Source organism: Oncorhynchus masou, chromosome 28, assembly GCF_036934945.1.
Source record: "Oncorhynchus masou masou isolate Uvic2021 chromosome 28, UVic_Omas_1.1, whole genome shotgun sequence".
NCBI lineage: Eukaryota > Metazoa > Chordata > Actinopteri > Salmoniformes > Salmonidae > Oncorhynchus > Oncorhynchus masou.
In genome coordinates, this window is record NC_088239.1 from 18,773,701 (window position 1) to 19,329,740 (window position 556,040).

General features: G+C 43.4%; 5 protein-coding genes, 1 non-coding gene and 2 pseudogenes across 18 annotated transcripts in view; 3 read left to right on the forward strand and 5 right to left on the reverse strand.

The window, feature by feature from the left end:
• Positions 1 to 5,749: 5,749 nt before the first annotated feature.
• Positions 5,750 to 5,825, forward strand: trnav-cac (transfer RNA valine (anticodon CAC)). Its single transcript has one exon. It is a non-coding gene; the product is annotated as a tRNA-Val (tRNA).
• Positions 5,826 to 67,291: 61,466 nt separating this feature from the next.
• Positions 67,292 to 126,276, reverse strand: xylb (xylulokinase homolog (H. influenzae)). 2 transcript variants are annotated; one of them, XR_010452022.1, is made up of 20 exons: positions 126,156 to 126,276; positions 125,624 to 125,706; positions 125,360 to 125,429; positions 124,820 to 124,900; positions 124,629 to 124,715; positions 123,633 to 123,761; positions 123,361 to 123,426; positions 123,005 to 123,077; positions 121,320 to 121,438; positions 119,026 to 119,107; positions 116,740 to 116,780; positions 113,638 to 113,753; positions 110,465 to 110,580; positions 109,830 to 109,903; positions 109,202 to 109,298; positions 96,512 to 96,570; positions 95,376 to 95,463; positions 84,330 to 84,424; positions 67,739 to 67,865; positions 67,292 to 67,651 (listed from the first exon to the last, which is right to left on the reverse strand). XR_010452022.1 is itself a non-coding variant. In XM_064941473.1 (19 exons), the coding sequence occupies exons 1-19, from the start codon at positions 126,207 to 126,209 to the stop codon at positions 67,797 to 67,799; spliced, it is 1,599 nt and encodes a 532-aa protein (XP_064797545.1). In that variant the 5' UTR covers positions 126,210 to 126,276; the 3' UTR covers positions 67,292 to 67,796. The 2 variants fall into 2 exon arrangements, 1 of the variants encoding a protein (XP_064797545.1); XM_064941473.1 differs by having other exon boundaries at positions 67,292 to 67,865.
• A 9,802-nt stretch (positions 126,277 to 136,078) lies between these two features.
• LOC135517301 (NEDD8 ultimate buster 1-like) lies at positions 136,079 to 142,111 on the forward strand (annotated as a pseudogene).
• A 4,194-nt stretch (positions 142,112 to 146,305) lies between these two features.
• crygn2 (crystallin, gamma N2) lies at positions 146,306 to 149,180 on the reverse strand. The gene is made up of 4 exons (XM_064943706.1): positions 149,101 to 149,180; positions 147,452 to 147,700; positions 147,005 to 147,150; positions 146,306 to 146,522 (listed from the first exon to the last, which is right to left on the reverse strand). The coding sequence occupies exons 1-4, from the start codon at positions 149,119 to 149,121 to the stop codon at positions 146,387 to 146,389; spliced, it is 552 nt and encodes a 183-aa protein (XP_064799778.1). The 5' UTR covers positions 149,122 to 149,180; the 3' UTR covers positions 146,306 to 146,386.
• A 9,209-nt stretch (positions 149,181 to 158,389) lies between these two features.
• Positions 158,390 to 191,702, reverse strand: LOC135518538 (GTP-binding protein Rheb-like). 3 transcript variants are annotated; one of them, XM_064943707.1, is made up of 8 exons: positions 191,480 to 191,702; positions 177,955 to 178,026; positions 170,175 to 170,242; positions 169,731 to 169,813; positions 165,783 to 165,839; positions 165,649 to 165,696; positions 159,447 to 159,528; positions 158,390 to 158,958 (listed from the first exon to the last, which is right to left on the reverse strand). In XM_064943707.1, the coding sequence occupies exons 1-8, from the start codon at positions 191,529 to 191,531 to the stop codon at positions 158,866 to 158,868; spliced, it is 555 nt and encodes a 184-aa protein (XP_064799779.1). In that variant the 5' UTR covers positions 191,532 to 191,702; the 3' UTR covers positions 158,390 to 158,865. The 3 variants fall into 3 exon arrangements, with proteins under 3 accessions (XP_064799779.1, XP_064799780.1, XP_064799781.1); XM_064943708.1 differs by lacking the exon at positions 177,955 to 178,026; XM_064943709.1 differs by lacking the exons at positions 165,649 to 165,696; positions 165,783 to 165,839.
• Positions 191,703 to 193,429: 1,727 nt separating this feature from the next.
• Positions 193,430 to 481,624, reverse strand: LOC135517303 (receptor-type tyrosine-protein phosphatase mu-like). Of its 10 annotated transcripts, XM_064941474.1 has the most exons (34): positions 481,351 to 481,624; positions 421,550 to 421,672; positions 386,597 to 386,874; positions 382,046 to 382,124; positions 380,061 to 380,176; positions 372,122 to 372,296; positions 363,654 to 363,947; positions 325,785 to 326,093; positions 323,772 to 323,881; positions 317,357 to 317,558; positions 317,015 to 317,117; positions 296,175 to 296,448; positions 292,615 to 292,651; positions 289,355 to 289,429; positions 283,161 to 283,296; positions 280,569 to 280,598; positions 254,284 to 254,441; positions 250,144 to 250,218; positions 249,544 to 249,570; positions 245,224 to 245,423; positions 236,890 to 236,977; positions 235,562 to 235,638; positions 226,347 to 226,383; positions 221,835 to 221,932; positions 217,294 to 217,410; positions 215,107 to 215,261; positions 214,398 to 214,533; positions 210,403 to 210,552; positions 210,085 to 210,258; positions 207,780 to 207,911; positions 207,010 to 207,135; positions 197,563 to 197,726; positions 194,890 to 195,025; positions 193,430 to 194,543 (listed from the first exon to the last, which is right to left on the reverse strand). In XM_064941474.1, the coding sequence occupies exons 1-34, from the start codon at positions 481,421 to 481,423 to the stop codon at positions 194,490 to 194,492; spliced, it is 4,518 nt and encodes a 1,505-aa protein (XP_064797546.1). In that variant the 5' UTR covers positions 481,424 to 481,624; the 3' UTR covers positions 193,430 to 194,489. The 10 variants fall into 10 exon arrangements, with proteins under 10 accessions (XP_064797546.1, XP_064797551.1, XP_064797548.1 ...); XM_064941479.1 differs by lacking the exon at positions 289,355 to 289,429; XM_064941476.1 differs by lacking the exon at positions 280,569 to 280,598.
• Positions 481,625 to 493,903: 12,279 nt separating this feature from the next.
• On the reverse strand, positions 493,904 to 497,939 carry LOC135518539 (leucine-rich repeat-containing protein 30-like; annotated as a pseudogene).
• Positions 497,940 to 515,210: 17,271 nt separating this feature from the next.
• lama1 (laminin, alpha 1) overlaps positions 515,211 to 556,040 on the forward strand; it is a 74,720-nt gene continuing 33,890 nt past the window's right edge. The window contains exons 1-20 of the mRNA XM_064941485.1: positions 515,211 to 515,430; positions 525,133 to 525,303; positions 525,509 to 525,621; positions 532,806 to 533,048; positions 533,662 to 533,841; positions 534,135 to 534,224; positions 535,323 to 535,440; positions 536,904 to 537,082; positions 539,028 to 539,133; positions 539,727 to 539,884; positions 540,088 to 540,228; positions 540,462 to 540,626; positions 544,230 to 544,331; positions 544,589 to 544,915; positions 545,447 to 545,557; positions 547,231 to 547,358; positions 548,794 to 548,880; positions 549,139 to 549,350; positions 550,908 to 551,014; positions 554,087 to 554,267. Coding sequence (XP_064797557.1) covers positions 515,367 to 515,430; positions 525,133 to 525,303; positions 525,509 to 525,621; positions 532,806 to 533,048; positions 533,662 to 533,841; positions 534,135 to 534,224; positions 535,323 to 535,440; positions 536,904 to 537,082; positions 539,028 to 539,133; positions 539,727 to 539,884; positions 540,088 to 540,228; positions 540,462 to 540,626; positions 544,230 to 544,331; positions 544,589 to 544,915; positions 545,447 to 545,557; positions 547,231 to 547,358; positions 548,794 to 548,880; positions 549,139 to 549,350; positions 550,908 to 551,014; positions 554,087 to 554,267 — 2,983 coding nt within the window. The 5' untranslated portion in view covers positions 515,211 to 515,366. The remainder of the gene's footprint in view (positions 515,431 to 525,132; positions 525,304 to 525,508; positions 525,622 to 532,805; positions 533,049 to 533,661; positions 533,842 to 534,134; positions 534,225 to 535,322; positions 535,441 to 536,903; positions 537,083 to 539,027; positions 539,134 to 539,726; positions 539,885 to 540,087; positions 540,229 to 540,461; positions 540,627 to 544,229; positions 544,332 to 544,588; positions 544,916 to 545,446; positions 545,558 to 547,230; positions 547,359 to 548,793; positions 548,881 to 549,138; positions 549,351 to 550,907; positions 551,015 to 554,086; positions 554,268 to 556,040) is intronic.

The following is a 556,040-nucleotide window of genomic DNA, read 5'->3' on the forward strand; positions in this document are numbered from 1 at the left end:
TCATCCAAACATCATCAAATTTCATAAAAAAAATATGATTTAGACTTTTCATGACCTTTTAAGGCCTAAAATCCCAAATTTGGTGTCATTTGGTCCTATGGTTTATGAGAGCATACTGTATGTGCTAATATGCATATACTGGTATAGTGTGGCCATATTTGAATGTATCAATGTTATTTTTTCAAACTTTAGGGACTATTGTGATGAGTCCAAAGACCAAATTTAGAGTGAATCTGACTTTTATGATTATTTTAATCATTAGCGTTAAATAGTCAAACAAGTGAATTGTTACTAGTTTCATAATTTAAAAAAATATCAATGCCAAACAACATGGTTCATCATGGTAATGGCTTTGATGACCTTTAAATAGTTGATAGGCCATTGTGGAGTGGATTTACGAAGGATTTAAAAGTACACGTAAAATCAGATTTCCTGATTTATCAATAACTCATCCATCTCTTAACCAATATTTTAGCTTTTCTCAAACTAAGTTAAGATATGTACAATCGGCCTACATACCGCATTTGGTGATTGACGAATATAGTATCTATTCTGGCAGACCTTATGGGTCCTTGAGGCAAATATGTTCGGAATAAGGCAAGATGCCTACATACAAAGTTTCAAGACTAAGTCAAAAGGGAAGAAGGATATGAGGGTTTAAGTGAGACTGCTTATAACTGCGCCACCCATAGGCCAGTCGATTACCTTCTATTCGACCAAGTTACTCATGGCCTCTAGTTTGATTTCGTCCTAAACTTAACTTTGATTTTCGATTTGAAATAGAGACGTGAATCCACCATATAAATTATTAATTTGTAGACAAACTGGAATTAAAGCCAGACTAAGTCAGTGGTACAAAAGATACATCCCCTTCATATGTTGATATTTGTTTGCGTTGACAACCAAACACAATTCAATAGCATTTTTGCAATACAGTAAATAGCCTATTAACTTGTCGACACGTTAACAAATGATATGTTGGATGCACGTCCAACTAAACCAAAAATAAAAGTTGAAGAATAGGATTAACCCAGTGGCTCAGATGAAACTATCCATGCATTAGATACATCTCCTTTAAAGGGATACTTTGGGATTTTTCTCCTCTTCCCCAGAGTCAGATGGACTTGTAGATACCAGTTCTATGTCTCTGTGTCCAGTATGAACGAAGTTGGAGGTAGTTATGCAAACCATTGTTCCATAGCGTTAGCAAAATGACTGGACGTCTATGGGTATCTACTAGCAGTGGCTGTCTTTTTGATTGGGAGAAAAAAGCTTTATATCTCATTGACCAATGTCTCAACCAAATATTACCTACATTTAGACATTGAAATGAGGTAGTGTGCCCAGTGGGTATTCTTTATATATCCTGATGCATATAGTTTGCCCATATGGATTTACATGTGTTTACACCGCAGGGGTGGATCAGGATGCTTGATGTTGTCTTCACTCCTTCCTTCCTCCCTCATACCAATGTATCAGAGATTCCCGGTAAGACCCAGATTGCCGGAACATCGCAGAGGGCTCTTAGATGGACTGCAGCCGGAAACCCCTAAGTGCCACTTCTCTGAATTGTTACATAACCGCATTATTGTGTAACATGTTTAAGATGTATGCTAGGATGTAAGCGATGGAGAGTGGCCTACTTCCTGGGGCTATAAATACAATGTTAGCCATGCAGGTTCTGCCTTTTGCGACATCACGATGCTGGAGAGAACGGCGGTTGTCTTTTTCTGAGGCGTTTGTGTGTGAGTCTAGCTAGTCAAATATTCCCAGAGGTCTTCGAGCACTGAGGATGTGAATATTTAGATTATAATTACCATTTCACTGCATTCATGTGACATAGAGCATTTTCTCACGTTACAGGTTTATCCGACATACAATATGGGATTCCAATTGGCAAATAGTTTTGATACATATCATTATGATTCAGTTAGGATGTCAAGAAGTGAAGAGACAGGAATATAAAAATATTCCTGTTGTGAGATTTCTTGCCAGGTCTCTCTTAAAAAAACATGTTTTCAAGCTCAATTGGCATGCCTGGTTAAATGCAAGAACAATACTGGCTCGAAGAACATAAAAACAAAAGGACATTCCTTACTCATTCCTGTTCCTGTTTCCTCTATAAGCAATCCCCGGCCGTAATGGTTCCTAACAGGTTCTTGACAGGTTTATAAGGACACAAATGAGAACCATCCATTAATCCATTAAACTAGCAAGGGCCCCTCTAATCCAACCTTTTCCAAAGTGCTCCCTCCTCCCTCAATACACCTGCCTTTCAGATTACAACTTCAATAAAGGCATTATGTAAACATGTGTGTGTGTGTGTGTGTGTGCGTGTGTGCATGCGTGCGTGCGTGCGTGAGTGTGTGTGTGTGTGTACAGTGCACTTCATTAAGGTATATTCCTCCCTCTGAGCAGATAAAGGTTTCAGGGGATGGCTTATCTTCCCATAGAGAGATAGCAACACTCCACCGAAATGAGCTAGAGTTGAGGAGTCTACGCGATAGCACTTCAGACGTGTAATGGAAGGGGGAAAAACTCCTTCAATATAGATATTGGAGTGGTACTAGGGATCAGAGAACTCATTCATGTTCATATCATCCTGGTTACATTTGTGACACACAAAAAAATCCATCAGAGAAATATGAAATATTGGTGCATATCATTCTCCCGGCTTCTAGTGAGACTTCAAGTAACAATAACAGCATGCCTGCCTCAGATCAGTCGCAGTCAATCATGGCCACATTGTTATTATGCTTTTGAAATGTCATCCATTTTAATCGCTGTCCTCATTCGCTCAAAATGAACAATCAGGTTTTATGGGGAAGATCTCCGTTTCTCCTCCTCAGAAGAGAGCCTAGAACATCCCCTTAGGGAGATCATGGCCCTCCCATCATTCGCTTAAACCAAGCAGGAAACTATTGGTCATGTGCTTTTTCCTGCAACCCGCCTCTATTGTGACTGTATACATAATTAATAATGCAGGGGGATAGGGCTTGCTTGGGTGTGTGTGTGTGTGTGTGTGTGTGTGTGTGTGTGTGTGTGTGTGTGTGTGTGTGCACAAACCCACATGTGTGTGCTCCCTCTCCTTGGTTTGACACATGAAGGATCACGCGGTTGGGGGGCATGTGGAAAGCTATAAGACTGCAAACACAGGAACCGAGGCTGGCTCTATTAAGAGAAGGGGGTGATGTACTGTTGCTCTTGGCTATCTATAAGCCGCCGGACTTGTACACTAATGTGTTATCCAGGAGTACATAGACAGACCTTGAGAGCTCTCTTTCCTAATAGTGCTGCTGGATATGCCTCTGGCAACCACGGTCTGATGTCACCAAGGGCGACATGATGAAAAAATCTGGAAAAAAGGATTCCCGACCCCGAGTTTTTCAGAGCAAAAGCCTAGTATATCGAATAGCTGTGCAACACCCACATTTCAAGTCCAAACATGCAACCACTATTATAAATCCTATATAAATTCATAGGGGGGGTTTCTCAGAATATGACTGGCATCCTACAACTGTGAAGTATATTGGATGTGTGTATTTTGAACACAGAAATATTGTCTAGGACCAGTGTTGGACAGATGAATGGGGTGGGGTGTCATTGTGGAGGGTTGAGATGGGTGTCTGTGGGGACATTTAATAAGCATAAACATTCTACACTTTAACTTCCACGTTCCCAGGCAACTTACCATGGCAACAGGGGAACACGCCCACCACCATGGAGAGAAACTTGGCAACGTGTCATGGCAACGTGTCACCACACTCCTCCCCTCCGACCCAACACCTCCCCTCTCATCCACCAATCAATAACAACACTGCATGTGTTAAAGAGCATGGGTGCCAAAACCATGGCCGTAGTTATTTGAGCATGCAATAGACAACATTTTGAAACAGAAAACATTTTGTGACAAATCTAGGTAGTACATTTGTGTTTTAGTGCATTTTCGTCCATCTGGGGCCTAATAAATAGCACCCAAATGTGCTGCTGGGGTCCAATGACAGTGACAGAGACATGGCAACATTTACAGTACAGTGTGCATTGAGCGCAGAGGCGAGGAGGAGGCACAGACAGATCTATGTTGTTAACAACTCAGCTCATGCTATATGTATGGACTGGATGGAGGGTGGGGTGCATATCCCTGCATTCACGTTCGTCTCAAGCACATGATTGAAAATTCATTATTTATCCCGCCTTGAAGGGGAAAGGAAAACATGTGAGTGGATACAACATTCGCTGACGCCGGAAACCTAAATGGGGAGAATGTATATCGGAGCTCGTTTACTGTTTCATAAGCATGGAGCAGCGACTTGACTTCCCCTCCTCTCACTCTTCATATGTAATAAAAATATGTATCTTTCTACCCACCTCTCTTTCTCCTCCCCTCTTCCTCTCTCTACCTTACTCTCTCTCTCTCTTTTACCTCTAATCTCCTACCTATGTCCAATCCCAAACCAACCCTAACCCTATCCTCTACTCACTTAGGGAGGAATGGATAGGTAATTGGTTAGGGGGACTTTTTACCATATTGCTTACACCTACAGTATGAAACCCTGTCAGATATTCTAAGAGCTATAGGGGTTGCTTTGGGTTTGGTCAGTGGAGTCTCCAAATGGGTTTTGCTCTCAAATATGGTCCTAGGATTCCTTTATAGATAGAACAACAGTGTCTACTGTCTATGAATGGTGCTCTTCCCCCAATCTGGTGCTTTAATTCAGCAGTCAAATATAAACTGAGTATTCAAACATTAAGAACACCTGTTCTTTCCATGACATAGACTGACTGACCAGGTGAATCCAGGTCAATTGACCAGGTCAATTGATGTCAATTGTTAAATCCACTTCAATCCGTGTAGATGAAGGGGAGGAGACAAGAAGAATTGCTAATCCTTGAGACATTTGAGACATGGATTGTGTATGTGTGCCATTCAGAGGGTGAATGGGCAAGACAAAAAATGCCTTTGAACGCGGTATGTTTGTAGGTGCACCAGTTTGTGTAACACTGCTATGCTGCTAGATTTTCTCGCTCAACTGTTTCCCGTGTGTATCACCCAAATGACATCCAGCCAACTTGACACAACTGTGGGAAGCATTGGAGTGAACATGGGCCAGCATCCCTGTGGAATGAAGAGTCCGTGCCGTAATGAATTGAGGCTGTTCTGAGGGCAAAAGCGAGGGGGATTGACTAACACAAATAGCCCTCAGGGATCGCTTTACTCTGGGGTGAGTGTGTGATAGAAACCCGATCATAGATTAATGCTGATGGCATGAAATTAAGTGCAATTCATTGGCGTTTCAGCTCCGGAGTGCCCGCCGCCCGAGACTCACGACACAACATTGTTGACTCGTAAAAAGAAGGAGCTACGGTGAAACGCAGAACCGTAGACTGTAATGAAGAAGATTTAAATACACGACAATCGTTGGCGTGTTGGAGAACCAGCGGCCATTCCTACATGTTAAGGGCCCGTTATATGACAGGGGTGTCGTGCCTGTACATATCAGCCGGGTGACGGAGCCATTCGACGCGAGTGACAGACATGCTCCGTTAATGGATGCAAATGATGAGGAATGAGCCATAGCTTCACTAAACCTGGGTCATCACTCATGGAAATGTCATTCGTAACTATTGTTGGTGTGTCTCCCCACGTAAGAAGACCCTATAACGTCATCTGATGTGATAGTCCATATGAGAAGCATATGGCTACTGGTTCATGGTCGATGACTCCACCTCAGTCCCATGTGTAATTATGGGTCCCGTGTGGCGTAGTTGGTATCGCATGGTGCTCACAATGCCAGGGTTGTGGGTTCAATTCCCATGTGGGACCAGTACAACAACAACAAAATGTATGAACTCATTACTGTATGTCACTCTAGATAAGAGGGTCTACTAAAATGTAAATTGGATGAAGTGCTCAGGGGGTTGGGATAATGGCTCCAGTGTCCACCATTGCTATTATCTCCTCTGGAGGTTTTCCACACATACTTTCACAATACCACTCTGTCTTTTTATTAGGTGGCTTCAAATGATCCTTAATGAAGATGATCTATGAGATGGAGAGATTATATCACTGCTGTAAACCTGATATAATATTATGATTTATAGAGATACATTTGAAATGAATTCAAACAGAACCTGTTTAATAATTCCACTAAAAATATGTTATTAGCGTTATTGTGTTATTTCTATCTTATGAGAAAATTCATTTGGACAAGGATTGCAGCACACAAAGAATGTTAATGTGACTTCCTATAACTTCTTTGTTGATGACATGTATATTTAACTATGTCTGTGTTAAAGGCTTACATTCATTCTGGCAGAGTTGTGCTTCATAAACAATGTTTGTATGACAATTCTCTCAATATTCACTTAGCATACAAAATACCAAATCATATACATTGTAAAATGGCTGAATGCACCGTCAACCCCAAACTGCTATTGAAATGTATAAGAGCAGCAGTTGAAGGGTTAGCATGCCATAAACACAAGACCAGACATGAATAAGGATTCATATTTTAACAAGTGGTAACTGAACACAATTAGCAAGCTGGGTGTAGCTGCTCTTACAGACATCATCACATGTCACGTATAAGAGCTGGGCAGTGTTCAGGCAAAGACATTTTGAAATGTCCTCCCCTACCACCTAAACATGTCCAATTAAAACACAGATGTTATTTGCCCATTGCAAACCTTTTGACTATGACATGCCCTACTGAACAAGGTTCTGTTTGGGTGTGTTGTTGGATCTGTTATGGAGCCACCCTCCACTCCTGGTCAGTTCGACTGTCCTTTTGTCCTCTGGCATTTACAACCTGTTTTATGGCTCCTGTGGCCATGCCTCTTTATGAGCTCCTTCAAAAGAATTATTACAAACGCAGCCCACCTAAAGATCACCCATTCAGAATCACATGCTAATAGCATCTCATCTCTGGCTCATAAAGCGATAGCCCACCTAAAAATCACCCATTCAGAATCACATGCTAATAGCATCTCATCTCTGGCTCATAAAGCGATAGCCCACCGAAAGATCACCCATTCAGAATCACATGCTTATAGCATCTCATCTCTGGCTCATAAAGCGATGATCCCAAAGCTGTGATACATCGGATTGGTCTGCCTGCTCTGATCCTGGCTATAACATTTATGTTAATGAGGTGAAGAGTTTTCAATGACACACGTGTTGACCTATCTGATTAAATTGGAATGTTTAATATGCTAATGTCATAGCAAGCATTATACCTTGTATTTATTGAACCTTTATTTATCTAGCCAAGTCAGTTAAGAACAAATTCGTATTTACAATGACGGCCGACACCGGCCAAACCTAGACGCTGGACCAAGTGCGTCGCCGTATGGGATTCCCAATCACGGCCGGATGTGATACAGCCTGGATTCTAACCAAGGATTGTTGTGACACCTCTTGCACTGAGATGTAGTGCCTTAGACCGCTGCACCACTCAATAACCCATGGGGGAGTATGGGGGATTTGGTTCCGTAGCTTCATCACACAATAACACAATGTAAACACAATATGAAGACGACAGGGACTTCCATAGCTCTAATGCTACAATACACATTTTTGTGCTCACAGATTCTGGAACACCTCATGTCATGTCAACAGACAATGGCAAAAACTTAATCGCTCCTCAATTCAAACTTTTCCATGAACTGTAGGTGAATCTTGTGCTAACCTCACAGTAATGGACACATAAATCAGAGAGGAAGCTCTACACTCCAACAACAGATGATAACATAATTATGCCAGAGTATTAGAGTCAGTGACTATAGTCACGTTGTCTGCATCGTCCTTGCATGATTTAGTCCTACAAGCTCTCATGTTCACTGCTGGAAACTGGCCTTGCCCCATCTCTACACTCTTTAATCTGCCGTGCCAAGTGTACAGACTTACGGGGATGTTAGGAGCAGGCATGGAGGCACCAATCGGCCATGGCTTGACACCCACCATTCCAGGAGGTAAAATTAGACTGCAATCAATAGACACTCGTGGGCGGTGATAAGCAGAAAGTATTCACACCCCTTGACTTTTCCACTTTGTAGTTACAGCCTGAATTTAATAGCCCATAATGTTTTTTTAAATGTTTACCAATTAATAAAAAATGCAAAACCTGAAATGTCTTGACTCAATACGTATTCAACCCCTTTGTTATGGCAAGCCTAAATAGGTTCAGGAGTAAAAATTTGTAAAAAGATTTCACATGATAAGTTGCATGGACTCACTCTGTGTGCAATAATAGTGTTTAACATGATTTTTGAATTACTACCTCATCTCTGTACCCCACACACACAATTATTTGTAAGGTCCCTCAGTCAAGCAGTGAATTTCAAACAGGTTTTCAAATGTCTCGCGAAGACGGACACCTTTTGGTAGATGGGTAAAAATGTAAAAGCAGACAATGAAAAGCTCTTTGAGCATAGTGAAGTTATTCATTACACTTTGGATGGTGTATCAATGAACCCAGTCACTACAAAGATACAGGTGTTCTTCCTAATTCAGTTGCTGGAGAGGAAGGAAACAGCTCAGGGATTTCACCATGAGACCAATGGTGACTTTAAAACAGTTATAGAGTTCAATGGCTGTGATAAGAGAAAAGTGAGGATGGATCAATAGCATTACAGTTACTCCACAATACTAACCTAATTGACAGAGTGAAAAGAAGGAAGCCTGTACAGAATACATTTTTCCAAAACATTAATCCTGTTTGCCACAAGACACAAAAGTAATACTGCAAAAAAATTGGCAAAACAATTACCTTTTTCTCCTGATTAGAAAGTGTTATGTTTGGAGCAAATCCAATACAACACAGAGAGTACCACTCTCCATATTTTCAAGCATAGTGGTGGCTGCATCATGTTATGGGTATGCTTGTAATTGTTAAGGACTGGGGAGATTTTTAGGATAAAATGTAATGTACGGAATGGAGCTATGCACAGGCAAAATCCGAGTGGAAAATCTGGTTCAGTCTGCTTTCCACCAGAGACTGGGAGATTAATTCACCTTTCAGCAGGACAAATAACCTAAAACACAAGGCCAAATCTACACTGGAGTTCAAATCAAATTGTATTTGTCATATGCGCCGAATACAACAGGTGTATGTATACCTTACCATGAAATGTTTACTTACAATCCCTTAACCAACAATGCAGTTTTAAGAAAATAGAGTTTAGAAAATATTTACTAAATAAACTAAAGTTGAAAAAAGTAACACAATAAAATAATAATAACAAGGCTATATACAGTGGGTACTTGTAAGTTGAGGTAATTTACATCATTTGTACATGTAGGTAGGGGTAAAGTGACTATGTATAGATAATAAACAGCGAGGGGGGATCAATGCAAATAGTCTGTGTGACCATTTGATTAATTGTTCAGCAGTCTTATGGCTTGGGTGTAGAAGCTTATGAGGGGCCTTTTGGACCCAGACTTGGTGCTCCGGTACTGCTTGCCATGCAGTAGCAGAGAGAATAGTCTCTGATTTGGGTGACTGGAGTTCTTCACTATTTTTTGGGCATTCCTCTGACACCACCTAGTATAGAGGTCGGGATGCTCTCGATGGTGCAGCTGTAGAACTTTGTGAGGATTTGGGAACCCATGCAACATCTTTTCAGTCTCCTGTAGGGAGAAGAGGCGTTGTCATACCCTTTTCACAACTGTCTTGGTGTGTTTGGACCATGATAGTTTGTTGACGATGTGGACACCAAGGAACTTCAAGCTCTTGACCCGCTCCACTACAACCCACGTTGATGTGAATGGGGACATGTTCGGCTCTTCTTTTCCTGTAGTCCACAATCAGCTCCTTAGTCTTGCTCATGTTGTGGGAGAGGTAGTTGTCCTGGCACCACACTGCCAGGTCTCTGACCTCCTCTCTATAGGCTGTCTCATTGTTGTTGGTGATCAGGCCACTGTTGTGTCATCAGCAAACTTTATGATGCTTGGCCACACAGTCATGGGTGAACAGGGAGGACAGGAGGGGACAATGCACGCACCCCTGAGGAAAAGGGAAAGGGGGATACTTAGTCAATTGTACAACTGAATGCATTCAACTGAAATGTGTCTTCCACATTTAACCCAAATGCTATGAATCAGAGAGGTGTGGGGGGCTGCCATAATCGACATCCTCGTCTTTGGCTCCCGGGGGAACAGTGGGTTAACTGCCTTGCTTAGGGGCAGAACGACCTATTTTTACCTTGTCAGCTCGGGGATTCGATCCAGAAACCTTTTGGTTACTGGCCCCCGTGTTGAGGATCAGCTTGACAGATGTGTTGTTGCCTACCCTTACCACCTGGGGGTGGCCTGTCAGGAAGTCCAGGATCCAGTTGCAGAGGGAGGTGTTTAGTTACAGGGTCCTTAGCTTAGTGATGAGCTTTCTGGGCACTATGGTGGTGAACACTGAGCTGTAGTCAATGAGCATCCTTCTCACATAGGTGTTCCTTTTGTCCAGGTGGGAAAGGGCAGTGTGGAGTGCAAATGAGATTGCGTCATCTGTGGATCTGTTGGAGCAGAATTCAAATTGGAGGCGCTTCAGGGTTTCCTCGATGATGGTGTTGATGTGAGCCATGACCATCCTTTCAAAGCACTTCATGGTAACAGACGTGAGTGCAACGGAGCGGTAGTCATTTAGGCAGGTTACCTTCACTTTCTTGGGCACAGAGACTATGGTGGTCTGCTTGAAACATGTAGACATTACAGACTCAGTCAGGGAGAGGTTGAAAATGTCAGTGAAAACACTTGCCAGCTGGTCCTCGCATGCTCTACACGTCCCCGAGTACACGTCCCCGTAATCTGTCTGGCCCCGTGGTCTTGTGAATGTTGACCTTTTTAAAGGTCTTGCTCACATTGGCTACGGAGAGCGTGATTAAACAATTGTCTGGAACATCTGGTGCCCTCATGCATGCTTCAGTGTTGCTTGCCTCGAAGCGTGCATAAAAGGCATTTAGCCTGTCTGGTAGACTTGCGTCACTGTGCAGCTTGCGGCTGGGTTTCCCTTTGTTGTCCGTAATAGTTTTCAAGTCCTGCCACTTCTGACGTTTGTCAGAGCCGGTGAAGTAGGATTCAATCTTAGTCCTGTATTGATACTTTCCCTGTTTGATGGTTTGTCGGAGGGCATAGCGGGATTTCTTATAAGCGTCCGGTTAGTGTCCTGCTCCTTGAAAGCGGCAGCTCAAGCCTTTGGCTTGGTGCAGATGTGGCCTGTAATCCATGGCTTCTGTTTTTTGATATTTACGTATGGTCTCTGTGGGGACGACGTCGTCGATGCACTTATGGATGAATCCCAGAACATATTCCAGTCTGTGCTAGCAAAACAGTCCTGTAGCGTAGCATCCGCATCATCTGACCACTTCTGTATTGAGCAAGTCACTGGTACTTCCTGCTTTGGTTTTTGCTTGTAAGCAGGAATCAGGAGGATAGAATTATGGTCAGATTTGCCAAATGAAGGGCGAGGGAGAGCTTTCAACACGTCTCTTTGTGTGGAGTAAAGTTGGTATACAGTTTTTTTTCTCTGGTTGCACATGTGACATGCTGGTAGATATTAGATCAAACGGATTTAAGTTCACTTGCATTAAAGTCCCCGGCCACTTCTGGATCAGCATGTCACATGTGTGCCGCTTCTGGATCAGCATTTTCTTGTTTGCTTATGGCCTTATACTTGTTGAGTGCAGTTGAGTGCAGTCTTAGTGCCAGCATTGGTTTGTGGTGGGAAATAGACAGCTACGAAAAATATAGATGAAAACTTGGTAGGTAGTGTCGTCTACATCTTATCATGAGGTACTCTACCTCAGGCGAGCAATACCTTGAGACTGTCTCGCCAATGCAAGGAAAACCCAGCCAACTGTATATTATCCATGTTACCGTTCAGCCACGACCCGTGAAACGTAAGATGTTACAGTTTTTAATGTTCTGTCGGTAGGATAGTCTCCAACTGAGCTCATCCAGATTATTCTCAGTGATTGCACGTTGGCCAAAAGAACGGATGGTAAAGCCGGGATACACTCTCACCGACAAATTTTCAGAAGGCACCTACATCTGCGCACCCTGTATCTCTATCTTTTCTTCATGCGGAGGACAGGGATTTGGACCTGCTCCGGGAGCAACAGCACATCCTTTGCGTTAGACTCATTAAAGAAAAAAGCTTTGTCCTGTTCGAGGTGAGTAATTGCTGTTGTCACGATCGTCGTAAGAAGCGGACCAAAATGCAGCGTGGTCTGTGTTCATGATAATATTTTAATTAAAGAAAGCACTGAACACTGAATACAAAACAATAAATGAAAAACGACCGTGAAGCTATAAGAACTGTGCTGACACAAGCAACTAACATAGACAATCACCCACAACCCAACAATGACAAAGCAGGCTACCTAAATATGGTTCCCAACCAGAGACAGAAACAGACAAACTAGACATCCAACAGAGAATGCCCACTCAGATCACACCCTGACCAAACAAAACATATAACCATACAAAGCAAACTATGGTCAGGGTGTGACAGCTGTTCTGATATCCAGAAGCTCTTTTCGGACATAGGAGACGGTGGCAGAAACATTATGTACAAAATAAATTACAAACAATGCGAAAAAACACACACAATAACATAATTGGTTAGGAGCCCGTAAAACGGCAGCCATCCCCTCCGGCGCCGTTATACACAGTTGCTTACCAAGAATGTGAATGAGTGGCCGAGTTACAGTTTTGACTTAAATCTACTTGAAAATCTATAACAAGACTTGAAAAAGGTTGTCTAGCAATGATCAACAACCAATTTGACAGAGCGTGAAGAATTTTGAAAAGAATAATGAGCAAATTGTTGCACAATCCAGGTGTGGAAAGCTCTCAGACACTAAAGACTCACAGCTGTAATCGCTGCCAAAGGGGATTCTACTAAGTATTGACTTAGGGGTGTGAATACTAATGTAAATGAGATATTTCTGTATTTCATTTGAAATAAATTAGCTAAAAGTTCTGCAAACATGTTTTTACTTTGTCATTATGGAGTATTTAATTAATTTTGAATTCTGTAACACAATCAAATGTGGAATAAGTCAAGGGGTATGAATATTTTCTGAAGGCACAGTATATCAATTCACTGCACACAGCAACAGATACCTATGAGTCAACCTCAAGACTGTTACTTGATGGAGTGGAGAGGATTTTTCTCACAGTTTTTTTCCTCCCAATGTCATACAACCAAAGAACCAATTTCCTAGCTGTTTGTTAGCCGCATAAAAGTTTAATGCTGCACACTTCGAGCACAAATAAAGAGGAGGTGAGAGAAGGGGAAGAGAATACAGAAGTGCTGCAGTCTTATATAATTTTAATGCCTTCGTTCTTGGGAGTGACAGAAGATACAGAATGTCACTTTGGTTCCTTTTCGATTCATCTCCAAGGATTTGCTCCCTGTCTGTCTCTCCCGCTCTCCCTCCTCCACATAGATCGTAGGAACTGCGGTAAGTTAATTTGTATCGAAAGCATTTAATGATTACAAGTGTTCAATAAAGCTATGCGCTTTATCTAGATATATCAACGGGCGGAGGGTGGAGATGAGAGATGAATCGCCCTTTGAGGCAAGTTATCTCAGATTGATTAATGTATCCCAAATTGCCTAGCTTCTTATCTTTCATTCCATCAAAGTGTTGATTTCACCATGTTTTTTTTTTCACTTCCCAGAACCCCAGCAGCAATCACAGTGATTGAGTTGTCCATTTATTAAACTGTTTTTTTTTCTGGGCTAGGGCCCTGGAAGAAACACAACTTTCTCTCAGTATGGGATAGCGGGTGAAGGCTATTCGCTCTCCAGACTTTACACCCTTGATGAAAACTATTGGTTCCTCCGGGGTCATAAATCTTCAGTCGTCTCACAATCATCCGATTGACCATCCCAAAATCAATGGAGAGAAAAGAAAAAGGTGCTTACCCATCATAAATCCCACCCACTCCTTGGCTAGGGCTTGGTGGGGAGAGTAATGTTCTGTTCTTCTGGACGGATCATCCAGGTTTTATTAGGCGGGGTCTAATACATACACCATCGTTTATCTGGCGCTCGGGAACTATTCATTTTCGCCTGGTGAGGCCATTGAAGGCCATTGCTGAAAAGTGCCGTGGCATGTATCGCCAGACCTGAGCCAACAACGCATCACTCAACCCTCACCTGCTTGTATTTGTTTATGGGTGTCTCTGCTGTAGGTTTATGTGGGTAGCGTAGACATATTAAATGATCCAATGTCACAGGATCAGAAATAATACCATGTAGAGATTCCAGCTGATTTGTCAGAGGTAAAAAGGGCGCCAGTGTAAGCAGCCTCAATATAATTCAGTATAATATGGTTTTACGAGGCAGAAATACACCGATATGAATGGCACCAGCTATCCTAGCGGACTGTCCTCTCCTCTGTCTTCCTCTGTAGCTTACGCATACACTCAGTCTTCCCTCACCATCCTACTGTCAGTCATCTTTCACCTCCCCCTTCACAGGTTCTATGTAGAATTCAATAGTCGATTCATAGCAATCTATCAATGTACGAAACATCAACTAATCAAATATCCAAAAGTCATTCATATTTATTTATCTATTTATTTATCTATTCTGTTTAATGTGTTAGTGTCAACTGCATGTCCCTTGGCTTGTAACATTGTTGCAATTGTAGATGCTCAATCAATTAACAATATTTTGCAGTCTATTGATTACCAATGGCTGCTCTCATGTTGTTGGCCCAGTGGTATGAATATTTTTATGCCAAAGATCTACCTACCTTAAAACTAGAGCCGCATGTCACACTGGCTACATTCTTTCATCTCTCAGAACAAGAACATGTCGGCCATCTTGGCTAACCTCTCCAGCCTCTCACCTAACAGTGGCCCATAGTCTGGACGGGCTGGTGAGACAGAGAGGACAGCTTTATCTGCTCTAAGATTGATGAACAGCTGTCCATGAGAGGGTAAGGGGGAAAGGAGTCGTGAGCAGCTACAAAGGACATAGTTTAGCCATGTGGAAATCATGTGGCCGTGTAAATCAGGCTGTAAAAGCGTCTGCCTGAAATGCAGTTAGCACAGCAGCAGGCCAGGCCAGTGGGGTCCAGGAGGGGAACTGATGGTTGGCTCCCAGTCAGGGGTGAGATTCTTGAGGCTGGTCTGTATGGGGAGGGGGTGGGGGTGCTGGTTCTCTTGGTTCAGTCTTTCCTAGACCCTAGCTACTCTATCTGAGAGGATTGGTTAGGTGGAGGCAATTTGGTGATGTTTGTGGTTTCATACTGTGTGAAAGAAAAGTACAGGACTAGACATAAATCTAAGTGTGTAATAGAACCCTGCACTGATATCAGTGAGACAGTGTTGATTCAATACTGTTGTTTCCAAGAGGACAGCTCCCTTTTTGAATAGCCTTAATTCTCTAACAGGTTGTTGAGTCTGACCTTTCCCAGTCTTATTTTACCATCAGGATTCCTCTGAGGTAAACACTCTATGATAGTGAGTGAAAAATCTAGGCCATCCAGAACTAATCTTCTCTTCAATTGAGTTTCTTCCTCTCTTTTGGTCATCCCTTTATGTCTACTCCTCTTTCTTGTTGTCTTCTCTTTTCCTCTCATCCCATCTCCTCTTTCTTTTCTTTTTCTCTCACTCTCACATAAAAAAAATCCCTCTCCCTCTCTCGTCCTCTCCCTCTCACATCACCTCTGTCCTCTCTTCTCTCTTCCCGCTGTTCGATCCGGTCATCTTGGGTAATTGCTACAGCACCAGCCTCTCTCAAAAGCTCTGAAGTCCTGGAGTTACCTCCTTCCTGGTAATGGTCTTCTATTTGTCATCAGTCTTGCCCAGGCGAACGATAGAAGCTTTTCCGCCCGCGTCGGGGAGCCAGACATCAGGGTTAAGGGGCCCGTCTTAATTGTCTTAATGCGCCTGTCTGTCCACTGACCTCATGTGATGTGGAATGGAGGGAGGAGGAGGGGTAGCGGGGTAGTAATGGCAGATGTTATGATCCAGGGCTGTGGAGAACCATACGTCATGTAATGGAATATACGGGCACTGTTGGAGGGATTCTGCAAAGCATGGACCTTGTCCTCAGAGCTGATGAAAACAAACTTGATTCACCTCACACTCGCCTGACTGCTGAGTTTTAACAAAGAAGCTGCCATTGATATTTTTGGATATGTCAGCCTGGCCTCAGAGCCTTGCGAAACATACTTTACTTATTTCTGAGCACTTCCAAGACACGATACCTACTAATGGTGTAGTTACTTTAGACAGAAATAAAAGAAGGGAGGTTGGTCGGGGAGGATGGATGGGGGTAATCCGTCGCCGTCTAGCAGTCCAAAGGTTTTCGTGTTTGAGTAAGCCATTTTACCTAACCTGTGTCATTTTAGTTCTCCTAACCTTTTACATAAATTATCCTACTTTTGTCGTTAGTTCACCTAACCAAATCCAATCAAATGTTATTAGTCACATACACGTACACATACCACATACATACAAGTACACATACCATGTTATTGCGCGTGTGGCAAAATGTTTGTGGTTCTAGCTAATATCTAACAAATTACACAATATATACCCAAAATACACGTAAATCTAAGTAAGGAATGAATTAAGACTATATACATATATGGACAAGAAATGTCAGAGCGGAACGGACTAAGATACAGAATAGTATAGAATACAGTATATACTACATTATTTGATGTTTACATACCCTGCATTACTCATCTTATATGTATATACTGTACTCTATACCATCTTGCCATCTTGATGTAATTAATGTATCACTAGCCACTTTAAACAATGTCACTTTATATAATGTTTACATACCCTACATTACTCATCTCATATGTATATACTGTACTCTGTACCATCTACTGCCTCTTGCCTATGCCGTTCGGCCATCACTCATTCATATATTTTTATGTACATATTCTTATTCATTCCTTTACACTTGTGTGTATAAGGTAGTTGTTGTGAAATTGTAAGTTTAGATTACTTGTTAGATATTACTGCATGGTCGGAACTAGAAGCATAAGCATTTCGCTACACTCGCATTAACATCTGCTAATCATGTGTGTGTGACAAATCAAATTTCATTTGATATGAGATGAGTAATGATATGTAAACATTATTAAACATTATTAAGTCACTAAGATACCGTAGAATAGTATAGAATACAGTAAATACATATTAGATGAGTAATGTCAGATATGTAAACATTATTAAAGTGACTAGTGTTCCATTGCTTAGAGTGGCCAGTGATGTCTAGTCTATGCCTATAGGCAGCAGCCTCTAATGTGCTAGTGATGGCTGTTTAACAGTCTATGGCCTTGAGATAGCTGTTTTTCAGTCTCTCAGTCCCAGCTTTGATGCACCTGTACTGACCTCGCCTTCTGGATGATAGCGGGGTGAACAGGCAGTGGCTCGGGTGGCTGATGTCCTTGATGATATTTTTGGCCTTCCTGTGACATCAGGTGCAGTCGGTGTCCTGGAGGGCGGGTAGTTTACCCCCGGTAATGTGTTCGGCAGACCCCCCCCCCAGGAGAGGAGGTGCGGTCCACCAATGTAAATTCTCCACTAATTCTCCTTTGTTGTTATTGGGCGCAATAGGAAACCTGGTGTCAGAGAAATATGTATAATAATACTCTATACATTCTATAAGGTGTATGATATTGCACAACTGCTATGCCATTCATAATGTAACCTAACGTAACGTAATATATCATAGTAAATGGAGTGTACCAGATTTATGTACAGAATTATACGAATTGCCCTGAGAACATGTTGGATATGTATGCCCATAACATGTTTGTATACCGTGGTGGAAAAATTACCCAATTGTCATTCTTGAGTAAAAGGACTAATAGAAAGTTACTCAAATAAAAGTGAAAGTCACCCAGTAAAATAGTACTTGAGTAAAAATCTAAAGGTATTTGGTTTTAATTATTCTTAAGTGTCAAATGTAAATGTAATTGCAAAAATATACTTCTGTATCAAAAGTAGAAGTAAAAGTATAAATAATAAAAAAAATCCTTATATTAAGCAAAGCAGACGGCACCATTTTCTTGTTTTTTAAATTCACAGATAGCCAGGGGCCACTCCAACAATCAGCCATTATTTACAAATGTACGGATAGCCAGGGGCCACTCCAACACTCAGCCATTATTTACAAATGTACGGATAGCCAGGGGCCACTCCAACACTCAGCCATTATTTACAAATGTACGGATAGCCAGGGGCCACTCCAACACTCAGACATCATTTACAAATGTACGGATAGCCAGGGGCCACTCCAACACTCAGCCATTATTTACAAATGTACGGATAGCCAGGGCCACTCCAACACTCAGCCATTATTTACAAATGTACGGATAGCCAGGGGCCACTCCAACACTCAGACATCATTTACAAATGTACGGATAGCCAGGGGCCACTCCAACACTCAGCCATTATTTACAAATGTACAGATAGCCAGGGGCACACTCCAACACTCAGCCATTATTTACAAATGTACGGATAGCCAGGGGCCACTCCAACACTCAGCCATTATTTACAAATGTACGGATAGCCAGGGGCCACTCCAACACTCAGACATCATTTACAAATGTACGGATAGCCAGGGGCCACTCCAACACTCAGACATTATTTACAAATGTACGGATAGCCAGGGGCCACTCCAACACTCAGCCATTATTTACAAATGTACGGATAGCCAGGGGCCACTCCAACACTCAGACATTATTTACAAATGTACGGATAGCCAGGGGCCACTCCAACACTCAGACATCATTTACAAATGTACGGATAGCCAGGGGCACACTCCAACACTCAGCCATTATTTACAAATGTACAGATAGCCAGGGGCACACTCCAACACTCAGCCATTATTTACAAATGTACGGATAGCCAGGGGCCACTCCAACACTCAGCCATTATTTACAAATGTACGGATAGCCAGGGGCCACTCCAACACTCAGACATCATTTACAAATGTACGGATAGCCAGGGGCCACTCCAACACTCAGACATTATTTACAAATGTACGGATAGCCAGGGGCCACTCCAACACTCAGCCATTATTTACAAATGTACGGATAGCCAGGGGCCACTCCAACACTCAGCCATTATTTACAAATGTACGGATAGCCAGGGGCCACTCCAACACTCAGACATCATTTACAAATGTACGGATAGCCAGGGGCCACTCCAACACTCAGACATTATTTACAAATGTACGGATAGCCAGGGGCCACTCCAACACTCAGCCATTATTTACAAATGTACGGATAGCCAGGGGCCACTCCAACACTCAGCCATTATTTACAAATGTACGGATAGCCAGGGGCCACTCCAACACTCAGACATCATTTACAAATGTACGGATAGCCAGGGGCACACTCCAACACTCAGCCATTATTTACAAATGTACGGATAGCCAGGGGCCACTCCAACACTCAGACATCATTTACAAATGTACGGATAGCCAGGGGCACACTCCAACACTCAGACATCATTTACAAATGTACGGATAGCCAGGGGCCACTCCAACACTCAGCCATTATTTACAAATGTACGGATAGCCAGGGGCCACTCCAACACTCAGACATCATTTACAAATGTACGGATAGCCAGGGGCCACTCCAACACTCAGACATCATTCTCAAATGTACGGATAGCCAGGGGCACACTCCAACACTCAGCCATTATTTACAAATGTACGGATAACCAGGGGCCACTCCAACACTCAGACATCATTTACAAATGTACGGATAGCCAGGGGCAGACTCCAACACTCAGACATCATTTACAAATGTACGGATAGCCAGGGGCACACTCCAACACTCAGCCATTATTTACAAATGTACGGATAGCCAGGGGCACACTCCAACACTCAGCCATTATTTACAAAAGATGCATTTGTGTTAAGTGAGTCTGTCAGACTATAGGCAGTAGGGATGACCATGTGTTCTCTTGATAAGTGCGTCAATTTCACAATTTCCCTGTCCTGCTAAGCATTCAAATGCATTAAAAAGTACTTTGGCTTGTCAGGGAAAATGTATGGAATAAAAAGTACAATCTTTTCTTTAGTAATGTAGTAAAAGTTGTCAAAACTATAAATAGTAAAGTAAAGTACAGATACCACAAAAAATTACTGAAGTAGTACTTTAAAGTGTTTTTACTTCAGTACTTTACACCACTGTTTGTATACATCTATGGACATTGATTGGATGAATCGTCAAAGAAAACATCTATGATCAGTTCAAAACTGTGTCTATGTCTCAGTGCCGTACAGTGGCATGTATTCATTGAAGCCATTGCATCCCCAAATATTTGACCAATCATTTTTTTTTCTCCAGAGTTTTCTGTCAATTCGCAAATTGCTGAATCTCACTGGATAAATCATCTGAGCAAGGCAGGGGTGTCAAAGTCAAATGGACGGAGGGCCAAATAAAAAATTTAGCTACAAGCCGAGGGCCGGACTGTTCGAATGTTCATTGAAAAAATTTTAAATGACGCATATAGTCTAGTGAACCTAATTGAACCTACTGAAAACCTAACAAATATATTCCAATATGATCAGATAAATAAAGCAATATTTTCTTATGGCTCTGTCAGTAATCTTTAATTTTCAACAGACACAAAAGACAAATTTCCTTTATATAAAAATCCCCATAACATGAACATTAAATGAAAGAAACCGGTATTCAAGGCACCATCAGTAGCCTATATTTTCTATTTTAGCAAAAGTGGGCTAAATTTACTTCAAAGAAAAAAACAATAATAGCAATTTTCTATCATCCACTCAACTGAAATATTTTTAAAATATAATTGGATTGAAATACAATAAAATAAAGTGCAAAAATCTATTAATCAAAAACAACACTTTGTTTAAGGAGAAGTAACATGCAGTGAAAACAAATATTAAACTTTAACTTTTAAACTTGAACTGAGTAAAAACTCTAAATATGTGATTGCACAGTAATGTTCACTTGTTTGAGGTTGAGGGTGATACTTGGTGGTGTCCCATCTTTTCCACAAGTTCATCAATGTTCGGGGTAAGGCTCTGAGCTGAGGAAATCCTCAGAATTGAGTGGAGGTGTTCAGCAGTAAGTCGACTTCTGTGTGATGTTTTGTTCAGGTTCATCAAAGAAAAAGTTGTTCACACAGGTATGTGCTGCCAAACATAGACAACGTTTGAGCAGCCTGGATGCGCAGCTGGGGCATTGTGTCGGGAGGAAACGGGCGAACTCCACAGCACCCACTGCCGCATATTTTGCCCTCAGTGCATCATTGCATTGGAGGTCAATCAACTCCATTTGGAGGTTTGGTGGTGAGCTTTCCACGTCAACAGCAAATGGGTTACCGAGCAGTTCCAACCTGCTTTTTTGTGCTTCAAAGTCAGCAAATCGGCGTCGAAAGTCAGCGGCAAGCATACCTATTTTATCAGCCAACTGTGCGCTCGGGAACGCACTGGTAGAGAGCTTCTCTTTCATGGTCTGGCAGCTGGGAAAGTGGCTCAAATTTTCTTTCCGCATCTGCGTCTCCCACAGAGTCAGTTTGGTTTTAAATGCCTTCACTGTACTGTACATATCAGAGATGACATGATCCCGACCCTGCAGCTGCAAGTTCATTGCATTCAGATGACTCGTAATGTCACACAGAAAAGCCATTTCACACAGAAACATTTCGTCTCGGAGTTGTGTTGTGTCTTTCCCTTTGCTGTCCAAGAACAGACAAATCTCCTCACGAAGCTCGAAACATCTTTGAAGCACCTTTCCCTGGCTTAGCCATCGCACCTCTGTGTGATAAGGCAAATCACCATGCTCCGTTTCTAACTCCGTCAGAAATGCCTTGAACTGGCGGTGATTCAAACCTTTAGCTCTGATAAAGTTAACTGTGCGCGTGATGATGCTCATTACATGCTCCATTTTCAAGGCTTTACCGCACAACGCTTCCTGGTGTATGATACAATGATAAGCTGTCAGCTCACCTGTCGCGTTTTCCTCTTGCATCTTTTCCCGTATCTTCGCCACCAGTCCGCTCCTGTGTCCACACATCGCAGGTGCTCCGTCGGTTGTCAAACCCACGAGTTTTTCCCAAGGCAGCTCCATCTCATTTACACATCTTGACACCTCTTCATACAAATCATGCCCCGTAGTTGTGCCATGCATAGGACGTAAAGCCAAAAACTCCTCTGTCACGCTTAGGCTGGAGTCCACTCCGCGGATGAAAATTGACAACTGGGCAATGTCAGAAATGTCGGTGCTCTCATCCACAGCCAAGGAATATGCAATGAAATCTTTTCCCTTTTTCACAAGCTGCTCTTTTAGATTGATGGACAACTGGTCTACTCTCTCGGCAATGGTGTTTCTGCTCAGACTCACATTTAAAAAGAGTTGCCTTTTTCTGGGCAAACTTCGTCACAAACTTTAATCATGCAGTTTTTGATGAAATCCCCTCCGTAAATGGCCGGGCTGATTTAGCGATCTCTTCTGCCAAAATAAAACTGGCCTTGACAGCAGCCTGGCCTTGTGATTTGGCTTTTTTGAACAGAGCCTGTCGAGATTTGAGGCCTCGTTTTAATTCCTCTGCCTTTTGTAGCCTTTGTTCCATGTCCATATTCTTGTTTTTGTCCGCGTGTTTCGTTTCATAATGTCGTCTCAGATTATACTCTTTCAGTACCGCCACACTTTCTCCACACAGAAGACACACAGGTTTTCCAGCTACCTCCGTGAACATATACTCCGACTCCCACCTTGTTTGAAACCCCGGTTCTCAGTGTCCACCTTCCGTTTTGCCATTTTTGATGGGTATCTGAAAGTTAATTTTACTGTGATGCTGACGACTGCTGTGCCAATAAATATTGAAATGAAGCAGCCTACTGCTCGGTGCGTCACCGTTGCATTGTGGGAAATGTAGTATTGGTGCGTGTAAAAGATCTGCGGGCTGCCGGCTTGCTGCGGTCTGCGGGCCGGTTCTAATAATAAATCAAGATCATCCCAGGGGCCGTAAAAAACCTTCTCGCGGGCCGGATGTGGCCCGCGGGCCTTGACTCTGACATATGTGGAGCAAGGGAAACAGTGTCCCTCTGTCTCAGTATGTGAAGCCCATGTACAGTATCTGATGCTGTCTGGACCAAAAGAGTATGCCGTTTGCGGCTGTAGCATTTGATTGATACCAGCAAGCATTTGGCCTCCCTTAATAAAAAAAATCTAAAATGATTTGCCAATCAGTATTGAGCTGAGTTCAACTGTGGGTTGTCCTGGTGAAGCAGTTTGGATTTGACCCCAATCATATCACATCCTAAGCAAAACGACATCTCCGTTTCTTGTCTGCTTGTGTTCATGTCCTGCAGTATAGCTTGCTAAATCAGCACTTTCCTTAGCCCTGGATGGAGATGGAGATTTGAACTTGTGATTTTGACTTAATTCTCTGTACAGGCCAATGATTATGAAGGCGATTCTGATCAAAGCATAAATTCATATGTTGTGCCACAGGCCTGAGACGATTGAAGCTTAATATGTAGCCTAGATGTAGCCAAGCCCTTTTAGGTTTACGTTAACTAGCTAGCTAACTTAGCTGGTTCATTGTTGCCTGTGCGAGGAAGTTAGGGCTAGCAAGCATTCTTAGCTAGATAGATATGACAACCAAAAACTAAAAGCGTATTGTATGACAGAGTCATAGACCGTTTTGCCAACATGAAAGATAGGAGGATGGTATTCGCGTTCAACTAGTCTACAAATAGGATGAGTCCCAAAAATGTTTTAATGGCACTCGCATGCACAAGCACACATCAGTACACTGGCCAGCCACATGATATTAAGCAACATTGATTGGACTAAATTGTTTTGGTATCTTTAAGTTTGTTTTTCGTTGTAGAAATGAATCATATATTGTCTTGTTGATTTGATGATGTTTAAGTTGAAATGGTGCTGGAATACCGGAGGCAGTGCTCCTGTTGTGTTTGTGCTGACTTGCGGTAACTCCTTGGTTCTAAATCAGTAGTAGTTTAGTAAACTGTCTTAAAAAATGTACTTCCTTGACCATGCTACAGTTGATATAACTGTTTGTTACATGCAATATTGGCTTTGTGGACTTCACCAGACAGATGTTGCTCTTCACTTTTGTGATGAAACAAACGTGTGTGTAGTTGAATATATTCTACCACTGTGTGACTGTTGTCTTTTTGTTGTCACAGCTTTATTGTATTTAAAAAAAATGTAACCTTTTTATTTAACTAGAACGACAGATTTTTACGTTGTCAGCTCGGGATTCGATTCAGCAACCTTTCGGTTACTAGTCCAAAACACTAGGCTACCTCACAGTGGTGTATGAACGAATGGGTTAAAGAGCAAACAACACTATCATCACAACACAGGTTGTAATATGGCTTTTTTACTGGCTTGGCATCCTCAGTGATTTTACCCACACACCACTACTGGTGCCGTACCCCACATCAAAGAGCCAACATTCATTATTTTATCATATGCCTTTATCCCCTGAAAGCCTAATGCAGGAAATCAACACATATCTCACAAAATAAATGGTTGTGTCATCTTGCTGGATCTTGCCATGTGCTATGCAACCGCAAATTTCATCAGCCTTGTACTCTTGAGGATCTCTTATGGGATAAACAAACAACATTTCATACATCAACTTTTCTGACTATCCCTGCTGAACTCGAAAGCGAAACATTTTAAGAAAATGGATGAGTGGCTATTCGTAACAGGGTTTTTAACCTATAACTTGAGTGGTGTGTTACTAACGCCCGAGAAGATTGATCTGCTTCTCTCATGGGCACCAGGCCCCAGCAAACAAAAGGTGGAGCAGCTGCCAGAGATCACCACTATCACGACTACAGCGGAGCCAACAGCTGATTCCCAGAACTCGACTAGACCTCTTGGCCTCTCTCCTATAGAAACTATTCTTATTTTTCTATTACATCTATTGCCTTTGTTCCACGGTTTTCTTTGGTATAACTAGTCACATAATATAAATATTTCTTATTCCACAATACCCTTGGTGTGTTTTCTAAAGAGTTAGAAACAGTGACATTGGACTGTGGTTAGAATATTGTAAACGTTGTTCTACATCCAAGTTAATGATTCCACTTCAGAAGTGCTTGAATCGGAAAGGTTAAAAGTCATGAGACCGATAATCTCCATCTGGCTATTGAAGAACAAATTATCAAGTCTGATACTTGATTAAATCAGAATCCTTCTGGACATCTTTTCAATTTCTTTAGATGCATTTATGTACGTTTTTACATTTCTCTTCCAAGGTGTTTCTTCTTATCATTGCATTCATGTATTCCACCTTTATATTTCCAATTCAACAGAATTCAATAGTCACTCATACACACACATAAATACACACACACACACACACACACACACACACACACACACACACACACACACACACACACACACACACACACACACACACACACACACACACACACACACACACACACACCCACACACACACACATACACACACACAATCACCATACACCATTCATCGCTGCTACTTTTTATTATATTTATTCTTTACACTTCACCTACTACCATCTCATTCCTGCAAAAAATTGCATTGTTTTGTATATAAGGACAAATGACCTTGTCTTGTTTACCAACTGTTCTGCTCTGTTCTGCTCTGATCTACTTATTGTCTGTTGATTAGCTTTGCTACTGGATGTTTATTTTGCACTGTTGAGTAAGAGCTGCAAGTAAGCATTTCACTTTACCATTTACACCCGATGTATCCTGTGCATGTGACTAATAAACTTTGATTTAATTTAATTTACTATTCACGGCCAGTTATTTGACATTATTTAACAAAACGTTCTTTGATATGCTTATAATGGAATACTTTGTTGGAGGATACGATGTCCTGGAGTGAAACACTGCAACCACGTGGTCCAATACAAGATCTTCATGTTATCACATGGTCCAATACAAGATCTTCATGTTATCACATGGTCCAATACAAGATCTTCATGTTACCACATGGTCCAATACAAGGTCTTCATGTTGCCACATGGTCCAATACAAGGTCTTCATGTTATCACATGGTCCAATACAAGATCTTCATGTTACCACATGGTCCAATAGAAGGTCTTCATGTTGCCACATGGTCCAATAAAAGGTCTTCATGTTATCACATGGTCCAATACAAGATCTTCATGTTACCACATGGTCCAATACAAGGTCTTCATGTTGCCACATGGTCCAATACAAGATCTTCATGTTATCACATGGTCCAATACAAGGTCTTCATGTTATCACATGGTCCAATACAAGGTCTTCATGTTATCACATGGTCCAATACAAGGTCTTCATGTTAACACATGGTCCAATACAAGGTCTTCATGTTATCACATGGTCCAATACAAGGTCTTCATGTTATCACATGGTCCAATACAAGATCTTCATGTTACCACATGGTCCAATACAAGGTCTTCATGTTACCACATGGTCCAATACAAGATCTTCATGTTACCACATGGTCCAATACAAGGTCTTCATGTTGCCACATGGTCCAATACAAGATCTTCATGTTACCACATGGTCCAATAGAAGGTATTCATGTTACCACATGGTCAAATACAAGATCTTCATGTTACCACATGGTCCAATACAAGGTCTTCATGATCCGCTGTCAACTTCTTTGTGATCGGATTTCTGTATTGTGGTTCAGAGACGTTTGTGGTCATCTTAGTAGTACATGACCACATGTGGTTTAATCTCAGTTTCAGTTGAATATTAATTAAAATACACTCCTAGAAAAAAGGGTTAAAAATGGTTCTGCGGATGTCCTTATCGGAGAAACCTTTTTGGTTCCACGAAGAAATCCTTTTTAAAAATAGGTTCTACATGGAACCGAAAAGGGTTCTACCTAGAACCAAAAGGGTTATACCTGGAACCAAAAGGGGTTCTTCAAAGGGTTGAAGAAACAGCTGAAGAACCCCTTTTGGTTCTAGATAGCACCTTTTTTTCTAAGAGTGTAGCCAAGAAACCTGCTATCTGTATGACATCATTGACCATTTTGATTCCAGGGTCCATCCTCTCCATGAGAGAGTTTAGTCCTACTGTGATTTTATTACACTGTCAAAAGCACTAAACACGGACAATTCTAATAAGCACAATCTTTGACATTGTTAGTTTCACACTCTTACCAGCTGAGCAAAACAGGACCACACAGTGTTTTTCATATCTTGTTCCATCCAAGATGCTATTACCTCAAAAATGTTTTTTGCGGATGCAACTGAATCTGGTATGGGTCAAAGCGCCGTGGTTACTTGAAACAAATTATATAAATAAAATAAAGTATGTTGTGCCATCGCCTTGTTGTCATATTTCAGGTTCTAAATAAAAGTGTATAGTCCCAACCTGCTTTCAAATCGCCAAAAGAGGTCGGCACCGCTCCGAAAGATGTATTTGTTTGTCTGAGTAAGCACAATGTTGTGCCGTAATTATTTTATAAGGACTGTGCTCTGGCATCACTGAAAGCCCTTGGCACAAGCATGAATTAAACAACATGCATTATTTATATATCTGCCCCCAAGAAGGCAAATGCAAATTCACAGACTTCAGATAGCATTTTATAGCATTATCTGGGTTTTAACTCAATGACAAGAGCACACAGGTCGGCCAGGATTAATTGTTATTCCGCCGTCTTGAGTGTGTGATCTACGCCGCGAGTCTGTAACACACACACACGTATAAGCAAACACACACGCGCACACACACAAGCTTGCTCTTTCTCACACACACACACCATTCCACCCACACAGCCTGGAGCTTGCCAACCTATTCTTATCTAAACACTCTCTCCAGCCCCCTCCAGTGGCACTTAGATGTTTTACATTATTTAGTGCACAACGTATTGCTGCACTCAAGTCCATTCCAACATTTTCAGTAATTATTTTTTTATACCCCAGAAAAGTCTGCAGGCAGACACCAGAAACAGCGAATGCTATGTCAGGGGGGTTTCAACCTACTCACCCCATTGAGGTCTATGTTCATTTGTTGTATCTTTCGTATATTTCTACAGATAGAGCAGGTAAGGTAGGAGTTTGTAACATCGGCAGTTGGTCGGATTTCAATGCACACCGACACTGGTTGGACTGATTTGTAGTCGGCGGCTCCAACCGCCATGCAAGACCATCCAAGACACAAGATCCACATTGATGCTAACGGACACTAATGACAGCACAGACAACAGCACGGATGTAGTCTAACCTAACTCCTCCACTAATGGCTCTGGAGAAATGATGTCACTTAAGGAAAGTAAGAAATTGCTGTTTGCATTAATTTAAGCACAGTGGCCATGAGTAAGGTATGCAGAAGGCTAGCGGGCTAAGCACACTGTTGTACAGACATATTTAGAGAGCATGAAGTGGAGGCAGTTAAGAAGTAATGCTTTCTCACTAGTAGTTGTATTTGTTTTATAAAGTGCTGTGGAGAAGTCTGGTTCACAATCATTGGAAGGTGTCCATTAGCGTTCAGTTAAGAGAAATCTGTGTTATGTACCATAGCTACCTTGTTGAAGAGCTTAATGCCATGTGGAAATAACAGAACATCCACTGGAATACACTTCGTTACCACAGTCCGTCTGTATGAAGCATAAGATTTTGGGTTATCACAAAACAGGCTAAAAAAACGGAATTAATTTGATAATCATAACATAACCCACTGGGCACAGACGTCTATTCAACTTGTATTCCACATTGGTTCAACGAAATTTCCTTGGAAACAACATTGATTCAACCAGTGTGTGCCCAGTGGGAATATACAGTGGGGCAAAAAAGTATTTAGTCAGCCACCAATTGTGCAAGTTCTCCCACTTAAAAAGATGAGAGAGGCATGTAGTTTTCATCATAGGTACACTTCAACTATGACAGACAAAATTAGAAGAAAAAAATCCAGAAAATCACATTGTAGGATTTTTAATGAATTTTGTCACCTACAAACAAGCAAGATTTCTGGCTCTCACAGACCTGTAACTTCTTCTTTAAGAGGCTCCTCTGTCCTCCACTCGTTACCTGTATTATTGGCACCTGTTTGAACTTGTTATAAGTATAAAATACACCTGTCCACAACATCAAACAGTCACACTCCAAACTCCACTATGGCCAAGACCAAATAGCTGTCAAAGGACACCAGAAAAAAAATTGTAGACCTGCACCAGGCTGGGAAGACTGAATCTGCATTAGGTAAGCAGCTTGGTTTGAAGAAATCAACTGTGGGAGCAAATATTAGGAAATGGAAGACATACAAGACCACTGATCATCTCCCTCGATCTGGGGCTCCACGCAAGATCTCACCCCATGGGGTCAAAATGATCACAAGAACGGTGAGCAAAAATCCCAGAACCACGCGGGGGGACCTAGTGAAGGACCTGCAGAGAGCTGGGACCAAAGTAACAAAGCCTACCATCAGCAAGGGCATTGAAGATGAAACGTGGCTGGGTCTTTCAGCATGACAATGATCCCAAACACACCGCCCAGGCAACAAAGGAGTGGCTTCGTAAAATGCATTTCAAGGTCCTGGAGTGGCCTAGCCAGTCTCCAGATCTCAACCCCATAGAAAATCTTTAGAGGGAGTTGAAAGTCTGTGTTGCCCAGCAAAAGCCCCAAAACATCACTGCTCTACAGGAGATCTGCATGGAGGAATGGGCCAAAATACCAGCAACAGTGTGTGAAAACCTTGTGAAGACTTATAGAAAACGTTTGACCTCTGTCATTGCCAACAAAGGGTATATAATTAACAAAGTATTGAGATAAACTTTTGTTATTGACCAAATACTTATTTTCCACCATCATTTGCAAATAAATTCATAAAAAATCCTACAATGTGATTTTCTGGATTTTTTTTCTTCTCATTTTGTCTGTCATAGTTGAAGTGTACCTATGGTGAAAATTACAGGCCTCTCTCATCTTTTTAAGTGGGAGAACTTGCACAATTGGTGGCTGACTAAATACTTTTTTGCCCCACTCTACACCATGTTGTTCATTTTAATGTACTTAATAGCATTTTAGGAGAAAGTCAAGAGACATACAGAATTGGGAGGTCCTAGATGGCAGGCAACTTTGCCCCAGTGATGTACTGGGCCATACGCACTACCCTCTGAAGTGCCTTGTGGTCGGAGGCCGAGCAATTGCCGTACCAGGCAGTGATGCAACCGGTCAGGATGCTCTCGATGTTGCAGCTGTAGAACCTTTTGAGGATCTCAGGACCCATGCCAAATATTTTTAGTTTCCTGAGGGGGAATAGGCTTTGTTGTGCCCTCTTCACGACTGTTTTGTTGTGTTTGGACCAATCTAGTTTGTTGTTGATGTGGACACCAAGGAATTTGAAGCTCTCAACCTGCTCCACTACAGCCCCGTCGATGAGAATGCGGACGTGCTCGGTGCTCCTTTTCCTGTAGTCCACAATGATCTCCTTAGTCTTGATTACGTTGAGGGATAGGTTGTTAATTTGGCACCACCCGGCCAGGTCTCTGACCTCCTCCCTATAGGCTGTGTCGTCGTTGTTGGTGATCAGGCCTACCACTGTTGTGTCGTCAGAAACACTTAATGATGGTGTTGGAGTCGTGCCTGGCCATGCAGTCGTGGGTGAACAGGGAGTACAGGAGGGGACTGAGCACACACCCCTGGGGAGCTCCAATGTTGAGGATCAGCGTGGCAGATGTGTTGCTACCTACCCTCACCACCTGGGGGTGGTCTGTCAGGAAGTCCAGGAGCCAGTTGCAGAGGGAGGTGTTTAGTCCCAGGATCCTTAGCTTGGTGATGAGCTTTGAGGGTACTATGGTGTTGAACGCTGCGCTGTAGTCAGTGAACAGCATTCTCACATAGGTGTTCCTTTTGTCCAGGTGGGAAAGGGCAGTGTGGAGTGCAATAGAGATTGCATCATCTGTGGATCTGTTTGGGCGGTATGCAAATTGGAGTGGGTCTAGGGTTTCTGGGATAATGGTTTTGATGTGAGCCATTACCATCCTTTCAAAGCACTTCATGGCTAAGAACGTGAGTGCTAAGGGTCTGTAGTCGTTTAGGCAGGTTGCCTTTGTGTTCTTGGGCACAGGGACTATGGTGGTCTGCTTGAATCATGTTGGTATTACAGACTCAATCAGGGACATGTTGAAAATGTTAGTGAAGACACCTGCCAGTTGGTCAGCACATGCCCGGAGCACACGTCCTGGTAATCCGTCTGGCCCTGCAGCCTTGTGTATGTTGACCTGTTTAAAGGTCTTACTCACGTCGGCCAAGGAGAGCATGATCACACAGTCATCTGGAACAGCCTATGCTCACATGCATGCCTCAGTGTTGCTTGTCTCAAAGCGAACATAGAAGTGATTTAGCTCATCTGGTAGGCTCGTGTCACTGGGCAGCTCGCGGCTGTGCTTCCCTTTGTAGTCTGTAATAGTTTGCAAACCCTGCCACATCCGACACGCGTCGGAGCCGGTGTAGTACGATTCAATATTGGCCCTGTATTAACGCTTTACATGTTTGATGGTTCGTCGCAGGGCATAGCGGGATTTCTTGTAAGCTTCCGAGTTAGAGTCCCGCACCTTGAAAGCGGCAGCTCTACCTTTTAGCTCAGTGCGAATGTTGCCTGTAATCCATGGCTTCTGGTTGGGGTATGTACGTACAGCCACTGTGGGGACGACGTCCTCAATGCACTTATTGATGAAGCCAGTGACTGATGTGGTTTACTCCTCAATGTCATCGGAAGAATTACGGAACATGTTCCAGTCTGTGATAGCAAAGCAGTCCTGTAGTTTAGCCTGTTAAATCTATGGGGGCGCTATTTCATTTTTGGATAAAAAGACGTGTCCGTTTTAAGCGCAATATTTTGTCACAAAAAGATGCTCGACTATGCATATAATTGATAGCTTTGGAAAGAAAACACTCTGAGGTTTCCAGAACCGCAAAGATATTGTCTGTGAGTGCCCCAGAACAGGAGCTACAGGCAAAACCAAGATGAAACTGCAACCAGGAAATGAGCAGGATTTTTGAGGCTCTGTTTTTCATTGTCTCCTTATATGGCTGTGAATGCGACAGGAATGAGCCTGCCCTATCTATCGTTTCCCCAAGGTGTCTGCAGCATTGTATTTGTAGGCATATCATTGGAAGATTGACCATAAGAGACTACATTTGCCAGGTGTCCGCCCGGTGTCCTCCGTCGAAATTGTTGCGTCATTTTCAGCTGCTGGTATTTTTCCATGGGATTCTGAGACGAAAGCAGGCTTCCACGAACGGCATGTCAATGAAGAGATATGTGAAAAAAACACCTTGAGGATTGATTCTAAACAACGCTTGCCATGTTTCGGTCGATATTATGGAGTTAATTTGGAAAAAGTTTGACATTTTGGTGACTGAATTTTCGGTTCGTTTCGGTAGCCAAATGTGATGTACAAAACGGAGCGATTTCTCCTACACAAAGATTCTTTCAGGAAAAACTGAACATTTGCTATGTAACTGAGAGTCTCCTCATTGAAAACATCCGAAGTTCTTCAAAGGTAAATGATTTTATTTATTTGGTTTTCTGTTTTTTGTGAAAATGTTGCGTGCTAAATGCTATGCTAAATGCTAAGCTAGCTAGCAATACTCTTACACAAATGCTTGATTTGCTATGGTTCAAAAGCATATTTTGAAAATCTGAGATGACACTGTTGTTAAGAAAAGGCTAAGCTTGAGAGCAGGCATATTAGTTTCATTTCATTTGTGATTTTCAGAAATATAGAATATCCATGTCGTCATTTAGCCACGATTCCGTGAAGCATAGGATATTACAATTGTTGATGTTCCGTTGGTAGGATTTTCGTGATCTTACCTCGTCTAGTTTATTTTCCAATGATTGCACGTTGGTGAGTAATATTGATGGTAACAGCAGCTTTCCTAGTTGTCTTCTGTGGGTCCGGACGAGGCATCCGGCTCTTCGTCCTCTGCGTCACTTCCTTTTGCGAATAATTGGGATGTCTGCCCTGTGGGGTGTTTGGAGAATATAGTTTGAGTCCTGCTTGTTGTTGTTGTTGTTGTTGTTGTTGAAGAAATCTTTGTCTAATCCGAGGTGAGTGATCCCTGTCCTGATATCCAGAAACTCTTTTCTTCCGTAAGATACGGTTGCAGAAACATACGGTTGCAGAAACATTATGTACAAAATAATTTACAAATATCACCAAAAAAAACACAATTGCACAATTTGTTTGGAGACCGTAAAATGGCAGCCATCTCCTCTGGCGCCATTTCAAAGATCTAACATTTCACAGCAAGAACTGGCAAATCTGATGCAGTCCACGAGGAGGAGATGCACTGCAGTACTTAATGCAGCTGGTGGCCACACCAGATAATTTTGACCCCCCCTTTGTTCAGGGACACATTATTCCATTTCTGTGAGTCATATGTCTGTGGAACTTGTTCAGTTTATGTCTCAGTTGTTGAAATTTGTTATGTTCATACAAATATTTACACATGTTAAGTTTGATGAAAATAAACGCAGTTGACAGTGAGAGGACATTTCTTTTTTTGCTCAATTTAAATAGCATGTATAAACCATATTGTGTTCCATGCAGGCAAAAGAAGAGAGCAGAAGTTCTGAACTAGCTGTTTCCTTTAGTATTTCTCCAGTAGGTTTCCTCAAGGAGAAAGCCTCCACAGTGCCTTAGGAAAGTATTTAGACCCCTTGTCTTTTTCCACATTTTGTTATGTTGCAGCCTTATTCTAAAATATATTAAATATACTTGTTTCCTCATCAATCTACACACAATGCCCTGTAATGACAAAGCAAAAACAGGTATAAAAAAAAATTGCAAACATTTTTATAAGAAAAATTTCACAGTTACATAAGTATTCAGACCCTTTACTCAGTATTTTGATGATGCACATTTGGCAGCGATTACAGCCTTGAGTCTTCTTGGGTATGACGCTACAAGCTTGGCACACCAGTATTTAGGGACTTTCTCCCATTCTTCTCTGCAGATCATCTCAAATTTTGTCAGATTGAATGCGGAGCGTTGCTGCACAGCTATTTCCATGTCTCTCCAGAGATATTCAATCCGGTTCAATTCCGGGCTCTGACTGGGCCACTCAAGGACATTCAGAGACTTGTCCAGAAGCCACTCCTGCATTATCTTGGCTGTGTGCTTAGGGTCATTGTCCTGTTGGAAGGTGAACCTTCACCCCAGTCTGAGGTCCTGAGCGCTCTGGAGCAGGTTTTCATCAAGGATCTCTCTGTACTTTCTCCGTTCATCTTTGCCTCGATTAAGACTAGTCACCCTGCCTCTGAAACACATCCCCACAGCATGATGCTGCCACCACCATGCTTCACCGCAGGAATGGTGTCAGGTTTCTTCCAGATGTGACGCCAAAGAGGCCAAAGACTTCAATCTTGGTTTTACCAGACCAGAGAATCTTGTTTCACATGGTCTGAGAGTCTTTATGTCCCTTTTGGCAAACTTCAAGTGGGCTGTCATGTGCCTTTTACTGAGGAGTGGCTTCCGTCTGGCCAATCTACCATAAAGGCTTGGTTGGTGGAGTGCTGCAGAGATGCTTTTCCTTCTGGAAGGTTCTCCCATCTCCACAGAGGAACTCTAGAGCTCTGTCAGAGTGACTATCGAGTTCTTGGTCACCACCCTGACCAAGGCCCTTCTCCCCCGATTTCTCAGTTTGGCCGGGCGGCCAGCGCTAGGAAGGGTCTTGGTGGCTCCAAACTTATTCCATTTAAGAATGATGGAGGCCACTGTGTTCTTGGGGACCTTCAATGCTGCAGATATTTTTTGGTACCCTTCCCCAGATCTGCGCCTCTGTGGGACCTTAAAAACAAGTGTGTGCCTCTCCAAATCATGTCCAATCAATTGAATTTACCATAGCTGGACTCCAATCAAGTTGTAGAAACTTCTCAAGAATGATCAATGGATGCACCTGAGCTCCATTTTGGTTTCATAGAAAAGGGTCTGAATACTTATGTAAATTAGGTATTTCTGTTTTTTATTTTTAATACACTTGCAAACATTTCTACAGGACTTGTTTTCACTTTTTAATTATGAAATATTGTGTGTAGGTTGATGAGGAATGTTGTTAATTTCGTATATTTTAGGGGTCTGAATACTTTCCGAAGGCACCGTCAGTAGAAGATAATAAAACAAAAACACTATAGTAAATACTACAGTAATGGCCGCAAAAACACTACAGTAAACACTATGGAATGCTACAATCCACAAAAACAATACATTAATTACTATAGTATATACTACAGTTTTCTTTCACTCCAGTATTTATACTGTAGTTAACTGTAAACACTACAATAAATGCTACAGTTAAGTCAGCAAAAACACTACAATTAATACAATTGTATATAAATATAGTAATAATACAGTATTTAGACCATAGTATAATGTAGTATTTTTTATATGGGCAGTAGTGGCACATATGATATACATAGAGTATTTTCTGAAGTCAGTTTAATGTGCTTTTTTACTCTGTCTTCAGGTACTTGTTTGAATTCCTACCATGTTCTGTTTCCCTGCTTTGTTTCTGACAGCAGTGATGCACAGGCTCTACTGGTAAAGCTACTTCCATGTAGGCACAACCTGCAATTTAAAGTGCTCATTCCTGTAATCTCTGTCTCTCCATTTCTCATCTCTTCCTCTCTCTCATTATGTGTGTGTGTGTCTCTGTCTCTCTCTGTCTCACACACCCTTCTATTTAACTCAGTTTCTCTCTATTTTTCTCCCTACTTTATTCGCACACACGCACACACACACGCCTGTGCACCCCTCCCCTTTACAGTGTGAATAATGTAGTCTCTCCAATCGATTTCTGTCATTCTATCCCTGGAAGTATCCAGGGGCTACAGATCAAGAGGTTTTGTATTGACCTGTGAGTTATAGTTTTTTTAATCACTTTGGTATTATTTTCACAAGTAAAATGTATGTGGTGAATTTTCAACTCTGATAACAAACTGATAACACTTGTAACGCAGTCAGTCCTACGTTCAATAACTTTCATTCCTTTTGTTTGTAGACATCTTCACCACTCAAACATTGATCCGAAATATAAGTTTACTGTGATAAATAATGAGTAAACTGGTTTAATCGCCAAAGTACAACATAATGATGTCTACTCAATTTAGTTATTTTAACAACCAGTTAATCTAATAGCAAAGAAAATAAGATACACGTTTCAAAATTGCTCTTTGAATGTAGTATACTACAGTACAGTAAATTACAGTACATTACACTGTTTTCACATCAGGCAAAACGCTTGCACTACCCATAAAAATGTACTGAACATAACATTTCAATCATTTCTATCCCATGTGTGATCAAAGGTGTGATCATTGAAGACATCTTTCACAATGTATTCAAATGAAAGAAATGAAAGAAGCATTTTAATTGATGTTTGATTTATTTCACCTTTATTTAAACAGGTAGGCCAGTTGAGAACAAGTTCTCATTTACAACTGCGACCTGGCCAAGATAAAGCAAAGCAGTGCAACAAAAACAACAACACAGAGTTACACATGGGATAAACGAATATACAGTCAATACCACAATAGAAACAATCTATGTACACTGTGTGCAAATGTAGTAAAATTAGGGCAGTAAGGCAATAAATAGGCCTTAGAGGCGAAATGATTACAATTTAGCATTAACACTGGAGTGATAGATGTGCAGATGATGATGTGCAAATAGAGACACTGGAGTGCAATTATTGTTATTTTTTTAAATAACAATATGGGGATGAGGTAGTTGGGTGTGCTATTTACAGATGGGCTGTGTACAGGTACAGTGATCGCTGCTCTGACAGCTGATACTTAAAGTTAAAGAGGGAGATATAAGTCTCCAGCTTCAGTGATTTTTACAATTCATTCCAGTCATTGGCAGCAGAGAACTGGAAGGAAAGGTGGCCAAAGGAGGTGTTGGCTTTGGGGATGAGCAGTGAAATATACCTGCTGGAGCACGTGCTACGGGTGGGTGTTGCTACGGTGACCAGTGAGCTGAGATAAGGCGGGGCTTTACCTAGCAAAGACTTATAGATGACCTGGAGCCAGTGGGTTTGGCGACGAATATGAAGCGAGGGCCAGCCAACGAGAGCATACAGGTTGCAGTGGTGGGTAGGATATGGGGCTTTGGTGACAAAATGGATGGCACTGTGATAGACTACATCCAATTTGCTGAGTAGAGTGTGGGATGCAATTTTGTAAATGACATCGCCGGAGTCAAGTATTGGTAGGATAGTTAGTTTTACGAGGGTATGATTGGCAGCATGAGTAAAGGAGGCTTTGTTGCAAAATAGGAAGCCGATTCTAGATTTAATTTTGGATTGGAGATGCTTAATGTGAGTCTGGAAGGAGAGTTTATAGTCTACCAGACACCTAGGTATTTGTAGTTGTCCACACAGTCTTAGTATTGATGCTCGTCGGACGGGTGGGTGCGGGCAGCAATTGGTTGAAGAGCATGAATTTATTTTTACAAGCATTTATAAGCAGTTGGAAGCCACGGAAGGAGTGCTGTATGGCTTTGAAGCTCGTTTGGAGGTTTGTTAGCACAGTGTCCAAAGAAGGGCAAGATGTATGCAGAATGGTGTCATCTGCGTAGAAGTGGATCAGAGAGTCACCAGCAGCAAGAGCGACATCATTGATATATTCAGAGAAAAGAGTCGGCCCGAGAATTTAACCCTGTGGCACGTCCATAGAGATTGCCAGAGGTCCAGACATCAGGCCCTTCGATTTGACACACTGAACTCTACCTGAGAAGTAGTTGGTGAATCAGGCGAGGCAGTCATTTGAGAAACCAAGGCTATTGAGTCTGCCGATAAGAATGGGGTGATTGACAGAGTCGAAAGCCTTGGCCAGGTCGATGAAGATGGCTGCACAGTACTGTCCTTTATCGATGGTGGTTATGATATTGTTTAGGACCTTGAGTGTGGCTGAGGTGCACCCATGACCAGCTCGGAAACCAGATTGCATAGTGGAGGAGGTACTGTGGGATTTGAAATAGTCGGTGATCTGTTTGTTAACTTGGCTTTTGAAGACTTTAGAAAGGCAGGGCAGGATGGATATAGGTCTATAACAGTTTGGGTCTAGAGTGTATCCCCCTTTGAAGAGGGGGATGACCGTGGCAGCTTTCCAATCTTTGGGGATCTCAGACGATACGAAAGAGAGTTTGAACAGGCTAGTAATAGGGGTTGCAACATTTTTGGTGGATAATTGTCTAGCCCAGCTGATTTGTAGGGTTCCAGATTTTGCAGCTCCTTCAGAACATCAGCTCTGGATTTGGGTGAAGGAGAAATGGGGAAGACTTGGCCAAGTTTCTGCGGGGGGTGCAGAGCTGTTGGCCGGGGTAGGGGTAGTCAGGAGGAAAGCATGGCCAGCCGTAGAGTAATGCTTATTGAAATGATCTATTGTCGTAGATTTATCGGTGGAGACATTGCTTCCTAGCCTCAGTGCAGTGGGCAGCTAGGAGGAGGTGCTCTTATTCTCCATGGACTTTTTGGAATTAGTGGAATTGTGATGTTTATGGGACATATAGGAGTGCCAACAAAGAATCTCGTCAAAGGTAATGAATGTTTTATATTTTATTTCTGCGTTTTGTGTAGCGCCGGCTACGCTAATTCCTTTGTTTACGTCCCCTTCTGGTATTTTGGGGTGTTGCCTGCTATCAGATAATAGCTTCTCATGCTTTCGCCGAAAAGCATTTTACAAATCTGACTCGTTGGCTAGATTCACAACGAGTGTAGCTTGAATTGAGAACCCTGCATGTGAGTTTTAATGAATGTTTGAGTTTTAACGAGTGCTATTAGCATTTGGCGTAGCGCATTTGCATTTATTGTTGGCAGGGGGTGCGGTTGCGTCCCGGGTGGGCCAGAGAGGTTAAATCGGTCCTTGTATACCCAAAATGTCCATTTATGAAGACCGTCAGATCCAGGAAAAACACCGTTTTTAAATGCAACGTTATTTTTTTAAATTAAAAGAGTTGCCTATAAACTTTGACAAAACACTTCAAACTACTTCTGTAATCCAACTTTAGGTATTAGTAAACGTTAATAAACGATCAAATTGATCATGGAGCGATCTGTATTCAATAGCAACAAGTTTGGAAAACGTAGCCCACTTTTCCGGTTCCATTTTTTCCAGCTGTGGACCTGAAGACTGGATGTGCCTATTACTCAGATGATCAAGGATTTATTTGCATCGAAATCACAACACTGCCAACATCGTGTGGAAGCTGTAGGAACTGTAATCCCATCCTTAACTATTATTCCTTCCAATAGACAATACAGAGACTGGCGGATTGATTTTTTCTCCGTCGATTTTGTGATCAGGTTTCCTTGCGATTTTGACCACGGAAAACGTTCTGTTATAGTCACAGACATCATTGAACCAGTTTTAGAAACCTCAGAGTGTTTTCTATGCACACATACTAATCATATGCATATACCATATTCCTGGCATGAGTAGCAGGATGTTGAAATGTTGCGCGATTTTTAACAGAATGTTGAAAAATGTAGCCTGATCTCTAACAGGTCAAGTCCAATACAGCAAATGAAAGATAAACATCTTGTTCATCTAACCATCATGTCCGATTTTTTAAATGTTTTACAGCGAAAACACAACGTATATTTATGTTAGACCACCACCAAATCAAAGGAAAACACAGCCCTTTTTTCCAGCCAAAGATAGAGTCACAAAAGCAGGATTAGAGATAAAATGAATCACTAACTTTAAAAAAAACTTCATCAGATGACACTCATATGACATGTTACACAATACATTTTGATAATATGCATATTTATATCCACAAATCTCGGTTTACATTGACGCCATGTTCAGAAATGCCTCCAAAATACCCAGAGGAATTATAGAAAGCTACGCCAGATAACAGAAATACTCATCATAAACTTTGACTAAAGATACATGTTCTACATATAATTAAAGATACACTGGTTCTTAACTTCTTGCGTCGAGCAATCCCGGATCCGGGATCCTATTTATAGCCTCAAGCTCATTAGCATAACGCAACGTTAACTATTCATGAAACTCGCAAATGAAATGAAATAAATATATTTGCTCTCAAGCATAGACTTTTGTTAACAACACTGTCATCTCAGATTTTCAAAATATGCTTTTCAACCATAGCTAAACAAGCATTTTTGTAAGAGTATTGATAGCTAGTGTAGCATTTAGCATAGCATTTAGCATAGCATTTAGCGTAGCATTTAGCGTAGCATTTAGCGGGCAACATTTGCACAAAAACCAGAAAAGGATTCAAATAAAATCATTTACCTTTGAAGAACTTCGGATGTTTTCAATGAGGAGACTCTCAGTTACATAGCAAATGTTCAGTTTTTCCTGAAAGATTCTTTGTGTAAGAGAAATCGCTCCGTTTTGTACATCAAATGTAGTCTCTTATGGTCAATCTTCCAATGATATGCCTACAAATACGTCACAATGCTGCAGACACCTTGGGGAAACGATAGATCGGGCAGGCTCATTCCTTGCGCATTCACAGCCATATAAGGAGACAATGAAAAACAGAGCCTCAAAAATCCTGCTCATTTCCTGTTTGAAGTTTCATCTTGGTTTCGCCTGTAGCATCAGTTCTGGGGCACTCACAGACAATATCTTTGCAGTTTTGGAAACGTCAGAGTGTTTTCTTTCCAAAGCTGTCAATCATATACATAGTCGAGCATCTTTTTGTGACAAAATATTGCGCTTAAAACGGGCACGTTTTTTTTATCCAATAATGAAATAGCGCCCCCATAGATGTAAGAGGTTAATACAATCGCTGTGTCAGATTTATTTTAAACGTTACTAAAAAAAGCCTACCATACAATAATCTGAGACGGCGCTCAGACGTAAAAGTATTTCTCCGCCATGTTGGAGTCAACAGAAATACGAAATTACATCATAAATATTCCCTTACCTTTGATGATCTTTCATCTGAATGCGGTGCAAGGAGTCCTAGTTCCACAATAAATCGTTGTTTTGTTGCATAATGTCCAATACTAGCATCCAATTAGCTTCACTTCTTGTTTGGAAGATAGCCTGCCCTATGAGTTCTGTTATACTCACAGACATAATTCAAACAGTTTTAGAAACTTCAGAGTGTTTTCTATCCAATAGTAATAATAATATGCATATATTAGCAATCTAGGACAGAGTAGGATGCAGTTCACTATGGGCACGCAATTCATCCAAAGTGAAAATACTGCCCCCTATCCCCATTAAAGAGCATCCAGACATCCTCTACTGACTGGATGAGGCCAATATCCTTCCAGGATACCCAGGCCAGGTTGATTAGAAAGGCCTGTTCGTTGAAGTGTTTTAGGGAGCGTTTGACAGTGATGAGGGGTGGTCTTTTGACCGCGGACCCATTACGGACTCAGGCAATGAGGCAGTGATCGCTGAGATCCTGGTTGAAGACAGCAGAGTTGTACTTAGAGGGCAAGTTGGTCAGGATGACATCTATGAGGGTGCCCATTTTTACAGATTTAGGGTTGTACCTAGTAGGTTACTTGATAATTTGTGTGAGATTGAGGGTATCTAGCTTAGATTTTAGGACGGCCGGGGTGTTAAGCATATCCCAGTTTAGGTCACCTAACAGTACGAACTCTGAAGATAGATGGGGGGAAATTAATTCACATATGATGTCCAGGGCACAGCGGGAGGGTGAGGGAGGTCTATAACAAGCGGGAATGGTGAGAGACTTATTTCTGGAAAGGTGGATTTTTAAAAGTAGAAGCTCGAATTGTTTGGGCACGGACCTGAATAGTATGACAGAACTCTGCAGGCTCTCTGCAGTAGATTGCAACTCTTATTTATAATGATGGTCTAGGAACAGTGGGTTAACTGCCTTATTCAGAGGCCGAACGAAAGATTTTTAGTTTGTCAGCTCGGGGATTCGATCTAGCAACCTTTCAATTACTGGCCCAACACTCTCACCACTAGGCTACCTGCTGCCCCTATTGTAGCTGGAAACGGCTGATTTTATATGGATTATCTACTAAGGTATACAGAGTCCCATTATCAGCAACCATCACTCCTGTGTTCCAATGGCATGTTGTGTTAGCTAATCCAAGTTTATCATTTTAAAAGGCTAGAGGTACATTAGTTTCTAGTTTGAGAAACAGAAACAACTGGCAGCTTCATTAAATAGTACACGCAAAACACCAGTCTCAACGAAGAGGCGACTCCGGGATGCTAGCCTTCGAGGCAGAGTCGCAAAGAAAAAGCCATATCTCAGACTGGCCAACAAAAATAAATGATTAAGATGGGCAAAAGAACACAGACACTGTACAGAGGAACTCTGCCTAGAAGGCCAGCATCCCGGAGTCGCCGCTTCACTGTTGAGGTTGATACTGGTGTTTTGCGGGTACTATTTAATGAAGCTGCCAGTTGAGGATTTGTGAGGCGTCTGTTTCTCAAACTAGACACTCTAATGTACTTGTCCTCTTGCTCAGTTGTTCTGTGAAGGGGGTATTACACAGCGTTGTACGAGATCTTCAGTTTCTTGGCAATTTCTCGCATGGAATATCCTTAATTTCTCAGAACAAGAATAGACTGATGAATTTCAGAAGAAAGTTATTGTTTCTGGCCATTTTCAGCCAGTAAACGAACCCACAAATGCTGATGCTCCAGATACTGAACTAGTCTAAGGAAGGCCAGTTATATTTCTTCTTTAATCAAAACAACCATTTTCAGATGTACTAACATAATTGCAAAAGGGTTTTCTAATGATCAATTAGCCTTTTAAAATTATAAACTTGGACTAGCTAATACAATGTGCCATTGGAACACAGGAGTGGTGGTTGCTGATAAGGGGCCTCTGTACGCCTATGTAGATATACGCGTACAACAGTCATTTACAACATTAACAATGTCTACACTGTATTTCTGATCAATTTGATGTTATTTTAATGGGCAAAAAATATGCTTTTCTTTCAAAAACAAGGACATTTGTAAGTGACCCCAAACTTTTGAATGGTAGTGTACGTCTGATGGATGGAACGTCGATGGAACGTCAATGGATGGTAGTGTACGTCTGATGGAAATTATTGCATGCCTCACCCATGGCCTGAAGGAGGGTGCTACGCTCATGGGGATGGCACACGTACACTACCCCCCCATCATAAAGACCCCAGAAACTTAATTTTGGATACATGTTCACTGTATAGGGGATGCATTTCTTTCTTGTTCTGGACTTCCTGGATTATTTGCTTATTGGTTTTGTATTGTACTGATGTTGTATTACTGCATTGTAGGAGTTAGAAACACAAGTATTTTGCTGGACCTGCTGTAACATCTGCTAATCTGTATACGTAACCAATCAATATTGATTTGATTTGTTACGTACAGTACATTTCTGATCTTGTCAATATCAAAAAAAAATTTAATTACTGAGAAGTAAAATCATAGTAGTACATTCGGGTATATGTCATATGTGTTATGTTTCTGCTTTAGAGATATAAATTTTTTTAAGTAGTTCTCAAAATCTGTAGTAGACAAACCAGTTGACACGTAAAATCATTAGGTTTACCAAACTTTTAAATTATCAGCAATTATGAGCAGTCGGATTAAGGAATAGTAAAATGTATTTTAACAAAAGAGAAGAGAATCATATCAAAACTCATGTGAGCATTGCATTGTGAAAGGCAATTACTTTATATGAACATGTATTGCAATGTGAAACATGTATATGATAGATGAAACGATTAAGTTTGGTGAAAAAGTGACTGTATGATTTTGTTTGTTGTACTCAGTCAATTGAAAATGTGCTTAGAGTTTGAAACAACTGCCTATTTGATGATCGGTTTTAAGTTTTGTAATAAGAGCTGTGAAAATGAACGGTAAACATCACAGCCACCTATGAGTCAGCCGTGACCACTCTCACCTGAAGACTGTGTCGCCTGCAGTGCTGTGACCACACAAGCCCAACATCAGCAGGTTAGGTTGAGGTGGGAGAGGACATAATAAGAGAAATGCTTTGTCTAGGTTTCCATACTGCACTGCTGATATGTCCTTGATGTCCTTGGTGACAGAGGCACTCGACACACAAACATGCTTTCAAATGTACTATGTGCATGATTGTCACTGGAGTGGTATGACCGGTTGACTTTGAAGTGCTGATGTAAGGTTAGTAGTCCAGGTATAGCCTAGACCACAACCCGTGCAGTTTGTCTCAGTAGATTGCTAGCCCAAGAGCATAGGACAAGACTAAAGGGAGCAGGTTGAGTGAGATGGATCTTTCTCTCCACTCAGACCTTTCCAGTCCAGCAGGTATCTGGAACACAGGAGGCAACAGTCCATATTTCAGACTAGCATTTCATAGACTCACATTTTCATTTAAAAAACACTCCCTATGCACTTCCTTTGATCGTAATGTTGTGCTACCAAAGCAAATGGCATGCAGCATATTATGTGACAGGAAAGATCCTGGGTGAGAAAGTGAAACAATTTGTATGGATGAAATAGCCTGAGGATCATGTTGTCTATGAGCAACTGAACATTGCTACCATCCACAGATATCAGAGTATAGCTAGGTTTGCCACAACCACGGGGACCAATGAAGATGACAGCACCACAGAATAGGGTGTGTATTGTATTGATGCATATTTTCGGTGGTGACATATGCCCTTTTAAAAACCTTCAGAATTATACCATGTAAACAAGATAAACTCCCCAGGGGTCAAAGTTGAGGTGTCTTGACAACCAGCTTTGCTCGCTTGGTAACTCTTACTTAAAACATGATTAGAGTTTAACAGCCGCAATAGCCTGATACTTAGTTTGCAATTTAGTGGCTGTACAGTATGTTCCCTCATTCAGTGCTTTGCCTTATTTAAGAGTCTGACAGCATGACAATATAATGTGTGGTGTCAGCAGCTCTTATGACAGTGATTTATGCTTGTCAGAGACACAGCCGCAATGACATGGTAATTCATTGAAATCAAATTAAACTGACACTTTAATTGATCTCCAAATGAATAATTGAGGAATGCAAGGACATGCATTATTTTTCCGGGAAGATAAAATATATAGTCTACCATCACATGATGGTCAAACCCCACTAGGCACACTATGACATTTCAACATGGAGAATTGGGTAAAATTTGGTAGACACGTTGATCAATGAGATTCCAACCTATTTTCACCCACTCAAAAAGACAGCCAAAAGTTTGTTGAATTACCTTATGCGTTATCATTGCGCTTTCAACCATTTAAAAGCACAGCAAAGTGCAGAAGGGAATACAATGTCAGATATTTGTTTATTTATACAACAGATGAATGTGTTATCACTGTGCTTCATCTAACAGCAGAACCAAATGACCTGGATTGCAGTTAGTTGAGATTACATTAAAGTACATGATGCAAGTGATCAATGCTGTTCAATACTCTGTGCAGATTATTACAGCAATTGTAGAACTCTCCAAAGACATGTGACCTTGAACGAGCACGCTTTCTATGATTACATAAAAATATATGTATTGTTACAAAATGAGTAACACATTCATGGCCACATTTTGAGGTTACTGAGTAACCATTTTAAGGTTGAATAAATCATTTGTTAGATAGTTAGATAGTAAATAGCCCAATGTTAAGGCTGTCTTACAAAGGTTACATTGAATTGTGTTTCATTGTCAACACAACAAATATTAACTTTTGAAGGAGATGTATCTTCTGCTTGGATAGATCCATTTGAGCCCCCGTGTCTGGCTTTAATTCCAGTTTACACATTTATAATTGATATGTTCAGTTCACATCTCCATTTCAACCAACAATCTAAATGAACGCATAGGACTAAATCAAAACAAATCAAACTTTAAATGCACTTTAAATACAGTTTGATTTAATTGAATCATAATCTTTAATGGAGATGTGTATTCAGGATATGTATTATTAACTTGTAGATTCCATTTGAAATCAACCAAATGTTGAAACTCTAGGCCTATATGTGTTATCTATTTATTGTTGAATCCTGGGCTGAATTTAAATAACAGCTGTTGATGACATCACAAATTAAAAAGCATCATTCATGATATATGATTGATAAAGTTGGTTACGTTTCATTTGCTCTGTTGAACCAACACTTTGGAATGACTTTGATAGCAACAGTGAGATTTCTCAATAATAATCATTCCCACTATAGAACATTAGTAATACTCAGTGACAAATATCAAATGAAGCAGGGCTTGGTTAATTAAAACCCTGGATGGGAGACCAAATGAATAGCTGAAGATAGATCAACTCTCCAGTAGGAGGTGCTGTCCAGCCTATAGGTTTTTTCTTATAGTGGATATTATGTTGAAGCTCCAACATTGTTTCAAAGGTACAAATTCAACAGTTATTTATAGGTTTGTCTTTGGTGAAAATTGGTTACAATAATGGCATAATCATGTTGTTGAAATTTTACCCTCAAAACAACAGTTTACAGTTTTTTACATAGATTTCGCGTCACAATTAGTTGAAAAATTACATTGAAGCAACGTTGATTAAACTGAATTTTGTCCAGTAGGAAGGCCTTGGGAGAGATGGCATGTGTGTCAATGTTGTACCCCAAGTTATCAAAAGTTATTGAATGATTAAAGTAAAGATTAAACGTGGAATAAAAGAGAAAACCAATTAGTGATTTTCTTAAATAGGTTTGACACAGTACTGAATGTTTCTATATTCTGTCAGTATACCCATTCCATCTGAACGGGGTCTGTAGGATACATCCATTATCAGTGAGTACATGTCGTCCTCTAACGTTCAATCCATAAAAATGTCTTTCAGCTCTGCCAACCTTGTAGGACAGTCGTTGGTACAAGTACAACACATGGAAATCAGGGTCCCTGAACCCATCTTGAGGTTAAAATGTTAAGCACTTTGAAACACTAAATCTTTATTAGCAACCCGATGTACCCGCAATGCTACAGTACAATCGATATAGAGTACTTTGAATGAGGGGAATGAAGGCCAAAACCACTTCCACACGTACGCATGCACATACAGTTGTGGCCAAAAGTTTTGAGAATGACACAAATATTGATTTTCACCAAGTCAGCTGCCTCAGTTTGTATGATGGCAATTTGAATATACTCCAGAATGTTATGAAGAGTGATTAGATGAATTTCAATTAATTGCAAAGTCCCTCTTTGCCATGCAAATGAACTGAATCCCCCCAAAAACATTTCCACTGCATTTCAGCCCTGCCACAAAAGGACCAGCTGACATCATGTCAGTTATTATCTCATTAACACAGGTGTGAATGTTGACGAGGACAAGGCTGGAGATCACTCTGTCATGCTGATTGAGTTCGAAAAACAGACTGGAAGCTTCAAAAGGAGGGTGGTGCTTGGAATCATTGTTCTTCCTCTGTCAACCATGGTTACCTGCAAGGAAACACGTGCCACCATCATTGCTTTGCACAAAAAGGGCTTCACAGGCACGGATATTGCTGCCAGTAAGATTGCACCTTAATCAACCATTTATCGGATCATCAAGAACTTCAAGGAGAGCGGTTCAATTGTTGTGATAAAGGCTTCAGGGCTCCCAAGAAAGTCCAGCAAGCGCCAGGACTGTCTCCTAAAGTTGATTCAGCTGCGGGATCGGGGCACCACCAGTACAGAGCTTGCTGAGGAATGGCAGCAGGCAGGTGTGAGTGCATCTGCACGCACAGTGAGGCGAAGACTTTTGAAGGATGGCATGGTGTCAAGAAGGGCAGCAAAGAAGCCACTTCTCTCCAGGAAAAACATCAGGTACAGACTAATATTATACAAAAGTTACAGGGATTGGACTGCTGAGGACTGGTTTAAAGTAATTTTCTCTGATGAATCCCCTTTCCGATTGTTTGGGGCATCCGGAAAAAAAGCTTGTCTGGAGAAGACAGGGTGAGCGCTACCATCAGTCCTGTGTCATGCCAACAGTAAAGCATCCTGAGAACATTCATGTGTGGGGTTGCTTCTCAGCCAAGGGAGTGGGCTCACTCACAATTCTGCCTAAGAACACAGCCATGAATAAAGAATGGTACCCACACATCCTCCAAGAGCAACTTCTCCCTACCATCCAGGAACAGTTTGGTGACGAACAATGCCTCTTCCAGCATGATGGAGCACCTTTCCATAAGGAAAAAGTGATAACTAAGTGGCTCGGGGAACAAAACATCAATATTTTGGGTCCATGGCCAGGAAACTCCCCAGACCTTAATCCCAATGAGAACTTGTCCTCAACAGGCGGGTAGACAAACAAAATCCCATAAATTCTGACAAACTCCAAGCATTGATTATGCAAGAATGGGCTACCATGAGTAAGGATGTGGCCCAAAAGTCAATTGACAGCATGCCAGGGGGGATGGCAGAGATCTTGAAAAAGAAGGGTCAACACTGCAAATATTGACTCTTTGCATTAACTTCATGTACAGTGGGGCAAAAAAGTATTTCGTCAGCCACCAATTGTGCAAGTTCTCCCACTTAAAAAGATGAGAGGCCTGTAATTTTCATCATAGGTACACTTAAACTATGACAGACAAAATGAGAAAAAAATCCATAAAATCACATTGTAGGATTTTTAATAAAAATAAGGAAAATAAGTATTTGGTCAATGACAAAAGTTTATCTCAATACTTTGTTATATACCCTTTGTTGGCAATGACAAAAGTCAAATGTTTTCTGTAAATCTTCACAAGGTTTTCACACACTGTTGCTGGTATTTTTGCCCATTCCTCCATGCTGATCTCCTCTAGAGCAGTGATGTTTAGGGGCTGTTGCTGGCAACATGGACTTTCAACTCCCTCCAAAGATTATCTATGGGGTTGAGATCTGGAGACTGGCTAGGCCACTCCAGGACCTTGAAATGCTTCTTGCGAAGCCACTCCTTTGTTGCCCGGGCGGTGTGTTTGTGGGTCATTGTCATGCTGAAAGACCCAGCCACGAATCATCTTCAATGCCCTTGCTGATGGAAGGAGGTTTTCACTCAAAATCTCACGATACATGGCCCCATTCATTCCTTTACACGGATCAGTTGTCCCGGTCCCTTTGCAGAAAAACAGCCCCAAAGCATGATGTTTCCACCCCCATGCTTCACAGTAGGTATGGTGTCCTTTGGATACATCTCAGCATTCTTTTTCCTCCAAACACAACGAGTTGAGTTTTTACCAAAAAGTTCTATTTTGGTTTCATCTGACATTCTCCCAATCTTCTTCTGGATCATCCAAATGCTCTCTAGCAAACTTCAGACGGGCCTGGACATGTACTGGCTTAAGCAGGGGGACACGTCTGGCACTGCAGGATTTGAGTCCCTGGCGGCGTAGTGTGTTACTGATGGTAGGCTTTGTTACTTTGGTCCCAGCTCTCTGCAGGTCATTTACTAGGTCCCCCCGTGTGGTTCTGGGATTTTTGCTCACCGTTCTTGTGATCATTTTGACCCCACGGGGTGAGATCTTGTGTGGAGCCCCAGATCGAGGGAGATGATCAGTGGTCTTCCATTTCCTAATAATTGCTCCCACAGTTGATTTCTTCAAACCAAGCTGCTTACCTATTGCAGATTCAGTCTTCCCAGCCTGGTGCAGGTCTACAATTTTGTTTCTGGTGTCCTTTGACAGCTATTTGGTCTTGGCCATAGTGGAGTTTGGAGTGTGACTGTTTGAGGTTGTGTACAGGTGTCTTTTATACTGATAACAAGTTCAAACAGGTGCCATTAATACAGGTAACGAGAGGAGGACAGAGGGGCCTCAAAGAAGAAGTTACAGGTCTGTGAGAGCCAGAAATCTTGCTTGTTTGTAGGTGACCAAATACTTATTTTCCACCATAATTTGCAAATAAATTCATAAAAAATCCTACAATGTGATTTTCTGGATTTTTTCCCCCTCATTTTGTCTGTCATAGTTGAAGTGTATCTATGATGAAAATTACAGGTCTCTCATCTTTTTAAGTGGGAGAACTTGCACAATTGGTGGCTGACTAAATACTTTTTTGCCCCACTGTAATTGTCAATTAAAGCCTTTTGACACTTATGAAATGCTTGTAATTATACTTCAGTATTCCATAGTAACATCTGACAAAAATTTCGAAAGACACTGAAGCAGCAAACTTTTTGAAAATGTATATTTGTGTCATCCTCAACTTTTGGCCACGACTGTACACACGGACATGGACATGCACACACCTCCCGGTTCATCTTCCATTCACGCTGGCATCTCATCAGTCAATTTCACCCCACGATTAATTAACGAGATACTTAAATTAAATGGGCCATGTTACAGCACCAAGCATCATGCATTGTGAGCCCGATTACATCATACTAATTAGTCCCTCCTCAACTAATTTGCTCCCCTGAAGCCCCCTAGGACCCATACATTCATTGCAGGTAAGTATTATGCATCTTAATTGATGACATGGGCTATTGTCTTTGTTTATTTATGACATCCATTCCGTAGAACTGTGTGTGTTCGTATGACAATTATTTTGAGGGAGTTGGATAAGGTTGTACATCGATGAGAAATATGGAGGTTGTTGTTGTTGTTGTTGTTGCTAAGCATCCGCTGCTTGGCTATTCGTTACCCATTCCTTACCACTCCGCCATTTTGGAATATGTCAATTTGTTAAGCAACACGACTGCAATTAGATGAGATTTCATGACATTTAGACCCAAGGTAGGGAAAGAAAATACATTTTAAGGACCTTAACAGACAAATTATGACGGTTGTGCACAGTGAAACTCATATTTTGCTTTAAATAGGTAATGTAGTAGTCCTGGACATAATTTTCTAACTTCTGTGGAGCATTTGAAACCGCTCAGGAAGTTTGACAGATCAACTGTACCACTGTTGTGTCAGAAAACCCAATATAATCATGAGGCAGTTTGCGAGCCAACTGAATCTGTATTGACCTTCCATAGCTGATATCAAATCAAATTTTATTTGTCACATACACATGGTTAGCAGATGTTAATGCGATTGTAGCGAAATGCTTGTGCTTCTAGTTCCAACAATGCAGTAATAACCAACGAGTAATCTAACCTCACAATTTCACAACAACTACATTATACACACAAGTGTAAAGGGATATGATATGAAAGCACATTTCTGCTCAGTGTTATAACGTCTGCTTCCAACTCACAAACACATAGATCCCCTGAACACAGCTCACTCGCCAGATCCCAATCACCTGAATTCTGATCACCTGTTCACACACCTGTATGTCATTATCACACACTATTTAGTTCAGTTCTTTGCACCCCGTCATTGTGAGGTATTGTTTGTTTTGTGATACACTTCTATTCGGAGCTCTGTTTTTCCTCGTAGTTTAATCCTCCCATGTATGATAGTTTTGGCCTGCCTCACTAACGACGCCTTTTGCCTATTTCCAATCCTTGTTGGCAAATGTAAGCTAGTGCTGGATTCATATGGTGTAATCAGCATAATTTCCCAGTACAATATCAACAGAAACAAATAATAATCATTGTTAAGGTCATGAAGAGGTTAAAATAACACAGCTGTTTCAAATCTAGTCCCACTTTCAGGTGTTTTTCACTAAATCGTCGAAAAACAAGAATTTGTCGTGGTGCCATGATCCCTGTGTAACGGAGGTTTCGGAACCCCACTCTCATCATGAATCTCGTCTGAGATCAAAAAACTTGTCCATCTTTAACTCACAGTGCCCAGGAGACCCAGGTTCAAACACCAGTTGGTCACACTTGCTCAACACAGGACTGACTCCTGATACAGTGGAGAAGAATTACAGTAGCGTAGCTGGTTGGGCTAACTTATCATATGTCCCCCAAAACATCAACACTTTCCTGTGTATCATGTATGAGGTGGCTAGCTGGACATCCTGCTATTTAAACATGCAAGGGTACAAAGTGTGATGCGTATGAATGTGGAATGCTTATGTAAAACAGAATAATTAATTCACACTTGATGGTTTGAGGAACTTGAAAGTGGGCCCAGTTGCCCCATCTGTGTGTGCTTGTTGGTTCACCAATGTCTTGATCTCTCCAGATGCCTGGAACTGGGAATATGCCTGCCCGGTAAGGAAGAGGATTTATCTTTGAACTGAAGAACACACATGCTGTGTAGTATACCATGAGGGGTTATGAGGTTCAGACGCCTGCATTTATGAATATGGTCTTCTGGCCTTGAAGAAATGCATAAAACAGAATTCCGGAGTGTGTTCTAAAGCTCTTCAAATGCGGTTTGAAAGTACTGTGTTTACCCTGTAGTTAGCTATTTAGCAGCATCTGTAGAAAAGAGACATTGGCTACAACGTGAGGTATTTGGAAATGACGATTCTTAATCAGAAATAGCTATTGATCCTGACATCATCATATATTATTATCTTCATATCATGATGATAGGGCTCATGTTTGTGGAATTGTTTTTTAATATATTGTATTGTATTTTATGTAATTGTAAACACTGAGTGTTCAAAACACCTGCTCTTTCGATGACATACTGTAGACTGACCAGGTGAATCCAGGTGAAAGCTATGATCCCTTATTGAAGTCACTTGTTAAATCCACTTCAATCAGTGTTGATGATTTTTTTTTTCACCTTTATTTAACCAGGTAGGCCAGTTGAGAACAAGTTCTCATTTACAACTGTGACCTGGCCAAGATAAAGCAAAGCAGTGCGACAAAGTCAATAACACAGAGTTCCACATGGAATAAACAAACGTACAGTCAATAACACAATATAAAAATATATATACAGTGTGCGCAAGTGTAGTAGGATTAGGGAGGTAAGGTAATAAATAGGCCATAGTGGCAAAATAATTACAATTTAGTATTAACACTGGAGTGATAGATGTACAGAAGATGATGTACAAGTAGATACTGGAGTGCAAAAGAGCAACAAAAAAAACAATATGGGGATGAAGTAATAGGGTAGGCTATTTACAGATGGGCTGTGTACAGGTTCAGTGATTGGTAAGCTGCTCTGACAGCTGATGCTTATCGTGAATGAGGGAGATATAATTCTCCAGCTTCAGTGACTTTTTCAATTCGTTCCAGTCATTGGCAGCAGAGAACTGGAAGGAAAGGCTGCCGAAGGAGGTGTTGGCTTTGGGGATGACCAGTGAAATATACCTGCTGGAGCGTGTGCTACGAGTGGGTGTTGCTATGGTGACCAGTGAGCTGAGATAAGGCGGGGCTTTACCTAGCTAAGACTTATAGGTGACCTGGAGATAGACTGCATCCAATTTGCTGAGTAGAGTGTTGGAGACTATTTTGTAAATAACATCGCCGAAGTTAAGGATCGGTAGGATAGTCAGTTTTACGAGGGTATGTTTGGCAGTATGAAGGGGAGGAGACAGGTTAAAGAAGGATTTTGAAGCCTTGAGACATGGATTGTGTAGGTGTACCATTCAGAGGGTGAATGGGCAAGACAAAAAAATCTAAGTGCCTTTGAACTGGGTATAGTAGTAGGTGCCAGGCGCTCTGGTTTGAGTGTGCCAAGAACTGCAACGCTTCACGTTCAACAGTTCCCTGTGTGTATCAAGAATGGTCCACCAGCCATTAGACACCCAGTCAACTTAACACGACTGTGGGAAGCATTGGAGTCAACATGGGCCAGCACCCCTGTGGAATGCTTTGGACACCTTGTAGTCCATGACCTGGCAACTTGAGGCTGTTCTGAGGGCAAAAGGGGGTGCAACTCAATATTAGGAAGGCGTTCCGTTTTTCATCAGTCAAAATTGAAAAGCCAAGGCATAAGGAAAGTAACCAAGCAGATGTTCCCCATCTTCTTTATCAAAACATATATTGACTATAGAGCACTGATGCACAGAGGACCTTGTACCCTTAACACTATACACCCACACAAGCCAGAGCGACACAACACCCTCAATACCTTTGAAAAATGAATGCTATGCCCAATCGTTATAACTATACCAATGGACTTGTTTCTATACTAATGTGCTTATAGCAACGCTCAAAATAAATACCGCACCAGAAATGTCTGAAATATTTCTTTGGGTGTTTGATGTCCTGAATTCTTTCAATATTTTGAGTTTTGAGAACCATCTAAAACAGGCTCTGTGGGAATCCAACTTTACTTCTTCCATTTGACAAAACAAGATATTACCTCTGTTTGAGAAGCATGTGTGAGTGTCCCCCTGTGACTTTCACCCAAACACTATCAGGACAGGAAGCATAATGTAACAGACTTGGCTTTTCTCATGAATAAATAAAATAAGTCACTCAAAGACACATTCACTGCAAATTTTACAATCTCAGTGTGGCTCCGTTTCTCTCTACACCATGCTGTAAACATAGTCTTGTAATATTCCTCAATTTGGGAATGATTTTCCTGTTGTGGTGTCATTTTTTGCTACCGGTGCACTTATCCAAATCCCTCTTTTTACGCTGCTGCTACTCTCTGTTGATCATATATGCATAGTCACTTTAACTATACATTCATGTGCATACTACCTCAATTGGGCCGACCAACCAGTGCTCCCGCACATTGGCTAACCGGGTTATCTGCATTGTGTCCCACCCACCACCCCCTCTTTTACTCTACTGCTACTCTCTGTTCATCACATATGCATAGTCACTTTAACCATATCTACATGTACATACTACCTCAATCAGCCTGACTAACCGGTGTTAGTATGTAGCCTCGCTACTGTATATAGCCTGTCTTTTTACTGTTGTTTTATTTCTTTACCTACCTTTTGTTCACCTAATACCTTTTTTGCATTATTGGTTAGAGCCTGTAAGTAAGCATTTCACTGTAAGGTCTACACCTGTTGTATTCAGCGCACGTGACAAATAAACTTTGATTTGATTTGTTAGAAGCCGGGGCTTCAGCACAGAACTTGTCGAACCTCTCACAGATATTGTAACTATAAACAGTATTTCAATATAACTCCAATTGATCAAATCAAGTGTTCCCTCTCCCTTTGTGGCCAAATGCTAGCTAGAACCCTTGATGTCAATTTGGGCACAGTACCTGTGTACATTTTAGGTTACCCTAAAATGTGAGGCTTGAGGCTAACAGTGTCCTAAAACGTACCCCGTACACCTGTCAAAACCCATTGTCTTAGCATCAGCCTTCCTCTACCCTGAGATGAGGGAGCAGGTCTCCTGTCGCTTTTTATGTTCCTGGTTACATATGATGAAATCACACCACACACCTGCTTTAACACTTCTTCTGTTGATGTTAGGCCTCACTCCTTAGGTACTAAAGGTACCTGGACACAGGGTTGTATGAGGCCCTCCAAGGCTAAGACCTAGCCAGAGGACAAAGTCTGCTCTATTCCAGAAACATGTTTTTACACACATGCCAGAGATGCACCATGACACAAACGGACTGTGGCAGCCCTGTCTCATGCTATGTCCACAGAGGAATTGACAAGGGTGCACATTATGCAGAAAGACCTCATCTACCTTCCCTAAAAAACAACTAGGTTAATCCACCCACATTGTGTTAGCAATTATTCAAAGCCTTTTTCTTCTTCTTTCATCTGGCAGAAGGAAGTTCAATGTGAGGAAACAAAATGGCTGCATGCATTATTGAAGAGGCAGCGGACATTGCATTTTTGTTCAAGTGTTGCATAATCAGCTTTATTGCATGCAGGGCTGACAAAACAGCTAGCTGCTAGCCATAATGGTTAACCAGGCTATTTGAGTATGACTAAAGCCAACTGTGTTGTTGAAGTTGGATTTCACAAGCCTTTCACTCGCACAAAGAGTCCTCTTAACTCTAAAACCGTGCTGCGACTATGTGCAGAATGACAAACCAACAGAGCTGCACTCTTGCAGCAGTTGGATTTATTTCTGTCTACTCTCTTTTTCCCACTGCTACTGCTAGGCAATGTATAGCTAGCAGTAAAGGAAATTGCTGGATACCAATTGAAAGAATGATTGTCTCCTTGAACAGTAAGTAGGCTACGTTTTGACCGGCTCACAACAGCTTAAAGTATTCCAGGAGTCATAGGGAGGAAGTAGTGAGGAGGATACAGGGCTGTGTGAATTGAACTTCGGATGCACCAAAGTAACAGCAATGTTTGAAAAAGCTCAATGACATGATTAACTTGTGAGTACTGTGTGGTTTTCCAGATGACAGTTCAAATTGCTTTGTTGAATATGGATTCCGGAGCAATACTCTAGACACAGATCAACTTTGATGATGAGAATATCTGTGCTGCAGTTCATTCATGCTTTATGACTGTTGGCCTTCCACCAAGAGCAGTAATTCTTACTAAAGCTTCACTCTCAGAACTGACTGCAGTCAGAGCTCTGCCTCTCCTGTAGGCTATAAACAGGTCTTCCGAAATTCCATCAGAGCTGGTCTAAACTCCCACACCACCTCCCATCCTGCAGGCTACACTACAAAGTCCCGGACCACCCAAAATGTCTGACTTACACCACACAGTGAAAGGCCATGTGTGACTGGCCGACTGCCCTCAGGGTTGAAACACCGGCCCCTCTTCCCAGACATCTGGGAAGGAGCTCAGGTGAAACCCAGTCGCCCCATAAAACCTAGTTGAGTTACTGAGACAAAATGGCCAGCTTGGAACTGCTAACAGCAGCTGCTTTTAATGTTAGCGCCAGACTGCTGGAAGTAATGGGTGTAATGGTAGCCCCATCTTTCCTTCACATGACTAAACAGAGGCAGTGGTATCCCTCCACATCTGGAGAACATCAAGGGCTTCCTATGCTCCCAGCGTGTCTGAGGAGGAAGATGCCTTACCACCCACAGGCCTACTTGAGGAAGACAACTCACAGGTCTAACTGTTTTCTACCCGGTAGAAAACAAGCCAGGAAGTTGTCAGCAGTGGTGTGCGGACAACTTGTAACACAGTTACAAGTGTGGCTCAGTTGGTAGAGTATGGTGTTTGCGATGCCAGGGTTGTGAGTTGGATTCCTATGGGAGACCGGCACAAAAAAGTATGAAAGTCTATGCACTCACTGCTGTCCTTCAGGATTGGAGCGTTTGCTAAATGACAACATTTTTTAATTAGAGTACTTGCACACACACAGAAAATAAATAGTTAAAAAGTGGCAGCATGGATAAAATGTATTCAAACATTCTAACAGCCTCTACCACTGCACCTTGGTGCCATTCTCATCACGGCCTCTACAAAAGAACACAGGAAGTTCTGACTGAACTATCAACACCCAAAAAGTCTGGAGTACACGACAATGACTCAATTAAACAAATATTTTCAGATTATACTTATTCATCCTCAAACGCTTCACTGAACCATTCTGTTTGATGTATTTTTTACATTTCTTTCTCTGCTGTTGCACTGTAACTAATTAAGGTTATTTGAGGCATCCTAACTCATTACATTCTGTGGTGTTGGATAAACACAAGTTTGTCTCATATTTTCTCCCTTTTGGAGGATGTTATTTTTCTTCCCATAACTGATAGCATTTAGTAATTAAAGCTAAATATTTAAATGTCATACAAAACAAATAAAACAATACAGCTAGACAAACAGTGGGAGAGTGCTTGTGTCAACATTGCATTAACCATGCACATGATGTCTTGTCCAGGCATGACAAGTCACATAAGGAAAACCACATTTTCCCTGCTGCTCGTCTATCAGCATATATCCTCATCTGAACCACATTCTATCTCATCCTGCCACACTGCATTAGTCAAAGAACTCCATTTTGTTCCAAAAGGTGCGACATTTATGATCTAATGTGATATGAGCTAACGGTCTCAAGTGCATACTAACCTTTTCAAAAAAAAAAAAAAATTCATAGCCGGATTCATTCACAGCGAGAGCTTCATTTTATTCATCCTTTTGAGTTCAACCTCCTGGAGCATTTTCTTCAGCGTAATCCTTTATTTTTTTGCTTCAGCCTCTCGCATTATCGCCTGACACACTACTCCAAATACACGGCACAGCCATGGGGGTGACAGGTGCATCAAATGGTCACAAATGCTTTCTGAGCTTTGGAAAGGTTACGCAAACAACTGTCATATTAGGTTTTGGTAGGGGAGTGTGTGTGTGTGTCTCAGAGGAGAGAAGACAGAGACAGAGTGAAGAGTGAATACTATAGCCCACACATGTTCAGTGTATTCTGACAACCTAACACTCAAGTGCACATATACACACAACCGCCAACAAAAAGAAATGTGCAAAAAATAGTTGAAAAAAAATTGCGTCTCCCAGAGTGCATCTCACTGCCTAAACATGTTTGTTCCAGGAGCTCTGTGGAAGGAGGGATTTGTCACAATGCTTTCCCATCTTTAATCTGCGGTCTCTTTGTTCCTGTGGCTCAGAGCTGTTGTGTGTTACAGGAATTAGTGTCAGGAAAAAAAACATCCCCCTGGAAGAGCTGGCCTATTATTTGATCCTGTGATGCACAACGGCAAGCCAAAATAGACAAGGTCTTTAGGGCACTGTTAGTGTCATTTATATGTATCTTTCTAACTTTGCCTGAAACCCTGAGTGTATTATTGTTTCGGTCTGTGTTGTTATACTGTATTTATGCTCTTGGCTTGTTAATAAGTGGAAGGTGATGATTTTGGAAAGAAAAGGTACATGCATATCAGCAAGAGCCCTCTTCTGTTGAAATTGGTTTTTGACACTCCAGGATAAGTTGAACAAAAACTCCTTCTGCACAGAAAATAAACAGTTGACTTTCTTTTTGGTTTGCCGTTAAAGCAGTGTTTTGTGTAGTTGAGTGCCAACCTGAACCCAAGAAAACCTTATTCTTGAAACTTGTTGGAATGAATAATGATTAGAGTCCCAAGTAGCCACTGAATCAATGTTTGCATACCCTATCGAATCCAGACACCTGCGCACCTAAACACTGCAAGCTCACACAAGTCTTCAGGTTTCTGGCAAGGTAGCCATACAAGCGTGGTTCACCAAAACAAATCTGCTCCCAGCGTGACGTTAGAGGTGGAGAAGTTCTCTGAGCTGAGCATTAGAGGAGATTGTTGGGTTCAGGGGTTTGTGACATCTCAATTGCTACCTTCAGGGTGGGTGCAAACTGGACAAATGCAGGGAGACAGTCACTCACACAGCCCTAACTGCCTGCCAAACTAACCAGAACACTCCTCAGGCCACACAGCACCTTCGGAGGTAATATATGCTTTGTTCAACAGACATTTCATGAAAATGGTTACATTTCCCCAGGTGTTGATACCAGACGCACATTTACAATTGTGATCACAGTGCCATCTCATGATCGTATCACGAGATGACATATCAATGATCACTTCTTCAGCTGAAATACTGATAATGAAAGACATTATCTTACAATTTGATGTAACATAGTGTAATTCCAGTCCATTACCAGTTCACCTTTTCATAGTTTAAAAAAGAAGCAGAGCCATGGATATAAAGAGTTCATCGAACTTCGTTTGAGATTTACAAGATTACATTTCCTAATATCCTAACGGAGTCTAACGGAATAACGTATCACTTGCAGCTCCTTACACGCAAAAGGGTTCCACTCCATTGTCTCCTTTAATTACTGTGTTTTTCTGTTCTTGAAAAAGACACAAATGTTCTCTGAACAGCCAATTTGTTTAATTAAAGCGTAATTTCCACATCGTGGTGATGAGATTCCTAGGAAGTAGGAATTCTCTCAGTTAAGCACAAGCATTTTCTTTAAGTGAAATAAAATAAAGTCTGGCAGTCAAAATCAATGTGGGAGCAGTGAATCGAAACCACTTATGCCAACGATTAAAAGACAGACAGACAGTAAGAAGAACATTTTCCATTTTGACATTGTTCTCTATGTTATTGAGAATATTATATCTGCTTCACCCTTGACTTTTTCCTCATTTTGTTGTGTTACAGGCTGAATTTAAAATGGATTAAATGTAGATATTTTTTGTCACTGGCAAACACACAATACCCCATAATGTCAGTGGAATTGTTTTTTTATTTTTTATTTAAAAAGCTGAAATGTCTTGAGTCAATAAGTATTCAACCTCTTTTATGGCAAGCCTAAATAACTTCAGGAGAATTCTTTTTATTAACTAATCACATCACTCTATGAGCAATAATAGTGTTTAACATTATTTTTGAATGACTACCTAATATATTTACCCCACACATACAATTATCTGTAAGGTCCCTCAGTCAAGCAGTGAATTTCAAACACAGACTCAACCAGAAAGACCAGGCAGGTTTTCCAATGCCTCACAAAGAAGGGCACCTATTGGTAGATGGATAAAAAAAATGTGTTAAGCAGACATTGAATATCCCTTAGAGCATAGTGAAGTTATTAATTACACTTTTGATGGTGTATCGATATACAGTCACTACAAAGATACAGGCGTCTTTCCTAACTCAGTTGCCGGAGAGGAAGGAAACCTCTCAGGGATTTCACCATGAGGACAATGGTGACTTTAAAACAGTTACAGAGTTTAATGGCTGTGATAGGAGAATAGCTGTGATACTGAGAATGGATCAACAACATTGTAATTACTCCACAATACTAACCTAAATGACAGAGTGAAAAGAAGGAAGCCTGTAAAAAATATTCATAAACATGCATCCTGTTTGCAACAAGGCACTAAAGTAATACTGCAGAAAATGTGGCAAAGCAATTAACCTTTTGTCCTGAATGCAAAGTGTTATGTTTGGGGCAAAAACAATACAACACATTACTGAGTACCACTCTCCATATGTTTAAGCATAGTGGTGGCTGCATCATTGTCACGACTTCTGGCAAAGTCGTTGCCTCTCCTTGTTTGGGCGGTGCTCGGCGTTCGACGTCACCGGTCTTCTAGCCATCATTGATCCTTTTTTCATTTTCCATTGGTTTTGTCTTGTCTTCCCACACACCTGTTTTCAATGCCATTCATTACCTGTTGTGTATTTAACCCTCTGTTTCCCCTCATGTCTTTGTCAGAGATTGTTTTATTGTCAGTGTAGTGTGTTTGTTGTATAGGTGCGCGTCGGGTCCTCGTACCCATGTTTGTTTGTTTATGTACATTTAGTGTTATGGAGCATACTCGGGGAACTTTATTAAAAGACTCCATTTTACACTCCGTTTGACTCTCCTGCGCCTGACTTCCCTGCCACCTATTACACCTATGCATGACAGAATCTCTGACCAGGGCACGAACTTCGCCCACTCCCCCGGCCGATCCTGGCAATAAGACCGCAGAAACCTACCCACATCCTGGTTAACTCTCTCCACCTGCCCATTACTCTCGGGGTGAAAACCTGAGGTAAGACTAACCGAGATCCCCAGACGCTCCATGAACGCCTTCCAGACCCTTGATGTGAACTGGGGACCCCGATCAGACACTATATCCTCAGTTACCCCATAGTGCCGGAAAACGTGTGTAAATAGGGCCTCTGCAGTTTGTAAGGCCGTAGGGAGACCAGGCAAAGGGAGGAGACGACAGGACTTTGAAAACCAATCCACAACGACCAGGATCGTGGTGTAACCCTGTGAAGGTGGAAGATCAGTCAAAAAATCCACCGACAGGTGCGACCATGGCCGTTGAGGAACGGGTAGAGGTTGTAGCTTACCTCTGGGCAGGTGTCTAGGAGCCTTGCACTGGGCGCACACCGAGCAGGAAGAAACATAAATCGTCACGTCCTTAGCTAAAGTGGGCCACCAGTACCTCCCTTCAAGACAGCGCATCGTCCGACCTATCCCAGGATGACCAGAGGAGGGTGACGTGTGAGCCCAATATGTCAATCGGTCGCGGACAGCAGACGGAACATACAGACGACCAGCTGGACACTCAGGGGGAGAAGGCTCTGCACGTGACGCCCGCTCAATGTCCGCGTCCAGTTCCCACACTACAAGCGCCACCAGACACGAAGCTGGGAGTATGGGAGTGTGATCCATGGACCGCTCCTCTGTGTCATACAGCCGAGACAATGCGTCTGCCTTAATGTTCTGGGAGCCTGGTCTGTAAGAAAGAGTAAACACAAAACGAGTGAAAAACATGGCCCACCTTGCCTGGCGAGGATTCAATCTCTTCGCCTGCCGGATGTACTCCAGATTGTGGTGGTCAGTCCAGATGAGAAAAGGGTGTTTAGCCCCCTCAAGCCAATGCCTCCACGCCTTCAAGGCTTCTACGACAGCTAACAGCTCTCGGTTCCCCACATCATAGTTTCGCTCTGCCGGTCTGAGCTTCTTCGAAAAGAAAGCACAGGGGCAAAGCTTCAGTGGCGTACCCGAACGCTGAGAGAGCACTGCTCCTATCCCAGCTTCGGATGCGTCCACCTCCACTATGAAAAAAGGCCATGGTGGCGAAGTAAATACATTATAACAAGTAAAACACTGGAATGGTAGATGTGCAGTGGAAGAAAGTAGAAATAAATATAATGGGGTGCAAAGGAGCAAAATAAATAAATAAAATAAATAAAGTAGGGAAAGAGGTAGTTGTTTGGGCTAAATTATAGATGGGCTATGCACAGGTGCAGGAATCTGTGAGCTGCTCTGACAGCTGGTGTTTAAAGCTAGTGAGGGAGATAAGTGTTTCCAGTTTCAGAGATTTTTGTAGTTCGTTCCAGTCATTGGCAGCAGAGAACTGGAAGGAGAGGCGGCCAAAGAAAGAATTGGAGAGATATACCTGCTGGAGCGCGTGCTATAGGTGGGTGATGCTATGGTGACCAGCGAGCTGAGATAAGAGGGGACTTTACCTAGCAGGGTCTTGTAGATGACATGGAGCCAGTGGGTTTGGCGACAAGTATGAAGCGAGGGCCAGCCAACGAGAGCATACAGGTCGCAATGGTGGGTAGTATATGGGGCTTTGGTGAGAAAACGGATGGCACTGTGATAGACTGCATCCAATTTGTTGAGTAGGGTATTGGAGGCTATTTTGTAAATGACATCGCCAAAGTCGAGGATTGGTAGGATGGTCAGTTTTACAAGGGTATGTTTGGCAGCATGAGTGAAGGATGCTTTGTTGCAAAATAGGAAGCCAATTCTAGATTTAACTTTGAATTGGAGATGTTGATGTGGGTCTGGAAGGAGAGTTTACAGTCTAACCAGACACTTAGGTATTTGTAGTTGTCCACGTATTCTAAGTCAGAGCCGTCCAGAGTAGTGATGTTGGACAGGCGGGCAGGTGCAGGCAGCGATCGGTTGAAGAGCATGCTTTTAGTTTTACTTGTATTTAAGAGCAATTGGAGGCCACGGAAGGAGAGCTGTATGGCATTGAAGCTTGCATGGGAGGTTGTTAAGCACAGTGTCCAAAGAAGGGCCAGAAGTATACAGAATGGTGTATTCTGCGTGGAGGTGGATCAGAGACTTACCGGCAGCAAGAGCGACATCATTGATGTATACAGAGAAGAGAGTCGGTCCAAGAATTGAACCCTGTGGCACCCCCATAGAGACGGCCAGAGGTCCGGACAACAGACCCTCCAATTTGACACACTGAACTCTATCAGAGAAGTAGTTGGTGAACCAGGCGAGGCAATCATTTGAGAAACCAAGGCTGTCAAGTCTGCCGATGAGGATGTGGTGATTGACAGAGTCGAAAGCCTTGGCCAGATCAATGAATACGGCTGCACAGTAATGTTTCTTATCGATGGCGGTTAAGATATCGTTTAGGACCTTGAGCGTTGCTGAGGTGCACACATGACCAGCTCGGAAACCAGATTGCATAGCAGAGAGGGTATGGTGAGATTTGAAATGGTCTGTAATCTGTTTGTTGACTTGGCTTTCGAAGACCTTAGAAAGGCAGGGTAGGATAGATATAGGTCTGTAGCAGTTTGGGTCAAGAGTGTCCCCCCCTTTGAAGAGGGGGTTGACCGCAGCTGCTTTCCAATTTTTGGGAATCTCAGACTACACGAAACAGAGGTTGAACGGGCTAGTAATAGGGTTGGCAACAATATTGGCAGATAATTTTAGAAAGAAAGGTTCCAGATTGTCTAGCCCGGCTGATTTGTAGGAGTCCAGATTTTGCAGCTCTTTCAGAACATCAGCTGACTGGATTTGGGAGAAGGAGAAATGGGGAAGGCTTGGGCAAGTTGCTGTGGGGGGTGCAGTGCTGTTGACCGGGGTAGGGGTAGCCAGGAGGAAAGCATGGCCAGCCGTAGAAAAATGCTTATTGAAATTCTCAATTATAGTGCATTTATCAGTAGTGACAGTGTTTCCTATCTTCAGTGCAGTGGGCAGCTGGGAGGAGGTGTTCTTATTCTCCATGGACTTGTCCCAGAACCTTTTTGAGTTAGTGTTGCAGGACGCAAATTTCTGCTTGAAAAAGCTAAACTTGGCTTTTCTAACTGCCTGTGTATATTGGTTTCTAGCTTCCTTGAAAAGCTGCATATCACGGGGGCTGTTAGATGCTAATGCAGAATGCCATAGGATGTTTATATGTTGGTTAAGGGCAGTCAGGTCTGGGGAGAAACAAGAGCTATATCTGTTCCTGGTTCTAAGTTTATTGAATGGGGCATGCTTATTTAAGATGGCTAGGAAGGCATTTAAAAAAAACAGGCATCCTCTACTGACGGGATGAGATCTATATCCTTCCAGGATACCCCGGCTAGGTCGATTAGAAAGGCCTACTCGCTGAAGTGTTTCAGGGAGCATTTGACAGTGATGAGTGGAGGTCGTTTGACCGCTGGCTCATTATGGATGCAGGCAATGAGGCAGTGATCGCTGAGATCTTGGTTGAAGACAGCAGAGGTGTATTTAGAGGGCAAGTTGGTTAGGATGATATCTATGAGGGTGCCCGTGTTTACGGCTTTGGGGAGGTACCTGGTAGGTTCATTGATAATTTGTTTGAGATTGAGGGCATCAAAGCTTAGATTGTAGGATGGTTGGGGTGTTAAGCATGTTCCAGTTTAGGTCGCCTAGCAGCACGAGCTCTGAAGATAGATGGGGGGCAATCAGTTCACATATGGTGTCCAGAGCACAGCTGGGGGCAGAGGGAGGTCTATAGCAGGCGGCAACGGTGAGATAGTTGTTTTTAGAGAGTTGGATTTTTAAAAGTAGAAGTTCAAATTGTTTGGGTACAGACCTGGATAGTAGGACAGAACTCTGCAGGCTATCTTATCAGCATGTTGCAACTCTACCCCCTTTGGCAGTTCTATCTTGTCTGAAAATGTTGTAGTTAGGGATGAAAATTTCAGAATTTTTGGTGATCTTCCTAAGCCAGGATTCAGGCACAGCTCGAACATCCGGGATGGCAGAATGTGCTAAAGCAGTGAATAAAACAAACTTAGGGAGGAGGCTTCTAATGTTGACATGCATGAAACCAAGGCTATTACGGTTACAGAAGTCATCAAAAGAGAGCGCCTGGGGAATAGGAGTGGAGCTAGGCACTGCAGGTCCTGGATTCACCTCTACATCACCAGAGGAAAAGAGGAGGAGTAGGATAAGGGTATGGCTAAAAGCAATGAGAATTGGTTGCTCTGGAACAGAGAGTAAAAGGAGGTTTCTGGCGGCGATGAAATAGCTTCAATGTATAATGTACAGACAAAGGTATGGTAGGATGTGAATACAGTGGAGGTAAACCTAGGTATTGAGTGATGATGAGAGAGATATTGTCTCTAGAAACATAATTGAAACCAGGAGATGTCATCGCATGTGTGGGTGGTGGAACTAATAGGTTGGATAAGGTATAGTGAGCAGGACTAGAGGCTCTACAGTGAAACAAGCCAATAAACACTAACCAGGACAGCAATGGACAAGGCATATTGACATTAAGGAGAGGCATGCTTAGTTGAGTGATCAAAAGGGTTCAGTGAGTAGTGAGGTTGGTTGGGGTCACGGCGATTCAGACAGCTAGCCGGACCATCGGTAGCAAGCTAGCATAGGATGGAGGTCTGTTTTAATCCACCTCGTTCGTTTCCGTCGGTAGGATTAGTGGGGTTCCGTGTGGTAGAGGGGATCAATCCAATTCTCAAAAATAGATATAGTTATAGAGGCCCAAGAAAAATGTAAAAAAATTGTCAGATAGATCTATTCAGATAGCAGCCGATAAATCAGCTAACGATTAGAGGGCCGCAGATGGGCGATCAGGTAACGTCGCGACGGAGGAGCCAGCTGGATAACTCCCTCGGGCAGATAACATCGGTAGTCCAGTTGTGAAGGACCGGTGGGGCTCCGCATTGGCAGTAAAATGGGTCCGGATAGGTGATTGTAGCCCAGGAGTGGCTGATGGAACTCTTCAGCTGGCTAGCTCCGGAATAATCGATGTTCCGGTCCGAGCCGCGCCGTACAAAACTGGCGATAGATCTGATGACCACAAACCGTGGTTAGCTGAATACTAACGATTAGCCAGTAAAGAAGCTAACTAGCTTCTGATTAGCTTCTGGTTAGCTTCTGGCCAGCTTCTGGTTAGCTTCTAAGGAGGACTACAGATTTGAGGTAAATAATACTTTCTTTTTTATATATATATAAATTGGTGAGGCGGGTTGCAGGACTGTTTTGAAGTTGAGTTTATGGAAAAGAAAAAATATATATATAAAAAGGTATGCGAAGAAAGTTGTAAATATATATATATATATATATACGGGACACGACAAGACGAGGACAAAGGACGTCTGACTGCTATGCCATCTCGGATGTATATGTGTGCCCTACATTACTCTTAGGATTATTCCTATAAATAGTAAATGTATTCTTTATTTTGTGGATGATCGCAGGCCCACAGACCACTAGCAAGGTTTTCCTTTGCGTTTGTGCCTCCCAACAATAAAGGAGACATTTTCTCGTCACTTGTCAACCCCCCCCGGTTACACCCAGCACAGTGTCACGTTCACCCTCAAATTCAGATCCTCTGGAGGTTGATCAAAAAGGGAACGTTGTCACATGTTGACAGTGTAACGTGCCAAAAAAAAGTGACGAGAACCATTCGCCTCAACATCCTATATGTTTTCCATCTAGAATAGGGGTGTCAAAGTAATTTTGCCTTGGGGGCCACATATCCATAGTTTTTGGAATTTTCGATGCTCTCGACTGTCTAGCTTTCATTTCTGTGATTATTATCCAGCTGGACACAATAAAGAGATTGTATGAATGTAGGTCCATTCTCATTTCTATACAGTTTCCAGTTGATTTTAGTCATTTTAAGGTATATTGAGTGTGTTCCCTCCCTAACACAATCTAACTGATCTAAAAGTATGTTTGTCAAAATACCGATGGTATTATAGTTTGTTGCCTAATGAACACAACTATGGAGATCATTTACACAGATGTTGGTTGGACTGGAGGAGAATAATGAACAATTGATTGGGAGTGGAAATCGTGGGGCCTGTGTGTGTGTGTGTATACGCGCTGCTAGGAATGCTGGGTATTAATAGACCAGTAGGACACAGCCCCAGTCAGAACATCAGCAAAGGAGAAACAGATACAAATATCTCATTGTAAGAAAAGACTGTCTCAGTCACCTTCACCAATGTGATTAATCACAGTAATGACATGGGTTGTCATGAAAAGTTCAATAGATTTTATTGTTTGAAGAAATTTGAGGGCATCAGCACAGTAGATCACTGAAGATTCAGAATACTCATAATAATGTAGATTTTTCAGAATACCCATGAGAACAAAATTATTCAGTTCATTTCTGAGTGAGAAGACAATTCCCTTATGGAACTTTCATACTTCCAAAAATACTTGTTTGACTATAAATGCCCATTGAAATGATCATGGCATGACAACAGAGTGGTTGCTGAATACACAATTAGACAGAAGAAGCGAAGAATGCAAAGAAAATGAGGTATTCTTAGTGTCATCACAACTAAACAAATTGAAGAGGGTCGTGTCACTTGCAGATACAGTCATGAAAAATTACCTGTAAAAAAAGAATATTTAAGGTATTTTACAAAGTCAAACTCAAGAGGTTGGAATTACGTGTAAGGCACAGGTTTGCAAGTCCTACTTATTTGCTCATCAGACCATGGAGAAATGTGCTGATTGAAATAATTGCCAGTGTTCAGTCACTGCTTTGATTCCTGGAGCACTCTCTCCTCCAGCTCAGCGTAACGCCTCAACAGGGGAGCAAACACCTGAAACAAAAAAGACAAAAAAATCCCAGTGAGAACCTAAATGTTCTATATAAACAAAAATGAATTGAATATCAATTTCATTAGCGCTATGTGGTAAAGTGATCAGCGGACAATGTGGTAAAGTGATCAGCGGACAATGTGGTAAAGTGATCAGCGGACAATGTGGTAAAGTGATCAGCGGACAATGCTGAATAAAACTCTTCTACAGATACCATTTCAGAACTACTTTTGAACTTCTAAACCCGACCCTAAGTGCCCTGTTTACTGGCACAGATATTTCTTATTCACATAGTCCTTTCCTTTCTGTGAAAAGAGTAAGTATATCGTGGATGTGTAACCAGATCAGATCAGCATGGCTCGTCTCAACTCAGTAGTGTGAAAAGTGGTATATGGTTGAATGTATAACTAGCCAGCCCAGTATAAGTTAGCTCGGCTCAGAGGTATGAAAAGGCTACCAGACCGTAGAGTTTTTTTTAGGTCTGAAAAGTAGTACAAATAAAGTGGTTTGCCAGCACAGAGGCCAGAAAATTGGGTTATTTTCTCCCCCTGTGGTGAATGGACACGCATGGTTGAGTGGTTAAGAGCAGGGCAAAGCAGCAGACGCCGAGCCAGGATGGCCTTTCTTCTGAAAATACACTGTGGACACCATCAGTCATTTTGCTTTGAAAAGTCACAGTCAGCCAGGACACTGTTTGTCTGCCCTTAGAACCATGTGTGTGTGTGTGTGTGTGTGTGTGTGTGTGTGTGTGTGTGTGTGTGTGTGTGTGTGTGGGGGGGTTACTATCCTTATGGGGACCAGAAGTCCTCACAAGGATAGTAAAACAAGGACAATACTGACAAGTGGGGACAAAAAGGCTTTTTTAGGCTTAGAGGTTAGGTTTAGTGTTAGGGTTACAATTAGGGTAAGGGTTAGTGTTTGGGTTACAATTAGGGTTAGAATTACTGTTAGGATTAGAGGTTAGGTTTAGTGTTAGGGTTACAATTAGGGTTAGAATTACTGTTAGGATTAGAGGTTAGGTTTAGTGTTAGGGTTACAATTAGGGTTAGTGTTAGGGTTACAATTAGGGTAAGGGTTAGTGTTTGGGTTACAATTAGGGTTAGAATTACTGTTAGGATTAGAGGTTAGGTTTAGTGTTAGGGTTACAATTAGGGTTAGTGTTTGGGTTACAATTAGGGTTAGAATTACTGTTAGGATTAGAGGTTAGGTTTAGTGTTAGGGTTACAATTAGGGTAAGGGTTAGTGTTTGGGTTACAATTAGGGTTAGAATTACTGTTAGGATTAGAGGTTAGGTTTAGTGTTAGGGTTACAATTAGGGTTAGTGTTTGGGTTACAATTAGGGTTAGAATTACTGTTAGGATTAGAGGTTAGGTTTAGTGTTAGGGTTACAATTAGGGTAAGGGTTAGTGTTTGGGTTACAATTAGGGTTAGAATTACTGTTAGGATTAGAGGTTAGGTTTAGTGTTAGGGTTACAATTAGGGTTAGTGTTAGGGTTACAATTAGGGTTAGAATTACTGTTAGGATTAGAGGTTAGGTTTAGTGTTAGGGTTCCAATTAGGGTAAGGGTTAGTGTTAGGGTTTACAATTAGGGTTAGAATTACTGTTAGGATTAAAGGTTAGGTTTAGTGTTAGGGTTACAATTAGGGTAAGGGTAAGTGTTAGGGTTACAGTAAGGGTTAGTGTTAGGGTTAGAATTACTGTTAGGATTAGAGGTTAGGTTTAGTGTTAGGGTTATAATTAGGGTAAGGGTAAGGGTTAGTGTTAGAATTAGGGTAAGGGTTAGTGTTAGGGTTTACAATTAGGGTTAGAATTACTGTTAGGATTAGAGGTTAGGTTTAGGAGTTTATTTTTAGGGGTTAGGGTTTGGGGGTTGAGGTTAGGTTAGGTTTAGGGAAAATAGGAATTTTAATGGGAATCAATTGTTTGGTCTCCACAAAGATAGTTAAACAAATGTATGTGCGCGTGCGTACAGTGAGAAGAATATTGATATTGATTGAGTCTTCAACTCCAGTCTGAAACCTTTTTATTTCACATCCATTAGACTCTCCTGGTCCTCTCTATCCCCCTGACTCCATTTCCCTGGTCCTCTATATCACCCTGACTCCATTTCCCTGGTCCTGCCTAACCCCCTGACTCCATTTCCCTGGTCCTCTCTATCCCCCTGACACCATTTCCCTGGTCCTCTCTATCCCCCTGACTCCATTTCCCTGGTCCTCTCTATCACCCTGACTCAATTTCCCTGGTCCTGCCTAACCCCCTGACTCCATTTCCCTGGTCCTCTCTATCCCCCTGACACCATTTCCCTGGTCCTCTCTATCCCCCTGACTCCATTTCCCTGGTCCTCTATATCACCCTGACTCCATTTCCCTGGTCCTGCCTAACCCCCTGACTCCATTTCCCTGGTCCTGCCTAATACCCTGACTCCATTTCCTTGGTCCTCACTATCCCCCTGACTCCATTTCCCTGGTCCTCTCTATCCCCCTGACTCCATTTCCCTGGTCCTCTCTATCTTTATCTGTTTCTGCTATCCTCAGAGTTTCTACTCTCTCCTTTCTCTTGCTTGCTGTCTGCCATACCCCTGCCCCCTTTCACACTGCTCCAGCCCTCTACCTCCAATGACCCCCCCCCCCATCTCTACCCGCCCCTCTCCCTTCCTCTGTGGAGTGTTGGCTCTAGGCCAGAGCTCCATGGTGCCACAGCGTATCATGCCAGAGCAGGGTGGCTAATCACACCAGTGTCAGCAGTTGGCCGGGGCCACCATGCACCAACGCTGTGCAATGCTCAGGAAATTAGATTGACATAACACTGCTGGAGGGAGTGTGTGCACGCGTGTGTGGTAGCACACAAAATTTTCTCTCTGCCCCATGGTGAAATGTGTAGAATTGCAGCAAACTTGCTTTAAAACTGCAACATTTTCTCCACTCTTCATGGCGAAGGTTGTAGAATTGCAGGAAATGAACCTCTGACTGCATGTGTGTGTATGGATGTGGGTATGCAGATTGTTTTGAGGCCCCCACCCCAATCAAAGTTGCCCATCCATGGACTAGGCTTTTAAACAAAAAGATGTAGGGGTAGATCAGCTTTAATATTGTGGATAGACTGTACCTTCCATCATTTCCAATACCCCACACATTTTGGGGTAAATATACAGTACCAGTCAAAAGCTTGGACACACCTGCTCATTAAAGGGTTTCCCTTTATTTTTTTACTATTTTCTACATGGCAGAATAATAGTGAAGACATTAAAACTATGAAACAACACACATAGAATCATGTAGTAACCAAAAAAGTATTAAACAAATCTAAATATATTTTACATTTGAGATTCTCCAAATAGCAACCCTTTGCCTTGATGACAACTTTGCACACGCTTGGCATTCCCTTAACCAGCTTCATGAGGTAGTCACCTGGAATGCATTTCAATTAATAGGTGTGCCTTGTTAAAGTTAATTTGTGCTATTTCTTTCCTTCTTAATGCGTTTGACCTAATCAGTTGTGTTGTGACAAGGTAGGGGTGGTATACAGAAGATATATATAGTTTTAAACCAACAAGACCCTTCCTAGAACTGGCCGCCCAGCCAATCTGTGCAATGGTCACTCACTCTGACAGAGCTCTAGAGTTCCTCTGTGGAGATGGGAGAACCTTCCAGAAGGACAACCATCTCCGCATAATGTATCACTAGCCACTTTAAACAATGTCACTTTATTTAATGTTTACATACCCTACATTACTCATCTCATATGTATATACTGTACTCTATACCATCTACTGCATCTTGCCTATGCCGTTCGGCCATGGCTCATCCATGTATTTTTATGTACATATTCTTATTTATTCCTTTACACTTGTGTGTGTATAAGGTAGTTGTTGTGAAATTGTTAGATTACTTGTTCGATATTACTGCATGGTCGGAACTAGAAGCACAAGCATTTCTCTACACTCGTATTAACATCTGCTAACCATGTGTATGTGACAAATAAAATTTGATTCAGATATCGTGCACCAGCTGTTATTTACAAAAATACATAGTCCGCCACCCCTTGTCTTACTAGACGCTGCTGTTCTATCCTGCCGGGGCAGCGTATAACCAGTCAGCTGTATGTCGTCGTTCAGCCACGACTCTGTGAAACATAAGATATTACAGTTTTGAATGTCCTGTTGGTAGTTTAATCTTCCGGGTAGATCATCAATTTTATTCTCCAAAGATTGCACGTTTGCTAGCAGAAGTGGGGGTTTATTCGATTGCCTACAAATTCTCAGAAGGCAGCCCACCCTTTGGCCCCTTTTTCTCTGCTTCCTCTTCACACAAATCATGGGGATCTGGGCTGGTTCCTGAGAAAGCAGTATATCACTCGGGTCGGACTCGTCAGAATCGTTAAAGGAAAAAAATAATTCTGACAGTCCGTGGTGAGCAGTCCTGATGTCCAAAAGTTATTTTCGGTCATAAGAGACGTAGCGGCAACATTATGTACAAAATGAGTTACAAACAACGCAAATAAATGAACAAAAAAACACAATCGGTTGGGGACACGTAAAACGTCAGCCTTCTTCTCCGGAGCCATAGTTACTTCTCCTGAGTCTATAGAGATTGCATTGCGGGAGAGTATATTTTGGGGAAAAAAGGAGGGGTGAAAGATATTTTCCTCTGCCAGCCTGTGCCCCATCCCTAAGAAAATAGCTTTCTGCCCCCTTGACACCATCCATTAATGTTGTGCTCTGGCAATAGCAGTCTATCCCTGGGGGGCATACTAACAGAATTGTGTTGTATTGTACATGTCAACAGCACACTTAATTTGGAAAGTGTATTAGACATTTAGTATAAACTACAGTGTCCGTGGTGGTTGGTTTTTCTATCCTTGTGGGGACCTAAAATCCACAAAAGTTCCCACAAGGACAGTAAAACAAGGAAAATGTTCCCTCGTGGAGACATTTCCAATGACCCCATGAGCTTAGGGGTTAGATTTAGGGTTAAAATGAGGGGTTAGTGGTTAGGTTTAAGGTTATGGGTTAGGCTTAGGTTAAATAGGATTTTGAATAGAAATCAATTTTAGGTCCCCCGAGGATAGAAGAACAAAATGTGTGTGTGTGTGTGTGTGTAAGGTAAACACCAATTAAAGAACCCTCTGAATAGTGTAGTCTCTGCTGACCTCTGACAATCTCTATGAAGGGAGATAAAGACCCAGCGTTTCCACAGCAACAACACACCAATGCCCCAGAGGACAGTGGGAAGTGTGGTACACTAACACTCCTCTCCATTTGGCAGTGTAGTCCCTTCTATGGGCCACATCAATCAGGTCTCAGAGAGAAATCTCAGAGAGGCCTATGCACATCCATGATTTCTTATGTCGATAAAAAGGACCGAAAGTATTAGGCTAAAAAAGGGATATTCACACACTGATTTATGCTCTCAATAAACTGTGAAGGTTTATTTCAAAAGCTGTGTTAGCTATCTGTTAGCCTACAAATCCCTGACCAGAACTGACATTGTACAACATCAGCATGCTAGCAGTTAACATTAAGAAACACAAGGCTTTGTAATCATTCAATTCCTTTTTATAGTTTAGTAAAACTGTCCAGGGTGCTGTAAAATTAGTCTAAAACCTCTGCTTTTCCCAGCCACACCATGTAGCTAAGGAGCAGTTGTTAATATGGAGGGGGGATGTTCGACGGGTTTGCATAAAAGTGCAATGAACAGTAATCCGGCATGTCTGATTCCTGCCATCTCCTTAATAGGTTGCCGCCGCCGCCCTGACAGCTAAACGTATTCCCGCCCAACAGGGGCTGACACGTGATCTGCCATGAATTCCCACCGGGGCCTAGCAAATATAGAGCATTCTAATATCACACACAAACACATAGTGCTCCTCGGTCCCTCAGACCACATTCAAAGATTAGCTGCCGAGAAGCTAGAACAAAAGGCACACTTCAGAGAAGCAGCGCCGTTGTTAATGTATTGTGAAACCGACTGAGACAACATCACTTTAAAGCTCAATAGGTAGGCTATAGTGACGTGAAAGTGATTGAAAGGTCTATTAACAACACAAAGCTACTGTACATAAAGTACATCATGTACTCTCCATACAGTACATGAATGTCCCTGGTTCTTTCAACCTGTAAGGCAGCTGTAGGAACTTTCCTGAAATGCAGAAAATGTAAAACTTGTAGTGTATTTGAGGTTTTAAAAGGCTTCTGAAGGTTGTAATTTCCACTTAAATGTTTCTGATTTGATTTTCCCTTACGAAAAAGTCCTACAAAAATATCCAAATAATAATTCACATTTCCTGTTACTTCAGGATTATTTTTTCCAGCTGTAGCAAAATGGCTCAAATTAAGACCCTACACCTGTACAGGTCCAGAGCTCATCTTCTGCAGACAATGAAAGAGATGAGGTCAAAACAACTGTGTCTTTCAAAGCAGTCATGTTCTATCTTTAGGAATACAAACAATATTGTGTGTGTGTGTAATGTTCAGTAACCTCGGCCCATTGAGGGACGAAGAGGAGAAACAACATGTATGACTTTCAGCTCATTCAGAACATATACTAGACTACTGTGTATAGGAACATAACAGACCAGGCAACAACACACTTTATTTTTTGATTGGTGGCCAATTAATGGAAAATTAACACACATCATTTACATTGCTGTCTCATTACGAAGAACATCGTCATTCACTGGGTGTGAAATGGGTCCCACACGCTGTCTCGCAAAACAGTATAATAATCAAAGGCATCTAAATTTATAGCGCTGCAGGAGGAAACCCTGTTCGATGTGCTACATCACGCATGTAATAAGCAGTTGTGAAATTTCTCATTGTTATTTATGAAGTATACTGAATTATTTAAAGGTACATCATGAGAAAAACCTGCAAAACATCTCCTCACTAATACTGGTATCATCTTAAGAAACCCAGCCAGTTTCGTAGCTAAATGTATCTTATACGTTCCTTTTGTAAAATATTTTAAATACATGCATTTTTCATGTGATATAAATGCATTATAAAAAGTGTATTTATATCTCATATGGTGTTGTCAGTTTGTAATGACAGAAAGGTACACATTTGATATCAACTTTGAAATCAATCGCAGTCTAATTTGACCACTGTTTGCATCCCATACACACAAAACATTAGGACTGATATCTAATATGCATATATGTTGTTATTCATGCCTTCGCCATTAGAATTACGAGCATCTCTTCAGGACTGGGTGATAACAGAGATATTCAACATGTCAGTAATTCCAGAGAAATTCAACATGCCAAAGATATGAGAGATATTAGACATGTCAAACCGTCTTCCTTCTTCTGGGACCCCAAATCATACCAGTTGCCATGTTAATGTGCCTTTGTTGTGGTGGGTAATGTCGGATTTTAGGAGGGAGGTAGGCACTAAGCTTTTTCCTCCCAGAATCCTTCACAATGAGACAATTGTTGAACTGTGATGTTTCTGTCAAACTCCAAATTAAGAAACAGCAAGCGGCCCACATCGTTACTGTCTCTCTTTCACACAGCCTACATAGACGACCTTGAGAGAAGGGAAGGGAAGGGGGGGAGAAGTGAGTGATTGCGGGAATAAAGACAAAAGCTAAAAAAATATGAAGATGTTTGCCATTAAGCTGTCGTAGTCCTAGCTCATGAATATTTATCAAGGTTGAAGTTTAAGCCCACATTTGGAACATCTCTCTTTAAAAGCGTTTTTTCCCCCTTCTCCTCACTACTTGTTTCATTGTTGACATAATAGTACTGTCAATCTGATGTGCTCTGAAGGACACACCTGCTAGGAGAAGGCTTTTATGCCAAAATATTTTTGAAGAACCACCAAATACTCAGCAAAAAACATAACTGAGAAGGAGCGTGACTCTTGACTAGGGTTGCAAAGGGTCGAAACTTTCTGGCAAATTTCCAGAAATTTTCCGTAAATTTTCCATGGGAAGTTAAGCCCTGGAATTTGGGTAATTTTGCTTAAATTCATCAAAAAAGGTTAGCTTTTAACAGTGAACCTTTTGTGGGATACACATAAGGCAATTCTAGGTATTGTGGTTTATTAAACTATCCCCAATTCAATGGAATTGCAACCCTCTGCATGCAAAGTGCATTCTTCCTTCACATGTGCAATTCACTCTTCCATCACATGTACAGCTGATTCTCAAGATCTTGCACACTAATGAGATGCTATCGAGCCCACACTACTACACTGTCTGAGCCAAGGACTACATGCTTTCTGGTAAGTTTTGATTACAATACTGGGTGGGGTGAATATATCTTATATGACATACATTATTTTTTATTTTTTGTTAACTAGTAAATAGTAGCCTACAGCAAAGTGTGTTTATATCATTTCTAACTTGTTAACAATTTCTGCTAGATACTTATTGCTACCATGTGGGTTTTAGCTAGCTTGAGCCTGATAACTGAGGAGTGTTAATTCACCTGCTTCCATACGTTTCATTTTAAAACTTTTATCTTACAAAGCAGTTGTTTAATCTAACTGCTTAACTACTTATCTGTACATGGAATTGTATTTGTTTAAAAAAAAAAAAATTCCCCACTAATTACAGGAAAATGCCACGGGCACTATCTGATGTGTGGAGACATTTCACTGCAGCTAATGTAGAAGGAAAAGCTGTGTACATTTGCAAATACTGTGCCAAATCATATGTGAAGAATGCAGCAAAGATGCAGAATCATCTGGCCATGTGCAGAAAGTTCCCCCAGCGCTCACAACAAGCAACCTCTGACAAAAGTCCTATTTAGTTCTATTTCAGGAGAAAATGATGAATCAGACACTTTATCGATAGCAACAGCTATTGGTCCTCCTGGAATCAGAAGTTTTTTTGACTCAATGGAGGAACGTAGTCAGAGAAATGCTGATGAATGTCTTGCTCGAGCTGTGTATGCAACTGGCAAAGGCTTTGGAAGAGATTTTGGAATGTTCTTCACCCAGCATACACCCCTCCAATCAGACATGTTTTATCTACTCATTTGCTGGATGCAGAGTTCAACAGAGTTCAAGTGAAGGTCAAGCAAATAATAGAGAAAGCAGACTGTATTGCAATCACCTCTGATGGGTGGTCAGATTTTTGTGAACAAGGAATAATTAAACTACTTCATCTCCACACCTCAACCAGTATTCCACAAGAGCGCAGACACAAGGGACAACAAACACACCAGTCTCTACATTACAGATGAGCTGAAGGCAGTCATCAATGACCTTGAACCACAGACGGTATTTGCACTAGTGACAGACAATGCTGCGAACATGAAGGCTGCTTGATCTAAAGTGGAGGAGTCCTACCCTCACGTCACACCCATTGGCCGTGCTGCTCATGCATTGAATCTGCTCCTCAAGGTCATCATAGCACTGAAAACAATGGATATACTCTACTAGAGAGCCAAGGAAATGGTTAAGTATGTGAAGGGTCATCAAGTTATAGCAGCAATCTACCTCACCAAGCAAAGTGAGAATAATAAGAGCTCCACATTGAAGCTGCCCAGCAACTTCCGTTGGGGTGGTGTTGTCATCATGTTTAACAGTCTCCTGGAGGGGAAGGAGTCTCTCCAAGAAATGGCCATATCAATATGGACAGCCCCATCAAGAGGATCCTCCTGGATTATGAATTTTGGAGAAAGTGGTAAGCAGCCTAAAACCTATAGCAGTAGCCATTGCACGAATTGAGGGAGACAATGCCATCCTGTCTGATGTTCAGACTCTGCTTGCAGATGTAAGAGAATAAATCCGTACTGCCCTGCACACTTCACTGTTGCTCAAAGCAGAGGAAACTGCAGTTCTGAAATACATCAAAAAGACTTCTGCCTGAAGCCCATACACGCCGCAGTGTACATGTTGGCCCCAAAGTATGCTAGCAAGAGCATCCTGTCTGGTGCAGAGATCAACAAGGCCTATGGTGTCATCACTACTGTGTCTCGCCACTTTGGCCTGGACGAGGGCAAGGTTCTTGGCAGTCTGAAGAAGTACACTTCCAAGCAAGGGCTCTGGGATGGAGATGCAATATGGCAGTCGTGCCAACATATCTCATCAGCCACCTGGTGGAAGGGACTTTGTGGATCTGAGGCTCTTTACCTTGTTGCCTCCATCATCCTCCAAATCCCACCAACATCAGCCGCATCAGAGCACAACTGGTCCTTGTTTGGGAACACACACACCAGAGCATGCAACAGGCTGACCAATACAAGGGTTGAAAAATTGGCCCATCCGGGCAAATTTTAGGCTTTTTGAGCCTGACAACAAGCCATCCTCAACAAGGTTTGAAAGTGACAGTGAAGATGAGGCCTCAGAGTCTGATGTTCAAGAGGTGGACATTGAGGAGTTCCAGGGAGAAAACATGGAAGCCTGAGAGGAAGACAACCAAAGCTGTCGTTTATAGACTATCATTTTACGTATGTTGAAATGTTTTTGGGAGATGCGATGGATCATTGGGGATCATTCGATATTCCCTTTCTTTTGTTTGTTCAGTGAACTCATTTAATTAAAGTTCAATTCTTAACTAAATTGTTTTTTCTATTGGTAGGACTTAATTGCAAATTATTATGTGTACTTATGATAAGGTAAAATGTTTCTGTTTGTCTCCATATGATATGTTAAATATATCCAATGCAAAAACATCTACATTTAAAAGGTATTACTATTAATTTGCATATATTTGTGTTAATTACCATATATTCTCATTCGTTCCCATATATTCCCGTTAACTACTGACACCAACTTCTTGTGACTCTGAGGAAGTCCAAATATGGACACCGTACGTACAACTACAACCCTGACTGTTGATGTTGCTTCTTAACAAAACCAGTACATTTCATAACATTGTGACAACTGTCAATCATCCCAGGATCCTCTTCTTTTAAGCCTAGACAATGTTAATTAACTAGACATACAGTGCTCCCACATCCCTTATCCCATAATTAAACCCTTACAGAGGCTAAAAGAGCACAACTTAACTTACTTCCACGTCAGAGGAACCTGTTCCCCCCGGGACATTGTGCTGCTGTGTAATGCTTTGTGAACTGTACACACACACACACACACACACACACACACACACACACACACACACACACACACACACACACACACACACACACACACACACACACACACACACACACACACACACACACACACACACACACACACACACACACACACACACACACACGTCATCTATAGATATGTGCGGTGGGTTTTTCTAATGGGTACTGCCTGCTATATACCTTCACCTCATAGGAAGAACTTGTTCACCTCAACACACTCCTGCTGTGCTTCATTAATTGTGAGCACAGGCACACACAGATATACACACAAGCACACACATACTAACTCTCTACACTATGTGCGCATGTGTTCTCTCTTGAGCCTTATGGTTTTGTCCTAGACATATATAGGTTTCCATGCCTATGATATGTTCATATGTCAAATAAATGATGAACTCTTGTGCAATGTGAATAGTGAGTGAGCTGCTCTCACAATGTAAAGAAGGATGATCTGTGAGTACATTTTCCTCGTATAGAAATTACAGTCTCAATAAGAGCATGAAAACACCATTGTGTCAAAAATGGCCATTCCTACACGGGGAGATCAACCTATATACCTCAGTTGACCCTCGAGTCAATTTCAGTGGCCTCGTGGAAATCGAATTAGCATAATAACAATATTCCCATCAAAATGTGTCAGTTTAAGATGGATATCAGTTTTTGCATGGGCTGCGCCTCAATCCACCACATCTGCCAATTGCGGCATCTGCATTGGAAGGTGGCCGAGATACAGCGGTATTTGTCAGACCATGAGACATCCAGGAAATCAGTCTTCACACAAAAACATCTGTAGTGTTTGTACTGACTGGCTTTCACACTATTATGACCTCTCTATGGAAAGGTTTTGCTCTTTTATGCCCACAACCCTCACATGACTCACCGTTACCAGTAAAAAATATAAATGAATGGAAGTATATATGTAAGTAGTTAAGTACCTAAAAAAAGGGGGTAAATATGTGTGAAAAAAATAGAAATAGTTACTAATACTGTCACGGTTTTCTGTACGTGAAAGAGAGTCGGACCAAAATGCGGCGTGTCTATTGCGATCCATGTTTAATAAAACTGAAGTAAACACGAATCAATATGAAAAAACAAACAATACTCCAAAACCAAAACAGCCTAATACTGGTGCAAACTAACACACGACAGACCTAAGGACAATCACCCACAACCCCCAACACCAACACCAAACAGGCTACCTAAATATGGTTCCCAATCAGAGACAATGACTAACACCTGCCTCTGATTGAGAACCATATCAGGCCAAACACAGAAACAGACAAACGAGACACACAACATAGAATGCCCACTCAGATCACACCCTGACCAAACAAAACATATAAACATACAAAGCAAACTATGGTCAGGGTGTGACAAATACAAATATCTTTCTTATATCTCTAAAACCTACAGTTGAAGTCAGAAGTTTACATACACCTTAGCCAAATACATTTAAACTCAGTTTTTCACAACTCCTGACATTTAATCCTAGTAAAAATTCCCTGTGTAAGGTCAGTTAGGATCACCACTTTATTTTAAGAATGTGAAATGTCAGAATAATAGTAGAGAGAATGATTTACTTCAGCTTTTGTTTGACATTCCCAGTGGGTCAGAAGTTTACATAAACTCAATTTGTATTTGGTAGCATTGCCTTTAAATTGTTTAAAAGCCTCCCCCTTTTTCTTCTAAACATAACAATGGTCATTATGGCCAAACAGTTCTATTTTTGTTTCATCAGACCAGAGTAAAAAGTACAATATTTGTCCCCATGTGCAGTTGAAAACCGTAGTCTGGCTTTTATATGGCGGTTTTGGAGCAGTGGCTTCTTCCTTGCTGAGCAGCCTTTCAGGTTATGTCGATTATAGGACTTGTTTAACTGTGGATATAGATACTTTTGTACCTGTTTCCTCCAGTATCTTCACATGATCCTTTAATGTTGTTCTGGGATTGATTTGCACTTTTCTCACCAAAGTACATTCATCTCTAGGAGACAGAACGCGTCTCCTTCCTGAGCGGTATGACGGCTGTGGTGTCCCATGGTGTTTATACTAGCGTAATATTGTTTGTACAGATGAACGTGGTACATCCACAGGTACACCTCCAATTGACTCAAATTATGTCAATTATCCTATCACAAGCTTCTAAAGCCATGACATAATTTTCTGTAATTTTCCAAGCTGGTTAAAGGCACAGTCAACTTCTGACCCACTGGAATTGTGATATAATGAATTACAAGTGAAATAATCTGTCTGTAAACAATTGTTGGAAAAATTACTTGTGTCATGCACAAAGTAGATGTCCTAACTGACTTGCCAAAACTATAGTTTGTTAACAAGAAATTTGTGGAGTGGTTGAAAAACGAGTTTTAATGACTCCAACCTAAGTGTATGTAAACTTCTGACCTCAACTGTAACTATCTGTTTTTCTATGAATTAATATGTGATACCTAAAGGGGTCCTAAAATTCTAGATCAAATAGCTGAATGATCCTTGGTATGACCGTCATAAAACAATTATCCCCAGCTTAGACTCGAGAGGGTTAACAACATTGCTCAAGCCTCCATTTGCACATACTAGCAGCCCAGCAGTGGCCGTTCACAATGACGCAGTGTCACCGACCCCGTACGCCAAACTCCAATTACCTCGCTGTGTTTTATCAAAGATGCCGCTTGATCAGTCCACTGTCGCATTGGCTGCATCTCTTACAAATGCTCACAATGGCTGCCTCGCCCACTAATTCCCAGAAATGTCACTTCAATTTCACACAGCTCCTTATTGGCCTATTTGGGCTAAATATCATGTATTTTAACTAGAACTGAGCTTTCCCCCATCCATTAATCTCCTTCTGTAAAAGTCTCTCAATCTCTCTCTCTCACACACACACACACACACACACACACACACACACACACACACACACACACACACACACACACACACACACACACACACACACACACACACACACACACACACACACACACAAAGTCTCTGGCCCCATTTAGATAGCAAACCACCGTCTGTCCCTGCGTGACCCCCATGTATTTCTTCCACCGGTCCGAGGGGATGGCATGTAATTCACTTTTACAATCACTTCACCAAAGGGGGATGAAGCATTTAATGAAGAAGCAGTGACTCATAAAAGTAGGCTATTCGGCAACCGATAAGTCTGGAGACTGAGGGGAATCTGAGGGGAGAGTTCAGTGGCTAAAAAAGCGTCTTGTAGTCATAGCCGTCACTCACACAATCCCCATGTTCCCCCTGTGACGCTGCCACTGTTAAACAGTAGAGCTCTGTAACATTTGAGGTAGGCCTGGATATGGCGAAAACACTGTGATTTCATTGGTCAGGTCATTACAACACAGTGATTTCATTGGTCACTTCATTAGGACACTGATTTAATTGGTCACATTGCTAAGCACTTTGCCAATCCTGTCGGTGCTACTTAACAGTAATGTTTAGGCGGCACGTTACATCCAAGCTGTCTGCCCTGAGCTAACAGCGGAACATTAAAACCATTCAGAAAGATCAAAGAGGCGATCAAAGAAATGTTGTACAGAAAATGTAGACCTGGAGCCATTGCCTTTGAGGCACAGACAGCTAGTTCCTTAGCATATGTATCCCTCATTCACATGCCTTACCTTAAAATAGTATGTGATCCATTTGGAAAACTTATTGAAATGCCTTCACAAGGTATTACTCACAGTGGCAAGAAAAAGTATGTGAACCCTTTGGAATTATCTGGATTTCTGCATGAATTGGTCATAAAATTAGATCTGATCTTCATCTAACAGACAAACATAGTGTGCCTAAACTAATAACGCGCAAATTATTGTATTTTTGTCTATATTGAATACATAATTTAAACATTCACAGTGTAGTTTGGGAAAAGTATGTGAACCCCTAGGCTAATGACTTCTCCAAAAGCTAATTGGAGTCAGGAGTCAGCTAATCTGGAGTACAATCATTGAGACGAGATTGGAGATGTTGGTTAGAGCTGCCCTTCCCTATAAAAAACACTCACAAAAATGTTGTTTGCTATTCACAAGAAGCATTGCCTGATGTGAACCATGCCTCGAACAAAAGAGATCTCAGAAGACCCAAGATTAAGAATTGTTGACTTGCATAAAGCTGGAAAGGTTTACAAAAGTATCTCTAAAAGCGTTGATGTTCATCAGTCCACTGTAAGACAAATTGTCAATAAATGGAGAAAGTTCAGCACTGTTGCTACTCTCCCTAGGAGTGGCCGTCCTGCAAAGATGACTGCAAGAGCACAATGCAGAATGCTCAATGAGGTTAAGAAGAATCTTAGAGTGTCAGCTAAAGACTTAAAAAATCTCTGGAACATGCTAACATCTCTGTTGACGAGTCTACAATACATAAAACACAAAACAAGAATGGTGTTCATGGGAGGACACCATGGAAGAAGCCACTGCTGTCTACAAAAACATTGCTGCACATCTGAAGTTCGCAAAAGCGCGTCTGGATGTTCCAAAGCGCTACTGGCAAAATATTATGTGTTCAAATTAAACTAAAGTTGAGTTGTTTGGAAGGAACACACAACAACATCAAAACCTCATCCCAACTGTAACGTAAGGTGAAGGGTGCATCATGGTTTGGACCTGCTTTGCTGCCTCAAGGCCTGGACAGCTTGCTATCATCGACGGAAAAAATGAATTCACATGTTTATCAAGACATTTTGCAGGCGAATGTGAGGCTATCGGTCCTCCAATTGAAGCTCAACAGAAGTTTGGTGATGCAACAGGACAACGACCCAAAACAACGAAGTAAATCAACAACAGAATGGCTTCAACAGAAGAAATATGAGTCCTGACCTCAACCCGATTGAGATGCTGTGGCATGAGGTCAAGAGAGTGGTTCACACCAGACATCCCAACAATTTTGCTGAACTGAAACAGTTTTGTAAAGAGGAATGGTCCAAAATTTCTCCTGACCATTGTACAAGTCTGATCCGCAACTACAGAAAACGTTTAGTTGAGGTTATTGCTGCCAAAGTAGGGTCAACCAGTTATTAAAACCAAGGGTTCACAAACTTTTCCCACCCTGTACTGTGAATGTTTACACAGTGTGTTCAATAAAGACATGAAAAAGTATAATTGTTTGTGTGTTATTAGTTTAAACAGACTGTGTTTGTCTATTGTTGTGACAGATCAGATCAAATTTTATGACTAATTATGCAGAATTCCAGGTACCTCCAAAGGGTTCACATGCTTTTTCTTGCCACTGTATATGCAAGAGGGCATATTTAGACACAGATTCCCAATATGAATAAATGCTGATCACAACCAAGACGCGGTGTTGACTTAACGAGAGGGAGGGGGAGCGGTAGAGAGAATGAGAAGGAAAGAGAGAGTGAGAGAGCTGCTGAGCTGTATTGGGTTGTCCTGCTGTACCTTGTCAGCTCCAGGTGTTGGGGTCACTGCTAGCTGGGCTTCTGGGGCTTTTCTCACCGCCTCAGCGAAGGACACTCCTGATTCAGCAACAAGTCCTGGCAAACAAAAAGTGGATTCAGTTTACAGAAAAACATCAAATACCACTGTGTTAAAATTTAGTCATATGGCAACCAATCCTTGAAAAGGGGTACATCACAATACAATGTGTATCACCTAGGTAAAAAAACCTATGGCAAAGAATTGCTGAAAATGTGCACATCATAGATACTGTATTTATCCGTTGGGTATTAAACATGTAATACTAATGTGGAAAAGATGGGGGTCGAGTGATAAATGGCAGATATGGCTCTGGCCTCTCACTAAAATGGCCACCCCAATCAAAACTACAGATCACAAAATGGCCGGCTGCCAAAACTACAATTCCCAGAAGCAAGGGAAATGCTACCCCTTGACCTCGCCTGCGGCCTGCGTGGACCAGGACGGAGAAACAAACACACAGGTACTGTCCTGTTCTAAAGTCCTCTCATTCTTCGGGTGATTTTGGTGACGGTTTCCCGCTTAAATTTGTGACAAATTCTCCTAATCTTGTCACATGTGGTGGAGAATGCGGGCATATGGACTACCCATACCGCTGGTTAGGTAGAGGGAAAAAAATGTTCAGTTAGCACTCCAAAGGGGAGTCAGGCTTTTTTTGTGGCTTTGTTTTGTTCGGACAGATTGCTCGGGGGAAAATGAGTATGGAGGGAGCCATACAGGCCCTGTTACAAGCGGTGGCCGCCCAACAAGAGGCAACTAGAGCTCAACAAATAGCTCATCAGGATGCAATGTGAATGTATCAGGACACATTACAGGTCCAGCACCACACCAACCAGCTGTTCAGAGAGGAGCAAGAGAGAAACACCCGGGAGTTAAGAGGCCTAAAGGGAATCGCAGGACCAAATTAGGGCTCATTTACCAGCTGCAAATACCCAAAGGCGGGACGGCCCAAAACCAGGATCCAACCCTGCAGCAAGCCAGAGCAGATGTGCAGGTCATAGATGGTACTCCCATTAATGGAACGATGCCTAATAGTTTTCCCCACTTCATCATGAAAAAGGGTTTGGTGTACAGAGTGTCAAAAATAGGGGTTGATGTGGTGGAACAGTTGTTGGTCCCAATCCGGTACCAGAGGACAGTACTGGATCTAACTCATGGGCACAAGTTGGTATTGATAAAACCTGAGACCGGATTGTAAGGAGGTTTTACTGGCCAGGAATTCAGGCTGAAGTGGCTCGGCATTGTGGAGAGTGCTCGGAGTGCCAGTTAACAGCTCCCTGACCAGCTGTCAGAAGCCCGCTAGCGCCATTCCCAATAATCGAAACACCATTTGAAAGGATAGCGATGGATATAGTGGGCCCACTACCCAAATCTGCCAGAAGGCACCAATACATTTGGGTCATTCTAGATTATGCCACTCTCTACCCAGAAGCCATTCCCCTTCGGATGATGGCTTCCAAAAATATTGCCATGGAATTAGTGCTCCTGTTCACCAGGGTAGGGGTTCCAAAGGAGATCCTTACTGACCAGGGAACCCGCTTTATGTCCCGCCTTATGGCGGACCTTTGTAAATTGTGGCAGGTGAAACAGTTGACATCGGTTTACCATCCTCAGATGGACAGGCAAGTTGAGAGATTGAACTGCACCCTGAAGTCAATGCTCAGGAAGGTAATCGATAAGGATGGGAAAAACTGGGAATGCATGTTGCCGTATCTGATGTTTGCCATTAGAGAGGTTCCCCAAGCCTCGCTGGGGTTTTCCCACTTTAAGCTGGTATATGGGAGGCACCCCCAGGGAATCTTAAGACATCGCCCGGAAAACCTGGAAGCACCAATCCACCCTGTATACTAGTGTTATAGGGCATGCCACGGCAACGCAAGACCGGATAGCCACAGTCATGCCAATCGTCAGAGAGCACATGAGACAAGCACAAGGGCACCAGCGGCAAACTTATAACAGGCAGGCTACCCTTAGGGAATTTCAACTGGAAGAAAAGGTGTTAGTGCTGGTCCCCACGACAGAGTTCAAACTTGTAGCCACATGGAAAGGACCATATGAAGTACTGGAGAGAACAGGAGAAGTTACTTATTGGATCCGACGGCCCACGGAACATATCTATCACATAAACCTGTTAAAAGCATGGAAAGTGAGAGAAACACTAACGGTCACGTACCCCACACACACTCAGGAGACAGCCAAAGTAAATATTTCACCTAGGTCCACTTAGGTTAGAGTCAATAAAACTTGTTTTTCAACCACTCCACAAATTTCTTGTTAACAAACTATAGTTTCGCAAGTCGGTAGGAACATCTACTTTTTCCAACAATTGTTTACAGACAGATTATTTCACTTATAATTCACTGTATCACAATTCCAGTGGGTCAGAAGTTCACATACATTAAATTGACTGTGCCTGTAAACAACTTTGAAAATTCCAGAAAATTATTTCACGGCTTTAGAAGCTTCTGATAGGCTAATTGACACCATTTGAGTCAATTGGAGGTGTACCTGTGGATGTACTTCAAGGCCTACCTTCAAACTCAGTGCCTCTTTGCTTGACATCATGGGAAAATCAAAAGAAATCAGCCAAGACCTGAAAAAGAATTGTAGACCTCCACAAGTCTGGCTCATACTTGGGAGCAATTTCCAAACGCCTGAAGGTACCACGTTCATCTGTACAAACAATAGTATGCAAGTATAAACACCATGGGACCACACAGCCGCCATACCGCTCAGGAAGGAGACGCATTCTGTCTCCTAGAGATGAATGTACTTTGGTGCGAAAAGTGCAAATCAATCCCAGAACAACAGCAAAGGACCTTGTGAAGATGCTGGAGGAAACAGGTACAAAAGTATCTATATCCACAGTAAAAGGAGTCCTATATCGACATAACCTGGAATGCCGCTCAGCAAGGAAGAAGCCACTGCTCCAAAACCGCCATATAAAAGCCAGACTACGGTTGGCAACTGCACATGGGGACAAATATTTTACTTTTTTGAGAAATGTCCTCTGGTCTGATGAAACAAAAATAGAACTGTTTGGCCATAATAACCATTGTTATGTTTAGAGGAAAAAGGGGGAAGCTTACAAGCCGAAGAACACCATCCCAACTGTGAAGTACGGGGGTGGCAGCATCATGTTGTGGGGTGCTTTGCTGCAATAGTGACTGTTGCACTTCACAAAATAGATGGTATCATGAGGCAGGAAACTGATTTGGATATATTGAAGCAACATCAAGACATCAGTCAGGAAGTTAAAGCTTGGTCGCAAATGGGTCTTCCAAATGGACAATGACCTCAAGCATACTTCCAAAAGTTGTGGCAAAATGGACAACAAAGTCAAGGTATTGGAGTGGCCATCACAAAGCCCTGACGGGAGGCAGAACTGAAAGTGTGTGAGCAATGAGGCCTACAAACCTGACTCAGTTACACCAGCTCTGTCAGGATGAATGGGCCAAAAGTCACACAACTTATTGTTGGAAGCTTGTGGAAGGCTTGCTGAAATGTTTGACCCAAGTTAAACAATTTAAAGGCAATGCTACCAAATACTAATTGAGCGTATGTAAACTTAAATATATTTGGCTAAGGTGTATGTAAACTTCCGACATCAACTGTATATACAGTGAATTATAAGTTAAGTAATCTGTCTGTAAACAATTGTTGGAAAAATTACTTGTGTCATGCACAAAGTAGATGACCTAACCGACTTGCCAAAACTATAGTTTGTTAATAAGAAAATTGTGTGGTTGACAAAATAGTTTCAATAACTCCAACCTAAGTGTATGTAAACTTCTGATTTCAACTGTATGTACAGTACCAGTCAAAAGTTTGGATACATTTACTCATTCAAGGGTTTTTCTTTATTTCTAAATGTTCTACATTGTAGAATAACAGTGAAGACATCAAAACTATTAAATAACACATATGGAATCATGTAGTCACTCTCATGAGGACCACCACGGGAAATGAAGTCACAGAGTTACCTCTACTGCAGAGGATAAGCTCATTAGCCTCAGAAATTGCAGTCCAAATAAATGTTCCACAGAGTTCAAGTAACAGACACATCTCAACATCAACTGTTCAGACGAGACTGTGTGAATCAGGCCTTCATGGTTGAATTGCTGCAAAGAAACCACTACTGGACATTAGACCATTTTAGATTTTTGGTTACAACCGCCATGTCTTTGTGAGATGCAGAGAAGATAAACGGAAAAATCTCTGTATGTGTGGTTCCCACCATGAAGCTCGTAGAAGGAGGTGTGATGGTGTGGGAGTGCTTTGCTGGTGACACTGTCTGTGATTTATTTATTCTGCAGTGATATGCCATTCCATCTGATTTGCACTTAGTGGGACTATCATTTGTTTTTCAACAGGACAATGACCCAACACGCCCCCAGGCTGTGTAGGGGCTATTTGACCAAGAAGGAGCGTGATGGAGTGCTGCATCAAATGACCTGGCCTCGACAATCACCCGACCTCAACCCAATTGAGGTGGTTTTGGATGTGTTGGACCTCAGAGTGAAGGAAAAGCAGCCAACAAGTGCTCAGCATATGTGGCAACACTGTTTTGGTTACTACATGATTCCATATATGTTCTTTCATAGTTTTGATGTCTTCACTATTATTCTACAATGTAGAAAATAGTAAAAATTAAGTAAAACCCTTGAATGAGTAGGCGTGTCCAAGCTTTTGACTACTACTGTATGTATACATATATGCATGCATGCATGTATGTATGTATGTATGTATGTATATTATGTGTGCTTGTTTGTGTGTGTAATCGTATGTATGGAAACATTTATTCTAGGAGGTGGGATATATTGCTTCACATCCGAAAAATGAGAATTACATTTCAAGTGCTTGAAGCAAAATATCCCACCTCCATACATACGATTACACACATAGTGTCACACCCTGATCAATTTCACCTGTCCTCATTATTGTCTCCACCCCCTCCAGGTGTCGCTTGTTTCCCCATTGTATTTATACCTGCGTTTCCTTACTCTCTGTACCAGGTTGTCTTGTATGTTAGTCAAGTCATCCAGCGTGTTTTCCCGTACTCCTTTTGCTATTCTCTTTTTGATAGTCCTCCTGGTTTTGACCCCTGCCTGACTCTAGACTTCTTTCCCGCCTGCCTGATCATCCTGCCTGGCCTGACCTTGATTCTGCCTGCCCTTCAGTACCTTTTAAACTCTCAACTGGTTTTGACCCTTTTGCCTGTCCACAACAAGTCTCTTGCCTTCCCCTATTGGATTAATAAATATTGTAAGACTCCCACCATCTGCATCTGGTTCTCGCATTGTGTCATGATAGATAGCTTTGAATAAATGCTAAAACATCAATAGGGAATCATCAAGGAAAAGGTTAGGTCGCTTCGACCACATGTCATTTTATTAAATATTTGTTACCTATATTTAATGAGGCAAGTCAATTAAGAACAAATTCTTATTTACAATGACGGACTACCAAGAGGCAAAAGGCCTCCTGCGGGAACAGGGGCTTTTTATAAAAAAATTAAATGTTGAACAAAAAACAGATCATGACACGAGAGACATTATTATAAAGAGAGAACTAAGACAACACAGCATGGTAGCAACACAACATGACAACAACACGGTAGTGACACTGCACAATACGGACAATATGGTAGCACAATATGGTAGCAGCACAAAACATTGTTAAGCACAGACAACAGCACAAAGGGCAAGAAGGTAGAGACAACAATACATCAGGCGAAGCAGCCACAACTGTCAGTAAGAGTGTCCATGATTGAGTCTTTGAATGTAGAGATGGAGATAAAACTGTCCAGTTTTAGTGCTTTGTGTAGCTCGTTCTAGTCGCTAGCAGCCGCAACCTGAAAAGAGAAGCGGCCCAGGGAGGTGTGTGCTTTCGGGACATTTAACAGAATGTGACTGGCAGAACAGGTGTTGTATGTGGAGGATGAGGGCTGCAGTAGGTATCTCAGACAGGGGGGGGTGAGGCCTAAAAGGGTTTTATAAATAAGCATCAACCGGTGGATCTTGTGCCAAGTATACAGAGATGACCAGTTTACAGAGGAGTATAGAGTGCAGTGATGTGTCCTATAAGGAGCATTGGTGGCAAATCTGATGGTAAATGGATGGTAAAGAACATCTAGCTCTTCGAGAGCACCCTAACCTACCGATCTATGAATTACGTCTCCTTAATCTAGCAAGGGTAGGATGGTCATCTGAATCAGGGTTAGTTTGGCAGCTGGGGTGAAAGAGGAGAGATTATGTTGGAGGAAACCAAGTCTAGATTTAACTTTAGCCTGCAGCTTGGATATGTGCTGAGAGAAGTACAGTGTACCGTCTAGTTATACTCCCAAGTACTTGTATAAGGTGACTGACTACCTCAAGCTCTAAACCCTCAGAGGTAGTAATCACAACGGTGGGGAGAGGGGGGCATTCTTCTTACCGAACCACATGACCTTTATTTTGTAGGGCAGAGAAAGATTGTTGGACACTAAGAAAGCTTTGTTGTAGAGAGTTTAACACAGAATCCAGGGAGGGGCCAGCTAAAACTATCATCTGCATATAAATGGATAAGAAAGCTTGTAATATGATTGCAAGCTCAGTGTTTCTGAAGGACACTGTGTGAAGAGAAGCTGTATAGTGTTTAAGCTCAGTGTTTCTGAAGGACACTGTGAAGAGAAGCTGTAAAGTGTTTCTGAAGGACACTGTGTGAAGAGAAGCTGTATAGTGTTTAAGCTGTGTTTCTGAAGGACACTGAAGAGAAGCTGTAAAGTGTTTAAGTTCAGTGTTTCTGAAGGACGCTGTGTGAAGCAGCTACATAGTGTTTTTTGTTGTTGTTGTTTTTTAACCTTTATTTTACGAGGCAAGTTAGTTAAGAACAAATTCTTATTTACAATGACGGCCAACCCCGGCCAAACCCTAACCCGGACGACACTGGGCCAATTGTGCGTCAGCCTTTGGGAGTCACAATCACGGCCGATTGTGATACAGCCTTGAATCGAACCAGGGTCTGTAGTGACGCCTCTAGTACTAAGATGCAGGGCCTTAGACCGCTGCGCCACTCGGGAGCCCAAGCTCAGTGGTTAAGCTCAGTGTTTCTGAAGGAACACTGTGTGACGAGAAGGTGTATAGTGTTTAAGCTCAGTGTTTCTGAAGGACACTGTTTGAAGAGAAGCTGTATAGTTAGTGTTTAAGCTCATTGTTTCTGAAGGAACACTGCGTGACGAAAAGGTGTATAATATTTAAGCTCAGTGTTTCTGAAGGATACTGTTTGAAGAGAAGCTGTATAGTGTTTAAGTTCAGTGTTTCTGAAGGAACACTGTGACGAGAAGGTGTATAGTGTTTAAGTTCAGTGTTTCTGAAGGACACTGTATGAAGAGAAGAAGCTCTATAGTTAGTGTTTAAGTTCAGTGTTTCTGAAGGACACTGTATGAAGAGAAGAAGCTCTATAGTTAGTGTTTAAGTTCAGTGTTTCTGAAGGACACTATATGAAGAGAAGCAGCTCTATAGTTTGTGTTTAAGTTCAGTGAAGGTGTAAGGAAGAAAGGTTTCGGGTCTAAATTGGTCACGATGTCAGCGGTCGCTTGCGTAAGACATTATGGCACCGCTGACCTTTTCTGCAGGAGTCGAATAGCTTGTCTCTACGATATCTGTTGACTCTGAATGCTCTTGACATTTGACGCCAGGTTATTGGGTGCAGGGATATTGTCTTAACGTATCGTGGTCTAGGCTGTGTAGAACAATGCCATAATCACTGTGGCTTTCCAGACTCAATTTATTTTCGCTTCCATCATTGAAACGGACATTTTCAGCTCAGATCTGACAACGCAATCTCCAAATAATATGTCACTTATGAAAGGAAAAACATCAAATACGTATGTCAAATTTGTTTGACATTTGTAGTTAAGTAAGGAAGGCAAGATGGAAATATTGCTGTGGTGTATTTTATGGGCCAGTATATGCATCATACATATATAGTATTATTCTACATCAGTTAGTTTACATGATTCAATGTGGATGGCTAAGTGGGTCAATGAAAATTGGGGTGAATGCTTCGTTAAGTCAATATTTATGTTGCAAGTCACATGACATTTATGCAAGAATTATGGAGGCCTGCTGTGCTTAAGTGCTACTTATCCAAGCCCCAGACCCAGTTCACTCATAGGCTGGTAATCAAAAATCCATGTATTTACTTAGCTGTACCTAGTGAGCCATGGCTGAGAAACTGTGGCACGACATCCAACATTTGACTCAAGCCAAAACACGGCATAGAACAATTCCTTTCTCCGCTCGATAGGCTTCATTTGTGTGTGTGTGTGTGTGTGTGTGTGTGTGTGCGCGCACACACATGCACTCGCATGTGTTTCTGCCAAAAAAGACAGAGTGCTTCATTTCAACCGTCCCGAAGACGAGGAGGCAATTGGTCTTGGCAGACTTATTGAATGAAGTCAGGTTCCATCCGGGCTACATTTTAGAGACGTATTTATTGGTTAGTTTCTAAGCCTCGGTCCCTGCCGTGGAATCTAAAATGAGGCCAAAAAGCCCGGCCTGTCAACAACATACAGGAACTGTCTCCCCCGTCACCCTAAAACATGACAGAAATACTAATATTAATGAGATCACTCAGAATAGAAATTACACTGGAGAAGCACATTTACCCCCCCCCCCCCCCCTGCTCGACCCAACCACTATCCCCCAGATTCAGACCCTCCACCCCCACCCTGCTTCCCGCCTCTGGAATATAATAAACAATGTCAAGCGATTCAAACTGAGCACTGCATGCAATGAAAATGGACTTTGGTTGTCGTCGTAGGCCCTAGAACAGCAGCTCTGTCTCTGTTCCCACCAGACCATGTATTGCTTCGCTCAGGGCCTGGTGTTTGCGAAGTGGGGGAGGGGAGGACGCAGAGACACTTCATTCTTTATTGTTTAATTAACAGTGTGAAGAGATGAGCTCTCGTCAACATCATCTCCGCAGGCATTCTTTTTTTATGAGCAACTTATGACAAGATCTAATGATTAGACTGGTGGTGAAGCAAAAGGCCTGATTAATCAAACACATGCCGTACATTTCTCTGGCTTTGTTATACTGTTTTGTCTATCTGCCTCTAAGCTACTCATAAATCATATATCTTCCTCCCTCATTCATAATCTCTATATAGAGTATCGCTAATGAGGAGATTCAAGCCTTCAGTGTTGAATTGTTTCGTGTTTTGGCCATTGTAACACGAGCTAGATCTTTGGGCAGTGTTGTAATTGCCTCACACTGTGGATTGGTACATTGAAACCACACCTGGGTTCAGATGGTATTCACTTTCTTTCGTACTTTAGCTGCGCTCGATTAAGCTTGCCTGGTATGACCGAACCAATGGAATCATCTTAAAAGTGCAAACCCTGCCCATCCGGCACTCTAGGCAGACTCAATCAAAGACCCAAAGTATTGGAAAAAACAAATAATAATACAACCCATCCAAGTCTGGTTGAAACATTAATAGGCTTTCATTAAGTATAATTGACGATCGATGTGAATGCATGATTATACATGAACGTTCTGAGGAAAACACACTCACACAATGGAAGGGAAAACAACCAAGCGGATGCATTCCACTTGCGAGTTTTGACTTCCATTAAAAGGTATTTGAGGCACATAAGCAGTGTTTATGGAAACCGGGAAAACATTGGTGAAAGGTGAGACCGCAAAACAAGTATGCATAATAAAATAATAATTAAAGCCTAATTAAGGAGTGCTAACCTCTAAAAAGCCATCGATTCAATGCCATTTATTAAATGCTAAGACATTAAATTCCTCTCGCTGACATTTAAATGCTGTGACCAACTGACAAAGGATTACTAAGTGTTGACTGTCTTTTCTCTTTCCTGCTGTACGTCAGATGATTCAGACATGGATTCAAATAGTACTTGTCTTTAATCTACGTTGAGTATTTGATTGTGCCTGTCTGGAGTGCCAGATGGGCGGGGTTTGAACTTTTGGGAATATTCCATTGGGTCCATTTCCTCAGGTGAGCTCAATCAAGAGCAGCTAGTGTATTTGAAACAACAACTATTATTTGAACCCAGGTCTGCTACTGTACATACATTCGATTTTGGGGAAGGAAATACCATTTCATCTTTATGATAATGGGGCAATGAGAGCCAATCGATCCCATTGATCAAACTTCCAGATGACAAAATTAATGCCCAAAAATCCCCATGAATCAGACTAATCAATTGATTATTATGACAAAATCTGTCAGCTGCACAAACAGAACATCAATCCAATTATTCAATGAAATGCACACATTTGTCTTACTGTTTGAATGCAGCTTCTATGATATAGCCCTGCCTAGTGTTTGAAATGCCCACATTGTTTATTTTACACTTAGAAGCAAAGACTTCTTCAGATTATTTGATGCTGCAAAAAAATAAAAATAAAATTGGCTCTTAGAATTATTAACCGCTTTATCTTTTCTGTATGCCGGTTCCATGCTGGCTTAAGCCTTTGAAGTGTCAAAGTTCAAGAGAATTCACTGAGGAAAATGTTTTCATTTGTCTTAATCTAGTACACTTCCAGATGAACATGTGAGTGAATAACTGGACATCCTTTTAATGTCCAGCATAAACATATCCAACATGGGTGCCCTCTAAACTCCATCAGATGGAGGAATCGGCTGAACACAAAATAATGCTAATATACCAAAGGACAAAGGAACAAAGTAAGGAGGAAATTATATTGAATAACAGCATGAGTCACTCTGTACATGTATCTCCATAAGGGTTCCTATAGCAGTGTTCTTCAACTCCGGTCCTGGAGAGCTACTGCAAGCGCAGTCTTTTGTTCTAGCCCTGCAGTAACACCAGCTGAAACCGCTATTATGGTTCAGACCAAAGACCAAGATTAGTTGATGATTTAAAGCAGGGGTCTTGGTGCTGGGCTGGAACAAAAACCTGCACACCCAGTATCGCAGCTCTCCGGGGTCAGCGTTGGAGAAACTCTGTTGTATATGTTAGTCTTACTCACCTTGCAGGGCCCTGTAGCAACAGCCTAGACAGGCAGAGTTGGCCACGTCAATGGTGTACACGGGAGCATCGAACACGTCAGATAGCACCTGAGTATGGAGAGAAGAGGAATGGGACCGCATGCTATTAGAAATATTACTGTCTGCAAATGTTACATGATGAGTCACTGTCCGTAATATAGAAAGCAATGTCTAATGACACATACCTGAACTGAATTCTATACTGTGGATTGTATCTGTATTTACACAGGTTAGTGGTGGCTTAAATAAGATCTCTAAACACTGCAGAGAGGATAGAAGGCTATCATTTTCATCCTTTTCACTCGAAACAAGAAACGAAACAAAGGAACAAAAGAGCATACAGTTTCCTCATGGTTATTGTTTCCTGTTTTGAGGCCGATTGATTCCATTTCCACTCACTTAGAGTGTAAAACATACACAATTTTGCAGCGCTCTAATTTCATTACCTTGCCACTCATCAGGGAATAACCTTGTTAAAGCGTGAAGCGATACAACATTATGTTTTGTAATAAAAAAATAATTAGACGGCAAACAAAACATCTGTAGCGTCAAAATATTTCTAACATGTAACAACATCATCACAGAGAGAATATGAATACATAACAAATGTCTGTTCCACAGGGGCTTGGCATGGCAACGCATTCTAATGGCTCCATTTCCAATACTGCATCATGTCAATATCATTGAAACTGAGCATGCCGCCCACAACACCCACACAAATATAGTGAAGGGACTGTAGCCAAGTGTCTTGCTCGAGGGGGAGCACATTGTAAATGCATGGGGTGTGCTGGGCTGAGCACAACAAAGGGGCCATGAGAACACACACAGGGCCTAATGTATGGAGAGAGAGGTCAGCCGGGGTTACACGAATCACAAGGCCTCAAACACCGCTGTGTGGCCCTGCAGGAGACATGGCAGTCAGATGGCATTAGCTTCACGCCGCAACCTGAGGACAGCACACATACTGTAATCAGCTACTGTGTGTGTGTGTGTTTTGATCCAAACCACACAGTAGCGCCTTTGAAAAACAGGGGTTATAAATAAACCATTTGTAGGGGATAGAAAAAGCCAAAAAGAGAGTTTATAAAAACATGAGACGGTTATCAACACCACCAACCTGCAGAATGTCCTTGTTAGAAGAAGCCCCTCCGGTGGCCAGCACTCGAGTTCCTGGAACTGAAGAGAGAATTCTGACATCAGTGACACCGCTGATGAGACATTTATGACAGAAGTTTTGCTACTGCAGCAGTGAGTAATCGTTGATGTTTGACTGCATGTTGAGTTTAGAGGCAGAGAGAGGGAATGCGAGAGAAAGAGGGTTTATTGAACATAAGCAATTGAAATACTACTATCATGCATTTTTGTACTTTCTTATGCGACTTGAAATTGGCCTCTCAAAAGAGCTCTTCACAAGTGTCAAGAGAGAACTGAGAATACTGAAAAATATGAAACAATGTCCGCAACTGATATGCTCCCAACAGTGATTTATTTGTGAGATCAGAACATGTTCAATAAACCCTCTTTCTCTCGCATTCCCTCTCTCTCTCCCCCAACATGGAGAGTATAATGGGCCAATGGACCCTCTTAGCCCCGACACAGAATTTTGGCCAACCAATCTAGAGCTCCAATTGACAGCAACTGTTGTCAAGTCTGACACCTCAGGCAAGCTGAAACTCATGTTTGAAACACATGAAAGCACTGAGGGAAGTGGGAAAAACGGATCATTTTCTTAATTATAATGATTTATTTTTTAATGGCTAAATAATTGAACAGTGCAACAGGAGTACTTGCTACCGTGATTCCTAAAATGCAGAGCCTGTTGGGAGTATTTTTCGAATCTGAAATTATAAATTTGTTACATGGTTTGCTAGCTCAGACATCATTGACCACCAAACATTGCTAAAGCTAGCTAGCTAGCCACTTAATATACGTCAGCTAGCTATGTTATTAATACAACTCCCATCTACTGTCGTCATCAGAAAAGGATTTGAGAGCACTAGTTTACTCCAAAAGTGGTTGTAGCTAGCTTCGACGACATACTGACACTGGCTAGCCACACTACAAACAATTTTAGCAGGTTCCCGTGAAGCAATTCCAATGACAGTCCACCACAACATATCCAAGAGTTTCCTGATTAAGTAGGGGTAGTCTGTGTTTCATTTAAATGTAATTGCGTATTAAAAACAGTTTGAGATCATTGTGAGTGGATTTTGCCAGTGGTTAGAAGGGGGACATGTTCTCCGAGGTTGCAACAGTAACCATGGGGGGCTTAGCAAAGGGTCAATTGGAAGATGAGGATGACACTTTTGAGGAGATGGGAAACTACGTTGCCCCTATATCGTCAATGGGCTGCCCAGTGTATTCTGGGTACACTCCAACAAGGAGATCTCTCCAAGGAGTTAATTGGGCGCTAGCACAAAAACACAACATGAGAACGAATTACGTGAAGAAGCTCAACCTTACATTAAGTAAAATATCAGGTTTACTTGTAAGGTTTACTTACTGCTGCGTAAGTGCTACAAAAAAGTTACTTCAGTATTGCACCGTGAAAAGAGTCATTCCCTTCTTGACTCATAACCTGAATTTTAGAAAGTATTGCGTGACGATTAGCTTAGCAACCGCGCGACACAGCATGACAACGTGCTTTGTGGAAACTCTGCTGGGCAAAGCATTATGCATTTCTCCATACATTTCACGCTGAGATTCTTATCTCCTCCGTTTCTAATATCTTTGCAGGAAGGTTCCATAGACGGGTTGGTTGTTTAGCGGCAAAACAGAAGTGGTTGGCTTAGATTGTTGACAACCTGTAAAGTATATGTGCACAATGAGCAATTGTTGTCTCTCAAAAACATTGTTATGTTGCTGGTATCAAGAACTAGCTGAAATGAGCCACCTAAGATTCCCCACATTGCAGCTTTTTGTCACTGTTGTTTAGTTATCTGACCGCTCATAATCATAACATCACACGGCTTTCAGCCCCAACGATGCGCGTTGTCAGCCAACCCATCTATAGGATCTGTATAGTTGACCCAGAGCCTCAAATAGACATTTCATCAATTGTTCCAGTCTATTGTTCCAGAGTCTACAGTATTTCACTCGTGCATTGTGATCTTCTAATCTATACTAAATGAAAGAGAGTGCTAATTCAATACCAGTTCAAGCAAGATTCATCACAACAGGGTAGAATGGTAGTAGGTTCATTGCAATTGGAGTGAAAGTCTACAGACCTCCAGAAACTAAGTAAGAGATCCTTACTGGAGTATACTCCTCTGTCCAACAACACACAAAAACTTACTGGAGCATACTCCTCTGTCCAACAACACTCAAAGACTTACTGGAGCATACTCCTCTGTCCAACAACACACAAAAACTTACTGGAGCATACTCCTCTGTCCAACAACACACAAAAACTTACTGGAGCATACTCCTCTGTCCAACAACACACAAAAACTTACTGGAGCATACTCCTCTGTCCAACAACACACAAAGACTTACTGGAGCATACTCCTCTGTCCAACAACACACAAAAACTTACTGGAGCATACTCCTCTGTCCAACAACATATAAAGACGTACTGGAGCATACTCCTCTGTCCAACAACACATAAAGACGTACTGGAGCATACTCCTCTGTCCAACAACACATAAAGACTTACTGGAGCATACTCCTCTGTCCAACAACACATAAAGACTTACTGGAGCATACTCCTCTGTCCAACAACATATAAAGACTTACTGGAGCATACTCCTCTGTCCAACAACACATAAAGACTTACTGGAGCATACTCCTCTGTCCAACAACACATAAAGACTTACTGGAGCATACTCCTCTGTCCAACAACACATAAAGACTTACTGGAGCATACTCCCCTGTCCAACAACACACAAAGACTTACTGGAGCATACTCCTCTGTCCAACAACACATAAAGGCTTTATAGAGCATTCATAAAATCTTCCTAAGCACTATTGATTATACTACACAAAGGGTGTTATGAAATATCTGTTCCTTGGTCAAATGTGGCACAAGTGTTTGCAACCCTTTGTATAGCATGACATTGACTTATGCATCATTTCTAAAACATCTATAGAGGCCTTAGAAAGGCTTCATTAGCTTGTATGTTCCGTTTATGGTGGGACCATTTCTACAGTAGCCTGTACTGCATGACATCTTTCCCACGTGGGTGTCGAAACTCATGCAAATACGCAATACATGACCACAATATATATATATATATATATTTATATCCATAAGGCTCCACATGAAACGTGTTAACAGCGTGAAATTGAAATTTGTTCAGCAATCTTTGTTTCAGGTGGTTTTACTGGAGCATTATTATAATATATACTGTGGTGAGACGGAATTGGCTCTCCCGTGTACACTATTAAAAACAGTCACGCCGGCCGATGTTAGCCTTGGGGTGTCAATCTGAATGAAATGAATCCCCAGTATGCCTTCCCCAATTGATTTGTTGCTTTGTTTTGCCTCCCTCAATGACGAGATGTACTGAAGGTCGGATGTGTAGAAAATAAAGCAACTCAAAGTATGGAGAGAGGGGGAGAAGGGAAATAGGCTAAGCGCCAAAAAGCGTCTAAAATGACAGTAGCAGCAGGGGTTTTGATATAGTGATGTTCCCCCACTACATAAGAGAGAAAGCCTGGTTACACCATACGGAATCCTTGGCAAAATCTGTTTTGATGTCAGGCTATAACGAAGATACATTTGCGTTTTTCTTCATGCGCATTTCTTATCTATGACAAGGGGTTGCTAGAAGCACCGTAACACTATGAGGAAAAGTGTAGTCTAAAATCTATAATGACATTTTCTACAATCATTCCTCACCAATGTCTTGGAACACCTGGGGCGTCATTGGGTAGAACATGTTGAATAGTGCATCTCTCAGTCAGGTAAAGTACAGCATAAACCAGAAAACACCCATGTCCTGTCAGTGAGGTATTGGCACATCCATTTCCTTAGCATGTTACACTCTGCATCACTGCACCGGTCTTCTCACAGATCAATACACTGTTGCATAAACAGACACACACAGTCTCTCTCTCCGTCTCTCTCACACACACACACACACACACACACACACACACACACACACACACACACACACAGTCTCTCTCTCCGTCTCTCTCACACACACACACACACACACACACGAACGACCTTGGCCCTTGTCATAGAGTGGGTGTTACTAAGTCTGGCATTTGCAGGGCACTGGGTTCCCCCACCTATATGCCTGCTGCTCTCCTGCCTGTGTGGTGACTGTATGTAAATAACACCCGCTCTACTCCTCTCTGCTCGCCACATAGGGATCTGATTAAGATCTAACTGTATAGATCTGCATTCATCAAATATTCATGAAGGCCGCTTGCATTCCTTGTGCATGGACACTACATATACAAACGTATGTGGACACCCCTTCAAATGAGTGGATTCGGCTAATTCAGCCACACCCATTACTGAAAGGTGTACAAACTCAAGCACCCAGCCATGCAATCACCATAGACAAATATTGGCAGTATAAAGGCCTTATTGACGAGCTCAGTGACTTTCAACGTGGCACCGTCATAGGATGCCACCTTTCCAACAAGTCAGCTCGTCAAATTTCTGCCCTGCTAGAGCTGCCCCGGTCAAATGTAAGTGCTGTTATTGTGAAGTGGAAATGTCTAGGAGCAACAGCGGCTCAGCCATGAAGTGGCAGGCCACACAAGCTCACAGAACGGGACCACCGGGTGCTGAAGCGCATAAAAAGCGCATCTGTCCTAGGTTCCAACTTCAGCACGAACTTCAGCACAAAACTGTTCGTTGGGAGCTTCATGAAATGGGTTTTGATGGCGAAGCAGTCGCACGCAAGCCTAAGATCACCATGCACAATGCCAAGCGTCGGCTGGCGTGGTGTAAAGCTCGCTACCATTGGACTCTGACGCAGTGTAAACGCGTGATGAATTACGCTTCACTATCTGGCAGTCCGACGGACCAATCTGGGTTTGGCGGATGCCAGGAAAACATTACCTGCCCGAATGCATAGTGCCAACAGTCAAGTTTGATGTAGGAGGAATAATGGTCTGGGGCTGTTTTCCATGGATCGGGCTAGGCCCCTTAGCTCCAGTGAAGTAAAATCTTAACGCTACATATAACGCTGCATACAATGGCATTCTAGAGGATTCTGTGCTCCCAACTTTGTGGCAACGGTTTGAGGAAGGCCCTTTCCTGTTCCCGCATGACAATGCCCCCGTACATAAATCGAGGTCTAGAAATGGTTTGTCGAGATCGGTGTGGAAGATCTTGACTGGCCTGCACAGAGCTCTGACCTTAACCCCATCGAACACCTTTGGGATGAATTGGAACGCCCGACTGTGAGCCAGTCCTAATCGCCCAAAATCAGTGCCCAACCTCACTAATGTTCTTAAGGCTGAATGGAAACAAATTCACGCAGCAATGTTACAACATCTAGTGGAAAGCCTTCCCAGAAGAGTGGCGGCTGTTGTTAAAAGCCATGGGGGGACTAACTCCATATTAATGCCCATGATTTTGGAATGAGATGTTCAACTAGCAGGTTTTTAAATTGTTTAATTGAACCTTTATTTAACTAGGCAAGTCAGTTAAGAACAAATTCTTATTTACAATGACGGCCAATCAAAAGGCAAAAGGCCTCCTGCGGGGACGGGAATAATAATAAATATAGGACAAAACACACACCATGACAAGAGAGACAACACAGTAACACATGACAACACAGCATGGTAGCAGCACAACACATGGTACAAACATTATTGGGCACAGACATCAGCACAAAGGGCAAGAAGGTAAAGACAACAATACATCAAGCAAAGCAGCCACAACTGTCATTAAGAGTGTCCATGATTGAGTCATTGAATGAAGAGATTGGGATAAAACTATCCCGTTTGAGTGTTTGTTGCAGCTTGTTCCAGTTGTTAGCTGCAGCAAACTGAAAAGAGGAGTGACCCAGGGAAGTGTGTGCTTTCGGGACGTTTAACAGAATGTGAGTGGCAGAACGGGTGTTGTATGTGGAGGATGAGGGCTGCAGTAGATATCTTAGATAGGGGGGAGTGAGGCCTAAGAGGGTTTTATAAATAAGCATCAACCAGTGGGTCTTGCGATGGGTATACAGAGATCACCAGTTTACAGAGAAGTATAGAGTGCAGGGATGTGTCCTATAAGGAGCATTGGTGGCAAATCTGATGGAAAATGATTGGTAAAGAACATCTAGCCGCTCGAGAGCACCCTTACCTGCCGATCTATAAATTATGTCCCCGTAATCTTGCAAGGGTAGGATGGTCATCTGAAACAGGGTTAGTTTGGCAGCTGGGGTGAAAGAGGAGCGATTATGACAGAAGAAACCAAGTCTAGATTTAACTTTAGCCTGCAGCTTTGATATGTGCTGAGAGAAGGACAGTGTACCATCTAGCCATACTCCCAAGTACTTGTATGAGGTGACTACCTCAAGCTCTAAACCCTCAGATGTAGTAATCACACCTGTGGGGAGAGGGTATTCTTATCCACATTACCTTTGTTTTGGAGGTGTTCAGAACAAGCTTAAGATTAGAGAAAGCTTGCTGGACACTAAGAAAGCTTTGTTGTAGAGCACTTAACACAAAATCCGGTGAGGAGCCAGCAAAGTATAAGACTGTATCATCTGCATATAAATGGATGAGAGCTTCCTACTGCCTGAGCTATGCTGTTGATGTAAATTGAGAAGTGCGTGGGACCTAGGATTGAGCATTGGGGTACTCCCTTAGTGACAGGCAGTGGCTGAGACAGCAGATTCTCAGACTTTATACACTGCACTTTTTGAGAGAGGTAGTAAAACAGGCAAAAGACCCCTCAGAGACACCAATACTCCACAACAATGGAATGGTCTACCGTATCAAAAGCTTTGGTCAATAAAGTCAATAAAAATAACAGCACAACATTGCTTAGAATCAAGGGCAATGGTGACAACATTGAAGACCTTTAAGGTTGCAGTGACACATCCATAACCTCAGTGGAAACCAGATTGCATACTAGAGAGAATACTATAGAAATCAAGAAAGACAGTCAGTTGATTATTGACAAGTTTTCCAACACTTTTAATAAACAGGGCAAAATAGAAATAATAGTTAGGATCAGCTTGATCTCCCCCTTTAAATAAAGGACGAACCGTGGCTGCCTTCCGAGCAATGGGAACCTCCCCAGAAAGGAGAGACAGGCTTGGCGATGATGATGGGGGCTGCAACCTTAAAGAACAAAGGGTCTAAACCATCTGACCCAGATGTTTTTTGGGGGTCAAGTTTAAGGAGCCCCTTATCACCTCGGACTCAGTGACTGCCTGCAAGGAGAAACTTTGTAGCGGGGCAGGGGAAAAAGAGGAATAAGTATCGGGGATAGTCGCATTAGATGGGGTGGGAGATGAGGAAATGTTGGATGGGCAAGGAGGCATGGCTGAGTCAAATAGGAATCCTGACTTAATGAAGTGGTGATTAAAGAGCTCCTCCATGTGTTTCTTGTCAGTAACAACCACATCATTAACTTTAAGGGACATGGGCAGCTGTGAGGAGGAGGATTAATTCTCCAGGCCTTTAACCGTTTTCCAGAACTTCTGCTCCTTAAAGTAACTAACTTTTGGCCTTCCGGAAAGCCTGAGTGCACTTATTTCTCATTTGCCTGAGCAAGAGCCAGTCAGCCTGAGTATGTGTGAGCCTTTCGCCAAATGCAATTATTGAGGTGTCCACATACTATTGGTCATGTAGTGTATATCTATCTATCAATCTATCTATCTATATATATGTATAGTGGGGAGAACAAGTATTTGATACACTGCCGATTTTGCAGGTTTTTCTACTTACAAAGCATGTAGAGGTCTGTCATTTGCGTGCGCTGCAGGATTTTAATCCATGACGGCGTAGTGTGTTACTAATGGTTTTCTTTGAGACTGTGGTCCCAGCTTTCTTCAGGTCATTGACCAGGTCCTGCCGTGTAGTTCTGGGCTGATCTCTCACCTTCCTCATGATCATTGATGCCCCACGAGGTGAGATCTTGCATGGAGCCCCAGACCGAGGGTGATTGACCGTCATCTTGAACTTCTTCAATTTTCTAACAATTGCGCCAACAGTTCTTACCAAGCTGCTTGCCTATTGTCATGTAGCCCATCCCAGCCTTGTGCAGGTCTACAATTTAACCCTGATGTCCTTACACAGCTCTCTGGTCTTGGCCATTGTGGAGATGTTGGAGTCTGTTTGATTGTGTGTGTGGACAGGTGTCTTTTATACAGGTAACAAGTTCAAACAGGTGCAGTTAATACAGGTAATGAGTGGAGAACAGGAGGGCTTCTTAAAGAAAAACTAACAGGTCTGTGAGAGCCGGAATTCTTACTGGTTGGTAGGTGATCAAATACTTATGTCATGCAATAAAATCCTAATGAATTACTTAAAAACCATACAATGTGATTTTCTGGATTTTTGTTTTAGATTCTGTATCTCACAGTTGAAGTGTACCTATGATAACAATTACAGACGTCTACATGCTTTGTAAGTAGGATAAACCTGCAAAATCTGCAGTGTATCAAATACTTGTTCTCCCCACTGTATATATGTGACATAAAGGCACATACATCCTCAATTGCATAAGTATGCGTGCGTGTGTGCCCACGCACTGACGCACACAGACCCACACACACACACACACACACACAAGCATGCACTCAAAGACTATAGACCCAACCCAGAGTAAAACGTTCTGTGGGAAAAAAAGGGCATATATAATTTCCAAATAGAGTTGCTAGATGGAACAATCACTTGAGTTCCATGAGAATTGTACATCTGTCAGTAAGTAGAGTGCAGAGCTGTAACACTACAACAGTAGCCTACATGGCTTTACAGATGATGACAGAATCCGTGTTTGTCTTGAAAGAAAGGCTCCGGTGTATAAAAAAATAATAGCCACTATTCTTCATAAAATGAAGCTATGCTGTCAAAGCACTACACTACACATCGTAACTTGTATAGCTATTCCTGATGGGAGGACATCATCTTAAAGGAATGTGCCACAACAAAACATGAAGACCGTAACTGAATACCTTAAAAACACATTGTTCCTTCCTCCTTTCCTTGAAGTTATCACTGACTTACTGTAACACAAATAGATAGGCGTAAACAACAGTGCTCGGCTATGAAAAACAACCTGACATTTACTCCTGATGTACTGACCTGCTGCACCCTCTACAACAACGGTGATTATTATTTAAACCTGCTGGTCATCTATGAATGTCTGAGCATCTTGAAGAACGATCTGGCCTTAATGGCCATGTACTCTTATAATTTCCACCCGGCACAGCCAGAAGAGCACTGGCCACCCCTCAGAGCCTGGTTCCTATCTAGGTCTCTTCCTAGGTTTGTGCCTTTCTACGGAGTTTTTCCTATCCATTGTGCTTCTACATCTGCATTGCTTGCTGTTTGGGGTTTAAGGCAGGTTCTGTGTAAGCACTTTGTGACATCTGCTGATGTAAAAAGGGCTTTATAAATACATTTGATTGATTGATTGATTGAGTTTTATCACACAGCTTTCACCAATCCAGCAATGCTAGATCAGGGATTTCTTTAAGGAAGGAAGGATGCATGTTGATAGTATCCATCCACTCTATCGATGTTTCCTCAGTGGCTTGTCCTCTTTAAAGTAGCCAATGCCTTTCTCCCCCTGGCTGGAACGTATCAAAGGCAAGAAGCAGGGGTAGAAGAAAAGAGGGGGATACATGGTAGGAACAGGATGGCTGGATCGAAGGAGGAAGTAAATAATTCAAGGAAAACACCATGTCTGGCTGGATAATCAATGTTCCTTAGCGGTCAGGGAGATTCATTTATAAAGGTCCTCAAAGAGACTGTATGAAGAAGATATGCCCTAGGCATAATTGATTAGATTTGATTGACATCATCATCACCATTCATATCTAATATTATCATTACCACAATTATTATCATTACCACTGTCATCAAAAGCAGCAGCACTACCACCACCATCATCATCACTGCCACCATTATCATCACTGCCACCATTATCATCACTGCCACCACCACCATTATCATCATCACTGCCACCACCACCACCATCATCATCACTACCATTATCATCACTACCTCCGTCATCATCTTCACAATCATTTGCTGTACTTGAGGTCAGAAGTGCCATTTAAGTCAGTCCTCTCCTTTTTCTGTGATTAATCCATATCCTTTAGAAAGAACTGGTCAGTGCTGAGCAGGACATAAATCTACAAGCATACATGATGACTAGTGGTCGGAGTGAAATAGTCACTAGATTTAAAGAAGGATTCAAGAAGGGAGGTGGAGAGAGAGGAGGGGAAGGGACATGAGGAGGAGAGAGAAGAGAGGAAGAGACATGAGAGGAGGAGAGAGAGAAGTGAGGAAAGGACATGAGAGGAGGAGAGAGAGAAGTAAGGAAAGGACATGAGAGGAGGAGAGAGAGAGGAGAGGAAGAGACATGAGGAGGAGAGAGAGAAGTGAGGAAAGGACATGAGAGGAGGAGAGAGAGAAGTAAGGAAAGGACATGAGAGGAGGAGAGAAGAGAGGAGAGAGAAGTGAGGAAAGGACATGAGAGGAGGAGAGAGAGAAGTAAGGAAAGAACATGAGAGGAGGAGAGAGAGAAGTAAGGAAAGGACATGAGAGGAGGAGCGAGAGAGAGAAGAGAGGAAGGGACATGAGAGGAGGAGAGAGAGAAGAGAGGAAGGGACATGAGAGAGAAGAGGGGACATGAGAGGGAGGGGAGAGAGAAATAAAGAAAGAGAGTGAATGAGAGTAGAGGGAAAGAGAGACAAAGAGAGAAGAGGGAGGACCAGAGAGAGCGAAAGAGAGAAAAAGAGAGAGCAGAACACAGTGCTCTTTAATAAACTGTAACCCGGGCGTCCCAGTCAACAGCAAATCACTTCTCCAGGTTGTAAAGCAACATGCTCGTTCATAATATTCCATTTGAGGTGGATATAACATAACCTCTCTCTCTGTCACACCTGCTCCCGCTCCTCCTCCCTGGTGCTCGAGGGCGCCAGGCTACCCGTCATCATACACTCCTGTTACCAACAATATATGCAGCTGCGCTCATTGGACTCACCTGGAATCCTTCACTTTGTTGATTACCCCCTGTATATCTGTCTGTTCCTTGGTTGTGTTTCCCGTGTCCGCATTGTTCCATATTGTGATTGTTATTTGTCTGTGTTACCCGTGTGCCGACGCTTTTCCTGTCTCGTTCCATGTCCGTTCCATATTAAAATGTTTGACTCCCTGTATCTGCTTCGCCTCTCCAGCATCATCCCTTGACACTTCTCTGTGTGTAGCTAAATCTATAGAATTAAATCAGTTTAATTCTAGGACAACAGAGAACATAACATAGTTGAGTTGCATTTCCCACACTCAAATACTGTTAAAAAATACCTATAGTGTCAAGAAGAGGGTTTCCTTTTAATAAAGAGTGATCTGTCAGTATGTGAATACATTATTCATTACTATTGATGGCCAGTGAGGGTCTTATTTGAAGTTAAATTCTCTGGGAGAATGTTGACCTTCGGTGACGAGTGAGTGAGATTTCAGCTTAGCCAGGCTACACATGCGCACACGCTCGCACGTACACACATATAGGACCAGCCCCAAACGTCATAAGAGAAATCAGCATCAATCGATGCACAAACCTGCCTGTCTACAGTATCTATCTAACCTGGTAGGCTCGGACTCCTGAAACTCTCTGGGAAAAGTCTACATTTGAGCATTTCATTTTGCAATGGCTTTGAATTGAAAGGATGCATTGAGAAATAGCAATGTGGCCCAGAGTGATTCCAATGATGACAGATGGACCAAACTGCTTGCTTTGTATGAAGGCAACAGACAAACATATCCCTCATGGACTAATTTAAAATATCTGCCTTGGCAGTAGTCAATGTGCTTTAATTGAACTAGCATCATCTGCCAAGATCCATACAGTAGCAGTTAGTAGAAATATCCTAACGGATCACAATATTACTCTGTTCTTTTTCTCCTTCAGCAAATTTGACTGCAATAATGGACTTCTTTTACGGGGGGCTAAAAAAAAACAATCTGCCGCTCGATACGAGGTCCTCAAGGCAAAATCACCGCCTTTGATTAATCACTAATATTCTGGACCAATATAGAGCCAAAATTGAGTCTGCCAAATAGCTGTGATAAGTGAGTGCGAGGGGTAGCCTATTCAGTCCTCATGCTTCAATATCTTTGAGGCATTCTGTTCCCTTCCGGGGGTTTTTGAGTGAAACTGCATCCAGCCACTATGTTAAAAGACTACTGATACTGACCACTGTGAAGAGAGAGGGACAGAGATGTGTGTGTGTGTGTGGTTTTGTCAGTGTGTGTGAGAGAGAGAGAGAGAGAGAGAGAGAGAGAGAGGGAGAGAGACAGAGAGAGAGAGACAGAGAGGGAGAGAGACAGAGAGAGAGAGACAGAGAGAGAGAGAGAGAGAGAGAGAGAGAGAGAGAGAGAGAGAGAGAGAGAGAGAGAGAGAGAGAGAGAGAGAGAGAGAGAGATGAAGAGAGGATAGATGAAGGAAATGCCAGGGGGAAGAAAATAGTTAAAAAATAAAGAGCGAGTAGAAGATAAGAAAAGAGAGAGAAAGTCAATGTACAATAATGAGTTAGGAGGGAAGCAAAAAATGACTAAGAGAAAGAGAGACAGAAAAAAGAGAGAGGGGAAAGAGAGAGAGGAGAAAGAGAGAGAGGAGAAAGAGAGAGAGGAGAAAGAGAGAGAGGAGAAAGGAACTGCATCCACTCACTGATCTTATAACCCAGCTTTTCGGCATGGACCCTCTTTGCCAGGAACTGTCCCTCAACCAGGGCTCGGATTTCCCCCTGGGCGGAGAAGCCGGCTACCTGAGCGGGACGACAGGGAAGGGGAACACAAAGAGAGGCTTTTGGAAAGCAGGCAAAGGAGCAGGGGAGTAGATGGGAGATTCCTGCCCTTACAGAACGTTCTTTGACTGGGGGAATGGAGAGCCTCATTCCCACCGGGCTAAGTCCCCACCCCTTCTGACCTCTCTCCTCACATCACCCTGTATGACGTCTCCTAATCCTCCGGCTTCACCGCCCCGTTGAAGGAGTTCACAAGGATAAGGAAAAGCGGATGACAGCGATACTGTAGCCTCGCGTGACTTATCTTTGTCTGTCTTGGACAAGGGCTCCAGTTGCTGTTTTGAAACCATTCATTGGTCAATAAAACATTGATTGATAAGAAAAACTACATGCATTAATCTCTTACTTATGAATTACTTATGTGCTTGTACATCTTTTTATTTAGATGGAAACAACAGAGAACTACCGTTTCCAGTTTTTCATTTGAATTGCAAATAGAATCCCATCCATAATTTGACTTCCTTCAATACACAGCAGAGTCTTTGCACTGACCTTCGTATTTTCTTTGTCAAATCTGTGAACTCCGACTGCAGACGGTGTGATTTCCATGGCATCAAAGTAAATCCCTGGGAGAGAACGTTAGATGCCAGCCCAGTCAAAATCAGTCAGCACCACATCAACATAAATCCCTGGGAGAGAACGTTAGATGCCAGCCCAGTCAGAATCAGTCAGCACCACATCAACATAAATCCCTGGGAGAGAACGTTAGATGCCAGCCCAGTCAGAATCAGTCAGCACCACATCAACATAAATCCCTGGTAGAGAACGTTAGATGCCAGCCCAGTCAGAATCAGTCAGCACCACATCAACATAAATCCCTGGTAGAGAACGTTAGATGCCAGCCCAGTCAGAATCAGTCAGCACCACATCAACATAAATCCCTGGTAGAGAACGTTAGATGCCAGCCCAGTCAGAATCAGTCAGCACCACATCAACATAAATCCCTGGGAGAGAACGTTAGATGCCAGCCCAGTCAGAATCAGTCAGCACCACATCAACAAGATCAAGCCGTTATCTGAAAACCCTGCCATTATCTGAATAAATCTGGGGCCTACAGTCTCTAAATCAATTCAACTTGATGACTAAAACAAATCTACTGATAGATACAGCATGTTTGACTTCATCACCTATGTTCCCGTTGTTCCCTGTTGGTGTAGTCCTCAGGACCGAGGAGAAGACTTCCCATGACCCTCCAGCACACTTGTTTCTGATCCTCTCTCTGGTCAGGGAGCCATTCTTATAGCTGGCAGGAGGCATATAAATATATATACACACACACACACAAACACAGAGATTTACCTGGGCTTACATACCATCATTTAGTATAATTGAATTCAAAGCAAGCCATCTACAGTAGAAGCCTGAGCATCCTTCACGATTTTAAATCTCCTTTGTGTATCAGCTATTATGAGTAAAACCACTTATTTTATAATACTCTATTTTACCGTAGATTAAAACATTATGGAACAGGAGTAACAAGGTTACTACTGGCACAATGACAAGTGGCAAATTTGTTTTGGACTGTATGTGACAGAGTTATAGTTCAACAAAGTCTCAAGGAATTCAATTAAATGTCAATGCCACATAACGATCGTTAGTATTAGGTACCAAGGTTATTGCAGTTGTGTTGTTATATTCGTTTTTATTTTGTTATTTATGATTTAGTTTTCAGATCCACTTTACTAGTTTTTATTTAGTTTAAGTTTTCTAAAAACTAATATTTAATTTTTATATGATTTTAGTTTCCGTTTTAATTTAATGTTAGGAACATAAAGGGCCTCCTGAGTGGCACAGCGGTCTAAGGCACTGCCTCGCAGTGTTACAGCGTCACTCCAGCCTGGGGTTGGATCCCAGGCTGTGTCACAACCGGCCCGACCAGGCGTCCCATATGGCGGTGCACAATTGACCCAGTGTCGTCCGGGTTAGGGGAGGGTTTGGCCCAGTGTCGTCTGGGTTAGGGGAGGGTTTGGCCCAGTGTCGTCTGGGTTAGGAGAGGGTTTGGCCCAGTGTCGTCTGGGTTAGGAGAGGGTTTGGCCCAGTGTCGTCCGGGTTAGGAGAGGGTTTGGCCCAGTGTCGTCCGGGTTAGGAGAGGGTTTGGCCCAGTGTCGTCCGGGTTAGGAGAGGGTTTGGCCCAGTGTCGTCCGGGTTAGGGGAGGGTTTGACCCAGTGTCGTCCGGGTTAGGGGGAGGGTTTGACCCAGTGTCGTCCGGGTTAGGGGAGGGTTTGACCCAGTGTCGTCCGGGTTAGGGGAGGGTTTGACCCAGTGTCGTCCGGGTTAGGGGAGGGTTTGACCCAGTGTCGTCCGGGTTAGGGGAGGGTTTGACCCAGTGTCGTCCGGGTTAGGGGAGGGTTTGACCCAGTGTCGTCCGGGTTAGGGGAGGGTTTGACCCAGTGTCGTCCGGGTTAGGGGAGTACATGTATGCCATTTAGAACAAGCTTTTATCACCAGGTCAGTTGTAGTACAGTGGAAATAATCTTTGTCATGAATCATGTACGGTGCATTCAGAAAGTATTCAGACCCTTTGACTTTGCCCCACATTTTGTTACGTTACAGCCTTATTCTAAAATTGATTCAATTATTATTTGTCCTCATCAATCTACACACAATACCCCATAAACAAGGTGAAAAATGTATTTAAAATAATAAACAAAAATACCTTATTTACATTAAGTATTCAGACTCTTTGCTGTGAGACTCAAAAATGAGCTCAGGTGCATCCTGTTTCCATTGATCATCCTTGAGATGTTTCTACAACTTGATTAGAGTCTACCTGTGGTAAATTCAATTGATTGGACATGATTTGGAAAGGCACACACCTGTCTATATAAGGTCCCACAGTTGGCAGTGCATGTCAGAGCAAAAATCAAGCCATGAGGTCAAAATAATTGTCGGTAGAGCCCCCGGGACAGGTTTGTGTCGAGGCACAGATCTGGGGAAGGGTAGCAGCACTGAAGGTCCCCAAGAACACAGTGGCCTCCATCAGTCTTAAATGGAGACTCTTCCTAGCGCTGTCCGCCAGGCCAAACTGAGCAATCAGGGGAGAAGGGCTTTGGTCAGGGAGGTGAGCAAGAACCTGATGGTCACTCTGACAGAGCTCCAGAGTTCCTCTGTGGAGATGGGAGAACCTCCCAGAAGGGCAACCATCTCTGCAGCACTCCACCAATCAGGTCTTTATGGTAGAGTGGCCAGATGGAAGCCACTCCTCGGTAAAAGGGTTGGCAGCCCACTTAGAGTTTACCAAAAGGCACCTAAAGACTCTCAGACCATGAGAAACAAGATTATCTGGTATGATGAAACCAAAATTGAACTCTTTGGCCTGAATGCCGAGCATCACGTCTGGAGGAACCCTAGCACCATCCCTACGGTGAAGCATGGTGGTGGCGGCAGCATCATGCTGTTGGGGTGTCTTTCAGTGGCAGGGACTGGGAGACTAGTCAGGATCGAGGGAAAGATGAATGGAACAAAGTACAGAGAGATCCTTAATGAAAACCTGCTCCAGAGCACTCAGGACCTCAGACTGGGGTGAAGGCTCACCTTCCAACAGGACAATGGCCTTAAGCACACAGCCAAGACAACGCAGGAGTGGCTACAGAATGTCCTTGAGTGGCCCAGCCAGAGCCCGGACTTGAACACGATCGAACATCTCTGGAGAGACCTGAAAATAGCTGTGCAGTGACGCTCCCCATCCAACCTGACAGAGCTTGAGAGGATCTGCAGAGAAGAATGGGAGAAACTCCCCAAATACAGGTGTGCAGAGCTTGTAGCGTCATACCCAAGGAGACTCGAGGCTGTAATCGCTGCCAAACGTGCTTCAACAAAGTACCGAGTAAAGGGTCTGAATACTTATGTGAATGTGATTTTTCAGTTTTTTTAAATGTGCAAAAATGTCTAAAAACCTGTTTTTGCTTCGTCATGATGGGTTATTGTGTGTAGATTTATGAGGAAAAAATGATTTAATACATTTTAGAATAAGACTAATGTAACAAAATGTGAAAAAAGTCAAGGGGTCTGAATACTTTCCGAATGCACTGTACCTGAATGCCTCAGAGAAAGAGCTAAGTTGTTCATTAAATTATACTTCACTAAGAGAACTGAGTCTATAGGCTTAGTCTAAACCCTACTCTATAGTCCTACTGCAACATCCATGGTCTGTTTCTGTAAGTTTTCAGAGCGTATTGGCTCTAGATCTATTGTGACGGGATGTGGCGCTTCTTTGCCATTTGTTAAATGTATACCATTCTAACGTGAACTGCGGGGGAACTACTTTGTTTCTGTTTCTACTTTGTGGGAGGTGTTTACCATATCAAAGCCATATAGGAGGGGCGGTCCACTGGGTTGCAGAAGATATGTCCTTCCACTGTGGGCCTCGGCTCTTTGATCCACAGGAAGACTGTGTCGCTAGTGCCAAGACTCACCTGGGAGTGAGGAAGATAGGAAGACGGAAGGAGGAACAACTTATATAACCACTTATATAAAATATACCTGAGTGTAAAAAACATTAGGAAAATCTGCTCTTAAAATGACAGACTGACCAGGTGAAAGCTATGATCCTTTTGATGTGACTTGTTAAATCCACTTCAATCAGTGTAGGTGAAGAGGAGGAGACAGGTTAAAAAAGGATTTTTAACAGACACTACATCAAAGGGAAAATTCTAAATGTTGACAGCCTCCCTGTACAATATTCGTTTTATGATTTGCTACATCGCCCTCCCAACTCAACACACCTCATCTCACAGTTTGTCACCCTATTCTCCAAATACATAAAGACCTGGGGTAAAGAGTCAAATATTGAGATCTCAGATGATCTATGGGGAGAAGCCCTGTCTACAATTCACTCTTGTTCCGTCAATGCCAGATATCAGTTGATACAATACATAGTCAGACATAGACTTCACTACTCCAAAACCAAAGGCCCCAGGTCTCCCCACTGTGTGACACTGTGACAAATGTAAAGCCTCAGAGGGTTCATTAACTCATCTTTTTTGGCTCTGCTCCCTACTTAATCATTTTTGGAGGAACATTTTTGATTGGTATTCAAAGGTATATGAGAGGACCATTGACCCTGATGCAGAACTCGCTCTCTTTGGCTGCTCAGAGTCTGTTCTAAGATCGTCCTATGAGAAACAACAGGCTCTGATGTTTGGAATGGTGGCTGCAAAAAAAATATCCTCACAGAATGGAAGAGACCCACCTCGTCTTGCTTCCATAGACGGAAGACACCCACCTCCTCTTCCGTCCATCCTCCAGCAGATTTGTCAAGGTTTGGGGTCTGTTTCTGGACCGTCTGGATAGAGACTGACTGTGAACACTGACTAGGAACGCTTACTGTTGTTGTAACTGTTGCTCTATTTTTGTCCCATGTCTTGCTTAAGCAATACTTCCTTTCATGTCTGGCAGCTGTGTTTGGTAATTTTTTTGTGTGCTTTTTTTTGTCGTACTAAATTGCAAGAGAAAATCCTTTGATTTTAAAGCCTTGAGACAATTGGGACATCTATTGTTTATGTGTGCCATTCAGAAAGTGAATGTGTCAAGAACTGCAATTCTGCTGGGTTTTTCACATTCAACAGTTTCTCATGTGTATCAAGAATTGTACACCACCCAAAGGACATCCAGCCAAGTTGGGTAAACAAAATACGAAATTCCCTTACGCTGTTTATGGCCGCGGGAAGATGTTTTTTTTGGGGGTGCTCTCTTCGTCTGCTCATAAAGGAGTATTAATGCTGCAATATAGCACACAAACCAAAGTTATAGATCTATCATTCTCATTGAAAGCATGTATAAGAAGCCTAATCACTAATAAGTCTAATCTGTTCTATGTGCACTATTTCTATGATTCTCGTGTTTTTGCATCTTTTACTTTTAAGTTTTGTTTTTGCATCTTTTACTTTTGAACACAAGTTTCAAACTGATGAAAATACAATATTTGGGGAATTAATTTTTCACAGCGGTTTAGATGGTACAATGATTCTCTACACTATAGTTGCTTGTTTTGTCACAAACTGAAATTAACTGTAAAACAATTTGCAACCAGCAAATGGCAGAGTGATTTCTGCATAATGCATCTTTAAATGGCAAGTGCAATAATTTGGTAAAAAATAAATTACAACAATATTATTATTTTTTTTCCATTGTGATTTATCAGGGGTTGCAGCTGCAACTCAGCACCCCTACTTCCCGCGGCTATGATGTTGATTACTTTTTTCAAATCTAATCATTTTCCCACATGGATTCAACGTCATCACATTACATTTTTTGGTTTGAATTATGTGGAAACAACCTTGATTCAACCAGTTTTTGCCCAGTGGGTTGCTTCTTAGCAAAGAGCAATTTCTCAAGCAAGAATTTTGCAAGGACTGTCTGGGAGTGATCTGAGGGGGGAGAGAAAATTTGAAAACTAGCTGTTATTGGCAGAGGATTGGAACTTTGGTTGAACTTTTCTTATTATCTATTAACTAATTTACCAGACAGGCCAAACTCCATCGCACAATTTCACAGTATTATTCCATCCTCTTAGTGTGGAAATATATATAAAACACAGGAAATCACATTTTTGACTGCAATGAGCCTTTAAGTGAAGACATGCAAAACAAAATCTGATTAAAGTAAGTGAATTATATTTGGTTGTAGGTTTCTGAAGTGATTTGGAAGCCGGTAGTCAAAGCGCATCTTGAAAAATGTGATTCCCTCATTTAGGTGAAGTTCAAAGCGAGAGCTGTCATGCGTTTAATGCGTTGATTCTACCAAGTGTTCCGTTTGATGATGAAAACAGCTTGAAATTGCTCCTCGTCGGACAACGGTGGACCTCTGGCATGAATGATTTACTGCCATGGAACCTCCATGTGGTCCTTAACATCGCTTCCTTGCACCATATTACTCTACTGCTGCAGCTAAAGAGGCTGTATGGAAGTTTAGTTGCAAATTGTTCACCTCAATAATATTAGTCCATTTCTTATCTCCTAAAACCACAACATCCTTGCTCATGGGTCTGGGGAGGTGTGCCCTTGTGTCCAGGGAGGTCATTTCTGAGTAGACTCAGAAGCAAAAGTTTTGTACCTCTTTAAGTACTGAACTGCAACTTGATAACATTTGAGCCCTATACCCTTTAGTTGGCTATGATATGATGTACTGTGCTTGTGCAGAAAGAAAGAAAGAAAGAAAGAAAGAAAGAAAGAAAGAAAGAAAGAAAGAAAGAAAGAAAGAAAGAAAGAAAGAAAGAAAGAAAGAAAGAAAGAAAGAAAGAAAGAAAGAAAGAAAGAAAGAAAGAAAGAAAGAAAGAAAGAAAGAAAGAAAGAAAGAAAGAAAGAAAGAAAGAAAGAAAGAAAGAAAGAAAGAAAGAAAGAAAGAAAGAAAGAAAGAAAGAAAGAAAGAAAGAAAGAAAGAAAGAAAGATGAAAGGTCTTACGGCTATGTCTCCTTCCTGTAACCTCATCCCAGCCAGGGACCCTAGAATAAGAAATGAAAACAGCATTCATACTTGAAACACACTAATTGAAGATTGAATGCCAGTAAGAAAGTCTAGACCCCTTTCGCCCACGTTCCATTCATCTCTCTTGCCTTGGCCCTTTAAAATGGGATGTGTCTGTACAACAGACACAACATAGACTCTCTCAGATCTACTTGAGTCACTGAACATGTCATACCGTATTGAGACGTTTAATTTCAATTCCATCCACAGACTGTGACCTAAGGTTACCTATGGTACGCTCTTAGAAGATAAAGTGCAATCTGAAACAAAAAAGGGTTCATTGGCTGTCCCCATGGGAAAACCCTTACGAACCCCTTTTGGTTCCATGTAAAACCCTTTTGGTTGCAGGTAGGGTTCTACATGGAACCCAAAAGAGTTCTACCTTGAACCAAAAAGGGTTGTCCTATGGGGTGTATATACTGTGTATTGTCATTGTTCTGTATGGACAATAAGGTATACAGGTATGGCCCATAACGAGGTATACAGGTATGGCCCATAACGAGGTATACAGGTATGGCCCATAACAAGTCCCAACTTTCTGCTGTTGAGTTGGGAGTTGCTGGGCAGATCTTTTACATGTTTTAATTTTGGGGGCTTCAGAGGGCGGACCTGGTGGAAAGATGTATTAATTCCAGTCTATTGGAGTTCTTGGTGACCTTGCATAGAGCGTTAAATCAATCTTTCCCGTGCTGTGACACATACACACGCAGGCCCCTGAAAGGACGACAGTCCCAAGAAAAATGGCCCTCGGACTGGATTCTCAGTTCAATTCTTCACCGGCGTTCAAGTCTGAAGCTTAGGAATAATTTTGAGAATTTCATATCTGTCATTGACCTTAAAAAATGGTTTGCTGCGATGATTTATTGGAATGTAGTAGTATAAATATATTGATAAGTCGACATCTTTATGTATTAGTGTGTAGAATAAATACAATCCATATACCTCCCTGAGCCACTAAATCATTCTCAAATCTGGATGAAAATATTAGAGCTTGTTTAGGCAAGACACAGCTAAATCATTCTCAAATCTGGATGAAAATATTCGAGCTTGTTTAGGCAAGACACAGCGGTCATGGGCATCTAGTTAACCTCAATACTTCTGTCCCTTCATATCCCAGAAAATGATTTCAAGTTAGTTTTTTGCATACATGATAACTATTAATAATACTCTTATCTACATATCAATCAACAAACAATTTGAATTAAATTACTGAATGCACCATGGCTCTTCAAATCTTAGCATAAGCCCTGCACTGATCGACTAGCCTCATCAATTATTACAATGATCAACTAGTATAAATTTGAAGACAGCCATCTCACTGTCTAGTCTATGCATTCATAACCAACTCCTTGTGTATCCTGCCTCCCCTCCATCTACTGCACACATCATGAATAATATTTCATAATATCCAGGCAATTTCAAAACGGTATCAATTAGTCCATTGGCTATTGTTTGGCTGCTCAAACCGAGCTGTGCTGAAAGAGCTAAATCTCAACCGACTGTGCCAGAATCACTCACACAACCACCGTCTGGGCGTCGCCCGCCTTTTAATTGGTCGTAAAGCCCCTTTTATGCAGATGACACTGCTGAGCGGACTTGCGGAGAGGAGAGCGGTCTAGGCTTGTTTCAGTGTTTACGTTCAGCTGGCCGCCGCGGCATTTCATTGGAAAAGCACAGAGTCACCACCTCTAGTCTACAAACACGGGCAGCACACGGCACAAGTCGCATGGCGATAGTCTTAAAGGCATAGTTTGGGACTTTTGGCGATGAGCTGTACCCAAAAATAAAATAAACTAGTTAGTTTTGCGAGCCAATGCTATCTTTAACTTCCTTCATACTGGACGCAGAGACATAACAAATTGTATCCACGAGTTCATCTGACTCTGAGGAAGTAGATAAAGAGCTGCATTGCCAAAATCCCAAACTATCCCTTTAAACCAGTGCTGCTTGCTTGGCGAGGGGCCAGCTCTTCTCTCCGTTCATCAGGTTTATATCAAGCTGCCCGGGAGGAGGGCGAACATGTGACCACCGCCGCCATGCACTCTCATTAGAATCTACACAACATCCACGTGTAGGATAGGAGGAGTGGCGGCGCGGAGGAGGATCACTGGAGCAGATCAATGCAGTCAGTACAGTGCTACTGCCACCCAGTGGCCAGATGACAGAAAATAGAAGACAGAGGCCCCTGACAAAGACAGCATCAGAGCATGATAAAGCTCTTACCTGGGTTATCCCCAGTGAATGCCACCACCTTGCAGTCCTCTGGGAAGCCATAACGAGTGACATGGTAAGGAGAGAGGAGGCCCTGTGGAGGGGAACCAGGTGAGGTTAGGGTTTATAGAAGAGGATGAAGAATAAAGAGATGTGAACAGTCCAATGTTAGCTTTAGCAGTTCAACAGTCATCAGCGTTTCCTATGGATATTGTGCACAGCAATCAGTCCTTGACTTTTCCTAAATAACTAGAATAGACATGAACCATCTAAGGTGGGATAAAGGTCAGACATTTATCTGCATGGTATGATGCGGTAAACACAGACGTTCCATTGACCAGATTGGCACACATTCAAGAAATATGATCTAACAAAATAGATATTCGTCAAGTCCGTCATGACATTTAGAAGTTGTGCCTTTTCAAGTTTTGAAGAAGTGACTGCTAAATGCCTACTCCCGCTCGCATAAACTGGTTAGCATAACTAGCATAAAGAAATTGCTGGTGGTAGTCAAAATTGTTTTAAACTGTAATGCAGTTGATTGGCAACGATGGCATGAACATGTGTTGGGGTTGACATCCATACAAGCATTATACTCCGATTTTTATCTCAACATGAAATACACATGTAAACAATAGGCTAAATGTGGGGAAGTTTTGCTGGATGGCAATGAGGAGACTCGGGATCTTACCCCCACGGCCCTTTCCCCCACGCGTTTCCATGGCAATTCCATTGTTTTGGTCGAGTTCGATTTACCGCATCTATGTTTATTAGCGAGCCACCAGTTTTAGAGCAATGATTCTGTTAATTTTTCAAATTAAATGCCAATATGCCAACATTCCATTCAAACAAATGCACTCAATCCACAGCCACACATTGGCTAAAATCAGTTGATGATAGGATTTACTGTAGACAAGTTGTAAAAGTACTGATATTGTATCATATAATAGCACTCACAACTTTCCCAAACATTTACATTGAAACATGTATGGTCTGTTTACATATATTTTAAGGCTATATATACAGAAAGTGTATAAAACCATATAAACTGTATTTATAATGATATGACAATATTTTAGATTGACAATAATTATAGTACACAATTTCTGATACATCACATGTCTTACTTGTATTTTACTGCATAAATAAAATCAGGATTATGTCTCTACTATGTCAGTACATCACTGGGGCCAATACTCCCGTCATCCAGGACCTATATACTAGGCGGTGTCAGAGGAAAGATTGTCAGACTCCAGTCACCCAAGTCATAGACTGTTTTCTCTGCTACCGCACGGCTAGTGGTACCAGAGCACCAAGTCTCGGACTAAAAGGGTCCTTAACAGCTTCTACCCCCAACCCATAAGACTGCTGAACAATGAATCACATGGCCACCGGACTATTTACAGTGACAACCCCCCCATTTGTTTTGAACACTGCTGCTACTCGCTGTTTATTATCTATGCATAGTCACTTCACCCCTACCTCCATATACAAATGACCCCCTATATATAGCCATTGTTATTGTATACTTTTTAAATTTTTTAAAACTTTTGTTTGTAAGTAAGCATTTCACGGTAAGGTAGTATCAGAAAGATTGAGGTTTCCAAAACACGTAGCTTTGCCAAATAACTCTCAAAATTGAAGAGATTAGCTCTTATTTAAAAAATATACGCTGTTCCCATGCGCTCCACACGTGAGCACGCAGTAGCAGATCGCATACAGTAACATCAGCTAAGGAAAATGCTTTTGTTCATAGAATTAAAAAAAAAATCTGTATTCTAATGTTACCCAAGACCTTCATAAACACAACCAAAGGATACGTTTTCTGATAGTATATATGAAATTTATTTATTAGACTGTTAGAATGTTGCAGTCAGAATGGCTGTTCATTGGTGTAGTACGGGGGTAGTGAGGCCCGGCAGTTTAAGTGTTACGAGGATCCAAAGACAAACAAGTGGAGCTGGGACGAAAGCCTTGATGGCCCCAGTTCTTTATCCAATTATTGCCGGAGCCCTCAGGCTGACCTACAACTCTTCAAATACAAACATTTCAATATGAGGTGATACGATGGATATTATGTCGCCTACATGACCTGACCCAAGGACTTGCAACTGAAGAATTCACCAAAAACGTACTTATTTTACAATGAAAATGTAAAACAACCTTCCATGTGAGATGAAATCACAGCCCATTCAAAAGTCAAAAGTTGATTTGCATTCCTTATCAGTTGCCCAACCATGAGAATAGACAAAAAAAATAGCAACACATAGTCAAGAACCATGATACCGCATATAGGGGTATCTCACCAAGACAGCTGAAGAATGCACAGGGGCTCCCAGCCTCTCCTCCAGGTGAGGAGCAGTAGCCTCAAGACAGGAGTCTGCCCACTGTTTGCTGAAAATGTCCATCAAATTCATCCCTGAACCTTAATAAAGGAGAAGAATGAACATGTCACGAATCAGAACGACTGATCACGCATTTCCAAAGAACATAGAATATACAGTGCACCTCAATGCAAGTAAATTTGATTAAAATGCAGATCACAGAACCGAGTGTAACAAATGTTTGGGTAACTCTTAATAATGACTTTCATTAAAAATCATGAATTAACTATTAATACACTTTCTACGCATAAGTATTTAATTATTTCTATACATTTATATAAATATATTTACATTTATACATATTTATATTATTATAAATGTTTTTATTAACTCAATCCAATCTCACTAATCTGAATATGAATTTATGTTATTCATAAACTGTAATGTATGTTATCACAGCACTGTGGTATACTTCTATGTATATGCCAGATATCATTGTGCTGATAGACTAGAATGTCATGAGCAAATTGTCACAACTACTGTAATCTTCCTGTATTATAAACAAGACATTTCCCTCATATTGCCCTGTTGTATATTGTAACAAATTTCAGGCGAAAAACAGGCTACATGACTTGATTACAATGTCAAGCTGGTTTCAGTGCTGCTGATAACAGATGGGAGAAAAATCCCTTGGCGACCTTATTGCGCAAACACAATGATGATTGTTATCCAGCAGACCTTAAAAGAATGGTTCTGCCAGGTAAAAACATTGTAATGAAGTAAGTGTCAGAGATAAGTTCAAGCCAACTTGGAGTTAACCCACTGTGTTCCCATAGTAGGTGATGTTTCAAGCATGCTGGGGTAAAGTAATATGGTCTGAAACAGCTAACTCTTTAAGGATTAGTTTGTTTTTGTATTTAACCTTTATTTAACTCGGCAGGTCAGTTAAGAACAAATTGTTATTTACAATTACAGCCTACCAAAAGGCCTCGTGCAGGGACGGGGGCTGGGATTTAAATAAAGAAAAATCAAAAATAGGACAAAGCACACATCACGACGAGAGACAACAGAACACTACATAAAGTGAGACCTAAGACAACAGCATAGCAAGGCAGCAACACATGACAACACAGCATGGCAGCAACACAACATGACAGCAGCACAACATGGCAGCAGCACAAAACATGGTACAAACATTATTGGGCACAGACAACAGCACAAAGGGCAAGAAGGTAGAGACAACAATACATCACGCAAAGCAGCCACAACTGTCAGTAAGAGTGTCCATGATTGAGTCTTTGAAGGAAGACATTGAGATAAAACTGTTTAAGGAGGATCTTCACTCCCAAGGTATTTGTTCCATAGTAGTTGTACTTAAATGTTATATTATAACATGTCATAATGCAGGATAACTTTATATTAGGGTAATGTTTTCACAGGTATTTACAATGAAATGATGTGCTATCAATAGGTACATTCTTGTGCTAAGTGGTAACTAAACTGATAACAAATTGTACATGCAGTACTCATATGTTTTAATAAATCCCAAAGAGAAACAAAAAAGGGAAGCATAGCTTGCTATTGTGTAATAATTTCTGTACCATACCATAAAGTACTACCCGATAACAAATCATCATTAACCATTATCATCAGTACCAGTACCTTACCGTCACTGTAATCAATAGCTGCATAGCTGCCCAGGAAGAGAGAGGCAGCAAAGCTACTGACCAATGAGATTCTCTGAAAAGAATAGCAAAAAAATAAGGGGGGAAATATTTCAGAACGAGTAAAATTCTATTTAAAATTCTATTGATCTTTCCTACTAAATCAACACAGAATATGTTCCACCAAGAGAGCAGAATTATCTGGAATTTTTAGAGCCGTATTTACCTTAATGTATTGAATTCACACAGATATGTGACCTAGAGTAGTTTACCAAAGGTGTATATAAATCATTGGATTTAACATAAAACAATGGGGAATGGTGATAGCAGACAAGTAAAATGGGCACATGTCACCTCACCTCTGTGTCCTCGTACTTCTCTGGTTGGGCCTTGTAAATCTTGGCAATCTGATTTCCAGTGAAACGCTGAAAGGTAATGTTATAGAATTGATAAAAAAAAGGTTAGTGCCTTTAGTAAATATTGGATCCCCCACATACATGTACACGTGTTACCTGTGTCCATATCACTTGGAGACATGTATGATTGAAGTTACTTGTAAACAATGAGTAAAGTAAGTGTCAAATTAAGTATATCCATCAAATCCATCCAGTCAAGGAAACTGAGTCCTCACCTCATAGGCCCGGGAGCCTGTGATGTCTGCAACTCTCTGAGCGCCACCTACTGCTGTCTCCAGGTACTGACACTGCTCTGTCGTGCTGGAGTCCATCCACACTGGACTATCGGACACTGCAAAACCACCCTGTTGGCACAAGTACAGACATAATGTATCAATATACAAAATGAGAAATCAGATGACAAGAAACTAGCTTATTTATTGCAATCCATGGAATCACTTAATAGAAGTGGAATGTGCACAACTAAAATGTATTCAAAAAACAAAGTGTTTGAATGAATCAAAACAACTACTAATCAACTAACTACTGTAATACTCTCAAAATATATATCAAGGCATTCAAAGATAAGAACTAATTTGGAAGAGACAACTAGGTTTGAGACAAAATGTTAATAGAAAGGCCTTATCATGGTCCTTTTGGACTTGCAAACTCACTGATGTAAAAAGGAGGCCCTTCAGGTTAGTATTAACTGAATAATCCTCAGGGTTTGATTGTATTGTTGGATTAATGAATAAACATTGGGATATAGGGTTGGCTGTGCCTGCAATGTATCAAAGGCTGTGGCAAATGTGGGTTTTTGTCACTCACACGAGGAAGGTAATGTATTAACTTTTAACCAGGCGGACGCCGCCTATTTGACATGTGCCAAAAGCAGGGCACTGTATTTCAAATCAAGTGGTGCATGTCATTTGTGCTTGTTGCTGATACTGAACTGTATGTGCAAAATGAAATGCTTCTACACCTGCATTGCTTGCTGTTTGGGGTTTTAGGCTGGGTTTCTGTACAGAACTTGAGATATCAGCTGATGTAAGAAGGGCTTTATAAATAAATGTGATTTGACGATGAAGTTGACTATCAAAAATGGGAGATAATTGTTTTATCTGGCATGTCACTAGCAAACATGCACTCTACTCTGCTGTAGTTATAGACAGAAAGGACAACCAGAGAGTATAGAATCTCTCCCTGCTACTGCCTTGTATGGGACCACTTACCTTCAGAAGTTCATGCAAACTTTTTCCTGGCTGGAGATCCCTGAGAACTTGGTTGGTCCCTTTCCTCCAATACACACTGCCATGTTGCTGTAAAAACAAGGCAATGATGAAATAAAATACATGTAATGCCTGACTGTATTCAAAATACACAATGGAGCACTGTAATAGAGTACTAGTAATAGTCCACCCACCTGGCCACTCCCAGATAGGGCTTTCACACGCGAGAAGTCAAATCCTGCATTCTTCATCTTGCCAAGGATCAGGTCAAGTGCCTGGGAAATCATCATGGAATTGCTCAGTTAAAAATCACATTACTAAAACACGCTCAGCTCTGCCAATGGCATCCTTACTACGCATAGATTGGTCTTGAATCTGATCGAGGTGACTATTGATTCAAAGTGTTGTGTATTTCTGCTGAAGATAACAGTGAGGAGTTACTTACAAAGAGAGATATCTTACCAAAATTAGAATGAACTGCTGTTTAATAATATTAGTTTAATCAACCTTACAGTTTCATGCAGTGTTACAACACTTTTGGGAATGTTATTGCTGTATGCCCTACCTTTAAACTCAACGGAATAACAGCTTATATGGAAGTTAATTCAGTACTTCAGCTATGCAATGGTTTGAGAGTGAGCAGACCACTGAGCTACTAGTACTTTTACTGAGTACTAGTGAAGTATTCACTGTGCAGAGCACTAATAAGTAGTAAAGTATTCACGGTGGACTACCTTAACCCACATGAGCACAGGAGAAGTGACAGTCAGACTGTCTGCATGGATATGGACCCCTCCCCGAGTCCTGGGGAGATATGAAAAGATCGAAGTCAGTTTCATGGACTATTTCCAAACTGTGTAGCCTAGCCTCCTATCGAGGGTGTAGGATTTGCCAGCCTTGGAATTGTGCTGTGATAGTCGGGAGAACATAGCTATCTATCAGTTGTCAGCACATATCGTCCTACACTTTATGAAATGTATTTTTTTATTTTGTGTTACCCGAATTCTGGCAGTTCACTGTCAAACTGCACATTGTCCTGGTGGACAACACTGAGGTTCCCATCAACAGCAACCACCTTCAGCTGAACACAAAATTGGGGAAACGGATTGAGTAAGTTTAGGAGCTACAGTAGGTTACAGGAAAAGCAACAGAAGTGCCTGCTTTGCAGCCAATGGAGTAGGAAGAATGGCAAAATGTTATGAAATAAGCAATTCAATGTTTGTCTAGGCTAAGTCCGAAGTCCAGTGGAATGAAAGGAAAAAACATGCCACGCGCATTTCATTTATTAATGAATGCCAGAACCACTAAATATCGCTTATAATATTGCTTATATAGTATGGTACACATGGGTTATTTGAAAGGTTATCTTCCGGTAGGCCTATGCTATGTAAAATGTTCCAGATGAGCCTTCATTTGTAGCCGCTGATTCATCGTTTTATCTCTTCTTCCGTGTTACAAAGTCTACGCGCGTGCGTATAGGCAATATTGCAAACAGAACGACGTAAAGCATGCATTATCATCCGAACCTACTTGTTGAGTGCTGAAATCAAAGCCCAGGTAAAATGACTCGGTGGACGCAGCCATTGCAGTCAACACATAATTCTAGGTCCCAAAACTGGAAGTGCAGCACAGTATCGCTGTTACTGAACAGTACACACAGGGTTCATGTTTAAAGGTGCAGCGCACTCCAAAAATGAATATAGGCTGCAGTTAAAGACTCAAACTCTTCTAGCTATATATAGCCTACGTTGCATTTTATTTAATCAAATACTATCTGGTGAGTGGCTTTTTTAATACTTCATGACAAACGTCATAAACATTTACGACAAGCAAAAAATACTGTGTCTATATACTGAACAAAACTATACACGCAACATGTAAAGTGTTGGTCCCATGTTTCATGAGTCGAAATTTTTCTACATGCACAAAACGTTTATTTCTCTCAGATTATGTGCACAGATGTATTTAAATCCCTGTTACTGAACATTTCTCATTTGCCAAAATAATCCATCCATTTGACAGGTGTGGCATATCAAGAAGCAGATTAAATAGCATGATCATTACACGGGTGCACCTTGTGCTGGGGACAATAAAAGGCCACTAAAATGTACAGTTTTGTCACCCAACACAATGCCACAGATATATCAAGTTGAGGGAGTGTGCAATTGGCATGCTGACTGCAGAAATGTCCACAGAAGCTGTTGCCAGATTATTCAATGTTAATTTCTCTACCACAAGCCACCTCCAATGTTGTTTTAGAGAATTTGGCACTACGTCCAACCGGCCTCACAACTGCAGACCACATGTAACCACGCCAGCCCAGGACCTCCACATCTGGCTTCTTCACCTGCAGGATTGTCTGAGACCAGCCACGCAGACAGCTGGTGAAACTGAGGAGTATTTCTGTCTGTAATAAAGCCCTTTTGTGGGGAAATACTCATTCTGATTGGCTGTGCCTGGCTTCCTGTAGGTGGGTCTGGCTCCCAAGTAGGTGGGCCTATGCCCTCCCAGGCCCACCAATGGCTGTGCCCGTGCCCAGTCAGATTAGGGCCTAATGAATGTATTTATTTCAATTGACTGATTTCCTTATATGAACTGTAACTCAGTAAAATCGTTGCATGTTGCTTTTATATATTTTTGTTCAGTATATATTCCTTATTGTCTATTAGGTCTAATGTTGCAAAAGGTAGGACATTCAGTTAGGTTCAGATGCTCCACCCATGGCTATTATTATTTGGACATTTAAATGTTCATGATGAACACTCATGCGCACAGAGAGACAGACAGACTGACAGGAATAAAGACAGGGAAGAGAGAGAGACAGAGATCCATTTTGTTATTTAATTTGCTGCATGAGTTATCAGCAGCTCATTGCTTACTTTTCAGAAACAGGAAATCCACAGGTCTCCACAAACAATTCATGGAAGTGGGACTGTTTGCATAGAAAATCCCTGTGGTAATGATATCTTTGAAATACAGGCCTCCCTGCTTTAGTAAGGAGAACGTGTCAGGCAATAATGTTGAGGCAAAGGAGTGATGTGTGAGTATTTAACCTTTATTTAACTAGGCAAGCCAGTTAAGAACAAATTCTTATTTACAATAATGGCCAAACCCTGACGACGCTGGACCAATTGTGCGCTGCCCTATGGGACACCCAGTCACGTCCGGTTGTGATACAGCCTGGAATCAAACCTGGCTCTAGCACTGAGAAGCAGTGCCTTAGACCACTGTGCCACTCAGGAGCCCTAAGCATTGGTCTCCCGAGTTGACTAAGCATTGAACTAAGGGCTAATTTTCTGTGAGTTTTTTTGCAGCGCAGGTACACCTGCTAGATGTGTCACCACCACCATGTCATCCATTTAAGTCATCCCTCCAAAGCAGGACTCACCCACAACTTCAACAACACTGTGTCAACATACTGTGTCAGTGCCAGCCCAAGTAACAACTGGGTCATTCAACACATTTTTCCAGAACATAATATATGAACATGTAAATCAATGTTGATTGTTAGGCCTACAGATAATAAAAGACTACTGGATTCTATAGTATGAAGATGTAAGTAACTTGATGTTTGTCTAGCCTAGTTTACTGTAGGCCATGTATTATGTTTGGAACTTTCCTTCATTATTATGTTTGGAACTTTCCTTCATAATATACTGACCTATTCTCCTATTTTAGCATATCATAAACATAAGCAGTTTTCACAAAAACTACACTACACATACACCTACATGGTCTACTGTAAAAGAAAAGGGCAACCTTCAATTGTCCTCAATTGTTTGCACATCACTCAAACTTTTGAACCACTTTAGACTAGCCTACACTACACCTACTGAGATGTAGACAGTGCCGTATAGGCTATACTGCTTGCAGCAGGTGGATAACTACTTATCATTCTATCAGCTGTGCCTTCTTTGATTGGGGAAATAAAAATCCAAATTGGTTATCAATGCAAACAGGATGTTGTCGTGCTGCTGTTCCAATTCGACGTGTTCCTGGGAACAGATAAGATCCCGGAGTCGTAGTGAAACAGCCAACGGCGACGTGAATCATTTGGTCGAGGAAGCGGACCAAAGCGAAATTGTGGCGGGCCTAACAAGGATGGACATTGCACTTTTGACGGAACAGTACAACTTGACTAAAGAGAAACAAAAGCGCCAGACCCTGGTGGTTTTATTCAGACAAGGTAGACATCGCTTTCCAAGAGTGCTGCGAGAGCTTGACACGCACCCAACGTGGGTCGCGTTCAGCAGGACGCTTACATGCCTATCTGACATGTAGAATAAAGAATCACATCGGCTTTATTCATGGATTTTCTATTTGCAATGTTCGATAACGTTTGGTAACGTAACATGGCCCAGTTGTCTAAACAGTTTGGCACTGGCAATAAGTTGTTAAATTGTAGACAATATTGTGCATCCTCAAGGTCATGTTGCAACAAAGTAGCAGTAATTGATTTATATCACGTGAATTTGAGTCCTTGTGGACACATGGCGGCACTGGTCTTTGGTACTTTTTTCCTTCATGCAAAAGCTTTTCCTGCTAGCCTACTTTGAGCAACAAAATACAGTTATACTGCATGTAGGCTATACTGGAGATGTGGTCATTCAAACAGAAGTAATATTTTTGTTACAGTACTTTTCCATTGAGCTGGAAGGTTGATTGCAGATGACTGTGTAAACCTGTCTGTACATTTCCATTCTATTTCCTAACAGTATCAACTGATGATGCAGCAGAAATCAGTGGGCAAGCCCTGGTCAATGTAGTCCCAGTCAACCAGGAGATGAAGAGCAAACACGAGAGGAAGAGGTCGGTCTCAGAGTCTGAGAATGACTTTGTTGGGGACCTGGAGAGAGCCCCATGGCGCAAACCCTTGGGTATCCACCGACAAGCCAACGTCATTATAACACCACATACAAACCCCACAATCACGGGCAGTAATTCCAGTTTTACTTCGCTGTCTGAAGACTTTCCTGAGACGTCCAGTGAGAAGGTCTTGGGGGATTCTATTTCTATCCATCCTGTAGAGTTGAGTACCAGTAACAGCAGTTCAGGCCCCCGGAAGTTCTCAGCCCCAGCCATTTTGTCCAGACAACTGAGTTTTGGGGGGCAGCGGCCGCCTCTTCTCTCCTCTTGCCACCATCAACACTACCCCTTCCCCCAAAGAAAAGGGCCCAAGAAGTCGGAAGCTGCTAGGAGACTTGGGATGTACTCATCATTCTGATCAGATTATAGGAGAGGGAAAGAGTCCGTTACAGTCTATAGTGCCATAGAGAATGTTTTCTATGTTTCTGCAGAATTCAACTAATCTTGTTGTTGCTATAAAGGACATTTGGTATGCAGCCATGCAAATAATATCATGTAAGATGCTGTGCCTTGCCCTATATAGGATCATATGTTAACGTTCGGGTTTCATCACAGCTGAGATGGGGATCCATCTCCATCCATTGAGTGAAATACTCCTCAATGTCTTGAAATGATATTTTTCCCAGAGAGCAAACGATTAGGCCTACAGACAATGGTGCGATGTTTTGTTTTTAATTACAGCATTTATTCCAGGAAATTATTCAAGAGACCATTTACAGACCATTGTTAGGGTAATAACAGGTGGAATAAAATATAACTAAACATTTAAATGTTTTAGTTACATTAACCCAATGAGTTACACCATAACACAGGCATTTTTTATTACTTCAAACCCCTTTTAAACAGTGTGTGTTTGAGCTGCATGGGTTGTGCCATTGGATTTGTCTATTTATTCTGTATCTGTACATACCAACCATTAGTCTGTGTGATTAACGGGGGCTGAGAGTGGAGTTTGTGAGACAAGGGCGGATCCTGAAGGGGCCCGGGTCTTTTTTACAAAAATGTCTGTAAAGTGTGTATGGTTTGAACTACACACTTAAAAGCCATTATGAAAAACTGAGACTCTCACGAACATGCACATGTTTTACTCAAGAGTCATTAGAAGGTAAAGGGGTTCTTCTACATAGACAATCAAAGGAAATCCCATGACATAGTGTCTATAATACTGTAATAAGCTCACAGTTTCTGTCCCAAACACCACACAGTTGTCACTGACGAGTTGGATATTTATTTCCCATTGAGGAAACAATTTCTGTAGTTACATAAATTAATTTAGTCAGATTTTTGCTTTGGCTGAGCTTCTTTTTTTGTTGTTGACATTTGTCAATTAAACTCATGAATACAACTGTTTATGTAAAATTAACTTGTGTTCTACTTGTAGCCCTGGTTGTCCTGAAAGGAAAATGGTAAAACACTTAATTGTGAGGTTAAATATAAGGGGTGGACATGGAGATAAATAAAAGTCAGATTAATGAAAAGACAATTTTACTGGTGTCTCGGGACTGATAGGGTTCAATTAAAACACATGAGGTTGGTGGCACCTTAATTGGGGAGGAAGATCTTGTGGTAAAGGCTGGAGCGGAATACATGGAATGATAACAAAGACATCACACACACACGGGTTCCATGTGTTTGATGCCATTTCATTTGCTTCTTTCCAGCCATTATTATGAGCCGTCCTCCCCTCAGCAGCCTCCACTGGAAATAATGACAGGCTGTTGCCACTGAACAAATATGTGACTTGAAAATGACTGATTATTCTCTGGTGTACATATTATTGTCATACAATAAGATAAATCCCAGCAATACAGATGGAATGTGAAGACATGATGCATTAATTAAATATGGTAGCCTGTATACAGTACTACTAAATACATAATGAACATTTTAAAATCACATCACAACGGTTTGTATGAGTCATTTTGAAAAGGTAGGCCCTACCATGATTTTGATGTTCTTCCCTCTATTAGACGGTGTGTTGTCACATGTCAGTCTCTGCACGTGTTGTAAACTCAGTGTTGTCAGCTTCATAGTCTCAGGACCGAGCACATCTCCTAATCTGACCCCAAACATTTAGATAAAGGGTTGTGTGCACAATTTATTATGCATTGTCATTGGAGCATTGTTATTGCAGAGTTGAAAAGCCTACAGAAGATTTTAGTATATTGTCAGTACAAGGATTGCAATTTTGGGCTAAAACAAGGCACATGATTTGGCTACAGACAATGGTGCACTTTTGTTTTTAATTACAGCATTCATCCCAGGAAAATTTGCAAGAGTCCACTTACAAATTGTTAGGGTATTAACAGGTGGAATAAAATATAACAAAACATTGTATTAGCTACATTAACCCAATGAGTCCCACCGTAACGCAGGCACGTTTTGGACTTCTATTCCCTTTTAAACATTGTGTGGTGTGCCGGGCATTAACCTTTTAAAATTATAAACTTGGATTAGCTAACACAATGTGCCGTTGGAACACAGGAGTGATGGTTTCTGATAATGGGCCTCTGTACGCCTATGTAGATATTCCACTAAAAATCTGCCGTTTACAGCTACAATAGTCATTTACAACATTAATGTCTACACTGTATTTCTGATCAATTTGATGTTATTTTAAAAATGGACAAAAAAAGTGATTTTCTTTCAAAAACAAGGACATTTCTAAGTGACCCCAAACTTTTGTACGGTAGTGTAAATTCATTTTTAAATCAGGTTTTTGCTTTGGCTGACTTTTTTGTTGTTGTTGTTGGACATTTGTCAATAAAACTCATAAATACAACTGTTTATGTCAAATTGATTTGTGTTCTACTTGTAGCCCTGGTTGTCCTGAAAGGAAAATGGTAAAACACTTCATTGGGAGGTTAAATATATGGGCTGGACATGCAGATAAATAAAAGTCAGATAAATGAAAAGCTGACATTTGCTGGCGTTTCGGGACTGATAGGGTTAAATTAAAAACACAGGAGGTTGGTGCTAACTTAAATTGGGGAGGACTGGCTCGAGGTAATGGCTGGAGCGGAATTTCATGTGTTTAATGCCATTCTATTCGCTCCTTTCCAGCCATTATTATGAGCCACCCTCCCCTCAGCAGTCTCCTAATAATCATAAGGACAGGCTGTTGTGTATTGACTACAGTGACTACAGTGATTTCTAGAGTAGTCACTAATTACCACAACCACAAAGTCTTATATCCCACATGTTTCTTATAATCTGATTTTCTACCTAACCCTAACCACACTGCTAACCTTAAATTAAGACCAAAATGCAACAACAAAAACACACAAAAAAATATTTGTACAATACCACAGCCAAAGTCAAAATGGCTGTAACTGGTGACAAGCACTTTCCAGAAATCTGAGAAAATAGTTATCGAGTGCGGCTGACCTTTTTTGGATGACTCAGGAATTTTACAGCAAAGACATTGCAAGGAATCCTGTTGATGAATGTTGCATCCACACAGGCAGGTGAGCCTGTGTAGGGATGTAATGTGGATTATCACTAAAGGAGTGGGGATTTTTGGATGCATTTTATTTTGGGGTTTTATGATGTTGGTATCCTCACCCTCCCCCCGTCCAGCAATCGGGATATGTATTTTTAGTAAAGAACGAAGGTTAAGTATGTAACCACGGCTATGAGAGCTACAATATATGGATCACTCCAATATATTGGTATCACTCCGAAGCGGAGGGACATATCCGAGGTGAGGATTTCGATTTACTCCTGTGTACACCTGTGTCACGGCTGGTGTCCGCCCCTATACGTAGATCCCATGGCCACGACACACATTCTCTACATCACTTGAGGCGCCTCTAGCACCGCAGAGGATTGGAGTGATCCACATCGCTCACATAACCATGGTTACATACGTAACCTTCGTTATGTTTCACTATATTGGATCACTCCAATATATTGGAATACCCGTACCAGATTTAGTCAGTGCTAGAGGGACCTGGCCAGCCAGCAGCGAAGTCTCATAGCGGGACCGAGACGCAGGGGCTGTAAATGTGGAAGGAGGTTCCCCGCACAGTCCCCGGGAAGGGGAAGCGATGCCCTGGACCGCTGAACCAACCGCAGAGGGAGGTGCCACAATATGTGGCTTTCAAGTCCGCATCAAAGACTCTGGGGGGTCCCTGCTTCAGTCGTGGGTTCTGCCCTATAATCTCCCGGTCCGGGAGGAGCATGGCAGCTATTATGGTGTCCATGGTCGGGTAAATCAAATCAAATTTTATTTGTCACATACACATGGTTAGCAGATGTCAATGCGAGTGTAGCGAAATGCTTGTGCTTCTAGTTCCAACAATGCATTAATAACCAACGAGTAATCTAACCTAACAACTTCACAACAACTACCTTATACACACAAGTGTAAAGGAATGAAGAATATGTACATACAAATATATGATAGAGTAATGGTACAGAACGGCATAGGCAAGATGCAGTAGATGGTATCAAGTACAGTATATACATATGATATGAGTAATGTAGCGTATGTAAACATTATATGAAGTGGCATTGTTTAAAGTGAATAGTGATACATTTTTCATCAATTTATACATTATTAAAGTGGCTGAAGTTGAGTCAGCAGCCACTCAATGTTAGTGGTGGCTGTTTAACAGTCTGATGGCCTTGAGATAGAAGCTGTTTTTCAGTCTCTCGGTCCCAGCTTTGATGCACCTGTACTGACCTCGCCTTCTGGATGATAGCGGGGTGAACAGGCAGTGGCTCGGGTGGTTGTTGTCCTATTGATGATCTTTATGGCCTTCCTGTGGCATCAGGTGGTGTAGGTGTCCTGGAGGGCAGGTAGTTTGCCCCCGGGGATGCGTTGTGCAGACCTCACTACCCTCTGGAGAGCCTTACGGTTGTGGGACGGAGCAGTTGCCGTACCAGGCGGTGATACAGCCTAACAGGATGCTCTCGATTGTGCATCTGTAAAAGTTTGTGAGTGTTTTTGGTGACAAGCTGAATTTCTTCAGCCTCCTGAGGTTGAAGAGGCGGTGCTGTGCTTTCTTCACCACGCTGTCTGTGTGGGTAGACCATTTCAGTTTGTCTGTGAAAACTTACTATCTTCTCCACTACTGTCCCGTCGATGTGGATAGGGGGTGCTCCCTCTGCTGTTTCCTGAAGTCCACGATTATCTCCTTTGTTTTGTTGACGTTGAGTGTGAGGTTATTTTCCTGACACCATACTCCGAGGGCCCTCACCTCCTCCATGTAGGCCGTCTCGTCATTGTTGGTAATCAAGCCTATCGCTGTAGTGTCGTCTGCAAACTTGATGATTGAGTTGGAGGCGTGCATGGCCACGCAGTCGTGGGGGAACAGAGAGTACAGGAGAGGGCTCAGAACGCACCCTTGTGGGGCCCCAGTGTTGAGAGTCAGAGGAAAACAAAACAGCGCCATATGATGGAATAACTCCAAAGTTAAATGTCTCAACGTAGTGGAAGCCCACCACAATACTCCTACATTCTGTAGGGGGAAAGAAAATGTAGTGTAATTAGCAGATAATGGCATGTTTAAGCAAATCGCAACACACACAGAACAAGCCAGTCGGCAAGTTGTGTAAGGAAAATACAGTTTGTGGCAGCAAGAGCCACCAATATATTAATGGATACACACGGCGTCGTAGTTTAAGGCTGACGAAACACAAGCACAACAAACTAGAGTTCTCAAAAGGGGCTGGCCATGTGAATATACTTCCACGGAAGATATTACACTTACCAGTGACTTACCAAGTGAACTTCGGAAAGTTTGTACCTCAATCCATACGGACGTCCGCCGAGAAAATGAAAGAGAGAACATGTGTCGCTCAGTAAACAATGGACCTGATCGGACAGCTCAGAGCTTCTGCTCTTTTCTGTCCATAAGAAACAAATGGATTGGTGGAAGAGGCAGGGCAGGCCATGAGCAAGGAAGGAGGGTGTGGTCAAGCAAGGCATCCCCCGAGGCTAGATGCCCTAAGGTTTTTATCAGAACGGGCGTAGATTAGTTTAGCCTTTTTTTCTTTTCCCAACATGAGTTTGTGGTGTTTTACTTTAAAAATAAAATAGAAGTAAAACATATAAAATAAGGGATATAAAAATTCATTAAAATTATAGCTCACAACTGTGCAGGGGGAGAGGGGTGGGGGCACGAAGGAGTGCATTCACATATATCTACACATTTTCATACACACACAAATTATTGTATTTTTTTATTCCCCCCCCCTATCTTCTAGGTCAGTTTCAGCATTATGGACATGGGTGTATCTGTGGTCCATTTGGCCTGTCCCACGGCTTCCTTCAATGATGGGTTGTGAGTGGCTCTGTTGATGAACTTCTGGCCAATGATGACAAATTGGCCCCCGTGACTTATCCTAGTGTGAAAGAGAAGATAAACAACATTCTCGGTTCAGAAATGTTTCTATCAGAACAATACGGCGACAATGTTAACAACACTTCAAACGTGAGTCATTCATTTGTTATATTTTGAAAGAAACCGAAAACAACCATGGCTGTAGCTAGCTGGTCGTTGGTGTAGTCTTCTGCGACTGCGTAACTAGTGCGACGTAGTGCGACGTAATTTGGGCTCTACTCATTCTGTGGAATTCCCCTTTGGTTTGCTGGCTGTTCACTTTCACTTTTCCTTACATCTTTTTCCACTGTTTCGAGAATGGCGGAGCTACATATTCAGGAAAAGCTGGTAAATCTTTTAAATCAAGGTAATATTCAGCTCAGCAATCCACCTTACACAACAGAGGACAGCGAGGCAGGACAGCAATCTGTTCAGGTAAAGTTAGTTTGCTAGGTGACCAACAGTTATAGCCATTCAAAATGTATTGCTGTTCATTGAGCTCGTTGGTCTGTGACCTGACTATGAGTCACCTTTGTGAGATAGAGTAACAAATTATCCCTGTCTGTTTGTCACTGTTGTCATTGCAGGATCTTGCAGTGAACTATGCCCCCATTGTGTGCATCTCTGTGTCTGAAGTGGCCAGTGCCTTGGAGGGCCTCCGATCCCAGGCAGTAAAGAGTGGAATGGGGAACAAGACTTGTGTGGAACTCTTTCTGCCTAAAGACTTGGAAAAGGTATGTGGGTGGGTGTGTTTGCCCTGACACAGCCTACAGAAAATAAAGTAATTCCACATTGTTACCTATTCCTTTAGTATACCAAGAAGAAGAACTATTTGGAGACAAAACTGGATGTCCTTGCTCAAGATATCATGGATAGGTAAGTGAAAATGGCCAATGCAATGTCAGTCTTTTATAATATGATCTGTGAGTGATGTGAAGATGCCCTGTCACTTCCATCTCAGATTATTATGTCTACCAAAGTCACAAATTTATAAGGTGCTACTTTTTTTCTACTTTTGTATAGGATTACTGAACAATATGGACTTAAATACATCCAGTTAATTTTTAAAGGGAAGACACACTCCTGGTACGTTTCCATTTACTTGCCACAACACTCATCTAATCAATGTTTGGTCATTTCAACTTTGCATTGAAATAGTTTCTCTTTACAGAGAAGCGTCTGGATGAACAGAATGTGAAGAACAAAAGTAAGATGATGGTTCTGCGGGTGAGCGTGCCAGAGAGGAAGAACCAGATGTTGGTGGTGGAGGAGGAGAAGAAAACGCAGGACCAGAGTGTCCAGAGAACCCAGAGGGGCTTCCAGATCCTATCAGAGAGAGGTTAGTTAGACCCTCACTGCTTTTAAACATAATAACAACGTTATCACAATGCTACATGAATAGTATTTTTTGGACGTTCTGTGACTTGGTTGTCATGTTAGGCTTCCAGATCCTTTCAGTTAGACCCTCGTACTGTGTAGAACTCCAATCACAACTCTCTCTATTTAAGTTTTATTTCAGGAGTGTTATTTGATGGTTGTTCTGTGGTTTGGCTGTCATTTTAGATGGCACCGATGATCCAGCCACGACTCCATTCCTAGAGATTGCTGATCAGAAGGGGAACCCCCTGAAAATACCTCACAGTAAAAAAAGGTAGTCTAGACAAAGGACTAATGAACATATTACCAATATTATATTCATAACTGTCATGGTAAGCAGTATGAGTGGGTGGCAAGCTCACACAACTTATGGCTTGAATGTTAAGTATGGTTCTAGCCATGTGTCCTGTGTGAATTCAAACTCCACTGACTATTTCTAATGCTGTGTGATTGTTGTCCTAAGGCTCTGATTTTAGCCATGGGGTTCCATGAGAAAGGCCGTGCTCTGATAAAGAGGAAACAGTATGAAACTGCTCTGGGCCACCTGGTGCAAGCTGACGACCAGTTTGTGTAAAAAAAAACTTCCTATTAATCACATAAATAATTTGTTGAAACAGATCAAAACACCCAGTCCATTTCTGATTCAAAGATGATTGTATGATTGGCATGTTAGATCATTGTATTGTTGTATGATTATTTGATTGCATTTTGAATGTACAGTACTCTGTTAAGAATTAGGTAATATGGGGGCAAAAAAATGTTTTGGGCGGATTTTATTCATTTATTTTCCAAGCATTTCACTACACCTGCAATAACATCTGACAAATATGTGTATGCAACCAATAAGATTTGATTTGAAATACTACTAGTTTGATGGTTGTAGCCATTAATTGTCCCATTAACAGTCACCTATATTAGCAAACTTATTTCATTTCACCTGTGATAAGTGGTCTGTCGATCATTTTCCATTTATTGTCCCAGCTCTACTCTACATTCCACCACGAAATCACCTTACATCTCAAATAACTACTCACTTATGTGATCAAGATGAGTGATTCTGTGCCTCACATTGCTCAGTCTGATCCCATGTAATCATGGAAATCCAGAACTAAAGTCTTAGCTCCATAGAGTTCTGGGGGGAGATGTGTTAGAAAATATACTAGACTGAGGACTACGGTACCATGTACACTCTCCTCTGTATGTATTTGGACAGCGATGCAAAAATTTGCTTCTAAACTCCAGCGTTTTGGATTTGAAATCAAATGTTTCATCTGTGGTGACAGTATAGAATGTCACCTTTTTTGAGGGTATTTTCAAACATATTTGTTTTACCTTTTGAGAAAGGAAAGCAAGTATTTGGACAAAATTCACTGATAATGTATTAAAGTTATAAAAAGTTGAGTATTTGGTCCCATATTCTTAGCATGCAAGGACCACATCAAGCTTGTGACGCTACACACTCATTGGATGCATTTGCAGCTTCAAAATACACTTCTTATTGGGCAAAACATAATCTGAAACACAACCAAAACAAGCTGTAAATGCATCCAAGTTTAAAGTCATAAGCTTGAAGCAGTCATTGCGTGCTCGGAATATGGGACCAAATACTAATATTTTAACTACTTTAATAGACTGTTAGTGATTTTGTCCAAATACTGATGACATCTTCAAATGGGGGGACTAGATATAGAAAGTGCTTTGTTTTAAATGGTAAAACAGATATGTATGAAAATACCCTCAAATAAAAGGTGACATTCTGTTCTCTCCTCAGATGAAACATTTGATCTCAAATCCAAAATGCTGGAGTATAGGCCAACATTTTTAGCTTTGCTGTCCAAATACATACAGAGGTGAGTGTATGTTACGTGCTCCTGTCCACGAGGAATTAGATCCTGTCAAACACATTGATTGTCTTTTGTCTCTACAGTAAGTGTGGCTCCAAGCTCTTGAACAGTGGACAACTATGCAGTACTGCAGCTGGACATCGTGTGGTGCTACCGAGCCTTGTAGGCCCTGTCCTATCTGGATGACGGCAAGCGGAGGCTGCAGATTGCCGAGGACTGCTTCCACAATTGCTACGGAGACCAACAGCAGAGGCTCATGAAGACCAAGGTGGTCTATGGCACTGGTCTATGACTCCGTTCACAAACAACCCTTAGCTCCGACGCACTAGGCACTAATGTAGATCTGAATTTCACAATCGTTTGAATGTACTTAATTTAATGAATTGATTTTGTTTTTAGGGAAACACCAGAGGAGAGGAGGTGCTGTTCCTCAGGCTGTACCTCCTGCAGAGCATACTGGCGCACATGGTTGGTAACGAGCGCCAGGCCACACAGAAGCTTAAGCAGGTGTAGTACATCATTATAGCCCTGTTTCCAGATCCTCTTGTCTCCTGACATGTTCTATCTAGGCTGAGGATCTGTATGGACGCCTGTATAATGATGTAATATTACTGATTCTACCTTTTAACCCCTGCTGTGTTCTAGGCTGAGGATCTGTATGGACGCCTGTATAATGATGTAATATTACTGATTCTACCTTTTAACCCCTGCTGTGTTCTAGGCTGAGGATTTCTATGAGCGTCTGTGTCTGGACCCAGGGGAGATAAAAGCGCTGAAGGATCTGGGGTTCTCTGAGCAGGAAGCCCGTCTGGGTCTGAGGGCCTGCCATGGCAACGTAGGCGAGGCCACAATGCACATCACCCATAGGAGACAGGTGTGTCCCCATAGCAATAGAACTACACAACGTTTACTTGAATGGGGATGTCCTATATTTCTATGAGTAAGTCTCATAGTGGAACAAATGTGTCAACTCACTTGATATAGGTGCTATTAGGACATGTTGCTTAAGTTATCAGAGCTGTTTTAGTCATAGAAATATAATTACTAAAACAAACATTCTCATTCAAGTCAGTGTCCCATGATGGTTGGACCGGTGGCCATATTGAGTGTAATTCTATGGTTTTGTCTGTCCCTGTCAGGAGAGGGAGGAGATGAAACAGAAGGAGAGTGAGAAGAGGAGGATGTGTGTGGAGGGCCTGGCTACCCTCAGAGTGCTGGGTTACTCCAAGAAAGACGCTGCCTGGGTCCTCCTTCAGACAGAAGGAGACATGGACGGTGCCTACAGGGTGAGAGACTGTCATCACCACTGCAAAACACACATTGTTTTTCAATACGCCATGAAGGAGGATATTCCAACCGTCAAAACATGTTACCATAACCAGAGCCATGAAGCAACCTTACATTAGCTAGCAGAAGAGTGTAGGAGCTAGCTAGCATACTTTGCTAATATGTGTTTTTTTTCCCTCCACTTTATCCTTGTTTGCTTGTTTCCTTTAGATGCTTCTAGATTCTGCTGCTAGAACCAACAACACAGAGCTCCCCATAAGTCAATCCAAGGTTGAGCAGGTAACAAGCCTCTACCTCTTTCTCTCTCTAGTCACTATGTCTATGTAAAAAGTCTGCTTATCACAGTGGTGTATGTAGATAGTGCCTAAATCCCTTCCTCGCCATAGCTGACATACCCAGGTTTTGAGCCAGAGGTGACCCTGAGGCTGACGGGGAAACCGTTTAGGGGGCCACCCAGCTTCTGCAGGACAACCAGGTGGTCCTGCCCCCAGAACTGCTGTTCCCCTCTCCCGCCTCCTCACTGTCCGAGGAGCCCAGCACCACCAGGTAGGACTCGCATGCACGCACGTATGTACACACAGAAGCATATAGGCAAGCAGATGGACAGACAGATGCACACGCATATTACTGTGGGAATACAATTGAGACTTGTATGCGAGAAAGAGGTATTCTGTGTCTATATGTTGCTGATACTTAAGGCTCCAGGATGCCTTTTATACCCAAATCGCCAAAGGAGAGCCCTAATTGAACATGACACTGTTGCCAATGGTGTTTCCAGGCTCTGGGAGCCAAGGGGAGGCCCCTACGGACATCGACCTGGTGAATGAGGTGTTGGAGGACATCCCTATACACGAAGAGGACTACCTGGACCTGACCCTGGAGGAGGAGCGCGAGGTCATAGACAAGATGAAGTCCTACCTCTACATGAAATGTGCCTCCTCCAGCTAAAGTACTGTCCAGCCAGCAGCCATTTTGAAAGCACTTCCACCACCACCTATTCCAAGGGTGTTTTGATTTGAGTCCCAAATTAGGTTTGTTTTTCTCTCATCCACAAACAATATATTGAAAATTGTATCTTCTGTTTTTGTACTAAAGTGTTATTAATTGAGTTTAATAACACAAACATTTGAAGCTGGTTGACTATAATTTGTAAGGAAATAAACTGACATGGATTAAAGATGAGAGAATTTAACAAATTAAGATTTAGTAGATAAACATTGTTATTGCTCTATGCTTAATAGCTACAGAGAGGACAAATTTGATTATTTGAAGGTTCATGTTTGAGATTTCAACACAGCATTTAGAATGTGAGGCCTTGAGGCCTATAATTGTATGGTAAAGGGATTTTTGGTTGCTTGTGTAAAAGATTGTTCTATTTTTCTTCATCGCAAATACTTTTGTATATGCTCTGGTTTATGTTTGAGATCCCTTTTTGATGGAATTTGATTAAGTTTGATTTAATGTATTTTTTTATATTAAAAAATATATATTTTATGGAGTTTGATTGCCAATATGACAATAGATGACTGCACTTAGTTTTTAATAGGCTAAATTACACATTCTGTTAACATATCTCCAGTGAGCTTTTCTTGCAATTTATAGTCTGACATTTGAGATTCAGATATGATCATTTATCACTAAGTGTGGCGGTAGTGAACTATGTTTTTACAAAGTAACTTTAATTAAGTAAACTACGCTGAATGAAAATATAAAACGTAACATGTAAAATGTTGTTCCCATGTTTTATGAGCTGAAATAAAAAAATCTCAGAAATGTTCAATAAGCTTATTTCTCTCGACTGTTCCGCACAATTTTGTTTACGTCCCTGTTAGTGAGCATTTCTCCTTTGCCAAGATAATCCATCCACCTGACAGGTGTGGAATATTGTCCTGAGGACAATAAATGGCCACTCTAAAATATGCAGTTTTGTCACACAACACAATGCCATAGATGGCTCAAGTTTTGAGGGAGTGTGCAATTGGCATGCTGACTGCAGGAATGTCTACCAGTTGTAGACAGATAACATTCATTTATCTACCATAAGCCACCTCCAACATCATTTTAGAGAATTTGTCAGTGCATCCACGCATAACCATGCCAGCCCAGGACCTCTACATCCGGCTTCTTCATCTGGGGGATCATCTGAGACCAACCACCCGGACAGCTACTGAAACTTTTTGCACAACCTGTTAGAAATCAGAAACCGTCTCAGGGAAGCTCATCATCCTCAACAGGGTCTTGACCTGACTGCAGTTCGGCATCGTAACCTGCTTCAGTGGGCAAATACTCACTTTCGATGGCTACTGGCACTCTGGAGAAGTGTGCTCTTCAAGGATTAATCCCGGTTTCAACTGTACCAGGCAGATGGCAGACAGCATGCATGGCGTCTGATGGGTGAGCAGTTGCTGATGTGAACAGTGCCCCGTGGTGGGGGGGGGTTATGGTATGGCGAGGCGCAAGCTATGAACAATGAACATATTTGCATTTTAACATGGCACAATCCTGAGTCCCATTGTCGTGCCATTCATCTGCCGCCATCACCTCATGTTTCAGCATGATAATGCATGGCACCATGTCACAAGCATCTGTACACAATTTCTGGAAGCTAAAAATGTCCCAGTTCTTCCATGGCCTGCACCAGACATGTCACCCATTGAGCATGTTTGGGATGCTCTGGATGGACGTGCACAACTCACTTAGATAATACATTTGATGATACAGTGGTAACAATACATGGTTATAACATCTACAGAAAAGACAGAAATGCCAAATGGGTAGGTGTTTCCATTTTAAATTCAGAACCACATTCCTGTAAAGCTTAGAGAGGATCTTGTGTTGAATACTGTTGAAGTAATATGGCTACATGTTCATCTGCCTCACCTAAAGCCCATTCTGGTGGGAACCTGCAGTAGACCACCAAGTGCTAACAGTCAGTATCTGGATAACGTGTGAAATGCTTGATAATGTATGTGATATCAACAGAGGTATGTTTTCATGGTGATAGAAATATTGACTGGCTTCATCAAGCTGCCCAAAAACTTAACTGTTACCAGTGCCTGCAACCTGGTAAAGGTTATCAGTCACCCTACCAGGGTAGTTGCAAACAGCACAGGAATTAAATCATCAACATGTATTGATCACATCTTTACTAATGCTGCAGAAATTTGCTTTAAAGCAGTATCCAAATCCATCGGATTTAGTGATCACAATATAGTAGCCATATCTAGGAAAACCAAAGTTACAAAGGCTAGGTCTACTATAGTGTATAAGAGTTTTGTAGTGATTCCTATGTTGTTGATGTGTAAATACAGAAGATTGGCAAGCGTCTTGCAAATTGGGAAATCATGTGACTAAACTGAATAAAAAGAAGAAACTACACTATGAAACTAAGATATATGACAGGGTCTGACAACTTGGATGCACAATTACTGAGGAGAATAGTGGACAATATTGCCACTCCTATTTGCCATATCTTCAAACTAAGGCTACTAGAAAGTGTGTGCACTCAGGCCTGGAGGGAAGCAAAAGTAATTCTGCTTCCCGGGAATAGTAAAACTGGCTCAAATAATCGATCAATCAGCCTGTTACCAACCCTTAGTAAACTTTTGGATTTTTGTTTGTTTGACCAGAGACAATGCTACTTTACTGTCAACAAATTGACAGACTCAGCATGCTTATAGGGAATGACATTCAACAAGCACGGCACATACACAAATGACTGACGATTGGCTGAGAGAAATTGATGATAAAAGATTGTCGGTGCTTCCATGCGGCTTTAGACATTATCGATCATAGTCTGCTGATGGAAAAACGTATGTGTTATGGCTTTACACCCCCTGTTATATTGTGGATAAAGAGTTTTGTCTATCAGAACACAGAGGGTGTTCTTAAATGGAAGCCTCCAACATAATCCAGGTAGAATCAGGAATTCCCCAGGGCAGCTGTCTAGGCCCCTTACTTTTTACTAATGACATGCCACTGGCCTTGAGTAAGCCAATGTGTCTATGTATGTGGATGACTCAACACTATACACGTCAGCTACTGCAGCTAGTGAAATCAGTGCAACATGTAACAAAGAGCTGCAGTTAGTTTCAGAATGGGTGGTAACTAATAATATTTTGAAAACTATAAGCATTGTATTTGGGAGAAATCATTCACTAAACCCTAAACCTCAACTAAATCTTGTAATAAATAATGTGGAAATATAGCAAGTTGAGGTGATTAAACTGTTTGGAATAACACTGGATTGTAAATGGTCATGGTCAAAACATGTTGGTGCAACAGTAGCTAAGATGGGGAGAAGTCTTTTAACAACACTATCAAGAAGGCAGGTCCTACAGGCTCTAGTTTTGTTGCACCTGGACTACTGTTCAGTCGTGTGGTCAGGTGCCACAAAGAGAGACCTCAGAAAATTACAATTGGCTCAGAACAGGGCAGCACGGCTGGCCCTTAAATGTACACGGAGAGCTAATATTAATAGTATGCATTCAAATCTCTCATGGCTCAAAGTAGAGGAAAGTGACTTCATCACCACTTGTTTTTGTAAGACGTGTTGACATACTGAATGCACCGAGGTGTCTGTTTAAACTACTAGCACACAGCTCGGACAAACATGCATGCCCTACAATACATGCCACCAAAGTTCTCTTCTCAATCCCCAAGTCAAGAACAGACTATGGGAGGTGCACTGTACTACATAGAGCCATGACTACATGGAACTCTATTCCATATCAGCTAACTGATACAAGCAGTAGAATCAGATTTTAAAAATGGTTAAAAATACACTTTATGGAACAGTGGGGAATGTGAAGACACACACATAGGCACAGACACACATACACATGATAAGACACACACTACACACGTACGCATCAAGTTGTATTGTAAATATGTGATAGTGGAGTAGTGGCCTGAGGGAACACTACATTTATTGGGTAAAATGTTATGAAATGTAATGTCATGTAATATTTTAAATTGTATATAACTGCCTTAATGCTGCTGGACCCCAGGAAGAGTAGCCGCTGCCTTGGCAGGAAGTAATGGGGATCCTAATAAATACAAACAAAAACAGGACAGTGTGTTCCAGTAACCCGCCAAAATCCAGCAACTTCGCAAAGCCATTGAAGAGGAGTGGGACAACATTCCACAAGCCACAATCATCAGTCTGATCCACTCTATGTGAAGGAGATGTGTTGCGCTGCCTGAGGCAAATGGTGGTCACACCAGATACTGACTGGTTTTCTGATCCATGCATAAATTAATAAAAAATCCTACAATGTGATTTTTTTTAAAGACATTTTTTTGAAGTGTACCTATGATGAAAATTACAGGCCTCTCTCATCTTTTTAAGTGGGAGAACTTGCACAATTGGTGGCTGACTAAATACTTTTTTTGCCCCACTGTATCTGTGACCAAGAGCTGCATATCTGTATTTCCAGTCATGTGAAATCATTAGGGCCTAATTAATTCATTTCAATTGACTGATTTCCTTATAAAAACTGTAACTCAGTAAAAAAAATGAAATTGTTGCATGTTGCGTTTATATTTTTGTTCAGTGTATATTTGTCTTAAGGGTAGCTTTAGTGTAGCTTAACTTCTTCCAGTGTGAAGTAATTGGTTGCTTGATAAATTATATTTTCAGAATTGCTTCCCCAACACTGGTGATTGTTAGTATTTCTTTCCCTGCTTGTGCTCTATACAATCTCACAGGTTCTGTATATATAACCTTTTTTGGTCACTTTACCCCAGTGACGTTTTACTCTTACCCCCTCATGTGCAATCAATCATTAGGTCTATGTTCTTAACGAGTCTTGACAAGCACCCCCCTGTGGAAAAGTGGGGTACCCCCAGGGGTACGAGTACCCCAGGTTGAAAACCACTGCTCTGTATAGACCCTCATACACTTCATAGTAACTCACAGAAGGAAAACACGCCAAGTCTTTGATAAAAATAAATTTGTGTGATTTTTTTGGGGGTGTCTTTTTTTATTGAACATTTCTAGAGCGGTAGTCACAGTCCATGTCAGGGTCGGGGTCTGGGGCAAGATAGGAGAAGAGGTTTAGAAGTAGTTGACCACCCTACGGATGGACTGGATGTTGGGGTTCTGGGCCTGCCACTCGTTGTGACTGCAGTAGTCTCCTCTCTCCACGATGTACATGCGGCCGCGGAAGTTAGGCTCCTCATACATCACCCAGCTACAGAAGGAAACACACACGGGTTAGAAATGGTCACACACCTGCTCACTTCACACACTTAGAGCAGATGGAATAACAGTAATGAGGAAACATCTAACATCAAGCTGTAAAATCCTGAACTTCCCCTTTAATATTTAACTCCCTCCTGGAAAACAACTGTTGGGACCACAGGTGTGATTAGTGGTGTTAAAGTTATTTAGAAATTCAGCAGTGTCTATGATTTACCAGATAGATCATTAGCATCTGTGTTCCAATTATGTGCCAACTTAATTAACACCATAACATATGCTAAAAGGTTGGCTCAACAAAAATAGATCCAAAAGTTGAATCACTATGAATTCATCACTGCATTTTGCCAATTGCTGTGTGTGTCTGTTTTTGTGTGCCCCTGCATGTGTGTGTTTGTCAGTGCCTGTGTGTTTGTCAGTGTGTGTGTGTGTGTGATGGCAGTCTGAATCTTAGGCTAGAGGTGTACTACTTACGCTCCGTCTCCATAGACCTTGATGGAGTTGATGCAGTTCTTGCTGAGGCCACGGCTCTGCAGGAAGGGGCAGTCATCACAGATCTCCACACACTGGCCGGAGAAGTTACAGGCCTCGAACAGCTCCATTCTGTAGTGCTCACCGTGCTGCAGGACACAGGAGAGGATTGGAGAAAACACACGTTTTTCAAGTCAAATATAGGAATACTGTTATAATGAAGAAGATGAGAGACAAGAAGAGAGGAGATTAAATTTGAGGTACGTTTACAAATTGACAACACTACACCCAAACTGTGCTTTGGTCATTCACCCCCCTTATTGATCTAAAGTATCTTTGAGTTAAAGCAGAAAATCTGTATAACTTCAACCTCTCCTCATCCTCACTAGCTATCATCTTAACCTCTAACCCATATCCTTTCGATTCTTAACCCTTAGCTCTGTCTCTCACCATCTTGATGGGCTTACAGGAGCCCATGTGGTCGTTGTGGCTGTTCCAACGCTGGAACTCTGGGTATTCGCCGTGCTCCAGGATGTACTGCTGTCCCTTGAAGTCGGGGTGGTCGAAGCAGCGGAAGGCGCCGCTCTCCACACGGATGGAGTTGACGCGGTTCATGAAGCCACGGTCCTGGAAGTTATCGCAGTCGCCCCTGACCTCCAGCTGCCTGCCAGTGAAGCATTTTCCCTCGTAGAAGGTGATCTGTGATGGGTGGGTGGACAGGAGGAGGTTAACACCATAGTTCATTAGTTAGGGTGGGGAGTCGGAGGTAGGATAGTGTGGTATCCAGCAAACCTGGGTTCAGATACTATTTGTCATCATTAGAGATTCAGTGGGTTTGATTGAGCTTTTCTGTTGCAATTTAACCAATATAAATGTTGCAAAAGTGCAAACCCCCCTGGCACTCCAGAGAGGTTAAAGCAAATGCTTAAAGTGTTTGAAAGATTTTAAATAATATTTGAACCTAAGTCCTGGTGGGATACAAACTCAATTGCTCAATTTCACTTTATTGCATCCAGTTCATGACTCAAAATGTAGTGAAATGGTCCAGAGCAAAGAGTTTTGGATCCCAGGCTATAGGCTGGACGGACATGTGGATGGAGTGTTGGTGTGGATTTGTATGTGTTGGCGTGGTGTAGTCAGTTCAGTATATAAATACATTTTGTCATGCAGACTTGTGTCCATAGCACAGGAGGTTGGTGACACCTTAATTGGGGAGAATGGGTTCATGGTAATGACTGCAGCGGAATAGGTGGAATGGTATCAAATACATCAAACACATGTATTTGTTTCCATGCGTTTGATTCCACGTTTCCATGAGTTTGATGCCATTTCATTTGCTCCGTTCCAGTCATTATTATGAGCCGTCCTCCCGTTAGCAGCCTCCACTGATCTGTACAGTATATATGCTGAAGCCAACTATAGATGAATAGAAGATGAGAATAGAAGATTAGAGTTGGCTTGCAGTTGGCTGGAAGTAGGATACAAGACTATGTTATGTCTACTTTTATTGGCCAGCCAACAACTAATTATCCCTACCTGCCAATGATAGTTTATTCAAAATAAAATAAATAAATACAATTTTCCTAGACCCTGCTTGCTCTTTTAGATATATATCTATAACACAAGATTGACGGTAGAACTGGGAGCAGAATCAGAATGCACTCAAAACTTTTCCCAAATATTCACGATACAATATGACATTCATTCTCTTTCAACTCCTGTAACAGATTTAACTGTATTTCTCCCAGCAAGACAAACTGAGTAATTGCTCTGATTAGAATAATCTCTACCTCTAAAAATGTTCACCAGTGTTGAATTGAAAAACAAAAAAACACCTGTTTGTTGAATACCTAACCTCATGATGGTATGAGAAAAGTACATTTTCCACTTCCAAACCAATGTTATCACACCTGCACTAAATACCTGTAAATGCATACACTCCCAAACCTATGTCTTTATTGACTGGAGTTCTCTCTAACCAGGCAGTCCAGTTGAGGTCGGAAGAACTCTTTTCCAAGGGAGCCCTGTCCAGTCAGTTATGTCCCAGTGTTAGCCAACCTGATGCTGTGTGAATGCAGGTTGACCCAGATGCTGCTTACCTTTCCAGAATACTGCGACATTTTCCACTGGATACTGTCAAACCTGGCCCACAAGTAAGAAAGTGTAACAGTAAAAAAGTTGGACACCCTAATATATACGGCGGGGCGCGTGCCCGGCAGTATCGCGAGGCTTTCCGCACAAAGGACACACAATGGGGGACTTAGGGCTTTCGCTGGGTGAGCACTTTCCCCTTCAACTCTTGGCACTGCTGATTCTGGGCTTTGGCTGCAGGGGGACTGAACAGGAGACAAACAAAGGAATTTGCTTGGCCGGGGCTTTGTGCACGCCGTTTTGCACATGCTATGCTTCTCTTACGCTGAAGTTGAATGGGGCCTGGCATGCACGCACAGTGAGCGAGACAGAGAGAAGTGTGTGTGTGCATGTTAGAGAGAATGTGTGTGTGTCAGAGTGCGTGTGTGTGGTGGGAGGGTGGTTACCATGACAACCAGGTGATGGAGAAGAGCGCGTGCAGAGCTACAACAAAGACTTGGTACTCTCTTTCACTCTTCACACTCTACTACTATGACCTGCCATTGTTCATATACACACAGAGTGTCACAGCCATATTTAGACGACCTCCGACCTCTGAAGTACTAGAACTGGCAGAACTGTCATTGTATTTGAAGTGTGGGGGACATTTTAATAGATTATCAGGAGATAGAATGCCGTTTCAAATCTTTTATGCCTTTTATGATTTTTATGACTTATATGGCTGTTATGCCAATAATGTATGGGGCATATAAATCTTGTTATCAAAAAGGTGCTAAAACTGTATGTTCGTGTCAAAACTATCTCTGTACATTCAAGTGAGAAATATAGAATTATACTGACTCTTTAATGTCATTAAATAATTTTTACCTTTAAAAACACCCATTGGGATATTGCAATATCCTGAAGTGCTTAAAGCCCTGTAAGATAGCAGAGAGAATGTAAAGAGATCTCCTGACATACATCACACACTGCATTATGGTATTGGATTACTACCCTTGAATCCTGAGGACTTCTATCGATCGACTACACATCCATTAGAGGATGTTAAGCCCTTTTCAGTCTCTCTCTCTCTCCCTCTCCCCCTCTCTCTCCCTCTCCCCCTCTCTCTCTTTCTCTCTCTCTCTCTCTCTCTCTCTCTCTCTCTCTTGCTCTCCCACTCCCCCTCTCTCTCTCCCTCTCCCACTCCCCCCGCTCTCTCTCCCACTCCCCCTCTCTCTCTCCCTCTCCCACTCCCCCTCTCTCTCTCCCACTCCCCCCTCTCTCTCTCCCTCCCTTCCTCTCTCTCTCTCTCTCCCTCTCCTACTCCCCCTCCCTCTCTCTCTCTCCCACTCCCCCTCCCCCCATCTCTCTCCCTCTCTCTCTCTCTCTCTCTCCCTCTCCCCACCCACTCCCCCTCTCTCTCCCCACTCCCCCCTCTCTCCCTCCCTCTCTCTCCCCCCTCTCCCACTCCCTCTCCCCTCTCTCTCTTTCTCTCTCTCTCTCTCTCTCTCTCTCTCTCTCTCGCTCGCTCTCCCACTCCCCCCTCTCTCTCTCCCCCCCACTCCCCCTCTCTCCCACTCCCCCTCTCTCTCTCCCTCTCCCCCCTCTCTCTCCCCTCCCTCCTCTCTCTCTCTCTCTCCCTCTCCTACTCCCCCTCCCTCTCTCTCTCCCACTCCCCCTCCCCCATCTCTCTCCCTCTCTCTCTCTCTCTCTCTCTCCCTCTCCCACTCCCCCCTCTCTCTCCCCCACTCCCCCCTCTCTCTCCTCCCTCTCTCTCTCCCCTCTCCCCCCCTCTCTCTCTCTCTCTCTCCCTCTCTCCTCCCCCTCCCCCTCTCCCCCCTCTCTCTCTCTCCCTCTCCCACTCCCTCCCCCTCTCTCTCTCTCTCTCTCTCCCCCCCTCTCTCTCTCTCTCTCTCTATCTCAGCGCCCCATTAATTACATGGGGAATATGTCTGGAATGATGCATTTACATGACACTTTAAAATTAACATTAACATAACATGGGAAGTATTTAAATAATGCTATGTAACTGAATGTCTAAAACAAAATTCAAAAGGTTGGCTCAACTTTCGAAATACATGGCTCTACTTTAGACTGTTGACATGTAGCCCAGGGAGAATTGGATAGGTATAACCAATATTTTAATCTCCTCCTTGCCCTCTAATAAACTAGGTTTTAAAACGTGTGATGATGTAGTACACATGAAAATAACTTTTGCAGATAAATTCCCATGTTCCGAATAAAAAATACAAGTTAAATGGGTTTCCATCGCATTTTCAACTCTAATGATGGTTTTGTCACAAAAAATGGATAGCATTATATAGCGAATGTGCCCACTTTGGTCTTGGTAAGTGCTCTCTAGCCAACAGTGCGGGTACAGTGCAGATACAGTGCGGGTATAGCCTACATAATGAGATCATTTTTTTATTTGTCAAATGGCAGCCAAGCATCGATCGTCATGTCACCAGAATACGACTCTCGATATTTATTGGAAAGAAGCATTAAGCTGATCATTGTGTGTCGTGTATTGATGTGACATACTGATATGATGTCACCGCCACCCATTGTCGTGCCATTCATCTGCCGTCGTCACCTCACGTTTCAGCATGATAATGCACGATGTTGCAAGGAGCTGAACACAATTCCTGGAAGCTGAAAGTATCCCAGTTCTCCCATGGCCTGCATACTCACCAGATATGTTACCCATTGAGCATGTTCGGGTTTCTCTGGATCGACATGTACGACAGCGTGTCCCAGTTCCCGCCAATTTCCAGCAACTTCACAAAGGCATTGAAGAGGAGTTGGACAACATTCCACAGGCCACAATCAACAGTCTGATCAACTCTATGTGAAGGAGATGTGTTGCGCTGCATGAGGCAAATGGTGTCACACCAAATACTGACTGCTTTTCTGATTCATGACTCTACTTGTTTTAAGGTATCTGTGACCAATCCATAGATTAATTTAATTCATATATTTAAAATGGTTGCATGTTAGATTTATATTTTTGGTCAGTGTAGATGAGACCACATGGGAAATGCTGAAAGCCAAGAACATCAGGTGCCATTCATCACAGACTGATGAAAAGCTATATCCATACTCATCAAGGGAGCCAATACCAGTGAAAAGGGTTTTCACATGCCAAATAAAGATAGGCAAGCGCAGCACACACACCTAGTTCACTGTGATACGGTTGAAGTCGGAAGTTTACATACACTTAGGTTGGAGTCATTAAAACTCGTTTTTCAACCACTACAAAAAATTCTTGTTAACAAACTATAATTTTGGCAAGTCGGTTAGGACATTTCTACCAACATTTTTTCCAACAATTGTTTACAGACAGATTATTTCACTTATAATTCACTGTATCACAATTCCAGTTGTTTACATACACTAAGTTGACTGTGCCTTTAAACAGCTTGGAAAATTCCAGAAAATGATGTCATGGCCTCAGAAGCTTCTGATAGGCTAATTCACATCATTTGAGTCAATTGGAGGTGTACCTGTGGATGTATTTCAAAGCCTACCTTCAAACTCAGTGCCTCTTTGCTTGACATCATGGGGAAAAAGAAAAAATCAGCCAAGACCTCAGATTTGTTTTTGTAGACCTCTGCAAGTCTGGGTCATCCTTGGGAGCAATTTCCAAACAGCTGAAGGTACCAAGTTCATCTGTACAAACAATAGTATGCAAGTATAAGCACCATGGGACCACGCAGCCGTCATACCGCTCAGGAAGGAGACGGGTTCTGTCTCCTTAGAGATGAATGTACTTTTGGTGCGGAAAGTGCAAATCAATCCCAGAAAAACAGCAAAGGACCTTGTGAAGATGCTGGAGGAAACAGGTACAAAAGTATCTATATCCACAGTAAAATTTACATTTACATTTAAGTCATTTAGCAGACGCTCTTATCCAGAGCGACTTACAAATTGGTGAATTCACCTTCTGACATCAGTGGAACAGCCACTTTACAATAGTGCATCTAAATCATTTAAGGGGGGGTGAGAAGGATTGCTTTATCCTATCCTAGGTATTCCTTGAAGAGGTGGGGTTTCAGGTGTCTCCGGAAGGTGGTGATTGACTCCGCTGTCCTGGCGTCGTGAGGGAGTTTGTTCCACCATTGGGGGGCCAGAGCAGCGAACAGTTTTGACTGGGCTGAGCGGGAACTGTACTTCCTCAGTGGTAGGGAGGCGAGCAGGCCAGAGGTGGATGAACGCAGTGCCCTTGTTTGGGTGTAGGGCCTGATCAGAGCCTGGAGGTACTGCGGTGCCGTTCCCCTCACAGCTCCGTAGGCAAGCACCATATATCGACATAACCTGAAAGGCCGCTCAGGCTACGGTTTGCAACTGCACATGGGGAGAAAGATCATACTTTTTCTACTCTTTTGCCATAATGACCATCGTTATGTATGGAGGAAAAAGCAACATCTCAAGACATCAGTCAGGAAGTTAAAGCTTGGTCGCAAATGGGTCTTCCAAATGGACAATGACCCCAAGCATACTTCCAAAGTTGGGAAGATGGTATAAGGACAACAGTCAAGGTATTGGTGTAGCCATCACAAAGCCCTGACCTCAATCCTGTAGAAAATTTGTGGGCAGAACTGAAAAAGTGTGTGCAAGCAAGGAGGCCTACAAACCTGACTCAGTTACACCAGCTCTGTCAGGAGGAATGGGACAAAATTCACCCAACTTATTTTGGGAAGCTTGTGGAAGGCTACCCAAAACGTTTGACCCACGTTAAACAATTTAAAGGCAATGCTACCAAACACTAATTTAGTGTATGTAAACGTCTGACCCACTTGGAATGTGATGAAAGAAATAAAAGCTGAAATAAATCGTTATTATCTCTACTATTATTCTGACATTTCACATTCTTAAAATAGAGTGGTGATCCTAACTGACCTAAGACAGGGAATTCTTACTAGGATTAAATGTAAGGAATTGTGAAAAAATTTAAAGTTTAAATGTATTTGTTACGCCTTGGTCTTAGTATTTTGTGTTTTAGTTTATTAGTTAGTCAGACCAGGGTGTGACATGGGGTTATTATATATTATATTTCCGTATTGGGGTTTGTAGTGTTTGGGATTGTAGTTGATTAGGGGTGTGTGTGTGTGTTAATTAGGTTGGCTGCCTGAGGCGGTTCTCAATCAGAGTCAGGTGCTTCTCGTTGTCGCTGATTGGGAACCGTATTTAGGTAGCCTGATTTCGCTTTGCATTTCGTGGGTGATTGTTCCTGTCTCTGTGTAGGTTGCACCAGTCAGGCTGTATTAGGTTTCGTTCTGTTTGTTGTTTTTTTGTATTTATTTAGTTATTCGTGTTAGTTCGTTCGTTTGTCTTTATAGTAAACATGAGTAACTTACACGCTGCATTTCGGTCCGACTCTCCTTCAACTAAACAAGAACGCCGTTACAGTATTTGGCCAAGGTGTATGTAAACTTCCGACTTCAACTGTATGTGGACCCGGAGAGCCGTTGCTAGGGAAAGAGACTGCCATTAAATTGGGTGTGCTAAAAGTGGCTGTGACCATAGCAGCAGTGACAGATGTAAAAGTGCAGATAAAACAGCAGTAGCCCAAGTTGTTTGAAGGGGTGGGAAATGTCAACACAAACCAGATCAACCTACATGTAGATAGAAACCTGACAACAGTAGCACAGGCTCTGAGGCGTTTATCATTCCACCTGAGAAAACGATAAACTACAAAACATGGGCTTCACGGAGAGAGTAGATGGTGCCACACGTGGATGAATCCGGTAGCGGTGGTTCCAAAACCGGACGGAGACATAAGACTGTGTCTGGACATGAGACAAGCAAACACAGCAATCATACGTGGCATGTACCCAATCGCCAGAGTAGATTCACTTTTGCAAGGAATGATTGGGTCTGTCATGTTCAGTAAACTGGATCTAAATGGGGCTAACACCAGAGTCAAGCGGCATAACGTTTGCAGTGCATAGTGGGATATACAGGTATAAAAGACTCATATTCAGTATCAACATGAAATAACAACACTGGCAGGTACAGAGGGGATGAAGAACATATTGGATGACATCATCGTCCACACCACGGATCTGGAGACCCATGACCAGTGGCTACATGCTGTCCTCAACAGGCTGGAGAGCTGTGGACTGACTCTCAACTCAGGTAAACATGGACAAGTTGGTGTTTATGGGCATGGTACTCTCACAGTAGGGCATCGGTCCCACAGCTGAGGGTGAGAGCAGCGGTCGAGTCCAGGGAGCCATCGGTCCCACAGCTGAGGGTGAGAGCAGCGGTCGAGTCCAGGGAGCCATCGGTCCCACAGCTGAGGGTGAGAGCAGCGGTCGAGTCCAGGGAGCCATCGGTCCAACAGCTGAGGGTGAGAGCAGCGGTCGAGTCCAGGGAGCCATCGGTCCCACAGCTGAGGGTGAGAGCAGCGGTCGAGTCCAGGGAGCCATCGGTCCCACAGCTGAGGGTGAGAGCAGCGGTCGAGTCCAGGGAGCCATCGGTCCCACAGCTGAGGGTGAGAGCAGCCGTCGAGTCCAGGGAGCCATCGGTCCCACAGCTGAGGGTGAGAGCAGCGGTCGAGTCCAGGGAGCCATCGGTCCCACAGCTGAGGGTGAGAGCAGCGGTCGAGTCCAGGGAGCCATCGGTCCCACAGCTGAGGGTGAGAGCAGCGGTTGTGTCCAGGGAGCCATCGGTCCCACAGCTGAGGGTGAGAGCAGCGGTCGAGTCCAGGGAGCCAACGGTCCTACAGCTGAGGGTGAAAGCAGTGGTCGAGTCCAGGGATAAAAGGTTTGTACCTTTCTTGTCTTAGGTAGGTTCATTCCCGGCTCTCTATATAGTCTCAGAGCCTCTGCGGAAGTTGATCAAGAAGGACACAACATTCTACTTCGGACCGGAACAGAAGACGTTGTTTCAGACATTAAAAGAGAAACCTAGGAGCTGTGCTTGTGCAAGAACAACACAGAGCAATGGTTCCAGTCTGTTATGTGAGCAGGAGTCTGACAGAGTGGGAACGCAGATATTCACAGATTGAGCGTGAGGCCCTTACATTGGTTTGGACTTGTGAAAAGCTACACCCGTATGTATACGGCAGGGAATTTGATTTAGTGACTGATCACAAGGTGTTAAAAGCTATTTACAGTCTTCACTCAAAGCCATGCACTCGCATAGAACAGTGGGTGCTGAGGCTCCAACCTTATGACTTTTGTGTTGTCCACATACCAGGGAAAAGCAACATCGCTGACCCTTGTCTACTCGGAGTGACTGCAGTGAAAGAATCACACACACATGGAGCAGAGGAGTATGTGAGATTTATAGCTGTGAACGCAACTCCAAGTGCAATGACCACAAGGGAAGTGGAATTGGAGGAAGCACTGGCTACAGATGAAGCACTAAGAGGGGCGAGAAATGCTATTCAGACTGGGTGTTAGGAGACATGCCGCGCAAATGCACCTATAGCAAATGAACTGTGTGTAATTGGACAGTTAGTCCTAAGGGGAAAAAACATTGTTTTGCCCCATGTAGCCTTAGCTCACGAGGGACATTAGGGCATTGTAAGTACAAAACTTCTCAGGAGTAAAGTAGCGTGGCTGGGCAGGGACAAGGCCGCAGAGAGACATGTCAAGTCATGTCATGGTTGCCAGATTGTAGCACGACCAGACGTGCCAGAACCCGTGAGACCCACAGCGCTACCTGACGGGCTGTGGCAGGACGTCGCCACTGACCTATTGGGTCCACTACCAACAGGACACAGGTTTCTGTGCAGGTAAGAATAAGTGTTGTGTATGTCAGGTTGACTGAAGTTTATATCGAATTGCAAAGGGTGGGTCTAATCCTGGACGCTGATTGGTTAAAACCAACAATATATCGTCCAAACACAGGCTTCTCGGCATTATCACTGAAGGGGTGTGTCGTTTCCCGCTCAGCCCAGTCAAAACTGTTCGCTGCTCTGGCCCCCCAATGGTGGAACAAACTCCCTCACGACGCCAGGACAGCAGAGTCAATCACCACCTTCCGGAGACACCTGAAACCCCACCTCTTCAAGGAATACCTAGGATAGGATAAGTAATCCTTCTCTCCCCCCCCTTAAATGATTTAGATGCACTATTGTAAGTGGCTGTTCCACTGGATGTCAGAAGGTGAATTCACCAATTTGTAAGTCGCTCTGGATAAGAGCGTCTGCTAAATGACTTAAATGTAATGTCGTGTATTGTCACCATGTCCGTATACAATGCAGAGTTCTTGTTACACCGACCGTCTTGGAGTAAAGACATGTTGAAGTTTACCTCTGAGTCCGGTTGATTCAATTCAGAGAAATAACCTAATTTAGCACAAGTTGCAAGTGTTGGATTGGACACAGTGCACTTTCACCACCCTGTGACGTTCATTAGGAAAAACGAGAATGTATGCAGCAACCTTAGAATAACTGCTCAAACTCCCAGTTTTACTTCTGTACGCGTTTGTTTAATGTCGAACGAACAAATAATCTGTAAGGACAAGTTTTCAGCTGTGCTAACATAATTGAAAAAAGGGTTTTCTAATCATCAATTAGCCTTTTAAACTGATAAACTTGGATTAGCTAACACAACTTGCCATTGGAACACAGGAGTGATGGTTGCTGATAATGGGCCTTTGTACACCTATGTAGATATTCCGTTAAAAATCGTCCGTCTTCCAGCTACAATAGTAATTTACAACATTAACAATGACTACACTGTATTTCTGATCAATGTGATGTTAATTTAATGGCCATTTTTTAAAAACGTTTCTTTCAAAAACAAGGACATTTCTAAGTGAACCCGAACTTTTGAACGGTAGTGTATATATTGTATATATACATTTTTTTGCGGGGGATTGGGGTTGTTTCTGGACAAGCCTCTGTCTCCGACAATGAAATTCATGTATTCTACGGAGGAAAGAACAGCCAGAAGTGAATTGCAAATCCTATAATTAGAAACCATCTCCAACTGGCAAATAGAGTGGAATATAATGAATGATCTCTCATGAACACATATTATTCCAACCCACCACGTTTCCATTTCTCCTTGGTAACGTTAATTATCACGCCCCCCCCCTTCTGAGAGCTGGCGAGAGTGAATGTGTGGAGCAGTGTGATGGCACATCCCTGACTGAGTGGCAACATCAGCCTGTTGACAGGTTCTGAGGTAGAGGAGCCAACTGGAAGTAGAATACTGAACCCCTTATCTCTGGTAAGGGAGAAGATATATCATATACTATATGAATTATATAATGTATCAAAACAACTTTGTGCGTATTCTGTTAATTTGTATAAAACAAAAAAAACAGCCAATTTTGAGAAGTAAGAAAATCAAACTCTAGTGAAACAATATGCTGATTTAATGATTACAATCAAAAAACAGAAACAACATTCACTAGACTAGCAAATGAATGCTGGCCAACTATAGTGGCCATAATAATAACATTTTAAGAAATACAATATACAAACTTTTCAAGGGGAAGGGAGGTGCAGGGAGGTCAGGTAGAAAAGAGATTACAGGCTTTAAATGAGGAGTAGTAAGGCTAGATATTTCACCACATTTGGTTTCTCAGAAAAAGGGGAAGTCGGAGGGAGCAAGACGGGTGTACCCTAAGCTGGGATCAATTGTTACGCTTAATGTCGAAGTCTTCGTCTGTCCTTCTGGAAATGAAAAAAGAAATGTAGAAAAGAAAAAGACAGATGTTTCTCAAGGGAGGAAAACAGGCAGTTAGCCACTTCAAGTAGAGGGATTTCCCAGTGTCCAGTGCTGTGGTTGGGGACGGTGTTCGAGGGCCTGGGGGGCCAGGGAAAAGGAGGGTTACATCAGGGAGCAGGATGTCCTGCCCTGGGGGGCTCCCCCCTCCATCTTCTCCGCCTCCAGGATGGTCCTCTTGAACACCTCCACCGCTGTCTGACTCACACAGAAAACAGAAAGTCAGAGGGAGGAAATGTCATATCACAACAGGGCTGTGCAGATGGGTGTTTTTTTTCTGCTCTATGCTTGCAAATGCTACAATCTAGTGTAAACCAAGTTGATAGATTCATTGTTATTGCTAGGATATAAAGGAAGTAGGAAATCCAAACATTCTAGATGACGAGAGGAATATTCGATACAAACACTATTTTGATATCATCAACACAGTAGCATTGATCAATGGATCCAACATGCCTCTTGTGGTACAATAGGGAAATAGCAACAATGTTGAATGATGCATTGATGCGTCCAGGCCATGTTGGCAACAAATGTTCCTTCCTTTAGATTACTCTTCCAATTTCAATTCAAACGAGACTGTAATTGCCTTGGAACATTCTGTGCCAAGATGGCCCCCATTACAATACTAGATGTCATCTACTATATATCTATCTGGGAGTGGCTGGTGTCATCATCATCATCATCACCTGGTTCTCTTTAGCGGAGGACTCCATGAACGCTGCGTTCCATGAGTCAGCCAGCGCTTTGCCTTCTTCACAACTGATTACACTGAGGAGAGGGAAAAACATATCACATCGACTACAATTAGCTTGTAACAGCAGCACAGCCTATACCCACAGTTCCTGGTTGTACTGAGGGGAACCCAATATCACAGTGAATACCATTTGCTTGTAACACAACAGTCTATAACCACATGTGGGAGCATTAGCTATAGGAGGGTAAGGCACTAATGGAGAAACTGATCTGTGGTCACTCTCCCTATACTGTCCCACACATTCACTACACCATCTCCCCTCCATGTCTTTTTACACTAGCCTGATCCAAGATCAGTTTGTCCTGTATAGTCAACTCCTATGGTCGCAGCCCAAACAGACCTGGGACCAGGTTAGATAGTATTGCGATGCTAAGATACCGCCCCCCCCCCCGACGGATTTTAACCGCCTCGCATGAGTCTTTTTCAGCCGAGCCAAAATCTATAGGCTTTATAGCCTAGTGGCGTATCTGCTGACTGGTGTAACTGTACTACAGCACTCTGCATCCCTAACATTCACTCCTGGGATTTAATAGCCTGGAGTTATTGATTCATCCTAAGGTTCAGCCGGTTCCTCACTTCGCCCTGGCGCAAACCTTTCCCAGCCCTTGTTTAATGAGATCTGTCGGTACACACACACACACACACACGCAATAATGCAGTTAGAAGATAAAGGGCGATATACTGTACTGTTAAGCAGTAAACAATACAATGCATGTTACATTGTATATATCTAGTCTCTAGTCTATTTCAGGGTGGAATGATAGTTTGGGAGGTATGCTTTACTACGGAGAAGTCATTAGGAGAGACAGAGAAAGAGATACATTGAACAAAAATTGAGAGAGAAAGAAAGGGAAAGAGAAAGAAAAAGAGAGAAAGGGAGAAAGAGAGAGAGAGAAAGAGAGAGAGAAAGAGAGAAAGAGAGAGAGAAAGAGAGAGAGAGAGAAAGAGAGAAAAGGGAAAGAGAGAGAGAAAGAGAGAGAGAGCGAGAGAGAGAGAGAGAGAGAGAGAAAGAGAGAGAGAAAGGGAAAGAGAGAGAGAAAGAGAGAGAAAGAGAGAGAGAGAAAGAGAGAGAGAAAGAGAGAAAGGGAAAGAGAGAGAGAAAGAGAGAGAGAGAGAAAGAGAGAGAGAAAGAGAGAGAGAAAGAGAGATAGAGAGAAAGGTAAAGAGAGAGGAAGTGATCAGTAATGTCTTGATTACTTTAGTTGGCTAATAGAATTCCAGCCGGCCCCAGGGCTACTATGCTCCTGTGTGTCTGTGTTTGTACTCACTACACACTGAGAAGCATATGAATCCCTTCAACACTCCTTACAGCGTGCACATCATCATAATGGGGCCAGAGTGTGTGCATGCGTGGGTTGATATGTGCATGTGTATGTGTGTGTGTGGAAGGGATGTAGCTGTCACTACTTCCCACTATGAGCTGGCTGTGCTACATTTCCTGTTTATTCTGGGAATGATAGAGGAGGCAGGAGGAAGGATGGATGAAAAATAAAGGAGGGAGGAGGAACGAGGGAGAGCTATGAGTGAGTGACCCATTTTCAGAAGTGTGTTGAGCAAAGCACAGTGCACTGTTCAGGCCTGGTAAGAAATGACACACACAGGGGAAGTAGATCATGTCAGTTAGCAAGCTAACAATGTGCATGATATCTTAACAAGCTGAAAAATAACAACAATCTGGATTCTTTTTTTAAACTTAAAACTGGACTTTCTCACATCATCCAGTTCAGAAATGAGCTTTCTATACAAGGTTGGAAAGAGCAGATTCTAAGGTTTCTAAAGTAAACAAACTCTAAAAATAAGGACACGGTCTCTCTCGGACACTCAAATTGTTTGGGAAAAATATTTATATTTTATTCTGTTATATTCCATTACATTCTTAATATAACATATTTACATTTGTATTTTTAAAAATGTAACCTTTATTTAACTAGGCAAGTCAGTTAAAGAACAAATTCTTATTTACATTGACGGTCTTTCCAGGACAATGCTGGGCCAATTGTGCACTGCCCTATGGGACTCCCAATCACAGCCGGTTGTGATACAGCCTGGAATCGAACCAGAGTCTGTAGCGATATATTTGTGTTGAATGTGATCAGGGCAGGGGAATGTAAGTTTGTCTTGTCTGTTTAACCCCCTAGAGTCTATGTCCACATCCGTGCAGACATCTAATTAACATAATCATTAAAATCTGTCTGTTTAAGTTATATATATATTTTTGTTGCATGGGCTGTGTCTGCATCTGCGCTGGAAGGTGGCTGAGCTACAGCGGTGTTTGCCAGACTATGAGACATCCTGAAAACCAGTCTTCTCACAAAAACATCTGTAGCGTCCAAACGGTTTGGCTTAGAAACTATGACCAATCTAAGACTCTAACGAACACGTACAGTACATGTCGGTTGTTGCTCTAGGACATCCAAGAGGTTTCACAAGAGGTCTGAAGATAGTGGAAGTACATATGGATGTAGTTTAGTGCCTAACATTATTTTTTTTGTATGGATAAAAAAACAGAATAATTTCCTGATATTTTTGATATCGCTCAGATTTAGGACAGACACTTAAAAACAAACTTCCTTTTGATTTATTTTTGACCATCGGTTTTTCCATGTATAAATCTATTATCCAATGTTTTTCTATGGGCTAATTGCAGTAAGGCCAAATTCAATGTTTCATCAAATATTTGTATACATTTTTGGGGGTAACACTTTACTTGACGCCCAGTGTAATAACACATAATGACACAGTCATTACCATGTCATAATGGCATAACAGCTTATATAACTTGTGTTATGACATAATATGGTCATAACACTGTCATGACCCATATTATTTACTACATATATTGACTGGAACGAATTGCAAAAATCACTGAAGCTGGAGACTCATATCTCCCTCACTAACTTTAAGCACCAGCTGTCAGAGCACCTCACAGATCACTGCACCTGTACATAGCCCATCTGTAAATAGCCCATCCAACTACCTCATCCCCATACAGTTATTTATTTTTGCTCCTTTGCACCCCAGTATCTCTACTTGTACATTCATCTTCTGCACATCTATCACTCCAGTGTTTAATTGCTAAATTGTAATTATTTCACCACTTTGGCCTATTAATTGCCTTACCTCCCTTATCTTACCTCATTTGCACACACTGTATATATACACTTTTTTTCAATTGTGTTATTGACTGTATGTTTGTTTATTCCATGTGTAACTCTGTGTTGTTGTTTGTGTCGCACTGCTTTGCTTTATCTTGGCCAGGTCGCAGTTGTAAATGAGAACTTGTTCTCAACTGGCCTACCTGGTTATTTGCGTTATTTTATGGCTGGTAATGACACCTACATAACAGTGTCAAAACCCACATTTATTCAAATTCATTTTTTTCCCTGCCAAGAAGTTTCCTATCATTGGAAAGTATGTTTCTTAAATCCATTGTTGTTGTAATGAATTATTGACAGTCATGTGTCACTTTATTTGGAAAAACAAAAATACACTTTGTCATTGTCAAGAGGTATTATGACCATCATGATCATATAAGCCACTTAGTCCTGTCACATACATGCCTTTGTGTCAGTCATCAGTCACAAAGAGGGTTTCTTGTCCAGCTCCTGAAGTCTGCTCCTGCATTCATCCCAGTTTAGGTTTATGACAGTCATAAATACCTCTTCCCCCTGTTTCCTCTCTGTACCCCACTGATGTGATATTTGAAAACTCCTTGGTTAACATAGAGATTCTGGGAACATCAGAAGGTGTGGGGAAATGAACTATATTCTGGTAATCAGACCAATGGAACATATGCGGTGGTACTTAATGAATATGATGTCAGTTCGGTTGTCATCTGTGACATTCTCCTCAATGATAGGAAGACAAACTCTACAGTGGAAAGTTTGCACATTGTAGTTATCGGAGTCATGGAATTGTTGTTCAATTTAAATGTTTGAATATAAAATTATTGGTGGTAGTTTTAGCTTCCAAATGAGAGATTGGGTTTTCATAAGGTTAGGGCTCTGCTCAATCAGTGGCCCCTGTGAAGAGACATGGGTTATAAAACCTTTCAGACACACCCTTCTCGCTCCACTATATAAAGCCTTGATGAAAATGTAACCTCCTGTTCCAAGTACGTGAGGTCTGCAGCCTCTGCGTTAAAAGGACTAACATGTAAACTACAGAACTAAGCCAACCTCAGCATGAGCTTTGGTTGCGAATGGTTTGAACTTTAAACTCTTATTCACTACAGAAGTGATACCTCCTAGCCGTTGAGTTAGCCACAGCAGTTGCAAAAGCGGGCTAGGAAAGAACAGACAGAGTATCCCGTCTCCCACACAACACCGTTACTACAACGTATCCATTGACCACCAGAGACATTCTTCAAAGGACAAAGGGCTCGGTTTGGCAACACGGCCTTCCATCTACCACCAACCTACCGAAGCGCAGCTCAGAGTAAATATTTATTGAATTTTCCTTTTCCAAATGGGAGGTCATTTAGAATGCATAAGATACTGTATTTACGATAGCACAGCTTCTCCCTTTGTCCCTCAGTCTTCCCGCTCTTTCACTCAAACCCAGCCCCTTTTCTTTTGTGTAACCAGCTGTCATATCTGTTTCGCTCACTAGGGACGTTTTCCTTTATGATGTAATTTATAATCAAGGTATGATTAATTCTGTGTGATTAGTTAGGTATTTAGTAAATAAATAATTAAACCCAATTTTGCATTGCTGATTCTAATTGTTAGCCAGGGTTCGTGAAGACAACCAAGAATTTACAACTTTCAGATGAGACTGAATTAAGGTAACAATGAATATTGACTGCTATTGATGTAAAATATTACTAGGTCTTTAAGAGTTTATTCGGAAGATAACAGCTCTATAAATATTATTTTGTGGTGCCCCGACTCTCTAGTTAATTACATTTACATGATTAGCTCAATCAGGTAATATTAATTACGGTGAGAAATGATTTTAAAGAATAACATGTCATATCTCTTAATCCGGCATAGCCAAAGACACGACACTGATGTAATGGAATGTTTTGCCTTTTGTGTGGTAGGTTTTGACACCCTAATGTAGGTGTCATAACCAGCCATAAAATAACTACTGTGGTATGTTTTGTCAATTTTTACACTCCTATGTAGGTGTCATAACCAGCTATACAATAACACAATATATGTCACAACAGGTTAAAATATATGTGTCATGACAGTGTTATGATCATATTATAACAGGTTCTGACAAGTTACGTCTGCTGTTATGACATGGTTATGGCCGTGTCACAACGTAAAGTGTTACCTTTTATTTTAAATATCTAAACGGGTCCTAAAATTCCAAATCAAATAGTTAAATGATCCTTGATATGACCATGTTAAAACAATTCCATATAGCTTAGTAGAACCCCCTTATTGATTTAATTTGCTTGGCGTAGCCATGTAGCCTATAGGCTGCACAGACCAGTAACATAATTGTATATTCAAATGGATACAATTTTTTTTAAAGACGCCCAACCAAATCTGCACACCCCTAGTCCCACCCGTCACCAGTGCTGGCTGCACAACAGGATGCAAGGCATACAGTATGCCGGTTTAAATGTGGTCATATAAACATTGCCCGATTTATTATTTTTTATACCGTAAATTCTGTCTGAAATAGGTATAACTAACGTCACTCTGACCCAAACACACAGCAGACCGACGTGATCCTGCAGTCTTTAAAACAGAGTCAGAGCCAAAGACAGCTGAGAGCAGACTGGTCCAGTTTCCCAGGCTAGCGTCAAGGTCTAAAACAGGGCAGTAGTCTAGTCTAAAAGAGACAGGACAGCCAGGGAAATGACATATACATTTCCCCTCCCTGCCAAATATGGCAAGATGTGGGGATTTTATGACAAGGCCTATAAAACTCCAGAAGATCAAGTCCTAAAGGTTTATTCCAGCCCCCTACCCTCTGCTGAAGCAATATACTTTCTCTCCATTTGGTCCTGTCTGTGAACTAAATGTCTTTGAACAGGTCTCCACGGACTCGTACAAACATAACGACAGGCAGTAAGAACATTAAATCCCAGTTAAATCTAATTTAAAGCTGAAAATGGAATAAACTGTCTGGTTCCTCTGGGAAGACTATCGGTTTGTGTGTGTGGAATACAGTACCGTTCCATGTGTAGATCTTTCTTGTTTCCGACCAACATGATGGGTACTCTGCAGAAGACAAAAGTCCTGTTAGTCATATTAATCAGATATTAATCAGTTAGAAATGTTTACCGACAGGAAAATAAGGTACTTACTGTACTTTACCAACCATATCCAATAATTTTTCGTGGATAACTTTTATTACTTCAAAACTGCAGCAGAAAAAAAGGTAATTCAAACCTTTAACAGCCAAAGTTACAAGTGAAAACATTCAACAAAGTCCTAGTGTACTGTAGACAAGAAGGGTATCAACACAACAATCAATTCTCTAAAGAAATCTTTCAAAGGTAAAAACTTGAAGACTCTCTCGTGCTTAAATGCATCCTTTATGGGAGAAAAGGTTGACATTGACAAATTTAGTGTGGTCCGACACAATAATCCATGTCAAATGGCTGCATTCTCCTATCCCGGCCGCTCTGTGTGTGTGTGTGTGTGATGAGTACATTAACGAACGTTGCCTAACAAAGACAGTTGCGGTTGACCCATTGCTTGAATCTCTATGATAGGCTACTAAGCATATCAAATCTTTTCTGAGAAGAACCATCAATCTGTGCCATAGGTTGTAATGTAGAGGCCCACTGTATATAATACAGACAGGCCTGATGCATGGTTTGAGACGCAATTTAAATAATGAATGTTGAGCCCCGGGCTGGTCAGTAGAAATGCATAAAGCAATGGAGACATTAAGTCAACTTGACAGCATTAACTGGCCAGTGGAAAGTAGAGAGACGTGATGGGATGTGGTTAGGAACAGCTTTCTCCAGGGAAAGTCTCCCTAGGCCCGCTCCCATGGCAACTACTATAGGACCCAGGGGGATTTAGGATTAAACACACTCTCTAGACTACAGTATGATGGTCTTACACAGGACAAAGAGTTTGACACAGTATGAATCCTGTTGTCATTTAAGATGTCTGATGTCTGGAGGCATTACAGGAGAGAAAGTGCAGCTTTGATGCACTTCTGTATTTAAAAGAGGAATAACGGGACATTTCGAAACAACTCGGATTCGTTCAGGGATAGCGAGGTCAAGCTAGCGCGAGAGCTACAGGGTTATACAGCCCCCCCCCCCCCCCACTCACTGCAGCGCTCGATAGAACTTTGTGGAATAACGCACATCTACAAAAAATATAAACATTCTGTCACAGCTAAAATACAACAGTCGGGAAGTCCAATCGATTGTGAGATAGAGCATATACACTTGATGTGATAAATGTGGGTCACGGGTTCACAACTGTACCTTCTCTGAGATCTCTGCTAAGCAAACAATTTTGGAATATAGAAATTGCGCAATAGGCTATAAGGCTTTTACAAGGTGGGACTTCATCCTGGTTCAAGTCCCGTGCACGAAACACATCTAACGAGCTGGAGAAATGTACAGTGCATTCGGAAAGTATTCAGACCCCTTCCCCATTTTCCCCATTTTGTTACCTTACAGCCTCATTCTAAAATATATTTATATATATTTTCCAACAGGAGAATGACCTTAAGCACACAGCTAAGGCAACGCAGGAGTCGCTTCGGGACAAGTCTCTGAATGTCCTTGAGTGGCCCAGCCAGAGCCCGGACTTGAACGAACATCTCTGGAGGGACCTGAAAATAGCTCAGCAGCGACGTTCACCACCCAACCTGACAGAGCTTGATAGGATCTGCAGAGAAGAATGGAAGAAACTCCCCAAATACAGATGTGCCAAGCTTGTAGCGTCATACCCAAGAAGATTCAAGGCTGTAATCGCTGACAAAGGTGCTTCAACAAAGTACTGAGTAAAGGGCCTGAATACTTATGTAAATGTGGTATTTCCATTTGTATTTTGAATACATTTGCAAAAACGTCTAGAAACCTGTTTTGCTTTGTCATTATGGGGTATTATGTGTAAATTGACGAGGAAAAAAACAATGTAATCAATTTTAGAATATGTCTGTAACGTAACAAAATGTGGAAAAAGTAAAGGGGTCTGAATACTTTCTGAATGTATGTTACGTCCGTCATTGAATGAGTGAGACCAAAGCGCAGCGTGGAAAGTGTTCATCGTACTTTATTAAATGAGCACCAAAAAACAACAAAATATACATGAAACGTAAAGCTCTGTAGTGCTAAACAGCAACTATACAAAGACAAGATCCCACAAACTAGGGTGGAAAACAGGCTGCCGAAGTATGATTCCTAATCAGAGACAACGATAGACAGCTGCCTCTGATTGGGAACCCTACCTGGCCAACAAAGAAATAGAAAACTAGAATGCCCACCCAAACCACACCCTGACCTAACCAATAGAGAAATAAAAAGGCGCTAAGGTCAGGGCGTGACAATGTACTGTATACTGAAGCAAAGTTTCACCCACATTTCAGATAAGAATATCCGCCTACCTTTGTCATGTCAACCATCCATCCAATTAAAATAATTCCACGTGTCCATCTTTTGTCTTTATAAACTTTCACATGGTCTGTTCCATGGTATGGGGTAATCCAATGAGCAACACTGCAGCTGTTGATTGCAGTGATCATAATTCATCACGTATGCTATATATAATCAATACATTACTTTTCAAGGTGTAGGGTATTTGATGCAAACATAGGTTGTAAGAATACTTTACCATTTGATCAAATTCTGCCTACATTATAACATTCTCTTGCAAGTCCCCTGTATAATTGAGTAAATGATTGTCATTCTTCTGCAGATTTGAACATGTAAATGTTAGTTAATAATACTTTGACAGTGAGCATATATCACATTTCAATAGACGCACGCATCAGTGTCTAGGCTGTCTATTATATCCGCATCCAAAATGATTTCACAACAATATGTTTGCTGTCAGCTGGCTACTGTAGGAAAGTTACAATCTAACTACACATTTGCATACATTTGCCTTATAACCCATATGTGTCATCCTATGAAATTCACATTATGTTGCACACTCCCTAGTATTTCCCTCTCATTTTAGTAGATACTGTATATTTTGCCATAATGATCTGATTACACCATGCAACGAGGATGTAGCCGACAGTCAGAGAGGGAAGATGGACAATGTTGATTGGCAGATGAAATTATGTCCAATGAGGTTGCAATATAAAAGTGGGAGGCGGGATTAGGTTGGCTCCTTTCCTTCTAGCTTGGTTGAGATATCAGAAACGGTCATATTGTGAACCCGGGACCCAAATTGATCACATATAATGTGCATGCCACATCTCACAATCGATTGGACTTCCCGAATGTAGTACTTTTGCTGTGACAGAACGTTGAGGTTATTTGTAGATTTGAGTTATTCTACAAAGTTCTATTTAGAACTACACTGAGTGGGGGGGCTGTATAACCCTGTGAAGTAGCTCACACTCTAGCAGCTCTCGCTCTACCTCGCCCTCTCTAAGTGAGAAAGGTGCACACTTTGACAAGACAGTCCAGGAGTTAGGAACATAGAAACATTTTCAAAATGTGCCGTTATTCCCCTTTAAATCTGTCCAAATCCGATTTCTACTGCTGCACCCTGGAGAACTTTTCCACTTTTTCATTCTCATATTAACAGAGAGAGAGGGAAAGAGAGAGAGGGAGAGAAAAGGAACAAGGGAGTAATTGAGTGATGGATGGAGTGAGGCGAGAGAGAGATGCCCGGTGCGAGGAAGAGAGAATAAATGGTGTGGTTAAGAGAGAGGAGAGAGATAGATGGAGTCATTTTATTTAAATCTCCAGCTGATATGGAGGCAAGTTAGCACACACACGCCTGCATGCGCAAACCCACAGCTCGAAATGACCATCTCTGATTCACATCCACGCTACATATATTTTAGCTACGCAGGAATACCTGTTCTGTACTACAACATACAGGAGCCCTGTTCTATAGAATAGCATACAGACAGACGTATAATGCACAGATCAATAATAGCGTCAATGGTTGATTCATGCCTTTTACTAGAGAGATAAACACTAGATCGATTCAGAGAAACCTTGAGCGGCTAGATCTCTCAGGGATGAATCCACATGGGTTAATTTTGCAGTAACAATGCTTTAGCAGCAGTGTGAAGGAAGGAGAGGGCGAGCGGAGCTACCTACCTTTTATTCGAAGTGACAGAATACACCAAAATGTAGCCGTTGATGTCTATGGAGTAGGTCTGTGGGAAAATGGAGTATTCATCCTGCCGAGAGCGGAACATCACAAATATAAAGTAGATGTTCTATGATAGTAAAAATTGAGGTCAAAAATACAAGACAGTGTAATAATTCCATGGAAGCGTTCAGAAATAAACAAATTCATGGGACCAGCGCCGCTGCTAACTACTAGCGCCGCTGCTAATTACTAGCGCCGCCGTTGTCTTAACCTTGTAGTCTTCAACCTAGGTAAAAAACATTTGGAAATCTAATATTAAATATTACACCTGGTATTAAAAATAACTTTTCTGCCAGTTACATTAGAGCTCACATAATAGTGGCCCACTGGCAGTCTGACTACAACATTCTGATATGCGAGTGATCTCTCTACTGGTAAGAAGGACTCACCTGTCCGGCTGTGTCCACCAACTGCAGGAGGTACTCCTGACCATTCACTGTGATCATCTTTGTAAATGCTGAGGAAAGAGAAAGGTAGATAACTAAAGTACTGCACTTGGGAGTTCCTAAATCATTCTACCCATCTACAGTCCTGTCAATAGACTGTGAAAAACATAGCCTAGAGCACAGTAGCTCATTCATTATCATGATCTTACACACATTTACATTACAACTCGGTTGGGATATAGAATGACTCTTTGGTACTCATGCCAGACAACTACAGGGTGGAGAACAAGTATTTGTTACACTGCCGATTTTGCAGGTTTTACTACTTACAAAGCATGTAGAGGTCTGTATTTTTAAAAATCATAGGCACAACCTATGATTGAACCTAAAACAAAAATCCAGAAAATCACATTGTATGATTTAAGTAATTAATTTGCATTTTATTGCATGACATAAGTATTTGATACATCATAAAAGCAGAACTTAATATTTGTTTGCAATTACATAGATCATACGTTTCCTGTAGTTCTTGACCAGGTTTGCACACACTGCAGCAGGGATTTTGGCCCACTCCTCCATACAGACCTTCTCCAGATCCTTCAGGTTTCGGGGCTGTCGCTGGGAAATACGGACTTTCAGCTCCCTCCAAAGATTTTCTATTGGGTTCAGGTCTGGAGACTGGCTAGGCCACTCCAGGACCTTGAGATGCTTCTTACGGAGCCACTCCTTAGTTGCCCTGGCTGTGTGTTTCGGGTCGTTGTCATGCTGGAAGACCCATCTTCAATGCTCTTACTGAGGGAAAGAGGTTGTTGGCCAAAATCTCGCGATACATGGCCCCATCCATCCTCACCTCAATACGGTGCAGTCATCCTGTCCCCTTTGCAGAAAAGCAGCCCCAAAGAACGAGGTTTCCACCTCCATGCTTCACGGCTGGGATGGTGTTCTTGGGGTTGTACTCATCCTTCTTCTTCCTCCAAACATGGTGAGTAGAGTGTAGACAAAAAAGCTCTATTTTTGCCTCATCAGACCACATGACCTTCTCCCATTCCTCCTCTGGATCATCCAGATGGTCATTGGCAAACTTCAGACGGGCATGGACATGCGCTGGCTTGAGCAGGGGGACCTTGCGTGCGCTGCAGGATTTTAATCCATAACGGCGTAGTGAGTTACTAATGGTTTCCTTTGAGACTGTGGTCCCAGCTCTCTTCAGGTCATTGACCAGGTCCTGCCGTGTAGTTCTGGGCTGATCCCTCACCTTCCTCATGATCATTGATGCCCCACGAGGTGAGATCTTGCATGGAGCCCCAGACCGTGGGTGATTGACCGTCATCTTGAACTTCTTCCATTTTCTAATAATTGCGCCCACAGTTGCTGCCTTCTCACCAAGCTGCTTGCCTAATGTCCTGTAGCCCGTTCCAGCCTTGTGCAGGTCTACAATTGTATCACATTGTAGGATTTTTAATGAATTAATTTGCAAATTATGGTGGAAAATAATTATTTGGTCACCTACAAACAAGCAAGATTTTTGGCTCTCACAGACCTGTAACTTCTTCTTTAAGAGGCTCCTCTGTCCTCCACTCGTTACCTGTATTAATGGCACCTGTTTGAACTTGTTATCAGTATAAAAGACACCTGTCCACAACCTCAAACAGTCACACTCCAAACTCCACTATGGCCAAGACCAAAGAGCTGTCAAAGGACACCAGAAACAAAATTGTAGACCTGCACCAGGCTGGGAAGACTGAATCTGCAATAGGTAAGCAGCTTGGTTTGAAGAAATCAACTGTGGGAGCAATTATTAGGAAATGGAAGACATACAAGACCACTGATAATCTCCCTCGATCTGGGGTTCCACGCAAGATCTCACCCCGTGGGGTCAAAATGATCACAAGAACGGTGAGCAAAAATCCCAGAACCACACGGGGGGACCGAGTGAATGACCTGCAGAGAGCTGGGACCAAAGTAACAAAGCCTACCATCAGGAACACACTACTCTGCCAGGGACTCAAATCCTGCAGTGCCAGACGTGTCCCCCTGCTTAAGCCAGTACATGTCCAGGCCCGTCTGAAGTTTGCTAGAGAGCATTTGGATTATCCAGAAGAAGATTGGGAGAGTGTAATATGGTCAGATGAAACCAAAATAGAACTTTTTGGTAAAAACTCAACTCGTCGTGTTTGGAGGACAAAGAATGCTGAGTTGCGTCCAAAGAACACCATACCTACTGTGAAGCATGGGGGTGGAAAAATCATGCTTTGGGGCTGTTTTTCTGCAAAGGGACCAGGGCGACTGATCCGTGTAAAGGAAAGAATGAATGGGGCCATGTATCGTGAGATTTTGAGTGAAAACCTCCTTCCATCAGCAAGGGAATTGAAGATGAAACGTGGCTGGGTCTTTCAGCATGACAATGATCCCAAACACACCACACGGGCAACGAAGGAGTGGCTTCGTAAGAAGCATTTCAAGGTCCTAGAGTGGCCTAGCCAGTCTCCAGATCTCAACCCCATAGAAAATCTTTGGAGGGAGTTAAAAGTCCATGTTGCCCAGCAACAGCCCCAAAACATCACTCTAGAGGAGATCTGCATGGAGGAATGGGTCAAAATACCAGCCACATTGTGTGAAAACCTTGTGAAGACTTACAGAAAACGTTTGACCTCTGTCATTGCCAACAAAGGGTATATAAAAAGTATTGAGATAAACTTTTGTTATTGACCAAATACTTATTTTCCACCATAATTTGCAAATAAATTCATTAAAAATCCTACAATGTGATTTTCTGGATTTTTTTCTCATTTTGTCTGTCATAGTTTAAGTGTACCTATGATGAAAATTACAGACCTCTCTCATATTTTTAAGTGGGAGAACTTGCACAATTGGTGGCTGACTAAATACTTTTTTGCCCCACTGTATTAGGACATCACTTATTTTTGAGACTGAGCTAGAATTAGCAGACAATTAGCAACAAAGAACACCTCCTTCCATCACAATTAAGGAGGCCATTTCTCTACGTCGCTTTGAGTGAGAACACCACAAGTCAGTTATTGAAGCAGAGAGAGACAAGTGGGGCAACATTTCATGTGGCACTGAGATGTCAGAACACAGGAAAGTGATGTATGTAATCGACTAGAATAGGCAGGACTGGGACAAACAGATTCTGATTGGGCTGTTACTTTGCGTGACAGTGGAGCTGTGCGTGTGTTTGAGTGGCAGGTGGGCTGGGGCCTCAAATTAACTGAGGGGGTTTGCTGCAGTTGCTTATTTAAGCACCACACACACACACACACACACACACACACACACAAGGAAAGCCAGCCAAATCCACATCGCTACTGTAGTATAGTAGAATCATGTTTGTAGTACAATTTATTATGGTAATCGTTCTACGTTCTTGGGCTTAGAGAATGCAGCAGAGGCAGATCAAGCTTTTCATTCAGAAAAAAATAAGCCCTGGCTCGCTAAAAATAACTGAACGTTCCCTTCATCGGGGGCTGCATGGATGGAAGCTTCCCGAGCCATAGGCACTGTAGATACAGTAGGCAGGTACACACACACACACACACACACACACACACACACACACACACACACACACACACACACACACACACACACACACACACACACACACACACACACAAATGTAACCTAGGACTTTGTGAAGCTACTGTACCATACAATCAATTGTGTTCTCCGGGAGCAATGCCATACCAAAAATGTGTATCATGATTAGGGCTGTGGCGGTCACGAAATTTCGTCAGCCGGTGATTGTCAAGCAAATAACTGTTGGTCTCACTGTGATTGACTGTTAATTAAAATAAACACATTTAGCATCTCCAGGCTTCCACACATAGCCTACAAGCCATTTTAAAAAGTCTAATAAATCCTACACCTTCACAATAAATCCATTACTTATTTTAGACAGGTTTAAAGAAGGATGATATGAAGAAAATGTAGTCTATTTCAGAAGAACAGAATAGCATACTCTGAGTTATCCTTATGTTAGTGTAAGGGTGTTTAACTGGCGGCAGAGAAGTCAACATTTATGTTCTGGAGAAGGTATAAAAGATCGGTGAAGAATCCAGCTATGAACTGGTCCGTTTGGTACAATTTTGTGAAACTCATGGGAGACAATACGGCCACATTACCATAACGCTGTTTATATACAGTGGGGCAAAAAAAGTATTTAGTCAGCCACCAACTGTGCAAGTTCATTTTGCTCACCGCTCTTGTGATCATTTTGACCCCACGGGGTGAGATCTTGCGTGGAGCCCCAGATCGAGGGAGATTATCAGTGGTCTTGTATGTCTTCCATTTCCTAATAATTGCTCCCACAGTTGATTTCTTCAAACCAAGCTGCTTACCTATTGCAGATTCACTCTTCCCAGCCTGGTGCAGGTCTACAATTTTGTTCCTGGTGTCCTTTGACAGCTCTTTGGTCTTGGCCATAGTGGAGTTTGGAGTGTGACTGTTTGAGGTTGTGGACAGGTGTCTTTTATACTGATAACAAGTTCAAACAGGTGCCATTAATACAGGTAACGAGTGGAGGACAGAGGAGCCTCTTAAAGAAGAAGTTACAGGTCTGTGAGAGCCAGAAATCTTGCTTGTTTGTAGGTGACCAAATAATTATTTTCCACCATAATTTGCAAATAAATTCATTAAAAATCCTACAATGTGATTTTCTGGATTTTTTCTCTCTCATTTTGTCTGTCATAGTTGAAGTGTACCTATGATGGAAATTACAGGCCTCTCTCATATTTTTAAGTGGGAGAACTTGCACAATTGGTGGATGACTAAATACTTTTTTTGCCCCACTGTAATAGCCTCAGATATGAGGTTTACATCTAATTGTTCTATAGGATGAATGAGTGAGGATGATACTGTTTGTAAAAATGTGTAATGTGATTTTGAACTGTTTAATGAAGGGAACTGCAATTCCCCTTTGAGTTTAACTAAATCAGAGGACCGCCCAGGAGCACAGTTAGGACCTGGCATCATGATACAGCTTTTTCTGCAATTCCGAATAAAACCCCCACTTTGAGAAGTTCTCAACAGACCATGTTGCTCTCAATTACGAGAGGACAAAGGTTTGAGACCAGATTGCTGAATTATTCTAACCACGACAGAGAGAGAGAGAGAGAGAGAGAGAGAGAGAGAGAGAGAGAGAGGAGGACGAACACTCTCCAACAGAAACAAACTTTTCAACAGAGATCCCAACGACACACTGAGCGTAAATATATATATTGTTTACAATTGTTCCCGAATGAGTGAGCATTCATGTGCAAAGGATTAGCATTTCAATTGTTAGAATTATCAACTCTGTAGTGACTCCCACTCCCCTTTTGTCTAACAAGCCGCCATGCCGGTTTAGCCCACTAGGGCACATTCCCCTATCATTTCTTGTAACCATATTTACTTTGTTTGTTTGTGTGTGCACTTCTGTGATTGTTTAGTTAGTTAATAAATACATGATTTAAGGCAATTGATGTATGGATGACTCATAGTGAAGACTGGGTTTGTGCAGATAACCAACAATTTACGACGTTTGGAATGAGACTAACGTGAGGTAAAATAAATAATTAATTAATTAAGAAGACTAATTGATCAGATATTAAAATATCTGAAAAGTTGTATTAGGAAAATTATGACTTTGTAATCTGAATATTTTCCTTGGTGCCCCGACTTCCTCATTAATTACATTTGCCTGATTAGTTCATCACGAAATACTAAATTACAGAGAATCTTTGATAAAACTAAAAGTCTTCATTTAATGATAGTAAAGACACGACATCAGCCAAAAAGATGAGTAGGCCTCACAAACAGCAAAAGCACTAGCCTTTGTCCATCTACTATCACCCATAGTACAAAAGTCGACCTTTTCTATTCTGTGTGATAAATAAATATTCCAAACCATCTGAGAAAGTTGTGGGATGAGATAGATTCCAAATTAATACAACAACTAGCATCAAAAAATATTTTTTAAGCAATGTGGCTGACGCAACAGATCAGAACGTTTAGCTTAAAATGTTGATAAACTGTTAGGCTATTTCTTCACATTAGTCAGGTGAAGAAGCCAGATGTGGAGGTTCTGGGCTGGCATGGTTACACATGGTCTGCGGTTGTGAGGCCAGTTGGATGTACTACCAAATTTTCTAAAACAATTCTCTGGCAACAGCTCTGGTGGACATTTCTGCAGTCAGCATGCCAATTGCACGCTCCCTCAAAACTTGAAACATCTCGGCATTTTGTTGTGTGACAAAACTGCACATTTTAGAGTGGCCTTTTATTGTCCACAGCATAAGGTGCACCTGTGTAAGGATCATACTATTTAAAATCAGCTTCTTGATATACCACACCTATCAGGTGGATGGATTATCTTGGCAATTGAGAAATGCTCACTAACAGGGATGTAAACCAAATTTGTGAAGAAAATTAGAGAGACATTCTTGTGCTTATGGAGAATTTCTGGAATCTTTGATTTCAGCACATGAAACATGGGACCAACACTTTACATGCTTTATACAGTATTTATATTTTTATAAATAAAAAAAGAGGAGTCTAAGTTTGTAAGTGCTAAAGTGTTTTATCAACTGTAAAATGTGAGCGCAATAGAGCAAGTTACAACTAAAGTATCTGATCATCAATAGATTAGAGACAAAGCCAGTTGTTTAACACAGTGCCAAATATCATCAGGTGGGTTCTGATGAAGCCTATGACATGTTGTAGATGTAGAAATTAAGAATATTTTATTTAACCTTTATTTACCTAGGCCAGTCAGTTATGAACAAATTCTTTACTATGGCGGCCTACCCCGGCCAAACACTAAAGGCGCTGGGCCAATGGTGCGCCGCTCTATGGGACTCCTAATCATGAGTGGTTGTGACACAGCCTGGAATCAAACCAGGGTCTGTAGTGACACCTCCAGTACGGAGATGCAGTGCCTTAGACCGCTGCACCACTCGGGAGCCCAAGCTTCTTACAATTACCTATTGATTTTGGATGTAGGCTCAGTTACAAAGGCAGATGGGGTGTTTGTTAAATTATATTTTTTAAACAAAAAAAGTCTGGAGCGAATTCAGAGGCAGTTTTTTTTAGCGGAGCTGGAGGAAATGGCGTTGATTGCCGGAGAGCTACGTGAGCAATGAGAGGCTGTGTAAGGGCTATTTGATCAAAAATTAGAGTGATGGAGTGCGGCATCAGATGACTTGGCCTTCACAATCCCCCGACAAACAAATTGAGATGCTTTGGGATGAGTTGGACCACAGAGTAAAGGAAAAGCAACCAACAACTGCTCAGCATATGTGGGAACTCCTTCAAGACCGTTGGAAAACATTCCTCATGAAGCTGGTTGAGAGAATGCCAAGAGTGTGCAAAGCTGTCATCAAGGCAAAGGGTGGCTACTTTGAAGAATCTCAAATATAAAATATATTTTGATTTGTTTAACACTTTTTTGGTTACTACATGATTCCATATGTGTTATTTCATAGTTTTGATGTCTTCACTATTCTACAATGTAGAAAATAGTAAATATAAAGAAAAACCCTTGAATGAGTAGGTGTGTCCAAACTCTTGACTGGTACTGTATGGGTGTGTGTGTGTAGTGTGAGCTTCACCATGAATGAGGAGCGTAGATAAATGCACCTGGCTGTGGTCCAGCAGAACTCAGAGACCTGGGTGGGTGGCTAGCTCTACCAACACAGGCCAGCAGCAGGGGAGAGGGAATGAGATCACACACACACACACACACACACACACACACACACACACACACACACACACACATACTTACTGTTTTCTATAGTTGGGTCATATGAGTCGACAAACTGGCCTTCCACAAACTGTATAGTCAAGGAAGATTTCCCTGTAAAGGAGATAGACACTTGTGAGCTTCAGTGTGTTTAATTAAGAATCCTTGCTGATCGATCACATTTAATTGTTCTTTGATTCACAAGTGGTATCATTCATCAGCGTCTTAGGAAAAAGCCAAATACTCTGCCTGCCTTGTGTGAACAGAGTGGATTTGTTCATATTTTGCTAAATGTCAAACACTGCCTTGTCTGGAGCTGTAGAAAACACAATGCATGCCATTTCCAAATCACATTATGCTCCCTTCCAAAATGGGCAATATTCAAGAGATGGAGCATAGCTCAAATGCTGTTAAAATTGGTATGTGGTAAACGACTATTTCTGGCCTTTTACAAACAATTCCATGATATCGACAGTACGTCAGAGTAGCAGCTTACTAATATTAACGCATTTGAGCAATTATCTAGGGTGGAAAAAACCTAGCCCAGTGGCCTTTATTCAATAAAATGTAACTCTTCAAATAAATGTCAAGAAGACTAGGCTAGTCAATATAAGGATTTCTTGCTGCATTCGTAAGCCAGTGTTTAACATCTAGAAGTAGCTTAACACAGGCAGGATATTACAATGCTATACTATCATTAGCCTAGATATCCCCACGGCGCACTATTACTACATATGCCTTTTTTTATTATCTAAACACTCCTATACAGTCCTCCAGCAGCCTGTTGCTATAACAACCGAGAGTGGAGCGTGGCCATCCACCGTTGGAGACGTGAAGTCTCTCGCTAGCTGGGAAAAACCCGGAGGACGAGAGAGCAGCTCGCTCCCATTTTCAATGCTCCAATAGTCTCTCAATTGTGAATGCTCACCTCGCAGTCCAAACGAACTATCTTGTCTCCCTGGGTGGCGAAACTCCAGGGACACACACCGCGGAAAATTTTAGATCGATATAAATACCTGAATAAAAAGGCTACACGTGGAGTATGTTGGGGTCTTTTAGCAAAGGATAGTCAGACAGTTAGTTACACAATGTGTAGGAAATGCATACCATTCAAACCCAGTTTTAGATTAGGTTTGAGGAATATATATTGGAAATGAAAATGCATGTACAATGCACATAATTTCAAACCAGTTTCAATGCTGTTTTCAGTTTGCTTTGTTGAGGACGCATTGGAAGTGCAAGCTAATTGTAAATAATTCTAACTCCAATTCATACCAGGTTACAGTTTGAGGTACACACGAGGCTTCGGCGGTATTCCGTCTACTTTTGAAGTACCGACAATATGATTTTCAATACCACCCCGCCAAAAGAAAGAAAATATATTTTAAACAAATGTGTTCACAAAAAAAGCATGTGGCGCAAACAAGAAGAACCACTGTTGTGCAAGCAGCATAAGAGGTGAGTGATCAAGTCCCGCTTGAAATGTAAAAATAACTTGAAATAGTTGTAGCGACCCGCACAGACAGCTGTGTGTTATGTGTTAGGCTAGGTTCATCCTCAGGAAACGGCTCGGGGTCCGCATAGACCGGGTAGTGCGGACCCCTGGCTTTCTATCCCAACCACCATCATCTTCAGGAGGAGCCCACCGGCACAGACGGGGAAGCAAGGCTCCACTTCCCCCAGAAGCAGACGAGGGCAAGCGGATGGAGCCTGTTGTTGTGGTGGGCCGGACCTGTGTTGGGGATTTTTGTCATGTCCCTGTCACTGTGGAGGGGGTGCCCTGCTCCGCCCTGGTGGACACTGGGTCCACAGTAACCCTGGTGAGGCCAGATATTGTGCCAGGTTGGACTCAGTGTGAGCCTACAACTGTGCAGCTCCGCACAGTCACAGGTGAGCTGGCACCCATGAAAGGGAAGGGAATAATGACTCTGACAGTAGGGGGCAGGACTGTGCGTCATCCTGTGTGGGTGGCGGCTGTGCAGGACCCTTGTATCCTGGGGTTGGACTTTCTTAGGAGCACAGGCTGCCGGTTAGACCTAAATAGGGGCACACTGAGCTTCCAGGGAGGGACGGAAGTCACCATGGCCCCCCCTAATGTCACATTCACTCAACCCAACAAACCCTTTACTCCAACAGTTAAAGCAGCAGAGACTCATGGCTGCGCCCCCTCCCCACAGCTGTGTGTGACTTTTCCCCAGTCCCCCTGTCACCTACGGCGGTGTGTTACATTCCCCCAGCTACCTCCATGACACAGCCCTCTGTGAGCCCGGGCCGCAACCCCCCAGCCCAGCTACCCCAGATGGGAGAGGAGAGGAAACTGTCTGCAGTGAGGGAGATATGGGGGAGGAACTGTGTTGGTCTTGACCCCGAGCAGCAGGAACGGTTGTGGCAGTTGCTGTTTGAATTCAGAGACAGCTTTGCGTTGAGTGAGGAAGAGGTGGGTCAGACTCATCTGGTGCAGCATGAGATCGACACAGGTGATGCTCGACCCATCAAGATGCGTCCCCGCCGTATCCCGCTGGCACGCCAGGAGGCGGGCAGACTTCATTGAGCCCTCAGACAGCCCCTGGGCGGCGCCAGTCGTCATGACTCCGAAGAAGGGGGGCAAGCTGAGGTTCTGTGCGGACTACAGGCGGCTGAATGAGGTAACCAGGAAGGACTCATACCCCATATCGATGAGTCGCTGGACCTGGTTAGGGGGTCCTCCTGGTTCTCCTCACTAGACCTCCGCAGTGGCTACTGGCAGGTGCCCCTCTCCCCAGAGGCCAGAGCCAAAACTGCGTTCTCCACTAACAGAGGACACTGGCAGTTCAAGGTCCTGTGCTTTGGCCTGTGCAACGCTCCAGCTACTTTTGAGCGTTTGATGGACAGGGTGCTGGATGGCATCCCCCGACAGCAGTGTCTGGTATACCTCGATGACATCCTGGCCCATGGCAGCTCCTTCCAGTCAGCCCTGGGGGCGCTACGGCGTGTGCTGGAGAGGGTGGCTGCCGCAGGTCTGAAGCTCCACCCCGAGAAGTGCCACTTCATGAGGAGAGAGGTGTCCTTCTTGGGCCACCGAGTGGGGAAGGAGGGGATCAGCACCATGGAGGACAAGGTAGGGGCTGTCAGAGACTGGCCCACCCCACCGACCAGCGTCAGCTGAAGAGCTTCTTGGGCCTGGCCTCGTACTACAGGAGGTTTGTACGGGGCTTCTCAAGCGTTGCTGCTCCACTGAACCGCCTGCTGCCGAAGGACAAGGCTTTCACTTGGACAGTGGAGTGTGAGGAGGCGTTCAACACCCTCAAACGTGCACTGATCGAGGCCCCGTGCTCGCCCCCTGACCTCACCTTGCCCTTTATCCTGGACACAGACGCGAGCAATGTGGGCATGGGTGGGGTGCTGGCCCAGGTGGGGCCAGAGGGGGAGAGAGTGGTTGCGTACTTCAGCAAAACATTTGACAAACATGAGCGCCGCTACTGTGTCACCCGGCGGGAGCTCTTGGCTGTTGTGGCTTCCGTCAAACACTTCAAGTACTACCTGGGTGGTCTGCCCTTTACTGTAAGGACTGACCACTCTGCTCTCCAGTGGCTCATGTCTTTCAGAGAGCCAGAGGGGCAGGTGGCACGCTGGTTGGAGGAGCTTCAGCCGTATGACTTCACGGTGGTGCACAGGGCAGGGGCACGCCACTCCAACGCCGACGCCATGTCCCGTCGGCCCTGTACTGCAGACGGCTGCCGCCACTGTGAACGGAGAGAGGGACGGGAGAGAGAGCTGCGGGCAGAGGAGGGTGTCTGTGCCACAGTGTGTCGGGCGAGCGGGCCTGTCTGCTGCGAGCTGCAGACTGTCGACGTAGCTGAATGGCGGCAGCAGCAGGGACGGGACACAGACCTACAGCCAGTGCTACAGTGGGTAGAGGCGCAGGTGAGGCCACCATGGGAAGAGGTGACAGCGCTCTCACTCGCGACCAAAGGGTTGTGGTCGAAGTTTGAGAGACTGCGGCTGGCTGATGGCGTGCTACAGCGGGCATGGAAGGAGTCAGCTACGGGAGAGGAGAGGTGGCAGGTGGTGGTCCCAAAAGCATTGCGGGAGGCTGTGCTCCAGAGTACTCATGGGGGTGGGGACTGGACACTTTGGGGTCACAAAAACACTGCGCCGTCTCCGTCAGGGCTTCTACTGGGGGCAGCACAAGAGGGATGTGGAGGACTTTTGTCGCCGCTGTGACAACTGCACAGCGAGAAAGGGCCCCCAGGCCGCTCTCATGCTCAGCTCCAACAGTTCCCAGTGGGGGCTCCCATGGAGAGGGTGGGAGTGGATGTAGTTGGGCCGTTCCCCACCACAGACAGTGGAAACCGCTGGGTGCTCACGGCCATGGACTATTTCACAAAATGGCCCGAGGCCTATGCTCTGCCTGACCAGGAGGCAGAGACCATCGTCGACGCCCTGACAGCGGGGATGTTCAGCAGGTTTGGAGCTGCAGAGTCCATCCACAGCGACCAAGGCAGAAACTTTGAGTCCCGTGTGTTCGCCACCATGTGTGAGAGGCTGGGTATGCACAAGACCCGCACTACTCCTCTCCATCCTCAAAGTGATGGCCTTGTGGAGCGCTTCAACAAAACGCTTGGACAGCAGCTGGCCATAGTCTCTTCCAAACACCAGCGTGACTGGGACAAGCACCTGCCTATGGTCCTCATGGCATGCCGCTCCGCTGTCCAAGACTCCACCTCCTGCACGCCTGCCCTCCTCATGCTGGGGAGAGAGATCCGCACCCCTGCGGAGATGGCGTTTGGTCGGCCCCTGGATAGCCCTCATGTTCCTCCGGGGCCGGAGTATGCCCCATACAGAGGGGCCTCTTTTCCCCAAACCCCAGGAACCCCCACAATTCCCCTCTCTGGCAATGACATTCTCCAGGCACCCACCCTCAGGTGCCGCAGACAAGGCTCCAGACAGCCCACTCCCCCTGTCTCCCCCCCCTGTGTCACCGCGTGGTTCCTCAGAGCCACGGACTGTATTACCCGTTCCCGCTTCCTTGTCCCCCATATCCCTGCCTTCATCCCCTGGTTCCCAGAGGGGCACTCTGCGACCATCACGGCCACGCAGGCAAAGGAGACCTCCGGGTCGCTTCAGAGACTTTGTTTGTTCCCTCGGGGACGAGGGACTTTGTGGTGGGGGGGCTGTGTAGCGACCCGCACAGACAGCTGTGTGTTATGTGTTAGGCTAGGAGGTGATTGTGTTGTACTGACCAGTACCCGGTGTTCGCGGGGTCCGACATGTCAATCAACCTGCTATCTGCCAAACACGGGAATGCCTGGAATGTTCTGATGCCGGGCATCCTGGTGGTTGGCGGAGTGGCGTGGAGGGGGGTTGGGCAGGGGGGTGGAGCATTGGAAGTTAAGTCCAGGTTCAGCCTTTGTTCTCTCTCTCTTACGTCTGGGCTTCCCAAGAGAAGGTCACGATTGGCTTGTGGGTTATCTGTTATCTTTTTGGCGTGTGCTACGGCCCAAACAGTAGCCTGTGTAAAGTTGGTTTAATAAGCCGTCAATTCGCAAACTCAAGCCTCTGTCTGGACAATTGTTCATTTATGATCTAGTCAGGTCATTACATAGTTATTACTGAAAACCATATATTAGTCTTAGTTTAATGTCGCATGTAGTGAAATGTCAAGCACAGTGAAATGCTTTTCTTGAAAGTAATACTGTGTAATACTAAAAATAACATATGACAAAGTAAGTAATCATACTACACTGAACAAAAATATAAAATGCAACATGCAGCAATTTCACAACCGTTCCCAACTTTGACATCAGCAAACTGCTCGTCCACATGACACCATACACGCTGCTCTGTCTGCCATGTGCCCAGTACAGTTGAAACCAGGATTCATCTGTGAAGAGCATGTCTTACCTTGCTTCAAAGTAGCCGAGACAAAATCAGATGATATCCGTGGAGGCAATTATTTTAAATAAACTTCTTTCATTGTCCAGTAGCCAAAGGCACAATCCTAGTCATATTAGCAAAAGGTAAAAATCTGTCGTTCTTCCCCTGAACAGGCAGTTAACCCACTGTTCCTAGGCCGTCATTGAAAATAAGAATTTGTTCTTTAACTGACTTGCCTAGTTAAATAAAGGTAAAAAAAAACATGCTAGTTGTTGCATATTAGATCTTCCCTCTTTCAACATTTCTAAGGGATATTTTCATCTGTCACATGTGCATTGCGTTTTTGCCAACAGTGTTTTCCCACTAATGGCATTATTGAACGAACATTTGCACGAAGCTTACTGCGTTGTGCATTGCTGCGCTTATAATGCTGAAGAAGTAATACTTTATCAACATTTGAAGTTAAAAGGTTCTGAACTGTTGCATCAGACTCATTGTTTTTATTTTTTTATAATTATGTAGCCTGAGCCTACTAGTTGTATGCATTTGGGATCTAGCGTCCCACACTGTCCCAATGTCTGTTAGGAATCGGCTATTTCTTGTCGATAAACGGACCAATAGAATGGGCAAACTTTTCTTCTACAGGGGATAGTAAATAGTAGGCTAGTCATTTTGCTGTTCGCTACTCATCTTGTTGCCTGAGAAAAGTACATGTGGACAGATGTTCCAACATCCAGTTTTGAAATGTCTGTAGCAAATTGAGTTACAAAACCATGTTGCATCTGCAAAAGCTATAATTCCGAGGACTAAGATGTCTAGTTTTTCAAGAAAGTGTCTTATTTTAAATACATTTTCACCTGAATTTGGTATATTTTCACCCCAAATTCTCATTACCGAAATGTGTCCGGATTAAATTCTCAGGTCATTTTATTTAAAAAAATAAGTTATTTGAATAAAACAAAATATTTTGGTGTAGTTTGTTCATAAATCATAAAAATTGTATACTAGTTGAAGTTTACATGAAACTAGAATATTTATTACATGCAAGCACAGTGTCTGTGGACATACTGAGCACAGTGTCTGTGGAAATACTGAGCACAGTGTCTGTGGAAATACTGAGCACAGTGTCTGTGGAAATACTGAGCACAGTGTCTGTGGAAATACTGAGCACAGTGTCTGTGGAAATACTGAGCACAGTGTCTGTGGAAATACTGAGCACAGTGTCTGTGGACATACAGAGCACAGTGTCTGTGGAAATACCGACCACAGTGTCTGTGGACATACCGACCACAGTGTCTGTGGAAATACCGACCACAGTGTCTGTGGAAATACCGACCACAGTGTCTGTGGACATACCGACCACAGTGTCTGTGGAAATACCGACCACAGTGTCTGTGGAAATACCGACCACAGTGTCTGTGGACATACCGACCACAGTGTCTGTGGACATACCGACCACAGTGTCTGTGGACATACCGAGCACAGTGTCTGTGGACATACAGAGCACAGTGTCTGTGGACATACAGAGCACAGTGTCTGTGGACATACCGAGCACAGTGTCTGTGGACATACCGAGCACAGTGTCTGTGGACATACTGAGCACAGTGTCTGTGGACATACCGGGCACAGTGTCTGTGGACATACGGAGCACAGTGTCTGTGGACATACTGTAAACCTTTTTTCAAGTTCCTCTAAAAACTCCAATCTGTTTTTAAATAAAGCTTTATTTCCCCTTGATACATCATCGAGAGCAGGCTTTTTTCCATGGAGGGCCACATTAGAATGTATTTTCACCATCGCGGGCCAGAATTATATTACAAGATTATATATCATGTGTATGACTGTGTTGACAGAGATATCTACTGTAAATCACATCCAGATATGCTACTTATTTTACTTTTTTAACATACACAGAAATAAACCACATCCATGTTCTCCTTTTGGTAGGTATTTTCATTATTAAACATGCAATGAACTACACAGAGGGAAAAGTACACTGCATTCAGCACCACGGACACAACTCTTGTTAACGGGTATACACAAAAACACAAGAAAGAGATTGAGCTCAACATTACATTTAAAACACTCCATCAGTGTGAGAAGTGAAGTCTCTAATGGGTATTGACTAGAGCAGTGAAGTCAGGTATAGTTTCCAAAGTCGCTATGCGCAGGATTGCTGAGAGTCAGTAAGAGATGATCTATGCCTTGACTTATTATATTTCATCACTGAAAATGTCTGATCACATAAATAGGTTGACCCAAACATCTTCTGAGCATGACTCCTAATCTTTGGAAAGTGTTGTTCATCGAGAGATGCATAGAACTTCATCAGTGATATTGTTTTGAATAGTTCTCCAATCACTGCATCAGACTGCAGGTCGATAAGCTCAAGTTGCAGGTCAGTGGGAGTATTATCCACATTGAAGGTGAAAGGAGAGGAAACCAACAGCATGTCATTTTCCAACACTTTGAAATCCTCAAAACGACGAGAAAACTCACAGTTCAAAGCACGCAGCAGCGATGTATACTTCTCCCGCTGGTCATCTGATAGGGAACAGACTAGTAGTGTCGGAAGGTGGGTGAGGTTGTTGGCTTCTACTTGGCGGGTCAGGAGGAGTAATATTCCCTTGAAGGTTTTAATCAGGCTGTACATTTGATGTGCAAAAAGGCCCTTCCCTTGTAGTTTGGAATTCAGTTCATTCATGAGGGCCATAATATGTTCACGGTGAAGGTAAAATCAGCCAACTATTCTTTACCTTGCAGTTGAAGGAAATCCACATATTTTCCTTTCATTTGCAAAAACTCAGCAATCTCTGACTTCAGGTCCCACACCCTTTTAAGCACCTTCCCCAAACTCAGCCATGTCACATTTATGTGGTAGGGGAGATCTGCATGACCCGACTCTGTCTCTTCCAACAGTGAGACAAACTGCCTGTGGGTTTAAAGATTTTGCTCTTATGAATTTCACCACTTTAGTGACTGTATCCACAACATGGCTCATTTTCAGAACACATTTCCAGAGCACCTCCTGACGAATAATGTAATGCAGGAACATAATTTTCTGATCTGACTTCAGTTCAGCTATTTGAACTTGTATCATTTTCAAACGGCCAACATTTTTTCCTGTCAAGTTTGGGAACCCATCAGTGGTCACACTGGATAACTTTTCAAAACTCAGTCCCAGCTTTGCCCCACACTTATTAACCTCCTCCAATAAATATTTCCCTGTGGTTGTACTCTTCATTGACTGCACTGAAGCAAGCTCTTCTGTAATTTCAAAGTCTGGGGTTATGCCTCGTAAGAATATCAACAACTGCACCGTGTCACATCACTGCTCTCATCCAGGGCCAAGAGAAATAGGTGAAATCCTTTAAATCAAATCAAATTTATTTCTCACATACACATGGTTAGCTGATGTTGATGCAAGTGTAGCGAAATGCTTGTGCTTCTAGTTCCGACAATTAAGTTTTACATTGTCTTTCAACTGTTGTTCCATATTCTCTGTGATGTCCTCAACACGGTGTGTCACTGTTCATCTTGACAGGGAAACATTTTCAAACAGATCTTCTTGTTGGGGCAAAGTATCAATGCAGAGTCAATTAAACATTCTTTAATGAATTCACCCTCAGCGAATGGCTTGCTATGTTTAGCAATTTTGTGGGACAGTACATAGCTAGCTCTCGCATTTCAGTCGTTTGCTGAATGCAGTTTTGTGAAAAGTCCTTGCTGCTTTTGCAACTGAGAAAGCAACTCTTTCGATGCACTTGCCCTCTGCTCAGAAGACATATTCCTATATTTCTCTGCTTCGCCTGGAAGTGTGGTGACAAGTTGTAGTGTTTCAGGACAGCGGATGCTCTCTTTGATACCTCAATGAAGAAATATTTTGACTCTCGCTGGAACACCCTACATTCATTGTCTACTATCCTTTTCTTTGAAAAACTAATTTTTGCGCAATTTCTAGCTAGCTACTATTTGTAACTGTGATATGTGTGTCAGCCTGTCAGTCACTGTCTGTCTTCGTGCAGTTGTTATTTATACGTGTCTTCAAAATAAATGTCCCACATGCGGTGGGAGTTAAATCATTACACAAAGGTGAGTATTCATTGGGTTATTCATTTGAATAACAAATACGTTTTCCAAAACTTTACTATCAAAAATTCTTTATGTGATCTGAGTATGATTCCACCGGCTGTATTGAATCAGGTCACGGGCCGGATACGGCCCCAGGCTGGCCTCTGCCCTGGCCTGATCTAGAGGAGTAGTCCTTAGATGAGCGCAAATTCAGAATGAAGTTCTTATTTTCAAACACCCCCTTTCCCCCACTTGGCCTTTTCATTACCGAAAGAGATTAAATTAGGAAAGAGTCAGATTAAAATGTTATAATATTTGTAGAATTTCATTTGAAATATTTTGATTTTAAGTGATATGTTAAACTCTGGCCTTGTCATTTGAGGAGCAATGTTAAACAATATTTGTTTGTTTATAACTCTTTTGGACTTCGTAAACGGCAGAGAATTTGGTGAAAATGTTGGGGAAAATGCATATTATCTGATCAAAAACATAATAATAAAAATAATGAAATAGATAAGTACAGATCCTAATCTCAGTGATTAAAGAGGAAATTTAATTATTATATATATATATATATATATATTTTTACAGTTTTGTGAGAATGACCTAAATGGACATTATGTAATTCTCAGCCCCGTGGATGGACAACCTAATCAGGTTACGCACCTAATGCATATGGGTCCCGTAAATCTCTAAAATGTCCGACAGGGTAACCTAGTGGTTAGAGTGTTGGACTAGTAACCTGAAGGTTGCAAGTTCAAACCCCTGAGCTGACAAGGTACAAATCTGTCATTCTGCCCCTGAACAGGCAGTTAACCCACTGTTCCTAGGCTGTCATTGAAAATAAGAATTTGTTCTTAACTGACTTGCCTAGTTAAATAAAGGTAAAATTAAAAAAATAAAATGCTGCTGGTGAAATGTCCGATGCCACATTTTCCTAATGGAAACCCAGGGCGGTAGTCATTGTGTCATGAAGCCTTAGAGTTATTGGGAACAGGAATGACGGTGGTAATTTTAATACGTGGGGATTACAGACTGGGACAAGGAGAGGTTGAAAATAACAGTGAATATTCCTGCCAGCTGTTCTACGCATGCTGCGAGAATGCGCCCTGGAATACCATCAGGCCTCTCAGCCTTGCTAGTGTTGACCTGAATAAAGACCAGTCCTTTGGTGACACATCTGCTATGGGAATTCGCTAGTACTTTGTTAACATTTGGAAAGAAATAGCATCCCTTGTATACAATGCCGGTAATACAGTATACCCCGGTATGGTACAGGAACGGAATGAAGCTATGGAAATTTGGATATACCACCCAACCCTAGTTTACACATTGAGAATGTATTGACCTGATCCAATGGGTGGAGAAACAGGAAGGAGTAGTGTATTCCATGGCACTGTGCAAACTGGTTTCCTCCTCAAAGCATTGGCTTTAATGAGGCACGAGCCAAAGCGCATGACCACAGGACATATTTAAAGATTTAGCACGACTCCATTACAAAGACGGGAGACATGCCAATTTACAGCGTTGCTATCTAGGAGTCCTCTGTTTCGCACAGCAGGAGCCCTTTGGTCCCTTAGTATACAATAAAAAAAAAGATGTATATTATAGTACGTAGCCTGACAAAACACACACACATTTATTTATTTATTAATAGCTTGAGTACAATATCTTACTAGGTCTATAGGATGGCAAAAAAAGGTTTTATGAGGACATGAAGACAGAGAAATGGGGACATCTTCAATTGTTTTACAGCCTATCTGTTGAATTTATTTGAACACTGGAATTGACTAGTAGCAGGCTGCAGGCTACATTTAATCCATGTACTGTCGTAGTCTATTGTCTTGATTTTCTTGCACTTGTCTTGTGAATGAACCAAACTTATGGAAAGGCCTTGGCCAATAGTACCAACGTTGTTTGTTTGTTTTCTTTCCAATTGGTAGTTAGTCTTGTCTCATTGCTGCAACTCCCCTACGGACTCGGAAGAGGCGAAGGTCAAGAGCCGTGCGTCCTCCGAAACACAACCCAACCAAGCCGCTCTGCTTCTTGACACAATGCCCATTTAACCCGGAAGCGAGCCGCACCAATGTGTCGGAGGAAACACTGTACACCTGGCGACCGTGTTAGCGTGCACTGCGCCTGGCCCGCCACAGGAGTTGCTAGTGTGTGATGGGACAAGGACATCCCTGCCGGCCAAACCCTCCCCTAACCCGGACGGCGCTGGGCCAATTGTGCGCCGCCCCCATGGGTCTCCCGATTACGGCCAGCTGCGACAGAGCCTGGACTCGAACCCAGAATCTCTAGTGGCACCGCTCTTAGACCACTGAGCCACTCGGCAGGCCCTGGTACCAACATTGTTAATTGTCTTTGTGAACCAAACTGCGAGGTTTGTTTAAAAAACTGGAGGCGGGGACATCTAGGTCCATGTACGATATCAGTGTGTCCATAGTAATATCAGCCATATTCATTTTGGTTGAAATGACATTGAGACAACCGGAGCAGTGTGATTTTGAAACAAATACCATTTGATAAGATTCAATTCTGTGACATCATAGGTTAGCCTAGTTCTGAATCTACAGGTTTGGCTAAATCAGCACGCTTCAGACCGGTCGAACCGATCGGTCGAACGCATACTCCCTTAAACAAGAAGCGGCAATAGTACTGTTTGTCCATTTTGAGACGCCGTCGGCACATCTTCAAAATAGTCCGAAAATAACTCAAGAAATCTGTCATTAATTTTGCTACTAAAGACTACATTTAAAACGGATTAGTTGCATCTAAAATAATCAGGTCTTCAACTGCACAGTCACAAGGCCATCATTTTCTTGTTTAGACACAGGCCTTTGAACAAGTCTCCTGGTAATTCCTACCTGCAGCACTGGCTTTAGAAGTGCCTAGGCTCTTAGTGGATGATCTTTCAATGTTAAAGTGTCCATTCACATCGCACAAAATAAGTCTATGAATTAGGTCAGCATGCAATTATTGGTTTAAAACTTACAGGGCTGTCACTTCACTAGCATATGGAATGTAATTTGAGGTAAATGGATAAATCCTCCTTTAAAAAGCTGCCACATGGACATTAATGCTTCTACTTTCGTGAGTCGTGACGTAATAATTTACGTCCCAGCATCAGGACCGCTTGCGCTGTCAACTGCTGTGGCATCAACTGTGTCTTGCTAGTGGCTTCTGTAACCACTCAATGTTTAACAAACATTGACTTAACAAAATAAATTAGTGTGCATAACACAATTAACCATAGACTGCCATTTAAGTTATTCAATTACAATTGATGGAGGATAATGCATCACGTGCCACTGACTGCATATTTTATTCAACGAAACGTGAAAATGTAGCTTACGAATGGAGATTCTGTGGTTTTAGCAACACTGATCCAGGGGTACATGCTGCTGTAGCTAGTAGTGCTTCACAAAATCTCTAGAGTCGTGAGTTTCCAGTCGAGTGACATTCAACTGACTGGCTGATTTAACAATCAATGACCTGGCAGCAGTAGCTATGTGCATGCCGTTTAGGCTACATATTTGCTAGTAGTATGTGTAGTCATCGTCAATGAACTTGCCTACACAGAAAGCGAACAAAATACCTCGCTATCACCGAAAACGACTAAATTGCGCCCACTTACCCACGGATCTGTATCCCAGGACGGCGATTTTTCGGGATTTCGGTTGAGGCATCTTTTAACGAGACCACGTCAATATCGACATACAGAAGCCTACACAACCGATCAAAAACTGGAACCGATGTCAATATGCTATGTCGAACAGGATAAGGAGCAGAAATTACGCGTGGAATTAAAACAATTTAAACGGGGGGAAAGTAGTCGAGCATCTGTATCCTTCGCGTCACTCCCCAAAGCAATACTATCTGAATTATTAATGACTGCCCGCGGTTGGTTGGTTGCGCATAGGTAGAAAGGAGGGTCTCTGTCCTCTTCTTGGGCTGCGGTTGGATAAGGTATATTCACTGTTTTCACAAGCACGAAATTCATTGGCTGTCATATATGACGACTGGATCATTTACTATCAATTTCGTTGTGATGGCACTCTGACAGCAATTTTTGTCATGTACAAATGATTCATGCTGAATAGAATGAAGGAATGTGAAGAATTGTAACTCGCGCAGCATGGTGTACAATGAGTGTCACACAAGTATATACAACTAGAGAGGTTTGCCTGTGTAAAGTTGAACATGTGCAGATAGTTATGTGGGTACACATTCATATTGGCCAATTATTTGTAGAAATATATGGGTACCATATTTTATATTAATTTGCATTCAAAACGAGGTGAGAGGGTCTGACAAAACAGCTCCAATCAGAAAGTCAGCAGCAGACAAGAGTCATTGGGTTCATAAAGGCTCGGGCGCTGGTCTCTGCTCCCATCTTGTGGTGACTTGCAGTGTCTCCACTTAACCTCAGCAGCATTCTCCTTACCTCACTGTAACACAGAATACTACGCCATGTTATATTTAGAGACTAAAGCCACTGGGGGCCTGGCCTTGTATTGCCCATCGTCACACTATCAAATAACAAATGCATCGTCATATAGTAGTTCATGTAGACAGACCTATAACATGATACACCTCTGCCACTCTCTATGTCACCTTGATAATTATTCTTCAGGAGTTAACTCACAAGTTCATATATGCTAAAAGGCACACTGGAACTAATGAAGTTAACCATTCAAATGTTGCATACTCAGTATATGGATAATTTCCACAATTGTCCAGTGTAGATGAAGGGGAGGAGACAGGAAAAAATTAATTTTAAACCTTGAGACAACTGAGATATTGTGTATGTGTGCCATTTAGAGTGCATTTGAACGGGGTATGGTAGTAGGTGCCAGGTTTGAGTGTGTCATGAACTGCAACGTTGCTGTGTTTTGTCACACTCAACAGTTTCCTGTGTGTATCAAGAATGGTCCACCACCCAAAGAACATCCAGCCAACTTGACACAACTGTGGGAACCATTGGAGTCAACATGGGCCAGCATCCATGTGGAACACTTTCGACACCTTGTAGAGTCCATGTCCCGACGAATTGAGGCTGTTCTGAGACAAAAAGAGATGCAACTCAATATTAGGACGGATTCCTAATGTTTTGTACACTTAGTGTATTTCTGCCATTGAACAAAGGGTATGCTCTTCACTACTACTGGTATTCTGAAATTAATTCAATGCAACTTTATCATGATCATTAAATGTTTTTTTCAAAAAGTTGTGGCTAAAATTCAAATCAGACCAACTGTTGACATACAGTATCTCATGGCATGCCTATCTTAAAAAACTCAACCTTGAAGTACAAGGTATTTTATAACAATATTGAATTGTTCCTTACCCTGAAAGTAGTCTATGAGCCAGGAGAAACTGTATTCCACAGCTCAGATTTCTATTGGGACGGCAGGGTAGCCTAGTGGTTAGGGTGTTGGACTAGAAAGGTTGCAAGTTAAAATCCCAGAGTTGACAAGGTAGAAATCTGTCATTCTGCCCCTGAACAGGCAGTTAACCCACGGTTCCCAGGCCCTCATTGAAAATAAGAAAATCATCTGCACAGCACGCAAAAAACACACGTATATCAGTAGATATGTATGTATTTGTAAGTTTGAGTTGTTTTTTTCCATACAAGATAAATAAAAGGCTTACAATACATCTGGTCAACATTATGCAGAGTTCGAGAAAATAAAACAAATATGACCCCCCCCCCCCCTCAAAAAAAATGATGATTGTCACTCAATGTGCTTCACAAAAAAACTCTCAATGAATAAATAGTCTGTCCAACTTCATAATATTTACAATATTAACAATAATGACAATGAATTAAGCTTTGGATCTGCTGACGTGATGAAAAGCTTGAGTGTGGATGGTACCGGAGTGCGTTTTTCTTCCCTCCTCCAGCCAATACGACGATACTCATCGCGACCGAAGCAATGACAGCATACACATTTAAGATTTTGCTTTCTTTCATAATGCCGGTTCAACTTTACAACTATACATGTCAAACAGCTTCATCATATTAACAAACACTGTAAAAAAAAATATCAATGGAAATTAAAAACAAGGATAAAAAACAACATATCATCAACATTACACTTATATCGCATTCCCCACAAAAATGGAAATGACATTGATCATCCGATGAGGATTAAAAAGGCAATAAACAGGATTCACTGGCAAGAGGAGAGCTTTTTTGTTGAAAAAAATAAACTTAAAAAAAGACTAGGGTTGGGGTGGGGTGACATAGGGGCAGTAGAATACATCAGTGTGAACTCCTGATCAGTGATCAGGTGCTGTTCTGAGGGACGGGGGAGGACGAGGGTAAATACTAACACAGTCTAGTAGAAAGAGGCGAGAGGGCTGGGGAGTGGGGGTCAGGGAAGAGACAGAGTAAAGATAATCAAGTTCAGGGACATTTTATCGTAGAATGGGGGCGGGGGGAGGGCAGTGCAAAAGCGTCCTGTTCCAAACACCTTCTTTCTTCCCCTCGGCCTAAATCCGTAGAGGTGCGATGGGATGAACCTGTTCAGCAGTTCAGTTCTATCCTCCAGTAACCAACATTCACTCAAGTTTAAGAGACTCAGTCCAGGTAAGCTGTGAGGGCTGTGGTGCAGGGGTTAGGGGGGTATCTTTCAGCCCAGCTAACCAGAATTCAAGTACTCCAGTGCCACCTCATAGCAGAACTTGTATTGATCCTGTGGATGAATGGTGAAGAAGAGCACATCATTATTGACGATGACTGGACTAGACATGGCTGCATTGACTTTGCCTTTAATTCATTATAATGGCTGAGTTATTCACAGTGCTATTTTCTCCTTATTGTAAACGTCAACAGACATTTCAATCACTTAATAATTCTGGACTCAAGTTGAATAGACTTTGGCAACCCGACTTGTCCCAGAAGTACCCAACTGTAGGCTTCGTAGTGAGGACCAGTAAACCACTGTTAGCAGTGCCCCCCCCCCCCCCCACCGATCCATGTAATGTTATTCCTTATGATCTAAAAGAGAAAACTGATCCTAGATCAGGACCGGTTCTTACCAGTAAGTCGACCATGTTGGGTTTGTTGTTCCTCAGTGTTTTGACTGCGTGGAACACGTCAACCGAACGCTGATGGCGGAGCATCTCGCACACGATGCTGATCGCACAGAACGTCCCGCTGCGTCCTCCACCATTCCTGAGAGTGAAAGAAAGAAAGAAAGAAAGAAAAGAAAGGAGAAAGAATGGGATAGATAATAGACCAAGACATAATATTAATGATTATACATATATACATCTACCTATAACACACAAAAAAAACTGTCAGAATTGCTAAGCGTTAGCACCACTGACTTAAAATGATCTTAAATTTTTTATTTCTTTGTAATTATACAAGTTAAAAAAACGTTCTACCTGCAGGCTTGATACTTCCAACTAATTGTAAGCTTCATGAATGAATAACATTATCAGTGATGTATGGTGGTTGATTCATGACATGTTCTGCCCCTGAGCAAGGCACTTAACCCACTGTTCCCCCGGCACCAAAGACGTGGATGTCGATTATGGCAGCCTCCCTACACCTCTCGGATTCAGAGGGCTTGGGTTAAATGCCAAAGACACATTTCAGTTGAAGGCATTCAGTTGTACAACTGACTCGGTATACCCCTTTCCTTTTCCTTGACTAAACTCAGGGCGGCAGGGTAGCCTAGTGGTTAGAGCATTGGACTAGTAACCGAAAGGTTGCAAGTTCAAATCCCCAAGCTGACAAGGTACAAATCTGTCATTCTGCCCCTGAACAGGCAGTTAACCAACTGTTCCTAGGCCGTCATTGAAAATAAGAATTTGTTCTTAACTGACTTGCCTAGTAAAATAAAGGTAAAAAAAAAAAAAAACTTAGTGTCACTTCCTGTGCTTGCTGTTCTTGATTTTGCCCTCTAGATGGCGCCACACTGCTGTCAATCCACCATTGCACACTATTGGCTACCCACTGACACTAATGTGTGGAACATAGCCTATTGCTGGCTCTCTAAGTATTTCTTAAATGAAAAGCTGCTCTTTCTCAGAACCGTTTCCAGATGTGCAAATTTACTCTCTTTACAGCACTGTCTTGAAAGCCAAAGAGCTTTTAAGAGTTGCAAGAGGAGAGCGTCACAAAGTGAGGAAGCAGTTTGAGTTCAGTGGATGCATACTCTCTCAACTCCCTTAGCAGTTGACCTCTGTCAATCTCCACATGTCTCTGGCCTTACGTATGTTTCAAGAATGTTCCGGTGAAACGGGCAATGTCCAAAATGGCATACTATTGCCCATATAGAGCCCTGGTCAAAAGTAGTGCACTATTATATAGGGAAAAGGGTGTAGCTCAAGATACGTTGAGACGGTTGCAATAGCTGTCATAGCCCAGGTTGTTTGGACATAAGGATGCAGGGAGGGAGCTCTGTGATTGAGACTAAACTAGCAGTCTAAACATTTACTGGAGGGTGGGAGGGGGGCAGTGTTGTCTTTCTGATGTTTGTTTAGTGGCAGACCCTGCTGGCTCCGTTCAGTGTGTGTATTGTGTGTGCTGATTGTCTCTGGTTTAAAATGTGTGTGTGTGCTGCTCTGGTCGGGGGCGATTGGAATCTCTTCGGAGACTCTAATGAGAGTTGTATCTGGGTGATTCTTTTGGACTCTCTGGCTTACAGACCAGGCCAGTAACCCTGTTAAACAGCACCAGCCACAGATTACATCAACAATGACCCTGTCGTCCACACATACACTCCTCCGTTCCCATCATCCCTCCCTCCCTCCGTTTTCCGATTTGATTTCCCACCCAACTAGGGCCTCAGGAAACGAGGGAGACTCTCACGGCTTCCCTCTCTCCTCTCCTCCCCTCCAACTATCCGAGTAAAGTGGGGCTGCTGGAGATAAGGAAGGGCAGATTGAGCTGAGACAGAGACCCACCCAGAGGCCTCTCCCACCGGAGCATTACGATCTAGATCTGGGCAGCATCGGGAACTACAAGCTCATTTGATTTGATTATCTCCCTCTGGTAAACTCAGCAGCCTCTCTCCTCTATTTCTCCTATTTAGTAAGTGGAGATCACCTGGGTCGGATTGCACATTCAAATTCATACTGTGATATCACACTGATTTATCCAGTTAAATAGTATATTTGGGCCAGACTAATGGGTCAAATATTGAGATACAGATATTGTGATTGTCAACCGTTTTTTTTAAATGATTTTGAATTAATGATATAGTCTTGAAGAATATGTCCAGCCACATTCCTGAGATTTATAGCAAACCAAGTGGCAGGGCTGCAATTTTGTTGTTTTTCGAATTACGAAGTGGAACTTTAAACTCCTTTGTGCTTGAACGGTTCATTTTGATGACTGCCATTGTTTGTACGAGCATTGAGCGCTTTCTGGTGGGCCTTCAAAATGTCCGTTTCCAGAAGGCTGTCAGAAGGCAGGATGGTGTGTTGTGAGAACTGCATCCCCATGGAAAGTGTATGTGATCACCATCAGAGGAGGACAGTGACATTTCTCACTGTCCCATCGGAGTGGTCCAGTGTCACTGTGACCCCGGTGGCATTTTGGGCGGCTATGTTGGATCGAATTAGAGGGGTGGTTTTGGGGGCTTACATCAAATACCTAAGAACCCCCTACTCTTTCCACCCATTTGGGAAGTCCAGAGCGAGTAAAGGTTTACTGTGCAGTACTAGGTGTAGGTTGAGACATGACTGCTAGGTACTTACAGACAGTGTACGACGGTGCGTCCCTCCCCTCCGTCATACTCCTCCTGCCACTTGTCCACCTGGCGGATGAGCTTGAGGAAGGAGCGCTTGGACACAGGTGTGTCCCGGTACATAGGCCAGCCCAGGAACTGGAACTGTTGCACCATGCGATATCCATCCTGTGGCTGGAGAGAGAGAAATGGACGTGTTAGCATTACCATGTGTGTCTATGTCTGCTATAGTAGCTGTAGGAGCAGGAGTGTGTGTGTGTGTGTGTGAATGTCTGTTATAGTAGCTATAGGAACAGGAGTGTGTGTGTGTCTCTGTCTGCTATAGTAGCTGTAGGAACAGGAGTGTGCGTGTGTGTGTGTCTGCTATAGTAGCTGAAGGAACAGGAGTGTGTGTGTGTGGATGTCTGTTATAGTAGCTATAGGAACAGGAGTGTGTGTGTGTGTGTGAGTCTGTTATAGTAGCTGTAGGAACAGGAGTGTGTATGTGTGTCTGCTATAGTAGCTGTAGGAACAGGAGTGTGTGTGTGTCTATGTCTGCTATAGTAGCTGTGAAAACAGGAGTGTGTGTATGTGTGTGTGTGTGTGTCTGCTATAGTAGCTGTAGGAACAGGAGTGTGTGTGTGTGTGTCTGCTATAGTAGCTGTAGGAACAGGAGTGTGTGTGTGTGTCAGTGTATAGTCAGGAGTGTATAGTCGCTGTAGGGAACAGGAGTGTGTGTCTGTGTCTGCTATAGTAGCTGTAGGAACAGTAGTGTGTGTGTGTGTGTGTGTGTGTCTGCTATAGTAGCTGTAGGAACAGGAGTGTGTGTGTGTGTCTATGTCTGCTATAGTAGCTGTAGGAACAGGAGTGTGTGTGTGTGTGTGTGTGTGTGTGTAGCTATAGTGTGTTTGTCTGTGTCTGCTATAGTAGTGTGGAACAAGAGTGTGTGTGTGTGTGTGTGTGTGTGTGTGTGTGTGTGTGTGTGTGTGTGTGTGTGGTGTGTGTGTGTGTGTGTGTGTGTGTGTGTGTGTGTGTGTGTGTGTGTGTATATCTATGTCTGCTATAGTAGCTGTAGGAACAGGCGTGTGTGTGTGTGTGTCTGCTATAGTAGCTGTAGGAACAGGAGTGTGTGTGTGTGTGTGTGTGTGTGTCGGCTATAGTAGCTGTAGGAACAGGAGTGTGTGTGTCTGTGTCTGCTATAGTAGCTGTAGGAACAGGAGTGTGTGTGTGCTGTGTGTGTCTGTGGTGTGTTTATGTCTGCTATAGTAGCTGTAGGAACAGGAGTGTGTGTGTGTGTCTGTGTCTGCTATAGTAGCTGTAGGAACAGGAGTGTGTGTGTGTGTCTGCTATAGTAGCTGTAGGAACAGGAGTGTGTGTGTGTGTGTCTGCTATAGTAGCTGTAGGAACAGGAGTGTGTGTGTGTGTCCGTGTGTCTGCTATAGTAGCTGTAGGAACAGGAGTGTGTGTGTGTGAGAGTGTGTCTGTTATAGTAGTTGTAGGAACAGCAGTGTGCGTGTGTGCGTGTGTCTGTTATAATAGCTGTAGGAACAGGAGTGTGTGTGTGTGTGTGTCTGCTATAGTAGCTGTAGGAACAGGAGTGTGTGTGTGTGTGTGTCTGCTATAGTAGCTGTAGGAACAGGAGTGTGTGTGTGTGTGTCTGCTATGTGTGTGTCTGTTATAGTAGTTGTAGGAACAGCAGTGTGTGTGTCTGTGTCTATAGTAGCTGTAGGAACAGGAACAGGAGTGTGTGTGTGTGTGTGTGTTATAGTAGCTGTAGGAACAGGAGTGTGTGTGTGTGTGTGTTATAGTAGTTGTAGCAACAGGAGTATGTCTGCTATAGTGTGTGTGTGCTGTAGGAACAGGAGTGTGTGTGTATGTGTGTGTGTGTGTGTGTGTGTGTGTGTGTGTGTGTGTGTGTGTGTGTGTCGCTGTGTGTGTGTGGAACAGGAGTGTGTTTGTGTGTGTGTGTAGGAACAGGAGTGTGTGTGTCTGCTATAGTAGCTGTAGGAACAGGAGTGTGTGTCTGCTATAGTAGCTGTAGGAACAGGAGTGTGTGTGTGTGTGTGTGTGTGTGTGTGTGTGTGTCTCTGCTATAGTAGCTGTAGCAACAGGAGGGTGTGTGTGTCTATGTCTGTGCTATAGTAGCTGTAGGAACAGGAGTGTGTGTGTGTCTGTTATAGTAGTTGTAGCAACAGGAGGGTGTGTGTGTCTATGTCTGCTATAGTAGCTGTAGGAACAGGAGTGTGTGTGTGTGTGTGTGTGTGTGTGTGTGTGTGTGTGTGTGTGTGTGTGTGTGTGTGTGTGTGTGTGTGTGTGTGTGTGTGTGTGTATCTATGTCTGCTATAGTAGCTGTAGGAACAGGAGTGTGTGTGTGTGTGTGTCTGCTATAGTAGTTGTAGGAACAGGAGTGTGTGTGTGTCTATGTCTGCTATAGTAGCTGTAGGAACAGGAGTGTGTGTGTGTGTCTGCTATAGTAGTGTAGAAACAGGAGGGTGTGTGTGTGTGTCTATAGTAGCTGTAGGAACAGGAGTGTAGTGTGTGTGTGTGTGTGTCTGCTATAGTAGCTGTAGGAACAGGAGTGTGTGTGTGTGTATGTGTCTGCTATAGTAGCTGTAGGAACAGGAGTGTGTGTGTGTGTGTGTGTCTGCTATAGTAGCTGTAGGAACAGGAGTGTGTGTGTGTGTGTCTGCTATAGTAGCTGTAGGAACAGGAGTGTGTGTGTGTGTCTGCTATAGTAGCTGTAGGAACAGGAGTGTGTGTGTGTGTGCTATAGTAGCTGTAGGAACAGGAGTGTGTGTGTGTGTCTGCTATAGTAGCTGTAGGAACAGGAGTGTGTGTGTGTGTCTGCTATAGTAGCTGTAGGAACAGGAGTGTGTGTGTGTGTGTAGCTGTAGTGTGTCTGTTATAGTAGCTGTAGGAACAGGAGTGTGTGTGTGTGTCTGTGTCTGTTATAGTAGCTGTAGGAACAGGAGTGTGTGTGTGTGTGTCTGCTATAATAGTTGTAGGAACAGGAGTGTGTGTGTAGTAGTGTAGTGTGTGTGTGTGTGTGTCTGCTGTGTGGTGTGTGTGTGTGTGTATCTGTGTCTGCTATAGTAGCTGTAGGAACAGGCGTGTGTGTGTGTGTGTGTGTGTCTGCTATAGTAGTTGTAGAAACAGGAGGGTGTGTGTCTATGTCTGCTATAGTAGCTGTAGAAACAGGAGTGTGTGTGTGTGTGTCTGCTATAGTAGCTGTAGGAACAGGAGTGTGTGTGTGTGTGTGTGTCTGCTATAGTAGCTGTAGGAACAGGAGTGTGTGTGTGTGCGTGTGTCTGCTATAGTAGCTGTAGGAACAGGAGTGTGTGTGTGTGTGTGTGTGTGTGTGTGTGGCTATAGTAGCTGTAGGAACAGGAGTGTGTGTGTGTGTGTGTCTGCTATAGTAACTGCAGGAACAGGAGTGTGTGTCTGCTATAGTAGCTGTAGGAACAGGAGTGTGTGTGTGTGTGTGTCTGCTATAGTAGCTGTAGGAACAGGAGTGTGTGTGTGTCTGCTATAGTAGCTGTAGGAACAGGAGTGTGTGTGTGTGTGTGTCTGTTATAGTAGCTGTAGGAACAGGAGTGTGTGTGTGTGTGTCTGCTATAGTAGCTGTAGGAACAGGAGTGTGTGTGTGTGTGTCTGCTATAGTAGCTGTAGGAACAGGAGTGTGTGTGTGTGTGTCTGCTATAGTAGCTGTAGGAACAGGAGTGTGTGTGTGTGTATGTCTGCTATAGTAGCTGTAGGAACAGGAGTGTGTGTGTGTGTATGTGTCTGCTATAGTAGCTGTAGGAACAGGAGTGTGTGTGTCTATGTCTGCTATAGTAGCTGTAGGAACAGGAACAGGAGTGTGTGTGTGTGTGTGTGTGTATAGTAGTGTAGGAACAGGAGTGTGTGTGTGTGTGTGTGTGTGTAGCTGTAGGAACAGGAGTGTGTGTGTGTGCTGTAGTGTAGGAACAGGAGTGTGTGTGTGTGTCTATGTCTGCAGGAGTGTGTGTGTGTGAGTGTGTCTGTATAGTAGCTGTAGCTGTAGGACAGGAGTGTGTGTAAGTGTGTGTGTGTGCTATAGTAGCTGTAGGAACAGGAGTGTGTGTGTGTGTGTCTGCTATAGTAGCTGTAGGAGTGTGTGTGTGTGTGTGTCTGTGTCTGTCAGGAGTGTGTGTGTGTTATGTCTGCTATAGTAGTTGTAGGAACAGGAGTGTGTGTGTGTGTGTGTGTGTGTGTGGAACAGTGTGTGTGTGTGTGTGTGTGTGTGTGTGTGTGGTGTGGTGTGGTGTGGTGTGTGTGTGTCTATGTCTGCTATAGTAGTTGTAGGAACAGGAGTGTGTGTGTGTGTATGTCTGCTATAGTAGTTGTAGGAACAGGAGTGTGTGTGTGTCTATGTCTGCTATAGTAGCTGTAGGAACAGGAGTGTGTGTGTGTGTGTGTGTGTGCTATAGTAGCTGTAGGAACAGGAGTGTGTGTGTGTGTGTGTCTGCTATAGTAGCTGTAGGAACAGGAGTGTGTGTGTGTGTGTGTGTATAGTAGTTGTAGGAACAGGAGTGTGTATAGTAGTAGGAACAGGAGTGTGTGTGTGTGTCTGCTATAGTGTGTGTGTGTGTGTGTGTGTGTGTGTCTGCTATAGTAGCTGTAGGAACAGGAGTGTGTGTGTGTGTGTCTGCTATAGTAGCTGTAGGAACAGGAGTGTGTGTGTGTGTGTGTGTCTGCTATAGTAGCTGTAGGAACAGGAGTGTGTGTGTGTGTGTCTGTTATAGTAGCTGTAGGAACAGGAGTGTGTGTGTGTCTGCTATAGTAGCTGTAGGAACAGGAGTGTGTGTGTGTGTGTCTGCTATAGTCGCTGTAGGAACAGGAGTGTGTGTCTGCTATAGTAGCTGTAGGAACAGGAGTGTGTGTGTGTGTGTGTGTGTGTCTGCTATAGTAGTTGTAGGAACAGGAGTGTGTGTGTGTGTGTGTGTGTCTGCTATAGTAGTTGTAGGAACAGGAGTGTGTGTGTGTATGTCTGCTATAGTAGCTGTAGGAACAGGAGTGTGTGTGTGTGTGTGTGTGTGTGTGTGTGTGTGTGTGTGTGTGTGTGTGTGTGTGTGTGTGTGTAGCTATGTCTGCTGTAGCTGTAGGAACAGGGGGTGTGTGTGTGTGTCTGCTATAGTAGCTGTAGGAACAGGAGTGTGTGTGTGTGTGTGTGTGTGTGTGTGTGTGTGTGTGTCTGCTATAGTAGTTGTAGGAACAGGAGTGTGTGTGTGTGTCTGCTATAGTAGCTGTAGGAACAGGAGTGTGTGTGTGTGTCTGCTATAGTAGTTGTAGCAGGAGTGTGTGTGTGTCATGTCTGCTATAGTAGCTGTGTGTGTGTGTGTGTCTGCTATAGTAGCTGTAGGAACAGGAGTGGTGTGTGTGTGTCTGCTATAGTAGTTGTAGGAACAGGATGTTGGGTGTGTGTGTCTGCTATAGTAGCTGTAGGAACAGGAGTGTGTGTGTGTGTGTGTCTGCTATAGTAGCTGTAGGAACAGGAGTGTGTGTGTGTCTATGTCTGCTATATAGTAGCAGGAGTGTAGGAACAGGAGTGTAGTGTGTGTGTGTCTGTTATAGTAGCTGTAGGAACAGGAGTGTGTGTGTGTGTGTCTGTTATAGTAGCTGTAGGAACAGGAGTGTGTGTGTGTGTGTCTGTTATAGTAGCTGTAGGAACAGGAGTGTGTGTGTGTGTGTCTGCTATAGTAGCTGTAGGAACAGGAGTGTGTGTGTCTGTATGTCTGTAGTAGGAACAGGAGTGTGTGTGTGTGTGCTATAGTAGCTGTAGGAACAGGAGTGTGTGTGTGTGTGTGTCTGCTATAGTAGCTGTAGGAACAGTAGTGTGTGTGTGTGTGTCTGTATAGTGCTGTAGGAACAGGAGTGTGTGTGTGTGTGTCTGCTATAGTAGCTGTAGGAACAGGAGTGTGTGTGTGTGTGTGTCTGCTATAGTAGCTGTAGGAACAGGAGTGTGTGTGTGTGTGTCTATAGTAGCTGTAGGAACAGGAGTGTGTGTGTGTGTCTATAGTAGCTGTAGGAACAGGAGTGTGTGTGTGTCTATGTCTGCTATAGTAGCTGTAGGAACAGGAGTGTGTGTGTGTGTGTGTGTGTGTGTCTGTCTGCTATAGTAGCTGTAGGAACAGGAGTGTGTGTGTGTGTGTCTGCTATAGTAGCTGTAGGAACAGGAGTGTGTGTGTCTGCTATAGTAGCTGTAGGAACAGGAGTGTGTGTGTGTCTATGTCTGCTATAGTAGCTGTAGGAACAGGAGTGTGTGTGTGTGTGTAGCTAGGAACAGGTGTGTGTGTGTGTGTGTGTGTATGTCTGCTATAGTAGCTGTAGGAACAGGAGTGTGTGTGTGTGTGTGTGTGTAGTGTGTGTGTGGAACAGTGTGTGTGTGTGTGTGCTATAGTAGTGTAGGAACAGTGTGTGTGTGTGTGTGTCTGTATAGTAGCTGTATGTGTGTGTGTCTGTCTGTGTCTGCTATAGTAGCTGTAGGAACAGGAGTGTGTGTGTGTGTGTGTCTGCTACAGTCGCTGTAGGAACAGGAGTGTGTGTGTGTGTGTGTGTGTGTGCCTGTCTGCTGTAGTAGCTGTAGGAACAGGAGTGTGTGTGTGTGTGTGTATAGTAGCTGCAGGTGTGGAGTGTGTCTATGTCTGCTATAGTAGCTGTAGGAACAGGAGTGTGTGTGTGTGTCTGTCTGCTATAGTAGCTGTAGGAACAGGAGTGTGTGTGTGTGTGTGCTATAGTAGCTGTAGGAACAGGAGTGTGTGTGTGTGTGTGTGTCTGCTATAGTAGCTGTAGGAACAGGAGTGTGTGTGTGTGTGTGTCTGCTATAGTAGCTGTAGGAACAGGAGTGTGTGTGTGTGTGTGTCTGTGTAGCTGTAGGAACTGTGTGTGTGTGTGTATAGTAGCTGTAGGAACAGGAGTGTGTGTGGAACAGGAGTGTGTGTGTGTCTGCTATAGTAGCTGTAGGAACAGGAGTGTGTGTGTGTGTGTCTGTTATAGTAGCTGTAGGAACAGGAGTGTGTATGTGTGTGTCTGCTATAGTAGCTGAAGGAACAGGAGTGTGTGTGTGTGTGTGTCTGTTATAGTAGCTGTAGGAACAGGAGTGTGTGTGTGTGTGTCTGTTATAGTAGCTGTAGGAACAGGAGTGTGTGTGTGTGTGTCTGCTATAGTAGCTGTAGGAACAGGAGTGTGTGTGTGTGTCTGCTATAGTAGCTGTAGGAACAGGAGTGTGTGTGTGTGTGTCTGTTATAGTAGCTGTAGGAACAGGAGTGTGTGTGTGTGTCTGCTATAGTAGCTGTAGGAACAGGAGTGTGTGTGTGTATGTCTGCTATAGTAGCTGTAGGAACAGGAGTGTGTGTGTGTCTATGTCTGCTATAGTAGCTGTAGGAACAGGAGTGTGTGTGTGTCTGCTATAGTAGCTGTAGGAACAGGAGTGTGTGTGTGTCTATGTCTGCTATAGTAGCTGTAGGAACAGGAGTGTGTGTGTGTGTGTCTGCTGTAGTAGCTGTAGGAACAGGTGTGTGTGTGTCTGCTATGTCTGCTATAGTGCTGTGTGTGTGTTATAGCCTGTGTGTGTGTGCTATAGTAGCTGTAGTAGAAACAGGAGTGTGTGTGTGTGTGTGTCTGCTATGTGTAGCTGTAGGAAACAGGTGTGTGTGTGTGTGTGTCTGCTATAGTAGCTGTAGGAACAGGAGTGTGTGTGTATAGTAGCTTGTATAGTAGCTGTAGGAACAGGAGTGTGTGTGTGTGTCTGCTATAGTCGCTGTAGGAACAGGAGTGTGTGTGTGTCTGCTATAGTAGCTGTAGGAACAGGAGTGTGTGTGTGCCTGCTATAGTCACTGTAGGAACAGGAGTGTGTGTGTGTGTGCTATAGTAGCTGTAGGAACAGGAGTGTGTGTGTGTGTGCTATAGTAGCTGTAGGAACAGGAGTGTGTGTGTGTGTGTGTGTGTGTGTGTATAGGAACAGGCGTAGCTGTTATAGTAGTGTGTGTGTGTCTGCTATAGTAGCTGTAGGAACAGGAGTGTGTGTGTGTGCTATAGTCACTGTAGGAACCGGAGTGTGTCTATGTCTGCTATAGTAGCTGTAGGAACAGGAGTGTGTGTGTCTGGTATAGTAGCAGTAGGAACAGGAGGGTGTGTGTGTGTGTCTATTATAGTAGCTGTAGGAACAGCAGTGTGTGTGTGTCTGCTATAGTAGCAGTAGGAACAGGAGTGTGTGTGTGTGTGTCTGTTATAGTAGCTGTAGGAACAGGAGTGTGTGTGTGTGTGTCTGCTATAGTAGCTGTAGGAACAGGAGTGTGTGTGTGTGTGTCTGTTATAGTAGCTGTAGGAACAGGTGTGTGTGTGTGTGTGTGTGTATAGTAGTGTGTGTCTGTGTGCTATAGTAGCTGTGTGTGTGTGTGTGGAACAGGAGTGTGCGTGTGTGTGTCGGTTATAGTAGCTGTAGGAACAGGAGTGTGTGTGGGTGTGTCTGTTATAGTAGCTGTAGGAACAGGAGTGTGTGTGTGTGTGTGTGTCTGTCTATAGTAGTAGTAGGAACAGGAGTGTGTGTGTGTGTGTGTGTCTGTTATAGTAGCTGTAGGAACAGGAGTGTGTGTGTGTGTGTCTGCTATAGTAGCTGAAGGAACAGGAGTGTGTGTGTGTGTGTGTGTCGTAGTGTAGGAACAGTAGCTGTGTCTGCTATAGTGCTGTAGGAACAGGAGTGTGTGTGTGTGTGTGTGTGTAGGTGTGTGTGTTGTTATAGTAGCTGTAGGAACAGGAGTGTGTGTGTGTGTGTCTGCTATAGTAGCTGTAGGAACAGGAGTGTGTGTGTGTGTGTCTGCTATAGTAGCTGTAGGAACAGGAGTGTGTGTGTGTGTGTCTCTTATAGTAGCTGTAGGAACAGCAGTGTGTGTGTCTGCTATAGTAGCAGTAGGAACAGGAGTGTGTGTGTCTATGTCTGCTATAGTAGTTGTAGGAACAGGTGTGTGTGTGTCTATGTCTGCTATAGTAGCTGTAGGAACAGGAGTTTGTGTGTGTGTGTGTCTGTCTATGTCTGCTATAGTAGCTGTAGGAACAGGAGTGTGTGTGTGTGTGTGCTGCTATAGTCGCTGTAGGAACAGGAGTGTGTGTGTGTGTGTGCCTGTCTGCTATAGTAGCTGTAGGAACAGGTGTGTGTGTGTGTCTATGTCTGCTATAGTAGCTGTAGGAACAGGAGTGTGTGTGTGTCTGCTATAGTAGCTGTAGGAACAGGAGTGTGTGTGTGTCTGCTATTGTCGCTGTAGGAACAGGAGTGTGTGTGTGTCTGGTATAGTCACTGTAGGAACAGGAGGAACAGGAGTGTGTGTGTGTGTGTGCTATAGTAGCTGTAAGAACAGGAGTGTGTGTGTGTGTCTGCTATAGTTGCTGTAGGAACAGGAGTGTGTGTGTGTCTGCTGTAGTCGCTGTAGGAACAGGAGTGTGTGTGTGGTGTTCTGTCAGGTACCCGTGCAGCGTTGTAGACGCGGAATATCCTGCTGATGATGTCCTCCTCTAGGTCAGCTGACACAAACTCCACTTGGATGGGCCCGTGGCGGTGCACGCCGTTCTCCGGCCAGTACTGGGGACACAGCTGCGCACACACACACACACACACACACACACACACACATCAAATGAGTCATTGAATGAGAGCCTATTGATTGCGTTGGCATTCACATTCCCCCTCTTTTGATAACTGAAATTCTCTCATTGTCTTTCAAGGTCATGCCTTCAAACACACCAAAACACCTACAATTTAACAGTTCAGGAGAGTGAAACACCGCCTGACTATCTTGTTCTATTGAGCTGCCTCCTTAACAGCAGATGAGAGAAAACACAATGACATCAACTAGGCATATAGGAATGCCTAGTTGATGTCATTGTGTATATATATATATATATTGCTATAGCTGTGGTACTTGTTGCCGGGCTACAGTCAGAATAGGGAATGAGAGGAGAGTGTAGTAACCCCGCTGGGTGGTGTTGCTAGGAAATGCTGCCACCTGCTATTCTTTGAACATTTTGACAGACAGGGCCCCAAGGCCATTTGAGGCAGACTCCTTCCCCTCCTCTTTCAAACCTACTGGTAGCGATCTGTCTGTGATCATGTACTAATGACTAGTCTATGACGGAGACTGGAATGTCTGATAGTATGATAAAGGATTGCATGGCGTCACATGGTTTGGAGTGACTTGATTGGCCTCTCGTGTGTGTGTGTGTGTATGTTAGTCTTACCTGTGCTGGGTCTACGTCGTTGAGCATCACTATAGAGGTGCAGTGGTAGTCCAGCACCAGCCTCCAGAAGTCTTTGACCGTGTTGGGCAAGGGGTGCTGGGTAACGATGAACGCAGACGGCTGCTTGTAGCTCTGTGGAGGAGGAAAACCACGAGGAAGAGAAAGGCAGCAACCCCAAAATGAACAGAAAGACACTATCTACATCACTAAGATCAAGGACATGTCATCAGGCCTTTAGTCATTATGCAGGTAATTCTCACAATCAACTTCAGGTTACTATGTGAGGTTGTATGTATCTGAGGTCTGCGGGCCACTTTGTTTTTGAGGAATCATGTACAGGGAACATATTTATTTCCAGATATTCATGACCGTTCTGAATGAATTCCACTATCAACACTAAGACCACGTACTATATCCTTATTGTATATACCAAATATGCATGAGTATAATTGGTGACACATTATTTCCATAAAGCCAATCCAAACTGAGTCATACTGCTGCGTTTGACAAAAAACACATTGCAATTATGAATGTCCATTTCCATGACGATGGGACAAATCCATCCAAAGCCATCTGTTTTTTAAATCATTTTCGATGAGGATGTAATTGTTGGTGGAAGCACAGAAAAAGCACTAGCCATTCATCAACATGATACACTGTCCCCCTACTGTTTAGGTTTGTCTGGGAAATGGCTGGCTCAGTAACATGGGGTGATTATTATAGAGATGGATGGGCTATTTACACACCAGCTATTTAACCACAGGACGCCCCAGGACTGCTGAGTCGCCCGCTGTCCCTTGTGAGGTCTCTGTTTCCTTCTCCCTCTACACTATTCCCCAACTCCTCCCTCTTCTGTCCCCGTTGCTCCCTCTATGTCTGTCTCCCACTCCCTCCCTCTCTCCTTTCTCCATAATAAAGAAGTTGTCACAGACAGCCAATATGCCACTAATCTACCACTAATAAAGTTTGCTCTTCATTCAAAGCGCCAAATCTGCCCTTTATGTAGATCGGTGATTGAACAGTGACCTATCCACATCATCATATTTCAGCACAATGATTAAAAAAGAACAGTTCCACTATTGACTCAGCACTTTTCCAGCAGTACATTTACATCCAATGACTTGCACACGGACTGACACTGCAAGTCATTTAAAAAGGTTACGAGTGAGTGGGCCTAAGTCTGAGTGTGTGTGAGAATGAGTGTGTGTGTGAGAGTGAGTGGGCCTAAGTCTGAGTGTGTGTGAGAATGAGTGTGTGTGAGAGTGAGTGGGCCTAAGTCTGAGTGTGTGTGAGTGAGTGGGCCTAAGTCTGAGTGTGTGAGAGTGAGTGGGCCTAAGTCTGAGTGTGTGTGAGAGTGAGTGGGCCTAAGTCTGAGTGTGTGTGAGAGTGAGTGGGCCTAAGTCTGAGTGTGTGTGAGAGTGAGTGGGCCTAAGTCTGAGTGTGTGTGAGAATGAGTGTGTGTGAGAGTGAGTGGGCCTAAGTCTGAGTGTGTGTGAGAGTGAGTGGGCCTAAGTCTGAGTGTGTGTGAGAGTGAGTGGGCCTAAGTCTGAGTGTGTGTGAGAGTGAGTGGGCCTAAGTCTGAGTGTGTGTGAGAATGAGTGTGTGTGAGAATAAGTGGGCCTAAGTCTGAGTGTGTGTGAGAGTGAGTGGGCCTAAGTCTGAGTGTGTGTGAGAGTGAGTGGGCCTAAGTCTGAGTGTGTGTGAGAGTGAGTGGGCCTAAGTCTGAGTGTGTGTGAGAATGAGTGTGTGTGAGAGTGAGTGGGCCTAAGTCTGAGTGTGTGTGAGAGTGAGGATTTGAGTGGGCCTAAGTCTGAGTGTGTGTGAGAATGAGTGTGTGTGAGAGTGAGTGGGCCTAAGTCTGAGTGTGTGTGAGAGTGAGTGGGCCTAAGTCTGAGTGTGTGTGAGAATGAGTGTGTGTGAGAGTGAGTGGGCCTAAGTCTGAGTTTGTGTGAGAATGAGTGTGTGTGAGAGTGAGTGGGCCTAAGTCTGAGTGTGTGTGAGAATGAGTGTGTGTGAGAGTGAGTGGGCCTAAGTCTGAGTGTGTGTGAGATTGAGTGTGTGTGAGAGTGAGTGGGCCTAAGTCTGAGTTTGTGTGAGAATGAGTGTGTGTGAGAGTGAGTGGGCCTAAGTCTGAGTTTGTGTGAGAATGAGTGTGTGTGAGAATGAGTGGGCCTAAGTCTGAGAATGAGTGTGTGTGAGAATGAGTGGGCCTAAGTCTGAGTGTGTGTGAGAATGAGTGTGTGTGTGAGAGTGAGTGGGCCTAAGTCTAAGTGTGTGTGAGAATGAGTGTGTGTGAGAGACGTACGTCCATGAGAGCGGCGTTGATGTAGTTGGAACTCTCTCCGTCGATGGTGATGAGGAAGGGCAGGCAGCGGTCTGGTGGGAGGACGTCCATGCAGCGGTTCTTCTCGTGGTTCCTGGGAAGCAGGGCGATGCTGCAGTCCTCCACGCGCAACGTAGGAGTCACCATGTTCAGAGTCTGGAGGGAGGAAGGGATATGAGCCTGGTAGACACCTTTAGACACACACACACACACACACACACACACACACACACACACACACACACACACACACACACACACACACACACACACACACACACACACACACACACACAGTACCCTGAACTCCTCTTTGATCTGGCTGGAGTTAGTCTGGGGGTCCAGGCGGTTCATGTCATAGTAGACCGATCGCAGCTGGTTGGCTGGGATGGTGGTGTCCCCGCACAGACACGCCTCCAAGATGGCGTCGTGGATGAACACGTACTGCTCCTGTAGGACAGAGCGGGCCATAGGATATCGTGAGGGACAGAAAGCCATGCAATGACATGGTTCCAAAAGCCATTCTTGGTGAGATATCAAATCAAATCCTAAACCAATCCTCAGTTTTCCAATTGGTCTTGAGAAATGAAGAATCCTGGATGGTAGACATTGGGGCTGGGTATTCTCTCATGTTGTTTAAACCCTTCTGTTTGCTAAGACTGTGGCTGAGCCAACGGGTACCCTATGGACTTCCTTTCTCCAGGTAAGTAGTTCACTATATAAGGGAATAGGGTGCTATTACAGCCTGTCACCTCCACAGTGACCATTCCCATTGTCCTTTCCTCTGTCAAGACGACCACTCTCTCTTTTTCAATACTACCACTCTCTCCCTTTTTCAATACTACCACTCTCTCCCTCTTTCCTGTCAATACTACCACTCTCCCTCTTTCAATACTACCACTCTCTCCCTATTTCCTCTGTCAATACTACCACTCTCTCCCTCTTTGCTCTGTCAATACTACCACTCTCTCCCTCTTTCAATACTACCACTCTCTCCCTCTTTCAATACTACTACTCTCCCTCTTTGCTCTGTCAATACTACCACTCTCCCTCTTTCAATACTACCACTCTCTCCCTCTTTCAATACTACCACTCTCTCCCTCTTTCAATACTACCACTCTCTCCCTTTTTCAATACTACCACTCTCTCCCTCTTTCAATACTACCACTCTCTCCCTCTTTCAATACTACCACTCTCTCCCTCTTTCAATACTACCACTCTCTCCCTCTTTCAATACTACCACTCTCTCCCTCTTTCAATACTACCACTCTACCTCTTTCATCTGTCAATACTACCACTCTCTCTCTCCTCTGTCCATACTACTACGCTCTCTCTCTCGTTCCTCTGTCAATACTACTACTCTCTCTCTCCTCAGTCAATACTACTACTCTGTCTCTCTCTTTCCTCTGTCAATACTACCACTCTCTCTCTCCTCTGGCAATACTACTACGCTCTCTCTCTCGTTCCTCTGTCAATACTACTACTCTCTCTCTCCTCAGTCAATACTACTACTCTGTCTCTCTCTTTCCTCTGTCAATACTACCACTCTCTCTCTCCTCTGTCAATACTACCACTCTCTCTCCCCTCTGGCAATACTACTACTCTCTCTCTCTCTTTCCTCTGTCAATACTACTACTCTCTCTCTCCCTTTCCTCTGTCAATACTACTATTCTCTTTCCTCTGTCAATACTACTACTCTCCCTCTCTCTCTTTCCTCTGTCAATACTACCACCCTCTCTCTTTCCTCTGTCAAGACTACCACTCTCCTTTTCCTCTGTCAATACTAAAACTCTCTCTTTCCTCTGTCAATACTACCACTCTCCCTCTTTCAATACTACCACTCTCTCCCTCTTTCCTCTGTCAATACTACCACTACGCTCTCCCTCTCTTTCCTCTGTCAAAACTACTACTCTCTCTCACTCACTCTTTCCTCTGTCAATACCACCACTCTCTCTCTTCCCTCTGTCAATACTGCCACTCTCTTTCTTCCCTCTGTCAATACTACCACTCTCTCTCTTCCCTCTGTCAATACTACCTCTCTCCCTATTTGCTCTGTCAATACTACTACTCTCCCTCTTTCAATACTACCACTCTCTCCCTCTTTCAATACTACCACTCTCTCCCTCTTTGCTCTGTCAATACTACCACTCTCTCTTTCCTCTGTCAATACTACTACTCTCTCTCTCTTTCCTCTGTCAATACTACCACCTTCTCTCTTTCCTATGTCAAGAGTACCACTCTCTCTCTTTTCTATGTCAAGACTACCACTCTATCCCTCTTTCAATACTACCACTCTCTCCTTCTTTCAATACTACCACTATCTCCCTCTTTCAATACTACCACTCTCTCCCTCTTTCAATACATTTACATTTACATTTAAGTCATTTCTACCACTATCTCCCTCTTTCAATACTACCACTCTCTCTCTCTTTCCTCTGTCAATAATACCACTCTCTCTCCTCTGTCAATACTACTACTCTCTCTCGCTCTTTCCTCTGTCAATACTACTACTCTCTCTCACTCTTTCCTCTGTCAATACTACCATTCTCTCTCTCTTTCCTCTGTCAATACTACCACTCTCTCTCCTCTGTCAATACTACTACTCTCTCTCACTCTTTCCTCTGTCAATACTACTACTCTCTCTCACTCTTTCCTCTGTCAATACTACCACTCTCTCTCACTCTTTCCTCTGTCAATACTACCACTCTCTCCCTCTTTCAATACTACCACTCTCTCCCTCTTTCAATACTACCACTCTCTCTCTCTTTCCTCTGTCAATACTACCACTCTCTCTCCTCTGTCAATACTACTACTCTCTCTCACTCTTTCCTCTGTCAAGACTACCACTCCCTCTCTTTCCTCTGTCAAGACTACCACTCTCTCTCTTTCCTCTGTCAAGACTACCACCCTCTCTCTTTCCTCTGTCAAGACTACCACCCTCTCTCTTTCCTCTGTCAAGACTACCACCCTCTCTCTTTCCTCTGTCAAGACTACCACCCTCTCTCTTTCCTCTGTCAAGACTACCACCCTCTCTCTTTCCTCTGTCAAGACTACCACCCTCTCTCTTTCCTCTGTCAAGACTACCACTCCCTCTCTCTTCTCCCCCTATTCCTCTCCTTCTCTAAGGAAAAAGGCCCCGGGCTTGACGTAAATCATTTATGAAGTGACATTTCAGAAACGTCTCGACTTGTCACTTCTGACAAAATCCTTGGGAGCTGAGGGTCAGTGGTTTTCAGGTTAGGCTACTGTGATGTCAGACTCCTGTCCTTGGTTATGGAGTTGGAGGTGAAATGGATTTGCAGCCTACCCGGTTATCATCAAAATATTACGAAATATGACGACAAGACACGAACTGGCTTTTTTTGTGCAACGGGAAGAAGAATGCCATTTATAAGATACAGCATGTGTTCCAAGTACACTTTGAATAGTTTTTGAGCTATGAATTTGCCAGTTCACATCAATTAAAAGTATATGTCATGGGAATCAAACAAAGTAAAGCTCGCATACAGCACGACATTAGACACTTGTTTATTGTGCATTAATATAGTATGGTCAGGGAGTTAGGAGTTGGAACTTTAGCATGTTCATGCAATCTAACTCATCAGCTATTAACTATCTTTAAAAGCAAACACTAGTCTGTTGCATTTTTACTCTGAGCTGAATAATATTTGCACAGGGCTAATGAGTTGGCTCATGTTCCTTGTCAAGTATCATTGTGTCTCACATTGTCTGTTTGGCCAGATGTTTGGGATTGGTTGTGCCAGTGGAATTTTAGATACAAAAGAAGAGTCAAGAAATTGTAGACACTACAAGTCTGTCACATTGTGTTGGAGAATACACACCCTGTCCTGTATGGTCCATGGTTTCATGTGTATCATGTATTGACAGAATGAAATGTGCCTGTTTGGGGAATGTGTGTGTGAGTGTGGACGTGTTTAACTGCACTTGTGGGTTGTAGGTTAGAATTAGTGTCAGGGTTTGTTTTAGGGTTAGGTGCTAGGTGTTGGTGCTTGGTTTAGGTTTTCGGGTTAAGGTTAGGTTTAGGAAAAATAGGATTTTGAATAAGATTGAACTGTGTGTCCACACAAGGTTAGTTATACAAGACTGTGTATGCGCGAGTGCGTGTGGTGTGTTTGGGATTGTGTACAGTGGAAGCGGGTAGAGACACTTGGAGCAGGGTCGTGTAGTGGTGTGTGTGTGTCTGTTTGTGTATGTGTGTACGTCTCTGTGTGCATGTTTCTCTCTCCCTCTCTCTCTCTGTATTTGGGTTCGAGCAGGGACAGGGTCATTCTTACCTCTGTCTGGACCATATTAACCCTTCGTGAGCGTAACTCTCTCACACAGTTGTAGATGTCGACCACACCCTCTCTCTCAGCCATGTCCAGCATGATGTCAATCACAATGAAACAGCCGGTCCTGCCCGCCCCCGCACTGATGATGCAAGCACACACACGCACATACAGTGTGAGAACCAGAGCACCACACACACTCTAAATAGAAAAGCACCATTTGACAAATTATCTGGGACTATTTGGATTGGAAACATCAGTACAGATTGTACATGACAGTCTAAACAGTTGGAGGTGTGGCTGACAATAGCAGATCCACTTTATTTAGTGTGGCTGATCTTGGGAGTGAGATGACTTTTCTAATATCCATTAGGAACTTCTTTCTGAGTCATACCGGATGAAGAGAGTCAGAGTGAGAGAGAGTGTGAGTGAGAGAGTGAGAGAGTGAGTGAGAGAGTGAGTGAGAGAGTGAGAGAGTGAGAGAGTGAGTGAGTGAGTGAGTGAGTGAGTGAGTGAGTGAGTGAGTGAGTGAGTGAGTGAGTGAGTGAGAGTGAGAGTGAGAGAGTAAGTGAGAGAGTGAGAGAGTGAGTGAGAGAGTGAGAGAGAGAGAATAGATTGAGGCGAGAGAAAGAGATGGAAAGAGAAATAAGAGAAAAAAAGAAAGAAAGGTGGAGATGTATACAGACAGCCAGAAGCCACAGTGAGTGTGTCTGACCTGCAGTGGACTACCATGGGCCCGGCATTGGCAGGGGTCTTGGACTTGACCCTGCGTACGAAGCCAAGCAGGCCGGTGGCGTGGTAGGGCACCCCGTGGTCCGGCCAGCCCGTGAAGTGGAACTGACGGATCTCCCGGATCTCATGGGCTCCCCTCTAGAGGGAGAAGACCGAAAGATGCACAGTTGATTACTTCATTTGGATTCACAAGTACCAAGGACACAAACATCAGAGGTCATACAGATGCCTGGACTTCTGACACACGCACATCTATATGCACGTACCCACACACACACGCACACCCAACCAGACCCAGAGCTTTTTAACTTTGAGCAGCAGCTCCCTCTCCTCTCCCCTCCTCTCCTCTCTTCTCCCTCTCTCCCCCGTACCTCCCTATAAGCACTTTAAAGTTAGCTGTTTTCATGATCAAAGTTGTGTTTTGATCTTGGGGGGAGGGACTAAAGTAGATAAAGCAGGGATGACAAAGCCCATCTCTGGGGGGATGGAAGAGGAGAAAAACAGCTGGAGGAGAGTGGTGATTCACACACACAGCAAGCAGGCTGGATACAGACGGCAGGGCGGACACCCGTCTGAGCCTTAAGCACTCATGCACGCACGCATACACACACACACACACACACACACACACACACACACACACACACACACACACACACGGCAGGGGAAATATTCACAGCTTAAAAGCCCATGGGGATAGAAGAAGTGGAAAGTGGAGAGGCCTGGTAACAGCTATGAGTACAATAGGATGAGAAACAAAATGGCTACGATACAGAAAGACAGATGGACCTATTATAAAGGAAGTATCTAAGAACCTTCAGTAAAGTAGTAGTGAGTACATGAAGCTCTGTCCATTTATTTGCCTCATGCAGAGCAACATCTCCTTCACATAGAGTTGATCAGACTGTTGATTGTGGCCTGTGGAATGTTGTCCCACTCCTCTTCAATGGCTGTGTGAAGTTTCTGGATATTGTCGGGAACTAGAAAACGCTGTCGTACACGTCGATCCAGAGCATCCCACACATGCTCAATGGGTGACATGTTTGGTGAGTATGCAGGTCATGGAAGAACTGGGACATTTTCAGCTTCCAATTGTGTACAGATCCTTGCGACATGGGGCCTGTGCATTATCATGCTGAAACATGAGGTGATGGCGGCTGATGAATGGCACGACAATGGGCCTCAGGATCTTATCAAGGTATCTCTGTGCATTCAAATTGCCACCGATAAAATGCAATGGTGTTCGTTGTCGATTGCTTATGCCTGCCCATAGCATAAACCCACCACCACGGGGCACTTTGTTCACAACATTGACATCAGCAAATCGATCGCCCAAACGACGCCATACATCTGCCCAATACAACTGAAGCCGGGATAAATCTGGGAAGCGCACATTTCTCCAGTCTGCTCGTGGCCATCAAAGGTGAGAATTTGACCACTGAAGTCGGTTACGACGCCAAACTGCAGTCGGGTCAAGACCCTGGTGAGGACGAGGTGCACGCAGATGAGCTTCCCTGAGACGGTTTCTGACAGTATATGCAGCAATTCTTCGGTTGTGCAAACCCATAGTTTCATTAGTGACTGTCCGGTTGGCTGGTCTCAGATGATCCCGCAGGTGAAGAAGTCGAATGTGGAGGTCCTGGGCTGGCGTGGTTATATGTGGTCTGCGGTTGAGAGGCCGTTTGGACATACTGCCAAATATTTAGGGTAGAGAAATTAACATAAAATTATCTGGCAACAGCTCTGGTGAACATTCCTGCAGTCAGCATGCCAATTGTACGCTCCCTCAAAACTTGAGACATCTGTGGCATTGTTTTGTGTGACAAAACTAACCTTTTCAGAGTGGTATTTTATTGTCCCCAGCACAAGATGCACCTGTGTACTGATCATGCTGTTTAATCATCTTCTTGATATACCACACCTGTCAGGTGGATGGATTATCTTGGCAAAGGAGAAATGCTCAGTAACAGGGATGCAAACAAATTTGTGCAGAAAATGCTAGAGAAATTAGCTTTTTATGCATATAGAACATTTCTGGGATCTTTTATTTCAGCTCATGAAACATGGGACCAACACTTTACATGTTGCTTTATATATAATACATAAAAGTGGAAAACAATACACTACAATTAATAACTTCCAATATCCTAATCACTTGGAGTGTCCGTACCTTTTCCACGGCGAAGGTCCTGATGACATACTCTGACAGCAGCTGGGTCTCGATGAGGGTCACCTTCATGTCCCTGTAGATCTCAGTGTCGTCAGGCCAGTACTTACAACACTTCACCTGAGGGGACAGAGGGTGTAATGGGATGACCTGACCGCAGTTTAGTTGCTTGAAATATCTTTTCGGTTCGTTCAAGGTGAAAACCTGAGACATTTTTGCCTAGTTTGGAACTGAATGTACTTACTTCTGTGTGGTGAGTTTGGGAGCTTTGGGACGAGAATGTGTGCATGTTACTGAAGATAGTCTATTGTGCAAGGTGTTGTTGAACAACAGTTAATTTGTGAGTCAACTCAAAAGGTTTTTTCCCATTAAAGTTCTGTAAAGATTATTCTGCTCTCAGTGAATTGTGATGAAAAAGCATTGTTGCCACGAGGAGTAATGTTGACATTACAGGTTCACCTCAATCACTGAACACACAGACAGACCACTCCGTTAACATCACAACCATTACAGTCCAGTTTGACCACTATCACACACTTTATGATCACTTTAAACTGGGCATCAACCATCCAACAGTGTGATGTATGACTCCCAATGGACAAGACGAAAGGTCTGAGAAGGTCATGTCAGCTTGTGAAATTGTTGTGTCTGAAATGGCACCCTATTCCCTGTATAGCGCACTACTTTGGCACAGTATTTCCTGTATATAGCACTACTTTGGCACCCTAGAGTGCCATTTGAGACGCAGCCAGTGAGTGACATCTTGGTGCTGTCCCATATAGCGACAGGCAGGTGGCCCTCCTCTTTGTTAGAGCAGATGCTCAATGTCCCAGCTCTAATTACCCATACTGCACCACTGGGCTCTTTCCTCATTAAGAGGTTGTGAACCCTGGGGTCACCAGAAGTCGCACAGCGCAGGTTCTATGATGATACCACTTCACTTATCTGGCCACTCCCCCACAGTAAGAGGTATAAGAGCATATAGGCCTATTTCGTACACAGTGGAAATTACTTCCCTAATTTGGCAATTGAACAATCAATAAAATTCAACAAAAGTTTGAGCCTCTTCTTCACAGTCTCTGTTTTAGTTTTTCCAGTCTTGTATTTTCTGACGTTATCCTCTCTCTCTGCTCCCTCCCTCCGTCCTCTTCTCTGTCACTCATACCAGCCTTATCTTCCCTCCGGGTCATCCTTATCTTCCTCTCCATTTCTCCATCTGTCTGTCCTCTTTTCCCTCCCTACCGTCCTCCTCTTCCTCCACCCTTCCTCTCCCCTCCCCTGCTGTCTCCTTTGTGATAGTGTAATTAGGGAGGGGGGGAATCTAATTGGTGATATAATTGTGTTTTAATGGCCAAGTACATTATTCTCCCGCAGCTCCGCCTTAGTCACGCTAGCTGTCAGCACTGGAAGCAATTATAGTTGCTTCTCTGGAGAGGTCCGGAAAACATTGTTTAACTGCGATAGGAATCTCTGTTTTCTTAAATGATATTCCTATCTGTCTTCTGTGACAGTGTTGATCATGGAGAGACCAATATAGAATAATAATATGAGTGTTTCCAAGAGGTAGGGTTTCCCTGGTGGCTTCCTTGGTATAAAAAAGATACAGCTATACCTTATCAAACTATTTAGTATTCAACTGGTCATAATGAGCAAATCGTCAATTAGTAGCAGCGGTCTGACTGTAACAGAAATAACTGGACATTATTTGATATTGAGATAAAAACAGTTGCATTGGAATTGGACCTTTCAGCAAGAATATAAAGAGATGTTAGAGAGACCCTACTTCCATTCACACACACATTAGTGAATTACTCTTGCATGTAAACAGTATGATGGAAGTACCATTGTGATAAACCATTTCGTGGTTTGATTTGATAATCTGTCAAGCATTTTTTATTTATATTGAACCTTTAGTTAACTAGGCCAGTCAATTAAGAACAAATTATAATTTACAATGACAGCCTACCCCGGCCAAGCCCTATCCCGGAAGACGCTGGGCCAATTGTGCGCCGCCCTATGGGACTCCCAATCACAGCCGGTTGTGGTAAAGCCTGGAATCAAACCAGGGTCTGTAGTGACGCCTCTAGCACTGAGATGCACTTCCTTAGACCGCTGCGCCACCTGGGAGCATGATCAATTTTAATATATATATATATATCCCATTTAGCAGACGCTTTTGTCCAAAGCGACTTACAAGTTGGCTGGGGCCACTACTTTTACATATGGGTGGCCCCAGCGGGAATCGAACCCACGACGCTTGGCGTTGCAAGCGCCATGCTCTACCGACTGAGCCACGACTGAGCCACACACACAGGACATGGTTTATGATGGTGTACTGTAGTTTTGTATTTCATGTCTTTACAGTACCGAGCCGCTCAATTACATGTAATTGGTACATTTAGATCTTGGAAGCCATTTTCTAAAGTAGGTTGCATGAATATGCTTCCTTATGCCCTCATCTCCTACTAGGCCCTGTTTCCTGATATAGCCTTTAAGAGGAATCTCAATGTCGTTGGAGAAGATTTTAAGATGATCCCATAAGGTTTCTATTGAAGGACACATAACTAGTAGCTTTCCTTCTTGTGGGAAGCCCAGACAAGAACTTATTAAACGTTTTGGGCGACCCGACCAAATTCATACAGCAATTTGAGTTATTGATCTTTCATTGTCATTGAAAGCAAGTTTAAGAAGCTGTAAATATGTTCTACGTGCACTATTTCTATTCTTCATGTTCTTAAGTTTAGTTTTTGTCTCTTTTACTGTCGGTTTTGTACACCAGCTTCAAACAGCTGAAAATACTATATTTTTGGTTGTGAAAAATATATTTCACAGCAGTTTAGATGGCACAATAATTCTCTACATAATGACTGCTTGTTTTGTCACAAACTGAAATTAGGCAAACTATTAGAATTTTACCAAGCAGGAAATGATAAAGTGATTCCTGCATTGTGGATCTTTAAAGAATGCCAATCTAGGAGAGCTATCTGGAACAACTAGTTCTCTTATACCTACCACCACAGAGACTAATATGGCTTTGTCAAACTAGTGCCACTTCCATTCTCTCTGGTGTTGTGTGCCACACTGGGTACGCATGTAAGGACAGCAGGCGACGGTTCTGAGAGGATCTTGGATGGAGTACATGATCCGTGATAGGAAGAGAGGTTTAACAATACAAAGCACTCCTACTGGTCACAGAGTGTAATGTAGTCTTTAAAAATAAATACACTCACACAAAATAAAACATTGGGAGGACGATTAGCTATCCATCGTAATCTTACTAGGTACCTCATCAACTTCTGACAGGATAAATAAAGTGTACAGGGTCACTGTGGAGCTGACTGGAGCTTCAGCCCTGATCATCAGTGAAAGGAAGTTGGGTATCCAGTGACACGATCATAAACTGTATGAAGCTCAAGTCAAGATGCTCCAGATCCTCCAGCCTCTCAGATCCCCCTGATACTTCAGCTAGCTTATCCCTGAAGAGCATCCTATAGATGAAGTCTTGGCAGAAATATCCTATTAATCCCAACCGTGTCTGACAGCTACGATGAATATGATCAGCCAGCGATATGCTTTGGGTGGCTGCCTGCGCCACTCACTAACACATTATCTGGGGTAGTGTTATTCTCCACATCTAGTTGTGCATTGTGCTCCCACCACCTGCGGTCCAGAAGGGATGTAGAAACAGGAGAGAAGCTAGATCGAAAACAAACAAAACTGCTTGGCATGAACGCGAAAAGCGACAGAAGCCTGGGAGAAGGGATTTCCCAAAGTTCATCAGTGGTGAAGCGGCCTAGCAGACAATGGCTGTGGAGTGAGTGGTTTTATTATTATGGTGGAAAAGAATGCCGCTGTGCCTTCCTGCCTGCCGACCCTGGCCTGCCTGCAGCCCACTGAAGGGGCCTGGAGAGTGGAGACTCAACAGGGGGCAAGATGGGACAGCCAGGGCTGAGTGGTTAAAACAATAGCACCAGGTGGTGGGAGGATTCACCCGCTTGGCTAGCGCTCTGTGGCCGTGCATCACTCGGTTCCCTTTTGTTGATTTGATATGGTGCCAGCGGGAGTTGGGGCCCTTCCTTAAATGAGCCACTGACAGGTTAGGCATGCCCTCTCTGTCGTTGTGTGTATGAGTGTGTGCGTGAGAGTGTGTATGTGTGTGTGTGTGTGTGTGTGTGTGTGTGCGCATGCGTGCGTATTGTTATGGGTTTGACCGTTTCAGAGAGCTTATTCGACTAACCGGTCAGATCACTCTCTGATCACGCCTCTCAAATCTTTAACCAATGGTTGATTGGCTTGAACAAGGTCTGTACCCACACGGGACATTACACCCCAGTAGATTGACATTGTCTAACGTTGCTTTCCAGAAAACACTCAAATGTTGGGCCCCTGGTTTCTGTATGCCAGGCCTGGAAAATGTCCACCTTTTAGTTTACTTTATTTATTGGTTGAATCAATAAAATGTACCAAAACTGAGTTTGTCTTTAGTGTGTGTAATGTGTGACTGTGTGTGTGTTTGTGTGTGTCTGTGGTCTCGTGGTACTCACCCTGCCCACCTCCACCAGGTTGGTCACCATGACGATGGTTGCAGTGTTCTCATGCCACACCATCCTCCAGAAATCATAGACTGTCTCTTGCATGGGCCCTGAGGAGAGACAGAGGGACAGAGAGAGAGAGCGAGCGAGGTAGAGAGAGAGAGAAAGGAGAGAAAGGGTGTGAGTGTGTGTATGCGAAGCTCTTTGTGACCATACGGACATGTTATGAATCATGTTATGAATGACACCAACATGTGATTTTCCAATATAAAAGTGAGTGTATTGTCCAAATATTGTCAGGATGGTCAGATCCTCTACTTATACCAGCTTCTTCTCATACTAATTCAATGCTCATCACATCCTTGTTAGCGTTTTTCACATTTGTCCATTACTTGCTTGTTTTCTGAGCAATGAAAAGTACACAAGTTCAGCTGGTTAACACCTTGTTTTTCCCAGTTGAACTTTATCAACACAGGACACTGGGGCTGTGTGCCTGTACATTCTGATCACTGTTGACAGGGCAATCAGCTAATGCCTGGATCTAAGTCAACACACACGCGGTGAATGACAAGAAGCTTAACGCCAGGAAGGGGGACAGAAATCTGTGCACACACTCTCAATTAACTCCTACACACTTTAATGTGGGCCGTGTTTAAGATTGCACCGAGCAATAAAGGATCCCTGGAAGGAATTAAGAATTACTAATTTAATTAATTCAAATTAGCATTGTTTTTTAATCAACTGGCAAATGCTAAAAAAAATACTTTGGACGAGCTAATTAGCTCATGCAAATCCGTGTGTGTGTGTGTGTGTCCTCGAGAGCTGCGGCGTGTGTACCGTCAGCCACAGCGAATTGCTTCCAACAGCTAAAATATACACATGCGCGAGCACACACACACACGTGCGCATACACACACAAAGCTCCCTGCAGATGTTCCATATTCATGCTCACACAAACAGCCGCATTACCAAACACTGGTGTCGCATTTTAAAATGCTTGAGAATTCGCCGGATGACAATTCCAGGTGCCTTTACCTCTAGTGCGAGCGAGCCGGTTTTCACATGCTCTCCTGGTATTCATAACCATCTCTCCAAGGAACAAGAGCCTATACACTCCCCGTTCTCCCCTGGCCCCCTTCACTCCTCCTAACAGCAACCCTCACCATTCTAGACGTATTATTTTCTTTCTAAATTAAAGGCAGATTCAGTTCAATCAGAACAGTGTGTGTCCTACAGTTACTCATCCACCCAGGGATAGGAAGGTTTTTTTCTCTGGAGGAAGTGATGGTGTTATGTAGATGATATGAAAAAAGGACTGCACTCGGGATGAATGGAGGTTTGATCTCCCAACTATTTCCTTCTAAGAGCTCTATACAAGTACCTCCCCCCCTTCCCTTCCTCCCTCCTTTCCCCTCCTTATGAACACACTTCGTGAACCTGTGAGACGTTTTCCAACTAAACCAGTCATCTGTGTTGACACAGTGTTAACAGTGGGTATTGTACAACTGTGTAGAGAAAGAAAGTCTCGGCGGAGGAGAGGCGCGAAGCGCGGCTGGTGTCGTCGTCTGGGAGAAGAAAATGTGACACGACGCATCATCGTTGAGCAGCTGCGGTAAATGGCCTAGTGCGGCAGAGGGTAAAGCCAAGTCATGCAACTCCAATTAGTTGTGGAGAAGAGATTCTCCCATGGTGCACTGGGGAAATAGGACAAGGAAGTAGGAGAAAAAAGCTAAACAAAGTCTTCACAGACGGCTGGAGTGGACAGGCTGTCAGAGGAGAGGCTCTGTCGTCACAATGCTTTTCACCCTGGCACCCCGCCAGCCACAGATACAGACACACAAAATGCTGGGATTCTTCAGGAGGGAAGGAGACTAGGATATTTCTTTGCACCTTTTTTTCCCCTAGAAAGAGAAACATGCCAGCCAGCCATTGTGTGAGGTTGTATGTATTTTAATAAATGATATTGTATTAAAAAGGCTATACAGACCTTTAGCTTCTGGGGTTGAGAGAAAAGGGGTGAATGGACAAAATGCACCTCCCCACACCCATGAGTAAAAACATACACTGAGTGTATAAAACATTAGGAACCCCTTCTTAATATTGAGTTGCACCCCCTTTTGCCCTAAAAAAATTCTCAATTTGTAAGGGCATGGACTCTGTGTCGAAAGTGTCAATGTGTCGAAAGCATTCCACAGGGATACTGGCCCATGTTGACTCCAGTGCTTCTCACAGTTGTGTTAAGTTGGCTGGATGTCCTTTGGGTGGTGGACCATTCATGATAGACACGGGAAACTGTTGAGCGTGAAAAACCCAGCAGCATTGCAGTTCTCGACACATTCCAACCGGTGTGCCTGGCACCTACCACCATACCACGTTCAAAGGCATGTCAATGTTTTGTCTTGCACATTCACATTCTCAATGGCACTCCTACACAATCCATGTCTTAATTATTTCAAGGCTTAAAAATCCTTCTTTAACATCTCCTCTGCTTCATCTAGACTGATTGAAGTGGATATAACAAGTGACATAAATAAGGGATCATATATTTCACCTGGATTCACCTGGTCAGTCTATGTCATGGAACGAGCCGGTGTTCTTAATGTTTTGTACACTCAGTGTATATTGTTTGGGATCCCATGCTGAATGTCCGTGACTGACAAGCGCCCGATTGGCCTGAAGCACACCTGCCTTTGATCTGTGCAAGATCTCTGCTTGTTACGATTTTCCTCTCTCTCTACCCCCCAAAAAAATGGAATTCTCTTTGAAAGCTGCCCTCTAATTACAAACGGCAGCATAACATTGAAAAAAACTAAACATGGAGAGTCCGCTGCCAATTCTGTCTGAGGCTGGTGTGCTCTATTATTTTCTCTCCTATTCAATGTATAGTATGACTGTGTATAGTAAATATTGTATAGTCTCATCATAAAATAGGATGGAGGTCAACCCTCTCCTAGTCTCATTCACCAGCCGGCACTCTCTCTGTTGGAAGCAATTCACCTGGGGGTTAAGACACACTACCGAGGACTAGGTATGTGTGTCCACTTGACTGTTAGCGCAGCCTGCGTTTCACTCAGTGTCATTCGTTACAGAACAGGTGTAGTTCTTCTGAGGAGACAGAGAATGGCAAGGCGGATGGCCTGGGAGGCCAGCACTTCAATAAACAGGTCATTATGCAACTTCCAGACCACCAGACTATCTACACCATTATGCAGCTCCTAGACCACCAGACTGTTTACTGGGTCATTATGCAGCTCCCAGGCCCACTAGACTGTCTACTAGGTCATTATGCAGCTCCCAGACCCAGTAGACCACCAGACTGTTTACTGGGTCATTATGCAGCTCCCAGGCCCACTAGACTGTCTACTAGGTCATTATGCAGCTCCCAGACCCAGTAGACCACCAGACTGTCTACTAGGTCATTATGCAGCTCCCAGACCCACTAGACTGTCTACTAGGTCATTATACAGCTCCCAGGCCCACTAGACCACCAGACTGTCTACTAGGTCATTATGCAGCTCCCAGACTCACTAGACCACCAGACTGTCTACTAGGTCATTATGCAGCTCCCAGACTCACTAGACCACCAGACTGTTTACTGGGTCATTATGCAGCTCCCAGACTCACTAGACCACCAGACTGTCTACTAGGTCATTATACAGCTCCCAGACTCACTAGACCACCAGACTGTCTACTGGGTCATTATGCAGCTCCCAGACTCACTAGACCACCAGACTGTTTACTGGGTCATTATACAGCTCCCAGACTCACTAGACCACCAGACTGTTTACTGGGTCATTATGCAGCTCCCAGACTCACTAGACCACCAGACTGTCTACTAGGTCATTATGCAGCTCCCAGACTCACTAGACCACCAGACTGTCTACTAGGTCATTATACAGCTCCCAGGCCCACTAGACCACCAGACTGTCTACTAGGTCATTATACAGCTCCCAGGCCCACTAGACCACCAGACTGTTTACTTGGTCTGACTGTGCTGGATTGGCTGTCTCTCCTCGGAGGGAGCGTGGAAGGGAATTACCTTTGCGCGGCTGGCCGAGAAAACATTTCCTCCAAGAATTCAACAACAATTAACGATCAGTCAGAGCTCACCTCCAGTGGGATTGTGGGAAAAGCGTATGCCTGCCAGATTAATGCAGTAATACAACACACGTTTAGACACGCATGTGCATGTACACACACCACGCCAGTACACATGAACTTATCCATTTATTTGTTACTGCAATCCTCACCCCTCCCCTTTTGCTCACACAACTGATTAATTGTTCTAAGACGCTACTTCAGCACAACAAGGCTTGGACAGGCTGAAGGAAATAAAGGAGGGGGAGGTTGGTTAGAGAGCGAGAGAGAGGGGAGTCCCACCGCTTTTAACAGATCTCTTGTATATCTGTGTTGACAGCTCTGGTGAGGCTGTCATACTGAACAGCAGACTAAAGACTTGCAGATCCAACAACAATACTGAGATATTCAGACAAGATCAAGTTTGTTGTGTGTTTCTGTTCTTACCTTGGGTAGCAATGTAGTGATTTGGCCTGTGGTAGCCCTGAAATCCAAAAGAGAAACAAATAAAAAAATTCAGCACACAGATGTCAGTATTGAACAAACTGAAGAATACAGTACAATGGGCATATTTGTTTACTTGAGTCAAGAAGCGAAACATGCTGCGGTGAAAACATATTTCAAAACATATTTTTTGTCTTAAATTACTAATTAATTCAAACCAAGTAGAAAGAAAATGTTTATTTTCTATTTGGATTCCATTTGAAAATACGTGCAAAAGCTCATCTTCTAAGATAATGACAACAACATGACAGCAACCACTCTAACATCCCGTCAGCAGCATTTCTCTTTCTCTAAGAATTCCTGCGGTCGGTTCACTTAAAGTGCACTGACAGCATATTTTCGATGGATAATACAGTCTGTGGATTGTGAACACGCACACGGCTGAGTTATTCTTCTGCTGTGTGGCTCTTATCTTCGGAATAGGCTCAATCTCAGAGGGATTACTCTAATCCCCTCAAATTTCATTTGGCGAGCATCTTGTATCCTAGCGAGGCCTACTGTACACGGTGGGAAGCTAAATGTTGGCGTAAAGAGCCGTTCTCACCCGCCACAAAGTCTGACCTATTGTCTTCATCTGGTCCAGCTCTTATCCGCGCCATATTCCCTTTACCTCAACTATAATTAACATGGAATATAATTGGACTGAATCAAACAGGGACACCTCATCCCTCTTCTCTGATATGCTGGGCTCTCCGTCTCTCTGGGCTCTCATAGGCTGGGCTCCCTGAGACTTGTTTATCCTCTTGCTCTACATACTATCGAGGAGTTCCCACCGTGGGAGCACACGTGGCGATGAATATCAACTATGGCTATAGAGTTAGTTAGCGAGAGGCTATTAGGAGAAGGGTTCATTGGCTGGTCACGTATTCTATGTGATCATCATGTTGGAACAAAGGTTTAGACTTCTGTTCTGACCTTCTGAAATTCCACTTAATTGGGACCTGTTAGGTCTGTGCCTGCACTCACACAGATGCTGCCGAGTTCACTGACTGAATGCACCACACACACAGCCAACTGCTATGGTCGTTGTCATGCCAATGACCAAAGGAGTTGGTGAGACAGCACTACAGAAACAGGCTAGAGAAACACTGGGAGGGAGCAGAAACCCAGACAGACAGTCTGCAGGGAGAGGAGAGGGCAGGTGCAGCTTAGGGAGGTAGTGTACAGATGTCTTCATGTCCGTGTCACCACGAGTCCTCTGGGGTCAAGCTGTAATTAGCTACATAGGTGACCTTGCAGAGCAGGAAGACGCGGAATGCTAATTCAACACATACGACTGGACATACAAGTGTGCTGCCAAACACGCGCGCACACACACAAACACAGTTAAATTGTATTCATGGAATGTTTTAATGAGTACTGTAAGGTTGATGCTTATGATTCTCTGTGAGAGGAACATTGCATTATCATAGGAGGCTTCTGGCAACAAGATAACAATTCCTCGTTTTGAAACGCAAAACGTCTACAAAGTCAATGGGCAAATTCTCTCCTCTCATATAAAATCCTTCAGAATCACCTTGTTGCTATCAAGAACAATGCGAACAGTGAAACTAAGCCAGATTAAACCATATCCACTTAGAGTGCTGTCTAACACGTACCAACTCCGGTCTTGACAACGAGGGGACACTTTCAGAATGATCTCTTTATCAATCTGTGAGCACCTGAACACAATGTCTCTGACATGAAGACGCCATGTGGGCGTGTGGAAATTATTTATAGGCCCTTTCATTTCGAGAGATAGCGACTTGTTCCACCTACGCTGCAAATTTACCCTAATTTACACTGGTCTTTGAAGAGGAGAGAGCTAAGTGTGCTAATGTGGCTAATGACATGTGAAAGCCAAGCTTGGCATGGAGGTAGAGGGGGAGATGAGGAGTGAGGCGAGGAGGAGACAAGGGAGGTAAGTATACGCAGGGGGAAGTTGGTTGGCATTGGTGGCACCATGCCACCTGGTTGATGGGAGAGGAAAATAACATTGACTGTCAACAGCAATAGCCAGGGGGGTAAACAAGGAGTGGGCTTCTAGTGTTAAACGGTCACCTGGGAAACAAACTAATGGCCCTACAGTATGTACTGGCCGTGGACAGACTGTATCCAGACCATAGAGATGGACAGTGTTCTAGTTCTAATTTCATAGTCCAGACTGGATATACAGGACACATGGTGGTCAAAGGCAGCTCTGTTTACGCCAAAGCATAGATGGACATTTGGCTCACATTTGTGATGAATGCGTGTGTGTGCGTGCATGTGAGAGACAGTCGTGGAAATCTCCAGAGTGTGTCACTGACTATCTCTTCTTTCTTCTCTCGTTATCTCTGCTGTGTCTCTCAGGTTCAACAAAAAAGATGACTCCATTTTGTTTTACTTCTACATAAATCAGAAAATGTAATTTTGATAAACATTTCCCCCAAAGAACTTTGAAGGAAACACCTTTGGGTAGAATAGGATTGAAATCTATGTTGTACAATCAGCTTCCACACAACAGCCTCTTGCATGGCCACCGGATGGTTCACAATCACAGTTGGTACAGAAGCTTTTCGTTTTTGGACACAATGACAGATTCATTGAAGTATCACAAAGGCTTTTTCTCAATTTCACACACCCGGCGTGATAGCGGCAGGGGTACCGCTGACCTGTGGCACAAGCAGGGCTTGTGGTGTGTGTGTGTGTGTGTATACCGGGACCCTGCTGTTTGTCAGTCCATGACCCAAAGTGTGGGCTCTGTTTACATCTGAGGCTCAAAACAAATCGAAGGCAAACTTTCTGATGGGCCATCTGGATCAATGCCCCATCACTCTCGCTCTCAAAAATATAAAACGCAACATGCCACAATTTCAAAGATTTTACCGAGTTACAGGTCATATAAGGAAATCTGTCAAATTAAATAATTGCATTAGGCTCTAATCTCTGGACTTCACATGACTAGGAATACAGATATGCATCTGTTGGTTACAGATACCTGAAAATAAAAGGTAGGGTGTGGATCAGAAAACCAGTCAGTATAAGGTGTGACCACCATTTGCTTCATGCAGCGCGACACAACTCCTTCACATAGAGTTGATCAGACTGTTGATTGTGACCTGTGGAATGTTGTCCCACTCCTCTTCAATGGCTGTGCAAAGTTGCTGGATATGGTCAGGAACTGGAACACGCTGTCTTACATGTTGATCCAGAGCATCCCAAACATGCTCAATGGGTGACATGTCTGTTGAGTATGCAGGCCATGGAAAAACTGGGACATTTTCACCCTCCAGGAATTGTGTACAGATCCATGCAACATCCTGAAACATGAGGTGATGGTGGCAGATGAATGGCACGACAATGCAATTGTGTTTGCTGTGTGTAGCTTATGCCTGCCCATGCAATAACCCCACCGCCACCATGGGGCATTCTGTTCACAACATTGACATCAGCAAACCGCTCGCCCACACAACATCACACACGGTCTATCATCTGCCCGGTACAGTTGAAACCAGCATTCATCCGTGAAGAACGCACTTCTCCAGTGTGCCAGTGGCCATCAAAGGTGAGCTTTTGCCCACTGAAGTCGGTTACGACGCCGAACTGCAGTCAAGTCAAGACCTGGTGAGGAAAACGAGCACGCAGATGAGCTTACCTGAGACAGTTTGTGCAGAAATTATATGGCTGTGCAAACCCACAGTTTCATCAGCTGTCCATGTGGCGAGTCTAAAATGATTCCGCAGGTGAAGAAGCCAAATATGGAGGCCCTGGGCTGGAATGGTTACACGTGGTCTGCGGTTGTGAGACCAATCTGATTCCTCGCTTCAAAACTGCTTCGATCACGTGGATTGGGATATGTTCCTCATTGCTTCCAACAACAACATTGACGAATACGCTGATTCGGTGAGCGAGTTAATTAGAAAGTACATTGACAATGTCGTACCCATAGCAACGATTAAAACATTCCCAAACCAGAAACAGTGGATTGATGGCAGCATTCGCGTGAAACTGAAAGCGGGAACCACTGCTTTTAACCAGGGCAAGGTGACCGGAAACATGACGGAATACAAACAGTGTAGCTATTCCCTCCGCAAGGCAATCAAACAAGCTAAGCGTCAGTATTAGAGACAAAGTAGAGTCAAAATTCAACGGCTAAGACACAAGAGGTATTTGGCAGGGTCTACAGTCAATCACGGATTACAAAAATAAAACCAGCCCCGTCGCGGACCAGGATGTCTTGCTCCCAGACAGACTAAATAACCTTTTTGCCCGCTTTGAGGACAATACATTGCCACTGACACAGCCCGCTACCAAAACCTGCGGACTCTCCTTCACTGCAGCCGACGTTAGTAAAACATTTAAACATGTTAACCCTCACACGGCTGCAGGCCTAGACGGCATCCCCAGCCACGTCCTCAGAGCATGCGCAGACCAGCTGGCTGGTGTGTTTACGGACATATTCAATCAATCCTTATCCCAGTCTGCTGTTCCCACATGCTTCAAGAGGGCCACCATTGTCCCTGTTCCCAAGAAAGCTAAGGTAACTGAGCTAAACAACTACCGCCCCGTAGCACTCACTTCCATCATCATGAAGTGCTTCGAGAGACTAGTCAAGGACCATATCACCTCCACCCTACCTGACACACTAGACCCACTCCAATTTGCTTACCACCCAAATAGGTCCACAGACGACCGCAACCACATTGCCCTAACCCATCTAGACAAGAGAAATACCTATGTGAGAATGCTGTTCATCGACTACAGCTCAGCATTTAACACCATAGTACCCTCCAAACTCGTCACCAAGCTCGAGACCCTGGGTCTCGACACCGCCCTGTGCAACTGGGTACTGGACTTCCTGACCGGCCGCCCCCAGGTGATGGGCCACCACGCTGATCCTCAACACTGGGGCCCCACAAGGGTGCGTTCTGAGCCCTCTCCTGTACTCCCTGTTCACCCACGACTGTGTGGCCATGCATGCCTCCAACTCAATCATCAAGTTTGCGGACAACACTACAGTGGTAGGCTTGATTACCAACAACGAGTTGGCCTATAGGGAGGAGGTGAGGGCCCTCGGAGTGTGGTGTCAGGAAAATAACCTCACACTCAACATCAACAAAACAAAGGAGATGATTGTGGACTTCAGGAAATAGCAGAGGGAGCAACCCCCTATCCACATCGACGGGACAGTAGTGGAGAGGGTAGTAAATTTTAAGTTCCTCAGCGTACATATCACAGATAAACTGAATTGGTCTACACACACAGACAGCGTGGTGAAGAAGGCGCAGCAGCGTCTCTTCAACCTCAGGAGGCTGAAGAAATTCAGCTTGTCACCAAAAGCACTCACAAACTTCTACAGATGCACAATCGAGAGCATTCTGTTGGGCTGTATTACAGCCTGGTACGGCAACTGCTCCGCCCACAACCGTAAGGCTCTCCAGAGGGTAGTGAGGTCTGCACAACGCATCACTGGGGGCAAACTACCTGCCCTCCAGGACACCTACACCACCTGATGTCACAGGAAGACCATAAAGATCATCAAGGACAACAACCACCCGAACCACTGCCTGTTCACCCCGCTATCATCCAGAAGGCGAGGTCAGTACAGGTGAATCAAAGCAGGGGCCGAGAGACTGAAAAACAGCTTCTATCTCAAGGCCATCAGACTGTTAAACAGCTACCACTAACATTGAGTGGCTGCTGCCAACATACTGACTCAACTCCAGCCACTTTAATAATGGAAATTTATGTAAAAATATATCACTAGCCACTTTAAACAATGCTACTTAATATAATGTTTACATACCCTACATTACTCATCTCATATGTATATACTGTACTCTATATTATCTACTGCATCTTTATGTAATACATGTATCACTAGCCACTTTAAACTATGCCACTTTGTTTACATACCCTATATTACTCATCTCATATGTATATACTGTACTGTATACCATCTACTCCATATTGCCTATGCCATTCTGTACCATCACTCATTCATATATCTTTGTGTACATATTCTTTATCCCTTTACACTTGTGTGTATAAGGTAGTAGTTTTGGAATTGTTACGTTAGATTACTCGTTGGTTATTACTGCATTGTCGGAAGCATTTCGCTACACTCTCATTAACATCTGCTAACCATGTGTATGTGACAAATAAATTTGATTTGATTTATTATTAGTATTGGATAGACAAAAATGAATGATGTCTGTGAGTATAACAGTACTTATATGGCAGGCGAAAACCTGAGAAAAATCCAACCAGGAAGTGGGAAATAGGTTTGTAGTTTTTCAACCTAGCCCCCATTGAAGATACAGGGTGATGTTAGTTATTTTTCACTTCCCAAGGCTTCCACTAGATGTCAGCAGTATTTAGAACATGTTTTGAGGATTCTACTCTAAAGGAGGGGCTCATAAGGGCTCTTTGAGTGAGTGGTATGGCAGAGTGCCACAGCCTCGGTCTGGCTCGCTCACGTGAAAGGCAGCTTCGTTCCACTTAATTTGTACAGACAAATGAATTGTCCGGTTGGAACATTAATTAAGTTTTATGTTAAAAACATCCTAAAGATTGATTCCATACTTAGGTTGGCATGTTTCTACGGGCTGTAACAGAACGTTGTGAACTTTTCGTCCGAAGTTCGGCGCGACCTGAACGAGCTTTTGGATTTGTTTACCAAACGCCATAACAAAAGAAGATATTTGGACATAACTGATGGACATTATCGAACAAATCAAAACATTTATGGTGGAACTGGGATTCCTGGGAGTGCATTCTGATGAAGATCATCAAAGGTAAGTGAATATTTAAACTGCTATTTCTGAGCAATGTTGACTACCCAATATGGCGGGTATCTTTTTGGCTGCTTTGTTGTCTAAAGGATATACTCAGATTATTGCATGGTTTGTTATATCTGGAGTACTTCTCCTGTCCAATTCGGTGTCCTGTGTGAATCTAAGTGTGCGTTCTCTAATTCTCTCCTTCTCTCTCTCGGAGGACCTGAGCCCTAGGACCATGCCCCAGGACTACCTGACATGATGACTCCTTGCTGTCCCCAGTCCACCTGGCCGTGCTGCTGCTCCAGTTTCAACTGACCTGAGCCCTAGGACCATGCCCCAGGACTACTTGACATGATGACTCCTTGCTGTCCCCAGTCCACCTGGCCGTGCTGCTGCTCCAGTTTCAACTGTTCTGCCTTATTATTATTCGACCATGCTGGTCATTTATGAACATTTGAACATCTTGGCCATGTTCTGTTATAATCTCTACCCGGCACAGCCAGAAGAGGACTGGCCACCCCACATAGCCTGGTTCCTCTCTAGGTTTCTTCCTAGGTTTTGGCTTTTCTAGGGAGTTTTTCCTAGCCACCGTGCTTCTACACCTGCATTGCTTGCTGTTTGGGGTTTTAGGCTGGGTTTCTGTACAGCACTTTGAGATATCAGCTGATGTACGAAGGGCTATATAAATAAATTTGATTTGATTTGATTTGATTTGCTTTCTCCGTAAAGTTTTTTTGAAATCTGACACAGCGGTTGCATTAAGGAGATATTTATCTAAAGTTCCATGTATAATAGTTGTATCTTTATCAATGTTTATTATGAGTATTTCTGTAAATTGATGCGGCAATATCACCGCATGTTTTAGAACTAGTGAACATAACGCGCCAATGTAAACTCAGATTTTTAAAATATAAATATGAACTTTATCAAACAAAACATACATGTATTGTGTAACAAAGTCCTATGAGTGTCATCTGATGAAGATCATCAAAGGTTAGTGATTAATTTTATCTCTATTTCTGCATTTTGTGACTTCTCTGTTTGGCTGGAAAAAATGGCTGTGTTTTTCTGTGGCTTGGTGGTGACTTAACAATTGTTTGTGGTGCTCTCACTGTAAATCATTTTTGAAATCAGACACTGTGGCTGGATTAATGAGAATTTTATCTTTAAAATGGTGTGAAATTTTTGTATGCTTGAGGAAATTTAATTATGAGATTTTTGTTGTTTTGAATTTGGCGCCCTGCACTTTAACTGGCTGTTGCGGGGAGTCCTACGCAGGTTCAAAAACAAATGATAGTCCCACCAAGCGCAAACCAGATAGGATGGCATATAGCTGCAGAAAGCTGTGGTAGCCATGCTGGTTAAGTGTGCTTTGAATTCTGAATAAATCACAGAAAGTGTCACCAGTAAAGCACTATCACACCACCTCCTCCATGCTTCACGGTGGGAAACACACATGCGGAGATCATCCTTTCACCTGCTCTGCGTCTCACAAAGACACGGCAGTTGGAACCATAAAGCTCAAATTTGGACAGATTTCCAGTGGTCTAATGTCCATTGCTCGTGTTTCTTTGCCCAAGCAAGTCTCTTCTTACTATTGGTGTCCTTTAGTAGTGGTTTCTTTGCAACAATTCAACCATGAATGTGTGATTCACACAGTCTCCTCTGAACAGTTGATGTTGAGATGTGTCTATTACTTGAACTCTGTGAAGCATTTATTTGCATTTATCTGCAATTTCTGAGGCTGGTAACTCTAATGAACTAATCCTCTGCTGTAGAGGTAACTCTGGGTCTTCCTTTCCTGTGGTGGTCCTCATAAGAGCCAGTTTCATCACAACGCTTGATGGTTTTTGTGCACTTGAAGAAACTTTCAAAGTTCTCTTTGCTTACTTGAGCTGTTCTTGCCATAATGCCAACTTGGTCTTTTACCAAATAGGGCTTTCTTCTGAATACCACTCCTACCTTGTCACAACACAACTGATTTGCTCAAACACATTAAAGCACACAACTTAACAAGGCACACCTTGAATTGAATTGCATTCCAGGTGAAGATGGTTGAGAGAATGCCATGAGTGTTCAATGCTGTAATCAAGGTAGGGTGGCTACTTTGATGAATCTTGATTTGTTTAAAACTTTTTTGGTTACTACATGATTCCATATGTGTTATTTCATAGCTTTGATGTCTTCACTATTATTCTGCAATGAAGAAAACAGTAAAAATAAAGATAAATCCCGGAATGAGTAGGTGTGTCTAAACTTCTGAATGGTGTGCGGGAAGAGGAGGAGAGAGGGTAGGAGGATTGTGGGTTTAAGCAGGAGCCTGATCATCATCTCATTCCATCTGAGAGCTATGCGTGTGCACAGACACACGCTGGCTGACCTTTATGTCTAAGCCCAGGCTGGTGTTGTACTTACATCCACGTAATTTGCATTAATGTAATCGGAGCTCTGCTCTCCCTCGATAGCCTGCAGCCGGACGCGGGAGTGATCATCTGGATAAAGACAGGACAGAGAGAAAGAAAAAACAAGAGAGAGGACGAGAAAACAAGGCCCCATTAGTAATATTGATGAGACAGAGAGGAAAACACTGGTCGGCTATCCCTGTGGAGGAGAGTGTCCACCGAGTTTAAGGTCATCAACTCCTGCCCATACTGCAAAACTACCTAGCCACTGTGCTGATGTCTAACATATGCCCTCTAGAACAAAGTATTTCCTGGGTTAATAAGTTGATTTTAGTCCCTATTCATTTGGATACCAGTCAACAATTATTTGTAAGATAACTATGCTGTTCAGTTGTTCAGGTACAGTTTTCAGTTATTGTTTCACCTTAGTTGTTGTTGGGATTCAAAGTGATGGATCTGGGCACAGTAAGAGCCCGTATCACCAGTTAGGTGCAGATAAGTTTGAGCAGTCAACTACTGTGACGTGCGACTCTACTTAATCAAATTCATCACATGACAGAGCTCGGTTGTGAAACAAGTGTCTCTCCATTAGTCATAACAATTCATTATGACTGATAGGAGAACGATCTTCTCTGATCTCCTTCTTTCTCTCCCATTGCACAGAGGAGATGCTAACGTACTCTGAATGATTTATTCACTAATTATTACAACCGGCAGAAAACTGTTAGTCCCCCCCAATGTGCCCTCCAGCTCATTGGTTGTTGCGCCATGTGCAGCACTGCGATTGGTCGGTTGCTCATTTGTAGGGACAGGAAGTGTCAGGAATCTTATTGACATGGAAATAACTGGGGCGGTCACCTCATTACTGATGGGGTTGTGTGTGTGTGTGTGTGTGTGTGTGTGTGTGTGTGTGTGTGTGTGTGTGTGTGTGTGTGTGTGTGTGTGTGTGTGTGTGTGTGTGTGTGTGTGTGTGTGTGTGTGTGTGTGTGTGTGTGTGTGTGTGTGTGTGTGTGTGTCGGAGTAGGCCGATGGGGAAAAAATAAATGTGTGAAATGGTTCTGTAGAGAAAGATGGAACCCTAGGCCATGTCAAGGCTCATTTTCATAATTGCCAAGTCAATTAGGACCGCCTGTGTTGTATCCACATGCACATTCAACGTGGTTTGGAATGAGGATCACAGCTTCAAGACACATTTTTCATATGATCCTATCTTTATGTTGCTTTACAATAACAGACAATATATCAATGACATTTTTCACAATAATGTTCACAAATCCATATCTAACCATTAGGGGATTGAATGACAATAACAAGTACTGGTGACATATCATTTGTACCCACATGCAATGATGTTTCCGTATCGGTTCTTCATCCTGTTCTCGTCTTTCTTGGCAGAGTCCCATGGTGCAGACTGTCCTTCAAAGAAGCTCTGTGGAGAAACAAAAAGAGAGAGAGTGATTGTAAATACAACCTATATTTATGTGGATTTATTTTCCCTTTCATACTTCAACTATTTGCACGTCATTACAATACTGTTTATAGACATATGACATTTGAAATGTCTATTTAAAAAAAAGCTTTTGTGAGTGTTTACATTTCAATTTTTGTCCTTTTGTTTATTATCTATTTCACTTGCTTTGGCAATGTAAACATGTGTGTTCCCATGCCAATAAAGCCCCTTAAATTGAATTGAGAGAGAGAAAGAAAGAGAGGACATGAAAGGTCCAAAGGGTTAGGAGGTCAGCTCTTTAAATGACAACCCAGCGGCAGATCCTGTTGGGTCAAAAGAGGAGACACATTATTAAAAATAGAGATATATATCTATCCACATCATTATTAGACATGAAAGGAGGCAGGAAAAAAGCCTTCTGGGAACCTTTTCAGAAAAGGTGCCCATTACGCTGGTGCTGTAAGCCAATCAGAATCGTCCTCACCGAGGTAGTCCAGCACGAACTGTACCAACATACTCCTCTGAAGGACTAGTTCCCCCGAAAAATAACATGAGATGAAATAGAATAAAAACAACCACATAGACACTGGGCTGATAAAACCCTACTCTGCCCGAGCAGAGCACCTCATGAAAAATGTATCATATTAGTTTTTTGCCATTCTGATCTCGCACCGGGACACGCAATTAGGACTAATTATTAAAATAAACATCAGCACTGGAGTGGTGCTGGTGAGGCATCTGCCTGCTGCCTCTTCCCCCGTAAGTTAATGTCTCCTCCAGCTCCCTCTTCCCCTGTAAGTTAATGTCTCCTCCAGCTGCCTGCTGCCTCTTCCCCTGTAAGTTAATATCTCCTCCAGCTCCCTCTTCCCCCTGTAAGTTAATGTCTCCTCCAGCTCCCTCTTCCCCCTGTAAGTTAATGTCTCCTCCAGCTGCCTCTTCCCCTGTAAGTTAATGTCTCCTCCAGCTCCCTCTTCCCCCTGTAAGTTAATGTCTCCTCCAGCTCCCTCTTCCCCCTGTAAGTTAATGTCTCCTCCAGCTCCCTCTTCCCTCTGTAAGTTAATGTCTCCTCCAGCTCCCTCTTCCCCCTGTAAGTTAATGTCTCCTCCAGCTCCCTCTTCCCCCTGTAAGTTAATGTCTCCTCCAGCTCCCTCTTCCCCCTGTAAGTTAATGTCTCTTCCAGCTGCCTCTTCCCCCTGTAAGTTAATGTCTCCTCCAGCTGCCTCTTCCCCTGTAAGTTAATGTCTCCTCCAGCTCCCTCTTCCCCTGTAAGTTAATGTCTCCTCCAGCTGCCTCTTCCCCTGTAAGTTAATGTCTCCTCCAGCTGCCTCTTCCCCTGTAAGTTAATGTCTCCTCCAGCTCCCTCTTCCCCTGTAAGTTAATGTCTCCTCCAGCTCCCTCTTCCCCTGTAAGTTAATGTCTCCTCCAGCTGCCTGCTCCCTCTTCCCCTGTAAGTTAATGTCTCCTCCAGCTCCCTCTTCCCCTGTAAGTTAATGTCTCCTCCAGCTCCCTCTTCCCCCTGTAAGTTAATGCCTCCTCCAGCTGCCTGCTCCCTCTTCCCCCTGTAAGTTAATGTCTCCTCCAGCTCCCTCTTCCCCTGTAAGTTAATGTCTCCTCCAGCTCCCTCTTCCCCCTGTAAGTTAATGCCTCCTCCAGCTGCCTGCTCCCTCTTCCCCCTGTAAGTTAATGTCTCCTCCAGCTACCTCTTCCCCCTGTAAGTTAATGTCTCCTCCAGCTCCCTCTTCCCCCTGTAAGTTAATGTCTCCTCCAGCTACCTCTTCCCCCTGTAAGTTAATGTCTCCTACAGCTACCTCTTCCCCCTGTAAGTTAATGTCTCCTCCAGCTCCCTCTTCCCCCTGTAAGTTAATGTCTCCTCCAGCTACCTCTTCCCCCTGTAAGTTAATGTCTCCTCCAGCTACCTCTTCCCCCTGTAAGTTAATGTCTCCTACAGCTACCTCTTCCCCCTGTAAGTTAATGTCTCCTCCAGCTCCCTCTTCCCCCTGTAAGTTAATGTCTCCTCCAGCTCCCTCTTCCCCCTGTAAGTTAATGTCTCCTACAGCTACCTCTTCCCCCTGTAAGTTAATGTCTCCTCCAGCTCCCTCTTCCCCCTGTAAGTTAATGTCTCCTCCAGCTGCCTCTTCCTCCTGTAAGTTAATTTCTCCTCCAGCTGCCTGCTGCCTCTTCCCCTGTAAGTTAATGTCTCCTCCAGCTGCCTGCTGCCTCTTCCCCTGTAAGTTAATGTCTCCTCCAGCTCCCTCTTCCCCTGTAAGTTAATGTCTCCTCCAGCTGCCTCTTCCTCCTGTAAGTTAATTTCTCCTCCAGCTGCCTGCTGCCTCTTCCCCTGTAAGTTAATGTCTCCTCCAGCTCCCTCTTCCCCCTGTAAGTTAATGTCTCCTCCAGCCTCCTCTTCCTCCTGTAAGTTAATGTCTCCTCCAGCTGCCTGCTGCCTCTCCAACGAGTTTCAAGAATGTATAAATAGATCATAATGATGCATTGTCATTTAGCTGTATCCACCCAACGTTCCTTCCGATACCTCTCTCTCAGCCCCATCAGACAACTGATCTGATTAGCTCTGATTGCCTGCAGTAGAGCCTCTTTTGGCCAAGGAAGCCGCTTGCTCCCCCCATATCTTTCCCTCTCACGCTTGTTCCCCTCAATGATAAAATGACACAGAACTCGTTCAGAGGACAAGAAGCCTTGATCAGTGCTCCAAGTGGATAATGGCAAGCAGCCTGGTCCCCATGGCGAGGAGCCCCACTCTCACGGATGTCGTCGTCGTCCCCCTCCCTGCCCGCCCACACCACCGAGTGCCAGACGTAATGAGAGAAATGGCACTTCCACTCGATATCAAATAACAAAATTTAAATTTGTGGTATTTTCTGTGACTGCCTAAGGTGGGAAAATATGCCATTTCTTAACAGTCATCAATGACAGAAATCAGTCTTTGGCAAGGCTTACATGGCTGTTTGAGTAAATGAGGAATGAGGGAGAAATCAAGTTTTTATTTTCCTGAAGACGTCTTTGAACAAGGGAATCAGGTATACATGCTGTGACGCCACCTTGAAACGAGCTTAAAAGACTAGCATTATCACATGACCTTTTACCGGCCACATTGGGTATGGGGAGAAACTTGCCGTCGCAGGCCTTGTAAACCGCCACTACAAGTGACACTTTGAAGGGCGGGCCGTATTTGAATGCAGATTGCTTTTTCTCTCTTCGAATGTCTCAGAATTGGATGCAGTAAAGAGACATTAAACACAGTTTAACACATATTGACAACGTTGAGGCACTTAGTCTTTCTCTGTTTTCTCTCCATTTCTCCTCGCTAGATTTTGGGTTTCAAAGTGGCGCTGTTTTGTTATTCATCGATGCCATGTATCTTTCAAGACAGCTGTCTTTTCATGTGCAGGAAGTGACACAGAGCAGCCATGGTGAGCGAGGCAACCCAGGGAGGAGAGGAGTGATAGAATGACTGACGAGCACCTTTCTTTACGCTCAGCTTCCTCTCTCTCTCTCCCCCCGGGGAGGAGAGGAGTGATAGAATGACTGACGAGCACCTTTCTTTACGCTCATCTCTCTCTCTCTCTCGCTCTCTCTCCCTCCCGCTCTTTCTCAACTGTGTTATAATGAGATCCGTGGTCCAACACTGGCCCGCGGTGGGGGGAGGGGCGGGAAAAGAACGTTGCCGCAAACTACTTTAGACATGCGTCAAACTTCAGGGGTGAGCGGTGTCAGAGGGAAAAAAAGAGCTTCAAGAATAAATCATTTCACATTGTCAAAATAGTTTGGGGAGAGTTAGAGAACACAAAAAAATGATTAAGTGACGTGAAATGCACCAATGCTGGCAGGTGTTCAACTATTCATATTTGTACTTTAGAATTTTTTCATGTTCAGGTGTAATATTGGATCTCTAGTTTAGAGAAATAATAGATTTTGCAACAATGTCTACTGTGTTTGTAAGACTTCTATGCTAATGTAGAGATCAAGGGAAACCCCAAAACTGGGTTTCAAGAAATGTTAAGAGTCTACAACATGATTTTTCTGAGCCTGATAATCACCCAAACATTGGCTGCTAATGAAAAAAGGTCTAGTTAAATATAAAAGGTATAATATTGAATTATTAACATCCATAGCAGCCTTGCTGCAAGATGTGGGGGAATTACAAGTCAAATAGTTAGGAGGCAGCCCCAGGCTTCATCTAACCCCATTGGCAGTATCATACTAATTCTCCATTGGCCAGGTTTTCCCACCACCTGCCAGTAAGCCTTAACGTGATTGGTGGAAAACAAGTAATGAATTCAAAGCCCTGCATACTTTTCCGTCTCAAACTTTTTCAAAGCATCACATAGGTGATTTTCATTGAAGTAGACCAACTGAGATGAGATCTATGTTCCACTCTCACGGGCCCGAATCCAAACAAAAGTGCTCTCTTATCCCAAATCTTATCCTAAACAAGCGAGTGAACAAACAGTGTGGAAGCCATTGTTCCCGCGGCTCAAAGGAGCTTCTGAATGGCTGTTGATGTTCAGTCTCTCACTCAGGTGCGACACCAACCCCTTTTGATTCTAAAACCCCCTTGTGATTTCACCCTCAACGCTACTGACTACAGGGCCACAGAGACTCTGAAAGCACTCCTCAGAGGCACCAAACGTGGTAGGGCCTTAGACAAAGCTTCAGCAGCAAAACAGATCCACTGCGTTTTTACCCCACACAACGATTCTCAAGTGTTTACCAGTAGGCAGCAAAATCTGGCATAAATACAAAGGCACATTTTGGCAATTAACATAATGCTTGGAAGATGCTGCCCGTATGAAGCCAATCTGAGGAGAGAAACAGTGTGTTATGATGACATGAAAGGTAACCCGAGTTGGATGTTGAACAGTGTGTTACAGAGTAAGATGGTGTAGTGGTTAGGGAGGTACATATGAGGGAGGAAAAGTAAGGGCCATTCATGAATAACGATCACAGCAAAATCTGCATATTAATGGCTGATTTAGGTACAAGTAGGTTGATCTCAGGAACTCAATTGGTTTCAACTAAATATGATCTGCAAGTCTTAATATTTTGGTTTTTGAATGCAACATACCATACCAAGAGGGCAAGCTGGAGCAGTTACAGCCTTTCATGAGTAAACATTTCAAATGGCTTCTGACTGCATTATCATCAAAACAAATCAAATGTGTTTTTTGCCTTTGAAGAAGAGGCAGGCCTGAACTGGAGCAGGCCCATTTACTGTGTGTCTGGGATGAATGCGGAGTGTGTTTTGTCTACAAACACCTCCATTAGATGGGACCTCTGGTACGTGCTGTTTTGTCGACGGAACGACACACATTTTACTGCTCTTTGATTCTCACTGGCCACAGGGGATTCATTTGGAGCAGAAAAAAAGTTAGTTTTTCTAGTATTTTAAGATTTGTAGGTCTACTTAAATGCATGTTTTTGGACACAGACAATCAAATCAAATGTTATTTGTCACATGCGCCGAATACAACAGGTGTGGACCTTACCGTGAAATGCTTACTTACATGCCCTTAACCAACAATGCAGTTTTCAGAAAAACAAGAGTTAAGAAAAATATTTCCTAAATAAACTAAAGAAAAAATGAAAGAGCAACAGTAAAATACAAGTAGCGAAGAAATATACAGGGGGTTCCGGTATCGAGTCAATGTGAGGGGGTACTACAGGTTAGTTGAGATAATTGAGGTAATATGTACATGTAGGTAGCAGTAAAGTGACTATACATTGATAATAGATAATAAACAGTATTAAAAAACGGGGGGGGGGGGGGGGGGGGTCAAAGCAAATAGTCCGGGTAGCAATCAGAATTATGATCAATATCGTAGGAACCAACTCTACAAGATAGGAGCTATAGGTTGTATGCTAGCTGCATCGAGAATACTACGACAAAGCAACGATATAAAAACAGATTTCACAATCAAACCAAAAAGGGGACTCGCTTACCTGGTTTATCTTTCCCATAGACAAAGTTATGGAATAACAAGAAGCATGGAATCGGGGGAGAGATTAGAATTGATCAGTTTAGTTTGGTGCTCGGCTCGTCATGTCTAGACCATTTACACCTAAGACAGTGGTAGCAGGAAAAGAGAACGACGTCTCTAACTTTTAGAGGCCTTGCAAATAGAAAGATAGAAAATGTGTTTTTTTTAAACAGTGAAGTGAAGCACTTTCAGATGGAGGGGTGGAAGGGGGGGGCATAAATTATTCCACACTATTTTTTCCCCCGACTGGCAATACTATATTATTGCACTAGTAGCCTAAGCCTTCCATCCATATCCATAATGAATTGAGCCCTGAGGGTAGCACCAAACCACAGGGCCCGGGTATTGGAGCTTGAATTATTGATTTGATTCCTGTGTCGTTTATTGTGTAAGTAGTGGGTATAGCAAAGTAAAGGATAAGATGGGAGGGGGGTTGGTGGATAGTTCATTACAGGTAAATACCCTCCGTTGAAAAAGGTAGAAACTCCCTTGTGATGGGTAGGAAGGTGAGCGAGGTAGCTTGTGTATACTGTATGTACACACAAACAAATATGTGCATTCAAGCACACTCCCACACACAAACGTAACACCACAATCACACACTATGTGCTGAGTGGCGAGGGAATAAGACACTGCTGTGACATTCGTTAGGTCTGTCTGGAGAGAAGCGCTGTTCTCATCTAGTTCGTTCACGATACAGACTAGGCATCGCTGGCAGCTCGCAATGGTCTCAGCCGTTAACACAAAGTCACAGTCTCAGAAATCCCCCTTACGTGTGTGTATTTATTGAATGTGCGTGTGTGTGTGCGTTTATTGAGTGTGTATGTGTGTGCGTGGTGTAGGATTTTCAAGACTTAGAAGGCAAATTTTCAAACCATGGCGGTTTAGTGTTGCTAGACTAAATGGATGGTGTCCACGAGGCAGTAAGATCTAAGCAGTGTGGCGTGCAGTCAACAAACTGCAGGAGCCCAAACACTAAGCCAGAGAAATTCAGTGTTGACACAAACATTGGAACGGGAGGAGTGTGTGGACACAGAACTAGTGCATTTTGTGCACTAATTGGTCATGACAAGTTCATTCACAAAGACCAAAAGTGCAACTCCATGCAGAAACATCAAACAAACAAGGAATCTAAACACTAAAGAAAAGAGAAGGAAAGCAACAAACCAAGAAAGAAGGCAAGCATTAAAAGCAACAAACCAGGATAGAAGGCAAAAATTAAAAGCAACAAACCAGGAAAGAAGGCAAGCATTAAAAGCAACAAACCAGGAAAGAAGGCAAGCATTAAAAACAACAAACCAAGAAAGAAGGCAAGCATTAAAAACAACAAACCAGGAAAGAAGGCAAGCATTAAAAACTACAAACCGGGAAAGAAGGCAAGCATTAAAAGCAACAAACCAGGATAGAAGGCAAGCATTAAAAGCAACAAACCAAGAAAGAAGGCAAGCATTAAAAACAACAAACCGGGAAAGTCGGCAAGCATTAAAAACAACAAACCAAGAAAGAAGGCAAGCATTAAAAGCAACAAACCAGGAAAGAATGCAAGCATTAAAAACAACAAACCAAGAAAGAAGGCAAGCATTAAAAACAACAAACCAAGAAAGAAGGCAAGCATTAAAAGCAAGAAACCAGGAAAGAAGGCAAGCATTAAAAACAACAAACCGGGAAAGAAGGCAAGCATTAAAAACAACAAACCAAGAAAGAAGGCAAGCATTAAAAGCAACAAACCAGGAAAGAAGGCAAGCATTAAAAACAACAAACCGGGAAAGAAGGCAAGCATTAAAAGCAACAAACCGGGAAAGAAGGCAAGCATTAAAAACAACAAACCGGGAAAGAAGGCAAGCATTAAAAACAACAAACCAGGATAGAAGGCAAGCATTAAAAACAACAAACCGGGAAAGAAGGCAAGCATTAAAAACAACAAACCGGGAAAGAAGGCAAGCATTAAAAACAACAAACCGGGAAAGAAGGCAAGCATTAAAAGCAACAAAGAAACAAAAAAGAAGGAAAAACAAAATAAAATAAAGACAAACAGGGACCTGTGTGCTTTGTTTGTTTCAGAGTGAGGGAGCCTACAAAGACAGACACAGACTGGTGATGTGGAATATGTGTATACTGGACATGGTGGTTTGTGGGGACACTGTGGTATGTGGGGACACTGTGTGCCTTGTGAGAGAGGACAGGGGGGACACTACACTAGTCAGACAGGCAGGTCGTTGGGGCTCTCACCTCATACTCCTCCTTAAAGCCGTAGCCCTCGGCACACTTCATCTGGGTGATGTGCTGGAGCAGGTCGGCCACGCGGATGGCCGGGTGGAGCTGACCGGTCTGGTAGGGAGGAACATCCGCCACCTCCCTCTTCTTCTTATAGGAGTGGCTGTGGGACTGGACCAGACTACTGGTGTCACTGGTCATGGTGTGGTTCTCATCTGGAAACACAGAGGAAGGACAAGGACACACAAACACACACACTGGTCACGACTGGAGTGCTGCACAAACCCACAGACAGAGGAAAGGAAACACTGTTGACATTATAATGGATGAATACAAGGTCACAATATAAAGTTATTCAATGACAAAACATGAAATGAAAAGGAGTTACTTATAAACTATGTCGTTCTCAACTAGTTATTTCAGTGCTGTAAAACATGGTGAAGACAACATAATGGATCTTGTATTATAACACTATGTTTCAAAAGATGGTGCCCAGTATCTCTATTTACATCTATTTTCTATGAGGGGAAAGAGCTGGCTTTATTTCTATTGACGCTAGAATAGCCCTCAGTTCTGATAACGCTAGCTTGTGGCTAACTTCTCAAAATCCTTTCTATCCTCAGAATTTGACCAATGGCAAAATAAGGTTGCACAAATGATGGAATGGCGGCGGTGAATGGATGACGTGGGTGCACGATCAAATGAAGTGGCTACCTTGGTTGGTAACTACGTCTAACAGGAAAATCGTAACACAAAATGTCAGAGGCGTGAGACCCCCCATTCAACAAAGGGAGGGGGGTGGGTATGTCACAGTCCACATATGCATGAGGCAACACTGTCCACGGGTGGAGTCAGACTGCCATGCTAGCTAATAGCTTAACAGGAGGAAGGGGGGCGTGAGATGCGCTAACACAAGTGCATGCGTGGCAACAAGATGGGAGAGCAGCCCCAAGGCAAGCCCCTTTTCAATAGCATGAGGCACACACACATCTCCTCACCCCAGAGAAAACAGGGCAGACTGGCAACTTACCATTAATGGGCACTTTATTAGAGGACATTGAGGTTAGAGGTTAAATGTGAAGAAGAAAAGAAGAGAAAGGAAACAGGGTATAAGCAACAATATAAAGTTTAGGCATGAGCACCTGCACAGTTTTAATTTTCTCTAGCTGTTTCTAGGCACCAACATTTTTTGGCCATTCCGGTAGTCCTGATCAAAGCAACTATTCAGTTCAATTGGACACCTCTCAGAGAGCTCGATTTGGGACACTTTAGTTGGGGTTGTGTTCATTTGGTTGGAATCACCTAGAATTGGCCATTTCAATGTAATCAATGCTGATAATTACATGATAAAGAACCAAAACATTTTGTTTACTTAATAACATTTTCATTTGACATTTGCCAAATCAGTTTAACTAACTTGACCTATATTGTCAAAGCCAGAATGATCCTGCAGCAACAAGATTTGAACCTTTAGTCCATAATGTTGCTTGATCTGGCCAAAAGTAGGCTACATGAAAAGTGCAATACTCTTAATATAACCGTTTGTTAGTGTGGGTTTTTAGTGAATTTCTGTAAATTTATGAAAATTCTCAGCAACAAAAGAGTGATCAAATTAAGATCCTACATCTGTGGTAAATCATCTCCTGATCACGTTTGAAAACCTCTCTAGAAAACAAGGGAAACCACTAGCTTGCCCTTTTCCTAGGTACTGTAAACGGTGAATGTGAACTATTGGGACTTGCCTGGGGAAACATCTAGAATATCACCCATGCCATGCTTGCTTGAGACACTGTTGGCGACTACTCTAAAGTGTGTAAATCTGGTTAAAAGAAAATACATTTTAGTGTACGTTAATATTTTAAATGTCTAGAGGTGGTGTGCGTATGTTGTCTAATGTACCTGGCTGCACAACAAACAACCTACCAAGACAAAGTTATTGAAACTGCAAGTTTCTCTAAATGAAAGGGTTGGAACTGACAATTATTGTTCTGAAGGAGTTGACAAGGGTCGGCTAGGCAATAGTTACATTACCAAAGTGGATATTCCTTAGCTTTGCCCGAGAGCTTTCCAATGTTTGCCACTTCTCTATATGGTCATTGCTATGGCGATGGGAACTACTTTCTGCTATGGCGATGGGAACTACTTTCTGCTATGGTTTGGGAACTACTTTCTGCTATAGCGATGGGAACTAATTTCTGCTTTGGCGATGGGAACAACTTTCTGCTATGGCGATGGGAACTACTTTCTGCTATGGGGATGGGAACAACTGTCTGCTATGGCAACAACTGTCTGCTATGGCGATGGGAACAACTGTCTGCTATGGCGATGGATACTTCTTTCTGCTATGGGGATGGGAACTACTTTCTGCTATGGCGATGGGAACTACTTTCTGCTATGGCGATGGGAACTACTTTCTGCTATGGCGATGGGAACTAGTTTCTGCTATGGCGATGGGAACTTGTTTCTGCTATGGCGATGGGAACTTGTTTCTGCTATGGCGATGGGAACTACTTTCTGCTATGGCGATGGGAACTACTCTCTGCTATGGCGATGGGAACTACTTTCTGCTATGACGATGGGAACTACTTTCTGCTATGGTGATGGGAACTTCTTTCTGCTATGGCGATGGGAACTACTTTCTGCTATGGGGATGGGAACAACTGTCTGCTATGGCAACAACTGTCTGCTATGGCGATGGGAACAACTGTCTGCTATGGCGATGGGAACAACTGTCTGCTATGGCGATGGATACTTCTTTCTGCTATGGCGATGGGAACTTCTTTCTGCTATGGCGATGGGAACTTCTTTCTGCTATGGCGATGGGAACTACTTTCTGCTATGGGGATGGGAACTACTTTCTGCTATGGCGATGGGAACTACTTTCTGCTATGGCGATGGGAACTACTTTCTGCTATGGGGATGGGAACTACTTTCTGCTATGGCGATGGGAACTACTTTCTGCTATGGCGATGGGAACTACTTTCTGCTATGGCGATGGGAACTACTTTCTGCTATGGCGATGGGAACTACTTTCTGCTATGGCGATGGGAACTACTTTCTGCTATGGGGATGGGAACTACGTTCTGCAATGGCGATGGGAACTACTTTCTGCTATGGGAACTACTTTCTGCTATGGCGATGGGAACTACTTTCTGCTATGGGGATGGGAACTACTTTCTGCTATGGCGATGGGAACTACTTTCTGCTATGGGGATGGGAACTACTTTCTGCTATGGCGATGGGAACTACTTTCTGCTATGGCGATGGGAACTACTTTCTGCTATGGCGATGGGAACTACTTTCTGCTATGGCGATGGGAACTACTTTCTGCTATGGCGATGGGAACTACTTTCTGCTATGGCGATGGGAACTACTTTCTGCTATGGCGATGGGAACTACTTTCTGCTTTGGCGATGGGAACTTGTTTCTGCTATGGCGATGGGAACTTGTTTCTGCTATGGCGATGGGAACTTGTTTCTGCTATGGCGATGGGAACTTGTTTCTGCTATGGCGATGGGAACTTGTTTCTGCTATGGCGATGGGAACTTGTTTCTGCTATGGCGATGGGAACTTGTTTCTGATATGGCGATGGGAACTTGTTTCTGATATGGCGATGGGAACTTGTTTCTGATATGGCGATGGGAACTACTTTCTGCTATGGCAATGGGAACTACTTTCTGCTATGGCGATGGGAACTACTTTCTGCTCTGGCAATTGGAACTACTTTCTGCTCTGACAATTGGAACTACTTTCTGCTCTGGCGATTGGAACTACTTTCTGCTATGGCAACTTCTTTCTGCTATGGCGATGGGAACTTCTTTCTGCTATGGCGATGGGAACTTCTTTCTGCTATGGTGATGGGAACTACTTCCTGCTATGGCAATGGGAACTACTTTCTGCTATGGCGATGGGAACTACTTTGTCTGTTTGTATGCATGTTTTCAGTTTGTTTGCTGTGCCACTCCCCTCATCCAGTCCACATTGTCTGTCCATGCATATGAGAGGTCATAGACATACGTGACGTCACACGCACGACACGGAATGCGGATGGGATGGAGTGAATTAGCCAACCTTAGCTTGATTAGAAAGAAACAAAACCTTCTGGTCTGACATAAAGAAGAAAAGCAGGCAGGTATGAATGTGTGAAAGCCATTATCAGGAAGAAAAAAAAACAGTCCAAATTACTGTGACTCTCTCTCTCTCTCTCTCTTTTCTCTCCCCCTCGCCTTCCCTCAAATTCACAGCACCTGGTCTATTTTAGAGTAGGCTGTCTCTTAGTTGGTCTGTAAGCATAAGAAATGTATTGTAGGAAAAAAATAAAGAATGTTTTCTCACCCAAGATAGCGGTTGGCACAAAGGGATCTGCCCACACCCCAAAACCAGTGCAGAGTAGGGGGTTAACAAAGAAGAGAGAATATAGCAGTGAATAGGGTGACGTGCTCTCCCCTCAGGTGAGACAGCAACATTACAGCAGAGCAGTAAATTGTTATTACAGTCAACAAGAGAGGCAAAGAACCCCCTCCCCACCCCCCATGGAAGAACAGCATAAATAGCTCATAAGTAACAATATGAGAGATTATAACTAAGTCAGTTTAATATCATGTCCAACAAAATCCATTGAATTTCATTATTACTTCAAATCGATCTACCAATATGGCTAAATATGTTTCTCCCAAGTAGGGGCCGGAAATAGAATGCTGAAGTGCAAACGCTATAGAGCAATTAAAACTGCAGGCAAAAAGAGAACAGGCATCATTACAGTGTTTTGCAGGCCACCGTTAGATCAAGCAGAACGTTTACCAAACAAAGGCGCCTGGATCGGCATTGGCCATTCATTAAAAGGTCAAAGTTGAAGGGGTCACTCGGAGATCAAGGGTCATAAGACGTCAAAGAAGGTGGTATTAGTGTTAAAAGGAGTTTGAAGAGGTAGTTTACCTGGGTAGTAGGAGGTGGGTACAGACGTGCTGAGTGTGTTAGTCTTCATGGTGAATGACGAGGGCGAGGAAACGGCTTTTAGCAAGAGAGAGAGCAGTCAAACAGAATGGTCAATATAACCTTTAGTGTAGGAAGAAGAAATAGTACACAGTTGAAGTCGGAAGTTTACATACACCTTAGCCAAATACATTTAAACTCTGTTTTTCACAATTCCTGACATTTAATCCTAGTAAAAATTCCCTGTCTTAGGTCAGTTAAGATCACCACTTTATTGTAAGAATGTGAAATGTCAGAATAATAATAGAATGATTTATTTCAGCTTTTATTTATTTCATCATATTCCCAGTGGGTCAGAAGTTACCATACAATCAATTAGTATTTGTTAGCATTGCCTTTAAATTGCTTCACTTGGGTCAAACGTTTCGGGTAGCCTTCCACAAGCTTCCGACAATAAGTTGGGGAATTTTGGCCCATTCCTCCTGACAGAGCTGGTGTAACTGAGTCAAGTTTGTAGGCCTCCTTGCTCGCACACGCTTTTTCAGTTCTGCCCACAAATTTTCAATAGGATTGAGGTCAGGGCTTGGTGATGGCCACACCAATACCTTGACTTTGTTGTCCTTATACAATCTTCCCAACTTTGGAAATATGCTTGGGATCATTGTTCATCTGGAAGACTCATTTGCAACCAAGCTTTAACCTCCTGACTGATGACTTGAGATGTTGCTTCAATATATCCACATAATTTTCATTTCTCATGATGCCATCTATTTTGTGAAGTGCACCAGTCCCTCCTACAGCAAAGCACCCCCACAACATGATGCTGCCAGCCCGTGCTACACGGTTGGGATGGTGATCTTCAGCTTGCAAGCCTTCCTCTTTTTCCTCCAAACATAACGATGGTCATCATGGCCAAACAGTTGTATTTTTGTTTCATCAGACCAGAGGACATTTCTCCAAAAAGTACGATCTTTGTCCCCATGTGCAGTTGCAGACCGTAGTCTGGCTTCTTCCTTGCTGAAAGGCCTTTCAGATTATGTCAATATAGGACTCGTTTTACTGTGGATATAGATACTTTTGTACTTGTTTCCTCCAGCATCGTCACAAGGTCCTTTGCTGTTGTTCTGGGATTGAATTGCACTTTTTGCACCAAAGTACATTCATCTCTAGGAGACAGAACGCGTCTCCTTCCTGAGAGGTATGACGGCCTCATGGTCCCATGGTGTTTATACTTGCGCACTATTGTTTGTACAGATGAACGTGGTACCTTCAGGCATCTGGAAATTGCTCCCAAGGATGAACCAGACTTGTGGTGGTCTGCAATTTATTTTCTGAAGTCTTGGCTGATTTCTTTTGATTTTCCAATGATGTCAAGCAAAGAGGCACTGAGTTTGAAGGTAGGCCTTGAAATACATCCACTGGTACACCTCCAATTGACTCAAATTATGTTAATTAGCCTATCAGAAGCTTCTAAAGCCATCATAGTTTTCTGGAATTTTCCAAGCTGTTTAAAGGCACAGTCAACTTAGTGTTGGTAAACTTCTGACCCACTGGAATTGTGATACAGTGAATTATAAGTGAAATAATCTGTCTGTAAACAATTGTTGGAAAAAATACTTGTGTCATACACAAAGTAGATGTCATAACTGACTTGCCAAAACTATAGTTTGTTAACACGACATTTGTGGAGTGGTTGAAAAACAAGTTTTAATGACTCCAACCTAAGTGTATGTAAACTTCTGACTTGAAAATCTGAAGGAATCAAACAATGCAGCCTGTTCCCTGACAGAGTAAATTTAACAAGTGGACTAATGTCAAAAACCTGAGACGTCTGCTAAATTACTAAAATGTAAATGTAAAATGTACTGTTCTGGTTAACCTGTTGAGTGTAGGGGGCAGTATTTTGATGTTTGGATGAAAAACGTACCCAAATTAAACTGCCTATTTCTCAGGCCCAGAAGCTAGAATAAGCATATAATTGTCAGATTAGGATAGAAAACACACAGTTTCCAAAACTGTCCAAATATTGTCTGTGATTATAACAGAACAGATATTGCAGGCGAAAACCTGAGGAAAATCCAACTAGGAAGTGACTCTTACTTTGAAAGCTCCCTGTTTCATTGCATGCCTTCCCTCCATTTAAAGGGATATCAGCCAGATTCCTTTCCCTATGGCTTCCACATGGTGTGTACAGTCTTTAGACATAGTTTCAGCCTTTTATTCTGATAAATGACCGAAAACGATCACATCGCGTCAGCGGATGGCTGGGTGCCAGCAGAGTTTTGCATGCGCAACAGCTTAGAGCAGACATTTTCTCTCTCTCTCCTATTGAAAAAGCTACAGTCCAGTTGAAATATTATTGATTATTTATTGTGAAAACAACCTGAGGATTGATTATAAAAAAACGTTTGACATGTTTCTACGAACTTTATGGATACTATTTGGAATTTTCATCTGCCCCGTCGTGACTGCCCGAGCATGTCGATTTCAAAACAAAACGTGCCAACCAAATGGAGGTATATTGGATATAAAAATCATCTTTATGGAACAAAAGGAAAATGTATTGTGTAACTGGGAGTCTCATGAGTGCAAACATCCAAAGATCATCAAAGGTAAGCGATTCATTTTATTGCTTTTCTGACATTCATGACCAATCTACTTTGCTGCTTGTTGTTTGTAATGTTTTGTCTGCTGAGAGAGATGTCCTTACATAAAACCTTGGTTTGCTTTAGCTGTAAAGCTTTTTTGAAATCTGACACGCCGGGTGGAATAACAAGCTAAGCTGTGTTTTGCTATATTGCACTTGTGATTTCATGAAAATTAAATATTTTTAATAATTACATTTTTATTTGGCGCTCTGCAATTCAGCGGATGTGGATGAAAATGATCCCACTAATGGGATGAGTGCACCAATATGTTAAGTTTATGGATACTGACACGCTAATGTTTTTTTAGTGACAGTATTTTGGTTTGTGTAAGACAACGCGCTGTGATCATACAACATATTTCAGCCGAATCAATAACGTTCAGCCGGTTCGTTGATAAAGCCGGCGGAGTATGCTGAGCTTTGGTCGCCGTGTTTGTCGGTCGCCATTCGACAGCTGCCTTGATAAGTTGGGTACAGTGACCTAGCTGTCAGTCAAGGATATTGTGATAGACAGCGGGATAAGGTCACGGATGAATGGCCCTGTCGTTCAATGAGAGCATGTTTACTTATTAATATCCAACAATTCCTGGGCCCATCCACTCTGCCCGGCGACACGCCAGACGGCCCTTTCAGGCAGAAATGGCGTTTCATTCCTGCAATATTAAAAGCACGCCAAACGATCAAAGACATGTTTGCAGTCGCATTCTTGCTCCAGTCCCCTTTTTCTTTGACAGACAGAGGAGAGGAACATGTGGCGGTGAGGGGAGAGAAACATAGCTAGTGACCCTGGCACCTCCTAGCCGTCAGAGTTTAAAGAAAGACAGAAAACTCTGTCTTCACAGTTTGTGACTTACTTAGCCTACAGTCTCCAGAAACAGAGATACAAGGTCTAAGAAATATCATCATAATAAGGAGTGCCTTAATGTCTTATAGCTGTGAGGGATGGGGCATGTGGATGCGGAGGGGGGTAAAAGGGGAATATCATACGGTGATGAGACTTGCTGACCCAGCATGCAAAGCTGTAGGTGCTGACTTGGTCTGGGCCTGGGGATCACTGTTGGTGGGGGGGATTAGGGGATTGTATCCCAGCCAGGGCCAGCTGTCCCTGGGGTGAGAAGCAAGGCCAGCTGGGGTGAATCTACTGAGCCCATTGGGGTTAGTGCTGTTTGGGGTACACAGGGGACAGGACCTGTAGGACCTAGAGCCAGTGTCCATGTGTCAACACAGGATCTCCATAGAGGCAATAGGAGGGAAATAAAAGGCTAGAAAGAGATGGATCATTAGGTAAGCAGGGTTTAAGAAGGCTCAGGATCAGAAACAAAGATTAAGAGCATTTGGACAGCTTTGGAAAATGAACGCATTAAGATCTGAGACCGACAATCCTTATTTAAACGCTGTATCTGCAAATTGAGGTTGAGCTCAGTAGTGTGAAAAGCCCTCTAGACTCCCCAGCCACCCACCAACCAACCCACAATGCCCTGGTGTTGGACACTCACTTCTCCCGTTGAGTGTGTGGCTGTGGGTGTCCATGAAGGAGATGGCCTCGTCACAGTTGGTGCCCTGCTCCGTGTAGCTCTTGTCCATGGAGTTCACCATCACGGTCATCTCCTGCCGCGTGCTGCTCATAGTCTCCTTGCGCTTCTTGGCCAATTTCCTGGTTTCATACCAAACACAATAAAAAGAAGAGATGAGAAGGTCAGGTTACTGGAGATGACCACAAAGGGAAAACACCGGAAGGTTATGCGTGACACAGTTAGCAATACACTCAGTACATACAGTAATCAGCCTCATATTGAAAAGTTTCACTTCTCACAGCATTCGTTTATTTATTTAGCATTTTTTAACCTTTATTTAACTAGGCAAGTCAGTTAAGAACAAATTCTTATTTCCAATAATGGCCTAGGAACAGTTGGTGAACTGCCTTGTTCGGGGGCAGAACAAAAGATTTTTACCTTGTCAGCACAGGGATTCGATCTTGCAACCTTTCGGTTACTAGTCCAACGCTCTAACCATTAGGCTACCTGCAGCCCATACCTTCATATCCATTTACAACTGACATTTGTTTTCCTTGAAATACTTTAATGGATTAGATTGAGCCTGCTATATAAACCCAGGTCTGCCCTGGTCGTTCTTAACTTTAGGCTAGCCATCCAGAAAAACTCCTCATGAAACCGAGATAGACCGCAGAGATAAAATGTAGTCTGCATACAAACAGTCCGACACTTGCATAATGCCAAGTCAAGAAAACTCATTTTCTCATTCAAGACAGAGGCCACACTGCATATTTTGCTGTCATATCCCATCTTGTCCACAACATGGACACAGACTCTCAAGTAAACACAGGCCGAGATCTCAGTCCCGGGCGTTGATGTGGTGAACTGAGAGAGATTCTAGGAGACAAGGACACCCTTAAATACCTGCTGGCCCGCTCCTTCACTCCCTGCTAATGCCATCTCCTGGGGCTCCATGTCAGCAGCAAGGGCAACACACACACACACACACGAGAGAGGGGGAATATGCTGATGAACCACCAGAAAATTTCCCAGGCACAGCTTTTGCCTGCAGCGAACAGACGATTCCAGGGAGGCGCCCCAGAGAGTTGCCCGACTGTGTGCTGTATGCCTGGATGGGATACTTAAAGCCTGGCCAGTTCAGCCTCAGTCCTCCATTGCAGAGGGAGACTGTTGAGTAGACGTTAATTGCGGTTGTCAGAAAGGGGGGACTGTTGTTTTCTTGCGGGGGCGACACAGGGGCCAAGGGAGGTTCAAGCATCGAGGGTTGTCATCCTACAAAACAGTGCTGTGGTGCGGATTCAGAATGCTGCGAGATAAAGATAATTGAGAGTGGGGCTGGTTCATAGAAATACAATATGGCACGCAAATACTCACATTCAGACTCATACATACACGCTGTCCCTCTCTCCCCTTACCTTCGTTGGCCTCTATTTTTGACATTTGTCAGAGAAAATGACAATTTTCATGGTATTGCTTTGTGCACTGACTTTACTGAACTGGGGAGAAAACGAACATTGTCGCTGGGTGAGTACATCTGACAATGTGCTCTCCCATCCATTAGACATTTTGTCTGCAGGAACTCACTCTTTTTCCACTCGGTCCACTCGTCCAAGTGCCGATGTATTTGTGGCATGATGAAGAGTACGAATGTGTCACTACCAAAGTCTAATGGTTTTAAATTACTGTTTTGTATTGTTTGGAAACTCACTTGTAGAATTCGCAGCCTGTTGTCAAATATTGATGAGGTTAGGATTTGGGCTAAATCAACTGATGCAATTGTGTTTTCTGAAACCTGGCTCAGCAAGTCTGTTTTTGATAAGGATATTTGTATAAGTGGTTACAATGAAAGGTAGGGGTGTGGCTATATATGTAAAAACTAAATTCCCTGTAAGTGTGGCAAAGTCTGAAACTATTGGTAAACAGTTGGAATTTCTTGCTTTGAATATTGAGGTTTCAAAGGGTCTCTCTAAAACTGTGATTGGCAGTTATAGACCCCCTCTGCTCTCGGTGATACATTTTCTTCTTTGATGCACCTTATGTCTAAACTTCTTTACAGTGAAATGATCTTGATTGGTGATCTCAACTCGTGTTGGTTAAAGCCGGTGTTTGATGATTTAATAATGTTTTGTAACTCTATGAATCTTATCCAGTTGATTAGCTCACCCATCCGCCCAAATCTTAAATGCCCAGATATATCTACCCTGATTGATTTGATATTGACAAATGTTCCACATAGATATTCTGCGGTTGGTGTTATTTGTAATGATTTAAGTGACCATTGTGCTGTTAGAAATACTAAAAGGTTCCTAAGACAAACCCACGTTTGATTCGTAAGAGAAATGTAAAGTGTTTAAATGAGCAGGCTTTCTTTCATGATTTGTTTTATTTTGACTGGAGAAAGATGGAGCTTATCCCTGATGTGGAAACTGCCTGGAAATTCTTTCATGATGTTTTTTTCCAAATAATAAACAAACATGCCCCATTCCGCAGGTTCAGGGTTAAAGGCGGATAATCCATGGTTTTCTTCTGAGCTGTCTTGTACTATTCACGACCGTAATCTAGCCTGGGCTAAAGCAAGGAAATCATGTTCTGGTGCTGATTGGCTTATTTTTAGGCAGTTACGAAACAAGTGTCCTTTTCTTCTCAGGAAGGCCAAGTCTGAATATTTTATGTCTGTTACCACTGATAACCTGAATGACCTTAGAAAGTTTTGGAAGGCTATTAAGTCTATGTCTGGTAACAGTAAAGTTAATGAATTACCGTCATGTGTTTTGAAGGACTGTTGCTGTATATGACAAAAGTGAAATGCTGAATTGTTTCAATGAGCACTTTGTATCACCTGGTAGGCTGTTTGATTCAGTGTCCCCTGTCTCTGTACAACCCTGTGTGGATGAACCAGTGAGAGCTGGTCAAACTTTTAGCTTTTTGCAATTCTCAGTGCAGGTGGTACATTAAGCCCTGAAATCCTTAGATCAGAGAAAGCCTGCAGGTCCTGATCTTTTGGATCCCTGCTATTTAAATTTGGCAGCTGATTTCATAGCTGAACCACTTACAGTGCCTTGCGAAAGTATTCGAACGTTGGGACCTTTTGCCACATTTCAGGCTTCAAACATAAAGATAAAAAACTGGAGGAATCGCAGCAAAAGGTGGCGCTACAAAGTATTAACTTAAGGGGGCTGAATAATTTTGCACGCCCAATTTTTCAGTTTTTGATTTGTTAAAAAAGTTTGAAATATCCAATAAATGCCGTTCCACTTCATGATTGTGTCCCACTTGTTGTTGATTCTTCACAAAAATACAGTTTTATATCTTTATGTTTGAAGCCTGAAATGTGGCAAAAGGTCACAAAGTTCAAGCGGGCCGAATACTTTCGCAAGGCACTGTACATATCGGTTTAATCTAACCCTGGAATGTAATGAAATGCCCAATATCTGTAAATCAGCATTTGTCCTACCACTTTTAAAAGCGGGAGATCCAACTCTTTTAAATAATTATAAGCCAATCTCAAAGTTGTCACCCCTGGTGAAAATACTTGAAACCCTTGTGAGTGAACAGCTAAAATACTTTTTATTTACTAACTGTATTTTATCAATCAGGCTTCAGGAAGAAGCATAGCACAATTACAGAAGCTATGAAGGTTTTAAATGATATCACCGAAGCCCTTGGCAAAAAACAGCAACGTCTCACTTTTTATTGATCTCTCTAAGGCTTTTGATACAGTTGATCATGCTGTACTAAGGCAGAGTGTAGGTCTTTTAGAGCATGCAGTTGCATGGTTTGCTAACTATCTGTCTGATAGAACTCAGTGCACTCAATTTGATGGGCTTATGTCTGTTAAATTGTCTGTCTTTAATGGTGTGCCCCAAGGCTCTGTACTTAGTCCTCTCTTATTCACTATTTATATAAATGATTTAGACAACAATGTCCAAAATGCGCAAATTCATTTTTATGCTGATGATACTGTTATTTACTGTTGTGCCTCGTCTCTTACAAAAGCTTTCCAGAACTTGCAAAATGCTTTTTATACTGTTCAACAAACCTTGTGTCAATTGAAGCTTATCCTCAATACTGACAAAACTAAACTAAAGCAAGAAATAGACCTCTGAACCTTTCACCTATTACTACCTGTCAGGGCAAGGAGATTGAGGTTGTAACCTCATATAAATATCTTGGAATTTTAATTGATGACAGCCTCTCTATTAAATTGCATATTCAACAACTTGCAAAAACGCAACACTGCACTTGTATACCAGGGTTGGCTGGCCTTCTCTCGTCACTCGTAGGCTCAGGCACTGGTATACTTGTATTTACAAAGCCATTTTGGGTTTACTACCTTTTTATTTGGGCATTTTTATTGTTCAGAAATGTGGTGGGTACTCTCTTCGTTTGCTGGACTTTATCCTGACAACTGTTCCAAATGTCCGAACTGAATTTGGTAAAAGTGCTTTTATGTACTCTGCGCCATCCTCTTGGAACACCTTACAAAATACTTTTAAACTGGAAGAACTTGTCCCGATTGGTATTTTTAAATCACTGATGAATGATCTTGAGACTGATTCCATGACCTGTCAATGTTTTTAATTTGCTGTTTTTATTTAGTTTTTATTTAATTTTACCCCGTTTTCGTGGTATCCAATTGTTAGTAATTACTATCTTGTCTCATCGCTACAACTCCCGTACGGGCTCGGGAGAGACGAAAGTCGAAAGCCATGCGTCCTCCGAAACACAACCCAACCAAGCCGCACTGCTTCTTAACACAGCGCGCATCCAACCCGGAAGCCAGCCACACCAATATGTCGGAGGAAACACCGTGCACCTGGCTACCTTGGTTAGGGCGCACTGCGCCCAGCCCGCCACAGGAGACGCTGGTGCGCGATGAGACAAGGATATCCCTACCGGCCAAACCCTCCCTAACCCGGATGACGCTAGGCCAATTGTGCTTCGCCCCACGGACCTCCCGGTCTCAGCCAGCTGCGACAGAGCCTGGGCGTGAACCCAGAGTCTCTGGTGGCACAGCCACAGCTGCGATGCAGTGCCCTAGACCACTGCGAGGCCTGCAGTTTTTGATTTTGTTATACTCTTGTGAATTCTATGGTTTTTACGAGATTACTTGTAGTTTTTCATGTTGTTTGTCTGTAATTTTTTAAATGACTTGGTGCTGCCTATCTTGGCCAGGACGCTCTTGAAAAAGAGATATTTTAAATCTCAATGAGCCCTTCCTGGTTAAATAAAGGTTAAATACATTTTTTTTAAATGGCATCAGCCACTCTAGTATTATATGCATCTCTATGGGGTGATGACTCACTGTTGAGAATTGCAAACTGGCCGATGAGGCAGATGACCAATAAGAACGTCTGCTTTTCCAGTGACCTTTCCCTTTCCTCTTGAGCTGAAAGCTTCCATTGACTTCATAGAAGTCCCAAGTAAAAACATTGGGTTTACAAATGGGATCCATTTGCTACTTTGCTCTTTTTCCTCTACAAGCTTAATCAGGCAAAAACGTAGCGTTTCAGAGCTCTCCCTCCCTCACTAATGCTCCTTTTCCGCAGCGCTCCAGCTGTATGGGTCAACAAAGAGTGTGTGTGTGAACGATGCTTTGCGAGCGCCCAGCTGGCAGTAACAGAGAGACCTTGGTGAAGCCTTCACTAGGGGCTATCCACTCCCAACAGCGCCCATCAGTCCCCCTCTGTGTTGTGATCACTGGGCTTTATGGGGGGCTGCGAGGGTGCAGCGTATGTCCCGTTTGCTATGCCAGGGTGATCAGTGGGGGTGCCAAGCATTTTGCCAGCCTTGAGATGGCGCTGTGATCCCGGGATCTGCGAGGCTGGCATTGGCCCCTGCGGTCTTTGGCGAGAGCTAACTTTCCACCAAAACACAGAAGCAATACCAACCTTTCCTGACTATTCCTCACTAACAACTCCTGAATGAAAATGCCCCAGCCTCCTCACCAACTATCAGCAGCAGATAACAAAAATCTAAGGGGACGCTGCCCAGGGAACCTGTTACTGAGAATGAGAATTTCTCATTTGCAGGTGGGTAGTAATTGCCTCGGAATCCCATCAGCCTCTGTAGTTCCAGTAGCCTAGGTCCATTAGAATGCAGCCAGAGGTATTAGAATGCCATCTGACTCCCCCTCTCTCCCCTTGAGAGTTTTGGAGGGGGGACAGAGGGGGCCAGGAGATGGCCTTCTCTAATGGAGACACACACCCCCCCCCCTCTCCCCCAGAGGCGTTAAGTGGTCTAAAACGAGGTCCGACCTGATATTTCAGTCAGAGCATTAAACATAAATAAATGAAAGTCATCTCTCTCTCGGCCGCCCATCTCTTTAGACGCTCAAGGTCAGTCGATCCAGCTTTTATACGAATGGAAAAAAGAGAAAAGCTCTCTATTTTGCTCACACTATTTCGCCGGAGGGCCTTTACCAATGCACAAGGCACATGAGTACTGCAAATGTTCTTTCTCCAACTTTCAGGCTGCGCTAAACTTCTGAGAAGTATCAACAAGCAGCTCTATTTTGAATTGTCAAATGTACTTTAATGCTCTCCCTTGGTATCTAAACTCCTAAAAACTCTTTGCCCCACAAGTACTGTATCCACCTTGGATACACGCCACCTTCCCTATATAGCACCTAGCGCTTTCCCTGCTTCAGGCTGAACTCTACAGCATTTCCTGTCCAGTTGGATTTCATCAGCCTGCCATACAGTACTGCTGACTGGACTAGAGAGAGGCTGAGACAGGATGACACAGGCATTCTCTACAGGTGAAGACAGTCTACATGACTAGCACTGTACGTGGAGGAGGCTTTCAGCTCAATGCCTCAGAGTGTGAGCGTTGCTGACCTTGTCATTACCCATATACTGTAAGAGCTGACGATATGATAAGTGACACAAACACAATCTCGAGAGACAGGTATTCTAAATAAGGCTATTTCTATAATGAGTTTGTACAAATCTCCCCAGGCCCTAGTGCTTGTGCCTTCTCTTTGAGAGCCAATTCAACAGAGATCAGATTTATAAACTCTGCTAGCGAGAAGTCCCTGCATCCACTTCGTTGTTGTAATTTCAAGAGATTTATTAGAAAAATTAAACCGACATAGATAAATCCCACAATATCCAATTGGATGCAAATAGACTTGGTGGACAAGCCAATATTGAAACTGGTTGGAATCCTAAACGAGCTGGTATTTCAAGTGAATGCAAATTTATATCCGCAATTAATACAAATCTGATTTACTACAAGGACATTTCTGATGGTAATAACACTGAAGAGAGCAATATCCCTCGCTTTAACCGCAGGAGCCTAAATCTTAGACGTTGTGGCACTTTGCAAATACCAGCTTTGGAATTTACTGCCCCTTGTCATCATCTAAATCAGTATTTGTCTCAATTGCGAGGCGAGCCTCAGAGGCAGAGATTTGTCACTGAGTGGTCGCTCTTCTCTCTCCCTCTCTGCACTTAAGGAACTAATTAAAGTGTCTGGGAAGAGCCTTTTGAAATTAGAGGGAGCCGGTAATCAGAGAGTCTAGTGAGCTCATTTAGCGTATTCATGTTGCCGAGCGGGAGACAACTCATACCCTGTTGCTTTTAAATTGGAGGCAAAACTCCAGCACACAAACACTTCATGATTCACCAGCTAGATACAAGATTAAAAAGGTCTCAGAAAAAGACAAAAAAAACATCACAAAAGAGAGAAAACAATGGAAAATGGTCAGGCCATTTAATTTGTAAGGGACAGACAATGTCGGCTTATTATATGGGCCCATCTTCTTTGTCGTGGTAGGGAGGATTCCTTTGTGTTTGGTGAGGCGGAATGTGATTTTCTCAAGGCGGTTAATAGCTTGAGTGCTCAGCCTCTACTTAATGGTGTTCTACCTGCCTGGGGGGATGGGCGGGGGAGCGTGGAAGGGTATAATTGTCTCTCCCTTCATCTTACATATGGTAAACACCGCCGCTCAGAGCTAAGGCGGTGTGTGACCCCTAGAACTTGCCGGAGAGAAGAGCTCGTCGTTAATGGACAGCTAAGAGCTAATGAAGCTCTCCCGCCGACGCCACTGAATCAATCTGCTTGGATTCAATTTCGCAGCCGGCTCGCTGGCGGTGCCTGACTCCCTGCTGTTACCAAACATCTATTTGAGCGGTAGGCCATCTACGGGAAGCTAATAGTTTTAACTGTTCCTCCAAATTTGTTTGCCATGAAAAGTGCAGTTAGCGTGTTTTCATTTAATTCATTTGTCTCTTTTTTCTCATTCTCTTGCTTGGTTTTTAATAAAGAGAGTTAATTTGAGGGTGTCAAAGTTAATGATGTGGAAAAGAGCAATCCAGATATGAATGCTTGGGAGATGTTTCATTCAGTGGGGTGGGCTACTTCTCATTGTGTGGGTTGTTCCATAGGAAGTGCTGCAATGTAAGCCTCAATACAACAAACTACAAATGATTTGACATTGGCTCAATATTAAAGGCTGGTAGGAATCACCGAACTACTATCTACCGGACAGCATACTTTGTAGCTTTAATTGCATCTCCTGACAGAGTATAAAACCAATACAAAGTAGTAGGAGATATATTCCATGCATGCATCTTTTCTTCCATTCTGTTTGTTGCTTTCCATGGTGTCAGCAGATTTGCTCAAGGCCTATTTAGAGGAGAAACTGTGCTATGGCAAACAAAGCAGTGGGACAAACCTCATAACCTGCATACTGGAGAGTCCTCGTTGAGACAAGCACTCACAGCCCAAGGTTTCCCCATCAAATAGTTCCTGCATCTGCATGGAGTCAGGGGACTACAGTGTTACCGCGCCAACAACAGCAGCAGTGACAGACTGGACAAGAATAACAAAGTGCTTTCTTCACCTTGAGATAGAAAAGTTCACTGTGAAATGAAATTAAGCGTTGCGTTTTAGAGAGACATGCATAGTCATAAGGGCAATTCTATGGTAAGAGAATTACGCTGAGATTTTTCACTTTAAAATGTATACCATTTCAAGTTGAACAAACCAGACTACTACTAACATATTTACAGGAAGAACTGTGCATATACAAAGTTTGGTAAAAGAATAAAGCTGAGGGAAATTTTACCATAATTATGTTACCAAACATATTTTTTTTATGTACTGTGTCAATTGTTCAAAGTAGTAATTGTGTATAGAGTTATATGGTTTGTTAAACTTTCAAATGAACGGTTTATGTTTGGCATACATTGTAAAGTAAAACATATGAGAAAGTAATTTTGTTACTTTGGAATTGCCCATAACTAGGCCTACTTCAAAGGCGGAGAGGCATACTGCTGCTTGTCGACATTGTTGATCATTCACTCACCACTCCAAGATACTCAACGTACACGAGGCATTGAGAATACATTCAAAAGAAAAAAAAGACTGTCTACCGGTATTATTTTTCAAAAGAGTTTAAAACTTGCAATGCAAAATAACATTTTCTTTCACTGACACTTGTCTCTATGTTCAAATCCAATTCTTGCTTGGGGACATCGGCAAAGAGGCTTCCATCTCCCTTTTCATTTGAGATGCTCAGAGCCTTTCTGAAAGTATCTGTGTTTCATGTACCCACCTGGGAGAGGGGGTAATTGAAACCCTTCCCCAAACAGCGGCAGGGATTTGACAAAGCGCGGTGGCACAGCCCATTTCCCTGCAAATGTCAGGACTCCATCTGTCTCGGGGAGCGGCGGTGGAGAGCGAGCACAAAGGAAATGGAAAATAAAATGTGAAAGTGCTCCTCAGTCTCTCCAATCAGGGAAAAATGTCACGGAGGTAGAGGGACTGAGGGAGGTAGAGGGACTGAGGTAGAGGGACTGATGTTGGATCGATGGGTCTTCTTTGGCCAGAGGAGCACAGTGAAGAGGCAGGGTTGGAGGTCTGGAAATGCTTTGAGAGGTTCAGGTGAGCATAGGAGGGGGGCAGTATGATTTTGTGTCTAAAATTACAAGTAAACAGAGCTTTTATTGAATGGTCTCGCTTCAGAATACCAAAAAGTTGCACCAAGTAAATTCCACAGGACTTTTTTGTTCTGCTAAGCGCTCGCAGGCATTCTCGACCCCAAAAAATTATCTGGTGGAAAATGTTCAACAAATTCTTTTTTAAAGAGTGCATGAAAGAAAGAATGGTAGCCATCTTGGCTCAGCGAGGCACCGCTGGGGTGGGGGATAACAAACGACAGATTGTCTCCACTTTGTGACAGTGTGGCGGCTGTCATCAATCCCGCAGAGGAAGCGGTGGCGTGCTGCGCTGCTGAAGGGGTCGGGGGATGAGTGACACCGGGGGAGGGAAACACAGAGCTTCACATGAGAGATTCCCTTTGATGGGCGCGTTTGTTGGCAAAGTAGGCTGGCACACACACAGGCGGGTAGAGACCCTGCTGGGGTACAGTAAGGAAGTGGCAAAGGCAGAGGCGGCATCGCAAAAAGGCCTTGCCTCGCTAAATGCTAATATTTCCGGCTGCTAGTGCACAGGCTACAAAAAAAATATGCATTGGGGACATTGGTGGAAGAGTTGAATCATTTTGTTGTACAAAATATACTGAACAAATAAATAAACGCAACAATTTATACGATTTTACTGAGTTACAGTTCATAAGGAAAATCTGTCAATTTAAATAAATTCAGTAGGCTCTAATCTATGGATTTCACATGACTGGGAATACAGATAAGCATCAATTGGTCACAGATACCTTTAAAAAAGGTAGGGGCGTGGATGTGGAATATTGTCCCATTCCTCTTTAATGGCTGTGCGATGTTGCTGGATATTGGCGGGAACTAGAACACGCTGTCGAACATGTTAGTCCAGAGCATCCCAAACATGCTCGATTGGTGAAGTCTGGCAAGTATGCAGGCTATGAAAGCATTGGGAAATTTTCAGCTTCCAGGAATGGTGTACAGATCTTTGTGACATGTGGTCGTGCATTATCATGTTGAAGCATGAGATGATGGCGGCAAATTAATGGGCCTCAGGATCTCGTCATGGTATCTCTGTGCATTCAAATTGCCATTGATAAAATGCAATTGAGTTCATTGTCTGTAGATCATGCTTGCCCATACCATTAACCCCAACACAACCATGTGGCACTCTGTTCACAAGGTTCACATCAGCAAACCACTTGCCCACACAACACCATAAACATGGTCTGCGTTTGTGAGGCCGGTTGGACGTACTGCCAAATTCTCTAAAACGACAAAAAAAATGTACATGAATTTATCTGGCAACGGCTCTGGTGGATATTCCTGCAGTCAGCACCCCAAATGCATGCTCCATCAAACCTTGAGACATCTGTGACAAAACTGCACATTTTAGAGTGGCCTTTTATTGTCCCCAGCACAAGGTGCATCTGTGTAATGATCATGCTGTTTAATCAGCTTCTTGATATGCCACACCTGTCAGGTGGATGGATTATCTTGGCAAAGGAGAGCAATGCTCAGTAACAGGGATCTAAACAAATGTGTGCACAACATTTGAGAGAAATACGCTTTCTGTGCATATATAACATATCTGGGATCTTTAATTTCACCTCATGAAACATGGACCAAAAATGTACATGTTACGTTTATATTTTTGTTCAGTATAAATAACCTGATTCAACAGAATTAATTCAGACAGGACAAATGTAAAGTGAGGAACAGTGAGAGATACAGTCCGAGCTATGGTTGTTTACCCACTCCTTCCCTTTATCCCATCCCCCCTCTCTCCCTTCCCTTCCCTCCCCACGCAAACAGAGCAGAAACGGGAAGGACAACTTTGGAAACACGAGAGCTCACTACCATCCCTGCTGTACCATCCCTGCTGTGCCCCCCCAGCGCATCATCCATCCATGGCCCCCATGAATATCTAATGCCACGCCTGGTCACAACACTCCCCAAGGACTCCTCCGATCGCTAACGCTACACTAGATCTTTTTTTTATTCCTTTCTATTCCGGTTCTTTGCATAAGCACGGGCATTTAGAGTTGTTTAAAGTTTAACCTGAAAAATAGCAAATGGAATCAGACGGCGAGAGAACTCAAATAGAAAAAAAGAGGACAGGCTTTTAAAGAGAGAGAAGAAAAAGTTTCTCTTTGCGCACAAACATATAAATAAAAGCACAAAAGCTCTTGTGGTGTTGGCCCCTCTGATGGGGTGGGGGACTGATGGCCCCGAGGCCTCAGGAGAGCGAGAGAGGAAGAGGAGGAAGGTACCCTACCCTGGAGCGAGGCACTCTGTCCATGGCAGCAGGCAAAGACAGCACTGCATAAAACCCATTCTAGTTGTCTTTTTGCAGAGAGAAATCTTGATGTTTGGAAGTGGGAGCTCTGGGACTCCAGCGGTGGGGCCCGCGGCGATGGTTGCGGACAGACACAGAGACAGAGGCCTGCTGGAGCCTGTGACGTCATATCTCTTCATTAGTAGAGATTGTCATAAAACCACGGACGGAGCTGTGTGTGACCTGCCAGGCTAACGTCCACTAAATGCTCTTACACTATATTTACACAAAAGTATGTGGACACACCTTCAAATCAGATATTTCAGCCACTCCCGTTGCTGACAGGTGTATAAAAATCGAGCACACAGCCATGCAATCTCCATAGACAAACATTGGCAGTACAATGGCCTTACTGAACAGCTCAGTGACTTTCAACATGGCACCGTCATAGGATGCCACCTTTCCAACAAGTCAGTTCGTCAAATTTCTGCCCTGCTAGAGCTACCCCGGTCAACTGTAAGTGCTGTGATTGTGCAGTGGAAACGTCTATGAGCAAGCCGCGAAGTGGTAGGCCACACAATCTCACAGAAGCTTGAGCTTCTTCTCAGTAGCATTGTTTCTTTAAATCTAATATAGTACCGGTGTCATTATTTACCAAGTTTCAAATCACATCTCTTTTGATTCATTTTAAATGTTTCAATTAGCTTGTGGAAGTATTTATTTCTGTTTTATGAGTAAAAAGTAAGAGATGTTTCATTTTACATTAGTGAGACAACCCACTCTGTTTATCATATATGCATAGTCACTTTAACTTTACATTCATGTACCTACTACCTCAATTGGGCCGACCAACCAGTGCTCCCGCACATTGGCTAACCGGGCTATCTGCATTGTGTCTCACCACCCACCAACCCCCCTCTTTTACGCTACTGCTACTCTCTGTTCATCATATATGCAGTCACTTTAACCATATCTACATGTACATACTACCTCAATCATCCTGACGAACCGGTGTCTGTATGTAGCCTCGGTACTTTTATAGCCTCGCTACTGTACAGTCGTGGCCAAAAGTTGAGAAAGACAAAAATATTAATTTTCACAAAGTTTGCTGTTTCAGTGTCTTTCAATATTTCTGTCAGATGTTACTATGGAATACTGAAGTATGATTACAAGCATTTCATAAGTGTCAAAGGCTTTTCTTGACAATTACATGAAGTTGATGCAAAGAGTCAATATTTGCAGTGTTGATCCTTCTTTTTCAAGACCTCTGCAATCCGCCCTGGCATGCTGTCAATTAAATTCTGGGCCACATCCTGACTGATGGCAGCCCATTCTTGCATAATCAATGCTTGGAGTTTGTCAAACTTTGTGGGTTCTTGTTTGTCCACCCGCCTCTTGATGATTGACCACAAGTTGTCAATGGGATTAAGGCCTGGGGAGTTTCCTTGCCATGGACCCAAAATATCAATGTTTTGTTCCACGAGCCACTTAGTTATCACTTTTGCCTTATGGCAAGGTGCTCCATCATGCTGGAAAAGGCATTGTTCGTTACCAAACTGTTCCTGGATGGTTGGGAGAAGTTGCTCTCGGAGGATGTGTTGGTACCATTCTTTATTCATGGCTGTGTTCTTAGGCAAATTTGTGAGTGAACCTCACAAATGAATGGTCTCAGGATGCTTTACTGTTGGCATGACACAGGACTGATGGTAGCTCTCAACTTGTCTTCTCCGGACAAGCTTTTTTTCCGGATGCCCCAAACAATTGGAAAGGGGATTCATCAGAGAAAACAACTTTTCCCCAGGCCTTAGCAGTCCAATCCCTGTACTATTTGTAGAATATCAGTCTGTCCCTGATGTTTTTCCTGGAGAGAAGTGGCTTCTTTGCTGCCCTTCTTGACACCAGGCCATCCTCCAAAAGTCTTCGCCTCACTGTGCATGCAGATGCACTCACACCTGCCTGCTGCCATTCCTGAGCAAGAACTGTACTGGTGGTGCCCCGATCCCGCAGCTGAATCAACGTTAGGAGACGGTCCTGGAGCTTGCTGGACTTTCTTGGGTGCCCTGAAGCCTGCTTCACAACAATTGAACCGCTCTCTTTGAAGTTCTTGATGATCCGATAAATGGTTGTTTTAGGTGCAATCTTACTGGCAGCAATATCCTTGCCTGTGAAGCCCTTTTTGTGCAAAGCAATGATGACGGCACGTGTTTCCTTGCAGGTAACCATGGATGACAGAGGAAGAACAATGATTCCAAGCACCACCCACCTTTTAAAGCTTCCAGTCTGTTATTCAAACTCAGTCAGCATGACAGAGTGATCTCCAGCCTTGTCCTCGTCAACACTCACACCTATGTTAACGAAAGAATCACTGACGATGTCAGCTGGTCCTTTTGTGGCAGGGCTGAAATGCAGTGGAAATGTTTTTATGGGATTCAGTTCATTTGCATGGCAAAGAGGGACTTTGCAAATAAGTGCAATTCATCTGATCACTCTTCATAACATTCTGGAGTATATGCAAATTGCCATCATACAAACTGAGGCAGCAGACTTTGTGAAAATTAATATTTGTGTCATTCTCAAAACTTTTGGCCACGACTGTATGTACCCTGTCTTTTTACCGTTGTTTTATTTCTTTACTTACCTATTATTCACCTAATACCTTTTTTTGCACTATTGGTTAGAGCCTGTAAGTAAGCATTTCAAGGTCTACACCTGTTGTATTCAGCGCACGTGGCAAATAAACTTTGATTTAATATGTAGCTGTCTGTAAAATAGAAACATACATATCTGTTGGTCATCCTTCAAAGCAGACTTGATGGAACCAACCATGCTTTATGGGATGTGTGCAAGCAGCTTGAAATATTCATAACCAACATCGGATGATTCTACTTGAAGGAAAGGCAAAGAGACTTCTGAGTCCCTGGTCAAACGTCATTACGTTTAATGCTACTTTTAGCATTACTTTAAAAAAAAACCTGTGGCACAGGAGTGTACACGAATATGGTTGTTGATTCAGTTCTATTGAGCAGCCTGTTATTAACATTGTTGTTTACAGCCCTGGGTTGTCAACAGCTTATACCCACACCAGCCTGTCTGTTTATACAATGAACTCCACTAACTGCCTCGTGTCTACAGTATGTAGGATTTGTTTAGAATTGCTTGTCACGGTTTGACTCAATCTTCAAATGGTTTAATATCGAACCAAAGTGTAAAGAAGCCATCTCAATACTGTACATGTTTTGTCACATTGGTGCAGGGAAACAATGTGGCCGTCAATGAATTAGTCTTCACCGAGGTACAGTAGCTAGGTTACCCTCGTCTCGGTCCTCATCTGTGTGCGTGTGTGCCACTCCTCCTAGCATCACCTGCAACACTGTCAATAAAATCTCAGTGAAATATCTTTTAAAGATGCACTCTCAAAACGCTTGTATAATTTCAGACAGTAGTTTTGAAAATGATGCTCATGAGCCAAAAGTGGACCCCGCTATTTGTGTACTATTATACTTCATCCAATTGTGTACTACGTCATCCATTTCATGTAATATGTTAGGAATCCAACTCGTGCAATATGTTACAAAGTTGGATCCCGGAGTAAATCCTTAGTATTTCCCCTCTCCCTCCAGCACCGTCCCTCCCCTAACGCACCAACAGACTTTTGGTTATTGAGTCATATATAAAGACATTAAAATTGCCTCAGTCAAAGCCTTTAGAGGTCAAAGAAGGCTACACTACATACCAGAGGTGTGGACTCGAGTCACATTACAGGGACTCGAATCAGACTCGAGTAACAACTATGATGACTTGCAACTTGACTTTAACTTTAACACCAATGACTCGTGACTTGACTTGGACTTGAGCCTTTTGACTCGACCTGACCTGATACCCTCCCCAAGCCCAAATATTAAAAGTGATGCTATTAAAAAGTGTGCAGCGCATAACTCTTCATTTAACAGATTACAATTTGAATCAGACAGCAGCCAATGAAATTGTGCCAGCTGAGAAAAAGCTGTGCGTGGCAGTGCAGAGGAACGTCGGCAGGGTGAATTCAGATGGAGCCCTTGGAAAGATGATACCCCAAATTATTATTTTTGGATATAAAGACGACGCTGTATCAACAAAAAACGGATTGTAACTTGCAAAACATGCAGGAAGAAAATTAGAGACGAAGGTGCAAGAACTTCCAACTTTGTTCGACATTTGAAGCTGCGCAAAGAACGGTAAGTCGTGGATAATATAGCCGACAGAAATATATTTTATTACTTTACTCGTGTATCATGTAGGTTAAATCAATGAGCCTCCACACAGTCAGTCAGTGCAGGAACGTAATCATTGCACCCTAGATTGAGCTACAACTGGGTAGGCAGTTGGTAGCCTAAATCCTGCGTGATGTTACTGCTGTTCCAAAAACCATTGACAAACAGTATATCACAAAAGTGAGTACTCCCCTCACATTTTTGTAAATATTTGAGTATATCTTTTCATGTGACAACACTGAAGAAATTACACTTTGCTACAATGTAAAGTAGTGAGTGTACAGCTTGTATAACAGTGTAAATTTGATGTCCCCTCAAAATAACTAAACTCACAGCCATTAATGTCTAAACCGCTGGCAACAAAAGTGAGTACACCCCGAAGTGAAAATGTCCAAATTGGGCCCAATTAGCCATTTTCCCTCCCCGGTGTCATGTGACTCGTTAATGTTACAAGGTCTCAGGTGTGAATGAGGAGCAGGTGTGTTAAATTTGGTGTCATCGCTCACACACTCTCTCATACTGACTGGTCACTGGAAGTTCAACATGGCACCTCATGGCAAAGAACTCTCTGAAGATCTGAAAAAAATAATTGTTGCTCTACATAAAGATGACCTGGGCTATAAGAATATTGCCAAAACCCTGAAACTGAGCTGCAGCACGGTGGCCAAGACCATACAGCGGTTTAACTGGACAGGTTCCACTCAGAACAGGCCTCGCCATGGTAGACCAAAGAAGTTGAGTGCACGTGCTCAGCGTCATATCCAGAGGTTGTCTTTGGGAAATAGACGTATGAGTGCTGCCAGCATTGCTGCAGAGGTTGAAGGGGTGGGGGGTCAGCCTGTCAGTGCTCAGACCATATGGCGTACACTGCATCAAATTGGTCTGCATGGCTGTCGTCCCCAAAGAAAGCCTCTTCTAAATATGATGCACAAGAAAGCCCGCAAACAGTTTGCTGAAGATGAGCAGACTAAGGACATGGATTACTGGAACCATGTCCTGTGGTCTGATGAGACCAAGATAAACTTATTTGGTTCAGATGGTGTCAAGCATGTGTGGCGGCAACCAGGTGAGGAGTACAAAGACAAGTGTGTCTTGCCTACAGTCAAGCATGGTGGTGGGAGTGTCATGGTCTGGGGCTGCATGAGTGCTGCCGTCACTGGGGAGCTACAGTTCATTGAGGGAACCATGAATGCCAACATGTACTGTGACATACTGAAGCAGAGCATGATCCCATCCCTTCGGAGACTGGGCCGCAGGGCAGTATTCTAACATGATAACGACCCCAAACACACAAGACGACCACTGGACTGGCCAAGCATGTCTCCAGACCTAAACCCTATTGAGCACCTGTGGGGCATCCTCAAACGGAAGGTGGAGGAGTGTAAGGTCTCTAACATCCACCAGCTCCGTGATGTCGTCATGGAGGAGTGGAAGAGGACTCCAGTGGCAACCTGTGAAGCTCTGGTGAACTCCATGCCCAAGAGGGTTAAGGCAGTGCTGGAAAATGATGGTGGCCACACAAAATATTGACATTTTGGGCCCAATTTGGACATGTTCACTTAGGGGTGTACTCACTTTTGTGATATACTGTACGTTAGCCTACTGTAAACACACAGAGAGTGTGTGTGTGTTAAGGTTTGGCGATTGTGTATAATCCTACATCGCCCAATTGCGCTCCATAGCTATCCTCGATAGTCGATCACTATTGAGGGAGGGGGGGGGGTCTTTCTCATGCATTTCGATGGAAATATAACATTTATTTGGAAAGTAATAAATATATAGATATTTTTAAAATAATTTATGATTTGAGGAAATGTAATATTCTAACTACTACTCTTGTTAAAAACATGAAATGGTATTACATTTGGTGAAGAGCACATTATGACTTGTTCAGGACTCGAAACTCAACGTTTCGGACATGAGACTTGCCTCAGACTTGCCTGACTTGACTCGGGACTTGAGTGCTAAGATTTGAGACTTACTTGTGACTTGTAAAACAATGACTTTGTCCCACCTCTGCTCTATACATGTGGAGACCCCTTCAAATTAGTGGATTTGGCTATTTCAGTAACACGTTGCTGACAGGTGTACAAAATTAAGCATCCAGACATGCAATCTCTGTAGACAAACATTGGCAGTCGAATGCCTTACTGAATGCCTTATACAAGTGCACCATACGCAATGCCAAGCGTCAGCTGGAGTGGTGTAAAGCTCGCCACCATTGGACTCTGGAGCAGTGGAAATGCGTTCTCTGGAGTGATGAATCACGCTTCAAAATCTGGCAGTAAAATTGACAAATCTGGGTTTGGCGGATGCCATGAGGACGCTACCTGACAACTATAAAGTTTGGTGGAGGAGGAATAATGGTCTGGGTCTGTTTTTTTCAACATCTTATTACAAAATCATGGGCATGAATATGGAGTTGATCAAACCTTTGCTGCAATAACAGCCTTCAATATTCTGGGAAGGCTTTCCACTAGATGTTGGAACATTGATGTGGAGACTTGCTTCCATTCAACCACAAGAGCATTAGTGTGGTCAGGCACTGATATGGGGCGATTAGGCCTGGCTCGCAGTCAGCGTTCCAATTCATCCCAAAGGTGTTCAATGGGGTTCAAGTCATGGCTCTGTACAGGCGAGTCAAGTTCTTTTCACATCAACAGTAGCTAAGATGGGGAGAAGTCTGTCCATAATAAAGGAGAGAGGGAGAGGGGAGAGAGAGGAGAAAAAATACACTAAATTGAATGAACTTCTCACCCTGCGGTGGTCTAACACACAACGTTAATTGGAAACATAGTCGCTGAATAAAAGTCTGTGTTCATGGTGGGAGCAGTAATTTCTTATTTGTACTTGGATCTGCACTTTGACCCCAACGTACAATGGCGGCATCAGACAAGAGGCTGATCCAGTAAATTCTCTTGACCCTGTTGCAGACAAAAATAAAATCTATTTTGGGCCAAATAAGCCAAATAAATCTAGTCTGAATTGACCCTGGAGGCAGAGGTGAAATAAACCGGGTGCGCTTAGAAATGGTATGATCTCCCACAACACTAATTTACCGGTGTCTAAACGCAGAGGGTCACCCATGTTTGCGGCACATCCTTTATACCCAAGAGAAAGAGCACCTGTGTGACATCGGGCTTTCAGCACACCTTTCATTAGACCCGGAGCTGCCATATAAAAGAATGCTCCAAACGACTCCCGACCCCTGACACAGTGGCATAGATACACTGGGTGTTGTTGGTTGGGTGTAATAACTGGCTGCTGAAACCATCCAACTGGAAACAGTCTACATTCACCCAGTTCATTAAGACCGCTGGAAAACAGTCGCTTTTACAGAAAATCAACTGGAATATGTTTGATCGTGTCCCCGTTTTACATCTAACGGTGTAACTGGAGTTGCCCTTTGTTGTGTCAGTCAGTGGATCATATAACGGTTCTATTGAGAACCTCTAGGGACTCCTGAACACAGTACAGTACTTAGATCCTATGATATAATCACGTTACTCACTCTAATGGGCTCCTTACGAGGTTTGGCAACACCACTTACTACGCAGTTCGTGAGACACCTGCACTTTAGGGGTTATGTATGCTAATCGAATGAGAAGCGGATGAGTGCCATTAATGCTAATGCATCTCAGGGTGGCGCGCTAGGTATGTGTGTCTGTGTTACTGTGTGTGATTGCATTCACGTCAGACACACCTTTATAGGGCTGTGGCATGTAAGTTCAGCTACCTCTCGTGTAACAAGGATCTGATAGGATGACCAGCCGTTACATTTAGCATGGCTGGTTGGGCGCTAACAGCTAAAGTTAGGCTAACGGCCTGTAAATTGCCCACAATGCGCTTTAGTGCGTTCCCTTTTAATTATGCCAACAAGTTTGTTTGATGCTCGGGAAAGCTTACCAAGTGAACACTTCAATAGTAGCATTTCAGGGGAAAGTGTGGCATATAATATCCAGCCCTGTAGCCAGAGTAATGTTCATTAGTGGACACAGCAGCAAAACATTGAATAACGGAACACAACATTGAACTTTTGTCTAGGTAGATCATCCCTGTTCCAATCAGTTTTTTCCATTTGGTGTCTAATGAATACAGCCCTCGTTTATCTCGTTGCAGTGACACAGGAAGGGGGTCAGAGAAAACTGAGGTGGCCTGGGAATGACCTGTCACCTTAATGACAAAGGGCGTTAAAGGACAACACTGTCGAGTCCCACAACAGATGAGCAAAATGGTCTTCTCGTCTCATCTTCCCTCTTTTACCACCTCCTTCTCAAACTTCCCTGCTCTCCTTTGGAATGACAGTGCCTATCAGCCAGACAAATGTGCATCCCCTTGTTGCAATTCATTTGATTCTTTTTCTGTGTGAGCCCTTCCTTGTAGGATTTAATTAAGGCTTTTTCATGCGCCGGGCTGGGCCCCACTCGGCTGCTGAAAGGCCACAGTTAAATGTGCCTGTCTCCATGGGTTCTCTCTCTTTCTTTGTGTGTGTGTGTGTACACATGAAAGAAAGAGGGGGAAAAATGATCGTCGGGGAGAGAAGATGGAGAGGAAGCGTCCCGCTCAGCTCATCACTCATCCCAAGCAGTTATTCCGCTCTTGTTTTATCAAGATGTCTTCTGCTGCCTTTTACCATTCTCACAGAAAAAGGCATCCAGGGAAACGATAGAGGCATCTTGGCGGTTCTGCATCTTTCACACAGACAGACTGCGTCCCAAATGGCACCCTATCCATTATTTAGCACACTGCATTTGACCAAAAGTAGTGCACTATATAGGGAATAGAGTGCCATTTGGGATGCATCCCCAGTCTATCTGCATAAGGAGGGAACAAGCCCAGTACCAGCCTCAGCATTTGGTAGAGGGCTGTATGAGACAGAAGTGCTCTTTACATTATAGCCCTGACTCAATATAATACAACACTTCTACTGTAAAGCAGCGAGTCCATTTGAACACAGGATCATACACTGTACCATTTACTACCTGATCTCTTCCACTTCAATGTATCCCAATGGAGCAATGGTATCATTAGTAAATCAAATGTAAAAATCTGGACAGACCTCTCCCCGGAGACCTCTCTCCCTCTCTCCCTTGCCTCCACCTGTTCTGCTCTCTCTACTGTAGTGTGCGTCGGATCAAAGGCAAACTGCATTCAATATTTCATTAGAGCGACGGGCGCGCGTGACGGCTCAATCTGAGGCGAGTGGCAAGCGACGCGCTGTTAAACATGAGCTCACGGCTCGGCGGCCCTGACGTGAACTGAGAGGCATAATCTTGCACCGTTTACCATATTACTCCTACTTAAATGGCCAAGAAGTGAGAGAGGGGGAGAAGGAGAAGGAAGGGAAGAGCATGAAGGACAGAAGACTAGGGAAGCAGAACGAGGGAGAGAAAGAGAGGGGGAGAGGAAGAGAGAGAAAGGAGATGAGAGAGAAAGGAGATGGGAGAGGGGAGAGAGAAAGGAGAGGGGCGAGAGAAAGGAGAGAAAGGAGATGAGAGAGAAAGGAGATGGGAGAGGGGAGAGAGAAAGGAGAGGGGCGAGAGAAAGGAGAGGGGAGAGAGAAAGGAGAGGGGAGAGAGAAAGGAGAGGGGAGAGAGAAAGGATAGAAAGGAGAGAAGAGAGTGAGAAAGGAGAGAAGAGAGTGAAAAATGAGAGCGAGAGAGCGATGGGAGAGAGCGAGAGTGCAATGGGAGAGAGCGAGAGTGCAATGGGAGAGAGCGAGAGTGCAATGGGAGAGAGCGAGAGTGCAATGGGAGAGAGCGAGAGTGCAATGGGAGAGAGCGAGAGTGCGATGGGAGAGAGCGAGAGTGCGATGGGAGAGAACGAGAGAGCGGGGAGAGAACGAGAGAGCGATGAGAGAGAGAGAGAGAGAGAGAGAGAGAGAGAGAGAGAGAGAGAGAGAGAGAAAAAAGAAAGAAAGGGGAGAGAGTGAATGGAGAGGGGAAAGAGCAAAAGGAGAGAGGAGAGAGAAAGGGGAGAGTGAAAAGAGAAAGGAGAGAGGGGAGGGAGCGAGAGAGAGAGGGGAGCGAGAAAGGAGAGAGAGAGAATGGAGAAAGAGAGAAAGAGGAGAGAGAGAAAGGAGAGAGAAAGGAGAGGGGAGAGAGCGAGAAAGGAGAGTGGAGAGAGCGAGAAAGGAGAGTGGAGAGAGCGAGAAAGGAGAGTGGAGAGAGCGAGAAAGGAGAGTGGAGAGAGCGAGAAATAGAATGGAGAAATAGAGAGGGGAGAGAAAGAGAATGAAGAGAAAGAGAGAAATGGAGAGAGAGCGAGAGAAAGAGAGAAAGGGGAGAGAGAGCGAGAGAAAGAGAGAAAGGGGAGAGAGAGAAAGGGGAGAGGGAGAAAGAGGAAGGGGAGAGAGAGAGAGAAAGGGGAGAGAGAAAGGAGAAAGAGAAAGGAGAAAGGAGAAAGGAGAGAGAGAAAGGAGAGAGAGGGAAAGGAGAGAGAGAAGAGAGGGGATGGAGCGAGAGAGAAAGGAGAGAGGAGAGAGGGGAGGGAGCGAGAGAGAGAACAGAGGGAGCGAGAGAGAGAACAGAGAGGCAGAGAGAGAGAGAACAGAGAGAGAGAGGAGAGGTAGCGAAAAAGAGAATGAAGAGAAGAGGAAATAGAGAGAGAGAGTGAGAGAAGAGAAAGGTGAAAGAGAAAGGCGAGAGGGGAGAGAGAGAAAGGAGTGGCGGGAGAGAGAGAAAGGAGAGGGGAGGGAGCGAGAAAGAGAGAAAGGAGAGGAGAGAGAGAGAAAGGAGAGGGGAGAGAATGGAGAGTGGAGAGCGAGAAAGAGAATGAAGAGAGAAATAGATAGGGGAGAGAAAGAGAGAAAGGGGAGAGAGAGAGAGAGGGGAGAGAGAAGGAGAGAGAAAGGAGAGAGGGGAGAGAGAGAAAGGAGAGAGGGGAGAGAGATAAAGAATGAAGAGAAATAGAGGGGAGAGAAAGAAAATGTAGAGAGAGAGAGAAAGAGGTCTAGATGGAGAAAGAGAAAAGCTGGACCGCATCATCCCTCTCTTCTTTCCATGGAACACTAAACTGGGTATACCAATCCAAAAGCATGTTTTGGAAGTCACTGAGAAGATTTAGACAAGGAGCTCTCAATACAGAGAGGAAGGGGTATATAGCTAGAATATAAATAGATTAAATGTCTTCATATCTGGGATTTATCTGTTCTTCTGTTCTTCCCCCTATGGACATTCAGCAGAGTCTTATTCAAATCCTAGCCAGAGGGGTCTTCTCCTCTGTGGCGCTTCTCTGAGCTGCTCACACCCCTACTGAAAACAAGTTGGCACACACGGAAGCCAGCTCACATTCCTGCATGAAAGCCATTGTCTCTGTCCCAAAAATAACAATTTATTTCTGGATATATTGCAGATGTTCTGATTGACTGCGTATTTAACAAGTACCTGCAATTAATAATGAAATAACTGCCTTTTTTAAAATCACAGCAAATCAACTTAACAATTAACAGACTTGGAAATCGCAAACCAAGGACACATTTAACCCAAGAAATCTCAGAAGCTATTCTTACTCTAGGACTCTGATATACAGTACGAGTCAAGTTTGGACACACCTAGACATCTTTATTTGTAATATTTTCTACATTGTAGAATAATAGTGAAAACTTCAAAACTATGAAACAACACATATGGAACCATGTAGTAACTAAAAAAGTGTTAAACATATCAGAATCTATTTTATATTTGAGATTCTTCAAAGTAGCCACCCTTTGCCTTGATGGCAGCTTTGCACACTCTTGGCATTCTCTCAACCAGTTTCACCTGGAATGTTTTTCCAACAGTCATGAAGGAGTATCCACATATGCTGAGCACTTGTTGGATGCTTTTCCTTAACTCTGCAATCCAACTCATTCCAAACCATCTCGAGTCGGTTGAGGTCAGGGGATTGTGGAGGCCAGGTCATCTGATGCAACACTCAATCACTCTCCTTCTTGGTCAAATAGCCCTTACACAGCCTTGAGGTGTATTGGGTCATTGTTCTGTTGAAAAACAAATTATAGTCGCAGCAGAATGATGTGGTAGCCATGCTAGTTAAGTGCGTCTCAAAGACACAGCGGTTGAAACAAAAAATCTCAAATATGGACTCATCAGACCAAAGGACAAATTTCCACTAGTGTAATGTTCATTGCTTGTGTTTCTTAGACCAGGCAAGTCTTCTTCTTACCGGTGTCCTTTAGTAGTGGTTTCTTTACAGCAATTCAACCATGAAGGCCTGATTCACACAGTCTCCTCTGAACAGCTGCAATTTCTGAGGCTGATAACGCTAATGAACTTATCCTCTGCTGCAGAGATAACCCTGGGTCTTCCATTGCTGTGGTGGTCCTCATGAGAGTCAGTTTCATCATAGCGCTTGATGGTTTCTGCGACGGCACTTGAAGAAACTTTCAAAGTTCTTGACATTTTCCCGCATTGACTGACCATGTCTTAAAGTAATGATGGACTGTCGTTTTGCTTTGCTTATTTGAGCTGTTCTTGCCAAAATATGGACTTGGTCTTTTACCAAAGAGGGCTATCTTATGTATACCCCCACCTTGTCACAAGAAAATTGATTGGCTCAAACGCATTAAGGAAAGAAACTCCACAAATGTACTTTTAACAAGGCACACCTGTTAATTGAAATTAATTCCAGTTGACTACTCATGAAGCTGGTTGAGAGAATGCCAAGCGTGTGAAACACTTTCATCAAGGTAAAGGGTGACTTTGAAGAATCTCAAATACAAAATATGTTTAACCATTTTTTGGTTACTACATGATTCCATGTGTGTTATTTCATAGTTTTCATGTCTTCACTATTCTACAATGTAGAAATTAGTCAAAATAAAGAAAAACCCTGGAATGAGTAGGTGTATCCAAACTTTTGACTGGTACTGTATATTAGTACATGTTAAATAATCCATAGCTCTAATACACGATGCTGGCTACAATACTTCTTTACTCATTTGCTACACACAGAGTACATAGAATCAAACTCGGAGCTATCGTCACCATCACAGTAGACTTTTAGCACTATTGTACCGGGATACTGATGAGAATTTCACATACTGTCAACAGAGCCATGCACAAACCACTGATCTAAAACATGGAGGAAAATGAACAAAACATTTAAAAGATGTGCTGAAATGAGAACGGCCAGAGAGAATCATGGGAGTTGGCGGGTTTAGGTGGATCCTGGGACAGGGTTAGGCCGAGAGGCATCGGACACAAAACCGACCCCCTCTCGTTGTCTCATGCTCGCACAGCTATTCTGAAATGGGTCGGGCTGGGTTAGTTGGTCATTCCAATGGAGCAATGCTACTTGGGTTACAGAGAAGACAGTTTCCCTCTTAGTCAATAAAACACAATATACTCTAGAAAGCACAATGCAAAGGGAAAACTGAGATGTCTATTTTTTTCTATGTGTATTTAGAAATATAGTATCTACGTCTATGGGTTTCTAACTGGTTTAGAATAGTAGCGACTGATCCAGGTCCCTTTTCAAACTAAAGCATTGGTTGGAGTGTTGTCACAATTAAAAAACAGAGCATTTTGTCTCATTTGAGCGTCAGTTTTTCCAATTGATTTAGATGACTTATCTCCTATCTGTTATCCACTCTTGTAAACATGTTTGCAATAGCACTTTGCAATTGGACTTCAAATTGGACCTTGAGGTGTAGAATAGACTTTAGCTGCTAAGCGTCAGCTGCTAAGCCAGTGTTAGACAGCTCAAGCCTTGGCTGTCAGTTTGAAAGGAGAGGAAGGAAGGTCACCAAGAGGTTTCATGCATGGTAGATCAAGGCGGTGGTCGCAGATAGAGAAAGCATGGCACTAAGCGTTTTCAGTCACAAAGTGGGTTACTTACAGGTAATAAGTGTAGGAGTGATAGGTTCTTCTGCCGAGTGGGGTGGTGGTAGGATATAAGCAGTGGTGGGGAGCGGAGGGGAAATGGAATGGAAGGAAAGGAAAGAAAAAGTAAAAATATTAATGTACTGGAGAAAAATATATAGAAATGAAACAAAAAAACACGATATGGCGGCATACAGTGACGATTTACGGTACGACTGAGGCTAGGTGGTTGCTAGGTGGTTGCTGGGGACGACAACTCATGCGTGGGGTGTAGAGGGGATAGGTGGGACCTGCTGATTGGCAGGCTAGGTCAGGTGTGCAGGTTCTGCAGGAGAGAATTGTGGGTAGCGTAGTGTCTTAGTGAAGGTGATGGGCTGTCATTGAGAGGAGAGGATAGTGTTATTAAAGAGTGAGAGAGTGCAGGAAGAGGATAGAGGAAGCTCAATGGAGCCGTGTTAGAGAGCAAGTTAAGCTGTAACTCTGGCTGGAATAAAATGTTTTTACAACAGCAGTGACTAATTATTTTCACAATTGTATGACTACTATTTTTTACACATATACCGTTTGACAATCCCGGAAATTGCACTCATCCAAAACATTGGGAAGTAATGATCGCGTGTGTATGCAATAACACACAATATTGACACTTATTAGAAACAAGCCTCAACTTTTCTTACACATACACTATGTGACCCTCAGTGGTGTAAAATACTTAAGAAAAAATACTTTAAAGTACTACTTAAGTAGTTTTTTTGGTATCTGTTCCTTTACTTATTCTCCATTAGATTGCTAAATAAAATAAAATAACTTTCTTTTTTTACTTTTTTAAATTACTTTTTTTTTTTTTTTAAAAGTACTTTCTACTCAATACATTTTCCCTGACACCAAAAAGTCCTCGTTACATTTTGAATGCTTAGCAGGGCAGGAAAATGGTCCAATTCACACACTAATCTGGCGGACTCACTAAACACAAATGCTTTGTTCGTAAATTATTGTCAGCGTTGAAGTGTGCCCCTGGATATCCTTAACTAAAAACAGTAAAATAAAATCGTGCAGTCTGATTTGCTTTTTATTTTTGATACTTAACTATATTCTAGCAATTACAGTTACTATTGATATTTAAGTATATTTAAAACCAAATACTTTCACACTTTTACTCAAGTAGTATTTTACTGGGGGACTTTCACTTTTACTTGAGTCCTTTTCTATTAAGGTATCTTTACTTTTACTCAATATGATAATTGGGTACTTTTCCCACCACTGGTGACTCTAAAAGACAACAAAAAATTGCTCATCTGGTTTGGTCCCTGATTCACGATTAGAATCGTTGAAATAAAAAAGATTTCAGGCTAGTAAAACATTCCTGAGGTCATCATGAATTCAGTGAATAGTCATTGGATTGAAATACAGAACAATCGCTATACTGACAACCACACAGTATGTATCCACAATCTATCCTCTAGATATTGAGTGCAGGGTGGAGATAGTCTAGCATCACTGGCATTCACCAGCACATACCGCCAGAGAAATCTGCTTAAATTCCCCATCGTGCTATGTGTGTGTTTCAGTGGAGGCTGCTGAGGGGAGGACGGCTCATAATAATGGCTGGCATGGAGCAAATGGAATGGCATCAAACACATGGACGCCATGGAAACCATGTGTTTGATGTATTTGATACCATTCCACTTATTCCGCTCCAGCCAATACCACAAGCCTGTCCTCCCCAATTAAGGTGCCACCAACCTCCTGTGGTGTGTGTGTGTGGAAGCAGTTTGGCTATTTGCACGGCGCTAGTTCCTGGGGATGCTGTGTAGCATAGACACTCCCTCTCTCCCTTTGGCATTGGACTAGGGCTAATGTAAACTAGCCTGCAGCAACACAGCCGCAGGCATCTCTGGCTCTTTGAAAAATAATAATAATAATGAAGCGCTTTCATAAATGATTCCCTTTTATCTTTGCTAGTTTTTCCCACCACAAGACAAGCTCCAAATATTTTCCTATTCCCATTGCCGGGGTCATTAATACAGTGACATTTGTTTGAGTGGAGGGCGGTATCGGCGTGGAGGGGGGAAGGGGGGAATATGAATATTTCAATGCACACCATATACCAGTGCCATAAACAGTTTAATGGCGCTTATCAGTGTCATCAAATCAATTATTTAGCCTTGACGTTGACGATGCAGAGGGTTTTGAAGGTGAAAGGACAATCAGAGGGAATTAATTTGATTTGGGCTATCATGTAATTACACTAAGCACACAACTCCTCCAAAGCCACAGCTTAAAGGGATAGTTCAGGATTTTGGCAATGATTTTAGCCTTTTATCTACTTCCCCAGAGTCAGATGAACTTGTGTTATGCTAGCTGTTTCCATAGATTTCCAGTCATTGCACTAACGCTAGTTAGCAATTGAGCTAACACTTAAAACTGTACGTAGATACATAAAAATGGTATCCATAAGTTAATCTGACGGGGGAAGTAGATAAAGGGCCTCACTGAGCTATCCCTTTAATGCTAGATCCCAGGGGCCAGCTATGAGAGAATGGAAACCTTCAAACGGTCATCTCATACAGTCAATGTATTTATTGAGTGGACCTTGATAGTCTCTTACCTTTTCTTCATGACCAGCACCACACCGAGAAAGATGATGACGAAGAGCAAGACACCGGCGATGACTCCAGCGATCTTTACCGTGTGATCTGTCTGCTTCTCCGGCTCCACCGCGTCAGGCTTCCTGGTCGCAGTCCCTGGTGGTCAAAGAGTATGGGCAACAATGGTCACCAGGTGGCCATTTTGGATCCATGTCATCATTATCATCCTGGTTGTCATATCATTTACCATACACTTTATTCTCATCAACAACATATGACCACACCCGTTGCCAGTGGAGCGTTGCTATGTTAGACTGCAGGGAAAGGCTTGAAACGAGAACAATTTGAATTCATACATTGTTGTTATACTTCATTATGACAACACCTTCTTCAAGTCTACTGGGTGGTCCAACTCTGGTCCAACTCTGGTCTAACTATGCGGTTAGGTGTTGGAATAGTCCAGCAACAACCCTTTTTCCAGAAAATGTGTTCACTACTGACACTACTGTATTAGACTTCATGACATGCTGAGCTGGGCTCTTTCCATGTTAAATGTATTGTCATGTAACGTAGAAAGTGTTTTTAGAGTGATGACAGTGACATTTACACAGCTCTCCTATTGCAGGGCCTGTATGTGGCTGCATCTTCTCTCAGGCTTCCACAGCTGCTCTACACTTCAACCGTGCACTCCCTATCTGTCCTCCAGCCTCCCTCCTGGGATGACTTGCTTATGCACTACCTTATTTCCCTCCATCCCTCCATCCTCCCACCCCTTCCATTCCTAAATGAAGCAGTCATTTGCCCTCGCTTAGCTCCTGCACCTGAGAGTGCCTGAGGAACTCATTAACTGTGCCTTTTTACACACCTATTGTCTTTGGGCGACACAATATGCACGTTGCCTTTCTTGCCTTTGGATATTCAAATCGGAGTCGTCTACTGTGGTACGGTGAGTGGTGGTGCACAGACAAGAAAAGGGAGAGGGGGACTACTTCCTAGGAAGAAATTTATTCCCAAAGTAGGAAGTGACGGGTGATCACACCGATGGCCAGGGCATTTAATATCTGCTCCAATCAGATAACCAGGCCTCTCGCAGCAGAGCCACTGTGTAACACTAGTACTGGGGCCTTCCCCTCCTCTAAGAGAGGGAGCGAGAGGAGGAGAGGAACCACAGAGAGACAGAAAGAGAGAGAAGAGAGAGGGAGAGAGAGACAGAGCTAGAGAGAGGAGAGTGAGGGAGAGAGAGACAGAGCTAGAGAGAGGAGAGTGAGGGAGAGAGAGACAGAGCTAGAGAGAGGAGAGTGAGGGAGAGAGAGACAGAGCTAGAGAGAGGAGAGTGAGGGGGAGAGAGACAGAGCTAGAGAGAGGAGAGTGAGGGGGAGAGAGACAGAGCTAGAGAGAGGAGAGTGAGGGAGAGAGAGACAGAGCTAGAGAGAGGAGAGTGAGGGAGAGAGAGACAGAGCTAGAGAGAAGAGAGTGAGGGAGAGAGAGACAGAGCTAGAGAGAGGAGAGTGAGGGGAGAGAGAGACAGAGCTAGAGAGAGGAGAGTGAGGGAGAGAGAGACAGAGCTAGAGAAGAAGAGAGTGAGGGAGAGAGAGACAGAGCTAGAGAGAGGAGAGTGAGGGGGAGAGAGACAGAGCTAGAGAGAAGAGAGTGAGGGGAGAGAGACAGAGCTAGAGAGAGGAGAGTGAGGGGAGAGAGAGACAGAGCTAGAGAGAGGAGAGTGAGGGGAGAGAGACAGAGCTAGAGAGAGGAGAGTGAGGGAGAGAGAGACAGAGCTAGAGAGAGGAGAGTGAGGGGGAGAGAGACAGAGCTAGAGAGAGGAGAGTGAGGGGGAGAGAGACAGAGCTAGAGAGAGGAGAGTGAGGGGGAGAGAGACAGAGCTAGAGAGAGGAGAGTGAGGGAGAGAGAGACAGAGCTAGAGAGAGGAGAGTGAGGGGGAGAGAGACAGAGCTAGAGAGAGAGAGTGAGGGAGAGAGAGACAGAGCTAGAGAGAGGAGAGTGAGGGAGAGAGAGACAGAGCTAGAGAGAGGAGAGTGAGGGGGAGAGAGACAGAGCTAGAGAGAGGAGAGTGAGGGAGAGAGAGAGACAGAGCTAGAGAGAGGAGAGTGAGGGAGAGAGAGACAGAGCTAGAGAGAGGAGAGTGAGGGGGAGAGAGACAGAGCTAGAGAGAGGAGAGTGAGGGGGAGAGAAAGAGATGGAGGGAGACAGAAAGATAGAAGGAGCCTCCTGGTCTCCTGTTTACTGTATAATGTGATGGAACGTCAACCCGCGGCCCGATGAAATATCCATTTCCCCGCGCTAAATGAGTTCAGGATGAAAAATAGTCGGGACACGCCGTTCCAATTCGCCCCGGCCCCCGAATCTATTCCTCCCTGCCAGCGCCACTTTTTCAATCAAAGGGTGACAACATCCATCACTCGAAGCTCGTGCGGCTATCGTTGTTACCGCAGTGACGGATAGGGAGGCCGGCAAGCGGGGGGCTCATTCCGCAGTGGGAATTTGTGTTTTACTCCAAAGGGTGAGTCTGGGTGAAGTGAGGGGAGAGAGGAGAGGGCGGTTCCTGGAGGACAGAGGGCCTAGGAGAGAGAGGAGAGGGCGGGCCTGGAGGACAGAGGGCCTAGGAGAGAGAGGAGAGGGCGGGCCTGGAGGACAGAGGGCCTAGGAGAGAGAGGAGAGGGCGGTTCCTGGAGGACAGAGGGCCTAGGAGAGAGAGGAGAGGGCGGGCCTGGAGGACAGAGGGCCTAGGAGAGAGAGGAGAGGGCGGGCCTGGAGGACAGAGGGCCTAGGAGAGGGAGGTGAGGGTGGTTCTTGGAGGACAGAGGGCCTAGGAGAGAGAGGATAGGGGCGGGCCTGGAGGACAGAGGGCCTAGGAGAGGGGAGGTGAGGGTGGTTCTTGGAGGACAGAGGGCCTAGGAGAGAGAGGAGAGGGCGGGCCTGGAGGACAGAGGGCCTAGGAGAGGGAGGTGAGGGTGGTTCTTGGAGGACAGAGGGCCTAGGAGAGAGAGGAGAGGGCGGGCCTGGAGGACAGAGGGCCTAGGAGAGAGAGGAGAGGGCGGGCCTGGAGGACAGAGGGCCTAGGAGAGAGAGGAGAGGGCGGGCCTGGAGGACAGAGGGCCTAGGAGAGGGAGGTGAGGGTGGTTCTTGGAGGACAGAGGGCCTAGGAGAGAGAGGATAGGGCGGGCCTGGAGGACAGAGGGCCTAGGAGAGAGAGGAGAGGGCGGTTCCTGGAGGACAGAGGGCCTAGGAGGGAGAGGAGAGGTGACCATTCAGCAGTCTGTGAGAGTTTGTGTAACATACAGATCACTTTCTTGAGAAGGGGGTGTCAAACTCATTCCACGGAGGGCCGAGTGTCTGCAGGTTTTTGTTTTGCCTTTCAATTAAGACCAGCAGGGGAGGGGAATTCCTTACTGATCAGTGACCTTAATTCCTCAATCAAGTACAAGGGAGGAGCGACAACCCAGACACTCGGCCCTTCGTGGTATGAGTTTGACACGTGCTCTGGAGGCCTAAGGTTAGCCGCCCTCGAGGTTCTACACCTAGGTGGACTTGACCATCACCTTGAATGAGATGTTGAGTCCAGAGGGGGACAAACAGTCATGAGCATTCACATACCAGGCAGCCAGTCTCTTAGAATGCAAATGTATGCTACCAATTCATCCGTTATTCCATATACTGTGAATACCACTAGATAACACCGAAGATGCCTTTTTAGCTGGATAACAATAGATCTACTGAAGGATTTAGGTGGTGAGGGAAAAACCTTCAAGGAAAGCAATAAGGTGGACTTCTGCCTCTGTTATACACTGACAAAACATTAGGAACACCTTCCTAATATGGAGCTGCCTTTTGCCCTCAAAACAGTCTCAATTTGTCAGGGCATGGACTCTACAAGGTGTGGAAAGCGTTCCACAGGGTTGCTGGCCCATGTTGACTCCAATGTTTCCCACAGTTTTGTCTTGTGGCTGGATGTCCTTTGGGTGGTGGACCATTCTTCATTTTTGTTTTTTTATTCATTTATTTTTATTTAACTAGGTAAATCAGTTAAGAACAAATTCTTATTTACAATACACACAGGAAACTGTTGAGCATGAAAAACCGAGCAGCGTATCAGCTCTTGATACACTCAAACCGGTGTGCCTGGCACCAGCTACCATACCCTGTTCAAAGGCAATTCAATCTTGCCCATTCACCCTCTGAATGGCACACATATACAATCCATGTCTCAATTGTCTCAAGGCTTAAAAATCCTTATTTAACCTGTCTCCTCCTCTTCATCTACACTGATTGAAGTGGATTTAACAAGTCACATCAATAAGGGATCATAGTTTTCACCTGGACTCAACTGGTCAGTCTATGTCATGAAAAGAGTAGGTGTTCCTAATGTTTTGAACACTCACTTTAAGGTAGACCTTGTGTGTGCAAAAGTATAGAAAATAGTCATTTACATGAGAAGAGTTTTTAAATAAGTAAAGACCGAACAGTCAAGGTCAGATTGACACACTTGCCATCTCCAGTTTGTGTTCGGGAAACGTAAAAACATCTCCAGCTGTGTTGGACTTTTCAACTATTAACTTTCACTCCAAACTTTTCTACTTCTTTTCTAAATTCTCTCCTTGACATCTGTTTATGGGTCATTAGAAAACTGAATGCCTAGAGAGGCAGAAAACACTGGTTGTTTTTAAGTTTAAAACTCTAAACGGCAGATATCTCCAGCTTTGGAGAAAGGAGCAGGGCTTTGGGGCTTTCAGCGTGGCCGTTTCATGTCAAACTCAAACTAAGCGAGGTGCTTTGGGGGATAGTGTGGTCTCGGTAGCTCTGTGTAGGAGGGACTGTCAACGTCAGTGTCTGAAACATTGCAACAGCTGGTTAACAACACACAGCGGCCTCCACGGCTTTCAGCTTAACAAGTCCCCAGGACACTGTAAATACAACTAATTATAGTCAACGACCCCCGCCAGGTCACTGCTATCTAGAGACAAAACCGATGTTGTTGATTTTGCTGTCCATCCAGCCTTACTGAAATGAGCTGTATCTGACTCATGCTTTAATAAGTCATTATAAATACCACAGGGTTGTCAAAATAACAGTATCGTCCTAGTGTTGGAAACGACCAGCCTTATATTGTCACCCAGAGCTATAGCACACAATATTTTACACACAGGAGGTTTTTAAAGTTCAGTCTGCTTTGTGTCGATACCAAGAAAAAACAGGTATTATAGTTTTGCGATTCTGGCACCATGACAACCCTAATACATGTTAACTGCAGTTGTTGGTGTCATAACTTTTGGTGGAAACTGAAAATTGTAAGTGTCAAACAGTGTTGCATATTGTAACAACTTGTCTTTTCCATCAGTACTTTTGACATTGTGTCGTCCGAATATTCCCCTTTCTGCCCCTCAAAAGTCCTGTTCATTCCCTGTGACGCTTCACAAGCCAAAAACATCCAATGGTTAAATATTTTACAGGAAACCATTTTGCATTTCACAGTGTCTGACTGTGTGACTGGGAAGAATCGTATGTCTTCTCGTATAAACAGAAGGCGGAAAGTTTTCATCTTTCCTTTGATGCTGCAGCTGCCTGGTAAATATTGAAATGTAATTTTCTGACAGCAGGTTAAACAGGATGGCTTTGTCGTGCCAGTGTGCAGCTTCTCTGCTTATTGCTCACTTCCCGAGGCCCATATTGATATTTTTTCCCCCTCGCTTAACTCGTACATCACCCTTGAATGAAAATGTAATTCTATGTTTTTGCAACACAAGCAGGTGTTCCAGGTACCAAACTCCTTGTAGGATATGAATACGATGAATACTGACGAAGGGCGGGTATGAATATTAAGTCAACTCTATGGTGGAAATCAAGATATCTGGTAACCTAGTTAACCATTGACGGTCTCCCAAACAACATGTCACTGCACATCCTGTTTTTTAACACTTAAACAGACACGCGCTACACAATGTAACACAAACAGACATAGCGGCTATAAAAAGTTATAAGGCACAAACAAAAGACACTAGAAATCAAACACAAAAGTAATGGATGCTGACACACACACACACACACACACACACACACACACACACACACACACACACACACACACACACACACACACACACACACACACACACACACACACACACACACACACACACACACACACACACACACACAGGAGAGGAGAGAGAGAGCTGGGCAGTAGTAGAGGCGGTCTGACCTGTTAGTTGGTTGTCGCCAGCCGCGGGGGCGATGCGTATGTAGGGAGTGGTGAGCTGAGTCACGATTATGGCAGCTAAGGCAAAAGAAGAAGTTGTTCCAGGCCAACATGCAGGAAGAGAGAGAAGAAGAAGAGGGCAGGGCTGAAGCCAAGAGACTCAGAGAGAGAGACCTCTCACAGGGAGGAACAGAAAATGACATACTGTATCGTTCACAAACTTGGCATTTGTTATGTAACGGTTATGTTTCTATACATTAGTAATCATTGCAGAAGCTTGGTTGATGACTTGTTTGTGTTGTGTGCTTGTGAACACCATGAGGGAACTAACAAAATAGCTTCCAACACTCTACTCAGCAAACTGGATGCAGTTTATCACAGTGCCATCCGTTTTGTTACTAAAGCACCTTATACCACCCACCACTACGACCTGTATGCTCTAGTCGGCTGGCCCTCGCTACATATTCGTCGCCAGACCCACTGGCTCCAGGTCATCTACAAGTCCATGCTAGGTAAAGCTCCGCCTTATCTCAGTTCACTGGTCACGATGGCAACACCCACCCGTAGCACGCGCTCCAGCAGGTGTATCTCACTGATCATCCCTAAAGCCAACACCTCATTTGGCCGCCTTTCATTCCAGTTCTCTGCTGCCTGTGACTGGAACGAATTGCAAAAATCGCTGAAGTTGGAGACTTTTATCTCCCTCACCAACTTCAAACATCTGCTATCTGAGCAGCTAACCGATCGCTGCAGCTGTACATAGTCTATCGGTAAATAGCCCACCCATTTTTACCTACCTCATCCCCATACTGTTTTTATTTATTTACTTCTCTGCTCTTTTGCACACCAATATCTCTACCTGTACATGACCATCTGATCATTTATCACTCCAGTGTTAATCTGCAAAATTGTAATTATTCGCCCACTTCCTCATGCCTTTTGCACACAATGTATATAGACTCTCTTTTTTTTCTACTGTGTTATTGACTTCTTAATTGTTTACTCCATGTGTAAATCTGTGTTGTCTGTTCACACTGCTATGCTTTATCTTGGCCAGGTCGCAGTTGCAAATGAGAACTTTTTCTCAACTAGCCTACCTGGTTAAATAAAGGTGAAAAAAACCTGAGGGAGCTATGAGCCGCTAATTGCCTCAATATTTAGTTCACTGTCATGCTTATGGCCATCTGTACGGTCAGTCCCGCACCAAAAAAAAACTTGGGATATCCGATTGGCTGCCACCACTATGACTGTCAGGTACCCCAAGAGTCAGAGAACCTATTAGCTGATGCTCCTCTTAAAGTGACAATGCTCAGGTCCAATAAAAACAAATTAAAAATTAAAATGCCATAAACGATAGCAAAGAAAAAAAGAGAAAAAAAAGTTTCGAAACAGTCCTTTCTATGATGTGAAAAAGGGGGATTCAAACTCAAACTTGTTTAGCGTCCGTGGCTAAAAAGTGTTGGAAACAACACAGGAGATAGCGCTCATTAGCATATAGCATTATAGCCCAGTCTTGGCACCGTGAGAAAGAGAGATGGCATGGAGTAAGGCAAATAGATTATCTACCATCTGTACACAATTACATTGCAGAGCAGCGGCGCACCAACGCCTGGCTAGTGGTAGAGAATGGATGGTGCGGCTTGCTAAGTAGCACCACTGGAATCGAATATGCTAATGTTTCACAGTGGGAGGGGGGGGTCAGAAAATAGGGGGGCAATGAGAACTCTGACCATCTGCCGCCAATATACACTACCGGTCAAAAGTTTGTAGAATAGTGAAGACATCAAAACTATGAAATATCACACATGGAATCATGTAGTAACCAAAACAAGTGTTAAACAAATCTAAATATATTTACTATTTGAGATTCTTCAAAGTAGCTATCCTTTGCCTTGATGACAGCTTTGCACACTCTTGGCATTCTCTCAACCAGCTTCATGAGATAGTCACCTGAAATGTGACAGGTGTGTCTTGTTAAACATTTATTTGTGGAATTGATTTCCTTCTTAATGCATTTGATCAGTTGTGTTGTAAATAGGTAGGGGGGTATACAGGCTATTTGAAGAATCTGAAATAACATTTATTTTTTATTTGTGTAACACTTTTTTTGGTTACTACATGATTCCATAAGTGTTATTTCATAGTTTTGAGGTCTTCACTATTATTCTACAATGTAGAAAATAGTCAAAATAAAGAAAAACCCTTGAAAGAGTAGGTGTTCTAAAACTTTTGACAGGTAGTGTAAATGTTTCCCCTTTCCTACGATTGGTACACATCTCCCATTATGGGGAGGTGGTTTGTGAAAGTTAGGGCACATGCCTTTTGGCTAGCAAAGCTCAGTCCTATGGCCTGGAGGCTACTAGCACTAGACATGGTATAGCCAACCCATACTGTTAGGTGTGCTACTGACTAATGGACAGGTTACAGTCCTTAGAGTGGAATAGTAACTTCATTTATTTTGGTGGGAATTTTTGGTTCTGTTCGAAAACAAAAACGTATTTGACTGAATACTGCAAGGTCTAAGATAAAAAAAAGTGACTTAAGTTATTACTTAAAACTTAATCTATTAATAGTACTTAAAACTTAATCTGCTACTGTTGTGTGCTTAATGTGACTTAAGCTTTTGCGTAGAGGACATTGTTAATAGGAAAATGCCCAATGCTTATGACTTAACACAGATAGGTTTGGATTTCTGAGCTTGAACTATTATTAAATCATTAGTTATATTATTCATCATTAGGTATAATAGAGACATCAGGGGTGCCATAAGGAAGCTTGGGAGGGGCTGAGTGCAGTACTGACAAGGGGAGGAACTGTTTAAGGCACATATCACTTAGGTCCCTGCCTAGCAAAATAAGGATGCAATGTCTAATGATAAGGAGGAGTGGGGTATGTACACTACCACGGATGAAACCCTGTCTTTGTCTAATGCAGCTGTATTGACCCTCTGAGAAGAATAAACTTTTGTTTGAGCTTTTATAGTGTCCGTTGAGTTTGTACTCTGAGAATTAGAACCTAACAACACTTTACACAAGTACACTATCAAATTGAGTGAGAGGAAGCAAGGTGAGTGACCAAACATTAGTCTGAAAAGCATGAGTAGCCGATAAGAAGAAAAGCTGCCAACAACATTATAGTCCTGTGGTCGCACCAAAATAAACCTTGGCAACGTTCAGGTGTGTGTGTGTGTGTGTGTGATAGAGGGGAAACACATTTCAATCAACGGTGGGTAGATTACTTTCATGCAACGGAGCCAGTCCTACCTTTAGTGGCCACTCGTACACAATCGATTTTGGTCTCCTGCGAGGGGAGAAAAAAAAAGAAAGAGAGGGACAAAAATGGGAAAAGGCATCAGTTCTCAGCCACAACAAATTGCAACATATGTAGCTGTCAGGGCTGTGTAGGGCCTGCTGCCTCAGTCAGGCTGTGCTCCTTCCAATCTGCTGAGACAGACTGGGGTGTAAAACAAAGGGGAGAGAGAGAGAGAGAGGCTGTGGATCAGCACCTTCGCTTGGCATCTAGCAGCCAGCTGTCAGAGACTAGTCTGCAACTACACCATGCCTGTGTGTTCTCTACAGTTTATAGCCAGAGTCAAGCACGACCTTCAGGCTCCATACACACGTGTTCACATACAAGTGGGCACATACAGTATGTACACAGAGATATTCACAGGAACATATGCACATACAGTATACATTAGATGTGGGTGTGCACACCTCAAATGTCCATAGTGGAGCTAGCTATACTGTAAATCACCCTGTGATGGTGGACAGAGTATGGCTGTGACTGGGAACCTAATAACTGTTGAAACACGCTCACCCACCCCGGTTTTGCTTTCGCTCGTCTTACAAACGTGGAAGCAACAAAACACAGAAAAGCAACGACGCATGAATATTCAAGCGGTTGAGGAAAGTGACTTGGGGCTTATGCTTAAATCCCCCCGTGTTTTATGACAGCAAAATGCTCTTGTGTGGCTTGTTGCATTATTGAGGAGACGACAAATTAAACTGTGGAGTGTGCTGAATAATTAAAACAACCAGGAGGATGGTGTGAGTTTGGGACTCAGGTGGGGAGTGGAGAAAGCTCTGGAGCAACAAGGGGACGAGAAGAAGAGACTTGTCTGCTAGGGCTGCTTGATGACATTGGAGCCAGATCCTGCCATATGGCAAATGACACCAGCACTTAATGAGATACTAGCATGTAAATGGAATAGCTGGCTGTAATTTAGTTAGAATGATTCAGATCACTTAGAATCTAGGATTAGAATACCTGGCTTAAACTAACAAAATGTGAACATCTCCATTTTCAGTTAGGTCTTACAGCTAAATTCAGTATTAAATGCCGTTTCCCCTCCAATATGCCAGTCTGCCTCATGGAGGCTGGTGTCCTTTCTCTGATCTGAACTGAGGCCAAAAGGCTGAGGGGAAGGGAAATGTTGTTATTTTCAGTCTCTCTCCCTCCCTCCCCTCCTCTCTCTCTTCTCATAAGAGAGACCCAGGACCTACTGATCTACTCTCTAGCCTCCCCAGCAATTTGTGGGGAAACTGTCTCCTGTTTAAAATGTCAGCACAGAGGCTTCTACTGTAATGTGTGTGTATTATCAGAGACTCACATACACACACAGAGGATTCAACTGTAATGTGTGTGTATTATCAGAGACTCACAGTCATTCCTTGACCGTAGAGAGCTTTTTATGCCTCTAGTTTTGGGTTGGTCAGGGTGTGATTTGGGTGGGCATTCTATGTTCTTTTTCTATGCGTTTGTATTTCTTTGTTTTGGCCGGGTATGGTTCTCAATCAGGGACAGCTGTCGATCGTTGTCTCTGATTGAGAACCATGCTTAGGTAGCTTTTCCCCATAGGGTTTTTGTGGGTAGTTGTTTTCTGTTTTGTGTCTTTCTGCACCAGACAGAACTGTTTCGGTTTTCGTTCATTCTCTTTGTTATGTTTGTTAATCAGTGTTCAGTTCAATAAATAAAGATGAACACGTACCACTCTACACATTGGTCCTCCACTCCTTCCAACAGCTATTACACACAGAGGATTCAACTGTAATGTGTGTGTATTATCAGATACTCACATACACACACAGAGGATTCAACTGTAATGTGTGTGTATTATCAGAGACTCACATACACACACAGAGGATTCAACTGTAATGTGTGTGTATTATCAGAGACTCAAACACACACAGAGGATTCAACTGTAATGTGTGCGTATTATCAGAGACACACAGAGCTGTACTGCTAGCTGCTCCCCTACTGCCCCACAGCACCCTATTAGCAATAGTAGGAGTCAGACGGCGTAACATCCCACTCCTCTCCCAGACCTCCATTAGGGGGTTAGTGTGTATCCCTGCTCCCCCCACCAGAAGGTGAGACCAAAGCACCGAGACGAGACAAGCCTGGTCTCACCCACACACCCACCCAACCCCCCCTGGATAGTCTTTCTCCAATTAGAGGCAGTGAATTATCTAATGGCCCGAGTTTGAGAGCAGAGGAAAGGAGGAAAGTGGAGGAGAGGAGGAAAGCGGAGGAGAGGAGGAAAGTGGAGGAGAGGAGGAAAGTGGAGGAGAGGAGGAAAGCGGAGGAGAGGAGGAAAGCGGAGGAGAGGAAGAGAGCAGAGGAAGAGAGCGGAGGAGAGGAGGAAAGCGGAGGAGAGGAGGAAAGCGGAGGAGAGGAAGAGAGCAGAGGAAAGGAGGAAAGTGGAGGAGAGGAGGAAAGCGGAGGAGAGGAGGAAAGTGGAGGAGAGGAGGAAAGTGGAGGAGAGGAGGAAAGCGGAGGAGAGGAGGAAAGCGGAGGAGAGGAAGAGAGCAGAGGAAGAGAGCGGAGGAGAGGAAGAGAGCAGAGGAGAGGAAGAGAGCGGAGGAGAGGAAGAGAGCGGAGGAGAGGAAGAGAGCGGAGGAGAGGAGGAAAAAGGATGGGCTTTTCAATAGGACTAATTTATTAGCATTTAAAAGGGTGGATAGTTACATTTTTTCCAATTAGGCCAAAGTGTCTAATGCATTTGTGAATGGCCGTACTTGAATTTTTTACTATCTGAGCAGCAGGTCATTGATAAAAGGGTTGTCTGGCCTCTGGCTGCTGGCTGTGCTGGCCTGTACTCCCCCACAGACAGTGCACTATAGCGGTTAGGAGGGTGGGGGTATAATCGGGTTGGTTGGAATACTGGGTTATTGACCATTATGATGCAGGATTGGTTATCAAATAGGCCTTGAAGGAGAGTCTTGTTGTGCCTGTTCATTGATCTTCATTTTCCGCACTCGTACAGTTTGCTCTGTTGTCTGTTTCAGACCGGTGTTTTCACAGTGGCTGCGAATGGGGAAGTGATGGAACTTTAGTGGTAGGTTGAACTTTATGTAGGTTTTTGGTGGCAATGTTGTCTCCTACAGTAGTAGGTGACAGCAGATGAGAGTGGTCATGTTAACCCTGGCTGTGAGGGCGTGGGACAAAATGTAGATGACCAAGAAAGAACGCACTTAAAAATAGCAATCCATCAGACGGTTCCATAATGCCACATTGATGTGAGGATCCTATTTCTACTTGGTGCTTTTAAATAAGAGGCCATTTTCTTTTCAAAATGAGGACTATTTAGTTTAAGGGGTTCAATATCAGATATTAACAATAAGTGCAAATTAATTCAAAATGGGCTTTTGTAAAGCTGTTAAAAGCATCAGTTAAAAGACATTGCATCAGTTTAACATCCAACCTTGTTGTGGGGCGTGAACGAGCTATGATTGACATGTCAAGCCAACCAATCGATAAGCAGCCTCTGGGACATAGCCCAGCAGCCAATCCCCACCCCAACATCTCCCCAAGCACTCACCCCATTAGCTGTGCTGACAGCCTGGTAGTAGATGCTGTAGCTCTTGTGGGGGAGGAGGGGGGCGTTCCAGTAGCCGTTGTAGGTGCGGTTGTCTCCGATGCAGAAGGGTACGGGGGTTTTGATGTCGCCCATGGGCAGCTCGGCCGTGAAGTAATACTGTGAGTTGAGCACGGTGGCGTTCTGGAAGTGAATGGGCACCGGGTAGCAGCGCAGGATCTCTGCCACCCTCCGTGCCCTCCGGGGGCGCTCTTCCTCCACAACCACCTGGTACTTACTGCCGGGGAAAGGGAGAAAGAGATCAATCAATTAAATATACGTATTTAGCCCTTTTAACCACAACATTGAAGTGCATCCCAGTAATCCCCCCCCCATCAAAATAACACTTGGAATCTATGTAAAATAAGGACCACATTTCACAGGTAACATAACGTAGCAGGTGTAAAAGTATTGCCTGAAAATTATCCCCGACATACTGGTCTTGATGAGAAGAATAATACTGTTGGGGGAGGTTCTCTTCTGCACTGTTCAACCAATCCAGTTAATGTGGAGGAGCAGTTAAAATGGAGTGTCGCCAGAGAGGAAGATAACTGGGCCCAAAACCTCTTCTCCAGCAGGTTCGGTTTTTATGTTTATTTCTCACCAAGCAAGGAGTTTTTGTATGGAGGTCAATGTGTCGAATTTGGTTCTTAAATTTTTTGTGTGGCTTATTTGTTATGTGTGGCTTATTTGATCGAATAGAAGTTTCGTAATGATTTGGTTGTTACGAGTGTACTGATACAAGTAGAACACACGACATCCTGGCAACTTTGAGAAAAAAAACCTATCAGAGTTGTGCCTGGTCGTCACAAGTTACCACAGCCACAAAGTCATCATCTCCGATTATTTCTAGAATTTCTCTTCTTAAAATGTGATTTTAAACCTAACCACACTGCTAACCTTACGCTTAACCCTAAATTATGATCAAAAAGCAAAATGTTTGCTTTCATTATTTTTTTACGATATAGCCCGTTAGTCCATGACTTTGTGGCTGTGGTAACTAGCGTATCTGCCCTCACATTGGCTCGATTGGTCCCACCTGATCTTGCCTCTTCCCAACTGCCTTCCATTTTTGAAGCCATTTTTCATTGTTAGAGCGGAGTATCTGGTCTATATAATGGATAGTATGTGGTGTTGCCTTGTTAACGTCCAAGAGTGGAAGTCGCAGCACAGGCTCCCTTCCCATTTCCCTTGAAGAACAGAAGATTTGATTGTTGTGGACTCGGCAGAGGTCAATTTACAGGTAAATGCCAAGATAAAGAAAATGCCAACATAAAGTGTCTTAATAGAGCATTGGGCCACCATGAACCAGAACAGCTTCAATGCACCTTCGCACCTTGGATTCTACAAGTGTCTGGAAATATATTGGAGAGATGTGACACCATTCTTCACACAAAACATTCCCTAATGTGGTGTTTTGTTGATGGTGGTTGAAAACGCTGTCTCAGGCACCGCTCCAGAATCTCCCATAAGTTTTCAACTGGGTTGAGATCTGGTGACTGAGATGGCCACGGCATATGGTTTACATCATTTTCATGCTCATCAAACCATTCAGTGACCACTCCTGCCCTGTGGATAGGGGCATTGTCATCCTATGGGGGCATAGCCACGGTAGCCAAAATAATGGCCAAAATAATAGTGTGCCTAGAATTTTTATAAATGATCGTAAGGGCTTAATTAACTCAGCAACCACAAGACACGACACCTGTTTGGAAGCACATCCAATATACTGTGTAATCCTCATTACTCAAGTGTATTCCATTACTTTGGCAGTTCCCTGAATGTTAACTCCAGTTTCATTTGTGTCTTTATTTGATTACTGGCCCATCATTACATACTGTATGTCAAGGCCACATCTTTTCAAACATGAAAGGATCAAAGAAATCTCTGCCTGCTAGGTTTCGATTTTCCTTGGTTGTATCTTTAATCCATTATTGTGTATTAATGAAATTGCCAAACTGAACCAGATTGAGAAAAATACGGAACACGTTAATTAACGATGACAGAATCCCATTTCCACTAGTTCAAAGGGCATAGTTTACATGAGCTGCAGTTTGTGTTTCTCCGCTGAAAACACTTTCACGAGCAACCTCAAGTCCTGCAGTCTACCCTTTTATTAGAAAACATATGCAAATGTTAAAAGTAAAACGACAAAGCATGACTCCTCAGTGACATTCAACGTGGCACCGCCATAGCATGCCACATTTCCAACAAGTTAGTTTGTAAAAATTTCTGCCCTGCTTTTGCTGCCCCCAGTCAACTGTAAGTGCTGTTATTGTGAAATGGAAACATCTAGGAGCAACAACGGCTCAGCCGCAAAGTGGTAGGCCACACAAGCTCACAGAACAGAACCGCTGTTGTATGTAGAACCGCTGCTGCGCGTAGCACATACATAATCATCTGTCCACGGTTGCAACACTCACTACTGAGTTCTGAACAGTCTCTGGAAGCAACATCAGCACAAGAACTGTTTGTCGAGAGCTTCATGAAATGGGATCACCATGAGCAATACCACGTGTCAGCTTGAGTGGTGTAAAGCTCGCCACCATTGGACTCTGGAGCAGTGGAAACGCATTCTCTGGAGTGATGAATCATGCCATCTGGCAGTCCGATGAACAAATCTGGATTTGGCAGATACCAGGACAACGCCATCTGCCTGAATGCATACTGCCAACTGTAAAGTTTGGTGGATGAGGAATAATGGTCTGGTGCTGTTTTTCATGGTTTGGGCTAGGCCCCTTAGTTCCAGTGAAGTGAAATCTTAACACTACAGCATTCAATGACATTCTAGACAATTCTGTGCTTCCAACATTCTGGCAACAGTTTGGGGAAGGCCTTTTCCTGTTTCAGTATGACAAATCAAATCAAAGTTTATTTGTCAGGTGCGCCGAATACAACAGGTACAGTGAAATGCTTACTTACAAGCTCTAACCAATAGTGCAAAAAAGGTATTAGGTGAACAATAGGTAGGTAGAGAAATAAAACAGTTAAAAGACAGGCTATATACAGTAGCGAGGCTATAAAAGTAGTGAGGCTACATACAGACACTGGTTAGTCAGGCTGATTTGTGCCCCCCGTACACAAAGCAAGTTCCATACAGAAATAGTTTGTGGAGATTGGTGTGGAAGAATTTGACTGGCCTGCACAGATCCATGACCTCAACCACATTGAACACCTTTGGGATGAATTGAAACACCGACTGCGAGCCAGGCCTAATCGCCCAACATCAGTGCCCGACCTCACTAATGCTCTTGTAGCTGAATGGAAGCAAGTCCCTGCAGCAATGTTCCAACATCTAGTGGAAAGCCTTCCCAGAAGAGTGGAGACTGTTATAGCATCAAAGGGGGGGGGGGGAAACTCCATATTAATGACCATGATTTTGGAATGAGATGTTTGACATGCAGGTGTCCACGTACTTTTGATCATGTAGTGTTTAGCCTTGCAATGAGCGCTTTTGTATTCTATATAATACATGCTCCATAGGTTTCCATAATATACTGTACTGGATAGAAGCAAAAATCTGTTAGCATTGGGATGATAGAGACTCTCGCACTTGGGGTTGGTGGAGGTGGTGACACGCTTTAGTATTGGCAAGGGGGTCTCTCCCTCTTCCTCTCTCTCTGACTTAGCGAACACAGCCCAGCTTTAATTAACTCAGTAAAGCCTGCAGCCTAGCAACCCAGAGAAATAGACCGCCATCTCATTTACAGTGCGCTATAGCGATAGCAGTCGGGCGGGCAATATCCCATCTATGTGGAGGGATTTAAATGGCATAAAATAAAAGGGGGAACTGTGCAGGATATTTGACGACTGAACCCCTGACACTGGCTGGGGATGAGCGCGCGGCTGTAAGTGTGTACCAAATAATAATGATATGAAAAAGGTTCCTACTAGCGCACCAGCCCCCTATTCCGTGTCAGGCCTGGAATTAAGTTTATTATAAGAAGAGAGATCAACATCCATGATCCAACCCTGAACCAGGCTTTCTGGTGAGAAATTAGAGCAGGGTAGAAAGCCGTGGGAAGCGGCAGAGGCAATAGGCAATATTAATAGGAACTGGATAAGGATTGGGTGGGAGACAAAGTACTTTTTCAGTATGCGGGTGACGGATCAAGTAAGCCCAAGTCCAAAGCCTTTTTCCAATGCAATAGATTGGGATATTGGCAGGGAGGGAGGGAAGGAACAAATGAACATGGAGGTGAAATGACAAGTAGGCCCAGGCAGGCAGGGAGGGAGCCAGGTGGGTCTCTATTAGTCCAATGTGTGTGTGTTAGTCCACAAACACAGTGGAGCGCAATACAGCAGAACAGAAGCAGCAAAATAAGAAGGAACGATTCAGCCTCTCTTTTCTCCCTCCCAAAGAGCAGCACCAAGACAAATGAGTTCGAAAGTACCCTGGCCTCCACTATTTGTCCTTTAAATAATTCAAACACCTAAAAGGTCAAAACACTCTTCTCACTCACTTCTCCTTTATCAAAGTCTGGTTGTAGACAGAGTAGAGAGGGAGAGAGGAGTTTGCATTGCATTGAGGCAAATGGACCAGCATCACTGGTAATGAGGTTAAGGTGTGTGAACAGATATACAAATAGGTACTCTGATAATTCAAGAGCAGATACTACCTTCCATAATAAGTTAACAGAAAATGAGTATGAACATTGAATATGAGTATGAACACTGAATATGAGTATGAACACTGAATATGAGTTTGAACACTGAATATGAGTATGAACACTGAATATGAGTATGAACACTGAATATGAGTATGAACACTGAATATGAGTTTGAACACTGAATATGAACATTGAATACGAGTATGAACATTGAATATGAACACTGAATATGAGTATGACCATTGAATATGAGTATGAACATTGAATATAAGTATGGACATTGAATATGAACATTGAATGTGAGTATGAACATTGAATATAAGTATGGACATTGAATATGGACATTGAATGTGAGTATGAATATTGACTGTGAGTATGAACATTGACCGGGAGTATGAACATTGAACATGAGTATGAACATTGAACGTGAGTATGAGCATTGAACGTGAGAGTGAACATTGAACGTGAGTATGACCATTGAATATGAGTATGAATATTGAATATGAACATTGAACATGCGCATGAACATTGAATATGAGTATGAACATTGAATATGAACATTGAATATGAACATTGAATATGCGTATGAACATTGAATATGAACATTGAACATGCGTATGAACATTGAATATGAGTATGAACATTGAATATGAGTTTGAACATTGAATATGAATATTGAATATGAACATTGAATATGAGTATGAATATTGAATATGAACATTGAATATGAACATTGAACATGCGTATGAACATTGAATATGAGTATGGACATTGAATATGAGTATGGACATTGAATATGCACATTGAACGTGAGTATGAACATTGAACGTGAGTATGAACATTGAACATGAGTATGAACATTGAACGTGAGTAAGGACATTGAATATGAGTATGAACATTGAATATGAATATTGAATATGAGTATGAATATTGAATATGAACATTGAACATGCGCATGGACATTGAATATGAGTATGACCATTGAATATGAGTATGACCATTGAATATGAACATTGAATATGAGTATGAACATTGAATATGAACACTGAATATGAGTATGGACATTGAATATGAACATTGAATATGAGTATGAACATTGAACATTGAATATGAACACTGAATATGAGTATGAACATTGAATATGAACACTGAATATGAGTATGGACATTGAATATGAGTATGAACGTGAGTATGAACATTGAACGTGAGTATGAACATTGAACGCGAGTATGAACATTGAATATGAGTATGAACATTGAATATGAACATGAACATTGAATATGAACATGAACATTGAATATGAACATGAACATTGAATATGAACACTGAATATGAGTATGAACACTGAATATGAGTATGAACATTGAATATGAACATTGAATATGAGTATGAACATTGAACATTGAATATGAACACTGAATATGAGTATGAACACTGAATATGAGTTTGAACATTGAATATGAACACTGAATATGAGTTTGAACACTGAATATGAGTTTGAACGTGAGTGTGAACATTGAACGTGAGTATGAACATTGAACGTGAGTATGAACATTGAACGTGAGTATGAACATTGAACGTGAGTATGAACATTGAACGTGAGTATGGACATTAAACGTGAGTATGGACATTAAACGTGAGTATGGACATTGAACGTGAGTATGGACATTGAATGTGAGTATGGACATTGAACGTGAGTATGGACATTGAACGTGAGAATAAACATTGAACATGAGTATGAACATTAAACATGAGTATGAACATTGGATATGAACATTGAATATGAGTATGAACATTGAACATAAGTATGAACATTGAACATGAGTATGAACATTGAACATGAGTATGAACATTGAACATGAGTATGAACATTGAATATGAACATTGAGCATGAACATTGAATATGAACATTGAACATGAGTATGAACATTGAATATGAGTATGAACATTGAATATGAACAGTGCATATGAGTATGAACATTGAACATGAGTATGAACATTGAATATGAACATTGAACATGAGTATGAACATTGAATATGAACATTGCGCATGAGTATGACCATTGAATATGAACATTGAACATGAGTATGAACATTGAATATGAACATGCAATATGAACATTGAACATGAGTATGAACATGAGTATGGACATTGAATATGAGTATGAACATGAGTATGAACATTGAACGTGAGTATGAACATTGAACGTGATTATGAACATTGAACGTGAGTATTGACATTGAACATGAGTATGAACATTGAATATGAACATTGAACGTGAGTATGAACAATGAATATGAGTATGAACATTGAATATGAGTATGAACATGAGTATGAACATTGAACGTGAGTATGAACATTGAACGTGAGTATGAACATTGAACGTGAGTATGAACATTGAACATGAGTATGAACATTGAACATGAGTATGAACATTGCATGTGAGTATGAACATTGCACGTGAGTATGGACATTGAACGTGAGTATGAACATTGAATGTGAGTATGAACATTGAACATGAGTATGAACATTGAACGTGAGTATGAACACTGAACATGAGTATGAACACTGAACATGAGTATGAACACTGAACATGAGTATGAACACTGAACATGAGTATTGAACACTGAATATGAGTTTGAACACTCAATATGAACATTGAATGTGAGTATGAACATTGAAATTGAGTATGGACATTGAATGTGAGAATGAACATTGAACATGAGTATGAACATTGAACATGAGTATGAACATTGAATATGAACATTGGATATGAGTATGAACATTGAATATGAACACTGAATATGATTATGAACATTGAATATGAGTATGGACATTGAATATGAACATTGAATATGAGTATGAACATTGAACATGAGTATGAACATTGAATATGAACATTGAACATGAGTATGAACATTGAATATGAACATTGAATATGAACACTGAATATGAGTATGAACATTGAATATGAACACTGAATATGAGTATGGACATTGAATATGAACATTGAACATGAGTATGAACATGAGTATGAACATTGAACATGAACATTGAACATGAGTATGAACATTGAATATGAACATTGAATATGAGCACATTGAACATGAGTATAAACATTGAAAATTAGTATGCACATTGAAAATGAGTATGCACATTGAACATGACTATGCACATTGAACATAAGTATGAACATTGAACATGAGTATGAACATTGAATATGACTATGAACATTGAATAGGAGTTTGAATATTGCTGATTTGATCCCCGTCCTCTTTGTGACACTCCAACATTAGAACTATAATTGCTGTAATTAGCTCAAAATAATCCTTTAGTTAATTGAGATGGTAATGCAACCCAAAAAGGTTCATGTGAAAAAATATATAATTTAATCAAATGTTATGGCTAATCGGGATATCTGAAGCCATCAGCCCATAAATCATAATTAAAAGCAAATCAACAATCATAACTCATCTCATTTTGTCAATACTTATAACTAACCATGATGTTTTATAATATAACATAATGGAATATTTGTGCAGCTTGTACCGGGTGGCTCTAGCATACAGCACAGCATCTGCTGTTTTCGTCACTTTTAAATGGAGCATAACGTTAAGCTGACCTAACTTCAAGGCTGTTTATCTTGAGTGTTACTCATGCACAGTCAAGTGGAACTGAAAGGGGAGTGAGGTGCAAAGACAACGTACAACAAATTCAGCTGATCTCTGACCTTTCCAGGAAGTAACCATCTGCTTTCACCTGAGCAGAATCTCTAGAAGAAAATACTTGCAAACAAGAACCGAGAAAGCTCCAGAGTCCTGACTCCACTTGCAACAATCATAATTCCCGACGGCCCACACCTGTGTAAAGCCCCGAATCAACGTTTGTCTTGGAAATAACACAGTTTGTTGGGTTGAGTGCTCTCCAAACTGGAGGTTGCATTATAAATAGTTGGGCCTATTCAATATTCAATAATTACATTTCCCCCTGGCTTAGTCCACATCCATTGGAGAGTCGATCGGTCATAAACTGCTTGAGAATATTGGGGCAGGTCCCTGTGAATATGCTAGTCGCCTCTGCTCTTTGAACTGTATAGCTCATTACAGACAAGGAGAGCTTCCACAGCATCAATAAGTTCCCTTCTGACTTTCTCCGGAGCCCCCCGAACCCTCTTGGCGCAGCGCTATTTAACGATAAAATCTATGTAATAAAATATTAATTACGGTGAAGAGGCAGGCGAGAAATAAGAGGGCTAATTACGAACCCTGCACAGAACCAAAGGCATGTCAGAGATGGAGGGAGGGAGGGAAAAGAAGAGAAGTGAAGAGAGTGGAGGATGAGTATGATGAAGAGGAAGAAGAGAGAAGAGGAGGGCAGCTAGGTGGGAGAGTGGGAGAAGAGGAGGAGCTGAGGAGAACATTAAGTCACAGATTTAGGGCCTCCTTAAAGGCCAGCTATTACTTTAAGAAGCTGTCACCGCAGTGATTTATCCCTCCCTCCCTCCCTCCACTAGGTATACCAGGTGACTGTGCCTCTGGGACAGATGCCTCCCATTGTTCTTACCCATTATAGTTCTAACCAAGAGATCCTCCTGTGAAGGTACAGTACATTAAAGTCTGGCTAAACCAGACGGAACTCATTGCGGTGAGTGTTGCATTCAGTCTGGTTAAACCAGGCTAAAAGTATAGGAACTAATTGAGCCCTCCAGAAGAAAATCCAGACTAAGAAATAGCAACTGAAATGTTGAAATGTTGTATTATTATGCCAATGAGGGAAATAATGCCTTTATGTCTGAATAGAACAAGCAGCATAAACCGATAAACAGCAGTTGCAGTAAAAGCCTATTTATGATAATGCTATGATAAAGCACTATTCTTTTTACCGCCAGACAACAGGTCAAAAGTTGATATTTTCTCTGCAAATTACCGGGGTGAAAAATGTGTCTGCTTTCTGGGCACAGCCAGTAAAGAGAGAAAAACATAAGCTCGGGGGCTGGAACCAGAGAAGAACGATGCATCTTCAATAAATAATACAAAACCCAGCACAAATGGCTGCTCCAAGGCTACCTGCAACGTCTAGATATCATTTTGAGAAAAACAACTCCCACTTAATTAAATATTTTTCTCTCCCGGTGCCCCCAGGGCACTAGTAAATGTCCTGAGAATTGGAAGAAAATCAAGAGAAATGTGCATCAATACAGGACAAAATGGCTGCCACTCATCTATCCCTTCTTCCCAGCTAAAATATCAGACTTTATTGGACAACCATCAGGATTATCATAGTGAAAAATACATATTGGTGTGCTGTATACTTAAAAGCAATGCATTGGCAGATTATGAGTATAATAATTTATTTTTCCTTCAGGAGAGTTGGAAAGTGCTGATGGCAAAACTGTCTCCATGATCTCACTGCGGGCTTAATATCGGCAACAATCTCCTCTGGCCTTAGCTTTACCGCGAGCGATGGAACTGCTGAGACACCAACTGAAAACTAAGCAAAAAAGTTTGTACAGATCACATCGTGGCCAGACTACTGTTGTTTTTTCTTTGACTTTTGTAGTTCTAGTACTATTTAGTGTTCAATTAACTCTCCTTCATTCAATCCACAACAATCAATGAGGATACTTAGAGAGAGAAAGAAGTGGGGCTATTAACTGGCCACTTCGTAGCTACCCAGGGAAAAGAGAGAAACCTTAGAGGAATTCAAATGAGGTTGGGCTGGGAGACAATCTTTAGTGGCTGACACTGGTCCAGGATAGGCAGGGAGGTTTGGAGGAGAGGCAGGGAGGTTTGGAGAGGATTGTCTCCAAGGTGGTGTAAATCACCCCCTCTACATGGCCAGGAGCATACACCTATGGAGAACTAGTTCTACTTAGCCAGGAACCGATTGGAGCAGAACACAGCAGAGAGAGAGCTAAGAGACTGTAAACATGGTCATAGTCATGATAAAAGCAGGGAGCGAAGTGGAACTGTGTGCTTTGAGAGAGACAAAAGGTGAGAAAACATTCCACAGCCAACGACTCAGACCACCCACCTGGTGAGTGAGTGAGTGACAGAGAGAGAGGGAGGTAGCGAGAGAGAGAGGGAAAAAAGGGAGGTAGACAGAAAGGGAGAGAAGGTAGAGAGAGAGAGAGAGAGCAGAGGCAACAAAGCTAAACACTGTTTCAGTCGTGCAACCTCAACTGACACCAATTAGGGCTCCTTGTGCCGCGCTGCCAGCGCCGTTTCAGTGTGGCGCCCCATGTGACGCTAGACCAATTACACACAGCCTCCACGTTGGCATGGACTCAATGGTGACCCGGGACTTTGAGAGGAGAGGGTGAACAGAATAAAAAACAGAATGAGGGGGTGAAAGGAGACAAGTGAGGGAGGAGGCTAGTGAGGTCTAATTAACTTTGCATAATGTTTCCCCTTGCTAGTCTCAACTCAGCGATACCACCACTATTGATCCTCCCAAACTATCCTTTCAGTTATCTCAAACTCTTCCCTCAGGCAGTGGTCCAGTACTGCCCCCTCCACTCTGTGACTGATTTAGGGATAAAGGAACTGCATGGCCCCATCTCCTGAGGCCAGCATCGACAGCACTCCTCCCCCTGTAGCCTCCACCTGTCTCCCTGCTCCCTTATTTATCACCTCCCCCATAAAATAGGAGCAGGTCTACACAAATGAGGCCAAGCTGCACAGATTAAATGTCACTTAAATCTCAGAGAAACTTGCTGAGGAGGCTCCCACTGTGGATGGAGCCTGGACCCGGGAGGTATGACAGAGTTATAGGAAAGGGCAGGAAGAGAGGGTTGGAGATGAGCAGATAAGGGGAGATAGGCATATACGTTCCCTATCTCGTGATAACCTGTGGCCCCCTGATGCAAACACATTCTGCTCAGCAGGACATGGAGCACTTAGGAGGGAGGATAGGGGAGAGGGAGACTGGGAGACTGAGCAACCAACTCCCCCTGAAACAACAGTCTTGTTTTCAGAGGCCGAGGCCCTTGAGTTCTCACCGGGGCCCAGCCCTCGTGTATCACTCTCCAGGGTCACACCACACCAGTCATTATGCCTGATAGGCTGACACATAGAGATTTCTGTGGGGACACAAGGGCCTGCCATTGTCACAATGTAACCTCATCACAACGTTTCCTGTCCGCATACACAGGAATCACGAGTGCCACACAAAACGCTAGGAGGACAACATTAACCTCTTCCTCTGGTAATGAATATAAAAAAGTTACCCTCATGAGAAAGGACAGATACTAATGTGATACCTCCCGTGGGGGGATGGATAAAACAGGAGAGGTACTAATGTGATACCTCCTGTGGGGGGATGGATAAAACAGGAGAGGTACTCATGTGATACCTCCCGTGGGGGGATGGATAAAACAGGACAGGTACTCATGTGATACCTCCCGGGGGGATGGATAAAACAGGAGAGGTAAAACTAATGTGATACCTCCTGTGGGGGGATGGATAAAACAGGAGAGGTACTAATGTGATACTCCCGTGGGGGGATGGATAAAACAGGAGAGGTACCATGGATAAAACAGGAGAGGTACTCATGTGATACCTCCCGTGGGGGGATGGATAAAACAGGAGAGGTACTCATGTGATACCTCCCGTGGGGGGATGGATAAAACAGGAGAGGTACTCATGTGATACCTCCCGTGGGGGGATGGATAAAACAGGAGAGGTACTCATGTACCTCCCGTGGGGGATGGATAAAACAGGAGAGGTACCTCCCCCGTGGGGGATGGATAAAACAGGAGAGGTACTAATGTGATACCTCCCGTGGGGGGATGGATAAAACAGGACAGGTACTAGTGTGATACCTCCCGTGGGGGGATGGATAAAAGAGGACAAGTGGTAATGTGATACCTCCTGTGGGGAGATGGATAAAACAGGACAAGTGGTAATGTGATACCTCCCGTGGGGGGGATGGATAAAACAGGACAAGTGGTAATGTGATACCTCCTGTGGGGAGATGGATAAAACAGGACAAGTGGTAATGTGATACCTCCCCTGGGGTAATGGATAAAACAGGACAAGTGAAATGTGATACCTCCCATGGGGTAATGGATAAAACAGGACAAGTGGAAATGTGATACCTCCCCTGGGGTAATGGATAAAACAGGACAAGTGAAATGTGATACCTCCCCTGGGGTAATGGATAAAACAGGACAAGTGAAATGTGATACCTCCCCTGGGGTAATGGATAAAACAGGACAAGTGAAATGTGATACCTCCCCTGGGGTAATGGATAAAACAGGACAAGTGGAAATGTGATACCTCCCCTGGGGTAATGGATAAAACAGGATAAGTGAAATGTGATACCTCCCCTGGGGTAATGGATAAAACAGGACAAGTTGTAATGTGACACCTCCCCTGGGGTAATGGATAAAACAGGACAAGTGAAATGTGATACCTCCCCTGGGGTAATGGATAAAACAGGACAAGTGGTAATGTGATACCTCCCCTGGGGTGGTAGATAAAACAGGACAAGTGGAAATGTGATACCTCCCCTGGGGTAATGGATAAAACAGGACAAGTGAAATGTGATACCTCCCCTGGGGTAATGGATAAAACAGGACAAGTGAAATGTGATACCTCCCCTGGGGTAATGGATAAAACAGGACAAGTGAATTGTGATACCTCCCCTGGGGTAATGGATAAAACAGGACAAGTGAAATGTGATACCTCCCCTGGGGTAATGGATAAAACAGGACAAGTGGTAATGTGATACCTCCCCTGGGGTAATGGATAAAACAGGATAAGTGAAATGTGATACCTCCCCTGGGGTAATGGATAAAACAGGACAAGTGAAATGTGATACCTCCCCTGGGGTAATGGATAAAACAGGACAAGTGGTAATGTGATACCTCCCCTGGGGTAATGGATAAAACAGGACAAGTGAAATGTGATACCTCCCCTGGGGTAATGGATAAAACAGGACAAGTGAAATGTGATACCTCCCCTGGGGTAATGGATAAACAGGACAAGTGAAATGTGATACCTCCCGTGGGGTAATGGATAAAAACAGGACAAGTGAAATGTGATACAATGGATAAAACAGGACAAGTGGAAATGTGATACCTCCCCTGGGGTAATGGATAAAACAGGACAAGTGAAATGTGATACCTCCCCTGGGGTAATGGATAAAACAGGACAAGTTGTAATGTGACACCTCCCCTGGGGTAATGGATAAAACAGGACAAGTGAAATGTGATACCTCCCCTGGGGTAATGGATAAAACAGGACAAGTGGTAATGTGACACCTCCCCTGGGGTAATGGATAAAACAGGACAAGTGAAATGTGATACCTCCCCTGGGGTAATGGATAAAACAGGACAAGTGAAATGTGATACCTCCCCTGGGGTAATGGATAAAACAGGACAAGTGAAATGTGATACCTCCCCTGGGGTAATGGATAAAACAGGACAAGTGAAATGTGATACCTCCCCTGGGGTAATGGATAAAACAGGACAAGTGAAATGTGATACCTCCCCTGGGGTAATGGATAAAACAGGACAAGTGAAATGTGATACCTCCCCTGGGGTGGTGGATAAAACAGGACAAGTGGAAATGTGATACCTCCCCTGGGGTAATGGATAAAACAGGACAAGTGAAATGTGATACCTCCCCTGGGGTAATGGATAAAACAGGACAAGTGAAATGTGATACCTCCCCTGGGGTAATGGATAAAACAGGACAAGTGAAATGTGATACCTCCCCTGGGGTAATGGATAAAACAGGACAAGTGAAATGTGATACCTCCCCTGGGGTGGTGGATAAAACAGGACAAGTGAAATGTGATACCTCCCCTGGGGTAATGGATAAAACAGGACAAGTGAAATGTGATACCTCCCCTGGGGTGGTGGATAAAACAGGACAAGTGGAAATGTGATACCTCCCCTGGGGTGGTGGATAAAACAGGACAAGTGAAATGTGATACCTCCCCTGGGGTAATGGATAAAACAGGACAAGTGAAATGTGATACCTCCCCTGGGGTGGTGGATAAAACAGGACAAGTGGAAATGTGATAGAGCAGATCACAAAATTTGAGAAACAAGGGATCTTGTTCCCTCCCACTCTCTGAAATTCAAAAGGCTTCATTGGCATGGAAAGTGTAACCACATACATTACCAAAGCAAACATATAGGAACATTTTAAATCAATGATGACAGAAAGGGACTCTCTTTTCCTCTCCCTCCACACCCCTCTCCCTCCACACCCCTCTCACCCCCCCCACTTCTCTCAATTTAAGGGGCTTTATTGGCATGGGAAACATATGTTTACATTGCCACAGCAAGTGGAAAAGATAATAAAATGATTTTAGATAATAAAGTGATTTTGCTGTGATCTGATAGAACGTTCACAGTCAGTAAACTGACACCCCTAAGAGACTCTGGGTTGAGGTCAGTGATAAAGTAGTACAGTACTTCTGCCAAGAGATGAGCTATAGGTTTACCTACCATAGGAGTGTCCTCAAAGTCTACCATTGACTATGTACATAGCCAGCATACAACAGAGATGCAAGAGTTGTGTACCGTTTTTGTTGGTTATGTTGCGTAGTTGTGTCTAGGGGGGCATATGGGGGAGGGAATGCTGTCCTGTTTGTTCCCCTGTGTGCTGGGGGTGTCGGGTTCTTGTCCAATTCTGGCATTTAGTTTGCCACAGACTAGCACGTCCCTGAGCCTGTAAATTGTTAATCTCCCCCTCTGGGATGGAGAAGCTGTCATCGTTAAAGTATGGGGATTCTATTGGGGGAATATAGGTAGCACACAAGGACATTTCTCTCTGTTGAGATCATTTCCTTATTCATTTCTAGCCAGATGTAAAATGTTCCTGTTTTGACTAGGTCTGCTCTATACCAAATTAGCCTACCCCGAGTCTCTTCCCTGTTTCACACCTGGTAGTTTGGTGGATGGGACTACCAGTTCTCTCTAAACTAGAGGGCAACCAGTGAGTCCGTCTCCTTTATATTATATCATGTTTCTTGTTGGATGACAATGTCTGTATGCTCATTAGGCCAAAGGCAGATGACCTCAGTCCTTGTATATTCCAGAATAAGATAGTAAAAGCTTTGTGTTCCATAGTGTCTAGTGTTGTTTTTGTGTGGTTTAGGCCCGGAACATCAAAGTAGGTGTAAGCAGAGCATGTTGAGCATCTGATAAATACATCTTAGGTCACAGGATGGTGCTTGGGCAAGTGTAATAGCAGGGGTTGGGCCTGTTGCCCTGCTCACGGCCTGGGCATATGTCCTGCTGTCATGTTGAGGTCCTTGCCGCATGGGCATGGGGTGGGCAGAAGAGGCATAGGTCTGACATGGTGGGGCCTATATAGGGTGTGGCCAGGGTTTGCTTGGGGTGGTCTTAGCTGGTTGGGGTGTGGTTGGTGATGGTGTGGTCTGGGTGTAGGTCCTCTTGGTGTGGGTTCTCTAGGTGCAGATCCTTCGGGAGGGGTTTAGCCACCAGCGTTTAGCCACTTTGTGTTTGGGAAAAAGCTTATCCTTTTGAATGTATTTGCCATTTGAGTCAATGAGGAGCACAATCTTTGACTTTTGTGTGTCCTCAGTGGATGTGGGGGGGATTGTCAGGGGGGCTATCGAGGGAGCTGACAGGAGGGATGTTAGGAGGGGGTGGGGTCTGTTGGGTTGGTGGATCCTGTGTTGTGTGTCCCATTGTGGTGTTGGGGTTGTGGTGCGGGTCTGAAATGGGATGTTCTCTCTCCCACCCCCTCTCTCTCACTCCCCCTCTCTCAGGAGTGTTTCTGGCTGTCCTCAGAGAAACAGATGACAGAGAGAAAGTGGTTTGACGCAGTAGCTGGGGCGATGCTGGGTTTAGGAGGCGTTACAAATCTTTTTCCACAGCGCTGGGTAAACGCTTGTCTTGGCACAGGGGGTGAGGAGGTTGGTGTGTGTGTCTATATGCATGTGTGTGAGCTCGTCTGAGCGTGTGTGAGTGCAGGGTGGTGTGTGTCCTAGCCCTGGTGCGGCAGATTCGACACATTAGCGCGAGAGCGAACCTGACTGACAGTAATCCATTTAAAGGAGTAACTTGCCCCTGGTTAGGCTGCCATTGTAGCACCAAACATATGTAATGCTGCCAGACAGACCGCCCTTCAAACACCAGCCTGTCAATGATCCAGTCCCTCACAAGGCATTATGCCCCAAATGCGACATGACAGACAGAGGTATTTTTGTGTGCGTCCCGACTCTTTGCTTTTACCAAACGTTTACAGTCAGTTTGAAGGGTTGCAGTCTTAACGAACTGTATCACGGAAAAACATCTGGTATTTCACATTAAAATCTGTCTGGCTCAATCCCATCGCCAGAGAGGACTCTCATTATGGCGAATAAGTATGCATGTTCTTACATAGTATGTGGTGTATTGGTTTTGATCTCTTTGAGCCTTTGACAGGGTAACCAACATGTTATGAACAACATCAACTCCAATGCTACCGACTCCATGTTAAAACAAAGTGACAAAAATATCTCCAAAAGAAGAGCGGTGTCACATGATAATGAATTGCTCAAAAGCTCACATGGTTTCTCTTCATTCACTCCACTTTAGCCACAGCCTGTGCTATGACAGCCTGTGCTATGACAGCCTGTGCTATGACAGCCTGTGCTATGACAACCTGTGCTATGACAGCCTGTGCTATGACAGCCTGTGCTATGACAGCCTGTGCATGTCTGTGTGGTATGAATCTTTCTCTCCGTCTGACTCTTTCTGACTAAATCTTTCTCTCCGTCTGACTCTTTCTGACTAACTCTTTCTCTCCGTCTGACTCTTTCTGACTAAATCTTTCTCTCCGTCTGACTCTTTCTGACTAACTCTTTCTCTCCGTCTGACTCTTTCTGACTAAACTCTTTCTTTCTCCCGTCTGACTCTTTCTGACTAACTCTTTCTCTCCGTCTGACTCTTTCTGACTAATTCTCTCTCCGTCTGACTCTTTCTGACTAACTCTTTCTCTCCGTCTGACTCTTTCTGACTAAATCTTTCTCTCCGTCTGACTCTGACTAACTTTCTCTCCATCTGACTCTTTCTGACTAACTCTTTCTCTCCGTCTGACTCTTTCTGACTAAATCTTTCTCTCCGTCTGACTCTTTCTGACTAACTCTTTCTCTCCGTCTGACTCTTTCTGACTAACTTTCTCTCCGTCTGACTCTGACTAAATCTTTCTCTCCGTCTGACTCTTTCTGACTAACTTTCTCTCCGTCTGACTCTTTCTGACTAAATCTTTCTCTCTGTCTGACTCTTTCTGACTAACTCTTTCTCTCCGTCTGACTCTTTCTGACTAAATCTTTCTCTCCGTCTGACTCTTTCTGACTAACTCTTTCTCTCCGTCTGACTCTTTCTGACTAACTTTCTCTCCGTCTGACTCTTTCTGACTAACTCTTTCTCTCCGTCTGACTCTTTCTGACTAAATCTTTCTCTCCGTCTGACTCTTTCTGACTAAATCTTTCTCTCCGTCTGACTCTGACTAGCTCTTTCTCTCCGTCTGACAATTTCTGACTAAACCTTTCTCTCCGTCTGACTCTTTCTGACTAACTCTTTCTCTCCGTCTGACTCTGACTAAATCTTTCTCTCCGTCTGACTCTTTCTGACTAACTCTTTCTCTCCGTCTGACTCTGACTAACTCTTTCTCTTGAGACCTACTGTGTAGTTCTCCACTGTCATTATGTCATAATATGCTGGAGGGAGTAAAAGAGGAGACTCCTTCAAATCCTGTTTTTCATCAACATCCTCCTTTATCTCCTGCCCTCTATTTTCTCCTTGACTTTCAACTTGGTTTCTTGTCTCCTCAGCCCACCCGCCTCTTATTTTGAAGGGATATGGAGCTCCTGACTAAGTGTGTTTGTCACCTTTCTTCTCGACAGACTGCTACATATGTAACAAGTGAGTAGCTGGCAAGCATGCACGCACACTTTGATTCAGAGTGCCGAGATCACCTTCCTACAAATCATGGTGGTAGCTGGAAACACAAAAGTTACACTTTGAAGGAGACCCTTCTTAATGTCATGGACCTTTGAAATACACACGTTAATGAGCATAATCGCCTATTGAATGAAAATGCACACTGCGTTGTCAAGCCAGAACACTGCTGTGACCAAGGCCTAGGAATCTCAAAGAAACGTCAAAGGCATAGAAATTGGGAATCATATGTAAATCATTGTTATTGCTATAGGCTATACTACATATTAGGTCACTTAATTGACAGTCGAAAATGCTCTTCAGTATACAATATCAGAATTTTTCAAATGTGTCACGAAATGACAAATAATTCCAAATGAATCATATATCGCTCCAATTTACAGCCTTTGGTTTTCTTAATTTTCCTGGTGAGACATTGTGCTGGGATTATAAGGAGTTATACAAACCAGCGAACATTTTAGCTGGCAAATCCCCTCTTTAATCTTTTAGCGAATCCTTACCAGTCAACAAAAGACAGCCTCAAAGCGCTAATTAGCGAATCCTGTGATTTCATTAAGACCCGTTAACTGTAATTAAGATGGCAACGACAGGCCCATGTGACAGTCGTTGAAAGGTCATCAGGGAGAAAAAAAAGTGTACCTGATTTGGATTGGAGGATTGGAGCAGGGCTGACAGTTTACTTCACATTTTTGGTTTTAATCTTAAAGTACAGTAGTGGTATTTTTTTTTGACACGTCATTGGTGACACTATTGTTAAATTGTTAAATTAAAAGGATTATGTTTGACGGAGAGTGAATTCCAGTGTCCTACTTTTTAGGGATACCTTGCGGGTGTTTGGCTCAGTCTACCTTATCTAAATAATAACAATATGCCACTTAGGACACGCTTTTATACAAAGCAACTTCCAGTACACTCAGGGCATTCCTTTATAGAATGTGATCGGCAGGTGAAAAAGGCTAATATCACTACCGCCCATCTGTGTAACTTAGGCTCTATTCATGTGAGGTGGAGAGAGAGGCCTCTCTGTGTCTTTTGTCACTTTGCTCAAACGGCCATTAAAGTGGCTTCAGACAGGAGTGGATAGTAAATACTTCATGATGGGCCACCAGGTGCTAAAGCACATGCTCATTTATTTATACCGTCTGGTTTCTTCATACTAAAATACTTTTATCCTTCCTTTTGATAACAGAGACAGGTTGTCCTGTGTGTGTGTGTGTGTGTGTGTGTGTGTGTGTGTGTGTGTGTGTGTGTGTGTGTGTGTGTGTGTGTGTGTGTGTGTGTGTGTGTGTGTGTGTGTGTGTGTGTGTGTGTGTGTGTGTGTCCGTAGAGAAACTGGTTATCTCCTCAGTCTGAAACATTAAAACATGTAATCACTCTAGCTGTTGGCCAGCCCCTGTGTGTGTGTGTCCGTTGTCTCTGTGTGGGTCTATGAATGATTAAAAGAGCACAGAACTTGTGATAATGTTGTCTTAATGCAATGCAAGGACTTCATGACTAAAGAGCAAACTACAGTAACGACAGTAGTAGGATAGTAGCCAACCGCCCAACCGCTAGCATATCTGCAGTCTTCGCGCACACACACACACACACACACACACACACACACACACACACACACACACACACACACACACACACACACACACACACACACACACACACACACACACGTTTCGTGGAGAACTGGTCGGCAGCACTAGCAGTAGTGGCCAATGAATGAAGGATAACATAGCTGGAGTGTGGGAATCTGCCAGCACTATTATTGATTTCTCTCTCAACCAAGAGAAAAATAAAGGCCCAAACCACCGTTTATGCTCCCAGGCAAGCGTATTGCATATTTCTGTTTATTTTCAGCGGTGTGCAAATCATAGGAGACACCCTTGACCACAATCTTTGCTTCCAGAAGAAGGAAGAATCGAGAAGTAGAGAGAGAAAGAGGAGGAGATTGAGATTGCTCATCTTTGGAGTCTGAGAGAACAGCTTTATTCTTATCTTTAAAAAGGGGGGGAAAGTGCTGCTTGCTCAGATCAAATGCCCACATTAATACATGCTGATAATGTTAAAAAACAAAATATGTTGTTGTGGATAATATCACCAGCCTCCCAAGCCAATTAGAACGGAGGGCTGTTTGTGAGGGCCGTTTGCGCGGTGAAAGAAATTGTGGGAGCGAGAGGACAAAAGTGGCTGGAGTGAGGGCAGGGTGTTTATCACTGTGTGTGTGACGTGAGTGTGTGTGTAGGGCTGTTTGATGTGTGAATGGTTCTACCTGACAGGGGCTCCTCTGCTCTGGGCAGGCTTCAGCAGGACAGTGACCGTGCTGTCTGTCTGGTTCAGGGGAGTCTCCTGGTCATAGCCTGGCATCAACGGAGCTGGAGGGGGGGACACATGAGCACAGGAGACAGTGATTTGCCTGACAAATAAAGACAGACTGAGACCCGGAGACAGGAGACAGAGACAGACACACACAAGTACACACAAACGCAGACAAACGCTACACCCAGGAACATTGAACACAGCTATATATTACTGGGGATCTCCTGGAAGATTTAGGGCTCAGTAGGTTGTCCAGGATTATTGGTTACTTGGTCCTGGTCAAAGTTTCTAATACCTGAGATCTTGGTGGTGAACTGGGTGATGACGGGAGGTCCAAAGCCCTTGACGGTGCTGGCCCGGATGGTGAAGGAGTATGTGGAGCCGGGGTAGAGACCCACAAACATGTGGGACGTCTCGTTGCTGAACTTAAACACCTTGCCGCTCTGGTTGGTCAGGTCAAACTCCGTGTCGAAGGAGCTCAAGGCCTTGTAGGAGATCTATGGATTGACACACAACCTAGATTAGATGATTGGATATGACAAGTTTATATCAAAGTTTCAAATCAAGCGTCAGGCTTGCTACGGTCATAGCTATGGTTAGTTTTGGTGTATGGTAAAGATAATGGCGTACATCTATAAAACTACAATGTACTACAATACTGAAAGAGTTAGCACACAAAGTTAGAGTTTGCACCCAGAGCCCTTGATGGTGAAACTAGGCCTGAACTTTCCATAGAAGGTTCCTTCAAGTCAACGTTGAAAAGGGAGGAACTTGTGGGCAAAAACAAACAGCAGACAGAAACGCTCAGCTCCAATGTCATTTCTGTGATGGATTGAATGAGCGAGAGTTTGGGCAGGGGGGGGGTACACTTGTTTTATTCTAAACCCCCCACTCCATCGAGCAGGAGATTGGAGGCCCCGGGAATTTCTTTCTGAAAGGGAGTGCAGCGGAGCAGCGAATCCACCCCTCCTCCCTCCCCTCATTCATATAACTTTATCAGTTCTCCCTCTCTCTCAGTAAGCTTCATTTAAATATATCATTCGGTCTCCCCTAATGGAAAGCACCATTATTATTCCGTTCTGATTCCCAATTAAGAAGCACAATGGGGAGTGTTGGAGTGCGGTGGCGGCCATTTGTATCCATCAGGTGTGAAATGCTGCTGCTCAGGGCTCTGGTGGGACATTAGTCTTCATCAGGCAGGGTGGGAGGGAGGCAGGGAGAGAGGAACGCATCTGGATCATTTCAAAAGGCTAGATAGCTAGCATTGAGCAGCATTATCACACACAAGACTGATTGGTGGGGTGAGGGATTTTCAGTTGGGAAAGGAGGATTCGATAGGGTTCAGTTAGGAGCAGGGGAAGTCGCCATGGTGACTGTAGTCATGTTTTGGTCAGTGACACACATACTTTGGCAAACTTGAAGAATGCAATGAACAGACATAGAAACAATTTCCTCTGGAACAACTCCTACGTAGTACTACATACAGAGCTATTGAAGTACTTAATGACTTATGACAATTAATCAACACACAAAAGTTTTCTTGTATCACCAGTCATAGTAGAATAGCCCTGAATTCGTCTCAACACAAAGGGCCAGCTGTACATCTTCAAGGCAAAGCCCCAAAGAACGAGCCCATACTACAACTGCCGAACTGAGACAAAGCACAGTAAAGATGTGCCAACCCTGAACAAAATGCTGTTTTGGAGTGAGAGATGCATGGCTCACAGTCAAATACTGAAGAGCATATGATGCAAGCTGAATGTCAGCCAATGATAATGGGGTTGACTTTATCAGAGTCTAATGAGGCAGAAAAAACCCTTTTGATTTGTCCAACTTGATCACAATAGCAGCTCAGAGTTACAGGGGGTGGAGGTGACAGAATATCATTTCATTATGTGCATACCTGACAGCTTAATTGGGGAATTTCAGCATAAATTGGGTTCTGGTACTATGGCTCTTTTAAACTCACTAAAAAGCCTCTAACATCGCATTGTGTGGAGAGTGGAAGTGCATGTCAAACGCAAGGCAAGCGCTGCGATGGGAGAAACACGTGGTACTACAGTAGCCTATTCACATGAACAGTGCTTTATAATTATGTTTTATGTACAAATGTGGATTATAGGAAACCACACTGCCATAAGACTCAAACCGGTATTAAGTTGTGAAAGTTGTTTTAAGGTTGTGAAGGTTCTTTTGAGGTTGTGTAAATGTTGAAGAGGGCCAGATGTTTCCGTCTTGACGCCACAGTGTTGTTGAAGGGTATTTTAAAGGCTGCAATCTTTATAAATACTGGATGATGTCAGACAGATTAAGTGCAGCATGTTTTATCCTGTCTAAGGTATGCCCCACGCTCCTGTCAAATTAAAGTCCTATGACAACCAGGCTCAAGTACTGTATGCCTCCGGTTTCAATTCCAGCAGATTGAGGATGAACTTTTTCAACTGTCCATTTTAACAGTGTTCACTACAATAATACATGTTTGGTCCCTTCAATCTTTGAAGATCACACTGTATATTCTCTGACTCACAATTGATTTACGAGAACATATCACAAATGGAAGAGCTACTTCAATCATTTTCAATAAAAGAGGCATCTACAGTCGTGGCCAAAAGTTTTGAGAATGACACAAATATTAATTTTCACAAAGTCTGCTGCCTCAGTTTGTATGATGGCAATTTGCATATACTCCAGAATGTTATGAAGAGTGATCAGATGAATTGCAATTAATTGCAAAGTCCCTCTTTGCCATGCAAATTAACTGAATCCCCAAAAACATTTCCACTACATTTCAGCCCTGCCACAAAAGGACCAGCTGACATCATGTCAGTGATTCTCTCGTTAACACAGGTGTGAGTGTTGACCAGGACAAGGCTGGAGATCACTCTGTCATGCTGATTTAGTTTGAATAACAGACTGGAAGCTTCAAAAGGGGGGTGGTGCTTGGAATCATTGTTCTTCCTCTGTCATCCATGGTTACCTGCAAGGAAACATGTGCCGTCATTATTGCTTTGCACAAAAAAGGTGCTTCATAGGCAAGGATATTGCTGCCAGTAAGATTGCACCTAAATTAACCATTTATCGGATCATCAAGAACTTCAAGGAGAGCGGTGCAATTGTTGTAAAGAAGGCTTCAAAGCGCCCAAGAAAGTCCAGCAAGCGCCAGGATCATCTCCTAAAGTTGATTCAGCTGTGGGATCGTGGCACCACCAGTGCAGAGCTTGCTCAGGAAGGTGTAAGTGCATCTACACTCACAGTGAGGCGAAGACTTTTGGAGGATGGCCTGGTGTCAAGAAGGGCAGCAAAGAAGCTGCCATCAGTCCTATGTCATTCTGCAAAAGGTACAGGGATTGGACTGCTGAGGACTGGGGAAAAGTAGTTTTCTCTGATGAATCCCCTTTCCATTTGCTTGGGGCATTCGGAGAAGACGAGGTGAGCGCTACCATCAGTCCTGTGTCATGCCAACAGTAAAGCATCCTGAGACCATTCATGTGTGGGGTTTCTTCTCAGCCAAGGGAGTGGGCTCACTCACAATTTTGCCTAAGAATACAGCCATGAATAAAGAATGGTACCAACACATCCTCCGAGAGCAACTTCTCCCAAACAACCAAGATCAACACTGCAAATATTGACTCTTTGCATCAACTTCATGTAATTGTCAATAAAAGCCTTTGACACTTATGAAATGCTAGTAATTATACGTCAGTATTCCATAATAATATCTGACAAAAATATCTAAAGACACTGAATCAGCAGACTTTGTGAAAATTAATATTTGTGTCATTCTCAAAACTTTTGGCTACGACTATAGTTCTACCGCTGACGTTGTACTGTTGAGGGCACCAATCCACATGTGCATACTCACAAACTCAGGGAAACAATTATACTTTTGACTTATCCTCAAAACTTGGTATACAGGGGTCTGATTGAACAAGGCCCCAAGTTGTAACTTTAATTTCCTCCCTAGTTGTTGGGGAAAGTCGTTTAATTCCTTGTCAGTTGTATTAGGAGCTCCACTCTGGGGCACAGGGCTGGGCTGGTGTTGGGAGTGCTGTCGGAGGGGGTTCAGTGGGTAATAGATTGTGTTAACAAGCCTCAGTGCATGCAGGCCTTAAGGTTATTAGGTTGGATTTATTAGATAATTAAGGGCCCGGAGTGAATGAAAGATGGAAGCCGCCCAGCTCCTGCCAGGCACAAGATGGATGTGTGTTAGAGAGAGAGAGAGCGGGAGACCGAGAAAGACAGTGTGCGAGACAGCCCGAGAGAAAAAGACAAAGACAGATAGAGAGAGACACAGAGACAGATGGACAGAGGGAGAGAAAGAGACAGAAAAGAGAGAGCAGAAACCTACCAGAAAACAATTAGCCAACAACAAATTCCATCCCTCTTAGACAACTTCCTGGACAAAATGTTTCACTGCAAAAGTGAAGGGGTAAACTTGGCAGAAGAAAGCCTAAAAAGTAAATTTGACCTCTCAGCTTCCCCATCAAATCTAAACATTTCAACCAGACAACCTTAGAACATTAACAACAATGACAAATGGTTTGATGAAGAATGTAAAAACCTAAGAAAGGAATTGAGGAACCGATCCAACCAAAAACACAGAGACAAACCTGAGCCTACAACTTCATTATAAAGCCCCACAGTGGTGGTGGTATAATACCCATAAAACATAGCAGTCAAACAGGGAAAAGGTTCCAATTGTTTTTCCACCATTCATTTATCCCATAGGGACTTTTGGAAACACTTAAAATAAGAGCTGTGCTTCGTGTAGGCTTACCTTGCATTACCTTTTGATAACCATGTAAATCTCTCTCGGACAAGCTGATTTTTTCAATATATTTGGCTGTATTTACTCTCAGATTCGAAAATGCTAATTAGCACCAAAGTGGACATCAAGAAAATCTACAAATCCCTGCAAGCTTCTGCATGTCATCTCTAGCTGACACCTTTGCTAACAGGTATGGTCTTTTTATAACTTGCACAATACAGTTCACAGAATTGTCCATTTAAATATATTTTGCCAATTTATTTATTACATTATTTAGCTAACATTAGATAGTTAATCCAGAGATTCTTACTTTTGCCTCGATTCGGCAGTCTCATCAACATCATCATGACATTTGTAGTTCTTTATAATAGCCACATTAGCAGCTTATTTGCGTTTAAATGCAGGTGAATATATTGATAAACGTCGTCACGTGGTTATTAATGCGTCACGCAAGGGTAAGCCTACATGAAACACAGTCCTTATTTGATGTGTTTCTAAAATCCCCTATGGGAAAAACAAATGGTGGGAAAAGAATTGGAACCATTCCCTTGTTTGACACTAGTTTTATGGGTATTGTGACTCATACTGTGGTACTCTATGTTGAAACACTAAAACAGTGCAAAAATACACAATGAACAGCACGTCAAAAATCAGCTCAATATAATTGAAGAATCTATTGAATTGAACCAGTTCTGGGAAAATTGGAACACACTAAAAACAACAAGAAGAGCTATCTATCTAAAATGGAGATGGATAAACCACTTCTCCAATATTTGTGGCCCTATAACAAAGAACAAACAGCAAAAACATATACATGATCAATTACACATTTTAGAGTCAGCTATTAAAAAGACTACCAGAACCCACTGGACTCTCCAATTACATTGAAGGAACTACAGGACAAAATACAAACCCTTCAATCCCCAAAAAAGGCCTGTGGTGTTGACGGTATCCTATATTAAATGATCAAACATACAAACCACACATTTTAATTGGCTATACTTAAACATCATCCTCAGCTCAGGCATCTTCCCCAATACTTGGAACCAAGGACTGATCACCCCAATCCACAAAAGTGGAGACCAAATTTGACCCCAATAACTACTGTAGGATATGAGTCAACAGCAACCTTGGGAAAATCCTCTGCATAATCATTAATAGCAGATTCCTACATTTCCTCAGTAAAAACAATGTCCTGAGCAAATGTCAAGCAACACAATTAGAAACAACCAAATCATGAGAAAAAAAAGATAATTCCTTGGCACATTGAGAAAAAAATCCAAAGAAAAGCAAAGCAAACTAGAATGCTATTTGGCCCTAAATAGAGGGAAGAGGAATAGAGGAAGCGAGAGAGAGAGAGGGGGAGGAAGCGAGAGAAGGGGGGAGCGAGAGAGAGGGGGGGAGGAAGCGAGAGAGAGAGGGGAGGAGGAAGCGAGAGAGAGAGGGGGAGGAGGAAGGAGAGAGAGAGGGGGAGGAGGAAGCGAGAGAGAGGGGGAAGAGGGCGAGAGAGAGAGGGGGGGAGGAGGAAGCGAGAGAGAGGGGGAGGAGGGGAGAGAGGAAGCGAGAGAGAGAGGGGAGAGAGGGGGAGGAAGCGGGAGAGAGAGGGGGAGGGAAAGGGGGAGGAAGCGAGAGAGAGGGGGGAGGAAGCAAGAGAGAGAGGGGGAGAGGCGAGAGAGGAGGGGGAGGAGCGAGAGAGAGGGGGAGAGAGAGGGGGGAGGAAGCGAGAGAGAGGGGGGGAGGAAGCGAGAGAGAGAGAGGGGGGAGGAAGCGAGAGAGAGAGAGGGGAGGAAGCGAGAGAGAGAGGGGAGGAAGCGAGAGAGAGGGGGAGGAGGAAGCAAGAGGAGCGAGAGAGAGGGGGAGGAAGCGAGAGAGGGGGGGGGAGAGAGAGAGGGAGAGCTGGGCCTGGGTGGGCAAATGGGCTCGGGAGTTTCTCAGATCTTACCTCGTACTGCTTAATGATACCGTAGGTCTGGACAGGCTCGCGCCATCGCAGGGCGATCTTCTCTTCGTACGTGCTCCCCTGGATGGACTCGAGTGGCACAGCGCCAGGCACTACGGAGGAGAGGGACGAGGGGGAAATAAATTCAGAGCAAATTAAATATCGACCATTTTCGATATTGAGCCACTTCAACATACTAACACCATCATAAATCGACATTGTGATTCCCATAGATTGGGCGGTTGGTTGGCGGCGAACTTTCTCCAGACCAAGCTTGAATGATTTGGTGAAAAGGATCAACTGAGGTCTCATGGGGGTGCAGGGCGGTCATGGTTCTGCCGTTGTCTCTTTCAACTACTTCAATAAGGCACATTAGATGGAACCTCCTAAAAGCTGTTGTGAGAGCACAACATGGTTTGTTTTATTTTATTGACTTTACAGCTTGGCTGTAGGTACACTACAGTAAACTGATACAGAGGCTTTACAGCATGGCTGTAGGTACACTACAGTAAACTGATACAGAGGCTTTACAGCTTGGCTGTAGGTACACTACAGTAAACTGATACAGAGGCTTTACAGCATGGCTGTAGGTACACTACAGTAAACTGATACAGAGGCTTTACAGCTTGGCTGTAGGTACACTACAGTAAACTGATACAGAGGCTTTACAGCTTGGCTGTAGGTACACTACGGTAAACTGATACAGAGGCTTTACAGCTTGGCTGTAGGTACACTACAGTAAACGGATACAGAGGCTTTACAGCTTGGCTGTAGGTACACTACAGTAAACTGATACAGAGGCTTTACAGCTTGGCTGTAGGTACACTACAGTAAACGGATACAGAGGCTTTACAGCTTGGCTGTAGGTACACTACAGTAAACTGATACAGAGGCTTTACAGCTTGGCTGTAGGTACACTACAGTAAACTGATACAGAGCTCTGGGTCCTCGCATTGTATATCGAATCAGAAACAAAACAGAGTAGCATTAGGGTCAAGGACAGCTAGAAAATGTAGACTCACTGGCAAAAAAGTTAAATGAAAGGAAAGCAAACCATTCCATTTTCTTGCTCATAACAGGGTCAAAGGTTTCTAGTTTCTACATTTCTTTTTGAAAAGCAGTGCAAATTAAATGCACCTCCTATACTCATTTGGAACAGTTAAACTTGTTATCATGCAGATAATTCCATTAGAGGTCCTTTGAACGTTTGATATCAATTTGAATAACCTCCAAAGGGCTATTGAGGAGCAGAGTGAGATTGTAATCTTCAAATGGCCTTGAGCGTCAAAGGAGGAAAAAAACAAATGAAGCATCACAGAAGTAGATGTTGTTGTACGTATCAAAAGAAGGTAATGTAAGTGCTTTCAAATAACTATCTTTCCCTTATTGAAACACAAGCCCTCATGCTTTTGTGCTCTCTTAGACCCCAATGATGACCTTGAAAGGCTGAATGTTGGCAGGGCAGAGTTGGGATCAACTCTATTTCAATTCTTAGAAGCTTTCTCTATTTTTCCCTTTCCCGCTCCCTCCCCCATCTCCTTCCCTCTCTCCTCTTCCCATTCTCTCTCTCCCCCAGACCTCTGCCCCATCCTCTCTCGCGCATGCTCTCTATCTCCCCACCCACCCTCTCACTCTCTCCCCACCCACCCTCTCACTCTCTCCCCACCCACCCTCTCACTCTCCCCCCACCCACCCTCTCACTCTCCCCCCACCCACCCTCTCACTCTCTCCCCACCCACCCTCTCACTCTCTCCCCACCCACCCTCTCACTCTCTCCCCACCCACCCTCTCTATCTCCCCACCCACCCTCTCTACTCTCCCCACCCACCCCCCACTTTATCACTCTCCCCCCCCCTCCACCTGCTTGCTCTCCCCACCCCCCACTTGATCACTCTTCCCCCCCTCCACCTGCTTGCTCTCCCCACCCCCACGCTCTTCCCCCCCTCCACCTGCTTGCTCTCCCCACCCACCACGCTCCCCCCCCCCCAACCGGTCTCCCTCTTTTGGAGCACCCACCATCCTCATCGGTTAGCACGCCTACGTTCGTGCTCTGCTTGATGCCCTCTGGGTTCCTCAGCACCAGCTTGACACTGACATTGGTGTAGGGCGACAGGTTCCGGATGGTGTGCTGCGGAGCCACACTCAGCGTGTCGTAGCACACCTCCTCCCGGGTCTCCTCCTTGCCGCCGGCCCGGTAGCGGTACTGAACAGTCAGGTTGTAGCTGTGGCAGCGGGTCACGTTGTAGCCGAAGGGCTCCCAGCGCACTGTGATCTGCTTGGACTTGATGTCCACCACCTCCAGTCTTCGGGGACCATGCATGGGGTCTTTAAAGAAGGGGACAGGAGGGGAAAAGTTAGTCAATCATAAAGATAACATCAACACTAATTTATCGCAGCCTGTATCAAACATGGAGATTATTAAACGTATTTAAAACATTTTTACCATTATTTTAACATAGCTTTTTGTTATCTAAAGTCTAGGAATGTTGGCAAGCATCAAAAACAACATCCCAATCCTCCTACCTACCCATCCTTTACCTGCTGTGGCACTGTGTAACCACCTAGTCTCCCCGCTCTGACTGGGAATGGTAATGGTCCCACCACTGATCCTTGGGGTACCCCCACTCTGACAGGAAATAGGACATGTTCCCAACACTTCTGTCCAGACAGCCACCCCAGGCCCTCTAGAACCCATCAGGTCTAATAAGAGAGAGCAGGAACCATGGCTATCTGATCTCTACTCTCTCCCATGTTAAGTGAAGGCAGCCACACACAGCACTGTAATAGGATACATTTCCATCCTGGGTTAAATTGGCAGTCCATCTCGGTGGAATTTAGCGCTCTAACACTTAAGAGTTACATGAGCCATGCTGCTCTCGGACCACAGGAGCCACCAGATAGGCAATTTGGCAAGCCTGGGTGGACTCTGATAAGGAGACCAAGTTCCAATTGAAGCTGGATGGAAACCATGAGTGGGCAAAACCCATTCAATTGTACTTGTATAATCCTCTCCATGTCCACCGACTCTATGACAAAGATTAGGTCAGAGACAAAACCTGTGAGGTTTAATGCCATGGCAACAAAGACAGAAAAGGAGATGCCAAGTGGTTTAACATTGTCCACTTCTCTTTCTGCTGACATTGAGAGGACATCTTGAAAAAACATGCAGCTCATGGACAGGACTCTATTTTGTCCTGGGTTTATATGAATATCCAAGTATCTAAGTATAGAGTCCATTTTTTAAATTTGTATTTCTATTCGGAGCACGAAGGAGCCGAGATTAAAATAAAGGGGCTGGGAGCACCTTTTAATCAGCAGTCTTGTAATAAAAATCTCAGGGAAGGTGTTTTACAGGCAGAAATCAGATTCTGACAAGCCAGTCACTCGCACTCCTTAGATTTATGGCATTAATCACTCAAATCAGAACCTTCCGCACCTCCAGAAAGGTCTCTGTGAAGTCATCAACTTTTAACTTCAGCTGAATCGAGAAGTGCAGCCAACTACATGCATCACAGAGAGGATCAGACAAAAGAGATGGATGAAAGGATATCTAACAGCACTCTTACTCTATTTTTACACTTCCTTTTGCAGTTTTGCGCAACATCCCAAAGGAGTAAGACCTTTCTGATTACGACAGACTAATCCACTAATCTCCTATTGTCTGTTATGTAGATTTTGATCAATCAAATATTGTCCAAGGCTTAGATTCCACCATAGATGAAAATATCCAGCCAAATGTGGGATTACTATCTTCAATCATGTCCCGTTTCCACTAAACAAAAGTAGGATATAGGGAGGATGAGGAGTATTATCCAAGAATACAGACATAAGCTAGCAGAACCTCTCTATTCAATTTCCTAAACACAGGATCAGAGCGCTGTGTTGTGGAAATGTGTGAAGGTGATATACCGTGAGAGGAAAGCAAGGTCACACTCACTGTTATGGGGAGAAAGACGACTATGGCTGACCTCCCACCTAGAGCCACTCCAACTGAGGAATGTCAAGAAAAGAAGGGGAGAAACGCTATATACCACAGGCTTAGTAGTGCAAGCGTGTGTGAGGAGGACACGTGTGCAAGTCAGAATCAAACCCTGCGTTCATCTTTCGTGTTGTTCAACATTAGCTTGTAGGCCAAAGCATGCTCATTACAACGCAATACTAAGTGTAAGATTAAAGCACAAATCAATGCTTCATTGAAATACCTCTTAATATCACTGAGTACGCTGCAAGGCTCAGCCCTTTGTTCCACGAAATCAAAGACGTAGATTTCTAGAGGACAGGGATGTCTTTGTATTCGAGAGCAGCATTGTGGGAGAAAAAAGGAGAAGGGGGGCGAAAATTGCCACACAAAAGACACATCCTCTCTTCTTTCCTCGACTGTTGATGTGATTGAGAGAGCTTGAGAGCTTCTGTGGGCTGAACTAAAAGCTTCTTTGGCGCGTGGCTGCATCTATCACACAACAAACTCCCGGTGCTGAAAAAAATGGGGGACAGTTGCGGTACAGGTGTGGGACTTGAAAATGCCAACAGTGTATTTTCTGTTCCCTCTAGTCTTTGATGCATATCCAGAGGGGCTGTGAGTGATCTCGGAAGAGCAGGCTAGCATGTCTCTGGTGATGACAGTCTGGTTACATTGGTCTGTGGCTCTTTGGTTTAGGTACTGTTGAGTACAGGCAGCCAGCCTGATAATGCAAGGACAGAGATGGACACTGTTGGCCATTCATAACTCCCCTCAGTTGATCAGGAAGACAATTGTCCTCCAATATACTCAAAATATATATTAATAGGAAGTGCTGGTGGAATTGTGCCAGAAATCTCCATTTCACCTCATAAGCACAATAGTTTCAATGCACTATTCAGTTGACATCACATGAACATAGCTGATGACAAAGCACCATCTATCATCTGTGATTCCATGGTCTACTCACCTACACAGCATTCACTCACCTAACCCCACTTGGCTCTTAAAAGCTAGGATTGAGAATAGGTACCTCTCGCTAAACCACAGTTTTCAAGTCTCCAGTGCACTTTCCCATTGTACTCATACGACTGTGCAATCCAGAGCCCATTGTGTGTAACATTGTCACCGTTCTAAACGGTAATCACTGGCTTAACTGACAGGGAGCTCTGGATAGTAGGCCTGAGGAGTCTTCCACTGCACATCTAGTCTTCTTCACTATTCAGGAGCTGCAGCTTAAGTGTCTGCCGATGCTGCGAGACATTCAAAGTAATCCAGAGGAGGCGAGAGCACAATGGCAATTGGGCCTCGCCGCAGAAGAGTGCTAACTGTTTCCATTATGTGTTGATTGCGCATAGACAAACATAACTTTGAATACTGAAAGCATAATTGGAGCACTTTGGCATAATACCACTGAAAATGTCCCAATGGAAAGCCGGAGAGCAAAAACATTTTTGGGGTCAAAAGTTCCTTTTCAAAAGGATAATAATAATGAATATTGATGAATTAGATAAGGGTCAAAACCCTGGTGACAGAGGTGTAGGATGAAACCTACATCAGAACAACAACTCCCATCAGGCAACAGAAGAGGAGACAAAAATGTTCCTCTCTCTCCACAGCCCATGAAATGTTACCGCAGTGAATGAGGCATGAGTATGTGAGAGGCAGAGGGAAAGAAAAGGGGCGAGAGAGAGAACTACACTACATGATTAAAAGTATGTGGACACCTACTCATCGAACATCTCATTCCAAAATCATGAGTTGGTCCCCCCTCATTAACACAGAGTTGGTCCCCCCTTTGCTGCTATAACACCCACCACTCTTCTGGGAAGGCTTTCCACAAGATGTTGGAACATTGATGCGGGGACTTGCTTCCATTCAGCCATAGAGCATTAGTGAGATCGGGCACCGACGTTGGGCGATTAGGCCTGTGGCTCACAGTCGGCGTTCCAATTCATCCCAAAGGTGTCCGATGGGGTAGAGGTCAGGGCTCTGTGCAGGCCAGTCAAGTTCTTCCACATCGAACTCGACAAACCATTTCTGTATGGACCTCATTTTGTGCATGGGGCATTGTCATGCTGAAACAGGAAAGGGGATTCCCCAACCTGTTGGCACAAAATTGGAAGCACAGAATTCTCTAGAATGCCATTGTATGCTGTAGCATTAATATACTCAGCAAAAAAAGAAAGGTCCCTTTTCAGGACCCTGTCTTCCAAAGATAATTAGTAAAAATCCAAATAACTTCACAGATCTTCATTGTAAAGTGTTTAAACACCGTTTCCCATGCTTGTTCAATGAACCATAAACAATTAATGAACAAGCACCTGTGGAACGGTTTTTAAGACACTAACAGCTCAATTGCCTACCTTCTGTAATGTCACAGTTATGAAAAACTTAAGAAACTAAAGAGGCCTTTCTACTGCCCAGGGTCCCTGCTCATGTGCGTGAATGTGCCTTAGGCATGCTTCAAGGAGGCATGAGGACTGCAGATGTGGCCAGGGCAATAAATTGCAATGTCCGTACTCTGAGACGCTTAAGACAGCACTACAGGGAGATGGGACGGACAGCTGATTGTCCTCGCAGTGGCAGATCACGTGTAACAACACCTGCACAGGAACGGTACAGCCGAACATCACACCTGCGGGATAGGTACAGGATGGCAACAACAACTGCCCGAGTATCACCAGGAACGCACAATCCCTCCATCAGTGCTCAGAATGTCCGCAATAGGCTGAGAGAGGCTGGACTGAGGGCTTGTAGGCCTGTTGTAAGGCAGGTCCTCACCAGACATCACAGGCAACAACGTTGCCTATGGGCACAAACCCACCGTCACTGGACCACAGGACTGGCAAAAAGTGCTCTTCACTGATGAGTCGCAGTTTTGTCTCACCAGGGTTGATGGTTGGATTCACGTTTATCGTCGAAGGGATTTGCGTTTATCGTCGAAGGAATGAGCGTTACACCGAGTCCTGTACACTGGAGTGGGATCAATTTGGAGGTGGAGGGTCCGTCATGGTCTGGGGCGGTGTGTCACAGCATCATCGGACTGAGCTTGTTGTCATTGCAGGCAATCTCAACGCTGTGCGTTACAGGGAAGACATGCTCCTCCCTCATGTGGTACCCTTCCTGCAGGCTCATCCTGACATGACCATCCAGCATGACAATGCCACCAGCCATACTGCTCATTCTGTGCGGGATTTCCTGCAAGACAGTAATGTCAGTGTTCTGCCATCGAAGAGCCCGTTTCTCAATCCCATTGAGCACGTCTTGGACCTGTTGGATCGGAGGGTGAGGGCTAGGGCTATTCCCCCCAGAATTATCCTGGAACTTGCAGGTGCCTTGGTGGAAGAGTGGGGTAACATCTCACAGCAAGAACTGGCACATCTGGTGCAGTACAGGAGGAGGAGATGCACTGCAGAACTTAATGCAGCTGGTGGCCACACCAGATACTGACTGTTACTTTTGACCCCCCCTTTGTTCGGGGACACATTATTCAATTTCTGTTAGTCACATGTCTGTGGAACTTGTTCAGTTTATGTCTCAGTTGTTGAATCTTATGTTCTAACAAATATTTACACATGTCCCTTCACTGGAACTAAGGGGTCTAGCTCAAACAATTATTCGTCCTCCACCAGACTTTACAGTTAGCACTACGCATTGGGGCAGGTAGTGTTCTCCTGGCATCCGCCAAACCCAGATTCATTCGTCAGACTGCCAGATGAAGTGGGATTCATCACTCCAGAGAACACGTTTCCACTGCTCCACAGTCCAATAGTGGCAAGCTTTATACCACTCCAACCGACGCTTGGCATTGCGCATGGTGATCTTAGGCTTGTGTGCGGCTGCTCGGCCATCGAAACCCAGCTCCCGAACAAACAGTTCTTGTGCTGACATTGCTTCCAGAGGCAGTTTGGAACTCGGTAGTGAGTGTTGCAACTGAGGACAGGCTATTTTTACGTGCAACGCACAACAGCAGTCCTGTTCTGTGAGCTTGTGTGGCCTACCACTTCACGGCTGAGCTAATGTTGCTCCGAGACGTTTCCACTTCACAATAACAGCACTTACAGTTGACCGGGGCAGCTCTAGCAGGGCAGAAATTTGACAAACTGACTTGTTGGAAATGTGGCATCATATGAGGGTACCACGTTGAATGTAACTGAGCTCTTCAGTAAGGCTATTCTAATGCCACTGTCTGTCTATGGAGATTGCATGGCTGTGTGCTCAATTTTATAAACCAGTCATCAACGGGTGTGGCTGAAATAGCTGAATCCACTCATTTGAAGGGGTGTCCACATACTTTTGTATATATAGTGTACCTTCAAAAGGAGTTAGGGAAGTCTGGGAAGTCTGCCTTTTATAAAGAAAACACAGCCATCTAATCTGTGAGCAACCTTTTCAAAACCCTGGGGAGTGCTCCAAAACTGACGGCAGATCAAAGGGGGGAGTGATGGGGAGTGTTTAGAGGAGCAGTGCAATTACTGGATGGCTAACAACAGGAGCCCATTCACAGCTGATGTACAAATACTGTACAGTTCAGTCATGGCCAAAAGTTTTGGGAATGACACAAATATTCATTTTCACAAAGTCTGCTGCCTCAGTTTGTATGATGGCAATTTACATATACTCCAGAATGTTATGAAGAGTAATCAGATGAATTGCAAAGTCCCTCTTTGCCATGCAAATGAATGAATCCCCCAAAAAACATTTCCACTACATTTCAGCCCTGCCACAAAAGGACCAGCTGACACCATGTCAGTGATTCTCTCAACACAGGTGTGAGTGTTGACGAGGACAAGGCTGGAGATCACTCTGTCATGCTGACTGAGTTTGAATAACAGACTGGAAGCTTTAAAAGGAGGGTGGTGCTTGGAGTCATTGTTCTTCCTCTGTCATCCATGGTTACCTGCAAGGAAACATGTGCCGTCATTATTGCTTTGCACAAAAAGTACTTCACAGGCAAGAATATTGTTGCCAGTAAGATTGCACCTAAATCAACCATTTATCGGATCATCACGAACTTCAAGGAGAGTGGTTCAATTGTTGTAAAGAAGGCTTCAGGGTGCCCAAGAAAGTCCAGCAAGTGCCAGGACCGTCTCCTAAAGTTGATTCAGCTGTGGGATGGGGGCACCACCAGTACAGAGCTTGCTCAGGAATGGCAGCAGGCAGGTGTGAGTGCATCTGCACGCACAGTGAAGCGAAGACTTTTGGAGGATGGCCTGGTGTCAAGAAGGGCAGCAAAGAAGCCACTTCTCTCCAGGAAAAACATCAGGGACAGACTGATATTCTGCAAAAGGTACAGGGATTGGACTGCTGAAGACCAGGGGAAAGTCGTTTTCTCTGATGAATCCCCTTTCCAATTGTTTGGGGCATCCGGAAAAAAGCTTGTCCGGAGAAGACAAGGTGAGCGCTACCATCAGTCCTGTGTCATGCCAACAGTAAAGCATCCTGAGACCATTCATGTGCTGGGTTGCTTCTCAGACAAGGGAGTGGGCTCACTCACAATTTTGCCTAAGAACACAGCCATGAATAAAGAATGGTACCAACACATCCTCCAGTTTGGTGACGAACAATGCATTTTCCAGCATGATAGAGCACCTTGCCATAAGGCAAAAGTGATAACTAAGTGGCTCGGGGAACAAAATATCTATATTTTGGGTCCATGGCCAGGAAACTCCCCAGACCTTAATCCCATTGAGAACTTGTGGTCAGTCCTCAAGAGGCAGGTAGACAAACAAAAACCCACAAATTCTGACAAACTCCAAGCATTGATTACACAAGAATGGGCTGCCATCAGTCAGGATGTGGCCCAGAAGTTAATTGACAGCATGCCAGGGCGGATTACAGAGGTCTTGAAAAAGAAGTGTCAACACTGCAAATATTGACTCTTTGCATCAACTTCATGTAATTGTCCATAAAAGCCGTTGACACTTGTGAAATGCTTGTAATTATACTTCAGTATTCCATAGTAACATCTGACAAAAATATCTAAAGACACTGAGGCAGCAGACTTTGTGAAAATGTATATGTCTCATTCTCAAAATGACTGTCTATGCCGTACCACTGAATCCTACTCAAAGAGAGAGAGAGCAAGGAGGGAGAATGAGACAGAGAGAGACAGAGAGAGAGGAGTGTAGGTAAAAAGAGTGAATTTGAGAGAAAAGAGAGCCGAGGAAGAATTGAAAGAGCCAATAGTAAGAAAGAGTGAGAAAAAGAGAGTGATAGAAAGACAGATAAATATAGAGTTAGCCAAGAAAGAGAAAGAGAGATAGATAGGCGAGCAAGGGAGTTGTGACAGTAAACAGCCCACAGGGCCTCTTACCCCTTTCCACCCATCAATCAATAACTCCAGCATTCCAGATACCTGGGAATTCATTCCCAGTCAAAGGGTTGCGGTGTTGTGTACACTTCACTTATGTCCTGACCACAGCAATAATTCCACCCCTTTCCAATTCCCTGAGCATCGAACAGACAGTGGTAAAACAATAATTAATGAATGCCCTATAGGATGACCTCTGACCCCAGCAAGGAGGAGGAAGAGAAAGAGAGAGCATCTCTCTATTAAAACCCAGAAAAGAGGGGGTCTATAATTGGCCATTTAGAGTGAGGTCAACATCTCAACCACACAGAGGAGACACTGGCGGCTGCACACAGTAGCTCCTATCAGGCAGTGTACAAAGCAGTAGGGTCTGCATGGCCTAACTCAACTTGGATATGCTATCAGCAGAAAATGACTTCAAAACTAAGCATGTCACACCTTGCTATGACAAATATGAGGACAGAGATGACTGAATTAATATATACACCTCTATCTATTCTATTGGGACAACCCACACACACACACGTGAACACGCACACACACCATCTCAGCCAGAAGGAGTGCCTGCCACTGTGTGGGTGACAGCCCAAATCAGCTGACCTTCTGTTTACGATCCCTCTTTCCCTCCCTCCACCATATCATCTCCTCTTCAGAGTGTCCCTCTCCCCCCCCAAGGAGCCATTTGCCCTTCAGACTTCACAAGCGCCTTCCTTTGCACAATGCACCCACCCGTCTGTCTGGCTGGATATCTGGAATACATTTTGAACACATTGATTTTCCCTCTTCCCACTACCTTGTAATTGATAGTGAGACAGTCAAAAGACTTAACAATCTTATCGATTAACCCGCGTTGCAGAAAAAAAACTCCCACCAGACAAATCACGGTTTATTTACGCAGGTAATCAGCTGCTGGAAGTAATGTGTGTGTGTGTGTGTGTGTAGAGGAGAAAGCAAAGAGATTATCAGGTCTAGGAGTGTATTGTGAGTTGCTGATAAAGCCGAGAGACAGTATAAAGTAGGGCTCATGCTGCTATGCGGTTGTTGGTGGGTAAACAAATAGCCCAGTGACCAGACTGCAGGCAGGGAGATAAGGGCTAAAACTCCATGGCCACCAATGAAATACGGAGACTGAGATCAAAGTCAAACATACACGCACACAAACATGCGGACTCACACCTGTTGTCACAAACTTTCATGAAGGAAGACACACATTGACACGGGCCAATACATGAAAGCATGTACTGGTCCACACAGGCAACCCCACACACCATCTGACCACTAGCGATAACGCTAGTCGCTGTCGCTGTGTATATTGAACTACAGGCTCTTTTCTTCTTCGAGTCGCCTTTCATCGCAGTGAGAATGGTCCGGTTCAGTGTTATCAAGGCCAGATTTCAAATGATTAAATTGAGGAACACGTGGCAGGGCCCACTGTAAATCCTCCAGATATGGCGTATGATAAAACCTGTGCTCGCTCAGGGAAACAGAAACTGATCAAAAGAAGTGAGAAATACATCCTTCCTGTGAAAAAAAAGCTGGCGCAATTTCCACAAAACAAATGCAAAAACAAATGCTTCAGTCCTTCAAAGACGCACCCCGTTAAAAGGAAACAAAACTCAGAAACGAGTCAAGAAAAATCTCACGTCACCTCCTTGTCAAACGACTTCCACACATATCGCTCTCAGACAACAGGCCTAGGTCCTCCTTTCCTCCCTACCACCCCTACCACCCCTCCCTCCTCTTTCCCCCCTACCATCTCCTGCTCTCCGCTGTCTCCCCCCCCCCCTCTCTATTTGTGGGGAGAACTATTGAGGTTGGGCTCAGTTGGTGAATACGTTTCTGGTTCGCTGAAAGTGTGGAGGAATTGCAGGCTGGCCAGGCAGAGAAATCAAATTAGCCGGGTAGTGACATGCGTTTGCTACATTGGAAATTCACACCAGCCGTGCTGGAGGAGCATGAGGAGAGGAGGGGGGGGGGTCAGTTTCTCTGGCAGAGGGGAAATGTCATGACTGAAAGAGTGAGAGGAGAGAGAGAGAGTGAGATCGAGATTGTGAGAAATTAGGGTGAAATAGGGGAGGGGGAGAAGAGAGGGTCAGTGCGAGAATGGCTTGACATCTGTTGGGACATGACAGTCTCCCTCTGGGGTAATAGAGACTGCTGGCAATGGCTGTGGAAAACAGGGATTCGAGTCTGCCTTAAACACGCAGACACACACCGCATCACACATGCACAATAGGTTTACAGTAAGACAGGAGGTTATGGGAGAAAAACAAGTGGCGAGGAAGGGTGGTGGGAGAGTATTGAAGCGCAAACCGCTCTCAATGGATATTAAGTTACAAAGTTGTGTGCACATTTTTTCTTGAACACACCAACTTTTCCCTCAAAAATGCAATAACTGTATGCTTGAGTATGGCGGAAAGTGTGCCTGTGTGTGAGCGCATGCACGTCTGTGTGTCTGAATAGGATTGGAGGTTTAAAGAACGTCCATCCATCTCTTTCCCAGAGGGTACCAAGGTCCTCTTAACCATCCTCTCCAATTACCAGAGAACCAATCCACGCTCTCCTGCTCACGTAATAGCCAAATAGCTTGGAGAGCCCGAACACGACGAGCCTTCTTTGACACACGTCATAGAATTATACAAAATGGCGGGTCAGGGGCCAAGGTTGCTCGTTGGAGGAGAAGATGGATGAAGCCTATTACCCCGGCCTTAAACCTCCAGGTAGGGACATCTCTGAATGGCAGAGGGAGGGATGGATGGGGAGAGGAATGATGCTGCCAGAGAATTGATATTCATCCCATTTCAGGGTCGGCAGGCATGGGATTTTCGGCCTTACCCCTCACTTGTACCAGTATAATCAAATAATTTCAAAAGGTGCAATATGCAGAAATCACTCCGCCATTTCCTGGTTGCTAAAATTCTAGTAGTTCGCCTAATTTCAGTTTATATAACAAAACAGAGCAAGTATAGTGTAGAGAATAATTGTCCCATCTAAACCGCTGTGAAATATATTTACCATAACCAACAATATAGTATTTCCAGCTGTTTGAAAGCTGGTGTACAAAACCGAAAGCATCACAATTATTCAATTTTATAACAACAGTAAGGAATGTATAAAGTGTGTAAGCCAGAGAAAAACGTCTGTAGCGTAGCTGTAGCATAGCACAGAGTTAGCATGATGTAGCTAGCATAGTGTAGTGTAGCGTGGTGCATCTTTCTACCTAAGCTCCCTTCTGCTGTGGGCAGTGTTACGGAGCAGCAGCAGGCCTCTTGTGATGCACTAAGTGCTCTGGGAGGGAGAATAAAGGTATTAGTCCCGGATGAGAGGAAACAAATTGGCCGTGTCTGTGGCAGCCACGCTCCTACCCCGACACAGGGGTGTGTGTGGCTTAGTGTGTGTGAGCGAGCAAGAAAGGCAGCCAGTTCATCCTGCATGCAGACTCCAAAGCCTTGCATTAAATGACAGCCTCAATTCTCAGGCTCACCCTGGATTTTGCGTTAGAAGAACAATAGATAGAACGATAGAGTTGGTACCACCTCCACTCTTCTGGGAAGGCTTTCCACTAGATGTTGGAACATTGCTGCAGGGACTAACTTCCATTCAGCCACAGGAGCATTAGTGAGGTCGGGCACTGATGATGGGCGATTAGGTTTGGCTCGCAGTCGGCGTTCCAATTCATCGCAAAGGTGTTCGATGGGATTGAGTTTGGGGCTCTGTGCAGGCCAGTCAAATTTTTCCACACCAATCTCGACAAACTATTTCTGTATTGAACTCGCATCGTGCACGGGGGCATTGTCATGGTGAAACAGGAAAGGGCTTTCCCCAAACTGTTGCTACAATGTTGGAAGCACAGAATCGTCTAGAATGTCATTGTATGCCACTTCACAGTTGGCAATATGCATTGGGGCAGGTAGCGTTCTCCTGGCATCCGCCAAACCCATATTCGTCCGTCTGACTGCCAGATGGTGAATCATGATTCATCACACCAGAGAATGCATTTCCACTGCTCCAGAGTCCAATGGCAGTGACCTTTACACAACTCCAGCCGACACTTGACATTGCGCACGGTGATCTTAGCCTTGTGTGCGGCTGCTCGGCCATCGAAACCCAGCTCCCGACAAACTGTTCTTGTGCTGACGTTGCTTCCAGAGGCAGTTTGGAACTTGGCATTGAGTGTTAGAATCAAGAACAGGATTTTTTTTTTTAGGAGCATCTCCGCGGCCCTGTTCTGTGAGCTTGTGTGGCCTACCACTTTGTGGCTGAGCAGTTGTTGCTTCCACTTCACAATAACAGCACTTACAGTTGACCGGGCAGATCTAGCAGGGCAGAAATTTGATGAACTGACTTGTTGGAAAGGTGGCATCCTATAACGGTGCCACGTTGAAAGTCACTGAGGTCTTCAGTAAGGCCATTCTACTACCAATGCCTGTCTACGGAGATTCCATGGCTGTGTGCTCAATGTTATACACCTGTCAGCAATGGGTGTGGCTGAAATAGCTGAATCCACTCATTTGAAGGGGTGTCCACATACTTTTGTATATATAGTGTAGATCGATAGATAACTTGTAAACTTGTCTGGTTCTCCCCTTAGGAGGTCTTCATAGCTGTTCTGGTCCAGCACAGGGAGAGACAACACTGTTTGACTGACAGCCGTCCTCTTTTTCACACCCGGCGAGATGTGTGATACGCTGTCAGACCCCTGCACAGCCTAGCAGCACAGATTCTCACGGGTGCGTTCGAGCGTTCCGGAGACTAAACTCCGGCGCAGGCGAGCGGAGAGGGAGATGGCGAGATGTCACTGATTCTTCCCAGGGATACCAGAGACACAGAGGAACAGCTGTTGTCACTGAGACCAGTTGTCTGTGTGTGGTTGCATTGTGTGTGTTTACAGAGTGCTTTAAAAAAAATAAAGGAGTTTAGTGTATCGACGACAACAACAGGAAGAGTGTTGTTCCGCTTGGAAGTGCGTTTCATGTTGGTGTACCTCCGTCCTGATCTCACTGTCACTCATCTCTACTATTGTGCTATTCACTTCAGAGTAGCTCGGCACACACACACACATTTATTGTTTTTTGAAAACCCTTGTAAAAAGAGAGAGAGACAGAATGATTTCAACAGTATCAACACAGCCATCTGGGTAATGGCATCCGGCTTTCATCCTTATCAAAGCCCCGCTTCAGATCAGGTGGAAGCAGCCAATAATGACGGCTTTTTGACAACCGACAATCAAAACTCAATTACTCTCCGTGAGTGCTCTCCTGTATACCGCTATCCATCCCCTCTTCTCCTCTCCCCCTGATCTTCCCCTATTCATAACGGTAGGAGGACACAGAGGCACATCTGCTACTAAAACCACCAATCCCATTTTGTACATACACCCCATGGTTTAGAGGTTCTATAACCAATATTGGTGGTTGTATTGAGGAGCGTGTGTGTGTGCGCGTGCGCGTATGGCTCCTCATCCATTGTAGTGAACAGCTTTATAGCGTCACCCTTTGTGAAGTCAGAGTCACCATTACATTGGTGGTGAGCGAGAGAGCCTGGACGTGACACCTGCAGCTCATTAAATGATGCAGACTGGGAGCCGAGGGAGGGGAAGTTTACAAATTACCAGATGAATATGTTGTGGAACACATCCTCTTCTTCCATCATCCCACTAGGGTCTGTCATTGTAACTCCATTTATTATTCATGTTATTACATGACATATTAACAACACCTCAATTAAGGAGACATCTCTCACCATCACACCGTGTCATCGCTAAAACAAGTTAAGACTTAATGTTATTGTTGAAATAAATGGCTTGTCCGAGTCTGTCAAATAAGGCAAAGCACACACCAGCTTCCAGACGTTTTCTGTCTTTCTGAATTAAGTGCCGCGACCACAGTGATGTGACGATGGACTGACCACACACATGTAGAGACTGACGGGATGGAAGGATGGATGAATAGATGGAGGGAGGAGAAGTGTCAGCTCCATTCATCCTCTCTCCCTGACACGGCTCTGCAGAGCGAGACAAGACATGTTTCAAATCTGTTCTCATCAGGAAGAGGCCATGTTTCCTCTAAAGGTCAAACCCCTGGACTGGTAGAGTTGTGTGTGTGCGTGCCTTCATGTGCAACAACCTCGCCCTCAACGTCAGCAAGACAAAGGAGCTGATCGTGGACTACAGGAAACGGAGGCCCCCATCCACATGGAGGGGCTGTAGGTCGAGAGTTTAAAGTTCCTCGGTGTCCACATCACTAAGGAATTATCATGCTCCACACACGTGAAGAGGGCATGACTATACCTCTTCCCCATCAGGAGGCTGAAAAGATTTGGCATGGGTCCGCAGATCCACAAAAAGATCTACAGCTGCACCATTGAGAGCATCTTGACTGGCTGTATAGCCGCTTGGTATAGCAACTGCTTGGCATCCGACCACAAGGTGCTTCAGGAAGTAGTGCGTACGGCCCAGTAAATCACTGGGGCTGGGCTACCTTCCATCCAGGACCATTAAACCAGGCGGTGTCGGAGTTAGGCCCTTAAAATTGTCAAATACATTTGTTGTACTTTTTAACTGCATTGTTGGGAACGGGTTCACTTGTTGTATTCGGCGCATTTGACAAATAACATTTGATTTGATATGATGCTGTTACTGTTTATTATCTATTCCGTTGCTTAGTCACTTTATCCCTACCTATTTGTACAGTTGAAGTCGGATGTTTACATACACTTAGGTTGGAGTCATTAACACTCATTCTTCAACCACTCCACAAATTTCTTGTTAACAAGTTTCTTGTTATAGTTTTGGTAAGTCGGTTAGGACATCTACTTTGTGCATGACACAAGTCATTTTTCCAACAATTGTTTACAGACAGATTATTTAACCTATAATTCACTGAATCACAATTCCAGTGGGTCAGAAGTTTACATACACTAAGTTGAATGTGCCTTTAAACAGCTGGGAAAATTCCAGAAAATTATGTCATGACTTTATAAGGCTAATTGACATCATTTGAGTCAATTGGAGGTGTACCTGTGGATGAATTTCAAGGCCTACCTTCAAACTCTGTGCCTCTTTGCTTGACATCATGGGAAAATCAAAAGAAATCAGCCAAGACCTCAGAAAAAAAAATTGTAGACCTCCACAAGTCTGGTTCATCCTTGAGAGCAATTTCCAAATGCCTGAAGGTACCACGTTCATCTGTACAAACAATAGTACGCAAGTATAAACACCATGGGACCACACAGCCACCATACCGCTCAGGAAGGAGATGCATTCTGTCTCCTAGAGACGAACGTACTTTGGTGAGAAAGGTGTAAATCAATCCCAGAACAACAGCAAAAGGACCTTGTGAAGATGCTGGAGGAAATGGGTATAAAATTATCTATATCCATAGTAAAACGAGTCCTATATCGACATAACCTGAAATGCCGCTCAGCAAGGAAGAAGCCTCTGCTCAAAAACCACCATAAAACAGCCAGACTACGGTTTGCAACTGCACAAAGATTGTACTTTTTGGAGAAATGTCCTCTGGTCTGATGAAACAAAAATAGAACTGTTTGGCCATAATGTTCATCATTATGTTTGGAGGAAAAAGAGGAAGGCTTGCAAGCCGAAGAACGCCATCCCAACCGTGAAGCAGGTGGTGGCAGCATCATGATGTGGGGGTGCTTTGCTGCAGGAGGGACTGGTGCACTTCACAAAATAGATGGCATCATGAGCAAGGAAAATTCTGTGGATATATTGAAGCAACATCTCAAGAAATCAGTCAGGAAGTTAAAACTTGGTCACAAATGGGTCTTCCAAATGGACAATGACCCCAAGCATACTTCCAAAGTTGTGGCAAAATGGCTAAAGGACAACAAAGGTATTGGAGTGGCCATCACATAGCCCTCAATCCTATAGAAAATGTGTGGGCAGAACTGAAAAAGAGTGTGTGAGCAAGGAGGCCTACAAACCTGACTCAGTTACACCAGCTCTGTCAGGATGGGAAACATTGGACCCAAGTTAAACTATTTAAAGGCAATGCTACCAAATACTAATTGATTGTATGTAAACTTCTGACCCACTGGGAATGTGATGAAAGAAATAAAAGCTGAAATAAATAATTCTCTCTACTATTACTCGGAATTACATTTCCTAAGACCTAAGACAGGGAACTTTTACTGGGATTAAATGTCAGGTATTGTGAAAAACTGAGTTTAAATGTATTTGGCTAAGGTGTATGTAAACTTCCGACTTCAACTGGACATATCTACCTCAATTACCTCGTACCTCTGCACATCAACTCATTACTGGTACCCCATTTATATCGCAAAGTTATCGGTACTCATTGTGTATTTATTACTCGTGTTATTATTTTTCTATGATAAAAAAAATTCTCAGCATTTTTGGAAAGGGCCACGACCACACACACCCCTCGTTCCTACCAATCCTCCAGGGCAGAAGAGAGACAGTTTTCTCAATGGGCTGATTGTGATGTAATGGATGGTGTGGCCAAGGACCACCATCAGGGTTACAGCTCTATTGTTAAACACAACTACTGTGTGGAGTCACACACAACTTGGTGTGTCTTCCTGCTGGCCAGTGATTAATGGTGGTGCCAAGTAATGGGGAAATGGCTGTGTGTTAGGGGGAAGTAGGGGGCCTGCAGGGAAGGAGAAGTGGGCTGTAGGGAGGGTGAGGGGGGCAGTAGAGAAGGAGAGGTGGACAGTGGGGAAGGAGAAGGGGGCAGTAGAGGGCCTGCAGGGAAGTTGAGGTGGGCAGGGTCCCTGAGCAGAGGTCTTATCTGGTCCCTCTGTGGCTAGGAGCCAGAGAGCTCCTCAAAGACCTTAGCCCTGCTCTGGAGTCCCCTCGGGGAATCTTCACATTCACACCCACGCACACACGCACACACGCACACACGCACACACACACACACACAGATGCAGTCTCACGCGTGCACACAAGAATACAGATATTTAACTCTTTCCCAAGCCCATATAAAATATTTCTCTCTTTCTCCCACACAATACGCAAACAAACACATTGAACAGACACCAAAGCCAAAGGAAAGAGTCCTACTGATTTAAAATCATTCAACTGGGTTTCTAGGATTTTTTATTTAACAAAGGCTTCTTTTGAAAAACAAGGTTTCTCTGAAGTGCAAGAAAAAACACTGAGTGAGAAATGTCCCATTCAGATACAGGAAACGTCAGAGTATCCATTTGAAGTACTGTGTGGAAACAATATTCTATCATCTCATTTTTAAGGGTGGCAATAGACAGAGTCAATAAAGACCTCCCCATTATGTTAGAACCCAACTGGACTCATACACTTACCATTCACTCTAGAGGTTAGAGGTTAAAGCTTTTAGGGTAAGTAGTGTGAAATAACAGTCTATTTTCTAATGATCGCAGAGGAGGCTAAACACACCCTAAATTGAGAGAAGTGAGGAGCGTTCTCCACACCAATTACCTCGCTCTACTCTCGCAGTGGTTTGCCTGGGGCGATTAGGCTGTTTGCGGAGTGCATGTGTGTGTTGGGGTAATGGGCTTCTTCACCGATAAAAGGCAGGTTTGGTTCATTTACCTCTCCCGACAACGATGAGACAGCCTTCAGGGAGGAGGTCAGTGATCTGGCACAGTGGTGCCAACAACCTCTCCCTCAACGTCAGCAAGACAAAGGAGTTGATCGTGGACTACAGGACATGGAGGGTCGAGCACGCCCCCATTCACATTTATGAGGCTGTAGTGGAACCGGTCGAGAGCTTCAAGTTCCTCTATGTCCACAACACTAAGGTACTATCATGGTCCACACACACCAACACAGTCGTGAAGAGGCCACGACAATGCCTCTTTCCCCTCAGGAGGCTGGAAAAAGTCAGCACAGGGCCACAGAGATCCTCGAAAAGTTCTACAGTTGCACCATTGAGAGCATCTTGGTATGGCAACTGTTTGGCACCTGACCGCAAGGCGCTACAGAGGGTTGTGCGTACAGCCCAGTACATCACTGAGGCCTCTATACCTGCCATCCAGGACCTCTATACCAGGTGGTGTCAGAGAAAAGCCCTAAAAATTGTCAAAGTCTCCAGCCACCCAAGTCAGACTGTTCTCTCTCTTATCGCACGCCAAACGGTACCGATGCTCCAAGAGTCTGCAAAGCTGTCATCAAGGCAAAGGGTGGCTACTTAGAAGAATCTCAAATATAAACTTTATTTTGATTTGTTATGGTGTGTCCAAACCTTTGAATGGTACTGTATATACATTTCTACCTCAACTTGGTACTGGTACCCCATGTATACAGCCAAGTTATCGTTACTCATCCTGTATTTATTCCTTGTGTATTTATTCCTCGTTTCCATTATTTTTTATTGTTTTCTTCTTACATTTTTTTCTACTATTTATCTTTTTTTTCTGCATTGTTGGGAAGGGCCAGTACGTAAGCATTTCACTCTTAGTCCACACCTGTTGTTTACGAAGCATGCAATAAATACAATTCGATTTGAATTCATACTTACAGTCTGGAAATTCTCTTGTCAAGGTGTCAGTTAATATTGCCCCAGTCAACGGCCTTCTTTAGTATTAAAGAAGACGATGGAAGCATTAACAGGGAATAGGGTCCGAATAGGGTTAGTGTGTAGATTCACCTGCTATGCAGCTAGAGTGCTATATGTGCTGTATACCAAAGGTTAAGTCATTACAGAGGCCCTTTAATTGAAGATGAGAGTGAAACAATATGGCTGTTCCCCCATCCTCCTCAGAGCTTTTCTATCTTTCCCTTGATTCCATTTGGATGTAACTCGATAAACCAGGCAGACCGGATGAAACCAGCTTGGCTTGCGCCCTCCCAAAGCTGACCTGGGGTGGATGAATAATGCTCCACAGAGCGTTAGGGTGGGTTTTAGCGTCACTGAGAGGTGAATAACGAGGTTAAACAGTGACAAACCATCTACAGCGATGCAGGCGGAACTGAAATGAGAGAGGCGGAGAAATGCCTGTGGGTCTGTTCCATTTTCCTTACTGTCTCTACTTAGACCTATCTGAGGCTTGTTTTGTCAAGACCGATAACAGTGTGACGTTCCTTGGGCAAAAGTTCAGAACAAGAGTTGGTCAGCTTTCATTTGGGCACTGAGTCTAACAGCCGCTGTCACACGCATACGAGAGGAAGAGGGAGACGAGGGGAGAAAAAGTAGGAAATTGCATTGCCTGTTCAATAGGCCAATAAGAGTACAGAAAGAGAGAGAGAAATAAAGTGAGAGAATAACCATTGAAATTACGATTCAAGCAGAAAATGACGGAGGTCCCGCTCAGAACCCAAACTCTGTGTTCAGGGCGGCTAAAAGAAAACTGCAGTGAAAAGAACAATAAAACCTTATTTTCTTGTTCCATGAATGAAATGCATCCATCTACCGTAGAGCCGTGTGGACCATTGCCGTTGGAGAAACTGGTTTCTCATTTTGCCACAGTAAAATGAGACACCGGTCCACTTCCTGGTTCAGGTGAGTTATGGCGGAACACACAATGACAGATACTGGTGGATTGTCATCACCCCCAGGGGTATGATAGAACAGGAGATGGTGTATTATAATTTTTGGTTTCCTGTAACAGTCTCTGCCTACAGAATCTGGTGAGAACACTCATATTTCCACACTGCTGCAACAGATACCATCAGTCCCCTATGGAGTCACACCGCTAACCATTAAAGTCCATGTCACACTAGTCACTGATTCCATTTGATATGAGAAAAGCAATCTTGGGAAGCCATTAACACATTCCCGATTGATTGGAGACAGTCTGTAAGGAGTAAGGACCTGGTTGGTGTACGTCCACGCGTCAGCTTTTTCCCCTCAATCCAATACGTTCTTTTCTCCTAGGTGGGCTAGAGCAGACTAATAAACAGTGGGAGGAAGCGCTAATAGCTAAGATGTAAACAGTTAGCTGACTTGTGGATATTGTGTCTGCCAAGGGGACACAATGAGTGGTGCAGCTGCCAATGTTATCAGTGGCCGGATTACTGTGTTTGCAGCAGAGTGGGGATGGGAGATCGGTTGGTACAGTAATAGAGATGTCACATTGCTTTATAATCCAATAATGGAGGGAGGCTCGCACTAACAACAATCTGTTTGGTCTGGGCTTATTTTGCAGAAGAATAAATAAAAAGGTGGTGGTACATGGGTGTGTGTGTGTGTGTGTGTGTGTGTGTGTGTGTGTGTTCCAGTGGACGTGTGTGGGATTCTTCCTTCACCATCAGCAAATAAACCTGGGGGCTGAAAAAAATACAGTGTGCCTAAGGATCAATGTGTGTTGTTTGTTGTTTTGTTGTCTTCTCATCTGAACAGGGCCGGGGAACGGCTGCAGACCAGCAGAATGCAATCTATACATCTTCCTCAACGAAGGGAAGCTACTTCCAGCAGTCTGATCCAATAGCCTGGGCCCCACTGTAATCTCAGGCTCCATACACAGGTATTAAATGAAATGGGGAGAGGCATAGGGGGGCCTGAGGTAGCAAGGGGACCAGTGTGTGCATTGCTGCATATATATGCGTGTGTGTGTGTTCTATAGGGGTGTGCGGTGAGTAGCAATTTGTCATGTGTCAGCCTGGTTGTGCTATCTGTCAGTGCTGGACTGGTCCCTCAGGTGGTGATTGGGGTCAGTGTAGCGTGGTGGGGAGGGATGTGCACTCTGCGACACACACACACACACGCACAAAGACACACATCTCACTCTGTGCTCTGTCTCCATCCCTTCAGCTGGCAGCTGTTCCGGTCCCGTAAAGAAGAAAAATAAATTCATTGAGAGGAGACAATCTGTTTTTTCTCAGTGGGGGTAATGGGGGGAGGAGGGAAAAAAACATGATGCGTGAAACCTCACCGAACCCCTCGGAGGAAAATGTGACGGAGAGTGACAGGCAGGCCCCGGTTTGCCTTTCTTATCTTCTTCTCTTCCTGGTGCTTTCTTTCTCTGTTTGTCCTCTCCCCTCCCTTCATCCACCCCCTTCCTGTTCAAAGTAGCAATTGGGTAACAGTGCATGTGAAGGAGAGTGTAATTGCGCAATGTTGACAGTGTATGGAATGGCTGCTCTTCCCTGGTGGCTCACCAGGCCTGACATGTAGCTTCTGATGAGCGTTTGGCACTTTTCCCTCTTTTTGTCTGCTCTCCAAAGTGTGTGTGTGACAGGACAGTTGTGGGTGTCTGTCTTCATGCTCTGATACATACATATGTAACAGTATAGCTTCCGTCCCTCTCTTTGCCCCTACCTGGGCTTGAACCAGGGACCCTCTGCACACATCTACAACTGCCTTCCACGAAGCATCGTTACCCATCGCTCCACAAAAGCCGCAGCCCTTGCAAAGTAAGTGGAATAACTGCCACTGGCCGACACACAATATCCTACAATATCCCATAATGTCGAAGTGGGAGGTCTTTGTGTCTCCCATCTACCATCTATTGGTTTATGGGTAAAAAAGAAGCTGAGATTGAATATCCCTTTGAGCATGGTGAAGTTATTAATTACACTTTGGATGGTGTATCAATACACCCAATCACTACAAAGATACAGGCGTCCTACATAACTCCGTTGCCGGAGAGGAAGGAAACCGCTCAGGTGTTTCACTATGAGGCCAATGGTGACATTTAAACAGTATAAGAGTTTAATGGCTGTGATAGGATAAAACTGAGGATAGATCAACAACATTGTAGTTACTCCACAATACTAGCCTAATTGACAGAGTGAAAAGAAGTAAGCCTGTAGAGAATAAAAATATTCCCAAAACATGCATCATGTTTGCAACAATGCACTAAAGCAATAAATGTGGCAAAGAAATTCACTTTTTGTCCTGAGTACAAAGTTTTATGTTTCGAGCAAATCCAATACAACACTGAATACCACTCTCGATATTTTCAAGCATAGTGGTCGCTGCATCATGTTATGGGTATGCTTGTAATTGTTAAGGACTGTCGAGTTTTTCAGGATAAAAAATAAACAGAATGGAGCGATGCACTGGCAAAATCCTAGAGAAACCTGGTTCAGTCTGCTTTCCACCAGACACTGGGAGATTAATTCCTCTTTCAGCAGGACAAAAACCTAAAATGCAAGCCAAATCTACACTGGAGTTGCTTACCAAGAAGACAGTGAATGTACCCGAGTGGTCGAGTTACAGTTTTAACTGAAATCTTCTCGAAAATCTATGGCAAGACTGGAAAATGGTTGCCTAATGGTTGTCTAGCAATGATCAACAACCAATTTGACAGAGCTTGAAGAATTTTGAAAATAATAAAATGGGCAAATATTGTACAATCTAGGTGTGCAAAGCTTTTAGAGACTTACCCAGAAAGACTCACAGCTGTAATCGCTGCCAAAGTGCTAAAAATCATGTTTTGACTTTGTCATTATGGGGTATTCCAAATCAAATGTTATTGGTAACATACACTTGGTTAGCAGATGTTAATGCGAGTGTAGCGAAAAGCTTGTGCTTCTGGTTCGGACAGTGCAGTAATATCTAACAAGTAATCAAAAAATTCCCCAACAACTACCTAATACACACAACTCTAAAAAGGGGTTAATGAGAACATGTATATATGGGTGAGCAATGGCCAAGTGTGTTAACCCTCGCTGGGATAAGGCTAGACAGGATGCTCTCGATTTTGGATCTATAGAAGTTAGTCAGGGTTTTCAGTGACAAGCCAAATTTCTTCAGCCTCCTGAGGTTGAAGAGGTGCTGTTGCACCTTCTTCACCACGCTGTCTGTGTGCATGGACCATTTCAGTTTGTTGGTGATATGTACACTGAATAACTTAACTTTCCACCTTCTCCACTGCTGTCCCATCGATGTGGATAGGGGGATGCTCCTTCTGTGGTTCCTGATGTCCACGATCATCTCCTTTGTTTTGTTAACATTGAGTGAGAGGTTGTTTTCCTGACATCACACTTCAAGTGCCTTCAACTCCTCCCTGTAGGATGACTCGTCGTTGTTGGTAATCAAGCTCACTACTGTTGTGTCGTCTGCAAACTTGATGATTGAGTTGGAGGTGTGCATGGCCACTCAGTCATGGGTGAACAGGGAGTACAGGAGGGGGTTGAGCACACTCTCTTGTGGGGCCCCTGCGTTGAGGTTCAACGAGGTGGAGATGTCCAAGACCCAATTGCATAGGGTGGGGTTGAGGCCCAGGGCCTCCAGCTTGATGAGCTTGGAGGGTACTATTGTGTTGAATGCTGGGCTGTAGTCAATGAACAGCATTCTTACATAGGTATTCCTCTTGTCCAGATGGGATAGTGCAGCATGCAGTGTAATGGTGATTGCATTGTCTGTGGACCTGTTAGGGCGGTATGCAAACTGCAGTGGGTCTAGGGTGGCCGGTAAGGTGGAGGTGATATGATCCTTGACTAGTCTCTCAAAGCACTTCATGATGACAGAAGTAGTCATTTAGTTCAGTCTTTGCATTCTTGGGTACAGGAACAATGGTGGCCATATTGAAGCATGTGGGGACAGCAGACTGGGATAGGGAGCGATTGAATATGTCCGGAAACACACCAGCCAGCTGGTCTGCGCATGCTCTGAGGAAGCGGCTAGGGATGCCGTCTGGGCCAGCAGCCTTGCGAGGGTTAACACGTTTAAATGTTTTACTCACGTCGGCCATGGAAGAGGGTGCAGTTCTTGTTAGCGGGCCGCGACGATGGCACTGTATTATCCTCAAAGCAGGCAAAGAAGGTGTTTAGTTTGTCTGGGAGCGTGACGGTGTCTGTGACGTGGCCGGTTCTCTTTTTGTAGTCTGTGATTTCCTGTAGACCCTGCCACATACATCTCACTTCTGAGCCATTGAATTGCGACTCCACTTTGTCCCTGTACCGGTATTTTGCTTGTTTGATTGCCTTGCGGAGGGAATAACTACACTGTTTATATTCAGCCATATTCCCAGACCTCTTTCCATGGTTAAATGCCGTGGTTCGCGCTTTCAGTTTTGCGCATATTCCACCATCCATCCACGTTGTCTGGTTAGGATAGGTTTTAGACACAGTGGGTACAACATCTCCAATGCACTTCCTTATAAATAAAGGACTTGAGTTCCTGTATGTTGTTATGATTACACCATGCGTCGTTAATCAACATATCCCGAGTGCCACGTTTCCGTTAATGTAGCATTCTCTGGATATACAATCTCTAATGTCTCTCTGGAAGGCAACTCTTGCTCAAATTTAGTCTACCTTGTTGTCAAGAGACTGGACTTTGACAAGTCGTATGCAAGGGAGCGGTGGGCGATGTGCACGTCTACAGAGCCTGACCAGGAGGCCGCTCCGTCTGCCCCTTCTGCGGCGCCGTTGTCTTGGATCGGCTACTGGGATTAGATCCATTGTCCAGGGTGGTGGTCTAAACAGAGGATCCGCTTCGAAAAAGTCCTATTCCTGGTCGTAATGTTGGTAAGTTGACATCGCTCTTATCTAATAGTTCTTCCTGGCTGTATGTAATAAGACTTAAGATTTCCTGGGGTAACAATATAAGAAATAATACATTAAAAAAACAAAATACTGCATAGTTTCCTAAGGACCCGAAGCGAGGCGACCATCTCTGTTGGTACCATCTTTTGTTGTTGTTGTTGTTGTTGTGTGTGTAGATGGGTGAGAAAAATAGCATTAATCCATTTTGAATATCGTCTAACAAAATGTGGAATAAGTCAAGGGGTATGAATACTTTATAAAGGCACTGTACGCACACGCTCACACATTTCCTAGTGTCCTCTTCTCAGCATCCTCACTGTAAACAGGTCTTAAAACTAGTACAGTGCACACATGCACGTGGGCACACACACAACTTCAACACCCAAAACGCATCTCAAAAACACACTCACCTATACTTTTAAACCTTTTTTTTTTGGAGCACTTCAGGTAAAGGCGCTTCCTTGGTACTGTAGATATCCATAGTGGAGGAACTGATAAGAGTGTGAGCTCTCGCGCAGTGGGGATTTAAAAGATGGAGGCGCGCGATACCTCCCCTCTGTATTTCTTTACTTTGATCATTTTTCTCCCAGGGAACAGATGTCATTGGTGAAGGTGACTTTCAAGAGTGTGTTTCTACCCCAGTCAGGGAGGCAGGCAGGGAAGAAGGCAGGGAGGCATATAAGAGATTTACTATTTCATTTCCAGCGGGATCATCATATTTAATTTGCCTACTGGGAGGAATGAAGTTCGGAGGAGAGAGCGGAGAGGAGGAAGAAAGGAGGAGAGGAGTGTTGTGCCTGAGGGGAGAGAGAGAGCGCCTTGTTGGGAGAGAGCTCAGAGGACGTCCTGGCTTTCAACTCTCCCCCCACTAGTCATCACAACAGTGCCACCCTAAACCCTATACACACACACAGGAGGGCCTGTGCACACACACAAATAAACCATACACACATTTGCACCTGCACACAGATAAACACACACACACACACACACACACACACACACACACACACACACACACACACACACACACTTAATAGCAGATACATAACATACGTATTATCCATTACAGTAGTTTCATGGGCCACAATTCAAGACCCTATATTGGAACGACGGTGGCATCTTGGCAAAAGGCAACGGCAGACAGACGAGTCCGAGCCAAAACCCTTCTCCAACAAGCCCGGTAGACTTTAAATGTGGCCCTGAGACATGCTTAAGTGTCGTCTCGTCTGACAAAAATAAAATAACAACAAAAAAAAAAAAAACGACAGGAGAACATGCATTAAAAGCTGGCCAGCGCTCTTCTTTGAAATGTGTTTTTCATGTCCGTGGGGCTTTCTAATACCCACTCATAAATGTACGCAATTGTACCTCCTCTCCCTCGGCTGGCTCTCTCACCATTTATTTATTTGGCATCACTCTCTCCAGTTCCTCTCTCTCTCTCCACTTGTGTCCTCTTCACTTTTGCACATCAGATTTTCACGCTCTGGTCCCCTGAAACCATCTCACCCCCCCCCCCCCTTCCTCCCTCCCTCGGTTTGCTTCACTGTCCCCTCTCTGCTTCCTTCTGGGAAATAAAGTACATTTAAAACCATGGCCAAACTTCCCATTGGCCCTTCGTAGACCTCTACTCACACAGCATGGCCCAGTAAGACCTGCTGAAACTACATGAATCATTGTGTTACGGGTGTTGTACATTCCCACTGCTTCAAAGGCACCGCTTCATTTTACAATGGGTTTTGTGTGTGTGTTCTCATTAGTTGCATCCTGCCCGGTGCAGACCCAGTTTGTGGTAGTAAATGGGAGTGCCAGTACTTGCCTGGTGCTAGGCAGCCAAGCTGTTTAGCAGTCAGAGGGCTAGGGCACACAGAAGAGTCCACTTGACTAGGATTAGGTGGAACAATGAGACGACAGCCTCTCTCCACGCAAACACACAGGCACACACACACACACACACACACACACACACACACACACACACACACACACACACACACACACACACACACACACAGTAGGGTTGTAAAATGAGACTGAAAATTGCACCTTTGAAGCAGTCAGAAAATTGATGAAAAGAGCCATTAGGCCAGTGTATTATCTGAGCCAGTGACGTACTAAAAGACACCCCACACTGAGCCCATGTCTCAATTTGTGTATGAGGGCCATTCGCATATCTATAATTCAACATGTTTCTGTGATAATAAAAAAAAGACATAAGGCACGTGATAAATTATTAATCGTACTAAATAAATCAACAAAAAAAGAGAACTGTAGAAAAAAAAGAAACATACTGGAAAAAAGTGTCATTGTCTGATTAAAAAAGATCCAATTTGCATGGTTGATGTCCTCTAGTTTGTCAGATTACACAGAGTAGTCCTGTTTCAAGAATGCCTAACAATCTTGTGGATTAAATGCAGAGACAGACTCGCAGCAAGTTAGAAAATATTTTAAATATTCTAAATTAATCTCCTTTGGTTATTTTCTGTTTATCACATCGAAAACGTGTCCAAACACTGATACACACACACACAACTTCCGAAGTTCTTTCACTAATATCTGTTTTGTGTCTCTGAAATATCACACAATAAGCTAATCACCTTCCAAGTTCTACACTATGGTAAACACCACTCTCCCCACCCCCTCAAAACCTCCCTCATAACGTTCCTCCAACCCAAACGGAACACAATTTTCCAAAGGCTGACAGGGGGCTCAACGCAAAGAAAACCTTGCTAATTCAAATAGCCATTATTGGCCATTACAGTGCCTTCGGAAAGTATTCATATCCTTAGACCTATTCCACAGAATTCAAAATGGATTAAATACATTTAAATCTCCATCTACACACAATACCCCATAATGACAAAGTGAAATCATGTTTATTTTTTTGTACATTTATTGAAAATTAAATAGAGAAATATCTCATTTACATAAGTATTCACACCCCTGAGTCAATACATTGTCGAAGTATCTTTGGAGAGATTACAAACGTGAGTCTTTCTTGGTAAGTCTCTATGAGCTTTCCACACCTGGATTATACAACATTTGCCCATTATGTTTTTCAAAATTCTTGCGTACAGTGTTTTGTAAAGTATTCATAACCCTTGATTTATTCCACATTGTTGTCACAACCGGAAATTAAAATGAATTAATATTTTTCCCCCTCACCCATCTACACACAATACCCCATAATGACAAATTGAAAACATGATTTTAGCACTTTGGTAGCGATTACGGCTGTGAGTCTTTCTGGGTAAGTCTGTAAAAGCTTTGTACACTTAAATTGTACAATATTTACCTATTATTTTCAAAATGTCAAATTGGTTGATCATTGCTAGACAACCATCTAAGTCTTGCCATTGATTTTCAAGTAGATTTAAGTCAAAACTAACTTGGACACTCATGAACATTCACTGTCTTCTTGGTAAGCAAATGAGTGTAGATTTGGCCTTGTGCTTTAGGTTATTGTCCTGCTGAAAGGTGAATTCATCTCCCAGTGGCTGGTGGAAAGCAGACTGAACCAGGTTTTCCTCTGGGAATTTGCCCATGCTTAGTGCCATTCTGTTTATTTTTTATCCTGAAAAACTCCCCAATCCTTAACAATTGCAAGCATACCCATAATGTGATGCAGCCACCACCATGATTGAATATGAAGAGTGGTACTCAGTGATGTATTGTTGTATTTACCCCAAACATAACGCCTTTTTATTCAGGAAATAAAGTTAATTTCTCTGCCACATTTGTTGCAGTTTTAGTTTAGTGGTTTATTGCAAACGGTATGCATGTTTTGGAATATGTTTATTCTGTACAGACTTTCTTTTCACTCTGTCATTTAGGTTAGTATTGTGGAGTAACTACAAATATTTTTGATCCACCCTCAGTTTCTCCTATCACAGCCATTAAACCCTGTAAATGTTTTAAAGTCACCATTGGCCTCATCCTAGAGCGGTTTCCTTACTCTCCGGCAACTGAGTTAGGAAGGATGCTTGTATATTTGTAGAGACTGGGTGTATTGATATAACACCCAAAGTGTAATTAATAACTTCATCCTGCTCAAACAAAGGATTTTTTTTTACCCATCTACCAATGGGTGCCCTTCTTTGCGAGGCTTTGGAAAACCTCCCTGGTCTTTGAGTTTGAATCTGTGTTTGAAATTCACTGATCGAAGGAGGGACCTTACAGATAATTGCATTTGTGGGGTACAGAGATGAGGTAGTCATTCAAAATTAATGTTAAACACTATTTATTGCTCACAGAGTGACTCCTTGCAACATATTATGTGACTGTTAAGCAAATCTTGACATTTGAACTTATTTAGGGCTGCCTCATAAAGGGGTTGAATACTTCATTTTCATTAATTTATAAAAATGTCCAAAAATATAAATTCCTCTTCAACTTTATGGGGTATTGTGTGTAGGCCAGTGATGATCTCAATTGAATAAATGTTTAATTCAGGCAGTAAAACACCAACATGTGGAAAAAGTAAAGGGGTGTGAATACTTTCTGAAGGCACTGTATGTTGAAGCATCATGGGAATCTGATGGAAAGCATTGGGTTCTACTGAGGAACTAGTAGTTACCTGTCATTGGTGACAAAGGATATGGTACTTAGCCTGGAGCGCTACAAAGGCCTGTCAGGGTCATCACTCATACTGACTATAACAATAAATAGGAAGCCATCTTGAGGGCTATTTTCCTTAGTTGTGATGTCAACCCCAAGCATCCACCTGTTTTTGACCTTGGATTGTCGGTAAAAAGCGGGTGGAAACAGTATGTGTGTGGGTGTGTTTGCATATGTGTCAGTGCCTTTTGGATCAAAGGTGCGTGTGGTATAGATGGCAGGTGCACAAATGGCAGGTGATGGCCAAGAGAGTGATCTAAAATCAGGGGTTCCCAACCTTTTCTGTACCGGGACCACCAAATCAAAGTCAAAAGCTCTTGAGGAACAGCATTTTGTTGTTGAAATTGATCTTGGTGGTCAAATTTGATACATGTTTTCAGTGAATGTAAGAGACTAAAAGTCTATTATTATTATTAACAATTTGCATTCTGAATAGTAAAGTAATAATATAATACTCCCAGCTGTTATTATATTTGGAGAAATAAATCAATAAAACATCTAAATAATCAACCACAGGTTGAAAACCAATGATCTAAATCTAAGCTGTAATCAACATGTCAAATGAGACCTGTTCGAGGAATCCTCTCCAGCATTTTACAACCAAAATAACCCTATTGAGGTTGTTCATTGGGTTTTACAGCATGTACAGTGCCTTCAGAAAGTACTTACACCCCTCGACTGTTTAAAAATTCATTTAAATTGATTACATTTAGTTTATTTTGTCACTGGCCTACACACAATACCCCAAAACGTCAAAGTGGAATTATGGTTTTAGACATTTTTACAAATTAATAAAAAATGACAAGCTGAAATGCCTTGAGTAATCCACCCCTTTGTTACAGCAAGGAATAAAAATTAGCTTTACATAGTCACATTCTAAGGTACATGGCCTTCATTTAGCAAATCTGACAATAACTCTATCCTCTTGATTCCTGCATACAATCAAAAACTCAAACAGGAAGTCCCAGTGATGCGCGCAATATGAAAGTGATCCAATGAAGCGGATGCTAAGCAACAGGACTGTTTCACTAGCAAAGACTGGAATATGTTCTGGGATTCATCTGATAACATTGAGGAGTTTACCACCATCAGTCACCGGCTTCATTAATAAGTGCATTGACGACATCGACGTGACCGTACGTACATATCCTAACCAGAAGCCATGGATTACAGGCAACGACTGCACTGAGATCAAGGCTTGGGCTGCCGATTCAAGGTGCAGGACACTAATCCGGACGCTTATAAGAAATCCCACTACGCCCTACGACAAACCATCAAACAGGTAACGCGCCATTAGAGGACTAAGGTCGAATCCTGCTACACTGGCTTTAACTTCTTGGTGACAGGGGGCAGTATTTTCACGTCCGGATGAAATGCATGCCCAAATTCAACTGCCTGCTACTCATCCCCAGAAGATAAGATATGCATATTATGCAGGAGGACCATTTGTGATGTTTATGAGACATATTGGAGTGCCAACAGAAGAAGCTCGTCAAAGGTAAGGCATGATTTAAATTTTTATTTCTGCGTTTTGTGTCGTGCCTGCAGGGTTGAAATATGTTTTCTCTTTTTTGTTTACGGAGGTGCTATCCTCAGATAATAGCATCGTTTGCTTTCGCCGAAAAGCCTTTTTGAAATCTGAGATGTTGGCTGGATTCACAACACGTGTAGCTTTAATTTGGTATCTTACATGCGTGATTTCATGAAAGTTTGATTTTTATAGTAATTTATTTGAATTTAGCGCTCTGTATTTTCTCTGGCTTTAGGCAAAGGTGGGACGCATATCCCAGAGGTTAAAAAATAAAATAATTTTTAGCAAAGATTGGCCTATGTTTGCATCTTTACAGAAAACGTGTAGTGATTGGAGCTCTGGATTTGCTATGCTGCATTCGTTAAAGAGAAATAGCAGGGATGTGTTGTAGATTAAATATGACGATGTTTGCTTTTCCGTAACTTGTAGCCTACACCTGAATATATTGCAGATGTATGCTCAGTTATGTCACCTTCATGTGAAGAAGCACAATGATTTTTTTGCGCCTGAACAGATAAAATAATTTGGGTGCTGGACATTGATCACGAGTAGGATTTAACCCATTTTCGAACAGACATGAGGATGAATATTACACATCATGTAAGGATATCTTTTTATGCATTTTTTGAGAAATACATATACATAAATGATCAGGTAATGACTACAGATATGATACATTTCTGAAAGTATGTGTATTCGTTAATGCCTAAGTATAGGCTGGACACATGACATTTTTAACAGTTTCATAATATTACTATATGTCCCAGCTGCTTGCTGTAGTTTTGAAGTAATCATGAAAAAGCAGGCCTTATTTTAGGGTATGTTTCACCCTGCCTGCTCCTATTAGTTCTATTGAGCAACGTGGCACCAACTCGCCTTCCGAATGTTCTATTCCCAGTTTATTGTTCTAAGTCACAATGCCTGCTATTCTATTGTAGGCAATGAGACCTGCCCATGTTGTTTGTAGTTCAAATGTAAACAAAAAATGGCTCATGGAACTCTGAGGTCATCCCATTGTTTAATATAGGGTAACACAGGTATGTCTGTCTATTTTGCCAAATATCTCGCAATGTTATCTCGCAATTTAGATTTTTTTGAATTGGACACCATTTTAAACATTATAATCTCCTCTTTCTAATTATGTAAGGCTGGGCAGTGTATTCCATTTTCAAACGCTAGCCCAGAAATACCTTTTGGCGAAATGGAATTCTAAGCGTCACTCAAGTCAAAACAGGCTCTGCAAACGTTCGACTCCATTCATTTGCTATGGGCTCACGCTAGTTTACCAGCTTAGCCAATGTTATTTTACCATTTTTCAGCCTTGGGTGAATTTTGACACGTTCTATTGTCCAGCCTACAGAGTATAAAGGATTAGATATGTCAGCATGTTGACACACAACCTTTCCGGAGTTAAAATATTAGATAAATATGTAAGCGGGAGCACTCACATCAGAAGCGTATCTTGAAGGGATCTCACCTACTTGCATGACTATCTTTAGCAACCGGTATAAGCCTGTTGGGGTATGCCCACACCATTCCAACACAGAAAGGCTACTTTTTAACATACTTAATTAAAACATTTTGGAAGGAAAACTATTTCACTTACATTGTAATTAATTATAGGTGATATTTCATAGAAATATAGCAACACTGGACAGTAACTTTAAAAGTGCTCCACTTATCTTCCCTCACTCACCTCACATACCTCAGTCACCCTCACTTCCCCCCACGCACTTCCCTCTTTCCATCCCAAGTTCTCCTCCTTTGTCCCCACATCTAGCTTATCTTCTCCCCGTTCTACATCCTATTGAAGTTTAACTCCCTTGCTCGCTCTCCTTCTCCCCCATTTGAGATTTAATCACTCCTAACTGTCCATAAAGATGAAATTACTAAAGCACAGTAGATCGTTAAGGTAAAATTAATGTTAGGATGGTTCGGCTTTTCCTGTCTGTCTTGTAGCTCTGAGCACTAAGAGATCTCCTCTTTGCTAACGACTAACTGGACAAAACACAAGCTGCCTTTCTGTGCCTGTCTTTTCTAGTCTTCTATCACTGAGGTGGGGGCTGTGTTCCTAAAGGAGACAAGTTGAATAAATAATGAAATGCTGATTTACCTAAATACAATTGAGCAATTCCATTCTTATGAGTACTTGCGGCTAGCCTCTCTAGCCAATAGGCTGTAGATAGTAGAGTGTCAAATTAAATACAATTTTATTGGTCGGTCACATACACATATTTAGCAGATGTTATTGCAGGTGTAGTGAAATGCTTGTGTTCCTAGCTCCAACAGTGCAGTAATATCTAACAATTCACAACAATACACACAAATCTAAAAGTAAAATAACAGAATTAAGATATATTAAGACGGATATATTAAAGTGAACAGTAATTCCATGTCTATGTATATAGGGAAGTTGCCGTACCAGGTGGTGATACAGCCCGACAGGAAGCTCTCAATTGTGCATCTGTAAAATTTTGTGAGGGTCTTAGGGGCCAATGCAAATTTCTTCAGCCTCCTGAGGTTGAAGAGGCGCTGTTGCGTCTTCTTCACCACTCTGTGTGTGGGTGGACTATTTCAGATCATCAGTGATGTGTACGCCGAGGAACTTGAAGCTTTCCACCTTCTCCACTGTGGTCCCGTCAATGTGGGTAGGGGCGTGCTCCCTCTGCACAGCGCACTAATGAATTTAGCATTAGCCACCTAATGAGCTAGCAGCTAATGTAGCAGTACCTCCAGTTAAAAGCAGTTAGCTGTGAGACTCCTCAGAAAACGCCAGAGGTGTGTATCTATCTTAGATCCTAATGATTAATTAGAGTGGTGTTTGACTGGAATTGAATAACAAAATATAGTAGTGCTGAGTGATTAACCAATTTAATTGACCGATGTCAGTTAAATTACTTGAATTTACAGTACCAGTCAAAAGTTTGGACACACCTACTCAAGGGTTTTTCTTCATTTTTATTATTTTCTACATTGTAGAATAATAGTGAAGACATCAAAACTATGAAATAACACATATGGAATCATGTAGTAACCAAAAAAAGTGTTGAACAAATATTTTATATTTGAGATTCTTCAAAGTAGCCACCTTTTGCCTTGATGACAGCTGTGCACTGTCATCCTCTCAGCCAGCTTCATGAGGTGGTCACCTGGAATACATTTCAATTAACAGGTGTGCCTTGTTAAAAGTTCATTTGTGGAATGTCTTTCCTTCTTAAATGCATTTGAGCCAATCAGTTGTGTTGTGACAAGGTAGGGGTGGTATACAGAACATAGCCCTATTTGGTAAAAGACCAAGTCCATATTATGGCAAGAACAGCTCAAATAAGCAAAGAGAAACAACAGTCCATCATTACTTTAAGACATGGTCAGTCAATCCGGAAAATGTCAAGAACTTTGATAGTTTCTTCCATTGCAGTCGCAAAAACCATCAAGCGCTATGGTGAAACTGGCTCTCATGAGAACCGCCACAGGAAAGGAAGACCCAGAGTTACCTCTGCTGCAGCCCAAATAAATGCTTCACAGAGTTCAAGTAAGACATCTCAACACTAACTGTTCAGAGGAGACTGCGTGAAATCAGGCCTTCATGGCTGAATTGCTGCAAAGAAACCACAACTAAAGGACACTAATAAGAAGAAAAAACTTGCTTGGGCCAAGAAACATGAGCAATGGACATTAGAACGGTGGAAATCTGTCCTTTGGTCTGATGAGTCCAAATGTGAGATTTTTGGGTCCAACTGCAGTGTCTTTGTGAGATGCAGAGTAGGTGAACAGATGATCTCCGCATGTGTGGTTCCCACCGTGAAGCATGGAGGTGGTGGTGTGATGGTGCGGGGGTGCTTTGCTGGTGATACTGTCAATGATTTATTTAAAATTCAAGGCACACTTAACCAGCATGACTAACAAAGCATTCCGAGGCGATACGCCATCCCATCTGGGTTGCGCTTTTGCTGGTGATACTGTCAATGATTTATTTAGAATTCAAGGCACACTTAACCAGCATGACTACCACAGCATTCCGAGGCGATACGCCATCCCATCTGGGTTGCGCTTTGTGGGACTATAATTTGTTTTTCAACAGGACAATGACCCAACACACCTGTGTAGGCTGTGTAAGGGCTATTTGATCAATAAGGAGAGTGATGGTGTGATGCATCAGATGACGTGGCCTCCACAATCACCTGACCTCAACACCATTTTAGATGGTTTGTGATGCGTTGGACCGCAAAGTGAAAGAAAAACCCCATATATTCCGCATATATTGTAACTGCTTCAAGACTGTTGGAAAAGCATTCCAGGTGAAGCTGGTTGAGAGAATTGTCCCAGAGTTGACCAGGTTAGGGGAGGGTTTGGCTGGGGTAGGCCGTCATTGTAAAATAAGAATTTGTTCTTAATCAACTTGCTTAGTTAAATAAAGGTTAAATAAAATAAAATAATGCCAAGAATGTGCAAATATGTCATCAAGGCAAATAGTGGCTACTTTGAAGAATCTAAAATATATGTTGATTTGTTTAACACTTTTTTTGGTTACTACATGATTCCATGTGTTATTTCATAGTTTTGATATCTTTACTACTAACCTAAAACGTAGGAAATTGTAAAAATAAAGGAAACCTTTGAATGAGTAGGTGTGTAACTTTAACTGGTACTGTTGTTCGGGGGGAACATGCGAGCCCAACAGGCTGTTTCTCTAGAGAGAAATAAAATAATTCACTAGAAAAATCAAGTCAAGAACTATGTACTATTGTTTGTATATTTCAGTTTTTTTGTATTTGTTGTGTTCATAATATTTTTTTTTTTTACTAATAATAAAAAACTATGGAATGCTGGGCCGAAGGGAGTAGTAGTTTTCATTGAGCAAATATTCAACATAGTCCAGCATGGAAATATGGTAATTAACTACAATGACCATAATCCATTGCACCTGTTCTTTTCCAGCTTGGATACACTTTTATGCATTCTACGTTAGGTTACATAAACACAGACCACATACGCTGCCGCATGAGAGAGGAATGCAGAAAACACAATGACAAGAAAGAGGGATAGAGAGTTCATGAAAGTATGCCTCATCTACTTTGAAGAACAGGTAAAAATGATTGTCAGACAGCTCTGAGGCATACTTAGGCAGGCTAGCCCAGCTTAATAGGATGACTAAAGACGGTACAGTACGGGGAGAACATAGATAACGTTAGATGGCTGTCTGTGCTGTTTGATACTGCCTGAAGCAGAGATGAGATGCTGACTTTAAGGAATAAAAAATTATAAAGTCATAAAACTAAGTAATATATACAACTGAAATATTTGATTATTTATTGAAATGTCCTATTTCTATGTGTAGACCTGACAGAAACAACTGAATTGGTAATTGAATGTTCAGTATGTTTGGCTTTGGCATTTCCATTAAAAAGCCCTAATAATTTGAATGTCATTATTTCATAATGCATTTAATATCTTTAAAAAATGAAATATCGAAACGAAAATCCGTGATAATTTTTTATAGTCGAACCGAAACAACCTCAAAAAGCACTAATCGCTACTAAATAGGACTACCATTTGTCCCTTTTGGGTAGGACACCATCTGAAACTCTGAATGGGGGGCTGATCTAATTGTTTTTCTATGAAAATCTATAATTAATAGTGATATGCCTAATGGGTATTGGTCAGGGGGTGTGGAGTGAGAAGAATCAAATCATAATTCCTCTAATGAAATGTGTCATTGATTAAAATTTGATTGAAATTGAACGGCTTTGTGAGAGCGACTTTGGCTCAATTAAAAACTGTTGAACTGCTCTGAAAATAGTGGTTATATGGGCAAGGGAACATCCCTCCTCTGAAACCTTTAGCAGCTCAGAGACAGTCAGGGAAATCAGATATAAAATGTTTCATCCTCCACAGAAAGGAAGCGCTTTTAAGACGAGACATGTAGGGCCATCCATCACCCTTGTGTCTCTCCTGGGTCAGTCAGCCTCCCCTCTGCAACCACCTCCATCACAAAAGAGAGGAAACAATATATCCTCTTCCAAATCCAAAAAGAGCTGTGGATGGTCCGTTCTCCCGCCTGACACTGAAAACGTGATCTTGTCAAACTGTCACCAAACCACAGAGAGATCATACGACTTCAATCACGTATACTACCGAGCCTCACATACCAAGCCCTGATCATATCCAGCGCCACACTCATGTTCATGGTAGTCCAGAATTATAATAGACAATCTAATGTATGCTTGCATATCATGCTGATAGATGTTGTACATCCCTTTGGGATGGAATGTTAAAAACCTTCTGACTTAAGCCAGAAGGTATGCTTTACTGTGAAGGAGGCACTGGCCACCCAGACCTCCTGCTACAGGGATAGTGGAGACAGGAGATTCCGCTCTTCTCCTGCAGTCAGACGCTCTCACATTCCTCACATCCCATCAGCCCCTGTGGTCACCGAGACAGACCCAGACCCAGGGGGAAATTAAGCTGTGTGTGTGGGTTGAGAGTGAACGACCAGACACTGCAAGCCCCTAAGGGCTGAAACTGAGATCCATCCATGAAAATTTAACTCAGACATTCCCATGGTTCACGTAGAGTATTGACGTCTGCCCCATGAAACAGGTAGTTTAGAATGTAGAGTATGAGTGCATGGTTTTTGTCAGTAAGTTTACTGAATTTGTAGAATGTGAGTATCTAAAGTATTCTTCAGATGTGTAATTGCATAACAAGTTAAGTATATAGTTCCCGGGCTATTCATTTCATGACGGTGTCACTTTATCAAAGGGCGTCACTGCAACTGACTGTACATTGCGTGTAGCTAAAGTGGTGTATGTATTGCCCCACTTACCACTCCCACTGAAGTAAATGTCAATGAACAGCCGTAAGTAAGCACCACTGTATAGTGACAGGGTCCAACTGTATAATGTATGACTGTGCTGAAAATAGTGTGTCATTACACCAAGTACTGTATAACTGCTACTATGTAACTGTACACCATAATGTATTACTCTAATTGTGTGTGTGTGTGTGTGTGTGTGTGTGTGTGTGTGTGTGTGTGTGTCCGCGCGTCTTTGCATTGGACTCACCAGCACACTTGGTCTTGGCCCTCAGGGGGGGTCCGGGGGCCCCAGTTCCTCCGTCCAGGGGCCGGGTGAGCAGCACACTGATCTCGTACTCCGTGTCGGGGTCCAGGTGGCCGATTTTGTGTGTGGTCTTGTCCACGGGCTGGTTGTCGATGAGGCTGCCTGCCACCGTGCGGTACTCGACCTCCCGCTCCACGATGGGCCCGTCACCGTTGATGGAGTTGGCGTTGAGCTGGATCCACAGGTAGGTTGCACCCACGGCGGTGAGCTGGGGAGGAGCGATTGGCACCGGGGGCTCTGTGGGTCAAAGAGGAAGAGATTAGGGTTAGATAGATAAACAGTATTTATCTACCAAGGTTAAAGTAACTGTCCAGTGAAAATCTCACTTTTAAAAGTTTATATTCATACCCAAACTCATACCCAAATTATGTTGTTGATTGATACTATACTCGTATGTGGCCAAACCATAAATAGGAGAATTTATTTTTTCAAAAACCCCACCTCGAACTTGTATCTCAAACAGACCGTTTGAAAAATGCTTGCTACTTTCTTATAGAGGATGTTGACATGGGAAAAAAACTATTTCACTCATATTGCCATTAATTACAGGTAATATTTAATAAAAAATTGGTAAAAACAGGCCAGTTATTTTAATACTTTATAATATATGAATTATTTTATCCCCAGAGACACTATATATACTGTATTTACTCTCTAGGGGCTTTCATACATATGGTTTACTCTCTAGGGGCTTTCATACATATGGTTTACTCTCTAGGGGCTTTCATACATATGGTTTACTCTCTAGGGGCTTTCATACATATGGTTTACTCTCTAGGGGCTTTCATACATATGGTTTACTCTCTAGGGGCTTTCATACATATGGTTCCAGGAACTGATAATACATTGCAAAATGTGTTCTGTTTCTCGATGATTCACCTTGACTCTGCTATACAAGGGAGATGGCAAATAGCACCCTGCGCTAAACCTGCAGTGAGCGTAGCTAAACACACTAAAACTGTGCAAATACCACCGGTTTACTCTGCAAAAAGAACAGAATAGAGCACAACATTCTCAATTACATCCAACTTGAGTCTGTAGAGAAATAGAAAACATGTTAGCATGATATCGGAAGCTTAAATCTTAAGTAAGAGCAATTAAGTGATTGTAGTGGCGGTGCCTCACACAAAGCCGGGAGTAACGGGCTGAAGCGGAGAGCACGGTGAAACGGAGAGAGATCAAAAGCGAGGTAATGAGTTAAACCAATTAATTTCCTGACCTTCGCCAATAGAACAGCCAACCTGAATCCCATTACTCATCACTCCCACCGGTCCTGCTCCATTTCTCCCGTGACCCATTTCAATAATCTCCCTCTCCTCTCCCCCACCCATCTCTCTTTTCTCTTTGTCTCCCCGAAGAGACCTCTGAGAAGGATTCCTTTTGCCAAAGCCAGTCTATCGTGTTCAATCGTCAACGATAAGACAATGAGACAATTCCTGTCCATTGTGAGAGTGAATGTTTTTTCACCGTTTTTTTTGGTCTGTTGTTCTATGACTAAGGGTCAGGGTTTTTGTCTTTGTCTGGTCTAGGGAGTGACAGGCCCGACTTCCATGGACGTGTGACGCTGTCCTACAGCTATGACTAGTAACTACATGTCAGCATCAGCATGTTCGGTCTAAACACAGCCCAGTTGTTGGCCTTTGAAGTTTGATACGACCCCTCTCCTCTCCCTCTTTTCTTGCGTGATGAGTGTCTCACACGAATGGGACTGTCAATCCTTGTGTCACACACATACACAGCGAGTGACTTGCCCTGTAATTAGTCTTTGCCCTGATGATAGCCTGTCCGACAGGCCAGTCAGGTGTCCTGGTGACTGTATGACGAAGTCTGAAAACTCCGGTGCATTTATTAGCCCTAACGTAACTAAATAGATAAGACTTGGATATCAGTCTGAGTGACTCATGTCCCTGTGAGGATTTTATCTTAGAAAAGTCCAGTTGAGTTCTCCAGGTTCTTTCCAATAACGCAGTTTTTTTTATATAGAAGGTGCATATGAGGACATTCCCTAAATATAGTATATTCAATTACAGATGTAGGATCTTAATTTGACCTATATTGTCACAGCAAAATAATCCTGCAGCAACAGGATTTGAACAATGAGTCCATAATGTTGCTTGATAGCTGGCTAAAGGTAGGCTACATGAAAAGTGCAATACTGTTAATTTAACCGTGTGTGAGTGTGGGTTTTCAGTGAATTTATGTAAATCGCAAAGCTCATCTGCATTTCCTGTGGTGCAGGACCATTCTCAGCAAAAAATTAGTGATCAAATTAAGATCCTACATCTGTATTTAACAGTCATCTTATTCCCATACAATATTGAGCCATCAAGACTTGTAAAAAAACAGGACCTCAGAGTATTTCGTCGCCGCTGGAGGTGTTTGTAGTTCACACAGACACACGATGTCTCGGGCCGCTGATATCGATTGGAACCAGGGAGAACCCCAATTACCAGTGAAGTAATGGCTCATCTGTCTTCCTGGCTGGGGCAGGTGCAAGCCTGGCCTCATAACGTCTCACCTTTCTATGAGATGGAAAGGACAGAATATCTGTCTCTGTCTGCCCAGGGGCCGTATGTCTCACAGTAGCAGCGCTGATCTAGGACCATTTGTGACTTTTAGATTACAATGAATGAGATGGACAGGTAGGACCTGATCCTAGATCAGCACTCACTTTGTGAATTACAGCTCTAGACCGCTGTCTGTAATATGTCCACTGGGGGGTGAAGCCTGACTCAATTGTGATTTACACTCATCAGGATATTGTACATCCTGGAGTTCATGAAAGTCTCACACACACACACACACACACACCCACCCACCCACCCATGGGTTGCTCGTCTTTTCAGTTCGCTGCAGATAGCGACTGGAACGAGCTGCAACAAATACTCAAACTGAACAGTTTTATCTCAATCTCTTCAAAGACTCAATCACGGACACTCTTACTGACAGTTGTGGCTGCTTCGCATGATGTATTGTTGTCTCTACCTTCTTGCCCTTTGTGCTGTTGTCTATGCCAAATAATGTTTGTCCCATGTTGTGTTGCTACCATGTCGTTATCATGTTGTGTTGTCATGTGTTGCTGCCTACCTTTTGCCTTTTTGGTAGGCCGTCACTGTAAATAAGAATTTGTTCTTAACTGGCTTGCCTAGTTAAATAAATAAATACAAATGTTAAAATCACACACACACACACACACACACACACACACACACACACACACACACACACACACACACACACACACACACACACACACACACACACACACACACACACACACACACACACACACACACACACACACACACACACACACACACACACACACGTCATGGCTGCCCACCTGTTGACCTTCCCTGCATATCACACCTCTTCCTCTGTCCCGTTCACACCATTCTATACACATCAGACCTGGGTTTACACTGAGTGTTAATGTCAGCTGGGTTTGCACGTTTAGTACTATTCTATTGGTCACATTGCACCTGACAAGCTTATACTCAATTCTATTAATTCCATTTCTATGATAGAGATAGTCTTTCTTTAGCAAAGGTAGAGCCAGCCGTCGTGCTCATTGTCGAGCCAGCCGTCGTGCTCATAGTCGAGCCAGCCGTCGTGCTCATAGTCGAGCCAGCCGTCGTGCTCATAGTCGAGCCAGCCGTCGTGCTCATAGTCGAGCCAGCCGTCGTGCTCATAGTCGAGCCAGCCGTCGTGCTCATAGTCGAGCCAGCCGTCGTGCTCATAGTCGTGCCAGCCGTCCTGCTCATAGTCGAGCCAGCCGTCCTGCTCATAGTCGAGCCAGCCGTCGTGATCATGGTCGAGCCAGCCGTCCTGATCATGGTCGAGCCAGCCGTCCTGATCATAGTCGAGCCAGCCGTCCTGATCCCTGGGTTACTGACTGATCTATTCTCAGACAGGAAACAGGTGTAGACACTCACACACCCAATTAGTAAACGTTTGTCTCCAGAAGCAGCGAGAGAGAGACAAAGGAAAAAGTGAGAGAGCGAAAGAGAGAATGAGAGACAGCGAGAAATAGAGGGCGAGAGAGAGAGCGATGCTGCCTCAGATTTACTTTGAGATGGTGACAGTTCAATCTGGCTGTGGGGCAGATTTAGACAGCATGGCTTGTAAGGTGTTCTAGCGGGTGCTCGGGTGGCGAGACGAGTCAACATCTCCGGTCAGTCGATACCACATGTCATTTTGTTTGGGTTGGGGGGGTGAAAGAAAAAGAAATAAGGCATCAGCTCCTTCAGCATCGGGAGGGCCCGGCAATCGATCCGCCACGGCCACTGACGCGTAGCAGAATGGGAAAACAAAAGGTTGGAGCCACATCGCACTGATGGGTACCTTGTAATACCCTGTGATGTGTCAGGCCTCACTCCCTGTCCACTCTGTGTGGTTATTGACCATCAGTAATAACTAAACAGCATCAAAGTGCTGGAGCTGGAGTGGGTGACATTACAGGCGTCAACAATCTGTATGATAAAGAGTGCTTGTTTTCTTTCAAACACCGAGCACTTGATAAGAGTCTGCCGAAAGTGCCAGAGGGGCATGGTTTGCATTTTTGGGACTATCCTGCTGGTTCCAGGAAAATGTAATCAATTCCACTTGGAGTATAAACAAAACAAAAAGGATGAGTCCAAAGAGCCCTCCTTCATATGTACAGTTGAACTACAAGTCCCACTTTTACAACAACCCAGAGATCATAGAAGAGTGCCATTGTTCAAAGAGTCAGCTTGCAGCAGCCAGCGACCATGTGGCTCGGAGACTATAAGCTAAATGCTGCTGTGCCTCGAGCTAGCACCTGCTGCCAGCCACACACACACACACACACACACACACCCCCAGTGGCCACAAGGCCCTACCCTATATATATATATATATATATATAGATGTATAGAGTGTTACTGGCAGCTCGGTCGCCGTGCAACCTAACCCCTTAGCCCGCATGGTTCCCCAGATGACTTTGAACTGGTCCCTGTCCAATGGGATGTGTATGCTCATGTCAACTCCCCTTCTGGGTCCCATTATGGTGAAGTGATTATGGTTCAATATTTGGAGAGGGGTTAGAAACAGGGTCAGAGAGATGTTGGATGTTCTGTGAGTTGTTGTTGCTAGTGTGCCAGTGCTAGCCATCCACAATTCAGAGGGAGTGAATGAGTAGGGAGGAGGACAGGGTAAACTAAGCCTGTTGCTAGTCTAGGTAAGGACTTGAAGACACTATTACTGTGTGACTCACATGCAGTAGTTATAAAATAACCCCAGGCAGTGATGGTGCAAATGGATGGTGCAATTTGGAGGTCAGGTCTGTTCAGAAAGACAACTTTTGTTAATTCTAGGGGTGCAGTGAATGCCTAAGCTACTGATCCATACCGAAGCCTAATATATTGACATATATTGATTGACCTTCATGTCTTAAAGTAATGATGGACTATCGTTTCGCTTTGCTTATTTGAGCTGTTCTTACCATAATATGGACTTGGTATTTTACCAAATAGTGCTATCTTCTGTATACCACCCCTACCTTGTCACAACACAAATGATTGGCTCAAATGCATTACGGAAAGAAATTCCACAAATTAACAAGTCACACCTGTTAATTGAAATGCATGCTGGTTGAGAGAATGCCAAGAGTGTGCAAAGCTGTTATCAAGGCAACGGGTGGCTACTTTGAGGAACCTCAAATCAAATATATTTAGATTTGTTTAACACTTTTTTGGTTACTACATGATTCCATGTGTTATTTCATAGTTTGTCTTCATTATTATTCTACAATGTAGAAAATAGTAAAAATAAAGAAAAACACTTGAATGAGTAGGTGTGTCCAAAGTTTTGACTGGTGCTGTATGTAAATACAGTTTAAATTCCCCTGCATATATGTACATATATTATGCATGAGTTTCCTGTATGTGATTAGGGTATGGTTAAGGAACTGTTCTGAGCTGGATGCTAAGCCAATCCCTCCCTTGGGATCTGGCCACACTCTGCCCAAGCGGTCCACCCGAAGAGGCTGCAGTCAACACCATGAACTACAACCAAAGTCTCAACCCCATGAACTACAACCAAAGTCTCAACCCCATGAACTACAACCACAGTCTCAACCCCATGAACTACAACCAAAGTCTGAGACAAATGTGACATTCACTGCAAACTAAACTAAAATAATCAATGTATCAACATCCAAAACCAAAGGTGCAGATCTAAACCAGTATCTAAAGGGTTTACATATACCTGTGCAGTAGGTATGATACCAGGTGGATCATATAGCCTGTCAGATCATATACTGGCCTCTAACTGACAGTAGGTATGATACCAGGTGGATCATATAGCCTGTCAGATCATATACTGGCTAACTGGCAGTAGGTATGATACCAGGTGGATAATATAGCCTGTCGGATCATATACTGGCTAACTGGCAGTAGGTATGATACCAGGTGGATAATATAGCCTGTCAGATCATATACTGGCTAACTGGCAGTAGGCATGATACCAGGTGGATCATATAGCCTGTCAGATCATATACTGGCTAACTGGCAGTAGGTATGATAATAGGTGGATAATATAGCCTGTCAGATCATATACTGGCGTCTAACTGGCAGTAGGTATGATACCAGGTGGATCATATAGCCTGTTAGATCATATACTGGCCTCTAACTGACAGTAGGTATGATACTAGGTGGATCATATAGCCTGTCAGATCATATACTGGCTAACTGGCAGTAGGTATAATACCAGGTGGATAATATAGCCTGTCAGATCATATACTGGCTAACTGGCAGTAGGTATGATACCAGGTGGATAATATAGCCTGTCAGATCATATACTGGCTAACTGGCAGTAGGTATGATACCAGGTGGATAATATAGCCTGTCAGATCATATACTGGCTAACTGGCAGTAGGTATGATACCAGGTGGATAATATAGCCTGTCAGATCATATACTGGCTAACTGGCAGTAGGTATGATACCAGGTGGATAATATAGCCTGTCAGATCATATATTGGCTAACTGGCAGTAGGTATGATACCAGGTGGATCATATAGCCTGTCAGATCATATACTAGCTAACTGGCAGTAGGTATGATACCAGGTGGATCATATAGCCTGTCAGATCATATACTGGCTAACTGGCAGTAGGTATGATACCAGGTAGATCATATAGCCTGTTTGATCATATACTAGCTCATTCATCCCCCTTCTCTCCCCTGTAACTACTCCTCAGGTCATTGCTGTAAATAAGAATGTGTTCTCAGTCAACTTACCTGGTAAAATAAAATGAATACAATGGCCTCTAACTGGCAGTAGTGGTAGAGTAATGGTTCCCCCTGGGACCTGGAAGGCCCCAGTACAATGTTAATGATTTACAACCCCAGCCCTCCACAGTCCCAAGGTCAGCTTTGTTAACCCGCAGGCTCAGTCCTGTAAGCCCAGAGCAGGGTTGAAGACTGTTCCTGGGTCCTCGGCTAGATCAGGGCCCGTATTCAAGAAGCGTCTCAGAGTAGGAGGGCTGATCTAAGATCAGGCCCTCCTCTCCATATAATCTTATTCATTATGATCTAAAAAACTGATCCGAGATCAGCACTCTTAGCCTGAGACTGCGTGAATACGGGCCCATGGCGGTAAGGTCACTAACTCCAACTCTGAGATAGAGCAGAGCTGGGTAGCGCTCCCCTGACACAGCCTCCACAAGTCTTCGCTAGACAAAACACCAGTAATTGGATGAAAAAAAACGGGTGGGGAAAGAGGACCCTGGAGCGAGTCGGCAATGGCAAATGCATAAAAATGTACAATTTCACTGATCTAATATTTCATTTAGGAGAGGGGGACAAACTGCTGGGTTGAAAAATGTCGACGACTCAATTTAAACTAATAAAGGGAATAAGAGGGAATTGGTTGTAGCTGTTCTAATACATCCCAATTAGGTAAGAAGGATGGGCGTCTTTGGTAATGGCGTTTAAATGATGATGCATAATTTGACATGGTGAAGGAGGCAGCCATCATGCATCGTTCCTCCACACAACCTAGTGGAGGGAGATTTACTATGACACACTCCAACACGCCAGGCCTCATCTGCATTGACAGGTCTGATATATAACCATTTTACAGTAGTACACGTATATGCACACATACACAGACAAGTACACACACACACACAGCTGTGAGCTATACACTTCTCCTCTGAGACCGTCAGGGAGACTGCAGCCGGAGTCTGCTGCCGTGGCAACGTGCTGATGGACAAACACAGAGGCTATTTGAGAGTGATTGACAGGTCTCCATCTAGCCAGTCAGGATTAGAGGAAATCATCACAGAGAGAGAGAAATTTCATATAACTCTTTGGCTATCATCTTAAATTGAGGTGAATTTTGAAGAAACATAACCAGTCTTTTGCAAGGTACAAACAGAACGTGACTTACGTTTGACCGTCAGGTCGGCGTAACTGGACACGCCCACGCCCTTGTCTGAGTGGACGATGCAGCGGTAGCGGCCCGAGTCTCCCTTGGTGGTGTTCTCCACGTCGAACGTGGCGATGTAGCGGCGGGAGTTCACCGGCCTGGTCTCTCTCATCGGGGCCTGTCTCCCTCCGATACCCTGGTAGGAAAATATACAGCAAACAAACCGGTACATCACTAGTGTTGTGACACCCCCACATCTAAACTGGTTCCCCTCTGTGACAAATATTGTGTCTCTCTGCAATGCCCTGGTTGGGAAATATACAGTGACACACGTGTAAATACACATTAGGAATGATGTGGCAAAAACATCACCCATCCAAAATGGTTCCCCTCATTTGACGGATGACAAAATGTATCTTCTGCAGAGACTCTTGTCAAACTTTGTTTAGGAACTCAACACTGCCAGCACGGTGTTGACTAGAGTGCAATAGATTGTACTGTAGATTGTAGTGATTTCAAATCTCCACACACGGCATACTGTAAACACTAGTGCTGAGGCCGTGTGAAGAGTGCCTGCGGGCTACGGGGTCTAACACCACCGCTGCCATTCTCCCTGTGCTAACCAGCAGGTTTCCATACAGCTGGTGTGTTTATGTATGGGAGAGGTGTACGAAGCTGCCTGGCAGGCAACACTAGTCTAGTCCTACTGGGTAAAGGGGAACGCATCGTTGCAGACGGTCAGAGAGGTCAAACTGAACTGTTAACGGTCAAACAATTCAGATGGGAGAGGAACACCGACAAAACAGTGCACTGGGCCTTCATGTGAAGAGGAGATATCCTCCTATTGTTTTCATGTGATGCATGAAACTGGAAGGGGGGGGGTCAAACACAGCTAAGGGCAATGCCACAAGTGGTGTGTGTGTGTGTGTGTGTGTGTGTGTGTGTGTGTGTGTGTGTGTGTGTGTGTGTGTGTGTGTGTGTGTGTGTGTGTGTGTGTGTGTGTGTGTGTGTGTGTGTGTGTTCATGTTCGTCTCCTGGTCTGTTTGGAGAGAGAGGGACAGAGGATCCTGTCAGCGAGAGCTGATCTGTTTGTTCTTCTCTCTGCACACACACAGCCCTGGCTCCCCCACAGCTGTCACCACACACACACGGACAGCACCCACACACACACGCCAGATTGGGGCCATTTGTTTTCAGGAATATTTCTTCATTAATGTCACCCGGGGGATTTCACTTAATGCTAGTGTTTCATCTCCTCCTTTAACGAGGATTAAAAGGCGTTCGGTAAGAGGAGCGACTAACTCACACACCGTCAACCTCTGTACAACACACTGATATGCAGATGACAGGGATGTGTTTGACAAGGAGTCTGGTAATGGTAGTTCCATGTAGCCTTCATGTGACTGCAACATGGTGACACTTAGGATCTAAAAGGACCACAACTGGACTGTTTAACACTAGAACCTCCAAGACGGTCATTCTGACCGTTTTCATCTCAATTTAAACCTTGAACCAACCTGTGCCTGACTTTTCCTAAATAATGTAAGTGTATTTAACAGTACTTTGAGATAATTATTACAAGACAAATACGTTCTGAGCATTTCATCCTCAAAGTTCCATGACAGTCAAAATGACCATATGCATATTTAACAGGAGACTAGCCGGGCCTCAACGATTACCAATAACCACCAGTCTTAATAAATCATTTTAAGCCTGGCCTCATTAGACACCCCTTCGTGCCTAAGTCATTTGGTTGTGTTTATGATTTTAAGATTAGAATAGAAAATGTAAATATTTGAACAAAACATTTATTTGTTTATTTTACTGTAGGCTTATAGCCCTGTGTAAAAACTAAAAACCACTAAAACACAGCATTTCAAGAGTAAAATACATTTTATTTGTGGAGTGCCTTTGTTACAAACTATGAAACAAAAACCATGTGTGTTCGAATGCAGTAAAAGCTTATTTTTATAAAGGCAAAACAAATCAAAATGATCCAAACCAACAAGACGTGCCGGTCAATGAATATCAGTAGCCTAAACATCATTATAAACTGGGTGGTTCAAGCCCTGAATTCTGAATGGCTGAAAGCCATGGTATATCAGACCGTATACCAGGGGTATGACAAAACATTTAATTTTCCAGTTTTCCAGTATTTACGTTGGTAACCACCAATAAGGATTGTGGTATATGGCCAATATACCACGGCTAAGGGCTGTGTCCAGGCAGCGTTGCGTCGTGCCTAAGAACAGCCCTTAGCTGTGGTATATTGGCCATATACCACACCTCCTCAGGCCTTATTGCTTAAGTATAAGTGCCAAGCTTGCTTGTGAATACTGAAAATCAGCTCAAAATACAATGGCATTATGATGAATATAAGTGTCGATATGACACCGGTCAAAAATAGTCTATTGTCAGTTATTGGAAACATTTGTGGCCTCGCTCGTGCTTACAATATGGTGTGCGACTTCAAGCAGCGGTTGGATCCAATTTAGCAGTTATAGCTTGTCCTAACAGTCACCAAAAATATTTGACACCTTCACTTGCTTTCAATGCCATGCACAAATAAGTCGCTTGTAGCTGAAACTGGAGTTGTAGGTTTTGTTGCAAGTGCATCTGCCCCCCTGGCAGTTTCTCCTTGCCGGGAGCTGTGCACAATTTGGCTCGAGTGGAACCTTTGCTGCGGCCTTGGCACTCATGTTTCTCACGTAGCCAGTGTGCCAGACTCATGATGAAGTCTGTCCTGCTCATGGTGTTGTTCATACACGACTTGAACAACATGTGTATGTTGATAGCAGCAAAGTCAAGCATGTTGTAGAACACAGCAACAGGCCAGCGGAGAGTTCTTCCTTTCACAGAGTACAGCCGTGCCGTCCACACCGACCAATGGAATAGAACAGGTTAAGACTATAATTCCCATAGGAAAAACAAACGTGTGATACAGAACAGCATTGCATAAGTTGATCTACGGCGATGCATAGTATGTAATGTTGACAGACCTTTGTCCGGTTGTAGTGCGCAATAGTTGCCGGTTCTCTCTTTGTTGTGTCCCCGTTGATGCAGCATGGTGACATTTCTCCCCTTGCCAATGTAAGGTTCCACAAGCCTCATCACTACATTATCCGAGCATCGCTCACCTGCTGCCCGATACGGATCCTTTCCCAGATATGGAAAGTCGATCAGCATGAACCAGAATAATAATCAGCGATGTCATGATCCATTTTTCCGCTGTCATCTGAGTCGCTTTCACTCCGATCTTGTAGCAATGCAGCATGTGCATCCATTCGTCTTGCTCTTGCCATTGTAAATTATGCACGCTCACACTACTCCAAGTAGGCCTAGAGTAGACTAATAAGACTGCTTGGATTCAGTGGACTGATATAGGCATTCACCGTTTTGAGATTATAATTAGAATAGATGAATACAATCGAAAGGTCCATCCTGTTCTTCATTCACAATTGGTGATTACATATACTGAACAAAAATATAAAAACGCAACTTGGAACAATTTCATCAAGTTTGCGGACGACACCTCTCCCTTGACGTCAACAAAACAAAGGAGCTGATCGTGGACTTCAGAAAACAGCAGAGGGAGCACGCCCCTATCCACATTACCGGGACCGCAGCGGAGACGGTGGAAAGCTTAAAGTTCCTCGGTGTACACATCAGACGATCTGAAATGGTCCACCGATACAGACAGTGTGGTGAAGGCGGCGCAACAGCGCCTCTTCAACCTCAGGATGCTGAAGAAATTTGGCTTGGCCCCAAGACCCTCAGAAGCTTTTACAGGTGCACAATTGAGAGCATCCTGTCGGGGTGTATCACCGCCTGGTACGGCAACTGCACCGCCCGCAACCACAGGGCACTCCAGAGGGTGGTGCGGTCTGCCCAACGCATGCCTGCCCTCCCGGACACCTACAGCACCAGATGTCACAGGAAGGCCAAAAACATCAAAGACATCAACCACCCGAGCCACGGCCTGTTCATCCCACTATCATCCAGAAGGCGATGTCAGTACAGGTGCATCAAAGCTGGGACTGAGAGACTGAAAAACTGTTTTTATCTCAAGGCCTTCAGACTGTTAAATAGCCATCACTAGCCGGCTACCACCCGGTTACTCAACCTTGCACCTTAGAGGCTGCTGCCCTATATACATAGACATGGAATCATTGGCCACTAGTAATGGAAGACTAGTCACTTTAATAATGTTTACATACTGCTTTACTCATTTCATATGTATATACTGTATTCTATTGCACTTTTCAGAGTGTCCTTTTACTGTCCCCTGCACAAAGTATACACGTGTAATGAAAATGCTGTTTAATCAGCTTCTTGACTTGCCACACCCGTCAGGTGGATGGATTATCTTGACAAAGGCTAAAATGCTCACTAACATGGATGTAAAATGTGTGCACAACATTTCTGGGATATTTTATTTCAGCTCATGAAACATGGGACCACTTTACATGTTGCATTCATATTTGAGTTCAGTGTAATTATGCATTGTTCACTTCCCCTCGTTCATCAACTCACCCATTCTCCCCATCATGCTATACTTCATTTATTTCATCTGTTATACGTGTGAAATTAATGTTGATATAGTTTAGGTTCAGTTTCGAGGCAATTATCAGGGTGACTATCAACTGGGAATGGCACCTAACTAATCGGGAGAAGGAGCGGAGCAGGCCCTACTGTCGGGACAAGGGGTAATGGGGAAAACCATTTAAAAAACAGCTCTTTCCATGACAGACTGACCAGGTGAATCCAGGTGAAAGCTATTGATGTCACTGTAGATGAAGAGGAGGAGACAGGAGACAATGATTAAGCCTTGAGACATTTTTATTTTATTTAACTAGGCAAGTCAGTTAAGAACAATGACGGCCTAACCCGGCCAAACCCGGACGACGCTGTGCCAATTGTGCGCCACCCTATGGGACTCCCAATCACAGGCGGATGTGATACAGCCTGGGTTGCATCTCAATATCAGGAAGGTGTTCCTAATGTTTGGTAGAATCAGTGTATAGACTTTAGGAAAAGTCAAGGACATGGAGACATTTCTTTAAAATTGCAGCGTTTTTTATCAATATGCCTTCTAGTGTTAATTTACACAATCACAAAGAAATCAATTCATATTTTGTTTAGGAAGATCATAAAATACATGATTAAATACAATTTATTTCAAAAGAACAGAATAGCCTGTTTTGAGTTTTATTTATCTGTGCTTAGTAGCCAAGGCTATCTGCAGTCACATCACAGGCCCTGCCCTACCACAGTCAACACACTTATTTTACAGTAAGAATATAACAGAAGAAAATAAAGGATATTTTCCCCAAATGGCTATTGCTGATTGTCGCCAGTAGGAAAGTGCACAGAGCCACGGTTATTCTAGGAAAAAGTTTTAAACAATAATTCATTAGAAACCTTGGAATCTGCTCTTTCTGGTAGGGTATAGCACATTGACGTCACCAGCTTTCGCCTAAAATGATTTTACTTTTGGTAACGTTAGCTCAATTGGCTAGCTATTTGTTATAAAAACAAAGTTGGATAGCGGAGTTAACATTTTTTTTCCAATTTAAAAGAAGATGTACATACAGAATTTCTTCTTGAGAAAGAGGGCGAGAGATGCAGCTCAGCAAACACAGAGACAGTTGTTGTATTTGCAGGAATAAGTTAATGGATTTTGTGTGTGGGTTTACACCACAATTATTTAGCATCTAACTACATAGATGGGTTGGCTGACGTGCGCACTTCCAAGGGGCAGAAGTCAGCCTGTTGTGATTCTGGATGGCCAGATTGCCAGCAAGAATGACACTGCCATGGGGAATTGGAAGTGGCTTGTTTCAGCATGTGTTGTTTTTAGGTGTTTTGACTGATTTAATGTCAATGCAAACAGTGCTAATATTTGCTTGCTAGCTAGCTAGCTAACCAACAAATAACGATGTATTTGAAAAAAATGCATTGTTGTGCAAATCTATTTATTTTCAATACACATTGGAGACGAAATATAGCGTACATGTTGTCAACAATCTAAGTCAACCGCATCTGTTTTGCCCCATGGTTGCACGCATGTTGATTTTGTTGCTAAAGCGACAGAGAGAACGCAGGTATTGGGGTTAGTGAAGGGTAAGACAGTTGAACGTTAAATCAGGTTTAAGATTGAGTGAACTGCTAATATCATTAAGGAACAGAAATTCACCCAGATTTGACATTTAGCTCAATTCAGGTAAACATTATTTGCCTGTTGTTCATTGTGTGCGCGCGCGTGTATATTGCTTTTGTGTGCCTTTGTCTGTTCAGAATATTTCATATTGCTACGGTACTGATATTATAGCGTCTCTGTAATAATATAGGAGATCCAGGAATGCAGAAATTCAGACAGTAAGGGAGAGATGGGAGCAAGAGAGGAGCAGACAGGACAGTGAGAGAACACAGGAGAACAGAGAGAGGGGAGGCCCACACAACAAAAACATGGCATATTCCTGTTAAACATGACCTCTTTAAAAAAGGAAAGATTCCACTTCTGACATGTCCTGTGTGTATAAACTGTTAGACCCTAATATGTTCCTATCACTGAAGGCAATCAAATCATACAGGCGGCGCTGACCATCCCAGTTAGCAGCTGTGAGAGATCTCGTGCATTCTCGTCCACTCGTGCATTAAGATGTCTACACACCTGGCTTAGGAGCCCAATGACCCAAGATAGAATGCATCATGACAATTGACAAAGATATACATACTAACACTCCAGGGAAAGAGAAGTCGGACAGGTTTGCACCTACAGTTTTATTTTGTTTAATTTCTAATCGTTAGGATGGACTAACATCCTAGTTCTGTGTAATATAACTCGCAAACACTGTGAATATTTAGTTAGAGAAAGGATTGTATGCTGGTCTGTACATGTGTGTAACATTGTGAAGTGTTGTTACTACAGGGGTGTTGGAGCGGGTGTATTTGTTTTGGTGTAATTCATTAGGTAGACAGATGGTCCTGTAGCTAATTGACCTTGGAATCTGTGATTTATTACCACAAATATTATGAAATCATGATTTTCAAGCGTGTTTGATGTCAGTGTTAGTGCATATTTTCTGCAACAGTTGTCCCCCCACTCTAGAGTTCTAATACAAGCCGACTACTGTGAGTTTACGCAGTTCCAACATAATCCAAAAGGATGGTAGCCTAAAATCCCAATCCTGCTATATTGCACCTAACTACAACATTATTCCATGTAAAACATTCATTTGTGGTTTAGGCTGCCACCATTAGGATTATTTTGGATCTGCACAGTACGTGCAGTATAACTAGCTCACATTAGTTAGCAGATTTTTTTAATATATTGCCAAACAATATTGGACATAGTTTATGAAAACATTGCAACAAAATTATACAAATACTTTTCAACAATTTGTCTTAATGGAAAATTACAATACAGTTGCACAGTAATTTGTACTTGCCTGGAGCTCTGTAGGATATGGAAAAAGTGCCATTTGGTAAGCTCCATTCCTTTGTCAATGCACCCTGTGCTGGTCTTCAGTCTCTTCATGCTCTATTACATAATATTGTCACCCATCATACCATTGGCAATTTAATCTAGTCTTTAGGCCACATCTATTATTATCATTATGTGTGTGAAATTAGTTTCAATATAGTTTAGGTGTAGTTTGTATGGGCCTGCTGGGCAGGCAACTGTTGTCTAATAGTCAGAAAATAATAAAATTTAAAATTAACACTCTATGCACTTCTGGACCAATCAATACATTCTCTGATTGATTAAGATTTGCATTTGAAATCCTGAGGTTTCTTATGACCTATTTTAACATAATAAATCCATTCATTTAGCAATGTATTACTTATTATGGACTATGTACACAATTGAAATATCAACTGTCAGAATGGCCGTCATGGCCATTCTAGTAGTTATGGAATTCCAGCGTTCCGAGTGTTAAGGTCAAAATGGACTCACCTGTAACCAGAGGTTATGGCTGTCTTGCGGTCGACCGTTAACGGTGCATTGGAACGTGGCAGTCTGCCTGGCGTTGACCTCCACACCTTTGATATGGAGAAAGTGGGGGGTGCTCACTAAAAGAGAGGAAGAGAGAGAGAGAGATGTATACAATAACCAAAACCATATTAAGCATGCTAAATACAGTACTTGCATGTATTGTAGTCTCATCCACTTTCAGTTGAATTTCCTTTGAGTCTAACGGTTTCATTCTTATTGAGATTAATGGGAAATTGTGGTGGTTGTGTTTCTCCCGAATTCCCCATTTCTCAATTTTTCTAGTAAACTGAGCACGTATTACGGAATCTGCCACAACTCATACTAATACAGCCAATTATCTTTCAATCCTACCAAAAACAAATCACATTTATTCTCCATTGGCGTTGGCCTAACCTTGGTCTGATCTCTTGAGCCACTCGGGGGAGAAATCTGACGAGATTCAATCACAAAATGGATCCTTACACTTTTTCTTTTTACCTTCTTCCCAGGAGGAGTGTCGGGGACAGCGTTTTCAATTAGGATATTACAGAGGTGAAAGGTCAGGAGGCAAGCTGTGGTGAAAATATTTTAGCCGGGGAAAGTATAAACCTTTCGACTCTCTAGAGTTCAAGGATATTGGAAGAAAGTTTTCACCAACGCAGCAATAACAGTGATAAAGCAAAAAGGTGAGGAGGGGAGGAAAAGGGTTTAGGGTTCAGGTTGCAAATCAAAACAGAGCCATAAACTATTTTTTTCTGGCCCCTGTTCAGTGTTCAGAGCTCCCTGCATTTTGACCACTATCAAAAACAGACTTCTATGTAAACTTGTTGATATGGTGTGTGCATAGGGTGGGTTGTCTCCTTACTCCTTAATAGTTTGCCGGTTGAACTAACAACAAATCTGACTTGGCTGGGGAATCTGGGTCAATCTAAATACATAATGGTAGGTGGGATCACTACCTCACTAACGCACGGATGAAAGTCCATGCTAATGAAATTATGGAAATTCGTTTTTAATTAGTTCCCCCTTGTCTCTGTGTTCGAGGCACGTGGGCCGTGGTGGGCGACGACCTTGATTCTGATATCTGAGACGAGGTACACTAGAGTGCGCGCCGTGTAACTCTGCGGTAGGCAATTAAAACAACTCTTGTGAAGTAACGCGGTGGCCCTGATATCTCCCAGCTCAGCACTCCCCCAGTCTTTGGAGTTGAGGGCTAATGGTATTGCCTTGCTTCACCTGGAAAAGAAATGTGGACCGAGGCCAAACTTTGAAGAGCCCAAGTCCCCCTCTTTGTTGACACTTAATCTGTCGAGAGCCGTTGGAAAGTCACACACACACACACACACACACACGAGTCTAGGCTAGTGACGTTGTTAGTAAAACGACTAAACAGAAGTGAAATGTGACGAAGAAAAATGTGAGTGGTTCATGCGTGTTTATACCTTTAGTCAACATAATGTGTGTGCTGTACTACGCACTTGCCATCATCACACATTCTTTGTGGAGTGGTGTTCCTCCATGCCTGGCTACATGGCGAAGCAGATTTGTCCGTTCTATCCAAGGCAATTAGCCTAGCTTCCTTATGGAATTTCACAAATCTGGGGGAGGATTGTGGAACCGGAGTCTTTCCTGGAGAGGAGGGCAAGGACACAAGAAGCTCGCCGCCATCTAGTCCTTTTGCCTTTGATTCAAAGGACATATTTAATATGAAGGCTTGTGTAGTATATTCTAGCTTCGTTCGTGTCACAGGACTGTAAATATGTTGCCCAGGAATATACTGTATATTGAGTTCGCTATGTAGCACAGACATGGGTCGGTAGGTGACAGCAATAACATGTGAGAAGAGGGAGATGGGGGGGGGGCCTGAAGAGTGACAACCCAGTGGTAGTGGGTGACTTATGAGACACGCAAGGGATGGGTGCTACATCGCACATTCACTGTGTGTGTGTGGGGGGGGGGGGACTTACTGCACTGATGGCCTTGCAGTGTGACATCCTTGATGGCTAGTAGACCTCTTTGTCCTGTGCTCACCGTCTCAAAGACAATCTGCAGAGGGGAGGAAAGGAGAGAAAGAGAGGTGGGTAAAGAGGTTGGCAGTTGGCACAAACATAAACAGAATGTGTCCCAATGCTCTGTGTCTGCGCCCCTCTATTTCTATGGGAACAAACTGTTCACACCACTCTTGTTGGTGGAGAGTAAATTTAACAGGTTTAAAGCGTATTTCCTCCAATTCTACACATTTTGTCATGGGATTGCAGAGAAAATGTTGCTGTTTTAAAGCACATTTTCTTGCAATTCTACACATGTCGAATGTGTAATCATGTGATATTTTAGTGACTCAAACATTACAACAAAATCTATGGTCTTAAAAACCTAGCTAAAATGTTATAAATAGCTCTAAGGTATGCAATAACTGACATGACAAGAGGAAAACTACCCAATTTTGAAATTGTATGTGCACTTGTCTTGAACACTCACTGATTTAAAACCAGCAAAATGGCGTAAGCATCGGTTGGAGGGAGTTTTCACCATTGCTAATAAATCCATGTCAGGGAATGTGCAAGCGCACTTCAGGAGAAGAGTAGAGAATGGGAACGCAGGCATAGACAATGCTCCTGTGCTCCCATTCCTTGTACGTCTAGTTAGAGGAGGGAGAAGCTGGCAGCTGCTACAGTTTAAGGGGCCCGGGCCCACGCGTTCAGGCTTCAAACATGGGGCAGGGAGGCGGACGGGGGAAAAGGATTGGGTTACTGTTACATGGACGCTTTCCATTTCAAACAATGGGGCCTGGGTCTATGATGACTGGGTTCATTTATATCCCTGAATCATCATGGCTTCCAGAGAGCATGCTTTAGTTAAGAGGCATGTGATATGGGTTGGATTCCCAGCCCACTTCATCAGTGCTGTTACATTCCGTGAGTGGAATTTAGCCGAGAAAACTGTTTTAGGGTACACACCTCGTAAAGATCGACCTAATCATTTAAATGTTTAAAACATTTATGTTTTCTTGTACAGTCTCATCCTCCATTTCCCAAGGGGAGGAGGGAGGGGAATGGTAGAGAGTCTGTCTGGACTCTGGAGTCATGGTTTCTATGACAGGGTGTCTGTATCATGTATTCTTTTTTAACGGCTGCACCTGCGAGGGACGCTCTGTTGCATTACCACAGTGACGAATAGAGCAGCCCAAATCATGTTCTCACAGTTCTGACCTCGCGGTCCACTTCAGAGGGGTGGCCCCACGGAGACCACATTCCATGGCCCTTATCGCTCAGGAAACAACTGGTTAAAGACGCAAGGACTGCCTTCCTGTTCATGCAGAGGTTCTGGCAACACGCCCAACCCACTTGATTTACATCAGAGCTTTTCTATAGGCCAGAAAACGGGCCAATGGGACCTCGCTTTCTGGAGATCCTCCCTCATTCCCAGTTCCCAGTTATTTCATTCCATAAAGTTGTTCCCTATACACTAGTCCCCTTGTCCTTGTTCACTCACCTTCATAGATTTGGGACAACTGGGCAGCTGTAAACAATGCTGAGCCACCATATTGTTTTAAACTATCCAGTACCAAAAATTCTGATCAGTCATGGGAGCAAGGGATGAAGGGAAGGGAACAACGTTCTGGTATGAAACACACGCCCTCTGTAATGGTTGTGAGTGAACCCTGAATATCTCACTTGACTCGGTAACTGATGACAGAAACGGTCCGTTGGCGGTCGAGGGCAAGAGGAAAGATACGATCAAGGACGAAAAGAGCAGCGTTCAAAGTTTCTGAACAACAAAAACAAACACTTAAGATAATAGAACTATGTGGGGCCCAGATATCATGTTTGTAGACGCAAAAATAGCAAACCTAAACAAATGTCCGGGGAGACTACAATACCCAAGGACACAAATCAACGTTGAGGAGATTACTTCCTACAAGAAAACACTGCTACAATTCTAGCCACGATTCTGTTCAAACTCCTTCAATACAGCAGATCCTATGAATGGAAGGCTTTATCCCAAATTGCACCCTTTTCCCTATATAGGACCGTGTTCAAAAGTAGTGCACTATATAGGGAATAGGGTGCCACTTGGGACACAACCTTAGGCCTCATAGATGTGCGCATGCGTACCTCATACCAAGCTGACATATGGAGCCCAGAATTATTTGCATGTATTTTTTTATTTAAACTTTATGTAATTAGGCAAGTCAGTTGAGAACAAATTATTATTTACAATGACGGCCTAGGTACAGTGGGTTAACTGCCTTGTTCAGGGGCAGAACAACAGATTTTTACCTTGTCAGCTTAGAGATTTGATCATGCAACCATTCGGTTACTAGTCTAACGCTCTAACCACTAGGCTACCTGCCACCCCAATTATAAATGGATCTACCGTCTATTCTCGTGGCTCCCCTCATCATGCCTACTACATCAGCTGCTGTAGGATGTATTGTTGTGGGACCATACCTACTACAATGGAACCTATTTAAATATGGCCTTTATTTGTTACAAGGGAATGCCAACCGCACCAGTCCCAATGCCCAATGAACAAATAGAGAATGAGTCATTAGCCATGAAATAACATTGTTGAGCTGAGGCCAAACGAGATGCCGTAAATAAAACCATTCAGATGGGTTTTAATAGATGTGTCCCTTTCCTTCCCTCTCTCTTGCTTTTGAGCGACGGCAGAAGCCTTGGCCGCTAATTACGCCTTTAACGAGGGCCTAATTTGCAAAAAGGAAATAAAAACGCGAACGCCAGCGTGCATAATGTCACGACGTGCCGCCTGGGGTGATTAAAACCAAGGTTGTTAATGTTTGTCGCCGTGGTGATGCTAAGCAACCTGCTCGACCCCGGCGGACCCCCCCAACCCCCCCTCCTCCATGTGTTTTTAGGTTTATCTTCTTTAGCTGCACCTGGTGAATGAGCTCAATTAGCCATGATAACGTTCATGTGGCTTGTGGGGGCTAGAGAAGTAGGTTTGCTTTTAATGCATAAGCGAATGTGCGTAGTGCTCCTCCGACGTGTGTGTGTGTATTGCTTTACTTCATGGCGTCCTTAGTGCCACTTCAGGTTCACCACATCTTTTACAGAAAGTCTTGTCAGTAAGTTGTTGAAACTTCCTAAGAACAAAAGGCTGACCTCTCATGCATACATAATAGCAGACGGGGAAGAAATGACCCTTCCTCCCTCTCACACTGTTCATTAAATACTGATGCGATGTCACCCCAATGTTCCTTTACAGATCACCTGGTAATTGTGATTGTGTCTAAAAATGGAATTGGAATAACAGAGCAGGTGGAGATGAACAACGCAAAATGTCAGGATCAAGATCAAAGTGTGCCGGGCTGGGGAAGACAATAACCGTATCTGAAATGCACGGCGCGATTAATTAAAACTTTCTCAAAATGCGGCCCAACCATTGCAATGTAATTAGACCTGTGCTGATAGACTTGCATTGAAAACTGAGGGGAGCGAAAACCATACGCTGTAATTACAAAATAAGAGACAAAGTAATTTCTGAATACCAGGTGGTTTTCATTTTGACAAACACTTAAAGATACTGTGCAATTACAGAAACACCATAATTACTTGCTACATTGCTAATTGGGTATAGAGCTTTGAAGATGCCGCCTTTCCATTGTTAATCTGAAAGAGTAATAGGAAGTCACAGAGAGACGCTCCTTCTGCACGGTGCCTCTGTCAAACAACAGATGGCGGTGATTTCTCTTGGGAAACGTGGAGATGTATTCATCACTCTTTACTGTCGGTCTCGCTAGGGAAAACCTCACAGGCACGTGTGTGAAAAAAACATGTCTAACAGCCAACACTGTATGTTAGTGGGAGGAGGAGGGCTCGATGGCGTGACCCACCAACCTTCCACACACACACACACCATCAGCCTTCAATCTGAGGGTCATCCGTGGAGCAGATGACATACTGACGGGCTTACATGCTGGGTCACTCAGTACACACTGACCCTGTGAGCGAGTGTGTGTGTGTTTGACCTCATGTGAGAGTAAACCAAACATTTGGCGTGAGCGGTAATTGCCTCGGCTGGAAATTCACAGCGCTGCTGCCTAACGGCACGATGCTATACACAAAATGAGTTTAATTTTCAAAGAGGAGAAATATTGGGGAGGTGATGATAGAAAGTGTTTTGACCTCCAGAGACCTTGGAGAATGTGTTTACTGTACTGCCATGGACCCGCACTGAGAAAACATGGACTCTGTCAGAGTTCAATATTATTCCCTGCTAATGGGCAGTGTTTAAATATGGCTCTGGGGCTGGGAAAATGTCCCGATCTGATGGGTTCTTATCTCCACCAATATTACCACTTCATCGGTCGACGTACAACCCACAGAGGATAATAACACAATGTCTACCGTTTCCTAACTGCCCACAGTACAACAGGACTTTGACAAAACCTTACATTTGATGAACAGTAGGACCCTCACTGACAACCCTACCCCTTGTTCTATGTGCCACTTTTATAGACACAGCCCATCACCATCTTCTTTATCCAATCTCACCTGGTAGAAGTTGGGCCAGAAGGTGCTGACAGCCAGTTCCACCTGGCGCCAGGTGGGGTAGGCGGGCCCTGAGGCGTTCCACACAGGGATGCCCAGCGGACTGTTGTTCTCCTTGACATAGACGTTAAGTTGGCCCGGGTTGGCACCCTCGCGCTGTCCCGCTACGTAGTACTGGAAAATGAGGCAGTGGGTGTCGTTCTCCTTGAGCTGGGGCATGAGCAACTGGGCCTTCTGGCCCGAGAAACGTCCGCTGGTGTTGACCATCATGAAGGCAGAGTCTGGAGGGGGGGTAGCGAGAGAAGAGCAGGGTTAGTCATGAGATGGCCACAGCGTGACCTCTACTGAAATTACTACACAGAATATCTACAAATGGCATGAATAAACTTGACTAGAATTCACATTTATTTAAAGCGGGAATCAGCAGTTGAAACAACAATGCTTTCTCCCATGCCCTTGTTTCGGTAAAAAGCTTAAGGATGGGGCTGGAGAAATGTAACCACTCAAAATTCAAGGACCGACTATCCATAATATCAAATTGATAGTTTTAACCATGTTTTGAGGCGATAGTGTTTTGTTTACATTTACTTTCTTTACAAACTCGCTATTCAAATGGCCACTCCTGGCTAACGTCTCTGTCCCGAAGCAAGAACCAATTAGCCTGGAGCTAGCCTTGCTAGGCCCACCTGCTAGGCACATCTCCCAGCTAGCCAAAGAGGTCCATCACCCACTCCATGGGCTACAATACCTATTTTGCCAACTGGTCTGGGCCCCCACCGATCCATCACGACTGGACCACCGACGTGATTCGCCCGATGGGGTTTTCTCAACTGGCTCCGCCGTCACGTCGTCACGTCGCCCCCTGAATGCCCATCCGCTAGCCTGCTATCCGCCAAATTCTTTGGCAACTGTACCTATTTTGCCATTTGGCCTGGTTTACCACACGGAACCCTGCTGATCCGTCTGCCAACGTAATAGCACGAGGGGGCACAACAGACTTTCTTCCGTCGCAACATCCCTCCAAAGCCCTTCTGCTAGCTTGCTATCCCTGGGCCCTTTAGCTGCCTGAAGCCACTCACTGGACTCCTATGATCACTCAGCTATGCAAGCCTCTCGCTAACGTCAATATGCCTTGTCCATTGGCGTTTTGGTTAGTAATTATTGCCTTATTTCACTGTAGAGCCTCTAGCCCTGCTCAATACTCCTTATTTAACACTTTAGTTCCACCTACCAAACATGCAGCGACATCACCTGGTTTAAATGATATTTCTAGAGACAATATCTCTTTCATAGTCACTCTATGCACAGGTTTACCTCCACTGTATTCAGATCCTACCATACCATTGTCTGTACATTATGCCATGAATCCATTCTACCGTGCCCAGAAACCTGCTCCTTTTACTCTCTGTTCCGAACGCACTAGACGACCAGTTATTTTAGCCTTAAGCCATACTCTTATCCTACTCCTCCTCCGTTCCTCTGGTGATGTAGAGGTTAATCCAGGCCCTGCAGCCCCCAGCATCACTCCCATTGCCCAGGCACTCTCATTTGTTGACTTCTGTAACCATAAGAGCCTTGGTTTCATGCATGTTAATATTAGAAGCCTCCTCCTCTGCCAACCTGGATGTCCTAGCCGTGTCTGAATCCTGGCTCAGGAAGACCACCAAAAACCCTGAAATTTCCATCCCTAACTATAACATTTTCTGACAAGATAGAACTGCCAAAGAGGGTGGTGTTGCAATCTACTGCACATATAGCCTGCAGAGCTACAGTGGGGCAAAAAAGTATTTAGTCAGCCACCAATTGTGCAAGTTCTCCTACTTAAAAAGATGAGAGAGGCCTGTAATTTTCATCATAGGTACACTTCAACTATGACAGACAAAATGAGAAGAAAAATCCAGAATATCACATTGTAGGATTTTTAATGAATTTATTTGCAAATTATGGTTGAAAATAAGTATTTGGTCAATAACAAAAGATTCTCAATACTTTGTTATATACCCTTTGTTGGCAAGGACAGTGGTCAAACGTTTTCTGTAAGTCTTCACACACTGTTTCTGGAATTTTGGCCCATTCCTCCATGCAGATCTCCTCCAGAGCAGTGATGTTTAGGGGCTGTTGCTGGGCAACATGAACTTTCAACTCCCTCTAAAGATTTTCTATGGGGTTGAGATCTGGAGACTGGCTAAGTCACTCCAGGACCTTGAAATGCTTCTTACGAAGCCACTCCTTCATTGCCCGGGCGGTGTGTTTGGGATCATTGTCATGCTGAAAGACCCAGCCACGTTTCATCTTCAATGCCCTTGCTGATGGAAGGAGGTTTTCACTCAAAATCTCACGATACATGGCCCCATTCATTCTTTCCTTTACACGGATCAGTCGTCCTGGTCCCTTTGCAGAAAAACAGCCCCAAAGCATGATGTTTCCACCCCCATGCTTCACAGTAGGTATGGTGTTCTTTGGATGCAACTCAGCATTCTTTGTCCTCCAAACACGACGAGTTGAGTTTTTACCAAAAAGGTCTATTTTGGTTTCATCTGACCTTATGACATTCTCCCAATCTTCTTCTGGATCATCCAAATGCTCTCTAGCAAACTTCAGACGGACCTGGACATGTACTGGCTTAAGCAGGGGGACACGTCTGGCACTACAGGATTTGAGTCCCTGGCGGCGTAGTGTGTTCCTGATGGTAGGCTTTGTTACTTTGGTCCCAGCTCTCTGCAGGTCATTCACTAGGTCCCCCCGTGTGGTTCTGGGTGAGATCTTGCGTGGAGCCCCAGATCGAGGGAGATTATCAGTGGTCTTGTATGTCTTCCATTTCCTAATAATTGCTCCCACAGTTGATTTCTTCAAACCAAGCTGCTTACCTATTGCAGATTCAGTCTTCACAGCCTGGTGCAGGTCTACAATTTTGTTTCTGGTGTCCTTTGACAGCTCTTTGGTCTTGGCCATAGTGGAGTTTGAAGTGTGACTGTTTGAGTTTGTGGAATGGTGTCTTTTATACTGATAACAAGTTCAAACAGGTGCCATTAATACAGGTAGCAAGTGGAGGACAGAGGAGCCTCTTGAAGAAGAGGTTACACGTCTGTGAGAGCCAGAAATCTTGCTTGTTTGTAAGTGACCAAATACTTATTTTCCACCATCATTTGCAAATAAATTCATTAAAAATCCTACAATGTGATTTTCTGGAGAATTTTTTTCTTCTCATTTTGTCTGTCATGGTTGAAGTGTACCTATGATGAAAATTACAGGCCTCTCTCATCTTTTTAAGTGGGAGAACTTGCACAATTGGTGGCTGACTAAATACTTTTTTGCCCCACTGTATCTCTGCAGGTCTGTACCCAAACAGGTCTGTACCCAAACAATTCGAGCTTCTACTTTTAAAAATCCACCTTTCCAGAAACAAGTCTCTCACCATTGCCGCTCTCACCCACTGCCCCCAGCTGTGCCCTGGACACCATATGTGAACTGATTGCCCCCCATCTATCTTCAGAGCTCGTGCTGCTAGGCGACCTAAACTGGGAGATGCTTAACACACCAGCCATCCTACAATATTAGCTTGAAGCCCTCAATCTCACACAAATTATCAATGAACCCACCATGTACAACCCCAAATCTGTAAACATGGGCACCCTGTCAGTTTTTGATTTGTTAAAAAAGTTTGAAATATCCAATAAATGTCGTTCCACTTCATGATTGTGTCCCACTTGTTGTTGATTCTTCACAAAAAAATACAGTTTTATATCTTTATGTTTGAAGCCTGAAATGTGGCAAAAGGTCGCAAAGTTCAAGGGGGCCGAATACTTTCGCAAGGCACTGTATATAGCCCTTGTTTCTCTCCAGACCTGACTGCCCTTGACCAGCACAAAAACATCCTGTGGCGTTCTGCATTAGCATCGAATAGCCCCCGTGTTATGCAACAACAGGAAAGGAAAGCTACGGTTAGCTTTTTTTAAGCAGAAATTTGCATCCTGTAGCACAAACTCAAAAAGGTTCTAGGACACTGTAAAGTCCATGGAGAATAAGAGCACCTCCTCCCAGCTGTCCACTGCACTAAGGCTAGGAAACACTCACCACCGAAAAATCCACTATAATTGAGGATTTCAACAAGCATTTTTCTACGGCTGGCCATGCTTTCCACCTGGCTACCCCTACCCACAGCCTTGCACTCCCCACAACAACTTTCCCAAGCCTCCCCTTTTCTCCTTCACTCAAATCCAGATAGCTGATGTTCTGAAAGAGTTGCAAAATCTGGACACAAATCAACCGGGCTAGACAATCTAATCTGGACCCTCTCTTTATAAAATAATCTGCTGAAATTGTTGCAACCCCTATTACTAGCCTGTTCAACCTCTTTCGTATCGTCTGAGATTCCCAAAGATTGGAAAGCTGCCGCAGTCATCCCCCTCTTCAAAGGGGGAGACACACTAGACCCTAACTGCTACAGACTTATATCTATCCTACCCTGCCCTTCTAAGGTCTTCGAAAGCCAAGTTAACAAACAGATTACAGACCATTTCGAATCCCACCGTACCTTCTCCGATATGCAATCTGGTTTCCGAGCTGGTCATGGATGCACCTTAGCCACGCTCAAGGTCCTAAACGATATCATAACCGCCATCGATAAGAGACATTACTGTGCAGCCGTATTCATTGACCTGGCCAAGGCTTTTGACTCAGTCAATCACCACATTCTTATCTGCAGATTCAGCAGCCTTCGTTTCTCAAATGACTGCCTCGCCTGGTTCACCAACTACTTCTATGATAAAGTTCAGTGTGTCAAATCGAAGGGACTGTTGTCCGGACCTCTGGCAGCCTCTATGGGGGTGACACAGGGTTCAATTTCCGGGCCGACTCTTCTCTGTATATATCAATGATGTCGCAGACGACACCATTCTGTATACTTCTAGCCCTTCTTTGGACACCGTGTTAACCAACCTCCAGACGAGCTTCAATGCCATACAACCCTCCTTCCGTGGCCTCCAACTGCTCTTAAATGCAAGTAAAACGAAACGCATGCTCTTCAACCGATCACTGCCCGCCTGTCCAGCATCACTACTCTGGACAGTTCTGACTTGTGGACAACTGACTTGTGGACAACTACAAATACCTAGATGTCTGGCTAGACTGTAAACTCTCCTTCCAGACTCACATTAAGCATCTCCAATCCAAAATTACATCTAGAATCGGCTTCCTATTTCGCAACAATGCATCCTTTACTCATGCTGTCAAACATACCCTCGTAAAACTGACCACCCTACCAATCCTTGACTTTGGCGATGTCATTTATAAAATATCCTCCAATACGCTACTCAACAAATTTGATGCAGTCTATCACAGTGCCACCCGTTTTGTCACCAAAGCCCCATATACTACCCACCACTGTGACCTGTATGGTCTCGATGGCTGGCCCTCGCTTCATACTCATCGCCAAACCCACTGGCTCCAGGTCATCTACAAGTCTCTGCTAGGTAAAGCCCTGCCTTATCTCAGCTCATTGGTCACCATGGCAGCACCCACCCGTAGCACGCGCTCCAGCAGCTATATCTCACTGGTCATCCCCAAAGCCAATTCCTCATTGGCCGCCTTTCCTTCCAGTTCTCTGCTGCCAATGACTGAAACGAACTGCAAAAATCACTGAAGCTGGAGACCCATATCTCCCTCACTAGCTTTAAGCACCAGCTGTCAGAGCAGCTCACAGATCACTGCACCTGTACATAGCCCATCTGTAAACAGCCCATCTGTAAACAGCCCAGCCAACTACCTCATCCCCATACTGTATATTTTGATCTTGCTCCTTTGCACCCCAGTATCTCTACTTGCACATTCATCTTCTGCACATCTACCCTTCCAATGTTAAATTGCTATATTGTAATTACTTCGCCAACATGGCCTATTTATTGCCTTACCTTCCTTATCTTACCTAATTTGCACTCACTGTATATATACTTTTCTTTTCTCTACTGTATTATTGACTGTATGTTTGTTTATCCATGTGTAACTGTTGTTGTATGTGTTGAAGTGCTTGGCCAGGTCGCAGTTGTAAATGAGAACTTGTTCTCAACTAGCCTACCTGGTTAGATAAAGGTGAAATATAAAAAAAGAAGCTTATATTTTGGGTTCTGATGGGGTACGACAGTTGAACAAAGCTCATGAGGAAGTTATATTCTTCAAGAATCAAAATGGGTACATTTAATTTAATCATTCATTTATAAGTCCAAAAATGAATGCTGCAACTTCAGGTTGCCCCTTTAAGATAAGAGCGTCACATGTTTTCAATGAGCATGAGTTAAACAGTCATAATTGAACGTGTGAGTGTATGTTCAAAATATTAATTAGACAGGGCAAGTCATTAGGTGAGGACATCCAATACCCACAGTTTCTGAATGGGCATGTCATGAACAAACACATATTTGACAGCCGGTGGTAGGTACAGAACAATAGGTGCTGCTTTCAACGTGGCATAATCAGCAGGCTACGTGTTTGTAGAAGATAACTTGACCTGCTGGATTCAGAAACAGGAAACAGCGAACACGGCACATACTGTATTTTTATAACCGTATCCCAGTCTACTACGTAAGTTGATGACAAAGGACAGCTTGGCATTATGACAAGACTAAATCATGGCTAATAAGTGAATACAGTTACAATCCAAGAGAACAAAGGTGTTAACTACAGACAGTCTTTATTACAAGACCACAACACAAAAGGAAACAGGCATGAAGAGATGATGTCTGCATCAATCAGTAGAACAGTTAATAAATAACCCTGATGTGACATTAAGAGAACCTCGCCCATCCTGGCAACCCATCCTGACTATTGACTCTGGGTCCTCTGTGGACAGAGCCTTGAAAGGGCCCGGCGCACTCTCAGCTCATTTAAAAAGAGCCTTTTCAACACTTTTTTTTAATGGGCAAAAAGTGGAGCGTGGAGTTTGTTTTACTGCAAAAAGCCCTTGGCCGTTGTTCTGGCTCCTGTACGAGGTGTTCATTATCTACACAGACTGGTATTCTGGAGCCGAGGCACAAGTTTATATTTCGCTCTAAAGTACTGTACTGCATGTATGCCTATAGCGTTTTTCTAAAATAAGAGTGACATAAAAAAACTAATATTTACATAGGGGCATACATAGTGTGGAATGTACGGCCCGCCAACAATGAATTAGAATTCTCAAATAAGTTCTCCTTTCTAAGTGCAGTATGCCCAAACAGCACTGTGGAAAATCTAAAAAAAAGTCTCAAGTGTCACTAATGTATACAGCTCCATTTCTAGCTTTTTCAGAAACCTGCTTTTCCCTACTGAGGACTCAGTCTCTAACGTCCCCCGTCATGCACTAAAAGCCTAGATGATGGGGATAGTGAAGGATGGAGGGGGGGGACCCTGAGTGGAGAAGAGAACGGGGAAGAGGTCACTTCGTCCCTGGCCTTCAATCCCCACTTCCATTAAAACCTGGAGAATGCGCTGTGCCATGGCAACGTTGAAGTGCTCAGCCCATGGGGCTGCAGCGTCTCATCGGCAACCCTCTCATTAGTACATCTGTGCTCAGGCGTTGGCCTTCCGGGCCTAGAGTGCAGAGCAGGAGGAGGAGTGGGAGGAATCGATACAGTCTGGAGGTAGTCTAGGGTACACAGGGGACAAATCCGGTAGGGACCAATGGGCGCCCTTGACACACACCGCTTTTTGGGTTGAGGGCCGTTATTGAAAAAGCTCTCCAATTTTCTCATTATAATTACCAAGGCAGTAGCTTAGACAGTGACAGGGTTGGCGGAACGAGAAGAGTTTGCATTGAATGGATCTCTGACGTTATTCAAGGCCGTTCGTGTTTTCTCGATGATTGGTGTACTACGTTGGGACAAACCCTCATTTAGGTGTATTTAGTTCACTGTAAACAGAGCTGTGGTTTTAAACATGAAACCTCTCCGTACTGTTTGCAATACTCTGAGGGATCCAAGGCCTTCAACCTAGAAGGTAAAATTATTTTCAACAAGAGCCATCTACTCAGGTGGTGAACAAGAGAGATGTTCAAGAGCTCTATACATGCAACCAGAGTTAGTGCTAACAAGCAGATGTACTGCTGTCCACAAGTTGTACTGTAGCTCCAACTTGTAGCTCTAACTTGTCATCCAAGGTGAGTCAGTCCCTAGCGAAAGTGTCATCAGTACTGTAGGTTGGCACATGCACAGACTCACTACCTCTATATAATTAGACAGAAAACTACAAGCCAATGATTTAACCTATGTCCCTGTAGTATTAATAAGATAGAGGCTCCCCTCCAGTGACATGTCCAGTCTTGTGCATTAAAGTGTGCCTTTTCCCACTTTTTTCAGATTAAAACGTAGAGCACCCACCCTGCCCTCTCATTTCCCAGGCAACTCCATTGTTGATCGCCTCTGGCCTGCGGCACCGAGGGGGGTCATTTGATCACTCGTAATAATAATGGCATTGTGTCAAGGAGCCCAAACAGTCTCCGGGGTTGTGTTTAAGGTTGATAGGAACTTTAGTCTGGTGCGGTAATCCTTTTGGAATTGATGGTTCTCCCACTCTGTTTGGGATAGGGGGCCGCATTTTCACATTTGGATAAAAAGCGTACCCAGAGTAAACTTCCTGCTTCTCTGGCCCAGAAGCTATATATGCATATTATTAGTAGTATTGGATAGAAAACTTTCTAAAACTGTTGGATTGATGTCTGTTGGATTGATGTCTGAGTATAACAGAACTCATATGGCAGGCGAAAACCTTGAGAGAAATCCAACCAGGAAGTGGGAAATCTGAGGTTTGTAGTTTTTCAACTCATTGCCTATCGAATATACAGTGTCTAAGGGGTCATATTGCACTTCCTAAGGCTTCCTCTAGATGTCAACAGTCTTTAGAACATTGTTTGAGGCTTCTACTGTGAAGTGGGTACGAATGAGAGCTGATTCAACCAGAGGTCTGCCATAGTGGCATGAGCTGATCACGCGCGCGCACGTGAGAGTGACCTGCGTTCCATTGCAATTCTAAAGACAAAAGCAATTCTCCGGTTCGAACATTATTGAAGATTTATGTTAAAAAAGTCCTAAAAATTGATTCTATATATCGTTTGACATGTTTCTACAAACTGTAATATCATTTTTTGAACTTTGTCTGAACTTTCGCCTGGACTTGCCCGCGCCTTGTGAGTTTGGATTTGTTTACCAAACGCGCTAACAAAAGGAGGTATTTGGACATAAATGGACTTTATCGAACAAAAACAAACATTTACTGTGGAACTGGGATTCCTGGGAGTGCATTCTGATGAAGATCATCAAAGTGAATATTTCGAACGCTATTTCTGACTCCACAACATGGCGGGTATCTGCATGGCATGTTTTTGTGTCTGAGCGCCGTACTCATATTATTGCATGGTTTGCTTTTTCCGTTAAGCTTTTTTGAAATCTGACACAGTGGTTGCATTAACCTCTTGAAACTAGGGGGCACTATTTTTATTTTTGCAAAAACAACGTTCCCAAAATAAACCGCCTATTTCTCAGGACCAGATGCTAGAATATGCATATAATTGACAGCTTAGGATAGAAAACTCTAAAGTGTCAAAATATTGTCTGTGAGTACAACTGAACTGATATTGCAGGCGAAACCCTGAGGAAAATCCAATCAGGAAGTGCCTCTTATTTTGAAACCGTTGTTTTCCTATGCACCCCTATTGGCCATTGAAAGGGATATCAACCAGATTCCTTTTTCTACGTATTCCCTAAGGTGTCTACAGCATTTTGACGTAGTTTCACGCCTTTATGTTGAAGAATGAGCGTAAACAACTACATTGCGTAAGTGGCCAGCTGAGGGCTCTCAGAGTGATTCTTGCGTAAAAGACAGAGGTAGTCATTTTTCCTCTCGCTCCTACTGAAAAGCCAATTTGTCCCGGTTGATATATTATCGAATAGATATTTGAAAAACACTGAGGATTGATTATAAAAAAAACATTTGCCATGATTCTGTCGATATTATGGATATAATTAGATTTTTTTCCCGGCGTTGTCGTGACCACTATTTCCGGTGGATTTCTGAACATAACGTGACAGAGGTATTTTGGGTATAAAAATAATCTTTATGGAACAAAACGAACATTTGCTGTCTAACTGGGAGTCTCGTCAGTGAAAACATCCTAAGATCAAAGGTAAACAGTTAATTTGATTGCTTTTCTGATTTTTGTGACCAAGCTTCCTGCTGCTAGCTGGACATAATGCTATGCTAGGCTATCGATAAACTTACACAAACGCTTGTATTGCTTTGGTTGTAAAGCATCATATCAAAATCTGAGATGACAGCATGATTAACAAAAGACTAAGCTGTGTTTCACTATATTTCACTTGTGATTTCATGAATATTAATATTTTCTAGTAATATTTTTTGACCGTTACGCTATGCTAATTGGTGTAGTTGATGACAATTCTCCAGGATCCGGGATGGGTAGTTCCAAGAGGTTTTAAGGAGAAGTATATCTATAAATTCTGTGCATAATACTATATATTGTATCAAAGTTTATTATGAGTATTTCTATAAATTGATGTGGCTCTCTGAAAATTCGGCAGATGTTTTCGAGGCACATCATTACTGACCATAAAGCGCCAATGTAAACTGAGATATTTGGATATAAATATGAACTTTATCGAACAAAACATACATGTATTGTGTTAGATGAAGTCCTATGAGTGCCATCTGATGAAGATCATCAAAGGTTAGTGATTAATTTTCTCTATTTCTGGTTTTTGTGACTCCTCTCTTTGGCTGGAAAATGGCTGTGTATGTTTTCGTGACTAGGCTCTGACCTAACATAATCATATGGTTTGCTTTCGCCATAAAGCCTTTTTGAAAATCGGACACGATGGGTAGATTAACAATAAGTTAAGCTTTAATTTGGTGTATTGCACTTGTGAATGTATGAAAGTTACATATTTCCAAAAAATATTTTTGAATTTTGCGAATTTCGCGAGCGGAACTCCTATCCGTAAGAAGTTTTAAGAGTCTTTAAAACAACTGGGCTCATAGTTGGTAACAACAGCTGTTTATTCATTTCATGGGTACAAGTCCTCAGTGCTCACCAAAATACCATTGTAAAACAGTTCAGCTGACGGTTCCTCCTCCCGAGGTGGCTCATATCTTCCATGTTGCTTTTACTTGACACAGAGAAGTGTGACAGACACACCCAGAACACAACCAAATCTGTTCCCAACCTCATGTTATACTATCGACCTTCAAAGCTCAGATGACCCCTCTCTGTCCCTACACAGATACCAGTACATCTGGCGATGATCACGACCAAGCTCCAGACAGAGCACAGGTTCCCACAGCCACCAAGTCCCCGGCATCAGCCATTTCTCTCAATGAATTTCATATTCCAAAATTTGAGAGAAATAATCTTTTTGTGCATATTTATTTCAGCTCATGAAACCAACACTTTACATGCTGCGATAATATTTTTGTTCAGTATAGAAACAGTCTAGGAGACTGTTGCAGAGCACTTTTCTTGGGCAGCCTTATCAGAAAAATGCTGCTTCCACAAGGGAGTGTGTCTTTCATGACTCATTAGTTAGAAGTTAACTCCATCCTTCACATGATATCTAAACTAGGCCTTTTAAACGAGTCCTCTCTAATGTGCCTCAGAGCATAGTGTTCAGCTGCACGTTGGCATTGAGACAACAGGTCTATATGCCTGTCACTAGAATAACTCATTTTGCCGTGATCAGAAGAACACTTACCTTTCTTTCCAACTCGCTATGTACATTTGAGAGAGAGGGACACCTTATATAAGTGGAGGCCTACTCTCTACTTGCATTGAGACGACTACTAGAATCACCAGAGCACTTTCAAGGGATTCTTCGCCTCTTATTTTCAGAGCTGTCATATTCCAGGAGGAAAAGATACAGACGAGACAGGGAGGCACTGTTACGCCATTTTAATTTCAGACAGTTTGTGTGTGTGTGTGTGTGTGTGTGTGTGTGTGTGTGTGTGTGTGTGTGTGTGTGTGTGTGTGTGTGTGTGTGTGTGTGTGTGTGTGTGTGTGTGTGTGTGTGTGTGTGTGTGTGTGTGTGTGTGTCATTAAAAATACTACAATGTGATTTTCTGGATTTTTTTTCTAATGTTGTCTGTCATAGTTGATGTGTACCTATGATGAAAATTACAGGCCTCTCATCTTTTTAAGTGGAAGAACTTGCACAATTGGTGGCTGACTAAATACTTTTTTGCCCCATTGTAAGTCTATTGTCCAGCTACCTGCTAATAGCCATAATGGCGCTGTACAACGTGACCGTGTGTGTTTGAAAGAATATTTTCCAGTAAGCAACAATTTGTTTACCTTCATTAGACAATGTTGTTCCTGTAATTCTGTGATATTTATTCCCATAGTAATTCGATATGGATCCATAACTAAATAAACATTGGCATTTTGAAAGAGTATTTTTATTATTATTTTATTTAGGAAAGCATAAAGATGCCATTACTAGTTACATTGTTTTAGTTTAAACATGCAGACTGGCACTTAGAACAACGGGAACGTTTCCCTCGTCAGCTCCATTATTAGTGCAATGCCCCTTGAAGTGTTGCATTGTGCTACCCAGTGTGGCGGGGTGGGGGTCCACCCCTCCTCCCTTCCCCATGGGCTAGGTCCTTCTTCTGTGTGCAGCTCTGCGGCCCATCCTGTGCCCTCTGCCCTTGTGCCGTGAACCTCGTGCACTTTCAGTGGATACAGCTGGAGAACTGCAAGGCTATGCCATTGTGTGCCACTCGGGAGCCATGACCGATATATACAGTGCCTTGCAAAAGTATTCAAACTCTCTCCAGAAGTTCAGTGAGGATCTCTGAATGATCCAATGTTGACCTAAATGACTAATGATGATAAATACAATCCACCTGTGTGTAATCAAGTCTCCGTATAAATGCACCTGCACTGTGATAGTCTCAGAGGTCCGTTAAAAGCGCAGAGCATCATCGCCCATTCATTTTCAGATAGGGACACAGTAGCACCCAAAAGCATAATCAGTGCTGTAACTCCCCCTTACGCTGGTCTGGAGCAATGAAGTGGTGACGCAGGGTACCATACTAAACCACAAATTACCTCTAAGTCCCGCAGCACAATCGCAAAACTTTTAGTGGAGCAACCACTGTAGTTATGATAGCAGGTATCAGCCTCCTCTAGTGCAAGGTGGTCTGGTCCTGAATCCAGTTGCTAAGCTCTCCGATACACTTGAGAGCCTTTAGTGGCGCCAAACGTAAGAAATGTGAAAAAACCTTGGCTTTCTGAAAAAGCAATTACGCCTGCATTCTAACTAATGGACTTGGCTTGGGAAGAACATTACACACCTGGCATGTTCTGTTCCTGTCCCCCCATTAGACTAACAAAACATTTTTTTACCCTTGAAAATAAAGGAGGCAATCTGTTGTCGATTTGTCTGCTACAAGTATTCTGTCACCAAATCAGCACCTCTGCTGGCATCATTTGTGGTGTAGCACGTGAGGATGATACTCGCTAACCGACGCAGCTGAGTTTACCCTTGGCGCTGAAGGGCTGCCCGGAGAGACGGGTCTTATTTATCATGAGATACACCGCAGCAGGTAGAGACCTTGGGCTCTTGGCTTCTGAGTGTTCGCCAAGGGTGAAATCACCAGCATGGTAAGAGAGGGAGGAATCTCTTGTAGGTGCACTACTTGAACACCTGTCCATTACATTATATCGGTATCCTCACCATGTCACCTGACAGAAAAATGAGCATACTATTTACACTAAGGGCGAGAGGATCAAACTGAGCCAGTTAAGTTGGGAACCTAAGAGCCAAAAGCCAAGACCACACGTTTCAGTTTCGAGTTTTGAGAACATGACATAAATAGAAAAAAAAGCATTAATGCAGGAATTCACACAGCGAGTCTCACTTTGAATTTAAATACACCTCACACAGCTGTGAGACACATGACCCTTGCAACTCATACCAGTGGTGAAAAACCCCATTAGCTAGCCTAGATTTTCTCCATCTCCATAGCTTAGCAGTTATTTAACGTATCCCTCTCCACCTTTTACTTAATGTGACCACGCAATGAAGGCTCTGGTTACACTGTAATTTACTAACTATATTAGAGGCACATTAGGGTCAGAAAGTTAATGGATTGAGAGAAAGGAGAGAGAGGAGAAGGAGAGAGGAGAGACCGGAGAGGAGAGAAAGGAGTGAGGAGAGACCGGAGAGGAGAGAATTTTTTTTTAATGAATAAAATACAAAAAAAAATGAATAAAAACGTTTGCCATTTCCAGCTCCCATTATGAGCGGATATCGACCTTGTCAGTTGATGATGTTCATGTACTCTATTTTTCCTCATTGAGCTTTTGACATGGGAGAGAGAAGAATGACTCGCATTTTAAAATGGTCAAACACAGATTGCCCAAATCCAATTTTTCCTAGGCCCACAAATGATCATGCATCAATCATTTTCTGGTGGGATGACATGCAACAAAAGGACAGAACAACTGTTTTCCCTCCCTCTCCCTCCCTCCCTCCTCTCTTTGAGGGATGAATTCTCAACAATGAATTTCTCTGCTGAATTGATTTTGGGCTAAGTGCAATAGGGCCTTCTCGGTGGAAAGAAGGCATAGGAACAAGTGGAATAGTGGCTTTCATTTCAGGTTAAATGGAACAAGCACTGTTCCAGCGCATGTTTAAAAGAGGCATTATGCACCAAAAAAAAAAGAGTGGAGAGAGAGCGCCGTTAGCCATCAAGCCACATTCACCCGAGCACTTAAATATTTCAGCACAATTTAAGAGATGAAACGTGAGAGAGAGTGAATCAGTGCGGGGGGGGGGTGCGAGGAGACAATATTGTCAGTGCAATTGTCTTGTTGGTTCCACTCCAGCAGAATTGTTAAGGCATGTAAACAGCTCCTCGCGAGCCAGCAAGACTGGTAATGAGATTTTTCTACATGGGAGGAGACATCATTTCTCACTTAGAGCATGGATCAATGCCCTTTGACTGGGAAAATGATTAGAAAATGTGTATTTTAATCATTATCGTTTGGCCGTGCACTGTTATTGGAGGCGCCATGCAATTGCATAAAAAAGTGGGGCGGGGACTGGGAGTAGAGTTTATTCTAATACAGAGAGGGATGTTGGGACTTGGAGACAGCTAAACAACTATCTTTCAACTTTAGGAGCAGGGTTAGAGCAAACTTTCTACGGCGTTTTTCTTTTTTCCATTGACATTTTAAAGTATGATCCAGAGTACGCTGGAAAATACATCTAGATGAGCACCTAGAAAATAAACTTCACTGAAAGGATTAAAAACATCATTTCGAATCAACTCTAACGTCACTACTTGACAAAGCAATGTCTGCCGTGATGACTTGCCGAAACAAATCAGCCACCCTTCAGCCAGATGTCTAGGTATGAAAGGCCCACGTCCTACAAGGCAGACTGATTCAAGGTCTACATTATCTATTATAACACACAACTGTAATCTCTACACTTCACTGACTTTTAGAAGTACACAAATCAATAACAATTCATGTTTTCAAATGATACTCTGCCATGGCAAACAAACGCTGCTATAACCTTGCATGCACTCATGCACGCCTGCGCGCACACACACACACACACACACACAGTTCATTCCCCATGGGATTCCGTTGATGAGCATATTTGTTTAGAATCAGATAAGTTGTTCTCTTTTGCTGTGCAGACTAATGAATGATTGAGGCTGGGGCTAAGCAGCAGAAGCAGGTGCTGCTCTTGTAACAAGGATGTGCTGTCTCTCCACTTATTGATTAACCTTCACATGCAAAGTACTTTGTAAATTGAAGTTGGGCTTATTGGAAATGGGATATGTGTAAGACCCGGTGATGAATAGCCAGAGAGTGGCGGAGGGTTGAAATGTCTCCTCAAATGGCTCCTCATTTCAATACGAACCCCAGTGTAACTTTCAAGGAACGCAGACATTTCCCATTGAAAGGCCCTCATGAGGAAAAGTTTACTTGAACTTCATGATCCTAATGACCTTTACCAGGAGGTCACCGGAAATAGGGAGCAACAATGATGAAATGTAGAAACTTAGTATGGAATTTTTTTTTTTACCTTTATATAACCAGGCAAGTCAGTTAAGAACACATTCTTATTTTCAATGACAGCCTGGGAATAGTGGGTTAACTGCCTGTTCAGGGGCAGAACGACAGATTTGTACCTTGTCAGCTCGGGGATTTGAACTTGCAACCTTGTGGTTACTAGTCCAACGCTCTAACCACTAGGCTAACCTGCCGCCCCGAATCATCCTGTTCATGAGCTATTCATGCTGAACGAAGGATAGACACAAAACTGCCCAACCCTTCTTGAATGTAATAACCGTTCCAGCACAACATACATTTTAAAAATGCAATTAGGAACACGGCAATAACATTATTTGCCTTGCTCTTAAATGGGTTCAATGAAACTGTTCACAAAAATAATAATAATTATTATTATTTTAGCAGGAAATGTATAACAAGGGCCTTTCTACAATTGTTAAGGTAATTGGAGACACACTCAACAGCAATACAAAATGAGCATGCGAAACTACCTGCTTAAGTTCATGAAGTAACAAACACAGTGAAAAGGAGACCCAGCAGCTCCAAGCCAGATGATTAGGCAGCATCCTCCCTTCTCTCACTCCCTCTTAAGAGAGAGGCCCTGTGGAACTCTGGGAAGGTTGGCTCCCCAGACTGGCAGGTGTCCATGACTTCAGGGCCGCACCTGTGGCGTTGGCTAGGTAAGGAGCCTGACACTGGCACCACCAAACATCCAACCTCACAGGTGCCAACCTCTCCCTTAATGTGCCAGGTCTACAGCCGCTATCCTTTGCAGCCAGGGTTAGACTATTCGTGACATAGAAAGTCACCCACCTGCTATTTTCCTGTAACTAAACACTTTGTAAACGTTTTTCGGTTCTTCCTGAAACACCATTTACATAACGAGCATGGGCAGCTCCTTTGGACTACATTAGCAGTTTTAATAGGGAAGAGGACCTTGAGATGGCTAGTGAGTGACTCCGCTGCCTATGTGAGCCTACAACCCCATCTAATGAACACAATCACACAGTGACTAAGGATAGCGAAGCCTTTTGAAAAGAGGCTTTGGTCGACAGAAGGAAGTATGATCGAGAGCGCTGCATTGATCGTACACAATCGCTCCCAGATGTTGTCTCACAGATTTCCTTCATGTGTCTGCTGTAAAGGGAAAGGAAGTTGGTTTCAATGGGGCCCTGATAACACAAGACTATGGTAAAACGGGGATTTAAACAATAATCATGTAAAATGCCAGTGGCACAAGGACATTGTCACAGTGCAGTCGTGGATCCTTCTAGGTGCAACTACTTATACTCTCAAACCTAACTTGCATAACAATCAAAGAAGATTCAGTGTCTCACAGCAGAAGAAGACACTAATACATGTGGTACAGACTGTGTTGCATGAACAATTGATTATTTGGCTCATTTATGGATCTGGAGCCTCTGAGCATGAGAGCAAACATATTTCAGATGATATTTTTGTGAAATGTATCTTAAACTGATATGTATTACCTATCCTGTTGCCTAGTCACTTTATCCCTACCTGCAGTGCGTTCGGAAAGTATTCAGACCCCTTGACATTTTCCACATTTTGTTACAGCCTTATTCTAAAATGTATTAAATTATGTTTTTTCCTTATCAACCTACACACATTTGAATATATTTTAGAATAAGGCTGTAACGTAACTAAATGTGGGAAAAAGTTAAGGAGTCTGAATACTTTCCGAATACACTGTAAATGTACATATCTACCTCAATTACCTCGTACCCCTGCACATGAACTCAGTACTGGTATCCCGTGTATATCAAAGTCAGTTACTCATTATGTATTCATTCCTTGTGTTATTATTTTTCTATTATTTTCTCTGCATTGTTGGGAAGGGCCTATAAGTAGGCATTTCCCTGTTTGTCACATGCTCAGAAACAACAGGTGTAGACTAACACAATTCCATTTGATTTAAACTATTGTTGTGTAGTACAGGGAGGATGTTTGTTATTCCCCAAACACTTGGAGCTTGATAGAAAATAGGCCTACACCTTGAGGATGTGTAAGGGAGGAATGGCATTATCATATTACATTGTATCCCACAAACTGGAGGAGCCAAAACTAATCCATTCACTTAGACGACGGTATTGTTTCTAATTACGCAGTCAAAGTATGGAAGACTGTCCCATAACTTGCCTTCTCCATATTTCATAATCACCAGCCCGACCGGCCCAAATGTCTCCATTTCCTGCTGGTAGCCTTTACCTTTTAACCATGTCTAAATGGCTTCATCTATTCCACTAAATACTGCATCCCCGGTATCAACTCATTTAGCTCACCGGGAGTCTAGAGTGAGTGCTAATCAAAAGAGCAGAGGTTGGAGGTATTATATTTTTTCAATGAGCTTTTTTCAGTAAACGACGGAGGGGCCGGCCGCCCAGTGCGGCATGCTGGATGTAATTTGGCGGAATTACTGCGGCCCTCATTATGGCCAAATGCTGTCAGGTCCTGAACTTGTAGATCATTACTGTGGTTCGATTTCATCCGGAGAGAACGACTCTTCACACCTCCTGTTCTCCCTCCACCCAGCCCTCCCAAACCCTCCTCTCCTCCGTCCACCTCGAGCACTCAACTCCGTCCGCTAATATGATTCACTCAGAGGTCGCTTAGAGCGGGGCGAACAAACAACGTTTTCCAAATGGGCGATGTGGAGGCCGTGGCGGCGAGCTCTCTCGCTACTCCAGGATTTGTGCCTCTAATCCCTTCCACATTTTAACGAGGAGGAGTTTCAGCAGGTGCTGTGCACCTTGAGGTTAGCCAGAGTCTGTGCTGAGAACCCACTCCCAGAGAGTCTGTGCTGAGAACCCACTCCCAGAGAGTCTGTGCTGAGAACCCACTCCCAGAGAGTCTGTGCTGAGAACCCACTCCCAGAGAGTCTGTGCTGAGAACCCACTCCCAGAGAGTCTGTGCTGAGAACCCACTCCCAGAGAGTCTGTGCTGAGAACCCACTCCCAGAGAGTCTGTGCTGAGAACCCACTCCCAGAGAGTCTGTGCTGAGAACCCACTCCCAGAGAGTCTGTGCTGAGCACTTTTGAGCCACAATGTCAAATCAACCCCGACGGAGAACAAAGGGAAAAAAGGAAAAAAAGTCAAAAAGTGAAGACTTGACAGAAAAGCCTAAACCCTCAACAAGATTCCACTGATTGCTGTGTATTATCAAAACATAGCAAGACTTCTCAGAATCCCCATCTCAAGTCTGTATGTTGGCTATGGTCTCTAAGGATTCAGCCTTTGACACAAAAGTAATTAGTCACCACAAACAACACCCAACGTGCCTACAACTTAAGTTGCAGCAAAAACAACGTGGCAAGTCAAGGTGACAAATGACACACATTAGCTCCATTGACCAGTAGTTGTTAATCAGAGTCCATTGTGTACAGGTTGTTTCTTCTCAAGTTGGTCAAGGCTGGTCTTTTAAAAACGGTGTGCGTCTCTTTACCCAGGTCTCCAGTAACCCTGGTGGTTGCTTGTCTCACACACATTAGAAACGAATAAAGTCTCACAACATGTCAACAGCTTTCGTGGATTGTGTGAACGCTCCCCCTCCAATGTTTCTGCCATGTTTACCATCTGTTTCCTTAGAAACCAACAAATACTGTAGTTCTAGTCAAAATAACAAGGGGGGCATAGGGGTTTGGAAGACTGACACAGAAAAGTCAATTGTGTTCTGATCAGATATGCATTTGCGTCGTAAGTGCTCTATTGCGTGGGCCTCGATGTTCACCCCTTCCCTCCTCTGCCATGGTACAGAGGGGATATTTGCAGATATGTGGGAGGTCTTTGTGATAGCAAAGAGCCTGTATCTTTGTGATCTATAAGAGGTATGCAGCCTTCGCTTGAGGGAACAACAGTATCAAGTCAAACCAGTCGACTATTTGCGGCTTATTTCCGAAGAGAAGAAACGAGAAGAAGAGTAAGTGTCTTTCCTTTAGCACCTCAGTTTTCTTGGCTTGAGGCTGTGTGTTTGAAACTTGCAGCTGATGGTGTGAATTACATAGTTGTCAAAGTTTGATTGTGTTATACATAGGTAGAATCAATAATTCTACATCACATTGATCTCACGGGTCATAATTTTATGATTCAGATTAACAGTAGGTGAATAATGCATGGAGGTTGTGCCCTTTTTATTGATAGGGCTTCATGTAGAAGCCCACTGATTATGGAAATTATTATAAAGTTGACTTTGTCCAACATGGCACCCAAAGCTATTTCCTTTCCTCTTTCATGGTGTGAAAGGTGGTCTTTCTCACCTCTTGCTGCTCTCAGGTAGCACAGAGCTAAAGCACACACTGGGCTCAGTACCACATTCCCAAACTCACTATGCTTATTCCACACTTCCCCTGGTGGAAAGCGTCTTTCCTGTACGGCCGGTCCTCGTCTCTCGTATCCTATCCAACTACGACTATGACAGGGTAAGTGCATCACTCCTGCGGTCGTCTTCCTGAGCTTCAGAGAAGCTTGATTTGACACATTCCCCCTCTTGCCCCCTAGCCTCTTCAACAAACATGCATGCACACACACAGGCACACACACCTGATCCTGATGCCTAAGCATCCAGGTGGGAGGGATGGAGGGGGTGTTTTAGAGTTGAAGATAAATGGAAGCCCTGTTTCTTTCATCATTTGGGAATTCTTTGATTTGTTCAATTTAGCCAGGAAATAATGAGCTGTTTTTCCACGGCTGCGGGACAGTCACAGAACGGTCCCTCCTTTTGACAAAAGAAAAGAGCTGAAGTACCCCACCCCCCCCTCAGTACTCACTTTCAAGTGCCCGTCTTCGATCAGTCATTGCCTTATTAAATTGCTAAACTGAAGATAATGGCTGATAATTGTATCCCGGTACCTGGGACTCTCCATCTGTGATTCCCGGAGGCCATACGGAGTGCAGGAGACGTCTGAGGCTGCGTCTCATTACCGTAGTGCTGCGATGAAAGGGACTACTTTCACTGAGTACACTTATTACCATTAAAACAAAAACTCACTCGAGCTCTCCTCCTCAGAACCCCGTCAGGTAGACTTTCCTGGTTGAAGAGAAGTGACGAAAGGAAGTAGACCCCAGGAAATGGGGTCATTTTTAATTTTCGCAGTCATATTGGTGACTTTTCTCAGCAGGTTATGAGAATTAGGTTATGCGAATTAGGTTATGCTTAGGAAGGTTAGGGTAGCTGAAATGCTCTCCTAACCTGCTACGAAAAGTGTTTTCAGGGAGTCCCTTAATATTGTACTACAGTCTACCAGTGCCAATAATCATAGACACAAGCTGATGCAGACGTGCATACTAACACAGTGTCAAACCGCTATTAAAGGAGCCAAGGCTGTGATGTGCAGAAGGCTCCGGGGAGGGGGTAAAAAGTAGAGTGATTTACTGGGACTTTTTTCAATTTGTAAAACACTAACCTCGGGCTGCGGCTGTAGCTAGTTCCTTCTCTGTCGCTAGACACTGTTGCTAGACACTGTTGCTGACTGTGACTGTGGGGAGCACAGGTTTATGGGACGTGACCCTGCAACAAATCATGTTCCAAAGCAGAGGCAATGGCGGGCGGCACACCCCTGTGCCACCGCGAAGCGCCTCCCTCCTTTACCCCCATCACCGGCCCGTCCAATTTAAGGAGGCGCCATCTCAAGCAGAGATGTCCACTTGGAAATTACACCGTCCCGAAAATGAGACTCGCTCCACGAGCTACTGGGCTGGTGTGGCTCTGGTTATGAAGCCAAGGTGACAGAGATAGCAGAGAAATAAGCCATAAATTGATACAGGGCATAAATTGATATTTTAATTCATACAGAGAGGAGATCCAGCATCACCTGATTCAGAGAGTTTCATTCTCCTCCAGCCCTCGTTATTTCAGGCCATAATTCTCTTTGCGGCAGGGCCAGCCATCGAAATTGAACAGCCCTACTGCTAGCAAGCTCCATTTAACCAGCCAACAGTGGCTCAACTGGACTCACAAACTGGAAAATCAGACAAATATAATGCTGCTCACAAACCCCAATAACAAGACAGGGTACATGGAGGGACAATCCCCAATAACAAGACAGGGTACATGGAGGGACAATCCCCAATAACAAGACAGGGTACATGGAGGGACAATCCCCAATAACAAGACAGGGTACATGGAGGGACAATCCCCAATAACAAGACAGGGTACATGGAGGGACAATCCCCAATAACAAGACAGGGTACAGAGGACAATCCCCAATAACAAGACAGGGTACAGAGGACAATCCCCAATAACAAGAGAGGGTACATGGAGGGACAATCCCCAATAACAAGACAGGGTACATGGAGGGACAATCCCCAATAACAAGACAGGGTACAGAGGACAATCCCCAATAACAAGAGAGGGTACATGGAGGGACAATCCCCAATAACAAGACAGGGTACATGGAGGGACAATCCCCAATAACAAGACAGGGTACATGGAGGGACAATCCCCAATAACAAGACAGGGTACAGAGGACAATCCCCAATAACAAGACAGGATACATGGAGGGACAATCCCCAATAACAAGACAGGGTACAGAGGACAATCCCCAATAACAAGACAGGGTACAGAGGACAATCCCCAATAACAAGACAGGGTACATGGAGGGACAATCCCCAATAACAAGACAGGGTACATGGAGGGACAATCCCCAATAACAAGACAGGGTACAGAGGACAATCCCCAATATCAAGACAGGATACATGGAGGGACAATCCCCAATAACAAGACAGGGTACATGGAGGGACAATCCCCAATAACAAGACAGGGTACATGGAGGGACAAGCTGAAGTAGACTGGAGAGTTCATTTAATTACCAGGTCTTGTTTCAGACTGAACATTTTTTCCCCAGGTGACAGAATTTTAAAATATAAAACATTTTAAGACAAAAAATAATAATTGATCTTCCACATAAGAATGACATTTTTGGAAATTGGGACAGAAATATGCATAGCCACTGACTTTCTACAACACAGGTCAGAAATCTTACGATAGATTCCATTACAATTGTGACTTAACATCCTAGGAAGTGGATCTTCACAATGTTTAAAAGGTGACACTGCCTGTCAATCTCAGACGGCAGCAGAATGAGAGATAGCAGGTCTGGATCAGTAGGGTAAACAGACATGGGAGAAAGGTGTGCGGTAAGGGAAAGGACGGCCTCGTCCTCTCTGCCAGACAGACCACAGACTCATTGCCATGCTTGTGGAGTTAGGATGGGAGTCAGGATTGTGCTGCCTCTGTTCTAGTCGGTCAATGATAGAGAACATTCTATTGGAATTTCGCTTTTGAAAAATACTGAACCCTAAAAGGAAGAACACCTCTTCCTTTCCCTGGTGTGACAGAAATGAATCACCATATTCACATACCAATCTCACTACTGGCCAAAATAAAATAATTCATCAGGCCATGTGATTGCATGGCGAAGGTTACAGAACGTGAACATCTACCCCTAGCCCACTGCCGCTCATGCTTCTCTTGCACTCCGTGCCCACTCCCCTTTTCCCTGACACAGCCCAACCTCAAGGTCCAGATCAAATCAAGACAGACCCACCCCAATCACACATTACAGGACCTATGCTGACAGAGAGAGGTTTCCTGTCAGAGTGAGGGGCTGGGACCAGCAGCTGATGGGACATTGGCTGCTCAGTGCAATTGTGTAGAAGAGGGCTCTGTAGTTTATTCGTGAGGGGAGGGTTGGGGTGGTGGTGTGTGTGTGTGTATGTGTGTGTAGGATTTGTCTAAAGCATTGACATAGAGGTCTAGTCTGAGAGCCTGTCGTACAACACAAACTCAAAAAGCCTTTGGAAAGTACACAAAAAAAGTGGAAGGCCAATGTGTGTGTGAGAGAGAGAGACTTCCTGACTTTGACAAAAATGTGTCTGCCACAGCGGCACAGTTTGCAACTGGCAGCCAAGAGAGAAAGAGTGTCATAATGAACTTGTACACGATATGCAGTGATGCGCGACAAGGGGAGGGCAGGGGGGAGAGATGGTCCCGGTTGGGTCCTCGTAGGCATTATCTGTGTTTGTTTGCGTGGAATTAGTGGGCTAGGTTTTAATTACGGCCATGTGTGCACTGATAGGTGGCTTTGTAATCACAGTCGGTCCCCATGGCAGCAGTGTGAAATAAGCTAGACACACACCCCCACCCCCCAGTGACTGACTGACTGGCGGAGGGGTCGTGTTCAAAGGCCTGACATGATTGGCTGCTCTCACTCATGTGGCCAACACCGATAAGCCTCTAACACGGAAATTAACCCGCCGGTTCAGAAGCATCCAGTGTAGCGATGCTCCATTTTTTTTTATAAATGATACTCGGTTGTTCAGCTGCCAAACGAGATGCCTGGTTCCAGAAACTGACAGATGCTCATCAAAGAAACCTCAGACGGATGGTCTGGCAGCGCGTCTTCAAAGGAAACATTCAAAACCTGGCCGTCCTCAGTCTGTTCAAAAACACAGATCGGCACTTCTGCAAACAAGCTCACCGATTCCTTAATTAATTGAGTCAATCAATCAATCTCTTCTCCCTTCAATTAAACAACAATCCAATTGAGTTGAGTGAACGGATGAGCCACGTTGTTGACCAGTCCTAAGACCTGTCTTCAGATGAATTTTGGGATGAAGGCTATGATGACCCATGAGATGATCTGAGCCTTGTTGGCTGGATATCAAATCATGCCTCGGTAGGTAAGGCAGCCTGTGGTGATGACATCACCAAGAGGGGGCCTTGCTCTGGATCCAGCTTTGCCATGCAGGGAGGCACAATGGGGGCACTGGAGCATGTGCCCATCATGCACCGCAGCCCAGCTCCAACCAATCACCTCAATGAGCTGAGGGTAGCAATCAGAACCAGGCTATAGGGATGAACAAGGGCAATCCGTAACCTTGCTATGCTAACCTCCACATAACAATTAAGCACAAAGCTTTTAAACAAACATGTCTTTATATACATGTGTAAACAATGACATTGGTTAGGTAACAGTTCCTCTTTAAGCCATCAAGCTAGCCTACCCTATTTAAACCATGCTGGAACTAAAGTTTGAGCTAAAACTATGAAGGAACTTGCTTAAGTCAAGTCACGTACTCTACTTCCACTGTGGCTTCTTGTAACAGCACCCGCTGTATGAAGTACTCAGCCTCAGGTACAAATTGATGAGACAGATGGGGAAACAAATAGAATCCATCGCCTCTGCGTTGGATCAAAATAACAAGGTCATTAGGATTCAACTGGTTATACTAGGCCTGACCAGAACAAAACAGGGGGGGGGGGGAAAAAGGGGACAGTATGTTTTCCTGCCATTTTCCTCCCCTACCCCCCAAATTAGAGTGATAAAGGGGACATAAGCATGACAGCTGCCTGAAATCTGTTTCGAGCCGTCGGCGTGGCGATCAGTGTTAATCACAGAGATAAACAACCCAGTGTGTGTGTGTGTGTGTGTGTGTACACGGAGCGTGAGCAGGAAGCTCTATCTGAACGCCGGGCAAGGACTGTGCTGTGTGCCTTGACCCGTCTGTAATGTAATAAAGTTGTCTTTATTCACTCGCTGGTCCCAATTACTCCCCCTCGCCCCCGCCATGGGGATCATGTCACCTCCCCAGGGGATGCGCCGGTCCCCCTCTACCCCCTCTCCTCCCACTGCTCTGCATAATGCAGCACTGAAACCTTGCCAAGGGACACGATACCCGTCGTCTCTGCAAACATTGTCTGAGCAATTAGCCGCTGTTCCCGGTGCGTCAGGGGGTTAGCGAGACTGCTGGGAATTCATTTGGGCTGGCAGAGAGGGCAGTAACTGGTAACAAGCCTTTTAGAACAGTCAGACAGATCACTGTGATAGAGTTCAGAGGTCAGGCTAACCGTGACACACAGCAGCAGGTAGTGAAGTCATGCTGAAGCCCACAGTTGTGGATCGTTTAACCGTCTGAACAAACTTCAGACAAACCTGAAAATCAGGAGTGACGTGTACAGTACCATGATTGGATTGGATATCCTAGGCCTTTAAATGCAGAAATGTTTAATTTCAGCCCTGTAGCAAAAGGCTTGGCGCAATATGTTGCATCTACACTGGTGAGTAGCTGTCCAATGAATGATCCCACAGACAGATTGCAGCTCCAAAACATTGGCGTTCAGCACTGACATGGAGGCTGGAGTCCAGCGTTTCCTTCCAAAGACGGACTTTGTTTTTTAGCCACCATTTGATTCAAATCCTAACATCCAGGGTGGTGGATACAAACAAGGGCTCTAGTTTCAGAGCAAAGAGGCAGCGGACGCTTCAGACTGTATTACAGAGTCTGGGCCTTGCATATACAGTACAGAAGAGAGATTGCGCAAGCAACAGAATAAGCCATTCTCAGAGGTAGGCAGCCATATTATTTCAGTCACCGCTTTTGAAGGTGTACTGCTGTGTGTGATATACGCTTACAATACTGCATGGAAGGAATGTGGTTGTGAGGTCGCTTTGACGCGTAACAACTTGAATTGTCGGTCACATGAAAGCAGGTCTCTGTGCATAGATGAACTGGGAGCAGCTGTGTCTGCCCTGATAACAAACAAGCCATATTTAAAATATTAATAACAGGAGCACTACGCAGACTCCGGTCGCCCCCCTCGAATAATAATGATTCATAAATCATGTCTACTGGCCAGGCAGCGGGCATTTAAAACGGTCTCACTGTCGCCTTTCACCCTCTACTGTAATTAAGGGACAGTTCTGGTTGGAGCCGATCAATCTGTGGTGCGAGCCAGGATACTCTGCCGTGGTCGCCTTGGCAGCTCCCATTTCTGCAGCAAGTGTGACTGATAAGGGTCGTATCCCACAGGCCTCGGATGGTGGCACCCAAAGCAGATCATTGTGTATTCAGCAGTAAACACATTTTCATATTTATTCTCTGTCCCTCTTTACATGTATTGATGCCAGTGTGATGCAGAGTTGAGTGCAGCGAATGCTATTTATATGGGTTAACATTGAAGGTCGAACCATTACAGTGGTGAGAGGAAAAGGACTCATCTGAATATGTTAAACTAAATCCATGTAGGGCCATGTGTGGTATTAAAATAGAGTTAACCGAGATTACCGTGGAAAATCATTATTAAAGAGACTGTGTCTGTTTTAGCACTAAGTGAAAATACTCAAGCCACATCAGAAAAGTACAGCACTTGTTTCTGATGTGACTATAAGCCTAAGAGCATCAACCAAAAAATAATAACACAAAAAGCCTGGAAAGAATGGCAAATATTCTTTTCCACATTTAATTTGAGGTAGTTGTTTATTGACAGTCCGCCCACAGTCAGAGCCTGTAATACCCTGCCAAAGCCCAGGCCTCTTTTCTGCTGAAAGGAGTGGTTCTTTTCACTGTTGCAGCGCAGGAAAAAGGTATTAAACACAGATTATTGTTTTTCATGGGCTTAGCCGGGGAAACATGCTCCCTGCAATTAAATTGTCGTAGTAGCAAAATTCGGGAGTTGTGTAGCGAAAAAAAAAAATAAAAACAATAGCTTCTTAGCTCTGTCACTGCCAACCAATCACAGAGCGAGTCTCGACAGACTCAGATTGGATATTTGCTGACCTGGACAGTTCATATCAGGTCATGAACATGGAGAGCAGAGAGGCAGGAACGGGTCTAGAATGAGAAACATTACAACATTTATCAATCGAAACCTTGCCCAGGTCAATATACATCTGGATTTGATTTATATATTATAAAGTGCTGTTGGAGCTGGCTGCAATAATAACAACGGTTGAAATAGGCCTCCATACCATACGGCCTAGGTAAAAGCAGTACATTTCAAAAAAGGGGAGTTGTTTAGAAATACACTGAACAAAACTAAAATGCAACATGCAACAATTTCAAAGAATTTACAGTTCATAAAGGAAATCAGTCAGTTGAAATACATTAATTTGACTGGGAATACAGATATGCACCTGTTGGTCACAGATACCTTAAAAAAAGCTAGGGGAGTGGATCAGAACCAGAATAGGGGAGTGGATCAGAACCAGAATAGGGGAGTGGATCAGAACCAGAATAGGGGAGTGGATCAGAACCAGAATAGGGGAGTGGATCAGAACCAGGCATTGGGTGTTTCTCAATATGCATACTACCATGCGCCACACTCATGCTCCAAGTGCATTCTCCGAGGACGTTCTTTTGAGTACGTTCTTGTGAGTACAAGAGTGTGGAGAACACATAAAACATTATATTTGAGAAGTACTCCCTACTGTATTACCTCACGCTTTATCTCCCATTCACTGAACCTTCTTCCAGCCAGAACAATGGCAACAATAGAGACTAAACAAGACATACACAAAGCAAACATTTTACTTCATAATTATCGGCTAGATATATGGGATGACAGTTATTCATGGGTAGCTAGCTAGCCAGCCATTTAAACCTATTGACTTACCCATTCACTGAACCTTCCTTCTTCTAGCCAGGACAATTGCAATAGACGAAACAAGATATACACAAAGCAAATGTTTATGTTATTCGTAATAATGTAGCTAAACAGATAGTATAATAGGCAACAATGACCTAAAATCAATGTTATCCAAGGTAGATGTCAATTCTTTGTGAGTAGGTAACTAAAAATTATTTCTGGCCAAGTTAAGCTAACCAGTTAATAAATACATGCTGTGTTAATTAAGGTATCAAACTAAAATATTGTAGTCAGGCAACATATGAGATGTGAATAGGCAACATTTAATTCCGAAGTCGGAGTATATTTTCTCTTGCTTCAGTCTTTGACTAAGAAAATGTGAGTCGTTTTTTTACGTAGTTGCATCATGTTCCTTTGAATACTTTCCGTTGAAGCTTGCATCGATGTGTGCTTCAAAATAAATGATGCATACAAACAGAGTACGCATTCAAGTGCCCTCCCTGCGCCATTTCGCATACTTTGAGTCGGACTCATACGCCGACCCTGCTGTGCTCCAATTTACTTGCTCGGAGCACGGTAGTATCCAGTTTGTGAAACACCCAGTATCAGGTGCGACCACCATTTGCCTCATGCAGCACGACATATTTCCTTCATATCGAGTTGATCAGGCTGCTGATTGTGGCCAGTGGAATGTTGTCCCACTCCTCATCGATGGCTGTGCAAAGTTCCTGGATATTGGCAGGAACTGGAACACGAGGTTATACGCGTTGATTCAGAGCATCCCAAACATGCTCAATGTCTGGTGAGTATGCAGGCCATGAAAGAACTGAGACATTTTCAGCTTCCAGGAATTGTGTACAGATACTTGGGACATGGGGTCTTGCATTATCATGCTGAAACATGAGGGGATGGTGGCGGACGAATAGCACGGCAATGGGCATCAGGATCTCATTAAGGTAACTCTGTGCATTCAAATTGCCATCGATAAAATGCAATTTGTTGTCCATAGCTTATGCCTGCCCATACCTTAACCCCACCGCCACAGTGGGGCACTGTTCGCAATGTTGACATCAGCAAACGCTCGCCCACACAACACCATACACGCTGTCTGCCATCTGCCCGTACAGTTGAAAACAGGATTCATCCGTGAAGAGCGCACTTCTCCAGCATGCCAGTGTCCATCAAAGGTGAGCATTTGCCCACTGAAGTAAATTACGATGCCGAACTGCAGTCAGGTCAAGACCATGGTGAGGATGACAAGCACACAGATGAGCTTTCCTGAAACATTTTTTGGGACCATTTGTGCAAACCCCCAGTTTCAGCAACTGTCCGGGTGGCTGGTCTCAGACCATCCCACAGGTGAAGAATCCGGGTGTGGAGTTCCCAGTCTGGCGTGGTTATACGTGGTCTGCGGTTGTGAGGCCAGTTGACTGGTCTCAGACCATCCCACAGGTGAAGAATCCGGGTGTGGAGTTCCCAGTCTGGCGTGGTTATACGTGGTCTGCGTTGTCTGGTCTCAGACCATCCCACAGGCCAGTTGACTGGTCTCAGACCATCTGGTCTCAGACCATCCAACAGTGAAGAATCCGGGTGTGGAGTTCCCAGTCTGGCGTGGTTATACGTGGTCTGCGGTTGTGAGGCCAGTTGACTGGTCTCAGACCATCCAACAGGTGAAGAATCCGGGTGTGGAGTTCCCAGTCTGGCGTGGTTACACGTGGTCTTCGGTTGTGAGGCCAGTTGACTGGTCTCAGAAGATCCCACAGGTGAAGAATCCGGGTGTGGAGTTCCCAGTCTGGCGTGGTTACACGTGGTCTGCGGTTGTGAGGCCAGTTGACTGGTCTCAGACCATCCCACAGGTGAAGAATCCGGGTGTGGAGTTCCCAGTCTGGGCTCACAACCGCAGACCACGTGTAAAAAATCAAATCGAATCAAATCAAATCAAATTTTATTTGTCACCATGTGTATGTGACAAATAAAATTTGATTTGATTTGATTTGATTTGATTTTTTACGCGTGGTCTGCGGTTGTGAGGCCAGTTGGACGTACTGCTAAATTATTATTATTATTATTATTATTTTTTATTTTTTTAAATCAGGCGACTTATGGTAGAGAAATTAACATTAATTTCTCAGGCAACAGCTCTGGTGGACATTCCTGCATTTCCGCATGTCAACTGCACAATCCCTCAAAACTTGAGACATCTGTGGCTTGAGCTGCACCTGTGTTATGATCAGCTTCTTGACCTGCAACACCTGTCAAGTGGACAGATTATCTAGGCAAAGGAGAAATTCTCACTCACAGGGATGTAAACAAATGTGGGCACAACATTTATTAGAAAGAAGCCGTTTGTGTGTACGGACAAATTCTATCATCTTTCACCTTACATGTTGCGTTTATATTGTTGTTCAGTATATATAGTAGGGAGTATTACCATGACTTTCAGAGTTACTGTACAAGGACCCACTGACATCGTCTGTGGATAGACCAGCTGTGTATGATGACAAAATTACATGATGAAATTTACCAGTTTGAATGCTCCACTGGAGTGTGTAAATCTAGTCATGTACCCTAGGTCAACCGCTAAAAAAGTAGTATGACACTTTCTATTTTAAAACACAATATTATTAACATTCATCTCAGAACCAAAAAGTTAACAGTACTTGAGCTGTGCGAGGAAAGAGAGTAAATTCACACAGTACTGAGGCAATTACCTTCTTTGTGCAAACTAGGAACGTTATCTGGGTTTCGAACGAGGGGAGGGAGAGAGCAAGAGTAGAGCGAAAGAAAGGAAAAAAAAAACATCACATCAACATCACATGTTCCCCGCTCCCACACCCTGAAGGAAGCAGTAGCTCAGTACAGTAAACCCAGATCTGATAGGCCAGCTTGGTCAGCAGTTACATGGGTCATTCACTTTTAACCTCCTTTCCACGGTGGCGCTCGCATTACACAAAGCTGGAATAACACGCTAGTCACAGCAGTAAGATAGGATTCTTTCATTAGAGCAGAACAGCACGGTCATCTGACTTAGCCCTACTGCACTCTCACAGGTTATTAACGTTTCCACAGAACAGACAACTTCACTGGGGTTTGGATACACCGGGAGTCTGTTTGCTGACAGTGAGATCTCTCTGCGTTCGACTGTTGATGGATGAGGCGAGTTCCCTCCGTCACGCTGCAAAGCGATACTTATCGGTGTAATGCATGATGGGACTGTTACGGAAGGGATGTGTGAACGTCTGTTTTGCCGACTCACGGTTTGCCTCTCACCCAGACAAAGACCCTATTATTCACCAGCTTGTTTCCCTAGATATGGGGGGCTGTACCTGAATATGGGGCCATCTTTTACATCATCTAATCATCTAATAAGGCACGTCGGCAAATGTAGAGGTGGTTTGTCCATTAGCGAAGCCCCTTTGCTCCCCTTTGGTCTTAAATGTATTTATTTTTTTATAGGGCTGGTACTCTTTGTGGACACCAAGGAACATTTGTTTCGATTTTACAGACATGATTACAACGTGACCATCAGAAGGTTAAATGAGGAGAAAACTTAACAGTATCTCGCCACTTCTGTTCTCCATCTGAAACAAACAGTAACGTTCTGCCGAAGATGAATTGCCAACAGTGACGTAATGGGTTCAGAATTGCGTTATCTACACGGGAGACAAAGTCGGACACTTTCCAGCGCTACTTGACCACATTACAACCTTGTATTGAAGAGCTCTGAGTCAATTCCATCTCCATCCTTTTGGTAATGGAGGAAGTCCGAAGTCGAGCATTGGGATTTAACACGCCATTAGTGCTGGTTGGATCTCAGAGAGATGCAGCAGGATAGATAAACCCTAAAAGCAACAAAGTGGGACTGTTCAAAGGCTGGACTGGTGGCTGGTGGGTTTACACCTGTTATGGCAGTAGATGGGGAATGATTTCAAGCCTCAGAAAGACAGATACAAGACTGGGAGACCGTGAGGTCCAGTCAGCGAGTTCTGAGACTGACTGACGGCCAGCCTCATCCAAGGAACCGTGCTGTGTTGATGGGTTTGAGCTTTTATTGGGCACTCTTCAAACACCTCAAAGCCATAGGTCAGGATGATTGAGATACTAACATGGCATGTATAACCTCTGTTCTATTGTGTCCAGTCAGTGTGTCCCTCTGACATGTGATAAGACACCCTAGGGTGTAGCTACACCCACTTACATCCCTCCCCCTACACCTCAGCAGGTGGCTATGGTGGGCCATCAGGGTCAGAGGTCATTCAGACCTAGGTTTCATGTCAGGCCAGTGGCCATTGTGTCATCTTGCCCTCAAGTGCCTTTCCCCAGACCTCGCCGTGCTTGGCACACTTCCTCAAAACAGGGGTCATAAGACTTCTTATGGCTCTTAATTAGCACTCTAACTCCCAGAGCAGAGAACACAGCCACCCTCCTGTCCTCTCCTGGATGGAAGGCAGACATGATAGAAATAGAATTGCTTCTATGAGTAACACATAACGCAATGTGGCCTGGTGGAAACATTTGGATATAGAACTTAGCTGTAAGACGAGAGAAGGAATATATAGTCCTACTATTACGACAGGCCACTCCTTAATCATACACGGATATGTAATACTGACTGGCCCAACTGATGTAACCTGTTATAAATAGAGAGATATATATAAATATCAACAGTTGTCAGTTGCACTCAAATTAGCTTTGAGCATTTACTGTACCAAAAAACATTCACACGTTCGCATGTCATCGCCCTAACTGGCCGCTGACAACGCAGCGTGAGGGGTGAGTAAAACATTTTTTTTAAAGGTAGACGCTTGATTTATTGCTCTCCGCAGCACCTATATACTCCGGTGTATAAATCACGGCAAAGGATATTGAGAGAAGGCAATAACGGGGGGGCAGCTGCAATCAGAGAGAAGTAGCTTCACATCCCAATAGGGATGCTCCTTAGAGAAAACAATATGATGCTAATGCGGCCTCTGGACCGCCACAACCAGAGTTCCGTCGCGGGCATCAATTAAAAAAGGTCCTGGAGCCGGGGCCTGACTGTGTATGTCACAGCCCTCTGCCGAGCAACGCTTTAAACTTCCTTCCCATTGTAGCCACATAAATCACCCTTCCAATGGCAAAGTAAACACCTCCCCGTCTTCCCTGGCTATGTCAGGTCATTTCTCAAACAGAGAGGGCATTGGACGATGGACGTGGAGTAGGTGGGAAAGCGATGAAATTAGCAAATGTCCAGGTAATTCATTCTAGCCTGGCTGTCAGTTGGCAAGCTGGATGAGAGCAGAGACAGTGAGAGCGAAGAGATGCGGCTTTCATGCGAATTGGGCCTCTGATTTATCAGATTAAAGAGGGAAAACAGGGGTCCATTTGTCCAAAGGCGTCACCTTTGTTATCGAGTGACTGAATGTCCTCCTCTTCATCCTCAGTCAATTATCAAAGGGTGCTAGTCGATTCCCTTTGTGGCAATTACTCTTCCGTTTGAAATTGAGGAAGCGATCAATGCTGTGCCAGGGGAGCTCATTGTACAGCAAATGAAAGAGGCATTGAACATTTCTTAAATGTTTTTCAATGTCATTGTGGAGAATCAATTTATGTGAAATAATTGAAGAGCATCTGACAAGCGGTCCTTGTTTTTTAAAACAGAAATGGCAACTAAAACATAATATGAAAGAGCATTTTAATTCTATTCTATCTATGAAATAGGCTCTGACAATAGCCCTACAAACATTAAATTGTTGGCGTTTCAAGCCACAGCTACCAAGGGACAAACTGCACAACAAAAACTGTGTTCATGAAATTCATCAGATTAAAAAGGAAGCCGTTTGTTAACCCCGTATATTAAAAATATATATAAATAATTAGCCCGGACATCATTAATCTCTAGTGTAGCTAAATCTTCCTCTGGCAACTATTGGGCTAGATTTTAATCAATAACCAGCACTAACCGGCCTACAGAGGCAGTGTAAACACATCATTCCTTCATGAATACCATAGATGAATCCACACTGGCTGTGCCGTCGGAGACTATAGACTGTTTCATCCTGTGCTCATTCTATCCACAGAAACCTCTGCTCACACAGAAGAGCCACTGTCTTGTAGACCTCATTAGAAAGGTCAAAGCGGGTGCCATCACTAAGCTATTTCTCAACGTTGGCACAACATTTCACTGCGACTATTGCTGCCCCATCGGAGTGAGGTGATGAGTTGCGGGCCCAACAAAGGGAGAGTAATGACATTGAATACAGCCTAATGCTGAGCAGAGCGTAAATCTGCCACGTTTCCTTTAAGAGAGTAAACATTCAAAAGGAACCACCTTATCTGTAGAAGAGATCACGGTCATACCCAGTGGGGAGATTCTCTCTTTGGGAGACGTTCCCTTGATAATACAATAAGAGAAAATGCTTAGTGCTGAGTGAGTGGGTCATTGGGTTGAATGGGTTCTCTGTTTTTCAGGGGCTTTCTGTTTGGGTGGGGAGGGGGAGGGGCGAGAAAGAGGAAGAAGACTGACCCGTGGGCATCCAGGGGTTGGGCGACGGCCTCTCCATGGTGTTAGCCTGCTCCCATTCAAAGTCATCGTCCTTACCCTGACTGTAGCCGCATGCCGTGTAGGGCACCTCAAAGTCACAGTCACCTGAGGAATACAACAAAATAGGATTTAGAACCCGTGCTGGAGTAACACAACACATTCAATAAGACATACTGTGTAGTTCCTGTAAGAGTGGGACAGAGGGAGAGAAATAGAAACAATGACACTGGCAGAAAGAGAGAAAATACAAGGAAGCAAATTACAGAATAGAACTCCTGTAGCTTTGTCTGCAGTAATACATACACTATACATCTAAACATATGTGGACACCCCTTCAAATTAGCGGATTCGACTATTTCAGACATTGTCATTAGAATGGTCTTACTGAAGAGCTCAGTGACTTTCAACGTGGCACTGTCATAAGATGCCACCTTTCCAACAAGTCAGTTCATCAAATTTCTGCCTTGCTCGAGCTTCCCCGGTCAAATGTAAGTGCTGTTATTGTGAAGTGGAAATGTCTAGGAGCAACAACGGCTCAGCCGTGAAGTGGTAGGCCACAGAAGCTCACAGAACTGGACTGCCGAGTGCTGAAGTGCGGAGCGTGTAAAAATAGTCCTCGGTTTCAACACTCACTACAGAGATCCAAAATGCCTTTGGAAGCAACGTCAGCACAATAACTTAAAATTGGGAGCTTCATGAAATGGGTTTTCATGGTCGAGCAGCCACACACAAGCCTAAGATCGCCAAGCGTCGGCTGTAGTGGTGTAAAGCGCCCTGCCATAGAACTCTCCAGCAGTGGAAACGCGTTCTCTAGAGTGATGAATCCCGCTTCACCATCTGGCAGTCTGGTGGACTAATCTGGGTTTGGCGGATGCCAGGAGAACGCTACCTGCCCGAATGCATAGTGCCAAGTTTGGTGGAGGAGGAATAATGGTCTGGGGCTGTTTTTCATGGTTCGGCCTAGGCCCCTTAGTTCCAGTGAAGGGACATTTTAACACTAGAACATACAATGACATTCTAGAAGATTCTGTGCTTCCAACTTTGTGGCAACAGTTTGGGCAAGGACCTTTCCTGTTTCAGCATGACAATGCCCCTGCATAGAGCCCTGACCTCAACCCCATCAAACAACTTTGAGATGAATTGGAATGCCGACTGCGAGCCAGGCCTAATCGCCTAACAGTGCCCGACCTCACTAATGCTCTTGTAGCTGAATGGAAGCAAGTCCCCGCAGCAATGTTCCAACATCTAGACCTCCCGAGTGGCGCAGTGGTCTATCGCAGTGTTAGCTGTGCCACTAGAGATTCTGGGTTAGAGTCCAGGCTCTGTCGCAGCCGGCCGCGCAATTGCCGCACAATTGGCCCAGCGTCGTCCAGGTTAAAGAAGGGTTTGGCCAGCAGGGATGTCCCTGTCCCATCGCGCACTAGGGACTCCTGTTGTGGGCCGGGTACAGTGCACACTGACACGGTCGCCAGGTGTACGGCGTTTCCTCCCACACATTGGTGCGGCTGGCTTCCGGGTTAAGTGAGCATTGTGTCAAGAAGCAGTGTGGCTTGCCAGGGTCGTGTTTCGGAGGACGCACGGCTCTCGACCTTCGCCTCTCCCGAGTCCGGGAGTTGCAGCGATAGGACAAGACTAACTATCAATTTGGATATCACGAAATTGAGGAGAAAAAAGGGTAATAATTACATTTTATTTGTATTTTTTATCTAGCGGAAAGCCTTCCAAGAAGAGTGGAGGCTGTTATAGCAGCAAAGGGGGGACCAACTCCATATTAAATGGTCAAGATTTTGGAATGAGAGTTCGACGAGCAGGTGTCCACATACTCTTGGCTATCTAGTGTTGTACAGTAGCATAGGCTTTCCAATGTCATCACAGCCACTACAGGTCATGCTACCATCGGAACTCTACCACTATGAGGCTGTCAAAAAGCTCACCACACCCACACAAACACCTTACAGTAACAGGCAAACCCGACATTATGACAACCACAGACAGAGGAACACCACCACTTCAGCTTCTACCACAACTTGACAACCGTCCTGAGAACACTGAGATTTTCCTGTCACAACTGCTTCTAACTGACATCTGTATACCTGCCAGTGGCCATGGAGGGAAGCCGGCTTTGACTGGATTCAACTTCCACTTACATGAATATAACAGGTCAGGTAGAATATAAAGACGCTGCCATGTGCAATGTCCTCTGTGTATAAACAAGTTCTGAGGTGATTGAACAAAGGCCTGCCTTTGTAATAAATAAATAAAAAGTATGGCTGAGAGTGTCGCTCACACATTGTTCAGAACCCAGTGTGACATTCGGTGAATTGAGAGGATTTGCTATTTTTTTTTTTTAAATCAACCATATATATCGTGGAAGGAGGAAATAAAACAAGGCAAAAGCTCAGTATTGCCTTATTCACAGAGGAAGTGAGTAAATCCCCGCCTTTCCATGTGCTTACCCTTAAGCAGTGTTTCTTTGGATGTACGGGTGTGATTCAATTCCTTGAAAAGACGGCAGATAAATATATTTTAGCGACACCATGGGCTTTGACGTCTTGTCAAGGTTTAGATGTAATGACTCTGAGATGCATGTAATTTAAGCGCGTGTTGTGTACTGTGCGGGGGAAAAAACGGATCGCCTACCAGCCAGCAACAACACCGACAAAAAAACATTTTTCTGAGCTGCTTTGCTCTGATTTTGACAGAAGCGTGTATTATCTCTGCATTCTGATGCCATTTCATTTCTACATGAAAAACTAGTCATTTGGGCTTTCAGAGACAGAATGAAGTGATAAGCTTGTCGTCTTTGGTGCTGAGAGAAACTTATTGTCATGTCTACTGTACACAACATATCCTAGAGCAGAGATTCAAAGGGTAACAGAGACTATCAAAAAGAGTGGAAACTATAGGGGGAGGGGGGGGGGGTTCCAACAGGATCATAAGCCTAAATTTAAACACGGTCAACAATTCGGTGCCTTGTAGCACACTGCAACTAGACTACTAGGTCAACGACCAACCAGGCAATGCTAATCAGTTAGTGTACCATGTCACACCTACATGTTGGTAATATGAAATGACAACACTGAGAACATTCAACTGATACATTACAGGGACCATGGCACACAAAACACAGATCGGTAGTCAGGAAGAGAGACGTTTAGGCCTATTCTACTGTTTACACTGCTGCATCTGCAGCGCACACACACAAAAACACACACATACACAGCTCCATATCAAAGGGAGAGAAAAGAAATAGCCAGTGAATGTGAGGTTGTGTTCTCTATTGAAATAACTGGAAGCAGCGTGGTGCTAGTGGAGTCAGCGAGCGGGGAGAGTGACTTGCAGGCGATAGCTCTTTCATTCATCGCCACTGGTGGCTCGCCACTGTGTTCTTACCCCACGATGGTAGAATCAATTTACTTGGACCCGCGTCGAGCCATTAAATCCACACGCACAGAATGCAGAGAGAGATGGAAACATTCAGCAACAAAGATATTTAGCCCATTCTATTCACCCCTCTGAAAAAAAGCTGCTCTTCCCTTCTCCATGGGGAAACTGGATAGTGCTATTTTAAAAATGACTCAGCGGTGAGGAGCAACAGTTTTTAAAATCTCGGTCCTCCTGTTATCGGCAGATGCAGACGGCTGGTCGCAGGGCCTTTTCCCCGGAACACGCTGTTTCGGGGTTAAGATTACAACGCTGTGATTATATTTTGACGAGAGGGAAAAACACACATTTACTATTTGGCGGTGTGGGCAGTTCGCCGGTTTAATAATGACCCGCTGATAATGAGGCGGACTGAGATACTACAAACTGAAAGGCAATGTTCTCGTTGCTGCTTAAGTTTGATATCCTACCTGTGGCAGGGTAGTCTCTGATTGATCTATGAGAATTTTAAGGGTCATTTGGCGCTACTGTGTTTTTAAACCTTTTCTATTCAATGCTGTCTGCTATTGATACTGGTCATGTAATGTAATTCAATAGGGCCATGCCCTCTGGTCACTCTTCTGGCAACAACTCAGGTCTGCTCTAATGTAAGAGGGATGGTACTGGATGTGTCCAAGGCCCTGCTTTGAATGGGCTGGACAAAGACCAGACATCCCTGGTGGATTGTTCTTGGGTTCCTGCAATTTGCTTTGACACCATGACCTTAAAATTATGTCAAGAGGCATACCATGTATTATTTGAAGGCGACCAATTAATTGTGTCACACGCACCAAACAGGTGTAGTAGACCTTACCACGAAATGCTTACTTTCAAGCCCTTAACCAACAATGCAGTTCAAGAAAATATTTGCTAAATGAACTAAAGTTTTAAAAAATTATAAAAACAATAAGATTATATAACAATGACGAGGCTAAATACTGGGGTTATCGGTACCGAGTCAATGTGCGGGGGTACAGGACAGTTGAGGTAATTTGTACTTGTAGGTAGGGGTGAAGTGAGTATGCATAGATAATAAACAGCAAGGAGCAGCAGTGTAAAAACAAAGGGAAGGTGTCAATAGTCCAGGTGGCCATTTGATTAGTTGTTCAGAAGTCTTATGGCTTGGGGGTAGAAGCTGTTAAGGAGCCTTTTGGACATAGACTTGCCGCTCCGGTACCACTTGCCGTGCGGTAGCAGACAGAACAGTCTATGACTTGGGTGACTGGAATCTGACAATTTTTGAGGTCTCCCTCTGACACCGCCTAGAATATAGGTCCTGGATGGCATGAACCTTGGCCCCAATGATGTATTGGGCCATACACACTACCCTTTGTAGCGCTTTACGGTCGGATGCTGAGCAGTTACCATACCAGGCGGTGATGCAACCGGTCAGGATGCTCTCGATGGTGCAGCTTTTGAACTATTTGGGGATCTGGGGACACATGCAAAATCTTTTCAGTCTCCTGAGGAGGAAAAGGAGTTGTCTTCACGACTGTCTTCGTGTGTTTTCACAATGATAGTTTGTGGGTGATGTGGAAATCAAGGAACTTGAAACTCTCGGACTGCTCCACTACAGCCTCGTCGATGTAATGGGGGTGTGTTAAGCCCTCCTTTTCCTGTAGTCCACAATCATCTCCTTTGTCTTGCTCACATTGAGGGAGAGGTGACCTCCCACCACACTGCCAGGGCCCTGACCTCCCACCACACTGCCAGGGCCCTGACCTCCCACCACACTGCCAGGTCACTGAACTCCCAATAGGTTGTCCCGTTGGTGATCAGGCCTTCCACTATTGTCGTCAGCAAACTTAATGATGGTGTTGGAGTCGTGCTTGGCCACGCAGTCGTAGGTGAACAGAGAGTACAGGAGGGGACTAAGCGTGCACCCGAGGGGCCCCTATGTTGAGGATCAGTGTGGCAGATGTGTTGTTGTCCACCCTTACCACCTGGGGCGACCCATCAGGAAGTCCAGGATCCAGTTGCAGAGGGAGGTGTTTAGTCCCAGACTGTTGGTCTTGGCATTGTACTGCGAATAGCAATTTAACTCAACTTCACTCCATCACCTCCCATTTTGTTTGGTGTAGCAAGACACAGATGACAACACAACAATAGATCTTTAGAACACAGCGTCTTCAGAAAGTATTCACACACCTCAACTTTTTTCACATTTTGTTGCGTTACGAGGTGGAATTCAAGTCAAAACTGTAACTAGGCCATTCGGGAACATTCAATGTCTAGGTAAGCTCCTCGTGTATATTTGGCCTTGTGTTTTAGCTTATTGTCCTGCTGAAAGGTGAATGTGTCTCCCAATGTCTGTTGGAAAGCAGACTGAACAAGGTCTTTCTCTAGGATTTTGTTTAGCTCTATTCTGTTTATTTTTATCTGACAAAACTGCCTCGTCCTTGCAGATGACAAGCATGACATGATGCAGCCACCACTATGCTTGAAAATATGAAGAATGTTACTCCGTGATGTGTTGGTTTTGCCCCAAACATAAAACTTTCTATTCAGGACAAAAAGTTAATTGCTTTGCCACGTTTTGCAGTTTTGCAGTTTTACTATAGTGCCTTGTTGCAAACAGGATGCATGTTTTGACATTTTTAATCTGAACCGGCTTCCTTCTTTTCACTCTTGTCAATTAGGTTAGTATTGTGGCGAAACTACAATGCTGTTGATACATCCTCGGCTTTCTCGTATCACAGCCATTAAACGCTGTAAATGTTTTTAAGTCACCATTTGTATAGTGGTGAAATCCCTAAATGGTTTCCTTCCTCTCTGGCAACTGAGTTAGGAAGGATGCCTGTATCTTTGTAGTGACTGTATAGCAACACCATCCATAGTGTAATTAATAACTTCACCATTCTGAAAAGGATATTCAAATGTCTTCTTTTTTTATTTTCAATCTGCCAATAGGTGCCCTGCTTAGAGAGGCATTGGAAAACCTCCCTGGTCTTTGATGTTGAATCTGTGTTTGAAATTCACTTATAATTGTAGGTGTTGAGTACAGAGCTAGTCATTCAAAAATCATTTCAAACACAATTATTGCACACAGATAGAGTCTATGCAACTTATGTGACTTGCTAAGCAAATGTTTACTCCTGAACGTTTAAGTTTGCCATAGCAAAGGGGTTATATTAGGACACAAGACATTTCAGCTTTTAATTTTTAATTCATTTATATATAAAAAATCCACTTTGACATTATGGGGATTGTATGTATGTCAGTGACACATTTTAATTTAAACCATTTTAAATTCAGTCTGTAACACAACAAAACTGGAAAAGGTCAAATTGTGTGAATACTTCCTGAAGGCACTGTATGTATGCGTACACACATGCACACAGAAGGCAGAGGGATGCACAGACAACCCCTCTGCTCTCCCCTTCAGTGGCTCTCTTGTAGGCTTGGGCAGTATACCATATACGGGGGTATTTGCAAATAGCCATGGGATGATTTTTCAATACCGGTTACAATACAGACAGAGTGGCCCAACGTTGTCTGGGTTAGGGGAAGGTGTGGCTGGAGGGGTATTTACTTGGGTCATCCCGCTCTAGTGACTCCTTGTGGTGGGTCGGTCGCCTGCAGGCCGAATTCGGTCGTCCATTGAACAGTGTTTCCTCCGACATATTGGTGCAGCTGGCTTCCGGAATAGGGGGGCGGGTGTCAATTAAGAAGCGCGGTTTGGCGGGTCATGTTTCGGAGGACACATGACTCGACAATCGCCTCTCCCGAGCCAGTTGGGGAGTTTCAGAGTTGAGACAAGATCGTAATTCGATTGAATTTGGGGAGAAAAAGCGAGTCAAAAAATAAAAAGAATAATACAAATGTTAAATAACAATCTTAAATTTGCACTGTGTCTCTCGTTCACATTCACTTGGAAATGTCTAAACTCACCAAAAATTACATTCGCTAGCTCCTACCTACAGTGGGGCAAAAAAGTATTTAGTCAGCCACCAATTGTGCAAGTTCTCCCACTTAAAAAGATGAGAGGCCTGTAATTTTCATCATAGGTACACTTCAACTATGACAGACAAAATGAGAAGAAAAATCCAGAAAATCACATTGTAGGATTTTTAATGAATTTATTTGCAAATTATGATGGAAAATAAGTATTTGGTCAATAACAAAAAATGATCTCAATACTTTGTTATATACCCTTTGTTGGCAATGACCGAGGTCAAACATTTTCTGTAAGTCTTCACAAGGTTTTCACACACTGTTGCTGGTATTTTGGCCCATTCCTCCATGCAGATCTCCTCAAGAGCAGTGATGTTTTGGGGCTGTTGCTGGGCAACACGGACTTTCAACTCCCTCCAAAGATTTTCTATGGGGTTGAGATCTGGAGACTGGCTAAGTCACTCCAGGACCTTGAAATGCTTCTTACAAAGCCACCCCTTCGTTGCCCGGGCGGTGTGTTTGGGATCATTGTCATGCTGAAAGACCCAGCCATGTTTCATCTTCAATGCCCTTGCTGATGGAAGGAGGTTTTCACTCAAAATCTCACGATACATGGCCCCATTCATTTTTTCCTTTACACGTATCAGTCGTCCTGGTCCCTTTGCAGAAAAACAGCCCCAAAGCATGATGTTTCCACCCCCATGCTTCACAGTAGGTATGGTGTTCTTTGGATGCAACTCAGCATTCTTTGTCCTCCAAACACGACGAGATGAGTTTTTACCAAAGAGTTATATTTTGGTTTCATCTGACCATATGACATTCTCCCAATCTTCTTCTGGATCATCCAAATGCTCTCTAGCAAACTTCAGACGGGCCTGGACATGTACTGGCTTAAGCAGGGGGACACGTCTGGCACCCCAGGATTTGAGTCCCTGGCGGGGTAGTGTGTTACTGTTGGTAGGCTTTGTTACTTTGGTCCCAGCTCGCTGCAGGTCATTCACTAGGTCCCCCCGTGTGGTTCTGGGATTTTTGCTCACCATTCTTGTGATCATTTTGACCCCACGGGGTGAGATCTTGCGTGGAGCCCCAGATCGAGGGAGATTATCAGTGGTCTTGTATGTCTATCCATTTCCTAATAATTGCTCCCACAGTTGATTTCTTCAAACCAAGCTCCTTACCTATTGCAGATTCAGTCTTCCCAGGCTGGTGCAGGTCACAATTTTGTTTCTGGTGTCCTTTGACAGCTCTTTGGTCTTGGCCATAGTGGAGTTTGAAGTGTGACTGTTTGAGGTTGTGGACAGGTGTCTTTTATAGTGATAATAAGTTCAAACAGGTGCCATTAATACTGGTAGCAAGTGGAGGACAGAAGAGCCTCTTAAAGAAGAAGTTAGACGTCTGTGAGAGCCAGAAATCTTGCTTGTTTGTAGGTGACCAAATACTTATTTTCCACCATCATTTGCAAATAAATTCATAAAAAATCCTACAATGTGATTTTCTGGGACTTTTCTCATTTTGTCTGTCATAGTTGAAGTGTACCTATGATGAAAATTACAGGCCTCTCATCTTTCTAAGTGGGGAACTTGCACAATTGGTGGCTGACGAAATAATTTTTTGCCCCACTGTATATATGTATAACTTTATGAGCTATATTGCCAGTCTTTGCAAGTTGTTTATTTTCATTTGCACTTGATGGCATATTTAGCTAGCCGCCTCCATTCGCTATTATTTGTGCAAGGTATATTAGCACTGGGCTTTTTAGCATTTTTTTGTGGCACCCTTTGTGTACTAAACCGGTAATACCATAAATCCCAGGATGAGAGAAGGACGGTATGACTATATGAACATCTGGATCCCGCCCAACCCTACTCTCCAGAGCCAGTCTAGCAAACAGTAAATGTAAACAGTGTGGACAGCCAGTTGAATTGATCCCTCTGCAAATGAGTGAGCAATACTTTAGCGAGACGTTGGGGTGTACATGAAAGGGTCTGACGGGGCCTCAAAGGACCCAATCTCCCTCCATCCTCCTCGATCAATAATGCTTCTTCCCGGTCATCTTCTCTGCCTTTCAAGAAAAAAATAAAACAAGCAAACAGACCAAAGCTACACTAAAGCTGGTACAAGATTTATGTGGTAAATATTTCAGATTTCTATGTGAGAGGCGCTCCACTGGCCTTTATAGTCTGATATGTTGTGCATTTTTAAAACTCCATCAGTCTTTTCATGGCTTTGAGCCACCGGCCACAATCAATAATCCTCCTCCTCATGATGGAACCCATTCCTCCCCAAAGTTTTTCCTTAAAAAGGCTTTTATTGTTGGACCCGGTACCAATACAGTAGTTATTCTTGAACAGAGGATATGTGGTTCACTTTGTTATTTTTTATAATTCTGGAAAGTTTGTGCATTTGTGTCTGACTAAAACTGCCACTTTTGTTGCCTGATGAATCTGACACACCAACAGTATTCAGAAAAACTGCCTAAACAAGCAAACTATAAATGTGATGTCCATCACCACAAAAAAAAGGATAAGGAGTCATACCCATAAGCCTACCTGCTTGTGTCCTGATAAATTCAACAATGCGAGCCCTGAGCAGATGTGGTTCGTACCCATCCTCTATCCTAGCAGCGTCTGTTAGACCAGTAACAGCTTCCTATATAACAGGTAATTCCACACAGAGATGGTAGAAATAATCCCATCCTCCTACCCCATCCCAGCTGGGCAATTACATGGCCTCCAACACCCAGTCCTCTCTGGTGAGGGAAACCCCCGAGTGTGCATTTGGGCTCGGCGGTCCCTTGTGGCCTGTTCCTGGCTTTATGAGCATCTAGTCTTCCCCTCAGCCCCCAGAGGACACCAAGCACAAAAGCAATCTCAGGTAATTTAAAACCTGATGCCTGCTATCTCTCCACTCTCTCTCCCCGGCTGTGCCACCGATACAGCCTGAGCCCTGAGAATCCCGCTGCTAAACCCGTTTGGGACTGATGGGCCCATTGCGGCCTTATTTTTTTTGTTGCTTTTGTTTATCTGAGGGAGCTAGCCAGGTGTCGAGGGCCCTTCTTAGCTCTGTCAGAATGGGCTGTCTGAAGAGAATGCCGCGTAGTTTGGGAGGCCTTTAGAAAGGCTTTTAAAATGCGGTCAATTTACATGTCATCATCAGTTGCAGAATAATTTTCTCTCGCTTTCTCCCAATGTCATCTCTCCTTCTAGAGGAAAACCAATAAGGAGGCAGGCAGATTTCCCTGATTAACGTCTTCCATTGGGGAGGAGAGATGCTGGTCAGGCCGTGTATTGCTCCAGATCCAGATAGCAGCCTGGTCCCAGAAATAAAAAAAGAGAGAGTCGGGGGGAATTAGATGCATCAATCTCTGCATCGATGCGTTTATGACTCCTGAGCAACCGCGATAAACTGTCTCTTGCGCATCGCCGCAGCAACTCAGCCTAACACAAAGTTATAACTCTCTGGGAAGACTAGACAAAAACAAGACAAGAGCTGTGCTTCTCACCACACGTTCCCTTAACACCTTGCAATTATGTGCTCTGGTGTATGGAATCAGTGTGTTACAAACAGTATACGGGCCCCTGGGGCACTGAATTGCAATGGGCCCTGTGGTACAGCCAGGTTGTGAGCTAAGGTCCAAAATATTTGCAGCGGCTCTGTTCAAAGAGAGGAAATCACAGATCAACAACAGGGGCATGTCACATGCTGCAATCTACAGTACCTTCATCAGCAGAGAGAGCTAAAACAGCCAGACCGGTATGCCCTCACAGTTTCGGGCCTCAACTCAAGTACAACAGACCGCCTCCAGGTCAGAGAGATTAGGATAATCCCAAAATAATTTGGGAGAACAACAAGGGTGCGGGATCCCAGGGGGATAAAGGAATGGCTCCGAGTCTCATTCCACTGGCCATACAGGCAGGGGTGTAAAGTACTTAAATAAAAAATACTTTAAAGTACTACTTAGTAAAGTACAGATACAAAAAAAATATTTGACAACTTTTACATTTACTTCACTACATTCCTAAAGAAAATGTACATTTACCCTGTCACCCATTTACCCTGTCACCTAGCAAGACATTTACTTTTACTCAAGTATGAAAACTGGATACTTTTCCCACCACTGCATACAGGACACTACAAGGTAAAATCCGTCGTTCTGCCCTTGAGCAAGGAAGTTAAACCACTGTTCCCAGGACGCTGAAGACGTGGATGTCGATTAAGGCAGCCCCCGGCACCTCTGATTCAGAAGGGTTGGGTTAAACACGGAAGACACATTTCAGTTGAAGGTGTTCAGTTGTACAATTGACTAGGTATCCCCCTTTCCCTTTCCTATCATGTCCATCTCAGTAGATGAAGACCATTCGCTTCCTTACAGTTTGAGGGGAAAAGTTTGTCAGCTGCATCAACCCCTCTTTAAATGTGTTTAATTAGAGAACATTGTAATAGGTGTGTATTTCTGAAGTTATGGCACTCAGTCACTTCCAATGTCATCAACTGACTGGATATTTTGAAATGTTCTAGTTAATGACACCATCTGACATGGTTCACTTTGTGGCTGTTCTAATGGAGTACGAGCTAACAGCTTTTAAGAGTTTAGTTCCATGCGGAACCAGTTTCACTGGACATTTTTTTTTTTTAATCAGAAAATTGTATCATGTTTTTACTCTTGAACTGTAGAGACTGGGAACTGCCCATTGCTGTTCCACTACACTGCAGTTGTGGAATTTCTAAATATATTCCACCATAAATTTCCGCAACATCAGCCAGCCATTTTCTGCAAACCTTGGGAGACTACCTCTCAGACCATAGAATCGTTGAAACGTTGACGGGAGCGTTTGGCTTTTCATGACTTCATTATTTCTCTCTCAATAAGGGTGAGAATCTAAAATGCATTAGGCTGAGAGGTGACCTGCGGTTTAAACGCAGGCCCATTGACCCGAACAGCAGAAGTAATTAATCATATTATGCTCATATCGAGCTTCTCGCAAACTCTGGCAGCCCATCGCCAACCATTCACTTTATGCACCAGGAGGCCACTCGCTCGATACTACAACCCCCCCCTTCTACCCCACCTCCCAGCTGGGAGATACACTTGATCAGCCGCGCGGACATCCTACTAATGGAAACTTAGCAGCGGTGTACACGACCCAGCAGAGATGGGACAGAGTCCGAGGAACGGGGAGAAGAAGAATCCCATTTCTCCACAGGTGGATAGGAGACATTGCAAATAGCAGTCTGGTTTTAGCAGCCTCAGCACGCCGTCAATGGCTTTACCCTCTTCCAATACCTTTTTTGGCCATCCCCAGCCAACGTCCATCCATCCACAGGGAGGGAGAAAACCAATTTAGCAGGCTCCATCTTACCATCATTTCAGCAGTCCCCTGTGATTACCTGGGTCCTCTCGGATCAAAGTGGCCATATAATTCATTAGCCGGGTTCAAAGGGGCTAAATCACTTGTCGCTACTTTCCTCCAAGGCCATGGGGCAAAACCCAGAAATGTGGAAATCTAGATGGGCCATGTACCCCGGGAGGGCCAAAAGAGTACTGGCTTAAATACAATGAACCAATCAACGTAGGACTAGCAATAGAGGAAGCTAAGTGCTTGACATATAGACTGTACCATTTGCTGCAACACGCGTAGAAGCGGTCATGGAAACAGATTCAAGAGGGGGTGAAACCAGGCATCCCTGTTGTTACAGAGCAACTTCCTCTTCGTCTCAACGAAGCGATTAAACACAGCGGCCATGTGATAGCAGAAGGATGAAGGGAGACGTGAATAGCGTAGCGCCAGGTAAGGGGGATGTGAAATCAGATGGAACGGCCTCCTGAGCGGGCCGCTAAGGAGATGTGAGGGATGGCAGGCAGTCTCCGTCCTCTCACTGCCACCAAATGATGATGGATGAGACGTCCGAGCGATGGGGAGATTCACCACTACAAGATAGGCCGCTTCCTTGTTCACCGTCTTCCAAGCTCTGTCATAAACTAACTCACTTCCACGCCATAATTATACTACATCCGTCTGTCTTTACGGCCACAACGGCGCTCAACTACGACGAGTCTAAACTCGTAAGCCTCACTGAGACAACGATGATTGTAGACAGTGAGACGAGGGAGGTGGTATTGCGAGTATGTACTGTAGCACTGTGACAGAGTAACTAATTTTGTCACATAACACAGCTGTGCACTGGTGGCCAAGCGTACTGACAGTGAATGATTGAGCTATGCAGTGAAACATATTCTAAGCATGTTGTAAATTGGGGGAGCGTGGCGTGGAGGTGCTGTATACCATGTGAGGGCAAGCAGCTGTGATCAGGCTTTGAACGGACAAGGGATAATATATCCAAGGTCCCGTTGCACTAAACGTTCAGATGACATAAATTAATTGAGACTGATCATTCATGCAAGCATGCATGCTAGTAGACAATCACCATGATCCTGCTTTTACATTTCGCACTGTGCTGCAAAACTGTGCGTTCAACATCTGTTTAAGGAATCGACCCTACACCTCCTGCCAATAGATGCGACACACCCAGTAACTTTTTTGTGAGCTGACAAAAATAAGGGATGCCAGTCAGTCGCTTCCCTTACATTGGGGGTAATTAGAGCTTGTGGTTTAAATGTGGCTTGTGATTTTACTACTGTGGTGGTACAGCAGGGAGAGGGGAGGGTGGCTACTAGCCTACATTTATAGCCTGGCCTGTGGAACCTCAGAGAGTGAATGAAAACCCTCTGGAGCCTCCGTTTGAGCCATAAAAACCATGCCAAGAGCCAAATGTGATCTTTTGCACACACTGCACTATTCCATGCAAGTGGGTGAACGACAACAAGAGTGATCGACGTAGATATTTTGACAATACAGTTTGTCTGTGTAGGTGATGAACAGCTGAAGGAGGTTCAGGGAAGCTAGACCTTACATCTGTTTAACTGAATAAGGGAGAAAGCGTGATACTTTTCAAAGTTCCAGTATGACACAGGACCTCCACCCTCTGTATTTCAGGGTACTAGACAGAGAATTCCAAGTCTTTACTAGTTATGTAGGAGAGTCAGAATGTTTGGTCTCCGCATAGCAACTCGTAGGTCAAACGGGGACCACTTGGATGCAGCCCAGTTAGATAGGGCTCAAACGCCTTACTTGGTGCGTGTTGGCGAGGCCCTGCGTAGCTCTGCAGATAGAAATACACAGACGGGGCAGGCTCCATAGAGCTGTTTTTATGCTCGGCTACTGGCATAAAAAGAGAGCGTAGGAAACAAGAGAAAAATATACAATTCTATCAAACACAGACTTGTGATGTGAAAGTATCTCTTGAAAGGGTGGGTGGGTCTGACTCACATGGAAAAGGAGACTAATTATCAGATTTTTTTATTTTAATGAAAACAAATCAATCCTGTTCCTAGCCATGGCTCATTCATCCCAGACTTCCTGCAGATAAAAAAAAGTGGACTTTCTCTCTCAGCTCCCCCCTCACATTCTGCCAAACCAACGCAAGTGGTGCCAGTTCAACGACCTCTGGAAATTGACAGATTCCTCAGCACAAGAGTGCAGTGTGCTAAACTTGAGTTCTCTACTTACTGAACTCCTCAGTATTTGTACGGAGACTCGAAGGGGAGAGAAGCACAAATCCCACATGGTTCTCTTTATTCGACGTCACCCGACAGAAAAGGAATGCACAGCAAACAACATCTCTGCCTTCCTGACAGATGCACTGTACAGAACGCTCAGATGCATATTTTCAAGATGACAAGGGGATTTGATCATTCTGTGCAAATGAAAGCCAAAGAGGAAATTAGATATGCGTTTTGTCTCTATTTGGGCCCAAACATGTTTCCCAATTATACTGTCCGGTGGCAAGTAGCCTTGCGGTTAAGAGTGTTGGGGAAGTAACCGAAAGGTTGGTCAAATCTGCCGTTCTGCCCTTGAACAACTGCAAGAACAACATATGTCGATTAAGGCGTTGGGTTAAAATGCACTAGACCATTTCCCATTTCCCTTTGCATTGTTTTCCGTGGGTTGCTATGGTTTCAGGACTTTCTCTCCAAAGGATTGAACGACTTTGTAATAGTATGTCAAATAAGATATTTTCAGGATTTTTTTTTTACTTTAAAAAGTATACTAAACAAAAAACATTTGTTGCAAAGTTGAACAAAACCATACAACTCTAAGCACAAGGACAAGTTTTACAATTTCCACTGAATATTTTACAAGAAGAACTGAGGGAGATTTTATCATAAATCTTTAACCAAACATTGCATCTGCACAGTTTTTCCAGTAAATGTACTTTTTGGGGGGTGCAAATTGATAAATGTAGTCATTGAGCATAGAGTTGTAAGGTTAGTGTGGTAAATGTTTTTTCTTTTAGCATACATTTTAAAAGGGAAAGATCTGAGTCTCAGTGTAATTCTATTACTGTGGAATTGCACTTCACCAAACCGTGGGGGTCAAAGCAATTAGGTTCCTGTGGCAACTCCATTCACTTGGAGCATTAAAGTTATTTTTCTATTAAAGAACATTTCTTAAGATACGATCTCATTCTGACCATTCCTTAACCCATATCCTTCAAATAAAATAACTCTGGCTTTTTCAAAGAAAGACCTATAATTTACATTCTAAGCATTTTCAAAAGGGACATATGTAGGCTACAAAAATCTATAAAAAAAATAAAACCATTCATGTCAAAGCTACAGGGTAGAGTTTTGAATTGGATACATATTGGCACAATACAGGTTTCATTATTGATTTGATTCAGCTGCTACAAAGCAAAATATATTTCCACAAATTAATCATTCTAGTGGAGCGCACAGAGTCAACTTGCCTTTTGTCCACGATTTTACTAAAAAGGTACTGCAGGCTGCGTTTATAGACCCAGCCGAGGCCTCTAATAAAAACCCAACAACAAAAGGGGAAAACAGCAAATCAGCAGCAGACCCACGACTACAAAACCGCAGGCTTAACAAGACCTTGGCAGATGCATCCACTGCACAGTTGTGTTCCAGATGCTTTGTCTGTTGCACTTATCCGAGGTCCGGGGCCCTTTCTCACTCTCGCTCCCTCTCGTTGTTTCTCGGCCACAAACGGGGCACAAAAAAATAAAATTCAAATAATTTTTGTTTTTAAATCGACACGTACCACCAATGCTGCCCTGCTTCCCCATAGCTCTGACAAGGAGAGACATGATGGATGTTTATTTTTGTCTCAACTGATTCACTACGCCACCACGGCTCAATATCGCAGAGGCTTGAAAGATGATTTATTCCTAGACCCGTTACCATTCGATTAGCCTGCGGGCGGCCAGACAGGGTCACACCGTTCTGAATGAAAGGAGAGCCTCTCCGTGTGATGTAGATGGAGGGGTGGGGGGGGGGGGTTGGGACAGCACCTCACTGACTCCGCTCTTCAGCTTCCTGTTTTACAGAAAACTCAGCAGCAGACCCCCGCCAGCTCCGGCAGGCCAAACGAGGCTTTTTTAGTCAACAACCTAGTATCAAGCAAACCAGAGAGAGAGAGCGAGGGCCTCTCACTGAAGCCACATTAAGACATGGCTCCATCTGCCTCGCCGCAGGTTCCAGAGGCCTAATTTGTCCAAACCTGGAGGTTATCGTGCCAACAATTACTCCCAGGAATATGCCTCTCCAGAAGGGAAGAATTGTGTTTGATCTTCCAATCAGGGACGTAAACAACATTAAAAAGGGCTTTGTTGTTGGGTTTGGAGAGAAAACATTTTATGTAAGAGACTGAGAATACTTCAAGGTTGAGTACATATGGAGACCTGCTGTTGAGCCAGATAGTACTTTGGGCCAATTTTACTACTGTCATAACATCCTGCAAATGGAAAAAACCTGGGTTCAGTTTGACACAGCACATTTTCTCTTTGAACACTGAAAAAAGACAGGAATGTACTCAACATTTTCTTAGGAGGCCTCTGAGATTTCACTGGGGGTCTTTCACACAGTCAGATTTAGAAAGTAAAAATAAAAATAAAATGACAAAAAAAAAATCGGTCAATACTAAGACGAGCCCAGGGAACCCTCCATGTAGTGAGACCAATAGTATAAGAGAGGCATGATATGAATGGCCAGAGGCATTTTGGCCATACCACACACAAACACTAACCTCCATTTTCTACCAATGTTTTCACAAGGCAACCTTCAAAGGACTAATTCATATTCACCAAGTTAAAAATAGAAGGGATAAGATCAAGAGATACTTTTAGTTGGATGCATGGACAGCTGTGGTCAGAGAGTGTCGGAGGTGAAATATTTCTGGGGTTCTAGTCAGATCGGAGCACCACGGCCAAAACAGCTCCTCTTGGTCAGGGTCCATGAGGCTTGGCTGGGCCTGTCCTCTGTGTGTAGAGATCTGCACGCAGTCCTGGCCCTGTAGCTGCCTTCCAAACATGGACTCCATTAAAGCACTGGCAGATCGCCTGGGTGTGGTCAGGCTTTTTCTCGCCCTCCCTTCCCCTCTCCATTCACATGAATGAGCAGGAAAGCAATGCACACAAAAAGGAAAAAGCCACCCATACATACAGTACATAAACCGTTTCTGGGGTTTAGCGACATCAGCTGTAGCAGTAAATAGTGGAAATCCCTCATATCCGTCATAATCCTAGCTGTGTGTTGAATTGGCAATATCTGTCACCTAGGCAGCTCGCTCTGCAGCTTGAGGAATCTGTCAAACCTGAGCTCGAGTCATCGGTGGCATTAATTAATTGCCATATAGGAAGTTTGGAAGAAAAACAGTGGGGGGGGGTCCATATGCTGCACATCCACATAGCACAGATGACATAATGCAAACAGAACAGCGCATCTGCTCGCCAATTTACACCTCAAGACTCATTTAGCGTGTAAAGCTGTTGCTAGGAGTGCTGTGTTCTGCTCGAAGACAATTTAAATAGGAATTGCTTGTTATCTGGGAGATGGCTAACTCCTTCAGAGTCGACCCATTTTCCTCTGATGAGACCGAGTGATGTGCTAACAAACCGTCCTTTATTCTTAAAAGACAACGGTGAGTAGCAGTCCAGCTTTACCCACTTCTGCATGTTAATAGATTCTCCCTGCGCTCAATCAGAGAGCTAAAGCTCAGGGCAACATCTTGCCTATCCAGGGGGATTATATAGACGGATTTATGAAGGGAAAAGCAGCTTTTGGTAGAAATATCATTATGGCTTCGAGAGTCGTCTTGTAAATTGATAGATTGGTGAAGTTAAATGTCAGTCAGGCCGAGACAGTCGTAGCGTTTTTTATCCCGATGAAAATACCAACACAACTCATTCTAGTGAGTAATCCTTTTTAGAAGAGTCATGTTGGTCTTACATATAGTATATTTTACACAGATTGGTTTAATGTACACCGCATTGTTTTCATACCGGTCTCATACACAGATTCATCTTCATTAAACCATTACAAAGCGCCAAATAGAATGTGCAAGGCTTTGACAGTGTTTATTATCATCATCATCATCGCACCTGCTATTAATGGGACTTGTATAATACTGAATTTACGGTAATACAGGTTTATGATATGAATAAAGTAATAGGAGCAATTTTGTGGCTTTGAAAGATGGTTTCATCAAATCAAATGTTATTAGTCATATGCACCGAAAACAACAGGTAATAGCATTGCAGTGAAATGCTTACTTACGAGCCCCTAACCAACAACACAGTTTTTTTTAAATACAGATGAGAATAAGAAATAAGAAACAAGTAATTAAAGAGCAGCAGTAAAATAACAATAGCGAGACTATATACAGTGGGGTACCAGTACAGAGTCAATGTGCGGGGGCACCGGTTAGTTGAGGTAATATGTACATGTAGGTAGAGTTAGGCCTCTCGGACCTAGACTTGGCGCTACTGCACCGCTTGCTATGCGGTAGCAGAGAGAACAGTCTATGACTAGGGTGGTTGGAGTCTGACAATTTTTAGGGCCTTCCTCTGACACCGCCTGGTATCGAGGTCCTAGATGGCAGGAAGCTCGGCCCAGTGATGTACTGGGCCGTTCGACTTTCGACTTTTGGTCGGAGGCCGTCCAGTTGCCATACCAGGCAGTGATGCTCTCGATGGTGCAGCTGTAGAACCTTTTGAGGATCTAAGGACCCATGCCAAATCTTTTCAGTCTCCTGAGGGGAATAGTTATTGTCGTGCCTCTTCACAACTGTCTTGGTGTGCTTGGACCATGTTAGTTTGTTGGTGATGTGGACACCAAGGAACTTGAAGCTCTCAACCTGCTCCACTGCAGCCCCGTCAATGAAAATGGGGGTCTGCTCGGTCCTGTTTTTTCTGTAGTCCACAATCATCTTAGTCTATATGGGGAATAACTAATGTATTCTGTAGGGTTGCAGTTTAACACTTGTGTGGGGGGGTCAGGGTTACAAGTAGGGGAGCACAGCAGGGACTAGGTCACGCACAGTTTATGTCTGCTATCCGAGCCATGAGGGAAGGACGCCAGAACATTCCGGAGTCACTCTACAAGGCACACACACACAGTAACTATAAACATTTACACAAAACTTAACACGGGCTAATGTTGCATTGTGACCATGTATTTGGGATACAGCTGTAAGGTCAGTAGGTTGAGTAACTTGAAGAACGATCAGTTTTGACTCTGCTGTGCTGCTTCACAATTTAAAGAGTAGGCCTGTTTTCTACATCAAGATATGCATTAACATAACATTCTTCTCTTTGTTCATAACCAGAGACTGTGAATAACCATTTTAATACCCATCAAATAATCTAACATTAGCATAAGCTATGCAATCATGTATATGTGCAGAGGGCCAGAGGCCCATTAAAACAGTCTCCCACTGTCTCAGAGCAGTCTCTTCAATCAGCCTTTCTTTGTTCTTCCAATCTCTCTGAAGTCACTCCAGCTGTTACACACACACACACACACACACACACACACACACACACACACACACACACACACACACACACACACACACACACACGGTGCCCTTCCGTGCCCTAACCCCAGGCAAGAGTCCTAAAGCCAGTCTACAGTTGGTCCGACGTACACTGTCCAACCCCAACAGACACCCCAGTCCCCCTTCCTGAATGTCCCGGCTCCAATTGTAGCCTACTTCCCAGTGACGGCCTGGGGATTCCTGAGGGTTATCCAGCCCTGTGGGAGTTTGGCCCCTACAAATGCTGGCCCCATAAATCGTGCCGGGTGGGGGCCCCTGGCGGGAGGCTGCCTTTGGGCTTTTGGCAATGGCATGCCTGGGTGATTACTGGAAGGGCTGGGGGGAGACGCTGCACAGCAGGCTGTCTGTCTGGGTGGGAAGCATCACTTTCCCTCCATTTCCCCGGTCCCCTGGCCAAACTAATGACAGCTTCTGCCATATTGTCTCAACACTCGTCAATTAACAGCTAGCTCATAAACCAAAGTCACCATTCAAACCTGGGTGTTAAATGGGATTCGACGGTTGCGATTTCAATTAGTTTAGATTGTTCCCGAAGGAAATTCCTCCCTCAGTGATCATAATAACTTAGATTTAGTATGTGAGGGTAAAAGCTAATAAACCAAGCTCTCTGCAATGTTTTTTTATTTATTTATTTTTATTTCACCTTTATTTAACCAGGTAGGCTAGTTGAGAACAAGTTCTCATTTGCAACTGCGACCTGGCCAAGATAAAGCATAGCAGTGGGACAAACAACAGAGTTACATATGGAATAAACAAACATACAGTCAATAACACAATATACACAGTATACATACAATGTGTGCAAATGAGGTAAGATAAGGGAGGTAAGGCAATAAATAGGCCATAGTGGCGAAATAATTACAATTAAAAACTGGAGTGATATGTGCAAAAGATGGATGTGCAAGTAGAGATACTGGGGTGCAAAGGAGCAGAAAAATAAATAACAGTATGGGGATGAGGTAGTTGGATGGGCTATTTACATATGTGTACAGGTGCAGTGATCTGTGAGCTGCTCTGACAGCTGGTGCTTAAAGTTAGTGAGGGAGATATGGGTCTCCAACTTCAGTGATTTTCGCAATTCGCTCCAGTCATTGGCAGCAGAGAACTGGAAGGAAAGGCGTCCAAATGCTGCTATGATGACCAGTGAGCTGAGATAAGGTGGAGCTTTACCTAGCAAAGACTTATAGATGACCTGGAGCCAGTGGGTTTGGCGACGAATATGAAGTGAGGGCCAGCCAACTAGAGCATACAGGTCGCAGTGGTGGGTAGTATATGGGGCTTTGGTGACAAAACGGATGGCACTGTGATAGACTGCATCCAATTTGCTGAGTAGAGTTTGAGGCTATTTTATAAATGACATAGCCGAAGTCAAGGATCGGCAGGATAGTCCGTTTTACAAGGGTATGTTTGGCAGCATGAGTGAAGCATGCTTTGTTGTGAAATAGGAAGCCAATTCTAGATTTCATTTTACAGTCTAACCAGACACCTAGGTATTTGTAGTTGTCCACATATTCTAAGTCAGAACATTCCAGAGTAGTGATGCTGGACAGGTGGGCAGGTGCAGGCAGCGATCGGTTGAAGAGCATGCATTTTGTTTTACTTGCATTTAAGAACAGTTGGAGGCCACGGAAGGAGGGTTGTATGGCATTGAAGCTTGTCTGGAGGTTGGTTAGCACATTGTCCAAAGAAGGGCCAGAAGTATACAGAATGGTGTCATCTGCATAGAGGTGGATCTGAGATTCACCAGCAGCAAGAGCGACATCATTGATGTGTACAGAGAAGAGAGTCCGCCCGAGAATTGAACCCCGTGGCACCCCCATAGAGACTACCAGAGGTCCGGACAACAGGCCCTCCGATTTGACAAACTGAACTCTATCAGAGAAGCAGTTGGTGAACCAGGCGAGGCAGTCATTTGAGAAACCAAGGCTGTTGAGTCTGCCGATAAGAATGTGGTGATTGACCTTGGCCAGGTTGATGAATACAGCTACACAGTATTGTCTCTTATTGATGGCGGTTATGATATCATTAAGGACCTTGAGCGTGGCTGAGGTCCACCCATGACCAGCTCTGAAACGAGATTGCATAGCGGAGAAGGTACAGTGGGATTCGAAATGTTCGGTGATCTGTTTGTTAACTTGGCTTTCGAAGACCTTAGAAAGGCAGGGTAGAATAGATATAGGTCTGTAGCAGTTGGGGTCTCGAGTGTCTCCCCCTGTGAAGAGGGGGATGACAACGGCAGCTTTCCAATCTTTGGGGATCTCAGACTATACGAAAGAGGTTGAACAGACTAGTAATAGGGGTGTCAACAATTTCGGCTGATAATTTTACAAAGAGGGTGCAGACTGTCTAGCCCGGTTGATTTGTAGGGGTCCAGATTTTACAGCTCTTTCAGAACATCAGCGATCTGGATTTGGGTGAAGGAGAAATGGGGGAGGCTTGGGCAAGTTGCTGTGGCGGGTGCAGGGGTGGTGACCAGGGTAGGGATGGCCAAGTGGAAAGCAAGGCCAGCCGTAGAAAAATGCCATTGAAATTCTCAATTATTGTGGATTTATTGGTGGTGACAGTGTTTCCTAGCCTCAGAGCAGTGGGCAGCTGGGAGGAGGTGCTCTTATTCTCCATGGACTTTAGTGTCCCAGAACTTTGAGTTTGTGCTGCAGGATGCAAATTTCTGTTTGAAAAATCTAGCCTTTGCTTTCCTAACCAAGGAAGACTATGTAACACAAAACCCTAAAGATAACATTACGGACTTGCTAAAACTTTGATGAAATTGCTGAATCAAATGATAAAGCTGTCTTCGTGCCACGATAGACCTGCAGCTTAACCAGTGAAAGAAACCGCAGTCACCAGATATACAAGGATTCAAGCCCTGTACATTCAACTGTGTCAATAATATGAAAAGGTAGAAAATCTAAATAGAGGGGTATTTTCTGTCTCGTAAAGAAGCCTACCAGTCAGACTCTCTTTTAAATGTCAATGGACAAAAGGTTTTTGTTGCGTTACCATGCACTTTATTCTCCTCTTGTTCCCTCGGATGCGCTGAAGATGCTGCATTGTTTTCATTTAAGGCATATAGGAGGTAGGATCTGTAAAGATGCTTAGCAATAAATAAAAAAATGTAAAGTGTCGGGCCACACAAAGGAGCCACTGTTCCGTTGAGTCATCCAGGCCGACATCACCATGGCTTTCTGAGATTAAAGGAGACACGCACAAAGAGAGAGAACATCTCTGTGTAGATTTCCATAAAGATCTTCAAATAGTCTGTTTGGTAGAGAAAACAAGGTCTCATCATAAGCATGGTGCATCAAGGCTTTCCAATTCAGTTGTTTTCTCTGGTTTCAAATTGATGAAGTGTTTACACACCCATTGGATCAGGGGAGGGATACGAAGTGTGTTTCTGTTTCGTGTCTCCCACAGTTGGTTAAGCACTGATAGACTGGGGCTATGCAGCTAGAGGAACATCCATATCTCTACCCACACTCCCACAAAATGTCTCAACCCAACCACACCCGCCCTCCTCCTCTGGATCTGGGCCGGCTGCTACAAGTGTCAGGAGGCAAAGATTTCTCCCTTGGATTTCACATAAACTGACACATACACTTACTGATAACTATTACACAACTAGGGCTGCAAAATGCCAGAAATGTTCCCAACATGTTTTCCTAAACCCCAGTTGGAGGATTGGTGGATTCTCTCCCCTTGGTGGATTTCCTCCCCCTGAAAAAAACCTGGGAACTTTGTAAAAGTTTCTGGAATTTGAAACCCTTCAGAGAACTCTTCACACACTAGTATACACATGCTATTGTGTTCTAGAGTCTCCCTATTCACACAGACATCATTAAGGCATCCCAGAGTCAACTGAACACCACAGGGGCCTCTCACTGTGCAGATAACCAGATGGGGCCCTGCTGCAGCGTAACACTAGCTTCCTTGAACCGCTTTCCTCAGATCGCCTCCCCAAACATGCATGCTAGTCATTAGGTCATTTCTGGTCTTTATTCCTGATGTTCCCTTAGGGACTGAAACCTCCCCTCCTTCTGCATCCCTCCTTTCCATGCCTGCTTTCTGTTTCCTGGTGATACTGGGCTGGGGAAGAGCGGGAATGAAGGAAGAGAGGAAAGGGAGGAGCGGAAATCTGTGGGCTTGACAAAAAGGGGCCACGTCAGGAGTGTTTATCTACCAAACCAGACAGGGAGGGAGCCAGCAAAAGTCCAACGCTTATGAACACAAAATAAAACAGTAAATAATAAAATACTGATGAGTCAAGCTGGGTTAGGGCTAAGGATTTGTACAATATCGGTCTATAATTTATGATGCATTAACAACCTCAATAAAAACTAATATTGAATTGAAAACAAAAATGTAAAAATAAAAATAAAAACACTGATGGGTAACTAAATCATACGCTACTGCTGGGAAGCAAAAGGTCAATAAAACCTACAGACAAATTATGAAGATGTGATGTCAACTGTAAATCATTTTAAAACAGGACAAAGAGGGAATGCTATTACTTGAAGAATCCAAAAGTGCATTCCCAGACAGTAGACCTGGGTAGCCTATGAAGCGGAAATAATAAATTGAAGATATTCACAGTGGGGAGTACGGGGGACACTTAAAAACATCTGACAAGGAAGCGAGCCAGGAGATGAATATGTACGAGGCATGTTTCCTGATTAAACGAGGCTCCGGCAGAAGTCATCGACTCAGGATTAAATGTACCCTAATCCCGATGATCTTTAAGGAAAAGCATCAATTTGACTTGAAGATTTGTGTTTTCATTTGTGGGCCCATCTGTGGCGCCAGCCTGTTTAGAGGCCGCTCTGTAAAAAAAAGCCATTTATCTGCAACCCATAAACTATAAATCTGGGTATTTACTTCAATCTTCATTATTACGATATTCCCTTTACAAGACAATCTCTTCGTCGCAGGTCGTCTAGACCCTGGAGGCACAACAAGCAACGGAAGGAAAACAGTGTTTCCTGAAGCAAACCAAAACAGGCACACAGATATGTACACAGCACAGACTCACTCCACAACAGGATCATTACGTGCTAGCTCAACCTCGATATCTTCTCTCCCTTGCCCATTTATTCCCTCTCTTGATTTGTTGACACTCCAAGTGTATTGCTACACAGTGACCAATTACAGTGGACCGCTCCAATCACTATTAGCTCATTTCTACGGCATGAGATCACCCGCCTCATGTCGGAAAGCACTTTTTCCAGCGGAGGAGCGGCTCATGAGCCCAAGAGGGTGCTTACCACCTCCACTAACTCATCTCCATAAGCATAGCACCAGTGAGACATAATTGCATTATTTCTGGAGGAGCAGGCATCAACAACAAGAGGCCCTTTTTGTAATTAGCCGAGGTCATGTAGGCGCGGCGCTAGCCGAGTGTCGACCAGCGCTGACAGCTGATTGACTTTGACACGGCAATGGCCCCATGACACGCGTGCCCACCGGCTGTGAGCGAGTCCTGGGGGAGTTGGCTGCGAGGAGAGAGAGAGAGAGAGAGCAAGCGAGCGAGACAGAGAGCGAGCAGGAGGGAGGGAGAACTGCAGGAAGCGGAGAGAGTGGATTGGAAGTGACAGTGAACGAGGGGGCAGAAGTGACAGTGAACGAGGGGGCAGAAGTGACGGACAGCCACATGCTCTTACAGTCACTTTCAGAAGGAGATGGACAGACAGTCAGACGTTTGCCAAGCCTTCAGACTTTTCCCTGGCATTTAGCTGGTGTCTGTCAGAAAGCCTCACTGACAATGAGTGGAGGTAAGGGTGAGGAGGGAAGACAGAAAAGTCAAATTCACTTAGTGGAAATGCCTCAGTCCCTGACCTACAGCCCCATGCTATGAGAAAGGAGGAGGCTCTGCATTGAAAGCAGCAGACACACATCAGTATTGACTGACAGGGCCAGTCTCCAGAGCCATAGTATGCCTCAGCCCTTCATCTCAGCCCTCCTCTCTTCCCCCAATGTGACAGTCCGTCAGCTGGTCACTCCTGCCCCCCCCCCCTCTCGTTCCTCTTCCCCTCCTGCCCCCCCTCTCTCTTTCTCCCTCATGTCCTCTCGCTCTCTCTCCCCTGCACAAAGCCACACTCTGTACCCCAGTCACACAATCAGTCAGGAAGTCAAGACGAGTGAGACTTGGCTGCCACTCTCAGTTTCTCTTCAGGCCAGTGGATGCATTCACTATTTTTTTCAGCATAAAAAGGCGTTATCAGTAGGGAGTGAAATGGTAGTAGGGGAGGGTGAGTTTTTCAAACCATTTCATGCAGAGCTTTTTATAGTCCCGTCTGTGTATTGTGACACACATAGGACTGCCCACATACCCAACTCTCTCCGCCCTTTATTTTTTTTTCTCCACAGCTTTCACCAGACTCGTGTCCCTGCCAGCCGACACAGCTGAGAGGTAGAGTATGTAGGCAGGGGGTTCATGTTTCACTGTGTAATGAATGTGGACTGAAAACTAGTCTGATCCACTCCCACTACTGGAAGTTGGAACAGCCCTCCCCCACCCACTCCTCTCTCCTAGCCCACGGCCCAGCCACCCTCCACATTGATTTCTAGAAATGGAACATTGATTGTGGACGAGGTTCAGGAAATAGGGCCAGAACTCCACCCAGCCGAACTCACACAGGAAGATACTCTATCCCCCTGATCCGAGTCTCAACACAGCTTGCTGTGTGTGTGTGTGTAAATGTGTCACAATCTATCCACAACCCTACCTGTAGTCTGAGCTCTCAAAATGAGCCACTTCAACAGCGGTCCGGAGTCTGTGCACTACAGTATAAGTGAGGGGGTGGGGGGTTGCATCTGTCTCTGTGTGTCTCAGTGTGTGTGTGTGTTACTGGTGACCCCCAGATTGCCAGGCCCTTGGGACAGCCCATCCAAGTCCACTAAACCTGGGCCCAGGTCAGCTGACAGTGTGAGTCTTCCTGGAGGGATAGGAGTCCTCAACCGCCACACTCTCCTAGCTCCCCTCTACACACAGACTAGGCTCCTATTTACCAAGGAATGATCACAGCTTTAGAAATAAAGGGAGGAAAGTCTCAGATAGGCCTGATGAAGACTTCAATCAAATACACACAGGGAAGACATGCTATGATATGAAGCAACCCCCCCCCAACACACACACACCATTTCCAACCAACCCCCTTCCACCATCTCTCTGATCCCTTTTGCTTTCAAGGGCAAGAGAGAAAAGACAAGACAAAGTTCACTTGGCAGTTTCTTTTTCCCCTCCTTTGGTATGAGTTGAAGGGGAGAAACATGATCACCATAAATACACACTAATTGGTGGCTAATTTTGTTAGTTCTTGCCTGGCTGATTCACTGCCTCCGGGCAACTATGAATAATGTATTACAGTGGCATGCAACTGAATGTGGCAACTGGGGAGAGAGAGCTAGCTAGCTACCAGGAACTGGATTCATTCTGCTCTCATGCCAACCCAGTCATTTCTGACTGGTATTAGAATAATATGCAAATGACCTATTTTGCCCAAACTACATGTGCCTTCTCTTCTTCCTCCCCTTTTCTCCATTTTCCTTTGGGTTTGGCAGGCGCTCCCCTGCTCTAGTTGGCAATGATGAGACGGGATAGGGAGATGGGAGGGAGGGATGAAAGGAGTAAAGGAGGACAGGAGGCCTCAGAAGGCCGGTTGACATTTCACTGATACTTGTGTGAAGGAGATTAGGGAGGAAGTGCTCAGTGGAGCTGGTGGCTGGATGGTGGCTGGCTGGCTCAGACAGACTGATCTCCCTCACAGGAGGGATTCACAGTGTGTTCTGTGCCATTGAGGAGACCCTCAGTGTAGAGTACGGAGATTCAGAGTATACGCCCTGCCATGGGCCACAATTTAGACTTGGCTACAGCACCCAAAGACTAATTCATACTAAAGAACTTAGTAAGAGTTGAGAATGTCTTATGCTGCTTTTTAAATAATGACAGTGATTTCAGAAAGTATTCAGACCCCTTGAAAAAAAAAAAACAGGTTTACATAAGTATTCAGACCCTTTACTCAGTACTTTGTTGAAGCACTTTCGGCAGCGATTACAGCCTAGATTCTTCTTAGGTATGATGCTACAAGCTTGGCACATCTGTATTTGGGGAGTTTCCCCCATTCTTCTCTGCAGATCATCTCAAGCTTTGTCAAGTTGGATGGGGAGTATCGCTGCACAGCTATTTTCAGGTCTCTCCAGATATGTTTGATCGGGTTCAAGTCTAGGCTTGAGCTGGGCCACTCAAGGACATTGAGAGATTTGGTCGCAAAGCCACTCCTGCGTGGTCTTGGCAGTGTGCTTAGGGTCGTTGTCCTGTTGGAAGGTGAACCCTCACCCCAATCTGAGGTCCTGAGCAGGTTTTCATCAAGGATCTCTCAAAACGTTGCTCCGTTAACCTTTCCCTCGATCCTGACTAATCTCCCAGTCGCTGTAAAACATCCCTATAGCATGATGCAGCCACAACTAAGCTTCACTGTAGGATAGTGCCAGAGAATCTTGTTTCTCATGGTCTGAGAGACCTTTAGGTGCCTTTTTGCCAAGGGGGCGATCATGTGCCTTTTACTGAAGAGTGGCTTCCATCTGGCCACTACCATAAAGGCCTAATTGGTGGAGTGCTGCAGAGACGGGAGAACCTTCCAGAAGGACAACCATCTCCAACGGAGGAACTCTGGAGCTCTGTCAGAGTGACCATCAGTTTTTTGGTCACCTCCCTGACCAAGGCACTTATCCCCCCGATTGCTCAGTTTGGCCGGGCGGCCGGCTCTAGAGTCCTGGTGGTTCCAAACTTCTTCCATTTAAGGTTGGAGGCAACGGACAATTCCTTCGACATCATGGCTTGGTTTTTACTCTGACACGCACTGTCAACTGTGGGACCTAATATAGACAGGTGTGTGCCTTTCCAAATCATGTCCAATCAATTGAATTTACCACAGGTGGATTCCAATCAAGTTGTAGAAACATCTCAAGGACGATTCATGAAAACAGGATGCACCCGAGCTTAATTTCAAGTCTCATAGCAAAGGGTCTGAATACTTATGTAAATTAAATCAAAATCAAATCAAATTTTATTTGTCACATACACATGGTTAGCAGACGTTAATGCGAGTGTAGCGAAATGCTTGTGCTTCCAGTTCCGACAATGCAGTAATAACCAACAAGTGATCGAACTAACAATTCCAAAACTAATTTCTTATACACAGTGTAAGGGAATAAAGAATATGTACATAAAGATATGAATGAGTGATGGTGCAGAGCAGCATAGGCAAGATACAGTAGATGGTATTGAGTACAGTATATACATATGAGATGAGTATGTAAACAAAGTGGCATAGTTAAAGTGGCTAGTGATACATGTATTACATAAGAATGCAGTAGATGATATAGAGTACAGTATATATGTAAACATTATATTAGGTAGCATTGTTTAAAGTGGCTAGTGATATATTTTACATCCTTTCCCATCAATTCCCATTATTGAAGTGGCTGGAGTTGAGTCAGTGTGTTGGCAGCAGCCACTCAATGTTAGTGGTTGCTGTTTAACAGTCTGATGGCCTTGAGAGAAGCTGATTTTCAGTCTAAATTATATATATATATATTTTTTTTATACATTTGCAAACATTTCTAAAAACCTGTTTTTCGCTTTGTCATTATGTGGTATTGTATGTGGATTGGTGAGGGGGAAAAATATTTGATCAATTTTAGATTATTAAGGCTGTAACATAACAAAACGGAAGAAGTCAAGGGGTCTGAATACTTCCTGAATGCACTGTAGGTGTGACGTATAATTTATTTCTTCAAGCATTTAAGAAAAAAAATGATAATGTCACTAACAAAGTCAGCCTCGTGACCTGTAAAGTAAACATTCTATATACAGTGCCTTCAAAAAGTATTTTTTTTTTAATCTTTGCACATTTATTGAAAATGAAATACAGAAATCTCTCATTTACCTAACTATTCACACCCCTGAGCCAATACTTTGTAGAAGCTCCTTTGGCAGCGATTACATCTGTGAGTCTTTCTGGATAAGTGTCTAAGAGCTTTCCACACCTGGATTGTGCAACATGTGCCCATTATTCTTTTTTTTACTCTTCAAACTCTGTAAAATTGGTTGTTGATCATTGCTAGATGATGATTTCTCAGGTTTTGCCATATATTATCAAGCATATTTAATATTCACTTGGCTACTCAGGAACAGTCCCTGTCTTCTTGGTAAGCAATTCCAGTGTAGATTTGGCTTAAAATATGAATTCATTTCCCAGTGTCAGTTGGAAAGCAGACTGAACCAGGTTTCCTCTATGATTTTTTGATGCATAACCATAACTTATGATGCATAACCATAACTTATGTGACTTGTTAAGCACAATTTTACTTCTGATCATATTTAGGCATGCCATATCAAATGGGATGAATACATTGACTCAGGACATTCCTGCTTTTCATTTTTAATTCATTTGTAAAATGTTAAAAATACATAATTCCACCAACATTATTGGGTATTGTGTGTAGGCCAGTGACAAGAAATCTCATTTAAAATTGGATTAAATTCAGGCTGTAACAACAAAATGTGGAAAAAGTGAAATGGTGTGAATACTTTGATGGCACTGTATTTCCACACAGAGGTTGAAATAATAGTGAAATAGTGGAAATTATAAAGCACTTTTAATGTAAAAGACTGTTTGGTGGGATAGAGTTTTGGCCTGCCTGGTGACATCACCAGATGTTAAATTAGTTAATAGACCAATAAGAGAGTTCCAAATCTCTCTGCCAATAACAACTCATTATTCAGTTTTCCCCTCCCCACTCAGACAGTCCTAGCAAAATTCTTGCTTGAAAAAAATGTTCTTCGCTGAAAAGCTATTTGTTTCATTTTTACAATTTATATTTAAAACAATCTCAGTAAGGTACCTAATTGTTACCCAGAAATGATTTGATATAGAGACAAAAACAGCTACATTGGACCTTTAATATCTTATTCTGTCTGGCAGTGCAATATGCTCCTATGTTTATGTATGCAATGTTTGTCCTAAGTCGTTTATTAGAGCAGAAAATGGGTGGTTTTGAGTTTGGGCAGTTAAGTGGTGCTCGCTGCGGTTTGGTACCAACACAGCCGTCATGATGAAAACTGGCCGCAGACCGGTCCTACCTCCCATCATGTACCTTGTCAGGAGGTCCTAGGCGGATGAGGGACGGCGGGAGAGAAAGAGCAATGGATGAGGAGGCCGTTAAAAGGAGGGAGAATGCAGTTAAATGGCAGTGAGCACCGCCCCGGTCAAGGTGTTTCTGCCGCCGTGTGGCGCTTGTCTCTCTTGATCGGTCAGTGTGGGCCGAGACGTGGCACCTTCGGGAAGACACCAGCGGCGTGGTTGCTGGTCCTCCTCAACCCCGCATTAGGCAACAGACCCCTGGGCCATGCGGTCTGTCCTCACCCATCAGCTCCGTTCCTCCACACACACACTCACTCACTCACTCTTCTACTGCGCTTATCGCACAGTATCGCTGAAAGAACAGGAGAAGGAGGGAGAGAGGAAGGGTGGATTGGTGGCCTTATGCCTGCCCTGCCCTGGCTGTTGCCTGGAGACAGAACCATCACAGAGAAACATAATCCCTCCATCTGACAGGCCCCAGCCTGGTTTGGGGTGTTTTGGATCATCAGAGTCCCATATCGTTTTTTCCTTAACTGGGGCCTTTTTGTGTTTGACGATTTAGAAGCACCAGTGGTGCTGATACAGAAAGGTGTTGAGAAGATGCCAGGGTAGATGTTACATCTGTTTATTAGACGGATTTGTTTAAATCGCCTGTCTTGACAAAGAAAAAATTATTGGCAGAATGTGTAGGATGAATCAATTAGTGTGTGTATGTCTGTTTTAACCATATATATATATATATATATATAAAACACATACACACACAAGTTTTGGTCACTTAGAAATGTCCTTGTTTTTTGAAAGAAAGCAACTTTTTTGTACATTAAAATAACATCAAATTGATCAGAAACAGTGTAGACACAGTAAATGCCTATTGTAGCTGGAAACGGCTGACTTTTACTGGAATATCTACATCAGCGGAGAATCAGCAACCATCACTCCTGTGTTCCAATGGCACCTTGTGTTAGCTAATCCAAGTTGATCATTTTAAAAAGGTTAATTGATCATTAGAAAACCCTTTTGCAATTATGTTAGCACAGCTGAAAAACGTTGTGCTGATTAAAGAAGCAATAAAACTGGCCTTCTTTAGACTAGTTGAGTATCTGGAGCATCAGCATTTGTGGGTTCGATTACAGGCTCAAAATAGCCAGAAACAAAGACCTTTCTTCTGAAACTCGTCAAGTCTATTCTTGTTCTGAGAAATTAAGGCTTTTCCATGTGAGAAATTACCAAGAAACTGAAGAACTTGTACAACGCTGTGTACTACTCCCTTCATAGAACAGTGCAAACTGGCTCTAACCAGAATAGAAAGAGGAGTGGGAGGCCCTGGTGCACAACTGAGCAAGAGGACAAGTACATTAGTGTCTAGTTTGAGAAACAGACGCCGCACAATTCCTCAAATGGCAGCTTCATTAAATAGTACCCTCAAAACACCATTCTCAATGTCAACAGGGAAGAGGCAACCCGGGATGCTGGTCTTCTAGGCAGAGTTGCAAAGAAAAAGCCACATCTCAGACTGGCCAATAAAAATAAAAGATTAAGATGGGCAAAAGAACAGACACTGGACAGAGATATGGCTTTTTCTTTGCAGTCATCTTGGCACTATAAAAAAGATTTTGGAAGCTATAGAAATGCATGTATTAATGTCTACATTCATTTTTGTCAAGTATATTCTATTAAACACTTTAATGCAGGCAATAAAAAATAAAGTATATACATTTTTAAAGAGTACTAATGTAACTGTCCCCACTACAACAAATAAATGCATTTCGGTCCTTGAAACCGTTTACTGAAATACTGTAGAATTCCATATGGCGGACTGCTCCTTCCAGGGAGTACCAAAATGGTGGCACATGGCTTCAAAGCCTCTCATTAGCCATTACATAGCATCAGCAATGCAGGGTTGATATACACACAGTTGAAGTCGGATGTTTGCATACACCGTCACCAAATACATTTAAACTCAGTTTTTCACAATTCCTGACATTTAATCCTAGTAAACATTCCCTGTCTTAGGTCAGTTAAGATCACCACTTCATTTGAACAATGTGAAATGTCAGAATAATAATATAATGATTAATTTGAGCTTGTATTTATTTCACCACATTCCCAGTGGGTCAGAAGATTACATACAATCAATTAGTATTTGGTAGCATTGCCTTTAAATTGTTTAACCTGGGTCAAACGCTCTGGGTAGCCTTCCACAATCTTCCCACAATAAGTTGTGTGAATTTTGGCCCATTCCTCCTGACAGAGCTGGTGTAACAGGTTTGTAGGCCACCTTGCTCGCACATGCTTTTTCAGTTCTGCCCACACATTTTCTATTGAGGTCAGGGCTTTGTGATGGCACTCCAATACCTTGACTCTGTTGTCCTTAAGCCATTTTGCCACAACTTTGGAAGTATGCTTGGGGTCATTGTCCATTTGGAGGACCCATTTGTGACCACACTTTAACTTCCTGACTGATGTCTTGAGATGTTGCTTCAATATATCCACATAATATTCCTACCTCATGATGCCATCTATTTTGTGAAGTGCACCAGTCCCTCGTGCAGCAAAGCACCCCCACAACATGATGTTGCCACCCCTGTGCTTCACGGTTGGGATGGTGTTCTTTGGCTTGCAAGCCTCCCCCTTTTTCCTCCAAACATAACGATGGTCATTATGGCCAAACAGTTATATTTTTGTTTCATCAGACCAGAGGACATTTCTCCAAAAAGTACAATCTTTGTTGCCATGTGCAGTTGCAAACCGTAGTCTGGCTGTTTTATGGCGGTTTTGGAGCAGTGGCTTCTTCCTTGCTGAGCAGCATTTCAGGTTATGTCAATATGGGACTTGTTTTACTGTGGATCTAGATAGTTTTGTACCTGTTTCATCCAGCATCTTCACATGGTCCTTTGCTGTTGTTCTGGGATTGACGTACCAAAGTACGTTCATCTCTAGGAGACAGAATACGTCTCATTCCTGAGTGGTATGGCTGCTGCATGGTCCCATGGTGTTTATACTTGCAACTATTGTTTGTACAGGTGAATGTGGTACCTTCAGGCATTTGAGAACAATTTCCAAAGATGAACCAGACGTGTGGAGGTCTACAATTTATTTTCTGAGGTCATGGCTGACTTCTTTTGATTTCTCCATGATGTCAAGCAAAGAGACACTGAGTTTGAAGATAGGCCTTGAAATACATCCACAGGTACACCTCCAATTGACTCAAATGATGTCAATTAGCCTATCAGAAGCTTCTAAAGTAATGACATAATTTTCTGGAATTTTCCAAGCCGTTTAAAGGCACAGTCAACTTAGTGTATGTAAACTTCTGACCCACTGGAATTGTGATTTACAAGAAATTTTGTGGAGTGGTTGAAACACTAATGGTTGGAATCATTAAAACTAGTTTATGTAAACTTCTGACTTCAACTGTATCATTGTTTTTTTAACTCTTCACAACTGCAAATTAAAAAAAATCACAACATTCTAAAAGTAAACCCAAGAGCTCACTGACAAATTGCCAAAATAAAGCAAAACACTAACATAAAGTGTGGGCCACCACGAGCCAGGACAGCTTCAATGCACCTTGGCATTGATTCTACAAGTGTCTGGAGCTCTATTGGAGGGATGTGACACCATTCAACATAAATTACAGGACTGGGGAGGTAGAATTAGAGTTAGAGTGTAATGTCAGCTCTTTCCTGTAAGAGGATCAGGCCGTGTGGCGGGCCATTGTTGCGGGGCTCCTCTGAGCCTGTCTTAAAGGGAGATAAGGAGGCGAGGGGCCTCCCATGTGTTTTTCACTTTAATCTCTCCAAACGAAAGGTGGACCACCCCTTTAAGAATATTTATGATAAACTTTAAATCTGGCCTGGGCTTCTTAAGAATATCGAGATTAAGAGAGTTTCTGAAAATTGCTCCCCCCCCCCCCCATCTCTGTTGATAGGAGATAATACTTGGGCGAAGCAGACTAAATCTAGAGGGTTTAATCCTGACCTGCTTTGTGAATGGGCTTTATGCTACACACCCAGAAGGATCAAAGGAAAATAGCTTCTCATGAATAGTGAACAATATTTAAAAAATATTTTAAATACACACCCATTCCCCAGGGGGGGATTCTTAATCTTGACGTTTCCAAAGATTTGGGAAGACATGATGGCATGGAAATGTTAGTAACGAGAAAGATACAAAAAAAATGTTTTATATTACAGCTGGACAGTCAACCTAGAGACAGATGTGATTGTTTTTTTCCCATACCTCACACACCTCTCATTGGAGAACGGTGTGTGGATTAAAAAGCGCTATTCAGTTTATAGGGAGCAGTCTGCTGGGACCATCCGACTCATTGGCCTACTTTGTCATAAACGCCTGGGGAACCTCCTCCCACGGGGAGATGTTCCCACCCCCTCCCTGCGCGTACCAAGCACTAGGTCCCTGCAGCTTCAAGTACACTAGCGGCCTGGCGAGGGTTAATCAATACAACAAACAAATGAAGCCGAAGCTCCATAATTGACTCCATTGCGTTCATTCATTATTTAAAGCCTTTTGTGAAAGAAAATAAACTCAATTAAAACAACTGAGCCTTGGACAGCGTTAAGCCCCTTTTGGTTTAATGGTCTGCAGCAAATCTTACCGTGGGATGGAGGGAGGCTGTGGTTTTAAAAGGGATTTCGTGAATACGTTCATACAAGATGGAATAGTCATGCTCTCTCCCTCTTGAAATAGTGTTGTTTCTCTAAATGTTTCCTCTGCACATTCTTCACTGGTCAAACTGCACTCTTCGCCGTTCAGCCATCTTGCTACCAAATATGGACACTTTTTTTCTATGCTCAGGGGTTGCTAGAGCACTGGGGGGGTAGAAAGAGAATAAGAGAGAACGGGGAGAAGAACTTGAGTGAGAAAGACAAAACAAGAGACAGGAAGATACTCTCTCTCCTGGCTCCTCTAAAGTCTTGAACTGCAGCAGCAGCACAGCACTAAATCATCATCAATCCCGGATTTTACCAGCTGAGGACTGCGGCAGGTCCTAATCGATATGAAATAAGATTCAGTGGGACTTGGGTGTCATGTTTTAGTGCCTCACTAGATTGTCAGTAAATCTCCCCAAAGCCTTTCCTTGAAAGCTTTTTTCCCCTTCTGTCTCTCGCTCTCTTTTTCTCAAATTCAGCAGTGCTTCACCGAATTAAGGTCACAAAGCAGAAAAATGTACAGTCACATAAAACAAGAGGTTTCAATATTTCTGTTGTAAGGAGGTATTGCACATATAAAACATCAAACTCCCAGCAGGCATTGCACAGTGGTGACTGACAGTAGCGACAGACACCAATAAAACCTTAAAAAAGTTGAACTCGTCTTACAGTTTAAATTCTACTGCGCCTCTATGAATAGTCAATGTTGTCATGCTATCAAATGGAATAGCAGATATAAAACAATAGGGAAATGTTACGTCTGGGAGTGGAATCAGAACACCAAATGTGATTGTTAACCCCTCTGCTCTCCCACCCGGTGAGCTCATGGGCTGATGTGATCTCCGTTGCGGTTTGCCCTGACTTTGTTTCCTTTGGCCCGGCTTCCTGTGTCTCTCCCTGCCCTGGCCATGCCCTCAACCAGATCACACTGATCTCACCAGGGAACGCAGGATGGGCCAATCAGCGGGTGCACCTGTCCTCTCTCCCTGCTACTTCCTGTGTGGCTGGAAACTATGACAAGAGCAGCCAGAGATGTCACAGGCACTGTCTCACACGAACACACACATATCCCACCTCCCGCAGGAGGAAAGTCTTTTAGTCTAGCCACGCAGCAGCAGTGACTGCTGTAAAATGGGTCTAACAAGCTGTGCTTCAATAGTCATGTACATATTCACACCACTCAACAGGGGAATGTTGGCTGACTGAATGTGTCACATGCGTGGCGTGTCAATACATATCCACTGTGATGCCAGAGGATGGATCTGAATGCCCCCGCTCTAAAGATCAAAAAGGTGTGTGTGTATGTAGGGCATCTGACCCTGCCAGGCACACACCAGGTGGGAAAGCATTACGTGAATGTGCACACACACACACACACACACAGTCCAGAAAAGGTCATGGCTGACACCTCTGACTCCACTGATGAAGACCGGGGTGCGGTGTGGAGTCTACAATCTCCCGCTTTGTTTGGAGGGGGAGAAAGCAGTGATATTCCCCTGCTGTAGCAGCTAGGAGAAGGTCATCACTAGCCTCCAGCAGGCAGAGGGAATGGGGAGGGGGGGGGGGACGACAGACGCACTAAAGACCTCTACCCTGGCAGCACCGCAGCCCAAAGGTCTCCTCCCCCGTGGATCCACTGAGGACACGCCTGGTATCCTGAATATCGTTGGAACGGGGTTGGCCGGGGGTAAACAATGTTGTCGGACGACGGAAGCCCGTGTTGTGACAACCTCCGGGTCTTACGGGACGTGAAGAAAGAGGGGGAAAGGAAAGAGACGGAGAGGGGTAAAAGGTTGGTACTCTTTGTGCCAGGGAAGAAAGGTTAAAGATCTATAGAAGGAAAGAGCGCGGGAGGAGTGGCTGTGAAGTCAGAGACGCTGGGGGGGGGCTCCTGTATGACCGCACTTGCTCAAGCAGATAGGTAGAACAGAACAGCACCAGTTTCCGGCCTCAATAGTCCTCATAATCTTCTAGTGTTGCAGCACTTCATACTGCGATAGGAATAACAGACCTGTCCATTATTATATTCCCACAAACGGAAGGGCAAAATTAACTCTCAAAACACTGCTCTTCTCGTCAGAGCACTTTCTTTCTTCTGTGTGCAGCGGGCAGCATAAGTGCCATACTGTCATTCTCTCGATGCCACGCGTCCCCTTGGCAATTTATGTGTCAGGAAGACATGGTGGCCTGCAAAAATGTCTTCCACTGTGACTCAGAGATGGAGAGGGCGGGGCTGGGGGCGCGGGCGACAGCGGGCACAGGCCCCGTGAAAAAGCGGGGCCTGTGCCTTAGGCAGCCTCTCGTCGACCTGCCCCTGCCATCCCACACAGAGCTCCATAAAGGGGGACAATTAGAGATGACGGGGTGTGGGGACTCAGGAAGTGGCAGTGCCATTGTCTGCTGCCACTCTATGTGGCATGGTGACAGCCTCTCCCAGGGTACCCGCCGGCCCCCTGGCAGCAATTAGTCGTGGCACAGTTTCATTAAGGCGTCAGCGTATTCTCCCCGAAGACTCGCGCATCTGTTTTAAAAGCTATAGTCAGTGTAGTATATAATAGGAAAGCTATCTGTGGTTGGGAGATCTGAGTGGGAGAAGGAGTGTTCAGCTGCCTGCATCTAGACAGACATGGAGGAAAAGTTAAGGAAACTAAACAAAGTGATTGCATTTTCTGAGACGCAGACAGCATATCAGTGGCTTTTCAAGAGGTTATTTGAGGATACACAGATTCAGGGACGACATGATTACCAATTGCTCACCATCTACTTGTATGCCCAACAAGCTTATAAAATCATATATACTGTCTGTCTACCACCATAAACATTTATTATATAATCCTTCAAATTCTCTGAAGTGGTATTTCAAGGATTATTTTCCCTCATACTCAACATTCCACAAAGTGTCAGGAGAGTGGGAAGATTACTATGTTTACACTGGAAAAGTGAGACATCAAGAAACATCCATAGTCCTAATGCCACTGGGATCACATCAAGCCTAAGGTCTGTAGGAAAACACGCCCATCTCCCTGTGAGAAGGGGGAGGGGTTCTAAGGTCTGTAGGAAAAAACGCCCATCTCCCTGTGAGAAGGGGGAGGGGTTCTAAGGTCTGTAGGAAAACACGCCCATCTCCCTGTGAGAAGGGGGAGGGGTTCTAAGGTCTGTAGGAAAACACGCCCATCTCCCTGTGAGAAGGGGGAGGGGTTCTAAGGTCTGTAGGAAAACACGCCCATCTCCCTGTGAGAAGGGGGAGGGGTTCTAAGGTTTGTAGGAAAACACGCCCATCTCCCTGTGAGAAGGGGGAGGGGTTCTAAGGTTTGTAGGAAAACACGCCCATCTCCCTGTGAGAAGGGGCAGGGGTTCTAAGGTCTGTAGGAAAACATGCCCATCTCCCTGTGAGAAGGGGGAGGGGTTCTAAGGTCTATAGGAAAACACGCCCATCTCCCTGTGAGAAGGGGGAGGGGTTCTAAGGTCTGTAGGAAAACACACCCATCTCCCTGTGAGAAGGGGGAGGGGTTCTAAGGTCTGTAGGAAAACACACCCATCTCCCTGTGAGAAGGGGGAGGGGTTCTAAGGTCTCATGACATTCGGGTGAAAGAGAGAGCAGGCCGCCTGGGCTTTTCCCCCCCACCACCCGGGAGCTTAAGAGCAGGATTTAGATGGAGGGGAAATGAAAGGCAAAAGGAGAAGAAAAAGAGGATTTTGATTCGTCCTCTCTTTACTAGAGCGGGAAGAAAGAGCCAGGTGGGGAGAGGAGAGCCTATCAGTGTCTAGGTCTTTGCACCTTGCTAAGAGCTTTAAAGCTGAAATACTGGATGTAACTTTTTGAGCAACCTGACCAAATGCACAGAAAAGTGACTTGAAAGCAAGTCTAAGAAGCTGTAGTTATGTTCTATGTGCGCTATTTCTACTCTATGTTTTGCAGCATTTTGCTTTCAATTTTGTACACCAGCTTCAAACAGCTGAAAATACAATACTTTTGGTTATTGAAAATATATTTCACAGTGGTTCAGATGGTACAATGATTCTCTACACTCGTTTGGTTGTTTTGTCACAAACTGAAATTAGTCAAACTATTCGAATTTTAGCAAACAGGGCCCAATTTCCTGATAGAATTTAGTCTTACAAGTGTTTTAACAATGCATCTTTCCTACAACATACAAAGATGTAACATGTGTTTCCCAAAACTTTACGCAGAAAGAACAGTTGCCAAGTGTATCGTTGGAGCATGTGTCGATACTGACAGGATCGAAAGAAAGGGAATGCTGCTCTCAAAATCAGCTTTCTCAACAGCTTTCCTTAACACTAGAAATATTTTACAATACTGATAATGGATCAGCTCCTAGAGATTAATAGCACCTACGGCTGCACATGTTGAGGGGCTTATTCTAATGCTTACCCAATAAAAATGCACTAAATCACAGATTTGCGCACGTTAGGCTACACATGAAATATATTGAGACAAATTACAGACAGTAGCCTACAAGTAGCAAAACAGAACTCGATTGAACATGACTCATTCCAATATGATTGAAATAGGCCTATGGCCGACTGTTTATATTGTAATGCAGTCCTCTCGGTTTTCATTTGACGCATATTTTTATACATTGGCAATTTTGTATTTGTCGTCAACTCTGTTCTCAAGTTGGGCCTCCTGAGTGGCGCAGCGATCTAAGGCACCGCATTGCATTGGTACGGCTGGCTTCCGGGTTAAGCGAGCAGTGTGTCAAGAAGCAGTGCGGTTTGGCAGGGTCGTGTTTTGGAGGACGCACAGCTCTCGACCTTCGCCTCTCCCGAGTCGGTACGGGAGTTGCAGCGATGAGACAAGACTAACTACCAATTGATTATCACGAAAAAAGGGGTTAAAAAAAAGTACAATTAGTTATCGGCAGTCACAGAGACAGAATACCACACACACACATACACCATTCCACTGGAGGTAGCGGGCCTGCAGGTGGATGGAGGGGGCACACAGGGTTATGGGGGAGTAAATGGTCCCAGGGAGATGTGGGGGGGTGGGTGTTGAGCTGGGTGGAATGTGTTGTACTGCTGTATCCTGGTGCGAGAGGGGTGGGGGAGAGAATGAGGATTGAGGGGGGGAGGGGTTGGAGCAGAGGGTGGTTGAAATGTTTGTCACATTCCGCCAGAGGCCTCTGAATAATTTATGGGGCAGATTGAGTGTGCAGTGCATCGGTATGTGCCTGTGTGTGTTTATTATAAGTGTTAATATGTACTGGTTTGTCTGTTGACGCATTTCCATTCAGGATTTACCTCAGTGTTTTACCCAAAAAGATCAAACTTTTCTGTTCCTATTGGGGCGGCAGGTAGCCTAGTGGTTAGAGCGTTGGGTCAATAATCGAAAGGTTCAAATCAAATCAAAATCAAATAAACATTTATTTGTCACATACACATGGTTAGCAGATGTTAATGCGAGTGTTGCGAAATGCTTGTGCTTCTAGTTCCGACAATGCAGTAATAACCAACGAGTAATCTAAACTAACAATTCCACAACTACTACCTTATACACAAACAAGTGTAAAGGAATAAAGAATATGTACATACAGATATATAAATGAGTGATGGTACAGAACGGCATAGGCAAGATGCAATAGATGGTATCGAATACAGTATATACATATGAGATGAGTTATGTAGGGCAGGTAGTTTGCCCCCGGTGATGCGTTGTGCAGACCTCACTACCCTCTGGAGAGCCTTACGGTTGTGGGCGAAGTAGTTGCCGTACCAGGCGGTGATAAAGCCTGACAGGAAGCTCTCGATTATGCATCTGTAGAAGTTTGTCAGTGCTTTTGGTGACAAGCCAAATTTCTTCAGCCTCCTGAGGTTGAGGAGGCACTGCTGCGCAAATTGGAGTGGGTCTAGGGTGTCAGGTAGGGTGGAGGTGATATTGTCCTTGACTTGTCTCTCAAAGCACTTCATGATGACGGAAGTGAGTGCTACGGGGCGGTAGTCGTTTAGCTCAGTTACCTTAGCTTTCTTGGGAACAGGAACAATGGCGGCCCTCTTGAAAGATGTGGGAACAGCAGACTGGGATAAGGATTGATTGAATATGTCCGTAAACACACCAGCCAGCTGGTCTGCGCATGCGGCTGGGGATGCCGTTTGGGCCTGCAGCCTTGCGAGGGTTAACACGTTTAAATGTTTTACTCACGTCGGCTGCAGTGAAGGAGAGTCCGTAGGTTTTGGTAGCAGGCAATGTCAGTGGCAATATATTGTCCTCAAAGCGAGCAAAAAAGTTATTTAGTCTGTCTGGGAGCAAGACATCCTGGTCCGCGACAGGGCTGGTTTTCTTTTTGTAATCCGTGATTGACTGTAGACCCTGCCACATACCTCATGTCTGAGCCGTTGAATTGCAACTCTACTTTGTCTCTGATGCTTAGCTTGTTTGATTTCCTTGCGGAGGGAATAGCTACACTGTTTGTAGTCGGTCATGTTTCCGGTCACCTTGCCCTGGTTAAAAGCAGTGGTTCAAGCCACGGTTTCTGGTTTGGGAATGTTTTAATCGTTGCTGTTGTTGTGGGTATAACATCACCGATGCACTTTCTAATGAACTCGCTCACCGAATCAGTGTATTTGTCCATGTTGTTGTTGGACGCAATGCGGAACATATCCCAATCCACGCAATCGAAGCAGTCTTGAAGCGTGGAATCAGATTGGTCGGACCAGAGTTGAACAGACCTGGGTGCAGGAGCTTCTTGTTTTAGTCTCCGTCTGTAGGCTGGAAGCAACAAAATTGAGTCGTGGTCAGCTTTTCCGAAAGGGGGGCGGGGCAGGGCCTTATATGCGTCGCGGAAGTTAGAATAACAATGATCCAGGGTTTTACCAGCCCTGGTTGCGCAATCGATATGCTGATAGAATTTAGGGAGTCTTGTTTTCAGATTAGCCTTGTTAAAATCCCCAGCTACAATGAATGCAGCCTCAGGATATGTGGTTTCCAGTTTACATAGAGTCAAATGAAGTTCGTTCAGGGCCATCGATGTGTCTTCTTGGGGGGGAATATATACGGCTGTGATTATAATCGAAGAGAATTCCCTTGGTCGATAATGCGGTCGACATTTGATTGTGAGGAATTCTAAGTCAGGTGAACAGAAGGACTTGAGTTCCTGTATGTTATGATCACACCACGTCTCGTTAATCATAAGGCATACCCCCCGCCCCTCTTCTTACCAGAAAGATGCTGGTTTCTGTTGGCGTGATGCATGAAGAAACCAGCTGGCTGCACCGACTCCGATAGCGTCTCAAGTAAGCCATGTTTCGGTGAAGCAAAGAACGTTACAGTCTCTGATGTCTCTCTGGAATGCTACCCTTGCTCGGATTTCATCAAACTTGTTGTCAAGAGACTGGAAATTGGCGAGTAGTATGCTAGGGAGTGGTGCGCGATGTGCCCGTCTCCAGAGCCTGACCAGAAGACCGCTTCGTTTGCCCCTTTTACGGCATCGTTGTTTTGTGTCGCCGGCTAGGATCCGATCCATTGTCCTGGGTGGAAGGCAAAACACAGGATCCGTTTCGGGAAAGTCATATTCCTGGTCGTAATGATGGTGAGTTGACGTTGCTCTTATATTCAGTAGTTCCTCCCGACTGTATGTAATGAAACCTAAGATTACCTGGGGTACCAATGAAAGAAATAACAGGTAAAAAAAAAAAAATACTGCATAGTTCCTTAGGAACACGAAGCGAGGCGGCCATCTCTGTCGGCGCTGGAAGTCTTCGGTTGCTAGATCGAATCTGCCGTTCTACCCCTGAACAAGGCGTTAACCAACTGTTCCTAGGCCGTCATTGTAAATAAGAATTTGTCTTTAACTGACAAAATACACAGGCTGGCACCCGTTTCTCTCCAGCGAACCATCTCTCACTTGGGGCCAAAGCCAGGCCACAGGTACTTTTCAGATTGCATTTACATAACAATGGCCAACTGTGAACTTTAACATCTTCTCACAAAGCAACTTTTGATTATGCAGAGGTTGTTGATTCTGCTCTTCACAAGTGGGGCAGTGGCTGTCATGAAATTTTGCCAGCCGGTAAATGTCATGCAAATAACTGCTGGTCTCACGGTAATTGACTTAATTAACATACACATTTAGCATCCCCAGGCTTCCACGCATAGCCTAAAAGCCACTGATACCTTTGAAACATCTACATTTTAAAATGTCTAAAAAATCCATTAACTTTAGCCTACATCCTCACAATAAATCCATAATTTATTTTAGGCAGGTCTAAAGAAACTTTATGATATTAAGAAAATGTAGACTATTTCAGAAGAACAGAAAAGCATATTCAGAGTCATCCTTATGTTAGAATGCATGTGTTGCCACCCGAGGGTCACGCACTACTCATAAAGCAAATTTAGAACTTGTGTTATTCAAAACATAAAATACTGTTAAAAAATATATAATAATAATTGCGTAATATGATATTTTGCCCATATCACCCAGCATTACAGTGCCTTGCGAAAGTATTCGGCCCCCTTGAACTTTGCGACCTTTTGCCACATTTCAGGCTTCAAAAATAAAGATATAAAACTGTATTTTTTGTAAAGAATCAACAAGTGGGACACAATCATGAAGTGGAACGACATTTATTGGATATTTCAAACTTTTTTAACAAATCAAAAACTGAAAAATTGGGCGTGCAAAATTATTCAGCCCCTTTACTTTCAGTGCAGCAAACTCTGTCCAGAAGTTCAGTGAGGATCTCTGAATGATCCAATGTTGACCTAAATGACTAATGATGATAAATACAATCCACCTGTGTGTAATCAAGTCTCCGTATAAATGCACCTGCACTGTGGTCTCAGAGGTCCGTTAAAAGCGCAGAGAGCATCATGAAGAACAAGGAACACACCAGGCAAGTCCGAGATACTGTTGTGAAGAAGTTTAAAGCCGGATTTGGATACAAAAAGATTTCCCAAGCTTTAAACATCCCAAGGAGCACTGTGCAAGCGATACTATTGAAATGGAAGGAGTATCAGACCACTGCAAATCTACCAAGACCTGGCCGTCCCTCTAAACTTTCAGCTCATACAAGGAGAAGACTGATCAGAGATGCAGCCAAGAGGCCCATGATCACTCTGGATGAACTGCAGAGATATACAGCTGAGGTGGGAGACTCTGTCCATAGGACAACAATCAGTCGTATATTGCACAAATCTGGCCTTTATGGAAGTGTGGCAAGAAGAAAGCCATTTCTTAAAGATATCCATAAAAAGTGTCATTTAAAGTTTCCATCAGGTTTTCTTCCAGAATGGTCCTGTATTTGGCTCCATCCATCTTCCCATCAATTTTAACCATCTTCCCTGTCCCTGCTGAAGAAAAGCAGGCCCAAACCATGATGCTGCCACCACCATGTTTGACAGTGGGGATGGTGTGTTCAGGGTGATGGGCTGTGTTGCTTTTACGCCAAACATAACGTTTTGCATTGTTGCCAAAAAGTTCAATTTTGGATTCATCTGACCAGAGCACCTTCTTCCACATGTTTGGTGTGTCTCCCAGGTGGCTTGTGGCAAACTTTAAATGACACTTTTTATGGATATCTTTAAGAAATGGCTTTCTTCTTGCCACACTTGCATAAAGGCCAGATTTGTGCAATATACGACTGATTGTTGTCCTATGGACAGAGTCTCCCACCTCAGCTGTAGATCTCTGCAGTTCATCCAGAGTGATCATGGGCCTCTTGGCTGCATCTCTGATCAGTCTTCTCCTTGTATGAGCTGAAAGTTTAGAGGGACGGCCAGGTCTTGGTAGATTTGCAGTGGTCTGATACTCCTTCCATTTCAATATTATCGCTTGCACAGTGCTCCTTGGGATGTTTAAAGCTTGGGAAATCTTTTTGTATCCAAATCCGGCTTTAAACTTCTTCACAACAGTATCTTGGACTTGCCTGGTGTGTTCCTTGTTCTTCATGATGCTCTCTGCGCTTTTAACGGACCTCTGAGACCACAGTGCAGGTGCATTTATACGGAGACTTGATTACACACAGGTGGATTGTATTTATCATCATTAGTCATTTAGGTCAACATTGGATCATTCAGAGATCCTCACTGAACTTCTGGACAGAGTTTGCTGCACTGAAAGTAAAGGGGCTGAATAATTTTGCACGCCCAATTTTTCAGTTTTTGATTTGTTAAAAAAGGTTGAAATATCCAATAAATGTCGTTCCACTTCATGATTGTGTCCCACTTGTTGTTGATTCTTCACAAAAAAATACAGTTTTATATCTTCATGTTTGAAGCCTGAAATGTGGCAAAAGGTTGCAAAGTTCAAGGGGGCCGAATACTTTCGCAAGGCACTGTAGCTACTCAGAGTTATTTGGCTACTTCAGTTGTGATGCAAACCTTTTCAAAACATATAGGCCTATGGGCTTGGCTGCAGTACATGATGTATGCGACTATGATTTGAAAAAGCTGCATGCACTGTTTCTTGCCTTAGACTGCACACGCTGGGCATCATTCACCAGTGATAATATTCTCACTCAGACTATTTTCAATGTAATCTTGTCTTTACATATACTAAATAATGTGTGTGAAATTTGATTTGGATTTAGAATGGGCCCTTATCATGCACCTGTGGGGCAGGGGGAAAAGACATCCGTTTGCACTTGAATAGCGAATGGAGGGCGCTTTTCCCATGGTTCATTGTCATGCCAGCCAGGTAGGCTACTCCGGTTGTAAAGCAAAGCAATGTCTTTAATATTAAGAAATCAATATAGTACTCCTAGCCTATTGAAAGCTGATAGGATCCTCTTTTTAATAGAGGCCATCAAAACACTTTTCTCTCACGCAATTGCATTGCCTATAGAAATGTTGCGCAACATGGGCTTATAGGAACACTTTTCATTCAATGCATCAACCAGCTATGAGCAGCTGGCTCTCGTCTCCGTAACAGCACTATTCACAAGTCCTCACTGTCAGACATAGCTATGGAAGCAATGTCCCTAGTATAACATAAGGGTTGTATACACTAGTGTAACACCGGTGTTCCAGTTGAAAAGTAGCATATGTGTGCAATGCTTGGCGGAGCTCGGGAGCTTATACAGTATGAGGCGATTCCTGCTGTTTGATGTTGCCTCTCCTCTGGTGACTAAAGAGGGCTATAATGGCTGCCGGGGCAGGGGGGCGGGGGGACGAAAACTCAGTCTCTGGACTATTAGGCATGAAAGACCCCCCTATTCAGGCCCGGCACACTAAAACCCTCCGCGGGGGCCAGTGTGTGTGTGTGTGTGTGTGTGCGTGTGTGTGTGTGGAGGGGCTTCATACTTGAAGGCAACTTAAGAAATCTGACAACAAGCTCTCCGTTCGCACTAATCCATCTCCCTGGGTGAAGGGAATTATAGGTAAACACATGCCTTCATTATTTGCGTTGCTGCATCTCAACACTCGGCAGCACTCACTTCCACACACAATATTCCCCCATGCTAAAGGATTACGCCCAATCACCTCTGGATTGCTGCGCACTTAGCTCCGTAAAATGGTTAGAGAGGAGTCGTGGGGAAGAGAGGAGAGAGAGAGAGGGCTTATTAGGTCGCAGTGGTTTTAGTGAGTTAGCAAAAGCTAGCAACAACAAATCCTCAGTCTGTCCCCCTCATGCCCCCCCTGTCTGGAAAGGCTGGGTTGGGAGCGGTCTGGGTTTAGATGGGCATCGGTTGAGGATGAGAGAGTTCACTGCCTGCTGGGTTCTCTTTGGGGGCTGCGGTGTCAACACTTCAGGCAAGGGGATGGTGGGGTGGGTGGGGTCAGTTTAAGCATACCTACCCCTGGAGTAGAGACAAGACATTGTCTCTGATACAGAATGTTGTTAATGCAGAACCCCCCCCCCCCGGATGACAAATACACTGAAAGGTGAGACGACACCTGTGAAAGCACAGTACCACATCTCTACCAAGACATCCATGAGAGGGGCTCCATGCTGGAGAGCTCAACCCAGGTGAGTTGACGTGTCACAGACTTGGCAGGGCTGGGTGTGAGGGGGTTAAGTTCTGGAGGAGCAGTAGTAGTTCTCAGATGGAACCCACCCCCCTACCAGCTCTGTCCCTGTTAATGCAGTGCCTCTGGAAAGGCCCGGGGCTTCATGGTTCTGTCTCCTGCCACCAGCCCTGCCTGCCTGTCTCTGCCTCCTATCCTATTCCCCTCGCTGACTGTCTATTGGCCTGCCTGCCTCCCCATCTGCCAATCTCAATAGCAAAGCAGTCCATATAACCATCTAAGACCCCTCTGTCTCCCTGTCTGTCTTTCTACGTACAAGGCTGTGCTACCCCGCCAGCCAGCCAGCCTCCAATCTCCCAGTTTGGCAGTAAAGAGTCAACCTACAATATGAACAGTTGTCGGTCTTAGTGAATCATCAGAGAGCATCCATCTCCTCTGATATTACTGCACAAAAGGCCAGAGAAAAACTTTCACAAGCTGTGTTTTTTGTCTGGGTATAGATGATTTGTTTTTCTGTTTAGTGTGAGGATTAGGGGGATTAGAAAGCAAAACTTGAGGAAGACTAAGAAAACAAAACAAGACTTTGGTATATCAGCCAAGCAATGCCACACAGTGTGTTTTTAGACCGATCTGAAAACCAAGCAGCAAGAATTTGGTCAAATTGGATTCAATTGGATTTTGGTCATTTGAGATTTGCCTCGTTTATCTTGTTTTGGGGGGGCTTATTTCGTGCTTCCGAGCGTTCTCACTGAACCTCGTGGAGCTACCAGCGAGGTAATGCACTGGTGGCGGAGCTGGGTTGGTTGTCATGGAGGCATAAACTTCTATTGGGGAAATCTGCTGGAAGAACAATGCTTTGTTGGGACTAGGTTGCCATCAATTTGTTGGGTCGAAGAAGGGAAATCCAGAATCTTAAAATGTAAAACCCTTCCACAGGGTACTTTGTGTATCCCACTATAAGTTCTCCTATCCATCATTCTTTGTTTTCCTTGAGGGTGTACAGCTGGAACCCATTTGGATATTTGGAAAAGCATTTTCATGCCAAAGTTTGCATCTAAAGCACTGCTCCAATCTTGATTAGTAAGTGAAGTGTCTAAAATCACTAAAGCAAAAGTAAAGATCCCTTTTCAGGAAGATTTCCCATAGAGTGTCCATCAATCAATAGGAAGTTACAGCCTACCTTCCCATTTGCAACAGAAAACACATGCCATCTCTTCAAGAAACCTGGTCTGCTTTGGATGTGCTCTTTGCCCAACTTCATAACTAGTTTAGCCCCTATAAGGCTCACACTGCTCTAATTTTAAGCATTCTGTTAACCTCACTTAACATTGCACAACCCACTGGGGCCTTATCGGACTCGGATGTTTCTTGAAAAATGTGCCCCTCTCTTTCTCCCCCATCTAAACGGATGACATACATATAGAACCTCATCAATCAGCCTGGATGAAATATGGGGAGGTAAAGGAGGTGCTGCCGTCACCCCGGGGTAACCACTTCATTATTTCCAGAAATACTTACAGCTACAAGTGGAGGACAGGAGCAGGGCAGACACTGACCCAAAAACTCACCACACTCATAAACAGGCTCAGGAATGACTCCAACGACAACACCAAATCTCGACTGCATGTAAATAAATGCACGCAGGGAGATGGGCCCCAAACCCAGTCACAAGATCGATGTCACTTTAGTGACTTCATTTCATACTCCATTTCCTTAAAGTTAATGTTAGATATGTATTGAGTCTAACTCCACATTTTACGTATTACCCACTTATGAATATTTACAGTTGCAATATAGGTTAAGTACCTTTCCCGGGGATAAAGAGAGCAGTTCTGTCCCCTTCGGGCAGCGTGCTGCTGTTCACATATCCAATTCCCTAACCACTTCTCCCCATTAATGCCTGTGGTGTTTAATGGCTTTCTGTTTCATCTCCCTCACTTTAACTCACACAGATATTATAATAAAGCACAGCAGCACTCGTGGACAAGCTCCAAGGACAGCTGTTATGATAATTATGATAAAGATGGAATTATAATACCCCAATAAAATATTTACATTCCACTCCTTTGAAAACACATTTCAAGATTTTAGAGAATTTCCAGAGGCCTTCCTACACTGTGTTGAATCCACTCAACTTGGAGTGAGGAAAGTACATACCGCTGAGAAATCTAAAGTGATATGTGCATATTTCAGCGTGTTCCAGTAAATGTTAAATCTGCATCTTAAACACAATGCTAATTCATCACAATCCTTCAGTGAGGCTACAGTTGAAAAGTTGTTGTTGTTGGAGCCCCCCCCCCCTTTGGGAGATTATAATTTAGATGACCCCTTAATTCCTCTGACCTGTGGAGAGAGGTCTGTCTGATTGCCGGGTGTATTCTTAAGCCGTATCATTTTCCCTTGGCTTATTGTTTTGTGCTGGCCTGGATTTAATATTGGCCTGTTTTAATATCTGTCCACCATGTGTTGAGACAGGGCTGGCGGCTATAGGATTAGGACGGTTTGTGTGCGACTGAAAGACAACATTATTTAATACAGCGAGCCGGTGACCCTCATATCGATTAATCCCTCTAAGATTGTACTTGCACATTCAGCAAGCTCTTACCTCAATGTTCCCCTTGTGGCGTCTGTTCGCAGAACGCCTCTCCCCTATCGTGCTAGGATTTTTAAGCCTCCTCTAAATCTGATTTGTAGAAGATCTCCGACCACTTGAAGACATGCGGGCCCCTCCAGTGGCTTGGTGCGACTTTAAGATCAACCGTAAAACGCATCACAACTAGTAGCAGAGCTTTGACTGCTTTTTATAGGAGCCGTTTCTTCTTTAAATCCTTTCATTATCTATATTTGGGGAAGATTTTGCTGCTGTCGCAGGGATGGTGGAAAAAATAATTAGGGTGACGGCTAAGACCGAGAACAGAGAGCGTCTAGTCCTGGATTCTAATAAACTGTGTTTAACAACGCCTCGTGTTAATATAGTCGGAGGTCTGGCACAGCTGCATGCCCAATATAAAAAAGGTTGTTCGCCGGGGGGGTACACGCATTAAAGCTGGTTATTTAAATTGCTAAGACCTCAAGTAAAGACCTAACAGTCCAACGCGACATCAACAAGCTTCTACTACAAGAGCTGTTTTTGCCTGCTTTTGGTTTCACAGCTTTTTTTTCTCTCCCCCTGTTGGTGTTTCCAGTGGGCCCCTGAGAGCTGACAGTTTCAATGTGACCACATGCTGATGGGACCATTAATACCATTAAAATGTTCCTCCTTGAGCCAGTCTCACCCTGCTCAGGGCCATGGCACTCAGCCCAACACAGCGTAAACCTAAATTGGCTTAAGACGAAGGCCTTGAGACCAGGCTGTGAGCTATTAAAGTCATATGATTTGGGTTTGACACTAGGACAGAGGTCAAACACTTCAAAAAGGCTGCTTTGCGGCAAAAAGGAATGGAGATTTTCAAACTTAATATGGAGCAGCATTTTTATTTATTTTTCAAAAAAATGTTTGAGAGAAAAAAGCTGGGAGATCTAGGGTAAACCATAAAGGCCACACACAGCTTGGCTATTTAGTTCCATCTTGTAATTTTCCATCAGTCTCACTCTAATCGGTGTCTCTTTACCATTGACAAGATGGCTGATTAAGTCTTTCAGACATGGATAGAACCCAGGACAAATGGGATGATGAATGTGACAAACTTCTGCTAATGGGGTGGAATTCAGTTTGAAAAGCAACGCTAAGCTGCAAATTTCAGCAGTCAACATCCAAACAGTTCATCACGCTGCAGAGCTAAAGACCAGCCGGTACGCAATGCTGCCCCTTTTAACGTCCCCAATTAAAATGACTAACAAAGATTTATTTGTATCTTTTAAAATTCCCTTCTGCTTGCTTTGCAATAAATACCCACAGAGTAAGTGAAAAGTAAGGGAAATAATTAAAACATCATAAAAAAAGATTTAAAAAGTATAAATTGTCACTACATGGTCCTTGCGTTCTGAGCAAATATTTATATCTTCCCCATTTAGCAGAGACAGAAATAAATGATGGGGATTAGTGCTGGGCATCAGGGTTTGGCAACTATTAAAATTATCAATACAGGGGAATCAAAATGACTTATCCAAGAAAGAAGTTTTCTGGGGAGGGTTCAGGGGGCTCCAATGATTCTGCAGTAGTAGAGAAACTATGATGATGCCCTAGATTGCGAATCATTCCCTGATGTTGTCGTTTTCACTGCAGCTCTATGAAAGGCCACGCTAAAGCCGACGTGGGCCTCCTTTCCTTCAGAAAACTCCTGGGCTGGGAAGGTCGGAAAGGGAGGTTGTTTCTCAAACTTCCTTTAGGAGCAACAATGACTTTTGGTCACAAATTAGAGCAGGGGGAGGGGGAACACAGAGGAGAAGAACATGACCGAGAAGAACACCGTGGCCCCAAACTGTTAATGACCCATTATGACGACTCCACAGAGTGCCACAGATGCAGGATGACAGTAATGGAGAGATTTGCCTGTGGTCATATTCTCATATATGCAAGGTAGGGACACAGAGAAGAAGAGCTGCAACAGTGTACTAACCTGCCACCCTTCCTGTAACCTGGTTCCAGAAAAATAACATTCAAGGAAGCAGGAAAAACACTAAACACAAAAACACACACTCCTGAGGACAGCCTATACCCAGCCTACAGTACGTAACAACATCCTAGTAATAGTAGAAGTCCTATGCTGTTGGCTTGGAAGTGGGGCAGGGGTGGTCCTTGGTGAATTAATTAGTTGTTTTCCTGAGTGCTTAGACTGACACAGTCACCTAGAAAGGCCTCTAGCGAGATTCGGTAAACACCTTTATCCATCGGAATAATGAATATGTAATCATAAGAGAGCTTCTTTTAGTCTCAGCGGTTTGTTAAACCTGACAGTGGTGTACAGCGCAAGATGCTGACTGGACCACCTGGTCTCCCTATTGCCCTCACTGTATGGCGGTGCTGGTTGATTCAGGAGTTATCCAGCCTTTCCCTGTGTCCCCCTCTCTCTGCCTCCAGAAGAGCTGAGTTTAATTAGAGGGGGCCCTGTTTGCTCAACATCTCTTCTAACGGGTAATTATAGTGTCTATACCTGTGCACTTTAAACCACAACACTGGCTGGTCCAGGCCTTCCTGGGCAATATCCTGCAAATAGACTCCTCTAGCCAGGTAGTGTTTATTAGGCACAAAAATTGAAGAAAACAGAATTAAATGAGAAAGCTCTAGCTGAACTTAACCAAAACAGGCATGTTTTTATTGTTCTGCAGTGTGCCCTAATGAACACGACCCACAGGGCTCGACATTAAGGCTTGTCCGGGGAAAATATGTATGTATGTATGTATGTATGTATATGGATATATATACACATACATGCATACATACATACATATTTTCCCGGTAAAAAGTAAAAAGAAAATGACACAAATCACAAAATCAAAGCAGGGCAGTGCATAGCTGACTGAGTAAATTGTCTATATTCCTATTTGATATAGCATATTTCAGGGTTCCCCCAACTGGCTGCTCATGGGTAGTTTTATTTGGCCCCCCAAGTTTTCTGAGCAAAATAAAATAAAATTGTTATTTAACATTTTCATTGTTGGACATAAAAAGAGACTAAAAACAACCAGGAAATCAGCTCCAAGTCATTTTAATTTGGGAAATCTGTTCTCAAGTATCCTCACGCATAATAGAGACACGTGATCATATACAAATGTAAGCAAGGATTGAAATTATTATGTTTTTGTCAAATATTAAATCCGTTTGGGCTTCTTGCGGTCAATTTGAAGTCTGCAAATTATTTGTAATTATGTTCCGGCCCCCCGACCATCCACTCAAGCAAACAATTATTTTAAATAAATAGAAAATGGCCCGTGGCTGAATCTAGTTGATGACACCTGGCCAATTACTAATATATATATACCCCTATATATATATATACACACACACTGCAAAAGAATAATGTAGACAGAGCTAAGAGTCGAAGAAAATATCTGGTCAGAATAGTATTATTATTTTTTGTTCTCTCCCTCAAATGATCTGGGCCTATAGCCAAAGGCTACTTTTATAGCAGACACTCCGGCGACGTATTGTTATAGAAGCCTAAATGTTATAGTTTCTCTACATTTCATATGAATATGACTTGGCCGATTAAGCCACTTTCAGGTTAATACATGCTAGAGTTCTTCTGATGCACTATTTCACGATCAAAAGTTTAAGGTGTTTTTGAATAACCCAAAACATTGGAGGCTTAAGGTAAAAATAAGAGCGATAGAAAAAACAATAGCAAAATATAAAAATCTACTGCGAAATTTGAAAAAACCCTTAGTTGAGCAAAGCATTAAGTGAATTGATACATGCATGCAAGCGAGGCTAAAAAATGAATAATATTCCATCCTTGCAAACCAAACAACCAAAAAGCCTAATCCTACTGATTGAAATATCATAAAAGCATTAAAAGACAAATTAAAGTTGAGTATTTTCCAAACTACTCAAAATAAGTGTTTAAATGTCCACGAGTTGAAGCTTTTAAAAATGGGAATAATATTGAAATTCAGAGTCTATGCTATTCTATTACAGATTTATTTTGAATGACAAGAAGTGAAATTGAGCAACCTATACCAAGATGGAAAAATCGAATGTCAAAAATATATATATTTTTAAATTTAGGAGACATCTGAGGAAATCTTAGGAAAAGATGCATAGTTTGCATAGGCCCATTTCCATATAAATCTAGCAATGTGCGACCAACAGTTGAAGTGGGAAGTTTACATACACCTTAGCCAAACACATTTAAACTCAGTTTCTCATAATTCCAGACATTTAATCCTAGTAATTCCCTGTCTTAGGTCAGTTTGGATCACCACTTTATTGTAAGAATGTGAAATGTCAGAATAATTAGTAGAGAGATTTTTTGTTATTTATCCGTTATTTGATTTATTTCAGCTTTTATTTATTTCATCACATTCCCAGTTGGTCAGACGTTTACATGCACTCAATGAGTATTTGGTAGCATTGCCTTTAAATGGTTTAACTTGGGTCAAACGTTTCTGGTATCCTTCCACAAGCTTCCCACAATAAGTTGGGTGAATTTTGGCCCATTCCTCCTGACAGAGTGTAGAGTGACAGGTGTAACTGATTCAGGTTTGTAGGCCACCTTGCTCGCACACGCTTTTTTCAGTTCTGCACACATATTTTCTATAGGATTGAAGTCAGGGCTTTGTGATGGCCCCTCCAATACCTTGACTTTGTTGTCCTTAAGCCATTATGCCACAACTTTGGAAGTATGCTTAGGGTCATTGTCCATTTGGAAGTCCCATTTGCGACTAAGCTTTAACTTCGTGACTGATGTCTTGATATGTTGCTTCAATATATCCACATCATGATGCCATCTATTTTGAGAAGTGCACCAGTCCCTCGTGCAGCAAAGCAAAGCACCCCCACAACATGATGCTTCCACCCAGGTACTTCATGGTTGGGATGGTGTTCTTTGGCTTGCAAGCCTCCCCCTTTTTCCTCCAAACATAACGATGGTCATCATGGCCAAACAGTTATATTTTTGTTTCATCAGACCAGAAGACATGTCTACAAAAGTATTATCTTTGTCCCCATGTGCAGTTGCAAACCGTAGTCTGGCTTTTTTATGATGGTTTTGGAGCAGTGGCTTCTTCCTTGCTGAGCAGCTTTTCAGGTTATGTCGATATAGGACTCGTTTTACTGTGGATATAGATACTTTTGTAACTCTTTCCTCCAGCATCTTCACAAGGTCCTTTGCTGTTGTTCTGGGATTGATTTGCACTTTTTGTACGTTCATCTCTAGGAGACAGAATGCGTCTCCTTCCTGAGCGGTATGACGGCTGCGTGGTCCCATGGTGTTTATACTTGCGTACTATTGTTTTTACATTTGGAAATTGATCTCAAGGATGAACCAGACTTGTGGAGGTCTACAATTTCTTTTTTGAAATACATCTACAGGTACACCTCCAATTGACTCAAATTATGTAAATTACCTATCAGAAGCTTCTAAAGCCATGACATAATTTTCTGAAATTTTCCAAGCTGTTTAAAGGCACAATCAGTCAACTTAGTGTATGTAAACTTCTGACCCATTGGAATTGTGATAGTGAGTGAAATAATCTGTAAACAATTGTTGGAAGAATTACTTGTGTCATGCACAAAGTATATGTTCTAACTGACTTGCCGAAAGTATAGTTTGTTAACAGGAAATTTGTGGAGTGGTTGAAAAACAAGTTTTAATGACTCCAACCTAAGTGTATGTAAACTTCCAACTTCAACCGTACCTACAACACATAGTAGCCTAGGCATAATAAGAGAGGAGGATGAGACAAACTTGCCAATCAGTTTACAATTATCCAGTTTTGAGGAGAGCAGAGTGGCTCTGCAGCCCATGATGATTTACTACCCATCACAAGACATGAGGCTCGTTGACTGTCACTCTCTCCTTCTGCGTGCTTCAGCAGACACAGACAGTGTAGTAGCCTAGGCCTGTCTTTTGTGCCAGAGCTCCACCAGAGTGGAATAGGCCATTCAAAAAAATGTGGCTCAGCTAAACATATTTTGTCATGTCATGATTCCTCTCATCCCTCCCATAGCATGTGCGCGAAATTAGTCTATGGGCAAGCACAGAAAATCAGTCACCCTTTTGGAATATGGTTTTACAAACATTTTTTATTGTTTGGACAAGTGACTTCAGCTTTCGGAAAGTTTAAAAAAAACAATAATAATAAAATCAGAAGGACAAGTGATTAAAAAAGTTAATGTCAAGCCCTGACCGAGCTACCAGGATTATCAGCACAGCTAGTTCCGAGTGGGTGGTGGACTGGGGAGAAAAAAAACAGAGCACGCAGAGTCGGAGAATGCTAGAAATGTTTGCCGTGCACAGCCACAACAAATACAGCGAGGCAGACTGGTATTCATCACTAGGCCTTCAGCAAGTATCAGAAAAGATAGAAAAAGGGGGGTTGCAATTTCATGGAAGACTTTCTTTGTGTCAGGTTAGCTAGGTGTGTATGACTGAAACGCAAAAGTGGACATTAATAATCCCAGTTAATTATTGACGGTGTGTTCATTATTAGGGCAACTCTTCCATCTTGGGATGAGGGTGGAGATTTTAATTTCATTCTCCACTGGTGCAGATATCCCAGCAAAGCTCCATCAGTCTGGGTTGTATGTGGCGACATGAAGAACCAGTAACTCTACAGTTTCTATAGCAAGCTATTTGACTGGTTATACTTTGTGTGCTGGGAGTCAGTCTTAAAAGACAAGGCAAATCATTTGAAAGTGGATTGTTGAAAGAGGCACAACGGTCCACAGAAAGTGGATTGTTGAAAGAGGCACAACAGTCCACAGAAAGGCTGTGTGGCCGAGTACAAGCAAGAAGAACAATGTGCATTATGCAGCATGTACCAAAGGTCTGCAGCTCGACAAAAATATATTTAGAGCAGTGAATGGACGGAAGAAACAGCGCAGGGGTATCCATCCATCTGGGAGAGCCAGGGGATATCCTGGGTAAATTGGTCACACAAGACACAATGTCCATTACAGAAAACTTACTCCAGCCAGGCCCTGTGCAGTGTCCAACCAACAAAGCTCAGCCAAGGGCACAAACTATCATATTAATCTAAAAATGTAGCCCTACTTCCAGCAAAGCAAGAGAATAACCATTCAGGCATCACTTCAAGAAATTATTTTTGATGATATAGTGTTTGTCTTGACAGCTTGAACTGACTGCCAAACTGAACATTGAACCATCTGTGTCTACTGTGTATCACTCAGTGCATGTCTGTGGGCTTCTACAAAAGTGGCGTGTGGTATGTCTAACTTTTCATGGATAACTGATGCAAGCAGGGAATGGAACCGCCTTAAACCAATAACAGTGCTAGGATCAGGAATAAATGTGGGGAATGTGATTGCAATTACTGAACGTTTTGGGAGAACAACAACTATTACGTACATTACATTTTTTTTAAAGTCTCACTTAATTTGCATTTGTAATTCCACCGCTGGTTTTGTACTCCCTGATTGGCAAGTAAACAAAATGGTTATTTACATTCCATTATAAAATCATTCTTTGTTTAACAAATATTTGACTGTTTGTGCATTTCAATATGGATGGCGGTGGGAAAAGTTATTTGATGAGGTTGCGGACCAAATCCGGAGTCTCAAGAGAGCCATTGTGTGGCGGTATGTGCAATGCTGCCACCACCAGGCATTACATGTAAAGGCATTGAGAGGCTGTGATAGTGTTATGCGTCCCAGATCTAATCAAGAAACTAGTAGGAAGGCTACTTACATGCATAACATCAGAAAAAGCTCTGATTACTGATGTAGTTAACTAGCATGGATGCACTGCCTAATAGTGGATTTATCCATTTTTATTACATGGAATTCAAAATATTTTTGCCGGGCAAATGGAAGCCTTTACAAAAATAGATATTTGGCTGGCTCAATCAATTAGATACAAATGTGAGTGAGAAAACTTACTCCAATTGTCCATAAGGGGTTATAGAAAAATGTGTTGTATTTAAATTAGATTTGAATAAATATGCCTGTTAGTTTGCCTACCACATTAGGGCAAAAACCAAAAATACCTTTCATTACATTGAACAAAACAACTGTCATCCTCCGATGCATAACTAAAAACAACATACCAATGGCATAAAGCCTAATTATTACATATACTGTAAGAAAAGCATGGCCAACTGTAGCTTGACTGGGGAAAAACAGATGCATTTCCTTGCCTGCTGTATGCATAGTTACATGCCTCCTATGAAGCTCAGATGAGCCACAGTTCAAACGTGCGAAATGCATCTCTTCCATTCAAAACATAGGCAATCTAGATAATGTCAAAGCACCTGTATAACAATCCATGTGTAGATGTAGCGCTCCACACATTTGCCCAGCCCTTCACTTTGGAATGTTGCCAATATGCAATGACACTTCTGACACTACATTAATATAGGTATTATATGCTAAATTAATTAGTCTATTTCAATAAGCAGGAATAGGAAGTTAGATTATTAGACGTCCCTTGCTTAAAATAGATTAGCATCTATAAAAAGTAACGGCTTGCTTTGATAAGCTTAGGCTTTCAAAGGATCTCAAAACTTTTCAGACAAGTCTGTCAGTCTGACAGTCATCCTTAGTGTCGATTAGTAAATGTTCCATTCAATAAACATATGGTATACCAACTTGAAACGGACGTGAAATTAATAGCACCAGGAGCATTGGACAAAATGAATAACCAAGTAACGCACAGAACATTTCCCTCTCCAAAACAAGCTGCCAAGGGGTACCTAACAGCTATTCAACTATTGTGGTTATAAATCATGTAAATAATTGCCATTTTTCCAGAGGACAGCCTTAATCCAAAATGGAAGAACAATTCGACATTCTGCTAGTGTATTTGGTGAAATAGCGTACCACAGCGCTGACTACATTCTAAAAGTTTCCAATGCGCTGGGATGGGGCACGTCAGTCTGTTTACACTAGAGCTATTTACTGATCAAAGGGACATCAAACAACCCTATTCCAACTAGCCATACACGAATTTCTCTGTCGAACAATAAATGCGTAGGAAGTGACATTATAACGTTACAGGTTTTTCGCCAGAAAACTTGGATGTTGTACTGCTATAGAGACACTGGACTGCCTTCAAGACAACGAACTTCGGAATGCGTTCTTCGACGGAAAGCGCGACAGACCCGTTATCATAAGCTACTTCAAATTCCTGGGCTTTTTGCAATACAAACAAACAAAATACAATACACACGAAATTATGAGTCTTACCTTTGAATACTTCTCCTCGAACTGTAAGCAATACGCTGCCCGCAGCAATTAGACAAGTTAAAAGTCTATCCATTGCGGTAGAGTATCGCGAACGTTACCCCCAGCTCCGGGGTAAGATCAATTCTACTCTTCCGCTGTAATAGAGGAAAATATTCCGTTTTACAGTTAACGTGCCCGGTACCTACTGGGAGTGTTCCCCTGTCTGTATTTTCCTACTGGGTTACTTGTGTATCTTTCAAGAGCCTCCACTCGGATAGTGACTTCGCTTGCTGCCAGGAGGTAACTGACGTCACTAAGCTCGGAGAAAAGCTCGAGACGGTGCGCGCTCCAATAGAGGCGTAATTATGAGCTCCATTACAGTATCCAGATGGAGTGATTGGTTCTTTCATACTTTCCCTCAATTTGCTAGAATTCTTGCGGGAAATACTTACCCACCGATAGATTCTATTTTAGCCAAGCCTACACGTTTTTAAACTGTGGAGTCAAAGATACTTAAACCTGGTTTCAAGCACAACTGTGGTTGATAAGTTGTAACGAGGGAGGGGCGCCCCATTTCACACCAATGAAGATTCCTTAGGATCCTAATAGGAGAATCCTTGCATCTTGTATATCTTATTGCTTCGAATTTATTTGATTATCATATGATATACAACTACGTCGTAATTAGCATTACTTTAAGTCTAATTTTGATTAGGTTTGTAAGGGGTAGTTTGATAATGTTGTTATGTTAAACAAGCTAGCTAACTTAGTGAAGAACAAAAAGCACATTAATTAAACGTAGTCCTATTTCTGACATCATAGGTAGGAAATAGGAAGCTTCGATGAGCACGTGAACGCAGCAATGGGATGGCAAGACAGAACTGCATTTTTTGGCTCTATGCAAATAAACAAACTAAACTAAAATATATCTGAACACCCTATTATTATGTTATAATTGTAGGCTATGGCACATTTTACCTCCTTTGTCCAATTGTATGACATCAAAGGGGAGTCATGCCACTTTCAAGACAACTCCGAAACAGACATTTCCGATTTGGAAACTCTTTGTAGAAAGATAAGTTCTGAGTGGTCTGCCTTGAACGTGGCATCAGTCACTGCTATGTTGACAGTGGCTCAGTTGTAGAGCAATGTTAACCATGACGCCACACATGGTCAAATCAGCACTATAATAAATGGAGAATATCAACAACAAAAAAAGACACAAAAATATATAAGAAAAAATTAATGGAGAAAAGCGAGACCTCCCCCCATCTACAGCACCACTTATTATTTCAAACCATGCACCGCTTGACTGACTGAAGTTGAGCCTTATTTTCCAATTTGAGAGAATGTCTGCTCCTCCCTTCTTTGGTTCAAGCTGCACATCATTTGTCCCAGAATTATGCCAGATTTACGAAGCAGAATGAAATGTGTCAAAACGACAGATTTTAATGAGGAGTCACTATCTGTGATAATTTTACATTTGGATCTATAGCTTTTCAAATGATTGAGGGTAAAGGCCTTTTAGACTGTCTCTTGATGGCAGAATGTTAGCCTTCTTGTTAGTTGTGTGTTTCAGCACATTCATCAGAAAATGACAGAGCATACAATATGTCACACAATTAAGAAATTGGATTGCTAATCAAGTGTGTGTGATTTATACTGTTCTGAGAATTTATTTGCAAACTTCGCTGTGTAGGATGTCCTATAATATGTCAAACAAAGACCTAAGAATGGTCCAGCCGGCATTTAAAGATGCCCATCTAGCCTAAAAAGTTACATCCTACACAGTGTTGGGGAGTAGTGAACTGCATGTAGTTCAACTAGTATTTTAACTACATTTTGTAGTAGCTTGGTGGTGGTTGAACTAAATTTAAATCTTGGTAGTGTTTTCAGTAGTTAATTACCATTTTGACATGTAGCAGTGTAGTTAACTAGTGGAACTACACAGCTTTTTTAGTTAAAATAAAATACGGGTAAAGTAGGCAATCATTTCCTTTGTTGTTTGGCATCAGACCTGCCTAATTCTCACTTGAAACATATTTGTTGTGTTTAATAGGATAAATTACACATTCTGTTAACAGTGATCTGTTTTTGCAATTTCTAGTCTGTAACACCTCAGATTTACATATGATAATTTTTTACTTAGTTTGAATGTAGTGAACTAATTTTTCAAAGTAACTTTAGTTAATTAAAGTATATATATTTTTTAAATGTGCCCAAAAAAAACAATTTACCATGATTTCTGTGTTAATATGGAATGATAAATAATCTCCCTTTTGTATACTAGTGGTGCGGTGCTAAGATGAAAATGTTTACTTGATAGTGCACTTTGTGATAAAAGCACCACAAATGGCACAGAGATACAGTGGGGCAAAAAAGTATTTAGTCAGCCACCAATTGTGCAAGTTCTCCCACTTAAAAAGATGAGAGAGGCCTGTAATTTTCATCATAGGTAAACTTCAACTATGACAGACAAAATCCAGAAAATCACATTGTAGGATTTTTTTATACATTTATTTGCAAATTATGGTGGAAAATAAGTATTTGGTCACCTACAAACAAGCAAGATTTCTGGCTCTCACAGACCTGTAACTTCTTCTTTAAGAGGCTCCTCTGTCCTCCACTCGTTACCTGTATTAATGGCACCTGTTTGAACTTGTTATCAGTATAAACGACACCTGTCCACAACCTCAAACAGTCACACTCCAAACTCCACTATGGCCAAAACCAAAGAGCTGTCAAAGGACACCAGAAACACCAGCCTGGGAAGACTGAATCTGCAATAGGTAAGCAGCTTGGTTTGAAGAAATCAACTGTGGGAACAATTATTAGGAAATTGAAGACATACAAGACCACTGATAATCTCCGTCGATCTGGGGCTCCACACAAGATCTCAACCCGTGGGGTCAAAATGATCACAAGAACGGTGAGCAAAAATCCCAGAACCACACGGGGGGAACTAGTGAATGACCTGCAGAGAGCTGGGACCAAAGTAACAAAGCCTACCATCAGTAACACACTACGCCGCCAGGGACTCAAATCCTGCAGTGCCAGACGTGTCCCCCTGCTTAAGCCAGTACATGTCCAGGCCCGTCTGAAGTTTGCTAGAGAGCATTTGGATGATCCAGAAGAAGATTGGGAGAGTGAAATATGGTCAGATGAAACCAAAATATAACTTTTTGGTAAAAACTCAACTCGTCATGTTTGGAGGACAAAGAATGCTGAGTTGCATCCAAAGAACACCATACCTACTGTGAAGCATGAGGGTGGAAACATCATGCTTTGGGGCTGTTTTTCTGCAAAGGGACCAGGATGAGTGATCTGTGTAAAGGAAAGAATGAATGGGGCCATGTATCGTGAGATTTTGAGTGAAAACCTCCTTCCATCAGCAAGGGCATTGAAGATGAAACGTGGCTGGGTCTTTCAGCATGACAATGATCCCAAACACACCGCCCGGGCAACAAAGGAGTGGCTTCGTAAGAAGCATTTCAAGGTCCTGGAGTGGCCTAGCCAGTCTCCAAGATCTCAACCCCATAGAAAATCTTTGGAGGGAGTTGAAAGTCCGTGTTGCCCAGCAACAGCCCCAAAACATCACTGCCTTTGAGGAGATCTGCATGAAGGAATGGACCAAAATACCAGCAACAGTGTGTGAAAACCTTGTGAAGACTTACAGAAAACGTTTGACCACTGTCATTGCCAACAAAGGGTATATAACAAAGTATTGAGATAAACTTTTGTTATTGGTAGCTACTGTAAAAAAATAAAGTAGAAAAAATATACATACAAATTTAGCTTCCAGTCAATGTCTCTATGCCATGTTGAGAATTATTGTTAAGATGCAATTGGAACTGAGTTTATAGCCAATAGTGTTCCGAAGATAGAGCTAAATGTCTCATGGCATCGTCCGTATCGGTTATCATTTTTGGTCTTACCAGTATGTCACGTTAGCTTAATCACCAATTTCTCAGCCTCTGACTATCACAGAAATACAACACTTTGAATAAATAACAGAAAAATGTCAGAACTTATTGCCACTCAACTCCATTATATTATGGCACGTGCCTGCAAAATGCATGTGCCATAGGCCTTTCCAGACTACCAGTGCTTAATTTGAGCCGGATCCTGCCGGCACCTATTGGCCTGGATCCAGTACTTCTCACTGCATGATTTATTAATTGTTTCACTGTTCGCACTTTGGACATTCTAATAAGAGCGATCAGCATTAAATCAAGTTGCCTCCTCGTTATTTCTCACGCTCCCCAGAAAGACCATCATGTAAAAGCACAGTGATCCTGTTGTGTGATCATCCTATCCTGCCATACTGATTTCAGGCCTGCTCTCTTATTTGTACATAGAGGTTATGGGGAGGGACGGTGGGGTAAGTAACTGATCTTGACACAGGTCTTAGTTGTGGTGGTCAGCTACTGAAGAGGTCCCTACGTAATCAAATCAAATCAAATTTTATTTGTCACATGCGCTAAATACAAAAGGTGTAGACCTTACAGTTAACTGCTTACTTACAAGCCCTTAACCAACAATGCAGTTTTAAGAAAATACCTAAAATAGTCTGGGTAGCCATTTGATTAGATGTTCAGGAGTCTTATGGCTTGGGGGTAGAAGCTGTTTAGAAGCCTCTTGGACCTAGACTTGGCGCTCCGGTACTGCTTCCCGTGCGGTAGCAGAGAGAACAGTCTATGACTAAGGTGGCTGGAGTCTTTGACAATTTTTGGGCCTTCCCCTGACACTGCCTGGTATAGAGGTCCTGGATGGCAGGAAGCTTGGCCCCGGTGATGATTGCATGATCTGTGGATCTGTCGGGGTGGTATGCAAATTGGAGTGGGTCTAGGGTTTCTGGGATAATGGTGTTGATGTGAGCCATGAGTACATTATGCAAGTAATAAAGTGATCTACTTTTCTAAACAATTCAAAAGTAAACCGCAACGCAGGAGCCATGTGACCAAATAGTTATAAGAGCAGGCTACTAGGAAGTGTGATGTAAAAATAGTTACTCAACTGTGCCAGTGAATTGTTCTAATAGCTTTGCCAGGAGATTCTTTGAGACCACTGTTGCCCTTTTATTTAGCTCTACAAGCCAAGGGCAGTCAGATTTACGTGTCCCATAAAATCACAGCACCTAGACACATAATATGGAAAATAAGCATGGCTTGGCTCAAGCACATCCTAGGATTGAAAAAAATGCATGTTCTACAGAATTCCCAAAGTGCTCCATTCAGCTCAGGCTGCTTGCTTCCTGGACCCACTGCATGTGGTGGTGGTTTTGGGTATTGCGTCTTACTCCTTCAGAAGGACCCCAACCCTATACAGTACATCTGTATCTGTCATTCACGGGGTTGTAGAGTAATGCAAAATGAACAGATTTTCTTGTGTAGCTACTAACTCCACTGATTTGGAGAGATACTCTTTCTTTGTTCATGACACACTATGTGAACTCATAAGGCCAGGGACTGTGTGGTAAAGAAGGAGCAGAGACAGACTAAACTGACACCATCTCAAACAAGGACCCAATAAAAGACAACTCTGACTTTGTTTTATGGAGGCCCACATTTTTATGAGAGCTGTTGATTCAGGCTGATGTGTAGTCAGACATCATACAGAGATAGGCTCTCAGTCATAAAAACACTACTGTGAATGGCAGCTTGTTGACATTCTGCTGGGGAATTGATGCACTAGGGGGAATATTCAGGCTGAATGAGTCAGGAATTGTTCATGCAACAGAGTCCTAGGGCCCCCCGGGTGCACGTTTTGTTTTGTGCCCTACCACTACACATCTGATTCAAATTACCAACTCATCATCAAGCAGGACCGATTTTGGGAAACCCTGCTATAGAGCACGGGTCAAAGTCATTCCACGGAGGGCCAAGTGTCGGCGGGTTTTCGCTTCACCCTTGTACTTGATTGATGAATTAAGGTCACTAATTATACCGAACAAAAATATAAACGCAACCATTTCAACAATTTTACTGTTACTGTTCATATAAGGATATCAGTCAATTTAATTAAATTCACTAGGCCCTTATCTATGGATTTCACATGACTGGGCAGGGAGGCAGCCACCTAGCCCCAACCACTGGGGAGCCAGGCCCAGCCAATCAGAATGAGTTTTTTCCCACAAAAGGGCTTTATTACAGACAGACATACTCCTCAGTTGCATCAGCAGTCCGGGTGTCTTGTCTCAGACGATCCCACAGGTAAGAAGCCGGATGTGGAGGTCCTGGGCTGGTCTGCAGTTGTGAGGCCGGTTGGACGTACTGCCAAATTCTCTAGAACAACATTGGAGGCGGCTTATGGTAGAGAAATGAACATTACAGTTCTGGTGGACATTCCTGCCAATTGCACGCTCCCTCAAAACTTGAGACATCTGTGGCATTGTGTTGTGTGACAGAACTGCACATTTTAGAGTGGACTGTTAATGTCCCCAGCACAAGGTGCACCTGTGTAATGATCATGCTGTTTAATCAGCTTCTTGATAGGCCAAAACCTGTCAGATGGATGAATTATCTTGTCAAAGGAGAAATGCTCAGTAACAGGGATGTAAACAAATTTGTGCACAAAATTTGAGACAAATAAGCTTTTTGTGCGGATGAAACATTTCTGGGATCTTTTATTTCAGCTCATGAAACATGGGACCAACACTTTACATGTTGTGTTTATATTTCTATTCAGTATAGTAAGGAACTCCTCTCACCTGATTGTTTAGGTCTTAATTGAAAGGAAAAAAACAAAAACCTGCAGACACATTTCAGTGGAATGAGTTTGACACCCCTGCTGTAGAGCAACTGAAGGACCCTGTTTGAGTCCCTTCTAAATGCATCCTTCTTACATCCGGAAAAAACAGGGTTTCCACCCCGTTGCTTTCCCCTATTTTACAGTGTCAGATCAGAGATTTCTTCATTGAAAGAAGGAACGGTGCATTTGAAAGGGATTAGAACAGGTCCACGGTCTCATCCTGTACATTTTTAACTGCTCAGTGATGCAGTTTTGTCCTTGAGTTCGTTTTCGGGCCAGGCAGGCAGGAAGGAAGGCAGAGACTGATTAGCAGACCTGCTCTACCTCACCTTATCTCAGCTTAAACCCTAGTCATCCCAGTTGCCTGCTTCACAATTGTTCAGGGGCATAAAGCCGTGACATTTTCATATGTAATTACGTACTCTGCATGAGGAAATCAATACTAAAATGTCCTCCTGATAAAAGTGAGGGATAATGAGATTGATATCAGGACATACACAACATGAAATTGTTAATGACAATGACGAGCAAAAAGGTGAGACAATTTTCAGACAATTTCATCACTATGGATTCCTGCACAGCTATCTGTAAAATACTAACCGTCAAGGTACAATATCTGAATGTCAAGGTGACAAAACAGTGCTTCCTTATCATGTAAAACCACAGTGAGACAAACTATGTTGTTCATGGTGATAATCTCAGGACCTATACAGTGCTGTTAGCCTTCCAGATTCTTTGAGGTCTTGTTCAGCAGGTGGGAGAGTGAAAAGGGGAGTTATCACCCGATCTTGCCCAATAAGAACACAGATTTAAAATAATTTTTCTAAACATTTTGCTCCTGTGTGCGATACTGAACACGACCCTGGATCGTCTTCATGCAACATAAAATGTTTTTAAACATTTTGCCAGAGAACATGAAGATGAACATTTCTTATTGGACAAATGCAGGTAGGTAGTCCCTCCCTCCTGTTTCAGTCCGTTTTCTTCCATTTGGTGCATAATGAACCCAATGTTAGTGCTGAAGTTGGTGCTGTCACCTGACTGTACTGTGAAATCCTCAGCCCCTGCCACTGACATTTTCTTGCTCTCTTTTGTATCCCACCATCATCTGACTATGTAACACAGGATTCACAGCTCATCTTATGCAACCAAACCCAAATAAGTGATGCATTTCCTGCTAAGTGAATTGCTCACAGTGGCATAGTTTTGCCCAGACATGTTATACATTGACCAAAGAAAATGTCAGGGTGTCCAGCCAGTTGAATGTGAGTTCCAGAAAAAACTGATACAATTCCTGAAAGAGATATCATCCCACTAGGATTAGTGTCTGTTTTGCTTATACTCTTTCCATGCAAGTTAGTGTGTACATTTTTTTAACCTTATTTTACCAGGTAAGTTGACTGAGAACACATTCTCATTTACAGCAACAACCTGAGGAATAGTTACAGGAGAGATGAAAGAGACAATTGAAAGCTGGGGATGATTAGGTGGCCGTGATGGTACAGTATAAAGACCAGACTGGGAATTTAGCCAGGACACCAGGCTTAACACCCCTACTCTTACAATAAGTGCCATGGGATCTTTAGTGACCACAGAGAGTCAGATCACTCGTTTAACATCCCATCCAAAAGGGACGCACCCTACACAAGCAATGTTTCCAAACACTGCCCTGGGGAATTGGGATATATTTTTTTAGACCAGAGGGAAGGGTGCCTCCTACTGGCCCTCAAGCACCACTTCCAGCAGCATCTGGTCTCCCATCCAGAGACTGACCAGGACCAACCCTGCTCAGCTTGCCAGCAGTGGGATGCAGACAAGACAAAATAAATAAATTAGACTCTCGTCATAGCAGAAAGATTACAACATGTCTTGATGATTGAAAACTTCTGAAAGGAGATACTGTACATGGACAGGATTAAGTTGTTATAGACACATCGACATGTGTTTGTGTGAACTGATAATTGCTCCAATATTTCAGGGGATGGACAAGGGTGCTAATTTGTTAGGGCAATGTTTGAAATGTTTTGGATTCTCCATGACAACCTAATTGAGGAAATTATTGGGTGGTGGCAGCATAGCCTAGTGGTTAGAGCATTGGACTAGTAACCGAAAGGTTGCAAGTTCAAATTCCTGACCAGACAAGGTACATATTTGTCATTCTGCCCCTTAACAGGCAATTAACCCACTATTCCTGGCAGTCATTGAAAATAAGATTTTTTTCTTAACTGACTTTCCTAGTTAAATAAAGGTAAAATAAAATGTTGTCCATTTGAAACTACCACAGGGGTGCGTAGTTCTCACATTTTGTGTCACTTAGTCTGCTGTGATGGGATTCATTTATATGCACGACACATGGCCAGCTAAAGTAAATGATGAGAGGGATACCCTTTAATGAGATATCTTGACAAGAAAAGATGTTTCCAATGATTTGGAATTGTCTCCAGCAAATTAAAAACTTGCTGAGATGCCGTATCAAGGAAAACGTGGATAAATAAATGAAGGTATACATCACAAAATTAAATTAACACTGAGTGTTGAAGCGTTTATGTTATGCCATTTTGATTCCCCAAACCAGACATTAAACCAACTCAAGCATGCAGTCTTTCTACTGCATAGTAGCGTTAGACTTCTAATAGTCCTAAATGGAATAACAAATGGGTGCTGGCATTAGAACTGGACACAAAGCATGGAATGAGCCGGAAGAAAGAGAGAGTGAAAGAAGGACGAGAGGAGAGGTTACCTCAACACTAAACAGGTCTGCTCCTTCAGGACAATGGAACACAGGGTGACCAAGATAAAGTGGTTTAATCAGCGGCCTTAGAGAACAGGAGAAAGGAAACAAGGAAGAGAGATGGACGAAAGATAGCGGGCCAGGAGCATCTTTCTCTCTTCACCCAGGGAGAGAACACAGATAACTGCCCCCCCTGCTCCCCCTCTCTCACCCCTCAACCCCACCCCTCTTCCTGGAAACAACATGAGCCACATCCCAGGGGAAAAGCTAGGACACAGATGCAGGCTACCAAGGAGGGAGCAGGACAAAGCGTGCTGCCCTACAAGAAGGACTTGAGTGTGCTGCAATCACCCGGGCTGGGATGGGACTGTCCATTTAACCTTGCGAAAAGCCCCTAGATAAGAGCCGGAACACAATGGAACCCATTCATTATTCGCTCAGAGGCTGGATGACACAAGGCCTGAGGAGGCGGAGAGGAGGAGACAGAGAGGAATGTGCATTTGTCCGAGCTTGTACCACACACTGTCTAATTCACTCTTTGCTTTTCTTTAGAGAGCAGAGAGGGTGTCGGAAAGGTGTTTGGAGGTTGTGAGAGTTTTCATCCAACACATCCCATGGCATGAAGATCATCCAATGCAGTACACTAGCGGATGTGTTTGGACTTGTCTCCGATGTTTGATACTGTAGCTGTATGTGTAACAGTGGCAACAGGGGTGGTGGAGGCCACAGATTGTCCAGACAGATATTATTGACTAAAGACAGAGGGGATTATGGGAAAAAATTGGTTTAGGAGGAAAGTTTCATGGACTAATATCTAACACGGATGAAGTTGTCTTTCCAGCAAGAAAACAACAGACACAATACCTGCTAACACACAAACGCACGCACGCACGCGCATGCACGCACGCACGCACACACGTGCACACACATACACTTCATTCTGCTGCTGGACCATTCATCCATGGTTACCAGTGAAAGGTATTTCTGTCATTTGGCGGCCAAACCCTACGTGTGGGTGCCTATATTTGTTTTCATTGTTGTGTGTGTGAGCATGTGTCTGAGAGGGATAGCGAGAGAGTCTGCAAGGTCTAGTCTGCTGTAAAAGTATGTGTTTTTAGTACCAGAAAAACCACACAGGTCGAGCCCATTCCAACAGGAGACCCCACTCCTGTAGGTCTTGGCAAAACACAGTGCTCATCAATCACTCATTACCTCAACCTGAAGACTTCCCTGTTTTTGGCAGAAGCGTGTGTATATGGTAATTGAGAGGTTTGGGTCTCGTTTGCAGAGGACGCAACAGGCTCTGGGTTGGCCAAGTCTGTTTTACTAGCCAAATGGAACACTGGAACTCAGCGTTTGAGTGAAGGTGGTTAGCATTATAACATGGACAAACTTTTCTTTCTATCTGTGTTCTATTGAGATTAATGGCCACTGCTCGATGAAGATGAGCTTTTAATGTTTGATAAGTGTTGTAGAGGTGTCATTCGGGTTGACAGAAAATCCTTACTCGTGTCCAAATCTAAATTGCATTCAAAACAAACAACCGCACAAGACGAGCCATGTCAGCAGAGGTCACTGTAACTCAATGTACCACCCTGGAGCAATCATAGTGGCTCACCTCAATGCCCAATCTCCATAGTCGTTTTGAATAGTAAATCTCAGGGAACAGACTTTTACAAGCTTGCCTATGACATTCTTTAAATGTATCAGAATGTTAATGTGTATATCACACAAGTTCCAAGTTACTGCAAGTGACAAATACACTGTGTGATGTCTTTATATGGATTGTCTGAGATGCAGTCATGAATAGTACAGGTTGAATGTCTATGATGTTGATACAAAGTTTCTAAAACACACATTCACTTTTGCATAAACCATTTTGTGTTGTGTGAAATATAAATATTTGTGGCAAAGTGTTTTGGGAAGAAATATCAAGTGTTTATTTACACCTCAGTTTATATAAGAACAGGTAGATAAAATAGTAATTTGCCGCTCAAATCACACTAAAAGACAATCCTACGCAATAAGACTACATTTTAAAATAGCTTACTTTACAGTCAGGCATCAAATAACACATAATTGGGTTGGTTTTGTAAATGCTACCTTCAGATGCAATGAGGTGCTACATTAAAAAACGTAAATGCTACTCCAATCCAGATGTCAATCCAATAGCCACGATAAGACTGTAGTTCCATTGACTGTGTGCAGTATAGCATGTGATCCTTCAAGCTGGCTGGGGTTGGAGCCTGGCAGCAGCATTTTGCTTGTAGCTCTTAAAAGACGTGGTCGGTAACTACAGCAGCAAACACGGCTGGGCTCTAGGCTGACCTTTTTGTTGATGTAATGGAAGCATCAGGATCTTAATCCTGGAAGGATAGTTTAGATAGCTAAACGAGAGGCTGGGGGAGTGGAGGGCAACCGGGATCAACAAGTTGTATGCAGCAGGTCAGAGAAACGACCAGGCTCGCTCCCCCAACAGCAAGACAAAACAAATGAGGGAGAAATCCAATGCTTGTTAAGAACAAACAGCCCCTGGCTTTGTTAGGTGTTCTCACTCGGGACCTGAAGCATGGCCTCTTCCCGTCTCTGGACTCCTCTGGTAGAGAGTGTGAAGAATCTGAGCTCCGCTACACGTTAAGCCATTTCCTCTAACCCGGTCTCCCAACAGTCCAAGTCTATTTCAATACAATGTGTTTAGCCCCACTGAGCCTTTCACTCACTTGTAAGTTGCTTTAAGGAGTTTATAAGGATAATATGCCCCAATTTATGCAAATAGAGTTGCTAGGTAGAACTCTACATAAGCACCCTTAGAATCAGGACAACAGTCATTTAATTAGTAGCCTAATCATTTTAGCATAATCACAGTTGCAGAGTCTTTTGCATTGTCTCGTTATCTACAGAAAGTTCAAATATAGTAATCTAAGCTTTTTCTCATCATTTTCTCATGCATGTTGAGGATCACTCCAAAATCTTATCCTACTCATGAGCAACAACAATGGAAGTACATTAGTTCTCTTATGGAGACCAAAAGTGGGTCCCCAGATGAAATGCACACGGATCAAGACCAGGAGTTTTCCCTCCTGTGGAACAGTCTCAATTAGATTTGAGATAATTAAACAGGGTGGTGAGGTCTCCTTCCAGCACTTCTTTGATTTTCTCCTGCAAGGGGTTTTGCATGATGTGGAGCCCCTTATCCAAGGGGTGGCAGGCCAGCTTCTCCAGCCTGCTGAGCTGGTGCATCTCCTGGGGCACGTTCGGGATGTCGTTGAAGTCCACGTTGAGAAGGTCTTGGGGAGCGAGTGGATCTCGTTCCCCTCCATGATGAGGATCTTTAGCTCCACCAGCGCCGCGATGCTATCGGCGATGCACTCCAGCCTGTTGTAGGCCAGGTGGAGGAACACCAGACTCTTCATGGTGTAGATGCAGCCGGGGATGTGAACAATTTTGTTGTGGCTGAGGTTGAGTTTGCGCAAGCAGGTCAGGCTGGTGAAGGAAGCAGGGAGGCCAGATATCTTGTTGTTGGTCAGGCTGAGGACCTCCAGCCTAGTGCAGTTTCCAAGCTCCTCTGGGACCTCAGTCACCTGGTTGCGGTAGCAGAACAGGACACGGAGGTGCCTGAGTTGGCCAATCTCCGGGGGTAGGCTGGTCAGCTGGTTCCTTGAAAAGAAAAGAGAGCCGCACACTCTAGGAGCTCAGATGCAAAAATGTAATTACCAACGTTTCGACAGCCAAGCTGTCTTCATCAGGGTATAATTACAAACACTGCGGGATGACTCGTTTATATAGTGTCAAAAGACACAGGTGTCTGTAATCATGGCCAAGAGTGGCCTAATATCATTGGTTAATTCTCAAATATTAAAATGGCAAAGAACAGCATACAACCAACAAATGGATAGCATATGATCATAGATTCATTTTAGACTACACAAGCTTACAAACAATTACAATGGCAACGTAACAATAATCACAAGAATGGCTTCAGATCAAAGTCTACGTTGAGACCGAAGGGAACAAGGGTCTTTAAGTTAAAGATCCAGGCAGCCTCTCGCTTTAACAATAAATGATCAAGGTCACCCCCTGTCCTAGGGAGGGTGACATGTTCTATGCCAATATAACACAGAGACAAAATCAAATCAAATCAAATCAAATTTATTTGTCACATACACATGGTTAGCAGATGTTAATGCGAGTGTAGCGAAATGCTTGTGCTTCTAGTTCCGACAATGCAGTAATAACCAACAAGTAATCTAACTAACAATTCCTAAACTACTGTCTTATACACAGTGTAAGGGGATAAAGAATATGTACATAAGGAAATATGAATGAGTGATGGTACAGAGCAGCATAGGCAAGATACAGTAGATGGTATCGAGTACAGTATATACATATGAGATGAGTATGTAAACAAAGTGGCATAGTTAAAGTGGCTAGTGATACATGTATTACATAAGGATGCAGTCGATGATATAGAGTACAGTATATACGTATGCATTGTTTAAAGTGGCTAGTGATATATTTACATCCTTTCCCATCAATTCCCATTATTAAAGTGGCTGGAGTTGAGTCAGTGTCAGTGTGTTGGCAGCAGCCACTCAATGTTAGTGGTGGCTGTTTAACAGTCTGATGGCCTTGAGATAGAAGCTGTTTTTCAGTCTCTCGGTCCCAGCTTTGATGCACCTGTACTGACCTCGCCTTCTGGATGATAGCGGGGTGAACAGGCAGTGGCTCGGGTGGTTGATGTCCTTGATGATCTTTATGGCCTTCCTGTAACATCGGGTGGTGTAGGTGTCCTGGAGGGCAGGTAGTTTGCCCCCGGTGATGCGTTGTGCAGACCTCACTACCCTCTGGAGAGCCTTACGGTTGAGGGCAGAGCAGTTGCCGTACCAGGCGGTGATACAGCCCGCCAGGATGCTCTCGATTGTGCATCTGTAGAAGTTTGTGAGTGCTTTTGGTGACAAGCCAAATTTTTTCAGCCTCCTGAGGTTGAAGAGGCGCTGCTGCGCCTTCTTCACGATGCTGTCTGTGTGAATGGACCAATTCAGTTTGTCTGTGATGTGTATGCCGAGGAACTTAAAACTTGCTACTCTCTCCACTACTGTTCCATCGATGTGGATAGGGGGGTGTTCCCTCTGCTGTTTCCTGAAGTCCACAATCATCTCCTTAGTTTTGTTGACGTTGAGTGTGAGGTTATTTTCCTGACACCACACTCCGAGGGCCCTCACCTCCTTCCTGTAGGCCGTCTCGTCGTTGTTGGTAATCAAGCCTACCACTGTTGTGTCGTCCGCAAACTTGATGATCGAGTTGGAGGCGTGCGTGGCCACGCAGTCGTGGGTGAACAGGGAGTACAGGAGAGGGCTCAGAACGCACCCTTGTGGGGCCCCAGTGTTGAGGATCAGCGGGGAGGAGATGTTGTTACCTACCCTCACCACCTGGGGGCGGCCCGTCAGGAAGTCCAGTACCCAGTTGCACAGGGTGGGGTCGAGACCCAGGGTCTCGAGCTTGATGACGAGCTTGAAGGGTACTATGGTGTTGAATGCCGAGCTGTAGTTGATGAACAGCATTCTCACATAGGTATTCCTCTTGTCCAGATGGGTTAGGGCAGTGTGCAGTGTGGTTGAGATTGCATCGTCTGTCGACCTATTTGAGCGGTAAGCAAATTGGAGTGGGTCTAGGGTGTCAGGTAGGGTGGAGGTGATATGGTCCTTGACTAGTCTCTCAAAGCACTTCATGATGACGGAAGTGAGTGCTACGGGCGGTAGTCGTTTAGCTCAGTTACCTTAGCTTTCTTGGGAACAGGAACAATGGTGGCCCTCTTGAAGCATGTGGGAACAGCAGACTGGTATAGGGATTGATTGAATATGTCCATAAACACACCAGCCAGCTGGTCTGCGCATGCTCTGAGGGCGCGGCTGGGGATGCCGTCTGGGCCTGCAGGCTTGCGAGGGTTAACACGTTTAAATGTTTTACTCACCTCGGCTGCAGTGAAGGAGAGACCGCATTTTTCCGTTGCAGGCAGTGTCAGTGGCACTGTATTGTCCTCAAAGCGGGCAAAAAAGTTATTTAGTCTGCCTGGGAGCAAGACATCCTGGTCCGTGACTGGGCTGGATTTCTTCCTGTAGTCCGTGATTGACTGTAGACCCTGCCACATGCCTCTTGTGTCTGAGCCGTTGAATTGGGATTCTACTTTGTCTCTGTACTGACGCTTAGCTTGTTTGATAGCCTTACGGAGGGAATAGCTGCATTGTTTGTATTCAGTCATGTTACCAGACACCTTGCCCTGATTGAGAGCAGTGGTTCGCGCTTTCAGTTTCACGCGAATGCTGCCATCAATCCAAGGTTTCTGGTTAGGGAATGTTTTAATCGTTGCTATGGGAACGACATCTTCAACGCACGTTCTAATGAACTCGCACACCGAATCAGCGTATTCATCAATTTTGTTATCTGACGCAATACGAAACATGTCCCAGTCCACGTGATGGAAGCAGTCTTGGAGTGTGGAGTCAGCTTGGTCGGACCAACGTTGGACAGACCTCAGCGTGGGAGCTTCTTTTTTTAGCTTTTGTCTGTAGGCAGGTATCAGCAAAATGGAGTTGTGGTCAGCTTTTCCGAAAGGGGGGCGGGGCAGGGCCTTATATGCGTCGAGTGAAAAAAAAAAAAAATAAATCGAGTGGCCTTCTCCAAAAAGTGGGCTGCAACTGGTTAAGTCAAGTTTTTGCACCTAATGGTGCTACGATGCTCTGAGATACGTACTTTTAATTTGCGCTTTGTTTTACCCACATCATTTTTTACCACAAGGACAAGTTATAAGATAAATAACTGCCTTAGTGGAGCACGTAATAACACCTTTGATTGGGATCGATGTCCCTGTTTGCGGGTGTTTGAAGGATCTGGTCAGCTGGTTCCCCCACAGGTTGAGGACCACCAGGTTGCTGAGGATTCTAAGGGCGGGGGGCCGAGCCTGTAGGCAGTTCAATGACAGATTGAGCTTCTCAAGCTTCGTCACATCCCACAGTTCCTCTGGGGGTTCCTTGAGGCTGATCCGCTCCACTGACGTCAAGCTGTCCTCACGCCCAGCACTCTTCCTCACCTGTCTCTTAATCTCCTCCTCCTTGGACTGCTTGGCTCCCATTGATGCTTCTTCAGCAGGATTCCCAATGTCTAGACAACAAGATGTCCAAGAGCATTACCCGAAGCCTTAGCTACAGAACCACCTAGACCAGTAGGTTTGGCAGCTAAGCAGCTTTGGGCAGAGCTGGGACAGTCAGCATAGACTGTGGACATTCTCACTTTTGGATAATAAATGTCGCTGGATATCCACTCTGTAAGTGCTGGCCAAGTGTCGTGGTGGAAATGTAGAAATGCAGTAGAAATGTGTGTATTTGTCCAGGGGACAGCTCTGAGGATCTGTGCTGACAAGAGGAGAAGGAGCAGGTGGCTAAAACCAACCGCTAGCCCACACTGACTGGGCAGCACCACCACCATAGCCACACTAAGTTTCATCCTCCCACTGAGAGGGTGGGCCCCCCGCTGAGGGGGTGTCCAGTACCCCAACAGGGTTGGAGACGGTAGGGGACTTTCTTTGTAGACATTCATTTTCAGCGCACAATTGGCCCAGCGTTGTCCGGGTTTGGCCAGGGGTTGGTCGTCATTGTAAATAAGAATTTGTTCTTAACTGACATGTCTAGTTAAATAAAGGTTAAAAAAATATTAACACACTTGTTTGGCACCAATAATTACGTTTCCGTTGGCTTTTTCAATGCTAATTTCATTTGCACATTTGTGATGGGTCTGTATAATTGAACATAGACAGTCTTGGATCTAACACATGTTGGAGTCACGTATGAGTCACATTCTAATCCACTGGATAGTTGGGGTTAGTTTGACTTTCAACCCTAAGCACACATAGAACTAGGAGTAGGACATTATCAAAGTCAAAAGTCACCCTCTTTGCAGGAGGTATGGAAAGACATGCACTTGGGGCAAATGGGGCTCTGGTATTTGGCTCGGAACCAAGAGCATTAGTCTAAATCTCAGAGTATGTCCTGCTGTCATTGAAGTTATTAATTATCTCAAATGCCATTGGAGACCTGTAAAACACTTGAAACCGCATTACTGTACTAATAAAATAGAAATAAAATAAACATATTTGACTTGAAGACTTTTTAACGCTACATTTGAACAAGGCAGTTCACTGTCTGAATATCTGAACCAATAAAGCAGGGTGTCAAGGCTAAGGTGACTACAGTTGAAGTCGGAAGTTTACATACACTTAGGATGGAGTCAGTAAAACTCGTTTTTCAACCACTCCACAAATTTCTTGTTAACAAACTATAGTTTTGGCAAGTCGGTTAGGACACCTACTTTGTGCATGACACAAGTAATTCTTCCAACAATTGTTTACAGACAGATTATTTCACTTATAATTCACTGTATCACAATTCCAGTGGGTCAGAAGTTTATATACACTAAGTTGAGTGTGCCTTTAAGCAGCTTGGAAAATTCCAGAAAATTATGTCATGGCTTTAGAAGCTTCTGATAGGCTAATTGACATAATTTGAGTCAATTGGAGGTGTACCTATGGATGTATTTCAAGGCCTACCTTCAAACTCAGTGCCTCTGCTTGACATCATGGCAAAATCAACAGAAATCAGCCAAGACCTCAGAAAAGAAATTGTAGACCTCCACAAGTCTGGTTCATCCTTGGAAGCAATTTCCAAACGCCTGAAGGCACCACACAAGTATAAATACCATGGGACCACACAGCCATCATACCGCTCAGGAAGGAGATGATTTCTGTCTCCTAGAGTTGAAGTATTTTGGTGAGAAAAGTGCAAATCAATCCCAGAACAACGGCAAAGGACCTTGTGAAGATGCTGGAGAAAAGAGGTACAAAAGTATCTAGATCCACAGTAAAACGAGTCCTATATCGACATAACCTGAAAGGCTGCTCAGCAAGGAAGAAGCCACTGCTCCAAAACCGCCACAAAAAAGCCAGACTACGATTTGCAACTGCACATGGGGACAAAGATCATACTTTTTTGAGAAATGTCTTCTGGTCTGATGAAAAAATGGAACTGTTTGGCCATAATGACCTTCGTTATGTTTGGAGGGAAAAGGGGGAGGCTTGCAAGCCGAAGAACACCATCCCAACCGTGAAGCACCTGGGTGGCAGCATCATGTTGTGAGGGTGCTTTGCTGCAGGAGGGACTGGTGCACTTCACAAAATAGATGACATCATGAGGAAAGAAAATTATGTGGATATATTGAAGCAACATCTCAAGACATCAGTCACAAAGTTATAGCTTGGTCGCAAATGGGTCTTCCAAATGGACAATGAACCCAAGCACACTTCCAAAGTTGTGGCAAAATGGCTTAATGACAACAAAGTCAAGGTATTGGAGTGGCAATCCCAAAGCCCTGACCTCAAATTTATAGAAAATCTGTGGGCAGAACTGAAAAAGCGTGTGCGAGTAAGTAGGCCTACATACCTGACTCAGTTACACCAGCTCTATCAGGAGAAATGGGCCAAAATTCACCCAACTTATTGTGGGAAGTTTGTGGAAGGCTACCCAAAACGTTTGAACCAAGTGAAAAAATGTAAAGGTAATACTACCAAATACTAATTGAGTGTGTGTAAACTTCTGACCCACTGGGAATGTGATGAAATAAATAAAATATGAAATAAATCATTCTGTGTCACAACTTCCGCCGAAGTCGGTCCCTCTCCTTGTTTGGGAGGAGTTCGGCGGTCGATGTCACCGACCTTCTAGCCATCGCCGATCCACTTTTCATTTTCCATTTGTCTTTGTTTTATACACCTGGTTTCAACTCCCCAATTACATGTTCATTATGTACCCCTCCCTCTGTTTTCCCCATGGTTTTTGTGCGTGATTGTTTTATGTATGTTCGGTCCGTTATTGTGGGCTCGGTATTACGACATGTTATTGGAATATTTGAGTAAAGTTACTTGTGTTACTCATCTCTGCTGTCCTGCACCTGACTCCTCTGCACCAGCTACACCCAGACCACTACATTATCTCTACTATTATTCTGACATTTCACATTCTTAAAATAAAGTGGTGATAACTGACCTAAAACAGGGACTTTTTACTAGGATTAAATGTCAGGAATTGTGAAAAACGGAGTTAAATGTATTTGGCTAAGGTGTATGTAAACTTCCGACAACTGTGTATATGGACTACACACATTAATATATAGGTCATGTTCATCAATTAATATCTATTCCAGTGAGCCCAGTTTTGAGAAACATAAAATTATCAAAATAATCGCATCTCTATTGTTGTTATTCCTGCATGAGAAGACAGTGGATACCTGTTCCAGTTTAATTTCACCATCCTCACTTTTTCAATAATAATTTATCAATCATGAGATCAACATAGAAAAGATTGCACTGCGCTGTAAAAGCAACATTACTGGTGCATTGTATATCCAAAGATCTGTCTTTCTGGTTTATGCCATATACTGGAAGCATTAGCAGTCTGCAGGTAGGGTGCTGGTATTGATGCAGAATGACAGAGAGAGACAGGAATCTTATCACTCAGGCCTTTCGGCTATCATTGAGCATGGTGCCACTGATAAGCCCAGGATGCCCCCTCTCCGACGGAAAAAAAGCAGGAAGGATTATTCCTGGCCCTGGGGAATCCCGGAATCCCGTAATCAGAGCCAGATCATTGTTTTCCCTAGGGGAAGATTTTGGAAGAAGCAGCACCCAATTCCCTGGCTACTGTCTCTGATCGTATGGACTGAAATAAACTTACTGTCTCTGATTGGATGGACTGAAATAAACTAAGAGTCAGCAGACGAGAGATGGGTCTCTTTGAAAGTATCGTTCATGCATGGTTTGTGTTGGTGTCGTACCTGCCGAGATCAGATTAGCTATCACCACCGGTGGCTGATCACAAACCGCCTCGTTCCGCCGTGTTTATCCCGGGAAATAGATTCAAGACAGGGAAGAGTGTCTGGTAGCTGATTATGTGCTACCAGCTAGTTATTCTGGTGTTGTCGGAAATTTTGAATGCCAATTATCCACGTGCAGTGTCTTGACTGAGGACCTCATTTGCATAGCTTTCCTTGCCAAGTTTTGGGGAAAGTTTGATAGGGGTTTGTGTTTGTTGGGATTTGGAGATTGGTCACGCATTCACAAGCAGGCAGAGTTGGCTACTGATACGTTTTATGTTTGAACCCTATGGCTTGCCTTCTGGTGAAACACAGACCTGATGAGGAACACAAATGAGTCTGAAGAAGACATCAGGACATCATATGTTATAGCAATCTGTCAGTCGAGGACACAGTCGATGACGTGGCATGCAACCATTGGTTGATGCATGCAACGTCTGAGCAGGGGCACTTGACCAGTGTCAAGGCCAAATGGTAAGAAGATTAGTCACGCAAGCAAACTGTTGAGGTTTCCCTAGTCGACCACTCAACACAAGTCTATAGCAAGGAAATTCAATAAAGCATGACGAAGATTAAATATTTCCATTAAATATTTCCATTTATGGTAATTGTGTACCTTTCTTTTTCTCTCTCCAGTCAGTTTATTTTGGCTTTAGTAGAAAATTGTCAGGTTACACTGTGAGTAAATGTTTCGTGGGGTATTTACCTATAAATAACTATTAAATAACTAGCCGTACTACACCACCTTTTTGATAGATGAGGTGAAGTCCTCGGGACTAATCTAAAATACGCAGGTCTTTACATCAGGGAGTGGAGTATGAGCATGATCAGGCCAGAAATATTCAAAAATATATGTTTTATTCATAATCTCAATGACCCAATGAATGCTTCTCATGGACACCATCTTCAGCGCCTAACGCTCTGTACAATCAATGCTGACGCTGCTGGACACAAGCACAACAGGTTAAATCATCCTCTGAGTTTCAATATTACGTAGACATTCAATTAATCTTCAGCGCCTAATTAAGTTTGAATGACAGAGAGAGACAGGAATCTTATTAAGTTTTCATCGATATTCTTATTTCTGGCCAATGAAGGCACACCATGAGAAAAGGGGAACAAGTACCAGTGGCTACGGGCAACCTTGCCATAAACATGCCTGTATCACCTTATCAGAAGCACGTGATCAATGACGTCCAAATTGTCACTTCATCGAACAGGCACTGTTGCACCTTCTTCATCACACTGTCTGTGTGGCTGGACCATTTCAGGTTGTCAGTGATGTGCATATCAAGGGCGGCAGGGTAGCCTTGTGGTTAGAGCTTTGGTCTAGTAACCGGAAGGTTGCAAGTTCAAACCCCCGAGCTGACAAGGTACAAATCTGTCATTCTGCCCCTAGTTACTGACTTGCCTAGTTAAAAAAAAGGAACTTGAAGATTTTCAACCTCTCCACTGTAGCCATGAGGATGGGGGCATGCTCTGTTTGCTGTCTGCTGAAGTCCACGATCAGTTCCTTAGTTTTGTTGACGTTGAGGATATTTTCCAGGCACCATGCAACCAGGGCCCTCAGGCCTAAAGTACAAATAAATCCTTTCAAACACAATAGCCAAGCCTAATGAAACTACAAAGAAATCTTATCGACTATGGATTTTTTTAATTTATACATAACAACTCAAAATATGACTGAGACATACAATACTCAACAGTGTAGTCCAGAACTGGCACACCTTACTATACCGAACAATACAAAACATTACACTAAAATGAAGAAATATCAGAATGAGCAATGTCAGAGTCTGGAATATGTATATATATATATTTATGGTGTATTGTTTTGTGTTGTTAGGTATACTTCTCTGTTGGAGCTAGAAACATAAGCATAACATTGGCAAAATATGTGTACGTGACCAAGACGGCTACACTGCCCACGTACTAGGGCGTGTGGGGCCTGATCTAGAATAATTTGTCTGCTCTAAATTATTTTGAAGATCAGGTTGATCATAGCCTCGAGTAATTAACCTATTTTCGACACAATTGGCTGGAAAGCCCCAATGCTTTGGGAAGCTTCGTTTCCCCATTACTACTTTGGTTTAGGCCACGGTCGCCACACCCATTCTCCCCAGGCACGCCAGCCTGCACAGTAAGGGGATCCCCTGAATGGATGAAACAGACAAGTATCTATACCTTAGGCCACAGTTGTGCCAATTCCTCTTAGTTTCTGTAATGGTTCAGAGTCTCCCGGTGCACTGATTCTATTAGCTATGAAATATTTTCAATTTCCCACATTCTCCCGCGACTTAAACCATATTTTCCATTTTTATTCATCCCTATATTCAGCAGGGGACTATTTAATATCTGAAGTGTAATTTCTTAATCTAGCTCTGCAGCCATAACAAGAGGCAAATAGAATAAAAATAATTTGCAGATAGTGTGGTATGATGAATAGAAAGGAGGATATCAGCCCCACAGGCACAACATAAAAATGCCATTTGTAATGTTCCCTGAGAGATGGTGGGGGAAAGTGACGTATGACCACAGTATACGGTTAATGCAGTTACAAAGTACCCAAATCGGGTTTGGCCTGTTGAAACAGCATCTGAGGATAAAAAACAATTGTTCTTCTGACAGGCGCTCGCCATGATGATGAAGTACTGCTGTGCAGCCTAACTAGGCCCCACCTGGGGAGACACACACATTACAAACACAGTCGAGCATGGAGCCTCACCGGAGAGGGAAGGTAGATAGATATGCTGTGTTTTACCTCTGTTCATTATATTAATCTGTTACTCTGTCTGTCTGCCGGACTTCACATGACTTCAACCATCTTAATGACATCACCTGACAGACAATAGGATCCTCAGATGAGTCAATGAGCCAGCTCCCGGAGTTCCACTTCAGCATCTGATTGATGTGATTGAGGTACCTGGGCTCTTTCTGCATACACACATGTCCTGCCCTGGTGCCATTAGCAGTGGAGGACCAGCTGGAAAAAGCGGCCACTACCCATGGGCACCCAAATTGGTAGAGCGGCCGTTCGGTGCCAGTGCCAGGCAGGACTTGCAGAGCGGGATAATGGTGCCAACGGTGAGGATCTGCAAATGGGCTTCAGCTGCTGCTTCCATGGCTAATGAAGAGCAGCCTCCAAGCCTCAGCCTGACTCATTATGACTCTCTGATTCCCCCCAGACAGAGAAAGATGTAGAGTAGGGCCAGATGTGATTACACTTCATTGAAAAGGAGAGAGAACGAAATGGAGAAAAAAGGTAGAGACTGCACTTGACACAAGTCAAGTTTGAGTATTTTTAGTCTAGGAATGTTGTTAGATGACTCTGAAGTACTACTGATGATGACAGTGAATGTGTACAACTAATCCCAAATCACCACAAGATGGCGCAGCAGATCAGAGTGCAGATTGCTCTTGTCTAGTATGGTGTACTGCTCCACCTTTTCCCTCAAACCAAGACATTTATCCTCTAACCTAGAAATGAGGTTTCACCATGCCCTAGCCCTGTCCAACCCAGTCCTAATCTGCAAAGGAAGGCATAGTGACACCTCAGCGGTTGTGACCACTGTGTGGCTCCTTGAGAGTATAATGGCACAAGGCGAGACCCAGATGCAGACACTGGAGGCAGATGGTTGGAGTCTTACAATGTTTAATAATCCAAAGGGGTCGGCAAGAGAATGGTCGTGGACAGGCAAAAGGTCAAAACATATATTGCATTGGTCACAATAAATACATAACAATAGAATACATTGCAAGTCACAGGGGATATTATGTCGCTAACCCATTGGTTCAGAACTACGCTACTACATTGCTATACTAATGTCAGAATAATACTGTGTCTTTGGGACTGTGCTTTCATGCCTCTATACATCTCCTCTGTATGACAGATAAGGCGTATCCAGACCAGACACTGACCTTCTGGGCCCTGTTTATAAACTCGCTGTCCCATTCTCTTGCAGATAATCAAGCCATGAAGTCATAACATAGAGCCCTCTTCTGAACGGAGCAATGATAGTGTACCTGATTTAACCCATTGTCACCTTATCAATAGAACCATGTGTGCTGTCTGTCTCTCTGTCTGTCTGTCCCTTAGTGGTTATGTTCAATGTCCCTTATATTTATACAAACATCCACTAACCTCTTTCCTCAGTCTGGCCTAATATGTTCCTCCGTGATAGAAGCTGCTGTAGATACAGATACAGACTAAACAACCTGGTTAAAACATGCATCACTCAGTGTCGATTTTAGCATGTAAATCTTGGTGGGGCAAACTAAATTGTTACAGTTTCTCAGTCGCTTTGGTGCATTTTTCACATCATCCCTAACATGTGCAAAATAATAAGTGCATTTCTCAGAACAATTTGTACAAACTGCAATATACAATAGATATGTTTCTAAAGCTAATCAGTCACTAAAAATCCTTAGTACATCTCTCAAAAGTAAATATTCATGCCAATGATCATGTCAGTGTCATCAGAATGATAAGTCATTGAGTCATTGTTCACGAACAAGGTCATCAAAATGTTTAGGCATGTTGTCAATGTAACTGTGTACTTTGACAGTATTACCTGATGTAAACTTAGGCTACAGTTTGAATGACATTTACTGTATTGAAAATGCACAAGGCTGCACTTCTATGGCATATATCAATTTCAACAGTACTATTTACATATTACTGTATGTGGGTTATTGATTGAAAGAGACTGGACAACCCAATGGCACAAAGGAAACAAAACTAAATTAGAAAGAAACACAGGAAACCACCCCTAAGGCACAACTTTGCCCGCAGCACTGTCTCTATACATCCAGACGTTCCTGTCTGTCGGCCCACATATTCTCATCCACATCACACCGGATATTTTCCCTTCCAATGCAACGTGGAAAGAATCTTTTGGAATGCCTTATCCATCCTCTGCAGGCGTCTACTTTGATGTCCTCACATGCTGCATCCATTGCAGCCAGCAGGGTCATCTGTGTGTGTGGCTGACGATCGTACACCTTCCACCTCCATGCTGAAAACAACTCCTCAATTGGGTTAAGGAATGGTGAAGAAGGTGGGAGGAATTCTATGAGCATCCTCGGGTGGGTCACAAACCATTGCCTTATGATGTTTGATCGATGGAAACTCACATTATCACAAATGACCACATACTTTGGCAAATCCTCTCTGAACAGACCCCTCTCATCATCAGGGATGAGAGCCCTGTAGAGAGTCTCTAAAAAGTTGAGTAGATGCTGGGTGTTGTATGGCCCTATAAGGGGGATATGGGTTAGGACACCATGCTCCGAAATGGCAGCACACATGGTGATATTTCCTCCCCTTTGCACTGGCAAATCCACAGTAGCTCAGTGACTGATGATATTCCGACCCCGCCTTCTGCATTTGGTCAGGTTGAAGCCAGCCTCATCCACGTATACAAAGTTGTGAGAGGGTTCACTTGATTCCAACTCCATTATACGCTATATCCCAGAACACACAGTTGAATTTGTTTTGGTAAGGAAGAGTGACATAAAATGTACATATATTGCATGTTCCTTCCACAGCAATGGAAATGTGTGCAGTTTATGCTTACTGTACTATGTATCACTATAAAATGTTGCTGTAAAGTAGTTACATACATATATGTTTTACCTGTATATACTGGTACCGTAGTTCCTTAACTCTGTCCTCATTCCTTTGGAATGGTACACGGTACAGCTGTTTCATACTCATCTGGTTTCTATGTAGCACCCTGTCGATGGTTGAGATGCTAACCGTATGGATGTTTTCAAAGACATCGTTGTCTTCTATAATGGTCCTTTGTATTTCCCTGAGTCTCATGGAATTGTTTGCTCGGACCATGGTCCAAATAGCCTCCACCTGTTGAGGTGTGAAAAGGCGTCCTCTGCCACCGGTTTGAGGTAATCTTGCAGTCCTATGTGGGGAAAAATGCAGTGATGCATCGCACACTTTCACAGACAAAAACTATGCGAACACACATTTTACTGTAAAACATACAGGTGGGTGCATGTAAGGTGCAGTATGTATCTGTATAGAGTATATTTATGAATGCTGTGAAATACAAGTGGACTACTGTAATATGAAGCATTGTAGGAAGTATACAGTATACTGCTTAAATACAGTAACAGTGCACTGTACATTGGTGGACATACCTGTTCTCTCTTCGAAACGTTTGAACTATTGAGGACACGGTTCATCTCCCAATATTCGACCCGTCTCAGCCATTGTAAGGCCATGATTGACAACATGGTCTACAATAGTGGCCCTTATGTCATCAGATATGCGCCTATGTCCTCTTCTGCCTCTTCCTCTGTTTTGCCTTCCACCACGCATCCTTGCTCCTCTTCTTCCTCCTCTTGGCTGTTGACCCTGTTCGTTTCCTGGTCCATCCATTATTGGAAAATTGCAACTCTGTGTTGTGGTCTGTCTATATATGCTTGCTAATTGATTCTTCATGAGATGCACCTTTGAGCAATTCAGACAACTGGTTGATTGTTGGTTGAACTAACACTTTACATTCCTTCATGAGTGAGGGTCAATTTCACCTGCACGATTCATCAATTCACGTTTTTGTACAAAAGGTCTAATAGAAATGTGTAAAACTATGCTTGACAGTTTATGACAAATAGTTCAACAATTTTGCATGTAATGCAAGGAACTAATGCCTAGATGTTTTGAGGGGTAAGACTATTCAACAGAGAACCATCTACTATATTTTGATCAACATGACATGAGCAATTGATAATGTGGAAAAAATCTGACCATTGTACATTATCAATTGCAATTTGTTCAAAGGAATAAGAAATTGCTTTAATGATGTGCACAAGTGACTAGATGATTTGGAATTTGTACAAATAGTATCAAGAAGTGCACTTTTGATCTAAGAAATGCACCAAAGCGACTGAGAAAAACTGTAAGATGCATGCCAGCAAAGCCACTACACAACACAACACTACACTAAACAATACATTAGTTGCACTATAACGGTGACAAATGGTGCACACAAACATTTAGGGCCCACATAAAGCTGTCCTAACAGTAGAGCTTTCTTTTCAGCACCATGGAGTGAATCCTTACCTCCGCCATACCTGGCTATCAGCGGACCGTTGTCTGGCAGCGAAACAGTTCATTCAGCCTCATTTAGCTGATATAGCTGACTTGCTTAAACAAATGTGGTTTCTACTGACAATTGAGATGTACAAACTATGGCATAAGAGAACGACGAATGGATAAGAGGCAATCCGTAATTTCGATTAAGACTTTAATGAGCTCGCTAGGATGGACGCACAGTAGTCAATATAACTATTTGTTCAGCACTTTTGAAATGTACAGCCACACAATTCAGTACATGAGTCGTTCTTACAGTATTCTCCCTGTACACCAAGTCAGAACCGTAGGATAAGTAAAAGGGGCATATAATTTTTATTGAACTAGGCAAGTCAGTTAAGAACAAATTCTTATTTACAATGACGGCCTACCCTGGCCAAACCCGGACAACTGTGTGACTCCCAATCATGGCCGGATATGATACAGCCTGGAATTGAACCAGGGACTGTAATGACACCTCTTGTACTGATATGCAGTGCCTTCGACCCCTGCGTAATTCGGAAGCAGATAAAGAAAGCTCTTACAATATTCAATGATTGCATTTCTCTAAAACAGGCTATAGGCTACATGTGCACCTCCAAGTCAGAACGGAAGGCTAAGTTATGAGGGGAAAGGGACCAAATTATTAGGGTGACGCACATGGGCTACTAACAGCTTACTTCACAACACACACTTAATATTTTTTCCTTGCATATTATATAATTTATGCAGCAGCATACAAGACATTTTAGGACTCACCTTGTTGTGCTGTGCACACTTGAATGGGAAGTTGGCGCGGCAGTCCTTCTTGTGGGCAAATTTTTTAATCAAACTTTGTCATCCAGTCTGGAATTCTCTAGATTTATGGTGCTTTCAAGACAACTCTGAAAAAAACAAGGTTGAATCATGACGTCAGTGATCTTCAGGTCGGAGCTCTAGAAAGAGGCCGAGTTCGTGACTTGGAATTCTGAGTTGGATGACCATTTAAAATGTATTTTCCCAGTCGGAGCTCGTTTTTTTCGGAGTTCACAGTTGTCTTGAACTCACTGAAGTCTGAGATTTCCCAGTTCCGAGTTTCTAGTTGTTTTGAAAGCGGCAGAAGTCATGTTACATTGACAGCATGGCCAATGTATTGAACCTTTTCTGGTCCATGGTGTTGTATGTGAATGTTCATCATTTTAAGCATGAATACCCAGACTTGGATCACACACCCACTCCACTGAATAACAGGCTAATGATTGCTTTCCAATGCTTGTAGTTAGCCACTGACTCCTTCCAAACCACTCATTGTTGAATTTGTGATTTCCAACTTGTTGTGTAATGTTTATGTCCAATGGTCGATGAGCACCGATACATTTTATCTATCATTTCAAATAAAATGACAAAGATTGAAAAGGATTGGCCTGGAGATTTTCAAATTGATCCATGACGATGACTGCTTGTCTAGCTTGCTAGCTAAGATTTTGAAAGTATGATGTTGACATGATCAGTCCAATCAAAGGTATGGTAGATATAAGGTGATTTGACATCATTTTATCTGTGGCCAATGACCTTTAACCTTCTTGGATGGGCACTTCTAATGTAAATCTATATTAGCATCCAAGGGGCTTGAATTTTCAAGCTCTCCCTGTAGATTTTGCTGTGACGTAGTGTCCCCATGAGTGACAGAACACTGAGCCAATCACGGTGCAACCAGAGAACATTACCAACCCCTACGCTCCGTATTTTCCACTGGATGCCCCACCACCACAGAAAGCACTGAGCTCGGCTGAAACACCTGCATTTTGGAGCAGCCTTATTCAAGAAAGCAAAAAAAGAGTCCTTGTTTGTATGCGGCTTTATTAACTCAAAGATATATATATTTTTTTGTTAGCAAACTGATTTGTGACACATATTAATGCCAAAATAACAGGCAAAACAGGCAACAAAAAATGTATATATACAATATGAAATAACGCATATAGAATTGTAGTAACCAAAAAAGTGTTAAACAAAATGTATTTTATATTCTTCAATGTAGCCACCCTTTGCCTTGTTAACAGCTTTGCACACTCTTGGCATTCTCTCAACCAGCTTCACCTGGAATGCTTTCCCAAAAGTCTTGAAGGAGTTCCCACATATGCTGAGCACTTGTTGACTGTTTTTCCTTCACTTTGCGGTCCAACTCATCCCAAACCATCTCAATTGGGTTTAGGTCGGGTGATTGTGGAGGCCAGGTCATCTGATGCAGCACCATCACTCTCCTTATTGGTCAAATAGCACTTACACAGTGTGGGGGTGTGTTTGGGTTATTGTCCTGTTGAAAAATAAATGATAGTCCCACTAAGCGCAAACCAGATGGGATGGCGTATCGCTGCAGAATGCTGTAGTAGTCATGCTGGTTAAGTGTGTTTTCAATTCTAAATAATTCATTGACAGTGTCACAAGCAAAGCACCCCCACACCATCACACCTCCTCCTCCATGATTCCACTCATGCAGAGATCCTCCGTTCACCTACTCTGCGTCTCACAAAAACCAACCAAAACCAAAAATCTTTAATTTGGACTCATCAGTGTTATTTCATATGTTGCCTGTTTTGCATGCTATTTTGGCATTAATACATGTCATATCTCAGTTTGCAAACAATAATTAAAAAATATATTTTATTTAATAAAGCCGCATATAAACCGTATCTCTTTTTTGCTTTCTTGAGTAAGGCAGCTCCAAAATGTAGGTGTTTCTGCCAAGCTCTGTGTTTTCTGTGGTGGTGGGGCAGCCAGTGGAAAATATGGCAAAGGGTGGCTACTTTGAAGAATCTCAAACATAAAATATATTTTTTTATATACTTTTTTGGTTGCTACATAATTCCATATGTGTTATTTCATAGTTTTGATGTCTTCACTATTATTTTGCAATGTAGAAAATAGTAAAAATAAAGAAAAACCCTTGTATAAGTAGCTGTGCCTAAACTTTTGACTGGTACTGTCTGTACTATATTTCTTTGTTTAGCTCTGCCCCACCTTCCCTGAATGACGGGTCTCCACTGGCATCACTCAAACCTTCCATCTGGTTTCCCCAAGTATCTTCACACAAGAGATACCTGGTGGTTATATTAGGCAAGCTGGTGAAACTTCATTAATGCCATAACAGCTTTTTTCCATCTACGTAACATTGCAAAAATCAGAAACTTTCTGTCCAAAGATTATGCAGAAAAATTAATCCATGCTTTTGGCACTTCTAGGTTAGACTACTGCAATGCTCTACTTTCCGACTACCCGGATAAAGCACTAAATAAACTTCAGTTAGTGCTAAATACGGCTGCTAGAATCCTGACTAGAACCAAAAAATTTGATCATATTACTCCAGTGCTAGCCTCCCTACACTGGCTTCCTGTCAAAGCAAGGGCTGATTTCAAGGTTTTACTGCTAACCTACAAAGCATTACATGGGCTTGCTCCTACCTATCTCTCTGATTTGGTCCTGCCGTACATACCTACACGTACGCTACGGTCACAAGACGCAGGCCTCCTAATTGTCCCTAGAATTTATAAGCAAACAGCTGGAGGCAGGGCTTTCTCCTATAGAGCTCCATTTTTATGGAACGGTCTGCATACCCATGTCAGAGACGCAAACTCGGTCTCAACCTTTAAGTCTTTACTGAAGACTCATCTCTTCAGTGGGTCATATGATTGAGTGTAGTCTGGCCCAGGAGTGGGAAGGTGAACGGAAAGGCTCTGGAGCAACGAACCACCCTTGCTGTCTCTGCCTGGCCGGTTCCCCTCTTTCCACTGGGATTCTCTGCCTCTAACCCTATTACAAGGGCTGAGTCACTGGCTTACTGGGGCTCTCTCATGCCGTCCCTGGAAGGGGTGCGTCACCTGAAGCGGGTTGATTCACTGATGTGGTCATCCTGTCTGGGTTGGCACCCCCCCTTGGGTTGTGCCATGGCGGAGATCTTTGCGGGCTATACTCAGCTTTGTCTCAGGATGGTAAGTTGGTGGTTGAAGATATCCCTCTAGTGGTGTGGGGGCTGTGCTTTGGCAAAGTGGGTGGGGTTATATCCTTCCTGTTTGGCCCTGTCCGGGGTGTCCTCGGGTGGGGCCACAGTGTCTCCTGACCCCTCCTGTCTCAGCCTCCAGTATTTATGCTGCAGTAGTTTATGTGTCGGGGGGCTGGGGTCAGTTTGTTATATCTGGAGTACTTCTCCTGTCCAATTCGGTGTCCTGTGTGAATCTAAGTGTGCGTTCTCTAATTCTCTCCTTCTCTCTCTCAGAGGACCTGAGCCCTAGGACCATGCCCCAGGACTACCTGACATGATGACTCCTTGCTGTCCCCAGTCCACCTGGCCGTGCTGCTGCTCCAGTTTCAACTGTTCTGCCTTATTATTATTTGACCATGCTGGTCATTTATGAACATTTGAACATCTTGGCCATGTTCTGTTATAATCTCTACCCGGCACAGCCAGAAGAGGACTGGCCACCCCACATAGCCTGGTTCCTCTCTAGGTTTCTTCCTAGGTTTTGGCCTTTCTAGGGAGTTTTTCCTAACCACCGTGCATCTACACCTGCATTGCTTGCTGTTTGGGGTTTTAGGCTGGGTTTCTGTACAGCACTTTGAAATATCAGCTGATGTACGAAGGGCTATATAAATAAATTTGATTTGATTTGATTTTTGATAACTCTATAGGGGAGTTTCAACCCACAATTCAATATCAATTCCATTGTTGGTTCAATGTAATTTAATTGAAATTACATGCAAACAATGTTGATTCAACCAGTGTGTGCCCGGTGGGATCACCTTCCTGTACCCATATCTCTCTTAGTGTTGACTGCTACTGTCCTGATCTATACACACCTAACCCATTATCATTTCCAGGAATCGGTGTTAGCGTAGGAATAGCATGCTAGCAGAAACCCATAGAGTTTCCAGTCATTGTGCAAATGCTAGTTAGCATTGTCTCGCAAAAGTACTTCTAACTTCCTTCATACTGGACACAGAGTCATAAAAATGCTATTCACGAGTTCATCTGACTCTGGGGAAGTAGATACAGGGCCATTGTCAAAATAGGTCATGTTTGTGCTTTACAGGCTCATTAGACAGGGATGGTGACAGCAATAATTTCTCTACTCACTGTCCATGCACAGAGGGAAAAGAGGACATTGTCACATATGTGATTATTTGTATGATGAAAAATCATGTCTGTTATGTCTCTGTCATCCGGTGTTATCATGCACAATGGCATTGGCATTTATCAATAAGTCAATGAAGTCATTCATTCTACAAAAAGGGTGAGGTGTGAGGACATTGTCACATAAAACATTGCAGAGATACTTTCTATAAAATCCTGCCCCCCTTTTGCCCTCAGAACAGCCTCAATTCACTGGGGCATGGACTCTATGTTGACTCCAATACTTCCCACCGTTGTGCTAAGTTGGCTGGATGTTATTTGGGTGGTGGACCCAGCAGTATTGCAGTTCTTGACACACTAAAACCGGTGTGCCTGGCACCTACTACCATACCCCATTCAAAGGCACTTACATTTTTTGTCTTCCTAATGTTATGTGCACTCAGTCTAGGTTCTTATGTCAACAACAGAATGTTTCAACTGCCCCAGATACTTTATTGTGTGAATAGATACGAAGCATAAACGTAGTTGTGGAACAATTTTAGTAGTGGAGATAAGAGGTGAGTTCTGCCCCCATACAATATGAAATGCTTCAAGTTTAAAAAAAGCCCTATAGAAACACAAATCATCATCATAAAATCTGTAGCTCTTAGTGATACGTCATGTAGACTCCCCCTAACACTCCTGACTATTCACACTGCTGGTCTCTTGTATTACTGCAGTAGTGTTGGCCCTATTATCATTCCCATATATATTCATTCTGTCCACATGAGGGCAGTAATACACACACCCCTGACCCAAAAATGTGGCCCTCTAGGAAATATATCATAATTGGTAAAGTAGCTAAATGGATCAAACTTTCATTTCGCTAACAGTTTTTAATATCCGGAATTATAAATTGCTTAGTTTTGTTTCTCTTTGTTGATAACATTATGCAATTAATCTGGAAGACATGTTTGATACAAACAGAAGCCTTTATTACATATACTTTGTACAGTTGATTTTGGTTATTGAATGCCCTAAATAATGGTGACTCAATGATGCTTTCCATTCCAGTTTCATTATCATGCTTCAATATTTACATGGGCTGTAGTTCATGGTTGCAGAATTCTACCACCTGGTACTGTATACTAAAGGCCTGATTCTATGTAGTTGACCCAGCGTTTCCTTCAGCTTGAATAGAGGTTAAAGGCCTACTCTTTTAAAGTTGGGCAATTTGGTCACACCCCTCTGCTCCTCACCAAATGGTGCGGTCCAGCCAGCGACTTTGTAGCGGGACAGAATGAAAAAGTTGAGACAAAAGTTAGCTGAATGAATGAGAGGAGAGATAAAAAGACAAAAAGACAACAACTTTAGTCTATAATTTCCTGTAAACATTAGAAAATATATTCCTAACGTATTATTGGAGATATTTATTAGAACCCAACCCAAATGTGTTGAGAAAGATGAAGCTCTTCTTCTGTGCAATTGTGCTGCTATGGGCATCCTCCGCGGACTGCCAGCAAAGAGGTGAGCTGGAAATAATAATTTTCCATTTGACTACATTTTGACTGAATGTTCATTCAGCACGAGGTCTCAGTGCATCCGAGGCAAAGCATTTTGTAATTATTTATGCAATGTAATGAATATGCACTTTAATTAATGCAAAGCATAAGTGGAGGATTAGAAATAGTAACGTTATACTTTGTTTTATTGATGGCTATAATACACTTGGAGTAGGCCTAATGACTATTTTACTGTTATTTACATTTGCCAGAATAAATCATATGTATTGCATAAATTGAGTGAAAAGTAATAGGTCTAACCATGGGGTGTTGGTGTTGAAATTGGACACTTGTGGCATAATAATTCAGCCATTAAGTTTATAATTTTCAAACAGGAGCTTTCTAAGTAATTAGAAAGTCGTCTACCCATTTTAATATACAACATGTTGCATCACCAGTAAACTACTATCACTGGCCAATCTACGTGATAGTTACTTTGTTAAACCGTTAACATTATTCGTTTTCTCACCTACTCTCCTTTCATTCCTAACGGTCTTTGCTCAAGAGGTTCACATGACAGAAATTCCAGGCCATTGTCATTGAAATGAATGACAATGGCTGACGCCTCTTTCTCCAAAGCATAGTCATGCTAACATGCTCGGGTCGCCCTCAAGCCCGAATTCAATGCCTCTAATTGCAATAACAATCATGTCATCAGTAGAAAATGTTTGAGGTGCAGTTTTGTGGGTTCAAATAGACCAGCTTTCATTACATGCCCTCTTGGTTTGTCTTTTTTGTGTGTATATTTTTGTGTTACTTGAAATCAAAATCAGATTTTGATGCACTGTTAAACTTTTCGCCATTCTAGTAAACACATTTAAGAAACACACTTTTAATTGATATGCATGAATACTTGAGAACTTAAGTAATTGCTTGCTTGTAGAAGAATTCTGGGCAATTCCATGGTAAAGGAATTATGACAAGACTTTAAAATGTATACCAAACCCAAACCATTGATTTCAAAGTTTAACAAACCATATAACTATGCACAAACATTTTACAAACACATATTTACAGGAGGAACTGTGCAGATACAGCTCAGTTCAGTTCAGTAACAGAATAAAACTGAGAGAAGTTTTACCATTATTCTTGGTGATGGTGGAAAAAATGTATACATATCGGGATATAATTTTTTATGATATATCGTTTCGTATAATTTTGACAGTATCATAATGTTATTTTTACGCTAGTTTGCTGTACATGCACCAAAACTGCAGTATTTTCCTTCATAGCTTGTTCTCCATCTTCTTTTTAAATAGGGACCCAATTTGTTTTCAGCACTTTTATTTACATGACTGATCAACACTTGTTTGCTCATGGTTCTCTTGTCCCTCTGCAGCAGACATATGGTGAGCAATATGCTTGGAACATGGAATCGCAATAAAATCACAGTATGGAATCGCAATACATATAGAATCATAAGAATCGTGAGAATCGCAATACATATTGTATTCTCGCCTAAGTATCGTGAAAATATCGTATCGTGGGGTCCTTGGCTATTCTCAGCCCTAGTTATTCTGTTACCAAACTTTGCATCTGCACAGATTTTCCAGTAAATGTTTTCTTTTGTATTATTTACTGTGTAAATTGTTCAATGTTGTAATTGGACATAGAGTTGTATGGCTTGTTACACTTTGAAATCAGTGGTTTTTGTTTGGCCTACATTTTAAAGTGAAAAACATTGAGTAATTCCAGTAACTGTGGAATTTCCTTTCTCCAAAGCCATTGGAGAAGCTTGTACCTACTTGTTGGCCTTAGCATGTTGGGGATCTCCAAATGCAACAAATATATCTATTATATTTATTTAACACGTCAAACAAATTCAAAGCAAAGGTGTCAATCCCATTTGCTCCCAGCATGAAGAGTGAAATCTCATTAGAGCTCATAACATTAGGTGGTGTTAACACTCTGGTACAATAATATGCAAGGTTCCCAAATGGAATCCAAACCAGCTTTACCATACCAATAGGATTTCTCACCTGCGATTTTTATGTGACACTGTGAAAAACAGAGACCCAGTGAAGAGGTCAACAGAACCAAGATGGGTCATATTCATTAATACACCAAATAGAAAAAAATGGACTGAAACAGGGATGGACTACCTGAACTTGTCCAATAAGAAACCACTTTGTTTTTGCTACAGTGTGATCTAATGAATGATACCTTGAGTCGAGCTGTGCTACATAACACTGTTCTCTCTGGGAAATGATCAACCATTTTGGTAGCAGAAAACAGTGTCAGGGGGTCCATTTTGCATAATTATTACCCTGCACCCGAGACAAAGAATTGATTTACACTCATAGCACCACACCACTGTGGGATTTTGACTGTAGCTAAAGCCTCATTTTAAGACAGTGACTTTTACACCTCCAAAGTGAACTCATCATTATATAGAGCCAGGTGTGTCTGGATCCAGCTATAGTATCTGTGTCTGGACCACAGCAGGGCGTGGTGGATGGTTTGGCACTATAGTAATGACAGAGCTCTCTCTTTAGGATGCCCTCTGGCTATAGGTCTACCATCACACTGAAGGGGGGAAGTTGGAGGAGGACAGTTGTAAAAATGATAGCGAGAGGATTTTTAGTGCACCCGGGAATTAGTACTGTAAGCATGCATACGATTAAAAGTTACCAAGAGTGGCGTCCTGAAGTTCTTTTTTGTGTTAGGCACATTTAAGAACATGCCGACTTAAATTCTGAGACATGTTAGTTGTGTGGACACATTCAGGCGTGTTGTTTGTTCATGCCCCTCTATTCCCATTTTGTAACAGTACTTGGGTTATTTTCTTTCCTGAAATACCATTTTGTAACAGTATTTGGGTTATTTTTTTCCTGAAATAGCATTTTGTAACAGTACTTGGGTTATTTTTTTCCTGAAATAGCATTTTGTAACAGTACTTGGGCTATTTTTTTCCTGAAATATCATTTTGTAGCAGTACTTGGGTTATTTTTTTCCTGAAATATCACCGAAATGCCACAATATTTGATATCAATTACTTGCTATCTATCTTTGTACAAATAAGATTCAAGCTACAACCAGCAGCTATATATCTTATATTACAAAGCTGCTCCGTATCTCTACATTTATTATTACACCTCTACTCTCCAATACAGAGATTAGTCATCTGAGTCACACTGCGACTGCATATCTTATCAGTCAACCGCATTGTTGAAACTCCATTGTTCTGATTGTGTCACCTTCTTTAGTTGCTATCAGTTCACCCTCCCATCTGATTACGTTTAGTAGGGGCCTATTAGGATTCAAGGTGGTTTGAGGAAGCACTGCAAATAATGAGAGATGCTGAAGATAGAGAGTTTTTGTGATTATCTTCTCACCTTTGAGTGGCTCTGAGTAGCTGGAATGGAGTGAGTGAGTGACTTGTTGGATCCACTCAGTTGCCTACCTCCTGGTTTAGTGTCAGAGGTACTGGGTGTTATAACATTAGTACATACACCTTGATAATGGTTCATAAGACGATACGCTTACATTGTGTCCTCAGCTGAGTGTGTGTGTGTGCGTGTGTGTGTCGTAGCTCATAAAAAGGTTAGATATTAGTGTGGAAAAAGCCACGGGGGGTTGGAAATCAACATCACCAACATCTCCTGATCTAGAAAGGAATCACGTTCATGACCTGTGGTTAATTATTAAAAGGAAAGTTTGACTTATAAACTTTCAACAAAGTCACAAGCAGATTTGGTAATGCAGACAAGCATTTTAACCCGACTGGGGTGGAAGGCAATGTAGTAAGGTGCTAGTAAGGTGTTTTCAAATGGTTATTGAAGTACTTAGTATGATTGTGTGCTTTTTCTCCAAACTTTCGAGCATTGATTCTAACTGAAGGGCTTTTGAAGGCTATTTTGAAGAGCTTTTGAAGGCTAGCATAAGCTGAATCCCATTGACTGAGGGGGGAGGGTTACTCGAAATTGTACAAACAAGAACATTCCAACCAAACTCTCTGGAGATGAACCAAAAAACCCTCAAATAGACACTTTTATTAATATATGTGCCACACAGAGAATGCATCGATCAGTTAAACTACTTTTACTGTTCAATCAATTCACAATCACTCTCATCCTATTTACACAACATTCTCTGCATAACCCGAGTCCGCTAAGCACTGAGTAATGCTACCTGAACTGCTAAACGGTAGTTGGCTAATAGGCTTGGGCTGTATCCAGATTTTTATATTGTCATACTGTCTTTCTGTCATCCTGGGATTTACGTAATTACTGGAATAGCACACAAGGGGGCGCTAGAAACACAAGAAAAGCTCATTTTTGCCTCTATTACTAGAATGCTAACAAAATTAGCACAAACTAATAGCAAAATCACATAGATGATGTTGGCTAAATGCTAACGAGCAAAAACGACCATAAACTAATTGTAAAGATAGGCTTGTATAACTTAATGAGATAAATTTGCCTAACTAGTAGCAACCGAATGTCATTTTTGGTGAGTGTGGACGAGAGAAATTGTACATAATATGAACAAAGTTGTGATGCATGGACAGGGGAAAAAAAACTAATCCAGCGCTCTTTGACTTTCAAACACAGCAGAAAGCCATTATAAGATATCTGATGGCAAACATTTAGTAATGAATTGCATACGTGTAACTTCATCACCTCATGTGATGGACTCAATGGACTCAACAGCTCCCTCTTTCTCCCGTTGTGCTATATACAAACAAAAGCATGACTGGTTCAACTGTTCTGGGGAACTACGGTAAGCTTCATAATGTAAGATAATGTGACAAGTGAAATGGAGAACGTAATCTGCTTTGTCTTCTAACATATTGCACAAGTTGACAGCAGGTATTAACTTAAAAAGTAGCTATAAATATTCACATTTGTTGAAAAACTTCAAAGAACTTGTTTTGACGGTAATTGAAAAACCATCCTGTATCTTTTTCCAAAAACCTTGGTATACGGTATATACAGTGGGGCAAAAAAGTATTTAGTCAGCCACCAACTGTGCAAGTTCTCCCACTTAAAAAGATGAGAGAGGCCTGTAATTTTCATCATAGGTACACTTCAACTATGACAGACAAAATGAGAAAAAAAATCCAGAAAATCACATTGTAGGATTTTTTTTCCCCCCTGCTTAAGCCAATTCATGTCCAGGCCTGTCTGAAGTTTGCTAGAGAGTTTGCTAGTACATAACAAAGTATTGAGATAAACTTTTGTTATTGACCAAATACTTATTTTCCACCATAATTTGCAAATAAATTCATTAAAAATCCTACAATGTGATTTTCTGGATTTTTTTTTTCATTTTGTCTGTCATAGTTGAAGTGTACCTATGATGAAAATTACAGGCCTCTCTCATCTTTTTAAGTGGGAGAACTTGCACAATTGGTGGCTGACTAAATACTTTTTTCTCCCACTGTATATTTCTTAATGTATTATTATTTTTTTTCACTTATTTAACTAAGCATGTCAGTTAAGAACAAATCCTATTTACAATGACTGCCTACTCTGGCCAAACCCGGGCAATGCTGGGCCAATTGTGCGCTGTCCTATCGGACTCCTAATCATGGCTGCTTGTGGTACAGTCTGGATTTGAACCAGTGTCTGTCGTGACTCCTCTAGTGTTGAGATGTAGTGCCTTAGACCGCTGTGCCATTCAGGAGCCTCCAAATATACCACCAAAGTATATTGGCTAACATCTTCAGCCATGTCCAACATTTTTACCTTATTGACCCAGATGCTATCTATCAGTGATTGGGCTGTTGAAACGTTAATCTTTTGTGTTCAGTGACAGTGGCATTCCAAAGATGTTCTCAGTTTATCCCCCTGGTAATCCTGGGTAAAGCCATAGAGATAGATAGAGGACTCTAGTGCCAAAAAGTCTATTTTAGCATGAGCAGCGCCATTGAGGACTTTCATGTTGAAATAGTCAACTGGGTGGGACTTCCTAATTCCATCCAGGTCACCAGGAGGGATCAGCCAATGAATTATACTAGTGAGGAAACATTCCATAACTGCAGGTAATATCGCCAACCTTTGTTTTATAACTGATCAAACAACACACTCTAGGTGGATGTGTGCACCGTCATAGAAGTAGTAGAAGAAGTGAATGGACTACTTCAGGATGGACATGGCCTCAATGGCACAGCCCATGCTCTCACTGACGCCACAATGGGACAGTTACAAAGTCTATGTGTAAGGCTGATATGATGACCTCTGAATTTTGGGGAGCTGCCCAGGTCCAGGCCAGTCAATCACAGGACTTTGTTGTCCAAACATTGGCCAGGCCTCACTGACTGACTGATGTCCTTTTCACTCTACTGAGCCGAGCCTAGCTGTATCATGCTGGCCTGGTTATGCACTCACCATAGTTGCTGGAACTGGTGCTGGAAAGGACAATGTATGATGTATATACTGTACAAATTTAATGGTTATTTGGCTGATGCTTTTATCCAAAGCAACACAGTCAGTAATGTGGGGATCAAACCTCACACCTCTGATGTTGAGAGCACATTGGTCAAACCAACAGACCAATGTATGCCCAATTTTAGTTTACATCACATGATATCAAGCAGTAGAGTCCAAAACTGTAATTTAACAAGCAAAGCTGTCTCATATGTTTTGTCAGATAAGCTGATTAAGAGGCTAATATTTTTTGTAAATGTATTTAGAAAGCCAATCAAATGTATTTATAAAGCCCTTTTTACATCAGCCAATGTCACAAAGTGCTACACAGAAACCCAGCCTAAAACCGCAAACAGCAAGCAATGCAGATGTACCAGCACGGTAGCTAGGAAAAACTCCCTAGAAAGGCAGGAACCTAGGAAGAAACCTAGAGTGGAACCAGGCTCTGAGGGGTGACCAGTCCTCTTCTGGCTGTGCCGGGTTGAGATTATATCACAACATGGCCAAGATGTTCAAATTTTCATAGATGACCAGCAGGGTCAAATAATAATAATCACAGTGGTTGTAGAGGGTGCAACATGTCAGCACCTCAGGAGTAAATGTCAGTTGAATTTTCATAGTCAAGCATTCAGAGTTAGAGACAGCAGCTGCGGTAGAGAGTCGAAAACAGAAGGTCTGGGACAGGTAGCACGTCCGGTGTACAGGTCAAGGTTCCATAGCCGCAGGCAGAACAGTTGAAACTGGAGCAGCAGCATGACCAGGTGGACTGGGGATAGCAAGTAGTCATCAAGCCAGGAAGTCCTGAGGCAAATTCCCAGGGCTCAGGTCCTCCGGGAGGGGAGGGAGAGAGAGAGAATTAGAGGGAGCATACTTAAATTCCCACTAGACACCAGATAAGACAGGAGAAATACTCCAGATATAACAGACTGACTCTAACCCCCCGACACATAAACTATTGCAGCATAAATACTGGAGGCTGAGACAGGAGAGGTCGGAAGACACTGTGACCCCGTCCGACGATACCCCCGGACAGGGCCAACCAGGCAGGATATAATAAGACACCCAGTACGTGATCAACAGTTCAAAAGAGGATTAAAGCCCATAATTATAGAAAAATAAACACAAGTAGGACAAGGACGCTAGCTTGGCTTTGATTTCATTTTCCACAATATGGCAACGTTCATTATGGAGCCATGATTACGCAGACAGATGACTAAAACATCCCCAATACAAAGGAGCCCCAGCTAATAGATTTAACAATCCTGAAATTACCACAAATTACCACATCTATGTGTGACAGCATTGCCTGACTATGTGTCAGTCAGCTTAGTAGCACTGATTAGCAGGGACAGGCAGTGTGCCGTTACATCACGACTAGGTGGTGATTTATGGATGAAATTGCCAGGACTGTCCCTGTCCACAACCAGTTGCTGTGTGTCAATAACATACCACCCATGCGGTGTGTTGATTCAGCTGACCAGGGCTGTCACTGTGTCACTTGCCTTCACACAGCTATCGGCACCTGGTTTGACCATGTCAAAGGTAGGTTACTGTTAAATAGCCCTCTTGGGATTGGGTCTACCATGAGCCAAAAAAATAAATATTGTGTTTCACTTTCACAGGATCAAATCCATTGAGATTTAAGATTTGGCTTTGAGGATCACTAAAATCAATAAACATAATTGATTTACAAACTATGAAAACATTGTGAGTTTGGTGGTCAGAGAACATGGTTGAGGTTTCTTTCTATCCCAGGATAGTTTCTAAGATTAAATCAAGTTATTTTTTTAAGGCAAGCTGTGGTAAAAGCATTTTAACAACCTAATGAATAGTAGACATGAACTGGATACTTGCTTTCCATTCCGTTCTCCTTGGGTGACCCCTTTCCAGCCCACAGAGCACAGGGGTCAAGCCTCTCTGTCAATGAGAAATCAGCAGCCACCGAGCGACCAACAGATAGACAAACAGACAAACAGACAGCCTGTCAGTCAGTTATACCGATTTCACACTGTCTTGCAGAGCCGAACCGTACGGTACTGGCTCATATGCTGAAAATGGATTGATCCCAATGGTCAGTACTGATAAGTGGGTCTGACTCCAAGACATGCTACCACTGGTCTGGTCAGATGTCTCATTGCTGCTATGTCATTAGGCTAACGACTTCATCCCCCAGCTTCCTTATCTCTTGAGCCTCTGAAGTGCTCATCAGTGTTCTCGTCAGTGTTCTCAGGAATGCTTTGGGGCCATTCAATTCAATAGGATTAAGTCATAGGCCAAGCTAACAAGGTTCTCCTCGGAATCTTCCATATCTTTTAGATCAGGTATGGCGACTTTGATGGGGGTGGGGGCCACAAAAAAATCTAAACTCATCATGAGGGTCTGCAGTGGCTCGCGGGTCTGCGTATCCACACCCATAACCACACATGCAGTCAGAGCCATCTCTATCTTTTTGGTGGCCCTAAGTTGAAATTTTTGACTTCTTTGAGGATCTGCTCAGAAACATCTAGTTTATTAACTATTAATAAACAGTGTAAGCATAATTTGTTAATATATTTATTAGCATTAGTAAACAAATGTATAAACCATTTATAAATCATGACCAGCAGGCCTTTAATTTTTATACCAAAGGTTAACAAATTATAAAATGACAAGCATCTTATAAGCACACCGTCAAAAACATTTATTTTTTCATTTTTATTCAGTGTAGAATTTCATCTGTTAGCATAAGCCTCCTGAAGTCTCTGTTAGGAGACAGAGATGGAGCGATGCTTTGGGACAAAGGCCTTGAAGCCCAGAGGGCATTGGGGTAATTATAACAGCAGCCCACAGCTGCCCACACCACCCATCTATAGACTCCAGCCTTTGTCAATTTCCTCGACCTGACCATTTTACCTATCAATGGTCCATGTAAACATGTGGGTGGAGAGTGGGGGGATGGGGGGATATGGGTGTGTTTGGAAGGGGGGGTGCTCCTCAAAGACATGCTTTGCAGATACACAGAGGAGACATAATGAGGATGGGTGTAGATTGGGGGTGGGAAATAGGGAGGGGTTGGAAGGGTGAGATACAACTCCTCTTTTTGGGGGGTAATGTGAAGGTGTGTGTGTGTGCTTATCTAAGTGCCTCTGGATAAGACTGTCTACTAAATTAAATGAAATAATGTGTAAATATGAAGGAGTGTTTTCTCGTGTGTGCATGCTTATGTGAAGAGACAGACCATGTACTCTGTCATAACCTGTCTCTGTGTGCAGATAGATGTATATCATGGTCTGAAACCACCTCTCGATCTCTGCCAGGTCTCTTCCCTGCCATCCTCAACCTGGCCAGTAATGCAGAGATCACCACCAACGCCACCTGTGGAGAGCCTGAGCCAGAGATGTACTGTAAGCTGGTGGAACACGTACCAGGACGACGCATCCGCAACTCCCAGTGTCGGACCTGTAATGCCCAGAGTCAAAACCCCAAAGGTATGGGAGTCGAGAGCCTCTAAGTATGCATAGGGGAGGGCTGGGGAGGAGAGTCTGGGGTTTTACTGTTATGCCTGCTGGCAAGTGCTCCAGACAGTTTGACTTTCCACAGTCTCACTGTCGTTGAGTCATCTGTCTGAAGTACAGTGCTCCAGGTGTGGATTTGTGGTATTTATGTTCTTGCTATTCTCTTGATATTATGCAGAGCAACATCCAATCACCAATGCTATTGACGGCACCAATGGGTGGTGGCAGAGCCCAAGCATAAAAAATGGCCGCCAGTTCCACTTGGTGACCATCACTCTGGATTTACGACAGGTAGGAATTCTGAGGACTGCTATGTTGCTGCTTTTACACTGAACCTCTTTCTTTAGCTACATGGTGAGAACACACACACTCTAAATTGTGCCTTCCTGTATTATACTTCGGCTAAAATATGTATTCCATTCTACTGAGCCATTTACTTTATGTTCGTATCCTTATCTTGTATTATTTCTTATTGTTGTTGCGTTGTCGAGAAGGAACCTGCCAGTAAGCATGTCGTTGGACGGTGTGTTTACCATGTGTATCCTATACATACGAACAATACAACGTGGGTGCTGCTGATAAACAAATGTTGGGGGGAGGGGGCTATGTTATGCCTCTTTTTTCTCACATTCTCTCTCTTTCTCTCTCTCTCTCTCAAAGGGGGGGGGGGGACTGAGCTGAGCCAGCTACTTAAAAAAATCCTGTTTCAACAGGCACTCGAAACAAGACCCTCTTTCATCGAGCCACCACACACACACCATAGTAGTCGGCCGTGATGGTCCTGTCTTTTAACCAACCTGTTTCAGAGGTGCACACTATATAATGCTAAGATGTGGACCCTCCCCACTTCCTCTTGGGAATTCCAGCAACGTATATTGACCTTGGGAATGCACATGTGGAACTAATTTGGATGTAGACATCCCAGTAATTGCTTTCATGTGAAAATACAATCTTCAAAGTGTGCGTGTGTGTAGCCATTCACCGACCTTTCAACGCTCTGTCTGCCTGGATTACACGTCATGCTCCATCTAGATTTAGCCTCAATTTTGATACGAGGGCTGGGAATTGCCAGGGACCTGACGATATAATATTATCACATATTGCTCACCATATGTTCCCTGCGGAGGGACAAAAGAGAGCCATGAGGAAATGAGTTTTGATCAGTTATGTGGATATAAGTGCTGAAATGGTCTCCCTATTTAAAAAGAAGATGGAGAACACGATATGAAGGGAAAAGTCTGGAGTTTTGGTGCAGGTACAGTCGGGTAGCGCAAGAAATAATACAGAAATCTCGTCAAAAATAGTATCCCGATATGTAACTGTATCGATTTTTCCCCCCACCACAACAGGCAACCTCAACAGGCTTAACATTTGAGATGTGATGTTTATCCACTGCTTAGCAATGGAGGAGATGAAAATGGAATACACAGGTTCCCGTCCACCCATCAATATTTGTTTTTCATTTTTGCCAGTGGTGATGAGAATACAGCTCGGAGCCAGTCACTTTAATCTAGCGCGTTAGATTGAAAATGAGCGTTTGGGACTACTCCTCAGTAAACGTACACTTATCTCCACATTTCATTTGCAACCGCAGAAGATTCCATTTCCTTCCCCTCGAGAGTTATCGGGAAGAATTGTGAAGACACATGCAGAAACAGGGAAAATCAAAGGCTGAGAGAAGTTGGGATTACAGGTCGATGTTTCATTAACATTCCCAGTGTGATTCCTGACGTGTGATAACTTTGATATGGTAATGTAATTATACAGTATGTTCTATAGTTGCTACCAAAGAGAGTTGTCAAGACACTGAGATATGGTAGTAGTGAGTGATGGAAATGTATCTGGTGCTGAATACACAGTATAGGCCAAATAATTCAAGATGTTACATTATCATACAACAATAATTGAATATTATCACACTAGATCAAACAAACATTTGTATTGAGTTAATAAAAGCAAAACCAAGCGTGTCATGACAATAAATCGACATTATAAATAGCAGACGTCAAAAAGAGCATAATACCCCAACTGGTAAACCAACTGAAAATGACTCAGACTTCTCAAAACCTGAGCAAAGATAAACATCTACATGGAAAATATTAGCTTGTCATCGGGAGCTTTGTTTGTCTAATTCATTATATCTCTAAGAACCTCAATATTTAGCCTAGCTAGCTCTCTCCTCTGAGGAGCTAAGATACTTTGTCTCCAACTAACTGCTATATCGCAATACCGAAGTATTCACGTGGGAGAACACTGATTCTCGTAACTGATGCCCTAAGAAATAATAGCATTATATCTAGGCTATATCTTCCTTTATTAAATTCTCTGTTCGAAAGAGGGTTTAAATAAAGTTTACAGTGCCATGATGTAAATATATTCTTATATAAGCTATAGTATGTTGCACATATGTTCTATGTTAAGTGAAATGTCATTATTTTCACGTATTTGATGAAGACATGTGTTTTTGGTTCGGTAACAGTGGCATCCATCTTGATTAAAACCCTCAGTGTGGTGCCTGGCAGACAGTACTTGTATTGACCAGTATCCACAGGAGTCCAAACCTGACAGGAAACAGTGTCAAAGTGTCAGGATTTAGATGGTCTAATCTCCCTGTGGATGCCATTCCAGCACATCACATACAAACACACACACACACACACACACACACACACACACACACACACACACACACACACACACACACACACACACACACACACACACACACACACACACACACACACACACACACACACACACACACACACACACACACACACACACACGCACACACTCGCACAACCAAGCTCTTTATCCAATTAACAGGCCCCATTCAAACAAACAGAGGGGAAACCATTTGGAGCTCTCATCCTGTGGGCCCCCCAGGAGAGAGAGGGAGAGGGGCAAATGCAGACGCTGCTGTCCAAACAGCCCCCATTCTCACTGCCCAGCTGTGTTGTCCCACATTGTCACTTTACGGCGACAATGCCGCCACCGTCCACCACAATAGCCATCGTTATTGACCCTCTGACAAAATATAACCTGCAAGGCCCGTCGCTATGTTAACATGTTAACTTACTTTTTATAGATACACTTCATGTAAACAATGTGGAAAGGTAGTAGGTAGTAACCCCAACCTCAAAAGAATGACTCTCTGTGATATGATTCAAAACAATACGTGTTTCTGGTGAAAGAGCCTTGGCTGTGGCTGGTTTCCTACACTGGCTCATACTGGCTGATATCCACACTGTCCTGTCCGGTGTGTGGCTGGGCCTCTCTGAGTGCATGTCCTGTCGTGTACGGGGCTCTCCGGCCCCCATCGCCCTTCCCCCATCTCCCATCTCCCACCAACACAAAAGACTTACTCATCTCCACCCACTAGACCTGTGGCCAAACGCCAGCCTCTTTTATGTGGTTGGAACCCACAGCCATGACTTCCACTGCTATTGTCTGGATTCCTACTTTACTGCTACCACAGCATATCTTAAATGTTAAAACTGCTGGAAGTTGGTCTTGACCAGGCCTGAGAATTTACTGCTTTTCAGTATTCTGCTGGTTTCTATTCAGTGTCAGAGACACAAAAAAGAGGGGAGCCAAAGGACATCCTGTTTCTGTCTGGATATTTATTAAATACTCATGTAATTTACCTGACAATTTTACATATTCAAAATCAACTTTGTGTCTAACATATTGTCACACACAGACAGTTTGGTCTGTATTGTATCAAGCCAGAGATTAGGTCTTTATAGCATGTTGGTGATTAGTAGCAAGAAGGACAGTGTCAGTGGTGGCCATATTTCTTTACTTTTGGTTTCTCCCTCCAGTGAGGGGACTTAGCTCCGCTTTCTGAGCCCCACAGCCCCGGCCCCACCAAGCGCAAAGCTCAACTGGTGATCTGGGCCCCTTTGACGGCTTAGGGGCTGATGGGTAATCCTCCTGTCTCTCCCCTGCAGCCTGGTTCTGCTCGTTCCCACTGGCTGGGTCCCCATGACTGTCTTCTCCCCCCTTGTCATCTTTCCATCCTCTCTCCCGTCGGCCAAACTGGCACAGAGGCTAGTCCGGCTACCGGTTGGGAAGCACATTTCTATTACTTAATGTTTCTCCAATTGGAAAAGTGTTAGTAAGTGTATGTGTTTTCGTTTTGTCTCGGTAGGTCACAGTTTACCCTTTGATTACCCCACGATTCATTCTTCTAACACACTGGACAGACTGTTTCACTTATTCTTTTGAGACAACCCCCACCAACCCCCCCCCCACCTGATCCAAAATGGCAGCTAATTACAAAAATAATCCTCTGCTGCTTCCCGCGGCTACTTGCAGCCAGGTCTTGCTAGCTCACATCAAAGTCCGCCAGCCAGTCACAGTGACTAGGCAGATTAGCTGAGGCACGCCATTACACAGGGCTTTGGGTCCTACTGGGCGGAATGGGATTTAGTGGTAATGACTGGGTGGCTAAAGAGACACAGTGGGAACAACTTTGCGCTTAGCATCTAGTAATAACTAACACTGTATTCTAGCAGTCACAGTAACTAGCCACATCAAAACATATTGCTGAAATGTGGCACTCAGATCACAATTTCAGTAAACTATCCCAATTTCTGACACAGATATCAAATCAGAAATTGGGATAGTTTACTGAAATTTGTTTTTTTGTTGTTATCATTATTATTTTTTAGCCCTTTTTTCCCCCAATTTCGTGGTATCCAATTGGTAGTTACAGTCTTATCCCATCGCTGCAACTCCCGTACGGACTCGGGAGAGGCGAAGGTCGAGAGCCACGTGTTCTCCGAAACACGAACCTACCAAGCCGCACTGCTTCTTGACACTCTGCTCGCTTAACCTGGAAGCCAGACGCACCAATGTCTCGGAAAAAAACAAAGTACAACTGGTGACCGTGTCAGCGTGCATGCGCCCGGCCCGGCACAGGAGTCACTAGAGTTTTACATTTGAAATAACTGATATCTGGTGATGTTAACTAACTTGTATCCTCTAAACAGAGTGTTCTAGTAATTGGTTAGTTAAGTTGAGGCACAAAGGCAGCTAGTCCACAATAGTTCAGGTCTGCATCCATTTATTGGAGTCCACATGAATCAGGATTAGGTCACGATTCAATAACTAACCCAGTCCATTCACAGCATCTGTTTGCCTTGAGAACACTAAGCTCCTTTGAGGGAGGTCGCTGACACACAGCACACACACACACACACACACACACACACACACACACGCACACACACACGCACACGCACACACACACACACACACACACACACACACACACACACACACACACACACACACACACACACACACACACACACACACACACACACACACACACACACACACACACACACTCACACTCTGGACTAGACTGGGCCAGTGACCAAAGAACCAAAGAAAGCTCTGGTGACCAAGCTTCCTTGATGAGAATAAAGATGCTACCTGTCAAAAGGATTCTACAGATTCTAGTCTCAGAGAGAGAAAGCTGCTGCTGGGACAGGAATGTTAACCTCACTGATCACATTACCTGTCAACCCAAACATTCCCATATTGACTAAAGGCCTGCACAGACTGTACAATTTCAACCAGCTTATGCCACAATTTTGCCATCATGGGCAAATTGTCTCGTCGTAAATGATTGTCGATCAGTGTGACAGCTTCTAGGTCAGCCGATTAAGTACCACCAAGTGTGGTCGTAGGCTTCGACCAGAGTTCTGTCTGTGTCTAAACTTTAGAGCCTTGATCGTGTAGTTTGGCTGGTGTTACGAGCAGATCCCGGTGACCAACCAATAGGCACTGAGTATGCACACACAAAAATATGATTATTGTGAATAGTCAGATTAATATAGTAGTTTGATTTAAACGTTTACATGCTTTGCAAGAAGAACGATTTCCCTAATAATCTTGTTTCCATGACACCTCTGAAATCAGGCTTCCTGATGGGATTTTAATAAATGCAAAAAAATCATGAAAACTAAAATCTTCTTTTGGGACAAGTTTGTTTATGAAGACTTTTTCCAAACTCACTTCACTCACGTATGAGCATAGAGGGAGGCTTGCTGGCAAATGTGCAGATCAAATACACCTCTGCAGTTGACGTACCCTACGTCGGCTGACGTAGCCATGCAAGCCAATAGCAGAATGTGACGACAAAACAAGCAAATCGTACAATCTGGCCAGGTTGATATCCAGAGTTGTATTTTAGTTACATCGCACAGTGTGACATGTAATAAATGTAAAAGACTGAATCTGACGTTCAGTGTGGGAAGGCCTTAAGGCATTTAGCTAAAGATGTTTGTATAGCCATTGGAGGCCCATACAGGTGAATCATTCACAGCTGTAGAGAGGATTTCCCATGGTTTCTATACAGACTAAGGCATTTAGCCAAAGATGTTTGCACCAAATGTCTTGTTTAGCTTTCAGATTCCCATACGGGCAAATCATTCTGTAACTTAAGGTTCAGACATAACCTGAGGGAAGTCAACCGGCTCTCTGTTTCATATGATCCATCTCAGCCCTGAGGCGGGATTGACATTTAGATGCACTGGAACGACTCGGTGTGGCTTGGCGACGATACCCGCTAACGCTCGCGTTCCCTCGCCGTTGAGGAAGTTATGAATCAGCCGTAAATCAGCTGTGACACGTCAGTAGGTGTGCCTCCTGTCCGGAAGGTAGACTTACAGCCTTGTGCCGCTGCCTGGAACCTTTAGGGAGGATTTAACGGAGGGGGGGGGGGTTCCACTCAGCCCCTGGGGAAACGCACCATTGACAAGCCAAATTGAGAAGCCGATAATGGCTAGCTCAGGTTCTATGTGCGTTTATGTGAGGCAGGATAGACTGTTATTAGTCTCACTGAGAGGGTCATAGAGAGGTGAAAGAGAGGGAATTGCAATGGCAGTCTAGTAGTGCCCTGTGATTGTGTAAGGCTCATATTGGAGTGTTGAGGAGACAGCGAGAGAGTGGAGGCAAGGTCTCACAGTGGGGTTCAGGGGAGCTGTAACCCCACCCCACAATTTAGCTTGGGAGCCTATCGTATGACTGTGTATGGGGTCATAGGGGTCATACGGTGCGCTGTTAGGGCCAGATGCACTAAGACTGGAATTCAATCAAACATGCAATTAACCTTGTGACAACATCACATGAAAGAGGGTTACAGAGAGCTTGCGGTAACTGAGTGGTTAAATGTGTCAGTACACTGTTATTATGTCAAAACAGATCTGTTGCATATGTGCTCCTTGTCAATCAAATACTTATTTGTGCTCTTATGAATGAAAAGCCTTGTATTTAAGGTGCACAGCCTGAGCTTCCAGTCATGCACAACAAAATGGAGATCCAGACATAAAATATTATGGGTGGGAGAATAACTCTGTGTGTCTGTGTGTGCATGAGTGCACGAGTGTGTGTGTGTGTCCTTTGTACTCTCACTGTTAAATATGAAATATTAAAATCTGTCTGTCTGTGTGTGTCTACAGATTTTCCAGGTGGCCTACATCATAATCAAGGCAGCCAACTCCCCTCGTCCCGGTAACTGGGTGCTGGAGCGTTCAATGGACGGTGTGGAGTACACACCCTGGCAGTACTACGCCATCAGCGACACAGAATGTCTGACCCGCTACAACATCACCCCCCGCTTCGGACCCCCCACCTACAAACGAGACGACGAGGTCATCTGTACCTCCTACTATTCACGTCTCGTACCCCTGGAGCACGGAGAGGTAGTTATCTATTTATTTAAACTTTACATTACCACAGTGGTCTGAAACTCCAGGCCCGCAAGCCACATTGAGCTCATGAGCTGCACGTTGGTGACCCACAGGCTGGGAGTTTGAGACTACTGCTTTATTAGGTCTGGTTCAAGGCAGAGAATTAGATGAGAATGGGCTCAGTGTGCCCCCCTCTAGCACATGTAGTCCAGACAGTGGGATGACTCAACCGTCCTTCCGATAATGAAAGCCTGCTTTCCCAGAGTTCTAGACGCCAGCCTGCTGGGCTAATGTAACTCTAGCCGAGGCAGAGCTGTAATGAACGTCTGTGGTTAGGATACTCTGTGATTACTCACAGCTCCTGAGAGTGTATCTCAGTAGTTTAACAAGGTTAGGGAGACAAGGAGATGAAGCCACTTCAGACTATTGAGACGCACCCCAAAGCCCACAGTGAGGTCCTTGATCGTGTCTTATATTGTTTAGCCCTGTATTATGCCATTTGCCAGTGGTCTGACTGGCAAGTGATATCGGAGAAAAAATGACCGTAATGATGTATTTCAGTCAATATGTATGTGTGTTGTTCATTTTTGCCACTAGTCTTTCCATTTTATTCTGTCCTATTCAGATCCACACGTCTTTGATCAACGGGCGGCCCAGTGCTGACCAACTGACCCCAGAGCTGCTAGACTTCACCTCAGCCCGCTACATCCGGCTGCGCCTGCAGAGGATCCGCACGCTCAACGCCGACCTCATGACCCTCAGCTACCGTGACCCTAAGGAGGTGGACCCCATCGTCACCAGACGGGTATGGCTAAAGCACTAGCACGAGCTCTCACTGTTCTGTTTTCTGTTTAAATGCTATGTTAAACCAAATTGGTCGTTCATTCAATATATGTGGTTTGTGCGTTTTGAAAAACGATTAAAAAAAATGTATATTGCATTTTTATGGTTTTAACAAACATTCAATTACGAGATATTTGCATCAGAAGGTCTGAAGTATAAGTTTAGACATCAGTTGTCATCTCTCCAGGCAGATTTGAGTGTTTTTGTTTCTCTCTTGTCATTCTAACTTGATTGGCATTGTGTTTCCTTCTGCAGTACTACTATTCCATCAAGGACATCTCAGTGGGCGGGATGTGCATCTGTTACGGCCACGCCCAGAGCTGCCCCTGGGACCCCGTTGCCAAGGTAACTCCAGGCCGTCTTCAGTTTTGCCCGTTCAGACTCACACGGTGGCTGTCATTCAGCTTTTGTTTAGTGTAAAACGTGTTTACTGCCTTTCACATATTGTGTGAGATGTTAAACATGTCACATTTTGACTCAATTAAGCTCCTCTTATCGGGATCAACATTGGTTCATTGCTAATTTGTTGTAATTGCTGTACACACTTATTCTAAAGAGTACTTTTATATCAATTTGATGCAAAGTATGGTAGTAATACTTCTTTATGAGAAATATATTTGTCAAACAAATTGTTTTTATAAGTGAATTTAGTATTCTCAGCTCCCCCTATAGTCCCTGAAGGAATGGTACAGCCCAACACTTGCTCAGTTGAATTGGTTGCCTTCCTCATTAAGGGGGAATGTCACCTTAACAAGAGGATGAGAAAGCAAGCGCTAATCCTGTGACCCTTCAACTTGCGACTTGGAAATGCACTCATATATTTCACACCAACGTACAGATGTAGGATCTTAATTTGACCTGCAATTGTAGGAAATGCAGGAAATGTAAAACTTGAAGTATATTTGAAGTTTTAAAAAAGCAAGCACTAATCCTGTGACCCTTCAACTTGCCACTTGGAAATGCACTCATATATTTCACACCAACGTACAGATGTAGGATCTTAATTTGACCTGCAATTGTAGGAAATGCAGGAAATGTAAAACTTGAAGTATATTTGAAGTTTTAAAAGGCTTTCAAATTTCAGGCTTGATTTGTCCTTGTGAAAAAAATGTATTAACCCCTACAAAAATGTCAATGAATTATAATCCACATAATAATTCACATTTCCTGTTGCTGTTGGATTATTTTCCTGCTGTAGCAAACTGGCTCAAATTAAGATCCTACATCTGTAACACACAAACATCATGACATGATAACCATACAACACACAAGTGTCACTTCACACCTTGTATAGAACCAGCTATTTGTTTGACAATGAAAAATTAGAAAATAATGTGTGTGTGTGTGTGTCCCACTCCTAGCTGGCAATAGGACTAGAGCATAAGCATTCAATCGGTCACTTCCTGTGGCTCCTCCTCACCCCTCTCTCTTTTGTCCTCTCAGAAGTTGCAGTGTGTGTGTGAGCACAATACGTGTGGGGAGAGCTGTAATGAGTGTTGCCCCGGCTACCACCAGGAACCGTGGCAACCGGGAACCCTCTCCAACGGCAACACATGCGAGAGTAAGCTGCCTTGGTCTTTTTGGGCCTAAGGGGAAATAAGTTCAAACCTTATCTTAAGTAGAAGTCCATACTGTGAATGTTGCCCTTGGTTTGTCACTTGGTAAATAAAGACATGGGAATTACATGCTGGATTTAGACTTGATTTAAAGTGAGCCAGATAAAATAACTTTCACGCTTTTCAATTAAATCCACTTGCATGTCTCACTTATTCATTGACACACATGAAAGAGGTTTTTGTTTTCCATCCCTATGATGAATTCCATGAGACACTGTTGAAGTAATTCAAACATTTTAATATCAATAGATGTGAAGCAGAGTTAGCTACTGTATGGGTTTTTACAAGCTTTTTATGTTAATGTCCTATTTTATATCATCATATCTGAGCTGTTTCAGCACCTTAATGAAATTGCACATAAGTTGTGTTTACTCAGAGTACAGAATAAAATCCAAACCTGTTTGAACATGCATACACTGAGTGTACATAACATTAGGAACACCTGCTCTTTCCAGGCCATGGACTGACCAGGTGAATCCAGGTGAAAGCTATGATACCTTATTGATATCACTTGTTAAATCCACTTCAATCAGTGTAGATGAAGGGGAGAAGACAGGTTAAAGAAGTATTTTTAAGCCTTGAGACAATTGAGACATGGATTGTATGTGTGGCATTCAGAGGGTGAATGGGCAAGACAAAAGACTTAAGTGTCTTTCAACGGGGTATGGTGGTAGGTGCCAGGTGCACCGGTTTGACTGTGTCAAGAACTGCAACGCTGCTGGGTTTTTCACGCTCAACAGTTTCGCGTGTGTATTAAGAATGGGCCACCACCCAAAGGACATTTTATTTTTTACATCTAACTAGGCAAATTCAGTTAAGAACAAATTCTTATGTACAAAGACGGCCCCTTGTTCAGCTCAGGGATTTGATCCTGTAATCGTTTGGTTGCTAGCCCAATGCTCTAACCACTAGGCTACCTGCCACCCCATCTAGCTGACTGTGGGATGCATTGTAGTCAACATGGGCCAGCATCCCTGTGGAACGCTTTCGACACCTTGTAGTCCATGCCCCAACGAGTTGAGTCTGTCCTGAGGGCTAAAGGGGGTCAACTCAATATTAGGAAGGTGTTCCTAATGTATTGTACACTCACTCAGTGTATATTCTTAATATAAACTAACCTTTCACTACTCTCACATTAAAGGTAGACTCAGCGATATGACATTGGTGCACAAAGTAAACAGCATAGTGGGTCAATTTCCTCAACAACGAGGAGCGGTGAAGCGCGAAGCTAAACGTCAGCTGTTTTGGTCCCGTACCTACCAGGCTCTAACAGTGTGAAGCGAACCCATGCACATGTGCAGAGACAGGGTGTGAGAGCGAAGTCTGCATCTCCCTCATCGCAATAACTGAGTCTACCTATAAGATACATAAGTTGTTATCTGACATATTTAATATTCTCCTCCACTAGAATGTAACTGCCACAACAAGGCCGAGGACTGCTATTACAACCAAACTATGAATGACCACAAGATGAGCATGAACTCGCATGGACACTTCCATGGCGGGGGTGTGTGTATCGATTGTACCCAGAACACGGCCGGTGTCAACTGTGAGACCTGCGCAGATGGCTTCTACAGACCCCACGAGGTACTGTCTCCTCACTGTCCCGTAATCCGATGCCCTCTTTGTGTCCCTATGGTCCCTGTAATCCAATCCATTAATATGGTGCCCATTTCCTGAGGACCCCCCTGGTCTTCCTTTGTGTCCCTATGGTCCCCTTTACCTGAGGACCCCTTGGTCTTCTTTGTGTCCCTATGGTCCCCTTTACCTGAGGACCCCCCTGGTCTTCCTTTGTGTCCCTATGGTCCCATTTACCTGAGGACCCCCCTGGTCTTCCTTTGTGTCCCTATGGTCCCCTTTACCTGAGGACCCCCCTGGTCTTCCTTTGTGTCCCTATGGTCCCCTTTACCTGAGGACCCCCCTGGTCTTCCTTTGTGTCCCTATGGTCCCCGTTACCTGAGGACCCCCCTGGTCTTCCTTTGTGTCCCTATGGTCCCCTTTACCTGAGGACCCCCCTGGTCTTCCTTTGTGTCCCTATGGTCCCCTTTACCTGAGGACCCCCCTGTCTTCCTTTGTGTCCCTATGGTCCCCTTTACCTGAGGACCCCCCTGGTCTTCCTTTGTGTCCCTATGGTCCCCGTTACCTGAGGACCCCCCTGGTCTTCCTTTGTGTCCCTATGGTCCCCTTTACCTGAGGACCCCCCTGGTCTTCCTTTGTGTCCCTATGGTCCCCTTTACCTGAGGACCCCTCTGGTCTTCCTTTGTGTCCCTATGGTCCCCTTTACCTGAGGACCCCCCTGGTCTTCCTTTGTGTCCCTATGGTCCCATTTACCTGAGGACCCCCCTGGTCTTCCTTTGTGTCCCTATGGTCCCCTTTACCTGAGGACCCCCCGGTCTTCCTTTGTGTCCCTATGGTCCCCTTTACCTGAGGACCCCCCGGTCTTCCTTTGTGTCCCTATGGTCCCCTTTACCTGAGGACCCCCTGGTCTTCCTTTGTGTCCCTATGGTCCCCTTTACCTGAGGACCCCCCTGGTCTTCCTTTGTGTCCCTATGGTCCCCGTTACCTGAGGACCCCCCTGGTCTTCCTTTGTGTCCCTATGGTCCCCTTTACCTGAGGACCCCCCTGGTCTTCCTTTGTGTCCCTATGGTCCCCTTTACCTGAGGACCCCTCTGGTCTTCCTTTGTGTCCCTATGGTCCCCTTTACCTGAGGAACCCCCTGGTCTTCCTTTGTGTCCCTGCCTAGTGGCGTGTGCCTTTCTGTGCACTGTTGTGTACATTCCTATTGTCTGTGATTGGACAATAAAATCAGTGTGTGTGTGTGTGTGTGTGTGTGTGTGTGTGTGTGTGTGTGTGTGTGTGTGTGTGTGTGTGTGTGTGTGGTCCTGATTACAAACACATTGTAGTTTTCAAAAAGAAAGGAGGCCCAAGGCACTCTTCATATAATTAATTGTTCAATAGAAACAAAGTTTTAAAATGCCAACACGTCTATTGAACATGCCATACAAATAAAGGCATTTTAATGAATTAAATGAAAAGTGCCTTGGTCCTCCTTTCTTTTTGATGACCAATTCACCCCTTTTATTAAAGAGCACCTTCTGTCTACCAAAATGTACTATTGTGTACCTTAGTAGCGCTTCCCTTCCTCCTCTTTCTACATTGTAGTTTTGGTTCTGTGGCTCAACGAAAGATAATGGAGTTATTTGTTGCTGTGTCCTAAAATGACTGTATAGTGGAACTACATTGGTATCATGGTCCTTGCTCAGATGGATGAATGGCGATTTATTCAACTTTTAATTTCAGTGTGTACCTTGTGAATGGTCATTGTGTATTTGTTTCCTTTATTTTACTAGGCAAGTCAGTTAAGAACAAATTCTTATTTTCAATGACGACCTAGGAACAGTGGGTTAACTGCCTGTTCAGGGGCAGAACGACAGATTTATACTTTGTCAGCTCGGGGATTCAAACTTGCAACCTTTTGGTTACTAGTCCAACGCTCTAACCACTAGGCTACCCTGCCGCCCTGTGTGTGTAGGTGTCGCCCTACAGTGAGAACCCATGTGTGGAGTGTGGCTGTGACATGAGGGGGTCTTTGACTCCTGCCTGCATCAGAGATGACAACCACGCCAAGCTGGAGAAAGGTACAAACACGGAACTGTACTAATATTATTGTACTGTGACTGTGCTAACTGTGTTGTATTGACTGTGCTAACTGGACTATGCTAACTGTGTTGTATTGACTGTGCTAACTGGACTATGTTAACTGTGTTGTATTGACTGTGCTAACTAGACTATGCCAACTGTGCTGTATTGACTGTGCTAACTGGACTATGCTAACTGTGTTGTATTGACTGTGCTAACTGGACTATGCTAACTGTGCTGTATTGACTATGCTAACTGGACTATGCTAACTGTGCTGTATTGACTGTGCTAACTGGACAATGTTAACTGTGTTGTATTGACTGTGCTAACTAGACTATGCTAACTGTGTTGTATTGACTGTGCCAACTGGACTATGCTAACTGTGTTGTATTGACTGTGCTAACTGGACTATACTAACTGTGCTGTATTGACTGTGCTAACTAGACTATGCCAACTGTGCTGTATTGACTGTGCTAACTGGACTATGCTAACTGGGCTGTATTGACGGTGCTAACTAGACTATGCTAAATGTGCCGTATTGACTGTGCTAATTTGTCAATGCTAACTGTGCTGTATTGACTGTGCTGTGCAGGTCTGAACCCAGGGCAGTGTCTGTGTAAAGAGGGCTTTGTGGGTGAGCGCTGTGAACGCTGTGCCTTTGGCTACAGGGACTTCCCCCTGTGTTCGCGCTGTGAGTGCAGTCTGGAAGGCAGCCTCAACATCGACCCCTGCACAGAGTGCATCTGCAAGGTAACACTGGGGTAATATAGGGTAACACTTGCATTATGAGTAACCTTGCCTGAAGACCTGAAGACTTGCATTAGCTCCCCGAGCTAATGCCTAGGTTTTTAGCTCAACAGGCTAAGACAGTCTTGTGCTCATTGTCCCTGAATGTTCCTACCAAATGAATCCCCTTAAACTGATCTTCTCCACTGTGTGTGTGTGTGACTTAGGAGAACGTGATGGGGGCCAACTGTGACCTGTGCAAGCAGGGTTTCTACAACCTGGAGGACCGTAACCCTGAGGGATGCACAGAGTGTTTCTGCTTCGGTGTGTCTGACGTGTGTGAGAGTTCACCCTGGTCTTTGTTTCAGGTAACACACCGCAACTCCCACATCCAAATACACTCTCATCCACACATCCATGTAATTACTTAGTTGTTCCTTTGGACAAGAATATCCACAATATGCAGCAACCAACTCCAATGGTTCCACATCGTTTTGTTGGGAGCCGTTAAACTCTTTGATACTGTGGAACTCAATAACACATAACCGTTAAATTGGATCAGCCTGTGATGTTCTCATGACTAATTCCTCCTGGTCCATAGACTGTTGACTCCAATGGATGGCTCCTTCCTACCCAAAGCGTCTCCATCTACACGGCACCCCTCACTGATGACGACAACAACCTCATTGTCCCCAGCATCGCCATGATCCAGTCATACCGTTTTGTGTCTACCTGGGCCGCTCCGGAGGGCTTCCTGGGGAACAGGGTAAGCATTTTGCTTCCTGGGGAACAGGGTAAGCGTTTTGCTTCCTGGGGAACAGGGTAAGCGTTTTGCTTCCTGGGGAACAGGGTAAGTGTTTTGCTTCCTGGGGAACAGGGTAAGCGTTTTGCTTCCTGGGGAACAGGGTAAGTGTTTTGCTTCCTGGGGAACAGTGTAAGCGTTTTGCTTCCTGGGGAACAGGGTAAGTGTTTTGCTTCCTGGGGAACAGGGTAAGCGTTTTGCTTCCTGGGGAACAGGGTAAGTGTTTTGCTTCCTGGGGAACAGGGTAAGCGTTTTGCTTCCTGGGGAACAGGGTAAGTGTTTTGCTTCCTGGGGAACAGGGTAAGTGTTTTGCTTCCTGGGGAACAGGGTAAGTGTTTTGCTTCCTGGGGAACAGGGTAAGCGTTTTGCTTCCTGGGGAACAGGGTAAGTGTTTTGCTTCCTGGGGAACAGGGTAAGCGTTTTGCTTCCTGGGGAACAGGGTAAGTGTTTTGCTTCCTGGGGAACAGGGTAAGCGTTTTGCTTCCTGGGGAACAGGGTAAGCATTTTGCTTCCTGGGGAACAGGGTAAGTGTTTTGCTTCCTGGGGAACAGGGTAAGCGTTTTGCTTCCTGGGGAACAGGGTAAGCGTTTTGCTTCCTGGGGAACAGGGTAAGCGTTTTGCTTCCTGGGGAACAGGGTAAGCGTTTTGCTTCCTGGGGAACAGGGTAAGCGTTTTGCTTCCTGGGGAACAGGGTAAGCGTTTTGCTTCCTGGGGAACAGGGTAAGCGTTTTGCTCCCTGGGAAACAGGGTAAGCGTTTTGCTTCTTGGGGAACAGGGTAAGCATTTTGCTTCCTGGGGAACAGGGTAAGCGTTTTGCTTCCTGGGGAACAGTGTAAGCGTTTTGCTTCTTGGGGAACAGGGTAAGCATTTTGCTTCCTGGGGAACAGGGTAAGCATTTTGCTTCCTGGGGAACAGGGTAAGCGTTTTGCTCCCTGGGAAACAGGGTAAGCGTTTTGCTTCTTGGGGAACAGGGTAGGCATTTTGCTTCCTGGGGAACAGGGTAAGCATTTTGCTTCCTGGGGAATAGGGTATGCGTTTTGCTTCCTGGGGAACAGGGTAAGCATTTTGCTTCCTGGGGAACAGGGTAAGTTTTTCCTTCCTGGGGAACAGTGTAAGCGTTTTGCTTCTTGGGGAACAGGGTAAGCATTTTGCTTCCTGGGGAATAGGGTAAGCGTTTTGCTTCTTGGGGAACAGGGTAAGCGTTTTGCTTCCTGGGGAACAGGGTAAGCGTTTTGCTTCCTGGGGAACAGGGTAAGCGTTTTGCTTCCTGGGGAACAGGGTAAGCGTTTTGCTTCCTGGGGAACAGGGTAAGTTTTTCCTTCCTGGGGAACAGGGTAAGCGTTTTGCTTCCTGGGGAATAGGGTAAGCATTTTGCTTCCTGGGGAATAGGGTAAGCGTTTTGCTTCTTGGGGAACAGGGTAAGCATTTTGCTTCCTGGGGAATAGGGTAAGCGTTTTGCTTCTTGGGGAACAGGGTAAGCGTTTTGCTTCCTGGGGAACAGGGTAAGCGTTTTGCTTCCTGGGGAACAGGGAGGGTAAGCGTTTTGCTTCCTGGGGAACAGGGTAAGCGTTTTGCTTCCTGGGGAACAGGGTAAGCGTTTTGCTTCCTGGGGAACAGGGTAAGCGTTTTGCTTCCTGGGGAACAGGGTAAGCGTTTTGCTTCCTGGGGAACAGGGTAAGCGTTTTGCTTCCTGGGGAACAGGGTAAGTTTTTCCTTCCTGGGGAACAGGGTAAGCGTTTTGCTCCCTGGGGAACAGGGTAAGCGTTTTGCTTCCTGGGGAACAGGGTAAGCGTTTTGCTTCCTGGGGAACAGGGTAAGTTTTGGGGAACAGGGTAAGCGTTTTGCTTCCTGGGGAATAGGGTAAGCATTTTGCCTGGGGAACAGGGTAAGCGTTTTGCTTCCTGGGGAACAGGGTAAGCATTTTGCTTCCTGGGGAACAGGGTAAGCGTTTTGCTTCCTGGGGAACAGGGTAAGCGTTTTGCTTCCTGGGGAACAGGGTAAGCGTTTTGCTTCCTGGGGAACAGGGTAAGCGTTTTGCTTCCTGGGGAACAGGGTAAGCGTTTTGCTTCCTGGGGAACAGGGTAAGCGTTTTGCTTCCTGGGGAACAGGGTAAGCGTTTTGCTTCCTGGGGAACAGGGTAAGCTTCCTGGGGAACAGGGTTTTTGCTTCCTGGGGAACAGGGTAAGTTTTTGCTTCCTGGGGAACAGGGTAAGCGTTTTGCTTCCTGGGGAACAGGGTAAGCCTTTTGCTTTTGCTCCCTGGGGAACAGGGTAAGCGTTTTGCTTCCTGGGGAACAGGGTAAGCGTTTTGCTTCCTGGGGAACAGGGTAAGCGTTTTGCTCCCTGGGGAACAGGGTAAGCGTTTTGCTTGGGGAACAGGGTAAGCTTTTGGGGAACAGGGTAAGCGTTTTGCTTCCTGGGGAACAGGGTACAACAGGGTAAGCGTTTTGCTTCCTGGGGAACAGGGTAAGTTTTTCCTTCCTGGGGAACAGGGTAAGCATTTTGCTTCCTGGGGAACAGGGTAAGCGTTTTGCTTCCTGGGGACCAGGGTAAGCGTTTTGCTTCCTGGGGAACAGGGTAAGCGTTTTGCTTCCTGGGGACCAGGGTAAGCGTTTTGCTGACATACAGTATATTGCACCTATGCTACCAACGCTAAACTCTCACCTATGGAGTTCCTGTATTCCTTCTGAACTCAAAGTTGTCCGTCACAATGAGATGTTCAGCGAGCTAATGACCTGCATGTATTAGCTTGGGACAAATTGATTTCACAATCCCCACAGGAGGGAGAAATAGGCCTCTGTTCTCCGTATAGATTTATCTCTCTCTGTCTCTCTTGCTACTGTATTTCTCTCTTTTTCACTCTCCTCTATCTGTTCTCTTACTCCCCCTACCTCTCTTTTTCACTCTCCTCTCTCTCTTCTCTTACTCCCCCTACCTCTCTTTTTCACTCTCCTCTCTCTCTTCTCTTACTCCCCCTACCTCACTTTTTCACTCTCCTCTCTCCCTTCTCTTACTCCCCCTACCTCTCTTTTTCACTCTCCTCTCTCTCTTCTCTTACTCCCCCTACCTCTCCTTTTCACTCTCCTCTCTCTCTTCTCTTACTCCCCCTACCTCTCTTTTTCACTCTCCTCTCTCTCTTCTCTTACTCCCCCTGTCTCTCTCTTTTTCCACTCGTCATTTGTAGTCCCTCTTCTTTCCTCCCACTGTGTGTTAATACAGGGTGCCCTGTAATTATAGTCAAGTAGGGCCGGGCACTTTATTAATTGCCAAATTAATGAGGTTCCATTCATTAGAACCCTGTGGTGTGTGTTCTACTGTACCCATTAGTCCCTCCAGTGATTAGAATTAATTAATTAGAATTAGTCATTATTTCTGGAATGGCCTTAATATCTGGAGGGAGGGAGAGAAAGATCGAGGCAGCAATTATCCCCGTGGGCCTGATTTTACTTCAATATTTAGTGTAATGAATTTCGACTATTGCATATTTGCTGTAGTTAATGTTTTCTTGAGTCTAACACTTTATTTTTACAATTTTCCCCTTTTTGTTTTTTCCCATTGCTTTGTGAAGCTGACATCATATGGAGGGCTTTTAAACTACACTGTGGCCTATGATGTTTCTGTGGACAATGTGGACAATTCTCTGCCATCACAGTTTGATTTGATTATTGAGGTAAGTTAATATTGTGCTAACTGGTTATGTATTCAACCTGGCTATGATATTAGCTGTGGAATATTGCAATTTTGTGAACCTAGTTTACAGTAAAAGAAACTTCTAGAAACTTCTAGACCATTATAGATTTGATTACCATTATGGAATCACCCGAATCACCCCGAAATCTAGAACCATTCCTAAGGATTGAGCATACCAACCCCCGTTAATATAAATCAACAGTTGTTGCTAAATGCCTTGTCTGGATGCGTCCCCAGGGGAACGGGAGAACCCTGCGTCAGACGCCCCCCAAGCAGCTCTTCCTGACGCCCCTGCGGGAGCAGCTTGTTTCTGTGGAGCTGCTACCGCAGGGCTTCGTAGACCTACACACAGGCCAGAGGGTCGACAGGGACGAGCTGATGACCGTATTGGCGGACTTGGCCGGACTGAGGATCAGAGGCCACCTCAATGCCAGCGCAGAGGGGGCACTCAGGTTGAGCACCGTATCTCTGGACATGGCAGACATCAGGGCTGCTAACCCAGTCCAGGCCCGGGATGTGGAGCAGTGTGAGTGCCCCTGGGGCTACTTGGGCACATCCTGTGAGGTAAACACCCAGGTCACGTGACGGTGGCCGGGAACATCTTCCTAATATTGAGTTTCACTCCCCCATTTTGCCTTCAGAACAGCCACATGGATTTTACAAGGTGTCCAATGTGTTCCACAGGGATGCTGGCCCATGTTGACGCCAATGCTTCCCACAGTAAAATTGGCTGGATGTCCTTTGGGTGGTGGACCATTCTTAATACAAATCGGTGTGCCTGGCACCTATTACCATACCCCTTTCAAACGCACTAAATATATTTTTGTCTTGCCCATTCACCCTCTGAATGGCACACATTCCCAATCCATGTCTCAATTGTCTCAGGCCTTAAATCCTTCTTTAACCTGTCTCCTCCCCTGATTGAAGTGGATTTAATAAGTGACATCAATAAGGGATCATAGCTTTCACCTGGATTCACCTGGTCAGTCTATGTCGTGGAAAGTTGTGCCACATAGTCTGAATACCCGTTCTTATTTTATGTGACTTTGGGTAAAAGTGACCGCAAAATGATGATGTTTCTCTCTGTGTTTGTAGTTCTGTTTATCTGGATTCTATCGCGTCGGTGGGATCCTGTTCGGAGGTAACTGTCTCCAGTGTGAGTGTAACGACCACGCTACAGAATGTGACATCAACGGAGTCTGTCTGGTGAGTCTCACCGGTCTGTCCCACATCATGTTTAGACAGCAGGGAGCCAGAGACGTAGACATATGAGAAGTAGATATACCATAAATGTATTCAATACAGCTGCCAATGGAGTCTGTCCGGCGAGTCACCTTTCTGTCCAACATCATGTTTAGACAGGGGCCAGAGACGTAGACATATGAGAAGTAGATATACCATAAATGTATTCCATACAGCTGTCAATGGAGTCTGTCCGGCGAGTCACCTTTCTGTCCAACATCATGTTTAGACAGCAGGGAGCCAGAGACGTAGACATACGAGAAGTAGATATACCATAAATGTATTCAATACAGCTGTCAATGGAGTCTGTCCGGCGCGTCACCTTTCTGTCCAACGTCATGTTTAGACAGCAGTGAGCCAGAGACGTAGACATATGAGAAGTAGATATACCATAAATGTATTCCATACAGCTGTCAATGGAGTTTGTCCGGCGAGTCACCTTTCTGTCCAACGTCATGTTTAGACAGGGGCCAGAGACGTAGACATATGAGAAGTAGATATACCATAAATGTATTCCATACAGCTGTCAATGGAGTCTGTCCGGCGAGTCACCTTTCTGTCCAACGTCATGTTTAGACAGGGGCCAGAGACGTAGGAATATGACCCATAGATATCAGTGGAGGCTGCTGAGGGGAGGACGGCTCATAATAATGGCTGGAACGGAGCAAATGGAAACCATGTGTTTGATGTGTTTGATACCATTCCACCTTGTCCGCTCCAACCATTAAGATGAGCACGTTCTCCCCAATTAAGGTAACACCAACCTCCTGTGATAGGTATACCATACATCTATGGCTTGTTTGTGGGATCTAAGCGTGATTGCATCTACTTCCACCACCATCTTTGTAAAATAAGGACATGGTCACTTCCAGCCGTTTATCTGACCCTAACATCTGCACTAGCTAACCTCTAAACTAGTTAGAGCTTCACTTCACAGCTAGAGGCTAAACCAATGAACAAACCCTCAGTATGAAGCTTCCTGGATTGAGCTGTGTTTGTTGACAGCCATATAATGGGTCACTGTTCTGGCTGGGTCTAAAATGGCTTCCTTACTTCCTATATAGCGTACGACTTTTGGCTCGAGCCGACCATCCTATTCCCTATACAGTGCACGGCTTTATAGTGAACAGTGTGCGCAGTTTGGGCTCAAATGAATTCGGGTTTGGGTTTCAAATGAATTCCTCCCCCTATTGGATGACAAGTTAATCCTGAGTAATGCTGTGTTAGGTGTTTAAATGGCGTGTGACAAAGCAATGATTATCCAATGGCTACTGCCAGGCATTCATTCTGTCAATATACAATGTAAATCAAAAGGCATGCTAAACCTAGTAGCTACTATGTTCAATTGAATAAGTGAAGATGATTCACTTTGATTCGGTTAGGTTTAGCAGTTTGGTGCACTTAAAGGGATAGTTCACATTTCAAAGTTGTATCTTACTTACCTAGGGTGGTCATCCAAACAGTTTTTTTAAGTTGGAAAAAAAGTTTTTTAAAAACGAACTATCCCTTTAACATGGCAGTGGAGGTTTTATCCCAAGAGATTGTGGTTGCTATGGAGTGTATGGCAGTGTAGGGGCATGTGTGTCAGAGCAGGAAGAAGTTTAATTGGGACACTGTTGCCTTAAATCATTCCCCAGGACTGTACTCACAATACCACTGGGCCCCACTGTAACCAATGCCTTCCCGGTTACTATGGCGACACCTCAGAGGGCACCCCAGAGGACTGCCAGAGATGTGCCTGCCCACTGATAGTGGCGACGAACAAGTGAGTGACTGTGCCAACTCTGTGCCAATGTACCATTCATTCAGATTCTAGAAACCCTCTCCATGGCGATAGATAGGTCACATGTGCGTGGGCGCTGGGTGGTGGAGAGTTTGGCCGTTACACACTGAGTGCACAAAACATTAGGAACATCTTTCTAATATTGACTTGCACCCCATTTTGCTCTCAGAACAGAGTCAATTTGTTAGACTCTACAAGGTGTGGAAAGCGTTCCATAGGGATGCTGACCCATGTTACCTCCAATGATTCCCACAGTTGTGTCAAGTTGGCTGGATGTCCTTTGGGTGGTGGACCATTCTTTATTTTTCATTTTATTTCACCTTTATTTAACCAGGAAGGGTTCATTGAGATTTAAAATATATTTATCAAAAGCGTCCTGGCCAAGATAGGCAGCACCAAGTCATTACAAAAATTACAGACAAACAACATGAAAAACTACAAGTAATCTAGTAAAAACCAACCATAGAATTCACAAGAGTATAACAAAATCAAAAACAGCTAATTAAAAACATTGACAAGTCAGTGAATCAGTATCAAGATCATTCATCAGTGATTTAAAAATACCAATCGGGACAAGTTCTTCCAGTTTAAATGCCACGACTTCCACCAAAGTCGGCTCCTCTCCTTGTTCGGGCGGCGTTCGGCGTCACCGGCTTTCTAGCCATCGCCGCTCCATTTTTCATCTTTCCATTTGTCTTGTCTTGTTTTCATACACACCTGGTTCTCATTTCCCCAATTAATCTGTTTCCCATCATGTTCTGTGTGTAATTGTTTTCATGTCAAGCGATGTTCTTTAGCTCTTTCCGTTATTGTTCTGTGTTTTTGAGCGCATTTGTTTTGTTGTGCTCCATGTTTGGAACTATAATAAAGTGCGCTTCATTTATCATACTCTGCTCTCCTGCACCTGACTTCGCCTTTAAACACACCTTGATATTAAAAGTATTTTATACAAAATGTTGAACATGAAAAACCCAGAAGTGTTGCAGTTCTTGACAAATGGCACAAATACACAATCCATGTCTCAATTGTCTCAAAGTGTATTTAACAGGTGACATCAATAAGGGATCAAAGCTTCCACCTGGATTCACTTGGTCAGTTCATGGCCTGGAAAGAGCAGGTCTTCCTAATGTAATGTGCACTCAGCCTAGGTTCTTATGTCAACAACAGAATGTTTCAACTGCCCCAGATACTTTATTGTGTGAATAGATACGAAGCACAAACGTAGTTGTGGAACAATTTTAGTAGTGGAGATAAGAGGTGAGATCTGCCCCCATACAATATGAAATGCTTCAAGTTGAAGAAAAGCCCTATAGAAACACTATAGAATCATCATCAAAAAATCTGTAGCTCTTAGTGATACGTCATGTAGACTCCCCCTAACACTCCTGTCTATTCACCCTGCTGGTCTCTTCTTCAGTTTCAGCCCCACCTGTCTCCTGGAGGGCCCTGGACAGGTGACATGTGACCAGTGCCAGCAGGGCTACACTGGGACTAAGTGTGAGAGGTCTGTAGACCAAATGTTCTTAAACCTAATCTTGTCTGTTTGACCCTGTCTTCACTTCTTAGACCTATACTATATAATCAGACATGTTTCACTTGTTGCTAAGTACATATTAGTAATTACACTTAACAGTTTGCAAAAATATGTATCATAAGTGAAACTCATTTACAGTATACACCAATTCTAGTCTCAACCATTTCACGAATCGTATGATTAAGTTTATTATATTATGTGTTAATCTTCGAACTTTGACTTCTCCAGGTGTGCTAATGGTTACCATGGCGACCCGACTGTGGCAGGCAAGGAGTGTGTGCTGTGTGAGTGTAACGGAAACGTGGACCCCTGGGACCCGGGCCACTGTGACACCAGCAGCGGTGTGTGTCTGAAGTGTCACAGCCACTCCAGCGGAGACCAGTGTGAGAGGTGTGAGGACGGCTACTATGGTGACGCCATCACTGCCAAGAACTGCCAGGGTACGAGAGCTGTGATGATGATGATAATGTTTTTTGTCCTTATAGAGGATTCTTCCACAGATCCCCTCACAGTTACACATTTACTACAAGAAACATCCTTCACCTAGACGTGCAGTACATCTATAATATGTACCAAATCAGGTCACAGATTACACAGTGAAAATAGACAGGAAATAGACACTTTTGCTTGTTTCTGAGTAGCATGTAGGCAGTCAGTGGAATGCTGAGTGAAGGACATGGCCAACCATTCACAGATCAAGTCTCAACTTTGACCTAGTTCTGCGTCGTCACGTGTCTGACCTGTTCCTAACAATAAGGTCTGTTATGGGTCAGGGCCCGTATTCACAAAGTGTCTCTGAATAGAGGTGTGCTGATCTGGGATCGGGTCCTCCCTGACCATGTAATCTCATTCATTATGATCTAAAATGCTGAACTGATCCTAGATCAGCAATCCTATTCTGAGACGCTTCGTGAATACAGAACCAACCATGTTACCTTAGGCACTGGGAGGCCAAAATTTAGGCTCAATCCCTGACTGGATACGAACAATGATGTGTATAAACCCTGGATAGCTAATGCCATGTATTTGCCAACGATAGGCTTTGAAGCCACTGATCGTCCATTTTGGTACTCCCCAGAAGGAGCAGTCCTCCATAGGACTGAATGGAATTCTACAGCATTTCAATTAAATGGGACAAAGGACAAAATTGCATACATTTTTTATTGTAGTGGGGACAGTAATAGTAGTTTCAAATAATATACCTTTAGGAAAATGTTCATGTTTAGTTGACATAATCTAATTTAAAAGTATGCATTAAGGTGTCTGTAATATAATAAACGTGTCAAAAACAAATGTAGACAATAAATACATTTCTATAGCTTCCAAAATATTTTTTTACAATATTTTTTTTACGGAGAGTTAGTCATCTAGTGTTTACATAAATTATTGGTTAAGATATGGTATGGGACGTGCCCTCTCAAGGCAGCTCATGAACAGTTTATGAAGTCTTATAAGAATTATGGTAATTATGCATCATTCCCAGACCTGGTTTTGTGACAATGTCAGCATACCACAACATTGAAAATCTGTAGATGTTATGAGAATAGGAATTTAATGTTCATAGTGAGATATGTGATGCTGGTAATGGATTCAGTCAAGACCTAGAATGGCGTTCATTTCACCATCAAACATGGTCAAATATATTGTGATAGATGTGCAATTTTACTTCAAATGTGTGTATTTCCTTCTAATGAAAGGCAACTGTAGAAGAGCTCTTTATAATGGATAGAGTGACATCTAGGGGAATATCGTAATACTGCAAGTCAGCCTCGCAGTAACCTTTCTAAAATCGTTTCCATGTCTGTGTAATGTCTATACTACATGAAAAAAACCTGTATTTTATAATCAAAATGGTGCTTTGAGAATTGTTTGATTATTTTAGGATATATCTCTCCACTTACCGATATTATTTTCAACATTAAATTGGAGCAAGTGTCCTGGTGTTATAAACATGTACGTTAACGACTGTTTTACTCCTAATTCTCCCCTGTGTGTAGCTTGCAGTTGCCATGGAAATGGGTCATACTCGGCCATGTGTGACCTGCTCACTGGACAGTGTACCTGCAAACCCAACGTATTGGGAGAAAAGTGTGACCAGTGTCAGGTATGTAGACTGTATATCTTTATCTGTTTCATAATATATTCACAACTTCAAACTCACATACCATAGGGCCAAGAGTTTTTCTTACCAGAAAAAAACAATTGTCCCTCGTTATGGTCTCTGGTCACACCAAGAAAAAGTCCAGGCCCTTCCTTCCACCCTCCATTTTCTGTGTAATTCCACCCTATTCCCATACCTCTCCTTGCAATTAGTATTTTGAATTTGGAAAGGCATGCTAAGTTTCCAGCCCAGTCTATTGGAACGCTTAGTTCTCAGAGGGTGTCCAAGGTCTCCTGCTTCTTTCCTCCCTGCGTCCCGCTTCCCACACCCGCCTTCCAATAAAGACCAGCTGGTCAAAATGCAGTCCAATGTTTTGGATATATTCATTAGCACGATCAGATTGTCTGTCTGCTCACACCCTGGCAAAGAGAGATAGGGAAGAGAGAGGTAGCGAGGGAATATGGGAAGGAGGGAGGGGGAGAGAGAGACAGACAGAGGGATAATATTTTGTTGCTTATTTAGAGCAGAGTTGGTTTGTTTGGTTGGGGAGGGGTCTTTGGCTGGGCAAGGACTGTTCAAATGGAACCAAAAGGACTGTTCAAATGGAACCAAAAGGACTGTTCAAAAGGACTGTTCAAATGGAACCAAAAGGACTGTTCTAATGGAACCAAAAGGACTGTTCTAATGGAACCAAAAGGACTGTTCAAATGGAACCAAAAGGACTGTTCAAATGGAACCAAAAGGACTGTTCAAATGGAACCAAAAGGACTGTTCAAATGGAACCAAAAGGACTGTTCAAATGGAACCAAAAGGACTGTTCAAATGGAACCAAAAGGACTGTTCAAAAGGACTGTTCTAATGGAACCAAAAGGACTGTTCAAATGGAACCAAAAGGACTGTTCAAATGGAACCAAAAGGACTGTTCTAATGGAACCAAACTGTTCTAATGGACTGTTCTAATGGAACCAAAAGGACTGTTCAAATGGAACCAAAAGGACTGTTCAAATGGAACCAAAAGGACAATTCAAATGGAACCAAAAGGACTGTTCAAATGGAACCAAAATGACTATTCAAATGGAACCAAAAGGACTGTTCAAATGGAACCAAAATGACTATTCAAATGGAACCAAAAGGACTGTTCAAATGGAACCAAAAGGACTGTTCAAATGGAACCAAAAGGACTGTTCAAATGGAACGAAAAGGACTATTCAAATGGAACCAAAAGGACTGTTCAAATGGAACCAAAAGGACTGTTCAAATGGAACCAAAAGGACTGTTCAAATGGAACCAAAAGGACTGTTCAAATGGAACCCAAAAGGACTGTTCAAAGGGAACCAAAAGGACTGTTCAAATGGAACCAAAAGGACTGTTCAAATGGAACCAAAAGGACTGTTCAAATGGAACCAAAAGGACTGTTCAAATGGAACCAAAAGGACTGTTCAAATGGAACCAAAAGGACTATTCAAATGGAACCAAAAGGACTGTTCAAATGGAACCAAAAGGACTGTTCAAATGGAACCAAAAGGACTGTTCAAATGGAACCAAAAGGACTGTTCAAAAGGACTGTTCAAATGGAACCAAAAGGACTGTTCTAATGGAACCAAAAGGACTGTTCAAATGGAACCAAAAGGACTGTTCAAATGGAACCAAAAGGACTGTTCTAATGGAACCAAAAGGACTGTTCAAATGGAACCAAAAGGACTGTTCAAATGGAACCAAAAGGACTGTTCTAATGGAACCAAAAGGACTGTTCAAATGGAACCAAAAGGACTGTTCAAATGGAACCAAAAGGACTGTTCAAATGGAACCAAAAGGACTGTTCAAATGGAACCAAAAGGACTGTTCAAATGGAACCAAAAGGACTGTTCAAATGGAACCAAAAGGACTGTTCAAAAGGACTGTTCAAATGGAACCAAAAGGACTGTTCAAATGGAACCAAAAGGACTGTTCAAATGGAACCAAAAGGACTGTTCAAATGGAACCAAAAGGACTGTTCAAATGGAACCAAAAGGACTGTTCAAATGGAACCAAAAGGACTGTTCTAATGGAACCAAAAGGACTGTTCAAATGGAACCAAAAGGACTGTTCAAATGGAACCAAAAGGACTGTTCAAATGGAACCAAAAGGACTGTTCAAATGGAACCAAAAGGACTGTTCAAATGGAACCAAAACTGGACTGTTCAAATGGAACCAAAAGGACTGTTCTAATGGAACCAAAAGGACTGTTTAAATGGAACCAAAAGGACTGTTCAAATGGAACCAAAAGGACTGTTCAAATGGAACCAAAAGGACTGTTCAAAAGGACTGTTCAAATAAAACCCGAAAGCTTGTGAATTTAGATCATATTTATTTAGGGAGAACAGCGAGCAGTCTTGGGCTTCTCTCTCTTTCAGTATGTTTTATTCATGTTTAACCCAATTGGGGATGTAGATATGGAGAGATGGGGAGGGAAGTTGGGGCAGCCTCTCTAATCCCAGAATCAGATGCTCTGGCTGGTGTAAATTCTGACCCATGTCCTGGCCTGGCTGTCTGGTTCCTGGTTCTCCGTTGGGTCCAATGTGGACTGAGAGTTGACAGCTTTGGCAGAGAGGACTGATAGAGACAGATGAAGCCCTCCGCCAGGAGTATTAGAGGAGATGGGATATACTTCCTGCCTGTTCATGTTAGATGGTAACTGTGAGGTGATTGGTGATAGTGAGACCCTCTGCTGATAGTGATGATGTCATGGGACATGGAGAAGTATTACTTCTAGTGTCTCTTGGCATCCTGCTACATGCTCCCTACCAAGGATACAGATAGAGTAATAGCCATATTTTTACAGATGTAGGATCTTAATTTGAGCCAGTTTGTTACAGCAGGAAAATAATCCTGCAGCAACAGGAAATGTGAATTATTATGTGGAATATAAATCATGGACGTTTTTGTAGGGGTTGCTACATTTTTTGTCAGGGAAAATCAAGTCTGAAGATCCTACACCTGTATGTCTGGATATATTTGAGGGAAAATCAAGAAGATTCAGATGGTTAGCTGATGGAAGTTAGTAACAATTGGTATTTTCTTCTGTGTGTTTTCCAGGTGGGCTTCCACAGTCTTCTCAGTGGACAGGGGTGCAGAGACTGTAACTGTAGCCAATCAGGATCTGTGTCCACAGCATGTGAGGAGGAGGGGCGGTGCCAATGCATCCCAGGGGTGGCGGGGGACAAATGTGATCGCTGTTACCATGGTTACTTCAACTACCAGGACAGAGGGTGTACACGTAAGGCCACAAACTTTACCCAAACTTTAACTAACATTCAGTTGAGTTTCACTCTGATCTGATCTTCATTCTCTCTATCAATTCAATTCAATTTCAATTCAAGGGGCTTTATTGGCATGGGTAACATGTGTTAACATTGCCAAAGCAAGTAAGGTAGATAATATATAAAGTGAAATAAACAATAAAAATTAACAGTAGACATCACACATACAGAAGTTTCAAAACAATAAAGACATGACAAATGTCATATTATATATATATATATATACAGTGTTTTTACAATGTACAAATGGTTAAGGACACAGGATAAAATAAATAAGCATGGATATGGGTTGTATTTACAATGGTGCGTGTTCTTCACTGGTTGCCCTTTTCTCGTGGCAACAGGTCACAAATCTTGCTGCTCTGATGGCACACTGTGGAATTTCACCCAGTATATATGGGAGTTTTTCAAAATTGGATTTGTTTTCGAATTCTTTGTGGATCTGTGTAATCTGAGGGAAATATGTCTCTCTAATATGGTCATACATTGGGCAGGAGGTTAGGAAGTGCAGCTCAGTTTCCACCTCATTTTGTGGGCAGTGAGCACATAGCCTGTCTTCTCTTGAGAGCCATGTCTGCCTACGGCGGCCTTTCTCAATAGCAAGGCTATGCTCGCTGAGTCTGTACATAGTCAAAGCTTTCCTTAATTTTGGGTTAGTCACAATGGTCAGGTATTCTGCCGCTGTGTACTTTCTGTGTAGGGCCAAATAGCATTCTAGTTTGCTCTGTTTTTTTGTTAATTCTTTCCAATGTGTCAAGTAATTATCTTTTTGTTTTCTCATGATTTGGTTGGGTCTAATTGTGCTGCTGTCATGGGGCTCTGTGGGGTGTGTTTGTGAACAGAGCCCCAGGACCAGCTTGCTTAGGGGACTCTTCTCCAGGTTCATCTCTCTGTAGGTGATGGCTTTGTTGTGGAAGGTTTGGGAATTGCTTCCTTTTAGGTGGTTGTAGAATTTAACAGCTCTTTTCTGGATTTTGATAATTAGTGGGTATCGGCCTAATTCTGCTCTGCATGCATTATTTGGTGTTCTACGTTGTACACGGAGGATATTTTTGCAGAATTCTGCGTGCAGAGTCTCAATTTGGTGTGTCCCATTTTGTGAAGTCTTGGTTGGTGAGCGGACCCCAGACCTCACAACCATAAAGGGCAATGGGCTCTATGACTGATTCAAGTATTTTTAGCCAAATCCTAATTGGTATGTTGAGATTTATGTTCCTTTTGATGGCATAGAATGCCCTTCTTGCCTTGTCTCTCAGATCGTTCACAGCTTTGTGGAAGTTACCTGTGGCGCTGATGTTTAGGCCAAGGTATGTATAGTTTTTTGTGTGCTCTAGGGCAACAGTGTCTAGATGGAATTTGTATTTGTGGTCCTGGTGACTGGACCTTTTTTGCAACACCATTATTTTGGTCTTACTGAGATTTACTGTCAGGGCCCAGGTCTGACAGAATCTGTGCATAAGATCTAGGTGCTGCTGTAGGCCCTCCTTGGTTGGTGACAGAAGCACCAGATAATCAGCAAACAGCAGACATTTGACTTCAGATTCTAGTAGGGTGAGGCCGGGTGCTGCAGACTTTTCTAGTGCCCGCGCCAGTTCGTTGATATATATGTTGAAGAGCGTGGGGCTTAAGCTGCATCCCTGTCTAACCCCACGACCCCGTGTGAAGAAATTTGTGTGTTTTTTGCCAATTTTAACCGCACACTTGTTGTTTGTGTACATGGATTTTATGAT

Coding starts and splice junctions, on each gene's coding strand:
- xylb (XM_064941473.1), bottom strand. CDS start 126,209: ATGGCTGCGTCCACCGAGTCATTTTACCTGGGCTTTGATTTCAGCACT. Junction 125,430..125,623: donor AGTGAACTGCCAGAATTCGG/GTAACACAAAAT, acceptor ATATCTCCCCAG/GACTCGGGGAGGGGTCCATA. Junction 84,425..95,375: donor TTGCTACAGGGCCCTGCAAG/GTGAGTAAGACT, acceptor TTTGTTTGCCAG/GACTTGTTGCTGAATCAGGA.
- LOC135517303 (XM_064941474.1), bottom strand. CDS start 481,423: ATGGATAGACTTTTAACTTGTCTAATTGCTGCGGGCAGCGTATTGCTT. Junction 323,882..325,784: donor CGTGCTAACCGATGAGGATG/GTGGGTGCTCCA, acceptor TCTCCTCCGTAG/TGCCTGGCGCTGTGCCACTC. Junction 207,912..210,084: donor TCAACGCCGCTCTCATGGAC/GTACGTCTCTCA, acceptor CCTCCTCCACAG/AGCTACAAGCAGCCGTCTGC.
- LOC135518538 (XM_064943707.1), bottom strand. CDS start 191,531: ATGCCTCAACCGAAATCCCGAAAAATCGCCGTCCTGGGATACAGATCC. Junction 170,243..177,954: donor TGACCCAACTATAGAAAACA/GTAAGTATGTGT, acceptor CTCTTTCCTCAG/CATTTACAAAGATGATCACA. Junction 165,840..169,730: donor TCTGTCACTTCGAATAAAAG/GTAGGTAGCTCC, acceptor TTTCTGCTGCAG/TTTTGAAGTAATAAAAGTTA.
- crygn2 (XM_064943706.1), bottom strand. CDS start 149,121: ATGTCGCAGTATTCTGGAAAG. Junction 147,151..147,451: donor CCTGTAAGCCCATCAAGATG/GTGAGAGACAGA, acceptor TGTGTCCTGCAG/CACGGTGAGCACTACAGAAT. Junction 146,523..147,004: donor AAGGTCTATGGAGACGGAGC/GTAAGTAGTACA, acceptor TTCCTTCTGTAG/CTGGGTGATGTATGAGGAGC.